Below are 576,716 nucleotides of genomic sequence, written 5' to 3' on the forward strand. Positions count from 1 at the left end.
ATAATAATTACCTAGTAATAATAGTAATACTTAACTTATATAGAAATGTAGTTTCCCGCATGTTTTAGGACAGAAGCTTTTCCCAAAAATGAACAAATTTTAATGCTTTTTTTCCAAATAACTAGGTGCTATTGCATCACAAGAAATCAACAGGTTGGAAAAAAGAAAAGAACCAGCCGAATTTCAACTGATGCCAGTAATTCACTGGATTTCAAAGCCATCAGTGCTGCTCCCACATTCCACACGTTTTGCCTTTCTTCTCTTCATGCTTGAGGATCTGCACCAGCTGTTTTCAGCGCGGTTTGCTAAAGAGAGCTCTCATCATAATCAAGTATAAATATAATGCAATATACAGGTAGGTTATGCAAATGTATATCCCGTCCAAAACTGCTGCCCTCAAACTTGCACTGCTGGAACAGATATATCTATTTTTCTCTACACGGCAAAAAAAAGCTCACAAATTAATTCCTGAATATTCTCATCCTTTAAAAATAGTTGGCGGTACAAAAGACACCCATTAGCCTTAACTACTGCCAGTTTCACTTTGAATAGCCACAACTTCGCAGCTAGTTTAGGAAGAGAGAAAGCATTTGAGCTGGGACAAGGGCCTTGCTTGGGGGGCTTCCCTGCCCCCGCTTTCGGGGGGGAACAAAGGTCGGGGGGGCACTTCCTGCCCCTGCCATGGGTGTCTGCATGTGGGACCAATATGGGCAATGCAAAGTTTAAACAGTTGCAAATGGGGGAGGGAACATCGAGGCTTGTTTTACATATGTTTTTTTCCTGGCCGGGTTGAATTTAAAGTGAAGTGGCCGCATTGTTCGAGAGGCTCCTTGCCCCTACGCATTGACAGAAGCTGCTGTTTACACGGGCTTTTCATTCCTGCGCTGTTTGCTTATGGAAAATAAGGGGGAGTGACAGAAAAAGAGAGAGAGAAAGGGAGACGGGAAGAGAGGGAGGCCCAGACCGCAGTGCAACCCAGGAACCTTGGCCCTGCCTGGTCATTAACCCCGCTGGTGGAGGCGGCAGGCTCTGACTCCCCGGCCTGTCACTGGCATGTGAGCGGGCAGGGGCTGCGGGCGCTGCCGGCCCCTCACGGCCCCGCGGTTGGCTCTGCGTGCATTTCCTCGTCGACACACACACACACACCCCCAGAGCGCGCCTCTGCCCTGACTGCCGACATGAGACTCCAGCTGTTCCTCTGGATCGTGGCCGTGCTCCTGGCGAGCCTCCTCCCAGCCTACGGACAGCGGCCAGGTAGGCGATGCCTCAGCGTGATGCTTGTGCCGGGGCGGGAGCGTGGGTTCGTGCCTGCCATGGGCACCTCCGGCATGTTCGTCTAACAGCGTCCAACACGCGGTTTGTGACCTCCGGGGCGAGTTTGGACCTGGCGCTTCATCGCTACTTCTAGCGGCAGCGGGAGAGGATGCTTCCCCTATCCCGGGAGTCTGGCAACTTCGGGGAGGCGGGTGGGGGACAGGGATAAATAGGGACCCAAGGTGGGCAACTGTTGCAGTCTTGCTACCGGGAAGCCCCGGCGGCACGAGAGGGCCACGGGCACGGGTAGCTCCGGGGAGCGCCGGGGCCGGCCCGTCCCGGGGAGAGGCACTGCCGGCGGCCTCCCTCACGCCCCGCTTCCCTCCCTCCCCCCCTCCCTCTCTCTCTCCGCAGCCAACCTGGCCCTGCGCAGGAAGCTCCACCGGCACGGCTGCTCCCACCGGCGCTGCATGCCGCTCCACTCCAGGGTGCCCTTCCCCTGAGCCCCGGCGGAGCGTGCCCAGGTAACTCCGCGCGTGTGGGCCGGGCCCGCGGGGCCGCTCCGGACCGGGCGCAGCGCGCTGCCCACAGTGAGCACCCTTGGCAATTCACACCTGCCTTTGGAGCAGGGCGCGAGGCTTGGCTGCAACCGGGCTCCTCTCGTTTGGTTCGGAAACGGGGCTTTGGAGCTGCGCACGGCAGGGCGGTCGCTGCCCCGGGGCTGGGGCGCGGGTCCCGCCGGCCTCTGCCGCCTTCTCCCCTTTCCGGGCCACCCCCCACCCCTGCCAAATGCCGTCGTGGGGCGGTGAGAAACAACTGAGCCCGCTAAACGGGCCGAACATTGCCCTCCGAGGCTGCTGGCAAAGCTGCGGGGCAACGAGTGTTATCACTGTAAAGGCTGGGCAAAGCGGCACTTGCAGGGGATGCTCCGGGGCTGCAAGCGCTGACACTTCCACCGTGTTGGATACAGGGCGAAGTCACCTCACTCTGCCCGTCAGTAACATGAAGGTAGTAGCATTCACGCACTTCAAAGGGAACTGTAACTCTTAATCATTGTCAGCAAAAGACTTTCGGCTCCTTGGATGAAAGGCTATACAAGTGCAAAACATTAATGCTTTATAGCTGATGAGGGCATATACATTCAAATACTAAGTGACTGCAGAAGCACACAGGTAGCATATGCTAATAGAGTAGGCATCAAAAGGAAACCAGACGCTCTTTGCAATTTAAGAATGAATAAAACATGCAGTCAGTAGTTTTGCATCTTTGAAACTCATTATATATTAAAATAATGTTGTAGCCCCAGGCATGACAGCATCCTAAATAATTGGTGGCAGAATCTGCACTCTGTGGAGTCAAGATGTTTTTATTTGCAAAAGGAGAAAAGGAGACTAAAGTCAAACTTTTAACAGCCCTGTACCAAGAATATTGTCAATGTACAAACTGCCTTGATGAAAAGAGCCAACATCACTCCCAAAACAGCCATGCAAAGGGGTACCATTCCACTCTATAGTGCTGGCCTATAAACACGTGGAATGTGCATATGGGATGGTAAACTGGCAAGTTTGTGAGGTTGAAAAAAACAACATTACCATATCTCAAATTTAATCTCAGATGGGCTGCATACTGAGTGGCAGAATTGAGGTGCAAGTAGAAAGAAGGACATACCAGCAGGATGCTTTACTACTGAATGCCATGTCTCCTCACTGCTACATTTAAACAAGACACAGATTAAATGATATTCCATCACCAGTTTAAGCATACACCTAAAAAGATAAGCAATTGGATTGATTCACTCAGCAGGCAGAGACTAAATGGACAGAGGGACAGAGGAATTTAGGCTCAGTGACTTCTTGAATCAATTCTAAATGGTTTGCTTCAGTTCCTAAGAAGAGTAAATTTAAACCCCTTTCCTCCCATTCAGCATCCATATCTGGAGATTGTGCAGAAAGCATCTACATTTTCTGTAATGTGCTCTGAAGCCTCATAAAATGAATGCATTTTGCTTGAGACTGTAGTAGCTGCATTATACATGTGCACTAGAATTCCTTTCCCCACAGAGTATCAAGATAAAAGGTATTTTCAATGTTATCTCCTTTTCCCTGGGGAGCTGATTTCTTGTAACAAAAGTCAATGACCAAACAAAACAGTGTACTTACTAATTCATAATACGTTTTGTAGACATTTAGTGAAAGATCCTTCTGCTTTATAAAGCTGTTTAGAACTCAGTAAACCTCGACTAGGGTGTAAGGGGAGACAGGCACCTGAACCAACTCTCTTAACTTCAGTCATTGTGGGTGCTATCCTTTATCTTAAGTAGGATTTACCACCTACGTTTACATTCCCTTCCAGTTTTAGTCCAAATTCAGCAAATATTTACATGCCTGGGTAACTTGACTCACATGAGTAATCTTATTGATCTCAGTGGAGTTGTACATATGGATAAAGCTATTTGCAGATGCAAACAGGATGCACCCTTAAGTCTGAATTTCAACTAGTGGTTGGAAACTAAAATGAGCATAGCAGCCTCTCACAACATTTGAAATGAGAAGATTGAGTTTGATTTTTCATCAGTTCCATATGCAAAACACGGGACAAAAAGGCAGAAAAATGTACGTTAGCAGCCTTCTTGCTTTTGTCTTTTTTTTCTCAAACTTTGTAGCTGAAATTTCCAAATTAAGAAACGTTACTCCAAATTTCATCCATGTTTCATAAATAATGTATTCTGTTTTGTATGAGAGTAATTTACACTACTAAATCTCTCATTAATATTTCTCTCCTTTTTTTCTTTTTTTCCCCCAGCAACTTCATACTGGACTTTTCAGTGTTTTAAAGGAGCAGCAGTTTAACTCATAAGAGAAGTTTGTCAAAAGTCCAGATCAACAACAGCTGACCTGACAGCCACCACAGTCCCATCTTCAGCAGTCCTGTCTGTCACATTCTACTGGACCTGGACTAAAGGCCCTGTCTCACACCCTAGGAAGTGGTGATGGTGAAAGGGTGGTGATGAGGGATGTACGTGAACTTACCTGGTTGAATCATTCCCTGTAAATTATTTGGCTCTCACAATGAGTAGTGAAAGTTAAAGATCAAATCAAACATCAGGTACTTGAGCTGGATTTCCAGTGGTAGTAAGAAGGAAGGATCTGTCCAAGGGCACTCTTGATGGTATATAATGTTCAGACCGAGTGAAACTGGAAGTGCTGTTGAATACTCAGTTCAGGCAGCAATGTTTAGGATGGACTAGTATCAGACTACAGCATGGAACGGTGAAAGTCCATTTTTTGTTTATATTTTTATATATTAGTAATATATACCTATATGTTTTAACATCTAACATTACATCTTTATGGAATTCTTAATAATAACATAGAATGCATTACTGTAATAGTATCAAAGTCAGAACCACACTAGTGGTCCTACTGGTTTCATGTATACTAAGCATAGTAAGAGTTTACAATATAAGAAAGCAAAGAGAGTGTTATCCCTCATTCTATAGATAGAGAATTGAAGCACACAGAGATAAGAGATTAGCCAAGGGTCATGCAAAACTGATAACTCAGACTTCTCAAGCCAGGCCTTAAGGTTAAGCCCATCCTCCTGTCTAAGGAGCTGTTATTGCAAAGCCTATCATTTGTTTTCTTGAACTGGGCTGCCAAACCAGACAGTTAAAACATACTTGAAAATTCAGTACTACAGAGCTATTTGCTTAATAGTAGTTTTCCTAAAATACCCGCTACAGTATTATAAATAGAGCATAAAAATAGACCATTGAAAAGAAACCTTTGTTTGGTCAGCCCAAGTGTTGCATAGCACTCTATTCCTGTAATTTAAATGAATGGGATATTTGAACATGGCACTACAATGAATGAGTACTTCAAACAGAAAACAGGCTGTTCTTTTCAGCACTGGAGGTCAAGAATACATCTGACTTTAGTCTGAGTTTTGTTCTTAAAAGTATATGCTTCACATCTGCCTTTTATATCAGCAGAAACTACATACCTACATATAAAGGAAAACGTGATAGCCCTTGCATTAGCACAACTAAAACAAACCTGAAAATAAAACATACACAGATTTTTAAGTCATTGCACTAGACTTGAAATGTCAACATTTTTTATAAAATATATAAAGATGATCAAAGATCAGAAATATCGTGGTTTAAATCCAGTATCACAATTTTTTTCTCGCAACATATGGTTTCTAATAAATGAAACAGCAACTGGATAGCTGAAACTTTCTAATCAGTGTCTATATGTAACTCCTTATATCTAAGAACTTGAAACCTTACTCAAATTAATACTGGCAGAGTTTAACAGGAGTTACAAATTTTTCTGCATGAAAAAAAAATTAAGTATAACATCAGACACAGTTCTGGAGTTGTGTAAAACCATCATAAAAAGATGGTCAAACTTGTCTAAACCAACAAACAGTCCTGCAGATAAACTTTTGCAGTCTTGAAAAAAAAGCAGTTTTCCAAAGAGGAGTTCTACCACTTATATCTGTATTTTTAATTATTTATTTAACTTTGCTTTGATATGTATCCCTGGCTATCTCTGTTTAGAAGTACAGGTAAAGAGTGTGGGAAACCAAGGAAAGTGAAGAGTAGCTATTTAACAGTTATATCTTATGAATGAGTAAATGGATCTATTGTGGCACTGGATATTTTATATAACCATAATTATTCAATTAACTTTGATAAATTCGTAAGAAAAACATAATGTATCTATCAGAAAGCTATATATGCATGTTCCTTCGCTGAAGTAAAAATAAAGCAGCACCCTAGGAAGCCGTTGTCAGTCTACAAAATTATTCTAAATATCTGTTCTTCAAAGGCATTGAAAAAGGCATCGATTGTGAACTTTGATAGATATGTTTATCAACCAGATGATTGATTGTATATTTTGTAAAAAGATAGTATACATTTCAGATAATATCTCATTTAAATAAAACCTTGTACACTCCTCAAAGTCTGTATTCTTCAGCTGTCAAAAGCAAAGCATCTAAGGAAATTGAGAACTTGCCTATTTTCCCTGTGGGTTCATATAGAATCAGTGTGTAAAAAATTTTTACTCAATTTCTGACACAAATAAATGATAGTTAATAATGGAAAAATTTTCCTGACATTTTCTGTCTGTCTAAAAATTCAAAATTCTGATTAAAGTCAGATTTGCATTTGACTTTGTTAAAACTGTTTTCATTTGAGGTGCATAACATAAGACTCGTGGTAGAAACAGCTTTGCATGATAACAGTGCAATCACATCTATAAACATGAAGCATTTGGACACGGTGCTACAACAGCTGAACTGACTGAGCTCTCCCTGTGCATAAACAAGTGTATGCTTAAAGGATACACAAGTACAAATTACACAAGTACAAATTGTTGTCTACTCAAAGTCAGAATTGATGTTTGCATGGATGCAATTTAACAAGACCTGACCCCAAGATAGATTAAGACTTCGAATTCTGAAAGGCAAAACGTGGGTTTCTAGAACTTTGAATTAACTCCTTGTCTTGTACATAGCTGTAACATGGCAAAAATGAAAATTTAATTTGAAAGTACATTTCGTTAAGTCCTGTAACAGCAGGTCAGCAGGAAATGGAGGTAAATGGAACACTTTGGTGAGAAACAGCAGTTTAGTATGTTCCCAAAGGATAATAAACAATTCACCTCTTCCCTTTCCAGTATGGAAAAAAGGAAATTATAGGAGAATAAAGACTGGAAATATTTCCCTTACGCCACATACATATGCTATAAATATCTCAGTGTCTACACAAAGCCAGATTTTGCTAAGGGTCACATAAGATTTATATTGACATCAATCAGGAGAAACACTGCATGGCAAGTAAGTTTCAAATGTCTGACTATCATCAGACAAGTACAATTAGCCTACTAATCTCTCACTACTCCAGTGGCCTTTCTCTTTCTTGCTAGGGACGAGCTGCACAATATTTGTGCAAAGTGGGAAACACTCCAATAGCACAAAGAGGGCAACACAGCTTTTAGTTAGAAAGAGTGCCTGAAAGCCTAACTCATTCCAAGGCTGAAGGTGCTTTTCCATATCTCGAGTTACCTGTTCAGACTGTTATTTGCCCAAGTCTCTGGTCCTTGCTGCAACCTTGTTTTTTAGATTAAGAATGCCTTCCAGTAGAGCAAGCCTGCTTAACTCCATGTTAGTGTAGAACCTTAAAGCAAGAATATCCTGTTAAAATCTTTTACAATCAGCGATTTCCCTTGCAAAGTGAAATACTGAAGTCTTTATTTAGAATATCCACCATGAGCAATTCAGAAAGATAAAACAGAAATACTGACTGAGAGTTTTCCCTCATGTAAGATGTACACTCTCAAGAGATCATCACATCTTTTCTTTCATGTGTACAGAATATACTTAGCACAGCTCAGCACTTCATCGAAAAATTATTAAAACCTCACAATGTGAACATTTTTCAGGAAACTGCAAATATATTCCTTAGGTGGTATGAAATACTTTTCTCAGACCTAAAAAACATATATATTTGTTTTCTACAGAAAAAAAAATTATTGGGGTAGCACTGAATCATAAAAAAGAGGATAAAAAACCAGAATACCTTATTTTAATTTTTATTTTAAGGTATAGTTGTAGCACATATTAGGAAACATTCCTTCATTTTCATTATCTTCTTGCTGCCCCAGCTGTAATCCAGTAGATTTTACCAAGACCTGCAAATATCAATTAATTTCAGCAGCTATAGTTACATAAAGAGCATCACTTCAGCTGTTCAGAGTCACAGGTTTGCCACACCTCACCTGAGCAGGGCTGTGTTGGTGGTTGGCAAAGCACTGATTTGCAGCAGAGCACGTGCAAACCCCTGTGCTCACAAAGCAGTACTTTTTTCCCACCTGAAACTTGGACCTAGTGCTCCAGTGCTTACTGCGTGCACAGCACTCCATGGATTTTACGTCAAGCCGTACAGTCCAGCCCATGAGCAGGTGCTGACACTGCAGGGATAGACTCCCAGGCTGCAGCACTGGGGATGGATGCCACTGGCCACCCCAGCAGCCAACCTTGCAGCAGCAGAGGTGTCTGATAAGCAGGAGGCAGTAGAACCAGAACAATTAGGACTCACTGCTCAATTTAGCACTGTGGCATGTCAGACACAGCAAGGTCACAGCTAAGCTTCATCTTCCTTGCACAGCAACAGCCATTCACCCCTTTCACTTGGCATTTCAAGTAGCTGATTGCACACAGCCTCCCTGAGCAGCTCTGCAGTCACTTTCTGTAGAGCAGGGGGCTCAGCCATGGGCAGGGTGGTGGCCAGGGGGAGGCAGGTACCCAGGCCCACAGCACCCAGCAACGCCACACCATGCAGGCAGGCAGCACAGGGGAACCTGGGGGCTTGGGAGTGTTTCTGCCTCCAACAGGGCCAAGGCTGGCCCTCGACTATCTGGTGCAGACAAGGAGCTTGGGGCTGCCACACACAGCAGCAGCTCCTACTTGACAGCTCGCTGTAGCTCTATCATGGCCAGAGGTTCAAGTGTTCAGGGTGAGTCATTAAGATTATCAGCTTCTGGTTGGAGCCCATACAAATGTGAAAAGCCCCCACCACGCCCAAAGAAAAAGCTTAAAGATACTAAGAAAACAAGAGAGAGTTGAGAGTATGATAAAGATATAAAACTGGTGCAAGGGGTGGGTGGCTGTTAAAAGTTATCATTTGTTATCACTTGCATATTTAGGAAAGGTAACATTTAAAGGGCAAAAGATGTACACGTTTGCACACAGCAAACCACACTTGCTTTCCTTTCCAGCTACCATGTTCCACAGAAGTCAACACTACTGGTTAATCCAAGGTTTACCTTGAGAAGTCAGAGAAGAGAGGAGGAAGGTTTGAGCAATGACTTCCAAACAAAGGAAACCTCTTCTGCTACACTATGCAGCCTACTTCTCTGTGTTGAAAAGAAACACAAGTAGAGGGGGAAGACTGAAGCATGATGCAAAAAACATTACCCAAAAAGGGGAATAAAACTAAACTTAAAGCTTCAAAAGAAGTGCACAGCTGTCCTTGTTTGGCTAGTTTTTGCTAGTTTTAAGTGCCAACACTGCTGTGAGAACTTCAGCATAACAGAAAAATCTGCACAAATTGCCTGTTGGAACCAGACGTACATGAGCTTAGAAATAACAGAATTCACACTCTTCCTTGGTTGCATTTATTGTGCATGAACTTCACAGTCACATTTTACTACTTTTCATAGAAATTATATAAATTGACATACACAATCACATCAAAACCCAAGTTCTAAAAACAAATAACGTTATTCCTTACATGTATGCTATAAAATTCTGGCTGCATTTTCAGAAAACAACAGTTAAGGAGAACAGTCTAATGTTGGATAGCAGCAAAACCTCCAATATTCATTGTTTTCCTTTGAATGAGACAACCCCCATATTTGTTGCACACTAGTCTAGTTACTTTTAAAGTTGTGCCCTAACACCAAAGTAGGATGAATTAATTTTCCTTTCTTATATTCAACTACAAGACCACTCCTCTTGAGAGTCTTCTTCCCAGTTTTGATTAGTGATTACCCTATCCCCACAGAGGTATTGGCTTCTAAAATAATTCTTTGTCTACACTGGTAGACAAAATAGTACCCAGAACAAAATGTTTCTTTCACCAGCCTTAATTCACCATAAATTAAAACCAAGAATTCTTGTTTCTTCAACTTCCAAAAGACCTTGCTGTCTTCTGCTGTTTTCCACTTCCCCACATACACCATTTCAGCTTTTGAATCAAGATGCTGACATATTTTGAAGTTCCAAAGCAAAGAGCAAGTATGTAACAGGCATTTTTGACAGCACCTTTAAAAGCATTCAACACAAGTTAGTTACTAGATCAATGGAAATGCTTATGCTCAAGTATTTTTGCACTGTTAGTTTAGTTGGCAGAGTAGGAATCTTGTTACTAACACAAACTCCTAGTAATGGGATAGTCATCAGCCCTGAGGATCCCTCTTAAAGTTTTAAAGCCAGAACTTGGAACAATTGCTTATCATTGCATGGTTTTGTACCACAAACTTGTATGTGAGATTTGCACTTTTAGGGCACCCACCACTTTTTTATAATCCTAAGTTGGATGCCAAATTTTTCCACTTTCTTGACAAAGGAGAAAAGGAGATGCATCTAGAAAACAAGTATCTCTATTGGATGACTGAAGTATACAACCTCTCTCCCTGGAAGTAAAGGGAATCAGTGACAGAACACATCTAGTCTCATCTTCAGCAATAGAAACTGCAAATACATCCCTTAGCGAGTCAGATTTTTCTAGACAATAAATTTGTACTCCAGAAATATAAAATACTTTGGTAGCCTGAAGTTTAAAAGGTTACACAGCAGTATAAAATAACAGCAACAACTGGGCAAAGTTAATCCATTAACTGAGGTCCAACTTCAACTTATGAGGAATTAAAAATCCTTGAAGCTGCAGAACTTTTTTCCAGAACTGGTGATTTGAAGAGAGCCAGAGTGTCCAGTTGTAATAGGTCCATAGTGTATGCAGAGCTTATTGTTCCAGCTTAACTTCTATTTCAAAACATGAAAGATGATTGAAGAAGAGTCACATCTGTATAACTCAGTCTAGATATTACATCACTTCATGTTCCCCTCCAGAGCTCCAGCAGCAGTTTTCCAAATGCTGTTAAGTTTTGATTTGCTGAGAAGTTAATGCCAACAGTCTCTTGCTGAGCAGTGCATTGTGTCGCTGAAGATACTCTATTACATCTCCTTGCTTCTCAACTATCTCTTCTAAACTGGAATTTTCCCTTGAAGTAACAAAAATAAATACGGGTTTCAGTAAGTGACAGCAGTCTTCTAATATGTGAAATGTCAGAGCTAATTAACACATACTTAAACAGTTGTTTCCTTTAATTTCACTTTTTCTGGCATCAACTAATTTTTGAGGGAAGAGGCAATCTCCAACACCTTTAGGTTTTACTCTATTTTGCATGAGAAGGCAGGAAGAAAAAGTTTGGCTGGACTTCATGTCATGTATACACAACTGAGTTACATATTTCCTGCTAGACAGTTACAGAGTGAGGACCTTACTGTTTAACAAACCAAGATGGACAACATGCTAGAGCTGTAGCAAAAGCCATGGAATCTTTCCCACACATATTAGGAAGCTTGTTTTGAGCAGGCACAGTATTGTTGTTCAGCTGTGGGAGATCATAAGCTGTTTACGACAGAAATCCCTTGATTAACCTGGAGTAGCATACACGATATGCTACTATATACAGCAATATCTGTTACATACCATGACAGCATCAGTACCAAAACATTGTGCTATTTCAGATCTACAACATCATGTACAACTACCCACCCCCTTAAAATACATCCAACTTTCAGATATTCCTCATTTTAACTCTGATAGTAACACCGCAACATTTAAGTAAAGCCCAGTTAACTGAAAAAAAAAGTCTGTAAAAGTACAGAATTTTGTCAAATCTAATTAGGAATTTTTAAAATACAGCAAGATGAAGTACCAATGCCTGAGTGTAGTCTACTCTTTCCTTACATATTATTTCTTCTCAGCTGACTTGGGAATCTGCCCTCTCAGTACACTTGTGAGCATCTTAGAGCTGAGAAAGTTGTTCTTCAGCCTTACAGCATTTTGTAGAGGAACACTGCCTGTTTCATAGTTCCTAGAAAGTGCTGAGAAGGATATTGAATGGAACAAAGCTTAGGTCCAATTAAAAACCTACTGTAGCTAAACTGGGAAAAGTAAAGAGCACAAGTTTTGTAAACAGAAAACTCGCAACCTTAACCAGTAATGAGCACTACCAACTTAAGGCTCCTGATCAGTAGCTCAGGTTGCAGAGGTCATGATATTCAAAAAACACATTCTTATAACAAGGTCAGCTGAAGGGCTGACAGGATTCACTTTTCAATAGATGTTAACTCTCGAGGGAAAGAGAGTCAGAGTTGTATAGAGCTAAATTAAAATAACGGTTTTGCAATCAGTTCTCACAGGAAGTTTGCACTCTTTAATCAAAAATAAGCAGAGTCTTTTCCTCAGCTGGTCATTGTTGCAGACACATTCCCTGGGCATTTGAGAATTTCTCAAGGGAGAAGATGAATGAGAAAGAAATGAGGTCCACCATGCAATCACTATGGTTTTTATATCAAAATGGAAGTCAGACACGGTATCAAAATTCAAGGCAACTCTAAATCCTTCCTGTATCCTGGACATCTACTTCCAAGTTCCATAAAAGGATGTGCATGCTGCATTTGCGGCACCAGGGGAAGTCCCAAAGTATTAGTCATCTCTCATTCGTCAATCTTTCATGAAGGCAGCACATATAGAAGCAAGTCATCGTATAGTAGAACATCTCTTATTCAATTCTTATACAGAAATCCATGTTACTTTCAATTACTAGTTTTTGTCAAGTCATACCAGACTGATTTCAGCAACTGGGAAATGTTTGAGAAGTTGGAAGGTACACAAAGAACAAACAAAAAATAAGTCTTGGTGCCTGGGACAGTTTCAGTTACTGTTAGACAGCTTTTATGCCCCACTGAGACCTTCCTTACTCCTTAAGGCCCTCCACACCTTAAAAAGTTACTTCCCAAACTCAAAATGCATTCCAAATCCATTGCTAGAATCTCATGTCCAAATGCTGGCACAGAACAGAGCTACAAAGTTTTCTTCTTTGTCTATCAACTGCCCACAATATATTTCCTTCCCTGAAAAAACTGGCTGAAGCAGCTAGGCTTCTGTAGGCCTACTTTAAGTAACAGTGTAAGACAACAGTATCTTTCCTCAAACCCCATATAAAATTAACTAAACCAGATTAAACACAGTTATTTATATTAGAGATTCACAGAACCAGCCATAAATGGTCAAATCACCTCCATCCTTATGTTTGAGGATTTCGGTATCATAGTAAATTGTCACTTACTATGGAGAAAGTACAAGACTGCTGCATCTCATCTGTGCATCTAAAATGGGGGGCTTATGCATAGTTTCCTTCAGAACTGTTATTCCCACCTCTAGTTTAGCTGACAGGTTTACAATTTACATGGAAGTCTACAGGAAATCATGCAATTACACTAGTGTTACCTATATACCATAGCTGAACACAGCACAAAATGAATTCAGAATTCTTACCTGAATCCAACTTCTGAGGTAATGTGACTAGGGTAGGCATACATCTTTTCTTCTTCAATTATGTCAGGTCTTGGCTTGGCACGATTGAAGTTGCTTATTTTCACTGCAAGAAAGCTTTATAAATTAGTTGGAAAGTGAGGAAAAAAAAAGCGCTTTCACACCAAAGTCTAGGCTATTAAAATCTGTAACAGATGATCCTGAGATTACCTTAGGATAGGAGATGGAAAGACAGTAAAGGAATCTGAAGAATGGGAAAGAGGGAAAGCAAAAGCAGAATCTATTTCTACTCATTTCTGGAATTGCTTTGATTGTAAGTCAGTGATAGTTTGGCAAGTTGATTGATTCATTGGTTTGCTTCTTTTACGCCCCTCAGTCCTGCTGCTTAGAAGACCTGAATGGGGAACCTTGAACATGGTGCTTAACATCTGCAAAGTTTAATCTGCCACTTAAGAGAGGGTGAAACCTTAGTTGCCTTTTAGAGGGTACCAAGATTCAGTCTCCAAATTCAGGCCATAAATTCAGCAACATGCCATAAAAAAATTTGTAAGAAGTGGTGTACTGGTAGCTGGTTCAGAACTCTGAGTTTAAGCTCTTCAAAAAATACTAGTTTAACTAAACTAGCTGCAATGAAGCAGCAGCTTGTTTGCCTGCTCAGACTAGGGCAGACTTGCTACAGAAAGCCATTGTGAACCTAGCAGTCTTGGCTATCTAACCCAGAAGTCATTCCTGGGCACCTGTGAATAAAGTTTAAGGCTAAATTTAACAGATGTAGAATGGGGATGGGTGGGAAAAGTTGTAGGCACCCTCTGCATTATTTCGAAAAGGAAGCTGAAAATATTTAAAGTCATTCAATGTCAGATCCTGATTCAGAGAAAATATCAAAATATCCAGAGTATGCATTCAGAACTCTGCAGTTAGGGCTGCTTGTGAAACAATACATCTAATGCCATGAAAAACATTACAGTCCAGCTCTGTGAGAAATCCACACTACTGCAGCAGAGGAGTGTCCTTACAAGTCAGTACTATGATGGGGTTTATTACAGGCCACCCTGCTAAAACAATGCTAAGACCCTCCAGAGGTTAACTGCAAGTTAGGCTCAAAGGTTAGTTATTTCTATTATGGTATTTCTCTACAAATAAAACCACAAAGGAATGGATGTGGAATTCTCAACATGTGTTGTTTGTGGGAATGTTGGTCTTTTATTCAAGTGATATTAGAAGTATGTGAGAAAGTAATTAAATACATATATTTAGTAAGTCTTTTAAAGCTTTACTCCCCTATCCTAGCAGTAAAAAACTTAGAATAGTAAGCTGACATTTAGAGCTGCCTGTATCATACTTCATTCCATGCACTTTTACCTCACTTGAACGATTTATATATGCCAAGTCTATTATAGGTCAATCACAGCAATTCCTTGTAGATTTCTGAATCTCTGCCTCTGCATCCTACAGCTATATACACACACTCCTGCATTGAGATAATCTTAAGGAAGACAGTAGTCCTTCACAGGACATTGACTACCATACAATTCATAAACAACTCCAACAAGCAAGAGGAAATATCTAGAATTACAATCAGGTAGTCCTAGATTTGTGGGACAGAATTATTTAATGGAAAGTAAGTCAGGTACATGAACCTTCTACAGATAAGCATTTATGTCTCATTCTAATAGTTAAATAATTATTTCACTGTGCAGAAACAATGTGTGAACTGATGCTGCCTTCTCTCCAAAATTTAGGAGTAACATGCTAATACGAAAAAGGGTGGGTTAGTAGTTTTCAGTGTAAATTTACCTTAGTCTCCCCATTGTTGCTCAGCTGATACTATCTTAGCAGTATCTGCTAAGTGCTTGCCTTGAAGAGGGGAATTCTAAACCTCAGCAGAGAGCTGCCCTTAAAATTATCCCATTAAATAAGCTTCATGCTTCCATCCAGTCACATAGTCTGCTCTGAGAGAAAAAAACCCATCTGAATGTCATTATTATTACAGATCCTCAGGGTATTTTCAAATTGGCCAAACACATTTGCTTTGCCTCAGTACAGACTTAATTTGGTATTAAAATGTTGAAAAACTTTAAAACCCACCACTACAGACAAGACAGACCTGCAAAGAGTCTCTCAGCCTACCTCAACAAGCATTGGGATGGAAAACAAGAAAATAAATTACGCTACCCACTGGAAAAAGCAACCTAGGGTGACTGGAGGTCTTCCTCATCTTGCAGCAGGTATAAAGTCACATGAAAATTAACCCTAATTTTGTACACCAAGCTTTAGAGAATGAATTTTACATTGATTTGCGGCTGCTCAGGAGATAAGGTAGCTGTTGCTAAAAGACATTGCCTTACTCCTTCCTAGCAATGCAACTCTTCCCCTTAGTTCCAGGATTCACTGGACCCTTCTTCAAGCCTCTTTTAGCTGGAAAGCACAACACTGCACCCCACAACTTCCCTGTATACACTGGTTAATGAATTTGAAGGTCACAGGAATTGGCACAGTACAAGTCAGGAAACAATACGCTTTTGGTGACAAATAAGCAGAAAAATAGTTTGAGAGTTCTTACAGAAGTACAGGCTCAGACCTTACTACTATGAAGGTCATCTTTCTTGCACTTATCCTTTTTGGTCAAGGTAAGAGACACACAATATAGTTCTTTGAGCTCCAGCAGGCCTCAGGGCTAGAAATAGCATTTCTCTGGAATTCCTGACATTCTATTAAAGTTTTACAATTTATCTCTTATTTCCCAAGTTTCCCAGGAAAGTAAGTATGCGTATGCAAAGAAGGGATGATCTCCAGCATTCTTAGAATAGTTTTCTAGGACTGCCATGATTGCATTCCCTCATCACTGCCTTTATTCTTCCAGAGGACAGTCAGTCTACTTGAGCCATGCTGGGCCATTCAGGGGAAAGCCTGACAAGCCTGCAGTATTCAGGCTTATGCACACTTGTAAGACAAGGACAGTTTAGGGCTGGGACCTTATTTTTTGGTGCATTTTTGATGCTGTTGCAGAAGAGTCAAGAATAGATTTTATTTCCTAGATGAACAAACTACTTGGCAGTATTTCTCTGTGTGCCATTGCATTACTATGAACATACCAAAGTTTTCTTCTAAGCATTTACTTATCAACATTTTAGATAGTTTTGAAAAGTTTAAAGGCAAGTGTTTTACCAAGTCTTCTTAAGTTACACCAAACCTAAAGCAGACAACCTTACAAACCAACAGTGATTGCACAAAGCAAAGCCTCACAGTTTTATAAAGCAGTATCTTGTTTTGATACAATCACAGCTTCCAGAACCTGTGTCTCTTTTAAATATTAGAAGAAATCTTCCATTCTAGTGTCAAAGAGAAACCAAAGCCTTTGGGGTGGGACCAGGGAAAGAGGACGAGGCTGGATAAGGCACAATCACACGATCAGGTATGCAAACCCCACATGTAAATCCCAGAAGCAGTTCTGACTAAGCCAGCCAGCTCTTACTGCTTCACAGCTTGTGGTGCATGCATTTGAGAAACACTGATAAACGGACAAACCTGTTCACAGCATACTTTTGGAAACAATTAGGCATTTATTGCCACTTCTCTGGATTAACAGCTTTGAGATAACATGGAGCTTTCATTTAGCAGCCCTTGGAACCAAATCAAGCTTGACAACCTTCCCCAATTTGTTTTGGATTTGCCTTAGTTCTCCTTCTACAAGCACAGAATCGTTCTGTATTTATAATGGCAGTTAAATACCTTGGGGCACCCCAAGTGAACTACAGTGAGGGCAAACAAAACAGTTGAGTACCAGCTATAATGAATCTCACACAAGAAGGCAAAGCTTGCCTCTCTCACCTGTGTAAATCACTAAGCACGTCAGGGAACTAATCATCTCCAGGCTCAGGACTCCCAGGATAAGATACAGGTACACCTTACTGTGATCAGGAAAGGAATGCTGCACTGACAGAATCAAGAGCAGGGCTGTATTACCTAGAAAACAAATGTATTTTACAGACTTACTAATCTTATTAGCTACTGAAAATAAATTAATACTTTCTCATCCCCAGTATCTGCATTATGCTGCAACATTTCAGTAATGCATTTCCATTTCATACCATACTTGCCCCTACAGCTAATTTCCTTAACATGCAAGTTTATACGTGCTGGTAGCAAAATAAAGTTTCAATTCAGCATATGACTGTAATGGTAGACAATGATAAGTTTTCTTATAGATTCTTCTGACTTAAAAAACAAGAGTTGAAGAAACACACTAGAAATACCTAAAACAGGTACAGGGGTTTAAACAGTTTCTGGCTTTGTTGATGATATCCATCTTACCCATTCCTTCAATTCCTAAGAGATGACATCAGTCAGCTGAAAATGAGGGAGTATTTTCCGTCAAGTAGCGGATTTAAAATATATTTAAATGAGGCTAAAAGAGCAAAAAAACCTAAACACCTTCCTTTCAAAGCCTACTTGTATAGGCTTCCACTTGCCCAGCTATTATCTTAATACTTGAACGTTACTGAAAGTTTAATGGGAATGAGTACAATTAATCAAGGAGAAAAAAAACTGAGTTACAGACCTAAAAAGCATTTTTAATTCTTTATACACCCTCTTTTCTGACGCTGAGTGTGAAATGTTCTCTTCCTTCCTGTAAAAATGTTATAACCAGAGTCTGGGTAAAGTACTAAATTTATAAAAGACTATTCATATAGCTAGGGAACTGTGCACTTCTCTTTCCTTCAGTGTCAGTCTAGTGAAAGAAGTGGTATCAGCAGTCATTACCATGGCAGGAAGCTTGCAGCAATAGAAGAACTACCTTCAGAACAAGAGATGATCAAAATTCTACAGCACACATCTGATTGCACCTGAACATTCACAAATGTCCAGAGTTTGTCTAGCAGGGGAGAACTGGGCTCCAAGACTGAAAGCAGGGCTAAGTATTGCAGATTACACTGCAACACGAAGAAATAGTCCTTCTACATCCTTAAGCCTCCTGTAGCTTGCTTTTGTCACTGCACTCCAAACACTTCTACGTCTTCAGAGCTCTCTCTAGTGGCCACAGCCCGAAGTGTTGTGCATTTATCAAGCTGACTAGCACTTTTAGGAACTCTGTGGAAAAAATGGTAGGTTTTTATACAGAACAGGACCATTTCACTCATTAATTCTGGTGAAAAAAAATCTACTCCAGGATTATAAGAGGCAAAATACTGTAAAAGCCATCACTCTGCCCTTTTCCACTGCTATTTGTGGGAAAAATCCCCTTAAGTTAGATGGATTTCAGATTTAGAAGTGATTTGTAGAAAAGTTTCACCAGTTAGCTTACCAACACTTTACAGCTAAACTTGCCAGTGATGCAACTTAAAAATATAGAGTTAAATCACTCCTATATGCCACCTTTTGTCCATACAAAGTTGAAAAAGCCAATCAGAAATAGAGCAGAATGTTACACAGAGCCCAATGAAGACCAGAAAATCGGCTATTTTCACTGAATTCAGTTAAGCAACAGGCAATTCATCTGTTTCTATGTGAATTGCTGAGCTTGAAAGAGAAGAGCAGCACACTTCCTGGAAGGACTAGCAGTCTTACCACATATTCACCCAAACAAATGAATATGCAATCAAGATCACTAGCAGTCAAACACAGACCTTGCTGACTGAATATTTTATGGCTGAAGACTAAATGCTAATGACTAAATGTTTTACTCAACCTTAGATGCACGGGCATTTTTGCACTACAAACAGTTCCTTACGACCTGTATCTGGCAGACAAGAAAGATCAGTCCGGAGGTTCATCTGACTAAAATTTAATTTGTAAGTGCTCATAGGCAGGTTTTCAGAAGTTCATCATATATAATACAAATTACATATAAACTGTTCAGTCTTCTATTGTGTCACAGTTTAAAACTTTATAAAGAAAAAAACCCAAGTTCACCTAACCTGTGGCGTGTATCAGCAGTGGAAGCCTTTTTAGATGCCTTGTTGATCGGTATATGGAGAAGTAACCTCTTCTTCTGACTCTGCTGTGGTGGTGCTGGACATACCGTTCGAAAAAGATATGCAGAACCCACAGAACTACTTTTGCAATTATTATGACAGTCTGCACTTTAAGTGGGTGAGTGTAGTTTCCAGGGCACTTATCTTGGTTTGGATTGGGGTAAGAACAAAACATAGCTGCTAAAAATGCTAGAACAACAAAAGCAACCTGGAAGAGAAAGGAAGAAAGAAAAATCTTTCAAGTCAACATTTAGCTCTATATATGAAAAAAACCTGTAACACAAAACCAGGATTATGTAGTTTATTCATTATGCATTACTTTCTGAATTGATTTTATTAGAGTTGAGGTAACATATAAAACATTAGACACTTGCTACAACCACGACATGTCACTCTGGGAACATACAGATGACTGAAATTGCTAAGTAGTAAGATTGACTTCCAGGAGGGACAGTCTCCAGCAGAACAGAGCTGGTAATTGTCACCCTTCCCAGAATTTCTACTAAGTCAATTTCACTGTTCCTCAACTCTTCATAGTGAATTTATTTCATTTCTGGACCCTCCTTACTATGCTTTTTTTACTTCAAGGAGAACTTGATACATGCTCCTATAAAAGAGAAATCCCATCTTTTTAGACTCATTCAATTACACTTAACGCTGCTCTGTGGGACAGGCTCTTATCTTATTGGTACAGTCTATGTTTCCTTAAATTGACATTTCCTAAGTGAAAATCCACCCTTACTACAACCATTGAAGATTGTCTCCAGGTTGACATTAGAAAAGTGAATCATCATAGTAACTTAAAGTGAATTATTAACACTGAGTAGGCCTCTTTGCCAACTGTTAATAATTCTTTAGTGTATTTACTATCAGATTTTTCCATTTCACCTTTTTACTTATGTCAGAATGACCAGACAGATTGTCAGTCAGACTGCATTTATAGTCAGATTGTATGTATACTTATCCTTTCAGACTACTGCCATTATGCCATAACTTCTCCTGTGTTCTAGACTTGTCTACAAGTTTTTGGCATCAGCAATCTTTTGGCCAATTAGAAGGCAAAGTTGTGGATGCATATTACCTGTGATACATGTATATTACCTGTGGTACATGTATACTACCTGTGGTACATGTATACACACAGGGCTTTCTTAATATTCATAGAGTTTTTCCACAGAAAATATTTTCTCTACTGTGTTCATTTAGTGAACAAGAATAATGTTATACTTTCTCATCCTGGTTCATTCTACAGAACAGGAATATTTTTAAAACAGAATTGTAAAGAAAAACAACTCCCACCAATACAGAAGTAAACTGAGAGCTTCTATAGACAAAACATAAAAAAAAAATCTATTTGCCTCAAGTCTGCAAATGTCTAATAGTTCTAATACACTTAGCTTAAAAAAAAGGTGTCAGATGTTCTGCATGTCATAACTAACAGAAACAGCACATCAGAACTGAAGATGGAGGAAAGCACCCAATTTTCATCTGCTCCCTTTGTTTCCATATGCCACCCCCTTTCCATCCTCTTGAACTTATATTTCCTATTTTTGTACTTTGTCAAGCAACATTCTTCACAAAAATCAACTTTTCAGAATGACTTAATTACTCTTGAGACAAACTGCCCTTAGCTTGCTCTGGTTGGGACCAGAGTTAGGCAACTGGGGAGGAAGCAAAAAGAGGAATCATTTTCACACAATCGTCAATACCTAAAAGAAACATTACAGAGGACAGATAGGATAGAAGGTGAAAGGAAAAAAACCCAAACCAAAATAGGAGTGTACTCCACATTACCTATAAGACCATATTATCCTGAGATAGGTTAAGTAGCTAGATTAAGTAATCAAACAAGAGGAAGGTTTATCATTTGCTTCCTATTTTAGCACCTTCTTTTCTTACAAAGCTAAGAATAATTCAGATATTTTATTTGATCTGTTTACAGTTTGGTTTGCCATTTTGCAATAGTGACACATTTAGTTCTACTCCTTCCAGGAGTTAGGAATGCATTTCAGTACAGAAAATAGCTATATTAAACTGATGCAAGCAAGAATGACCTAGCACTGCATCTCTACTAAACCACCACAATAGTGTATACAAGAGGAAACAGGAAGCTGGCATTTATAGTGGTATTTATTAAATATATTTTGCTTGCATTGTTGGGCAGTTCAATAACAGGTGTTTCACCCCTCACATATTCTTACATACAAAAAGTTATTCTTACAAAGAGTAGTATTTAAGTTCAATTTTGTGTATGCGTACACACACAGAGGATTAAGGAAAGACAGGATTAATATAAAGAAATCCTTTCTAGTCTGTACATTGCTCTCCAGCCTCCTGATGGGAAGCCTTCAGAAAAGCAAGGCTTTGCAAAAGGAAAGGCACTCAAAAACCCAGTCACACCACCCTCCAGCATATCCTACCCATACCTTCCAGATTTGTATGTAACTAGGCAGCTGCACCACAGCAGCTATTTTGCTACCTAGCTCCATTTCTTGGCACCAGAAGATGGAGAAAAAGTACTCCAAGTTACATACAAATTACTTTAGAGATGCATTACAGCTCTACTGCGTAATACTGTGATGGCTTAACTTCTCCAGGACATTTACCCCTCTGGCAGGCTGTGCATCAGAAGTCAGCCTGGCCTCTCTCCACATTCCACAAGATTAATGCATGTTTGCAGAAGCAAAGGGGATAGAAACCTAATAAGCCTGTTTTCCCCATTCATCTTTTCAGTGAGAGAGACAGTGCCACCCCAGGTAGCAATTATAATGCTGTTTTGCCAACAAAAAAGGATACTTCTCCATTTTGCTCCAGGGACCAACTAGTCACTGAAGCAGGTTCAGCAACAGCAATGAGACTTAACCTGTGAAAAAGTGTGTTGACAGATGCCACAGAAGTTTTCCCATTTCACCCACCCACACTTCTCTCCATTTGCAGGAGAGAGGAAAAGGTAGGGTGAGAATAGGCAGCAGTTTCCTAGGATCTGGGTGACCAATATTTGGCTGCATCAGCTGTGGAAGTAGATAGTAAAGCCCCAAGGCTTGGCAGAAAAATATTCACTGCTCTATTACCAATAGCAGACTTCAAGTGCCTTCTATAATGGAATGGCACAGAGTTCTTCTGGTAGGGGAAGGGAATAAAGCTGGACACACGGTTTCCACTGGGCACTTTGGCAGTCTATTCAGCAGAACAGCTGAAGTCTTTCTTAAGTCTACTTGACAGCCAGAGAAGCATTTCTTGGTACTACTACGAGGCCCGCAAAACATCTACTCCTAAAATTAGAAGGCTAAAGCACATTGAACAGCTTTATGCAGCTGCCCAAAGAAAGACCTTAGAGGCTGGTACGTGGTTCTGGCAGAGAGCATGTTTTCAAGAGCACTGGGCACACTATTTTTTGTTTGAGATCAAATGAAGCTCTAAAATAGCTCATGTCACTGGTACTATAGAATCATAGAATCTAGGTTGGAAAAGACCCTTTAAGATCACCAAGTCCACCATTTACTTAACACTACCAAGTCCACTGCTAACCCATGTCCCCAAAAGACATGAAAGTGCTATTTCAGTCAGATCTTAGGCTCAGAGCTCTTCAGCCTTCCTTCTTCGTATCTGGTTGCCTCGCACAAGCAACGACAAGCCTCTTCAGCTTATCAAGGACAAACTCATTACTAGGCAGGATTCTCTCTGCTTCTGTCTACCAACCCCCACAAATGCCTAGATACTGTTCAGTATTTGTGCTTTTTTGCTCTTAACCTCCAGAACTGAGAACAGGAAGAAACAGTTGGATTAATTTCTCTCTCCATCCACTACCATACAACACCCCCTAAGCAAGTCCAGCTTTACTTGTTTAGTTACCTTCTCTCTGAAATTACATTTGCTCTCAGAAGGCATGGCATCAAAATTAACAGCCCTCTACAACCAGTATAGCACTTCTACAGCAGTAATATTATTTCTTAAGTAAATTTCCAACAGCATAGAAGAACTGCTATTTAAAATGCTCTTCTTCCTAACAAGATGCGTCACAACCAGAATGAGAAGGCAGCAAGTATCTGATAACACATAGACTATCAAAATGTATTGGCAAAGGGGACCTCACTGGTTTGGAGGAACAGTGTATGCAATCCACTGTCATATCATCAGAACTCTGTCACAGGAACAGTAAGGATTCAGAAGAGAGATAGCAAGTTTTCTCAGGGAAATCATGCTTCTTAAACTTACATGTATTAGCAACAGGAAATTGGCAAGGAGAACTGCTGGGATAGCATGAAATTTTGGCCTCAGCTGGGAATGCAATGTATGAGACGAAATGAGTGGTGCATCCAGTAGAGGATCATCTTCCAAACTCTGTGTTATTTCCAAAGAACCCTAGAACAGAAGGAGAGGCAAACAATAGCAACAGGTAAGCTCTAAAAGTAAAGTACAAAGGTCTAGGAATTTTCTGTTAGCAAATCAAGCCCTGAGGGGGGAAAAAAACCCCACTAGGTCAATATCTTGAGACAAGCTCTTAAACTCTAGGTAAACTCTCACCATACCTTTATGTGAGAACTCAGTCCCTTAGGAATCCAATACTAATCTACTTCCTAGTATCACACAGAGTCTTCAGGAACTTTAGCCTTTAAAATGCATTACAAATATCTGAGCTTCAGCCCTGAGAGATGCCAGAAGCATTAGTATATTTACAGGAAAAAGTAGAAAAAGTGACAAAATCTCTCACATACTTTATACAGGTACTGCAAAACTCTTTGTTGTTCTTACTTCTGTCCAGCTACAGTTGGAGGCAACAACAAAGCTGCACTGTAACAGTTCTGAGTGATTCAGCCTCTGATACTACTGACATGTCAAAACACCAAAACTGGAACTTGGGCAAGACAGAAGCAGCAGTACACAGAGGGAAGAAGACGCTACCAAGTGCTGAGCAAGATATTCTCTACCTACACTAGAGAGAATGCAGCCCACCCTTGTCATGTTGGAGCCAAGTATTAGGGCTTTGACTTCACGTTCAGCTCAAATGTAGTATCTTTTACTAAGTAGAAGGCAAAACTAATTATGAGTGGAGGGAAAAGCCTTGGACAAGGAACTTGCCCCACAGCTGTGCATCCCTGCTCCTTTCAGGCCAGGACAAGGTCATTCAATACATATTAAGTGAAATGTACACAGGCACCATGATGGCCAAAATTGCTACAGTTTCTCTCTTAGCGTCTTGTTACGCGTCCCTTGCCTCAGAAGATAAAGTAACTGAAGAGTTCCACTCAAGTTTTGACAGCTCTTCTCTTCAGTGATACCAACGACAGCCCAGAACAACAAAACAAGGACAGACCCCATCCCACTCCAGACTTCTGACTATTCAGACATGCCAGGGGCCTCTGGGCTATTTCCTGTTTGATGAACTGAGGACTTCTCTTTGCCATGAGAGAAGGCAGCATAAGACTCAAGACAAGTGAGGCACACCATCCTTCTAGACACTAGCACAGGAAGAGAGGGATTAGACCTAGGTTTATACTTCATGTCAATGAGGACAATGTAGATTGTCTCCCCAGTGTTACTTCACCTGCAGACCACTTCCTACAGTGAAGGAAGTAGTCATCAAAGGTTATTTCAGTCAACAAACAGTTCTATTTTAGAACTGTGAATGCTACACTTGCCCTACCACAGAGGAGTGTGAACAGACCACCCTCAGCTATTTGATACCTTTTAATTAGCCCAGTTTTTGACTGTAAATGACCCTTACTGAAATATCTGCCTGGTAAGATGACCTTTTTACTGCACACCTAAATGTTTACAATTGGCACTCCTCTTATGTCACTGATACAAAATCCAGAAGCAAGAAAGCAAAGATAACCTCTCTCCCTCATTTGCCTGCTTTCACAGGCCAGGTACAATCTTAAGCTCTGAAAGCAACGACCAACACTCCAGCAGCCAAGGCATCTTGCCTTATTCTTTAGATTACACATCAGTAAAAAATTCATTACTATGAGGGTGGAGAGACACTGGAACAGGTTGTCTGGTGAAGCTATGGATGTCACATTTCTGGAAGTGTTTAAGGCCAGGCTGGATGGGGTTTTGAGCAACCTGATCTAGTAGAAGGTGTTCCTGCCCATGGCAGGGGGGTTGGAAATAGATATTTAAAGAACCTTCAACCCAAACCATTTTACGATCACAGAATCAACAGCAGGGTTAAGAGCTCACATCTCCCACAAACACAGCAATTCTCCTTAGGACAATATCCTTTGTCTCATGGGAACAAATGGTTCACCATTTCTGCAATACCATGAGAGATCAGGGCACTCCTTCACAGACACGGCTTTATCAAGCTTTGACCATGCTATTTTCTCTACAGGACTGGCTACAATCCATCTTTGCATCCTAAAATACAGCCAATATTAGGAAGAACCAGATAACATAATCTCTTCAAATAGGTATTATTACAGACAAAATGGAGAGGAGGGGAATTAAAGCATGGGATATGATGATCCCATGCAGACATTAAAACAATTTAGTAAATATCCTAACTAGAGCAAACACAGGTTTCATTTCATTAAGCTGAGCTGAAATCACAACTGTCAAAAGCCAAAATGCCTTAAACACGGACTTGTTTGGCACTGCTGCTCAGGACAAGGTTAAAGCTTCAGCCACTTGGCTCCCTGATCCACTTCCAGCATGTGACAACTTCCACAGCAGCCCAGCACCAGGAAAAGGAGGAGGGCAGGCAGGAACAAGCCACAGCCAGCAAGCCTTGCCCACACAGGCTTCCAGCTGGGGCGGGGAGAAACATCCAAACAAACACAAAAACGCCGTGGTCATGCCAGCGAACAGCACATAATCCAGAGATGGCACTGACAGGACCCGCCTATGGAAAAATAAACCAGAAAACCTGAAGGAGACACACGAGCAGCCTTGATTAGAGACTAAAAAAAAAAAAAAAACCAGGCCCAAATAGCTCGGGGTTATTCCGAACCCGGCTGGGGAGGGGCAGCGCGGGGAGCGAGGGGCCGCGGCGGCCTCCTCACTTCCGAAAGGGCCACTGGGGAGGCGCCTGGGCCGGCGGCTCCCCCCGGAAGAAACAGAAAAAGCCTCGGGCGCCCGGGACGTAAAACACCCAGGAGGAGGCGGAAGGAAGAGACGGCAAGGAACACGAGGCGCTCGCCCGGCGGCGCCCACCCTCAGCGGCAGCCCGGCCGCTCACCCGGGCGGGGCCCCCGCGGCCGCGGCCCCGCGCCCGCCCGCCGCGCTCACGTTGTCCAGGTTCCGCCGCCGCCTCTCCGCCGTCAGCGCCATCGCCGCCTCCCGCCTCGGCCCCCCGAGCGGCGTTTAATGGGCGCTCCCGGCGCGGCCCTGCCGGCGGCTGGCCACGGGCAGCGCCGCCACCCCGCCCCGCCAGCAGCGCCCCCGGCCGCCATTGGGCCCGCGCCGCGCCTGCACCGCCCCGGGGCGCGGCCCTGCCGGCGGAGGGGCCTCCGCCTCCGCCTCCGCTCCCGGCCCGCCGCCACGGCACAGCTCCGTGCCCCCAGCCCGCCCTCGGGTGCCGCGCTGTCCCGTGGCCATGCTCGGTGCTGCTCTCTCGGCAGCCCGCGACTGAATTCAAAACGAGGACCACTTACAGCAGGCTCCGGACTGGTGTCCTTGCGGGGCCGTGTCTCGGGAGGCAGCGCTGGGAGGCGAAAGTACCCCAGCAGCAGATGGTTGGCCAAAGTGTGGGGGTAAAGGCAGCGTAGTGTTGCTGTCAGCTTGCAGTGCAGAGTATTTTCCCATCCCCAATTGGTCTTGCAGGGACTTCTTGAGGAAAAGATGGAGTCTATGCAGCTAGTTACTGTTTCCAGTGGACCGGGTTGCCCCTTCAAATCACGAAAAGTTCTAGCATGCATAAGGCACTTTGTAAGTTTTCTAAGATATTTCTGGCCCAGTTGTATATTTTGTGAAGAAACACGTTTTCTTTAAAACGTGTCCTTGCTAATTTAATTTTTTAACCCTTTGTGATCACACTGAGACAGACTGTGGCCACTCACAGTGTCCAGACTACTCACTTTACGGATCTCTGTCTTGCTGACATTGACGGCCTTGTGTATAACGGATACTCCTCAACCACTTAGTTGTGCTCAGTTATTCTTTGGCAATCTTTGTTAGCCTCTCTGATATTTTTCAGCTATAACCTTTCTGAAATGGGAAGGATCAGAATGACACAGTGCTCAAGCATGTGCAAAGTATGAACTTCCAAAGCATCATATTTATTATCTGTTGTGTGCTCTGCTCATCTGCTAATGTTTCTTAACCTTCTGTTTGTTCTATATGAACATCCTGTAACCTTCAGCTAATGCTAGTGAGGACTCTGAAGAGGATCAAAGCTGTAACTGGGATCTGAAAGACAAGCAAGATTGTTTCCTCTCCAGGTTGTAATTGTTCTATGTGTATTATTTAGGAGAAGCCAGGACTGTCACCCTGAACAGCTGCAGTGGCTCTACCGCTCTTGAAAACACGTCGAAGTGCCAAGGGGTGAAAACTGCTCTTGAGGTATGAGCTGCTTCAAAGAAGTTCCAAGTTTTTTATCTCAGTTTCTGTGACTTTTCTTGGCTATCTTTTTCTAGAAAAAATACTCAACTGAAACCTCCCATCCAGAACATTTACATTCATCACTTGCATTCATTTGTTCTTGTTTTATACAGATAAGCACATTTAATGAACTAGACAACTGTCATAAATTAAAAAGAAGCCTTAAACTTGCTGGTTTGACTAAGATAAAGTCCAGCTCCTGTGATAAGAGCATGCTCTATTCCAGTTTCTCCACCTAAATGTTCCTTTTTCCTCCTCCTTAATGTGCTTCCTCTTTTTTTTGTTTTCATTTCTGACAAGAAGACAAATCCCACGGATCAGCAAGCAGAGGACAAAAGTCTTCAGCGACAGTGAAGCGAGGCCACAACTTGCTGGTTGCTTTTCAGGTAATTAGCATTACTTTTGTAAGGTGTTTGCCTTGCCAAGTAGGTACCTTAGCAGGTGTGCTTGATACCTACACAGATCTAATAATCATCAGAGTTATTCAGGGTGGTTCAATAGATCAGTCTGCGACTTGATTGTGCAATTTCTACGAAGATGCTGTGTGACTGCCAGAACTTCCTGTTCCTTTGTATGACTATACAACTTACCTGCACAGGGCCTTTGCCTGAGCTTTTCCTCAGCCTGAAAAGCATGAAGTCTTTACCTTCTGTTTGTTTTGCAAGGAGCAACTGTGTCTGTTCTGGAATAACCAGAAATGCTAGTGTGTAGTGTGTTGTACCTAGTCCCACAGACAGGCAGCTAATAACAATGCCAGCTAATGACGATGGCTAGGATTTTTTTTTTACTATAAATACATTTATATTGATTAAAAATATTTCATACCCATTTATTTTAAAAGCTAATTAAAATAGCATTTTTTTTTAAGAATTAACAAAAAAAACCCCACCAATAAAAAGAAGTCTTTCACAAAAATTCACATATCACCTCATGTTGCTTAGCTACTATTGTTTTCATTTATGACCAACAGCACATTTATGTCTCATTTCCTCACATTTTGTTGGTTTCCTTACATGAATGCAGGCACCTTTTTGTCCTTTAATCACGGGAGTTTGGATTCTGAATTTGGCAACGATGATATTTGAGAGGAAACAGTAGACGAGAAGGACATTTAAAGAAAAAAAAAATGAAGCCATTTAGAATAGTTGCTCACAGTGTTACAAACCAAGAAAGCTAAAGTCAGGAATTTGATTCATCACTCAGATACATAACTTTAAGTAACTACCTTTTTTCATCAGCATAGTAATATAGGTTGTGGAAGTACTCCTTCTGCTGCCTGTCTATAAAATACTATAGGCTAGCTGTAATCTTGCTTTTAGCTTTTTTCTTCAGATATGTAATACATTGTATCAGCACGGTGCTATTTAAAAAGTGAACACAATTGCTTCTAGGTAGTCGCTATTTCTCTATGCTTGTTCAAAGATAATTTTCTAATAATCTCTGTTTATTAGGAGATTTAGAAATTTGGTCTACCGTATAATCCATTACTACAAAGTGCAGTATACTTACAAAACACCTCTATTCAATGTCTTGAATACACATATGCAGTGTGTGAGAGACATGCCATTACACAAGTGTTTAAGATAAAATCAAAAGAACAAATTCTGCTAACTAGAATTTTAGAATCCTAAGGTCACAGTAAGTTTACATTTATTAGCACTCATTTGAATAGGTATAATTTTATATACAATTGTAAACCTTGTTTCTACTGAATGGAAAATGAAGAGTTCTCAATGGATTACTGAAGAGCGCAGTTAGGGAAAAAATTACAAGTTTAAATATTTCAGGTGCATAAATACTTACTGTATACAACACCAGTTAACATATTTAGAAGTATGTGACTGCCAGTTTCAACTGGTTTACCTAAAACATGTATGTAATCTTTACAGTAGTAGTCCACTCTTGTTCTACTAGATCACCCAACCTTTGTTTTGGTTTTGATATATCATTTTAATTACTAGATTCACAGTATTTTTTTATAGTGAGAGCTTTTAGTACTGTAGATAGGTTTTAATAAAGATTCTCTTCTCAATTCCTGTTCCATCTTCCATCAAATTTTGCAGACACTGTCACTTTAGTGTACACAAACTTGAAAGTCTGGCTCCTGAAGGATGTTCTAATGCTGGATAGACTAAAAAAGTCTATTCTTAAATTATTTCCACTGCAAGTCCATCAATAATCAGAAGGTATCTGATAAATGTAAGATAAAAAGATGTGGTATGGCCCAACAATGGTATGCTGCCCTTAGGGAAAGCTCTGCTTAGACATTAGATACACAGGAGCAAATGCTCTACTTAGGCATTACCTTTGCCATACCAATAATAATTACAATATTTGGGGACTAGGTGTCACAACTGTATCCTCACAAAGAGGCGTAATATCTACTTTTCTTCCCCTCAGTTTCACTTAAAATTTGGCATGAATGGAAACAGGATTTGGCTCACAAACTTTTTCACATTCAACTATAAGATATAATTATTATTACTGTTTCTTTTTCATACTACAAGTACAATTAGTGCTTAAACTGTATTTAACTCTATGTAAAGAATACAGTCTCTGCTCTGAGAATATGGGATTGTGACAGATCCCAGAATTACTAAAAATACAAATGGGAAGTGAAAAGGTAAAAATAACAGTAGAAAATTTTATTTGCATGAATTGGTTGTAATAGTCCTGAAAGCCAAACTGCAGTAAGTGCAGTCTATGTTCTAGCCTAACATTACAGTCACTTCAGAAGTACTCATTTTTTTTTTCAAGCTTCTGTAAGTTTTTTAAATCCCATGGAGGTTAAAAAAAACAGTTCACTGCTGAATATGTTTAATACAAAGAAACGTTTCACGCCACGTATAGTTTCAGATTTTCACATCATGCAAGCGTAAACTTTCTGTGTTGAGCAGCACAGGACTATTTATACATAGTAATCATGTAATCAAAAACTGCCACTTGCTATGCAGCTTTTCCTTCCTAAGTAAAATGCCCATTAAGAATTCTGTGGCCGTTAAATGCAAGCTATTGAAAAGAGAAGAATGCATCACTGGTATTGAGAAAAACTCTTTCAGCCTTTCACCAATTAATGTACAAGTTTGAATGCTGGAGGCTTAACTGTGGCCATGGGTTACTTCAGCTAATCTAATAGTACAAATCATTTGGCAAAATGTCTTACATGTCCATAATGAAGTCTAGAGATAGGACTGATGAAAACAGATAGATAATACAGCTGTAGAGAGAGATTTTTGACTGCTTTATGCAGATGAGACAAAGAACAAAATAATAGCAAAGAGAAAAAGGGTGAAAAACAGAATGGACACTCTTGTCTACTTTTTAAAATTTTACTGATTTCCCAGATATAGTAAAAAGAAAATAAATTGAGGTTAAAGAAAGGATACAACTTTTCAATTTCATATCTATTTTTAGAAATATACATTAGAGGTATAAAAGTCCAGAATTAAGTATCACAATGTATCTTACTTTGTGCTAAAGATGAGTTTGAGTTTTAAATGGTTTAACACTTAAGAAAATACCTAATTTGCAGAGTGAAGAGTCCTCCCTCTGCAGAGTAATTTTCTTTCACTTTCTTCTGATTTTTCAAAATCACAGTTCTGTTTACATTCTGTTATAAGGCTGTCACAATATGACAAGCATTTATTTGAACTATATAAAGGGACACACAGAGCTTTTCCTGAAAGTATTTGAGTTTAGAGTACATATTTTCTATGATGATTTTCATTAAAAAATGGGAATATTTAAGATAATTACTTCAGGAAAACTACTGATAAAATTGAAGTAAAGACAGAAGATGAAATTTCAAGGAAAAAGTAGTTCGTTTCTCCCCCCACACACACACACTTCTTTCTCAGTTTTCTGATTAGTTTGTCTGAAAATCTTAAAATGAACTTGTCAAGAACTAGTTTGTGTAAACTAACTTTTTGGGCTGTATGGTTAAATATTAATATTCCAACAAATACTCTTTTGAATATTTTAAGTTCTGAAGTTACCTATTTTTTTTTTTTTACCTCAGTATATTAGTCCGGATCCCAATATTCTTTTGCATAGAAATATTGGCAAAGGACTGTCCTTGATACCAGTAAAAATTCTACTCCAGGAACACAATAATAAATTACTCATTCTATGAGCACCTGCTTGTACCAGAATTATTGGAATAAACCTTTTCATACTTTTACCTTTGATTTAAATTTTCCCTTCATTTTTTTCTGTTTACTGTGAGTCCAATTTTAATAGATTTTCTGCATAGTTACAAGTACTGATCCTGAGCTATTTTATTAAACAACAAGTTTGCAGTACTTCTAGTCTTCCTTACACACACAGAAAAGGTTATTCTAAATGAAGATTTACTCAATTTCTGGAACAGCAGCATGATATGCTTTTCACTTTCTATGAACAACCTCTCTGCAAAATTATGTGCAGTAACTAGACCTATGTGATTGTTATTGCTATGCCTCCCTGAATATAACATGTTAATATTTTAATGTCTTTGAATTTATTGCCTCTTTGTACAACAAAAGAATCTGTACTATGTGTGGGGTATATCCCACTTGCTTTTTCCCAGTCTACAGCATTTTTCATTTTCACTGAAAGTTCCCTCAAGCAATATAGACTCTGCAAATACTGTTCCTCTTGTCTTGTTTATATGCATATGAAACAGTAAATATTCAGATTGATGCCTTCAGCATACTATGTCACTTTTCACAATGCAAATTGCTCCCAATTACTGTTCTTAGGTAAGCTCACAATGAGCATGACTACAGGAAATTGATGATTTTAACTGTTGGTTTGCAATAGGTCAATCCTGGATACCCACGACTACTGAAACGAGTCCATCTCTCTGTCTCGTCGCGCATTCAGGAAGCACTAGATGGCAGTACATCAGTTGTTTAAATGTAATTTTAATTAATGAGCTGTAGCCGGCTTTTTCTGAGAAAGGGGCGTGTTGGTTGATTGACCTGGTTAGGACTATCTCACAATATTGCTGTTAGAGTGGGGAATATGATGGAGGAGAAGTATACAGACTTTGATGGGCTTGCATCTAGCAGATATAGTATTATACCTTACAGTTATTATCTGTGAAAAAAATGACTTTTGCTTCATTTTTTCAAGAAAACAATGTTTTGACAAGTTAAACAAGTATGACAGAACATAACAATAAAAAAAAGTATTTTCTACATTCTTATAAAGTAAAATAATCCAGAAAAACCCCAATGACTCCTTATGACATATTGTTTGCTAAAAACTAAATGTTGCAAATAAGTCCATTTTTGTTTTCTGGTGTAGACTGTACACAATAATAGAGCATAACTTATTTCAGTAGTGTATAATTCTGTGTTGAGGGTGAAACTTCTCATCAGCTTTGCATGTTGCTGATTGGGATGGTCTGACTTTTCCCAAGACATCCTTGCTGCAGGTTTCTGTCGCTACCTTTGCATCATGTCTAAGTGATCACATGGCTACAAGGTGAAATCTGATAATTTTTGATGGGCTTTCTTCTGGTTCAGTGAATGGAACCCACTCAGTAAAGAGACCTGACTGCCTTATCCAGTGTACAGGAAGCAACACAAGTCTGCAGGTATGAGAAAGTGACTCTTTCACAGTCATCTCAGGGATACACTATATCCAAACCTTTGCAATCCAAACCTTTGCAGCACTGGGCCTTAGATCTGCTCATCAAGACATCTACTTTGCATCTTTGTAGTTTCCAGTACAAATATGAATCATAGCCATGACCTACATTTGCCTGCATTCGTAACTCTTACTTGAGCTAGGACTTCCTTTTGGAAGCTGTAATCTAGCAGGAACACAGCACTGACCACAGGGACCTGGCTTCTCCATCAAGTAGAATTCAAAAGCATCATAATATTTGCTTTTTATGTGGCCCTTCTTTTCCAGAAATAGGATTAGAGTACTTAAAGTCTGTTTACTAGACTGTGTGTCATATCAAGTCCTTTTGGAAATTATGCTATATCTGGTTTTGAACACTGAAAAACCAGTTCTTAGTTGCTAATATTAATCATCATCATCATCATAAGGTCCATGAATTTTACAGAATAAATCTTATCCCTTTACCTATTTTCATTAAGTATGTGCCATTCTTAGTGCTCCAGCAATTGTTCACACAGGAGAATAAATGCTAGAAATGACTAAATATTTTCATCCATGCATAATTGTATTGAAGTGATTTTGGTCACAGTACAATTTCTCTTTGATAGCAGCTGCTTTGCTATTCCTCATTTCACAATCCCAATTTACATGTTTTATTTTTTCTCTCTCTGCCTACTCTCCAGTACATATTCCTCTGCAATCTGGTCCCTTTCTCAGTCTGCTGCATGCACTTTCTTGCATTTCCTTTTCACATTACTTTTCAGTGTAATTCTTCTCAACTGCATTCATGTCCTTAGCTCAATGGTTCCCTGAAACTTTAAATATTCCATGCTTCTGAAGCAAGAAAAAGGAGTTTCTTCCACTAGAGTGAGGCCTTTTAAGATTAGGCAATGCTGGATTAATGCTGATATTAGTGCTAGTGTCGTAGACAAAAGAATGTAGTAGTAGCTAATGTCTATGTTGAACCTAAGTCCTGTCATGAATTCCAGAAAGGTCCTTGTGGATTTGTTTAGATACAGGGGCCTGGGTTGTATAAAGGTCTGCTGCTGGATGGTAATGTTACTGGGGGTGAAATGTACTGGAGAAAAAATGCCTGTGTGCCCTCATGTATTTTTGATAAATGCATACTTATTTTTACATAGATTTTGTACATAACATACTCACAACTCAGTTCAGGAAGATACAAACATGGATAACCTAACAGCTAACAAAGTGAAGAAGCACACTGTTTTTCTTTTTGAAGTAATAGGAGTACAGAGAGGTACTTAAGTATTCAAATCTAGCCCCCCTCCTTTCCTCTTCCCTGGTCATGGAAAGAATCCCAGCCTCAGCAGCATGTCCTCATAAGCATTCTACCCAAATCCTTCAGAAGCTATGACTTCTAATATCTTAAACAAGAGTAAATGTTCTTACCACCTTATTTTTTGTCCTTTTTGGAGATGTCTTCCTAACCTATGTTTGTCAATTAAAAATAAGTAAGAACTTACATCAGTGTCTTCTGTGGCTAAACCTAAACCAGATTTCTTCTGACATGACCACGTCAGCATAATGCATGATCCCTTGAAGGTGCTAATAAAACACCACGTATGTCTGCAGTCACACTGACTTTTACCAGGATTAGTTATTCTATTTGTAGGACTGTGTAACTTGTGGGACTATCTTGCTAGCAAGCAGAGCTCTGCTAGCATAACTTCATTTTCACTGGATGTAATTCACTGATGGATAGTCTCGAGGTTTCTGTATCAGTAAAGTACTTCTAGTGTCAATAGATCTGAAGAATCATGTGATCCTAAGTGTTGGCCACACTCCTTTGTAACTCACTAAAACAAGTGGGAAAGTGCTGAGTTATTATAGGCACAGCCTGAAACATGACAGGGAATTTTCTCAGTAAATGCAGTAATTCGAATTGCTGCAGCATCAACAAAAATGACATCTGTTTCATCATAGATAAGATACATAGCCCATTTCCTTTCAAAACTACATACATACACCCACAGACATACATAAATAAGTTTTTTCTCTGAAAGTTCTTTTCTAAGAAGAGGTATTGGATCAAGCAGAATCCCATAAAAATACAGACGTTGTATTTAAAGGATGGGTTTTCTCATGGTTAGAGATACAAGTTGTTTTGCCATAACCACATAATGTAGTTTGGATGAAGTAGTTTTTTGCTTCCACTCTTTATGATTCCTTTTGAAATTATTGAATTACAAAGACATAATTTTCAGGAAAAAAAAATAGAACTTTGCCCTATTTGTTTCTTTCTGATGCTCTGCACCACAAAATTTAACTGAACTAATGTTGAACATTTGGCTCTGCAGCCAAAACAACACTGCAAGAAAATGAGAGAAGTCACAGGTTGGAAACGCTTAAGGTTCATTAAAGAATAAATGTTTGTGCTGTTTTTGGCTAGGGTAGAGTTAATTTTCTTCACAGCGGCTGGCATGGGGCTATGTTTTGGATTTGTGCTGAACAGAGTTGATAACATAGAGATGTTCTTGTTATTTCTGAGCAGGGCTTACACAGAGCCAAGGCCTTTTCTGCTTTTCATTTTGCCACACTGGTGAGGAAGTTGGGGGTGCATGGGAGGCTGGGAGGAGACACAGCCTGGACAGGTGACCCCAACTGACCAAAGGGACATTCCCACACCACATGACATCATGGTCAATATATAGAGTGGGAGAAGAAGGAGGAAGGGGAGGATATTTGGAGTGATGGTGTTTGTCTTCCCAAGTAACCATTACACATGATGGGGCCCTGCTCTCCTGGAGATGGCTCCACACCTGCCTGCCCATGGGAAGCAATGAATTAATTCCTTAATTTTGATTTGCTTGTGTGTGCAGCTTTTGCTTTCCCTGTTAAACTGTCTTAATCTCAACCCATAAATTCTCTACCTTTTACCCTCCTGATTTTGTCCCCAATCCTACTGTTGGGGGAGTGAGCGAGTGGCTGCCTGGGGCTTGGCTGCTGGCTGGGGTTAAACCACAACAATGTTGCTAAACAGTTCTGCTGTGTTAGCATGGGGCAGAATCTGCAGCTGCCTACCTGCTTGCAGGATTTATATGCAAATAGTGTATACAAAGCCCCTCAGCTTACAGACCAGCTCACAAGTTTACAATAGTCTCGTGTGGATCCTTAAACATAACACAGTAGAATTCACTTAGGTCTTATGGATCAGTAGAAATTGGGATCCTTGTCTTACAAAGTGACATGTCAAAGAGTTTAGTCTAAGTTATAGAAACCTGGAAGTGTGATGTGACAGTCATCATCAACTCTCAGACCTAATCAGGCCACATCTACTTATGAACTCAGACCTCAGTGATGCTATGCTACGTGGAGCCAGCTGAATTTCAACCCCCTATTTCAGAGAGCATTATTGCTGGCTGGCTCCTTTGGAGCAGACTTCCCTGCAAGCAGGTTTTGTTGTGTATTTAAATCTTTAACAAGTACCTTGTCTTCTCCAATACAACCCAGAGGCAAATCTAGTTGTCTCTTGAGAAGAGACAAATTCAGCAGTTACAAAGCACACACTTCATAAAAACAGGCACTGCCAACTATGTTTATTTAATTTAGAAAAACCTCCAGTGGAAACCCATTGGAAAAATTTTGAAGTGTTCCCAAATCAAACATCATTGTAGTGAAAGACGATTGGTAAACTGAGAAAATTAAAATGGCATTTTCCAAGTGAGGAGTATTATTGGAGATTAGCAAAGATGAAAATTATAGATTAAAATACATATAGTTTTAATAGCCAGTGATTTTATTAGAAACACTGGTGAAGGCTTTCAGTATCCATCTATAATATTCTTCACCCAAAACACACTTGCCATTTTGTTTTGCCTCCTACTTGAAATATGCTGTCCTCAAACTCTTCTCACTCTTACAAAAATAGTGTTGGTCAGTTATTAGTAGATTTGTTAATTTAGAGATACTATTCCAATTTAAAATCTCTTGCTCCAGTGAAGAAGCATTTTAATTTTACTTAAATACCTGAATTGTGTTCAGCTTGCTAAACCCATTTTCCACTACACAATCTTCAAAGATTTGGAAGTAATTTACAGAGGTTTAAATGCAGTAAATTCTTCTCTAATGCCCCAAGTCAGAAGTTGCTAAATGTAGTATTCTGGATCATTGCTTGAATTAGTGCTGTTTACAAAGACACGTTTGAAACAGATCCTTGTTCGTTTTTCTTTTTGCCATTTTGCATCACAGAGGCTACTTCAGCAAACACTAACACACAACTCAAGTACTTAATGATCAATGTCAGCAACGTTTGCTAAAGACAGGAGGCCAGCTGTTTTGAGTGGCAGGGTTCCTGCTGGACTTGATCAAATAAAAGCCGATGAGATCCAGCCGGTCACAAGCAACTAGGGCCTTTTCAACTCCTCTGTCCCGATGCACTTTGGCTCTTCCGTTCGGCCCCAGCTCGAGCTGGTGTCGGACCTTGGCTGGCGAAGAAGATGCCCGTGGCCCTCATGGCATGCACCTGCTGGTGGATTTTCTCACTGAGGAGATCTGGGACCGCTTTATATATTTTTTTTTTTTTTACCCTGGGACAGAGCACCTGTGTGTCCCCACGCGAGCGCTCCAAGCCATCCTTCCTGGTGCTGCGGACAGCCTAACCCGGGCGCTCCCCGGGACGCGTCGCTGCGCAGGGCAGCTCGGGGTGTCGCTCTCCGGCCCTGCCCTGAGCCACGGCTTTCCTGAGAAGCACGAGACACGCACTTGGGCGCTAGACCCTGGCTCATCCCACTCGAAGGCCACGCTTCTTTCGGCAAGGGCAGCGCTGTCTCAGCCTCCTCCTAAAATCCCGAGGCCAGGGCGGAAGGCTCCAGCGAGGCGGCCCCTGCGCACCGCGGCTACCGCAGCCCTCGCCGCCATCGCCGCAGAGACCACGCGGGCCGGGCCGGGCCGGCCGCTGCCGCCGCGCCTGCGCACAGCGGCCCGTCCCCGCCGCGCCCTCCCGCGGGCGGGCACCCGGAAGCGGCAGCGCCGGCGGCTCCCGGCGGCGGCGGGGGCTCGGCCAGGCGGGCTCAGCCGCTCCCCGCACCTGCGGCGGGGCAGCGCAGCTGGCATGGTGCTGGCGGCAGCTTGCCGCGCCCGCGTTGCACGGAGGAAGCCCGAGCGGAGCCGCGATGGAGATGCTGCTGCCGCCCGTGTGAGTGCGGCGGCGGCGGCGGCGGCGGGGCGGGCGGGGAGGCAGGCGGGCGCCCGGAGCCCGCCGGGACGGCTGTACGGAGCGGAGCGCTGTGGGGTCCGTGGGCTGAGGCGGCGCAGCAGCGGGCGGAGGTGTCGCGGCGCTCCGCAGCTCGGTCGGCCCCGCCGGGCCCCTCGGCGCCGGGGGGGAAGCGGTGTCCGCGGATGGGGGACGCTCGGAACCGGCCGCGGGGCAGCGCCGGCGGGAGGGTCGTGTGGGCGACCTGGTGGCGGAACCGGTGCCCGGCGGGCCAGCGCGGCCGCCCGGGTTCGGAGATGCCCAGTTGTGTCGCTGCGGTGACGGCCGCGGGCACCGTGTGGCGCGGGTAGCGGGCGCTCCCGCGGGCGGGCAGCGCTGCCGGCACCCCCGCCCCGCCGCCTTCCCGTGCGCCTTCCAGCTTGTGGGGACAGGCGGGCTTTTTCTCCCTCCTCCCCCTCACTCCTTCTGCTTCCTCCATATGTGGTCCCAAATTACTCCTTGTTTGACTCAGCAGTCGTGCTTATCTCACTCCCGGTTTTCTGGTTATTTAGTTAAGCATCTTTTTTAGTGGCAGTGCCCAGGCAATGCACTCCAGGCAGCCATCTCCAGCTGCACCTCAGCTGGGCTCAGTCCTTTCACAGGCTCCGGTTCAGTGCAACTTCATCCTGTGCCTTCGGGAGGTAGATTTCAGGCACGCTGTGGGTGAGGTTCTTGAGAACAAACCCAAGGAAACCAGTTGCAGAGAGCTCTGACCCAACCGGTGAAATGGTAAGAGAGACTCCAGGCGGACTGGCACTTCCCAAAACAGAAGGTGTATGACTGATGGTTTTGTAGGCTTCATTACCTTAAAACAAAGTCATCCTTTGTGACAAGCTAATGAAACTTCAGCAAATTAATTTACACTTCATGGGAACTCCTCCATTTAATCCAAGTTGCTTGGCAGCTCTTTACGGACAACTGCGATCACTTTTCTTTTCCTTGCATAGCTGTATTTGATGTGTACACAGCTTGTATACATACACAGATAAATAGAGATGCATTGCTTTGGGATGTAGAAAGTTGCAATGAAAAGTGTTCTATCTTGGACTTGATAAATCGGTGGTATAATTAAAAGCTGGGTCTCTTCTGGTCTTTGGTGTTTTGAATCTTTTCTGCAGTCACTGATTTCTGTCTATAAATTTTTGGAATTCTGATTACAGCATATGTCACATAATGTAGAAAAGTAACATCCTGTCTAAAGGAGTTTGCTAGATAGAATGTCTTTCTTTTTTTACCTCTGTGAAGTAGCATATGTATGTGCTGAATAGCATGTAACTTGTTTGGGGCTTTTTTTTTGATTGATGCAGACTTCCTGCTTGTTATTTGTCCCTTTTCAGTAATGAATTGTATAATTTTCAAAATTGAGTATGAAACTTCTAATTCATACCAGTTTCATGGTACACTGTGTTAAGTTGGTAGTAGTTAGAGTTCTGTGGATGGATGTTACTTGGTTAGTGAATGTTTTACGGAGACTTTTTACATTCCTTTGTTATTTGATGCAATTTTATCTTGTTTTACTCCAAGATTTTGTAGCTAGTTTTGGGATAATGAAAAATAAAGCCATTTCCTTAGCTTTCCACTATTGTAGTGCACAGAACATAGAGTTCTAGGTTAAAATCTTAAATTTTTGTTGGATTTTTTCTTTTAAACTTCTTTAGGTATGCCCAGTTAAAAAGTTTCAGGTATAGTAGAAGAGAGGTTGCAATTATGTGAGTCACTGAATATGTTCAGTTTGACTGTGCTTACCTAATGCTAGTAAGGTTGAATTTTCATTTGAAATCAGATCTTTGATGTACCAGGGTTTGTGGCCCCATCAAATACCTTTGCTTATTGCCAGTATACAGGTTCAGGAATCAGTTACAATACTGTAAAATAAAGATGCTAAGCATTTTCTAAGTGCCACAACAACACAGATTGCTTCGTAAGAGCAACATTGTGAGTGTAAACAGGAAACTCATTGGTTTGGTTTGGCATGAAAAGCCCACTTGCTGTTTGGACAGTCTGAGTGACTGACAAGTGTATATAATAATTTTTCTACAGAAGTTGGTGTCTATAGAACTTGGGTCTGTCTTACAGAAAGCATTAATTGTAGCTAGAGTTAAGGATTTTTCACACTGCTTAGTTCTTCTCTTGCTATTTGGAGTGGGACTTTGAGAGTAAGAAAAATGAAGAGGCTGGTCACTTATGTACATCATGCTTTTCAAAACATTGAGTGAATATACAGAACTACCCACATTTTTTCAGTCACCCATGTCTTATGCTGCTGCTAGGGAAAGCCTGGATAATTACAGTAGTCATTGTGTGGTCTTCCTGTCAGAGGAGAACTAGGAGCCGGGTGAAACAGTGAGTGAGTTCCTGGTAGAAGTGCAGAGAGAAGCTCTTACTTTACAGGCAGCAAAGGCATTAAGAGACTGGAGTGATGGTTGCTGCATTCTGCCACTGATCTGTGTGGGCACTAGGTCAAAAGTTCCCCAAACTTTAATTCTGCCCTCACTTCAGAGCTTATTGGAAATATTCTAGAGTATTTCTCAACTAAATAAAATAATATTCACAAAACCAGAACATCTTCATGTTTTCTTTAGTGGAGATTATTGTTAGCCTCCGTGAACGTCACTAGTGTTAGTCACCAACTTACTACTTCCACAGGAATTCTATCTATTCCCCTACACCTTTGGTAATAGGGATACCAAAATTTCTTGGAGTAAAGATGTAGTTTCATGTGCAAATCTTCTTCTTCTCCCCAAGATGAAGGTGAACTGAATAAGAAGTGTCAGCATTGGAGATTAGACAGAAGTATTAACTTTATTTTTTAACTTTTTCTTTCCAGATGTACCAAACTTTGCCATCAGAAGCCCTTGGATCTGAAAGATGATAACACCGAAATTCACTGTCCTATTACAGTAAATCCATGGCACATGAAGAAAGCTTTTAAAGTTATGAATGAATTAAGAAGGTATTACTTCACCATATACATCTGCCTGGAGTCCATAGTTCATTTTTACTTTCATTTGCATTTATGAAGTTAATAATAATAGTCTGTTTATTAAGAACATACAATTTCAGAAGTATAGCTGATGAGAAGGATTAAATATACAATAAAGTGGTAGCTGAATGATAGCCATGTGATGATAGCTGTAACGTATGCAGTATATTTTTGCACCTGATAAGTTAGTCAAAACTAGTTTTATGAGACTTGAAAAATACGTACAGATTGTATTTAAGGAGTTACAGCTACTGATCCTGTTTTGTACGTAGTTGATCCTGTATAGATGAAAAGTGACTCTGGTTGAGCCTTAGGCTCTTTGTGTGCCTGTTGTTGATTTTCGTGGTAGGCTGTGAACCAGAAAAATGTTAAAATTTTCTAGTCTGGAGACATAGGTCACAGTATAAACCAGCTGACTGTACATTTTCTTAGTTATCATTTACTTGCCTGCCCTCTGGGAGAAATTGATGAACTCCTGAATCAAATGTTGAAAGTAACTTTTCTCAATAAAGTTTTCTAAGACCTTGAGGGATACTACCATCAGTTTCAGCAAAACTGAGAGGCTGGTTCTGATGGTGTTCTTAGCATCCATATTGATTTATACTTTACATATGAGTAGGTGAAGTGATGTTGGAAACCGTGACAGCTGGTAATTAGAGCTCACAACTGAGCTCTGGAAATCAGGACTCACAGCTATCACTGACAGTAATTCAGTGCTATAACTAACAGCAACAATGGAGAAATTAAATAAATAAAAATACTTCTCTAGCAGAGACAGTACTGGAGGCTGTGAAAATCCTGTAGTTCTTTGTTATTTCCTGTATAAAATTAAAAATTGGAGAGGCTTCACCAAAAAGAAACACAGCAACTGATACCCTTTTAAAGTATGCCTCTGCCTTTGATCTTCTCTGTTCTGTATAGGTAAATCTTTATGTGCTGCATAGACTGACACTTGTTGTTTCACCTAAGTTATGCCCTTGGCTTTTTCAAGTGTCCCAGTAAGCAGATTTGGTGTCTCAAGGAGCATAACAAAGCCTGGCTAGAGTCGGTAGCAATGAATTCCTGAGGATGAGCAAGAGTTTAGATGGAGAAAGTTTCCCAGAATGAATCTTACGATAGTTTCGGAAGGCAGAAACCTTACCTGCATTTTACTGTGTTGCAAGTAAAAGATTTGCCATCTTCCAGCAGAGTGCATTTTTGAAGCCCATGGATTATTTTCAGAATATACTTTAGTTTCCATGGTTACCTAAATTCAAATTGCTGTAGAAGCAATTTGAGTAATTTTGCCTTGCATGTATAAATACTTAAAGTTTGAACAGGAGCTGCGCCATATAACCTTAGCTAGTTCTCATTTAATAAGGTGGTCAATGCAAGAATGTTTACTATTTGAAATGAGTACAGCTTTTAAGATGGTAAGTGGTAATTAGATAAAATTATAAACATTTCTAGTTGCATTCATTTGTTTGAAATAATAAGCAGAAATATCTTAAAAATGTTTCAGACTTCATTGCTCTAAACAGAGATCTAATATTAATTAAGTAAATGATATTTTTGATTTAGAAACAACTTAAAAAATGTAGCCAATCTCAGTTCTTTTCATCAGTGTAGCACGAACAGGTATTTGCCAGGGGTATACTCTCCAAGAAGTGAATAGCTAGTGAAAAAATCATTTGCTTAAGCATTTAAATACACTTGGTTTTGAATGCTTAATTCTGTGTGTTTATATTAAATTTTGGGCTTCTGTCAAGTTGCCTGGCTCTAGTAGCTCATTAAAGAGTTTTTATGTGCCTTCAAATTTTGACAATTTTGAGCAATTTTGTTCTTTGTATTTTTTGTCATTTCATTGCTCACCATCACCTCAACACTGAGTAGAGAACTCATTAGGATAGCTAATTAATTCTTGACATATGAGAAAATTACACTTTGATACCTATCTTTTCACTTTATTATAATTTGATTTTATCACAATGGAATTTGATGTTACCTATATTTGTTAAAATTCTCATTGTTACAAACAAAAACCTTTTGAAGATGGAGGTAATGAACTTTCTCTGTATGAACCAATGAAGAATAGCCTGCAAGCTGGTAAACAGTTGCTCAGTTATTCTTAAATGCATACTTTCTTGCCCTTATTTCTCATTTTCTATACCATGATGATGTATCCCTCAACAGCTCTGTTCATTCAGTCACTCTATACAAGCAAATTTGTGCAATACCACTTCAGAACACAACCTTTTCTACACTAAATTGATGTGCCCTCATGAAATGAAGGTGCTGAGTTGCTGTGGAAGCCACAAGATGCTTGCAGCAGAGTACATGATTAAGTTTATAAGCTCTTATCTTCAGTAGTTTCGTAGCTTGTCAGCTTTTAGTAATGCAGAGCATTCATGCAGTTCCAGACTAGAGATGTTACGTGGTCTATATATGTGCAATATAATTAGTTAACCCTAGCCGTGCATTGCTGTAATTCTGTTGCTTCTGGCTTCATTGTTATCTTTAGTATTTCTGTGTAACTAAGTATAAAACTTTTTGTTCCTGATGTCAGGATAGGTGCAGGTGTGTGATAAAGCTGGGTATCTGATGCTCTTTTATGTGTAGCTTTCTGTTTCCATTTTTTTATAATAAATGTAATGGTTTTTTCAAGGTCCTGTGAATTGTGTGTTTCATCTGGTATGGGCATTACCTTATATTGTACATATTTTTTGATAATGACCGTATTGCAGGCTAAACCTACGAGATTTAGATAGTTGCTGTAGGTATTAAAAGTTGAAAGCAGAAAGATAATGTTATGCCAGGATTGCATTATGACCCCAAAGGTTAGCTGTGGCCACCAAAATTTTTTGGTGTGTGACCTCCACAAAGCCACCTTACTTGAGTCTGGGCTCATAAAAATTGGATGATTGCAGAACTGAGAGATCACAGAGTTTTCTTTTGAACTGATGTGAATATCTGAGCAGTTTGCCTGAGAGCTCTTAGTTCTGTCCTAGCAAAATGCAACTGCTCGCCTGTCTTTGATACAACTCAGTGTGGTAGTTGCAAACTATCTAAAAATCTTTAATATGTATTCAGGAAAGGTAAAAATTTATCTTTTTGAAAGTACTGAGAATAGAAATCACTGGATTGGTGTATGGCTCTAGCTCCATCCCTAAGGAATATGTTCTGTTACGTCATACTTTTCCCCTCTTTCCTCTGTTGCAGTGGCTCAGAGTTTTGTGGATTGCATACCACCTCCGCAGGGACAGTGCTAGCATGAACAGGAAATAAAAGGCAACTGTAACTATGGCTATTTAGATGCTGTGAAATTGCAGCCTTTTGATGTTGTGGTGTGTTTTCTTTTTTTTTCCACCCTCTCCTCTTTCAGTCTAGAAAATTGGATTATAAAGAGTACACATGTTATTTAAGTGTGTACTTAAGTGGAAGAGGTATGGCCAATAGCTGTAAACTGCATTAGAAACACCTGTGTTAGGAATGGTTATAAATGAGATGCTACTTTATTGCAACTGAACACGGAGGAAATATGTATTACAGTCACAAAGGACAAGAATGCAAATGAATGTAATGAAGATACAAAGTCAGGCAAGATATGAAGTTAACCATAATAAATTCTAAACTGCTCAGACTGGAAAAAATAATTGCTATTGTGTGCATGGGCTGAATATGAAAAATACTTGGAAACAGTAAATACAGAGAAGATCGAGTAGCGGATTTGAACAATTAAGTAGGCATGAGTTTCCAGTGTAATGGGACACAGACATCTCAGTTGAAGTTTGGATTCTTTGTTGTCTGTAAAGCCTTATTTCTTATGTAATTTTTTTAGTGCTTATGTTTATTAAATTCTGGTTTTTTTCTATCATAGTTGTTCAAAGGGGCCCAGACTTCCAGAGAGAATATTTATAAATTGGGCTGATAGAAATTATGGTTATTCAATGCAGTAAACTTCTGTGCAATGAATCACAATTCAGTTGTTTGATTTTGAGATAATTTTGTGTACCCAAGCACCATCCGTAATCTGATTGAGTAATAGCTATGTGGTTGTGTAACACATTTAAAAACAATACTTCATCAACATTGTCTGCCTGCTTCTTTTGATGGCATGGGAAAAGAAATAGTGTGTGATATGATATACTTTTCTGTTGTAGTTCACTTACGTGAAATTGCCTTCTCTGATATTTCTAAATAGTCAAAACTTGCTGTGTGATGTGACGATAGTAGCTGAAGACATGGAAATTGCAGCGCATAGAGTTGTGTTAGCCGCCTGCAGCCCCTACTTCCATGCCATGTTTACAGGTACCAAATGCTTCAATACTTACTATGTTGTAATCCAGTCTAACTGTATAAAGCATAAAATTTCATTACTTTTGCTTTTTAGGATCTGATTTGATTTTTAGATAAGCCAATAGGAACATTTGGTATTCTTAATGATTTTTTTTTTTTTTTGCAGTCTAAGGACATACTGTCAACTTAGTCTTTGTTAGCATGATGAATGCTTTAAAAAGTCTCCTTAATTAACAAATTAGATGTTAACTAAGCCAGGAATAGACAAGTTGATATACCTTTTAAGCCTCTAGTAAGAAGGTTAAAATAACTTTCATGTGAATTTTGGAGTAAATTTTGTCCTTTAAAAACTACTTGCTGCTACGTTCTTCAGACCATGAGTGCTCTAGGCTGTTAGTAGATATGAAAGCTTTCTGTGGCTTTGGCAGCCTGTAGCTGGAGTGCATGTTTCAGTATTTTTAGGGTAATTCTCCATGACATGTACTCTGCATCATTGCCACTACTGTTCTGTACAGGCTTGATTCTACTTCTGCTCACTCCATGCTGGCCAAGTTACTGCTTTACTGCTAGAGCAGGAATGCTGAGGGCTTGCAAGGCTAAGATAGGTTCATGGGAGCCTCCAGCTGAAATTCATGTGCTGTGGGTTTAATTCCATCATGGTTACAAATCACATTGAAATAATATGAAATTCAGTGTCAAAGTAAGAATGCTGCTAAATGTGTGTTAAAATTAACTTCTGAGGTTTTGTCTATTCCTCCTCAAATCTCATGCCAGCTTTGTAGTTACTGTCAACTGTCTGAAATTCAAAGACTTCTCTGTAATGAATTGCTTCTGACCACCAGCTCAGATGGAGGTAGAAATGTGACTCTTGGCCTGCCCATATGGAAACAGATCGGTGTTTTAATAATTTTAATTGTATGCAACAAGATGGATGAAATTTGAAATACTGTTGTGTTCTGTGGAAGGAGCTGATAATTCTTGATTTTATATTTTGACATAATCAAGGCTAGAAGTGGAGTCACACAAAAATGCTTTGAAGTTGCTTGTAAAATTAAGTATCTCTTTCTCAAGTAGTTTTTTAAGTTTGCATTTGTGGTTGAGACAAACATTCTGGGTGACTGATAAATTCCTTCTTAATTTTTACTGCTGTCTACAAAATTAGAATGAAAAAAGCTGCTTCTACAGTTCCTTTTCATCACCTTAGTAGCAGAGAAATGCAAGCCTCTTATATTAGTTCTGTATTAAAGATTAACTGTTGTTGACTGTCACACTGAATATAGTCTTTACTCAGAGTATAGCTTTTTATTATGCTTTCTGTGATTAAGACATTTCTGCTTGCCCTGACTGCCCTTCCTGTGGAGAAGTTTATTACCCATTCAGAGTGCCAGGGCAGCAGTGTCTGTAGCTGCTCTCCAGATAGAACTACTGGAATCTTCTCTTCCCTTGCTTCAGTCCCTTTTAAAATTTTTAACTTCTTATATGTTCTTAAATGTAGGTGTTCTTTAGCCCCAGTGGTGCAGGAGGGTGGGAACGCTCACTTGAGTAATGGGTGTGAAGTGTTTAAGTAACATATCTGTGGCAAAGTTTGTGTAGTTAGTAAACCAAATTGGTGGGAGCTTAAATAGAATTCAGCTGTGGCTTTAGGAGTTACCCACAGATTTTATACTAGGCTTATAGGCTGCTTACAGCACAGCCTAGCTGTGGTATTGGTGCATTTCAGCCATTCCCCACACAAAAAATCCTGAAGTTCATTGTAACTGTTCTCTCCGTGAAGCCCGGAATTCACACTTCTTAGGTGAATTTTTATTCTCATCCAGTAATCTGCAAGTTCAAATAAGCAAATTTCATCCCTTAACCAGCCACAACCAAATGGAAAAGTATCTTCCTCCATCCAGAATAAAACACGGACTGAAAAGACAGTAAAAAAATTGCACTCTTATGCTTTAAAGTTACTTCTTGACTAGAAATAAAAAGCTTATATGTAGACGTGTATTTGCAGGTTGATTCTATCATTCTCTGAGTCATTAAGTATTACTGCAGTGCAGGCTGGGAAATGGCATTAACTGGGTTCAAACTCTCTGCCTGTTTTTTTTTCCCTTTTCCCCATTTGTACTTGTAATGGTAGCCCTAATGGGGAGAGGGGGGAAGAAAGTCCCTGCCGTTTAATCTATGTTACTAGGAATATTTCTTCTTATACAGTGGAATTATTTAGAAATATGGTTTAAATCTACTTAAATGTTTAGGGGAATTGATTATAAAACATGAGAGAAGTGACTCTTCAGTGGCTGTAAGGCCTGACTTCAGACACGGGTGACCTGAGTTTAATTTTCTTTTCTGCAATGGCAGTTATCCTTAGGGATTTACCTGCTCTCTTTGCTTCCATTCTCAATTTGTAAAATCCTTGGGTAAAAAAAAAATAAGAAAAAAGCCTTATTTTCATTACTTTGTGGGGAACCACAGAAGCTTTGTAGGTAGCCCCTTTAGTATCTTCAACTCAGCTGATGCTTTGCTGCTTGGGAGGTTGGATCAGCTCAGTGCTTTCTTTCTGCTCACAATATGCTTTCCTGTCGTTAAGAACTCTGTGGAGACATGGTGGTGCCGCTTCCTAGTCATAAACTGAGTTCTTCAGCAGGTTGAATTCTAGACTGAGACTGCCTACTGAGTGCATCTATGGTTTCCTCTATATGATCTATCAAACAGATATGAATTGATCTCGAGTGGTGTAAGATTTCATGTCTGTTTCACATGAAAGTTGGAAGCAAGTATTTTTGGTGTTATTTTTGGTGGGTGGTTTGTTGTTGTTGTTGTTTGGGTGTGGGGCTTTTTGTTTTGGGTTTTTTTTTCTTGTTTAGAGTTTTTTGTTTTTTTATTCTGGGCTTGGTTTTTAAACAGAGAAGGTGCCTATCCATGACTCTAAAAGCCTTGACACAAAATCTGAAAACAAACCTAATGTGCTTGCAGAATATCAAAATCTGCTTTCCCACACACACAGTTTTCCCAAAGGACCACCTCCACAGCAGCTTGCATAATAAATAAGTTGCAGCTTACATGCTCTGAAGATCAATAGGTTTAATCTGTGTCAAACTAGAAGCAGAAACTTGGAATACAGAGCTCTGCAGGGAATGTACTGCAGTCATCCTTCAAAGGTGTAGGGGAATGTCTCAGAAGTGCAGGTGAAAGAAGAAAGTTCTGTGGGGGCTGGATTTTGCTGGTTTTTGATGGTCTTTTGAACTTCTTGTCACTTAAAGGGTTGATTTGCAATGCCATGCTTTACCCTTCAGCTCAAAAAAAGGCACGAATAAAGGCATGGTAACAGATTTCCTCTGTGATGATCCCTTTGCTGAAAGCACTGGGTAAAATGCATTGTTTGACAGCAACCCTAGAGACCTGAGGGTAACAAACAGTGAAAATGTGTATGACTTCATAAGAAAATACCAGCTGTGGTTAGCATGTTCTTGTTCACTTCTCCATCCTGTCTGTTTTTCTTGTTGTATACATTAAATTTATTATATCACTGATGCCTGTGCCTAAGGGAAAGAAATAATATCCAACATAGAAGAATAAGAAACTAACGTATTCAGAGATTGGGATATATTCTTCCAAAGTCAAATTTTATATATCTTTCAACACAACTTTTGTAGTTCATGTTTTGTTTCTCAGTGAGTCAGTGCAGGAGGGTTTAAAGATCTGGAATGACCTGATCTGGAAGTCATGAAGAACATTATAGCCATTACTTCAAAATATATATTTGGATAATTATTTCAGCCATAAAGAAGATACTGCACTTTGAGAAACATCATATTTTGGAAGGTGGAAGTTACTTTGCAGGCCTTTCTATGAAGATTGGTTGTGGCATATGGCCAACATGTCAGCCTCCACAAAATGAGATCCAGCAAGTTTTCCCTTGCTTACCATTTTATCTTAGCTTGAGTTTGAGCTGTTAAATTGGATCTGTAAAAGAGGTGAAATTGCTAAGGGAATAATAAATAGGCAAGCAAAGAAATATGTATGTTAATTCTTCTGTGGGGATATAACTTTTCTTATTTAAATAAATTTACTCCAGACCATGTTTGGTATGCTCCTTCAATTCAGAAATTAATAAAGCTAGAGTATTTTAATAGCTTGCTTTCCCAGCAAAATGTTTTTGTATGCATTTGAAGTGTCTTATTTAGGTCTGGTAACAATATTTTCCTGATACTGTACACTGGAAAAAATAGGTCACCTGCACTAAAAGTATTAACCGAGGTAGCATTTGCATGATGGTAACAACAAAATCTTCCTTTCTCACTGGAAAAAGGAAGGAAAGAAAGAAATTGAATTATTATTATTGAAGTTTTTCTACTGTCACAACTGTTCATAGACATAATTTCTGCTGCTATTAAACTTCTACATTTGTGCTGTATTTCTGTCTTATTTACTTGACTAATAAACTGTATTTGTAGGTGAGATGAGTGAAAGCCGAGCAAAAAAAGTTCGAATAAAGGAAGTTGATGGCTGGACTCTAAGGATGCTTATTGATTATATTTACACTGCTGAAATTCAAGTTACAGAAGAAAATGTGCAGGTAAGAGTAAGAATATTTTCTGCAACAAATGAGATGCAATGTGCAGAGTCATTTATTTTGTCAGTGTGGTTCAACTCCAACATGGGAAATCTCATCTGCAAACTGGAATTTTTTCAGACCTTGTGCTTACAAAGCAAGTAGTCATGCTGTTTAAATTCTGGGTCAAATTCAAAGACAATTCACGTAAATGAAGAGTTAGTTGACTTTAATGGGTTTTGCAACCGAACCTTATGTAATGCAATAAAATAGATGGTCTACTCTACCTAAAGTGAATGCTGTCAGCCCTCTGTACCACCCCTTCTCTAATACTTGTGTGCAATTTACATAAACAACATAGATTTATTCCTAAATGTGAAACCATGTTGTCCAATGAAGCTGTCCTGTTTATTTTCTTTCCTTTTAGCCTACACAATAAAGTACTTTTTCCTGCTCAATCTCTGTAACTTGCCAGTGACCAACTGTGCAGAAATTTTTAGCTACTGCCTTTTTTTTTTTTTTTTTAAATTAAATCAACCAATATCTATCATGAAGGTTTTGTCCATCCCACACAGAGCTAATCAGTTTTTCCAACTGGCTGTACCTTTAGATGAAGCTTCAATTAAAATAAAACAAACACAAGCTTCGAAAGCATAGCTTCCTGCATTTAATATTTTCTAAATCCAGAGGGACTTAAGATGGGCAGAGTAGATTTTCCTTCCAGTACCTTTTGAGATTTGTTGTAGAGGTTTGGTAAGTTTAAAACTAGTCACATAAAGGGTGATACATTTATTTCTCATGTTTTTCCTTCATACTCCTATGCTCTTTCTACTCTTGCCCAATGCCAAATAACTGGTTATTAGCAGTTATTTTGCTGCTTTAGCAGGGTGCCAAAACCATGTTGCTGTATTTGGCATTGAAAACTTCTGTTGCAATTATGTATTGTCAAATTAATTACTTTTACTGGACATTAGGCTGAAATTAATAGCTTTTTATTGGCTGCTGAATCCGATGGGACACTGCTTGTTTTAGCCATGCTTGATTGAATATTTCTCAAAATGAGAAATACTGCCATCTAGAAACAAAATATCCTGCTACTAAGCCTTCCATATTTTAGGTCATACCATAAGTCATTTAATTCTACAAGATTATTTTTTGTCTTTCTTAAGGACTTGTTTCTTAAGGATCCTCATTTTCAAAGAATTGTTCTGGTCTGATGATGAATGTACATAGTGAAAAAAATGACTGAAATTCTGTTGTATTTTACCAATTTGGTGGTTGCCCAAATCTGTATTGCTGTGGAAGACCTTGAGCAAATCCAGAACTGTTAGAGATTCCCTAACTGACCTCTTGCTGCTCGATCATGCTGGCTTTTCCTCCTTAAAGTAGAATGTTGTCTTGCTGACAGAGCTTAATGGCCGTAATCTTGTACATTTGATCCATAACATCAGAAAGGACTTAACAGGCAGCCCTGCTATATTTTGGCTGTAGGTGCTGCCTAGGAGGAAGCATTATCACCCATCCTTGGCAATGCTGACTCTTCAGTGTTAATGGGGAGGAAAAGTCTTACGTTTCTTCCTCATACAGGAGTTGTTGAAGGCCAGAAATCCACAGGTTTAACGCTCGTGAGCCTGATAGGGCTTTAATTTTCATGGCTCCAGGTTATCTGTCTGAAAATAGATATCTGATGATGTTGGGAATGTTAGTATAAATAATATGGCTTGGTGAGTGATATTACAAGTTTGTGGTTATTTGAGTACTGAGAAGAAAGTTGGGCTTCTAAGTTGGGTTTTGATTTTTTTCCAATATAGCTTCAATTTAATGTTGATGGTGAATATACTTGTAATATGACTGGTATTGAATGTTGTAGTGGATTCAGTTCATAAACTGGGTGGAAACACCAATTAAGTGTTGTGGTTTTGGGTCAAAATATCCATTACTTACTCATTTCCCCTCTGTGAGGTAAGAATTAGGAGAAAGCAAAGCAGGCACAAAACTTAAGCAGTTGCAGTACAAAGAAAGAGTTTTATTACTAATAGAATTAAAAGTAAAGAGAAATAACAAGAAATTAAAGCAAACCCCCTCCCCCTCTCGAGCACTTTCCTCCTTTTACCCAACTCGCACAAAGGGTAACAGATCATGGGATTTTAGTCAGTGTTGCAGTTCTTGATAAGTATCTTGCATATGCTTAAGGAAAAAAAGGGTTTTTTTCTTCAGCTGCTCATGGTTCCCAAACTGCCACCAACAGCAGACCTGCCCGGAAAGAAACAATCTGCTGTGGTGTAAAACGTCTCTCCCATGAAAAATCTCACGGTTCCTTCACACTGCCAAACATAGGCTATCAGATGGGCTATTAATCTTTTTAAGGATGAGTTACTTTGGCCTGAACACAAAGGCCTTCTTCTCCACAAGTCTCTAAAAGCCTCTCACTGCTTCTATATAGCCTGGCATAGGCACTCTTCACAATTTTCACGGGCCGCACGTGAATTCTCCATCCCTCTATGTACTCCAAATGGATTAAAGAGACAGTCTGTGATATTACAGTTTCTTACCACGGCATGCAAGAAGATTTTTAAGCTACGTGTGAGAATCGCAGCACCGCCCTCTTTTCTCCCGTTGCCATTTTCAGCTCCGTCTCACAGGACTCAGTTTCTCTTTCTCTCTGACTCTGAAGCCGCCACGTTGAAGAGCGTTCTTGTTCAGTGCTGCTGGCTGCACGGTGTCTTCTTCAGTTCAGTGCGAAGTGTGCTGGCTGCAGACAGGAGGCTCCGCCGGCTCCCGTTGGCTCCGCGTGGAGAGGAGAGGGACCCGCCGGTCCCAGGGAGCCTCGCCGGATGGGTTTAGCTGTGTGGCAGCCCTTGGCTGGTTTGAGCTGCCTGCGGCTCTGGGATAGTTCCCCCACCCAGCGGCGGAGGCTCTGAGGCCCCCTCCACCTTCCAGGAGGCGAGCTGGGACAAAAGGCAATTCCTGCCTTTCCGTGTGGTTTAAATATAAATTGTGAGAAGTGTTAATGCAGGGTTTGGTGCTCGAGGCACCAACTCTGGCGTGCCCCAGGTCAGAGGGAGTCCAGCTGTGTTACTTCTGCCCGTCACAGAAGCGACTTTGGCATCGGGAAAAGAGCTGCTTGCTGGGCTAGCTAGCTGGCTTCTTTGCAGAGGGAACACGGCAGGAGCCGATGGGATCGGCTCACGTTAGCTCGGAGACAAAGGAAGAGAGAAGAGAGGCTGTTCTGGTCTGGCTCCTAACAGGTTTATTGTTAGAAGTTTCCCAACCTGAACAAGCTGGAATCTGATGTGATGGGATGGCTCCTTGGAGCCTTGTCCTCAGTTTTATAGGGAATTTGAAAACCGCAGGGAAAGGGGAAAACAGCCAGTGAGTTACACGCCAGGAGGAGGATACAATGTAACAAGAGTGACTGTGGGGGGGAAACCGAGAGGCGGGAGTTGTAACAGAGAGCCAGTGAACAACCGAGTAACCGGGAATTTTCCCGAACCGGGGGAGGCGGCTTGGATCCGGGCACCGCCCAGGAGGTGCAGCGAGGCTTCTGAGCCGCCCCCTGAGTCTGACTCTTGGGGAAACTCAATCCAGGGGAGGGGCTGGGATTGATTGGCATCACACTGCCCCAGCCCCACAGTAGGCTGGGTCACACCAACAAAACGTCATTAGTCTAAAAGACTGTCCATCAACTCAGGTTCAACGCATTTCAAGTGTGAACGTTTTCCTACTTTGTCAGTTTCATTCTTTTTGCAGTTTTATTACTAGATATGTAGCATTCATGGGCATTACAGCAGAAATAAACACTACGGGTAAAAATAAATATGCTGATGCAACTTCTTTTCCTTAAGTTTGAAAGCCAAGATGCAAAAATCGTTACTGTGACTTTCTGGAAACCTAGAAACCCACTGCAGATTGTCAGGCCTTAGTTAAAAATATGTTCTCTCCATGAGCATGTTGCATGCTCTTGAGATTAATTCTAGCTCTGTTTCTTGTCTATATGACCTAGAAGGTATTCTGAAATTTTGGTAGTGTTTAGGAATTTACCTTGTAGGAATACAGAACCATGAAAAGCTAAGATGCCATGTAATTTTGTCTTACATTATTTTATATTTGGAGTAGTATGCTGAACTGGAGTGTCAGGTTCTAGGTAGCTGGTTATGATTCTTATTCTGATACCCTTTATGGAATTTCAAGTGTATCATTCCATCTCTTCAGGTTTTACATAGTAAGAATAGGTATTGAATTAGATTCTAATAAGTGATACAGTGTTTGAAGAGGATGTGCAAGCTTCATGTTTAAATAATGTAGAATTGCTAAGTAGTTCTTGGTATTAAAATAGCTGCATTGTATATTTATGAAAACTAATTATAAAGGAATACATAATCCTAGCCCAGCTCACGGGTCTTTCTCAAGGGGCAGGTTAAGGCTGAGCTTCTTTCCTAGAATCTTACTTGATCTAGGTGTGGACAGGAGAGTGCTTCCTGTCTGTGCCTTTTTAGCTTCTCAGTGAGAGCTGTACATCTTTTTCTTCCCACTGTCCTGTTCTCACTTATGTATGTTTTTGCACAGGTGTGAAGGCAGAAAAATCAGGTGTAAGTCAGTGATTGAGGAGAAAACCACATTCATTTAGCCCTTAAACTATCAACACGGGAGGCCCTCTCACTGGCTGTTATCACTACATTAGTTAAATACAAAAGAACATTTGTTCTTTTCTTCAGTTCTTGGTTCAATAGGTTCCTCCCAGCCTGAAACAATAAGACAGCTGGTATATGAATGTGTACATTCTTTTAGTGCTTGTCCTTCATTTAGAACAAGTTATTTTATAATTCATCTCTAGTGGCACTCACTTTGCATAATGCCATGCCAGTGTTTCTGCTGTATTTACATTTAAGTCACATTTTTCTGCATTCTTAAGTCTTTGCTCTTCCCTTTTATTTTTTTTTTTTTAATTTTTTTTTCTTTTTTTTTTTTTTTTTTGTTAGGAATGAAATTAAATGTCAGACTTCATGCAATATCTCATTCTTCACATTTTAAGAAGGGAACATCCAAGTAAATGTTTTCGGAAGGCAAATCAGCTTTCTTGCATATCAAATCTTTTTGATATCCATATAGGTATTAACTACATGCAGTGCACAATGTGGGAGAGTTGGTTACTATAAGAGGCTCATGCGTGAGTAACTCTCCCACGCTATGCGTATGCGTTGCAGCCCCTTTTTAGTCAGCTGTACACCTCGGGCCTCTCCTGAGCACAAATATATTGGAGGAGAAATTCCTGCAGTTGTTGGCGGGCTGTGGATTTGTTATGGGCTTTAGAGGTCAGCCTGATACAGGCTGAATGGAATGTGATTTGAATAAACACACATTAGTTGATTGGGTTCCTTTCTGATTCCCTGCTACAGTTCTCTGTTCCTTTAATTGTGCTGATGCAGCTATTTGCTGGACTGTTTTATAAAGCAGATCACTGAACTTAAAACATCCAACAGCATAACACTCAGTATCTCCACTTCCACCCTGCATGGGTTTTTGGGTTTTTTGAGTTATTCTTGACTTGGATCATGGCCCTGTCAGTTTGTTTTCACCCAGTTCTTGGGTGTTAGTGTATTGAAGTGTAGGAACACGCACCTATGTTGGGAGTAGATGTTTCCCTGCAGCCTGGGGAAAGCATTGCATGTAGCTTCACTTTGCTGCTACTGCTATCTTGCTTTTGAACAAGATGAGTGCATGGGAGATAGTAGAAGAGAAAATCACAAAAAATTGTATTTTGACAATTGTATAACTCTGTCCTAGCATATTTTTTCCTTTAAAGAATTTTGTTAGGTACAACAAACATGAATTCCAGAATCCTGAATAGGGTTGTTTCCAAAGATGTATCATTTTTTGTGCTCATTTTCTGAAATTATTCAAGAGCAATGCTTGCATAGTAATAAGCATATTATGAACAGTTATATGTATGGATTTTTTCTTTGTAACTCTTACTGTTCACTCAGATTGCCATAAAAAGTACAACAGAGATGCTTCTATTTGTATGGTGTCATGGGGTGTGGGCATAAGAGTTGACAGCACATTTGATTTAAGGTGCTGTCAAAACAAGGTCCAAAAAAGCAGCTGATTTCCCCAAGAAATCCTCAAAAAAGATCCTCATGTTGTCCCAGCTATTTAGTAAAGTAGACATTCTCCAGTACCATATTTGGTAGTACAGGCTTTGACTATTCATGCCACACCTCATCACCTCTAGGGTCTACTGGTTGATCAATTTTGCAGGTTTTTGGATCCTGAAAAATCCTCTAGGTTGAAAATGAGCAGATACTTCACACCAAAACCCAGAGAAATCCCACAGCTTAAGAAAACAGATGTGTGCTTTTTAAGATGGTCAGTTTCTGAATTATATTTGTGGCATGACCCACAAGCATTATGTCATGTCATAAGTTGGACTGAGGGTATGTTAAAGGAGCACAAAGAAGAAGGAATGTGATAGGGAATAGCATAAAAGGAATACAGGGAATAGCATAAAAGATAATTGCTACTGCACTCTGTAAAGTGGAACAGTGACTGAATGTATCTAGACGTGGCAGAACATATTTAATCTAACAGTGGAAACTTTATAATAATCCTTAGGTGGTTTATTCCAGTTGCTTTAATAGTTTTTCTGGTTCAAAAGGTAGGTAGTATCTGACTTAAATGTTCCTGGTCTATATTAGACTAATTAATGGTACTTCCTTCTGTCATCTTGTAGAGCAACTTGTTGCTGGTTTTGCTGTATAAATCTTATGTATTGAATGACTGTTCTTATTCATGTACTGACATTATTTTTTTCTTTAGTCTAAACATCACAGACTTTGGAGACAGTAGTTTCTAAATCTTTTACCATTCTTACTGCTTTTCTAGACTCTTTCCATTTTACCTGTATCTACATATTTAATATGCAATGGCCAAAATTGGTCCATCAAGGCCTTTTTACTGCAGACAAGAGTGAAACTATTACCTTGTGAATAAAAATACAGTGTTTGATTCTTTGTCATTGATTTTCCAGTAACACAACACTGATACTAGTAGTCACTATATGTTTACTCTGGTAGGGAGGGTAAGAATGACAACATGGAAGTAGTCATCATACAGTGGGAGAAAGAAATTGTGGCATCTCTTCATTTTGGTAAAAGCCATTTTGAGGGATTTGTTGCTTTAAGTATTTATGCTTATTAGCATAATACTTCTAATGAACCAAAACTGCAACCAGTGGAAGTCATTATCTGATTTAATAGTAGTTGAGTGTCTTTCAGGAAGTTAAGTGGGCAACACTCCAAGTTCACACTAGGAATTATCTGTTAGGAAGAGATGCCAATTTACAGGTCTGTTTCCAGAGTACAACCACATGTTAAAATTGGTTTTAATAAAAAATGTAAATAAATTAAGTATTTTTGTTTTGGAGAAATGTTCAATTATATTTTAAAATTCACCAATAACAGAAAAAAATGGCCTACTGAAAATCTTTAAAATTATATCTGATTTAGGGGTGGGAGGGCAGGAGAGAAGAAGGATGTGTACATGTCATTTTAAAACGGAAAGAAAAATGTAGACTATCTATTGAAGAGAGCATTACACAAAATAGAATGCAAAATAATGAACAGTCCAGACTTGTGTATGTTGAGGAGGACAAAAACCTCCAACAAACCAACAAGGAGTAAATACTACTTTCAATAAAATGTAATAAAACTATGTATGATCAGTAAGATGAAGTTCATGTAAACATAGTTTCTGCATTTATCATGCCTAATCTTCATTGGATACTAATTTAAAGGCAAAAATAAAATTCTGTGCAGCATGAAACATTCCTTATTTGTTCTTCTGCTAAGCACTAGAATAAACTCAGATAAAAATATTCAGAATAAATTGTTGTATTGTACTTAGAATTGGTGTGCTTTTGATGAACCCCATGCAGTTTTATGTGGATGGAAATATGAAATAACCTGTTTAGGCACTACCAGTTTGTTCTGAAACTTGTATTACCAGAATGTCAGATTTAGTAGTGGAGTTGTGTTTTTCCTCACACTTGTCTCATGATAGTCTCAGCTTCCCTCTTTCAGTACCCTTTCCACTAAGGGTCAGGTACACCAATTCACAGGACTTTAATTAAAAAGGGAGTTCAGGATCATGATGGAACATCCATTTTAACAACTTAATATTGCACATCAACTGAACAACAGCAACTAGTTGTGTGTGCTTTTACCTTGAAGAAAGTACAGAATGACTTAATACAGGCCAGTTTATAAGACTGATCTCTTTGCTGAATACTTGCCACAGTATTTGAGCACTTACGTGATCAAATTAATAGAGCTTACAGTCCAGTAATCTTCAGAGCCATACTAACTTTGTATCTGAGCTGAGAGTCAAAATACTCTTAGGAATAATTGTGATGCTTGTGAAGCTTTATCCTTGAAAACAAGTGTTTTGTGTATATGAAGAGGTGACCAAGTGTCTTCATATGAGTTAGCAACACTGTGATGTGTGACGAGCATAAAGCATGTGTTTTGGAACTAGTTTCATATCTAACTTGGAGTGTTTTTCAAGAGTTGGTGAGGCCTGCCAATAAGGTACATCTCTGAACACTACAGAATTTCTCTTTTCCCTTATTGGATCACAAAATGTCCCTCTCCATTCGAAGGGGTATATCCAAAGGAGTATATTTTCTTTACGAATATAGGAAGGTTTGTGTTAATTGGGGTAGATTTTTCCTTTTTAGAATCCAAGACTGACTTTACAAAGGTTCTTTACAAATGTATGATTGGGCATTGTAAGAGGAGGGAGTTGAATTCAGTACTTGAACAGAGACATGCATTCTGTGTCCTGGAAGTGTGCCTGCTGCTGTGTAAGTGGGTGGGAGAGATAAAAGAAATATTTATTCAACTGAACTGAATCCTGTGAAGCTTTCACTGAATCTTATAGTGCAGTAGGTTCTGTTTCAAATATAAAGTACATATTTTATATATGAAACTGGTTGGAGAGAAGGTAGTGCTGAAATTGCTTCTACAGGAATTGGCTGTTCTCCTTCAGAGAACCTAAGAAAGAGGTGTGTGGAAAAAAATGCCACACTTAGAAACCTAAATGGGGCAGGAAGGGAATAAGTCTGATATTGATACATTGATAGATGTGCCTAGCCACCTCTTCTTTAAAAACCTTTTGGTAATCAGGGAAAGTGAAATAGCTTAAATAAAAGTATATCTTGAGAAGAGTGAGTGCTAGGTAGGCTGGATCTAGGCAATTATATCCTTATTCGTCATGATTAACACCCTACATGTCACCAAGAGACCAACAGATACTTAATATAGGTCCAGTACCTCCCCAGTCGTGCACTCTACTGAAATGCAGGGCTCCTAAAGAAGAGTTTATTCTAAATTAGCAGCAATTGCTGGATGGTTTTCAAATATATGATGATGTTCTAGACAGTGCAGTTTGGTGATGGCAGCATGGGTCATGATAGCTAGAAGCAGTCAGAGCATTCTAGCAGATGCAAGTAACTTAATAAAACTATTACTGCTGTACCACAGGTTAATGTTGGCATCTCTGAAGTTTGCTGACGGGTTGTTGATAAAGGCCTTTTATTTGCTTGCATTAGCCTCTATTTACTAACCACAGTTTCCTGATGAAAGCATTTAAAAAGCATCACTGTATTATTTATTAATTGAATACAGTTTCAAGGTATGTTTTAAGCCAGTGGGTCATTATGGCTGTCCCTGTCCTGTCCCCCCCTCCCCACTGGTTCTTTGTACAGATTTCCTCTTGCATCTCCACAGTGCCTAGACAGTCACTTCATCTTTGTTTAGCTTCCAAAGTCTTTCCTGCAGTACATGACTGCTTACATGTTTGGTGCTAGACACGGAGTATTGGACCATGTGAATATTCCTCTGAGCTGGTTTATTGCTAAAGTCTGCATGCTTCTAAAGAACAATGCAGTTAGGTCAGATAATACCAATCCTATTGAAGATAACAGCAATACTTATTTTGTTATGGTTTTTCTTTCTAGAGGTAATTTTTTAAAAAATAAATAAGTATACGTTGTTTCTCTTACTGCCCCTAAAAAAGTGGAGCAATATTGCACTGATTTCCCTGTCAATAGAGACAATAGACTTTTTCAAAAAATGAACATAGCTTTGACTTTAATGTAAAGTTTTTTGATAGCATCTTTAGAGGTGAAATCTGTGAATTTATATTTCCTGTGACTTAAACTTAACTTGCCAGAAACTCTCAGCAAAGTATCCCAGTGCAGCACATGTTCTTTTAGACAGACTGGTAGGCCAAATCTTCATTAGAACTGTACAGCTATCGTTTAAGCTGTTCATATAGTTTTATTTTTCTGAGCTGATACTGAATTCTGATTCCCAAATAATCTCCTATAAACTTCGCATTTTGGACAGATTTGGCTTCCTGCCTTCAATATATCATGATTAAGGTGCTAGTTTCTGAGCCCTGAGGTGACAGGTTACAATCCTGCTTGTTTCTGAGATAATTAAAATATATGTCATGGCCTTTGATTCCCTTTGATCTTCCATATCCTGGCTTTTTCTAGACTCAGATTAATCTTGAAACCACCATATTTCCATCATCATATTTCATTTTACCATCACTTTTGCCTCGCCTTCATGAAAACGTAAAATGTTCTGTCAATAAACTCAATTTTTTCTTTCTTAATAGTTTTCAGGCAACTGCACAAGTTCTTGAAAGCATTTTCTTTTCCAAAAAATGTTTTATGTAGTCGACCTATTAGATTTTCAAAAACTATTGGTGGTTGGTGATCTTATTTCCCTGACGCAGATATTATTAAAGCGTTAGGAGGAGATGGAGTTCTTTATTGGATCATCTTATAGAGCCTTAAGAATAAACAAGCCTTTGGCCTTTCTGCTCATCTCCATGATGGCTACTGTGGCATAGATACTAGATTATGAAAGCTGTGGCAAATTCTGAAGTTGTATTCAGAGTCATTCAGGTTAAAATGTTTGTAAAACTGGCTCATCCTAATGACTTCATGATTAAAACAGGATTAACTCATGTTTTTTAAATTCTGATGTGTGTTGAAACCACTCTTTACATGGTAATCCAAACTTTCACTTTTATGACAGCACAGTTCTAATTATATTAGGGGCTTGCTGACACTGCAGAGAAGTACTTAAATCCAAGCTGACATGAGTTTCATTATGAACCCTATTCATAGAAATGTGTTTAAGTCTTACTGGGCAAGAACTTAGTGTTGGACTAAACAGCCTTATAGTGTGTTCTTTGACTGTGTGCTGAAAGACTACCACTGTGTTTTGCTATTGTATGTATTTTATACTGAAGGCTTCAAGGAACCATCTGGTTACCTCCTTTTGACCTATTTTTGTGTTTATGACAACAGCTTTGAAGATTTTAATAATACGAGGGCACAACTAATATGTGGCATAGCTGGAGGAGAGACAGTGGCACACTTCTTGAATTTATATGCATTGTAAGACATGTCAGGCAACAGTAAATGATCTCATTTTTCCAGTGAAATAATCTTAGTAGGCATTCTTCATTTGCTTATATGTGCCTGCCTGTCAGGAGAAAGAGTGTAGGAGGGAAGGGAAAAGAGGAGTGCAATCTTTTTACAGGCTTATTTTATTACAAATATAAGCTTTGTTAATTTGCACTTAAAAGGAGTAAGCTTCACATAAGAGCCGCTGACCAAAATACTAAGCAAATAGCTTTGCAGGGAAATTTAATGTTTTGTTCTCTGACAATTTTTAAATGCATTTAAAATGTATTTTTCTCTATTTTTTTCATAGGATATCTTTTGTGATTTTAGCTATTATATATGTGCAAAGTAGAACTGCCTGCTTTTTTGGAGCACAATATTATTATGTGCATTGCAGAACAGCTATGGTTGTTATATTGTCATTCTCCTTTCTGTGTTTGTTTTCAGCTGAGAAACTGGTGTTTTGATGTGGCTGAAGATGTATTCCAAAGCCTCACACTTATTTGATAGATGTTTGATGCTCTCTTAAAGGATTTCTGTTTCTGGTTTGGCTTGCTTGATGGTATGTGACAGGAGGAAATCACACTGTGTGCTCAGCATGAGGAAAGCATTAAGGGTTGCTGAAACTGGTAGCCTGATAACAACTAGGTGGCTGCATCTCCATATCTCCAGGCTCCAGCCTGGTAGTGAGGCTGAGCATGTCTTTGCAGTAGGTACATGCACAATCACTTGAGAACCCTACTGCCAGCCCCACAGATCAGTGGAGGCAGAAACACTCTCTGGATGTCTTGATTCTCTCTTGGGCTGGGCTGTCTTCCTAAAGAGTCTCTTGGACATGTCTATTCAATATCTTTTGTATTGTAAAGCCAAACTGAATAAATAGAATTCATACTACTTTATTTAGGGATAAAATTCTTTCCTGTGTGCTCCCCTGGGTTATAGAGGACAGTGAAGTTCGTGAGGTAAGTAGCAAAAGGAGCTTGCAGAGAAAGCAACTGCTGTGTCTGAGAAGCTGGAGCTGTGGTTAAGGCAGAGGGAAAAATGGTGGCTGGAGAAGTAGATGTTGCACAGATATGGCAAATAATCTCTCCTGAGGTATTCACATTTTTATGTTCCTGCCTTTTTTTCTTTCCCTTCTGCAGATATCTTACTGCTATTTCTCTCTGACCTCCAGATTATGCTTTTAAGTTGGTTTTTTTTTTTTGGCTGGCTGAATGGGGATCCCAGAACTTTGTTCATAAAGAAAATTGAGTAGTCAGAAGGGTATGAGCCTTGTAAGAATGACAAGATACCTGAATGGACATTTGAGCTGTTGTACACTGGCTTGTAGATACCAAAGAGAAATACATAAGGGAGAAACAGAACTGAGAATGAGCACCAGAGAGAAAATTAATCTAAAATATGGGTCAAAAGGTATGAGGAGTGGATTAAAATTGTCCCAAGGCTGTAAAAGACTCTCTTGGACTATCAAGTGCCAGTGTGTGTAGGAGGCAGAGAGTCATACATCTTCCAGAGAGAGACTGTTGTCTTGTGGACTGAATCACAGATTCTCCCTGTCTCAATATCTTCGTACCTTCAGAAAATGTTTGGGTGTTCTGGTTTTCGTGTTTTGGTTTGTTTTTTTTGTGGGAGGGGGAATGTGGGCTGAGGTTTATGAAACCACTTGTTTCTGCTTATTTGGAAGAGAGACTTGTGGGCAAAGGCGGTGAAGAGGCTTGGAGCTTGGCTATGTCAGCATGGTCTAAACAAGAGCCAAGGAATGAATCAGAAACTCTTGGAGGAGGTGATGGGGCGAGAGGGAAGTGGGGTTGAGGCAGGAGTGTATTACAGAAGAGATACTGATCTGTAATCCTGCACTTCAGAAGCATGTGATTCTGATTACTGTGGGAGCTGAATGGGAAGTCACCGAGGGATTTAAACAGGCATGTTTAATTTAAATGATAAAAAGAATAAAACACTTTTACTCAGCACTGCAGCTCTAAATATAACATCTGTTCGTTTCCTGCATATTGTTTCTTTAATGAGTGATTTAGGAGAGCGTGTGGGCTGTCAGAGACATGCACGAGAAAGTTGCCAAAAACTAATTAAGGTAGAAAGTCCCAGTTACGCCAAGGGACTGTGCAAGGTGCATCCTCTTACAGATCAAGGATAGGCTTAGAAAAAGGGTCGAAAGATGAAGTGCAAAAGCAAATGAATAAAAACATCCAATCACTAGAGCAAATAGGATTTTATAGACATATTTGTAAAAATAATTCTTGCATACCCACAGAAAAAAAGCTTTTTAAGTGAGGTGGCTGAGACCGTATGAAAATGTTATGTTCTCTAGCAGGCTATTCCTTGGAATTTCAGCTCATGTTTTAGTAAATCACCACAAAGTCATTAGTGATCCTGAGCATTATAGAGACTATCAAGGATTTGGTTTTTGTTAGTGGCAGGTGAGATAAGGAAAGTTCAAACTCCTATATGTTTCAGAATTCTATATATGAGTTGTTCATAGCTGCTAAAATCCTCCTGTAATTCTTTGAGTGGTCCAGAAATAACCATATCAAAGGCTTTTGAAAGTCAAGTTGGTTATAGTCCCTCCTAATTGTCACATGATGAGCAATAAATAGATCAAAAGTCCCTAGGGAGGAAAGGAACAAATAGGAATAAATAGTTGGGTTTCGCTGTATCAAAGTGATTGTAATGTGTCACAGGCTTCCAAAGGACATATTTCCTTTAGTTTTGAAAAGTAGGTAGCAAAAGATGTAGGTGATGAACTGGTTTAAGGATTTTTTTTCAAGATCAGACAAAAATAGAAAATCTCACTGCTTTCTAGCTAAGCTAGATGTCAGGCTAGCATGGTCACAGACCAAAATTAATGTTGGAAAGTGTAAAGTAATGCATGAAAAGAAAAAAATTGAATTACTCCTACATACTGCTATGTTTTACATTAACAGCTTTTTCTAGTATAGAATAACATACTGTAGTCACCTTAGAAAAACTTCTGCTATTGTAAAATAGTGTCTTTCAAAAGGAGCATAAAAAATGGCACAGCAGTATCTCTATGTCATTGTATAAATCTGCGTTACCACCTGTTACCACTGTTGGATGGTCTAAAATATGACAGGAATAGCATGCTTTGGGGAAGGGCTTAAAGCCATTAAAGGCATGGAAAAGTTATCATTTGAGAGAGGAAGGGAATTCAGGCCTTCTCTAGGCTGACTGAGAGTTGACTAAAACAGGACTCTTATTTTTCTTCCAGTGTCTATTTGTTTCAAAGACTCCACATACACTTGTAAAGGGTAAAAGGGCGAGTTACTAACTTATGCTGAAAGATAATATGCTTTTCTTTCGAATACCTAAAGAGAAGTGCAAAAACATGTATGTGCATCCATGTAGTTGTTATTGTTTAGGGTGGGTGCCTAAATGAATAGAATTGCTGCAAAATGCATGAGTGCAGCTGCCTAGGATGCCCAAGGTGAGCCGTTCTGCCTTCTAGCTGTGCTGGTTGGTTTGGAAATGATTACCTGTGTTACCATTAGACAGACTGTGTTTCAAAGCAGGTATTTGCACCTCTTAAGGTTTACCTCCCTAATTAGGTGAGGCCATATGAGGCCCAGATCTGGGTTGAATTCACCTGTTCTACTTTTCTCCATCCTAGGTTTCCTTTTCCCCTTTTCCTCAGAAGAGGGGAAGACAGGGGAAAGGGTGGTGCTGGTGGAAGCAGAGCACTGCTCTGAAGCTTCGTTTCAGTAAATACTGGGATTAGCCGCATACTGGGGAAGGATGGAGGACATAACAGATTCTGTCTTGAACCAGATGCCAAAATTGCTTCCAGTGTGACTCAGACTGTGGAGGAGATCCTTAGCTGCTTGTAGCAGAGCTAGACAAAAACTGTTCTAACAAAGGCAAGTTTTTTGCCATTTCCTTCTGCAGAAGGAAACTGAGATTTTTTTTTTTTCTTGTGTAGTTGACTAGGGAGATGTGTTGTTTTTCTTTTTAGAAGGTCTGGATTTTACCTATTATTTGAACATTTTTCTGGAAAACTGTAAAGTTCTAGACTAGCCTGGAAAATACTTTTAGCTCTTTGTTTTATGGGCCAGCTAGGATTGGGATTCTATTGAGAGGTATTACAGCAACAAGCTCTTAAGTATGGTGTGGCCTAAAAGAGTTTACAGACTTTAATAGACTATTTGTCCAGAGAACTTGTGGCTACCCTATCCTTGGAAGTGTTCAAAGCGAGGTTGAATGGGGCTCTGAGCAACTGGGTCTAACAGAAGGTGTCCCTTCCTGTGGCAGGGGGGTTGGAATTGGGTGATCTTAAAGGTCCCTTTCAACCCAGGCCATTCTATGATTTTTAAAAAAAAAGAAAAAAAAGGGTATCAGATATGATGACCATTGGATAGATCAGAAGTAATCAGGACTGACATCACAAGTTTTCTGATTCTAAAACCTGATGCCTTCATCTTGCCTTGCTAGGATGTGGTTGCCCTTTAGCTAAACATTAATAATTAAGGTGTGTAAACTGCCCTCTCGGACCAAACATTTGTACAACTTTTCTGAGTCTTTAAAATCATCACAGTGCTAGGCTGTGCTAGAGATGCTTCCATGCCGAGTTGGATGAAAGCAGCTACTTTTGTCTCAGCTGCGACCTTTACCGTAGGCATCCACATCTCTCTTTCTCTGTATGACCATAAAGCTGCCTGTGGCAAAACCTGAAAAGTAGCCCTTGCCAAGTTAAAGTGCAGTGTTCATTTGCTCAAATGAATGCTTGTCCACCTCCCTGCAATTCCAGGTGCTTATTATGAGTAAATGAAGTCCCTTAAAGAGACTCCACGGTTGACCTCTCTCACTTGCAGGTAGGTTCAGGAGTACGCTGTGACACATAAGATGAACTTTTGGAAGCTGAATGAAGGCTTCCTTGAAAATGCTTCTCTTTTCTTGATATTGGTTGTGCTTTAAATCATGAAATGTATGTACTAAACCTTCATCTGCAAGAAAAATCAAATGGGAAGCTGTAGATGCTGTTTACTTTGGGAATTTTGACTCTACATACCTGATTTTTCTAAGCACAACATCTAGATTAAAGTATTTATGAAGTTTGTCACTGAGGCTAATGCCTTTTTTTTTTTTTTTGAGGAAATCCTCTGTGACATTTCTAGAATATAATTATGGTCTGTTGTAGGAAACTGAATAATAAGTAAAAGATTATCTTAATAAACTACAAAAACATAATTATAATGGTAAAAGCTTGAAGTAATCAAATGTAGTTTGAGTCCACTGAAGGACTATTTACTGCATATTAGATTTTAATCTTGACATAATTTTTGTATTGAAGATAAGCACCATGCACAGAAATAATTTCTACTTCATTCTATTTCTGTTGTCCTTAGGTCTTGGTTTTGTATTACTTTAAGACTTGGTAGTATACATGCATCTTCTGTACTAGAGAATGAAATAGTAGAGCAAGCAGAGGTTCACAGTCTGCTATCCCAGTTATGCTGCTGTTTGTTTCCTGCCAAGGTTTAGGATTTTGCAAATGGCATTTCAAGCCCTCCTTTTAAATTGCCAGAAAATGCTCAGTTATGCTAGGAGAACAAACCTTGTTTGTTAGAAGTCAGTCTGTAATGTACAAAAAACCCCAGCAAACCAACAATTCTTTTCTTCCCCACTCCCTCTCCCCACCTCTTCAAAGGCTTTTTGTATACTTTAGGAAACAGGGAACGAACATTTTTAGTCTTATGTCAGCCCTTTGCATCCTCAGTTTTGGGCAATCTTTTAAAAAAGTTCCTATCCTAGTAGCCTTTGGTATACCCTAAGTGGCTGTGTGCAGTGGGGTCTGAGGCTGAGGGTGGCCTGGTGCTGGAGGTGTGAGATGCTGCCGTTCAGCCCCGTGGCTGAAGCTCACTGGAAGCTCAGAGCATCAGCTGATGCAGCGATTCTTTATGTGGGTCAGCCTTTACGGGAAGAGAGCAGACCGTGCAGTGCGAGTTATGTTATCCTGCCTACTTAATCTTTTCAGCTTCTTCTAATCCTTTTGCAGGGTAGCTATGTATATTATTTGACAGGGTAGCACTTCAGCTGCCATAATTAAGGAACAAATTGTCCAGTTCCTGAATGACACAATATCAGAAGTGGCTTTGTTCAGACTCGAGTTAGTCTTGTTTAAATTACGCTGTTCCTAAGAAAATATGAAGGTGTTTTCATGCAGCTGTGTAATCTTCTAAACACTGAATTAATTAAAGTATGATGAAGGATTCTGAGCTTTCATTTTAGATTACTTACTATATACATACTTAAATTCAGTGGCCAAACTTCAAATCAAGAACCTTGTTCCTATCAAATCAAAATGTCTACAATTTTTTTCACTGAAAGAAAAAATCTAAAATTCTGACTAAAATTATTTTAGGTTCAAGATGTTTTTACTCCAAGTGAGAGAATGTTTCATTTCTGTTGCCAGTATCTTCTAAGAGAAGAAAGGGATTTGAAAGGCTAAGCTTCTGACTGTTAACAAAAATAACCATCAGACTAGGAAATCAATCTGTCTCTCTTGTTTGAAAGCTTATGCCAAAATGCACTTTAATGTGGTGGTTAAGGCACTGTTCTGGTAGAGAAGATGTAGAAGAACCCTGAAGCCAAGCAAGACTGCATGGTTCTCCCTTATAGTCCAGATGGATATCACTCATTATAGTGTAATACTTGAATAAATGACTCTTCTGTTGTTTCATTTGCTTCATGAATCTTATTTCTGCACATCAGCAATCACTAACTACATCTCAAATCCCTCTCAAAACTTCTACACCTATCCCCTTCAAAAAAACCCCAAGAAAAATCCAGAAAACCCACCTCTGTACCTAATGTTTTAATTAACAATTTGTAGTTCATTCAGACTAATCTTCCAAGGTGGTATCTCTTCAAAAGCTACTTTTTGAACATATTGGTTACTTCCTATCAATTGCATGTCACTAAGTGAAGTGGACTCTTAAGTACAGATTATGATGCAAGTTAAAAAGCAGATATGTAAACCAGTTACTTTTTCCTTATACTCCATTTTAATCTGTCACACTGATTTCCAAGTTGGGAGCTGCTTAGTATTTTGTAGATCATGTCAATCATTTAAAATACTGCATTTTCATGATTATTTAATTATTTTCTACTGAAGTGGTGCTCTACCAATTTGTATCTAGTACAGAGGGAATGTGAAGTAATAGGACTGTTTTGTGATTAGCAGGCTGATTCCTTCCTGTGATATTACAAAACTGCCATCTGCACCTGATTTTTATTTTTATGGGGCTCATTAAGCTAAAGGAAAAATTAATACATCCCTATCTTCATTGTGCAATAGCCTCGAGGATGTTAAGATAACCAGAAGGTATCCTTCATAATGTGCATGTCATCATGTTCTAAACTTGCAGGTCATGCACATCTTTAACTCCAGTGCACCCTCTTAGTTTTGTATTTTAACACTGGAACACTGCGCTTAGCATGCACATGATCATACAGAAATTCAGGCAGGGTTGACGTTTCCAAAATTGAAACTTCCATATTTTATCCCACAGATGCCTTAAAATATTTGTGTCTATTTTAGTGTTTTTGTATGCATACTCCCAAATAGCATAATTTCAATGCCATGCTGAATGATTTCACTAGAATTTAGACTACACTTCAGTTGCAAACCACCGTTTTAATTACAGCACAGATGCATGTAGATGAGAGTAAAAAAATAAGATAATTTGGATTATCTTTAACCACTATGTTAATTTCTTCTTCCCTATGCTATGATAATGTAAACAGCAAATTAAGGAGCTTATTTTGCTGACACAGTTATCTAAAAGAAATAAATGTTAAACCTTAATCTATTTCATCGAGTTTTTTTATTACAGGCATTGACATAACTGCTGTTCTCTGAAATTTATTTCATTTTAATGTCATATCTGAAAATATGCAATATCTGTGACTAGCAAGGATGTAACTTGCTGTTCTGTGTGCTTCTATGTTGTAGTGTGTTTGGATTCTCATGCATCTGCTTTCCTAGATTAGTGTCTTTCCTAATGTTACAGATCTCCTTTCTGTGCAGTAAAGAATGGAATTTTTCTATTTTAGACAGCACATTATTCAATTCTCTTGGCATATGCTGCTCTCATTTTTATTGGCTTATTTGCTTGAAAAGTGCTTCAGTGTTCTGAGAAATTTTTGGATTTATGTTGTGGGATCTTGTTTTCAAAACATTTTCAAAAAATACGATCTTTCACTACTTTCCTATTGACATTATACTGATCTTAATGTGATTTTGGTGGGTATCAATTTGAATTTGAGCAAATATTCCTGGCAGAAATTTTAAGAAGGTTACAAGAAATTTAAAAATAGTAGAGATGAAAATATTGTCTTAAGCATCTTCATATGTCAGGTATCACAATATGGTCTGTTAGGAGAACCTAATGGTACAAAAAGGAGTACAAAGAAGACAGCTTCGACCGATATAAAATTACTGGATAAAATTTATTTAAATTAACAGGCAGAAAGCTTTAATCAGTTTAAATTTTACTTTTCACTGAGCTTTTTAAAAGCAGATTGAGAGGCCTGTTCACTGAATTTTTAATATCTTTCAGGAATGGAGATTTCTGCAGCTGAGTGGGGCAACCTGTTCTGGGGCTTAACCAGCCTCATGATTTAAAAAATACCCAACAAAACACAACACAAAAAAGAAAAATCAACCTAACTCCTTTTTTTCCGGTCAGCTTTTCCTATGTTCCTACTTTTCCTTGTCCTACTGCTATTCCTTTTCAAGAGCAGTCTGGCTCACTCTTCTCTAACCTCACATTAGGTAGCTGTGGACTGTAATAAAGTCTCCCTTTTTTTCTTTTATGGCTGAACAAACTCAGTTTTCTTAGCTTCTCCTTGTATTGTCACATGCTCCAACCTTCTGATCATCTTGGTGGCTCCTTCCACTGGACTTGTTCCCCCATTCTCAACTAGCAGGAGAGTTACTAAAACCTTGTGTGTTCAAGAAGTGCTACCAATCAAGGGGCTGTGCCTGTCAGGTCATCTAGCAGCCCCCAGGCAGGATGAACACCCTTGCTTGGTATGGAGGCACTCCAGGGCAGCTGCTCTGACCAGCTTCTTCTGGATAGACCATGAGGGGGGTTTAAAATGTTTGCCATGAAATTTGCTGTTTTGAAGATACTTGGTACTATGTAGTGTTATGTTTTGATTTAGTAGAGACATACTCCAATATGCTGAAATCACAACACAAGCATGATACAACAGTTGAAATACACATTTAGATCACTGTGAAGAAGTGATTCCCATTACTGATCTTCATATGCCCACTGTCAGGATGGTGGGCATCTCTAGTTCACCAGGAAGGAGTGTGTGGGCTAAAGCCCTCTCAAGCCTATTGCTCTCTTGAGAGCTCCTTCTGTTGGTTTTTCAGTTTTATACTTCTGTGGGACTGAGCCGTGTCACGTACGTACTTCTCCCCCTACTGGCCTGGCTAGCTGGGGAAGACCTTATGTGCTACTAATTTTTTTAGAAGAGGCTGTTTGCATAACCTGATGATTTACTATACAGCCATATATCTAAAGCAAAAGTCACCCTTCATTCCCCCTCCTGTGGAGATAAGTTTGGTTTTCTTTATACAGCTAGATGCTCATTCTTGTATTTCTTCTCCGAGTTCATTACCCTTGCCCATCTCCTCTGAGCCTTCTTTCCTCGCAGAGGTTTGTTCATCAGTCAGGCAGGCTGGATCTCCTTGGGACTGTTGTAAATGTGTTCCTTGTGAGCTGATGGGCCTGTGAGCACCTGGAGAGGTGCCTGCCTGTACCAGCTGCTCCTCACCTCTGACCTCAACACGTGTTTCGCTCATGTGAGGTGAATGTGTCTAGCTGAACAAAAATGAATAGAGTCATAATGCTGTCAGGAAAAAAAAGAGGGAGAAAACCTGCAAGCATCATTAGTACCCTCAGCCCTGACATACTCCTGCAGGTACATGAAGGGCTACAAGAGAGACCAGCAGCCTCAGATACAGGTTGATGATCTAGTTGAGTTATTGAGAAGGGCTTGATTCTACTCCAGTAAAAACATGGAGCCGAGTTCCGGGCCTTAAGTGGATCCATCCTGACTATGCAGGTGACCTTGCAGGTAGATTTTAAAACAAATATTTGCACTTGGTCACAGTCCTTCGTGTTTCAGTGGGGTTGGAAAAATGTATTTGGCGTGGTGGGTGCACAGAGCTTTGGGAATAGGCATGTCACTGCAGGAAGGAGAACCAAAAGGAAATAACCAGGGAAGAGGCTTCATAGGCTTGTAAGGGTTAAATCATTTGGTCTAGAAAATCTAGCAGTCATTCTGAGATTCATCACCACAATTTTGACACAAAGAAAGAGAACACGTAATATCTTATTTGCCATCTGTAATAATAGTCTGTTCAGTGTTCTTTGATTTAAAAGAAAATAATAGCCATGATAAGAAAACATTTTCATAGAACGAGCAGTCAGAGATTTTTTTTTCACCTCTGCATTTCTTGCAGTACAAAGCAGTATGCGCATTACAGTATTTTTGATCTTTAAAGGAAAGTTATGATACCCTCTACTGGCTATTTTTGGAAATAAATCTGAGCTAAAACTGACCAGTTTCGAGTCTGCAGCAGTTAAACTTAATCTGTACCGCAATTTTAATGTAGTCTTTTTTTTTTTCTTTTCTTTGGTTTTTTTTTCTTATGGATTTGTGGGGAGTTTGGGCTGTTTTGGTATTTTTCCCCCTTTAGTTCTGTCCCTGGCTTCAAGCAGAGTGAATCTGACTGTGATGGTACTGTATTTTTGAACGCAGGTTGTTATGGCTTCCGGACCAACAGTTCTATAGGTACAAATGAAAATAGCTAGATGTTATCACAGCTCTTGTTGCCTAGTAACCAAAGCCCAATGTGTAATTCAACGACATAAATTTGATGCACTTTGCCTTTTCCTTTCTAGCAGCAGAGTATAAAATACATTTAGATTTAAATGTTTTGTTTTCTGATAACTAAAATGTATTGAAATCTCTTAACTTTGCAAGCTCAGTTACAGTGATCTAAGAACTGGTGTAAATTTCCCATAATGAAGAGTGATCTGGTTCCTGTAACATTTCTGTACTGTTCATTTAAGTATGCCAGTGTGACTGTGCATACAAATATTAAATTATTTTCTCCATGCCATTCTCAAATTTCACCTTTCCATTTTGTATTCTGATTTGATGATGATTTTACATATTTTTCTACTAGATCCGTTTATGCAGTCAAGGACTGTTCTCAGAATTATTTGCTCAACTATACTGATAACATGCCTAAAATTATCTAGGACTGTCCTTGAATTAGTTACTGAATTTTTGAGCAGATGTGAAATGTTTGCTTCATTGGGATAAGTTGTGTAAATAAATACTTGTAGTAGATGTCTAGAATTGATTTTTGCTATGTAAGTTAATAATTATATCTTATCATAGAATTAACTATCCAATGAATTTATCTACTCAATGTTATAACTAATCATACTCTAGTTCTGGTAATATAAATTGTATTAGTAATATTATCTTAACATTTACATAAACATATGCTAAAATAAAATGAGTTCACTGTACTGTTTCAACCTTGTAATTAATAACCTTTAAGCTTACTAAATTTGTTTTGAATTCTGTGACACTGACTTTTATGCTTATTACATACAGATCTTCTCCACTTAGTTAGACTTACTTAATATTTTCAAGAATTATCTAAGATTTAAACTAATTTTTAAGTATTTTTCTTAGCAATAGTTTGTATATTTTGGTGCAATCACATTTGCGTCTTTTTTTCATGTCTCTTTCAGTAACAGTTGATATTCAAATCAAACTCTTGTTAAATGTATGCTCCTTCATTTTTTCTTGTCTATATTGATTGCCAGACATGCCTGAATTATCATTCTTCCAAAAATGTCACAGACTTCTGTGGAAGCTGAATTCTGTCCTTACTGGAATCACTTGCATAAAGATGCTTATTTTTGATGCTAACAAAAGAATGGTACAGTGTCCAGTGCTTGCATGCAAACAAGATTTACATATTCTATCATGGTCTAGAAAGCTTTCTTTTAAAGAATATCTAACATTGAAGGCTTGGAAATGAGATGTAACTATGAAATGCTGGGAAATGTAAGAAGCGAACTTGTGAATGAATATTGGGAAGAGTTTAAATAAAGTGTGAGAGCTATATTTTGTGGAATTATTTCCCCAGCGAACACAATGGTAGAGATGTTGCTTGTTATTTTAAATGGTATCTGTAGGGAGGTAAAATCATGCTCATGTTGGATTTTAACTTCTTCAGTTGCATAATGCTGAAATCTTCCTCTCTGTTTTAATCTTGTTTTTTTAATGGTTTATTTTATTTTCTTAATATGACATTACTCTTGTATAAGCTCAGAATTGCATTGGGACATTAACCAGCTGTTGTTTCTCCTTTCAGGTACTGCTCCCAGCAGCTGGTCTCTTGCAACTACAGGATGTGAAAAGGACTTGCTGTGAATTTTTGGAATCCCAGCTTCATCCTATCAACTGCCTGGGGATTCGTGCTTTTGCTGACATGCATGCATGCTCAGATCTCTTGAGCAAGGCCAACACATATGCAGGCAAGTTATCATTAGTAGAGCACACAGCTTGGTATTTGTCTGTGTGGATGGGTTCCATGCCACTCAACCCCACCCAGAGGAACCCGAGTTTTATCCAGGATATTGCAGACATGTATCTCCTGATGAAAACGACATTTGATGTGAATGTCTTCAAGAGAAATAAAATGTGCTGGCGGGGCCACAGTTATATTTAAGCTGAATGGAGCAGCATCTTCGCAGACTGTTCTGACTCTGCAGGGTCCAAGCCATTTCTAATCCAGAAAGAAGCTAGCTTCCTATTTAAAAATTTGCACTGTCGCTTAGGGTAGGAAATCAGGAGAGAAGAATTAAAATTCTGACAATTACCACAAGTCAAAGTATCTAGGAATTACATGGAGGAAGAAATAAGAAAAAGGCATTGGGAGGAGGGGTAGCCCCTGCACTACACTAGGGAAGAAGCAAGAAATGTAATGTTGGGTATTATGTTATCAACTTATCTTATTAAAATCCTGCTCATCTAGCCCAAGACTTTAAATTTCTTACTACAAAGGGTACCTATAGTCTCATTCACTTGAATCTTGTATTTCATCTGTCTCTGTAGCTGAACTATTTTCATGCTTGGTACTAACCTTCTCTTTCCTCTGTAACCAAACCACCTCCAATTTCTGTAAAATTCCCCCCAAAAGCTTCCCTTATTGTCATCATATTCTTGGAGTACTGCCGGCCTGTATGACAAGCTGCCAGCTCAACTCCTACTGTGTATTTGCTTCATCTGTGGAGTGGATTTTTAAGCAATGCACACTCTGTTCTTACTCGTGAGATAAATATGCTGTGTATAGTCAGGGTGCACAGTCAGGTCCACTCTCTGCTCTGCCTTCCTTCATCCCTAGCACTCTCAGGCTTAGAATAAGAGCAATACAAAAAAGAGAATTAAAAATTAAATGTTGGGATAAGGTTGTAGAAAAAAATACATATGACTGCATTGCTTTTCATAACTTTCCTAAAATGTACAGTGATCAATTAGCATCATTAACAATTAGTACAGAGTTAAAATTGAAGATTTTCCTGAAGTAGAGTGCTGAGTGCTTCAACTCAGGTCCAAATAATAGGGTTTTTATTGCCTTGAGTAAATTTAGCACTCAGAAAGGCATGGACTTTGATGAATGCTTTCAGGTGTCTTCATTCCTAGAAATTCTGTTTTCTGGTATAGATTTTCTTTTAAACTCACGGGAGATTATAGTATTTCTATCAAGAATGATTGATACATCAATTAAAAAAATTCAAAAGCTGCTCAGATTGTTTTTGAAAGTACTAGCTTTTGTAATGCATGCCTTACTCAAGAAGTTGTGATGTGTGCATGACTGAATGCCTTTGTGATATTTCTATTTAGACATCTATGCCAAAGGTTTTAATTAAATCCTTTTGTCTTTGAGTAATACACGATCAAATCCAAAAATCTATTATATTTTTGACCTTTTGTGCAGTAGGAAGCAAGACATACATTTTTTAACTGGAGTTAATGTTCAGATATTTAATGTTTTAGGGAACACATTTTGATACAGCTGTTGCTTAATTTTGAGTTTTAAATTATTTTTTCCAACTTCTGTCCTGATTGGGCCTTAGTCACTTCTAAACTAAACTTCTAAACTCCTTCAGTTACTTCTAAGCAATCTTTGTTCAGTTTAGTAGCTGAAGCTAATATTTATATAGATTATTTTTTAGAAATATAAATACTCAGACCCTGGCAAGACCTTGAGTGCAGTATTGGTTAAATGGGTTTTGAGACCCCAAGAATTGTGTCCACCTGTTAACTCTCCTTCCCTGGGTCATTTTGTTCAGGCATCCTTTGCTGTGCTCAGAGAGTCTCTGCAAGCAGAATACAGGCACTTGAAAAGAGGAGGGAAGCTGTTTGTTGGTCCTAGTTGGGACATACAAGATGGTAGGCTGAGCACCAGAATGCTCAGTACTCCTCATAAAAGGATGCAGAGAGGAAGCGTTGGCCCTTATTTCTCCTTGGAACTGGCTGATGATCAGTCTTGTTGAATTTCTGTCTCCTGACTCCCTGATTTTCTTTCATACAGTTCTGTACCTTTTCAGGTCAATGTTTTTCCTCTTGAATTTTCAGGCTATTTGCTGCCTCTATCTCAGCCATCACAGCTTCTTTTTTCCCCCCGTTCTTATCTCAAATGGCTCTTTGTACTTTGTCACAGCTTTCTTACAACTGAAAAAAATTTTCTCAGAAGTCTGAGCCAAAAATACATGGCTGTGCCATTTCAGAGTTAGCTTTGTATCACAGGCATCTTAACTCCCAGAGCACACATTTTGGGATTAAGGCTCCAGAAATTAGAATGAGTACAGAAAAGGATTATTAGATTGAAAAAAAGCAGTGAAAATATTTCCCTGCTGGAGAAAATGAAAAGTATTTTGATTTTTAACTTCTCCCAGTCTTTATTTTGTTACACTTGCTATTTTAGATTTGGAAAAAAGAGGCAGGGAGATAGTTCTGCTAATAGACAATGATAATATAAAAACAAGTGGATGCAAATGGATCAGAAGTTATTAGAAAAGTGAAACTCTGGAACTTCCTTCCAGTGGGAATGAAAACGCAACTTCCATTAAAATTGGAGCTTCATATTCCTATGGTAGGTTGGTCCTTTGTAGCAGAGAGCAAGATTTCTAGGAGAGTTGTTTATATGCACCTGTGATTCCTATGGAGAGATCTGAAAATAGTGGACAATTGATACAGGTTACTTGGAATGAGCTTCTATTGCAAATCATCTTGGAGATGCCACCTGTTCTCGTGATGTTCCAGAAAGCAATCCTGCTCTGGGTCTTGTTACATTTGCACAGTCAGAGACTGTACAGAGGAGGCCTCTCATCCTTGTTTTAAGAGGATTCCCAGCAAGAGTATGTGGCATGAGCACTGCTAGTCTGTCCTCAGTTAGTCTGGAATATGTCTTAGGGAGCATTAAATGATGTTCACAAAAGACCAATTTTTCCTGAGAAAGTGGTGCATTATATAGGTGTTGTAATGTTATGTACAACCTGAAGATAAATTTTTAAATCTTAAACTTTAAATGAAGAGGAGTGTGCCATCTTGGACTAGAGAGACCCTTGCTCAGTGCGTATGTCCTGACACATTTCTTAGTTTTAACCAAAGAATAATAATGTATTTCACTCACTGCATAGGGCAGTAAAGGCTTTGGAAACTTTGGATGGCCTGTGGCAGAGGTGTCCTTTGAGGCTTGGCACAGTGAACCTTTTTGGCTCTCAGCATTGTGCTGAGATATTGAAGATTCTTTTGTTAGGGACTCCTAGTGTGTGTTGTGATACAGGAATTGCTGCATTGTATTGGACTGTGGGATAACAGCACGCTTGATTCTGGAGCTCTTAGTCTAAAACTTGAGCCCTGGAACTTGGAAGCATGCATGTCTTCTGTAGACTGTTCTTGTGTACGTCCGTATGCCTGGCATGGAAAGGATGTCATCGTCAGAATCGTTCCTACGATTCTATTCTGAGTAGCAACGTCTGTTGCTATGCTGCTGTTGCCTTGGCTGTTGTGAATTTCATGGTGTTCTAAAAAACAGTTATTTAAGCATAAAATTGACAAATAAATCAGATTTTTTAAAAAAAATGTGATTCTGCAGTTTCAGCTTCTGCTGGTTCTCCAACTAGCAGAGCTTGCATCCCTCTGCAACAAAGCTGGGGTTCCTGTTTGACCTTAAAATAGTGCCTTAAAATAGGCCTTTAGCAAAGGCCTTTTGTCCCAAGCTAAAAAAAAAATCACAATGTGACATTGTGAATTGAAGCAGTGATTTCAAAAACCCTAATTCTTTCTAATACTTCTGTTTCATCTGCTTGAGAAACTGTCATTTTTTTTTTTAAGTGACCATAAGGCTTGGATCTTTCAGAGCTCTCATGCTGTGCATTGCTCTAAAACAATAGGTTATCAGTTCAGAAAGAACTGGAAACAGAAAGTGCTGGGATGCTGCAGCTGGTTTTGTAGCATTATCACCTTGAAAGGTGCAGGTACTTAATTTAGTTTTTAAAAAATATCATCATTTGTTTTGTAGAATACAAGTTGTTGGACTAAACCGACAAAAGACATGAAACTTGATATATTTGGTTGTGATATTTTGTTTCACACATGAATGTATGTTCAATTACTGTCACGAAAAGATCTAGGGAATATGAGCAGGTTTTCCCTTTCTCCAGCTGCAGATTCTGGCACTGGTAAGCTGTGGCTTTTTTTTGCCACACCTTAATGTGGCTTTGGGAAGATCTGTTCTGACTGTAGATACATAAATGAGTGAAAAAGTGTTTGTGAATTAATCCATAAAGGTTTAAAGCATAAAACATCCTATGCAGATTTCAGATGTAGTTTTCCTTCCTACGTAATTGAAAAATATAAAGTTAATGTTAATATCTATATGGCCAGACTGTGTGCTTTTTGGATAGAAGAGGTGTCAAGTGCTTTTTGCTGCCTGTGCATGTATAATACATAGCTCCAAACTCATAACAACAAATACCAAAAAGTGGTACATTTACAGCTGCCATTTTCTTTCTATGCTCTCCATGCTGGCATTGTTTATTGTACTTCCAGACATTTTGTTACTAGCCCCTTTCGTGTTGTTAAAGACTTCTTTTTAGTTTATCCCATCCTACTGGCACAGGGCACACAAGGACAGCTCTTTAGCTATTCAGATAGAAACTGACTCAGTTGCAAAAATGTGAAAATCTGTTTTTCATATGCAATTGGAACAGATATTTTAGAAATGTCCTAAAATGGATTTTTTTTTTTTTTAAGACAGAGTTTAGTCTTGATAATAAAGAAGTAGGACTCTACTTGCTTAGGAAGCGGGAATTTAGAAGCCAAGCCTCTGCAGCTCCTAAGCCAGCTTGCTTCTAGGCTGCCAGACTCTGGAGCCAGCTGGCTTCAATTGCTGGGTAAAGAGGCAAGAAATGGGGCAGGATTCCAGTACAAATTTGTCAAAGTTGCATACTGTGTGGAAAATTCTGATTTGGGAAAAAATAATTATTTTATTCTCTCATGGAAACTTCCATCTGGGTAGTTCTCTCTTTGCTTCTCTAAGAGATGTTCATAAAGAAAGGAGTATGTTCCCCAATGCAATAAATAAAAAACAAGATAATTTGAGATTTTACAGGGGACAGATGCATGAAATATTTAAACATTTAATCATATGTTTGATGTTAGTATCTCCAGATTATCAAAGCTTTCAGGATGTGAGCAGTAATATGAAATAATACAAATCCTAACCCAGAAGGCAAAAAAATCCACACACCTCCAGTACTATTTTTCATCATTATTGGGAAAAGAGGATCTAAGTGTGATTTCTTGAAATTTTAGTACTGAATCATGTTATTTTGAAGATGCTGATATCCTTCTTGCTAAAAGGATGCAAAAAGTTTGAATTTCATAAGCGTAATTTTTATATATAATGAAGCATTCTGTCTTCAACACTTGAACCAGCATTACACAAATTGCCTTTGGTGGATTTAATTGATTTTATATTTCCTTGTTCTTTTTCAGTTTTTAATTATTGTAAATAATCCATGTAGCTGTAATTGCAATTGGCTTCTTCCCAAATCTATCTATCTATCAGTTACCATGGTCTCCGAGACAACAAGCAATCTGATTCTTACGAGACAAGTTATTTCACCTTACCTCTTTTTTGATGACTAAAATTTATGTAGAAATCTCCTCTATTTCTCTTTTGTCTGTAATTCGTTCACCTGAGGATCTGTAGCTATTGACTGAGTAGTTTGGTTTAGTGTTTCTCCTTTTTTAACTCCTGTTGACCATGTGCCTTGTTTTATGGTTTAAGAGGCTGGCATCCAGTAAAACAATTTTTGTTCAAGTACTGTTTATTTTTTTGGATTCTCTTTTATAGTTTTCTTTCTAGCATGAAAACAGGAGACAGCCTCACATTCATTGTATTGCTTTGAAAATTCTCAACTTTTACCTCTCCTGGTTTAGAGGCTGGATCTCTTCCTACTTAGTGCATGACGTAAATCTAAATCAACTTTTAAAAAGCAAGGCTGTATATATGAGTCCATAAAATCAACCAGGTATTTCTAATTTGTGAAATACATCCTGTTGGATGTGATCCACTGTTGCATCGTATTTCTCAAGGAAAGATGAACAATGCTTCAGAACCTCAGATTTGTTTGAGATGTGGATGTGTGTTGCTTCCCCTTTCTGCTTGCTTCTGAACTCAGCTTCTCAGTACGCTCAGGCATACTGAGCGTTTGTGTCACCTGAAATTTGGAGTTTATTGTAAAACGAATCTATACAAATTACCTTTCTCAATTGCTATTTGCAAACAATAAAACTCATCAGATACTTAGTCTGAGAAACTGCATACTTGTCTGAAAAGCAAACAGATACAAAAAGAATTGTAAAGAGTGGAAAAGTAATGGAGATGTTATAAAAATCAATAGTATTTCTTCTCATCCTTTCTTTCCCATTGCCTGAAGTACTGCAGAAAATACTACCTGTCCATGATAAGAGAGTGCTGCAGAATTAGAGGGACTTGTACTGATGATGATTGCATCTGAAAAAGCTGTTGTACCCTGCAAAGTTGAACTGAAAGATTAGACTTCTTGAGCTTCGGCATTCAGCATTCTTTTTTTTAAACAGCTTAGACACGTTTCTCAAGTATGGAGTCTTAGTTATAGTAGTACTAGTAGAGTGATAGAAAAGGCTATAAAATGTTCTTTGGTTTGAGTATGTTTGCTGGCCTCTTTTTAATTTATTATAATTTTGAGAGAATTCTTAAGTTCTTAATAACAGTTGTCCCTTCTAACCTCTGTTAAGAATAGCAGAAGAAGGGGAAAAATAATTTAACTGAATGGAACTACTTTTTAAGCAAAAGAATGCCATAAAAAGCAATTTTAAGGAAGGGAGGGGGCAACTGGATAACTGAATGGCAACTTGGAAACATTAATTTTTTTCAGTTTTATTTAAGTTGAGGTTTAAAAAAAATTAGGAAAAATTACATACCTTCTGCACGTTGTAGAGATTGCAATATGCAGTATTTTTATGACCTTGGAGAGGCTCTGAGAGATGCAATAGGACTTGTTGTTTGACATTGCTGGTTGGCTCTAAAGAATCAACCACTGTTCATGTCAAACTACAAGTTTAAAACATGCTTGTCAACAACATACAGAGTATACAGACTCTGGAGTCTTCTTTCTGTGTTTTTGTGTACAAATTTAGCAAAATGAGACATAGGTAATTCTCAAGGACAAGTAATGAGATGAAGCAAGCATCTGAAAATTGCTACAATAGTTTTAGTATAATGTGTTTTAATATTTCAGTTAAAGAATCTTTAAATATAAAAGCTGTTTGTGAGACCAAGCTTTAACCTATAGAAGAGATTTTAAGTCAGTGTATTGCTTCTAGATAGGGTAAAATAGCATGCATATTGAATCCTTTTCCTCTGTTTTCCCCTGCTGCTTTAATGCTTGTTATACCCCTGGATATGTGTTACACTCTATGTTAGCATATTTCTTTTCCTCCAAACAGAACAGCACTTTTCCGATGTTGTACTTAGTGAAGAATACCTCAATCTTGGCGTAGAGCAGGTGTGCAGTCTTATATCCAGTGACAAACTCACAATTGCCTCAGAGGAGAAGGTAAGACAATCTGTATCCCATTATTCTTTTTATCCTATTACATGAAAGAGCGAGCTTGCTCATACTGATCTTGTACACTTTTTTGGGATGTGTTATGTGTTTCTGTAGCGAAATTAGGCAGGTATTGTGCTCAAGTTTAAAGGACTTTTCCCAAAAGCTTGTCAGTCTGATGTTGAAAATTAGTCTCAACTGTATTAAATCACATTACCCTTTGGGAAAAAAAACCCAAGAACCAAAAGCACATTAAATGAAAATTCCTTCTCATCTTCAAGCAGAACAACCCGAACACATGCTGAGTCACATCCACAGGAGTTTGGTTTACCAAGGGATAAATAACTCAAAGTTTGAAGAGCAATTATATGCCATTTACTAACTTTAGCATCAGGAGTCCCACAAAGGTATTAAACCTCTGTATGTATATGCGAGCTGTTTAGCCTAACTGAACAAGTGTGGGTTTGCAGAGATGGCTGGGTAGCTTGGTATTACCTAACTGGAGTTTAATGTGTGTTGGCTCATCTTTAGCCTAGATCCCAATTTTTTAAAGCCGTTTCTGAAATACTGTGTTCCTCAGTGAGCCCAGGGCATCTCTGTAAACCTCTAATGGTTTTCAGGTTGTGGATGTATTCATTTTGAGCTTTGTAAAAGCTTTTTAGAGCCTTATTGAAACTTTGAATCTAAGAACTATCTGCTTAAACAGCAACTAGCAAAGCTATGCTTTTGTTCCTGTAATACCCTGAAGGTCTGGATCTATCACTTAGATACACGTGATGCTGCTTTTGTGGAGTATAATTAAAGCTTTAATGCTCTAGTGAATGATGAGCTACTGTGCAATGGAGGCAAAACCAGGCTTGGGATCACTTCTCCTAGTAAGACTCAGTGATAAATCATTTGAACAGTGATGTGGCAGGTCAATTCTCCAAGAAAGGAAGAAAAGTATGAAGACTGTAATAGTGCTGCTGCTGTGTTGTTTGTTTGCCTAGTTTTCAGTATCACTGAAGTCACTGTGTGCATTTTGTCAATGTAGCACAGGTATCCTTGAAGCACCAGTAGAGGAGTAGATACAAAAAGAGACCAGAAAATGCACCTTCATAATTTTGTAGCTGATAAATATAGAAATACTGGGAGCTGTAACTGCTGTCATCTGTTCTTAATGTTAGGAGTTTTAGTATAAGCAAAACTATTTTTGGAGGCACACTGATGTTTTCATGCTTATGAATTTGTAAGTCAAGAAACTTGATTTGTTTGTTTTCTGGAAGGTATTTGAAGCAGTGATAGCCTGGGTAAACCATGACAAAGATGTAAGGCAGGAGTTGATGGCACGTCTGATGGAGCATGTTCGACTGCCTTTGCTTTCCCGGGAGTATTTAGTTCAGGTAAGCAAAAAGGAATACTAGTTATTCTGCATGTGAACATTTCTGTTCATTATTTTAATGCCAGATAGATAATTTTAAATTTAAACAACAGTGTCAATGTAGTATGTTAGTGATAGGAAAAGTAAACAAACAGCCACTACCACATACTCATGTGCATATACACACAGCGAGGTGAGGGATTGCCACACAGAGGATGACATACGTAAGTAATTTATCTATTTGGGTGACTGCATCTCATGCCACCCTAGGAATCTGAACAATGTAATTCACTGAGATCAGGTTAGGTTTCATTTGTAATGCGATCTTTGATAAAGGATTTGTTGTCATAAGTGAATTTTTGACTTCAGAATTATATCTGTTTTTTAAGATGATTAGGAATTAAGGACAAAGGAACCATTCTTTTACCTGGTTCAGATAAAATACATTTTTTCAAATTTTATAAGCTCATTTGGGTATTTTGGTGTCAGGTCAAATATTTAAGATTGACAATATGAGTTCAGTATTAAGATTGGTTAGTAGGTATAATAGTACGTTGGTAGGTGTTTATTTTAAAAATTCTGGTTTTGTGATACAAATCTCCACTTTGTGTGGGTTGTTTAGGGTATGATTTAGGGCTGTTTTGCCATTGTGTTCTGTTGTGGTTTTTACTGTTGTGGAGTGGCTTACTAGTTGTTTAAATTATTCTCCACTAAAAATGTTCTGTACTATCTGTATTTTAAAAATCAAGAAATGTGCCCAGTTGTAAGAAAAGTGTTTTACCTTGCCTATCACTGTTTCTTCCACTTGCTAATTAACAATCAGCATCTTCTGATTTTTTTTTTTTTTTAGTAACTGCGCATTTCCAACACAAATTCGTGTCCTACTGGTTAAATTATAGTCTAAAAAGTTAGATTACTCTGCATTTGAGTGATAGATCATGGGCTTTATTGCACTTTGGATTGTGATTTGTATTTTACTTCCTTAACATGCTCAGACCTTTCTAAATTAATAAACCTTGTTCTATAAATAGAGAGTGGAAGAGGAAATACTGGTTAAGAACAGCAGTGCTTGTAAAGATTACCTCATTGAAGCTATGAAGTATCACTTGCTACCTACTGAGCAACGAGCATTGATGAAAAGCACACGAACAAAATTGAGAACACCTGCAAGCCTTCCAAAAGTAAGACCCTTATTTTTCCGAAGTATTTACAATTTCAAACTTCATTCTAAAAGCTTTCATGAGAGCAGCAGGACTGTCTCTTGGGGTATTCCTGTAAAGGATTTGTACCAGAATTATTTATCATAAAAATGTAACAAGTGATTACCTTTACACTCCATACTACTTATGATATAGATTTTTTAGCCTCCCACCTACACAGAGCATCACCACTAACTGCCCTCCCAGAAAACATTTTTTAATAAGTGTTTCAGCTTTTGAGAAATATACAATTATGGAGAAGTAAACCAGTTGGAAAAAAAAAACAACAAACCCAACAAAAATACCCCAAACCAAAACACAGAATGACTGAAGCTTCTGCAATGAGACTTTTTATTCAATCTTTAGTTCATTTTAGCAAAAAACAAACATTAGATACTTTCTTCTTTACAATGAAGTAAAGGAAGTTTTCTCATAGTACTGTTGTGACAACTGCAGTAATGGAATAGGAGATTCAATTCAGCAGATTTAGCACATTTTTCTTGGAAGAACAAGATAAGGCTATTATGGGATGGATGGTCACAGTTCCATTACACATCATAGACATTGAATTCTCACATCTAAGATCACAGTAGGATGTGAAGATACAGATCCCTCTTTTGTGGGAGCTTTACTGAGTTTGCCAGTTTGGCCAAATTTAGAAATATATCCTCTGAGAGAAGGCAGGTCACCCCCCTGCCCCACCAGGTTTGGGAAAAAATAAATTTTCCTCGAAGGAAAGTGAAAGAGATAAAAGCTATTTATTTACCAAACACACGGGAAAAGGATAATAATGCTAAATGATAAAATCTTTCCCTGTGGAGGAAAAAACTGGGAAAGTGTTAGAGTCCTCCCTTTGGTCTCCTCGGAGCTGGGGCTTGGCCTAGGGCCAGGCCCTCTGTGCTCAGTGGAAAGTCCTCCTGATGTGCTCTGATATTGAAGCAGTCCAGCAGAAAAGGGAGAAAATCTGAAATTCCAGGGAAGGAAAAAGAAATTCAACTCTCAGTCTCTCTCCAGAGAAAAAGCAGCTGAACCACTGGCCAAAAACTGACCTGGGAGCAGCAAGCTGGGTGCCTCCTCCCTCCCCTGCCACAGCTGGGAAAAATGCTATCTCTGTGTGACCTTGAACAAGCTGCAAACTGCTTTGAAAAAGTTTTGCTCAGTTTTTCCTTCCCCCTCTCAGGCTCAGTTTAGAGGCATAGAAAAGCACAAGAATTAATTCTGGGCATAGGGCAGCGATACAGGATACACATCATAAAGTCACCCCAAGACACTGAGATTCTAATTGCTATCTGCTTTTCTACCCATGGTATTTCCTCTGGACAAAATAACTAGGAATTAAATTTATTTAAAAAAATACCTAACAACTAATTTTGCCTGGTTCACAAGACTCCCAATTTCTAATTTAGGAGAACTATTCTTTAAATATTTCTTGTACAGAAGCTTGCTTTATTTTTTAACACTTCTTTGAACTTTCAGGTGCTCTCATATGTGCAAATAACTAACAATTATTATTATCTCCCTGTTAGTTGATGATGGTAGTTGGGGGACAGGCACCAAAGGCAATTCGCAGTGTTGAATGCTATGATTTTAAAGAAGAACGCTGGCATCAGGTAGCTGAATTGCCTTCCAGAAGATGTAGGGCAGGTAAGGATGCCTAATTTTTTTGTTGTGGTTGGTAATACTTCAGAATTTAGGCATAAATATAAAGCATTGTATGTTCTTTGGAACAACACTTGAGATATTTATCTGAGAAGGGCTAAACCTTGCCTTCACTGATCATATGAATTACTTGCTAATGCGGAATGATACAACTTTGATAAGTTGTGCTTAATTTCTGCTTCAGTTTGTAATCTGTAGGATAAACTGCTTTATTGCCTCCCACAGAAACAAGGGATAAATAAATTTAAATATTAATGCATTGTAATTTTGCTATTAAAATACCCTAGTATTATTAAATGAAATAATGTGAAGAAGTGATCATCCACTATTAAAAACATGAAAATGTGATCTTAAAGCAGCTGAGCAATTTAAGCAAGAAGAAATTCAGCAAGCATGGTATTCAGAAATGTGCACTGTTGGTAACAAAAAGTGTCAGAAATACTAGGGCTTAATCTGAATGAATTGTGGTTCTAGGAGGCTGTCAAAAGCACGACAAGTGTAGTGAGTACTGTAATTTGTGTCAAGTATCTGCATACTTAGGACAGTACAGAATACAGTGAATTGGCAGAGAGACTGAAGCACTCGTCTTTCCTCCCCATTTCCCTGCTCTAGGAATGGTGTACATGGGAGGCATGGTTTATGCTGTTGGTGGTTTCAATGGCTCTTTGAGAGTTCGTACCGTCGATTCCTATGATCCAGTGAAGGACCAGTGGACAAGTGTTGCTAACATGCAGGACAGGAGAAGCACCCTGGGAGCAGCTGTATTAAATGGCCTTCTTTACGCTGTGGGAGGGTTTGATGGGAGTACAGGTATGTTTGCCTTAGACACTTCTGAATAGTTTTTAACATAACTGTATCAAATTTTAATGTCTCTTTTTGCTGGTACTTGTGGTGAAACCGAGCATGAGGGTAGCCTGGCATCTTGTGATGTGGAATGTGCTTAAGTGGTCACATCCCCCTACCTGAAAAATGCACTGTTTGCTCCTAAGAGTTCAGGCTTAATGACTAGTGAACTTCTGCCAAGTTCTGTTCCAGTATTCCTTCTATAGTCAGAGTCCTTAACTTGTGGAAGATACGAGAGAAAAATGATCTGCTCTGTTTTGTCCTGTTTGCATACAAAATTTATTTCTTCATTTTCAGGTGTAAATATGATTATAAACAGCTTTTTATGACATGTGAGAAGGCTTTAGACATACACTGTTCGTTCTCTACTTAGATGCATTAAACAATTTGTGCAGAAGTGATCGTTTGCTGAGTAACTATTATAGAAGCATATATAGGAGAAAGTGTGTGACTTAATTAAAAAGAAAGGAAAAAATCCAGGGAAGAATTTTTCACAGTTCCACAAAAATTTTCAGTAATTTTCCCATTTTCAGACACAAAGAATGGCTTGACTGTAATTACTTATCTCTAGGACATCAGTTGTACTTTTTGTTCAGTAATTAACAGTCCTTAAAATGAAATAATTTGAATTTTCAGATATGAAGAGTTCCCTGAAAGCTAGGCAGTACGTTGCACCCAGATTTATAGGGAAAATGTTATATTGTCATCATAGGTTTGTCATCAGTCGAAGTTTACAACTTGAAGACTAACGAGTGGTTTCATGTAGCTCCAATGAACACAAGAAGAAGTAGTGTTGGCGTAGGTGTTGTTGGAGGTAAGTTGACAAATGATATTAAAAAGAATGGTGGGAAATGCGATCATTTACCCTACTAGTTTTTCTTACTTTTGAAAACATACTTCAGATCTATGTTTTTGCTCAACCTTGTAATTCAAATGGTATGAACAATATGTAATCATTCTACTTGAGTTTCACCAGTCTTTAGCATAGTAGTTTTAAATTTTTTTTCAGAGCTTCAGCTGTGCCTGAGGCCAGCTGAGGAAAAGCTCGCTAAGCTCTAGGTTACATACGTCAGCAAAGTCAGAGAGCTGACGTGATGACCTTATCGTTTGGTCTTTAGTGATGATGTAGCACTGCTGTATTGTCAGCTCTGTTATCTGTGGCTGACTTTGCTGCCTGCACGCTGGGGACAATCCCAAGGGCAGTGCCAGGAAAGCTGCTGACTTTCCAGTCAGCTTGGTGGTGAATAGCCTGGATGTCACTTGCACAATGAAGGCCTGGCCTGGCTCCTGGGTCTTAAAACAGTTTTAGGTGTGTATGTGTTTTAACTGCATAGGAACCACTGCTGTTTGTAATCTGAAAATGCAGACTGTACAAGTGATTTTCATCTAAATTTATGATATTTCTAGGAAGCCTATTTGTGAGCTTCCAGTATTGAACATACTTGAATTAGCTTGCTTTTTGAACAATGCTTAATTAAAAACCTTACCTCTGTATTTCAGCTAGGCAATTTAAAATATTTTGACTCACATTGTTGTTGGTTACTGGGTGCCTTTACATTCTAAAAATGACAAGAGCCTGTGGCATGCTAACTTAAACAGTTTTGTAGAAACTCAGTAAGTGATTGGTGCTGATTAGTAGCTAATCAGAGAGCGATGCCTTGCTCTTTGCCTGTGTGCCAGTCCCTGTGGGTGCATGAGCAGCTGGCAGGCTCCTTTGGTTCCCCCCCAGGTAAGCTGTATGCTGTTGGTGGCTACGACGGAGCGTCACGGCAGTGCCTTAGTTCAGTAGAATGCTATGATGCCAATTCCAATGAGTGGAGCTATGTCGCAGAAATGAGCACTAGGCGGAGTGGGGCAGGTGAGTGCACAAGGAGCAGCTGTCCTTGTAAAGATGAAAATGCATGGGTTTAAAATGTATCTAAAAATATAAAAGGTAAGCTAAAGTCTGAATCTGATGGAATGTGCTAGTCCTAAATGGCTGATACATAGTAGGTTATAAAAACAAAACTGTTCTACAGAATAAGATTCAGTCTGTTCATAGTAAATATTTCTCTTTGTTTTTTCATACTTTCGTATTTCTCCTCTTCCCACAACTTCTGATGGTTTTTAACATAGACTAACACTCATGGATTATAATAATCACGATCACCTCAATTCTGAAGTATCAAAATCTATACAGCAAGGATGAAAAAATGTCTTTTCTACAAAGATCTCTTTGCCAGTGAGGACTGATTATTCTAACAGCATTTTCAGGTTGACTTTACTTGCGAACTCTGATTAGGTTTCCACCTCTTTGGAGGACTTGTTCTGCATTCTGATTCACTGCAGGAAATTTTGTCCTTATTCATTCTTAAGTTTGTATTACTGGTTTCATCCTATTAGTTCCACTTAACGTACCCTTTATTTCACCTTCAGTAATTCTTCTCATCACCTGGTGTTTACATCCTCTGTACATGTACAGCCTACTACATGTTATCCTTCCTTTTCATTTAGGCAAGGTATATCCATTTATTTTTGTATAATCTTAAAAATCCCTTCTTTTTATTTTTGTGGATTTCTTTTTTCCTTCTTGCAATTCTGAGTATGTGTATTTCTCTTTAAAGACATCTTTAAAAGTGCCTGTGGTATTCCACTTTTGTTTGATGAAATGATGTTTCCACAGCTCCAAATTGACTTTAGCATTTTCATTATCTATTTATATTATGGACTTGAATCTCATTTACTGTTCACTGTCCTCTATTTGTCTTTTGGTATTTCAGGTTTTTTCAACTCGCAGAAGTTGTTTTATTTCTCTAGATGCGTTCCCATGGACTTTTTCAAGTCAAATTCCATGATATTATTTTCTAGATTTATTTTTTTAGTAGTTAAGTCACTTTTTTGCCAAGTACTTAATGGTGGTTTTTAGCAACACCCTTCAAGTATTTACTGGTGATTGCATTAATGTGCTTCATAATGGGAAGAGATATTGCTACAAATCTGTACGGACTTCTAGTATGCTCAGTATATGATTAGTACTTATCCCAATTTTTCATCTTACCTTCCATTATTCTTTGTTAACTCTGAACAGTTTTTACTTGTATAATGATGTTTAAATTAGGTTCAAAAAATTTCAAAAGAAATCTATCAAAGTACTAAATTCATTACTAAAATTAAGATAGTCTGTTACACTTCCATCATATCCTTACAAAATCAGCAAGCTGATAACTCTTATTGCTAAAAGTCATGTTTCAATTGTGTTTCTAAACTAAAATTGATATTAATGAAGGAAACATGATACACTGTACCTCAAGAAAACAGAGTTGTCTTGGGAAACTTCTAGTAACTCAGTCTGTGCTTCTTGGAAGTAAATTCTGGATTAAAAACTGGACAGAGTTGCAGTAAGGGTACTGGAAAATATTCCTGTCTAATATTGGCAAGTTTTGAGAAAAATATTTATATAAAATGGGCAAGTTACAAGGATCATTACAAAGACAAGTAGTGTTGGTGGGTTGTAACAAAGTTTCATTTTGCAGTCTGCCTGCACACACATTTTGTTTCAGCGTTTGGGGTTTATTTTTTGATGCTCTTTTTTTGCAAATGGTTGTTGTGCTTGTAGCCTATTTATACAGTAGATGTTTTCAGATTTTTTTTTAATGTTGAATTTCTTCTACAACTCTGAAATTTAGTTCCTTAAATATACTAACTACTGGGATCTTCCTGCCCCTCTCCTCTTTTCCCTTGTCCTTGTGTTTGCTTACTCAACTCTGTTCTGCATTTTACCTTGTCCACTGATAAAAAAAATGGAGAGGAAAACTAAATGTAGACAGTTATTCCAGATTCATATAATTGAGTAAAATCATCAGCATTCTTCTGTGCCACTCAGTGTATTTACGTGAAAAATTGTATTTTTGCATGGCAGAGGAGTGGGTGGTAATGTGAAAATCGTGACTGTTGATTGAGCTTGGCTGTAGAGGCCAAATAGCCAAACCCACCAGAACTGTTTCAACTGGCAATCAGTCCTGGTGGTGTTATGGGGGCTAACTAAAGAGAATTTTATTCCTGTATTAAACTTTTGGATGTCTGGTCATCTCAAGGAACTTAAGCTCATCTCTTCTGTTCCTACTGCTTCAGCTTCACTCAAAAGCAACTTTTCAGAGGTTAACCCTCAGTTACTCTTCTTTAGTACCCACTGCTTCTCAGTTGATCAATACAGGGACAGATCTGTTTCCAGCAACATATTGGGAGGAGGAACTTCAGATCCAGATATAGGCCATTTGGGAGGGCTGAGAGATATAAGACAGGGTCCTGAAAAATGGGCAGGGAAGAAAAATAACAAAGAAAGGAGAACTCAGAAGACGGCAACAAGAGGATACAGACGGAAGGAGCAAGAAATAAGGTAGGACCTGGAAACTGGGTGTGGGATTAAGGGAAAATGAAGCACCATGGAGGAATGGAGGACATTATTTAAAATAAGGAGCTATGAAAGAAAAAAGTGGCAATGTGGCAGAGGGAAAACTCTACACACAGAATAGGAAGGCCAGTAACTCTATTGAAAGCATGGGTGGGGGGATTTATATCACATCACATCACATATTTAAGCTGAAAATCATAGCCCTCCTTCTAGCTCTGTAATGTTTAATTCTACAAAAGATGAATGTTTTACTATCCTGTCTAATAAAGTGTGATCAGGGTGGGAGAAAGAAAAGTTGTCATACTGTGCTGTGGCATGATAGCTAGAAGTAATAGCAATAAAAGAGGAATTAAATTAACTGGTAAGGATATGGGAAAATGTTAATAGTGAATATCACTGATAAAGCACTAAATAGCATGATTTATAAGAGTGTCCTATCGAGAAGCTATTTTTCAGATTTACAGTACCAATTAGCTTCCATGTTTCCTTCCTCTCTTCCTTTAATTATTAAAATCAGTCTCTTTAATAAGAAAATTTAGTCATTTCAGCAGGAGTAATTTCTCTCCACATATAGGAATGAGTCTTAAATACAAAATTAGTGATATGTTTTCAAAGATATTTCAGCTGGTTATTAAGGTCTCGGAGTTCTCTTTTTTTCTTTTTTTTTTCTTTTTTTTTTTTCAACCTCCAATATTTTTTTTCTTTGAGGGACTTACCTGATTTTTTGCATTCATATCTGTTGTTTCCCTTTAAAAAAGATTTTAAGTGGTTCCCTTTCCATGGAATCCTTTATGAGCTGTATTTGCAAATCTGTATCTCTGCTTTGAGTTTCATAGTCTTAAATGTGGCATTTATTAGATTTCCCAGTATACTTTCATAGAAGTGCTTTTTAAGTTGTCTTTATGGTCCATCACTCAGAAGTTTTAATGCAAAAAAAATCCCCATGTTTCTCAAATTCACTGTTTGGGTTCTAATAATGCATTATAAAGGGAGAAATAAATAAAGAGGCCTTTCTTTCCGCTTCCCCCATTTCCATCTTTCCAGTATGTGCAGTCCAAATAGCAAGTAGATAGAATTAGCTTTACTCACTCCTTCATTCCAAGCTCACAAATTGATAAGCTTTTGTTGTAAAGTAAAGGAGACCTTAGGATTAAAGGACACCTTTTAATATCCTTTTGGATATTTTGATAACTGAAGCTTGGTTCAAAGACGCTTGGTGTTCTTCAAATCCCAGAGAAGGTACTCGCTCTTTACTGTTTACTTCTGTTCCATCTGTCTGTTTACAAGGTATTCCAACACTTCAGTGGAAATATCCCTATTGTGTAATGTCTATCCATTCAGCTTTTATCCTCTGTACTGCAGTTTTTACTTTCTAAAAATTCACTTACACTTTATCATCTTGTCAGATTTCTGTTATGCTGGCTGAGCACATTGTCTCATTTACTGTCACTTCTAATTAGTCCTAAATTTCTACAAGCCTCATTTTCCTGCACGTCATTTTTCATCCAAAATTTTCTAAATCTTCTGTTGCAGAACAGCTCTGGTCTTTGTATGCTGCAGTATGGTAGATGGGCACGCAAGGCATTTTATCAGTGTCTTGCTATAGTTACTGTCTCTTTGCTTTAATGCATCCTGACCCAAATGTTTTCTGAAATAGTTTCCAACATTGACTTAATGAAGGATTTATGTTAGCTGACATATTTGTTGTTTCTCCTTTGCATCATTCAAATAATTCTATGGTTAATTCTGAGTATTTTCATATGTTTGCAGGTGTTGGTGTGTTAAACAATTTATTGTATGCAGTAGGTGGTCATGATGGTCCTTTGGTAAGAAAAAGTGTTGAAGTGTTTGACCCCATTGCCAGTACCTGGAAGCAGGTTGCAGACATGAACATGTGCAGAAGGAATGCAGGTATGTGCAACAATGACTAAAACTGTGCCAATGTCATTTGTGAATGGCATGTACCTGGATATTTTCTGCTTTCATAAAGAACATGCTTTTGGGCAGTGTCTAAGTCTAATTTTCATACTGGTTTCCTGCACTTTTTTAGGTGTTTGTGCTGTAAATGGTCTCCTGTATGTAGTTGGAGGAGATGACGGTTCCTGTAATTTATCAACAGTGGAATATTATAATCCAACAACTGATAAATGGACGGTTGTGTCATCTTGTATGAGTACAGGAAGGAGCTATGCAGGTAAGGCATATAGATATGTTTAATAGACTTTTGAAAGTATAACATTTGACAAAGCATCCAAACAGAGTATTTTCTTAGGTAAAACCTGAGATAATAAAATGGGTAGGAAGAATCTGATGGTACATTTCAAATGATGACTCCAAATAATTATTCATTACAAGGAAAAAAGAAAAGGGATTAAAGTGTACTCAAGAGTGATTTAGCACATAAATGGTGAGTCAGAAAGATGATTCTGGTATGACCAGTTTCTTTAACAAGAAATTTGTGTCTCAGTCTAAGGTGTCCAATTCTGAAATTCTTTGGGATTTGATATTTAGAAAATGAGCTGTTTTCAGGAATCTTTTCCTTTAATAATTGCAGTTTTTCAAATGAGTTATTTAATGAATGTTTAGTGAATGTGAAGTATATATTTCACTGACGGCAAAATTAAACTTGATTAGTGGGAGGTTTTTTCAAGTCACAGAAACTTTCAGAACTTTGCACTGATTCAGACAGCTTTGTGTCAAAGAGAAATTAGCGGAAAATAAGTACATTGATGCTAGTGCACAGTTAAATGCTGATTGCAATGTATCATATTAAAATTTTATGTATTTTTCCTTGATTAAAAAAAAAATACTGCCTAAATATTTATGCCTTTTTTTCCTCTCCCTCTAGGTGTTACAGTTATTGACAAACCATTATGATCAGTAAAGGGATTTTCAACTTGATTATGCACTAGAAGCAGTCTTCAACAAGTGTATTTGAAGTGACTGAGTATCTAAGCACTTCCCTACTTGTAGCTGCACCTTGAGTCACAGTGGAAGATGTGACTGTCTACAATTACAGATGACAGATGATGAAGATTACTCTAGGTAGAAGCAATGTGTAGGATTATTCTGCAGTTGAGCAGAAGCTGATTGAACTCTTGAAGTCTGGCGGACCATTTTTTTTTATTGCAAGGTCTTCAAAAAAAACCCCAACACTTTCATAAGGACCGACTTCTGTCAGTCATGACTGAGAAACGGATTGTGAGTGAAGAATGGTGTGTATTCTGGTGAAAGTAAATTTTTGTCTTATTTTTTCCAGAGACTAATAAATATATTTAAGGAAATGAACTGTCAGTCTTCATAGTAGGTATTGAATCCCACCTCAGTAATTCAAGCTGGCATGGGGTAAATTTGTTTCCTTTTATAAAACTTTTGTTACATAACTATACTACGTGCATATGTTTGTGTGAGCATAAGTTGCTCTCTATTGAAACTCTTCAAAACCTGATTTTACTATTTATAATTTGGCACAGTACTTTGAATATGTCAGTACTATGTTGTAAAACAGAGATGTATTTTTTGATATGTAACAATGCTTAACACTAATTCCCGCTGAAGGAGATCAGAGACGGTATAACACTTCTTGAGCAGGTGTAATTTCAATATCTTTTTAATAAAAATGTTGTCTGTACTTACGGGGGTTTTTTTTCCTGTTCAATTTTGGTCACATTTAGATGTTACTTCTTTTTTACCTTTTTATCCAAAAGGTGATTTGGCATGAAAATAACTGAAAATTTATAGTGAATGTATGCAATTGCGTTGAACTTGCATGGTACAAAGGCCTATTTATGCGTGTAACCTCAGCTTCTATTAGCCAATATCTGAATATACTGTATGTGGCCATGCTTATAAAGCAGCACATTTTTATTTGTTCTTGGATGGCCTCCTTTTAACATGACCAAAGTTACTGTCATATTTAAGACATTTTCTTCAAATAAAAGTTTGTACATTGTTTCCTAATGGCAACAGGTCGCTTAAAACTTGTTTTTCTCAATACGAGTCTCAAACCAAATAATCTTGACATCAGTGAAATAAATGGGGGGGGGGGGGGGGGCGACGGAGTGGAGGGGTGGAGGGAAGGGGGAGGACTTGGTGCTCCAAACGTCTGAATGCCAACGAATTGAGAGGTTTTGCTGCAGGGGTGTTTCTGACAGCTGCGGTTGGCCATGAGTGCAGGAATGGCCATGAGTGCAGGAATGGCCACCGCTAAGTTCCCGTGAGAGCATCTGAGCGGTGACATTGGTGACATGGCTGGGAGTCACGTAGGTGCCCGAATTCCATGGGCGGGGTGACGCACGGCGGGGCGAGGCAGGGGCTTTCAATGGGAACCTTTTATTTGAATGGTACACTTTCACCCGCATGACACCAGCCCGGTGAATGCGGCTCTGGGCCGCTGCTGCCGTAACAACACCGCCGCTTTTGTACTTCAAGCTCTTCATCAACGCCGGAGCGGGCGCAGACACCTGCAGGGGTGACAACGTGTCCGCCTGCAGGCGAGACGGGCCGCGGGTCCGGACCTGGCCGCGGGTCCAGGTCCGGCCTTGGCCGCGCTCCCGGCCGCTCCCGGCGCCGCTGCCGCCCCCGGGCGGGCCCCGCCCCATGGCGTCGTGCGCGTCACCCGGCCGTGCTCCCGCCCCATTGGCCGCGCGCCGCGGTCTCACTATCCTCACTCCACCCCTCCAGCCAATGGCGGCGCGGGAGCCGCCGCCGCGGCCCCGCCCCCCGCCCGCCTGACCCCCTGCCGCTGCCGCCCGCCGGCCAATGGGGTCGCGCCGGGCGGAGCCGCGCGGCCAATGGGCGGTGCGCGGTGGCGCGGGCGGCCCGGCGCTTGTTGTTGCACACACGGAGCCGCCGCTGCCGCCAGGTGAGGGCTGAGGGCCGGTGCTGCCCGGGGTGCGGGTGCGGGTGCGGGTGCGGGTGCGGGTGCGGGTGCGGGTGCCGGTGCCGGTGCCAGTGCCAGTGCCAGTGCGGGGGTGCCGGGTGAGGGTTCTCCGAGGGAGCCCGTCTCTCCTCGGGCTTCCCCGCGCGTGGGCGGCGTGTGCCGGTGTGTGTCCGCTGCCTCGCAGGGCCGGGCGGCACGGAGGAGCCTGACCCCGGTGCAGCCCGGCCGCTGGCTCCTCGGTTCCCCAGCGGCACGTTCGGGGGTGGCGGCGGTGGTTAGGTTGCCGTGCGCGTCCGCCGGCCCGGGAGCTCGGGCTGTGAGCTGCCTTGGCGTCTGCTACGATGCTTTTGCTGTTAATAGGAAGTGGCAGCATCGTGGTGCTGTTGCTAAGAAAGAAAAAACGTAACTAATGTTGTTGGGTACTGGCTTGGCATGCTGCTTAGTATGTGAGGGTAATTTCAGATTGGAATGGGCTGCCCAGGGTGGTGGTGGAGTCACCCTCCCCGGAGATGCTTAAGGAAAGACTGGATGTGACACTTAGTGCCGTGGTCTAGTTGATAGGATGGTGTTGGGTCATAGGTTTGAATTGATGATCTCAGAGCTCTTTTCTAACCTAATTGATGCTGCGATTCTGTGATTTATGTGGGATCTAATCTATGTGTACCAGCTGGGGATGGACGAGTGTCCTCTGGCCCATGAGTTGCAAACCTGTTAGAGAGTTGAAGGTGGACCTGTTAGAAGGAGTCCAGAGGAGGGCCCTGGAAATATTCGGAGGACACATTGCTTAATGGGGAGAGGCTGGAAGAGTTGGGGTTGTGCAGCCTGGAGAAGGTTCAAGGGTCACCATCCTGTGGTACATAAAGGGGGCTTTTTGCCAATGCTTGTAGTGACAAAGCACAGGGCAAAATTTCTAAACTAAAGTGGACAGTTTTAGATTTGGCATAAGAATGACATTTTTTACAATGAGAGTGCTGACACACTGGAGCAAGTTGCCCAGAAAAGCTGTGGATGCCCCATCTCTGGAAGTGTTTGAAGGCCGGGTGGGGATGGTGCTTTGAGCCACCTGATATAGTGAAAAATGTCCCTGCCCATCCCAAGAGGGTGGACTGTAAATAACCCTTAAAGGTCCATTCCAAGCCAAACCACCAAGGAGCCTAGTCTGTAGAAAAGGCACAAGTTCAGGGCACCTGCAGGAATGCAGCCTCTGTGGTTTTGGGAGCTGTGAGGAAAAGCCCATTACTCAGGGAAAGGTGGATTGCCTCAAGCCAGCTGCAGTGTTGATGTAATTTGCAGGGATTTTGGTTCACGGCCATGAGGAGAATGGGACTGGATAATCAAGAGATCACAGTTAATTCATCTGTTAAATCTTGTTTGAACCTTTCTGTTGCTCTTTTGCTACAGAATACAATTATCCTGCAAAAATCTTGAAATGAATTTGGCTAATAATTAATACTTCTTTATGCTTTTGCTCCATTGACATAACCTCAAAACCTAGGAGCTGATTGCCTCTAAAACCAATCTAAAGCTCTGTTCTTTTAGGCTATTCTGTACAAAGAGAATCTTTCTTTTACCTCCTTTCCCAGTTTTTACTGTAAAAGTAGGTAATGACTATATCATGTAATATTTTTTTTCTCTGTAGATTAATTTTTGTTTATTGACTTTTTCTCAAAATTTGCAGGTTACTTACAGACAACTACAGAAGAACTGTAATTGTGATGTTTTGTGATTGAACCATGGCCATGAACGACAGCGTTAATATCTTGAACTCTGCTTATCTGGCAGTGGAATATATAGACTCTTTCTTACCCGACAATCCCCTGCAGCAACCATTTAAAAATGCTTGGAATTACATGCTGGATAACTACACAAAGTTCCAGATTGCAACTTGGGGATCCCTTATAGTTCATGAAGTTTCATACTTTTTGCTCTGTGTACCAGGATTTATCTTTCAGTTTATACCATACATGCAAAAGTATAAAATTCAACAGGTAAGAGAAAGTTGTGAACTATACACTGACTTGTCTTTGAGCACATCAGGCAGAGCATATAACTGTGGTGTCCTAGTTCTCAGTGTATATGGTCTCATTTCATCTGTCACTTGGGCATCCTGGAAGCAACAAAGTAAAATTACTCTGTGTATGAGGAAAGAAAAGAAGTGAGTTTTGGTGAAGAGAAGTAGTTGTTTTTTCCTGAGGAAGGGTTATGCTTTTCACCATGGTGCTATAGAGAGGAAAGGGTATGTCAATCTTACTGTTATACATAGTTCATATACATAGTTTTTATATCAGCACGGGAAGGTGAATAGAATTCTGGCATCTGGTGGTAGAGGCATGTCTTCATAATATAAAATAATTACATGGTGTGCTTATTTAATAGCAGTTGTCTTCTTTGAAGTACCTCTATGCACATCCTCTTGAAAGGATTTTGAAATATTTTAACAGTGAAGAAAGCCTGGAATGGATTGCACACTCCTAACTGGAGGCAAAAGCACATGCAGTATCTAAAGATTATTGTTTTCCCCTAGTTCATTATAATTTGAATCAGAAATTAATAACACCAGCTTCTGAATTTATTGCAGTAGTTGGTAGAATGTCTCCCTGCAAAAACTGGATGTTTTCAAGACAATTATTTCTTCACAAGTTTCTATCTTCAGCCTCTCTTTGTATTATTTTAGCAATGGAAACGCATTCTGCGGTGTGAAGAAGAAAAGCAAACTTGGACTGTGTTAAACTGTTGAGTACAAAATGTTCGAAAAATGAGGCTTTGATGAAACTGAATCCAATCCCATGTTATTTGTGTTGCCTGAGTTAATCTGTGTTATTGGAAGGCATGTTACCTGTCTTCCAAGGTGAAACTAAACTGACTCCAGATGAGTTTTTGCAGCACTTCGCTTCAATGCAATAGAAATCTGTAATACAATCGATTCTTTTTGCTTCATTTTAGGATAAACCAGAAACATGGGAAAAACAGTGGAAGTGTTTCAAAACCCTCCTCTTCAATCACTTCTTCATTCAGCTTCCCCTGATTTGTGGTACCTATTACTTCACAGAGTATTTTAACATCCCATATGGGTGGGAAGAGATGCCGAGATGGTGCGTAGATTTTTCTGATATGGTGATGCTGAGTTTCATAAAGTTGGAGGCAGAACATTTAACAATTAGTGTTGTCAACTCTAATAGGAAGTAATTTTTTGGCAGTGTAAACTGTGTTTGTTAATCATCCTTCAGTTGATGCTTAACTGCTATAAGAGCTCATTAGAATTTTCTAAATTTTTTTAAATGGCCCCAAGATGTTATAATCCTCAGGAGAGAAGGGGGATTAGGAGGGAATTTATGGAAGCAAAGCAAGATTCCTGGTGGGGTGGTTTAAATGTTGGACTTTCCGGGGGTTTTATTTACCCACATTTTTTTATTTCTTCTAAGTGTCTCTACCCTCGACCTTGTTTTATATCATAGCAGTAGTGTGTTCCTCAAAGGGGAGAGTGTACCACCTGCCTCACAGTCTTCTTGTCTTGCACTGAGCTGATAGACTTTTAAACAAAGCTGGATTAGCTAAAAGTGCCCCCTTCTCCCCCACCCCCAACACCAACAGTAGTTTTTTATCACAGAACATCGTCTTTCTTGGAGAGCTGTTTGCTCTCTGGTGTAGATAGCTGATGCAACTCTGTGTTTTTATATCAAGGTCTCACACAGTCTGTGGTTGTTCTCTGTAGACTGCATTTGTAATATTGAAATGACAGCTTCTTACACTAACTCTTTGAGTTAACCTAATGCTAACTGAAGTGGGTTAACATGTGCTAACTCACTTCAGCATATCAACAGATGAGCTGATAAGCACAATAGCCTTTTTACCTGGTAATCAATATTTTTAACATGTTAAAAAAGTAGTGCACTGCTATTCAGTAATAGGTATAAACCTATTGCTGACTGTTATTACCATATAAACTATTTTCTCTTTCAGGATTATGTGTCTGCTAGTATTTTCTATAAGTAATAGATCTTCTGCTTTTTAAAGGTATGTTCTGGTTGCCCAGTGTTTTGGATGTGCGGTGATTGAGGATGCCTGGCACTATTTCCTGCATAGATTGCTGCACCACAAGAGAATATACAAGTATATCCATAAGGTTCACCATGAGTTTGTTGTATGTATTACTTGATTTTTTTTCTTTAATAATAGTTTTTAGTATGTGTGTCACAGAACTTATTTAAACCTCTTATTTGAAAGACCTAAGAAAATTGCATCCTTCTGAAAGCAGGATAGATGTCTTTTTTGAGCTCTTTATCAAAAACAGTCATCCATTTTGTTTCTGAAGACACCCTGTCATTTCATTTCATTTCATTTCATGTGAACGAAGGCTCGCACTCTTGGTATAGTTTGATCGTATCTGTGACCAAGGTAAAGCAGACTTTTAAAAATGTCCATATGGGTCTCATTGCAAGGGGAAGGGAAACAGTAGATGTCTGGGTTTGGTTGTTCATCAGTTCCCCACCACCTGGGCTGTTACTCAGGGCATATGAATCCCCAGAACGTGATCAGACAGGCAGTTCTTGCACAACCAGGGCGTGTGCATCATGTACTTGATTCAAGGAAGGGATTTCAGCTCTGGATGAGGGCCTCTGGGATCAGTGTAGCCCAGTGTGCAGTACTGCATTGAGAGCACAGTGCAGCACACTTTTTGGGTGGTTCTGCATTCAGGGGTGTTGGAGCTGGCATTGAGCATCAGGTAAGGAACCACACATGACTGCAGCCAGGTAGGATCCAGCAGTGCTTGCACCTTGTAGATGATATTGCTGTGTTTAGGTGTCTGTGGAACCCAGGAGTCAGTGCTATGCATTTCTGTGCTGCTGTGTATAACCTAGACTGTGCCAAAAGGAAACTGCAGGCTGCTGGGTCAGGGGTGGTTTATGCATGCTGCCAGCAATAGAGGAGCTTGGTATGGATTGATGCATGCATATGTACAGACATCTGCAGCAGCAGCTGCTCTTTTCCTCTTGCTCTTGGCAGCCCCTCAGGTCTCTAGCTGGAGCAGCTTTTGGCCATTATTCTTGAGAGTGGTTAGCAGTTCTCACAGAAGTGATCTGTAGCCTAATGGCTGTTTCACTAAAAACTTTTCTTGATAGTAAAAAGAAACGATTTTAAAGTATCCCTTAAGACAAAGTGGACTTCATTTTTTTCTGGTGATTTTTTTAACCTTCAGCATTAGGTTAAAATTTTTTGAACTGTTCTCTGTGCATGGTGTTCCATGATTGAAAACTCTCTGGAATGTCTTTTTTTGCTAAACGAAATGTAGGAATGACTGTGTGTGTGTGTATATATATGTATATGAGAGAAAATGTTTTCTATCAATCTCAAAATAACATTTGAGTGGCAAAAATTTATTTTAAAAAATGGTCAAAGATGAGAGATTTTTAATTTTTATTTTGATTATAAATTTCTAAGTGAGTCCTGCTTCTGAGAATATTTTGGCTTCCTTCTTTCTTCCAAGACTGGATGTATAGCAAAACTAATAGGAGCTTGCCTAACACTTTTAATATTCCTGAAATAACGCTTTGACCTGGGGTGATGGTAAGCCTAAATAAAAGTTTTCAACTTTCAACTAGTAGTGAGGTGATTGGAATCACTATTAGAGTGATAATCCTTATGACCTTGGAATACTGTTTTTCCAAAGAGGAGCTAAATATGTGTATTATGGCCCTTGCTCAGTCATACCATTCCCTTTGCCCCCAGCATTGTTCTGTTTGTCCTGTTGTAGACTTGTGGGGTGATGGGAAAGGGAGAATATTGCAAAATGGTGGTTCTGATTTGGGAGTACATAAAATTGAAAATAGGGCCTGTTCCCTGTCTGTCATCTCTTTCTAGTCTCCGTTTGGAATGCAAGCAGAATATGCTCATCCTCTGGAAACACTCATCCTTGGAACTGGCTTTTTTATTGGAATTGTCGTTTTCTGTAACCATGTGGTTCTTCTGTGGGCATGGGTGATTTGTCGCTTGATGGAAACCATTGATGTACACAGGTGAGATGCTCATTGCTTCTTAATAATTGTTTTTTCTCTTGTCCGTACATCTGTTTCAAACTCACCTGTCTCTGTCCCTCAGATGTACTATTTATTTTGCACTAAAATGCCTTTATGTGTCTTGCAAAGAATGGCACAACCACCTGGAGAGTTATCACTCTTTCCTGTTCTGAGGTGGTGTTAACAGCAGGTCTTGCTGATTAAAAGAGTGTGGACTCTCAGCTAGAGCCTCTCAAGGAGGGTTAGAGAAGCTAGGCACCTCATTAGGATGTCTGGCTATTGACACTTGGTGTGCAAGTGATCTTACGCATATTGGAACACCAAAAATCAATTACAAAAAGTGATGTTCCAGCCAATAGTTCTTTCTGTTTAGTATTTTGTCAGACCGTTTCCTTGCTCAAGAGAAGCTTTATGCTCTGTGACCACTGTCTCTCTTTAAAACAAATACATACATTTATTTTGTTTATTTGTTTGCTTATTTATTGTGAATAAAAAGGACAAGACTTCTTGTCTCTGTACAAGTCTCTTCTTGACTTGTTTCAAATTTGGCTCCAAAATGCTAGGGCAAATCCCAGCAGGCTTAGTTTAGTTCATCTACAAATGGATGAGCTTTTCTTTCCTGTGTTCAAGAGGAAGGGGACATTGAGAGTTCATTTTTGAAATGACAGTATTAACACTTGACTTCGTTTATGTAAATATATTACGAAGCAGATAGTAGCTTATTGCAAGCTGAGTGTAAGGTGTTTTAGTGGAACATAAGCTACCAGTAAACCCATGGCATAAAGCATTCCTGGTTTAGTCATATTTTGCTTGTAGACTTCCCAAAGTATATGTTTTGACAGACCATAAACTCACTGCTGCAAAATAGGAAATTCCTGTTATAATTATCATTTTAGGTTGTTCTCCACAGGAGGGGTTTATAGTGAATTGCCTTGCGCTCTCCCCACTAGGTGGTGGTAAGAGGCTTTCCAGTACTACTAAGCAAAGAGTTGGAATCCCGCTAGAGCACACTGCTCTGCTTTTAATCTTACTGTGATCATATATTTGAATTTTAAATATTTGAAGAACTTGCAGTAAGCTGAAAATAAGAGTAGACATACAATAATTGTTGATTTGAGATGCTCTCTGATGAGCTGCTGTGTTTATGTCCGTAGCTTGCGCTTAAAGATAATGTTACTTATTCTTGTTCCTCCTTCCTAAAGTCACTCTTAGTTAAAAGTGCTAAGCCAGCAGTGATTTTTTTAAGTTACCTGCTTAAATTTTTTTTGTATTGCTTAGTAAACTGAGCTGAAAAGCAAGTGCCAAAGCCATTGTGGGATAATTTACAGAATTATTTGGCTAGGAGTAGAGGGCACTTGTTTTCATATTAAGCCAATATCATAGTGATTACCTCAGGACCTTGGAATACTGTAAAATATTTTTCTTTTATAAAAATGACAAGTTAGTGTCAATATTTTGTAGTTTATGTCTGAGAAAAATCGTTACCCTGGTTGGTTTTCTTTTTGTCCTCCCCTGTAGTGGCTACGATGTCCCACTGAACCCTCTTCATCTGGTGCCTTTCTATGCTGGGGCCCGTTTTCATGATTTCCATCACATGAACTTTATCGGCAACTACGCTTCCACCTTCACGTGGTGGGACAGAATCTTTGGTACAGACTCGCAATTCATTGCCTATCAAGAAAAAGAGAAGAAGAAACAGTGCATAACAAAGAAGAAGGCTGACTAAATTTCCAGTGTAAAAGTCAACTTTTGCTTTTCTGTAAAGCGAAATAGTGATTGGGTGTTTAGCATAAATCTTGTTCCCTGGCTACTACGAGGTAGGGAAAAACAGCTAATTGAACAGCAGTATCTTTCTAATGGGAATGTTTTCTATTTTATACATAAGTACTGCATATATTTTAACTACAGATTTAAAGATGATGGGAAAAAAATGGAGATGACTTGTGTCTATCTTTTTTTTTTTTGACAAGAAAAAAATCAGGTTTATCTATAATGTTGCCCATTTTTGGATCCAGGTGGAATTATGTATGTACACTGAAGTTGGTCTTAGTTTTTTTAAATATATATTCTTAAATTTATAATATCAAATAGCAGAAGTTATTAACTAGCATCAGCACTGTATTATTTAAATATTGAGTGAAAGTTGCTTAAAACCAAAATGTCTGTTACTAGGAAGCTTGGACAGGTCTTTTGCACACTGGATAATGTGAACTGCTAATAACAGAATACCTGGCTAAACATGAGTTATCGGAGACATTCCTGATCTAGATTTATTACATTATTTTAGATTACAGGTAAAAAGAATAGAAATTTTTATTTGAAGACACTGTTTTTTGCTGCTCTTTTGAAGTTGGTCTGTCAGTGTACTTAGCATTTACATGACATTCTTCTCTGTGTTGTAATTTGCTGATCTGACTTGTTGCTATATTTGCACTTGTGACTGATGAAATAAACGTGGTTTGGTTTGATGCGTGTATTATATTTTTCATATGCTTTTAAATACAAGGCTGTGATAAAAACCATGTAGGATATAGTGTCTTACTCTTCATCTCTTTAATGAAGAAGCAATACCTGTTAGGATGGTTTGCAGCAGTGCCATCTGTTAAACTACTTACAGAGGCAGCAGTAAGAAATGGAAATGGAGAACATGTAAATTCTCCTGGCTTTTGTTTTGAAGGACTTGTTGCTACATTGAGCAGTTATGTATCCATCTTCTGGGCTGAGTGCATTCTCAGGCTACAGCTTGATCACAAGCTAGAATCTCAAAATCTAGTACTTGAGTTGCACTAGTCACAGAAGCAGTAGTCTAATATTTTTGAATCTACTGTAAGTATTTGTCTATTGCACAGGAAATAACAGTGAAGTATTTGAGAAGGGCTTAAACCCTTAAAAGATCTTCCACTTTGTACTGTCATGTCAACTGCTCTTCACACTTCAAATACCACTTCATCTACTCGCTAAGTCCCTTAGAGAACTTCATGGTGTTTTGCTTACTCAAGACCACACCTGAATTTTAGTGCTGCTTTACATGCAATCTGGTATAATACTCAGACAATCCAGTGAAAGTGCAGATGAGATCAGGCTTCAACAAAAAGCAAGGTGTTAGTGACATGCAGAATGACTCAAATATTACTTGAGAGGTGGAAGTAGTTCAGATTCCTCTTCAGCATGTGTTCTATAGAAGCATTTACTTCTCTATCTGTATCCTTGTTGAAATTCAGTTTTTCTCCTTCACTCTAAAAATAAGTAAAAAAATATATATTTGACTATGGCAGGTGAACAGAAGCTGAAATCCCTGTATTGATCAATTTTTAGCAGGGACTGATACTTAAGCCTTGCTGAATCCATATGCACTGCCAGCCTGAACTCTCCATAGTGGAAGCAACCTCTTTAATCAGATTTCAAAGGTGGCCATTATCCTCTGCTTTGTCAATTCCCACTCCCATCCTGCAGCTGCAGCTGTACTTTGCTTTATTTGACTGAAGCATTAGCCTAAAAACACAAGGAGCTTTCAGAGCTTCAGCTTTTCCCTGTGAACATCATTCTCTTCGCTGGTTCTCAGCCTGCTGGCTTCTGCCTGCACCCACACTGCCGCAATGTTACGCACAACTGGGAGCCTCTTGCTTAAATGTTCCAGTGAAGGGATTTGTAAAAGCTTGGTGTCTCCTCAGCTATTGGAAAGCTGAAGCAGAGTGCTAAAAACGTGATGGGATTGACTTACAAAGTTGTAGTGTATATTCCAGTCTTCAAGAGGTTCAAAAATAAAGAATGCAGTTTTAGCACGCTATCATTTGGGGAAGTGTGCATGGGGGTTTTTCAGGCCTTTTAAAATTACTTGAATCCATGTTTTTCTGACACCCATTGCTATTTTAGTTTTTTGGGTTATTTTATATATATCCTTAGTGTACACTGTGATCACATCATTGCTTTTGATCCTCTTTCTTTAACAAATCCCTAGAGAATTATGAAAGCTGTGCCTTATAAATTTTTTTTGGCTGGGAAAAAGTGTTCCTGCTGGACCTCTCAACACAGGAACTTGCATTTGAAAACCACAGACTTGTTTTCTTCAGGACCCAGATGGACCAGCATTTTACCTCTCCACCACCTTTTCAAATGTAGAACCCTGTATTTATTACTGAGTATGATGCTGGCGAGTAAATGACCTACCTCATTACTTTGTGTCTTTTATGCAAATGAAGAATTGCACTAGGAAATTATATTTTTTAGATTTTAGGCCTTTATTAAATAAGACTTTACTGACTTTTTCCCCCCTATTTTGTGAGAGAGACTATAGAGTATGTGTAGATCTGAAAACAAAGAGGTTTTTGTGCAATAGTAAAAAAAGATAAATATGTGGGTTAACAGTTTTGGGTCTTCACAATGCACAATAAAACCTTACATGATCAGTTGTCCTTTCTCTTCTTCAACAAGGAGACAGATTTAACTCTTAAACATGGTAGGACAGGGGAGTAAGTAGGGGAGGAATATTTTCCACTACATTTTTTCCTGAAAGTCCAGTTTAGTTTAATTAAAATTCATCTGTGGGAAATAACAGTTTGTGCTATTCCTTAGGATATGACAATAATTAAGTCCTATGAAAGCCATGAATTAATTTCTTGGAGTTAATGTCAGAAAAACCCATGGAAACTTGAAAAGTATTATAAACTACGAAGATTAGGATTGCGATATAATCAACTGCTTTTGGTAGCTGATGTGAAATACTAAATTGGTGGTTTATTTTACACTACAGCACAGCTTGCCAGAAAATATTAGTATTGATGGATATAATGATTGTAAGATTATATGACTTCATTTATTTTCCTCACAGAGTTATGCTGCATGTTTTATGATAATTTTTTTTTAAACTGTGATATGTTTCTAGATTTTCAATGTTCATTTTTGTTGAAAAATTATTTATTGAAACTTTCATTATGGCTACTAATAGTGATTGCTAACCACAGTGTGTGGTTCATTGCCTCCAAATCTCCATCCAATTATGGCTGCCTCTCTCGCTCTGGCAGCTGCAGCCCTCTGGCAAATCTCATTCATTGAAACCTCTAACTGCTAGGTCCAGGGAGAAGGCAACTTTGTGTCGTTAGTTCTTGCTGTAATTTTCTGTCTGTGAAGGTAATAAACACAGCAGTCAAATCACTTTTCAATTTATTTTTCACCAGCTCGCCAGATTGTTTCGTCCTCCAGAGAAAGCCATTCCCTCTGTTTCTCAAATCACTCCTGTGGCTTGTCTCTGAATTTTCACAGCCTTGTTTCAGCTGTACATGCCAGAACTCTGTGTCCAGGTTGTTTGCTCTAAGACCACCTTGTGATATAATCACATTCTCCCACTTAAGCTTTCTCCTTCTGTCTAAGCATTGCCCTGGAAAATGCAGTTGTTACCCATCTGTAGTGATCTCTCGGTGCTCCTGGCAATGCTGCTTGCCAGACTGTCACGAGTGTGTTTTACATTTCTTGCTCTTAAGTGTAATTCACAATTTGCTGCTCTGAAGCATTTAAATGTGCTTGACTTACCAAGTAAATCACATTCCAGAGCTGCTATATCCTTTTTATTCACCATTCTTTGTCATCCACACATTTTAATCAGTTATGATTCACATTTATGTAATCACTGAATAAATTAACCCTTGGACTTGAAATACCAGTCCATATGGAAGACCAGAAGAATGCTCCTCTAAGATCATGACTCACCACTTTTAAAAAGCCCTATCAGCCAGTTTTTTGAGCCTTCACAATGATCCTGCATGGCAGTTTCTCTGTGTGAGTACTTGGCACCATAGCCAGGCTATAGCATCTCTCAGAAACAGCATTCCAGTCCAATGTCCAGGACCTAGCATCACCCCAGGAGCAGCTACTACTTCTGCAAGTTGCAACAAGGGGCAGCAATTAGCCACTGCCATTTGTGTAGGTGCAAACATCAGATAAGTTTTGTATGAAATTTAAATTGCAGCCTATAGAGGCTCAATGCAGAATTGTTACATGTATGGGATGGTCACCACCCAACAAGAGAACAGTTCTAAATACCAGGTAGGGTTGGGGTTGGGTTTCAGTAACATGTGGGAGTCATCTAACACCTGGAGGCAATAAAAGATTTGGTCTTGCAGTACATAATTTGGAAGGTGGGTGGGTTTTTTCCCCCCCTCCCTTTCTGTAACCTCCTGCATAAATGACTGGTCTGCATTTGTATTTTTAAATTTTTTGTTGGTGGTGGTGTTTCTTTTGCCCTGCCTTACATTAGTCACCTTCTCAGGGTACTGGGAAAAGCCTCAACTCCCTATATCTCAACCCTGTTTTGCAAGTCTATCCAAGAACGAGAGCCACCGAGTTGTGCAAGACATTTTGAAGGTTGGTAATAGATGCACCTGTCTTGAAGAGAGAGCTTCAAGTGACCACAGCTGTCAGGTGTAGTGTATGGGGATATAATCAGCATTCTGATAAGTTTTGTAAAATCCTCTTAACAGCTACAGTTATCTCTACCTCCTTGCCTGGTAATTTGTCAACACTGAGATCAACTGTCCTCTCTTTTAAATTGATTGTAGTTATTTTATTCCTAGCATTAAAACTTCTTTCTGAATATAAACCAGAGAAGTTTAGTGCTTCCATGGTGTATTAGCAGTAGTTTGTTATTAATAATGTAAATATCTGCTCTCCATCATAGAGTGTTTTTAGGATTTCTGATGTTCCTAATGTACTTGAGTTTTTTGTAATGGACATAGATTTAGGGTTATCTTTCTGAGTAATAAAGAAAATAGTTGCCTTAGCCTGTTTCTCTTGTCACACAAATAAAATGTTCAAAGACTCAAGTCTTGTAAGGAAAATTTTGTGAGTGTGAGTTTATTTTGGAAAATATATTTATATGCTTGCTGGTGAATGATGATTTGCTGAAAAAGATTCAGGCAAGTCAAAAGTATTGGAAAATTTGAATCAGCAAATTCTGTTTGGCCAAAGGAATGAGGTAATCTGTAAACAAATATGAGTATTATATGTATTTTTTGTGTATATGTAGATTTGTCTATAAATAAGTCCTTTGGAAATGTTAACGAAATTTTTTTTGTAATTACCAGGTAATTTAGGCTGTGTCTGTTGGTGAAATATAACTTACTATTTGCTGTCAGACTCAGGTATAAGAGACAGGTAAACCAGATTGAAGATCTGCTGATCAGTAGGTTTCCTGGAGCACTTGTGCTCTATGCACTGCTCTCAGTATTATCAGCTTACAAGGCCATACCCGGGTGCCTGGTTATGCTTATAGGCTGGGAATGCCCTTGGGGTTGGAGTATTCCTCTGATCCTATGGCAAGTGCCAAAACTTCTTCCATATTACAAAGAAATTGGGCCTTTGAAGATAGTCATCCCTGAGCTATGGAAAACAGGAGGAAGGATTAGATACAAAGAAAGGAATCAATTTATTCCTCCTACTCAGTTTTGCGTGTGCTCCTAAACTGTGTGAGAATATAAACATTGTTTTTTAATCCCTTATTAAAAATAAATTAGTATGCATGAGCTCAAAATTAAATATTTGATAGTTTATAAACCACCCTGCTTTACACAAGATATGCATGTGTTTTTATAAATACACATTCTCTTGATTTTTTTTAAGGGTGGGGGCAAGTAAATATGGAAACAAAAGAAAATCCATTCACATCTAGTTGTGAAACTACTTTTATGTAGTGGAATAATAATTCACTGCTTGAGGAGATGGAAATAAACAGATTATTTCCCAGCCTATTTGTATCTTTTAGTGATGTATTTCAGTCAAATAAATTAGAAGGAAAGAATAAAAGGGATTTTTTTAAATCAGAAAGTTCTCTTAGAAGATGATATTGTAAGTCTAAAAACACAGCATCAGCAGATTTGTTTACTTTATGTATTGAGTGCAAGGAAAAGTGATGAAGAAAACAAGGAATATTTAGCCTGTGATGAACGTAGCCAACACTGCCAAAGAACATGAATCTTTTGTATGTGTGGTCAGCTACTGTTATTTACAGTTCCATTTGGAGAGGGCTGCATATGTTGCACATAATTCTAAAGCAGTGACACCATAAACAAATTTTTTTATGTAGTCCAATCAATGCTGTTAGGAAGGAGAGAAGTCAGAGAGAGAGAGAGTCCTGTTGTGATCCTAAATTCAAACAGTGATCTTGGTCAGAGAAAACAGCGTATCAAGGAGTCTCTCTGCATCCAAGTCTTGCAAAACACTTAGAGCAAATTTGCACTGTGATAACCTCAGAGCTAATGGGATGTGCTATGACAGGCACCTCCCAAAGTTTTCCAGCTGTAAGAATGAAGAGTTAAAGGCTCCAAAAAGTGCTCTGAAGGTGCCTTTTCATGTGGTTACCTACTTGTAAACCTGGAATTAAACTGGGCAGGGCAGCTTCTGAACCCAGTTGGCTTTCAAAGATGGTGAGAACTGGAAGGGCTGAATTTTGGTTCTTGCTATGAAGAAACACCTCAAATAATTCAGGTCTGACATTCAGGGCCCTGGAAGGTAAGGAATATAGGTGAATAGAGACAGTTATATAAGTATTATCTATAGTAGTTGTACTTTCAGATCTGTTTCAGATGCTGGATCACTTTCTGAGCTGGTGCATCACCAAAGGTCAGGGAAAATGTTCTCCTAGAAGAGATTGTGTCCATTGTAATCTTATTTGAAGTAGACACCCACAGTTTAGGAAAATATCCACAATATCACCAAGGATTATTAAAAAATCTTCCTGAAAATTGATTCAGTATTAGTTGGTGATTGAAGGGGGTATTATAAAGGCTCACCCTTTTAAATTGGAAGATCAGAATAAACATTCATTAAATTATTGAGAACAAGATTTTTTTTTTAGAAGGATGAATTGGATGTGTATTTTTCAAAATTTTGAACCTCTCAAAATTTTCCAGCAAGTCTTTGTGTCCTAAAAAAAAAACCAAACCAAAACCAAGCAAGCAAAAAAACCCCCCAAAACCCCAAAGCCCAAATCAACAACCTGATACGGAAGTTGCTCTTTAGCATTTAGCCTTTTGCTTTTAGCACTCGAACTTCACAGGCTGTTTGAACATAATCTAAACAGCTATGCCTATGAAGACAAGTTGAAAAAAACACGGCTTCAGAAGTCCTGTAGTATCTGCGGTCTAGAATAAATGGTCTGTTAATATAGGGTGAAGGGTTCTTCACACGAGCATTCGCTTTGAACAGATTGGGGCATGCTAAGTACTCTCGGTATCACAAACTACGTCTTGCTTTATCCTTTCCCTTCTGTGATGCAGCAAAGATGCCTTGGAAATGAGGAGCAAAGCGACCTTACAGATGACGGTTTATAGTTTTCCCTGTCAATCAAATGCATTTGCGTTGCCCTGCAATAGCACTGAATCATTCATGGAGCACTCTGTTACTTTAGGTTTGTGGCGGTGGATTAACCCGCTGGGACCCCATAAAACAATGAGGCGGTGCGGAAAACGCGCACCCGGATTCTCGCAGCGTTTTTTTCGCATCTGGTTGATGACAACAGCTTTAGCGGCTTTCGCCCGCGTCGTGCGGCCGCGGCCCCCGCCCTCCGCGGGAGCGCTCGGGACGCGGATCGGGGCGGAGCGGCCGGTCCCGCCCCGCCCCGCCACCCCCGGGCTCCCTCCCGCTCCCTCCTTCCCTCGCTCGGTGCCCGGGTGCCGCCGGCGCTGGCGGAGCAGCAGGCGGGCGGGATGGCGGCGCGGCTGCGGGCGCTGCTGCTGGCGCTGTGCGCGGTGCTCGCTGCCTGCCGGGCAGCGGCGGCAGAGCCGGGGGCCGCCAGCCGGCGGCGGCGGCTGAGCGCCGAGGAGGGCATCTCCTTCGAGTACCACCGCTACGCCGAGCTGCGGGAGGCGCTGGTGGCCGTGTGGCTGCAGTGCCCCGCCATCAGCCGGATCTACACGGTGGGGCGCAGCGCCGAGGGCCGGGAGCTCCTGGTCATCGAGATCTCGGACCGCCCCGGCGAGCACGAGCCCGGTAAGGGGGTCGGGCTGCCCGCACCTGTGCGCAGGTAGCGGCGCGGGCGCGGCTGCTGCGGGCGCTGCCCCGAACACTCGCTGCGGCACCGGCTGTCAGCGGTCGTCCGCAGCCGGTGGAATTAGCGCCCGTAGCGGCAAGAAACGCCTGAATTCCCCATAAAATGTGAGGAGCGGGCGCCCGGCGCGGGCTGGCAGGCAGGGCAGGCGCTGGCCGCCCTTCCCCGCACGAACCGCAGCGCTCGGGGAGCGGCGTGAGGCAGGAGCGCGCCCGTGGGAGCGGCGTGGCACGGGCAGGCTGTTCCCGGGGGCTGGCACCCACCGCGGCGCGCTGCGGGCGCCGGCACGGCCGCCTCGGGGTACGTGGTTGCCTGTACTTAAAGAGTTTGGGACATTTTTTATCGAAGGGAATGTGACTGATGCCGTGCACTTGTTTTACACCTACGACTGTGTCTATTTCATTGTTTCCGATTTTAGAATCGATAGCGTCGCTAATGTCTGTATGTGAAAGGGCTTATCCGTGAAAGCTGCCTGGTACCTTTGGCCCAGCCGTGAGCCTCCTGCAGTCAGGTCCTCACATTTCCCTCACTGGGTTACAGCACAGGTCTGGAAGTCTGTGACTTCTAGGTGGAGGTGTGGCTTCTGTGGCTCTCCGGGGATTTGGCCAATACAATTAGTGCTTAATATTCTGCTTTATGACCTGAATGTAACCTTGCTTTGTATCCTGAAGAGACTTAATGTTAGGGCTACAGATGGATGTTATAGGATATTGGACATAAGGAGGATGTAAGAGGAATGCAGGGTAGCAAGGCATTGTCTTGGAATGAAAAATATAGGGATTGAAGTGAAATTTGAAAAATTTCTTTGTGGTGTGTTGCCATCTTGATAAGAGGAGGTAAGGATCCTGAAGCTAAGGATGAATCTATTGCCGCTGTGTAATTTGTGCACTAGAGTGATGACAGCTATTACTGGGATTTTGCATTGCTGCCAGGGGACAGTCGCTACCTCTCATTTATGTGGCGGTTGTGTCAAGCCAGGTGAAAGGGACAAAGAGAGCACACTGTGCCTTCTGAGATGGGGTATGGCTCTTCCTGGAGACACACTTCTCTTGGTGTCAGTGATGTGAGAAAGGGTTTGTCATTGAGCCCAAGCCAGAGGGAATCCAGCAGTATATGAATAACAAACTGCAAAAAAGAAAAATTTCTATGGATTGCATCCACATACAAGCTATAGATAGTGTCAGACATTTCCTGGAATGTGCTCGGCCCCTTACTAAGGGAGCCCTATAGACAAAAACGCCACATGTTGCAATGTCCAAATCACATGTCAGGGAATGTGATGAGCCCTGGCAATCTTTAGTGGTGGATGCTGAAAATGCTGGTTTTTGAAGGGGATTAATCAGGGTTTGAACCAGAGCAAATTCATTGTTTTATTTCAATCCTCACTCTCATTCTGTGAGGTTCTGAACATTTCTCAAAAACTGGAGAGCTACTACTCTCTGCAGTGGCACATGGGAGAACCTCGGGATCTTTTTGGGAAGGGCAGCAAGACAGACCTCATTCTTAGTTATCCTTGCATTCCTTAGGAAGAACTGTAAAAGCACTGATACCACCCCTGCTTCTTTGTTACAGTGCCTAAGCACCTATATATTGTGCCAATGGCTACATTAGAGGTGTTTTCTTCTTAAAAACTATGTATTGTGCCAATGGTTGCATTAGAGGTGTTTTCTTCTAAAAAATGCACCCTTTCTTCTACTATGTAGTAAAAGGTAGCACTGTTTATTTTTCCATGGGAGTCTTTTTAAGCTGTGCAGTAAAAGAAGTGGAGCCTTGTACCAGCCTTGGCAGGAAATGTGAGACTGATTCTGTTCATACCTGAAAGGGGAACCCTGCTCACTCTGAGCATCCATGCTTGATTCCCAGGGCAACAACCAGAATAAGGATATTTTGTGTGGTAAAGCCTGCAGGATCAGAATCTTACTTATCTTCATCTGTTATTATTAAAAGAAATTACAGACAGCATTACAGACACACATATATACATACATAGAGTTACTTTTAATTTTTCCCAGACAGCCAAGAAGTTGTAAGTTCTGAACATAATCTATTCCTGCAAGATAACCTGTGTGTCACAGGGTTTATTTTTTAAATATAGGGAACTATGAACAAAATACATGCTGTGGCTCATAGATTTACAGTCTGTAGAGAGCTCATGCTTCTAGAAGGCTGGTGAGTACACAGGGATGATACCTGACTCATCTAGTGAACAGCTGTGAAACAAAAAAATTGTGTGTGTTCACTTAGTGAGCAAGTTGATGACAAAATAGATCAGGAAAGTGTCAGCAGGGCATCAGTAAAGACTCTTTGTACTGAGAAAAGAGGCTTTATACTGAGTAAATCAAATACTGCATGTACATGCAACCATTGCATAATCACATGTATTGCATGGCTGTGTAGCCTTGTGTGAATGCGTTTCATCATACACAAGCATGCAAATCAACTTCAATTTTAGAGTATCAGCTAATTTTGAAAATTAATTTGTAATATATGTGCAATGCTTGAAAAAAGAATACTTGAGAGAATATGAAAACTTCAGAAATGTGCTTTAGACCTCCAAGGCAACTGGAAAAAATCCTCAGTGAATGAAGAAGCTGGAACAAATCGTAAAGGCCTCATTTTTCCTGGGGTAAATATTCATTATAGGAGGATTTTCTTAAAGTCCTGATACTGCATTGGAAGTCCGAATGACTTCACATGAGCCAGTCTGGTTTCTCACATAATCATACAAAGTGTCTTTGGAAATCTTGGAAACCCAGATTAGTAACTCGGGCGCTGCGAGCCGAGCCTTCATTGAGCTCTTCCTGGGGACATGGTAAATGCCAGAAGCGTGAGACTGCTGGAGGTTTCTGATGCTACATTAAACACTTAGAGAGTGTGCTGTCTTCTCCGCAAACTTGAACACCACACTACCTGTGCTTCAACTGTGCTTCATGCCAAACAGGGCTTGGGCTAACATTTGTAGTTTTGTGCATTTTGTGGTGGTTTTTGGTTGTTTTCTGTTGTTTTTCTTTTTTTAATGTTTGTTTGGGGTTTTTTTGTGGCAACAATTTCTTTAGGCTGATACTGCACTTGTATGGGAGACTAGAGCCTGCAATCACTGATGGAAAAGAAGCCCTTAAATAAGGAAAAGCACAAATTGGAGATGAAGACATTTGAACTTTACCAAGTTTTATACCAAGGCAGAAAACCTCACTTTGAGTTGTTGAAGGCAAAGCAGCTAAGGTGGGGGAAGAGTTGAATGCGACTGTGTCAGTGGTTACGTGTAGAAGGTGTTGTGTGAACGTAGATGGGAAGTGATCAAAATGTTTTGTTGTAGCTCTGATTGCATGAGAAAATACAGTTTTGTCCCTGTGCTCACCAAAGATTGGCAAAGTTGACAGAAGGTGGTGGGTGGTAAGGTCAGATAAAATGAGGAGAAAGAGGTTGTGGGGAGTTGATGGTGGACCAAGAGAAAACAGGACATTTCATGGTAAAGCACAGATTTGGGTTTTTTTCAGGGACAAACTGGGCAATACTTTGCCTTAGTTCAGGTGCAGGAAAATACCGACTACTCCTGAGAGATGAAAGAGGCTCTTGCTTTGGATGTCTGATGGTCTGCTGAACAGAGTATTAATTTTATTGCTCATCCTTTTCCCCACAAGCTTCTTTTAAAATACTTCAAACAGAAGAAACTGGTTAATTGGTAGTTGAGTGAGACAATTAATTTTCTAGAAAATGACATACCTTGGATTTTGGAGTTTCAAACAACAAAGCATCATGAACTGGTGAGGCAGGAGCACACCCTGTGTGAATTGAGCAGTACAGTTGTGACCTGGAACATTTGCAGGGCCCTGTGCATGGGACTTCAGTCAATTTTATGAGGTGCAACTTAGCTACAATAATCCTTGGACCCATCACTTTATCAAAGACTCCACTTGGCAAGGGTGAGGAAATGAGTTGGGTTGGTCACTGCTGGCACTGAGCCTAAATAAGCTTCCGGGCTTCCGAAATTGTAGCTCCTGTACTAGTCCCCCCAAAGCCCCCAGATGTGAGGCTCTCGTTTTCTCACATCCCAGCCCTGCAGTGCTAGAACCATTTCCTCCTGCAAAAAAATAATTAGAGGGTGACTAGGAGAGAAGTGAAAATATGGCTCTATATTGATGAATGGAGAAATCCAAGATCTGTCTGCTAATACAGACAGGTTTTTATTCTGTCAGTGAAGTGCTCCCGTATTCAGCTGTGGCATCAGCCATGTGAGCTGGCACTTTCTGTGGTAAGAAGGTGCAATAAGTAAAGCTGATGAATTTACAAGGAGAAAAATTGTTTCTCCTAATATCTTTGTCACTGTTGGACAAAACCCATTTTAAAATATTTCTTGATTTATTTTAATCTAAATGACTCTGCAGCCATTTAAGAGGACCATGAGCAAGTGCTGCTGTTTTCCCAAAGAGAGAGCAGGAGGAAGAACGAGCAAACGTGTAGGAGGCTGCCGGGGTTTCAGCCCAGCATGGGCAGGGATCAGCTGTGCATGGCAGCCTGAGTGGGGAGACAGCTGGCTGCCACCTGTGGGTCTTCTGGGCTGCCCTGCTTCAGATGGGTAAGTGCAGTGCTGGGGTTGATGGCAGAGTCTTGTATCACTGGTGATGTCAGAAAGCACACAGCTCATCTCTTGGTTATGGTGATGTCATCAGATACAGCTGTTTCATTATCTACAGTTAATTGCACTTGATTTTCTAAAGCTGCTTTTCCTTGCGCTCCAAATCTGCCACATAAAAATCTTGTGAGCTCTTTGATTGGACCTGTTGATGTTCAATACAAATTGCATATGGCAAGAGCTTGTTATTGAATCTAGATGTTAGAGAGCAAGCCTAATTTTTGTGTGCTTGAGCTTTATGCAAACACCAGCTTTTATCAAGGGCCACTCATGTAGTGTTCCCTTTTTGAAGGGAGTTGTTGAAGGGTACAGGGCTGGTAAATGTGCGTGCACTGAGCTCATGCTCATCCAGCAGCACCGCATAAAGGTAGGGGCTGTAAATAGGTCATGTCAGCAGAGCACTTTGATCAGGAATACAGGAGATGCTATGCTGACTGGGCTGTGCTTTCACCCTTTCTGTCAGCTGTGGTTTAGCTGCTCCCCTGGCTTAGGTTTGCAATCCCCTTTAGAGGTGAGCTGCTGTCTGGGCAGCAGGCTAACAAGGGCACCTGCAGCACCAGACGAGCAGGAGCAGGGCAGCTGCTGGTGTCTCTACAGGGATCGATAGGAAATGCAGAGTAGAACACGGTTGAACTTGCTACTTCTGCATCTGGAATTTTTCTTCGCTTTGTGCATCAGGGAACAGATTTTCTTTGAGCTTGTGAGGATGTTCTGGCTTTCTCATCAAACACTGTCAGGGATATGCTACTGACTCGCCTGCTGGGAGTGCAGATCTGGGGCGGGCTGTACCTCCTGCATTCTACAGAAGGCTGAGAAGCTGTAATTACCTTTCCAGCAAAATCCCTTATGGGTTTTTGTGCCAGGTAGGGTAGCCCCCTTGAAGTCACCCAGCCAGGATTTGGCCTGGGGTAGTCTCTGGCAGGATGATTGTAATGCTGCCTGCGTTCAGAGTGGGATGTTCGGTGTCCTTCACAGACCGTGGAGCTTGTGCAGGTCTTGGGAGGGCTATAGCTGCAGGAAGATGGCTGGATGTACGGGCTGAGTGAATTTTTTAGATTTTTAGATTTTTCTTCCTTAATTTTATCTTCCTTAAATAGTATTTTCTTAAGAGTTCTGATTTCATCTTATCTCAGTTTTCATGTTCAGCTAAAAGCAGAGGTGTAGAATACAAAGCGAAAAATGTCTCACAGAACTGGTGCAAATCAAGGAGAGGCAGACACGTTTACAGATCCATGCGCAGCTCGTTGTTGATGCCGTTCACGTTCCCACTGAAGTCAATGCAAATTCCCAGTAAGTGTGGTTAGGCAGCTGTGCTAGGCAGTCTGCAGCGTTCTCCAGAGATACAACGCTCTCACTCCAAATCGCTTCACTGACTGAGGTACTTAAAGAATTCCCTTTTTGGTAGAACATTTTAAAAAGGGTTAATAGAGGCTGTGTGCAGCCTGCGAAAACACTCTGGATCCCAGCTACTGCATCTCAGCGGTTTATCTTTTATTTACTGGAATAACACAAACGGTAAACAAGCTGGGGTAAAAAGGTCTGCAATCATTAGGAATAAACATGACTACAGAAGGCAGTTGTTTTACTTTTCAGGCTTAAAATGAGTCTGAGTATGCAGAATATTCAGAGTTTGTTGATTTGACCCAGACTGCTTTTGACAATCCCACTTCTTTTGAAAGAGTTAATTACTTTAATTTCTTTCAAAGAGCAGAGTTGTCTTCACCTCTCACACCTTCAGAATGCCTTAACAGTCCCCAAAGAAAACAGAAGGGGGGCTCGTTTTGTTGTTGTTTGGCTTAAAGTGATGTTTTATTAGGGTGACATTAATGTGAACTCCAGAGAATTAGTGAGAAGTCTATAAAGCATGGGTATTTCCCAAGATTTTGTGACATGTTTTGTTAAAGCCAGTAAGTTGTAGCTGTGTGATTTATCTAAAATGACCTCATTATTAAAATATTTTTTAATTTTTTCTGGAGAAGCTGTTTATTATTCTGTAATTTAGTAATGAATATCTCAAGCCTTTAAATTACATGGAGGGTGAAAAACACAAGAAAGGTCTTCCAATTTCAGAATAAACACAAATTTTTGGTTGTAACAGTCGAGTTACTGCTAGACTGAGCTGATCATTTAGTATTAAAACTTGTCTGGAATTAGTTCCGTGTTCATTACACCTGGTTTTTGTTTTCAAAGGTGGTGTGTGATTTAGAAGCCTACATACTGGGCATGCATATTCATGCTGTAATCTCCCTTTTCCTGGTCACCAGGAACACTTCTTGGCTAGGCTGCAGTGCCCTCTGAAAACATCTATTTTCTCTACTGACTATAAGAGGAGCTAACATTGGGTAGGCTTCTGACTTAGGAACGTGTACAAGAGCTTATGGTTAAGATCAGGTGAATGCCAGCCTTCATGTGTCATCATCTAATGTACCATGTTGTGCTTTATATGCTGTCTGTGCAAAACATACAGTTTATGGACCCTGTCTGAGCTTTTTTCAGCAGATTAATTTATTTTCCTAAGTGCTCGTCTCTATTTTAATTCGTGCTCCTCCAAAGGAAAAAAAAAAACCAAAATCAAAACATCATGTCACATCTTTTTTTGGTCTACATTTTCTTTTTAAACTGAAGTCTCATGCATGTATTACCATAGAGCCTTGCTGTTTTCTTTTGTTTTCTTTTTTTTTCCCCCTCCAATTGAATTGGGAATTAAACTGTGAAGAAGACTTGTAACTGAATTTTCTTAAAATTTTGTGGAATCAAAAAAAAGTGAAAACCACAGGATGTACTTTAAGGCTTCTGGGTAAGGTAATTGAAATGATTGCTAGAGTTACAAGGAGCGGAGTAAAAGGTGTGAACTTCATTTTGGAGTAAGGTGCACATCAAAAGCCAGGATTCAATGAATTCAGTAGGAATAGGATGTTATAGATGAAGGTTATTTTCTGGTATGCTGGGGCTAAATAAAGACATCAAGGGTCTATGTAGTGAAAAGGCTGGAAAAAAACTCCTTATCAGTAAAACAGTAGCAGAGTAGGCAGGTTTGGTTTGCTGTGTGACAGGAAATGGAGCTCTTTTGTCTGCCGCACATCAGCTTCTATCATCTCAGGATAAGGGTGAAAGCTGGTGGTGTGTTGGGAGCGGGTTAGGAGCTCTGCAGAACAACAGTGCTGAAACTGAGCTAGTCCCAGCTTGACGTGCTGGGGTTTCAGATTTTGGAACAGAAGTTCTGCCATACTGTGAGGAAATGACTGTATGTGCCGAGGTGCAGTAGCTTCCCCTAGCAGTGAAGTGTTGCCTCTCTTGCTGCTTTCAGGGGCACTGCTGGGGACAAGGACACTAGACTGTAGGTGAGGTCTTGGTCCATAGTGCCCTTCCCTTTGAAATGGAGGTTTCTTGCAGGGTCCCGGTGCTGTGCTAGCTGAATTGGCATTAGCCACATTAGCCGGTATTGTCAAAGCACTGTGAGGTTTGGGCCAATATGAAGCCATATGTTAGAGATGTGTCTGTGTACCTAAGATGGCAAGAGAGAATCTTGAATCATAAACCTGTGGCTGGCAGTTCAAAGGCAGTAAACATTTGTTTTTAATTAATTTCCAAAGCAAGACATTTATAACTGCATAAGCTGGTAGCTGCTTCCTGGTAGTTTTTCATACTGAATTATAAGCAAAACCTCACATCCTTGTTTGCTTGCAAATGAAGTAACGTGGAGACAGCCATTCTTTGCATGGAGCTGCCTGATTTATGATCGAAGAAAGATACTGCTCTGGCTGCAGAGCCTGCCCAAAGCAAGAACAACCCAAATGCCCTTTTGAGTACTTATGCTTAGGTATGGATTTGCCTTAGAGACAAGTGAAAAGAGTTGTTTGATCAGGGGAGACATCAGACTGGCCAAGGTTTATTGAACTGTTCTCTTGGCAAAGAAATCCTTGTTAGTCTAATGATCTGGTAGGTATCTAGAAAGTATGGCCCTGATGTTTGTCATACTAGTCCTCCAAACAAAAGAGAAATCATACAGTACTTTGCTATGAGAAATATAACTAAGGATTGAAAGATACAAAGAAAGTGAAAGGACAGTGAAACATTTCAAAGGTTAAAACTTTCTGCATAGTTGTGTTTCCTATACCATCATATTAGAGATAACTGGAGAGCACGTGTGAATTACCACATGCTCATCCCCTGACACTTCTGGCTGCAAAACATTCATTTGAATGCCCTTTTTTTTTTGTGTCCCTCAAAAGTAAAGGGAGCCCTCAGCGTGACTGTCCTTCAGTTACACTTCGTTGTCCTTCAGTGTTGTGAGTGGTGCATTCCTTGAACACTGATCATTCAAAATGAACCTTTTTTCCTGTGCTAAACTGAATATTTTGCAGTTTTGGCAGCACTTGGATTATTGCATAAAAGCAAAATTCTAGAACTATAAGCAAAACTGGGGTGAGTCTAAGACATAAATAGACACTTTATACACACCTGAAAAATGGTATTTCAAAGGAAACCTTATAATTATGGTAAGCTGACTCCCCATGTCAGGTCTGCACCAGGTAAGACTAGACGATGCTTAAATTTTTCCTCCCACTCAGCTGCTGAGCATCCACAAATCAAACTGAAGTCTGTGGGAGCTGTACATCTAAATTTAAGCGGGAGGCTTATAAATCCTAATAATAATAAATCCTAAATATTTAAGCCAACTTGTGTGTGTACCCTAAAAAAAGAAAGCTAAATTTGACTTTGATTATGTAATAGCCTACACTTAAGGAATAAATGGTCCAAGTTTACACCTTGCTGGGTGAAATGTCTTACTTCTCTTTGGTGACATCAGTATACAGAGGGATAGGGAGAGACAAAAAAAAAGCTATGGGGTTAGGAGTTGGGCTTTCACATGCTTAAATTTTAAACATTGCCGTTGTAAGAATTTGTTTCACAGAGAGGAAAAGCTATTTCATGGTAAAAGATGTCTGGCTGCTTTCCTGGCTCTGCTGGGAATTTTTTGTGGTTTTGGGTAAGGACAGCCTCTCCCTGTGTCTCAGGTTTTCCTCTCCACGCCTAGGTTCTCAGCTTCCATGCTAGGTTTACGTGTGGCTGTGCCATGGACCCAGTGTACAGGTACTTGAGAGATAGCATGTAGTTCAGGATTTGATCTGCCTTTAAAAGGCAGTTCCTACCTGCTTCTTGTCAGATTTTTCCTGGTAGCAAGTAGCCCCAATATTTGTGTTGACTTAGCTATGCTGATGAACATATGGTGAGGGGTCATCAAGAGTTTCCCTCCCTATTTGCCTGCTGCAGATACACAGTTTTTGTTTGCTTAAAAATCTGCCTTGATAGTAGATAAGTATAAAGAAGGAACCAATTCCTTTTCTTCCAGTGCTGATAGGGAGAGTCACAACAGACACATCAATATTTGCAAGGTTTCCACGTGTTGCAGTTAGGGGAACAAATCCATAGTTGAAATAAATAGTACAAACCTTCACTGGAAATCTTTCAGTACAAATCTTTAGTGGAAAATCCTGTAAATAAACAGAAACAGGGGAGCATCTGTTCCTTGATACTCCATGAGGCAGCTGATAAAAATGGAATCTGTATTATAACAGTAGCCAATACAAGATGAAAAAGTACCTGACAGTGGAACACTTCCTGAATAGAGAAGTTTAGGGGCCAGGACGCTCATCTGACTTGAAAATTGAAGAATTGTCTGAAATAGATGTTGCCATGGAGACAGATAGGATTAGCAGCCTGAGACTGATTTCATTGGTCTGCTGCTAGCACAAGTTGCTTGTTTGAGTAGCATTAATATGTTGTCTCATGCTGCTTTATATGCTGAGACCATCTGGCATTAGTGATATTTAAAGGTGCAGTTCTGTTATGGAAAGAGTTGGCCAACATGGTTTGATTTATGTTTGTAAGACAAGCTGGAAGAGTTATGGGGTCTTTGAAAAGCTGTCTTGTGCACAAAAATATTCTGAAAAATCACATCTTGTACAGAGATGAAGTGGGGCTTTGGGAAGCAGCACGAGGAATTTCAGAAGTTTGCTTTATACTCAGTCAGCACATATTTGAAATATTCTCTGAACAAATACGCACTTTTGCATGTTTCTTCAGGTGCGTATGTGAAGGCAGCCACATTTTTTCAAAAATAAGCCTTTTCACTGCAAAGCTGCTTGGGAACTACGGCTCCACCACCTTGAACAAACACAAGATCATATTGTGTATTAAGGAAAAGTATGTTGTAATGTTGCAGTGTTAAATGAAGAAATTAAGGTCTAACCAAACAGAGTCCCTTTAGTTTACTTTATAGTCCATGATTTCAAGACAAAGTATTTTCTTTTAGTTTGACTATATACCTTTGAAAATGTATTTTTAGCAAAGGATTTGATGAGAAAGGTTGTAGAGACTAAGATAAACCCTATCTTTGATCTATTTATATCAGTCAGTCTTCATCTGCTTTCCTTAATACCGCTCTGGAGTGGGAATTATCTTCCAAAGGAGCTTATATGACAGTGCTGACATTGCTCAGATGCTTATAAATTTTCATTATTTAGTTCTCTTGATGCCATGAAGATTTTTGCCTTTTCTTTTATACTCCTGTTATACCTTTTTACAACTTCTGTATTCCTAGTACTTTTTGCCTACATTCTTGGACTTGTTTGTTAAGCTAAGAGACTGAACATTTTAGAAGCTTCGTAGCCAGAGATCAGTGTGCCCCAGACCCCAAGGTCCTCTCCAGAACACATTCTGTAAACTAAGATAGAACCATCCAGGGGAAGGTTCCTTGGGGAGGGGGGCTCACTTGAGCCTCTCATTGGGGAATCTTTGATAGATATGCTAATTAGTAAAACCTATAATGTTATACCCAGTGTTGGGGAGGGGGTCAGGTCAGACAGAAGAACAGAGACAAGGACAGAGAGAGACTCGGCAGGGTGCATCTCAATGCATATGACCTGGACGTGTGCACCTAAGGATCCTTAAAATAAATACCAAGGTAAAATCCCTTTTCCCCTTCTAACCATGTTTGATTCTTGATTTTAAGACCAGGAAAAGGCATCACTCTGATTATTATTATCATCATGATACTTAATTATTCTCAGGACTTTTTCCCCAGACAGAGATGAATGGTTAAAGAGTGACCAAATAAGAGCCAGAAAATATTCCTGTCTGAATTTATGAGTTCCAGTGTGGAGACCTTTCTGTAGGCTTGATGCCTTAAGAGGCCTCCTAGACACAGAGACTAGACAGGAGCAAGGGAATAAAAGAGGTATTTATTTGAAAGGCCTTCAAAGGTCCATCTTGGGTTCCATCTTGGCAATAGCCTCTGGCCCCCAGGGCATACCTTTGAAGGCCTTTCAAATAAATACCTCTTTTATTCCCTTGCTCCTGTCTAGTCTCTGTGTCTAGGAGGCCTCTTAAGGCATCAGGCTGAGCATGGTAGGAAAAGTGGCTAGAAGGAGAACTTGCTGGATGCTTTGTTCTCCTGGATAGACTTAAAACTGGACGGAATTTGAAGCCAAATCTCGGTAATTATCAATAAGCTTGATAGGCATTTTTACGTGTTCAGCTTACTGATGTTCTGAAACTACTGATGGAAAGCATTTCTAATGGTGTTCTGCAAGGGTGTAACACCTGACTGATATTTTTTGATACTGGTGTGTAGTACAATAATAAAATTAAACAAGGGCATGGGGTCTGCTCCACAAATCTTTAGGTTTTAAGCTTTTATTCTGGAGCTCTGACTTTGGTGCCAAAACAAATTCTTCACGTAATTTTGCTTCAAATGCAAGACCCAAGAAATACATAGCTATGGATATCCTCACTCCTTCAAATAGCATTAGAATGATTATGTTTGATGCTTAATGTTTTTACAGCTTAGTTCTGTTTTAACTCTGTCAAAATGAATATAGAATACAGGAAGAAAGCCAAGGAACTTGTCTTCCCAGCCCCACTCCCAACCCCCAATTCCTAGTTTGCAAGTCAGTTTGTTCCCTGTTTTGTTTGCTCGTTTCTAACGCTGTCATTCAATTCTCTCTGAAACAAAGCCTGGGTGCAGTTTTGGGTGCCAGTTCACCCCAAGACCCAGCTCGTGGCGATACAGATGTTACTGCCACAGAGCTGTTTGCTGCTGTTACCCTGAGCAGTCTTCCTGCATTACCTTGTCATGTCTTGCAGCATTCCATTCATCTACCTACTCTCACATCCAGGGTATGCTGCACGCTTCCAAAGTGTGCAAAACTATTAAAATCAGCCTGAGAGGCTGTGACACTACCCCTGCATGATTGTGGGCCCGTTGACCTAGATAAACTCACAAGTAATTACTTCTTGAAGACCGTGTGGGACCAGGAGCAGCCTTCTCCATCCATGTGGGAGGAGCCAGGGTGTAAGCCATCTACACTGCTTGGTGCAGGGATCTTCTGGGTGCCCTTAGGCAGTGTAGGCATAATTGTTGGTTTTCAGTTTTATTATTTGTGCTTAGAAACGTCACTTCTCAAGCTGCTGATTTTGGCCAGATGCTACTTCATTCCTTCACATTATTTCATTTGTTTCAGTTCTCCAGACACTGACATTTGACATACCAATATTTATAGTCTAGGAATGAACTTTTGTTTTTTCTTCATTCCATTCATTTCCAGGGATAGAATGCTATTTCCATTCTTGCTGCATTTCCATAGCATTTAAATGAGCTGACTGCAGCTGATTGAGCTATTCACTGAATATTTCAGTGTGAGAAAAGGTGATAGGATTGAGAAACGATAGCATCTGAAGTAGCATTGGTTGTGCTACATAACATTCTGCTGAGTTGCAAAGTCTGGTGACTTGACCATCTGAAATTGAAATAGTTGCAACGAGGCTTTCTTGTCTGGAGTGTCCAACACAATTCTTGAAATTTAATATTAAGTGGAGTGGAATGAACATGGATGAATGTATCATAAGCTTTGTGATACCAGTAGCCCTGAAAATTAATGATATGGAAATGTGCTTTTGAAACAACCAGCCATAGGTGGCTAATAACATGTTGTTCTCAAAATACCACTGCAATAGCTCTGTAGATAAAATAGATTTATTTTAACAATACATTTTATATATTCAGTGGATTACAAAAATGAGTCCATATGATAGGGGCAATTTCAGAAACTTGTAGTTAAAAACAGCTGAATCATCAGAAGGTGAAATGTGTCCTGTATGAAGAATCAATAAAAGGGTCCAGAAATGCTTTGTTTAACTCTAAACAGAGCTGTTATTAGATGTATGCTTCCTAAGGTTTGTCCCAGGAAAATTGCACCTTCGGATAGCATTCCAGTGCTGCTCCTGTAATCCCAGTGGAATCACAATATGGGGTCAATCTGGAGTGCTCAGTTATTTGATCTTTAGATGAGACAAAGATTTAGTGCCCATGTATACCTCTGACTTCCTCCTCGAAGCTGCAGAGAGCGTTTGTTGTGCCTGAGCTGCAGCTCACCCTCTGGAGCCCTGGGGCTGTAGGGCTTGCACAGCTTTTAGCAACCTGAGGTAGGGAATCATTTGGTATCTGAGTTGGCCAGACACCACAGAAACTGGAGGTACTGTCTAGTGCAGTCCAACCCATTCTTCATTTTTGCTTTCCTAGGAACTGAAAGGATGAGGATAACCTAAACAAGAAAAATAAGTTCCTTAGTGTCCTCTCCAATGACTTAGTGGCATAGTCTTCTGCTCATAGTCACCCACTCTGTACAGACTTGCTAGCACAGAATATGGTGTCTCTATGAGTTCCTTATTCACTTGGTATCAAAATTTACTTTAAGTACCTTTAAATATAAATTACAGATCTCATGTTGGTTTTTACTTTTTCTCTCCATCATGAAATAGATTGGTGTGGGGAAGGACATTGATCATCATGCTACTAACCGGAGTTAGGAAGAGAGCTGCATTTTGCAAAGGACAAGTGATCATCCACAATTGAACAAACTAAAATTTGCTTATTGACAGTGCCTGTAACCTGGGAGAACTTCCCAGATCATTTGTATTAAAATTAAATGTATGATCATTGAGCTAGATACACCTTACCCTATTGCTGATGTAAAAAATGTAGGTTGAAACCTCTGCAAGCTTTCAGTTATAATTTAGACTCATTATACCCTAGGAAGCTGTGAATGGCGTGTATATTTTTTTATACAAAGATTAATTTAAAACGTTTTTCTTTTTTTCTTCCTCCTTTTTTTGCTGTTATTTCTATCCTTTTAACCCTTTTTTTTTTAGTCACTGCAGTTGTCTTTTAAAAGCAGACTCTCAAAATACAGCAAGGGTGAAATAGAGGAGAGGAAACAGAGAAGACTAAAAAAATGTGGCTTTGCTACAGATTCTGTAGACTTTCTGTTTTCTCCAGCCCTTAAGACCTCATTATAGGGTGTATCAAGATTGTCTAGAAGGAAGCTGTAGTTGTAATGCACAACAAGAACGTGGCACATTAGTCAGCAATCTGTTTATAACGTTGTGGTTTAGAGCAGAAACCCTTTCTGTAGAACATTGTCCAGCAGAATCTCAGGAAAATGGAAGCAACTGCAGCTGTAAAAGGAAATGTACATTAAAAAGGCCAGAGAGAAACCACAGATAGGGATCCTCCTCTGCTATTTATAGCTCTGTCATTAAATGTCCCTTTCAAAGCTTTGAACAGAGATAGAAATCACATTTACATTCAGATACATAAAAGGAATACACAAATGATGACATCAGTGGTTCAGCAGATGGCGAGATGATTGCTGCAGTCCCTTATGAACTGGGATCTGTCATTGCAGTTATTGTCTAAAGGCAACCTCTGAGCAAAAGAGAATGGGATTACAAGAGATAGTAAGTGTACAGGGTCCAACCTAGTGTCTAGGAATGGAAGCAAGCAAACAAAATATTGTGATAATTTCATCATTAATACTTTTACAGAAAAACACTGATTTATTTGTTGAGATTTCCATGTGCAGAGTCAACAGGAGTGGGGATCAAGCTCTTCCCTGTGATTGCTTTAGTTTAGAGATAGGTCTGTTTAAATTCAGGCATCCTGCTTTTCTGTTACTTTCCCTTTGGTTACCCTTGTTATTTTGCTGTTTAAAAATTCATTGATATTAATGCAGAATAATTTCACTTCATGTTTACTTGGCAAATTAGGTAGCCCTTGTTTAATTTTTGAAGCAGTTTATCAGACATGCATAAGTGCCTTTCAAGAAATGTATGTCAAGAGTTGCTTCTTCCAGCTTTCCCATTAAGTGGTGTACAATGATGAATGCAACTTCTAGGAAAGCAGTCAAAATTAAATAGCATGAAAATCCATATGGGATTCAGTTCTGCATGCAATAAAGTCAATTGAAGCTTTGCCAGTGACACCAAGGGATCCAGAGTATTACTGCAGGCCTGGGCCCTAGGGTATATCACTGTGTCCAGCAGCCATAGGGAGGAGGAGGAGGAGAAGATCCAACAGCAGGAATTGTGCAGCAAGATTGATTTATTTAATTATTTTACAAACTCTTTTATAGACTTTTGTCTTCATAGTCTAATTGGACCAAGGATCAGCCACCCCTTGGGAGTGATTGGCTAAAATCCTAAAATATCCATTGTCAAAATATTTTCTACTGTACCGTAAACAAGAATTTTCAAGGTTTGGTTGTTTACATACTCTGCTACCTCTTCTGTGAGAGAGAAAAGTCTCTCACAGACTTAGAAAATAGCAAGAAAATCCTTGCTAGCAGCACTTTTGTATCCACACCAGGGTTTGATATATTCCTTGAAGTATTAAGTACTATGAAAGCAAGAGTCAAGGGTGGGGTATAGGTGTCTTCATAATCCATTAATAATAATAATATGAAATAATTTACTATAAATTAAAATAATGTGATTGTGTGTACACGTTCATGTGTCTGTGCACATTTTATATCAGAAATCTTCCAAAAGGTCCTCATAGAAAGGGAAAATCAAATCTCTCTACTGGTTGTAGAGAATCTGTTTCTTGGGAGCTGTAGTAGAAGCTTATCAATGTGGAAGTGAAGGTGCATCAATCCGTGGGGTAATTGCTGAGCTGATCTTCAAAGCTCCTGAATACTCAGTAAGAGAAAGTAAAATTAAAAGATTGGAAAGACTTACTTTAGTCCTTATCTTGGATAGGAGTCTACCTTAAAACAGATACCTGGCAAACTTTCCAGCCCTTCATATTCATGCTGCAATTACCTTTTCATAAAGCAGTGCTATGAAAATCTGAAAAGAAGCACAGCACCAACAGCTGTGAGATTTTGTCAATACTTCTCTTTGATAAACAAATGAATCCCAGATCATCTGAATGTAATGTGCAGATAAAAATTAACACATCATTATACCTGCTCTCGTGTTGTAAGATGTTTTGTATTTTTAAGTGTGCACAGTAAAAGGTTTAATGATGCGTACAATATGTGAAACCCATGCTTTTCCCATTTCTAGTCATACACAGACAATTGTGACCATTGTGACATGCACAATAAATTGGGACATTTTGCCTTTGCTGATGTTATTAGCAAAGCTTTCATGTGCAAAATTGATACTCTGATTATTTTCTTTCCTATATGTTTGGCTATCCCTAGTAACAGTTAAAATTTCAGCCTACTTCAAAGACCAGACTTTTTTGCTAAGCTCTTGGGGGGGGTTAAAAAAACCCCAACAACTGAAAACCAAACTCCAAAACCAAATGAGAAACTCTTTCCAAACCACTTTTTATTTTTAAAGCTTTGAAAAGCAAAAATGTATTTTTAAAATTTCTTTGGATATTGTTCTGTGAAAAATTACCAAAAAAGAAAAGAGGAACAATATCTGCCTAAAAAAATGACAGTCTTGTGTGTTTAAAAAAAATTTTTTTTTTTGAAATATGAAGTGTCAAAAATCAAAAGCCTTGTGTTTGTATTCCTTGATTTCCTGGTTCAGTCGAGATGCTGTGGAGTGGTCTTTCCTGGAACAGTCATAATTCTTCAGTGGCAATGTTTCACTTGAACAAAGATTTTTTTTTTTTCCTAATATAATTTGATTATATTTGATTATATATCTTGTTTATATAAGTTTTAATAAAAATGAATAAACTCATAAAATTACCCAATTATGAATCTGTTTGAAACATGAAGGTACAGGTGAAATTCACGTCTCAGTTTGCCATTCTTACATGGTGCATTGAAATTCACCAGTTTTTTATGAAGTCTTTTTTCAGGTGATTTCCTGGCATATGTTGACCCATTTTTCAAAACTTGAAGCATTATTGCATGTTATAGAAAAAGATCTTTTGAACTTTTTATCAACTCTGTAAAAAGTTACAGTGCACTCGGGGAAGGTTTCTCAGGCCAGCCTGTTTGCTTGACTTGCAGGAGTGAGGTCAGTATCTGTAACACTGTGGACACAATGATCCTGTCTCACCAGAGGATCAAGGCAAACCAGAATACCATTGGTAGGTGGCCAAATGAAAGATACCCCAGAAAACAGTGTTTCAAATGTTCACATTAGGCTCTAAAGCTTCAAAGATCTGCTACGCTTAAACTATGTTCAAGTCAAGAGCTTGCTTTGTCTGCAATTCAATAATTTCAAAGGGGAAAAACATAAATAACTTTAAAAAGGAAGTGGTCTTAGAGAATGGGAACAAAAGTACCAAAGGTAACTTTCTAAAACTTTCTCATGTATTGAAGGGGTAAGAGCAGATAGGTTAGAGGGGTATGGTGCATCCTGAATAACTGTTTTATTTAGTTCTCTGCAAATAGAGAAAAGACATGAAAGAGTCTAGCTAATGTTAAAGTCTGTGAAAGTTCTTTAGATAAAAAGAAACAGAATTCTCCCAAGAGTGCTAATGTGTTGCTATGTGAACAATTATAGTGTGGTAGCAGAAAATGTTTACTGAGTGCCCACTATTCTAGGAAGGATTTTCTGTAGGCTATATCAAAAGAGAAAGAAGTGTTTTGATGCCAGTTAAAAAGATCTGTCTGTTTTGAGATCTGTTCAGTTGCATTTACTCTGAAGAATCATGGCAAGCCAATTTACCAAGACTCAAACAGACTCTAAAACTGCTTGATAGTTAAGAAGACATTCAAGGACAGTTTCATTCTTTTAAATTATTGATATATGGCTAATTATATGTGTGGAGGACAAACTTACTCAGAAAAGAGAGGCACAAAACCATCCCTTTGTAGGGTGTCCACTAAGTAACTAAAACTGCAGTTCTATCAGAAAGTATACTTTGTTTAGTCAAGTGCCTGAATCCAGCGGTAGAGACGAGCTATGTTACCAGAGGTTTTCCTCTCTATTAAAAGAACTCTTCCAGGGGGTGTTTTAACTGGGATTTTTGGGTTTATTTGTAGTGCTAGCCTGTGCTTAAAACTGCATCTTCATCACTGTTGTCACCCACTTAAGTAGGTTAAACTTGTCCATGTTGCTTTCACACCTCCATTGAGAAGATTTTCTTGTGCTGTGGGGCTATTCAAATGGAAAACTGAAGAGAGGACCAGGATAAACAATCCATTCATTAAAGGAAATGTCACAGAATTTTTAGTGAGAACAGATATGAATTTATTATCAGATATGAATTATTTATTATTTCCTAGCAATCTGGAGGTTGACAGCGTCAGAAAGAGATGATCTTCAACAGTGTGAGACATTCATTGCCCATGGGATAGGAGGTGGTGTAATATCAGGTATTCTGTGAAAAGAGGCAGGGAAAGAAATCTTCTTTGTTGAAATGATGATGACATTATTCTTATTAGGTTTTCCTTGATATTTTTGTGTGAAATAATGTCTCTAGCTGATATCACAAAAATGAAGTTGATTGTTCTAATTCTTTTTGATACCCTGTGTTATTAGACTTCTTAAAATGGATTTTTTTTCACATTTCCCTAAAAAAATAAATACAATTTATTAAAGCAGTCAAATTGAATATAACTATTATGATTTCTTCATAAAACATACTTTATTTCTTCAAGGAACACTTTAAAATTATAATTCTTATACTAATTTCCAAAGTTCTTTCTCTGTTCTTTTCTTCTTTACACTGTTTTTATGTTGTTTTTTTGTTGTTTTTTTTGTTGTTTTTTTGTTGTTTTTTTAATCACAACTCTGGAGGGAAATTCCTGACCTTTTCATTTTTCCCATGGAAATGCTGAACTGCATTTGACATGTCAACTCATAAAGTTGTCATAATGTTATAATTATGGTTTCAGACCTGTGTCTGAGAAATTTCCTCAGGAACCATGAATCATAAGCAGTGTTTGTAGATAGACTCTGGAATTAAATTTCACTGATAAGTGGAACGCAAACAATGAATTAAGAAGTATTCTTAGTCAATTATCAAGTGTTACCATTTTTAGAATGATCAGAAGAGAAAGAACTAGGCAAAACTTTTCATAATTCTAGTAAAAGTGAAATCCCAGTATATATAATTTTTATATTAATTTTACTTTTGAGAATAATCTATAATTGAAATGCAATTTTGGTCTATATCATGGACCAAAACGTCACTGTTAAGGGTACTTTTTACTTAATTCAAGTTTATTTCACTTACAACAAAGATGACTGCTTTGTTCCTGGATAGTAAAGTCAACACAGCAGTGGAAGAAATGAGCTGGCTTTTGTATGAACAGTTACGCAGTGCACTGCTTTTCACTGATTTAAGTGAAAGTAGAAACTGGTTACAAGATATTTTCCAGGGGTAGGAATACTGTGATGATGGATAAAATGGAAAAATGTAAGAAAGGAAGGTTAAAAAATGACTCAGAGGGAGCACTAAGTTTTAAAGCACTGAGACTGTAGAGGCAGCAGCTAAAATAATGTCACCTTTTGACACACAGACTGGGAAGGGCACATCCCAGCACTGTTCCAATGCATGTGATGTTCTATCAGTTCCAAGTGCTTGAAAAAACAACCCCAGTGTTATGGTCCTCTGAGAGGCCGAGCACTGGTTTTACTTTAGCGCTTTTCAAGGCCATAAAGAATATAAATGCAAATATATTAATCTGGCAGTAACCCAGGACACATAACTACTGCTGCTGCCTTGGGTGTCCAACAAGTCTCCAGTGTATTGGTGCTATTACTGTGGCAAATTGAATATTTTGCAGGATGGATGGACAGAAAGCAAAGGGTAGGGATTAAGCAGTGCTGAGGTCACACATAGAAACTATTATTTGGTGTGGAATACCTCATCAGAGAGAAAGTCATTAACTATGTAAACTTAGTAGAGAGGAGTTGGTTTATAAGAAAAAGGTGAAGACATGAAGTAAGCAAGCAGTAGTGTAAAAAAACCTGCAGGAAAAAATCTAGTAGGATTGAAGCTAGAAAGTTAAATTACGAAAAAAATATGAACAAATCCCCAGAAGTGTTCATTCTCTGCTTGTTTTAGTCCAGTGGTGGTTGGTGTTGTCTGTGGCATGAGAAGCCCCCCTCCTCTCCTTTTTGTCCTTCTTACTGCCAGCATGGTAACTCTTTGCAATTTCAGATGATGTGAAAACAGCAGGATGCAATGGGTGGTTGGTCTGAGCTCTTGGTCTCACAGGGTGAATGGTGATGAAAAGCTGATTGTTGCCTTACAGCAAGGCCAGGGAAACATTAATGTGGTGGCCCAGTGCTGCCTGTCTCCGACTCTGAGCACAGCTCCTGGGGGCAACTGGCCATGTTCCATCTCCAGGAACACTCAGCACTGAGGCAGTGCTTGTCTGAGGGCTGTGGTCTGGGTAGCTCAGCATCTGGCACCTCTGTTTCTCAGGCTTCAGAGAACACTGTTTGAACTCAGGCTGCCAGGTTTACACCTTTTGCCTGTTGTCCTCTCTCCTTCTGGGTCCCATGTAATAAAAATCCCTTCTCCTTCACCCTTTACTTTAGAGAACCTCTAGTTTCTTCAAAGTATTTCTCTGCTGTTCTCAAAAACATCACCTTGAGTCATGGAATAGCCTTCTGGGCAAGCAACTGAATTTCAAAGTGCTGTTTTCCAGCCACTGCAATGCTGTGAGACTGCTGCCTTTGTTCACTTACAAGCCTTGCAGCTTGTTCCTTTCAGAGGCTGACATGGTATATTATTTCATATGTCATCTTATGGTCTGCTTAGGGTAGCTTACACTGGTTTTGTATTCTTCTCTATAACTGCCTTTATTATTTGACCTCTTAAGGCAGCTTAGCTCTTAACTCACCCTAAAATCCACAATAACTTCTGAAATATTTTGATTCGGTGGAAAAACTCAAGAGTGATTATCTTCTATATTGTACTTTAACCTCCGGAAATCCTGGCCTCCTGTTCCCCCGAATGAAGGACATGTAAGGGCTACAGGAGCATGGCATCGTTTGTATTTCCACAGTGATTTCCAGAGGAAATCTTAGCATGTACTAAGTGTTTTCTTCATTTTTTTAAATAAACTTTTCTTCTGAGTAAGTAGTTTAAAAATGCCTATTTGTCTTCCATTTCTAACATTCTGTAAATGGTAAGATAAATTAAAAATGCACAAGGGTTTCTGAATGAAGATAAGTGCTTGGAAGTTCATGGAAAAAAGAAACTTTGTCTTAGTGCTATACCTTATGTATAGGATATAGGTTGAGGAAAATAATTACAATGCCATAGCCTTACAAATTTTAAAGGAGAAAAAGTGTGTTTTTCTATCTCCTCTTCAAGCCTGTATGATGGGAAATGAAGTTTTTGTGCACTGTGATGTAAAGTAGGATTTATAGCTCTGCTATGTAAACCCTGGTTGGATGCTTTTGTCTTGTTTCATTGCTTTTTGGATAATTTTTGCAATGTACAGATCCAGTGGAGAGATTTGAACTTAAAAAGAAGTGGGGTTTAACTTGGTCTGCTACCCAGGATTCTGCTTCCAGAATAATTCTTTGAAATTACCTACATCAAAGTTTCTGTAAGAAAAAGGTAGCACTAGGAATTTTTGCCAGCCAAATGTGTCAGGTTCAGTATCCAGTATCTCCAGGCAGATAATATTGATGCCAAAGTGAAATCTCAATTTCCTATATTTGACAGAAAAAGTACATCTAACAGAAAATGTGCTCTGAGGGGAATCTCTCATGTCTCTTTAGACCTCTGAAAGGCACGGTGTCACTGAAAGTAGTGTATCTGCAGAGTGCATTATTTGTGGAATGCACATCTGTGTTACATGGTGCTCATTGCTGCTACCCATACTTGGCTGTGCCCATCTCTTTACATCTGTTATTCCTTTATAACAAATTGCAGTCAAATCTAGGAGTAAAAGAGTAATCCCATACTACAGAACTGAATAAGTAAACCCACCAAACTAAACAATAACAAAAAGTCCAGCACAGAATAATTTTAAAGAGCAAAGTTCTCTTTCTGTATGAAATAATATAGCTAGGACCATGTGTAATGGGAAAAAAAAAGAAACAATAAAAACCAGAAAATGTTATTTGTCCAGATCTTAACACTTGTTTCTTTCAAACATCCTTATGCATTTAAGTGTGGAGGTTTTTGCACTTTCAGACATCTGGGCCTTCCTTTTATTAAAATGTGGCTACTGAAGTTAGAATAAATACACAGATAAGTAAATCACACTGTGAATCAGTATGGTTATCTTTGTGCCAGCCTTCAAACTTCAGGCTACTTTTCTGCTCACTATCAGTAACACGTTTAAGTGTAGTATTGTAGTGTAGTCTGATCACTTCAGACAATAATCCTGCTGCAATTCATAGACAATTTGGCCCAGGATTTGGAGTAATGTGGTTTGATACTATTTTGTCAAATCTCAGAAGTTCTAAAGCATTTCCGTATTCTGTAGAATTTTGGTTTTTCATGAATTAATGTTTCCAGTGCTTCACAAAAGCCAGAAGTGCTTTTTGAGTTTGCATGCTCTAAGAGGAGCCACATCTCTATATCAGGAGCCCTAATCTCTATATCAATAAAGATGTGAATCTGAACTACCATAATACATTTGAATATCAGCATCTGCTCTCCTACATATGAATTTAACAGCCATATTCACTTTAAAAATAAAATTATTGTGGCATGAACCATTGCCTGTGACAGGTGCTTGGATGCTGGCTCTCCAGGATGCTTGCAGTCTCTTACATCTTTCAGTTGTGGGAAAAAGAAACTTTGTCTAGTTCTGTGTTAGAGCAAAATCTTCTGGCAGGAGGAGGAGACAAAATTTCCATGCAGATATTGTCAGCTTCTCTGGCTTCCTCACTTAACTGGTTAAAAAAATAGCTGTCTTTCACTCTTGTATGTTGATTTAGAACATTCATGGGGTTTAAATGAGCCTACACTACACAGGAAGGGCATGATAAAAATGCAGCTTCTTCTCTAATTTAGTGTAATTTACCTGAAAAATGTTATGTTCACAAGGTGTGACATTGTTTTCACAAAACTTGTGTTTTCCTTTGTAGGTGGATTTCTGTGACTGTAATCCCCATCCAGCAATCCTAAAATAAAACCATAAGATAGGACATTTCCTTCCCTCATTTAAATAGAAATATGCAGCTATAAAGCCAAATGATAAGCAAATAGCAGCTGAACATCACACGTCATCCTGCTTTCCCTCGTGTTCATCGATGTGATACCAAAACTACATCTGTTAGGATATTTCTGCAGCAAAAATCCATGAAGAAAGAGTGCTGCAGTACAGCTGCCCAGACTTTCAAATGTATCATAAGGCTCTTCATTGTTTTTTTTTAGTGGAACCATATTAGCAATATACTCAAGAAAAATTTCAGTGCAATGAGAAGTGAGTGCTATGTATTTTTTTCTCTGCCATGATTCACTTGCTTTTATTCTAACTGTTCAATGAAATGATTCCATTTTGCTCAGTCTTGCTTTTCTTACACCATCCTGTCTGTTTCTTCATTTTGAACTGTTCCTTAAAAAAACCACACTCATATTCATTGTCTATTTGAGCTGAATATTGCTTATTCTGCATGTTTTGGAGGTTTCTTTGAGCCCAAAGGCTTGGAGCATCATTTAGGATTGGTACTTGATTTTGTTCCTGTTGAAACATTAACAGACAAAATATTAGTAAAGTTACAACCTCAGTGTAAGATTAAAATATTAATTTGTACTTCTGATCTATTAATGATTGCTTCTGTTGTCTACTGAGCAAATTTTCAAACTGCCTTTCTTTCACTTGCTCTTGTGACTTCTTTGGTAGCAAATAAATTCCCCACAGCAGTGTCAGAGGCCATGCTTGATATCCTTCCTCAGACCTCTCCTTAATATTTACTTTTTTCACAGCAGTTCTTAAAGGTAAGGGAGGAAAAGGGGTTAATGTGATCTGTGGTAAGATCATGGCCTGCCCTGTGCTTGCCATATGGGTCTATTCTCCTTTATTTTTTCCTTTTTTTGCTTACATAGCAGACGCTCTGAGAGCAGGTACAGCCTTTGTTCAGCGATGGCACAGTGGTGTCTGTCCTGTCCTGGAGGCTGGTCCAGGCTTTGTGACAATGGAATCAGTGCTTGGATGGGAAGTCTTGCACTGCTGGACTGGTAGCCTCGAGTAACCCGTAGTTAAAGTCCCAGAATGGCTGTGACTATCCCTTGTAGTCGTGCTTGTGTGCATGTTGGCAAGGAGGGTCTATCAGCTCTCACTGATGTGTTGGTTTTTATGGTGTGTGTTTTTGGGTTTTTTTGGTGTTTTTTGTTTGGTTTCTTTTAATGTCTGTTGTTTAGTGATCAGTACAGTAAAGTGATTTTTCATATTTCTTTATAGGACTCAAGCTACTTTCCGTTGACAAGCAATCTTAAATAGGAGCCTTTCTTTTTCTGGGGAAAAACATCATGGTTGGACTATTTTTGCTATTTGAAAAAGCTGTAAGCCAAAGCATGAAATGCTCATAGCAGGCATGTATAATACATAGCTCAGAAAGCCTGATAAAGTTGGTTTCCTACATTACAGGGTTATCTTTTAGCTTGGTAGTTTGTAAGTTATGCAGCCGTGACAGAACAACATCTCGATGGAAGTCTGGAAGCTGTTCCTAGTCAGGAAATTCTCAGTTCCTGAAATTATCTCTTGGACTTTGTGTTTTCTTTTTTTTTTTACTTAGGTTTGCCCTCACATCCTGCTTCCTTTGACATGTTGAGTAGATTATTTAGATCTAATGGGGCCTTCTGAATAGTGTAAGACATGATAACAGCATTGTTCCCAGTGTGAAATATTTTATGAGCAAATCCTGGGTTTGAGTTTGTCACTTTCATGGGGTTGCAGTACTAGACTACCAGATCCAGTGGGGAACATAAAGCTTACCCTGGCATCCTGGAATGCATTTGGCCCCAGCACAGCCTTATGCTAAGTGCTGCTTTGGTTTCCTTCTGTGAAAAAAGGGTAATTCTTTAGCATGGGAGAGTTTGAAATAGTTTTCTTAGCATAGCAGTAGTGTAACATAGATGTGATTTTACTTTCTGTCATACTTTTTAAGCAAAATCAGGCAGTCAAGCATCGACACCCCACTACACCTGTGTGCCCCACACAGATACCTTATGTACACTTTTTCTAGTAGCTTTTCAAATGGTGTCAGGAGTCTAAATTTCGTATTGCCAGATGGTGTTGTCAAGCTTTGTAAAATCTTTTGGTTCATACTTGGTTTGAAGAGAAGGCCTCAGTGAAAACAAACCACCTGGAGAATTCTAATATGAAAAATTAATTTTTCTAGGTACACAAATGCAAAGAAAACTTATTTGAAAATAAAAGAGCTTTTAACGGGGGCTATATTTTTTTACCGTCAGATAACTTATTAATAGGTGAAAAGCTTTTCCTTAAAAAAAAAAAATTGTTAAATGTGGATAGAAAAATTGCATCCAGAAAGAAACTATTTCAGAAATAAAAACTTGATTGAGAATTTAGAGGAGTCAGTGGAAAATCTTTTCTCAAAGTTGGCTTTTGCTTGAGTCTGTAATGCCTTGTTCTGTCAAACTCCTGAGTATGTACTTGACTTGATATTCCAGCCTAACCCCTCTGGTGCTAATGTGCTGAAGGTACATATATGTTTAATGGTTTGAGTCCTACATAAAGGAAAACAAGATAAAACTGAGCTCTCAGTGCAATTTCAGTGGTAGTTTTTGCTACAGCTGAAAGGGAAAATGTCCTTGTTATATACATATAGAAGAAGAATGTTTCTATGGTTAGAACCAGGTCAAATGTCACTGAGTTGTTTTGGGGAGAAAAGTACAGATCTTCCGTGTTGGGTTAGTAATGTGTCTTGGTGAGTTTTATGTGTTGGCTGCTGTTTCCCAAATTTGTTGCCTTTTATTAGGTGCAGTTTTTAATGGTTAACGTAGTAATCTTCGGTCCCTTTGCCTTCTGTTTCTGTGTTCCTAAAATCTGAACACATTTTTTTAGATAAGTTACATTTTGTAACTATTTCTTTTTTTCTTTATGGTTTAGCAGACTGCTGGAAAAAATATCCTGAAGTCTGCTTTTGGCAGTCATCATACTGTGATCATGAAAGTTAAAACCAGGTTGAAAGAAACAGTGAAGTACATATAAAAAAAAGAAGTAGAAAATGTGTCAAAGACTGGATACCTAATATTTGATTAAACAATCCAAACAGCTTTGTCTTTTAATGCAAAAATATAATCATTTCATAAAAAGGATTTTCTTTCAGATTGTTTAATTAAATAAGAATGGACTACTGAATCATAAGGTGTAACAGGGTTAATAAAAACAGGGAATACTGGGTCACTTCCCAAAAGGTTTTTTCTCTGTCTCCCTTGTAATCATGTGGTTTTCATTTTGTTTGTGAACTGTGCCAAATCTGTCTTTTCATATGATTTTGAGTATCTGCAAATGCAATTTCTTTAGTTAAAATTAGAAGTGTGCTTTAGATCAAAGACAATGTTGGTGAAAAGAAACACAAAAATAATTTTCGTGACCTGGAGATGACCTCCTTGTTGCCTGAGTCTCTCAGTGAGGGATGTTCCTGCCTTTTTATAACGCCTACGTGTCCACATACAAACACAGTGGTAGAGAAGTGCTTGTATACAGTTAGAAAAGACTTTGCATCCACGTTACTCAGCATTGCTCCTCTGCTGTTTGTTGAATTACTGTTCATGAATTAAGAGCTTGATAGATGCATTTTGATTCAGGTATCGCATCATCTTCCTATTTGATTGGCATTATTATTTCCTAGGTTCCCTTTTTTCTTTGTTTAGAGAAGTTTTTCTTCTCAAAATGCTCCAAATGCCTCAAGTGAAAATGCTGCTCTAGGGCTTCTCAGGAGATGCCTTCTGGCTGTCTTATGCTCTCTTCCGTGGGCTGACTAGTTAGCTACTTCATGGGCTCTCTAGACATGAATAATGGCAGTATGTATGAGAAAAGTAATTTCACAAATTTCAGAATATTTTGAATAAAGGTACAAAATGTGTAAGTCCAGACTTTAAACCATGCCAGATTTTATTATACCTCTTTGTTATACTTTGCCAGCCTTCTACACCTGCATAAAATTGAAATAAAATGCAATAAATCTGGAAGGTAAGGCATTGTTTTCCGCCTGGTTTCAGTGCTTTAATATTGGTCTGAATTTCAGAAGTGTGGCAAAATCTCAGCTCCTGGTATTTCATTACACTCACTAAAAAATATAAATGACTACACAGGAATTGTGGTGCAAATGCTCAGGCTGATGCCAGATACCACTGATAGAAGTAACAAAAGCCCTTTGGACTTTTATTAGAGAACAAATTTGTCCTTGGATAAGATGTACCTTTTCACTAGCATGATGCTTCCTCTGCATTGTCCAAGAAGAGCTTGTCTGATGTACTGCTAGTAACATAAAAGAGAAAGGAAGTTTCAAGTGAGATGAAAGGCACCACAAAAGATGGATTTTCTGTAGCTGTTTTGTATTGCTCAGAGGAAACAGTAATTAGATGGTGCTAGGAATTACTCTTTGGTTACTGACCCTGCTGGTCATTGCCCTTTAATGTCCTTGGCATACTGGAGGCATAGTGGGTATAATGGTAGAACATGGCTATTTGCCCTTTTGTGAGGAACATGCCTTGTTACTTTGAAGTAGCCTTTCTGCGTGCACTTAGAATAAACCCGAGGTAGGTTCATTTTATACCAAATTGCACAGAGCTCTATTGCCCTACATAGGGCTCATTATAAAATAGGTGGTTGCTCAGCTGCTGGTTGACTTTCTGCACTTAAGGTGCTGTTCAAGGTCAGGATTGCAATTTCTGTTCTTGACTGAGACCATATGCACAAGTCCTTTCTGTAAATGCAGGAATGTCTTACTGCTCTTTGGAGGGAAAACCCAGTGGAAGCTCTGAGGAAAGCTGAGAAGATAAAAAGCATTAAGTTTGTTCCCTATGTGAGGAGAAATACCTGGTTTTAGGACACTGCAGTGTGTGCTCTGAGCAGACCTAAAAGCCATTACAGGCTTTTTTCTTAACCATTTCTAGCTTACAAAGGCTGTTCTGCGTCTCAGCTCGACAGCTGTGCTGTGGTTTGCAGAGTCAGGGTCAATGTCCATATGCGATTTTTTTGTCTGGAGCTCCGTTATTTAAAGGTAAAACATCTCTTGAAAGCCTTCTGGATTCACTCACATCTGCTGTGGAGACAAAGGATTTGTCTGGTTCAGTTACCTCCATCATTATTACTGAGTCATAAAGCTGTTGTATGATTCACTTCTTCCTCTTACGCACGAAGTTTGATTTTATTAGCCTCTGCACCAGTTTAGCCTCCTCTCCTTAAACCATTCTGCTATCTTGCTAGGAAGAGTAATCACTTATTTTTTTTTCTTTTTAATATGCAAGATGATAAGAGGGGCATTTTCTAAAGAGTATCTGTATTTCAAACATATGTGAGGGTGAAGAGACTGACCTTCTTCAAGCATACAGGTCTGCATTTCTACCTGACTACAAATAAATTACTAAGGTACAATACCAATTTTTATTTAAAATTTTTACATAACATTGACAATTTCTGAAGCCAGTGTTACAATGTTTGAATATGTAGTATTGCTCTACCAATGTTGACCACTCTCTACCCATTTAACCTTTATTTTCTTCTGCTTTTTACTGACATAACCATTGCTGACTAAAGCACAATTCAGATGTACTGCTGGTTATCACATAGGGTTCATACCTTAAATGCAGAAACTTGAGAGAGTATTAGCTGCTAAAAGTAAGCACTTTCCCATCACAGAGTTTGCCAGGCTTTGAAGCCTACAAGCAGATATATTTTTTCTGGGAAAAAAACCCAAAACAGCACAAAAAGCAACCAACAACCCCCGTAGCATCTAAAATGACAGAACTCTGTTGTTAAAAATTATTTATATCAAAAGGGCGATAGTAAAATAATTTTTAAGACTAAAAGAAGCTGTCTGGGTATTTGTTGGTTTCTGAGAATATTGACATAAATCAGGTTGGTTGTGTTCTGATGTAAATGGTGTCCCCTGTTAGTCATCACATGTCATTTTTTCATAAGTTTTTCCACATAGCAAATTAACAACATAATTAATTTTTGCACTTTGCCGTTGTCCTTCTTACAACGTCATTTTTATAAAAGGTCACTTTATAACACCTTCTCTAAACTCCATGGCCAGTAATCACAGAAGCTAAGATCAGTAAGTATTAGGGATCATAGAAGCAAGGGAAGCTGAATAAATATGCCAGTGCAAAAAGAACTCTTATTCTGTACCATGCTGTCTACACAAGGGACTTGTTACCGGGGTACATTTATGAGGAAATTTTATCCCTTTCCCTCTGTGAGCAATGACCAGTGCACTTCAGCATCATCTGCGTGAATCACAGATCTGCAGCCCACAGGTTTTTTCACGCAGTGTCAGATGGTGACAAAATAGCAGTGGAATAAATGTTCCTGTTACCAATCAAGAAGGAATGTCCAGTACCAGGAGGTAGTGGAGTAACAAGTGCCACTGCGATGCCTCAGAAAGGCTCCTGGAAATCCAAGGAAGCAAGTCTGGAGGCTTACCACTAGTTATTTCTCTTAAGCAGAGAAAGTATATTTCCCAAGGACCCAGAACGTCCTTGTGACAGAAATTGTAATACTTTTCAGTCAGAAATAGCTCTGCTCTACGGCGAGAGCAATGCAAGGAGTTTTGCTGGGTGCAGATGAACTCTCAGCTTCCCTCGCACGTGCTGGTGCAGCCAGGGCCCAAGGCAGTGCAGCCCTGAATGCTGCCCAAGCTTGCTTTCCTCCTGGAAAATGGCCCTGCATTGAGTTCTGGGGAATGATGCTACAGAGGAGGAGCCCTGTCCTGACTTTACTCCCTCAGCGCTTTTCAGATTTGCTTTATGCTCTGGGCACTGCTGGGAAAGTCACAGTGTCCATCATTGCCAGCCTGGGAATTGCTGCTGCACAAGCTCGTGGCTGTACTTCTGTGCTTTTGGCCACCCATATGGCAGGGGGAATTGTAGAATGGTTTGGGTTTGAAGGAACCTTAAAGATTATCTAGTTCCAGCTCCCCTGATGTGGGCAGGGATCCTTACAGGTTGCTCAAAGCCCCATCCAACCTGGCCCTGGACACTTCCAGGGATGGGGCATCCACAGCTTCTCTGGGTAACCTATTCTCGTGCATCACCACCCTCAGAGTAAAGAACTTCTTCTAATCTAAACCTACATAGCAATGTTTATTGGGCCCATATAGTTTACTGAAGAATAACTATTTACATGTTTTCATTGACTTTTTCTTTGTTTCCAGTAAGAAGGGAGACCTTACTGTGATTTCTTCAATTATTTGTCCAGCATTCCTACCCAGTTCTTTGACTTTAGAGCCTGGAATCTAGATATAAATGGGTTTTCTTCCTGATTTTTTATTTCTTCTCTTCACAAAATGAGAATGAGGAAAAGCAGAGCCCAAATGTGTCTCCTGCTGGCAGCAAGCTTTTGAACTAGTTTAGCTTTGAAATTTGCCATATATTTGTTACATGCAAAAGGAATGAGATAGTTGAGCTCGGTCCTTTTGAAGTGCTCTGATAGCTGGCACGTACCTTCGTAACTGAAGTGAAAAAGCTGATTCTAGAGTTTGTTGAAGAGAGAAAGCTTGTTAAAGTGAACTTGATGAGGAACCATCATGAATACATGTCTAAATTATGTATCAACTTTCTCAAAATTGGGTTTATTTCAGTGATAAATTGATGGAGTGAAAATAAAAAAAATCTTTGCTCTATCTGCCAACCAAAACTTGAGGGATACAATGAGTGCTTTTGAAATGAAAATTCACTTGTTATAAATGGAAAATCCTCCTCTCCTACTGAGCACAGTGGAAGAGATGAATCCCACAGCCCACAGCCAGCATCAGCGAGTACAGAGTCATGACATCTCTGTAGTGCCGGTGTCATTTACAAAGAACACCAGGGTACATTTTGGTCTGTGTTTTTCCTAGCAGGGAGAGCAAAAACTGGTAGGTAAAAACCCCTGTTTCATACTCTGCCACAGACTGGTAAGGGTGGTTCACAGACTGGTAAGGGTGAAAAACCAGTTTCATGTTTGGTTTCTTAGGAACCTCCTTTTCAGTGCCGACCTAACAATACTTGCTGCTGTAACATTAATGAATTCTGCAAATGCAAAGTCCTATTTAGGGCATGAAAAATCCAATTTGTTGTGAAACTAATTTGGTTAATCCAGGTGTATATATAGAATGTTATTTGTTGCTTCTAAATTTCTGACAATTTTTAAAATCTGCTTCGAATTTAAAAAAGGCCTTTTTAACACATTTACACAAAATGAGGGGTTTGTGCATATCACATTTCAGTGTTACTTATTAAGTTAGAAGGGTTTGATTAAATAAGTAAACTTGTTTTGCTTTACAAGTGATTTGTTATGATTCAAAGAATCATCACCACCTGCATTAAATAGAACCATCAGTCTGTGCGCAGTAACACCAATCTAGTAAGCAAAAATTGTATTTTGTGGTACAGCAGGTGGGCTTTTCCCAAAATGCTAGATGCAGTGCTACATTGTGCAACACTTCAGTGTAAGTGCAGCATATTGTGGAAAGATCACAGGGATGTGCCAGCAAAGAGCTGTAGGTGGGCACTGCAGGAGACGAGCAGATGCTTTGCCCACTTTTTGTGGGAGGCTGTGCCAAGTCCTGTAGCTGCCGGGGTGAGAGTGGGCTGTTGGAAACCTGGAGAAAGCACTGAGTCATCCAGAACTTTTCTGGTGGAAATAGCTGTCTTGGGCATGAGGTAATCTGTCTGGAGGATTTACTTTCCAATGCAAAGACACGTAAGATCCTAGTTTGAAGCCCAACTGACACACTTTGTACTCAGTAGAATGGAGATTGCATCTTAATTTGTACATGCCAAGGCCAGCAGAAACAGCTGCTGCTTGTGAGCTTTCACTCCAAATTTAATGTATTGTACAGAATTTATTGTTAACTTTGATTTTAAGCAGTAGTGTTCAAGTAATTATGAAAATTTCCAGAAAGAGCTTGAAACTGATTTTAAATCACAGCTGTGAAAAGTGCATGTGCTTTTCTTAAAGCAAGAGATTGCCAGAAGATACTGATTTTCTTCTCATTTTGTTTTCTTCCAGTGTATTTTCTTGCAGTTAATGGGAAGGAAGGGAAATACTACTTTTTTCTGAAATCCTTGGTGTTGATTTTTGACCTGTTTCTGCTTTCATGTCAGCCACCTGTGAAACTTCCAGTAGTTTCTCTTTCAGCAAGGTTAGACCAATAGTCTTAGTAAATGTTGTCCTAAAATTACATAAGGCCTATCCAGTGATTTGGAAACAAATACTGCATTGTGGCTCTGTCTTTCAATGCCATTTTTGCACAAGTGTAGAGATCAACATTTCCGTTGAAATGCAGTTTTGAGGCAGGTTCAAGACATTTAGTTTACAGGGTATTGGAAATCTAAATTTTCTAATTTGTTCACTTTTCTATCTTGCATCTTCATTTATTTTCTTCTTTTCCTCTCTTTTTTTTCATATTTGAAAGAGAAACCCATTTTATAATCTTTTGTTTTCCATGCAGTTGATCTCCCGATAATTTTTTTCTCTTTGAAATACTAATAAAAATTTGTAGCATGAGAAAGTCTTCAATAACATTTAATGAATTAATTTCTTGCCAGCAAGGGTTCTGAGATTTTTTCTGCCATTTATCTACAAGAGAAGTTTGCTGGTTGCCATATTAAAAATGACAAGCAACTGTAAGTAATCAGAAACACTAAATCTGTTATTTCAGGAATGTTGTTGGCTTTTCCATAAGAAATACAGGAAAGTAGGAGGACTCGATTTTTAAGGCTATTTGAGGCTGGTTTGCAAATGAGTTCCTTAAGGGCTTAAACTTCCCAGGACTGGTTTTTCTCCCATATGGCTTTCAGTTCCATGAGTGGAATACTGTACATTTTAAGGCTAACTGCTTGACGTTAGACCATGGCTAGTGGCATGACGTTGCCTTGACTCGTAGCATATGTAATTAGAAAGTGCTAACCTTTTTGTCTGTGTGTTTTAGAAAATTACTGTCTTTACTGTACAAATACAGCCTGACCTGAAAATGGCAGTGGTTACTCACTGTTAATTGGATGACCTGTCGAGCATTAGTGATGTACAAGCTGTTCCTAGGAAACTGTGGAAGATCTTTGCTGACAGTAGCTGCAGAAGCGAATGGTGACATTCACAATGTTTGCCAGGCACCAGAAAATCATGACATTTTAAACACTTTTTTCCTCAATCGTTTATCAGGTTGTAATGAATGTACCACATATAGTCTGTCTAAGAGGGACGTAAAAGCCTTCTAAAAGCCATGATGATGTGATGGCTTAGGTTTCACCAGAAATACTAAGATATTTATGAACTTGATTGCTGCATTTCATTTCTTATGTTAGAATTCACTCATTCATTCCTTATCACAAACCTCTGGATCTGAACTGAAATTAGGTGTAAGCATTTATAAATGCCGTACATTTTTTGCAAGACATACTTTTGCTGTTGTGGATGACAGGCTATCATTTGTCAAGATATAGCATCAGAAAATTAATATAATTCATTAAAGAAGAATTTTAAATACTCAGACAATATAAATGTTCCTTTGTGTTTATTTTAGCTTAGACCTTGGGAATCCCTGAAAACAATTATACTTTCTTCTGTGGGGATCAAACAAACGGGAAAAGGCATTTATTATTTCTTCAAGCAGCTTCTTCTTTAAAGCCATTTCCAGTTCTGCAGTGGAACAGAAGTTTTTCTACTGGTTTGAAGACACTGTTCAAAGTTCTTCATCAAATTGATATTTACAGAGTCTTTTAATTAAAAAATATTTTAAAAAATTCTGTGAGTCAATTGCAGTTAGAGAACCTTATGAAGGGTGATTAAGGTCTGCATTAAATGGCTCATAAAGGATTCATGGGAAGAGGAGCCTCCTTCCTCTAGCTAAGTAGCATGCTGGCAACAGGTGACCCGGAGGCTGTTCTCTCCATGGGCTGGGCTGTTTTCCAGAGAAGGCTGAAACTTGCAGAAATGGTGTGGCTGGACATACTCTATGAATAGACCATGGAACCCATAAAGTGCTGAGGCTGAGTGACCTTATGGCTGGCATCCTTGGCTTTTGAGGTATCTGTTTTGAGGTATCATGCAGAGGAGGAGGAGCAGCAGCAGCAGCAGATGGTTCTTTCTGGTGCAGTAGTGGGCGTGGAATGCTGGCTGCATTGCACTGATGAAATGAATGTGTTTTCCTAAGATTTTTGGATACAGTATGAAATCCAATACTTAGTTATACTGAGCAGAAACACAGTATTTCTTTGGTTGCTGTGCCTAGAATTAAGAAAATGGGTAGGGCTGGGAGCTGACAGAGGTGTGGACAGATGTGGACCAGGCAGCCTTGTTCTCTGCAGCCAGAGGAGGGATAGGAGATAGGTTTCTTTGCTTCAGAGACAGGGACAAGAAAATGCCCAAGGGAGCTAAAATATAATCATAGAATTTACATTTTGAAGCAGGGTTGTTATTCGGCTCTCTGTTATCTTTCCCTTTTTGTTCTTTTTGCATTTGCTTTTAGATAGTTTCTTTAACTCTTGATTTGCTAGCAAAACTTGGGAGTTGTGCTGACACCTCAGTGCTAAGGGGATTCTTTGAATACTGGTTTCACAATTTGTGTTATGAGTTATAAAGTGCTGTTCTCCTGCCCAAGTCCTCCGTGACATGATGATTGGTATATTTGACCTAAGGAAAATGGGGCTGACCTCTTCAATCACTTTTCATAGGAAACACTTTCTATACTTCCAGTGACCCATTACCTCTTCCTGGCTCATTTAGGATAGGTCATTCCCACCGAAGGCACAAGGCTGTACTCTTGGCTCACTGTGGACCCTGTGTGACTGTTTCCATGAACCCTTCTGAGCAATGATTCTTTGGGGGGAAAGCCAAGTAATACCCTATGGGAAACTTACGTTTCTCTTTACCCATTTGCACCAGGCCTGTGAAATTTAAGTGGGTGAGAAAGGTGGGGGATTAATGCACAGGTCTGGGAATAAGGAGAAAATGTGTCTCCTTTAGGCTTCCTTAGGTGTGTCCTAGGGAAAAGCACAGGTGCAAAATGCAGCCGTGTTCATATTTACAGAAGTAACATTTTGCCTGTAGTTTGGGAAGCGTTTCCCCCATACATGTGTGTGAGTATTCTCAGTACATGTGATGTGCAGTGCTGCATATTTCATTATATACTACCCATCTGTTTTCCTGGGATCAGGTTGATTGCATGGTCTGATTACTCTTGATGATTAAACCTATTGCATTCCCTAGTATTAGCAGATAGGAAGAAATGGTAAATAGGATCTCAGTGCCAAAAGAGGAAATGGAGGGGTTTAGTCACAGTAATGGCATTGTATCTGTCACATAAAATGAAACTGTTTCATTCAAATTAGAAGACTTTTAAACCTGTCCAGCAAAACATTTCAGGGATGAATCCATATTTATAAAACAAATTTAGCTGGAAGGAAAGGAAGTCATGGTATTAATAGCCCTGTGTCTGCTAGCATCTTATCACCAGATTAAGGTTAACAAGCACAGACTGAAGGGTTGTAAGTAGATATGGCTGCATGCTTGATTAGCAATTACTTAGGTCTTGTTTGTGTAACACTTTGCCTGGCTTGAATTTGCCCCTCTAATAGTGCAAAAGGCTATCACAAAATGTGGTTGAAGACTATTCAGACCCTATAATTAGCTGAATGTTTAATTAAAGCAGTTGAAACAGAACTGCTTTTTAAAAGGAAAAGCATAAGGGAAAAGGAGCTTCAGCCTAGAAAACAGCATATTCCTCACTTTAGTTCCAGGGCACCCCTCTTAATCTCACTCAGTTATTTACATGTACACTAAAACCTCTCTGGAATGAGGGCCCAAAATGCATTCTTTTAAAAGGTCAGTCCTTCATTGCTCCACAAGACATATGTTGTGTGGTTTTAATGTCCATGGTTGTGAGAATGAGACTATTTTGCAGTTGGGAATACTGGATGGCTTTTTTTATACAGAGACTATATATTGAATATATGTTACACATTTTATATGTGTATTGTGTGTCTCTGTAATATGTATAAAGTTTACAATAAATATACACATAAACATTCAATATAGATTATATATATGGAATAGTTAGGCATATATTTAATTCTGTTTATTAGAATGTTAAATGGAAATTATTAATTTTATGAATTAGGTTGCTGCACTTGGTTCATAAAGTCTGAGCTGAATATCCAAAACACCTGCTGAGTAAGATTTCTCAGATCGCTGTGATCAACAGCTATTCACTGGCATTGCTTTCATGAAAGACTTGCAGTTTAATCCATGTGTAGTGCAATAAGCTTAACCTAATCTTGGAGAGAACATTAAAGATAAGAAGCTCTGTTAGTGTCAGTTTATATATTTTAAAACTATGTAATCAAGACACACTTCTGTAGTATTGATGTATCAACTGCATTAGATCTCAACAGCAGTAATGTTAATGTAGGTGCTTAGCCTTTATTTTGGCACACTGTGCTGTCCTCTATTCTTTTTGCTCTGCCTTTGGCAAAGAGCTGAATATTAATTAGCATTTGTTAAGCCAGAGTTTAAAAAAGCCCTTAATCCACTTTTCTGAAGGAGGTTTGAAGTTTCCTGGGAATATCATGCCCATTGTAGTAATAGTCATACCCACATCTCAGGTGTGCTGTGATCCAGTCCACGGGTGATTCTTATATGTTGTTCTAATACATGTTCTTCCTTTTTCTTGCAGGAGAGCCAGAATTTAAATATGTTGGGAATATGCATGGGAATGAAGCTGTTGGAAGGGAGTTACTCATCTTCTTGGCGCAGTACTTGTGTAATGAATACCAGAAAGGAAATGACACTATTATCAACTTGATCCATAGCACACGTATCCATATCATGCCATCTTTGAACCCAGATGGCTTTGAGAAGGCAGCATCCCAGGTTTGTAAGGCTGTGTGTGTAAGAACAGTTATCAGTGCCTGTCAGCCTTGTCCTAACGGCCCTTGGACTAACAGTGTTACAGATACAGGGACTCTTGGTGGTGATTGTTGAATGGAACAACAAAACCAAAGTGTTTCCTAATAGTACAGTAGGCTTGTGATGTTTAACAAGGAGGATTTTATGCTTGACTTTTCAACAAGTAGCCTTCTCTCTTGTGATTTTAAAAGATAATGATTATGTTTCATGCATATTTTTATCTAAGTTCACTGACTGAACTGCTTCCTAAACAAGTAACTTCTAGTAATACATGATGTTTCAAAATGTTAGAAGAGGGAAGTTTGTTTTCTTTAAGGATCTTCCCATGCAAATACACTTACAAAAATTATTCACGCTCATCAGAGCTTGGTCCCAAAGCAACAAACTTTGTGAGCCATCTTTTTAATACGAATAACTTTGATTCTGAATTTCATGCATGAGGTACTTTAATTAAGGTATTAGTCAAGAAAATTTAGTATGCATTTTAGGGTGATGACTCAGTCAAGAAGCATATTCATTTATGCATAGTTAGCAAATGGAAGTCAAATAGTAACCCTGTTATAAAGATTCTGGTGTGTATTTTGTTACAAACAAAAACAAGAACTTCGTTGCTTATAAGGTATATTTATTTTTTAAATTAATATTGAAATGTTGAAAGTTCTCATGTGACTCATTAAATAAGTCAAACCTTATTAAGATCTTTATTAAACTGATTCTCATGAAGTATTTAAAAAAAGTGCACAGGCTCTTTATATTCGGTCGTACATCTCCCTCTCGTGGTAGTGAAGCAGAAGCTGTCCTCAGATTGGTGTAGCATTTTACTACTTTGAAATTTCTCTCTGTAGAGGTTCTGTAATATTATTTGAAACTTTTGCTCCTTAGCCAAAGTACCCCTGCTTTTATATGGTTGCCTTACAATTTAAATATGTAAATATGTATATCTTATTATAAATATAATTTATAATAAGATTCGATTTAGTACTGCTGTTCTAATTTAGAAGTATCTTGATCTTGCACACACAGTGTGACAGTAAATTCAATATACCCCAAGATTAAAACCAGTAACCTAACTAAACCTATATTAAAGAGTACTGAAATCTTACAGAGGGAAGCTAGGGAAAACTATGCATTCTGAAGGCATTTTCTCAATGAAACCCACAACTTATTTTAGAGAATCATTTTAAAGAAATAATTTTGCAAAAATTCTCATTGCTACCATTTCAGTGAACAAGGTTAACAGACACAATAAAAATAAAAGATTCAAGTAAATATTAAGGTCCTTCTTTAGCCTGAAGTTATTTAGAGGAACTTTGAAACAAATGCAAACATTCCTTGTGGCTGGAAGATAAATCTACAGGTGTTCTGAGTCTCGTTACAGTGAGATCTGTAATTCACAGTCAGGGCATGAGGCAATGGGGAAAGGCCAAGTCTTAGGGGAAGGCACTGAAAAAATCTGCTACTGCTGCTAATTTTACTCATCCTTAGTCCAAGTGTGCCATATGAGAGTTAGCCTGTTCTGCAAGCCCCTCAGTGAAATAGAGGTTGGTTTTTCCCCAACAGAGCTCTAGGAAGGAATAGGTGTGATTGACTCAGCTCTTGGTGCCTCAGGAGTTTTCACTTGCACATGATCCCTTCTTATTCTCAGGCACATGAGAAGTAAACATACCCATGTAAAGCTTGGTATGTAATCTCCTGAATCTACTCATCTCCCTTCTCTTTCTGTTCCCTTTCCTCATTTAGCCTGGTGAACTTAAAGACTGGTTCGTTGGTCGAAGCAATGCCCAAGGGATAGATCTAAACCGAAATTTTCCCGATCTCGATAGAATAGTTTACGTTAATGAGAAGGAAGGTGGCCCAAACAACCATCTTCTGAAGAACATGAAAAAAGCTGTGGACCAGAATCCCAAGGTAAATAGGGGCTGATTGTAGGGTCACTTACATGCTCACCTCTTCCCTTTTATGTAAGCAAACTGCAGTGATCTCTAAGAGCTGTGTGTATGGTCTTTATGATTCATGTTATTCTGGATATTTTGTTCATTTTGTTAAATTTATCCATCTGATGCTTCTTGAATTTTTCCTCAAAATGGATTGCTGTAGTAAACTCTTATGATCCATCTTGCTTGATCCATTGACAATTCCTCAGTCAAAAAATGTGGTTTTTTTTTTCTTGTGTAGCCTTATCTCTTGATTTTAAGCTATTTTTGCAAATATTCTGCATGTTTACCATTGCCAGAAATCCACTTGTGTATTGTGCTTAATTATATTGCTAGCTAGATAGCTATTCTCACATAGAACAGATGCATTTTTGTTAGGTTTAAGCCTTTAATATGCAGCTGTATATCTGGAGGGATTTTTATCTTCTTGTGTTTACCCCCAGAGGACGTTCTAGAAAATAGCGTGTTGTGACTGCAGTCCCATAGGACTGTGGCCTTAATAGCTGTGTTCTGTCATCAAATTCAAAATATTAATGAAGTAATTTTACTTTCCATGCAGAGAAAAGACTGCACCCTACCAACATTTATTTTTAATTATTTTATTTTCCTTTGTTTAAAATTGGGTAGGCTTTTTTATCCATAATGGGAAGAAGTAAAAGACTGAGATTGCCTTTTTTTGTAGTCTTATTCTGAGATAGCTGACACCAGTTTTGGATTTATATTAATCCAAGTAATACAATTATAAATCTAATGTAAAGTACTGATTTAATTTTCTCTGAAGCCAGAATAAAATTGCTGTTTATTTAACTGTCTTGCACAGTGTATGTGATAATAATTAAGCCCACTGTATTTAATTGAATGTTTCTACATTGGATTATTGATTTGTAACTGCTGGTGATGCTATTTTGTTGTAGCTTGCTCCTGAAACAAAAGGTGTCATTCACTGGATTATGGATATTCCCTTTGTGCTCTCTGCCAACCTTCATGGAGGAGACCTTGTCGCCAATTATCCTTACGATGAGACTCGGAGTGGTATGTAAATAGAAGTTAGCATGAAGTAGTAGGAGATAGAAATTTCATTCTATGCTTATTTACCTGCTAGCTAAGATCCACTTTATAAGCCTTGCAAACAAAACCATAAAACAATGCAAAAACATATAAACATTGCAAAAAAACCATTTATAAATATTATTTATAGTCATTCCATTATAATGACTTATTTTATCATATTAATCACATGTTTAAAGCTAGTCACTGTATGATCATATTTTCTAGTTTTGAAGATGATGGTTTGTTTAGGTAGATTTGCATGACAAAAATGATGTAATACCTGAGGGAATCATAGTCCCTCAGATGTATTAATCAAGGCACCTTAGCTCTTAAATTAGCTGGGGCTGTTTGTACCAGTTTAAATGAAATGAGAAAGATGTGTCTAGGTTAAGGTTTCTTGGACCTGTAAAAAATGAATTTCTGAAAGCAGTAGTGTGCTGACAGAAACAACTATCACTGTTGCTCGTTTCAGTATTGGTCCCTTATAAAAAGGATCACATTGTGGCAGAGATGTTATCATATAGTATAAAGCAATATTTGTTTTTTTTGCTGCTATGGGATGAACACATGACTGAAGTTTCATGAAATGATGATATTGTTTGTGATTCTATTCTTTCAGTTGACTTTATCACAGTTAAATTGCAAATCCTGTTAATATCCTACTATAAAACTCTTAGGGAGATGCCTGTGTTTTTGTACTGTGTGTTCTTCTAAAACAATGTCTAAAGCCTAGAATATCTTAGGTTTTGTGGTGTACTTTTAAAGTAGTATTTTCATAAATATTTAGACTGTTGTGATTAGTCACTTTAGTGATAGGGCAACAATTGATGAAGCAATGGGGAAATATTAACATTATTAAGATAATGCTATATTAACTTGTGGTGCTATAGGACACTTACCTGTGTACATGGAATTTTCAGGCACAGTTCTGCTCTGCAGTGCTGATAATCTAAGTTCTGAGCCCAGATGCTATGACTGCCCTTTCAATAATCCTTGTTCCTGGAACTTTCTCCTCCCCAGGCAGTGCTCATGAGTACAGCTCCTGCCCAGATGATGCTATTTTTCAAAGCCTGGCTCGCAGTTATTCTTCTTTTAACCCTGCTATGTCTGATCCAAACAGACCACCGTGTCGTAAAAATGATGATGACAGCAGCTTTGTGGATGGAACAACTAATGGTGGTGCATGGTACAGTGTCCCAGGAGGTGAGCCCACCCCGGGGGGGTCCATGTCACTGGCTACTCTGAGCTTGAGTTATGTTATCCACAACTTTTGGCCTGGTTAAGGTTTACTCAAAGGCTGATCACTCACCACAATACATCTATAAAATCCCATAAAGCTCACTGTGATAACTATTAGAATATTCCTTTTTATTGCTTTTTCTATGGTGTTTCTTCAGGGTTCAGGTCTCTGCAAATTTAATAGTTCTACAGTGGACGAGTGATTGCTCTGCTATCATGAAATATTAAGGGAGTTTTGGGGGTGGGAGGGAGGGGTTAAGAAAAGAGTGAAAACCCCCTGACAAACCCTCGTTAGAGCAGGCTGCTGATGGTGCATTTAAACCTCAACAACAAAGGCATCCAAACTGAAAGAAGTGGGGAAGCCTGGTTGCCTGATTTTGCAGTGTTATAGAAAATGGGAGTTTGGCCTTGGATCTTAATGGGAACAAAAGCAGCCATAAAGATACTTGCATCTCCATGCTTTGTGGCTCGGTTAGTGCCTGATTCCTGCCCAGGTGCTGTTTCCCTAGACTTTGGCAGAGCCTTCTGTGCTAAGAGGAGCAGCAGAGCTACTATGGGCATGTCCAGACTCATTTTCCAGAAGTCTAGAAGAGTAGCCTGAAATGAGACATGTAATTCAAATGAGACATTTCATTCCTTTCTACTGAGAATTTGGGTATCTTTGTAAACTGAGGCAAACAGGTCTTGGGATATCTAAATCTTAGAGTGTTCTGCCTCTGCTAAACTTGGAGTGACAACTGAGCTGAAGGTTTCTGAGCTAGCAACCCAGCTTGTGTTGGAGTGATTTGCCTGTGCTTTGGCTTTGTTGATTTATACTGGATAACTTTGAACACACATAACTCTTTTATTGTTTGCTTTTCTCTTGATATCCAATTACAGTCTCTGAATGAATTTTAAATTTTTACCTGAAGTGAGCAGGAATCTCTAAATAAACATTAGACAGTCTAAGTGGTAGCCTAACTCTGCTTCTCTTACAGTAAAGGTGGTATGAAAAGAAGAAAATATTTAAGCTCCTGTGAAGAAATTAGAACAATGACTGGTAGTGCTCACACAGCCAGTGATCACCAGGGGTTGAGTGTGAAGTACAATATTGAAATTTCTGGATATAGCTAAAACCCCAAAATATCCCTTTGTGTGAGGCTTTCCAGACTTTGAATTGGAACCATTAAAACACCCTTGAAAATGGAAGTTTGCAAAAGCTGAAGAAAAATTAATATAAACAAAATATTGAGAAGTTTTACAGTTAAAGTTTGTTTCAATTCAGTTAAAAGTTTATTTTAATGAAATATTAAATATTAGCTACAAAAACGTGGATATATTTAACTTCAGCTTATTTTTCTTTAAGAAAATGCTATGAAAAGCAGTCCTTCCATTGTTTTGATGAAATGCTTTGATTCTGATTAAACTGCACATGGCAAAGACACATTTTTCCATTGGAAAAACTTTCTGGAAAGTTTGATTTCCTCTTTTTGGATCTTGTTTTAAGTTAGATTGCTAATTCCCCAAGTGAGGCCTTTCTTTTTCTCATATTTGTACAGATGTTAGTAGGCAAGAATCCTAGTGCTAAGCAGGATCTATCATCCTAATGTGGTGCAGCTAATAAGAAAGAGAGAGACAACAATATACTTTGGACCATACAGAATAAATCTGTTACTGGTTTTGGGGCTTTTTTTTTCCAAGTGTAGAAATCAGCTGGCAAGCTGTGGCTTTTGAACACAACCTCCATGGTAGTGTTTGCTGGCTTAAAAAACCAAATATAATTCAGTGAAAACAGTTCTGCTTTTTCTATGTCTAGTGCTAAGGAAAATAACTAAATACTGCTCAGTTCGAGTGAAACTTTCCTTGGAAGTTTTATTCTGAAAAGCTCCTACTGAGAACCAAAATGTGGCCATTAAGTTGTTGAGGGTATCAGTGATCTTTTGCTGCCCATATGGTAATGAACTCTAAGTTAGCAGCAGCATAAGCTGTTGAAAAGCCATTTATGTTGCTTTAGGAAAAGTATTCCACTGTACATCCTTACCAGAGTTAGGAAGTTATCAAAAGAAACTCTGAAGACTTTGTCTCTGTTGTATCTGCTCCTGTTGGAGCTGAGGTGGTGCTTCTCTGCCTTTGTACCCTCAGGTTCCTCTGGGCTTTTGTCCCCCACTTTTCCCCTTTTCCCTTCCTTTCTCACTTTTGTACTACAGCCACACATTCCTCTCTCCACCAAACACAGCTCCATTATCCACTCCTGGCCATTTTCTGTCTCTCTTCCTGATCATCTCGTAGATTCTGCCTTTGACAGTACCTTATCAGACCAAGAGCCCTGACCTAGGAAAGGATTTTTCATTCTAATGAGTTACTATAAGTGCTGTTGCCTTACAGAGCTTATTATGATGCCCCCACTTGTGCAACATCAATTCTTTGCCTGTATAATTGATCCTCAGGGACTTGTACCTTCTGTAAAAGACAGCCCTGCAGGGTGAGCCAGCAGCAATCTTCACTGGTTCTGCAGGGGTAGTATATGGATGGTTCTCATGTGACTGTGGGCTGCTTTTCATGTCTTTCTGAACACCTGGATTCTTTCAATAAGAATACTGAATGTCTGTGGCAGAGACATCTGGTAACAGTCTTTGGGTCTAACTGGAAGTGTGGAGGAGCCCTCCATTGCATTCATGTTCTTTTCTTCCCTTTCGTCTGTCCTCAGTATTTCCTCACCAACCTTGTGCAACGTGGCAATTCCCCTTTTGGGTTGGAGAGAGTGGATGATGTATGGGAATATTTGACTGTTGCTTCTCTCTCTTAATACACTTTTCTGTGAGGTTCTTCTGAACATTACTGTTTACTAGCTACTTCCTTCTGTAGAGCAGGGGTACAGAGAGAAGTTCCCCCCAAGCACATCTTTGCACTAAGGCCACGATGTCTCTTACGCTTGTAGTAGTTGTCTTCTGTAATTAGTTGATCCGTGTAGGTTTTTCAGAGGCAGCAAGCAAAGGCAAGGAGGTCATTCTTCTGTGTTCAGGAATGGCTCTTTTGGCCATCAGACTGGGGAGAAACAAGTTTGTACATAAAAACTACGTTGTGTTTAACAGTGGCCTTCTCCCTATCAACATGTAATTAATGATTTCACTCATGCACAAGAAAGCCAAATTAAATTTGCACAAACAGCTTTAATTTAATTTCCTTAGCTGTTGACTGTATAACTTTTCAACATCCTTAATGATTTCTTAATGTACCTTTTGTTTGGACTACCTATTTGGAACCACAAATGAGAAGAACAGATAGTAATCAATTACTACCTAGCCACATGCCTGTTCTGCTTTTTCTGTCATTACAGAGTCACCTGAGTCTAATCAGATTCATGTCATTACAAAACTAGCTTTTCAAAGCAGCTTACACTGATGTACTATTAGGCTATTGTTTAAGTGTCTTTTTTTAATTTTCAGATTCTCTCAAATCACCCTTGGCACTCAACTAATTCCTAAGTTGAATTACCAGTTTTGGAAGCAATGTTAGGTTTTTTTTAGGATTTCACTGATCACATGTAGGAGGCACATGTTGTCCCTGTTCAAGTACATCCTGTCCAGCTAAAGGTTACTGTCTGTGTGTAGAATCTGAACTAATTTAGTGCTGTAGCTTGTAATTCAAAGTCTAAAGTAATTCTGAGGCCTGGATGCCAGGGATACATGCTGCATTCCACTTTATTTATGACGCTTTGTGTGCCTTTATTAAAATGTGAAGAAATTAATTTTTTCCCATATTCTAAACTTATTTTTGTAAATGCTAACACAGAGTCCCTCAGGTCACTGGAGTAGTGCAACAGAGAAGATTTTGTTCTCAAAGTCCTCACCATGGTCAGCAATAAAGGGCATTCATCCCTGAATCTCAGTTGTATCTGAGGTCTCTAAGCCCTTCTGGTCTTCAGAGAGTGGTTCCTGTTAAAGTGTAAGAAAGGGGTACACTTTGTCACAGTGAGAGGCTCTGGGGGTGTGGTGATGTGCACGCATGTGATACATGCCATGTTCACGAGGAGAAGGGATAGGGCACTTAGAGGACTTGACCAGTGGCAGCAAAGTTGCTGCAATATTGAATAAATCTTTATAAATGTTTTGGTTTCTTGGGTATTGCACCTAATCACCACAGTGAACAAGGAGGTAAAGAGTGCACAGTCCAATGCACTCCAGATTACATATATGGTAGGCCAGAGTTTAGGTCTTGGCCAGCTTCACCCCATTCTCTGTCCCAGAGATTCAGATCATCTCCTGAAGTTCAATGAAACAAAAGCTGAATTTTTTCAGGAGCAACACAGGAACTTTGGAAAAGGCCAGGACCTGGGAAACAAGCTATAGGATATGGATATTTTGCACAAAACTGGAAAATATATTGCTTCTTTATTCTGTTCTTGAGAAACTAGGGCATCCCTGAGTAATACTTTGGAAGAAAGGAGAAATTTCTTGAGAATTGGAACAGTAATGGTCAAGAATTGCTGTCACCACGGTAAAATTACATCGTGCCCTTTGGCTCCCTGTTCTCCTCTTCTCTTTCTTTCTTTCTTTCTTCCTTTCTTCCTTCCTTTCTTTCTTTCTTTCTTTCTTTCTTTCTTTCTTTCTTTCTTTCTTTCTTTCTTTCTTTCTTTCTTTCTTTCTTTCTTTCTTTCTTTCTTTCTTTCTTTCTTTCTTTCTTTCTTTCTTTCTTTCTTTCTTTCTTCCTTCCTTCCTTCCTTCCTTCCTTCCTTCCTTCCTTCCTTCCTTCCTTCCTTCCTTCCTTCCTTCCTTCCTTCCTTCCTTCCTTTCTTCCTTTCTTTCTCTTTCTTCCTTCCTTCCTTCCTTCCTTCCTTCCTTCCTTCCTTCCTTCCTTCCTTCCTTCCTTCCTTCCTTCCTTCCTTCCTTCCTTCCTTCCTTCCTTCCTTCTTTCTGTTAGAAGAAGTACAAAAATCAACAAAAGCAGCTTTATCTAGTGTCCAGAACAGATGCATGATAATCAGCACTGCTGTGAGGATTTTACTCATGACTCCACTCCTCTCTTGCTGTGTGCTGCTGAATGGTCCATCTAAGAGTTCTGCCTGCTGGAACATCAGAGCCATCCTTCTCAGGAGCCTTTGCCTTCTGTGTCCTCATTTTTCTAAAAAAGGGTTTAGAAATAAAAAGGTTCTTTTAGCAATCAGAAAAATCACCGTGCCTATCAGTAGCTGGGAGTCTTGTTGCCTGGTTGGCAGAAAAGAGCCTCTTCACCCTCGTGTGTTGGCAGAATCCCACCTGACTCAGTCTGTTTACTGCCCTCGGCGTTTTCTTTGGGATATGACATCAGCTCTCTGGGCAGTTACGGACCCATGATCAACCTGGTGCTGCAGTGAAGAGACTGCATCAGGTCTCATCTGTAGCTTGCATAGAGGAACACAGGGCGGAATGAATTAGCTGTCTTAGAAGCACTTCCAAATCCCTCAGGGACCTCCATGGGAGTGGCTCAAAAGGCTTGACAGCCACTTTCTTTTCAGGCCTCCATTTGAGAATCCACTGACTCTGCCAGCTAGACAGACTGGGAAGGTGAGGGATAGTTCTACATCAGCTTCTGCAAAGCATTTATTTATGGCCCTCCTGGGGATGGCCACTGTCCCTCTCCAGTTGGCTGATCCAGTTACAAAACTGGAAACCTCCTTGGCTTTTGGTTGACCAATTTAAGAATATAGCCAATATATCCCTGTAGTAAGAGGACGGGCTCAAAAATGTAAAAGAATGCATGTTCTCCATCAAGTTTTTTTCCTAGTGATGATGCTACTATGCTACTTATGTTTTCCAATTTCAGTTATTAAAGTTGCATTTACAGTGATGTTTCTCTTCTCTTTCAAAGGCTATCCAGTCTTGATTTTGCAGAGGCATTGAGTTGGAGAAACCCTATCCATAGAAAAATTTCCATGTAAATTAATTTTATAGGAAGTTTTATTTTGTGGGGTTTTTTTTGGTGGAGAATATTTGAAATCTATGCAGAAAATCTTGACAAGAAGATGTTTTCCATGTGAAATGTTAATAACTTGAGACATTATGTTTTTAGAAAAGAAACCCAACACCTTTTTGACCCATCTTTATAAATATCTTTTTTCAATGTCACTTTATTATGTCTAATTTGCTTTAGAATTAATTGTCATTCTTCTTGGTTTACAAAGTGATCTTCCTTTTTTTGTTGTTTTTTTTCCCATGGAAATATTTTAGCCATAATCTGAAATAATTTTCTGTTCCCAAGGAGAAGAAATGTAATTTATATCTCAGCTATCCAAAAATGTGAGAGCTAAAAGTATACAGGCCACATACAGCATCAAGTAGAAGTATACAGGCTATTTATCAAGGCTTTTCTAAACTTTCCCTGGGAAGAGAATGTATTTTGGAATTAATTGACTTACTGGTTTGTCCGATTTAAAGCTTCTAAATTCAAAATTAAGCAGATGAAATGGAGCTACATCAACTGTATTTATAGCTGTTCTTTTCTTAATAGTCCCAGCATTTCATGTGTTCTCCCTTTACTTCAGAGTAGTGCAGAATGCATCACTAATGCTCTCTTCTGGCATTGCAGGAATGCAGGATTTCAATTACCTCAGCAGCAACTGCTTTGAAATCACAGTGGAGCTTAGCTGTGAAAAATTCCCACCTGAAGAAACTCTGAAGGGCTACTGGAAGGACAATAAGAACTCTCTTATAAATTACATTGAGCAGGTAATACAGAAGAGGATGGCAAAACTAGTTATTGTGCATAAAACTTCTAAACTTTGTGCTTTGTGAACATCTAATTAATAATAATATTAATAATAAATATATCTGATACCATTAGAGGTTACACACCTGAGATTGTGAAATGAAAAACACACTTTGTTAGCAGAATTGATCAATTAATACATTAATTTCTTTAAGGATTATTTATGCAGAAATGTTTTAGTTAGCCAGAAATCTGAAATATTTGAATATTTGAAGTGTTATACTGTTCTGTTAAAATGTTATCTGTAGGAGGAGGAAAAAGTTGTACCTGTCCTGTAGGTTTTCACCCATTCTTTATGGGATCCATCTCAAATTGTTCAGCTCCTTTGCACAGGGGTTAACTTTCTCTGACTCATGGAGAACTCTGTTGTCACTGCATTTTCAAAATTGCTCATGTATAAGATACTATTTTGCCAATTTCCTTTGCTCCTGCAGAGCTGCTGGCTTTATCCTTGAAGTTCAGATGGTCTGTTTGGCATCAGTTTTTATCTTCTTGCAGGATAAGATGACCAGGTCTGTGCTCCAGCTGCCCTGTGAGTGCTGAGGACAGTGCAAATATATAATTTCTGCTTCTCTAAGGCTTCTCCCACAGTGTATATTAGAGGAATTGGAACTGAACTATAGCAGCTGAATGCACCATATAGGTTCATAAAGGGGAACATCAGTATCTCAAAATAAAACTCGAGATCCACAAGTCTTTTCAAAGGACGTGGGATCTGAGAGAAGCCTGAACTTCACAGTACTTTGCTGCTTTATATCCAGGCTCCCAATGAGGTGCACAGGTTCCCAACATCCTCTTTTCCCCAGCGCCAAGAGTTCTCTGTTTCTGGGCATGAAAAGGCAGTTGATCTCAGTTTCTTGCTTCTGAGGAGTTTGCTTTCAGACTGTGCTTAAGATACACTGCGATCAAATCACTGCTTTAATTCCACATACGGTGGGAGCAGAGAGATGAGGTACTGCTGGGGCTGTTACCTGGAGCGTGTTGCCTAAGAGGCAGGAAGGAACAAGGACATGACCCACCACTGCCTTTCTCCCACAGGCCATGAGGGGAGTGTTGGGACTCTCTGTGGTCCCAGCTCACAGGACTGGATGTTTTGGGTGTGCAATAGAAAGCTCAAGCATCTCACAGAGGGATTGCCCATTGAAGTCCACTGCATTTCCTTTGCTAATGCTTCACTTTTAAGCAATTATTAGCTCTACATTCTTACAGTTGATGAAACTTAAAAGAAAAAAGTTTTCTGTAGGCTGTTCTTTGAAAGCTTTTCAGTGCATTCATTAATCCCCAATATGACAAAGATTTTCAAGTCAATGTTTGCATGTATTATGATTTTCTGTGTTATTTCTGAGAATTACTTGCATTGCACAGATAACTTACTATAACTACCTGCTGAATTATTTTTCCTCTTCATTCTGTGTCCACTAGGGTATTTAGTATTTATCATTGAAAGCAGTCAGCCTGTAGACTGTGGGGTTCATGGCATGCTTTGTTAGATATATCAGTAGGTATTCCATTGCCAAAAATGCAATCTTTTCTTAAGAATTTTTTACTTACCATGTGTTGGTGACCTTATTTATTTTAGATTCATCGAGGAGTGAAGGGGTTTGTTAAAGATCTTCAGGGTAATCCAATAGCAAATGCCACAATTTCTGTGGAGGGAATAAGCCATGATGTTACATCAGGTGAGTCTGGTACCTCAGCAGAGTTGGGATATACTGCTGCTGCTTGGCTTAGCAACCTGGAGCCATTTCACATCTTTTTAACTGAAGCTTTAAGGGAGCAAAGTTTTGAAGCCAGGATGAAACATTGTGCCTTAAGAAGGTTGTTGCCTACAGGATTTCATGAATCCTTCACTTGTATTTTGCTCTCAAAGTAGCTGAGACTGGTTTTTGTGACTTCATGGGTCTCTGGTGTAAATTGATTTTGGTGGCTCTTGATTATTTACGCTCTAGTCTGTCTTCTCATTTGTGAAACAAATAGTGTTTCACAGCTCTGCCGGGATTTGATGCCCTGTCAACAGTGCTGTTTTGAGTTTGAAGGCTAAATTTTAGTCCAGAAGTGTTATATTTTTTACAATGTGATCATACCTTTTGGTATGTAAATTCTTGAAAGGTTTTCAGTTTGCAGAACTTCCTTCAGCAAAGATAAATTCTCTCTGCTGTTTACAATTATGTGATGTTTTTTCAGAAGGGTGATTCTAAAAGATGAAAGCATTGTGTTGGTTGGTGTTCACAGAAAATGACGTGTCACCTCTTCAGTGATGTTGTGCTTTGTTCTAGGAACGAGTTCAAAAGGTAGCTCACAGTGTGCCAACTTTCAGCCTTTCCTGTACGCTTATGCTGTGCTATCCTGAATGACATTTTTGTTACTTGCACAAGATACTGGTTAGAAAAACATTAAGTAAATGTTGTTGCTTTATGCATGAGCTTACGTTATGGTAATTTTCTTGATGATATGTCTCACTATACTGTCACAGAAATGCAGAATACTATGACACAGGATTGGTAGAATCTTCAAGTGCCTCTGATTTGTGTTTGCACATCACCCTCAAAGACACTGCCAGCACTTCTGCCAAGCAGGAGAACAGTCTGTGAAAACATTAGTTATTTCATATCACTGTAAACAAGAAGGCAAAATGTATAGAGGCTGGAAGTAAATTTTCAGGCATAATAAAAAGGGAATAAACTGCGCAAAGAGGAATTTTGCCGTACGAGAGCGTGAGGTGTGTGAGAGAGAAGCTCATGCTTCTATGATACAAAAATTGCATCTAATCATAAATTCACATCATTGTGAAAGATATATAAGACTCAAAGTCATGTATTGTCAAAACGGTGAGGAAAACAAGTACTTGAATATTAGCACAGTCAAAACGAAGAAGAAATGTTCTTTGGCTTTTTTTCTGCTTCTTCATTCATGAAGAGTAGATAATTACTGTATTATACAGCTGTAATTACTGTAAAATACAGCAGTATTTTTTTTTCCATTCTGTTTTATGAAGAGAAAAATGTGGGAATAACTGGACTGACTACTGACTTTTTTTTGACCACGCAAATAGCAGACATTTAAGTAATATTTCCCTTTGTACACTGTGTAGCTGCAGATGTGGTAAAAAAGCATTTAAGGGACTAGTAGATATAGCATGGCCAAGTCTTTTAAATGGCACTGCTAGCTGAACTTTAGAACAGCCCTGCATTTTTTTTTTGGAGGTAGAGAAATTCAAATTATTAGCCTGTGACAAATTAGATAATTGTCCACTGCTGGTGCAGGGAAGATCTGAGGCTTTGTGAAAATGGGATAGGATCATTTATAGAGAAGATGATGCTGCATTTTGATTCTGTGACTGAAAAAGATAATGTGCAGTAACAGTGCAGTAGGAACCTTTCTTTGACCTGAGTGGATCAAGCTTCTATTTGTTTGTTTATCTGAACCAAAGAAAAAAGCCCTAGACAATGCCTGGATACTGAAACATGTAGATGATGATGCTTCAAAGGTGATACACATGGAATATTCTAGGAAATTATGATTTATAGCTTTTTCTGAAAGAGAATGGTAGTCCCATTTATTTAAATTTGATGAGAGTAAAATTTATTTACACTTGGATTATCAGAATCCTAAGGAACATTAAAAATCCATATCACACTGCAAACTGAATCTCAGACACTTAATAGGGCTTTAAATTGCCCGGGGGGTGCTTCTAAAGTGGAATAATGTCCCATATTGTCCTTTCCTTCTGTGTGATGGAGAATCTTCAGCGTCAGCAGGCAAATCCTTCATGGAGCCTACAGCACAACTTCAGAGTTTAAATCTTTTTTTTGATTACCTGAAAGGAAGCAAATATGATATATATACAGCTCTTACTGAAAGAAAAAAAAAGGAAGAAAGAAGGAAGAATCCTTTCAGGCAGTCAAAAGGAAAGCCCTGACAGGAATATGAAAGACTGACATATGAGCCTTTCCTCTTAGCTGCATAATTACATATTTACATATTTACTGGGATTCTTTTCTTCTTCTCTACAGCCAAGGATGGTGATTACTGGAGATTGCTTGTGCCTGGAAATTACAAAGTTACGGCCTCAGCACCAGGCTATCTAGCAATAACTAAAAAAGTGGCTGTGCCCTTCAGCCCTGCCGTTGTGGTAAGTGCTCACATGTGTTGGTTTATCATCTATTAAACATTTAAAAAGTCCCTTTTTCCCTCATGGTATACATGTAAGTAGGAGGTGATTTTTCAGAATATTCCAGAATATGCTGATTTAGAAAGTCTGGAAATCACTCTTCTAGCACTTGATGCACCAGCCACTGAGAGTAATCTCACTGTAAACTCATTTAATCTCTTTCCAGTCTTATTTAAAATAAAAAGACAGAGAGAAGGGTAATATTGAGATACTTAAACATGTTATTCGTTCATGTCTGAATAGCCAATCAGAAGATTACAGAATATCTTTAAATAGCAAAACGTAAAAAGTAAGAGATGTTGAGGTTTTGATTGAGATATATTTTTAATTTAATTTGTCAAATGAGTACCTGCTTAGGTTAAAACCAGCGTTCAGCTCCATGCTGAAAGGTAGCAATGGGCCACTGCTTTGTGTAGATATCCAGTATGTGTGGTCAATAAGACCTAGACTGCATCTAAGGTTTCAGAAGCATTTTTAATTCTATACTGATGTGGATGTCTCTTAATTAAAATAAATGCTATTTCACTAGTGTGGCTCACATGTTAAGATATACTAAACTAGCACATTGTATCTACATTAATGAGCCATGTGTTAGGAAAAGCTCCCTGGATATTTTTGATGGCATAATATTGAATACATGTTTTGATATGCTGGGGTTTTGCAGTTGTTGTTACCCTGAGATTAGCTCAGTTGGTTAGAGAACAGTGCTCATAAGAGATGGACTTGATAACCTTTGTGGGTCCCTTCCAGCTCAGGATATTCTGTGATCTGTGTTAGCAATATGCTGATGATACTCTTTATAATATGCTATATGATTTATGTGGCTGGCTATTACTGAATTTTAATTTCATTGGCCCATGCTTTTTGAAATTTTTAGTCAAGACAAAGACTGGACAGATGTCTGGTTCTTTAGGAAATTTTGGTCACCTCTGTGTATTTTTAGATAAGTTATAGTACGATATACTAGTATTGCTCATATTTAAATCATCTTTGAGACACTTTGGAATAAACCCAGCCTAAACCAGAAGGTACCTCCCTAAGCCCTATGCTTGTGTTAAGCACACTATTATCTATCCCCAAGCCTTACTGGTGTTTTTGATTGTTTCCCTTAATCAGGTTGATTTTGAACTGGAGTCATTGTCTGAAAGAAAAGAAGAGGAAAAAGAAGAGTTGATGGAATGGTGGAAGATGATGTCAGAAACACTAAATTTTTAAATGAGGGTTTTGGCTTTACAGCTTTTAATCTATTGTATGTTGACTTAGTATAACGTACTGTGGAAACTCCCTATATTCTAGATTTTGTGCACTTCACAATAATTAACTTTGAATTTTTTCAGTCATCTTTTGATTAGTATGATTACAAATAACTACTAGCCTCCTAGGTAGATAAATAAGTTATTAATTTTCTTTCATATTGTTATAGAAAATTTACTCTTCTATAATAATCAGAAAAAATGAATGAATATGCAGCCTGTATGACAGTAAAATCTGTTGTGTATTATTTGCAAGTTCAGAATATGTAGGTTAACACTTGATTTTAAAAAAGAAATATGCTGTAGTCAATTACCGATACTGCCAGAAATATTTGACAGTGCATAGTAGTAGACAGTGCTCTTTACTGAGTTCTATAATGGATGTTATTGAAAAGATTTATTATAACAGTGTGTGGTGTAATAATGTTTTACAAGGATTAAAATTCAGTATAACACTTTGTATGTCTCTGGTGTTGGGGCTATTTACATATATAAGAAACATAAGCTGACTTCATTTTAGTAAGCAGAAAGAATCTGCATAAACTCTGTTATTAAAGATGGCGTAGAAGGAATTCAGGAAATAACAGAGCTTTATTCCTTAAACAGTTGATAATGTTTGAAGATCAGGTTTTAATTACTTCTCGTTACTTGTTAAGCAAATTAGAGATTCTGAGTGGAAGAAGAAGAAGAGCTAGTGCATCTCATTAATATGCTGCTTGTGTTTGTTTTGCAGGAAGGAAAAAAATCATTTCAGGCGACATCTGTTTTAATTAAATAATTACCTTTTCAACAATCTTTACTTGTATCAGTGATGTCTAGATAATCAGCCAAAAGTTCATCTGTTCACTGAAGTCTATCAAAATATTATGGTTTAGACGATGAACTGGAAGTCTACTGAGATTGTGTTTTTAGTCTGGCAAGTCAAGAAAGGATTTGTTTTGAGTTCTGTTTCTTCTTCTGTCTAGTCTTACCAAAACTAGAAACAAGACAGATAAGTGAAATTTTTTTCAGTGTGGTGAAATTTTCACAAAATTATTGAAGATGATACAAAAATAACTTTGATTTAAAACAATCCTTCATGGTCCCTTTTTGGTTTTTTACCAATTAGCATTAATTAGCATACTGTTGTATTTTGGCTAAGATGAGTGAAATTTGCAGAACCAGAGATTACACATGGACCATAGTAGGTGCAAGTTTGGTATAATTCTTCTGAAATGACTCCTGATGTGCTACTTAAGATAAGCTAAGCATCTCATCTGTTTGAAAGCTTACAAATACTGTTAGTCTATTTTAATTCAAGGTCAGATATTTGATATAGATTTCCTTCCTCTATTTCTTTAATACCACTGTCTGTGTTTTGATTAGCATATTACTTTAGCTGATGCTGGTTCAGAACCAATCAAGAGTGCACTATCACTCTCCTGCTGTAAGTGAAAAATCACATATTCAGGTGTAGGATCCAAATTTACCTCCTTTGGGTATTTAAAAATTTACTGCAAATACTGTTTTCTGAGAATTTAAAATTCTTTAATAAAAATAGCACTTGATCATTTTATGGAACAGGCTTAAGGTTTGACACACATTGGTAAACTGAACAGCAACAAAAAGGCATAAACTTTCTGGTAAAGAGTTTGTGATGTAACCTGTAGCTCATTTGGGTTGTAGATGTTTAATTCCAAATTTCAGAGGAAATTTACTTACTGTAAGTAATTATATAGTGGCGATCTTTGAATCTGCATTGCAATGAGAAACCCCAGTGGCAAATAAAGAATCTTATCTCAATGTGTCTTAAAAACACCTTGTGGCTAGCTGTGCACAAGAGTGTGCATAAAGGATGCCTGGTTACACCAACTTGGGTGTCTATGACAATTTGAAAGGCCAAGATGTAGCACAGAACACATCCTGTGTCTGGAAGTAATGATCTTGTTTTTAACTGAACCAGGTAAAATTTAAGCAAATGGTATAAAAATGAGTTATAACAAGATGCTGCTGGCATGTGGGCAAATGGCTACAGGAGTGTAAACTACTGTAATTAGGCAAGTGTATATTTGTACAGAACACCCTGGACTGCCTCTTTCAAACCGAAGAATTTCAGTCCAAGTGACACTTCATGGTACGATGCTGGTCATGCATCCAGTCTTCCTGTGGCACAGTTACTGCAGCCATTACATCAAAGTGATCTCATAACAGGGTTCTAATCCATACCTGTATGATGTATGTGAGATCCTCTGGTCTACTGTTTCATACATTTGCGATTAAATGTGGTGTCCCTTAAGTGATCTGTTTGTTGTGCTCTAAATGACTGCTTGCTATTACTGTGTTGGGAACAGGTTAAAGTGATTAAATGTTACCACACCAGAACCACTGCCACTGTTCTTGGTCTAGGTAAACATCCCTGAGAACAGCGTAGCCAGGACTCTCAATAAATTAATTTCATTATGTAGCTTTTCTAGCTGAGCTGAGCTGTGTTGTAGGACTGTGTATGTTTAATGGAAGATTAAAGTGTTATGTGATGCTGAGCTTTTGGTTAAAAAGGTACATGCTGTACTATTGTACAATAAATCTACAGTTTTATTTAAAATGTAAAATGTGTGAGTAATTTGCAGGTTCAAAATGTGACCTCTTTGGCTGTGCATGTCTGCAAAGGATGCCATGAACATCCTTAGTGGGTGCATGGGGCTATTAATTTGCTGTTTGAACAGAGAAAGGAGAGCGGGATTAGTGCTGACATCCCATTGGGAGCCATCCACAGCCCCTTAACTTTGTGCCAGAACATCTTCCTTTTGGAGTGTATGTCTTTCTAAGCACTTCTCCCATGGAGGCTTTCAAGTCAAGTAAGGGATAGTAATGAGATGCCCTGCCTCCATGCAGGGTTGGAGGGGACAGGGCATACACTTTTGCATGTCTCTCTTATGGCATTTACAAATCTTTTTCCGTATTGATCGTTAGGATTAGGAAGCACAGGGTGCAGTGTGTTTGCAAATCTGTGGTACTACACATTCCTTATAACTAAGCATTCCTTTTAACTGCAGTGGCCAGGATTATAGAAAAAAGGAAGTCAGTCAAATAAAATCACTGCATCTGAACTGTTTCCCAGCTAGGTTGTGGTGTTCACATCCATATATGTGAATTCACATATAGTCTTGGCTAGTCCTGAGCTGCTAATAACATAATTAAAGTGTAAATTAAAACTGAGATGGTATGTTAGAAAGAATTGCTACCAAGTTTCTCTGAGTTTTTTTAACAGATATAACATGTGTCTTAGGAACACTTAATAACTAGAGGAATGGAATAGATTTCAGAGAAGGATGAAAGGTTAGAGGAGCTTGAATTTAAAGTTAAGAGATGCAGTTCCAAGGAGCCTGATTTTCTCCCATATCTGAGTTTAATTTGACTCTGGCCTGTGGAGCCTGTACAATATCAGCAGTTTAATGATGGCTTCTCTGAGTTAGAGCAGCTCTCTACAACTTCTCAGGAAACCTGCCTCAGTGGAGGAGTGCGTTGTTTCCTGCTTGTAGTTAGCTCTGGAAATGCAGGACTGAGAAATGCCACTGAAGTGCTTGCTTTCTGCCTTCCTGAATCTTGCAAAATACTTGTTCTGATAGTCTCCTGGCAGGTATTTTATTCCCTGTGTATGTTATTTCTGTTTGTGTAGACCTATGACTGTTAAGAATAATTTACTGCTTGTTAATTTGGCTCATAGGTTTGGTCATTGACACAGCCTCTCTTCCATTATTTCTGACTTAGATAATTAAATCCAGAAATCAAAAACACTCAGGAGATTTTCTGAAATTCATGGCATTAAAAGCCCAAAACAGTGGGTTTGTTTGCCTCCTAGCTTTGAGGGTTTCGAGTAAGCTTGCTTCAAGTTTTTCCTTTTTAAAGTCTGTTTTAGGGAGAGAAGTGGATGACAACTGAGAAGTTAATGTAATCCTATGCATCCAGAGACCAAGGTTTTCAGCAGTACAACAAGTATTGGATCAGCAGTATAAAAATGAGATACTTAGAAATAACTGCTGTTTGCTTTTATTAACTGTTATAATGGGAATATATTAATTGAGTTAAATGGTCTTGCAATGCTGATCTTTCTTCATCCCTCCTTATTTTATCTCTCTGTGCCCCAGGCACTCTATTTCAGCAATGACTTAAGCACGTGCAAAATTAGGTATCATTTATCACTGTGCTACATTTTCCCTGAATTAATGGTTAATAATCCATGTTATTTTATCTTGGTTCTCCTTTCGTATTCAGTTAAGCCACTACAGATTTTTGCAATCACACATCCCTGTGCACAGTGGAAATTGTCAAAGAGAGAAGCTGAAGAATTTGGCTCTTTCATTGGGAATGTAGGGGGAATTTGACATCTGGAAATGCACTGGAAGCAGTCTGGTGTTGTGAAATAAGTGGACTTTACAGACCCTTTTTCTAATCGTTCGTTAGTAAAGGCTGAATAGGGTTATATGGCTGTGGGATTCTAGGGGTACAGTATGTCTATGTCTTTACCATTAAGGTAAAGTTTTTCTGGAAAGGTCCCTGTTACTACCAGACCCTCAAGCCTAGAATCTGAGTAGTCGGAACTATCTGCTGTCAGGACCGCTCATTCTGCATTAGCAGTAGTTGTTCGTCATCTTTTCTAGGAGAAAGATGCAAAATAATAAACAAGAAATGAGATCCACTCTCACAATGTGCAGAATTGGTTATGGAACTTAACACTCATTGCAAGACACAAAGTAGAAATAAAGGAGATGAGCTGGATGAGTTGCAACCTACAGCACACTTAAGCCTTTGAACTGCTGCTCAGTGAAAGATTGGAAGGTAAATCTGGGTGCCGTTTTTGTTACATTCACCCACTGAGAATGTGATCAGGGCCCTAATTTAGAGACAAAATACAGAGCTAGATGAACATCTCACCTGCCAGTAGCATGGCAGCAATAGAGCGGTCCACAGTGTTACAAGACCATCCAGTACTGGGAGAGCCCAGTCCATGAGCTTAGCAGAGCCTCAGCTCTGCAGTGTGCTGTGGTGCATGTGCTGGTATCCAGGGGTGTAGAACCAACATCCTTCCCCCATATTCCAGCACCCCTTGCACAAAAGGTAAATTAAACACATTTCAGAAACTATGGACAACACTCAAGAGAGGACTTGGCTGCCAAGAACAGTACGAAATTACAGTCTGACTTCCCTCCCTTCAGCTCACTAAATATCCGTTCATGTGGCTTTTCTTGGCTGCTTCCAGTTCTCTTGCAGGGTGTGTCAAAAACTAGCCCAGCCTGAGCAACTCAAGGATCACTTGTGCCAAGACCCATCAGGAGTGGATTACAGGGCTTTCTGGTGTCTGTAAAGACCCTAAGTTTGCACTTGGTATCACAAAATCACAGAATAGTTTGGGTTGGAAGAACCTCAAAGATCATCTAGTTCCAACCCCTCTGCAATGGGCAGGGAACCTTCCACTAGGCCAGGTTGCTCCAAGCCACATCCAGCCTGGCTTTGAACACTTCCAGGGGTGGGGCATTCACAACTTCCTGTCCACTGCCCGCGCCATAATTGGCACAGCTCTGAATTTATTGGGGTGCTGCAGCTTGCTGTTCAGTCAGGTGCCCTGGCATGGCCTGGCCTCGTGAATCTTCAGGTCTCCAGGACAGGGACCCCACCAGTAGCTTGCTTTTGGCCTGCATGCTTGGGTTTCCTTCAGCAGAACACAGCTGCTACACTTCCCTGGTGGTACAGGAGGGATGAGCTGGCCTATGCCTCTGACTCTGGTGTGTGGGAGGCACACATTAAGACTTGGAAGCTGGAAAGTGATCCTGGATCCCATAGGTTAGACATGATTGAGACATGGTTTCTGAGAAGTGGCTGAAGAAACTCAAATCTGAAAAGGAATGTCAGCAAATACAATACCAACTCCTTTCCACTTCAGATTCAGGTAATGTATTTGAAGGTTTATCATGTTATTCATATCTATCCCTGTATATGCAAATATCAGCATATCTGCTTTGTGTTTCCTGTGGGGAACGGAATGCTTTTCAGTTTAAAGAAGTTTTGGATAAAATACAGAAGCAGCTTTGGGAGCAGGAATACCCTGAAAAACAACTGACTGGCTTGTGCTGCACAGCATTTATTATTAATGTGTGGCAAAGGAGGGCATTCACTCCAGTCCCAGTGCTACTAGGTTTCAATAGACATAAATAAAAGCTTTGGAGGTCTGTTTCTGCACACATTTAATGCATAAAAACTTCGGGCCCAGAAATATCCTACTGCAAAGAAGAGTAATGCTACAAAGTTTATCTTTTGGATTCACTGTGTGCATACGTACATAAGTGTGTGTGGGAGCAAGGGAGCGGGGCAGGAACGTACGTCATCTTCCCTAGGCTATTTTAGTCATTTAACTGCCCAGAAATCCTTAAAGGCACCTATTCTGTTTCCCATAAAGGGAATGCAGACTCCTGGTTTTATGAATCATGTCTAAATTAGGCGCCTGTGGCAGGCAAGTGAACCCCAGGCTGACCCTTGTGTTAGGGGACTGGCTGCCCTCAGAGGGCAAACAAGGTGCCCCTGATTGGAGAGAGCCAGGCAGCCACCTCAAAAAAGGGCTACAGAAGCCTGGAATCCAGCTGGTGCTTCCAAGAATGTTTTAAAATTTGTATCATACAGTTCTGCTGTAGCTATGACTCTGTCAAACTGTGGGGCTGCCCTGCATTGCCTCTGAGGCACCAGGTGCCTGTCATGCACCGTGCTGAAGCCTGTAGACCTGAATCTTTTACTGCATTTTGACCTAAAAATCTTACTAGCTGTTTTAGCAGGGCTTTTGCAAAAGAAACTTCTAAAGGGACTGCTTTCTTATGCCTTTTTCTGGAATCTGAAAGACTAAATGAAAAGAAACTTCTTGTTATACCAGGACATGATAGATGCCCTTCCAAATAAATACAGATTCTGTCTTCAGCTTTCTATTTCCACATGCATCTGACAGGACTCAACATCAGATGCTTGTTTACATATGTGGTAACATGCAAGATGTTAAACATCTGCAAAATCTTCTGATCATTTTTGTAATGTCTGAAAAGTTAGACATAGCTTGCAGGGAATTTCCACTGAAAAGAAACAAAATTTGGAGGACATCCCAAGTTAAGTCATTCAATATTTGTTTGCCAATGCACTGGATGGTATTATAAGATGCCAAGATAAATTCAAATTAACATGAAAAATATGTAGTCATGTTGGTTGTGGGTTTACATAAGTTGCTGGCACATTATGTTAAGAATTCTCAGATAAATAGTTGCCAGGAAAACAAAGTTCAAAGGAAAAAAATAATAATTATATATAATACACTTGAACAAGTGGCAGAGAAGAATGAAATTTTTATTCAGTGAAATTTTTCTTCAACAAAGCAATTAAATATGGAGACGTATTCACAGACTGTTTCCAAAGTAATTAATCTCAAACCCCTTATTTAAAATTTAAGAAAATTGGAGCCAAGATAAAAATAGAAGACACTGAATTTCAAAATAAAAATACAATAAATACAAATTTTTAAAAAATAGAAAAATATTGCAATGAATATTTCTGTATCTAAAGAATTCATTTATGATAAAGCTTCCTAGATGCCTTAGGTGCCTTTGAAAACTGTAGGTTGAAAAATAATTTTTAAAAAGGGTTATTGAAAGGTAAAGAGTAAAATTTTGAAAACCATACTATTTTGCTTCAACTTGATTCTTTCATTTATAAAAATGACAATTCAGATTTTTGCTATTTTATAGTATAATGTTTACACTTAAAAGCATTTTTACTAGTTTCATAGTTTTTATTAATGTAGCTGTATAATTGAGACCACAGTCTAGCAAAGAAAGACTGAACAAGATCAAATAGTTGGCAGCTGAAAGTAGGCAAACTTAGAAGCAGAACTAATGTTCAGTTTTTTCTTAGTGAGGCTAATTTACCTTTGAGATAGTTCATGGAGCTGTGCAGTAGATTTTTCATCGCATTAATTTATTTTACAGTAAGGCTGTTGCCCTTTTAAAAAGCTGTTTAAATGCTTTTGTATTCCTTGGCTGAACTACTGTATTCTTCACGGGGTACGCCCTTTCAGTTGATTGTCCCACCTGGTTTAATGGTTTCCTGAGACTTTAGATAATCACACATCCCTTTGAGCTTCTGCTTCATTAATCTAAGAGCATTTTTGGATTCACTAATTACAGGGTTCTGAAAATTCAGTCTTGGATTCCGTGGGCAGTATCTGTATGTGGTTAAAAATATCTGAGTATTGATTTTCTGTGCTTGCTTTTGAGTTACTTCCCTCACTATCTGTGATCTGAATGAAGCTGAGTTAGATATTTTTAAGCTTTGGTTCTGAACTGAATTTTTGGACACAACAGAACCTGCTGAAGTGTTGTAGAAATGTTTTTGATTTTCAGATTGATCAAAACATTCTAAAGGGCTTTCTCTCCTCCTTCAGTCTTACATATTTCTCAGTTTTCTTGGAATTACACTATTCCTAGTATTTACTAATTAAAGACTGGCTTGCTTGCATGATATTTTTAATGTCAGCAGGCTTGCTCCTATAATATCTAAGAAAATACTTTGTATTGCAAGTCTGCATTCCTCTGAAATACATCTACGTCCATGGGGAGGGATGAGATGTCAAAGCCATACATTTTATCTCCCCCACTTCGATAGTTTGTAATTCTTCTTTCTCCATACCCTCATTTTTTCACTCTAAGGCCCCCTCAGGATGGATGCTAAAACACTGATAAGGCCTGTGCACTGCAAAAGGTTCCAAGTCAGTAAATGTGAAAGAGATTATGATACAATGAAATCTATTATCCAAAAGGTGAAACTAAGCTGCTGCTGGTAATAGAAAGTCATAGAGTCACAGAGCATGCACTGCTCTCTTGTTTTTGTTGAATATCATTGTTATTCTGGGCTTTTAGATGGAAATTTTTGAAGGCAATGAGTAGGCATTACACTTCATGTTCTATCAGATTTTCACTCAGGAATTTTTCTTCTTGAAGATGAGGCTAGAAAGGAGTGATCATAGAATGCAGTTCAATTCCTCATAATGTTAAGTCTCTCATATTAAAGCAAACTACTCCATGACACCTTACAATTTCTTTCAACAAGTGGCTGCTTAGGGGGATACTGTCTAAACCATGAAAAAGCACTCACAAAAGGGAAGAAACAAAGACTTTTAGAGGGGTGCAAGGCCCAGCACTTTTCTTGGCATATTACAGTCAATTGTAGTTGATTCTCATGGTTTTATTCAATTTCTCATTTTGCCTTGCAAGGCATATTTTTCCTCCAAGGGAGGATGACCCATGTAATGACTTTGCTTGACCTACCCTAATCCCCACCACAACAATTCAATACTTAATAAACTTATTCTTCCAAATAGTTGGAACTGCTGCTTTATTGTTTTATAATCTTGGATTACGACCTGGATAGTCTTAATCTTAGAATCAAAACCATGCTTGGTAATGAGAGGAAATATCAGGATAAGCTTCATTAACTGTAGGCGAGCAGCTGAGAACACAAACATCCAGGAGCACATCCAGTGCAACCTTCTTCCCTACAGCTGGAGCTGAGAACTGGAAGGCTGTGTGTTTTTGGAAGCACTGAATGTCCAGGGAAGGAAAATAGCAAGTCATACCACACTTTAAGCTACATCATTTTATGTCCCTTCTCTGGGCACAATTGTACTGTGAATTTTCACACCTGACTAGATTATTGGTGGGGAGGAGGGGAAGCTTAAAGAGGGGATTCTGTTTGATTTACTCTTCTTTACACTTCTCTGCCATCAGCAAAGTAACTAATACTCCTTAGTAATATTTCCTCTAATAGCAGAGTCACAACTTCGGTTGCTTAGATTCTGCCATTCTCCAGCATATATTTTCATTTGATGTTTTCCAAATATTTCTTTTAGAAATGATGTTGAAACCTTGAAACCTAATTATGAATTGAAACTTTGGGATACTGAGATTAGGCTGAAGGCCACAATGGTCATCAGTGGCACTGCTGTGGGGAGGGTAGCAGAGGTTTTCTGATATGTACCAGCTGTGAATCTGTGTTCTGTGCAGCCAAGCAGGAACTTGCTGGAATATTTTGAGGCAATAGCTCACATTCATTTTGCTTATACCAACAGTATAATTTCTACCTCTGTGTAATGTATATTCCCATAATGATTTGTTCACAATGAGGTTGCAAAGAGGCAACACGAAGAGACAAAATGGGAAATAGCTGTGTGGAGATGACAGGCCTTACCCGTACAATCTTGCAGCTCTCATCTGTGTTCAAGCTCAAGGAATGTATCTCAATTATTTTCATGTCATACTTTTCCAAAGAATGCTTTCCCTTTAGAAAGCTGCTGATCAAAATAACCAAAAGATAAAAATCAAGTTGTGCAAGCATTTCCTGTTACAGCTTCTTTTTTCCCCTAAAGATTTTAATATTTGAAAACTTAGCCTTGAAAAACTAAAAAACAAACAAACAACAAGCTAAAAAACCCGTTGGAACTTGGATTATAAGTATGTGGAATATCTAATCATAAAAATAAGAGCTCTGTAAATCTCTAAATACCTTTTAATTATTACTTGAAGATAAAAACTAAAAGAGAATCTGGATATCTATGCTGTTATGTTTCCACCTTGAAATTCTGTGAAGGGAGAAATATGTTGTGTCTCAAACCACTCCTCCTGCTGTGCAGCATCCTGTGCTGGAGAGATGGGACAAGTACAATTGGAATGATGAGATGATTACCTTCTGTATCAACCTAATCTAATGTTTTGCAAGTCATCAAATCCAGGTATTTAAGCACCTGTTTGGCCCTTATCCTAGGTGTCCCTAGAGAGGAGGAGAGACTGAATATGTGCTGAACTAACTGTCTACTTCCCACTGTGATTAAAAAGAGATAACTGCCAGAGTCCATTATCCACTCTGGTTTTAAAACCATTGAATTCAGTGGAATCACTCTGGATTATAAATGTCATCCTTGGGAGTAGAAAATGACCTTGTGTCCCTTTTCTTTCCACCACAAAGTTCCTTTTTCCAGCTTTCCCATGTTGAGCAAGGACAGATTGGCACGTGCTACTACTGCACATTTCCCTCCCAATTACCCATTTCCTCTCCTCTGTGCATTTTTGGCACAACATGTCATGTTCTGAAACCTCACATACCTGAAACATTTGGAAACACTGAGTTCTGGACACATCTGGTTATTAGATTCGAGATGGGTGCCCCTTCTGTGAATAAAACCCTCACAACTGCCATAGGAAATTCCATTAAGTTTTTCCCCTCTATGTTAAAATTTTGCCTCCAATATTTTACTGCTTCATTTATTAATAAATAAATTTTATAGTATCCATGAAAAACACTGCAGAAGCTTAAATAAAAAATGTTATTTTCAGGACAAGGATGTAAAATTCTCTTCTTCCAGGTGAGAACATACATCCCTTACAGCTAAATTCAGTGGTAGAGTTTGCCATCCATGTGGTGAATGTTCAGTGACAGGTTATGACCTTTGGGAAACAGTTCTGTAGATGGATAGAAATAATTTTTTCTGTATACTTTTACTGTGAAAATTTGTGTGTGGCCATATGATCACCAAACATTTTCTTATAAAGTTATCGTGTGAACAGCTTGAGAAAGCTGTTGTTTGACTTCAGCCTACTGATGTTTGACATCAAACTGGTACACAGAAGGGCTCTTAGTACAAGCTTCATCCTCTGTTCTTAGCAATTAGTAGAACAGTGTCTTCAGAAATTTCTTGACTCTCCTCTGCTTGCTTAGAATAACATTTTTCCCATGCCAGCAGAGTGCAAATGAGAGGCTGGCTGCAAACTTAAATGCTGAGTAGCTGTTAATTTTCTCTAATATTGTTTTTCCCAGGGTTCCAACAAGTAGCCTTGCTAGAGCTAGCAAACAAATTGAGGCTCATCAATTGTATGCCATTGAATTCTCTGTGTTATTAGGCTTCCATCAAGAGGAGTTCTTTCTCCTCTGAATTTTAAACATCACACTATTTCCACTTTGGATAACAAAACCCAACCAACTCATTAAAAATTTATTAGAAAATGATCAAGGATCCACTTATATACAGTCTATTCTGTTTATAATATTTTTTTCTTCAGTGAACAAAAATTTACTTCTATTTTGAAAAATAAGGCAGATACTATAATTTATTATAAAAAGAATTACTTTGTTTTTATATCTTGCTCTCTGAAGGAAATCTCCATTAATTATATTAACTCATCATGTAATAAGCTGGTGATCAGGTAGTAATTTGTAAGTGCTTTTATTTCTGGTAAATGGGTGAAGAACTTAACTCCAGTTACAGCAATGGCAGCTTTTACTAACTACAAGCCAAAAGGCTATGGATATGTCTGAAGTAACTTGGATGATGCTGTGCCTGCCTGTGACAAGTTGTGAATTTAGGGCTGATATAAGTTTAAGGATAGCTATAGAATGAGGAAAACATTCCATAGGAAGGGATGGAAGAGGTGTATTAGAATTTTTTGCTACTTCTGTATTTATAGATTGTTACAGACTTTTAACATAAAAAACTTAGCTGAGTTGCTGTCCTATTGAAGAGAATGGAAATATTTACACAGTTGGTGATTGTACAGTATCAGTATCTTGCTGAATTAGTGTTTAACATATTTAGAGAGAAAAAGAAATTATTATCACCCTGGAAGTCTATTTACACTTGCTACCTTTTCTCATGGCCTAATGCCCAACAGCTGCACTAACAGGAGACATTATCAGCCCTAATTGTCCTTCACCTCCCTCCCTGCTGGAAGGGACCGATCTGCTGACGGAGCCAGTGTAGTATTTCATTTTAAAGGGCATTGGTTAGCTTAAACAGTGGGGTTTTGCTAACTTGGCTCTTTTAGACTGAAATTAATTAGGGTGCTCGCCAACCTCCACCCCTTAGGCCAGCTGCTTATGGGCTCCATGTGTGTTCACATCCTGAAACACAATGTAAGTAATATCTGTGGGTCAATAACAAACAAAACTGAATTTGATAAAGGATATATTTTGAATATTAATTATAGTAACAACAAATACAAGTGGGTAAAACAGTGTCCAAAAAAAAGGCTACAGTCTATTAAATGCATTTTTTGTTACTACACCCAGTGCAAAATATCATATGACAAGACCAGTAAAGTGAGCAAATGTGTTAACAAGGAGAACCAGTAATTTAAGCCCCAACAGCTAGCAAAAAAAGAAGGTAAAATCTGGTTTATTTATGCATAAAATATTATGCATTAAAATATCTTTATTTATGCATAACATTAGGTCCTTGCTATATTGTTAAGATGTCAAGACACTGAAAAAATCAGCTGTAGCCAGTTCTTGTATAGCTTGCTATTTGTAACTGATACTGGGGCTTAAAGGAGCTTTCTCAGTTCCATAATATGGAAGCTGGATTTTGAAAGCAGAGGCCACTTCCTCTTCTGGTAATGGTAAGGATTTTTTACTGTTCTTTCTTTCCAGTGAAGAGCCTGTTTCTCTCTCAGGTGCACTGGCAGATGGGGTAAGTGTGAAACCATTTTTTTTCCTTTTGCACTCAGCATTCACTGCAGCACCCTGTAGCCAAGGAAGGAATGGGTGGAAGGTAGGAGTGCTCAGTGAGAGTGGCTTCGTGGAGAACCTGGTGGCCAGGGCCTCTCATGTACTATGCCAGGGCAATTATGTTTTCCTTTGTAGCTTTCACTGTCTTATAAGTTAACCTTTGCATTGTGGACCTGGGTCAGTTTGTGTCTTGAAAGAGCTCTTCCAGAATAGATAAATCTTACCATAAACACTGGGGAAATGTGCTTCAGAGGTCTGGGTTTAAAAGCTCAGATTCTTAAACTGGACCGAGGCTGGAATGTTCAAAGTGGTGGGCGTTGCTCAGTGCTCATTTGTTGCAAGACTTCAAGATGGCCAAGCTCCACTTTTACAAGCACCTAAATGTCTCCTGTTTTAATTTGGGTGTGCTGTGTGCCTCCAGCAGTGTTCACAGCTGGGGAATTCAGAGACTATTACCAAGTAATGCAGGGAAGGATAGTGCTCAAAGGTGGGATATGTAGCTGCTAACAGTTCACACAGAGCGGTGAGCTGTGGGAAACACCAGTCTCCCAAACTTTCTTAGAACAGGATTGGGAAACTCCCATGCGTCTGCCTGGAGCAGTGACTCATGGCTTGGGGTCCATGGTAGGAACACCCTGCAACTATGGAGTGAAACAGTCTTTTACCTGCACAAAGTGGACTCTGCCTCCCTGCCATCCAAGGACTTGGCCATGCAGTTGAGGCACTGTCCTTGTCTTGCTAACAGTTTAATTAGTTACTGAAAGTGGCATCAGAAGGACTGGCACTGTTCCCCTCCCCGGAGTGGGGTAGTGGTGTTGCTGTCAGGGATGAGAGTCCACGTCATCTCCAGGGGAAGACCATTGAATCCAAAGCACCTGTTGCTGTATGAGAACAGTTGAAATTCCTAAAACTTTCAGTGGATGTACCTGCCAAAGACACCGAGGTTCAGCAAATGGCTGCTTCTGGAGTAGTGCTTTTTTATGGTGCTGAATCTCTCAGTAACACCACTTGCACAATTCTTAGGACTGAGTAGCCTGGAGGAAATCTGTTACGCTTCAAGAGAAAATGCATTGAGGAAAGCCAACTAAGGGGAAAATTCAGCTTCTTTATGTGATGTAAAGCCCAGGAAGCAGAATTACAATATATACTGCATACACTAGATGGCAATGTAATACCTGCATAAAGAGGTTACCCCCAAATGCAACAAAAAGTGCTTTCAGGTAGGCACTACGAGCTCTTTCCAAGTAATGGCTTTACCTTAACTCTTTTACAGTGAGCAAATATTCTAACACGGGGTAAAACCTAGGAGCAATTTCGATCAGTAGAGGACTGCTGAATTTGATTCTTGCTTGTTCTTGTTTGTTTAATAATTTTCAGAACAGTGTATTTATTTGTCACAGAGCTTAATAATTATTTCAGAATATAAACTCTGTTAGTATGTAGTTTGACCTTTGTTAGGTTTTGCATCTCCTATCCCTGTTTGACCCTAGCTCAAATAGCTTTGAAACATCCTTCCCGTATATTCCCTTTAGAATACTTTAGACATTGCAGATGTTCCATTTTCACTTCCTCTTTTTTTTTCTTTTTTTTTCCAACGCACAAAAGCCTGTGTAATAGCTTGGTAATGTTTCTGGGACATAAGGAAGCCCTCTTGCATGTATATCTCAGGTTCACCTCTTTCTCAGGCTTTGCTGTGCCTTTCTGGATTTAGCCCAGGCATGGATAAACCTATGATAATATTTGATTTAACATGTTCTGTACTGTACATTAGCTTTTCATATATTTAGGTGATTGCCTCATTCATCTAGAACCAGTGCTGAATACTCAGTAAGGCTTTGTACTGTAGTGAGAAGCTTCTTCTCAACTGTTTTGTGGGGTTTTTTGTTTGTTTGTTCATTTGGTTTTTGTTTTGGTTTTTTTTTCAATTGTTACTATTTATTTGTTTCTTATACTATTTAAATAAAATTTAAGGGAGATCTACTCTCCTGAGCTCATAGCAGAAATTCTGATTGATTCTTTTGTTGCACTGCTGTCATTAAGACTCAAACAGGGAAATTGTGTTGCAGCTTTTGAATGATAACAGAAAAAGTTAATACTGCAATTATAACATGTTGAACTTCTAATCTAAATTTAGATTCAATTCATCCCCTTTGTATCTAGCTTTGTTGTGTCATCAGAGTTAAATGCTGCTTAGTTAGTGAAATTCTTGATGTTGCTTTCAGTCAATGAAATATTAGTGGGACACTCCAGGTGGTTTTCTTCAGTGTGGTGTCTGTGTACGAAGAGCTGCAGTAAGAGAAGGCAGCCACCAGTAATCCCACATGTCCCTCAAGAATCCACCCTGTCAAATATCAGTCTATATCCCAAAGAGCTGCTCAAATTTGTTTTTCAGATTTCCATTTTCTATCTCCCAATTAATTCTTCTAGTGTTTCCCCCACTAGACCAGTCCCTCTCTCTCTCTCAGCTTATTCTTTCTGTTCCATCCACCCATCTGCTTTTTTAGCTACATTTTCCTTGCTCCTGTCTCACTGTACAGAACATACAGGGAACAGGAACTTATATATTGGCTTAAAGGGAATTAACAGAAATATTTAGATTTTTTTTTTAGTCCTGGGATGTCTTTGGTATTACTATTTCTTTATACCTGTGCTTTAACCCTGTCACAAGTTCAGTTGATTGTTTTCTCAACAGAGCATATGAATGTAACCACATACATTAAAATACAGAAATGTACAATGCTGCATTTCATGCATGACTAATTGTTGTCTTGTATTTATCCTGACTGTACCTGCCATACCATCATGCAATGGGTTGGAAAGGGCCTTAAACATCATCTCATTCCAAGCCTCCTGCCATGGGCAGAGACACCTTCCATTGGACCAGGTTGCTTAAAGCCACATCCAGCCTGGCCATGAACAGGGATGGAGCATCTTCCTTCTTGTTGTCTAACATGATGAAAGCTCCTGTGCCATGCTTCCTTCCTTAGCCTCTTTTCCAGCAAGCACCTGCTCTTGCAGTTGAGGTTGACACTGGACCAATCCTTGAACAGGGACCTCTGTTACAAAGCAACATGAGTTCGTGTTGTGCTGCAGCATTGCTTGCTTCAGGGCTTTCTTTTAAGGTGAAAGATAAAGCGAAAGTGAAAACTGAATTAATTCATTAATTTATGGAAAATGCCTTCCCTAGCCTTCTAGTATGGCCTTAGATAAAAGTCAGTTGAAAATTCTCTGTGAAATCCTTTTGGTGTTTTTGATTGCTGAAGGGACCACAGAATAAATTCCTCCCTTCCTAATGCTGCACATACCATCGCACATCTTTCGTTGGAGACATTTTGTTACTGTCATATTGTCAGCAAGTTAAAAATATTAATTTTTAAAGCCTATTATGTAAATATTAAAAATATCTCTGCTTTGACCACAGCTGGTTAGAGGATGTATTTTAGCATCTGTTATTTGATTTATATTTTGATTTGACACAAAGATGTTTGTCCTTTTGCTTTCTGAGTGAGAGATTCCTTTGGGGTATAAAGTTAGCAGCCTTGGGTAAAAGATGTCTTCATACCTGCATATAGAGCAGAAAATTAGTATATTAAAGGGATTAATTTTACACAATTAAGTTTTTCACACATGTGAACAGCAGTCTTCACTTGAGTGTAGAAAAACAAGGCAACCTGCGTAAACCGATTGTTTCACTCTATAATTTTGGAGCTATAATCTCATGTCATCAGAATATTCTATATCGGATACATTTCCTTGCTTTATAAGCTACTGCACAGTCCCAGGTGTTGGAAAAGAGCAGAAGCCATTCCATATGTTATTCTATTTTAACATATAAAAAATGTGTATTAGGTAAGGAGTGAAAGGTCTGTGTAATTGGTTTAGCCTCAAGACATAAGTCTCCTATATAAGTAATTTACACAGTTCTTACTAGCTTATTCTGCAAAGTGGCTTTCTTAAGCAAGAGGGGGAAAGAAGATTGCTTCACTGGTAAACTGATTTGATTCCAGAATTACTGAGTTATTGAGATAAAAATGAAAACTTTTATGTGTCCCTCTTTGATCAAAAATTCCCAAGATAAATCAAAATTAAGAAGCATCTAATAAGTCATGGATGAATGAAATGCTAAAATAACTGTTTTGCAGAGGAATGTCAGCTCATCTCTGTGGCACTTACAGACTCTCAGCCCATTTAGTGCTTTGCAATTTCTAGTGGAAATTCCGTTTTCGTTTTGTTGCTATTTAAAGTTTGTTATGTGAAACGTAACAAATCTGATGTGAATTGTCTCTGTCATAAGTTAGATACTCAGACTGTGGTGATGACTGCAGTAGCATGTATTTGTTTTCTGTTTAGGCTGGATTTACACTGGCCCCTCAAGTGTTAGGGTTGGTTGGTGATGTATTTTCCTTCCTTTAAGTTCAAAGCCTTCCCCGTAAGGGTTTTTATTTAATTATGAGGTTCTAGTTCCTAAACCAAAAATAGTTGTAGAGATAATTCTCACTGCAAATCTGCATCTTTTGTCTAGTTACAATGTTCAGACTGGACAGCTTTGCTGTATGACTTTGTTTTCTAGGTTAAAATGCATTAACTGTGGAGTGAGTTAAAAAATAATCTTGACAAATTTAGCAAGAAATGCCCACAGTACTTATGGTGCTCTGCAAAGATCTTAAGTTGAGTGAACACAGCAGCTGACTGAAATTCCCAAAGAGAAAAGCCATATGACTATTACCTTGAAAACAAGACATGTCCAAAAACTCTAAGTAGCAATAATTTTCATGTTCACATTTCCAGTTTGACCTGTGTGTTTTGGAAAATACCTTGCAACCCTTTGTTGAGCAATTGTTTCTTTAAACATTTGCGTTTGCCTTGACGTCTTGGCTTATTCAGAGAGCCTGCTTTGTGAATGAGCTCATCAAAAGCTATGGTATCTGGAAGCCAGACTTCCATTAAATGTGCCTGAGGATACCACGTGGGCTGTGAAGAAGTACGGGGTTTTTTGAAGCTTTTTCCAAAACGGTTCTTAAAAAAACCCCACCTCTTTGAGCCGATGGTAATGGTTATGCTCTCAAAGTGAAAAAGGCATTCAGGATTATCTTAAAAGTCTCATTGACAATCTTTGATCTTCATGCCTTAAACACTGGAGAGAAGAGGACAAAACAAAAAAACCCCCACTGCCCACCAACACAGAGAAAATACGTTCCTTTTTCTTCAGTATACAAATATGTGGCTGTTTTCTAAGGTATAAAATTTCTTTAATGTTTTTGTATATGTACTAGACTGATACATAAAAACAAAAGGTTATTGAAATCACATCATGCCTAAGTTGCATGCTGAATTCCCTCTCCCTCATCCTAAGCAATGTTTGTACTTACGCTGCACCAAAAGCTAAACTGGCCTTTTTCTGAAGAGGCACAGTCAGCATGCTTGCTAATTCTTTCAAGGAAGGAAATCAAAATGCAAAGAAAAAGTACTAGAGATGGTAAAAATAAACAATAAAATATTAAATGTTGATCAAGTTGTGATGTAATATGGATGAATTAGGTGAAAAGAGCAGTTTTTTCTTGCTTGCTTGTTTTTTTTTTCTCTCGCCTCTCTAAAAAGTCACTTTTGTGTCTGCTGGTAGCTGAAACAGCTGTAGGATTATGAAAAATTTGAGAACAAGAGCAGATAATTTGATAATTCGAGTATTTGTAAATCTCCAGGTAATTAAACTACTTTCAATCTGGTGAAGAAAGAGCAGTGAGTACTCAAACATTTCTCATTGCATTTCAGAACTCTGTTCTGGTATCTTGTACAGATTCATTGCAATAATTAGATGAGAAAGAAGCAGTTGCTATTGCAGCCAACTGCTGTTGAGAAAAGAAACAAATATCTGGGGAAGATGAAATAATGGAGGGCACCTGGGAAGGGAGCTTGGGTTTAGGAAGATAAGGTGGTGGGTAATAAGGCAGTGATATTGCAAACTGAAGGGGGAGGAAAAAAAACCCCGAAAATATGGATTTAAATTGTCAATGGATTATTATGTGAGAAGGATAAAAGTTAGGGGAGATTTGGGAAGGGAACAGCAGAGGTGGAGGTACTAGCTGAGGAGGGAAGATGGAGAGCAGCTTTTCAAGAGGGAGAGAGAACTTGGGAACTTAGACCAACAACAAATTCAAGATTAGAGGCAGCAGTATAAGCACAGCTTGGATAAGACGGTGAAATGGGGAAGGAGCAGCCTGTGCTCATTCTGTGTGCTGAGCTCTTGTGGCAAAACTGCTCTGCTGGTTTGTGAGACAAAGCATGGTACAGCATCGAGGGTTTGGGGATGGGGAGGTGTCAGCTCCTGGTGCCCCTATCTCCCAAGAATGCAGTCACAATTTTAGCTAATAACTTCTGTGGAGGACTCTGCAGCAGACAAACTCGGGAGGAAGCCAGGGTGGCATAGCCCCCAGGTAAAGAAGTGCAGAGTTGCCTAACTCAAGCAAACACATCTTCAGAGAGATCTTGTTTGCACTTCAACTGTTTTCTGGTGCTGCTCGAGGCTGTATCCTACTGAACTTGAATGGTGTAAGGCAAAAAAAAGTGGAAAACCTCCAATTCAGAGTGCTGAGAGAGCATTTACAGGAAGTGGCTAATGGGAGTGCAAGGTCTAGTGATTAAAAAGCTTGCTGCAGCCTCCTGTCTTTGATCTTACCATGGTGCTTGTCCCATCGATCATTCCAGTTTATTGCCCTATCTATGCACATTTGCTCTTTGTGGCACTATTTACACAATCCATCCCCATCAGATTATCAGGTGATTTACTCCCTGTCTACACAAAACCAATGCACAACGGGTGATCCCATTGATGTGCAAGTGGGTTTTATACAATTCAGTTGACACTGAAGTAAATTGCACTGCCATAAACTCGCAGGTTTATAGTGTGTGTGTGCACAAATGTGGATTAAGGGGTTGGCAGAATATCAATTACACTGATGTTAATTGCTGTACAGAACAAACCTTCAAAATAGAAAGAAACTTAGATAAGAAGTATTCCAAGTACTATTTTGCAGCGTGGTGACCCAGATTAAAACCTACTCTGAAGCAAGTAATTCTATGGTTAAAAACATCTAAATCTGAATCTTTCTGAATTGTTTAAAAAAAAAGGGGGAAAAAAAAGCTGAGAAAGTTGTTTAACATTTGGAGTACTGATTTCCCCCACCCCCCCGACTTATAAATTGGGCAAGAAGTACCTAAAAATATATTTTTTTTCTAGAAAGGAATTATTTGGGTGAAACAATACAGTAAAAACATGGTTCCTACTCTCTGTACCCATAAAAGAACTTCAATACTACTAACATACTTACATACTTTTAAATTTCCCAAGGGTTTAAACTACTATTCAATTTTAAGCATATTAGTTACTGAAAAGAATAAAGTCCTAAGAGAGGACTGAAAAGAAGAATTGCTAATAGAAGTCCTAAGAAGGAAATTAAAAAAAAAAAAAAAGCCCACAGAATAACACATGTAGTTACATCAGGGCATCTGCAGTGAATTTTGCCCCGATCTGGACATTAGGGAATGAACAGCAGCTCTGGAAGACAGTGAATGGTGAGGGGATGGCTGTGAAAGCACTAGTATCTCTTTTCTGTTTCTAGTGTGCTTGTGCTGCTCAGGCAGAAATTTTCTTTTCTGCATTTGAGGGAGGTGCTTCCATACTTTGCTTTTACATCTACCTGCTGGAAATTGAAAAGAATCTCCCTACCTGGTTTCCTATTTGTATGGATACTGCTGTTTAAACCTTGGGCTCTGATTCAAGTGTTTCAAAGCTACTTTGCTTCTTTTAATCTTCAGTCTTATCTTCAGAAGCAGAAGCAATAATGATTAAAAATTAAGTATGGTACACTGAAAGCAACAAGGTTGAAATGAGATTTCTCTGACACATCAGTTCAGGTTCCTTTACCAGACACCCCAGCAACCTGGTACTGATGTTGGATTGGATTAAGTTGATTGATTCTGTATTTGAGAATTAATGATAAAGATGTAAAAATCAGCTCCAATGGTACTACTATGAAATATTTTATGTTGTTACCTCCCTTTGGGCAGCGTTACAACTTCTTATAAAAGCTGGGAGTGAGCTATAGGCATTTAGCAGTTGCACTCTGAACTATGTGTGTTTAGCTAGATTTTGAATGAGCATACAGTATTTTGCTCTGCTCAGGCTTTATTTTTTCCCAAGAAAAAATATGGGAGGGCAAAACAATTACATCTTATAAACTACCAGGTGTAGAAGCCTGGCTTTCACAGAGCAGTCTCCAGTAGGAGAAAGTAAATTTTCTGATAATAGTGTTGCACTTTGCTTCTGTAGACAGCAAATTCAAAGAACACTTAGAGTAAGTATCAAGCTATACAATACGTCTCTTGGGATAGACATTAATTTGAATCCTGAATGATGTATCACTCTAATAAAGTCAGAGTCAGACAGAACTGGATAAAGGATGCCCTTCACCTGCTGCTTGGTCTGTCGCACATTTTGGAGATGAAGTAGTGGATTACATTCACACAGCTAATGAAAGGTCTTAACAAATGAGAGAATATGCTAAAGAGACAGGGCAGTAGGTCTTGCTTCAATAAGAAACCAACTGTTCCCAAAGTGCTTTTTTTTTTGTCCCTTTCCCCCGTGATTAATCCGTATTTGAGACTGTTGACCCGAGTGATCATTCCCAAATGATCGTCTTTGCTTCTGCTCTGCTTGGTCATTATTATTCTAAAGCTGAGGCTCTATGCTTTCCTAAGATAGTTCCACTTGTTCTGCTTGTCTCAATAGGTGTTTTTAGAAGATATGTCTTTAATTAAGCTCAAGAGGAGTTAAACTAAAAAGTCCAGGAAGGGTTTTATCACAAAGAATGAAGAACTGCTAAAGTTTAAATGTTGAAACATTTTGGCAGAAATAATAAAGTATGTTCATTACATTTGCTACGAAGGGGCGACTGGAATTCAACAAGCTGAACAATGGAAAAGATTTAACACTTGGGTATAAGAACATTTTAGAAATAAATAGGGTGGTGATTTTCCAAGTGGGACTGAAAGTTAAATTAAAATCAGATCAAGATGCATGAAAAGGTATTGCATACCATTTTAGACTGGTGTTCTGTGATACACTGACATTATTTTGGCAATATGAAAAGTAGCACTTTTATAAGTGAGTTCACACTGCCCTGTTAATTTCAGCCACAGAACTACAACAACATAACTGGTGAAGAAAGATGAATGTGATTGATTGGATAGAGTGCATGGATTAATAAGTGTCAGAGCAGAGAAAAAATGTGCAATGAAGAGAAATGGGGCATGGGAGGAGAAGGAAAACAGGTGTTGTGGCTTACTAGAAGGTTTATGGAATTTGGCACAGAGCATTATCTCACATTTAGTGAAGCTGATGGCAAAGCTCCCATTAACTTTAATCATGCAGAATCCAGACATTTCCCAGGGTGTCCAGAAAAAAAAAAAGAGAGAGATTGTAGAGGGGCAAAACAGTACTGAAAATATTGGAGAACAGCAACACTGAACAATACAAACTTTTCAGGAGCCAGCCAACAGAAAACAGTGATTTATTCATAATAATAATCTTATTCTATCTTACTGACCAACGGAATGCAACTACAAACAAAGGTAGAACTGCTTTAAAGAACTCCTGTTCTGTCCTCTGCATCTACCTAAGTAAATGTCCAAGTGTTAACTCTTGTGAGCTACCGTGGCTCAGAACAATATGCCTGTTATTTGTTGGATGACCCTGATGATTTAGGAAAACTATGAATTATGCTGTGTAGATGCTTCTAGCAATGATGAATGTGAGACAGTAGTCTCTTATTCCTCCTTAGGGAAGAATAGGTCATCAGACAAATGTACACTCTGATTTTGTCTCTTCAAGCTATTTATGTGTCCTTAAATTTGGTTAATTCTCTTTCCTCTAAAAATGGTCTTTTAATATTGATTTAAGAACATCTAAACAAGACTGGTGGGGTTCACTATGTGATATCTATTTTGAATGTTATCATTTCAGTAGGAGAATAACTTCAGTTTTCATGCTCAAACCACAGTTCTCTCGGTCTGTTCAAAGCCATCAGAGAACATGTCTTAAGCTGTTCAATTTGCCATATATTGGTGAATATGTCTTCAAGATATTTTTAGCCTCTGAGCTGTGTCTGACAGTACCTGACTGTAAATAAGCTATGCACATTATGCAGAAGGGAGGAAATCTCAAAAACAGGTTAAAAAGAAGCCAACCTGATCTGTACTTAAATGATCACTCTATTTTTTTTTTTTTAGTAGAAAAATCTGAATCACAGAAAAAGTGGAAATAGAAAGTGTTCTGATTAAGAGGTTATGAAACACGTTGCTTGATGCTATCTTGAGATATGGGACTACTTAAAGGAAGGCTTTATGAATAGTGGAGAAAGTGGTGTGGTCTTTGTTATTATGTGGTATAGTTACATTCAGTGGTATATACCATTTTCTTTATTAGATTGCATGATTCTGGATTCAGTGATCCATAACCAGAAAAGGTCTTGGATTAGTTTACTTCTAAAATTCAATTGTTCATAGTCACAGCACTATGAACTGTTTATAATTATATTTGAAAAGTGCTTAGACATAGGAAACAAGAATTTTTTATTGAATGGATTTTTAATTCTGAGCAGCAGTTCCCAGAGTTATTTTTATGGACTGTACCTAATAGTTTGGACTTAAAAAAAGGGCCTTATAATAAAAATAATCTGTGCCATAGTAACTTTTTGTTCCAAGTCAGTTACAGGATGTTTGTATGCAGGGGAGAATCCAGCACCATTACTGAATGAATCATTGAGAGGGACTAATACAGCTGAAATTTCTAACTGTTATTGCAGGCAGCAACTTTCTGTCTCTGGCACTTGGCTTTGCTCTTCATCAGAGCAGTTGGTGAATGCCAACTAGATAAATCTTAGTTTATATAAATACTAGTTTTTCCTAGTACTAGATAAATCCTGTTTCAGAATATATGTGGGAAGAACTTTCTACGCAGCTCAGTTGCTGTCACAGCCCAACACTGACGTCTGGGACGGTATCAGCAGCCCTGGCCTCCCTCTTCTTTATCAGAGAGATGGCAACTGGGCTTTCTTGACTGTTCTTGGTTTGCAGGTCATGCATCAGGCAGAATATCTGTTATCTCTGCTAGCAGTAGAGTATCTCTGCTGGTAGAGTGGGCTCTCACCACCCCTACTGCCGGATGTGATATGTTATCTCTGAGACTGATCATAGTGCAGATCCTCATTTCTGGCAGTTCTGGGAGGGACTTGGTGGCTGAAGCAGCTGTGGTAAGCAGCAGGTTCTACTGAGGTCCACCACGGTTGAAAGGTTCATGTATAAACACCATAAAAAGAATTTGAAGGTTGCAGTTTTGGTGACCTTGGCTTTCCAGTAGCATTTCAGTAGAGATTATTTAGTGTTAACTATGATTTAATTTTTTTGTCTTAGAACTTGCAGTGCAGTAAAATGACTTGAGCCACCTTGAGGAGGAAGGAAACTGCATTATTAATCATTACAAAAGTGCATATATTATGCATTAATATGTGTTCAGGATCAATGATTATATATGCTTGTCTTATTATAATAATTACTATCCAGTTATTTCTCTGCATTTGAAAAACTGGCACCTTTCCGCTTAGATATTGAAACTCAAAATTCTCCAGTTATCATCATGTTTATAATGTGTTAATCACATACACTTCTGTCTTGCTCTGTCCCTGGCTTTTACATGCCCGTCCACATAAATTCTTTATGTTTTTAAAGTGCCTCATATTAGGTATAGATTTTATAGGCTATTTTCATATAGGGAGATCATGTATTTATGTAACCATTTATGTATGCAATGAAAAGCAAAGGGCAGAGACAGTATCCACATGAAGCTTGTTGAAGCTGTATTTGCAAAGAAGATGAAGATCCCTGGGAATGGGAGGATCTTCTGGTAGCCAAGCAGAGCACTGAGTTTGTGAGAAAGTGGGCACTGGAGGAGAGTAATAGCTTGAAGGACAAATCTGTTGACAGAGATGATTATTTTTGCACCATTGAAAACCTTATTTGGTGTTTACTTATTCCGTTAATTTCTCAGAACTTTTCTCTTTTTCCAGCTCAGTATGAACTACAAAGGTTTATAATTTAGATAGATACATCCATCTTTAAATCTCCTTAAATGCTACTTTTCTGTCTGTTACATTTATTAAGCACTTGACCCCATTAATGCTGACAGAGACTTCAGCTAGCTGAGTGTATGCCAGTACTGACAAAAGACAGATTATGAACTTTGGTGGGATTTGAATGAGACCTAAATCACAGGTCTTAAAGGCACATACGAATTGTCAGTGTCTGGGATTGTGTGTCTGGGTGCTTGATTACAAAGCTGACTGTCCCCAGCATATTCTGTGGTCTAGCACTGGAAAGCTGAGCATGATGAATAAGACAGTTGAAAAATTCTGCAATTCTGAAAAATCCAATCATGTATGGATTATGAGTTTAATTCCATGTTTCATTTTAACTGTGTCCAATTTAAATCTGTAGGGCTGTAGAATTTATGAAAGTTCCTGTGGTGAAATATCATTAATCTACATCACCCAGAATAGGTATGTAAATATAGGTTTTAATTTAGTGTTGGGAGAAGTCTTTCGAATGTAGTAGAGCAGTGACTTTAATGGGATTTTGAGTAACACTTTAAAGTATTTCTGAATAACTTCTTGACCAAACTGACAAGAAAGCTTCAGAAAGTTTGTCTCATTTGAAACTTCTAGAATGTCTCTTGGATATTGCTGTCTACATGTGTGGAACCAAAGTAGTTTTCTCTCTCTCTTTAGTAAATATAAAGGTTAAACACTGACATGCCACTCGTTTAAAAACTGCTTGATTAAGGTGCTTCTGACATAAAGTGTGTAAGTAATTTGGGACAATGTACTATCTTCCCTTGCTCAGGAACACTTTTGAAAATGTGCTGATGGCAGATGTAGCAGTCTGCTGTTTAGAAAGTGCTGCTCAAACACTTTGTCTTGTCCCTACTTCTCCATTTCAAAGTAAGTGTGCTGTTTCTTCTCTGCCTGCCTCAGACCTTATTTCGCTGATCAGAGTTGAAAAAAGGCATCCAATATCCTAAAATGACATTAAAGGGTGATACCTGTTGCTCTGAAGTGGTAGTAATTGTACCTTGTATTCAAGATTTATGGCAGGGCAAATTTGCTCATCAACCTTGATTTCAGGGAACTATTTAAATCTTTAGTATGAATGTCTATAATCCAAAACATTTTTGCTTTATATTACCTACAATGCATCATTCCATCCTGCTGAAAGGATAAACATGTAACATCTACGTGCAGGGCATTATTTAATGATATTGCAGATAGTTCTGTATGGAAATAGCAGTGTTCATATAAAAATGTTAAATGAGTCCGTGTGTGTTATAATTATGCTCAACTCTGAGCTATTTTCCTTCTGCTGTACAACTAGTCTACTGGCAAATGATAGGTTTACAAACATGCCTCTTGTTAGAATTATGATTCCTAAAGTCTTGAGTTTAGATGAAGAATCTTTTATGCTGGCAGAAGCCAGTATAGCAGAAAATGCAGTCTTCAAGGGAGTAAAATACACAAGTCACACAAAAGCAGAAGGGAGAAAGTAGTATTATTCTAATCTCATTATTAAATGCATGAAGAACCAATCCACTGAAACTGAATGACTTGCCCCAATGTAATCCAAATTTTTTTCTAGTAAAGCCAAGAAGATGATTTTGATTTCCCTAATGCTTAACCCCACCCTTCCTTCACAATATTCGTTATTTTAAAACAATCCCTAAATCCTGTTCTTATCAAGTGAGAACAAAAGAAATCTTTGCATCTTGACAGGGACATCCTATTAATTTGCAAAGAATGCCCACAGGTTTGACAGTATAAATCCTGCAATACCTGATAGCTTATTGATGTGTTCCTTGTCCCCAGGGTCTTTGATACAGGGATTAAGGGTTTTTTTACGTTCTTCTTTTACCTACATGTTGGATGCTATCTATATGTTAAAATGTTCAATCTGCTTACTCATTATTGGCAAGAGAAACAAATTTTGAAACTTCTTCTGGCACTTCTCCATCCCTAAATCTGCTGCACATAGCTGTTCTAATGTTTCCTTTTTTATCCAGAGTAGGCACAGTCACTCTTTGTCCTCTACAGAGCAGATCAGTGCACAGGGAAATCTCATCTCAGCCCCAGCACAACTTGACTCCTGTGGTGTTTCAGTACTTTATTCTGGCCATCTGTGTCTTACTGCTTCAGCAAGTTTCCTCTTAGTATTGTCATTAAGCATTTTCTGCACGCAGACTTTGCACTTGGAAATGAGCAATGTTGTGTTAATCTAATTCTAGTGAATCAGCTAGACTGTGTAAATTTGCAGGAACATGTTGCTTGGACCAGAATACATATTTCCTTTCCCCTCCTGCCCCATATTTCCTATTTTCCTTTCTTTTTTTTCTTCTTGCTACTAGTCTTCTAATCACTTCCTATTCAGATATCTGTCCTATTGCTCATTACCAGTTACTTTACTCAGACAAGAAACCCTGACTTCCTCAGGAATATAGTGCCTCTTCATAACTGAAAAGTATTCATCAGACTTTCTTGATTCTAAGACATGATGCAAAGACATTTAAGCAAGAAGAAGGGTTCAGAAAGCAGTTCAATTTTCAGTGTTGATCTTGGATTCCTGTCACCTGCTGAATATTAAATATGTAATATACAGCGGTGTAAGAATATAAATGTGCTTTTGAAGAAGGTAAAGAAGCTTCTTTTCTACTACCATTGTGTAAAGGTGTGCTGTTTTTCTCACGAGAGATCTTTAAAATAAAACACAAAAGCAACACAAACCAAAATAAAAGCCAGTTTTTTAAAAGCAAGACTTCGTCTTTCTAAAGAATAGTAACAATCAGATATCTGTTAGTGATGGGATGCCTGTTTCTTTAGCTATTCTTCGCAGCAAACAGATGCTTCCTCCCATAAAACATTAAGCATCTAAATAGATGATGAAAAATGAGCAGATATGGCAGTCATGAAACACAAAGAAACTTCTTGAGCCACAGTAAAAGTGGAGAAAGATGGAAATGGGTAGTTCAGTAAAGAAAACTGACAGCTTCTGCATAGACCAGAGTATTACCTGGATCAGGTTGACAAGTGCAACTGAGAACAGAAGGCTTTTGGGCATAGTAACTCTATGTTTGCAGTGCTACAGGGTCCTGGAAATTGCTCCAAGTGCAGAATACTTCTACTTCTGGAAAGCCAATGTTCCATCTTCTTCATATTATACAACACGTCTTCCTCTGTTTATTGGATTTGAGTGCAACAGAGGGGGCCTTAACAGTTTAGGAACCATAAATCCATCTCTTTTTGAGCTTGTGAAACCTGGTCCAAGGAAAAACACCATAGTGAATGTGTTCATACACTTTTTTCCCCCTTAGCTCTGGAGCACACTATTTTGCAGGAGGACGACAGAAATGCAGAACAAGCGTGAGAGGGCCCACTGCCACTGCTGCAAGGACAAGTGGAGTCATCCTAGTGATGATGAAGACAGTAGCTGTCATACAGCCCTGCTGTCACATGGATGTTACCAGCAGCTGGCTGGGCTGGCTTTCTATCTTTTTGTCACTAGTCCAGTTCCAGAAGCTTGTTTTGTAGTTACTTAAGGAAAAAATTTTGTTCTTATCTGTTGCCTATTCTTGTCTTACTGACAGCTTTGCACTGCTCAGTTGCATGGGTAGGTTGGTCAGCTGCACACTTTTTAGTGGGGTCCACTTTTTGTGAACACGAGTTAATTCAAATTAAATGTTTGCTGGATTTTTTCACTGAATGTGGTGCACAGATACTGCTTATTTATTATTACCCTTTTGTAGCTGGTAGTGACAGAGCCCCTGCAGTAGGGAGCAAACAATTCTTAGCCTTATTTAATATCTCCATCATGTAATAGGCTACACAGCCCTACTGAGTAGAAACAACTTGCTTAACAGAAATAAAGGGAAAGAAATGGCATCGTTAGAAGGCTGATAATGACCTGCATGAGATTTGCACAGCAGGGATTTAATCTGAACAAGACTGTCCCTGAGTGGAAGAATCCTCCCTGATCCCACTACATGTTGGATGAGGACATTTGTAGATGAAACTTCTTTATAAAGTTGTACCTTGAGCATTCTTTGAATCTCCCAGAATAGGAATTGAATTTAATTCTTTTTTATTATTTTATCTTTCATGTAGGATGAATTTGCATATTTTTTTTTTTTTTTTTTACTCTGAGGATGAATGTAAGTGTCAGAAAACTAAATTTGCTGTAATGGGTCCTCCACAGCAGCTGAAAGTCCTTGGGTGAAGGACTCCAACTGCTGGCTTGTGCTGTGGTCTGGCACCTGTGAGCCAAGTGTGGTGAGAGCTTTAAATAATGAGAGAGGTTGATGAATATATGATAGTTCAACATTTTTTGTTTTTCATAACAGCACAGCAGTTCTGAAAATATTCAAATGCATTTTAAATGTTTGGCTCAGGTTGTCAGATTTATTACTCTTTTAGGTTAGTGCAGATGGTAAATTCTTTTTAATCTTACTTTTTAATGTTCTGTACATTTGTTTGTAAATTCCTTTACTTTAGCAACATCTGTATTTTGTTTTCCCTAGTGTTATTAAAGTTGCATCAGATTTGCTTTCAGAATATCATTATGTGCAGCAATGCCACCAGATTAAAGAGATTATTATGATTATGAACTACCCATACATTTAGTTCTCAGTTCTGTGCCAGTCTGTGAGCTGGCTGAGTGGATCTGATTTGCAGCACGGCTGTTTCCTACAATATGCAGATGATTAAGGCATATAATTAACTAATGATTTATACAGCAATTTGACAAAAATCTTTTTGCTCTCATTGTCCACTCCTGATGGAAACCCTGCTGTAGCTTCACAGAAATTTCCGCTCCTGTCTCCTCTAAACCTCAGCTATGAAACATCCTTTAATTTATAAAGGAACTCAGCATTCCTCTTTATAATGGTGGAGATGGCTGTGCAGACTTCACAGCTTAGCATGGAGCATGAGGGGAAATACAAACTTTAAAAGCCACTAGGTCAAAGAAGAGCTTTTTGCAGCTATCCTCCAAAGTGCAGCCAGCAGCAGTGGCAGCCGGCCATCCTCTGCAAAGGGTAAAGCTATAAACATGGCTTCTGAGGGCAGAACAGCCCATCATTTCTGAAGTAACTGTACATGTAACATCTCCTTTAAGTGACAACCTGAAACAATAATAGTGTTTAGGAACAATGCCCTGTTAAGGCTAAGTGGTGCTGGAACAAGGGGACCATAGCCGCCCTTGACTTTTCTGACAGCCTGGGAGCCAGTGAGGAAGTGCAGATGGAGCCAGTCTGTATCAGCCTCTTCACACTCACTTCTTTTTAATTTCAAACAGCAGGAAAATACTGAACAGAGCCAAAGTCCAAATGAGTCACTGTGCATACAATAGGAAAAATCATAGAGCACTGAAGACCACCTTAGATGCGAGTTCAAAAGAAAAATGTGTATACACATCTTGCATGTATTGCTGATCTTCTTCCTTTAAATCCCCATTATGAATTTTCCAGGAAAACATGGGACAAACAACAAAGAGAAAGTTCTCTGATTTATGTTCTATTCTAGAATGGAAGAAGAGAATGTTGGAAAATAATCAGGGTGATGTTTAAAAAATGGGGGCACATCTCAGAAAAGTGAATTTAGAGCCCTGTCAGTCTCCTATTTAAATCAGTGGCAAACTTCCAAGTGGCTTCAGAGAAAGATTCAGCATTGAGAAAAACAGACTATGAACATATTTTTTAGCTTATTCTGTCCACCTCCCCTTTTAAATGACTGAAAACATAAACCATATTTAATGCAAATGGTTTTCACAGATAATATGAAAAGCATCCAGTGGTGTTGCAACTACTTAGACAATACCAGAAGCTACAATACCACCTCACCACCCCCCACAAAAAAAATATATATATATTAACGATGAGGGGCAAGTTTCAACCATTAGAAGTAAACGAGAAAGCTTGTATCTTCAGTTAGAGGAAAGGCTTGGAAGAAAAACTGATTGTGGGAAAACAGTATAAAGGGCAAGGAAACTGAAGTTAAAAACAACGACCATCCATGAGATGTTAAAAACAAAGACCTGAAGATCAGATTTCTTGGGGCAAATAAAATCTTTTAAATCAAAGGAGATGTGCTGATTGATTTTAGTGGCTTTGAATTCAGGCTTTTAATTGGATTGAAATTATTATGCCAGAACACCTATAGCAGTAAAGGTCTAAAACTAGGTTTTTGCAAGCCGGTGACCTACTATGTGTGAAGAAATCATGGGGGAGTCAACAAATCAGGAGACAGTTGTATTTATCCTGCATGTTATATTTTATATTTTGGTCCTCAGACTGTTTTGTCACACCCTTGTACTTCCTCAGCATTGACTGAAAAGATATTCATCATACATAGCAGTTGGGCAAAAAATTGAATTCCATCTGTTTCTTGCATAGTAAGTAACGGGAATGAAGGTGTTAACAAAGAACTCCCCCTTGCTAAACACCACATCAATGCTATTTGTTTTTTTTATGTCTGAAATTCTAGCTTAATGCATTTGGGCAAAGAAAAACTGCTTTCCTATGCAGAAGTCTGTATGATCAGACAGCAGTGACAGCTGATCATCCAATCTGGTTAAAAAACACACAGCCATTTCTGCTGTGTAACAGCTTTTGGATTTTTTTACTGGTACATCAAGGCAATTTTAGTAGGTAAGAGTTTTATATGGAAAGTTGTATGAATGAGAATTTCAGGTCTCTCTAATGAGCATTTTAATTGTGACACAGTCATCCAGAAATCTCTATTGGTTTATTAAAATGTTTCTCATTCTTTCATAGATTAAACTCTTTCAGGTTTTTCTGTCCAACTTTTTTTATTATTTTGTTTTACATTGTGCTTACTGCTGATCTGCAAGACAAATAAAAAAATAATGTTTTCTGAACAGACCTAAATGTTAGCATTTGGATGTTGAAGCCCATCTGTCATTAGAAACTCTATCTAATACAATAGTCAGTTCTATTACTTGGATATAGATAGAAGGGTAATACAGAAAATAACCCTGGAGAAGCTGTAGTCATGGGTGTTGAATACCCAGAGCTCTAGTGACCCCTGGGGCAGTGGTAGAAGTAGATCTGGCATGTATCAGAGTAAAGACAAAGGAAATTGGTAGTGAATATTGTACTGAAATATTTTTGTATGTCTGATATAACTGAGGAGAATGTGAGCTGAGTCTTAAATGGTGTTGCATTTCAGCCACCTTACATCTGCTCATTCTCAAGTTATTGAAGCTCATTCTCTAAGTTATGGAGAAATTGGCACCAATTCACTGACAGTTTGTTCTGAGTGATCCTAGAAATGGATGTACAGTCCCTGGGTGTCATAAAGCAAGCATTGGCTGCCCTTTTTGACACAGAACCCACCAGTGCAGTTCTTGTATCCCAGTCATTCCCTAATCATTGCCACGGATACACAGCTATGTCTAGGAGCAAATAACTCTGCTGCTAGAGGAGATGTTTGTCATTACCACAGATAAAACAGAATCTTGAGCTGAATATAGTTGTTCCTGACTAAAGGAACTAAAAGGTGGAGTCCAAGAGCTCTGCACTATGCTATTTTATTATTTTCCTCAGAAAATAATGGATTGGAAACTATCACATATTAATGGTTTTAATTATATTTCCTTTCCATGTCCCTCTTATATGTCCCTTCTGCCTAGTTTATGACTTCACATACAATTATCATCTAAAAGTGCAGGTCATCATGTTCGAAACGTTACACCCGTTTCTGGCAACATCCTCATAAATAGCCTGGAGCATATGCTTCCTGTATCATTCCCCTCTCTTAGGGACAGAGGCTGTTTTTGCTGATAACAAATCAGCTCCTTGGTGATTCATGGGATGTAAAAGCCAATACAACCTCAACCATTTTTACCGCCCCCAGTCTTACCACTTGATGCTGTGTCCTTACTCAGGACTTCCTAGAATGGTGTGGTCACCACCTCCTGATGCTCTTTGGCATGAGCAAAGTCTTCAATGCCCTTGGGTAAAATGACTTTGCTTTTTGGAACAGAATTTTATTTTCTACATCAGTAGTTTTCACTGATTCCATGGAAACTACTTGCAGGACCTTGTCTATTTTTCACTTGCATTTATGGGCAATTTGCCATTCAGCATTGGAATTATTTTTGCATTCAAATGTTGTTTCTCTGTGACTGTGTATTAAAAAAAAAGTCTTTAACAAACTGACTTCTAAAAGTGAGAGAGGTGATAAAAAAGATACTCTTCTCAAGATTTAGCTCCTCTGCTACAGTCTCCTTGGATAAATTGCTCTGGAGATCAAGAGTAGTGAAGGAAAATTCTGTATTTAGAACATTTGAAGCTCATGGAACATGAAGGGCTCATTGGCTGAGCTAGCAAATGCTTTTTCAGAGAGATTTCATCTATGTCAGTTCTGCACAGTGTGTTTTGTAGATCCTTCACAGCAGGAACTGGGTATTACAACAAAAATTTATTTTAACTTTTGGCAGAGCTTCCCACATTCAGGGCAAGCAACCCTTTAAAGCCACCTTTGTTATAACTAGAACTTAATAATGCAAAGCAAACCACATTTTAGCCTAAAGCATATTGCAGGTCTGTTTTTCACCTATAAAGCTGTATTATTTAAAACTGTGCCCTATTTGCAAGAAAAAACCAAAAGAAAAACAAAAAGACCCCAACAACCAACTGTGAGTTTGATCTTGAAAAGATAAAAAAGAAAAATAGATCCTAACAAAAGTATAATCAGAAAATTATTTTAATACTGTGCTTGAAAACATCCTATAAGTACCTCCCCCTTAAGAGTCAACCTAGATGTCCAGTTTGAGAATCTAATATATCATTAATCATGGTTTTCAAGTAAAACTGGTACAATATCCCTGCATTTCCCAAACAATTTAACTGAATGATCAGCCTTATCTTCTGAAATCTAAGAATCCATTTCACAGCATGTTGCCAGAATGGTTTCTATTTACAGCTCAATATAAATGCATACATATATATATATATTAAAGCGAAGTAAAACTTTAGTGAAGACAGTGTTTGAGGTGTCTGTGACTAGCTGTTCTGGAATTGATTTTAGTCCACGTTTTTTGTAGCTGATATGTATGGGTTTTTCTCCCATTCTCACAAGCAAATCTGTGTAGTTGTCTGCCTACTTTGGATTTGTAAAAGTATGTATTGCAAACTCCAAATGAAACAGGTGGAATCTGAAGTTGTGGAGCTTTTAAACTAAAAATTTCAGGTCATCAGTAATTTGTTGTATCTAAGAAAATATCTGTGCCTGAGAGGAAAAGTCACTCTTTGCCATATCTTTCCACATCTTTTGGATTTGATTTTATTTAAAGATGTCTATGTAATTAATAAAAATAAAAAAATCGAAACCAAAACAGCCCAGGACTGAAGTCATGCAGATTGTTGATAACTACTATCACATTCTCTGTGTTTTGCGGATTAATTAAAAGACCTCAGTGTGTCCAATGACACAATAAATTAAGTGCATCTAGGAATGACTTTCTGAGCAGGATATGTGAATGTCAGGGTTATTTTCCACCTTTCTCTAATAGCGATCCTATGTGCTGCATTATTTTTAGAATGTAGTCTGTTGATAAAAAGCTCAGTAAGGATGGCCTTTAAAGAAGCCAGGATGATTCTTTTCCCCTCACACAACAGACTCTGCCTCCCTTTCTAAATCTCAACTCAAATCAAGCACTTTTGCCCCTTGATGCTAAAGGGCGCTACTTCACAAAGAGAAGTCACTATCTGACTTGATACTGTCATTTTTTGTTTCCTAGGGATTATAGGAAACATCACATATATTTCTTTGTAGTATATTTTCCCATTGTCTTCTTTGTCCTAAAGGTTTTTTGTTCCTTTCTGACAGGAAAGCTGATTTCCCCACACTGGTTGTTCTGGGGCAGGGAATAATAAAGCCTGGAGAGCTCTCCCTTAACTTAAAAGTAAGCTTTAAAGAAGCAAAAATAACCAGCAGGCTTTCTGCAGTGCTTTAGTGAGACTATTTACTTATTTATTTAATGTCCATTTAAATACCTACTCCCATAACCTGCAGTGGGAGGGATCTGAAGCCCTACCTCAACGTCTGTTGACGTATTTAGTGGGACAGTGCTGCCTTTTTCTTTCCACTGTCCAGAGAGGAAGAAGAGTGGAGATGTCTGGCTGTTGAGAAGGGCTCCTAGTCCACGGGCTGTGAGACCAGCAGAGTGTAGTAGGCAGGTGGCACTGGCAGAGCCCAAGCTTACATTGTAAGTTTTGGTAGGAGGGACCTGGTGTGTGGCTGCTGAGGTGAAACAGGCTCTGTGGAGCAGCCCTGCAGCTTCATAGTAATTACAGAGGGTAAAGAGGGTAAGATAGGAAGATTACCTGGCAACTTCCATTCAGTCTGATCCTGGAAGAATCTAATTGTGAAAGTTAGTTCAAGCTTTCCACAAGATGCCTGAACATTCAGCACCTCAACGTGTCAGGACTGGAAATGGGAAGAAAAGGGAAATGATTGCTCCTCATGAGTGCCAAATCTCTGTATTTGTACAAATCTGGTACTTCATAAATAGCAAGCTATGTCCTTGTAGCAGTTAATAAACTATAAACATTCATTTCAATGTTTCCTAATCTAAATGTGATGATTAGTTGTTGGTTTGTGGGTGTTGTTGTGGGGTTGTTTTTTATTTGTTGGTGGGGGTTTTTTATTTTTCTTTTAAAAAATCTAGCAGACATTCTTTAAAATCTTAATGAAAGTAGAGAACTGTTTCTGCTTGTGTCCCTTGGCCCATCAATTTTCAGCTCCTATAAAAGGGGATAGAAGAGAGTTCCCAAGGACTAGACTTGAGCAGATTGTGGAGGTCCATCTCATCCTACTTAATGCAGTTCAGATGTAGGAGTTTCCACCTACTCTAAAAGATGATTAGCTTCTAGTGATTTTCCATCACTGGCATAATTTTTAATGCTGTGCAATGTCTGTCTGCAGTCAAATGGTTCTGGTGAAGGCACTGACATAGATCGTAAATACCAGAGTATGTGTGCACTGAGAATTTGTTTCTATCTTCCTATCTTGACCTCTCTCCTCCAGAATTAAATTTTCAGACACACCCAAGTTTACACTGATCCCTAAAAAACCCAAGAAATTACATGTAAAGGAATACAGAAAAGTTGTTCTATTTTTATCTGACTCTTTGTCACACACTGTGGGGGTAATAGGCTTGGAAGAACTGTGGTGCGAGTCATTCCAGTAAGAAGACTTGTAATCACAGGGTGTGTATCTTGTTAGTTAATTTGGAGTGCAGGGACAAAGTTTCATCAAAAGTTTGTAGCAGCAAAATTATTTGTCTCCTTTAGGCACCCAGCTCAGGAGAATCTGAAACTGGAAAGAGTATAAAGTGCATCTGACAGCCCTTAAAGCATTTGTTTGCCTCACTATGCTTACGCTGTAAAGTCACCACAGTTTTTATTACCTTAAATTGATTGTAAAATGTTGCCATCACAGAGTTTTGGGATTTCTTCCCAATGTTTCCAATATGCTAGTTCATACGATTTAATGCAATTTAATCTCCAACTTCTCTGGATCTAATGATGTGCTTGTACTATATTTTTTGTTTGGATCAAGCATATCCTCTCAAAGGGAATCTTCTGGTAATCCTCCCACTGCATTTTGGTTTGTACTTGGGAGTAGATGAGCTGGACTGTGTTGACCGGCCACTATAAGCATCCCAAACCCACATAGCTCCACGGCAGGTCCTCTGTCCAGTGTACAGACCTCCCGTGTGTAGGCTGAATCAGGTAGTCACAAAACTGGGCACATACCATGTGCAGTTTTCAGTTCTCTGTCACGGCTGTGGGTTCAGTCTGGCCGGCTGGTGCACAGCTCCTAATTCATTTAAAGCACCTTCTTTTGTGCAAGGATGGAAGAATGAGGTGTGAAGCTCTGAGCCAGCCAGTGCCGTGCAGCACACAGCATGCTCTCCCAGACGGCGCTGGCTCCGTGCTAAGTGGCACGGTGACTGCTGCCATGGAAACTGCTGCCATGATGACCGGTGTCCTAACTCCCCTGTTTTAGCAGCAAGCTATTCCACTTTCAGAACATCCAATCACAAATCTGTCGTAGGACAAATGAAGTTCTGTTGGAAAATGTGAATGGTTTATTTTTTACTACACGTTAAATTAATTTCACCGTTTCTATCTTTTTTAAATCTCCATTACGTTCAGTTTTGCAAGTACTGTGTTAACATCCATCTGAAGAGCTGCTGGCAATACCCCTGAAGATTTCTTTCCCAGCTCCTCTGTGAGTCCTCAGTATTGACTCTGAACGTTGAAGGTGGTACAGATGGAAAATAGAGAAGGGGGAATGTGAATATGTAAGAATTGTTAAAATGAGCATTGCCAAAGTCCTCTGCAGAATGCCAAAGTGGAGAAGCTTGGTAGAAATGAGGACTGAGAGACTACTTTTAGTTTTTTTCCTTTTTGATACTCCTGTTGATATCACTCTGAGATATCTTGGGGAAACCACTGTGTAATTCCGGACCAGGGGCACTGACTGGGTGACCAGACACTTCACTGGCTTGCTGAGTCACCTTTTATTGTTTTACTTCCATGTCATAGTATTCTTCCCTCCCTAGAGTTTGTTTAAAAGTAAAATTTTTGTAAAGGATTCCTGAACTATAGCTAACATTTGCAAAGAATTTTGCTTCACACAAGAAAGCAATGTAACAGCATCATGACATGACACTTATTACTTGGCTTTATGCATTTATTATTTTTCCACAAATAGCTTTTTGGCTCAATCAAAAGGAGTGCTGGATGAAAAAGTTCAGTGTCAGCAACTTCATATCCTCTCTATTGCTTTATTTACTTATTTCTTGAAAAATCTCACTTGTGTTCTTAATTTTACTGGGCACTTGCTGATCAGTTTTCTCATCACAGCAAGAAAAATTGTTCTCTGCAGACATTATTTTCACATTCGTTGGTGGCAGGGGAGGAACCATGTCGGTTTATCAGATTGGCAAATGCAATCTAGGAGAACTTCAGTTTAACTTCATAACCTCTATCTTCCAATTACTATTTTATGTTTTCTTAACTGGTCTTTTAAAGAGCTTGATTCTGTCTTGTCTTGTTTATTTATAGAATAAGTAAAACTAAGAGAAAGAGAATCTGGCATAAGACTCTGCTCTGCTTGGTGCTGCTGTATCAAGGAGTGAGGAGGGTACAGTACTATCAGAGCACCCCACAGAGAGGGTGCTGTATCCCATTGCCTCTGGGATACAGAGACACTCTGCAAAAGTCATTGGATGGTCTTCAAAGTATCAACAGCAAGGTCATTAAAGACCTGCCAAGTGCAATGACTGTTGGACTGTACAAAACAAAACACTATTTCAGGACTAATGGAAATTTCCACGAAACAAGCGGGATGTGAAAAAAGCCCCACACCCACACAACCCCTAAAACATTGCAGGTTATAAAATAAATGGTTTACTAATGTTTTTGTGGATCTATAGGGAAGCTTTCCACAAAAAGAGTATAAGACAATGTCACAGTATGTGATGCCTGAAATACAGAAAACAGTTGGGGTTTTTAATGCATAATTATATTTACATATGTATGTCAAGTTTCTATTGCATGTCATATTTTAAGTGTAAACCGGACTGCCTCCTTCATTTCAGATAAGAATTCCCTTTATTTAAAATATTGCTGCAGCAAAGAAAAAAGTAAGAACAAACATAGGGCTTGGTTCTCCTGTAGAAAAAGTTTTGTAAACCAGTAGTTGTCCTTTGCTTAATGAGAAGCTAAGCAGAATATTTCCATCAGCTCTGCTGGTGTAAGAGATTCACAAGCAGTGTGTGGCCAAGGAACATAAGGAAGAGTGACCTTGGCATCTTTAAATATTTCTTTGTTTTTCTTCTCTGTTTTGGTGAAGCTGTGCTAATTTGGGGAATTTGTCTTATTGTGATCCAAATGATAAATAATGTACTAGCCAAAGCTGCAAAACAGAAATGAAATACTTTTGAAGTTGTTCAAATTATTTTTAATACATTTTGGAACATTTTTCTTAGTAGTTTTACCCTAAAGAGTAAATCTTGAATATGATTAAGTTGAAGAGCCACTTTAAATCCAGATTTAACAACAGTTTGTTTGTTCTATTTACTTTCATCTGTCTTTGTCTTTGGTTGGGTTTTTTGTTGTTGTTTGTTTTGGATTTGTTCAAGTGTTCTTTTGCTTTTTTTATGCTGGTTTTTTTTTTTCTGTTTTCCTCTTCTATCTTACAAATTTATTCCTCTTTCCCAATATTATTTATTTTCTTAATTTCATTTTACCTGGGAACTCCTAAAACATAACTATTATCATTATTTTACCTTTTAAACTCTCTTTTAAAATAATTAATTGATGTGTAGCTATGTAGAGTATATAGAATTATGCCCACATATCTAATTCTGATTTAAGTGAAAAATTAAATAAGTTATTTTTGACACGATCTCACAGAACAGGAAGAGTTAACTGACATACTGTAAGAGATTCAAGCAGACGATTTGCTATTACTTGCAATTTGCCTACCAGAAAAAAGGAAAGGGTTTTTTTTGTTATCAGAGACATTGGATATTACTCCAGAAGGATCTCTCCTCTTTCATGACCAGCGACAGGACTCCAGGAAATGGCATGATGCTGAGTCAGGGGAGGTTTAGGCTGGATATCAGGAGAAGCTTTTCATTCACAGGATGGTTGGGCACTGGAATAGGTTCCCCAGGGAAGTGATCAGAGCACTAAGCCTTGTCTGAGTTTCAGGAAGTGTTTGTTGGACAATGCTATCAGGCACATGGTGTGACTCTTGGGGATGGTGCTGTGCAGGGCTGGGAGCTGGACTCCATGATCCTGATGTGTCCCTTCCAACTCAGCATATTCTATGAAAATGATAAAGCTAGTGTTTACCTTTAAATGGACTGAAAAAGAGTTATTATGGATGAGTCAGCTTTGCTTCAATGCATGGAAAAATACTGGAACTAAAAATTAAGCTAAGTATTTGTAAGTACTTTGAAAAAGGAGGGTAACAAAAGGAGGTAAGTTGTAGCCAATACAGACCTGTCAAAAATACATTAAATCTAATTAATTTCCAACCAGGACTGGCTAATACCCCTTTTCAGTAGAGAAAAGGTATTAAACATTGTTACATTAGAGCTGTGGATGTTTTCATAAGCAAAGGAGATACAGTCTAGACACAAGATGAATCATTAGAGGATGAATTCAGACTCAGCAGTTCTGTGCAGTCCAGTATCAATTCTTTAATTAGCGATCTGGATAGTAGGTTAGAGAGTGTTCTTATTATCTTTGTAAGCGGCATTCTCCTGGGAGACTCAGCAAGCACTTTGAGGCAGGGGTTGGGCTTTGAGATAAGCGCTGGTGTGGGGAGGATCCCGGCGTTGTGCCTCGGGCACAGGACAGAACCACTGTCTTTCGCAAGAGGTCAGTTTGGCAGGCAGTGCCCACACACGAGCCTGGTTCACGCTAATGTCACACTGAGATCTGTCAGTGCAGAGTGCTGGAGATGTGACAAGGCATGCAATAGTTTCCACTCAGAGGTGGGAGAGCCTTGGAGCTGGTTTGTGGGGTCAGCCTTGGGACACTACTCTTTCTGCAGGGACTGGCTCTTGGAGACGGTCAGTGGCTGAGCAGCTGAAATTATCAGAACCTGTGAAACTGGGAAAACATTGGTGAGTCTAGAGGAGACAAGAAGGAAACATGTTAAGTCTTCACATAAATAAAATGTTTCCACTAAAGCTGGATAAAACAAGAAGAAATTAATTAACTGTGCCATGAAAGGTTTCTGTTAGATTTTAGCAAAATGTGATGGCTACTCATAAGGCTAAATAAGTATTGGGATAGCTTGTTGGAAAAGGCTTTCACTACTAAGGGCCTGAACAGTGAAGTTAGAGAAGTACCTATCTGCCAGGGACCTCTGACATGCAGTTTGATCCTGCTTGGTGGAGGTAAAGAGCTTAATGAAGGACCTTTTTGTTTCCCTTCCAGCTTTATGTTTTGAGATTTTGTGATAAGAAAAAAGATTCCAGAGCAAAAAGATTCCAGAGCAAAAAAGATTCCAGAGCTTTGTATTTCAGTCAGTGGAGAATGTTTTGCAGAGCTGAAAATCACATTTTGAAAGTAGGCATATGTGAAGGTTGTTTGACAAGATCCAAGAAAATTTAAAGATGGGCCCATGCAACCTTTAGAAGACTTCTGTCTCTTTTTCTCTAATGATGCTAGCAATTAGAGTGACTCTTCTCCATAATACCATAGCATTTTCTGATTTATGGAGTGGCTGATGTTTGACAAAAGTCTTTTTCCCCCCTTCATCTATAGAAACTGCTCCCTTGGAGGTTTTTGATTAACATGCAACAAAGAAATATTATTTCACTTGTGAGAATATTTTTGTGGTACTATAAATATTCTCAAGGGTGTGAACTTTATGGGGGATGTTTAGCAAACATAGATTCCACCTATTTTCCCACATTTGCTTTGTAATTTCAAGTCTGAGTTTAAAAAAGTTCAAGCATTTCCGTGCACATTTTCCCTAGTAAAACCCTATTAAAACCATATTTCTGAAACAAAAATTACAGTATGACCAAAACAGTTGGAATGTTCCCACTAAGGCGTATCTGCAATACTTGATAGTTATTGGCATTTTAGATTTATGAAGGGCCAGCTGTGAGACATTCACAAAACAGAACTTTTGATTTATTTATTATTAATAATAAGCAGAAGTCTGCATTGAAAAACAAATTGCACAATGTGAGAAGCTAAGGAAATTAGTAAATTCCTTGTGCCAAACCTGTGATTGTGCATTTGCATAATGAATTAATCTGCTCATAAAGGGTCAGATAAATGCCCATTCCCCATGTAAAAAATATTTCATGCTCTATTTTTTTTTTAAGTTTGTATGATGAATAAACATGATGAAACTGTGTTTAAGCATAGAGCAGAAATGAGTTTTGTTGGTTGCTAGTAATCTGCCGTCAGAAAGCCATCAGCTTATCCATGTGACCTTTAGCTTTGAAAAATACAGTATTTTTCTTTTTTCAGATATGCATGGCTAATTATTGTATAATTGTTTACAGGACTACCAGGGGAACTACTGAAATTCATTCTGTTTTTCAAGATAGCTTGCCAGCTCATGCACAGATATTGACATCCATCCAGTTTCCCACTCATAGGGAGGTTCCTTTCTATTTATCACTGGTATCTAGTTCTACCAAATATCTACCTGACTCTGCCTTCAGATTTATCTAAAAATATAGCAGTACTATTTCAATGAATCACAGTTTCACTTTCTTTTTTAATACATCTTTGGTTAGAATGAAAGGTTGTAACATTTGAAAATGTAAGTACGTTATCAAATGTCTATTTCTGTGCATGGGAAGATGTTATTCCTGGCAGTGTGATAAAGCAAATAGTTTATTAAATATGTGTAAGTCCAGTTCTTTTAGGGAGGAGCCATTTGGAAGACCAAAGCACTCACAGGTTTCTGGTTTCAGATTTATCTAAGTGTTCTTTTTATTGAAGGAGAAGATATATCTGATCTAGTGCAATTCTACCAAGGTGCCAGGGGCCCAAACCACATATTATTGAACCTAAAAAACAGATTCCATTGACTGACTGTAGTTTAAATTCTGAGGCAATCTATTAAAAAGTCCTTAGCATGTTTACATACCATAAGTTATATGAACAACAGAACTGGACTATATATTCAAAATGTCTAGTGTATTAGAACATGGTGTTTAATATTGAGATATCACAGAATAATGCTATCAATTCATGATTGCAAATTAAGTAATTAATAGAAATAGCTGTAGACTTGCAGTAAGATTTAAGTACTATTTTCTGCAGGAATTTACTCCAATCAGTAGTAGGTCTGTTTCCTTACCATTGCTGTCTAATGATATTCACTCATTATTTTGTTATGCTTCTGGTTGAATTTCAGATTAAAAAGTAGGAGCCATGGTGATACTGGTTACTTTAATGACATGGTTCCCTTTGATGTCAATAAATCCATACCCCATTATCCTTACATTTCTGTTTCAGGTCCCATGGGTATGTATGATACTACATGGGCAGTAATCTCACATAGGTCTATGCTTGTTAATTATGGAAATGTAAATTTAGAGTGTAAAATCAGCTTAGAGTATAAAATTTTATAAAAAAATACCAATTTGAAAAAAAAAATTAGAACTATAATCTACAGGACCCTCTTTTCAAAATTGGTAATCTAATATGGCTTTCTACATTTGAAACTGCAACATCAGCAAAAGAGTGAACCAGTGCTCATTTTGAGTCATGTCCAAAACCATTTCAGTGAATGAAATGCATCTGTTGAGATCAGTGACCTTTGGCTCACACTCTGCCTTATGCCTATAGGGGTTGAGATACATAAAATAGATTAATACATATTTGGTGGGCCATCAGGTTAGAAAAATGTCACCGTGCATGATTATCAACCAGCTGTCAATTTCTCACTTATGTGGTCTTTAGGTCTCTAAAACCCTCATGGATGTGGCATTAAAGATGCAGAGCTTTCCTTTCTAAGTGTTTCAGCAAAATGCTTACATTCTGTAAAGCTGCAAAATAGTATCTGACAGTTTTGAAACCCATTTAAAAAAATCCGTGTATGAATTTTTTTTATTGATTTGCATGACAGCAGTCAAGGCTGTTTACTGTAACATGGACAGAAAAGTCAAATTTCATTTAGAAATGGAAGCTGACTCTTCAATAAAGCAGGTAAAGAAGTAAATTCAACTCTATAGGATGCATTTAGTAAGAACTCCTGAAAGTTAAATAAACTGAACAGTCATAAACATCTAGTTTTGCCTGGTTTTCAAAATCTGATATCCCTGGTTTTTTGGGAAAATGTACCAGAAATACTCCAGTGAAATTCATGTTCCTATTTCAGGATTAATTTTTAATGTCTTTCTTACATGCTAGGTCCTTAATATAAAGTGCTGAACATGCTTTCTTTCGTCTACCAAACCTCTGAACTTCTTGTTTAACAATGAACAAATCAAGATGTCATTTCTGATAGGACTGAGAATTTCCTGACAGCTCATTTTTCTGTCAATAATAAAATTTGATCTTCCTAGTGTGGGCCAGATTCTGCACTGCTGATCAAATAAAAATAAAAAGCATGTGATGATGCTGGCATTTCAAAGATAAAATTGCAATCGAAATGCTGATGGATATTTATTACAATAAGTTTTCTGAAGCAATATTAATAGTGGCATGAAACAGAGTTATTTCTCTAAAGAAGAATCTAGTCTACTTCCACCTCCCTTGAGATTTTGGGAAATTAGACTTACTATATTTTTTCGGTCCCTGTCTTGGAAAAAACTGCTCTCAAACAGGTCTGTACTCTTTCTATTGTGGAAAAAAAAATATGCAGGGAAGCAGGGAACACCTTGAGCTATTTGGAAGCCTGCCTTTGTAGGTTCACTTCATTCTGGGTGAAGAATAGCTTGACACTGACCACTTGCTTGGATATTATGGTAATCTACTGTAAGATAAAATACAGTAAAAATACATTATCACCTTACATATATACTAAAAATATAGTTCAAAAATTTTGTTCAGATAGGTAACAAAGGGAAAGAAAACCCCACTGTTATGATCTACCTAGGGACAGATCAATCCAAGCTGATGTCTCATGAGGTCTAATTCTCTGCTAGCTGCTTTCTGGCTGCTTGAGGTTGGAATTCTATCTTATTCTGTGACTGCCTTCCATGGAAGTATCCAACTCCCTGTGAAATGTGCTTGCTTTTATAGCCAAATTCTTTCTTGGAGCCTTCCAGGGATTCCGATCCAGATTTTCTTTCCTGTTTCTCTCTGAATTTTTGGTGGAAGGTTTTGATCTATTTCCCATTAAATTACTAGGAGTCTGTCTTTGCTTTGGATGTAAAAGTCATGTCTCCAGACCTGTCTTTGTCCTATGTATTTGGCTAGCTAGCAGGTGACTGTGACTGGAAGGAAGGCCTGATCTTCTTGTCACTGTCTGCAGGTATCCTCTCTTTCGAGGAAGAATTGATGTGAGAGGCTTTTGTTGGTTATTGGAATCATTCATACAGAACTTCTGCTTTGCTGTCATCTCAGTTGTAGTTACAGCTTTTTGTGTGGATGTGTTCTAAAATAGATCCACAAAATAGCTCAGGTTAAGAGTAAACTCCTCAATGTGTTGTTATTCAACAGCGTAATTTCTTTATAAAGTGTGTATGTTCAGTGCAAAGGGTCTCCATCATCTGAAACTTGTAACTGAAAGCCTATAAATTGTAAAAAATACTTCATACACATCTAGATGAGATTAATGTATGCACCCAAAACATGCTGTTAACTTAGCTGAAACATATCAGTAATTAAACACTGCCGGACTATAATGTGTATGAGGCAACCACAGCTAAAATCTGTTGAAGAAAAAAAGTATTCTTGGAAAATATTCTTTGCAAGTAAATTCTAACAGTGATTACCTCTGTGCTGTAAATCTAAGACCTCTGAATATACAAGAGACAACATATCAAATAAATATGAATAAAATAGAAACAATATTAGATTCTCATTCATTCGGGTTTTTTCTGTTTGTTTTTGAGCATCAATGGAGCTTTCATCCAGATATATAAATAAGAGAAAGAATTAAATCAATATGCTGATAAGAAATCCCCAATCAAATTGCATTCAGAGCCTGGATAAGCTTTCTGCATTGCTTTGGTGTGGATGAAGGGTGTTTTAGTTTTTCTTCTTTTTTTTTCCTGGTACACCCACGTATCTAGTTCTGTCCAGCTTCCAAATCTTGTGCTGTCTCAGAATAACATCAAATCAATACACATCCAATACTCTTGCTTTTGCCTCAACAGAAAAGAGCTAATGGTGCTGACAGTCTTTGAAAAGCTTTCCAGTTGGCCCAATATGGAATAAATTATCCTGAAAAAGAAGTAGAAGTCTTTTCCAGCTATGCTATTATTGTAGTACATTCCATCAACAGTACCTTTAAGTGTTTAATAATACATTACAGCATTACAGGCTAATGGGGGATACTACCTTTATTACAGAAAAGCTGATACATTGTATCCCCTGCTTTTTCTAAGAAAATTACTCCTCAAAGCAGGAACTGTGAATTTTCTATTGCAACTTCGAACATTGAGCCTTTAAGAAATAAAAAAAATTAATGTAAAACGCCTGTGTAATTTCCTTAGGAACCGGTTTAGGAAGAAAAAGCAGTGTAGCATTATGTTCCATTTTCTAAACATACGTGCTGTGACTTTGTTTCAACAGGGTTCTTAAGCAAGTGTCTCACTTTGACAGTGTAAATCTAGAAATGCTGATATGACTTATCAGGTATTAGCATGACACACACATGTGCTAAGGGATGTTTTTTTTCCATAAAAGGAGAAAAAAAATCTAATCTTGTGTGTCTTGTTTCTTCTTCCCTGTTCTATTTCTTCTTCGCAAATGTCCTTGCCTTTTTATCCTCCTCCTCACAGATTTGACTTCTCATCCTCTGCCCTTCTGGTACTTAACTATCCATTTACTTCTCCAGACAGGTCACCACACACATTTGGGTGATCAGAGATATTAGATGCAATACTAGCTTGGCCAATATCTACTACCTCATTAATGTCCACAACCCTCCTGCATTGCTACCTCTTTGGCAGTGCTGACACAATTGTTTGTTCAGTTGTGTAGTGAAAGACCTCAGGGTGAAAAAAATTTAGTAAGTGTTATTTAATAAATTGTGTTCTGAGGTTACTCATCTGGTTCACCATGCAGGCTCAGACATGGCTGGTTGGGACAATGGAGTTGCAGTTAACTGCAGTTAAACGCTGTAGAGCAGTGGAAAAAAATGGGCAGTCATGGAAAGGGTCAGGGCTATCATAGGGCAGTGCTTAAGATGATATTTCTGACACTGCTTCATATCTCAGATAAGGCCTGAGGACAACACTGCTTTAAGAAATGAACACAGCCTTACTTCCAGATGAGAAGCTGAAAAGTCTGTGGGATAACTAGTGATGTAAATGGGGACAACTTGACCTCTTCCATTTAGGAGAAAACTGTCTGTACAGCAGTCAAAATTTAAAAGGTCGTGTCTACTGATGATCATAAATGCTTTAAAAATATTATTAAATGCACAGGAATGGAGGGTATAAACAATTGGAGTTTGCTTGTTTATAACATCTTTAAACTTTTGCCTATAAAAAGTTGAGATGCTTGCCGTGCTTACAAAACACTTCTTGAGATTCCATGTGAAGTCAAGCCTTGATATTGTGATTCCACGCTACAGAACTGCATTGAAAAATCTGGGGGGCTGTCAGAGATACTGTAGATCTCATACAAGGGTGCCACTATCATCTTATGTGACTCTTTAAACATGCAGATTTTTTCCTACTTTTTGTACTTTTTTTATTATGGTGGGGTGAGTCCATCTGAGTGTGCCTAAGGAATTCACCTGAAGCTTTTGCTAGTAGTACTGTCTGCACTGAGGCAAGATAGAAATTACTTAAGTCTAACTTTTTAGAGTGAAACTACCCAGATAGTTATATTAAAAATTATGAAAAGGGATTGTTACTGTTAAGGATCAGAAACTTTTCCCAACAAATGTACAATAATTTTTTAACAGAAGAGGAATTTTATTCTTTGTATGTTATCAACAAAACAATTATTTTCAAAATTGTATTTAGTTTGGATGTTTAGAAAGGAAAATAAACAGTCACTGGATCAAGTATTTATTCTGGCCAATTTTCAGCTAATATCATTCTATATACTTTTTTAAATAAGAAAAAGATTTTTGTAGGTTTTTGTAGATACTGTGTTTTGTGGTTTTAAGTGCTCTTGGCAGGAAGGATAGGTATAGAAAAGCCATTCTCTTTGGAGATGTTTGCTCTCAGATTTTACCATTTACTCTCAAGAGCTTGGTATACAGATTGGGAGTGCAAAAGAATAGAAGGAAATAAACCAAAACCCCCAACAGACACACAACAAAAATGCCCTAACGAGATTGTTTGTGGGGATTGTAAATCACATGACTGACTGCCATTAGCACAGGGCTATTGTTCTTTATCAGTTAGTGGATGGAAAACATTTAATTTCCACTTATCTGATGTTGCTTTACTTTTGGTTTGCAACTAGACCATGGTTATATTTTACAACATTAAAACTCACCTGAGTAATTACACCCTATTAGCAAGGCCAAAAGGGCAATGAGAAAGGAAGAGAGTCAGAGAAATAAAAAGCGTCAGTGGTGTTTTAGTACCAAGAAGGGATGGGAAACTGCAATAAATTTACAGTGAAATTGGGGTATAGCCAGGAAGATGAGGAAAATGTTCTTTCTCTTTTCCCTTATCTACAGTGAATATAATACTTTTTTTCCCCGGATGCTTTTTTTCTTCATTTTAGGAAGTTCTGGTTTGTTGCACAAACCTCCACAGAAATATTGAATACCTTGTATCCACCAATTTTAATTCAAAGATATTACCCTATATGGTATTATACACTAGTATATGCCATGCTCCTACACTGCAAGTAACTGGAACACCTGAGACCTCAGAGCAAGAAAAGGCAATAATTTTCCTAATGTCAAATATGAAAACCTTGTTTCTTTGGTATTTTGGTAAAAGGGAGTTTCTTGAGCCTTGAGAGTTTTTGATTGACTTGGCCCTTCTTGCCTATGAAACCCCACTTTGGGAGTAATACTGAATTAGGAATGAATGACTGTGATGGATGACATTAGTAGAAGAAAACAGATAATGTAGAGGTATTTTTTAAGGTTCCCATTGCTATGGTTATATGTTATTATCACACAAATAGAGTAATCACATTAGTGCAGAGCTCACTTTGGTTCTGTGTCTGAGTTGCAGTTGGAGTCTATTGTTTGTAGATTAGTGACTCTAATAACTGTGAACACAGAGCAGATGTCCCAAGGTGCCCAGTGCTTTTGGCATGCAGAAAAGGTGGCTCCTCTAATCAGCAAGCTCTAATTATCCAAGTGTTAGGGGAAAAAGATTGCTAGCTGAGATAAATCAAGGTCCAAGGAACAGAAGAATAGAAGATTTTAACTCTGTAATGAATCAATTTTAAAATTACCATATTTGAGATTTTCAAGTTTGGAACTAAATTTTGTCCAGTCTTAGGATTTATTAAGAGTTCTGTTTCTACCAAGTGTATCTGCATACTTTCTCCTGAAGGACATAAGTTTACTTCAATAAGCTAGCTATTTCTCAATGGCAAATTATATAATTTTTCCCACAGCAATTCTAATTTCTTCTGTTCTAAAATTTCCAAAAATTAGCATCTTCTCATAGGTGATGATACTAAGGACACAAAGTATTTCTGTGATGTTGCTTTTTACTTATCCATTCCACAATTTCCGTACTTCAAGATTATACCACTTATTCTTCCTGGTGGCAAATGCATTCATTTATTATTAACTTGGGCTAGTGGTTTACAGCAAGGTTGCATGAAATTGAAAAGATTGATATCTGAGGGAAGACCAGCTATACCTATTTGACTATCAGCCTGGAAATGACTGGAGCTGTTTATAATTTCTTGAAATACTTGGGAAAATTTCTGTTCAACATTTTTTTCTTATTATTTTGTTGAAAAAACCCAAGCAAAACAAAACAAACTACTTTTGACTAGCAACAAAAAAGTGGTGATGAATGAAAAATAGGAAAAGATGGGAGAATGAAAAAGGAGATCTGGAAGCAGAGCTGGAAAAGCTGGAACAGAAGCAGTCTCTGAACATTCTTGTGACATTCTCTCAGTTACAGATTTCCACCCAGACACTTAGCAGAAATGTGATCACACTGTATTTGTTAAGACATATGCTTGCTATTTTCCCTCATTCTTTTTATCTGCCTAACTGTTGATAGGAAGTACAACCTCTGTACTTGGTGCTAAAGTGAAGTTGCAGATTTAGCTGATATTGTTTAGTTTGGTGCTGATGGCTGCCTTCCATTTCCCCCAATGAGAGTTCTCACCGTTCTGATAAATTATAGTCGTTGCCAATGGACCTTTTCCTTCCCTTTCTTCAGCACTGCAATCCAGCTGTCTGTTGAATACAGAGAAAATAGCTGACCGCCCAAAGTTAAAGCAAGGACATTTTTCTCTTGCTGGAAAGCTGACAGTGAGCAGAATAACTGCCTGAAGAAAAGGACTTACCCAAAATACTCTCATTAAAAGATCTTTTCATTCCACTTGACATTCATGCATCTACTGGTGGTAGCTAGTATATAACTAAATCCAAGGCAACCATTTTAAATCAAATTAACTCTAGTGGAAACTCAAAATTTTCTTGACATTTTTGACATTGCTTTAAGGCATATGCTTGCCTTTACCAGCAGGCTGTTAGAGACCATTTTGTTTCAGGAAAGAAAGTTTCTGCTTAAGATGTGTACAATCAAGTCTCTTCTATGTAATTTGTATGTCACCTTAAAGACAAATCTGAGATTAATGCTGTTGAAATAATTCTGAAGTTTGATTCCTATCCTGTCATCTAATCTGTACTCAGCTGGAGGATCTTGTCATGAAAGGTCAAACTTCAGTGTACCAGAAATTCAGTTTAACACTGACTAGCAAGACTATTAGATACAAAACTCTAAAACTTCAGTACCTCAAGACACTGACAAGTATCTTGTGAGTTGTAAGAAAGTCTGTAAAATAATTATTTAAGTAGGGAAGAAAATTAAAGGGTCTTTATACTTGTTCAGTGTTAGTTCTGTCCGTGAATTTCTGGATCTTAAGCGCTTGCTTATAGGTATTGTCAATCTTAGGGTTTTGTCAAGAAAGTGGTAAATATCCTTTAAATGTCAGAGCAATCAAGAGTCAAAGGAAATATTCCAGCTGATTCCTCACAGAGCTGAAAGTAAGAATAGCCTCTCTTTGTGCTACTGGTTCAACTACACCCTGCTGCTGGGCAGCTTAATGCAAGTTTGAGCTTCATTGATCTGCAGTCAGAACTTTCTGCTGAAGATGAAGAGAGCCAAGAAAGATTAACTTTCCAACATTGTAATGAAGTTTTCCTGCATCAGACATATGGAAGCAAGTTGCTTTAAAATCGTTAGTTCTGTTAACGACCTTCCTATGAGTTTTTTGGTCTAAGATGTAAAAACATCTGCCAGAGCCCAACCACAAGGGTTCACAATCTCACATGACATTTTCATCTCTCTTAATAAAACTGCCAAAGTGAAATAACATTTTAGCTTAACTCTACTACTGTAATATGCAGAAAACAGGTGGAAAGTTCATTCAAAAAGGGAGAAGCTAAATGTAAAGAAAATATTTTTAGTATGGGATTCAAGAGTAGATTATTAGTGAAAAAAGGTATTAATTTGGAAGCAAGGCCAGAGCAATACTGTTTTTTTGCAGCGTGCCTGCTCTCCTAGTGACTTAGCATGAGGCTGACTTAAAGATTAGCATCCATATCAAATTGAAATTTGACTCTAAACTTATGCTTGAACTGATGTCTGTGGTATTTGCTTGCTAGTGCTAGACCTGAACTCAATCCCAAGTGTCACAATAGTTATAAGGGAGCTCCTGAAAATACAGTATTTGAAAGGTAATTCACAAATTTAGAAAGTAAATCAAAATAACAGATCAGTATAATTTTCTGTGTGATTGAATTATTCTCAGAATACACCTTACTGAAGTTGAAGGATGACGAAGGTGATGATGGAGGACTGGCTGTTACCTTTACACTGAATAAATGTTTCTTTTACAGATGGAATTCTAGTCTTACAGGACTTCAAATTCTTGCCAGAGGGTAAAACACTAACTTATGTGTCTCACACAGAACCAACATTTACACATATTTTTAAATCAAAGCTGATTTTTCAAAAATCTCTAAACAATGTACTGTGTAGGGATCGTGTTATGAGCAAGCTTTCTGCCAGAAAAGTATTGTTTCTTCTCATGCTCCTGATATTATTTGGGACTGACTCTGCATCGGGGGTCTATTTCCCTAAATCACAGTTCAATTTCTGTTAGGAGTTAAAAACTTGCTATATATCTTTATCCTCCAGCTTCAATGGACAGTGAACTAAACACTTACAGTTGTTATGCTTGCATGGATGCTGTTGGATCATACTCAGGTTTCCTTCTAATTTTAAGTAGTAAATCCAAAAAAGGTAACACAGTACAACCTTTACAATTAAAAAGGAGTTCCTGTTGTATCTCATTATCATATTTCTTGGCCGAGTTTTTAAAAGATAAGCCAGATTAAGTCAGATGAGGTAAAGACTGAATTCCTATATCAGAAGAGCTGTATGTGACTCTGCTCTACTTTGCCCCCTAGCTATCTGTCTCCACTTAAATTACTTGCCAGCAAATACATGCAGTTCACATTTGTTACCATGAAAATGTGAATAAATCTTGGGTATCCCTTCATTTCTATCCCTTGCTTGAGGCTCAGCAAGTCTATCACATTGCCACATGCCACTTTTCCTGACCTTGTATCCTGGAGAGCTTTGAACATCTTAATGGCTAAACATGAATGATGCATAGCAAGAACATTTTGGTCAATCAAGAAGCAAATGCTTCTGAAAATAAGACTGTTACGGACAGTGAATTATCTTCATTTAGTACCATTGGTACTGATTTTCTGTAAACCAGCTGTTGCCAGTTTTACATGATCAAAGATTTCTGAGGAATGAGCATGCTAATGGAGTTGAGCACATAGCAAAATTACTAGGTATACTATATTTTAGAAATGCAATTTAAAAAAAATTAGGATGAATTCTTAGATCATGGCAGAGGTGTAAAATACAAGTGAGTCTGGCTGCTGGCAGTGATTTGTGACCTATGTACAGATATGGCTTTGGACGTGGGTAGCTAGTTTAAAACTTGAATTAAAATTTAAGAATTTAAAAGCTCAGTAGGTGATTTCTGTCTCCTAGAGAAATAATCAGAAAGCTTTCTTATTGTAATCATAAGAAAGCCTCTAGCATTTTAAATGCATAATCACCAAGGACAAAATTTTTTGTCTATTTTCTACGTGTAAGAGAAGAACTCTTTCCTCAAATGGGAAAAGCCCAGTGATCTCTCTCTGGTTTAGTAAAGCCAGACAGTTTTGTCTGCTCTCCACCCCTGTGTTGACATATAAAATGGGTATAGCTAAAAGCCAAAAGAAAGTCTCATGCCATAGTAGAAAGCCTGGCAAGGTCCTGGACCTGTTTTTTCTACCCAAGTCTTGAGGGTTCAGCACAAGTTGCCCCCAGTTGCACTTTGCTGGCCTGTCCACACCCATGCCTTGTCCTTTTCCCAAGAGTGGTTGTGCTGCTGTCAGGCCCCACCTGCTCATGTGTGACTGTACCTGTCTGTCTCCACAGGCACCAGTGCTGGGCTTATGTGAGACCATCACGGCCTCTCCAGTGCTTGCAGGGTGGACATGCCAGGGGTAGCAAAGCACTCAGGTACTGCACACAGCAAGCATCTAAAGGAAAAGCTTTATGGAAAGAACATGTGGAAGTGATTATGGTTTTAGACATTTCTCCCTGCAGCCCACTCAAAAATTGAAGTGCTTAGTATGAAATAATGTAGCTGTTATATATATCTTCTCAACAGGATTAATTATTATAGGGCCATAGAATCATTTAGATTGGAAAAGACTACTAACATGGTCAAGTCCAACAGTTAATTGATGTGAAGTGTAATTTTTTTACATAAAATTCTTATTGCTAATAACAATAAACATATTAGGTGTATGCAATCACAGAATTTCATTGCAGAAACAGAAAGTACATTCAGGAAACATTTATTTCTTTGTGCACTGAATGAAAGTTAATATATGGCAAAATGTTACTCAAAGCCAGTGTGATTTGTTAGTCTACTTAATTTAGTATCTTATTAGAAAGATACAATTCTAGATAAAGAAATGTGCACCTTTGGTACTTTTTATACCTTTATACTTTTGTATGAATTTAGGCATACAAAGTTCCTTAAGAAACCAAAGGATTTAAAAACAACCAGTTACTTGGTGCATTCTGTATTTCTTACCTTTATTCAGTACAAAACAATAAAAGGGCTTGTGAAATGTCTTTCTTGTCTTTAGCTCCCAGAAACTGTATAAAAAGTTTATACAGTTATATATATAAAAACCATTGAACATATTGCTACTTAGGTTTTAGCAATTCAGCTGACTTCTACTTGAAAAAAATTGCATTTAGATTTGATCGTATATGCTGATTTACTTAAAAAGCATAGCATTATTTATATAGTTAATCTTGTAAAGAAATTTAGTGTTTATCAAAAGTGTCTGTATGGATAAAATTGGCAATTTAATTATTAAGACTGTTCACAGAAAGCCCAAGTCATAAATGTTAAGTGAGTTTGTGCTTCCTCTTCAAATTCCTTTTCACAAAGCTTTTTGTGGTGTTCATGCAGCTTTACTCTGGAGCTTAAGGCTGCTGCTCATGCCTTAGCTTTATTTAGCCTTCTCAAAAGAGTAGAGGGGAGAGGGATCAGACTTTTCTGCTGAGAGTATAGGCTTTTTTCATCTTGCTACCTTTCACAGAACTTGGAGAAGGAATCCAAGCTGGTGAGGGAAAACTGCTTTTGAAATTTCTGGGTAGCATGTCCTATGTTGTCTATCTTGTTCTTTCATCCCAGGCACTTTTATTTTCAACATGGCAAACTGTCACAATAAATAATCTTCACAAGTTTCAGAGAGCATTATTTGTACTGTTGAACCTTCTCAATGATCTTGACTCAAATATCAAAAACTCTTCACAGAAGTGGGGAAAACCTTTTCGTTCCCAAACCAGGGAAACAAATTTGCTGGTATAGCAATCGAGCCAGCTTTGCTATAGAAAGGAATGCAGTTCTCCAGTCCCTATGATGGAAAAAAAAATTACAAGTGATTTCTGTTGTCATTCTTGCGGCTGTGGTTTCTTTTCCATGGTTCTGTTTCAGTCTCTGTGACCTTGCAGCTGCTGCAGCCATGTTGCTTCATCTCAGCAATGAGGCCTTAGCGTTTTTCCCTTTATGCTGTGAAGACCGTGACCCATTGACTTGTTATGATTTTTTAAAAGCTCTCCATAGAATTTAATCCAGTTGTTCACATCTGGAAAGTAGAAGCATAACTGCCTGAATTTTTTTTTTTTCAGTGGGGGAATGGGGAGGAGAGGAGAGGTAAAGGAAAGGAGCAGGATTTGGATTTTAATTACTTCTACTTCTTGCTAAACTACTATTATTCATTTGTCTAAATTTAACCTACACAGAAAGAAAGGCCCAGTTTTATTCTTCAGGCAGTGAAAGTCTAACTTTACTGGACAAAAATCTTCTTTGCAACATGCAATTTTATATGGCTGCTAGCTAAAGAAAATACCTCCACATTAAAACATGCCTTCATCCAGATTAAATGCAACTTTTTCAGGTTACTAGGGGTTTCTACTAAATTAAAATTACTCTGTTAAAAGTGGAATAAACCTCTCATTAGAACTGTTTGTTGGTTGGAATAGGCTTTACAGGTGGCTGCATTCCAATCAGTCAAATTTTTCCATCTTACTCAGAATGGATTCAGACAGGTAGCAGAAAAAAAGCTTTGAGGTTTGTGGGGGTTTTATTATTTGGTTGTTTCCTTTTTTTTTTTTTTTTGTTCTAGTTTTTTCAACATTTTTTAAAAATAATTCCTTCATCTAGCACTTTTCAGCAAGCTCACATATTTTAAAATCTGGATGTTTTCATTGTGCAAATTTGAATATAAGACCTGCAATTGCATGGCCACTTGTCTGCGTGTAGCAGTACATGACACCATCACTTCTCCAAGTATTACAAAAAACAGAGAGAGAAAAATGGTTAACAAAGGAGAAATCTATGTTTATTAGTGCCATCTACAAGCTGAAGCAACCTACAAATCTACAATGCTGATGAAAGTTCATTTATTACTGTGCAGGCAGTGAAACTAGTAATGATCTGGGCAGTAGTTTTCTTACTGAGGCAGTAAGAAAATTAAATGATTTTACTGGCAAAAAGCCTGGAGCACTAGGGAATTATACAATGAGATCTGGGAAATGTAACAATTTCTTGGTAGTATAGAGGTGGTGGAGTTAGTCTGGGAAAATGCAAGTCAACATAAACTTTTCTAGTGAAGGAAAAATTTATGACACAATACAGAGATTAGTGCCCATATAAGGCCTGAACTTTGACCTGTGTAAAGGAGAGACAGGATTTATTTAGCTGCAATGATGATATTAATTTCTGTATCATTAAATGTGATAATAGCTACATGAATACATTTGGTTCTGAACACCAGGAAAGCAGAAGAATGCTGAAGAAATACCTTAAGAAGTAAAGGAAATGGTCAAACTTAAGGGTATTTTTAGACACAGCTAGGTGTCAGATAAAGTAAGATTAGTATAGAAGAATGCCATAGCAAAAGAGAGAATATTCTCCCCTGTAATACTATTGACATTTTCATCATCAGGGTCATTGTGAGTTTTCCTCACCATCCTAATTCCCTGAAAATGAATGAGTTGTGATATTTCTTAGCAATAATAGAGTGGCATAACTTAAAGAAATGAAAAGAAACTGAAGGGAAGAAGGCAATATTTTCAAAGGTTTTGGTAAATGGATAAATGCAGCCATTACAAGCATCTTTGAACTACTGGATGTGCTCTAAGTAAATCAATCTGTTATACTTTGTATATTTTGGCAATTTATTAATTGCCATAATTTCACAAGTCAATCTTCTTGACTTTTTACACTTTTGAGGTAAGATTGCTCAACGTATTTTTGACTTGATGGTCTATATAACAAGTTCTGACCCTGAAATCTTCTACCCATTTTACATCGTAGGTATACTAAAATGAATCATTATGAAATATAATGCTTAAAAGTTGATGAATGTGTCATAATGGCCGATTCTCACTCTTTCTGTGAAACCAGTTCTACATGCATTTAATTAATTCTTAGTATTTTGTCATCTGATTATTTCCAAGACTTCTCTCTTATTAATTAATTCATTCTGAAGATAAGAAAACATATGGATAACTTGGAGTTCCTCTTAGGAAAATAAAGTACTATGTAAAAACTATTTTAAGGGCCAGACACCTTGATCATATGCTGATTGTGCCTGAGCTGTAAATAAGGAAATATGTAGGTTCACTGTTTATTCAGGAAATCTCAATCTTATTACTATAAAGGGGGAATAGAAACAATTTTTGAAAAGACAGTTAAAGTAAATGAAGGAAATGGAAAGCCAAAGGGTTCTTTTTTTTAGATAAATATAATTTTGTTCTCTTGCTTGTGAAAAAAAATGTACATAAATTTCATATCAAGCAGTGTGTTCCACATGTTAACATTTCTAGGTATTAATATCCAATCTATTTGGACAAGAAAATCCCAGAAATTATATTTCTAACCTGGCATTTAAAAATCATATAAGGTTTTTGTAGATATTTTTGTTCTGGCACTGTTCACCTTTTCCAGTTAAGTTGGACATCAAAAGTACTGTAGTTGCATAAACATGAGTATAAGGAAAATATTTTCATTTCCTTTAAAAGGTATCAATAAAAAGCGGGTTATGGATTTGTTTGGATATATCTCAGCGAGTTTGAATTATGTTTGAATATATCTTACTGGGAATATGGATTAACTTGAGAGCACAACATTTCTCAAGTATATAATCTGTTATTTTTAGATTGTGGCTTTATTAATGAGAGATTTGCTGAGTGAAGATTTTTAACAGAGCTTATATAGAACAGTCAAAGGGCACCCCCATTCATTTACCAGTGGTGTAAGTAGCAGGTTTAGTTTTTTGGGGTTGTTTTGTTTATTTTTTTCTTCTTCACTGACTGGATCAGCTCTTACTTGTGGTACGTAGAGTAATGCTATAAAACTACAGGTGTTGTCAGAGGTCTCTCTGCAATGTCAGATGGTCTTATTCAGATACGAATAAATTTCTAAGTGTTAAAGGCAGAAATATTTCCTCTAGAGCCAAGTTTGTGAATAGCCATTGTATCCTTAGTGGCTTGAATACTTTAAACTTTGAAGGAAATGAAAAACAGTATCAGAATTTGAAGTTTTGGTTTATCAGTACTTTTTCATAACAGCAAATTCAGATTTACTAAATTCATTGTGCTTAATAATAGCATGGAAATCACCTACATCATTTCTGAGACAGGAGGATAGGAGTGAGCTGTGCTGCTGCTTGCAAAAGCTGTGAATTTGCTTTGTGTGCATTTGGAGCACAAGCAACAAAAGTTTAGCATCATATCTGTGGTATGATCACGAACAATTCTGCTTATTTTCTCTAAATAGAAAAGGGCATTGTAATTTCATTGGTACAGAGTTTGGGAAATTTGGTTGTCTGGGAAAGCATTTTGCGCTGCATTTGGTTTTGCTCAAAAATAGTTAGGTGTGGCCAATTCTAAAGGGAAAGGCCGTGTATTCTTTTATCCAGGATTGTCTTTTTTATTATTATTGTTTTAGTATAGGATTAAGTTAATAAGTGTTTTATTAAATACACAATTGTAAAGTTAAAAATTAAATTCTAATCTCAAGTCTATAAAAGCAAGCAGACATCCATGATTCAGTCCTACAGATGAAAACTCTTATCACTGAAATGAACAAAACTGAAATAATTGTTGCTAGAATTATGGCAGCTTTTGCCCTTTTGGGGTTTCTAAAATAAAGACTTGTGCAACAATTTTTGTATAAAACTCTAACCACACTTTAAAACACGTGCATGACTCACACTGACCTTTTCATCTCACACACGTGTTATAATTGTGACTTAGATGTACAAAATCAGATATAGCATCTGAGTGAATAGTGGTGGAAGTGGCCAGACAGGGGCTTGAACCATCAGTGGGACTTGTGTCTTTCTGTCACTTTTCAAGGAAGATGGATTCTGATTTTGAATGTGTCACAGCACCTTCAGAATGATCCAACTTGCTTAAAAAACCAAAGAGCTTTACTATAAACGTATTACAGCATCCTTACTGTCTCCTGGTTTTTTGTCAGTTTCATGGTTTCTAGATTTTTAATTGTGACTTCTAGGATGGGCAAGGGCTGGGGAGTGACTGCTTTTGCTTTGTTTGATTTTAATAAAATCTCCTGGTTTAAATACCCACTTCCTGAAGATGTTTGCAAAATACTAATTACTATTGCAACATGACAACAAACAGAGGGAGGAAACCCACGGCTGTGAGGACCCTGCAGCCAGAGAAGGTGCTGAGCCCTACCTAGAGCTCTTCTCTGGCTGGGAATGAAAGTGCTCCTCCAGCACAGAAACAGAGGGAATATTCCTTTTAATAAATGGAAGAACTTGTAGGAAACAAAATGGCATCTGCGTCTTTTCGGTGCCGCTGTTGCATATGCAACAGCTGACAGTCCTCCAAAAAGTGAAGCAAATGTTTCATAGGTCTCACTGTAACTTTTATCTGCTCATTTATGGATGGAACATGAATTAACTGAAGTGAGTCCTTCCAGTCTGCAGTTCTCCCATGACTAGATAAATAACAATAAAAGAATTAAAACCAGTGCTGCCCCGGGGACAGTAAGTCTCTCAAGATTACTAGTTTGTATTTTTACTGCGTCAGCAAGGATGTAGATTTGTAAATATCCCAGACTACCCAAAAGGGCAATAAGTTATTCCCCTTTTGTTGTTTTCTTACGTAATATACTTCCTTATTTTCATAGAGGAGGAAATATAATGCTGAGAACCAGTGCTAGAAGTTGCCTACTCAGAGTCTTTCTCATAAATATGAGTGAGTCAGAAGTTGCCAATTTGTCCAGGAAAAACTATGTAACACCAGCACACAGAGATGAAAGAAATATATTTTCTTAAGGATGCCTTGTACTACCAGAGTTTTAAAGACTGATTAATTATAAAGGTCAGAAGTTAATCTTTGTTTTCAGGATAAAAACTCTGCTTTGGGAAAAAACCTGAGTCATTTACTGTCAGCAGTGAGGGCTTGGATTACGTTAATTTATAGTTTGTATTCTGCCACACATTGTTGTGAAAAATGCCTCTGAAGTGCTATTATATTGAAATGACAGTGTCATAGGAAAGCACGTGTAACAAAGTCTGTGCTAAAGGATGTAGGTACTCTATGGCTAATGTATAAGAATATTAAAACAACATCCCACAGAAAATATGCAATATCAGTAAAGCCTTTGTATTTTATTCTGTCTTCTTCTGATTTAGTGTCTTTGAAGTATTTGTTTTGAAAGTATAATTTGCTTTTAAAATGAACACTAATTATTGCAAATAAAAATAGGATTTAAATTTTATACATAATATTGAAGTTATGGAAGACAAATTCTGGGTTTTTTTTATTTTTTAAAAATAAACTTCAAAAAATATTCCCTTGGTTTCAGTCTGACCACGTCTCCCACATAGTATTCTATAGTTCAGGGCCTGAATTAATGTAAATTCACCCTTTTTTCAGCCCTTGACTTTCCCACAAAAATACTGTTGCAGGATTTTTTTCTCAGTTATTCTCTTACAACTTCTTCTAGTCTGGAGGACTGGTGGGATTTAACACACCATGTTTTCCTTTGCATCTTGTCCTCGCCAGTCTTGTATTACTGATCAGGGCTTCTGGCAAGGAGATGTGGATTCCAGGGCGTGCCAGGTAGTTGAGTATTAAAACCAAATCCTCAAGTGCAGTTGAAGCTCTCATCTTCAACGTTAGCTCCCACTCAGCTCAGAGTGCTTGGGCTTTAACTAGATGGAATGAGTTCTCTTGTCAGAAAGTGAATGGCATGCCAGAATAGGTCTGCTCTGGTTAATGGCATTTCCTCATGTTTTATGGCCTTGGTGTGAAATTCTGATGCCATTTAGTAATAATTTTGCTTTCAACTGAACAGACTCTAGATCTGGTCTTATTTTTTTCTCTTGAAATTGGGGCTATTTTCTATATTGTTCCTCTAGAACCTTTTGTCAGCTCTTTGCCAAGATAAATAATTCTCTTAGGAGCATAAATTGAAATGTTTTCATCTCATCTGAGTCTAAATGATCTACTAATCTGTTTATCTAATCAGTCCATTTTCTTCCGTATGTATTATGTTGACATCTGACTTTAATCTGTTATGTGATAGATTAAACTTAAACAACTGTCCTCTAACACTTTGGTATTCTCTCAGACTCCCCTCTCTGTTTCTAATCTACAAGAGATTTTTCAACAGTGAATTGTTTTGAAATAATCCCAGACTGAGTTTTATTATTTTTTAAATTCAAACTTCAGTTTTCCAAACTAATGCCCATTTAGAGAGAATTGTCTCTCTAGTAAATACCTCAAAAAAATCAAGTTACATTTTGATCAGTGCTTTCAGCTGGTGACACTATTTTGTAGAAGTGGCAGCATTATTGAATATTATACCCAGATATTTTTATTTAAAATCAGTCTTCTTATCAATTGTATTTGCAAAAATCACAAATATAGCACTCAATTCAGTCTTGTGGGATTTCTCACGTGTGTGGGATTTTATTTATTAGGTTAGGCCTGTTAGGTTGACGGTTTCCAACTACTTTGCTGTGTACCATGTTAGAGGTATTGTCCCTCTATAGGTTACTCACATAGGTAGTCACAGTTTAATCCTTCTAAAGTGCTAGAATCCCATTGTATTCAAAAGTTTTCTGATTTTGTGGGCCTTTTTTCTAATTTTATTTTTCTGAGGAGGTAAAACATCTTCATGAGAAAAGGATAGTTCTGTGATTAAGAGATGGTGTACTGTAAACCATTGCAATTGGTGTAATCTCTGTAATATATTCTTGCATAATCCTCAGACAAATCTGTTTGAGTTGTTCGGTTTTTGTTTGTTTTGTTTTGGCTTTTTTTTAAGAAGTAGATCTTCTGATTAGATAGAGAAAAGTTAAGGGCTTTACATTATTTTTTTCCCCAGTTTTCTATGACAACTCTGTAGGACTCGATATATCCTGTCTTCTAGTCCCTCGGAAAAAGGGGAATCAATTCACTGAGGTAGTTGTAGAAACTTCAAAGAATGAGTTCCTAGCACATTGTAACTGAGAAAATTTTATTCATGCTTGAAATAGTTCAGTCATGACCTGGATACTGGCAGCTGTATTTACTGTTCTTAGTGTGCCTGTATATATTTTTTTAATAGAAAACTGAATAAGTACTCACATGTAGGATTACTGTTAGTAAGAAGTCATGAGATGAAAGATGCCATAGCTAAAAATTGTTCTGAGTATATTTAAGGCCTGTTTTTTATTTTTTTCCCCTTGGATATGACTGAATTTCCCTACTAGACTGAAACTAGGTCAATGAGCAGATAATTTATTCACATAACTACAAGTATTCTTTTAGAGTTATTGGTTTCACTGTTTTTCTTGTTTATCATGATATATATTAATGAGATTTGATATGTTCAGCTAATTTCCATTGGCTGCTATATTTGTGCAGTTAAATACCACTTGTATAGAAAAGAAGGAGCAGGTCTTTCAAGGTGCTGTATGGTGTAAAATTTCCTTGACACCAGTAAAGTCCAGCATTTTCATTGCCTCCCGGGACTGTAATGGAATATATGAAAATATTTTATTGCTCCTTTTTAATATTTATGGTTTTGCCTTTCATGCAATGGGATTTGAAACCACACTACAAAGCGACAATGAAATGTGAAACTTTCAAGAGCTTGATTTTCATTTTGAAGGCATTGTAGTGTTCCTGTTGAAAAAAGTGGTAATGATCTCCAATTGGTATCTGGGCTGCAGAGAAGAAACAGAATTATTCTTCTGAATCCAGAATACTCATAAAAAATATACAGTCTGAAGAGTTTTTATTGGTTGGTGGCCACAGAACTTCATTTTTCCCTGGATCAGATTTATGCTGGCTTTTTGACATTTTTTTCTTAATACCCTTTAACAGTTCAGCTTAATCTAATTTTGGTGGTTAATATTAATTTGTTTAAATAGTATCTCATTTTAAGGAAAACATTTTAAAGGGTATAATTGCACCCTCAGGTTTACATTAACATCTTGTGAAATAAGATACATGTTAAATTAGTACTGGTCAGAAATTAACTGTTACCATGGGGCCTCTGTGTTTCTTCATGTTTAACCACTAAAATGGTGAAACTCGGGAAAATATCTAACTTCCACCTCTTCTTACCAACACAGGATTTGTAACACTTTCAGCCAACCTCATGCCATTTCAACACAAGAACTGAAGAGAAATACTTTGTTTACTGCAATTTATAGCAGATAGAAATAATCTCCCATAGAAAAGCTACTCATGAAAGCAGACTCCATCTTCAAAAGCACTGAATCAAATACCCTCCTGTCCAGCTCATAGGATGTCTTCCTGGAATCTCACTACACCCTATGATAAAAATCCAAAGACTGAGACACCATATGAACGTTGGTGCCTGGTCACTTTGCTCTGAGGACACTAAGTTATCCTTTAGCTTGTTTGTCACTGGCTATAAATTTACATTCACAGCATTGCACAAAATCATAGAATAGTTTCGGTTGGAAGGGACCTTTAAAGGTCCAAACCCTCTGCAGGGGGCAGGGCAATCTTCAACTACATCAGGTTGCTCAGAGCACTGTCCAGACTCAGCTTGAATGTTTCCAGGGATGGACATCTACTACCTCTCTGGGCAACCTATTCCAGTATTTCACCACCCTCACTGTAGAAAAAATGTATTCTTTTTATTTAGTCTAAAGCAACCCATCTTCATTTTAAAATTACCCCTTGTCCTATTTCAACAGACCTTGCTTAAAGTTTCATCCCCATAGTATTTTTATCCAGAAACTGACCTAACCTTGTTTGCCAACCTGCCTTGTCTCCTTCCCCTTCTTCCCATCCCTTAAACTAGAGTAATGCTTTTCCAGGATGTTGCAAAATATTTCTGTTATTGAAGGAGAGCTTTGGAGTATAATCAAAATGAAATAGAAAATACTGAAACTAATTTGGCTCTGTCCAACAGATGTTTCAATTTTCTGCTTGAAATCACAAAAGAACTTGGGTGCCATTCACAAGGTGAGGCATAAGGCATAAGATGTGTTTATATCTTTTAAATTCTTAGGCAGTATACATACCAGAGTAGATATCTGAATACAACTGTGTGAGTGAGGAGTGAGTTCCAATTTCCAGATTTTAGAGTACTAAGACATAGCTGTTTCTTCCATTAGTAGAGTCCTCTAATGATTTAAAATCTGAATTTACTTTCTAAGAATGTATCTTCCAATTTAATATTCTAACTGCTTCAATTCAAACCTGAGTTAATGATCAGTGCTGTACCCTTTCCACTGGTTATGTTTCTAGAGGAAAAAAAGCATTATCCTGCCTTTTATCCTCTCCTGAATTTTTTTGGAAAGTGAATCATGCTAATCTATTTCTTTGTATGTTCACAATAAAATAGAAAGATCAGACAATCCGGGATCTCTTTTGTAAATACATTAAATGCAGTCGATATTTTCCTTTTAAGTCATCTACTTTTCCCACCATGTATAAGAAGATGTTTTGCAATTTTCTATGAGATAAGTACTTTCAAATGAAGTTGAATTATTTTTGATCTCATGTACATTATAATATGTTTTTAATTGGAGAAAAAAGGTAATAGCAAACTCACTGTGTTATGCAAATCAGACCTTTTAAACATGCAGAACAATAGTAGAAGGATCCTTTGCTTTTTATTTGAGCTCATTGAAGAGGTCATTATTTATAAAGTGGACTAAATGCTCCTCTGGCAAGGACAATTTTACCTCAATTTGGCTTCTCTTGTTTCATTAACTGGTATCAGTCCTTGAAGGGGCATCTTTTACTTACAATAACCCTTCTCCACAGGAGCTAAATGAGGTTCACAAGAGATTTAGCACTGCAATATTTCAGTGAGGGCTGCAATTGATGGGTGAGAAGAACATTAAAGGAGGCCTGGCATGATCCCCAAAGAATTGTATGTCATCTTCTGGTATATGATGCAGGTGTCTCAAACCCAGCCCTGCTCCTTAGCCACAGATCAAGGAACAGACAAGAGAGTAGGTGTCATAATGCTTTTAGTGTTAGGGTCTGTAGAACATAGAAGGTCATAGTGTAGTTTAATTTCTGTAGTTTTATAGGGGTGTCTTTAACACTTTGACTTATGGTATTAGCATAGTAGAATTATTCAGTGTGACTAATATTTATATTTTATTCTGCATTCTAATTTACAACTTCCTATTAGTCTCCTGACAAAGGCATGTTTCTAACTTATTTCATTTGCTGAGAAACATGAGCAGGTACTTAAGTCTTGTTCTGACACAGCAGTATGGAAGGGTATTGGTATTAGTGTTTTGAAGATAAAAATAACTGAATTCTTCCACCCTATCTGATTTGCTCAATAGAACACATCACACAGATTAAAATACTAATTTCCTATATTACTTTTACAAAGTAATTTCTCAGGGTTTTTTTTTAAATAACACAGTGCTCTTGTTTTAAGTGTTACTGACTCAAACAAGTGTATGAAAATGAAATTGTCACAAATATTCTCTTGCTAAACAGATTGCGGTCTTTGTGAGTTCAAAGGCTAAACTATTGCCAGAATGAAATTTAAACTTGTCTCTGCTAAACATCTGTGCTTTCAGAGTTACCAGTGGTGTGTCCCTTTGACCTGTTTCATTTGAACTTTGCTGGAAATGAATTTTCAAACTACTAAATCTAACTTCAGGGTGTGAATCACTACTGGGTGATGATAGGTAATTGGATGGTGAACTCACACGGGGCATGAGAGTACCGGAGCTCATATGTTCTCAAATGAAAGAACAAAAAAGTTGCAAGTTAGGGATGGGTGAGGGTGGAGTTTCTCTTTATTATAAAGAAAGCAGATTTTGCAGTGTGTTTGTTTTATGACAGCTAATTTTTATATCAACAGGAGAAGTTTTTTTTATGTGTCATGTATTAATACAAGTGATGACAAGACAGAAACATACTGGGTGAATGAAGAGTTCTTATTTATAGCAGGCAAGTAAACCTCTCTGAGCAGATTTTTTGAGTGGAGCAAGCATGAACTTATTCTGCTATTGTAGGACTTGTAACATTCAAGAATCCTTAGGCCTTCTGGATGGCCTGACCTGGGAGAGGGTAATCCTTGTCCACAGGCTGCTTGGCAGCTCATCAGATATTGTGTATTTTGTGGTGAAAATAGCAGAGCATGGGATAGACTATGTGATATACACATACTCATCTTGAAAAGATGAGCTCTACTAGTTCTGCTGCTTTTATTTCTGTGTGAAAGAGGCAGGATTTGCCTCTGTGCTGATGAAATCTGCCTGTAAAATCATTCTTACTAGAAATATCCCATTCTGCTAATGAAATAGGTTTCACCTGTATTTTCTGAAACTTGGGAAAACTCATCAGCCTTGGGTTTCCCCAAGGTTATAGTAGTTGCAACAAATTCTCCTCTTGGTAGCAGTCCTGCCTACATGATGGGTTTGCTGGTGTTTTGAAAGAGAGAACCTATCTGCTGTATGTGTTTGCAGTCTTGTTTCCATCTGAAATGACTTGCGTTAATTAATGTTTGCCTGATATGATTGCCAGTCTTCTGCTGGGAATGCATTATCAGTGTGTTTCTGTGTAGATGTAGGTTCTTCAGCAAAGTGTGTATTGCTCCACAGGGAGCCAGACGGGTGAGAAGCGGGTGAGGTTTATTGTTGCAGTGAGCTATACTAATGGGGATTCAGAACATAGCGGAAAAGGACACTTTGGGATTCATTCAACAACATGCATAACCTTGGCACAGATCCCAGTGTATCGGTGTTGAACTGAATAAAACAAATATTGGATTGCTGAACAGAGCTTTCTGAAGTGTCTTGCATGTGTTTCTGCTTTACATGGTAAATATTTGTAGATCTGTTTTTAGTTAACATTATTGACACAGATTAGGTGAGGAAAAGAGACCCAAACTCAAAAAACATTCAGAAGCTTGCTTAAACTATTAGTTTATCCCTTCTAATGCTCTGTGATACTACTTCAGTATGTATTTATTTCTGTGGAAATACCAGTGTCTGATATGTTTCCTAACCATACCATATTTAATAGCACTTCTGAGAGGAAAGCTTACTGTATGATTGATATCATATTTTTACTGAAGACACAATGAAAAACAAGAAAGAAAAAGTAAGAAAACCCTTAGTACAACTTTGAATCTAATTTCTTTAATGTTGTGTAGCATGATTAAAAGAGAAGGAGGACGTGCAATTATCTCCTGTCTTCTAATTAAAAAAAAAAAAATCTAAATGTTGCACTGAACTTCCTTTTTAGAACTCTTCTTCTTTCTCCTTGCCCCCTGAAGAAGTCCACTGCACTTTGGTCCCTGAATGTTCTCCCTGTTCAGTGCAGGTTTTCCCATTATGGAAGCCCATCTGTGCAACTTTTCAACCAGTAACTCTGTGTTCTTTCCTAACTGAGGCAAAATGGCTTCAGCAGCACTTCCCTCGCTGTTACCTTCTCCCACAGAGGCACGCTGGGCTGCAACAGCACTTGGCACTTTTTTCAGATGTCTCTCCATAATTATGTGTGCCTGTTTTCTTTCTCATGTTAGCCTTAGTGAGAATGGCTTACAACTATGTTTATAGGAACAGTACTTCGTAGAAAAGGCCCAAAAATAACGCAGATGTTTTGTTATTAATTTATTAGCTGCTATTGTGAATTTGGAGGTAGAGTTTTATTAAGAGCACTTGTGCAAATAGTCATGGTTGGTAATATGAGGGCTGAAGCACCATGTCTTCAAAGCCCCTAAATATAAATGGCACTGGTCAGCCTGTCATTGCAGACTGTCCTTGGTAGCTTTGACGGCATATGGCTTTTAAAATTCGCTTATCATGGACATTAAGCTGGCTAATAGAAACACTCCAGCCCTTCTGCAAAGGCAGAAGAAAATTACCTCAGGCACTAAGCAAAGACCAGCATTTAGTGTGTCCTGCCCTACATTTCTCAGCAGCCTCTGTTCAGCTGTGGAACTAGCTGGAGTGGTAGTGTTACCCGGACACCAGTGCCAGTAAATAGTTCACAGGTAGTTTTGCAGAGCACAGAAGCAGACATCCCTTCTCTGTCTCTCAGTTTTCTCTGCAGCAGCTGTTGTTGATAAGAAATTCCTGTGTTCTTGGAGGTCGAGCGAGCATTACAGGTGGTGGTTGGATCTCTCTGGAGGGATGTAAACAAGAGTGCAGTTGAAACATGACCCCTCCATTACAATACCTCCTGTCTGAGAGTCTAAAAGTAATCCCTTTTCAATCTTGTTTTCAAACATGCAATCAATACATGAGCTGGCCAGTGAGCTGCCAGCCTATGTTTCTCTTCAATTGCATGCTTACATTGAGGAAAAGAAGATCAAAACCCACCTAATTTTATGAGGAATCAAAACAATCATCTTTGAACACACTCCTTTCTCTACTGAGATTATCAGGACAAATATATGGTAGAAGGAAACTATATGAGAAGGTGCTTATATAAGAGTAAACATTGAACACAAATCATCTTTCTCTTTCCACTCTTCTAAAGCTGCTAATGAGAAATACCTGCTAAGCTCCGCTGATGCTACATTCAGAATTCTTTGTTCTATATCCATATTTGATAAATATTGTTTTCTGAGGTTTAGAATCTAGAAACCTAGTGTCCTGGGAGACATGCAGGTTTCTGGAACACAATAGAAGCAATAAATCACAGGAAAGTGTGTCTCTGGAGTAGATAAAGATAGAGCTCACGAGGAGAAACAAACAAACAGAGTAGGCATGTGTAGCAATCTATACACATTCACAACACCTGACCTTGTCAAACTATGGTCTCTTTAGTGGAAAACTTGCTGAAATGAAAGCGAATTTCAAACTTCAGTTAGATGTGTGTGATATAGCACCTTTAAAAGATGAATATTTACTGTTTTGTAAGTTGATTAGTCTTTTAATGGTATTTGTGCATTCAGCAGCAGACAGGGCATGGTAATGGTTTCTAGCCCTACTCAAGCTATTATTATTGGCATATTCTTTCACCAGTACATAATCATTTTGGCAACCAGAGTGTGGCCAATAGGTATTCTGGCTGATGGGTGTAGAAGTTCATTGGCTAGCTAAATACTGTCAACATTTCCTTTACACATAGTTTTGCTGGTAGGGTTTTAAAAATTGCTCTGTAATAGTTCCTTTTGCACCGAGCCATGCATGACTCTTGCATTATTTACAATTAGAACCAAGTCATTTGGGATCTGAAATACCATGTTTCTTTATTCAACTTGTATTTTTACCTACACAGGTCTGATTTTTTTTTTTAGTCTTATAGATACAAGTTGTGGCTTTGATTGAAATTTGATTGTCTAAAACCCACTCCAGCTGGAAAATGGAGTAATATTTATTTTCCTCCTCTGTGTTATTTCTTCCTCTTTAAAACCCAACTCAAAGTAGTTGTTATGATCAAATTTGAAACCTTAGTAAATTTAGTTTCCAACTCTGTGAGGAGGCCACTCATAGAAATGTTAGTCAAATGGAAGTTATGAGAGGAACAGTTTTCTTGTTGTAGTACCTTCCCTCCTAAGGGACAACACTACACAGGGAAAATCAGTATCCTTCTGTATGACAAGCAAGAAATATACCCTTTCCTTCCCTTTTTCCTGTGGTGCCACAGCAGCAGTGGAGATCCTTATCTGCACCTCAGCTCCGCCAGGACTGAGCAGTTCTTGCCTTCGGTGGGGCTGACCACGACAGTGAGAGCTCAACGATGTGTCTGAGGTGTGTATCTTCAGGTCCTGCCCCCTGCAGAGACTGACAAGGCTGTGGGAGAGCCCAGGGAGTCTCTGAAAACCTCATTTTATAAGCACAGAATTCAGCCCCATTGGCTCTGGTGCTTTTGGCCATCAGCTTTCTCGTAAATTGTTTCGGAGTGGAATGACAGGAAGGTGGCTTTCTACCAATGGAAAAATGTATTTTCTGGTTCAGTGGTGAAACACCCAGAGAGCTCTGTCTTCCAGGCCATGATGTTGGCATGTGGGCCTCTAGCCTCAACACAAATGCTCATAGATTATGACAAGCTGCATCTCTACCACAGGAATTCTTGGAAATTTTGAGCTGCACCCCACTGCTGACTGGTACCCCTTGCCAACATGTGTCTTTCAGCTTCAGACTTGCACTGGCATTGTTGAAGTAGCCTGTGTATGTCAGCTCTGCTGATGTCTTCTCATTTTGCCACTTGGAAATGCTCCTAAAAGGAAACCTATAGATGCAGATGGGGCTGTTGGGCAGGATTCTGGTCTCTGGCAGTCATGATACACAGTGCATGTGAGGGGAAGGAACCTGGTGGGTAGGTCTTGTGGTTGCATGCTGTTGCACTGGGACATGAAGGATGTAGCAAGTTTTAAGACACACTGGCATATTAATTTTGGTCAGGCTGGAAAAAAAAAAATTGCAGCAGGTTGTGTTGACAGCTTCTGTATGTTTAGGACACCAGAATGTATTATCCTCTTGTTAGCACCTGCATTTCCTTAACATGCTACCTCTGTATTTCCCCTCAGAGTGGAGTCTAGGCAAAAAAGGAAGAGAAATACATTGGGTGGCTGTGGAGATGGGCAAGTGATGCTCCACTGTGGCAGTGTAAATGCAGCTCAAAACTACTACAGCGTTTCAACAAATGTAGGCACAGGCAGCAGCTGAACAGTGGTTCAGGTCAGCACTTGGCAGGATTCTGCCTAGTTTTTTTTGTTTTGCATCAGATGCTTAGGAAAATTTTATAGTTATTAGGTTCCTGAACTGATTTTCACCAGCCATTTTGCCTTAAACTGGAACAAATGTCATGGAAAGCGACATTAGCCTGACAGTAAGCATTCGGTCCCCCAGCACAGCACAGCAGTTTGGTAATGCGGGTGGGGAGTCAGACAGAGGTAGCTGGCTGTTGTATGAGCCATGCAGGAACACCAGAATATGCTCCCAGTACAGCTGAGAGAGTCTCCCATCACACAGCACTGTGCAGTGCAGATAGAGTATCTAGGCTAAGGAAGGCAGTCCCACTTCCTATGTTTAATAAATTTGTCCCTCTATGTTTTGATCAGTGTAGAAGTGCTTAAAATGCTGTGAGCCTTTCGGGGTTTATTGAAATATTTAATTCTATAAAGTGTGCTCATTGAAGGCAGGTTTTGCTGTCATCACTACAGATGCAGTTCTCATCACTACATCACTGAAGGTTGCTCTTGGGAATGCTTTGTCCTTGCACTCCTAAACAGACAGGCAAGAGGTTTCAAAACCCCTCATTTGCATCTTAATGCCTTTAGACTCTCTGCTACCATGTTTTTAATGATATCACATAAAATGAATATTATGTGACACTCTATTTGTGTATTCCCAAGCTTTGAACACACTTGGAGCTAACCTTGAACTTCAGCATCCAATCAATTTAAAATATATTTCACAGTCTTACTTTTCTTCATCAGAAGCATCTAGCTACTGCTTGAGGCATTTATAAATTATTCATAGAAGCACATACAAAAATTATATTGGATCAATATTCACAAACCAGCAAGGTTTCAGATAACATGTAGGCATTTTGCTCTAAGCTATTAAAGTCTGTTCCAGTTTTGAAAGAACTATTACTTTTAAATCCTTATAAATCTGTGGGAAAGGACAATATTGATCCTTTTGTTTTTGTCTTGCTGCACATTCAATTTGTATCCTACAGAGTGCACTATATAACTTTTCCTGAAGTAAAAGGGACAGGATCATCTATACAGAAAAGAGCTATGATATATGGCATATAAAAATAGCTTTATAGTTGGACAATGATTAAAAATAAAATGTGCATTGAACCAATCTTGTATTTTTGTGTTCCTACACATTGTCAAGAATCCCTAAGAAATGTGCTTATCGAGAATTGACAGAGTAATATACAAACATTGACTTTTTGTTGCAACTTCAGTCTGGATTTATGCCTAAAAACCTCTGCTATATTGTTATTTTGAGGAACAAGAGGCATTTATAATTCACTGAAGCATGAACAAATTTTGAAGGCAACTTTTATATTTCTCTGAGGTCTTTAGTATGCTGAGAGCCTGCAGTTGAAGTCTTCCAGGCCCAAGGATTTCTATGAAAGTTATACTTCAGATTTTTTAATATATGAATTAGGGATTTTTTTTCACTCTATCGAGACATATTTTAAACACTCCCAGTCATTTTAAGAATGGTCTAGGATTCTAGGCTAATTCAGAACCGAAATCACAGTTTTCTGAATTATACACATATGCACAAAAAATTCTCCTCAAACTGAACTGTGGAATAAGCTGGTGACATTTCAGCAGAAGGGCCAAGATTTTGTTTTGAGGAAATCAAAACATTTTTTTTCAGCTGCTTTTACAAGATTTTGGGAAAACAGGAGTAGTACAGGAAGGGTTTGAACAATGGTCCTTATGGAGCACTTTTGATATCAGAGAGCCCATTTTTTGAGCAGTTCTGAAGCCCCAAAGCTAGAAACTTGTTTGTAGACTTTGGAGTCTTGAGTAATTTGCCAGAGGATTTGAGGAGGTAATCTAGAAGGAAACCAGGTACATTTATGATCAGACCTGTCTGTTTTTCACTGGAATTTTGTTGGAAAGACATATTCCTGGGAGGTAGTTAATTTTCAAGGAACTGGCATTTTTGTTTAGAACAACATTCTGTCAGAAAATGTAGAGCTAGCATCACCAGGTTTTTGCTGCCGTGCTTAGAAATGGCTGGTGAAGGTCTCAACATTTCTGTGTAGAGAATGTTACTGTTTTCCTTTGCAGAGAGGAGTTAAGCACTGCCCCAGACAAAAGATTCAGTCTCCTCTACAACAGCCTGCTGGGACAGCTGTGTCTCCTCTCTAGCTCACACTCGTGCATCTGGAAAACACAATCTCCACATTTGCATGTTGTTAGGCATTTAGCTCACCATTTGATAAATGTTTGAGCAGAAGAGGTGGATAACAGCTTACTGTTCCTCTTCCAATCTGTATAAATAGTTCCAGAGATGCTGATGGCTCTATGCTCTATAACAATAACTGGTTTTTATTTAAATCTGCTGTCCAAATGAGGGCAAGTGCTGTCCTCTTTTAATACAGTTCTCATTTTTAATGACAGAATTCTGGACAGAAAGAAGAAGAAGTGTTACTTCAATTTGGGCCTAGACTGGAAAGAAAGGATGGTCTTGTGCTTTTTTTGGTAATTCTATTATCAGCTCACTTGATGACTATGAAAGATGTTGCTTTTTTCCTCAACACAACTTTACTAGTACCTTGACAAATCTGAAATGTATTTCAAACACCACAAGTTGCCTGTGTTGCTAGGTCTTTAGGGTAGGACATATATAATTTTTGTGTATACACATTGGGTACTTGTGATGTTCAAACAGAAAATAATGCATCTGTAATGGTATGCAGGTGACACATCTGTATGTGGTGTCACAGCAGATGAAGTGTCAAAATTCCTTGAGCTCGCTTCTGAATAAATCCCAGTATAAACCTTTCATTGCAGAGTAGACTGGTCACAAACTGAAGTTCTGTACTGGGTTGCTGTAAAAAAGGCATGGTGTCTTTCAGCAATGGAAATTGAAATGCCTGGCAGACAGATCGTGTTCCATTTCCAAGCCAAAGAATGGGTATTTTCCTAATTGCCAGCAGTGCAACTGGGGCAAGTGCCTAAAATTCAGGAATAGTCATAAAGATGCTGCCCTTAGAATTAAAATAGGGAATGTTTTATGTACAACTAGAAGTAAAACATTTCTTTCTGTTGAAGTTAAGGAAACGTTATTTGGTCTCCTTTCATCTTATCATTAATTAAGCAAGAGAGAACTAAAATTCAAACAATGACGGGATCAAGCACTCAATTTGATCAACTACCCGACTGACTAGTATCTTGTTCACAGATTGCCACTGCATTTTGACACTGATATAGTCTTAATTTTCAGTTTTTCTGGTGTATGTGGTTGGTTTTCACAGCAACTCAGGAATATTTTCCTGATAGGAATAGATAAGGAATAATTCAGGCTAAATTACATCAAATTGAAAAAGTAACAGCATTTTTTTCATGGAATAGTACAGGCATATTTTTTTGGAAATATCTTGATAAATACCACTTTTAATTCTATTTTTTAATGGGAAACTACAGTAGAATGTATAGAATTTTATTTTTTCTTTAAAGTCCTGTGTTTTCAGTTTTAAATTTTGTTTTCCCTTTCTTCCCTCATTAAAAAAATAAGGAATTATGTCATCTGGGACTGTTGTGTATATGTTGCCTTTTATTCTGACTTTTCAAAAATTTTCCAAGCTTAGAAAAATAATTATGGGGAAAAGTGAAAAAAACCCACTTTTGAAACTTTGCCATTGTGTACTGAAAGTATGGAGAGATTTTGAAAATACAAAGGGAAAGGGAAAATATGAACATTATTCATTTTATTGTAGCTACTATCAAAGCAAAGGGAGTACAATGCAAATTTAGAAGTCTGATATTTAAACATTTGTGTTTTCGGTGTTTTGTAATTTCTTGAAAACTACGGTTTGAAAAAGAGTATCTAGCTTTAAAATTTGCAAGTATTTTCTAAATAGTTTTGCAATAACTTAATGAGTTGTAGATGAACAGGAACCATATTAAGATCATTTGCTATGAGTTTAACTTGATCACCTTGTCAGTGTTGTCAGCTTCAATTCTTCAAAGACCAGAAAGTACTCAGCAGTGACCACTCAGTAAAATAGCTCCATTTATATCAATTAAGTTATAGAAATCTACCCCAGCTGCTGATCTGACCTACATTTAGTGCCCATCACTAGCAGCTATGAACAGGTTTTATTCTTGTTACCACTGAAGAACCTCGCAGTAAAATTAAATATGTTGTAACATAGAACACCCAAGAAATTAAATTATTCCCGTGATGGAAAACTTAGCTGAGTAATGGTTTATGTGCCATGAAATAAATTGTATTTGGCTTCATAGCAGGATACAACAAAGAGATAAATAACTGAAATTTATTTCTGCCAGACAGTCTCAAAAATTTTGAAGACACACTTTTTTTTTTTCTGACAAGAGAAGACCACAAGGAACTGTGTAACTTGTCCATGTCTCTTTTTAAGCAGCCTATTAATGTGGTGTACTGACACTTGATACAGCTTTTGAAGTGGTGTTAGCTGCTTAGCTGGGATGAGGAAAGCTTTTTCACTCTCTTATTTTGTTTCAGAAAATGCAAATTATTTTCTCTGAGGAATCAGGGACTTTTGTGTTTTGTTTATCATGAAGTTATTTTGCTCATTTAGCCTGAATTTTTTTTTTTTTCAGTTTCTAAAGCTACTTCATACATTAAGTCTTAACAAAATTCTGTCCACATTTAGGTATTGCAATGTAGGATATTAGAAATGTAGCATGTTATTAGGAACTTAAATAGCAAATGAATGTGCAGTGGTCAATACTGACCACTTACGTCGTGCTTAGTTTTGACTAGAAAAAAGTCTCCCTTAAGACATTCAGAAATGAATATGTTACTGACATTTTTGGCCATTCCATTGGATTTTTAAGATGTATGGATCAAAAGTTGAAAGCAGCCATAAAACTCATGCAAAATGGCAACATCTTTCCCAGAATTTCAATGCAAGTAAGCCTTATCTCTTCCTGCAGAATTCAGCAGGGCCATCTTCCCATGCAGAGCTAGCTCCACTACAGCGCAAAAGCAGTATTCTGCATTCTTTAACTCCACCCCACATGGAAGTCCCTGAGTACAGTATTCTTTGGCTGTCCTTCACTGTACAGAAGCCAATTCATCTGTGTTTGTGTAACTTGGTAAAAGAGAATTTTTCAAGTTATTCAGTTTAAAGGAGCTTCTGCTTCTAGGTCAGACAGACATAACTCTTCTTTTTACTATAAAGCCTTACATGCTGGATCAGTAATTCTAGGCCATCTGAACAATAATATCTGAACACTATGGTATCATTTATGTATTCCCAAGGAACTAAAATGATTGTCTGAAGAATGTTTTTCATGCAGTTTTTTGCTGAATAATTCTCCCTTGAAAATTTGAGGCCTCATAAATGAATTGCACATGTAAAGCCTCAGATTCACATGTCAGCTTATCTCAGCAAACACTTAAATCTCAGTTCACTATCCAACAATCAATACACAAATGTAAGAATTCATTTGTCACTGCAGATGTCTCAGGAAAAAGTGTGCCTACCTATTTGAAATAATAGACAACTAGTTTTGCACTAACTTTCTATTAGTAATAAGCATGTCTGTGATTATTTCAACAATAAATTGCTGGCATTTCTACATTAAATATTCATGTTTAATGCAACCCAAGTGTTTATATCTTGCATGAAATAGATGGTCATCTTTCCCATTCAGAAATGTCTGGGTTATTCTTGCTCTCTACAGGAAAGAAGTTTTAAAAACTCCTAGCAAATTCCTTTTTTTGTTATCAGTTATGCCCCACCATGCCAGTCTGACATGTGAGAAGGTCATGAAGCATAAAACCAAGACTTAAAAGGTGAGAGGAAGATAACTGCATCCACGTTATTGAAAAAAATTTTCCATGGGTTATATTTCACCTAGCCTTAAGATCTGCCTCTGACTGAACAATGAACAGCAGAGCTTCTGGACTTCAAGGCTACAAGCAACCCTGATAACTCAGAGTTTTGTTTTTCAGGAAAAATGGAGATCGATTGGCTGTTGGTATTTAATGCACGTCTCAAGTTTGGCTGCTTAAGAATGGGCACGCCAAAGGTCACTAGAAAATAGGAAAATTTGATTCTGAAAGACCTACCATCAATGTAGGAAAAAAGCAACAAACAAGCATCTTGGATCTTGCAGTCTTGTTGAGAGATGCAAGGTAGATTTTCTAATCTTCTAATTTTCATTAAAATTTTGCTCAGATGGTTTTAGATTGAACTGTATGGATGCCATGATTTTTCTGATTTCTTCTAGAAATTAGCCAGAAGTTCTCTGGCTATCCAACTATCTGCAGTAATAGTTCTATTAAACTGGCATTCTCATCCGGTTTACCTCTGTGAACTTTTCAATGGGCAGTAGGAAGTCCTGAAATCTTTCACTTCAAGTCCTGGGTGACCTTGTTCAAGGAGAATTTGCGGCATGTCCACTGTCAAGCAAAAATTCTTGCCCACCAGAGATACAGAGCTTCAGGCTAGTCCTGGACTTTTCAGATTCTGAATCCTAACTTGGCAACAGATAGCATCAAGTGAAATAACCTGTAAAAAAATCAAAGAAAAGCAGGCCAGAAGGAAGGTCTAGGCTGCTCAAGAGTCAGAGCCCAAGAGTAGCTTGAGCAATGGTTTTCTTGAGCCCTGTCCTGTATCCACTGTGTCTTAATTCTTCAGAGTAAAACACTTTAATTGGAAAGTTGTTGGGATTTTTAGGATTGGTTGGTGGTTTTTTGTTTTGGTTTGGTTTGGTTTGGTTTGGTTTGGTTTTTTTTGGTTCATTGGTTGGTTTTTAAAATTGTTCTTAATTTTTTTTCTCTGGGAAAATTTTCAGCTAACCCCTCTGATTAGTGAATTAAATTTAGGTGTTGTATTAGGTCCTGTATTGACTAGAAGCCAATTTGCCTTTGATATTCTCTAAATATTGATATTCTGTGTATGGCTATCCATCAGGGTGTTACCAAATGCTTGACCTCACTCAGGAAGATGGAAAAGAGTTAATCACTGGCTTAGAAGTAGCAGTCACCCAGATACTAGTGACTGCATTTCATGCAAATCAGTTTATATATTTGGAACTTTAAAAGGAACAGTTTCCCAAAATTTTATGCCTTGTTGCTGTACGTGACAAGGATCATGAATTCAAAAGAGAAAATATTAATGGAAACTGGTGTCCAGTTAGACAACTCATAAGAAGTGCAAAAAGACATGAAGAAATTATGCTGGGCAGAAAATAGTCTGGTTGTAAGGAAGTGTTAGAACAGTATTGCAAAATACCAGACAAAGCTAAACAAGTGTTCTGATGAATTTAAATAATTAATGTCAATGACTATAACTTAGAAGTTTAAAAATGGGTCTGGCTAACAAGAAACTTAAACGCAGATTCATACCAAGACAATCAGAAAAACATTTAAAAGACAAATTAAAAAAAACAGGAATTCAGTTTCTAGGTGCAGGTGGTAAAATCAAGAATCATCAATGCAAAATATAGTCGATAGTTATTCCTATTGTGTATTTGGAAGTAAGCTGCAGGTATCAAAAATTTATGGAATAGAATTACATTTTAAAACAATTTTAAAGCTTACCTCTTTTGGAGAGGAGAGGATAAAATAGTATCTGTTTCCCCTCCCACTGTCTCCCAATCAATAACTAAGTAACTAACTCTCAAATACACTAAAAGCTCACAGAGTCATAAGAGAAACCAATATTTGTTGATTTTTTTTTTTTTTTTTGCAAACCTTATAAGTTATTAGACTATTATTTTTTTTATCCTTTAGTCCAGTGCCAGATTCTGGATATCTATTTCTTTTTTAGGAGAAGTTATTCTAAGGAAATTTTATTGAGAACTACAAAACATTTTATGGCTATATCTATCCCATCCATTGAGGGCTATTGCTCCACGTGGTTGAGGGATGAGTTGGATAGGTCAGTTTCATGAACTTCTCTATACTTGATCATCCTTCAATAAGTTTCATATTAAGTTACTATTCTGTTCTAGGAATATTTTAGGGCTGGGGAATGGGGGAGTTTAATTTATTTGATCTGAAGCTGGAGAATTTCCTACATCATTTCAGAACTGAGACATTGGTTTCCATTGGCCAGTGAACCATAACTAGTTAGCAGATGTCAGATCACAAACCCCTAATAAAAGTTGTGGAAGTGCTAAACTGGCAAAGATTGAGATGAAGTCACTGTATTTAATTGAAGCTTTGCCATAACATCCTTAAAGTCCGTGATCAAACATATCCCAATGCATTATACAGCTGCTCAAATATATCACTGCTCAGACAGCAGTATGCTTTTGTTGGATTCAACCCATGCAAATACCCTTTCTAGAGGTAGCATTTTACACAAATTATATTAATTTCTTCCATGAGTTGTTAGGCTGGAAGTGAAGTCTCCTGTAGGAGAAATAAATATGATCTAAGATCACGGGTTCTATTTGTTGCATTTCAGTCAGGAAAAAAATTTAAAATCTGTTTATTGCATTACTAAATAAAATAAAAAAACCCCTTTAGAAATATATTCATGCCACAGGAGTCTCCTCTCCATTTTCTAGTCATTTCAGCCAGAAATATCCCTGCTATTTTGTGCTTAGGTCCTGACCTTCCTATATTTTATAATAAAAGGATGTTCTTGCTATTGAGCCTCTATTCAGCATGAAGAACTACTGCTAAACTTTATTTCTACTGTAAAGGTTTCTTTTCATGCCAGCCTGCCATGTCTTTTGGAGCCACTGAGATATACTCTGTAATCCCTCATGGCTCATGCTTTGTTGCCAGAAATAAAACTGAAATAGCTCTTCACCTAATTTTGTCTGATAAATTTGTCTGTATTTTGCTGAAGTAAAGAAATGACAAGTTTTAGGTGATGATACTATACTGAGAAGCCTAAGCTGGTAAAGCCATTTATATTCAGTTATTAAAAGATTATGAAGAGCTCTTTTCATGATGACTATAAGAATGAAATTGGACAGTAGGAGTGTCTTGAGCTGATAGGCAGAAGACGTCAAAGTGGCTGTCATGGAAGAGAAGCAACCTAAAGAGATTGTTCTCCCTTGCTTGTAAATGTTCACTGGGGATAGTAAGGCAGTGCAGGCAGCTGTGTGCCATCCACAGCTTTGGCTGGCCCTGTGTGGAGCCTGGGAGTGTGATGGCTGATGGATCCATGGCCACCAGCCTTTTACCTATAGTGGAGCTTTGTGTTTTGTGGGTGGCTTGAAAACTGCTGCTTGCCCAAGTAGCATTTGTGATTGGTTATGATTTTGGAATGCTTCCAAGGCACCTTGCAGCTACAAGCACACGTAGTTGTCATTTCTGTATTGTGTCAGTCACATGTTTTATAGAGTATGGTGTTATGTGCCACTGCTCCGTCACAGGTAAGGTGAAGAAAGTTGAAGGGCAGAAGAAAATTAATATCTGAAGGAGTAGTAATGGGTTTAACTTGGGAAATGCTTACAGGAATTCCTTTGCTGGAGATATCATATTGTGGAATTATATTCTGAGTATGGATTAAATATAGGTGCAGGAGACTTTCCTGAGCATGGCCAGACTCCTGTGACAGAAATTCACCTGTAACCAGAAACATTGCCAGCATGGATGTGACTATGATCTGCATGTAGGGCTGGACTATGGGAAAACTGAAGGCAGTAATGCCTTTTCCAATTGAAGGAGATATGTGCTCTTCTGCAAAAAACTACTGTAAAGCAGAGAGCCATTTTTCTTCAGACAGGAATCTTATCAAATTCTTGGATAGGACATCAGACATAATATGCTTTCATAAAAGTGATTATACTCACACAAGCAAATATGAATTTTTTAAAAGCTGGAAGGACATTGACACAAGAAAAAGGTTGGTTGGTTATTTTAAAAAGGAGTTACTTTATTATCTTAGCTACCACTGCAGACTGTAGCAAGTGTTATGATTTAGCTGGAGTAATATTTCAGTTTAAGAACTTTCCAACAGAGTCCTTTCCTGCCCAGTGCATTCAACTGAGGTTCCCCTGGGTTTTTTGATTCATAGTTACAATTGCTTCTCTGACGTCTGTAATGTCCCTGGCCATAGGAAGCTTTGGCATTAACAGGTACAATTCCTTCTGAAGCCCATGAGATATCCACTCAAGCTGAGAGCTGGGTTTTACTCTCAAATGGTAATAGAACAAAAATTTCCCCCTATAGTGCAGCTGAGAACACATCACATCTTGAATCTTTGCCTTATAACTAGAAATTGTCTTTGCAGCTTGCTGGGAATATGTTAATGTGGCACAGGCACGGAATTGCAAAAGAAAACTCGAGGAGTGGCTTTGTGTGCTATCTTCACTGCTGCTTAGCTTTGATGGTTTTACATAATTATTACTCTAACAATTTTATCTTGTGTATTTGCCCTTGAATTTGACAGTAATGTATACAACATTTGTTGTGGCTTTTTGTCCCAGATGGGGAAAATTTTTGTTACAGAACAAGAAAAAACCCCACAGTTTCTGAAAAAAATATAACTTGGCTTTGATCCAGTCAAAAAAAACCACCACCATCACCACCAAAAAGCTGCTGTCATTATTATCAAACCCAAGGGGACCATTAAATTTTCACTGATGCCCAGATGAAAACATTTGCTTTCCACTCAAGTTGTTATTTTAAATCTGTCTAAAATTTAAATTTAAATAAGATGTGTCTGGAAGAACTTGTTGAACTGATGTTTTATTTAGATATTCTTTATCTCTTACTCAATAGAGATACTCCCTATAAATTATACTTATGGGAAATAGTTTATTTTGTCTCTAAGCTTTTTTGCATTTAGGACATAGAATAAAATCAGTAGCAGTTCTCCTGCAAAATACCTGTTGCAACAGGACTGCGGTTTATTTTCTACTAGCCTACCAATCAGTACTTTCAGGATTTAAAAACATATTTCTAACTTTAAAAGGGGATTAAGCCATTATAAATAATTTAATGAAGTCATTAGACTTTCCATTTAGCATTAGGAACCCAACATTGTGCTTCTGAGAAAGTGACCTCAATATAATTTTTACCAGAAAGAACCAGGAGAAATTCTCTAGAAACAAAAGGCATAAAGTAGGGAACTTCTTTCTTGCAGAGCCAATTGCAACAAAGCCCCTAAAACAGGCTAATGAAGTTCACTAGATAAAAAAACCCCAAACCAAACCAGGAAATCCCCTGCAATCCCTAAAATAACAAGCCATTAAGCATAGAATACCTTGAATGTTCTCAATACTAGTTACTTGCCTTTTACCTGCAGAATATATTGGTTGTTGTTTTCTCCATTCTTTGTCTATAGCAGCTCAGTTTTTGCCTTTTTCTATAAACTCTTCAGGATGCTGTTTGCACCTAATATTTTTAGAACATCTTTTCTTCCCTGGGCAGTTTCTCCCAATTGTGCTCTCCTGTCATTCTTCTGATGGTCTCAAAGAGTCTGCACACATGTTCCTAGCCAATGAAATTTTTTCCTTGGAAATTTCTTGTAGCCTGTTATCATGAGAAGCTTAACTAGAAGGATGGGCAGCCAAGAGATTTTATTTTATCACCTTGTTAACATCAGTTAAACATCCAGTCTAGCCTATGGAAGATGGTACTATTTTTCTTCCTTCTCTACTTTTCTCTTGAAATTTGGAGGACTCTGCACTAGAATACCAACATTGATCACAGATGTATTCAATAGCAGTCATGGGCAAGGCTGGTGAGTAGTGTTCAATTAGGTGCCCATTACAAAACTATTAGTGGGGATTTTCACATTTTTGTGTTTCAGTACAGAAGCCGAGTCTGTGTGTTGTAACCAAAGAGCAGCTAGGTAGAAGAGAGAGATTTAAAACTGGCTGCAGAGAGGTTGTATCTAAAGGGCCTTAATGTTCTAGATGTTTTGCTCTTGTTTGATCTAATATAATATAAACAAGTAATTCCTATAAGAAATGAGAAGTTTTAATGAAATTACAGCATATTCCTGAGTGCAAACCCATGATTTTAAGTTATTTTCCAAGTAAAACTGAGGGCCTTAGAATGTAGGTCAGAAAATACTAAGTTTTTCTCTTCTGATAGATTGATATGGAAGGGCAATTGGAACAGAAAGGCCTTGTCTTGCTCCTGCCTCAGGGACTTATTCTTGTCACCTTGCCTTGGAGATGGAATATGATTAGGAATGTCCTATTTTATGAGCTCAGACCTTCTCCCCCTTTCAAGAGGCAGCTTGTTATTATGAAAACTGGTAAATAATGCACATTGTTTTTCAACATCTAGAGCTCTACTGGAAAATAATTCAGCCATCAGAAATAATTATTTTATGTGATGAAACATTTCCAGGAATAATTCCTTGACGTTTGGTGCATCTTTGTAAGTGCTTGGGCTAGTAAGTGGTGAAGATGTTTTACAGAGTACACATTGTATGTGGTATTTCTTGGATAGCAAAATTGAGTCTCTTTTGTTCTTGTTGAATCACCTGTTCCTAACTTCTAATAAGAGTTTTTGAGGAAAAGTCTTGTTTGAAATTAACAAATTAATGAACCCTGAGACAACATAGATAAATCCTTTTATTTAAAAATCTTATATCTAGTGTGATTTTCCAGAGAAAACTGAATCCAAATGTAGAACATTAATGTTCTGCATGATTGTTTTTCATTATGGCCTTTGATGGCTAAATGGGATTTTTCTTTTGATGATTACTATAAGCCAACATTTGAAATTAATCTTTTCAAATAAACAAGTTTATTTGAAAATTTTATATTATTGTTATTCAAATTCTTGTGTGGTCAAACCCTTCTCCTGAATAAACTTTGTTTAAATTTCTGTCACTTTTTTATGTGCATTATGAGCATTGGATCTCTGCAGGGCCATCTTTGATGAAAAACTAAAAACAACTCTTGGGTCGTATTTTTAATCATGGAACCACTTCACACATGAGTTAGATCTCTTTTTCCAAACAAATATTTACTAAGAATGCATGTTGTAACAACTCTTGTGGACATAAATGTGTTTTGAATAATGCTTTCATTTGGGTAGAGTTAAGCCACATTCTGCAAGTGCAAGAAACTGCCCCAGTAGTAAAGGCACAACATTCAGTCAGCATAACTGGGCCTGAATAAGTGTTTTTAAAAGGCCCCTGCTAAGTTAAGGTTCATTTATCCTGTTGTCTCTGAGCAATCCAGGTCTGTGAGCAAAAATTGGTAGCTTGGACATGGGCTTACATTAGTTCACACTGCATTATTTTGCTACTGTCAAAAATTAACTATTTTCTAATATCTGACAGTTTCTTTAGTTACTCTAATCCCATTTATTAGTCAGAAGGTATAGGTCTACCAGCAGTTTTCCAGATATACTGCTTAATTGCTTTATAACAAAGATGGTGGTGAGCACTGAAGCTGACAAACTGTTATTTGTTCAAGAAATCAATTAATTTCTTTTTTATTTTACTGTTATCCAGTTATTTGGTTAAAACATAAAGTGCTGGCTTATAAGTAGCTTCTTACATATCTTACACTTCTGTAACTTTTAGGCTTTTGTGTGGATTTTGTTTTTTTAAAGCCAGTGGATTAAATTAATATTGATCTGAACATTAGCACTTTCATGCTAGGTCCTTATACTGCAAAAGTTTTCAGAAGTTATCCAGCTTACAAGAGTGAATTTACAGGGCACTAAGAAGAGAAGTTAGTAGAGTTGTTTGATGTTGTGTGAGAACATCTGGGTTTTGCACCAACATAACACTGTCATATGGAAGCAGTACATTTCCTTAAACGGGCATTTGGCTTTGTTTTACAGAATGCTTGTTACAGAATTTATAGGGGATAGTAAACATAAAAGGTCTTTACTCTAAAGCTTAGTATAAAAACTTCTGTATGGTTTATTTCACTGTGTAAATTTATTCTCAAGTTCTCAAGTGCTTTTAAAACAACAACATTGTGAATCTCTGCATTCAGTCATTAATTAGAATTTTTTAAAAAAATCATTGACTGACGAAGTTGTAGATTGTCCACTGAGTTTTTCCATTTGTAATTAGAGGGTCTTAGAAGTGAGTTTTTTCAGAAGTCATGCAAAATAGTCATCAGAGCATGGCCAGAGGATAAGTTTCCCCAGTGACCTAGAGATGGTGTCACAGTAGGAGGAAACATTATATTTAAGGCACATTGCTCAAGTCCAAATCTAAAGCCAGACCACAAGGAACAAGTGAACAAAGAAATAATTAAGAAATCCTAATGCAAGTTTGCTGTGATTCCTTTTTTTGAAATGTCAGAACTGAATGGCACTTTTCTACTTTGTCTCTTTTTCATCTCTCTTTCTCCCTGCTCTAACTATAATGAGCTTGTACATATAAAAAGGAAGATGTACTAATTCAGGTGTGCTGCCCCCTAGATAGTGTCATGGTTTTTAGGGCTTATGCTGGAGGTAGGAAAGGTTGCTTTCTTCACATTTGTCTAGCTCAGAGAAAAGAATGAAATAAAATTTTTACTGTTCTTAGTGAGCAACATAATATTTGGATAATCCATATTTCAGAGGCAATCTGTATCAGACCTGCAGTATTGCTTGGGTATACAGGAAACCGGATACTTAAAAGACATTTAAGGCTGAAAATCAGAGTGCAGTATGACCAACCAGTGGAGGTGGCAAAACTTGACTTTCATTTGGAGTAGGGAGAGGTTGGCCAGCATCTTGATTTGGTTTATTGGCATCTGGTTTTCACCTTTAAATTTCTCCTTTTATTTTTAAAAGTAAGTTTAAAATGCCTTCTTTGGTAAGTGTAGGTGGAAGGTTCTGGATTGCCTTTGTTAGGATCTTACACAATATTTTGCCTGTCTGGGAAACAAAAGGATTTCTCTGTTTGTTTGTTAGTTTGTTTCAGGCTGATCTAGGATGTTTTCAGTTTTCTGCCCAAACACTGCCCAAAACAAAGTCCTTTCCAGACCTGCCCCACAGCCCAGCTCTCTTTGTGTAACTTTATACCGGAACAGAAGCATGAGCCAGTTTGCTTGGACCATATTCCCAGCGGCAGCCTGCTATTTTTCAAGTATCTTCACATCAAACAAAACCAGGAACAAAAGAAAGATAATTTTTCTCTTTTAATTCCAACAAAGATAGAAAAAGGGCAAATTAAATTTGTGTGTGTTTTGAAGAGCAAAAACTGAGGGAGAGGTAAATAGTCCTCCAAGTTTGCACAGAGTAGAAACAAGGTATTATAACAAAATGATATATTTAACCACATAGTTTCTTGAAACTGCTTGCTGACTTGAATTTCAGCTTTAGCAAGGCTCAAGATCTTGCTGAAGAAATGTTTTTTCTTCTGTTGTCTGTGACAACAGAAAACAGCAGTATTAATGACAAGGAATTATAATAGAAATATCATTTTAAATGTAAGAGAGGAAACAAATCATGTCGATATGTATCTTTTGTCTTGCTCGGAATTATCTCTATCATGTTGGAAGTTTTTATTCGGAAGTCTGTGTTGACTCCCATGATTAGGGCCAGAAATCCTACAGCTGACAGGAAAGTGACCTATAAATAATGATCCATGATGGACTTGTCATATAGTCGCTAAATGAAATATTCTAGTACCTGTTTCCTTTGTCTTGTTTCTCAGTTTCCGTCTTGTTTAAGGTTATTCCTTTTGACACATCCCACTAGCTATGTGGTAAGAGTGGGCTTTCTTTGTGTTGTACATATATTCCATTTTCACCAGAAAAGTATCACTGAAAATATTATTGGAATTATTTTTGTGAACAAGAACTCCACTTGAATGCAATTGGATACAGTTAATGACAGATTTCCAAATAAAAAAAAAATATATTTTTTTTTTAAGTAAAGGTTTATAATTACATAGATACAAATATTTTATAAAATAGAAGGATTGGCTTACAAAGTAATGTGAATTTAGCATTTTTGAACAAATGAAAATTTTACAATTTAGTAAGAATATAAATTTACATCACATCAAATACGTTATAATAATAATCTACATGCATTCTCTTACTACCATGCAGTAGTAATAGTTGTAGAAAATCAGCGAGATAATGATAACAGCCCATTTACACTCTCTGAGTCAATAAAAAATGCTGATTTTTCAGCAAGGAATAAATTACTTTATTTCATTTACTAATGGTGAAAAATGTGCATATGGGATGATAACATCATGTAGCAGATGTGCTCAGACTTTGCATCATAACTTGTGTGGTCATGTTTCTAATGATAAGAATCTGATGCTTCTAACTGAAAGTTGCAAAAAGGATCTGTGCTAAATCTGTCCTCAGAAAGGGGACATTCCTGTTACTGGGGTGGAGAAAGATGTTAGGAGAGAGGAATCATAGCAACGCTCTAGTCCATGTACATTTCACCTTTGAATTCACTGAATCCAGGATTTCACCCCAAACTTGTAGTTCAGATGTGCCTTGTTTGCTCTGAGTAATGAGGCAAGCAGAGACACTCATGCCAAATGTGCTTGGTTAACAGGCTTCCAGCAAGCCTGCCAGGAGTGAACTCCCCTCTCAGCACAGTTCTGTAAGTGTTGCACACTGGCAGCCGACGCTGCTTAGAAGTACAATAGAACACTGCATGAAAGAAGAACCATAAAGCTGGGGTTTGGGCCACCTATATTTCTGCAGAACTTGCAGAAAATTTATGTTGGCAAATAAATTAGGGTGCGTTTAATGAAAAGTAGTAACTCAGTTGTTTTGACCTTTGTTTTGGTTTATAAGATTATGACATCTGCAGAAAAGATGGTATGACAGCAAGACTCTCATTGTTGTGTCTGCCACTCTCACCTTCCCTCCCTTTTGAAGTCAAGGTGATTTACTACAGGAACAGGAACAATAAATATGTCTAAGTGGCTTAGTAGACCAGATACTTCCGCTTGAGATTATGCTTGGTTGATGGAATAAATCACAGTATTTGGGGCTTTTTTTCCCAGTTGAACCAAGAGGATAACTTTTATCTCATTTATAATTTAGCTCACTGTGTTTGAGTAACTCAATACCTACACTGTTTAGTCATACTGAATTCAAACTTTTGAGCCTACGTCATTTTCTGTTGATCTAGAGTAGAAAATATGCTGTGATTTGTGCCATGACCATTACTTGTAATGTCTGTGAGACTAACTGGAGTGACTAACATAGGTCTTTGAAGACTACTCGTATGTGCAAGCTATACTTATGATTTAATTTGCTTTAGCAAGGTTGCACATCTGCTCATTAAAATGTCACTTCTTGGCCGAGCTGGAAATGATGTTTTTTACTGTAGAGCTGCAGTTCTTCTGCTCATCTGTCTAGTCACACGGTAAACACAAAAAAGAGGAATCGTAGTTCATATCTGGAGGTGGAGTTATTCCACTCTCATTTCCCTTCTGTTTAGTGAGCTTCAACAAATAAGGAGATACAGCAATAGACAGGGAAAGACCTGCTTGCAACAGTGCTAATTGTAAAAGCCCTACAAATACCAAAAATCAACTTTCTGTTTCTTTTCTTCTCTAATCAGCTCTGCAAAACAGTCTTGGAGAAACAGAAACAGAGTACAACAGTTGAGAGTTGATAGAAATACAAGGTAGCTGATATAAACAGGGTGGCCTTAAATGTGTACAATAAGGAAAAGAGTGGTTTCATACTAGTACTGCAAGAGTTTGCTTTAATGGCCATAATTCTATTGGGTGGAGTCAGCTATATTTCAGTCAAACTCTTCATAGTGGGCCGTATTTACTTACTCATTTTTCATTAAAAAAGAGCATAGATCCATGTTATAATCTGAATGGGCTGAATAACGTGTTCAAAAAAATACTAATGTTGAAATAAGTTATGATCACTCTGTGATGGCAAAAGATTGAAAGTGCATGAATATTTCCAAGGCACTGAGCATGTCCTTTCAGATTGTTCAGGTATCACGTGGGCAACTAAAGGAGTGCATTGCATTCAGTACCTGATTCCTGTCTTCTCATCCTTGCCTAAGTAAACGCCTCTTCACAATGTGACAAGCAGCTTGCTATAGTGAAAGCATCCTAAATATAAAACTTCTTATCCAGAGAGCTAGGTAATATTGAGTATATAATAAATATATAATGAATAATGTATTATGAATTATGAAGAGTCTATAATGAAATAAATCATTGCATGCATAATTCAATCTGTGAAAAGCCTTTTAGCTAAACAATAATAGGTGGAAATAAGGCCTTTGGATTTATCATTGTTTGCCTTGTTGAGAAGACTTAAGTTTGTTGAAGGTTAGGCTCTTTAGCTTTCAGGATAAGAGTGAGCAATTAATTTTAATTAAGGATATTTAATATAAGTATTAAAAAAAGTCCTATAAACTCAGGACCTCAAAGTTATGTAGGAGTTATATAAGCATTACGTAGGCTTGTTGTCCATCTGTTAGCAAACAGCACATCATTTTTTCTTTTCTAAGTGATTGCTGGCCATTTATTTCCTCATTTGCTCATCTGCATTTGTAATCTTTTGTAAAAGGATCCAAAAATCCATTCTGCATGCTTAGTTAGGAAATCTGAGATCCTGAACCATTTTTCAGACTCCTTTAAATGCATTTAAAATCACATCTGGTAAGCTGTTCGATGTTAGTAGCACACCAGAAACATGTAGATTTTCAATGATGCAGGAAATAGAGTTTTGATTTCTTGGTCTTAGCATTTCAGAGTTTGTTTATATCAGCAGCAAACATTTGCAAAAAACCTTTCTTTTCCAGATTTGAGTTTCAAGGTGGTATCAGTACAAAAGATTTGAAATGCTTTGCCTTTTCAGCGAGACAATTTTAACGGATTATTTTCTGATTAACTTCCAGCACTTGGTTTTGCATAATTCTTCAGTTCTAATATACTTGAATGAATAGTAGCCTGCGGAGTAATGTCAAATAAACATGTATTTCAAACAAGAGCAGGGGGAAGTGTAATTTTCCACACAGTAGCAGGCTGGCCATGTATTCAGAAGTGGTGTTTGGCAGGAGGGTGATTCAATAAGTTATGAATAGCCACTACCTGCTGTTTTACTACACCCCCTACACAGGGCTGCATTGGGGACCTGCAAAGTCTACAATTGCAAATGGGACCTAAATTCCAGGGTTGTAGGAGTCCAATATTTGACATCAGCAGGAGAACTACAAAGGTATCAATGGCCAAGGAAGAAAGAGAACTCTAATCAAGACTGAATTAATGTTGATGTGATGATTTGAAACCCAACATGAAAAATAAAACAATAGCAGATCTAGCGCTATATGGTCTGATATTGCTACCCAGCCTGAATTGCTGTTGACAGCTCATAATTTATTGCACCAGCATGTCTGATTGCTGTCATTGTGCCAGAGGTTTGATACTCCTGAAATCTGAATGGGGAAGGAGAGTAGATCATATCTGAAAATAAACCATCAAATGAAAATTTCTGTGGCAGAGGCTTGTTTACCATATCTTCAGATAAGCAGCTGGAGGTTGCTGAGTATAAATTTCATAAGGATCATATGGTGCTATTAATACTCAGCATTTTTTTCTGTAAATCTGTACAATGAAACGGAGCATTTTTTCTCTACCTTATGGCTTCAGAAACCAACATGTACAAGACTAAGGAGAGATTCTGCATGAAAAAGGAGTTTGAATCCCAATTCCCTGTTGTGGCAGAAACCCAAGTCCACACAGGACTTGATCTAGAAAAAAACCCAAAACAATATAAAACCACTGGAAAAACTTCCATGGATTCCAGCTGGATTTGAAACAGACCACAAGTCAGCTGCATCAGAGACAGAGGCATAACAGAGCCCTTTCTATATCCTCTAGCTAACGGCCAAAGCAAAACAGTGCAACAATAACAGCTTCAGACACTTATGATTTAAGTCAAAGGAGTGATCTTCCATTTATTTTCTTCCTTTCCACGTTCACTGAATCACAGACTCACTGAATCACAGACTCACTGAATCACAGAATCACTGAATCAGAGTGGGTATGGTTGGAAGGGGCCACAGTGGCTCATCTGGCCCAACACTGCAGAGAATAAAGCAACAGTACAGTACTGTGTGCCTATAGGCTGATTGCACTGAAACAAATATCTCATTAACGTTTGTATTACCAGCTGTACTCCTTGTATTTCTCAATTTTTAACACACTAGCCAATGAAACTGTCATTTTGGCTCTCACCACTTTGGTTATTAGGTTAGTGTAAGGCCATTTCCAATCTTCAGGCACTGTTAGAACTGCTTTCCTTTAAAACTAACTGCCATGAAATAATTTCTGTGTCTACAGGTTTAAGAACATTAACAACGTGCTGCTGACATTTCAGGCTTTGGCAATACAATAAAACAATTACATTAGGTGGGGTTTCCCTTCTACTTTAGAGATCTTGAGCACAACTTCTTCCATCCTGACAGCAACTACTTGACATTCAAAGCATATAAGGGGCAGATAATGTATTAAGAAGAGTGACAAATCCATCCAAAACCATTTTGGAAAAGCAATAAATAACAGGCTTTAATTGCTTCAGCCATGTTGATCAAAAAATTCCCCAAATCTACTAAATCTTGATTCAGCCACACCCTGGTCATTTGTTTCAAGATTGCAGGACCAAGCCCTTTAGTACTGGGTCCTCTATTTATATTTTTATGGCAGTACATGGTTCAATTCACATGTTAGTGCATTTGTGTGCAAACATGTACTAGAATTCCAAATGACGTGGCATATAGTCACTTTAGAATTGAGTAAGCTACATTGCAGTCAGGGATACATTTGAGGTACACATGCTATTAAGATAAGATGGCAGAGAAAGTGCAAATGAAAATTGCAAAAAGATATTTTAAAAAATATTTTCCTTGCGTTTATTTTCAAATTCTTTGTAATGGTTTGATTGCTTTGTCTCCCTTTGTGGCTCATAAGAATGACATCTGTTCTTACTGATAGCCTGCAAACTGCACATCTGCTATCACAATTTCATATCAGATACCTTCTGTCTTCATCGTGGCTTGCTTGTTTATATACTTAAGTTGCTATGTTTGTTTTTGAATATATAAGCTCTTTGAAGCAGATATTTTTATAAGATCTTGAAGTGACCTGGCTCTGGACTTTAGGTCTCCTACTCTCTGTCTAGTTATACCTATATTAGTATGTGTGTGTATTTGCAAATATATATAATAAATTTATAAGAAAGTTGTTGAAGCTGAGTTGTAAGAAAAATGTAAGTGAAATTAATTTAAGTTAGTTTTGCATCCTTAAGTTGGTCTGACTTTGGGCATATATGGAGTTTAAAGCCCGTGTCCTATTGAAATCTGACTGTTCTTCATCTACAGCAGGTGGTTCAAAGAAAAACAATCCTTAGTGTACTTTAGCTTTGGGCTGTCTATTTCCAGAGAGATCCATAAACTTTGCAAAACAGATGGCTGTATTGACAGCTTGCCAGAAGCCTAGGGACCACACTTAGTCTAAATAAAAACATGAACAAAATCACTATTTATTTCATGACACTCATGACACTTCTAGTAACTGAATTAAACTGAACTGCGGCTGTTTAAACCCAACAGTGATGAGATTTATTGTAAAAAGCTGGGGGTAAGTAGTGGTGACAGTCCTAGCTTAAGACCTTTTCAGGTAGTATCTTAGATAACCCCTTTTGTGATAAATAAATAAATAAAAAGGGGCCTTAGTGCAACCATTTAATCAAGGATGCTGGCAGTGCGTGCTTCAGGTCTCTGAAGGGAGGAAATGGGATTTCCTGACGTGGTGTGCCAATGCGAAGTGCATTACATGCTACTGAGGCAGCTCCTGGCCCACCCAGTGCCAGGAGGCTCATTTAACAGTTTTGCTAACATGGTTTTCAGTGTAAGATACCCTGATTCTCCAGCTCATTAACCTCTGCTGTGTTCTGAATACGTGGGATACAGGGTAAAATACGCTGCAGGCACTGGTGTATACCAGCTATGACTAAGATCAACAGATATTCCTTTATTCAGTGAGAGTCAAGAAAAAAGTAGAGGATGCAGTCAGCAACCATTGCTTTCTATAGCTTTTTGCTGACATTCAAATGCAGAAAGTTTTTTGATTTTATCTTCAAACTTTGAGCTATCCATCTAACCTTGAATATCACCAGGAAGAAGTGCCACCTAAGTCTAAGAGGAATATACATCAGAACACAACATATTGTAGCTGCAGCTCTTAGCAGGTTTTGGAGCAGCTGCTGAAACCAAAGGAATCAGTCGTATATTAAACACATGCAGCAATACAGACCAAAAAGTTTTCTGCTAGTAGGAGGCTGAGTACACTTTGTATCATACAGTTTACTCCTTCTGCTATCCCTCTTGTTCAAACAGCAGGACTTCAGGGCAAGGAGCCAAGATGGATTCAGCCCTTTGCTGAGGCTGATTCCACAAGACTGACATCCTTCCACAGGCACTAGGCTATGCCTTTGCAGAATACAGCTTGATTGACACTTCAGTGTGATGAATCATAAAGTCAATATTTGGATGCTACGATTACTGGTTGCATGAATATATGAAGATTCCCTGCTAGAGTCTTCTGAACTGAGTGCAGCCTCAAGGGCAGCCTGACCTAGAGCTGACCTTAGGAGCTGGCAGTAGAGGTTTCTGGTTAGTTTATTAGGCAGCAAAGGGATCTGTCTGTAAGTTGAAGTTTGGGGCTCCTGTGCAAAGTACTATTGGAAGAGGGGGTCTTTATTGAGCTCTTTCTGTAAAATCCATGTGTAGTGATTTATCTTTTAATGACTTATGGGATTTGCAAGGAATCCCACTGCTATCATCCTGGACATATATGCAGTCCTGGCAGGCTAAAGTACTCTTGGCTGCAGGGATGGAGTTGATGATAAGCACCTGCTTTTCCAGTGTACCACATGGCTTAGAGAGGTGTTTTTTTTCCTCAGTTTCAGTATTATGAATGGTCCCCCTGAAGATGAGATAAAGCATCTCCGAGCAGTCTTCTTATTAGGTAGGTGCCTGAGCTTGCATCAGAGAAGCCTTATTACTGTGTAGCCAAGAACTGATTGGGCTGGGAGTTATCTACCAGATTTTACAACTACTATCTAGTAGATAATAATTCCTGTCACAAGTGGTGTGACCCCTTAGCTCCCATTGCCCTTTAAGCTCTATAAGTTTTATTGTTAAGGGATTTCCAGCCCATCCCTATTCATTACCCTGGAAACATAAACAGAAGCATTACTGAAAATGTCTAATGATGAATTTAGCCTAAGCACCCTGCTGGGAGGTAGAGCAACATTATTATCCCCATTTTACAGTTGAAGAATAAGTTGCAGAGTTCAAAGCTGTCCACCAGATCTCCTTCTGCCAAGTCTGTTCTGCCTGTATGACTAGGCTATTAACTTGAATTCCTCTTCTGACCACTAATACAACAGAATCAATTGCAAGATAGGTGGTCTCTCATGTAATCAGATTTGAAACCTTTGAGGCTCACTCTAAATTAAAAACAATGGTTTAAATCTTGCCCATAAACTTGCCAGCAGTCACTACAGGTTTCTGTAGCATCACTTTAATAGTCTGTCTCTGTGAAACACTGCTTATTAGATGGTAGAATGCAGCTGCTGGTGCTTGTTACTATACCATCTCTATATGCATCTTCCTTGCAAATCCCAGAGCAAGAGTTTAACGTGCCTGAGAGCCATGTCTGTCTCACTCTTTCCCAACAGAGATGAAAAAGTCATGGGTATCTCAGTTTTCCATGTAGCTATGGCTATGGTTCTAAGCATTGAGAAATCAAAGCATTGGCTTAAAAATAAAGAGATTTTAAACAGATTCAAGTCTCTGAACCTCTCCATGTTTTGTGTGAGGAGGGTTCATGTTTTTAAGTATTTCTTCAAGAACATAAAACTTCAGGTTGGGTGGGGTTCTTCAATATAGGAGAAAATATTTGTATAATCTTTTGAATCCTATCGCATGGATTTCAGCAGAACAGCACAATTCTGGTAAAGTTGCAAGGTATGGAAAAATCTCTCTTACAAGCACCTTAAACTCTGAGGTGGCTGTCACAGAAAACCAGATGTTGCTAGTGGCATAGAAATTAAGAAAATATCTCATATGGGAGAATGGAACAAATAAAAGTCCCATTTTAGCTGAAACTCTTTGGTAAATTATAAGTCAAGTGAGGCAAGTTCAAAGAAAGCTTGATTCTATATGCTCAAGCAATGAATGCTACTCAGAAGGAAATTACTGAAGGTAATGTTGTTTTGTATGGTTTTAGTCTGCGTAATACTTTTCTGTTAACTCAGGCAGATAAAACAAACTGTGAAGTTATAATACTGTAGTCTGGGTAAGGAAGCAATGTGGAATGTGGAAGAGACATTTTGAAAGGATTGAAAAGAAAAATTCTATTTGGAGCCTGTGCCCATGTGAAAAGAACTAGCAAAGGGACTCAAAACATAAAGCTGAACTATATGGAGCCAGACTGCTCAGCATGGCAACCACCACCAGTTATGCAAGTCAAAGATCTGTAGGAAGAAACGCACTGGATGCTGTTTGTAAGTTTGGGTAATGCTCATCATGAACAAAAAGGACACTTATACCACTCACTCAGATGAGTGTTTTGTAGCTCCAAGTAGATGCAGTTTCAGTGAGAGACGAGTAGGCTTTCCTATAAAATAGAGGCTTTAGTGTAACAGTGAAATGCTAGAAAACCCTCAGAAGATACACATGTAGATTAAAATTTAGGACACAAGGAGGAAAACTGCCACTAGAAGAGCACATGAACCACTTATGACTAGGTACTAGCTTGGAAGACACACAGGAAAGTGCTAATGATAAGCACATCCAAAGTTGGATTAGAAGTCTATAAAACCTTTGATCTCACAGAAGCGGGGTGTGTGTTAGAGTGGAAGACAAATGTGATGAATGAAAAGCCTGTGATAGTGTTTCCTTGGAAAGAGAGTAATAATCAAGAATAGAACAGAAGTATTCAAGCTTTTCATGCATTAATTTACTGGGGGAAAATGAATTATAAAAACATTAATAAAAAGAGGAACATTTCTGTGAAGAAAAGAATCAGGTATGTATAAAAGAAGGAAGGGCACTGAGGATAAGGCAAATACCACTTAACTGTGTATGCTTGATAAAGCTGCAGAATTCTGGTAGGTTCTATTTGCAGAAACAAGATCCATGCTTGTGCATGCATCCCTTATTAGATTTTTTAGTTTTTCACTGTTGCTTGAACAACAAGGTGTTTCAAAGGGATTCACAGAATTAAATAAAATTCAAGGCACTAGGAAAACAGTTTCTCAGTGACAGGAAAATGAAGTAAAGTGGTATAAAGACAGATTATTTTGGAAGGAACTTGAGCTGCTGCATAAACAACAAATCCAGGGTGCACTTCTAAGAAAAATTAAAACTGTGAGTTGTATGGTTAAAGCTGGCAAAAGGCATGGATTCTGTGGCTATCTAAAAAGGTCCAGTGACAAACTATGCAAAAAAACCCCTGAAAAAAAGTGCTTACTATGCTTGCTCAAAAGAGTAACCTGAGTGTGCTATTTGGGATAGATATTCAGAGTACAGGAGAAACAATTCTTAATAAACAGTTTGAGAGATGACAGTTAATTAAGCTGCAGCCAGGAAGGATGTGGAATAATGGCATAATTAACCTTGTTCTATTACACTTTTGCTGTCAGCTAGGTCCAGGAAGAAGGCTTAAAATGGGAGGCACTGGAAAGCCTTTGGAAACATGAAACTTGTCCCAAACTATTCCGTGCCTGAATCAATAGGTCTTGGGGTTTGTATACAAGTGTTAGGATACTCTCTTGCAGCTGCAGGCTTGCCTGTGAAGAAAACCACTGGTTAGGCCAAGTATTTATTTGAACTGTGCTTCTTTTAAAATCTTGAATACTGTGCTTGAAGGACTTGAACTTCTGGTGAGGAGTGAGAGTGTAGATGGAGTGGATGGGGGCAAGACTGAAACCTTGGAACAATGAGACAACTATTTTGTTTTTCTATAGAATAATTTACCAAATTCCTGTACATTACAAGTGGGGCTGTATTTTTCTCCAGCTTTCTGTTGACATAGAAATGTGCCAGGGTTGTGCTAGGTCTTGAATGAACCTAGGAGCAGCTGGGCCATATTTGTAACCCTGGTCCTGATGCCTTTTCCTGGTCTTAAAATTAAGAGTCAGACATAGTTAGAAGGGAAAAAGGGGTTTTACCTTGGTATTTATTTTAAGGATCCTTAGGTGCACCATGTCCATGTCGAATGCACCTCAATGCCCACTGCAATGCACACCCACAAAAGATCTGGTATAACATTATAGGTCTTACTAATTAGCACATTTATAAAAAATTCCTCAGTGAGAGGCTCGAATGAGCCCCCCTCCCCAAGGAACCTTCCCTTGGATGGCTCTATCTTAGTTTACAAAATGTGTTCTGGAGAGGACCTTGGTGTCTGGGGCTTTCTGATCCCTAACTATGAGGCTTCTAAAATGTTTAGTCTCTCAGCTTGACAAACAAGCCCAAGAATGTAGGCAAAGAACCACCAAGAATATAGAAGTTGTAAAAAGGTATAAAAGGGGTATAAAAGAAAAGGCAAAAAATCATCATGGCATCAGTCCATGAGCAAACCCCCCTCAGTGGTAAAGGACTCCTTCTAGACAGGCACATCCTACCTAAAATAGCATCTTCTGCTGTTTTAGCATTTGGGGGGGCATAGTTTCTAGTTTCTAGTGTTCCGTTCCTAAGAGATACCCAGCAGAAAGAAGGTGCTGAGCTAGAGATGGATTGCTAGTTAGAAAAGTAAAGAACTGTTGTCATTTCCTGTGTTTACAGAGCAGTACACCTTATGTATGAATTCTACATTCATAGCATGAAATGTGAGGAAGTTGATGGCACTGGCTGGGAGCCAGAAGTGCTATTCTTGCTCCTCCATGGCGCCATTTACACCAGTCCAGTGAATAAATGTTGATTAAAATATTAGAAACTTACCCCAACAGCTCAGTGTCTTCATCACTTTATGGCAAATTCAGGATAATAGGTGGTAGCAATGCCTTCCCCTAATTACCCTGCTGCCAGGTTCTCTGGTGGGAGCTTTCCTCAGTCCCTGCTACATGAGCTCTTTAAATCTGCTTTAAAGCTATAAATACTAAGATATACATGTGTCCAGGCTGGGTAGGACATCTGTTTAAGTGCCCCTCTAGATGGCCAGTCACTTGGACAAACAAGAGTGCTATTTTCTGTAGAGAACAGGGACACCTGTAACTACTGCAGTCACCAGCACAGGTCAAAGCAAGATCCCCTCCTCCAAAGGTGAACAATGAATCCTGATCATCATCCACATTCAGAGCATTTGTTTTGGCTTCTCTTATCCGATAGCTTATCCAATTCATTCCTTTCTGTTCCATAAATCTAGTTTCTGTAAAACTTTTCAGAAAGCTTTTCTGGCTGAAAATTTTCAGTATATTAGATCCAAACTGATTAGTCATTTGGGATGAACAAAACTACATCTTCTGGGTAAATGAACCATTTGTCAAAGTTACCCGCCTAGATCTAGATGTGAATGTCTTACTCACGTTTTCATTGACAAAGGCAATAATCAGTGATCCCTTAGGTTTTACTTTTTATATTTTTCAAATCCTGTTCTGCCCAATGTGTAATTCTGAAGTTTCGTGTGGCCTGTTAGCTACTGTTTTCTCATGCTAGTTAGACATAAACCCTCTCCAGGTTTGCACTTCAAGGACACCTTGTTGTCCCAGGCCCCAAAATATGTAAACAAAGCCTTTGAGAGGAGGGGCAAATTTGTGGTAATTACATCATTAACTGAAATTATAATTGGAGAATTAACCCTGGTATGCAAATGGAACAAACATAAAAGTGTGAAGAACCCCTGACCCAGGGTCCATCTTGGGTGGAGCCCCTTGGAGGCTTTTGACTGCCCAAGGTGTACCTTTGAAGGCCCTTCAAATAAATACCCGCTTTTATTCTCTTAATCTTGTCTAGCCTCTGTTTTCAGGGAGCCACCTCAAGGCATCATCAGGACCTCCACAATATTGTTCCTCATGAGGTAAAGGCCCTTACTCATGTTGTGTGGTAATCACAGCACGGCTTTCAAGCATATTTCCTTGAAAGCTGTGTCTAGCAAGTAAGCTCCTTCAAGCATTTGCAATCTGAAAGGACAAACAAAGCTTAAAAGTTGAGAATGTCAGTCCTTACTCTATTTGCACTCTACTGTAGAAGCTATAAGCCTCTGGTTATAGCTATAAGCTATTCATCTATAAGCCTACTGATAACAGGGAGCTTGGCACATGTGAAATCTGTACTAGGAGAAATGACGATGCATACTGGCAGATGATATGAAGTGAAAGGAATGGAAAGCTCAGGGGAGGAAATTATGACAGATGGAGTCAAGAGCAGAGCTGGGAATCTGGCACTTGAGGAAAAGCCTAAATGAATTGTGAAAGTCTCCTTTAGTAAAGGATACAGCTGTCTTATGTTATCCACCTAATCTTCCATCTCCAGGAGCAAAAGATCCTTAATGAATGTTGCCAGACTTGTTCTCCTTGTCTTGCATGTAGAACATGTTGCGTAGAATGACACTCATAATATGGAATCTACCAACATTTCTCTTTCTGAATGTCCTAAGTTAGTCTTCCTCAGACTTCCTGTGGTCTTCCTCTGGGGGAAGTTGTCCATTTGCCAACCTCACCAGCACAGCTATACACAGGTTAGTTCCAACAGTATCTCGTATAGATTGTAATTTTAAAAAAATCAAGCCATTGATAATGCATTTTGTGTCCTTCCTAATTACTTCAAGATCACCTATTTCCACTATAGCAATACCAGCTGAAGCTGGACTTTGGATAAATCACTAATAGGACTACAGCTCATTCATTTGATAGAGTGATTAAAGGAGAGTGATTTAAGATCATTTTCATGCAGGTGGGGGTACTCTTCACAATATTGGCCCAAGTACTTTATATGCTGATAACTCTGGGTATTCCTTCTGTTGTCAAGACAGAACATTTGCAATAACGCATATGGTACTCTAAAAACTAGCAGGTTATTAATCAGAGATAAAGTACTGCCTGAAACCTTATGAGAGAAATATACCATGTGTTCATGTTAGTAAATACTAGTCTGAATTCTATCTAAACTCTTGGTTAGTGCTTGGCTCAAAATGGGAGGAGGATGATGTTAAATGCAAATGCAAATAGAGTTGCCTGCAGTAAGTGGTTTTCCCTGAGCTTTGAAAATTTACTCCTTTCTTTTTTAAAAAATTTAAATAGGGAAAAGAAAAGCTCTTGGCTGGGTTCGGATTTATCAGATAACTTATTCATTGATGACATAATATATATTATTAATATAGATTTTAATTTTGTGTATCTAATTTATTACTGCCCAGTATCCTCTCTCTTGACCATGCCCACACAGTTTAGATATATTGAGGCTATAAAAATAAAAATGCTGTGTATCAGGGGTGGTCATCTCCATTTGGTTTCTTGTGTGGATAGGTAGTGAATTTTGTGAGTAAATAGCACATTTATTTATCCTCTTTGGCACTTGGAAACCCCCACCTAATACATATATATAGCATCAGTACCACTTTTCATTAAGACCCCCAGGGTCACGAAAGGCTATGGAAACTCTGAATGCTCATGATAGAACTTTTAAATGACTATCAGAAAGTAAAACTACATGTAGTCTCAATTCTTTTTACAAGTTTGCTTGTTTTAAGAAAAGGGTTGGCAAGAAAACAAGAATTCTATTTGCAAAACTATTTGAGGTTTAAAATATACAACAATTTTGCTGTGGAACATTCACATGACCTTTTAAAATTTCTTATAGGTATTGATTCTTTCTGGCATAACGCATTTCTTGGGTAGAAAACTTTTCTTGGAGTGTGGGGGATTTCATACCCAAAGTTTATTTCCTCTAATATGTAGTGTTTTTTCTGTCTTGATATTGGTATTTTATATAAAAATACATAAAACGGACAAGATGGTTCAGCTCTTACAGAATGGAAAATATTGAGCCAGGTAGAAGATGGAATCTGATGCCCGAGTCATGCAGAATCCCTTCAAGTGGTCAGGCTATTAATTACTTTGGTTTTGGCCAGCAAGTTCATTATGGACTGGAAAAAAAAAAAAAAAAAGGCAAATTATGCTGACACAGAAAGCTGCATGATGATTTGATAAATTGTCAGTACCCTAAGAATTTTTAATGCCCTGGCACAACCTGGCAGCGATTGTCTTCTGAAATCACAGTTAAGCAAGATTTAAGAAATTGTTAGGGTTTTAATGATTTTTTTTTTTTTTTAAATTCAGTATGTTTCCTTTCTTGTTAAATGTGCCATGAAAAATATAGAGGATGTAATTCTTGTCCAAGCACAAGACTTGTAACTATGACAATCCAAAATCAGAAATTAGATTAAGCTGTGCTTCTAAAGTCAGTATGAAAGCACATCACCCAAGGCATACAATATCTTTCCCTTCCTTGCTACACTCAATAAGGATTTCTTTCTAATTATTGGCTGGTGTAAGTTTATTGCTGAGTGTGTGAGGAAAGAAAAGAACTACTTAGAAATTATTAACTGCATTAATTTTATAGTTAATAAATCCCTTTAAACACACTGTAATCATTCAGTATTCAAAGTGCTGATGTCTTCTGGAAAATTCTCTCCCCCAAAGAAAAATAAAAAATAATACTATTATTCCTTAATTGTGGGTGTGGAATACTTTGCAGTTCTGGCTCTGACCTGAACTCAATTACACCTAGTGATACTCATGCACTGACATATGAATACACCCTCACATCAGCATCCTATTTCTATTTGGCCCAGTTAGCTCTTACAAAAACAAATATTTCTAAACCAGCATAATTTTCCTTGGTTCTGGCATGAAATAACTGAGCCACAGCATCTGATGATATGAAAATGCTCTGCTTTCCCTGCCTTGCCCATGTCAAACGTCAGTCTTCCACATGTTTTCGTGACACAGTCTTGTAGGAGTCAGCAGAGTGCTGTATAGATTTTGGCCCAAACAGCTGGATGACTGACTGAATCTGCTCACTGACTTCAAATCACATGTTATCAGTGAAACCTTTGCTGCTGTGTTTCCTTTCATTGTGTCCTTAAGCTGACCATTTCCTGTTCATGTCCTTTAAGCAGAGAATATGCAGAAGATCAGGGTCAGCCCCAACGCTGCAAACGCTTCACTTATGGTTTGGGAAGATAAAAGTGTTATTTTAATAGGGTTTGAACAAACATAAAAGTTGCCTACACTTCTTTTTTTCTAATCAGTCACAAAGAACTGATCATAAAAATTGCCTACATCATCAATTTTTAGCCAATACTGAACCAATTTTTTTAAATGTGGTGTGTAGTGCAGCTGGATAAATGCAAGCTATTGCAATCTGGTGGAGAAACCAGAATGTTTTTTAATGACCCTGCACCGCAATCTAAGCCAAGTAAATATAATGATCCACCCCGGGAAGATAAATTATTGCCTGGAAAAATGCCAAAGCATTTTAATTTGTAACTCCAACATGTCTCTCTTGGAACCCATTGTAGGGTGTCTGGGATACAAAGTTATTTTCCAAATTGTTATATAACTTCATAATTCATTGTGAGGTTTTTTCCCTTTCTCATCCAGCACACACATACACATGCTTAATTTAGACAAAAAGTTTGCTTTAAATAGCCACCTGAAAATCCTCTGCTACAGCACTATGGGGAAAAAAATTAACCTTAGCTGTGATTATCAGTAACGTTCAAGATTTCAAATTAGAGCTGCAGCAGGTGTCAGGGGGCTACTTGTCACCACAGCTTGGAAATGTGACAAATTGTCAGAGCTGGTTGGATGTCCTAGGCTGTTATTAGCCATCTGTTTGCAGCTCTGGGAGGGTTAGCTGCCTGGACTTGACCAATGCCACCCCTCAATTACAGAATTTACCGTTTCAGCCAATTTAGAGCTGATTTTGTTTACTGTTTATAAAAGGAAGATGCATCACATGGTGCTGGGCAGACTTGTTTCTGGGATTTTGTGGAAATTGTGGTATACAATTCAGGATTCAACTGCCTAAGTCTCCCCTGGGCACAAAATGGGTGTGAGTCTGTGCCTCTGTGCCCTGCTCTGAGTACCTTCTTTTTTGACATGTCAAGACTTTCAGCTGTGAAGGAGAAGTTATAATTTGCCTGTTTATGTTCATTGTATGTCATCCTTACAGCAACCAGACACAGGGTTACCCTTGCAAAGTCCCTCCTCAGCTCCTGGAGCTTTCAAGAGCTCATTTCTTCCTGTAACAGTTCCCAGAGAAGTCACTCACTCCTCTGTAATTTGAAAGTTCAGTGGCAAAAATGGGTTAAAATACTGTTGTGTCCCATTCCTTTATCAGAGTACTGAAGTTTCATCATGGTCCTACCATTTCCAAGACCAAATAAATAATTGAAAACAGAATAGAAAGAACTGTATTTTGATAGCTCTAGCAGGCTTTCCCTTTTTTCTCTGACACATATTTGAAAATGCTCTGTAGCTAATTGGAGTTACTCTGCATGCCAAAGGAAGTTGTGATGAGGTTAAACAAAAATAAATTATTTTATTTTATTGTATACTTTGTTAGATATCAATATTTTATGATATTCATCGGAATAGAAGGCCATTAATGATTCCAATTATATTTTTAAAAATTTCTTAGTGTACTAATGTGTCTTTGAAAAAATTATTGGCACACTTAAAATCCTGAAAAATCATATAAATGATATTTTACTGTGCAAGAAGATAAAAAAATAAAATTCAGTACATTTGATTCTTGCTTTCTGTACTATTAGTTTTCTTCTTGAGAAGAAGTATGGGCAATGAAAATGGTCTAATACATTTTACTTTCTATTGTTTATAATATAATTTGCCTATAAAAATTAAAAATGGAGAGGAACGTGTACTGTACCTTGGAATGTTATTCAAACTCTCTCTGACAGCACTTTGAAATAATTGGCCAGCACCACAATTTAAAGTAGCTATCATGAACTGATTGTTTACTATCACCTCCTCCTTCTGTGATTATAGCCTTCAGAGTTCTGTCAGGGTATATTAATGCAATATGAATTGATATGTGCCCCATAATTCTTTCGGAAGATCAGGCAAGAGAAACCTCTTCTGTTCAGGAATTGTATAGGACACATTTCTAGAACAAGTCTGGATCTCTCCTTCTATTTCTACTTGTACTAGAGTGCAGCTCTGGAGATCAGAGCCATAAAAGCTTTAGAAATCAATAAAATAACAGTTTATATGTTTTGTATATGATGTGTATCAAAATATAACCTGGGCAATTCTGACTACAGAGAGCACAGTTCCACTGAGAGTTTCTGCTAAGATCATGCCATAAATCATGAGTGGCTTGCACAGTTTAAAGAATGTTAAACTAGAATTCAAGATCCTTAACTAAAGGTACCGAGGTTTAACTTCTACAGTGAATGGATTAGACCTATACTGTGTGTGCATGTGTGCCTCTGCACGTGTCCTACTTATCTCTCAGTGCAATTCTTGGGTTTGTGAAACAATATGCAAGATTTGGTGATCTTTTCTTTAGGGGTTGAAACAAAAATTCCTTTGAAGTGGCATTTTTTTCCTCACTGAAGTTACTCATTTCCCACCTTTCCCACCTTCTTTAGCATTCACAGAAACAGGTGTTGGGAAATTTCCACTAGCCTGCTATTTGTGCACTATTTGTGCTGTGGTAGCAGAGTGTGACTACTGTTTTATCACTTACCAAGTCAGCCAGGTATTCCTTGGATGGCAAGGTGAGCAGATGTAGCTCAAGGAAACTTTGGGAAAAATCAGTTGCTAAGGAAGGTTAGTGGCAGTAAAAGGGGTAACAGTTTTAGACTGAAAGAGGGTAAATTTAGTTTAGATGTTAGGAAGAGCTTCTCCTCTGTGAGGGTGGTGAGGCACCAGGACAGGCTGCCCAGAGAAGCTGTGGATGCCCCAACCCAGGCAGTGTTTAGGGCAAGGCTGGATGTGGCTCTGAGAAACTGGTTTACTGGGACATAGTTGGGGAGTTTGGAACTAGATGATCTTTAAAGTCTCTTCCAACTCAAACTCCTCTGTGATTCTATGATTCCATGTAAGATGCTCAACAAAATTCTATAATTTTGTACTAATATGTTTTACAGCTTTTTACTAATGTATGGAAGTGAATTTCAGCTTACACCTCAAATATTTTGTCTTGTCTACGTACTCTCCATCTATTCTAAATAGTAATGGAGATGTGTATAAAGCACATTGTATTCAGAGTCTATGCCTATACATATTAGATCTTCCCAGGGAAAACAAGAAGGGAAGAATTGTGTGTGTATCAGATAATAAATGAATTCTCACTTGTATGACGCTTACTGAGAAGTTGAGATTGAATCAGTCTACATAATCTGCTTGTGTAACTTTCATATGTGTTTACAGAAATTTCTTAAATTTTATAGAAGCTTATTTCAGTGGAAAGGAGATAAGTAATAAGTGTGTCACACAAAACAAGTAACTGTCTTCTTGCCTCACTGGGTATTGTGGTATATGTATTTGTTAATTCACAGGATTCATGGATATGCATTCACTTAAAATCAATATGACTGATCAGAACTGTAATTGGATGGATTTTTTTCTTGATTTCTAAACTAAGAATACAAAGTCACTTTTTCTACTCTTCTATTAATGCTGTTCATATGCTAAGGAACCTATTATACTGTGAAGAATCCCAAGAACACTGGAAAACATTTCCAGGGGAAGAGACAATTAATATATAAGAACAGAGGTAGGAGAGAGGTTCATCTTACGTGTGTGTGTGTATGTCTGTTAAACTTGGTGCCTTTCCTTTAAAACTGAAAACAAAAAAAGTGGTTTCTTTTTTTGTTGTTATGTTATGTAGTAAAGTTTGTCTGGTTTTAAAGATCTGCTTAGTAAAAGATTTTGATTTAATTGGAACAAGGAGTGTCCAAAGCCTTCTTTTGTCTGTTGAAGGATAACTAATTTGTAATACACTCTCCCCTCAAAGGGAGCAGATTTATATTTCCTAGTAATAGTGGAATGTCTGGACCACAGAATGAATCTTAAAAACCCCGTTTTGAAGAAATCTCTGCCAATACTGGATTGTCACAGTAATGTTTCTTTTCCCTTCTGTTTTTCATGCATTATTTGGGAGGACCACACAGCATAGGGAACAGTGGTGTACCAGAACTGCCACTGAAATAACTGCAGTCTGAGAAACTGAGCACAAAGAAATGGAAGATAATTGGGTTAGAATTACTGAGGATTTGCCCTCCAAAGGCTGCATAAATGTTTATGTTTGTTTACATTTTAAGCATAGTAGGTTTCCAGTTTCTGCTGTGATCCAGAATTTTAACTGGATGGATACTCATAGGATCAGTCACTGGCTATGCTTAAATGTTATACAAATACAGACAATTAAGTACCTGTTACTGCTTGTTCTCTTTATTTGCAAAAGCCATAGCTTGATCTGCTAGGAGTCCATAAATATAAATACCAAATTTTAAGGCTTTTACTCTGAGTTCAGAGTTTTTAGAGAGTAAAACAAATTTTGTTTTGAAACTTGGTAATACTGCTTCAAATCTAAGTGTGGGACACTTTTCTGGAGAACAGCTAAGTTTCATTACTAAAAACAATAAAGACCCCATCAATCAAATTCAGCATACTAGAAATCAATGAAGAACAAAACTGTAACAGCATCAGACCACGCCAACAGTGTTAAGCACTAATTGGCCTACATTCTATGTTATGACATTAATTACAACTTGGCTGTGTCTGTCAGGTTGGGCTGAACAAATACGAAACATGGCATGAATATGAAATATCTGCTACGAACTTATTTGGCTTTTTATTATTTTTAACTGTGAAGTTTACAGAAATATAAAAGTCAAGAGTAGAAGCTCACATTTCATAATTGCATTCTGTGTTTCAAGTAAGATCCACATTGAATGCTTCAAAGTTTATTAACATCTGTCAATAATTTGTACTCTAAATTTTGGCCGTAGTGTAATAAAATAAATCAGTGAACAAAGTAAAGTAATATAAATGTCTCCATGTGGTGACTATGCTTACAAAGGATATTTACATATGAATAGGTCAATCTTTATGCAAAAAGCATACCTTGAACTGCACAATTATTCACAAGTGCATTTTATGAATTGAACCTCATTACTCTAAATGATACCAATCCAAAGACACTTCACATTGCATTTTGCTCTCATGCCCTTATATATTTATATCAATGGTCATATTTAGCAATTTCATATGGCAATTAAGACTTTAAGCATTGGCAGCACTTCAGGTCAATATATATTTCAGAGCTATGTGTGTTGTGCTACTCTTACATGATGGGGAAGCAATTTCAGTCCTGGATGTCTGTCTTTTCATGAAAATGTGAGCTGAGGAGTTCTCTTTATGCAAACACACACTCTTTTATTCTCCTTTTGTAGCTTAATTGCATACTGCAGTCTTCTCCCCAAATATCTAATTTAACTGAAATTGTTAGTAATTCTGTCATGACATACAGAGATATATTGGGGAAAATACACCGAATGCTTGGAATGTCCTTGGTAGTGAACTGGAAAACTGATGTCAAATTTATCTTTTGAAAAGTGTGAATTGTGAGTTTAAAGTGCAAAAAGGATGGTTTAAATTGTCTAGTTAATTCAAGTCCCTTGAACCAGTTCCAGTCATCTTGTCATTTTTTAAAGGTTTGCTAAGATTAAAAGGTTTTCATTAAGAAATGCACTGGGCAAATCTTGCTCAAACTGTCAATAGCAGCAGCTGCTTTTCCTTTATGAATTATCTGTAAAGACAGACACATTTGGGAGCTTTCAACAGAGGAGAAAACATATTACTTGCTATAGTGGCAAGTTTTCCATTTCACTATGTAGCACCACTTAAGGGTCATCCTGTCCCCTTCCAGAGACATGTTTGCACAAGAATTGTTTAATGCAAAATAATAGGATAGGGAATTCTGTACTTTGTCTGAGTGCAATGTAGCAGATGTAGTAGGAGTGTACTGGGTGACTAGATGACTCTCCCTGGGGACAGAAAGTAATCTCCAGACCAGTTATGGATTATAGGCCACAAACTACTGAAAAAAGGATGAGTTTGAGCTGTTCATTTCAGCCAAGATTTAAGATTTCTATCAAACTGTTTCAGCTCTTTGCTGCCTAATATTTGTGGTCAGTGACCAGATGACTGAAGAAGGAAAATCAGAGGTTTGAGAAAGCCCTAATGAATGCTCCTAGGCGTGAGCCTTTGTACAAGTACTCATGAGACTTCTTGTTTTCCTCAAGCATTTTGGCTAAAAAAATGCTCACATGTTTTCTGAAAATAAATACAAAAGGTCATAAATACCACTGAGGTGAATTCATGGTTTTACTGTAATACATATCTCTGAGTACTTACTTCTCAGTATTCACCCATGTCTGAAGAGTAACAAGGGAACTCTTGGAATGAAAATGTTCTTTATCAGCTGGGAAACAAGCAGCAAAATATATGTTGTACACGGAATCATGCCTCTAGATCTGAATCTGCCACACATGCAAAAACACAGAATAAAAGTGAAATTGTTGAAGTAAAATTTCATTGTGCCTGGGAAAGGCTGAAGTAAAACAACATTAAAAGTAAATCACATTTAAACTGTGCAAAAAACTGCTGTATAGACTGCTAAATGCTACTGAGGGACTGCATGTGTTACAGCTGCAGATGTTGATTTGTAATACTAGGCCATGCAAATGTTCTTCTAGGGATAAATACACTATAGAACTAAAATATGACTAAATTTTATATATATATATATATATATATATAACATTTATTTTTTTGAGATAGAAGCCTCAAATCTGCAAGGAAAATCATTAGAGAGGGATTCTTAACCTAGCAGTTCTGACGTGTGCAATCTTAGAAAACGATCTTCAGAAATGTTAATTTTAATTGAACTGTTACTGTTCACTAGTTCCTGTGTATATTTTAAATGATTCATCACAGTCCTGCAAGCAGAGCAGGCAAATAGGAGCTCTGGGGACTTCTTGGACCTCATTGACTGAACACCCAGTTTTTCTTCATTCTGTCAGATGTTTTGTACAGAATGCTGAGCTGCTTCTAAAAATTAAATTAAATGGGAATTTCAGAAAGCCTGGATTTTCAGAATCAACTTATATTTCATAAGAGGCTGTTAATAAATGCATGTATGATCCTTTAAGTACTTTTATCTATAAATGAGTATTCTTTTCTTTAAAAAGAAATGAAAATGTAGCATTTACTCAAAAGAACTGACTTGGTTTACAGAGATCCAGAATGACTGTTGCTCTTGTATCCTTAATAAATGAGAAATTCGTAAGATTATTTATAAGTAATTTTTATGAAAACAGAGCAAATTAGAATTTGCAGAAAATATTTGACATGATGTACAAAATGGGGGATTCCATAGCATGATGTGAGAGTAAGGATGCTATGCCCAGAAATTATTATTCTTAGAAAAAAACTGTTGTTGAATTTTTCAAAAACGGATGTGTTACGGTGTTCTTAAAGCTGTGGTAATATACCAGTCATGGATGCATTTTCTGAATCTTTCCTTAAAATTTACGTTGAGTTGGAAAAACTGAGAGTTAAAATCACCAGGGTGCCAGGGAGAAAATGATTTACACCTTGTATTCAGATAAGAGCAAAATAACCATTTCCCTTTGACATTCTTGCCGTTTTTGTTACTTTACTTATAGCATGGGACATTCTTTTTGGAGCACCCTTTTAACACTACTTAGTATGTCCTTCAACGCATGCACTATTGATATCAAAAGTTCATTGTTTTAGAAACTTTTTATTAGGATTCATAGCCTTTGAACTTTGTATTGTTATCTGCTAAAACAAAATGACAATCAAATAATTCTGCCACCCTTTTTTTTCTGTCCTTCTACTTTTTTCAACTTCCTTGCTTTTCATTATTACTGTTAGTCTGAAATGACATTATCACAGTGGAACATAAACAAAAGATTAGGTATCTCATCTGGATTAGCTTCACGGCCTCTCTCCTTTTCACCCCCAAAAGCTCTATGACCTGCTAAAATATGATATCAGCTGCGTTTTCTTTGGCCAGCTTGGTTCACTTGACTTGACACTAGCAAGATCAAACTACTGCAGACTGTCAGCATAAGGGATATCCTTTGAAAAACAGAAGTTTTTCTTGTTTGGGGTTAGACTTTTTTCTTAACTCCTTTCTTCTTTGTATTTTGGATTCCCCTTCCCATCTTCACAGAATGAAAATAATTCTTTGTATATCTACAGTTGCCCTTGCACTGTTGCTTTACAAAACAGCAATTATATACTGAACACTCTGGCAGAAATTAAAAATCTATTTCAAAGGTAAAAAGCAAGTAATGTTTTTCCTCTATCTTAAAATTCAGATCTCAAAATTAAGAAAATTTTTATTTTCAGTTTGCAGATGTTTAAGCAACTGAAAGATAACTCCTGAAAATTATATTATTTTCAGATTCTGATATTAACATTACTTTCTTCTAAACTTCATTTTAGAAAGAAAATAACTAAATAATTTTGAAATATTACCCTACTAATAAAGCTAAAAATATGAGCATGGAAAAGCTCTTCTCAATGGAAGACAAGACTGCACTTTACTGGGCGAAAATGTGTAATTGCATGATACTGTCTGTCTTTACATGCACATTCAGAAAAAAAAATTGTTTGCATGGTTAATGATTACACTTGTGATAATGACAAGTACAGTAAAGTTCTGTCCTTCCATTGAGGATACCATCTTTCCCCCTTATATGTCTAAATATTTCCTTTGGTCCTGAGGGCATCCTGAATTCTGAACAGGCTTTGATTTTCCATTTCATTCATTCGTTCTGCTGGCGCAATTGCACTGATATCAAAGGATTTTAGGGAACAGCTTAGCTTGTGAAAGCAGACTGTGATGAAGGTTTTCAAACCTCTTCCACAAGCCTTGTGGAAGGAGAGGAATTATAACCTAGTGATTTCTTTTTCTTAATTAATCTGGAAATGAAACTGTGCGTCTGTACAGATTGGAACTCTACAATGGTAAAATATGGGACTTGATGAAATGAAGATAGCATTACAGTTCACAAATTCAGGGTTGGAAGAATCCAAATTAAAAACGGAGTTTGAATGGCTTTTGCTGCTTCAGGCGATTCACATAGATTCCATGCAGCTGCATAGATTGAGTAGGAATCCAATGGCATTACTGAAAATTGAGTATTTTTGGTTGAGCTTTCCTGGATGAATGCAGAAACCCACTTCTACAGAGTGCTACTTTCACTGTTGTTCTGAAAGGTATACCAGCTTTTTCTTGTATGCTTTGCTACTCTAGAGAATGAGCTGGATACAAAAGGAAGACCTATATATAAACATGTAGCCTGACAAGCTCAGCAGGGTATCAGAGTAAGTTGACCCGCTAATAAGTAAGGGGTATGAATTTTATAGCTGTGATGTCTATGAAATCTCTTCAGTGAACTGTGTATGACACTATTGTGTAATGGTTATGAAATACTCAAGTTCTAGCCTTTGGAAATGTTATAGTTTACTGGAAAAAAAGCAGTTATTTTAGATTAGTAGATAGCAAGATAGTATTGCTATAAAAAAATTTTAATCATAGAAATAGAATACAAAGAACTGCAAAATATATATATAAGAAAATATGTACATACTATCTGGGTTTATACATCCTGTGTTATGCAACTCCAGAGGCAATGTTATATGATCCCAGTTTTTGCTTATAAGAAACTTTTTAATTTTATAATGACATTTCCCAAAGATATTATCTGTTCTTAGGTATGAGGCTTGGTGGTTGTGGGTGTAAGTTTTGTATTTTACGGTATATAATATTACCGTGAGTTGCAATCAGTGAACAAGCTCCAACTTTTGACTGCTTTTCTGCATCACTGTTCTAGCAGTGACACTTTGTGACAAGTCTCTATGCACATGAGGAAGGAAAAAACTGGGCAAAAGCTAATGGTTACTGAGGCTGCCAAAAAACCCAGTAAACAAAGGCTCCTGCCTCAAGCCACAGCATTAACAGGCAGACACCAGTGGTCACCTGGCAAAAGTCTTGGGCTATGCCCCTTGTTCTGTCTCCTGATCCTTCACCTGTACCCCCTTCATAGGGTCCATTTCCATCCAGCTCCTGCTGTGAACCACTAGGCCAGCTTTGCTTCAGGCTCCTGTGCTTTCTTACTGATTCCCAGTGTTGTGCCTGTTTTCCACCTTGCCTGCCTTTGGGTTGTGCTCTTGACTCAGTCTTCTGGGGTACATGGACTTGCTCCTTTAACCTCTGACAGTAACCTTGTTTTGCCTTCTCCTTCAGTGTTTCACCTCAGCTGTCTGTGCAGGTGGTGTTGGACCCTTGAGTTACCTGTAAGCAGCCCATGCTAAGCCACTAAGCCTACCTGGGTATGTACTGCTGGACAAAGCTCTGTCCTCTCAGTAAATGCCAAAACTAATCTTGAACTCAATCCTCAGCGGCTCACTCTTAATGAAAGAAGCTTTTACACAGGTGACTAACGTGATGGGAGCCCCACAGACCAACTTTGCATTTATTTTTCTCAAACAAGGCGAAACAAAACAAATTTGCTCTGTTTCATCCAAGTTGTTGCCCAGCCTGACCACAGAAAGGAGCTGGAGTCAGACATTCCACTCTAGTCAATATTAAGAGTCCTCATGTTGCCCAGGCAGATGGAATATGTGCTTCTCTGCACAATATGTCTTTGTGAGCAGGAATTTCCATCATTATAAATGCAATTCAAAATGCATTTTCATATTAAATTTGTTGCCAAAAGTTGTATTAGAGATGTTTGTTTCCCTTCATGCAGGCTTTCCAGACACATCTTTCTAGTTTTGAGAGAACTGATACTGTCTGTGAACTGCTAGTGTATAATGGACTTGTATTTTGCTAGTCATAGCATTGTAGCTAATACAATAAACATTGAACTGTCTCGATTTTATTACAGTATGCTGCATGCACAAAGCCCAACACTTTCAGGGAATAATATATTTTTAAGAGATTCCGCCTATTCAGTGTATCCTCTGAAGAGGCAGCCTGCTGAACCAATGACTGCTAACATAATGTACCTCTCAGTTTTTATTTTTATGATGTATTTTATTTTATGACCTAGTGAGCAGCACCCCTCTCCACAGGTATAGTGGGTTTGAACTAGATGATCTCTAAGGTCCCACCCAACTCAGGCCATTCTGTGATTCTAATGAAGACCTGGCATAATGTGGTCAGCAGCTGCATCACAGAGCAACTCAATCAAAGTATTATTTTGGAGTCTTTATGAAGGCTATTATGAAGTAGTTCAGATTTGGGGAAAATTTTTTCACTAAATTGCTTTTGGGTGGTAAAAGCTAAAGCTCACACAATAAACAATCACAAAAATACAGGTAAATTTCACTTAGTTTTTTGATGAACTGTTAGAGTTGAGATCTTAGTTTCAAGAAATTTTTGATTACAGATAATACAGAGAGGTGATCAGATATTCATCACATTTTTCAAAGTGGTAGTGCAGCCCATAATCTATATAACTTTTCAGATAGCAGCATCTGTGGAAGAATGATCCTCCTTTACAGAATAAAAAGAATAAAACCTTACTCACTTATGGGGAGAATTGTAAACAGTGAGAAAAACTGACAGGCAAGAACTTGGTTAGGGGGTTTGATCTATGGGAAGTTCTCTAATACATGGAGCAGGGGCTATTTATAAATCTGATTGGAGAAAAAAATTATATCTGTTGTGGACCCATGATGTTCTGTTCTCTCTTAGAACTTGATTGGAGCTGAGTTTTCACCTTCACCTGACAGGAAAAGATACTGTGATAAGAAAAAAATTTACTATTCTTTATATTCCCAGGCATTCTCAGATACTTGGAGAACACGCACAGTGGTCCACATGAAAACAAAGTAAGACAGAAAAAGGAAATCAAGTTTTTGCTTTGTCTTTGATTTCTGTGGCACTGGGTCCCTAAAATAAGTCTCCTCACTGCCATTCTTAGAAGAGGAGAAAAAGTAGTAACTGTGCCACAGAGTGTCCTGGTGTCCTTCTAATTAAAAAATATAGCAAGGCCCCAAGGGGTTTGTTGGCTGGCCTAGCTTCTGATCATCCTAGAGGTGATCAACCCATATCCTTCTCCCTTTTTCAGCCAAGTCTGTTGTGGTCACAGAAAACAATGCTGAAGACACAAGTTCTAAAAATATAATTCTGTCACAAAGGCAGATGTTTCATCTGTTCCATTCAGCCACTGCTAGCTTGATACATTTTATTTATACTCTATTAAATGAATACAAATACTCTATTAAATGAATACAAAAGGAATAGCTTCCCAGATGATAGTTATGCCAGGCTCTGCTGAAGCCTCTTATTTTCCAAAAATACCTTACAGATGAGCAGAGTCTGAGGTTTTTAGATTAATAAGACTTATATATTAAAGGTCAATTTTATTGAATTCATGGAATTTTGATAATGTAAGTAGATAAAGGGAAGGCAGAGAATCCCTTTTGAAGTAAAAGTACTTTTAATAAACACTATAAGGTCTAGAAATATTGTACTTACTGAGCATAAAATAATCAAAATGACATATTGATATTTGGCATGTTACTGATTTAATGCAGTTTATTTATAAGTTCTCAAATTTAATATGCAAAACTGATATATCTGTAAAATTTGTGGATAAGGAAGAGAAACGTTTCTGATACAGAGTGCCTTCAAGAATGACTATAAACGTTTTACTCATACAGTCATAAGGATTGGATCACAATTTATACAGTAATTAGTACTAGTTTTAATTATATTCTAGATGCTTTTACACACACAGTATTAGTATCCTCCAGTTACATGGACTTGTAAAATAACTTTTTAAAACTATGAAATGAAAATAAGTCTTCTCATTTTTTGCCATCCTTTACTATGTCCATAGGTGAAAGGGAATATGTATTTGTCATTATAATAATTTTCATTTCTTAGCCATGTGGATGCTCTTTATTGCAGACAGAGCTGGTCTGTTGCTGCATGCTGAAGAGCCTCCTGCCTAATCCATTTTCTCCTTGAGGATATTGTGGTATCAGCTATGCAACTGTTCAAAAGTGGTGCTTGGCCTCAGTGTGCTTCCTTTTTCTTCCTTGTCATCCTTGAACATGTTTCTGAGGAAAACTCAGTTACCAGAGATACAATTTTACTTGCACTGTGCTCCCAGATCTAATCCTGAAGTAGCTCATTTGCTTGTTTTGCCTGGAAGAAGCCGGTGGGGAGATAACAATGAGTTGTAAAAAGGCTATTTCCTGCTCTGGTGCTCTTGACTGTCTGACTCTGGTCTCTCCTGTCAGGCTGTACCCCTGCAGGCCCTAGTGCACCCCTTGCCAGGCCGGGCAGTGAAGGTGTTCATGTTCCAGAGCTGTAAGAATATTTACTGTTGTATTTACTGAACAGGTTTCTGGTAGAAGTTTTGCTGCATTTAGAAAAGATGAAAAGAGTAGGCAAGTTTAATTTATCTGCAAGGAGCATGTATTACCCGTGGATGATTTCCTGTGCTGGTTTCTGATCATAAGGAAAAAACCAATGAGGATGAATGCTTAGTTTTGAGAGAGCTGAAGACTCATTTTGCCTTCAATTCTGCACCATTTTCTAATGGGACTTTTTCATCTGTATTACAGAATCTTTATAATTGAAGACAATTTCTTAATGTTTAAAAGAAGTGGGAAATAATGTTCAGAGGGAAAAGCAAATATGTCTTAAGGCTCTTCTCTGCTGGAGGTAGGAAAAGACAGAATCAGGATCTGGAAATGTCAAACAAAATCTCTGCATGCTGGCCTAAAAATTAATGAGTATTATAAAATATTGTTAAAGATTTTAAAGAGTTGCCTGACTGTTCTGATACTAAACATGCATGCATGCTTTGAAAGTAGGGATTCATTACTTGTGAAATATTTTCTCTTTTTTTCTCAAAATCACTCCCTCTAATAGGTCTACAAGAGATACCTTCAGGATTTTCCATTTTGAAATTACATAAGGGGAAATAATCATGCCAAGAAGTTTTCTGTCTCTAAGTGTTAGTGTCCCAGCTGAAAGCATGGCCAGTCTCATTGTGGTCAGCCTTGTGGCCAGCCTTCTTTCTCTTTCTTCCCCCATTTCCTTTCTATTGTGGAAGAACACAATAGAAGCTCCACAAAGAGGAAAGTACTTGTAGTATTTAGGGTGGGCCAAACACTAATTCAAAGACCAAAGAGGACATTCATCCAAATAGTGAGATATAAAAATTACATCTTAACTAAAAATAACTATGCTTGTCCTAGATGCACCATGTAGGTAGTCTATGCTAATTCTTTTTCCCAAGTTAACTTATTCATTATAAATAATCACAGATATTCTAAAAAATATTTGAAAAACTAATAATGTGGCAGGGTGCTGTTTATGATACCATTTCAACTTCTACCTTTCTTTCCCCTTTTTGTCCACTTTTCCTTTCCCTTTCTTATTACTTCATCACAGATCGCACCCAGGCACCAAACAGTGGAAAATATTCACCCAGAAGCAATTATGTAAGATGTGGGCTGAAAGCCTCCTTTTCTCAGCAGCTTTGCTAACTGTTTTCCAGATGCCTTTGCTCAGCCTAATCAAGGTGTTTGGGTAATGTGGAAACACTACAGTTTTCTAGAGGTAGATGACTGCAACAGCTGCCTAAAGTTATTTTACTAAACTGCTTAGTATTTTCAAGGTATTTAGTTAAAAGTTTTTGGGCATCTCTGTGCTGCACTGAAGAAAACACCCGGACAAAACCATATTAATCAACTCTAGAATTAATTTGTTGATTCCAAAGAATGCCTGAGCATTGAACACTTTGATTAAGGGAACTTCCAGAAACCTCTTTTAAGACATGCTTTAGATTTTGGTACTACAATGCCTTGCCCAGCCTTTACTCCTTATGTTAGTGTGTGTGTTAGCCTCTAATGAAGTGTGAAATCTCACTGACTGTGTAAGTCGTGAGGATTCCATTGCATGTAACAAAGGCAGGGCTCCTTGCTGCAGGAATATGTCAGTACAACAGCAGTGTAGGAAGAAGACATGAGTATGATTTTGCTGCGGAGTCAGGGGAGCTGCAGGGAACTCTGAGCCATTTAGGTCATAAGTAGAACAATAGTATTTCTATAGGTAAAGAAGACCTTCATCTCTTTCCAGCTAATGACAGAATTATTTTGATGCAAAGGCAATGTTTATATGGGGAGATTATAATCACAATCATTCTTACCTATTCGTGTACATTGCTACAAGTTTTGTTAATTTGTTGGTAAACAGCTGAATGGTCCCATTGTAGTTACCATTCTGGGAAAGAGCATATGTGAGTTAGTTAGAACAAGCCTTGTACCTCAGCCCCTATTGCTGTAATCCAAACAGCAAAAATACTGGGTTTAGAGTATTAGTAAGTCGATATTTCAATAATTTATTTTGTCTTTCTTTTTTTTCTCCCTGTAAAGTAGGTGTAGGTCTTTCTGGTTCCCAGTGAGCTCCAACAAGGATCCCAGGAAAAAAGAAAACCATATAAATAAATACCTTTTTTAGAAGAAACCATAGGGAGCCCATCAACATATCTTGCACCACCCCAATGGCCATCAGATCGGCTGCCATCAGGCACTGTTTTTCACTCCCTCAGACTTCAAAACAATTTCATCAATTTTTTCCTTTTGTTCTGATTTTGATGCCTTAGGTTTTAACTTTCATATTTTTCAAATTCTGTACTGCTTAGTGTGTAGTTCTGAAAATTTCTTGTAGCCTGTAAATTTCTACTCTCTCATGCTAGGGAGACATAACGAAGCTTCTCTGGGTCTGCTCTTCAAGGACACCAAGACTGTCCTAGGCCCAAAAAGTATAAACCAAAGAGCAGCTAAGGGGGGGTAATCTGTGGGCAAAACTGAAGCTTTAATTGGAGAATTAACCCAGATATGCAAATGAACAAAACCTATAAAGGTGTGAAGAACTCGTGACCTGGGGTCCATCTTGGGGTCCATTTTGAGAATAACTTCAGGCTCCCCAGGGTGTACCTTTGAAGGCCTTTCAAGTAAATACCTATTTTGATCCTTTACTCTGGTCTAGTGTCTGTTTCTAAGAGGCCTCTCAAGGCATCAATTTAAAGATCACCCTAAACTTAATTTTTTTCCCTTTGCAAACCACTAAAAATTAAAAATAATTTTTAATATGACCTCGACTAATACAATAATATGCAACACAGTGCCAAGTTTTGAGACTGTTGCATTCAAATAAAAGCTGAAACATTCAGGAATTGAGCATTAATTAGGTTTAGATTGCTTAGTTGAAAAGGAAAAGGACTTCAGGAGAGCAGCTGGTTTTGGTCTGATGTCTACATATTTTTCATAGTTTGCAGGAAATATTTCTTTTTTTTTTTTTTTTTTTTCTGTAAGACTTTTGTAGGTGGGCAGCTGTCAGTTGGATGGAGCAAAAGGAGCTGTTGGGCTCATGCGGTGTCAGAACTGAACTTACTCATCTGCTAAACCGCTATGAGCTCATTATATAGCACAGGCCAAAGCAGTGTCAAAGCTATGGTACAATTTCAGAACAAATGTGGAAGGAAGATATGAAATACATAGAAAATGAACACTGAAGGTATTAAAATCCATGCTGAAAATTAACTGTCTTTTCATTAAAGACAGAGAATAAAATGTGCCAGAAATTTGAAAAAATGTACAGCTGGAATTGCACTAAAATGAAAACATTTCTTTAGTATCTCAGGTTTAATGCTTGGCAAGGTTTTGTAAATTAACTTGCAAAAGTCAAAACCTGTAGATTAAATTTAAAAAGCATTTGTTTGGTGGATGTAGATATATTGAGAGGGGTCAATAAACCTCTTTCTCATTGTGAGTGCATTATCAGGCAAACCTATATTGCCTCCTGCTGTGGTAGGAAAGCAGATAAGGCCTTTGCCATCTGTTCTGAAGGTCCTGAGTTTAATTCTCCATGGGAGTTAGTACATGATGCTGGTAGGAGGGGAGGAATTCATTTGGGAAACTGTTTATCTTTCCTTTGGAGAAAAAACATGTTAAAAATAATATTATTTTAATCAGAAGAGATTGCAACTCTTTTCTCTGTTTTTTTGAGGTTTACAGTGAACTTTAAGTAAACAATTCTTGTAGGAAATAAATGACTATAGGAGACAGGGATATTTATCAAAAGTGGACTTTTATTTTATGGTTTAAAAGCAATGTATAAATATCCTGTTTGTATTATATCCATGTTCACAAATTTTGCATGTGTACTACTTTCTAGACCTTAACATTGTCGTGATGATTAAACTCCATTCACACAAAAATAATAATATTCTGATGTCTGAAAGAGAAAGAGCAAATTGGTGATATACAGCAACTGGTCTTTTTTTTTTATTTTCTTGTTTTACTTTTTCCCAAAGTAGCAAACAAATTTTCAACCTGTTGGTCAGAAGATGAGTCCTTTACTTCTGGTATTTTTCTTCCAAATAACAAAGAAATGCAGGACACTATACTCATCAAGTCTTTTCTTTCTTATCCTTCCCTACCAAAGACATTTTAAACAGATGATCATAGATGTCAGTCATTTAGAGCTACCACCTGCTGACTTCTTCAAGCTATGTGAGGGTTTACTTAAAGCTATGCCAAAGACCCTGCTCTCTTATTGTATGTCCACCTTTATCATTGTGTGCATGACGTATCTTTATGAGATACATGCATGTGATAAAGGTTTTACACACAGGGGCAAAGCATTGGCACTGGCTGGACATTTCAGAGGCTCTTTTATAACTGTGTTCTTTTACAGCCAAAGTTAACAAAGCCAGAAAGACTCATTAATATAAAGTGAAGCTGAGGTTTGAACAACTGGTTCTGCACACTGTTCTGTCTCAGAGTTTCATGACTTTTGCTTCTGGGATTGATTATGGGGGAAGTGGTAATGGCATATGAGCTTATAAGTGATTCTGTATTGCATATTGATCTTCTCTGACTAGACATGTTCAGAAGAGGGGCAGGAAAATGGTGTGGATGAGTTCTTGGAGTGTTGCGGTGAGCCGCATTGGAGGAACAGGAGATGCAGTTGCAAAGTTACACAGCTGTTTTGTTCAGGCTGGGAATACAAAGATCAAAGGAGCTCTGCACTATTAAATGGGCTCTCTGGAGAGAGGGAAAGAGACAGTGAGGATAGGGGGCTGCAAATAGGAATTATGACTGCTGTTCTTGCTGACGGGGCAGATGTGAGATATGGATGTAGAACCCAGGGGATGTAACACAGAGCAATTGCAGTGCTTCCCAAGATTCTGGAGAATAGTAAGCCATATGGAATGATAGAAATAGGAGTTGGGCTGTTTTAAAATTTGTTTTCCTTGGAGATACTTCTAATTATGCTTTGATCCAAGGAGGCTGCCAGGTACCAGTGGCATAGCTCCTACAGGGACTAGAAACCAAAAGTCACCACTGCTGTTCCAGTTGTCAGTGGTAGGAGCTGTCTGCAGGTGTAGCTTTGCTTTTGGGTGCATTGACTGCACAATTGCACCCCGAGGGAAGTGGCAGCTCTGCTTATGAGGTAGGGAAAGGAAGTTATTTGGCATTGCTTTCTGGTGGCACTAGACAGCTTTTCTTTCAGGAAGCAGTGAGAAAACATAGCTGAAGAGAGACCTAAAACGGGAGACTCAAAATCTCACATTTACATACATAAGTAGCAATCTGCTTTCCTTATACTACATTTTTCATTAAGAAATTCTGTCTGTTTTCTAGGGTTCATGTACACAGAGTGGCTGAAAATCATTACTTTAACAAGACAATAAAAAGCTCTTGGAATTACTTTTTCAGGTGTGTTTTAAATAAAGTAACATTTTATTGTTATTTCTACTGGTTTTGATCATAAATAAGGTATAATAGTTTGGTGATTGTAATAGTATTCATGTACCAAATTTACACAAAGGTTTTGTTTCCTTTACAAGAAAAGGTCCAGATCCTTACAGTTAAAAGGCATAAATTGAAATAAAGGACCAATGACCTTATAGTTCAACAGCAGGATTTGTTCTTGTAATCAGAAATTACTTTGAATAGAAAGACCTTTCAGAAGCAAAGAAACCATGTTTTGGTTCCCATCTGGGTTTAAAGTAATGGAATTTATAATTCTAACTTATCTAAGTGCTTATAAAAATGATGCCCTTGTGTTTTAAAAAATGCAACAAAGGGCCAAATACAGCCAAAGTTTAGATATGTCCCTACGTTTCTTTGATTTCAAGGCAAATTGAGAGCCTGGAGGCTTATGAAAATTCATTTAAACACCTAGTGCAGCTCAAAAGCTGAAGCCCAAGTTTCAGATTTGTGACAGCTCTATATAGAATTAATGCTAACATTATGGATCTGGACTTCTGGACAGTTTCACATCTATAACATTAACTACTGGTCAATGCTAAATGTAGTTTATTTTGAGATGACACAGATATTAGTGCTACTGGGACTTTTTTTTTTTTTTTTCCAGAAAATTTGCCTTTTACTTTTTTTCAGGGTAATTAAGTGATTCTTTTAAGTTAACAGGATAAACAAGGTGATAGAGTTACTTAAAATTACTTAAAAATATTTAACTAACTTTCAATTTTCAAAACATTTCCCATAATTAGGTTTTGAACCTGGATGATTTCTGTTATGTGCTCTGCCAGTCTGGAACTTTGTGAATTAAATAAATAGCAATAATTTAATTTGCAATATATTTCAATATAGTATTACTGTAACATGAGATTGAAAAGCTGTAATGTAATTAGTGTAATTCCAAAGAAACCCAGTTACTTAAATTAGATTGCCAAGCACCTGTACTTGCATTGCTTGTATTTGCCAAGGAAGGCAAAGAATAAGGTAGCAGAGGGAAGCAGTGGTGGTGTGTGTAGTGTACCTATGTGTGCAGACACACTCATAAATGGCTTTATTTATACTTTCTTCCATGGCTGATGAGTGTGGAAGCAGGATGTGCTGTAACTAAACAATGCTACAGCTGCCTGAAGGTGAGATGGGCAGACCGACTGCGCGGTTTAGATGTGGAAGTACTTGAACATTTTCATATTAAAATTTTCTTAGAAGTTACTTTAAATTAGAAAACACATAGTGATGGCAAGAACCTTTGCTGATCAATTTTAGGGCTGGGTTTTCTGAATATATCCAAACTCTTTACTTGGATCCAATATGGAAAATATTTTCAGTTATAACGAAATTTTCTGAAACATCCAAACTGTTTTGATTGTACATGTAAGAAAGCTGGCTTGAGATGCTCAAGCAAGAGGTGGTTCTCCTGTATGCCTAAGCGATAGCATGCCTACTTGGGGTACATGAAAAGGGCCCCAATTCCTCTCTCAGCCTGGTAAGAAGAAAGTTTTCCCATCTTCCAGGCAACTGCCTTAAGCCTGGGCCTGCCAGGCATTTTGAAATGCAGATCTCTTGGGAAGATATCAGGCTGATGGAAGGAATGATCCTATAGCTGTGTTATAGTATGAATAATACCTTATAAAAATGAAGCATCTTATCTCTTTCAGTTCTGTGTGTTTGGATTGACGTCAGACCATTTGTCCTTCTGTTCCCTAGCTCATCTTGTATGACCTTTTGAATGAGAGCAAAAGAATATTGGTACTGCTCCAATTTTTCTGACGTTGACTCAAGTTATTAAAAAGTCTCAGTCAGAAAATAAAAACAATCAGTTGAAATCGCCTCAGATTCTCTTCTGGGAGTCCTATGTGGAATTTAACAATATTTAACTCTAATAGCATAAGGTTTTTTTACATATTCTGTAGTAACTAGTCTGCTGAAAAAGTTTATTCTCCCTTAAAGATGGAGTATCTCATCCTTCTTTCAAGATAGAAAACAGCAGTGCACAGAATAAGCCTTTTCAATTACCTGCACTAGTAAACATTTTATTTTTGCTTTAGTCATTGCCAAATACACATACTTTCTCGATGTTCTCAATTTTCTTTATCAATTTTGCCTAGGTTATTAATTTTATGTAGTATATTTCTCTTTCTCTTGTTGTAAATATAGTACTTTTCAAATCACTGTGGAGTAGCTGTGTGCAGAGGAATGGAAACTGCCTGATAACCTGATGGTTGCAATATCCTACTGGGAGAGAGGGGCCTTTTTCCAAGTCAGTGTGACCGAGCACGTGAGCTGTGAGTAACCTTTGGCTCTCAGATACAGCCAGAGCCATTTCCGGACGTGCTGGTGAGCCTTCTCCCCGACTAACCCCTGCCCAAGTCCCAGCATGTAGAGCAGAAGGCCCAACAGAGGGGTTTTGGCTGGATAGTCACTGATATTTGAATTAGAAACTCATCCAGAAGTGAAACCCTCCTTCCTTCTGATGGTCATTTGCAAGACATTGCCTGACATGAATACTGGTGGAGCTGGGCCTTGGCTGGCCCACATTCTCTCCCTCAGCCTGCCCTCCCCCTCAGTCCATGTGTCCTTTTCATGCAAGGGCACCAATATGTTTATAGTTAACTTCTTCTGTGGTATTCTGTTTTATACAATGGGTCAGTGAGGAGTTTTGAATTTACTGGAAATAGTGTACACATTGCAGCATGTCATTTGCTGGAAAGGACGGTCAGCACATTCAGGTCTTCACCCATGCTCAAACCAAAGAGAGGAAAAAATCTCAATCCATGTTTTTCTTGTGATCTCTGGCTGCTGTTGATTACTGTGCAGATGAAATACATCCTAGTGTCTGCCTCTTTACCCAAATCACTTTATTGTTCTCCATCTTATGGCTACAGGATAAAACCAAGACAGGAGGTACCCAAAATAATAGCCGTATGAGTCCATGTCATACAATACCCAAAAAAAGTATTGGTAGTGTTTGCAGAGCTAACAGCAATTGTGATGGTCTTCTAGAAACAGGCATCAATAGTATATGATAAAGCTAGAAATAGGGTTTCATTTGATCAGGTCAGTAAGTGCTTTGAAACATGGAAGAGACATTAAATGAATGTACTTTTATTATACAGCTGGCTTTATAAAATGGCTTTGTAGTTTATTGGTTTGTGACATGTGGCCCACTTCTGGCACTTTCTTTAGATGTTCCAGGGATCTGTACTCCCTGATACTTATCAAGTATCCTCATGTATTAATGACAGTTGGTGTTGTTTTAGGGTAAAGCAGATTGAGGAGAGGACCACAACCAGGGCTTTTGACAGATTGTGTTAAATAGGAGGAACAAGTCCAGCAGAAGATAGTTGTTGGATATGAAATAAAAGTCATCAAAAGAAACCTGATACAGTAGGGTTTTAGAGATTCACAGTTAGAGACCTAAATAGACAAGAATGCAAAACTATCTGGCCTTATCAGTCATGGAACTGTATTATGGAAGTTGTCTCAGCATATACTTCTGCTAGGAAAAAAATGAGCTCAGATCTACTATTTTATTTTCATGTTTGATGTTAGGATTTATTGCAAGTTTGGAATTTTATTATTCTCTTTTCATGGCTTGACACAGTGAAGGGTTGAGGTGTTTGCACTGAAAAGTTCTGCTGTCTAGTTGCTAGGATACTGCTTTTTTTCAAGTCTTTTGTCATGTAAAATGGAATATAATGCTGTTTATTTTTTATTCTAACATGGATTTTGCATCAAAACACAACCATGAAAACTGGTGAAGGTTTGTTTAAATCCTGCTTTTTTGTTGTCTTGCTAAAGCTCTCTTAGCAGTTCAAACTCAGTACCTGAACACAAAGCAATTGCTACATTTTAGTCAAAAGTCAGTTGCTTGTTGCTATTTATATTTGGCAGACTACATTTGATATCTAAAACATAATTTGATCTATTCTGTTCTTACATACTAGAATTTTCTATAATTCAAATGTGCACTGTGTATATCCCAGAGTTACATTTCAGAATTTATATAAACATTTGCTAAGTACTGATTGACTTCAGGCAGAGCTTATAATTTGTGTACATTTAAAATATATTAATAGTAAAGAAAATGGTTTAATTAATTTAAATGCGTAAGATTAATTGAAGTGGTAAATTAAATGTTTTTGTAATTGTCAAAGTATATATAAACAAGCATGACCATAATATAAAATCTCATATGCTTAAAGATAAGTCAAGAGAGTAGAATCTGAAAATCACAGAACAGTTGGGGTAGGAAGTGCCCTTAAAGATCACCTTGTTCCAACCCTCCCTGCCATGGGCAGGGACAGCTTCCACTAGACCAGTTGCTCAGAGTCCCATCCAGCCTGGCCTTGGACACTTCCAGGGGTGGGTGGGGCATCCACAACTTCTCTGGGCAGCGTGTTCCAGTGCCTCACCACCTCCACTGTAAAAAATTCCATCCTTATAACCGATCTAAATATACCTTCTTTCAGTTTAAAACTCTTGCCCCTTGTGTTATCACTGCAGGCCCTGGTAAAAAGTCTCCATCTGTCATGAAAGCTCCATGAGGCTTTTCTTCTCCAGGCTAAGCAACTCCATGTCTCTCTGCTTTTCTTCACAGGAGAGGTGTGTGCTCCTGTCCTCTGATCATATTCATGGCCCTTTTCTGGAACTGCTAGTAACAAGGAAATTTTACTTTATTCCAAACCCTCCACCCCATTTAATTCTGATTTATTCATCATCAAAATATATTCTCTGCTTTATGCATAATTAAATGTTTGAGCTGCTTCGGTATTGTATTTTATTTGAGTCTGTGGGAGTGCTTTCTAACTAGAATTATAGTTTAGTTACTTCAAAATTCTCCCAAGAACAGCCTGTGCATCAGAAATAAGTCCAGGAAAATGGCTGTTCTTTAGATGTTTTATTTCTACTTTGTATCATCAGAAGGATCTTTTAGTAAAACCAGCAGTGACGAAGATGATCATTCTTGCTCTAGGCCAAATCTTGGCTGCTCCCAATCTGCTACACCACATTAATGAACTCACCTCACATGCTGAATGTTTTTGAAAAGTCTGTATAAAGGGTTTCATTTAGCACTGGCTGAATGAATTACTAAATGCATATTTATGAATTTTCATCATATTCTCACTTAGAAAGCCCAGAGTACTTTGCTCTGTATCTTGGGCTTTAGTGACAATATATAGAAATATGTTACTAGATTGGAAACAGTCCACTGGAATAATGAAGATATGTAAAAATGCTGTGATAAGCATACTTATCTAACCAGCATAATTTATTTTATATAAGCAGTCAAATCCTGCATCCCTAACAGCTTGTTTTAACAACTTAATTAAGGTTGGATTTTCTAGCATTTGGATAGCTGTCCAAGTACAAGCACATAAGTCGTGACACCACTTTGTTCACTCTGTGGTCTGTAAAACATTTAGACCATGTTAGCAGGGAACCGTGTCTAAGCTTGTAAATCCTGCTTGGATGTGCTTCATAGAGAGGTTGAGAGGGTCAGCTTCTGAATCTCTGAGGAATTTTGGGACAACAAAATCTCATGTGATGCTTGGTCAGAGAGTGAGTGAACTAGTTCATGACTGTTTGCATCCGACTGTACTGGGGAGATCAGCCAGTAAGAGCAAGGCTGAAGTCAGCAGAGTACCCCGGTGCTATACCCATCACTCTAAGATGATGTGGATCAACTGTGTTGCTGGGTGCAATTTCTTGTTATAACAGGTAAACACAGATTTTTGGTGTAACTGCTTGATTCTCACCATGTGTCTGTACTGCTCTGAATGCTCAGTGCATCTGAAGTCTAGTGTTGCCTGGCATCAATAAGCCCTGTGATGTTCTTTCACACTGAGAGTTTCCTGTCTGCTTTGCCGGCAGTTTTTGGTTCTTAAACAGGGAGAAGGAAAAAAAACACAACTGAGACTATGACCTGCTACCTTTTGTGTCAGAAATTATCCAGTATAGGGTGGTGCTTTCTGGGATAAAATCTTAAAAAGAGTGCTCTGGCAAAATTCATGAAACAGCACCCTAATATGCCCTAAGATTCAACTGATTATGGAACATTTTTTCACCATCAGTGCCACACTGCTTAATTGTGTTGCTGTGCTACTCACTACTTGTTCTTCACCCTAGGAAAACTTAGAAATGGTTCTTGGAAGTGGAGTTCCAAGCACATATGATGGAAAAACCTCCAGGAGTGAGGAACAAAAGTTTCTACATCCTTTATGATCCATTGACTCCTGTTCCCAACATTAATGAGTTCAACTGGAGTTGAGGAACTCGTTCAACATTGCAGTGCCCAGAAGTTTACATTTCAACGAACATAAAATATGAACAAAGGAGACAAACAAAAAGAACAGAGAAAGGAAGGATACAGCTTCAACCAAATGAAGCCAATGTAAGTTAAAATATAACTAAAGAAAGAGAGGAAGAGTAAATCCTTTAAATAAGCTATATTAGCCACAAAGCCCCAAATGAATATAGGAAAAAAAGAGCAAATAGGAATGATTCATAGAAGCTCACACCCTCTTCTGGTGGCTATAAACTACTGAACATGCTGAGGCTCTGAAGACCCTTCTATTCCTAGTTTTAACCCCAGCACTGAATATAACATTCCTCATGCCCTGAGTGCCCCAATAGATATTAGGGTCCCTGAGCAGCCTCACCTGGAACCACCACCCACACACCCTCTGCCTACAGGCCCTGGGGCTCCATTAAAGCTCAGACCTGAGCCTCCAGTCCCTTCTAGAGCTGTGCTGTGCCTATCTCTCTGTCTTTCTATCCCTGCTTCCCTCCTGGACCTTGGACTTGCATTGCAGGTAGTCTGTTGCTTAGCTCTATCCCTTCTGCTTTGTGCTGCAGCCTTAACTCAAGCCTTGTCTCCATCTGCTCCCTACTGGAGTGCCTGGATGGGCCCTGCTTCCAGTGCCCTTTTGTGCCCATGGTGTTGATGTGCTGTGGGACTGTACCAGGACTGTGCTGGGATTGGTCTGGGCTCTTGGACTGGCCTTCTTGCAGAGCAGTGCTGCCTGTGCTGCTGCCTGGCAGCACTAAGCACTGGAGGACTGGTGTGCTGAGACAGAAAGCATGAGGCGTGAGCATCTGAAATCTGTTTCTCTGCAGCTTCAAAACAAAGTGCCTTCCAGATCTAGAATTTCAGGGAGGAGGGATGATTTTTCAAAATAATCTCTTGCTGTGGGATGGCTGTTAGGGCTTGCAAAAGATCCAGCTCTCTTTGAATGGCAAGAATGACATCCATTTTAGGAGAGATTCAGAAACTTAATGGTTTTAAATTAGAATCCCTACAAAAAGTTAAATTTCCTTCAGAATGGAATGACCATTCTGTGTCCAACTTGACAGAGCACTCAGAAGAGAAATGACAGAGCAAGGTCTGTAGGGTCTCTGTATTGGTCAGGTAGGCCTGGGGAATATTAATAGATTCATCAGCATCCTTCTAGAGAAAGCAAGCCTGTGACCTGGTGGGAATCAGAAGGCAGGAGCTGAAAATAGTTTAATCTGCCAGAATTTCATTAAAATTGAAACATCTCTGGAAAACACATAAACCTTAATGGATAGGCAAATTAAGAATAGAATGTTCAACAAAAGGAGCAGTGCTGCTGTTTTCCACTCCAGTTGGATCCACTGGTAATTCTCCTTGCACCATAAAGCAGTAGTTGGTATGGTTCCATGTGGGGTTTTTTTTGTTTGGAGTTTTTGGTTATTTTTGAACGTCTTTTCTCATAACTATTGATTTAGAAAACAAAAACCTCTTAATCATTCAAGAGTTAAGAAATAGAATTAAGACTGTTGAGGCCATTATAGTTCAATCCCTGTGTACATTATGACATAGTCTTTAATTACATGATCTCATCCTTTGTTTTCCCACAGGAATGCCTCATTCAGTGTGCAGGATGAACAGTGCTTGGAATGAATCAGCACAACACAGTGAAAGAGTCTGTTGTTTGCAAGACTCATCTCAGTTTTGTTGAGGAAGTTGGGATATGTGTTTCGAATGAGTTGGGATGTCAAGAAAAGAAAGGATGGTCTTGTAGCTGAGGAAACTGTATGTTGCCCTGGAGAATGAGTTTCTGTCACTGTCTTTGCCAAAAAGATCCTGTGAGGTACTGTTTTGGGAGCAAAAATGCAAAACACCTAATTTCCTGAGAAATCTGAGGGCATGGGTCCACATTTTGTACTACCAATATGGAACAAAGTGTTGAATCCAGTGATTACTATTCATTCTTGCACTTTAGGGAAAATGTCGTGTGCAATCACATTAAAAGCTGTTTTTCAAGGGAGTTGTATAAATGTATCTTGTGCTTTCAATACACCATATTCCCAGTCATTATAGCTATTTGGTGTATTAATAACAGTTACCTGTATATGCATATCTAACATTTAGTCAGCTGCTAAATAGAAAACTAGAAAAAGTCACTAGGAGTAAGTGAGTCTTTGATATATATGGATATGAAATAGTAGTGCAAACTACCGAACATATTAATTACAGGTTTCCTAATTTATTATGACAATATGTTTTTATCTTTGACACTCAGATCTATATCCTACTACAGTAGCTGCAAACTCTCTGTGAAGGACTTGTTTTCTTCTACAAGTTTTGAAATAGTCTAGTTTCTTTCTATTGTAAGGGATTCTTTTAAAATCACAACCAAAATGAAACTGGTGTACCAGCTTTCAAGTATTCCATTTGCATCTAGTCTGTTCTCCATGTATCTCACTGTGATTACCCTTTCCATTTCAACACCTATTTTTAGACATCAATTTAGCCAATGTTACAATGACATGGTCAGAATTCATTTTTCTTCATTCTAGAACAAAGTAGAAGTAGTCCAGTTGGCCTCTGTTCCTGTGTAACAAGGTTTTACTTAGGAAGGGCCTAGTCAATGAAGAGTAGGATCCACACTGCACTTAAAAGTTGGACTGCAAGCTCCAGTCTGTTCAGATGAATTATTGATAAAATTTGAATATGATTTTTTTTCAAATCATAGTATCAGAAGATCAAAAAATTATTTTTTCCTCCTTATCTCTGACTTCTTCAAACTCTTTCCCTTTCAGCAATACAAACTGGACCTCTATGTCACAGCTCATAAGAGGATTTCTACCTTTCTAAGATATTGGTTTCTAGTCCTCATGCTTTGAAGTAACTGAACTGAAAATCACTTTATTGTTTTACAGTGGAAAAACAACCTGAGATGCCCAAAATTTTATTCTTATTTTCTAAGTGATTGATCACTTAACAAATACTCCCATTTTCTCTTCACCTATTACATGACAAAATGTAATACACATGGCAATACATTAATAGTCTAAAAATATTTCCTTGCATGTGAGCATTTATCCAATTTGCCTTTACTCTGCATTTTAGCAGTTTGTTTTAAGGATTTGAATGTTTAAATCCTTTCTTTTTATTTTTAGTAAGAATTTGGATTTTGGATTTGCAGCAACAGTAAAGGAAAGGTAACAAAAAGTGAGATCAATTTGATGGTTCTGCTGGATTCTAATATATTTTAAAGTCATAAAAGGTTATCTTGCTTTTAAAGTAGTTATCCATCATAGAAGCTAGGCAAAATCATAAACTTATATTGGATGCTTTTACTTATGTTTCTATCTACAGAAATCAACCTTAATTCAGGATAGTAAAGACTGAGCTTTATGAGAATATTCCAGGGTTGAGGAGGGTCTGGGTGTGGCTGTGATTGGGAGCATGGAAGTGTGTGTACTCAGCACAGAGGGAGAGAGGAATATCTCTGACACTGCAGCACAAGTAGTCTGAGCCACAGAGGAGTCAATCCAGCTGAGTAAGTGAGGCTTCCAGCCAGGGGTATTCTCAATAAAGCAAATCTCTGCTGTGTGCCACATTGTAGGATGTAAGATTAAATCAAACTTCTCCAAAGCAAGGATATCGGATTTAGAGAGTAGAGAATGACTTTGAGAAGGCCATTTAAGTCATAGAGCTTATTCTGTTGAGTTCCTGCCTTATAGTGCAAAAAGCTTTGAATCTTCCAATAAACTTCTCAACCTTATGTTAGAATCAAATTACAGCCTGAAAAAAAAAAAAAAAAAAGGATTGTCTACCTCATCTCCAGCTTCTCTTATTAAGAGTAATAGCTATGGGCCATTTCCAAATGGTCAGAGCCATCTGTTTCCTTAAAACTTTCTTTGGATGAACTCTGAGAAGTGTTACTTTGATTTTTCCTATATCCTGTATCAACTATAGCAATCTGATGTAATTCAGGTGGAGGCCAGTATTTCTAAATCTGTCATGACAATGGGACTGTGTTGAAATAAATTAATTCAAAAATAATAGTTAACCTTTTTGGCCCATTGTTACCCAGAGATGTACAAATGCAGATACTGTGACAGATCAGGTGACATCAGCTTTTCCTTAACACTAATATTAGTACTTAGCCTGGGGATATAGAAAGTACTGTACAGTTCATTGCCTTCTTTTTGAATGATCAAATCTCTTTGTATGAGAAGGGCTATAAATACTCTCTTTGTTTATTCTGTGGCCCAAGGGCAAATCTGTGATAGAGACAAGATTCTGAAGCCACAGAGTTATAGAAAACTCAGCATTCTACTGTGCCATTAATAGGAGCTTCTAAGTACTTTTAAGATGACCTAAAAATAAGTCACTGTAGCTCTACAGTTTTATGGAAAAATTTATTAGAAACTTGGTGGGAGGGGGGCAAAGAAGACAAAAAGATATATGTAAACAAATCTTTAGAAGCAACCTTTTCTAAAGGGTGTGTGTTACGGAAATACACAGGTAAAACTTGCAATTAAGTAAATGCCCAATGTGAAATCCTCATCTAAATTAAATCCCCTAACTCAAAAATGTTGGTTGTGAGCCAGCCAGTGCTGAGAAGTCTCTGTAATCAAGGTGCTTTTCCCTTGTAGAGAAGAAGGAGAATTCCAGTCTAAATAGATTCCGAGACTACCACTGCAAAAAAACCCCAAACTCTCATCTGTTCCATTTCACTTAGACTAACTGAGACTGCCCACAATCAATGACTGTAAGTAGCACTTGACTTTATCAATAGATAATGGCATAGCACCAGGTTCAAACCTGTAATGCAAATGAAAGATTGGGCTACTCAGGCTCCCTGGTACACAGATTCCAGCACACTCTTAGACCAAGCAGACAGGTCATATGTTCACTTTTGAGCTCCCTTTGAAAAGTAGATGGGATTTCTTCCTTTATTATTCCTTCCGGGTGGTGGTGTCAGACTCTCTGTACCAGATTTAATGTCATTCTTGAGCAGTTTGTAGACTTTTTTTTCTTGTGTTGATTTTTTTCTTATGTAGCTAATTTGTTTTCCGCTGCTCCTATAGGAAGCTAACACATCCCTTCAAATGATTTTGAAGTGCTCTCTTAACAGGCTCCCGGAAGAGAGGCTCTCTGTTCCTTTGATAAAAAGAATGGTCAGGATTATATGCACCATTTCAAGTCATGTTCATATGTACTTGAGCTTGTAATAATGTCATCAATATTTCTTTTTTTTTAATTGAAAATATCTTGCCTCATAGATGTTTGGATTGTGTTTCTCTTTCATGGGTATAGGAGGTTGATAATAATTTTGTTTGACTATTTAATTAATACCGTTCTTCAATCACTCTTTATGGCTGAGATTGCAGAAACAATTCTTGTTGTTGCACTTTATTTATGACCTTGCACTTCGTACAATTCATTTTCATCCAGTTACTATTACTTTGGCTCCCAAGGTCATTCACGTCTAGTATGGTAGTACAATTCTCTTCTGCATGGATAATTCATATCAATAATGTATTATCAACAGATCTCAGTGGTAGATTTTCTCTTGTATGATAAGTTTATGAATGAAAGTATTAAATAATACTTGCCGTGTAGTGGCTTTCTGAGAATTCCAGTAGAAAATTAAAAGACCTTTTTTGAGTCCAGTTTACTGTCTGTGTAAAGAAGGTAGATTCACAGTTTACTTAGCATAACTGAACTGCTGCTTCTTGCAACATTTGAGAAACATTTGCAAAGGTTACATGGACCTTGTGTTTACATCTTTACGGTTGATATTTATTTGAAAAATAGCTACAATAAAAAACTTTTAAGACTTAAAATCAGTGCATGAGGAAGCAATGTAGGTTTTTGCTGTGCATTTACCTCAGTTGCATCTATGCAAGATAGTAGTGAATCTTTTAGTCTGACACAGGTGGTAAAAGAAACTGGCAGCATAAAAGTTGACTTTCATGTGGAAAATGACAAGTCTGCATGTCTTCTTTCTTTGAGAAGAAAAAAATACAGTTCTCTACAACAATATAAAGCAATGCTGACACCTACAGAGAATGTATGTAAATATCAACTTACAATTTGCATTTTTTGTGAGGATTTCCAGAATTATTTGGTTAAAGAACAAATGACTTATAGGAAGCTTTTATAATGGTTCAGAAAAAAATAGATCTTTATTTTCTGCTTAGGTCAGTCTTTGTTAAATAAGATACATAAATCTGAACATAGACCATATGCTTTAAAAAATACATAATTTACTTCTAGTCATGTACACTTCCCATTGCATAAAAATATTTTTAAAAAAATTGATTTGTGCAGCAGTGAAGGACCCTGTAGCCTTGGACCAAGCCATCAGCCTGATGTACATTGCTGCACAGAATCAGGTTTGCTGCCCCTGATTGACTGTTTGCCCTCCCCTCCCTCAGTGCGACACAACTGGATTATATTGGTATTTACAGGGCTTGCAGCCTCTCTGCTCAGCCAAACAGGCCTACAAAAACTTGTGTAAAAGGTTGCCCATATGTGGGGCAAAGTTAAAGAAAAATTAGCCCAGCAGATTGAAGAGAGACTTTGTAGCAGAGAGACAGCTCTTTTACTGACTATTTGTTCACTAATGTACTATTATGGGTTATGCAAGCTGTGATATTCACCATACTGCTGCAGAAAGGTGAACTCCTTTCTTTCCTTTGAAGTATATAATAGATAGGTGTTTTAAATACATAAAAGAAGTATAACTAACAATGAATTCTCCACACTAGTCATTTTCTCAGAGGCAATTTTTAGGCTTGACAGTATGTTGCTTAAAGTGGTGATTTAGCAAAGTGAGCAGTGGATAGGTGGCACTAAACCATGTAAAAGAAACTTTGGATAAATGGGAGATGGCCGTTGCAGGCTTGTCTAACATTCATATTATCCATGCTCCCATTATGCAAACCTCTGGGAGAATTTCAAACATCTGTGAGAATTTCAGCTCTCAAAGAAAATTGTTTGAGTGAGTTCAAAGTAGGCTTTTAAATCTGAACTGCTGAAGATCTTTAACGTTTAGTTTTGGTTGTAAGCAGATGAAAACTTCTAGGAAGACTGACTAGAAGGCTTGAATTTGAGTTTAGTGGGTTTTAGAAAGCTACAAATCAGAAGGCAATACTATTCATCAAAGGCAAGCCATAATTATTTCGATGTAAAAGGCTGAATAAACCCCCCTCTCATTCTAGGCCTCTACTGCTTCTTTGGAAATGAATATATCACAAGAGATTAATATGTGTCCTTGGAAACCAGGTATATTTCATATCCTGGAATCTTTTAATCTGATAGATAACAGTGTTTCTCCAGTCAGATTGTCAAAATCTTTCTACCAAAAAAGTGATATTATGTGTATTATAATTTCTATCGGATAATTGCAATATTAAAGTTCTGGCATGTTTAATTCTAGCATTAGGTAGAATTGTTTGCATGTTTTATTTGTTAATTGTAGGAATTAAAACAGCAGACTCCCCCCTTCATACTGTAGCTGTGGCCCTACAAGTGTGTGTACAGTATGTTTATGTACAGAAAACAGTTTGCTATGTACCATTGTCTGTATATTCAAACACACAGTCCGATGCACACATACGAACACCAACTTGATCTTAGCTGAGGGAACTGAACCAAGTTAAGAAATACCCTTTCCTCTTCCCTAATTGCATGTTTACATTTTCAGCTTTTAATTCATGTATGTGTTTAGAACAGGACCAATCATTGTTTTAAACTCTATTGTTCTGGTGGATCTGAGCATGATGACAACAGCAAAAAGCTTAGCTTGCAAATCTGTATGCTGTGAGACTAACTTCTCACCCATGTTTTCCTAGCACCAGCGGGCAAACAAATACCGTTTCCCTACTGATCGTCGCTATTTGCAAAGGCTTAGGCCTTACATGCAGATAATTAAGTAGAAGCGGAGCCGGCAATTTTCTTTCTTTCTTCCCTGGGGTGGTACGTAGAAGATGAGTGCTGTCTCTCGCCTCTCCCTCCACTGCCTTGAGAGTTTACAGCGGCTTTTTGTGAAGTTGCAACACAATCAGCGCATTGTTTCGAAGGAACCAAAGGCAACGCGTTATTATGTTTTTATAGTAGCTTTCAGTCACTTAACGGGGGAAACGGAAATCCCATGGGAGATGTTTTGCCCGCGACCTGGAAATAGCCGGTGCCTGGCGGGAGCCCGCCGGCGCTGGCGGCCCGGGGCGGGGGCAGGGGCGGCCGCTGCCCTCCCGCCCGCCCCGGCTCTCAACTAGGGGTCGCAGGATGCCAAAAAATCACTGCTGGCTCGGAGGGCAGGGGTGCCACCACACGTCTGCACCTTGCCTCCACTGCCACCGCTTGCGAGCCGGGGGCAGTTCTTGGGAAAACACGCGCAAGTGTCGGGACGGTGTCGGGGCCGTGCGCGGCCCTCTCTCCGGGTGGTTCTGGGTGCTTGCTAAAACCGAGCTTTGCTCAGGATGGGAGGGTTGAGTCTGGGAAGACGACCTCATCTAATTATTAACTACATGTGGTGCGTAATCTGTAAAAAAGGCCTATGGCCGGTACAGGTGAGACTATCTTTGTTCCAGACCTTAACCTGGACATTAGCAGGAGACTTAGTCAGGGAGTGTTTTCTACATAATGCTCATTAAGTGCTCACTGTTGAAAATTAATAAATTTTATTTATAAGTACCAGTCTCTTCTTTCACACAGAATCTGTGCTTGTGGTGTTTTATCACTTCTCTGGCTAACTACCTGACTAACTCAATTATGTGTACACTGTCTGAAGAACTAATGTAGGCTAAGACAACATCATTCCTGGTTAATGTTCTGATACTAAAATATAATCACTGATTGGGTTTCAGAAGAGGTCTTCCTCATCTAGTTTGCCGCTGCTTTTTAAACCAAACCTCAGGCATGTTTCTATATCTTTATTTCCCAGACAAACAGATGTTCTGTTCCTGTGGTGACACTGATGATGGAAGTTACGGAAAGAAATGCAACAGATGATAACAACCAAAGATCCAAATTTACTCATGGAGACAATTGACAAACTGATCTGTTCATTAAAGTAAATGGAACTTGGACAGGAGTAGAGAACTCGTTACAAATACATCAAGCGACTGTATTAAAAATCAAAAGAAATATGCAAATATAAAAAACCATATTCAATAGTTTGACATTTGATACAAAGAAATAATTACTTATAAAGATAAAAATGAACTGACAGTATCAATTTCTATAGAGATTTGAGTAACAAAGTAATGAGTTTCAGCATATTTGTGACAGGTTACATGAACAGAATACAGCGATAAGAAAACAGGTTTAAGAAGGAGGAAAAGTAGTAGTAGGAGAGTTTCTCACAAATTGAAGGCTGCTTGAATCATTTAGAAGTCATGATCTCTTGCTTTAATGTAGGTTAGTCTTAAACCAGAAATATTTCTGACTGTTTTCACTGCTAGCATTTTGTGCAAAATTTATCTGCAATGTCTGTCCTGCAAACTGCTACTCATGTCACTCACTGAAAAGAGGATCCACACAGATACAAATTTGGCTATGGTAGATGGAGGTAGGGGGTTTTTTAGTTGTTGGGAATTAGGTGCAGTTTTTATATGGTAAGTGCAATTCTTCAACAAATAAAATGCACATACAAACGCATACTTAAAAAATAAATCTTACCTGTTGTGCAGTTCTACATAATAATAAACAGGAATACAAATGTACACCTTGATTCTTACGATTCATACTTGAAGATTCTGAGTTCATATAATGAAATGTTTTAAGCCCATACTCATAAAGTAAGGGCTTCAGTGACTAATCTGACAAGGGCATTCCTGCCAGCACATAGGAAACACAAACCTAGATGTCTGGAGAATGTATAATAAATCTGACTCTTCAGAAAACCCTCGGTGCTTTTGCAGTGAGAATGGATTCTATTAAACACAACACAGAACTGTGCATGTGTAAGTGGTGCCTGGGACCTCTTTCACCCTTTTCTTGGAAAGATAAAAAAAATTATGTAAATGCTGGTGCCAGATTCTGGAATTAATTTCAGAAGTGCTTTGGTCTCAGACCTTAGTTTGGGTCCTTTATATTGACTATTCATATATATGTGCCCTCAATTGACAATAGCTATCTCTAGTCAGTCATCTGTGACATCTCTAATATTGCAAATTATGTAGCTTTAAGGTGAGGGGGCAAAAAATGAATTGCAAGGGCTTAGTACTCTAATAATGCTGAAGGAAAGTTGTACTGAAATAGCTGCAAGTTAAGCTCAAATTGTAAAACGTATGTATATTCCATATATAGGTGTGTAATTAATGTGAAATATGTATTATTTACAGCAAATATTGATTGTGCCTGAGCAAAGCTGTCACCTTGGTAAGTGAAAGAGCATTCAGCTTTAGAATACAATATAATCCCTGAATTCTCCAGACAGAGGTTATTAATTATTGCTGCATGGTGCATCAGTGCCTTCTTTCAAAAGAAGCTGTAGCTGGAAAATATTCTATTGTAGTAAAGAAGAATTGACAATAAGCAGAGTACAAATAATTTTGGATAGGGCTGGATAATGTGGATGCAATTAAATTAGTTTTGCCATAGACATTTATGATCTTATGACACTGAACATAAGAAAAGAGTACTAAGTAAGACACCTTAGGTATATGAGGATTTTTTTCCTGATAGCTGCGCCATAAAATTCAGTGGGTATGTTGCTACCTGTATTAATGAGAAATATGTTAGACAGTGTTGAAAAGTAAAAGTTCTCTGCTGTGTAGAGAACTTTTATGAGTATTACCACAGCTAAAACAATGCTGATAACTACAGGACAATATTTCTGTCACTTGTACCATAGTTTCATGCTGCTTTCTGTAAGACAATTGACATTCTTCTTCCTGGTTGCTGGTGATAGGCCTTATTTGTTTTCAGTGAGCCAGAGTTAAAAGAACACATTGTGTCTATGTAGAAACCCAATTAGGGCAAGGTTCCTCTATTTACTTTGATTCCTTACCTCCTGTGTCAGTGTTACATGCTTTCTGCCCTAAGTGCCAGAGATGTTATAAATGATAAATTACAATGTAAACTAAACCAGAGGTTTTTCATCTGAGTGGCACATGGCTCAAAACAGCAAACCCTGTTCATCTAGGTGCTGAGCTGCTTCGTCTTCTAGAAATGAATGGAAGATCAAAATGTTCAGCAGTCACTCAAGATGAGGCTCATTAGAGGCTTTCTTCTGTCAAAAATCATCCACTGACTCCCAGCTATGTGACAGTATGCTGAATACTGGAGGGTAAGATTAACCCTGTACACCTAGTCAGTCTAACAACAGATGTCACTTCTGAGTCTAACAGCAACATTTGCTCATAGAAGAACAGGTCTGGGAATAGTAATATCATTTCTATATTTTATTACAGTTAAATTATCATATAATTGCCAAAGAAACTATGTTCACCAGTTACCAGCATCTAGAATGATGACTGATAAGTGACCCTGATCAGCTCTGGTATAATTCAAATGCAAATTTGCTGTCAACTTTGACAAGGAGCAGTCTCTTACAAAGTTGAGAATTGAGTCCTGAATGATTTATCAACTTGTAAACATAAACTGCAAACTTCAAACCAAACAGCTTTTAAACAGCTTTTAGCTATTTTTTGGGGGGTGGGGATGTTGGGGTTTTTGGGGGGGTGGGGTGTTGTTTTGTTTTGGGTTTTTTTTGTGTGTTAGACAATAAAGTAAACCAAACAAAATCAAGTTGGCAAACATTTAGATGCTAGTTTTTCATCTGGCAGCCTCTGTCTATCTTCTGAAGAACTGCAAGCTAAGCTCTGCTAAGCTCAAAGCTCACAGACCTTGTTTTTTAATTAAGAGAAGGTCAGGATGCCTCCTAATACTTGGAATGCAGCTGTTTTCAGACAAGTGAATATTTAATATGACCTCTTATACTAACCTCCTATACTTTCTAGCTTTGAACATTGCTTTAACAATTAAGCTCTTCTGGCCCTGTGTTTAAATAGCTGTCCACAGCTACTGCAAATTGATTTATTGCTTGATGAGAATCAGGGATGCTGAGCAAACACAGAACAGTTTCTAATTTAGGGAGTGCACCGGTGGTTTTGTTGTTGTTTCTTGATGACTTGTTTTAACATCAGTATGTGTTATCAATGTAGTTTGCTCTTCTGCAGCTTTTAGAGGATTAAAAATGGAGAGAACAACACAAATCATGTTAGAAACACAGTCTGATTGTGTATCTAATATTAAAATTTCTTGATCCTCTCTGCTGGTAGATATTGTTTAAGTTGCTTATATACCTTTGCTTAATTGTGAAGATTTGGTATAATATTTTCCTTGCTAGTGTCAGCTATGAGCTGATTTTCAGTCTTAATTTCTTTTTCATCAATCTTTCTTTCAGAATGTTAGCTTAAATTATCCAGGTATTTGAGAATGAAACGTGAAAATATATGAGTTTGATCCTAATTAAAAACCACAGCAGTATTCTTGGAAGGGCTTCAGTATGCTCAGCCTGTAGGAAACGTAGTTAAATCTTGAGCAGAATAGAAAGAAGGAGAATATCCTTATGTAAAGGCATACATCCTTTTTCTTTCTGTTAACATTGGTATGGACTTACACATCACCACAGCCAGCCTTGAATAGAAGCAGTTTTAGCAGCTCTCTTACCTGAGTGTCTCACCTGCAATGATATATAACATGATCATTTTGAGCAGTGCCTTGCTTGGATCTGTAACTTAATTGAGAAGAAGTAATAATTTCGGATGCTTAATCCACCTCAGTCATACCTGTGGGATGGAGAGGGGAAGGTTGTTTCGCTTGAATAGATGGGGAGGAAAAGCTGATCTTGCAGCATGGTAGAGTCAGCACAAAGCTCCTGAGAAAGAATGTGGGGTGTGATTAGGAGAAATTAGCAATGGGAATAATGGATGTATTTTGGGTCAACATTTTTTGCATAAGGAAACCATGTCTGAGAAGTAACAGAGTGAAGAGGTAGATGGAAGGTAGCAGACAAGCGAAAACTGCCTGAACAGCAGTGTAAGGACTGGAGCAAGGACTTTCCCTCTGCAGCTGGGAAATACGGTCAAGGAGCAAGACCAGCTTTGTGGTGTACACCTGGAGTAAAGAATAGACAAGGAGGGTGGATGTTAACATAACTAAAAGTTAAATCGGGAGAGAAGACATAAGAGAAAGATCAACTAGATAAAGGGAGTGAAAACAAAACAACAACAAAAGGACCATGCATAGCTGAAGATGAATCTGAGAGTGAGAAGTACCAGAACAAGATTAAAGAAAAGTACAACTAGGGCAGCTGGAACTGGGATGAGAATCAAACACCAGCATTAACTAGATAAGAAAAACAGAAGTGGGATCAGCCAAGACTGAAGAGAGACTGGAGACAGGTTTGAAATAACAAGCCAAGATAAGGCAAAGCATGGACATGGGAAGCAAGCAGATGGGAGTGTGCTATTTAAAAACACCCTCTCCCAGAGTTTGGAAGGGATCCCAAGATTCCCTCTTCTGCCAGTAATAACCATGAAATCCAGTGGTGAAGACAGACACATCTTTTCAAATGCCTGGCCAAACACAGCATGACATATTCATGCTAACAGGTAGTGTGTTGAGGAGAAGAAGATTCAAAGCAGTGGATGAATTATGTGGATATCATTAATGATGGGGCTATTGCTGGCAGGAATCTGGCTGTGTTTATTCTAGAAACTGAAGGAATCATTGAAGAAAAAGAATTATGGGAAGAAAAGCGGTGGCAAAATTCTTGAGAGAGCTGAACAGCTTGAAATTTGTGTCTTAGCTCTTGTCTCTGCCACAGAGTTCCTTGATCGAGCTGGTTCATGGCTTTTAAATTACACTTCTTGATAACTTGCTTCTCATTTTCAGATGCTTGAAAACTCCAGGGTTTGATTAGAGGTAGTTAGTGAGTAAAATTACTACAACTAAAAGCAGTGGGAACCAGGCCTTGAAGAAATAAGGTTTTCTATAGTGCCAAGTACGATATCAAACCAGGCAATCTATAACTGTTTCCCAAATGTAATATTCATATCCTGTCACAATACCCCTTCATCTGAGAGGTGTTCATGAAACTAAAGCAGTTAATATTTTTGAAGCCCATGAATACTGTAACAACAAGCTCCATAAAATGCCCATGAGGAAGTTAATAACTCTGTATGCAGAATAGGATCTGAATAAATGAGTAATGAATAAAGCATGGGGCATGCTTTCAAAAATAAAAGAGAAAACATAACATTGAAGGGCTTTTTGTTAATTAAGCACAGAGATTTGTAGAAAAAAATTGTATGTGAACATGCAATGAGCAACTTTCATAATATATGAGTACATGTAGGAGAGAAGGGAGAAATATGGTTTCTCTGGTGAGCTCACTGCTGTTAAGATCATGAGTGTTTTAACTTTGAAATTTTAATTTTAGTTTATATGGTTTACTCAGTATAGTGTTATGACTGTGTATATGCATGTTTGTTACTGTAGACACTTTATTTGTCACAATGTGCTTTCAGCTTCAGTGTTTCCCTACAGAATGAGCACTTGGGGAATGTGAAAATACTTAAACGTAACTACGGCTGTTTCAGAAGTGCTCTAGGTACCTCAGAGAGAATATGTTTATCAGGAGATAAAGCAGGAAGGTAACCAGCTTCTGCAGAACTTCTCTGTTTTAGCCTCCTGAAAAGTCCCACGAGTCCTGGTCCCAAGCAGCTGACCCACCATGGTCTTCAGCCATCAAAGCTGTAGGCATGTGCTGAGCTTGATGTTTGTGAATAAGCCCATTGTGTCCACCCACCTAAAACTCCACGCTAGATGGAGGCCTAAGAAGCAGACAGATAGCCAAAGAATGAGGAGGAGGTGTGAGCAACGATGTTTCATATGTATTTTTTTTAGTTCTGTGATTGTCTTTGGTACATACTTGTCCTTTTTTCAAAGTTTTTTTTGGGTTTGGTTGTTTCTTTTTTGTGTAGGAAGAGCTGAAAAGCCTCCAGCTTTCTGGATTAAAAATAATAATAATAAATAAATAAATAAATAAAAATACCACCACCACTTTTAACATAACTGCATTTAACATTACCTGTGTCCCTGTAATATACCCATAAATCAGGAAATTTAAAAGAAAAGGGAAAATGGCTTTGTTGTTGCTGTTGTTGTGTTCCTTTGGTTGGTTTCCTTCCAGCTTAAGCATTCTGTCTTCCTGGCTATGTATTCGTTTCTTTGGAAACGGCTGTAGGATGGATTTTTGATTGACTGTGTTGTCAGATGGATTATCAGAGTTGTGAGCTTTTTGGAATGGTAGACATGAATGTGTGATAAGGAAAAAATATTTTTTACTTAAAATATTTCAAAAATTTGCATCGTGAAAGAAGCTAGGTTGAATAATTAACAGGTTACTTAGGGGAAAAGTTTTTTTTTAATGTGGAACAGTTTGGTTACTAGGAAAAAAATTCTCTTAATATAAAGAAAGCTTTTTAATAATGTGACTGATGGAAATATTAATACCTAAGCAATGTAGAATAGGTTCTGCAGAGCTGCAGTGCATATTTTAAAGAGTAATTCTAATGTGTAGCTGCTCTGGGTTACCAGCAGAAAACAGCTTTTACCCTGACGTATACACACATTTGTTTGTTACAGCACTCATGTGCCCAGATTTCTGCATGACTCCCATCTAGCGTTTCTGAGTTTGTTTCCTGTCTTAGTCAGGGCTCTGCAAGGCCAGCTGTCCTCAAGGCTGTGAGTGCTTGGTGCTGCTCCGCCAGTGCTGGTGCTGGTGATGCTGAGGTCGGAGGCAGATTGAGGCAGAAGGTGACGTCAGTGCCTACCTTGCTGGGAGAGTTAATCTCCCACCGCAGAGGCTCTAATAATCTCCTCACTTGGGAGACTGGCATGTTGAGGATTGCATGTTGTACATTCCTCTTCTTGGGCTGTAAAGCAATCAGCAAATTCAGTGTTTCTAAAGCTCTGTTGACAAACATGTGCTTGCTAGACAGAGATTGTTTCTTTTAGGGGTGGAAGTGCAAAGGCACAGGAAAGAAAGTTAACTTTTTAAAGGTGTGGACATATGAAGCAAGAGCAAGCAAAGTAACAAAACCAGGTTAGGGGGGTCCACTTTTTCAAATGAGCATGTAATTAATAACCCTGCAAGATAAGCTGCCTCCTTTGTGGACATAAAAAATAACAGAAATCCTATTTCAGACTGGATCAGGCTGGTTTCTTTAGCAAAGCACAGCCCAGCAAACCATGATACTGTGCAAGCAGAGGTAGCCATCAGCTCCCGCAGTGCTCTGAGGGACTGATAGAAAGGGTCTCTGACAACTTGCTTGGAGTCAGTTCCAAGGGTCTGAGGTGGCTAGTCATAGAAAGTATACTGAGGAAGAGGGGAAAAGAGCAGGCCGTAAGTTTCTCAAGCTTTTCTTTCATCTGGTATGTGGTGCTTTTTGAGGGCTTTATGACACACAGCAAACTGAACGGCTGGGATAGAGATTGCCTAATGAAGGCTGCACCTTTTCAGTGGCAGCTACCCATTCCTTGGCTCTCAACTTTGAAGCAACAAGACTGAATTAGGAGCAATGTGGACACAATCTGGATGACAAAAATGTAAGGAAGCACATGGATGCTTTAAAGAGACTGATGCTACTCGGTGCCAGACTTCTTAATATTGTTAAACTCCTGTTAGCTCTGTCTTGATCGACCTTTCCAGTTTTAATGTTACATGACCTGCCGAGAGTGCCTATCTATAGTAACACTAACCCTTCATTCGCAGGACGGCAGGGGCAGACGCAGAGTCCCCGGGTAGGCAGTACAGGTTTCGTCATTCGAAAGGAGGCTTTACGCCTTGCCCCCACCCGACCCCCGTTTTTTGGGGACAGCTAAGTCTTGATAGCGGCGATAGAAAGTTGTGCCCCCTCCCTCCTTCCCTCCCTCGATGGCAAACTGTGCCCACCCGGAGTTTTCGTAAGTGCTTTCGGCTTGCCCCCTGCCCCCGCGGCACCTGGAGCGGCCCGCGGGGCCGAGGGGCGCGCCGCCGGCGCTGCCTGCGCTCCTGGCACAGCCAGGGGAAGGGACTGTCTCCGGATTTCCACCCCTGCCACAGGGAGAAGGCTACCGGGAAGTGCTGCGGGGAGAGCGAGCCTGTGAGGGCTAGGACGTGAGAGAAAGACGCGGCCACTTCTCCGCGGCAGCCTTTTCAAAAGTCCGTGTTAAATGTGACACCCCGGCGAAATGGGAGCAGAAGAAACACCCCTCTACCCGCCCCTCGTCGTCCCCCCCGCCCTTTTCCATGGAAATTCGTAAAAGGAGGAGGAGTAGAGTTTGCTACGGAAAAGTCTCACCTTGGTCTGAAACAGTCTCAGGCGTTTCTGCAGGATCGGAGCTGCCAGTCTCGGGGGAGGGGAGGAGGCAGGCAGGGAGATCTTTAGCTACCTATATATATATATATAAATTTTTTTCCCGCTTGATCTTATTTAATCCAGCAGCACGTATTTCCACCCCTCCTCCTCCCTCTCCAGGTTGATCGGCTGAAATGAGGCTTTGCGCGCTGATCCCTTCTCGAGCTTTAAAACAAAACCCGGCCCCGCGCAGCCGGCGGCAGCTCGGGGCGCCTCGGCGCTGAAGCGCGGCGGGGCCGGGCGAGGCCAGGCAGGACACCGCGGAGCGGGGCGGTGGCTCCCGCGGAAACTTCGCTTGGAAAATAAACCTACACCACTTTCCTGGAGATCCACGTGAGAGCAGGAAAGCTCGACTGCAAGATCTCTGCGCTGCTGCTGCATGCTGCAATTTTACTTTTTGTTTGCCTTGATTATTTTTTTTTATGTTTGTTTGTTTGTTCTTACTTTCATTTTGGAGCCGGTTCCCAGCTGCTTGGCTGAACTTCTGGAGACCAATGGACCTTTTATAATGCCTTTCTCTGTTTTAAACAAACTGTGGGCGCTTAAACTTTTCTCTTTCCCCCTCCCCCTCGCTCCTTAACCCCCACCCTTCAGCTCATGGGGCTAACACTGCAAAGCAGCCGCAGCAGAGGGGGAAATATACAGACACTGATTTATTTTCCTGTCTCCTAAATTGTAGTTAATTCTTCTCATCGTCCTCCTCATCACCCGTTTTCTCGCGCTTTTTTTGGCTGCCGGGTGTCGATCTGTGCATTGTTTTATCTGATCAAGATCCTTTTGTTGTTGTTGTTTAAATGCCATGCACTGCTTATCTAGAGAGAAGGCTATATGGAGATAGAGGCGTATAGTGAATGCGCGTGTGTTTCCATAAGACACACTATCAAGGGAGCAGATCAGAAGCAGCCCGGATCCTGACCCTGACTGTATGAATAAGTAAGCAGGATGCTGACGACTGTGTGTTAGTTGCCTGTAAGGTTTTCGTAAGTTAAAGGGGGACGGAGGAGGGGGGACAGGCCAGAGACAGAGCTTAGAGTAAGTGTTTGTGCAGAGGGGGGCGAAGCTCTGACACTTTGCTCCTTCCAGCATAGCTGCTGCCTCCCATCAGTAGAGCTCCGCGGTTTGCTGTAGTGCACCCCACCTCCCCCTCCCTCCTCCCTTTTCTTTCCTTCCTTCTTTTTTTTTTTTTTTTCTTTCTCTTTTCCCCTCTCCCCGTGGTAGTTTGCTGATGTGCAGCCCGGATCCATCTTCTGGCAGCATCAGCGGGACCGGGGTCGGAGGCGCGGCGGTCGGCGGGCGCGCAGCGGGGCGCGGGCCGGGCGCGGAGCGGGACGCGGGCAGCTGCCGCCGCCTCCTCCTCCGCGGGAAGTTTGGCTGGGGTTTGACAGAGGCGAAGGGAAGCCCTGACAGACAGGATCTCCCGGCCTGAGTCCACCCCCTGCGCCCACCCACACACCCAGCGACTTTTCCCCGGCGAGGGGGCAGGGGGGGCAGCGACGCTCATGCTCCTCACTCTGCGTCGCACCCGTCTGACTGGGGCTACCTAGGGAGCACCGTCTCTTGGAAGAGCTTCCAGGTGGAGGAAGAAAAAAAATACCAATCTCCCCCAAAAGCTGTGGTTTCTCCATCCCTTACCCTCCTTTCCCAAACCGGCGTGGACAGCCGAGCCGGCCGCCTAGTTCACCCTCGCCCTGCTCGCCACCTCTCCGCCCGAGGGAGGATGAAGATGCTTTGCTGGAGGATGGCACTGTGGCTGGCCGGGTGGACTGTCTGCGGGAAGCCTTCTTCCTGCTCTGGCCTTGATTATGACTACACTTACGATTTCACTGAAGAGGATAAAGCCGAGGCGATAGATTATAAGGATCCTTGCAAAGCCGGTAAGTGACTTCCACGTCTGATGCAGCTCCCCGCCCCCTCCCCAGATGGTGACTTTGTCTCGGCTTTATTTACGCGGGGTGCGTGAGGGGGAGTCCCGGGCTCACCTGCTCCCTCCCGGGGCAGCAGCGACGAGCGCAGCCGGAGCCCTACGTCCAGCCCCCTTACCTGGGAAGGTACCCGGGACCTGCTTTTCCGGGACTTCCCACTTACTTCCCTACGGTCTCCGGCTGGGGTGGGAGAGGGGCGCGGCGGCGGGCAGGGCTGGACCGGCCGCCACCGCTCCGCGGCCCCGGGGGCGTCGTGCCGGCCGAGGAGCCCTCGGGTCAGGACGCCGCCGGAGCCGCGGAAGTTGCAGAGAGCATTTCGGCGGCGCTCGAAGGTTTTGAGGCGGGACCGTGCCCCGCAGCACCAGTCGGGAACACGAAGCCGCCGGGCCGGGCTCCGCCGGAGGGTGGCGGCTTCTCCCGGGGCCCTGCCCGCCCCCGCGACGGGAGCGGGTGCCGTCTCCGCCTCCCTCTCGCCTTCTTCCATCCCAACCTGTCGCTCCTCGGCCGGTCAACCCTTCCCGTGGGCCGGAGCGGGCCCTCGGCGCCGGCCGCCCCATGGATGTGGATGCGATAAGTGCGGCTCCCGAGCAGGAGGGGATGCGGGGGGTGGTGGCTCTCTGCCGGGGGTTCAGCCGGGCGAGCCCACGCGTCCGGCTCTCGGAGCCCGACTGGTGCGTGCTGCGGGCTGGTGTTCCACAGCGTGTGCGGTGGGTGCCTCCCGCGTGCTCGGTGCCTGGCAGATCCCTTTCTAAACTGTGCGGGGAGAGCTGAGTTGCAGCCTCTTCTTACTTTGCACAGCAATTGAGTGATTTTCTAGAACGTTTATCCTACTGATTTAGGACTGCAGCCTCCTTAATGCCAGGTTCAGTTCTTCACCCATTAAAGTTATCAGTAACAAGAACTGACCTCAGGGACCGGGTTCACTGGTGTTTCAGTAGACAAGTGTATCTCGGTGATGCTTTTTTCCCCTCCCCAATGTGTTATCAACAGTGGTTGTCCATTCCCAACAGCTCTATTGTTAAACAAGTGCTCAAGTTTTCTAGCAGCCTGCTTTGCATTAATTATTTTATATTCTGAAAACTAGTTCAGCCAAAGGTTGTGTTCACTATATCTGTGTGGTTTTCTTTAATTTATTGAAGAGAATGTGGTGTACATATATGCCAAATATGCAGACACTCTGTTTTTCTAATCACAAAAATATTTTGTTCCTAAGTGTGAATTGTTAGGTCTGATTTTCTTACAACTGGAGAATGTTCAAAAAGAACAGAAGCAACTGCAGACAAAGCATTATTTTTTCCTCAGTTAGCACTCACAAATAAATATAAGTAACTGGTCATAGTTAACCTGCACTCTTTTCTTCTAGTCTGTAATTCTTTAAGAAGATTGATATGCATCATTTCATATGATGAGAAATGCGTATTTACTCTCAGTTGCTGTGGGATTCTTGTTTCATAGTGGGAATAATTAGCAATTATAATTCATGATACTAAGTGTTTAGAGGTTATGCATGAGAGAAAGACAACAGTAGGAGACTGCAATTTGATCTGCATTGCCAATTCCCTGCCATCACTCTCTTTTGCCTGGAGAAAGAAGTGTTTGTTTGGAAAATTTGGCCCATGGAAATATTTTATTGAAGTTCTTGCTTGTGCTGCTTCACAGGTATATGGAGCTTAGGTACTACAGGGATGAGAGACAGGTAGGTGTGCGAAGAGTTACCTTTGTGTAGTTCCTCCTAGTCTTAAAAGCTGTCACTTTGAAGTTCTCTACCCAGTAAAACCCCCATTTTTTTTGTTTGCTTCTTAGTGTGTGGTAGTCCTTCAGAAATAAAAATGCACCTAACTGCTGCACACTGGGTATGTACCATGTACCCATCAATTTTAAGAAAAAATTGAAAGCTCTAGATATCAGAAACTGATCCTACAATGGTATTTCCCAATTTACTTTTCCTGCTAGACCTTCCTTAAAGGCTCTGTTAATCCTAGACTGTAAAGTACTGGTGCCTGATGAAAGATGCTGGGAGTAGCGGGTGCTCAGCCTCTTTTAGCAGCACAGCCCAAGTCTGTGCTCTCCCTAGGTCAGCTCTTATCGGCTGGGGTGGGTTTTGGACTCCCAGGAGTAAGTTTACTGATCTCTGCCATCAGGATGGGTTCCACAGTGAGGCCCTGTAGGAGGACAAAGCCAGGCTTCACACTCAGGGGTGTGAGACGTTCACACTCAAATCTTGGGTGTCACTCTATGCGCAAGGTAACAGGATAAAATAAGAGAATTCTTGCAGAGATAACATTCGAGGTATGCAAGCTTTGTATCTTAGATATAGTCAACACCTGCTTTTACTGCATCTTGAGGGGCTGCATCTGAGGCTGTAAAAGTGTTTTGGTTTTTTTTTTTTAAGCTGTTCAGGCTGGCCAGTTGGGTCAGTGTTGTTAGGAACCAGATAAAAGTGAATTTCTGCAATTTAGTAAAATGGAGAAACCCAAGCCATTACAGTTTTACCTAGTGACATATTTCAAAACTTCAGTGATACCTGTGCAAATTTTAGACATGCTAGAATAATTTTACCTACCCCTAAATATGCTGATGCAAGATTGTTTGACCTGTATTTTCGAAGTTGTGTTCAAATTTTCTCCAGTGAGTAATGTTCACTGCTTAGTTTTATTGCATAGACTACATGTGAAAACATTTGTAATCTTGTGACAGAAATTACTGTACATGAGGCATCAGATCCATAGTTAGATGAAGTTACAATTCTATATCTCTTTATAGATACTATCCTAACTCTATTGAATAAACCTTTCTCCCTGTTTTTTTGTGAAAGAACTGAAGAAATTTACCAGAAACACAATGTGACAGCCTCTGAGGGGTTATTTTGGGTATTCTGTGGGATTTTTTTATGGGTACTATGTGTGTATTTTAATATTTTCACAAGGAAGGGATAATTTTAGTGAATGTGCCTAGAATCACACTGTTGCTTTGACTTCCTGGAAGCTGCACAGTGCGGGATGCTATAGAGGCTGAAAAATACATTTTCTTACAATATTTCCAGCTTTGTGAAAAACCTATAGATAACAAGTGTCAGTCAGATGCCCAGTAGAACTGGTAATTGTTTCTGGAACTGATGTTTCCATTTGCATCTAAAACAGCAGCTATTTTATGCAACAACCCCAAAGTACACTCTCAGTAGTGAAGCCAGCACACTGGGAGCCCCAGTATTTCAGGTACTTCAGGCACTTCAGGCAAGAGAAGGGCCTGGAGAAATGTTGTGATGCTATTGGGGAGATGACCACTGGAAGGAAGCTGTTGACATTGTGCAGAAGAACTTGATGAGCTGTGTGATTTCCCGTGGGTTTGTCTGCAGACCTTTAACCTATGTGTGAATTTTGGGTCATGCTACTCCTCCTTATAACAAGAATCCTGGCACACTGTAACAGCGGGATGTGATGTAACACAGTTTCTGTCCTTCTGATGTCTCGGATATTTCCTTGTGTCTCTCTGCAGGATATTGCCCCCAGTGTTTACTGTTGTGAGTTCAAGTGTAAGGCATTCTTAGTTCATCTTCAAGATCTAATTTGCCAGAAGATGTGAAACTGGGAACACCACACTCTAAAGAATCTAAGGACATAGATCAGCATTTGTATAATCAGATATCACTCCAAAGAATAAAATGCTGAGTTAGATTTCAGTGGGCATCATCAGACTTTTCAGATTGCAGCATGCACCTATATTTATCTGTGGATTCCTGTAGTTTTTGTTCATTCTTACCACAGTTTATGATGTATTCAGGATATCTGCTGAGAAACATAGAGAGTGAGATGGGTAGAAAAATCATTTCCCATCCTGTAATACTTGTTCATAGCCTGTACTTAGTTGATATTCAATGTTTTTTGAAGGCTTTTGTTTTGTTTTCTCAACAACTTTGTTTTCCTAAAACAAAACAAAGCAAATAAAAAAGAGAGTGTACTCTGGTGTGGTCTTCCAATTAAAATACCGTGAACTGTGGGAGATTAGGCTAGAAGCCTTCATTTTGTTGCATAGCCACAGTGCTGAGGTCTGTTTCAGCCTCTGGACAGCTGACTGTCCCCAGATAAGTCTCTTTTAGCACTTCTTTGAGGTACTTCACGTTCTAAAACAAATGTTAAAGGTTTGGGAAACAAGCTTGAAGCTGAGTTCCTTGGGCTATTATTTTTCTCTTTTGTAGACCTTGTTTTCTTGGTTTTTTTCTGTACCAGAAATTCTGTATTGCATTGGGGAAAATTCTCCCAAGGAAAACTTCACTGAAACTTTTACAGTTTTCACTGTAGTTAGTTTGGATTACTACCCCTGCCAAAACCCAGATAATTGGGATCTTTTTCCTTTCAAATAATGTATGAATTACTTTTATTTTTTTTTCCTCAGTGAAGCTAGATAAAAATGTCAAAAAAAAAAAAAAAAGAATCTTGAAGACAAGCAATTTAATTTACAGCTTCATAACTTGAAAGTTCGTTAGCATTTATTTGACTAAGAACAAATTCTGTCTGTATGCATGCCCGCCTGCTGGAGAATTAGAGAAAATAAGACAGACCTTCCTCACATGTCCATTTCTCCCTCCTGTGAGATTCTAAGGAACTCATTTGGTTACTTTGCACCTTTATAAATAATAAAAAAAGTTTGGATTGTCTGTAGCAGGGAAATTAGTATTTCCCACATCGCTGAAGCGTGAAACCTAGTAAAGTATTTTATTTGTGAGTAGCTGAACATGAAAAATTGATGGTAGATGTTGAGTACAATTATTATACCATATCATCTGTAACTGCAATCTAACTATTGTGTTTTATTGTTGTAGCAGCAGCTTTCTATGCTGCTACATTGTAGGTTTTTTTTTTAGTTTCCCTCTTGTGCTCTGGGACGTGTGTTCAGTGGTAAGCATTCTAATTGTGCAGCCTGGTAATAGGAAAATTCTTAAAACCTCTGATTACATGTTTTGAATCTGTGCATGATTTAGATAATTGAGGTATTTCATATTTATAGTTCAGTCATGTAGTAGACTCTTAAAGATATATTGTGCAGTTTACACTAATATAGAGGTTGTGCTACTAATATTGCTTGCCAGATTGACAGAACTGTGACTGTTCATGTAGTAAATGCATAGTGTAGGCAGCTGAAACAGAAACAAGCTTTTCTGAACAGTCTTCCCAACTGGTTTCCATCCTGCTGTGGATAAACTTATAGGGTAAATAAGACTACTGACAAATTTAGCTTTTAAATAATCCCCCCCCCCCCCCCCCCCAAATTCTCCACCATTACTTTATTGTTGATGCCCTTAAATGTGGTATCTCAGCAGCTTTGAAAGAGATTTGTGAGAACATAAAGTTCTTTTTCTCCTCAGCTTCATTGAGAAGATTAATTCAATATGAAACTCTGGGAAAACTACATTAACCGAACATGTTTTATGTTCTAACTTTGCGAATATCCTTCCACACCAAAGGCTCAATTTCATGTCCAGACCACTTTCCATAGGGATCTGCTTCTGAATATATATTCTGTGTGTCAAACAAGTGACCTGCAAGGAGCAGTATTACCTCACTGCAAAATGAGTCTAACTGACAAATATAATTGAGCTTGGAATAAGGTCCCCAAGGCAAACTCTGAAACATTCACCACACCTGGATGTCTGCCTTATGTCATTCCGATTGCCCCTCTGGACAATAGGGTTGATAGGCTTATGACATAATTTCATTCACTTCTTTTTGGAGAGAAAGTCATGTCTGGGGTTCATGGTAGTGACAGAAGGTCTGTAAAATGGAAGAGCTGTAAGAGAGGAAAGTCAACTTCTGGTTTTCACAAGCACAGGGGACCTTGTGGAGAAGACTTTTTTGTTCCCTTCCTGGATGCATTATAGTACTCTAAATTTTTTAAGATTAACAAGGGAAGAAATCTCTTGTCTTTGCTTAGAAAAGATGTATTTATCCTTAAACTGAAATAGTTTTTTATAGTTTGATTTTCAACTAAGGAAAAATATTGTGGTATATAATTTTTGTTTTTAATATGTATCTGAAGAAAAGATATATTCTAAGAGTGATGTTATGGAGCAAAACTAAGTTTTGGCCTTTCAAAGCTTTCAGTTGGATGAGCAGCATTTCATAGTGTTTTTCAGATTTTCTCAGCCTTATTAGGATCTTTCTAATCTACTTGTTTCAGTCATTATTGAATTCAGTCCATTCCCCCCATTCTTAACCACAAGCAACCTCTCTCCACCTCCCTACTACATTCCTTCACAGTTAACAGAACTGAAAGTGTGACTAGAGAAATCTTTGTGTATTTTTAGTTCTGTCTTGTCAGAATATTTTTCTTGGCTAAGACAGAGCTAATGGCCAATCTGTTAATGTGTTTTAATGCATATTCATTCTTTGTGTCTGCTGTGTATCTTCTACTTCTTTTCCTATGATTTCTGTCTTTGTTACTATGGCAAGTTCCCTTGCTTCTGAATTCCCCCTCCACTGAATGCATTTTTTACTTGCTTTTCGGCTTTTCACTGTGCTGCCTGACCAGTCTTCTACTCCTTCCTGTTTTCTTCCCTTGATGTATTATTCTCTTGCTTACAATTATCAGTTATTCCCTCCAAATACAACTTCTAGCTCATCATCAGACTTTCTGTAAGACTGTCCTCTAGTGCTTCAATAGCTCTGTAGCAAAGAAACTGGGCACCTGTGCTCACAGCTGGAAATGAGGAGGAGGAGAAAGATGAGTGGGCTGTGTGTGACCAGCATGTTCTCAGAGGCCTCATGCTGGATGCTCAGTGAGCTGCAATGATCTCTTAAACACTGCACAGCCAATCCTGAAATATCCAGCTACAAATGTTTCATACAGAACACATACATGGACTTTCTTTCTGTGTTGGACTCACATACCTAAATACCAAGATTTGATGTGGAGACAGTCCCTTGCTGATCCATAGGAATAAGAGTACTCTAAGTACTTGAAGTGTAAAAGTGGTATAAATAGTAACACAGCAGAACGGGTTGAGCTGGGAAGTGTGAAGGTGGAGGCTGTGCTGTGGACATATGTGGAGTGTCGGTGTGCGACCCATGTGAGTGATTCTCCTGCAGACTGTTACGGAGGCAGCTCCCACCCAAACAGATACTCTCAGGTGACTTTCTGGGGGGAGTTTTGCCTGAGTAATGGTCTGCAAGTGCAAATGTTGAGTGGCTATAAGTGAGTATCGTGTTTGAAAATATCTGAGCACAATCAGATAGCTCTTACAGAGCAATAATGCTCCAAAATGTAGGTTTGTGGCTTTTCTCTTCAATATTATAAAACAGAGATTGTCAAGACCAAAGTGCCAAAAAATCAATATTGTTCTAAAATAACTCCCATTTTTTTTCTTGAGGTGTATGAAATACGATGCCTAATAGGATATGCAGTGTTTATTAAACCAATTTCTTTGCTATATATACTTCCATGATAAAAAGATCTATCAATAATTGACTCTAGTCAATTGATTTTGAATTTTTCTTATTCATTTTGGTGGTTATAAGTGATGCCTGATCAGGGAATAACCAGCAAAATCAGGACACAGAATTGCAAAGGAAAGATGTTTATTTTAAAATTCATTTTCAGTGCATTTAAATCTGACTCTGGAAATTCTCTATCTTGCTGTCCTTGTGAATTTCATGTCTTTTCCTACAGAAATGGAATGAGAGAAACACATTGCTGCATTTGAAGGGTGTCAGTACCTCTCCAACCAACCACATTGTGATCCTTGGATGTTGTAAATTGTATGGTGGAATTCAAGTATCAGGTCTTGTAAGAAGTGAGGGGACAAGGACATCAGCTGGGGATGTTGTATCAAAATAGTTGTGCAGATGAGTTTCATTATTCTCACACTGGTAGTAGCAGTTAAATATATTCCTAGTAACAAGTTTAATTGTTATTAAACAAAAATGAATCCATTGTATTGGTGTCTGATGTTTTAATAGGCGTTAGTTAGGTACTCTCTTGCTGTCATGGGCATTGTAGCACTAAGACCTTCAACACTTTTCCACTTGCCTGAAAGAGTATAAAGAATTTTGCTTAGGGCACAGTGATTGTCCAAAGAGGGGCCAAAAGGCAGAGCTTCCTATGTTTCCAGATGATGCATTCAGATAAGTGAATGAAATAATTTCAGATGGTTCTTATATAATATCAAGATTTATTTAAACAGTTTACTTGCACAGCGAATTATATTTGCTTTCATGAGGAGTAGTTTTAGAACAACTCTGAGGGTGTGAGAACATGACGATGAACTGCCCAATTTCTCCATCTGGTAAAATGTCCTTATATTTATAACAAATTTGCATACATCTTCATTTTCACTTGTACTTGCTTTTTTCCCTTACTCAACATTACCCTTACAATCGTGCTCTTACTTCAGCTTTGTTTGTAGGTAGGTTATGCCACACTACTTTACAACTGTTTCCATACTTACAATTCTGTACTTCATCCCTAAATATATAAGCAAATGGATAAATGAAGTATTTTGTGTTCAGGCAATCAGCTTAGCCCTTTTCTAATGAAGAGCATGATGTGTTTCCATGAATAATTGCCAGCATGGTGTTGAATGCACATTACCCATCTTTTTATGATCTTCATTTTAGGACCAGGATCTTTGATATGTCCATCAGCCCATCCTTTTGTCATAATATAAACTACTCAGTCTTTAACTATGGAGCTCTTCAAGACTACTGATTCAGGACTGAATTGTGGAATCCTTTTTCTTTTTTGTTATTGATATGCCATAATTGCATTATGTTCTGATAACTTCCAGAGATTAATCTTTTGTGCATGGAAAAGAAATTATTAAAGAAAAACCCACAATAAACCCTCAGACAAAAAATATTAATTCAGCCTGTAAATCGCTAAGGAACCAAACTTGCATGGGTGTTTCATTCCCCCAAGGTTACATTATTGGAAAAACTGTTTAATGAAAGCAGGGTAAAAAGATGTTCAAGTTAGTAAAGAGAAAATGAAAGAGAAGGAACATGATAAATGTGAACAATTTCAGAAATTGTACAAGAAAGTAAAATAGAAGATATTTGTTTCTAGTTCTATTAATCTGTTAAATTCAGAACTGGAAAATTCAGCACAGAGACTAGGAGCCATGTGGGGATTTTATACAACTTTTTTATATTGAAATCTGCTAAAGCATTCCACTGAGTCAGTATTTGGATATATGATATGACATTTACATAGGTAGCAGGTGTATCTGGACATCTGGTATTTAGTAATGGTAACAGTAATGATTTTCAAGTGGATATATACCTCAGGCTTCAGAGTTCAAGCCAGTATTTAGTAGCTTGAAACAAGGATGAACCTGAATGTGTGGCAAGATTACCCCTGTCTACCTACTCCAAATTCTTGTTTCTTTCTGTAAAGCAGCTGGTGGTGACTGCTGTCAAAGACAGGACCTTGGATATGATCCAGTGTTGCAATTCCTTTGTTCCTCAGCCCTCCCTAAGTGCTATTTCAAAAACTCATGTCTTGTAGCATGCCTAAAAGATAAATGCAATTTAGCTATTTTGGGAAGTGAATAAATTTCAAAGCTCAATATGACTGTAAACACATCGACCAACTATGTTTGATGGGAATGAATGTATGCAAGCATACAAGAAGAAAACTGCATTTATCCACGTTTATAAATTGTCAGTATGAGTCCAGTGGAGCACCTGCACACGTGTTCATCTATGAACCACATGTATGCACACGCTCACCTGACTACCTAAGGAGCTACCACTGAGGCATAGATGCCTACAGAAGTATCTATAGAGGCTCTTTAAAGTCACGTGTACAGATTGTGTGGGTGCTTTTCTTCTTTTTGCTTTTCCCCCACTTGTAAATGCCAAGGGAACTTGTGTGTGTAAATCTGATTTAGAGGCCATTGGACTCAGTGGGAATGTTTCCAGTTACTTTAGAGATTTTGTTTATGGTGAATAAGTAATAAGCAGAGCTGACTAATTTACTTCTGTCTACTTGGGCTCTGGCTTACTTGTATGCATGTGCTCACATGCTTTGCAGCACATCAGTGAAGGCAGTTGGATTTTTGCCCCAGTTTCTGTAGTTGTCATCACTAACACAAGAGTATCATGAAATCTTACATTCAGTGACCTTGTGATTACAGGTTCTTTCTTGCTGGACTGGGGTGTGAAAAAAATCCAGCAGCTTGAAGAGCATCTGATTTTCTCTTTTTTTTCCCCTTATAAGAAGCCACAGGATAAGACTGGATTGTGATTACTGCAACTATTTCCCAACCTTTAGAGATAGGTTTCTTCTTGTCATAGCTGAATACTTTATTAATTGCTCAATCTAATAAATGGCTAAAGATATTGATGAACATGATGGTTGCAGTTGCATATACAGTTCCTTATCTGTATAATTTCAAGAAGTGTAGAGTCAAATACAATAAGCCATTTGTTACAAAATACAGCAGGCATGTGAAACTAGTGTCAGTGATGTACCATTAGCTAAAGTTTTACGAGCCCTGAAAGTTTCTTCAGTGATTTGCAATATCCCCAAATTAACACATTTTCTAATCCAGAGCCTGCTAGAAGCGAAAGAGATCTTAGAAAACTAGGAGGAACAGGTGTACTAATATCCCCATTTGTTTAGTAAATTGAAGAATTAGTTAATGGCAAAATAAGAAGGGAGCAGAAAGTATTTTTTTTCCCAAAGCTATGTGTAGTTTGGATGGATTGCAAAAGCTCTAGATTGCCATATAGAACTAAGTAACCTTAAAAGATAGCCTAACTCGGTGCAAATCTTGCATTTAACCACATAGCTTGTTACTTCTGTGTTTTGAGAACTTATGTTTTCTTTCTGATGTTGTTTTTCCTGTGTGTTGCACTTAAATCATGGCCAGAATGAGAACTGTAGGTGATAAATGAGTCTAGATTTGATTGAGGATTCTTGTTTGATGAGAGCTCTTGGCTTTAGTTATGGGGTTTTCTGGAGTTAATTGGTAAGGGAAGGAAGTAAGGAGAAAAATCTTTCCCCTTCATTAAGAGATTAACTTTCTACAGTTTTTTGATCCTATGATCACTAAATTGCAGGAGTGGTAGAGAGCAGAGAGTGCAGGAGAGGGGTTTCCTGTTTTTTTTCCAGTTTTTAATCTGCATTCTTGAGGATGAAACCATTTTGCACATGAAATACAGGTGAAAATACAGAAACCTAGTTCAAGTCTTTTGGATGTTTTCATTCATAATACCTTTAATTTGGAAGAAGCTGAATTAAATATGAATTGTAGTGCTGACGGATCACAGTCAATGTGTCTACAGAAGTGAAACATGAGTAAAGAGAATTTATAACATACGCTTCCTTTTGCTTTATGGAAGAGAGCCAAATACAAAGATGCCTCCTAGATCAGTAGTGTGTTTATGGAGATATGCAGATCTTTTAGCTAAAGCTAAAATGTTAGAGAGAAATGTAAGCTATTCTGTGGTGCTTTAAATCAAAAACGTGGAGAGCCAGCTAAAGTCATGACAAGCTTTATCAACTTGGACAAAAATAATTTTTCTTGGCTATTTTTTGAGATTTTTATAATGTGTCATAGATTTATTTGGTGTATGGTATAGCATTCCATCACATATAATGTATTTTTACTGATTGATTGATCTAGACATTCTAGGTTCAAGTTTATATGGGAAATTGAATAATTTCCTGAGTTACTTACATTTATAATCAAGTCTTTCCAGACATTTTGTCTTTCCTAATTATGAACAAGGTCAGACTAAATAACAGCCATAAGGAAAAAATCAACAAAAATGAACATGAATAGTAGTCCTCAGTTCTAACTTCGTAATCTTATAGAAGAAGAAAAATTATTTGACCCTTGGTTTCTGCTCACATAATCTGTCTTGACTTCATTGACCTAAAATGTCCTAGGTTTTATCAGTGGAGAAATTTTTTTCTCCTTCCAACAAGCAGATGATGTGTCATCAAAATCAGCAAAGACCTAGATAAGATTTTGGATGCACTTGCAAGTGCTAAAGACAAAAGTTAACATTCCCATTCTTACATGCCAATCAATTGTGATTCCTTTCATGCTGTTCTGATATGGAAATAAACCCTTTCTACAGCTGGCTGTCTATTGGAAAGGAGCATGTGCAAGATTTGCTCCTGCACTAATGGACCTACAGGGTTTCCTTGTCCCCTGGGCAAAGCCAAACACACACTGCATCTTTCCTTCCTGCCCTCTTCAGAATAATTTCTGGATTTAGTTTCTTGTCCTGCTTGCTGCCTGAGGAGTCACAGTTATCTGGCTGGATAGGTGCTTAGAGAAATCATAGAGAAAGGGTTATTTTCCAGGGGAAGCCAGGTAATCAGGTAAAACTGAGAAGCAAATGATAGGTGAATTATCCTGTGCTGAGCCCTCTGCAGCCATAGACAGATGATTTCCAGCAGAAATTTCTGTGAATGCTTTTTTTCTGCAGATCAAACTGCTCTCTGTAGTTTATCTGCTACTAAGGTACTGACTTTTAATTAATGATACACATATCAAAATTCCTAGTGGTATTTTGTTCCAACCTGTCGTTAAGTTAAATATGGATGAATTGTTCTTGCACAGATATTTCGGTTTTGCTTTTGGATGCTGCTGTGGATTGTTCATTGGCTCTTACACCTGGTAAAATGGCTTGGCTTATAAAGATTTTGTATCAGGAGTTTTGTTAAACTTTTTTCTGTGAGATTGGTCTAAGAAAAGGTAGCTACCTTCCTTGCAAACTTTGAATTTCATCTCTTTGGACTATCATAGCTAAAATAGCACTGCCTCATATTCCTGCCATGGGATACAACAGATCAAACAGGTGCGATGTGGAAGAACCTGCAGTAATGATGTGTTACAAACCCTGGATTGTGTTAGGTGGTCCATGGTGTGGACTGTGCAGCAGGGAGCTATGCTCTGGGCAGTGACCCACAGCAGCCAATGAAGGTGTTTTTTGGGGGATTTATTCCCCTCTATGATAAAGTAGCGTTTTCATTTTTTTCTGACTTGTGTGTCCTGGCACATTTATGTATGAATACTAAATGCTTTATGTTTATGTCCTGCAACTTATAAGGCTGAATTCTTCACTCAGACTGCAGTTCCTTTCAGGATCTCTTGTTACTTCTAATGAAATGAATGGCATGGTGGCGTTCACCTTAATGAGGTCAGAATTTAAGGCTGAAGAAAAACTGTAGTTAGGGTCATTTTACTGAAACTTACTGGAGGTGTATTTCTTTCAACAATCCATTACAGTGGAGTCAAGAGGTAACTGGGTAATTATGGTGTAACTGTTTTTTTTGGTGTTTTGTGATGCTTTTATACATACATACATATATTTATATATATATGTAGGCATTGCAATTGGAGAATCTTTCAGAAGTGACATTATGGTAGAATAATTTCCAAGCATAATCAGCTGTTTTAAAACAAACAAATAGTTGCTGTTAATACACAGTAAGAAGCAGATAATCCATGTAGTTTAACCAAGCTCTTTGAACTGGATGCAAAGAAAAACTAATTTTAAAAGCTTTTGTTGTTGTTCCCCCTTTACAGTAGGAAATTATATGGAGAGAAGATGTAGCATAGAGGAACTGTTCTGTGCTGCGAGCCAAAGGACATCATTAGGAACACTCCTATTATCTGGAAGCCTGACTTCCTGTCTCAGTTTCCTCGTGGGTCTCAATGAATGGCAGAAGGAATGGAACACTTTCCTGCTTGGCCAAAAACTCTACTAAATGACTCCTTTGGCTGCACGCCACACCATGCTCCGGAATAAATCCTGCAGCTCCCCCCGGAGTCTGGAGGGTACTTGCTGCAGTTCCTTGGGTCTGGTGGAGTGAATTTGAGAATGCCCAACCTTCCCAGGGACGCTGTAATGCTTCAGGTGTCCTTTTGTACATCTTGAAAAATTCTTTTTGTGATAGAGAGCAATAGATGCAACAACATTTTATTAATGTAAGCTTCCATGAGAATGAAGGGATGGTAAAGAACTGCAAGTATGTTAGGATTTTCATATTTGGTAAATGATTTTACTACAATGAAAATAGTGTAGCATGCCTTGTAAAAAGTACCAAAGACATGCTTAAAATAAGATGCTTTTAGATATGCCTTCAACTCAATAACTAATTCTCTGGGTTTTTCCCACACAGTTTTATCACATCAACTAGTGTTGATGTGCTAAAGTTATAAATATACTTTTATTGTAAAGTATAAAAATAAGGTAGTAAAGATTTTTTTATATAGAATAAATCAAATTTCAGACATCTTATTAAGTGCAGTAGATGATGCATCTGTCATCTTTTATTCAAAGAGAGGATTTTAAATAATTTTTTTTTTTTTTTTTTTTTTGTCTTTGGTACATTTCTTTAACATACATATTAACTCCCAAAATTTTCAGTATCTTCTCTTAGCTCTGACTTTAATTAAAGCTGCAGCAACAAACTTTTGATTCAGTTGTTACTGTCAGTTTCTATACTTTCTATTTTAACTACATTTGGCAAGCAAGAACCTTGCAGCTGACTCAAAGGAAACTTGGCGAAATATACACCATTTCCCAATAGTCTTTCTCTATAATAGAAGATATGTGGGACAGTGTTTAATAATTTTTGTCTTGTTTTGCATCCAAGTAGAAAAATATTCTTAATCCTCTAGAGCAGGGAAATGCTTACCATAATTAGTATTCTGTATGTGTCATTTTTCAAAGGGGACAAGCAGCTGTCCAGCTGGAAACGTTGGACATACTTGAAAAAAAGTACAGAAAATACTTAATGCCACTGGTATATTTCAACAAGAAAGTATTGATCAGGTTCTGGTTTGTTTATTTTATTTTGTTTTATTTTTTTCCCCTGCTAGTTTGTCTCATAGTTTTTACTGTGTGTTCCTTGTTCAGGCTTCCCTGAAATTTAATGTAAGCTTACTCTGTGTGGCTTTCATGGTGTATCACCAGAGAGGGTGATGTGAAACAATGCTTCTGCCACTGAAACAGCTGTCAGCTTCTTTTCATCTGTGGGGATGCAATCATGCCATATGGGCTCAATGTTGAGGTCACTGAGTTTTTTTTCCAAGGAAGCAGAACTGCTGGGTTATGCTCATTATGTCAACCCATCCTGTAGTCTGTCTTCAGACTCCTTTGTATAGGTGGCTAAATGCTTTCTAGCTTTCTTTCTAATGCCCTTGGCTGACAATCAGTGCTCCCAACCTTGATACCTGTGCATTCTGAGACTTGGCACTGGTGGAGGCATAGTGGATGGCCTTTTCTATCCATTGGCTACAGGAAGACAGCAGAGACTGTCATTTTTATGGCAGTTTATTGATATTAAGGTCGTGATTTTGAAAACTGAAAGTTCGGACATCTTACTTATTCCCATTGCTTCCCCCCCGAGCAGCGATACAGCCTCGTCCTTTCTGTTGCATTAAGAGTTCTCTCCAGATGTCCTTTTCCTATATCCTGCTGATTCAGGGGAAGACTTCTATGCCTGTCCACAGTATTCAGACAGTCACTGGTAAGATAGCACCAAGTTCCTCCTCCTTTGCACTCATGGCACAAAATGTAAGATTTTAACTAGCACAGTGGAGAAATGTTGATTTGTATTGTTAACATGGGCATATTTCAGTGTCTGTAGTTAAGAATTTCTGGTTATTTTAAAAAGGTGTCATATAGTTACACGTAATAAATGAAAAGAACCCCAAAAAACCTCCTTAACAAGAGGGTTTTTTGAGCTCCAAGAAGAGAGAACACTAAAGGTGCAGAAAGCAGTGCAAATGCTTGTTTCCAAGTTCTTTTGATTCTGTGTTTATCTTAATTCACTGTATTTTTACTTTTATTCAAGAGGAACTCTTCGCATCTTCTGTGGTCTAAATGAACTCCTGTAGTTAAATATAGATATTCTTTCTGAAAAATAATTAGAAGCGAGCAAAATTCTGCTGTTGTGCTGCTAACAGGACAGAATTTGGCTCAACTATTTATATGATTTTCATCCTGACACTTGAAGTAGGGATTTGGGTCCAGTATTGAAGGTTTACCTTTGAAGGACTCAGGTCTATGTATGCTTTACCAGCATTGTGTATCATCATATTATTTAGCTGTTTAATATCTGTACTCTCTATGTAATATTTGCCTAAGGATGTTGCATCACATCTATAATTTACCCCAAAGAGTTTTGCTTTCCTGAGTTTGTGTTTGGTTTATTTTTTCTCAGAGAATTCTCTGAAATAAAGTTTGCACAGAGTTTCTTCCTGATGTTTTTCTGACACTAATGTGGGAGGAAGTAGGTCTTTAGTAGACACAGGGTACTGCAAGTTTGTGAGAGGGAATAGTGCTTCTTTGTGTAGACTGGCCTATGGATTGATTTGGTTTGGATATAGCTAGTAATAAAATACAATATTGATGCACCCAGTGACATGACTGTGAGGAAAGCTTGTCAATGCATCACAGGCTTGTAGGTAAAAACTGAGTTAAAAATATTCCCAAAGAGGACTGCCTGAAGGAGATTGTTAAAGTTTGCCCTGACTAGATCTGTCAATTTTCTGGTCAACAGCAAAGCTAGAGGAGTAGTAAGAAACTGGGTAATCCTAAAATTATTATTCCAGTTGTTGCTTATATAAATGACAATGTGTTTTAATTCTTACATATCTGGGTAGGTGGGGTAGTTTGAATTTTTTTAGATCGTCAACTTAGACTTGACATACTTATTGCACTAAAACATTAGTGAGTCTTGGTTATAAAAAGTATGCTTCATTTATGCTGTCAAAATGAACATAATGTGGTTACAAAGCAAGACTTCACTCTCAGATCCATCAGGTCAATTAAACTGAAGGTGCTGGAACATCTAGCTGTAGTATATGTCGACACAGAAACAGTTTGATAGATCAACTGTAACTTGAAGAAGTGTATGAACTGGGGTTTTAATTGTGAAGGTTTTATGTAATTTGGTAATCTAAATGAAAAATGGGAAATTGCTGTCATTATGTGTTCTAGATAAAATCTTATGGAAGCGTTTGCCAGCCACTTCACTGGTTTACAGAGCAGAGTAATATTAAATTTAGAGTAGTAAAATCTGTTTGGGGGACACTTTGTATTTGAAGATGACTTGCTTTAAAAGCTTACTGATCTATGCAGAATGCAGATTTTTCCTGGAAACAAAGTATGTCTTTGTTTCAAACCATTTACTGTACTTGCAGAAATGTTTGTGGTATAGGAGCTCATGTTTTAACAAAAGAAGCCATTCCAAAGTGAACTGCAAGTACTAGTGAAAAGGTTGATAAAGGTAAGAAGGACATAAATTACTTGGTCACCTCAATATATGTTTCAAGTCTATTTTTCATGAAGAGAAAATAAAGTCTCTGTACTGAGTAGCCGTAATACCTAACATTTCTCCTATTGCTTAAAGGCTGAGTTTTGTCCTTAGTTAAGTCAGTGGGCATTGATTTAACATGCACTGGAAAATCTGTCTTGGAACTCTCTTACATTAATAGTTTGGGATTGGGTTAACTGCATGGGGAAAAGTGAGCTGTCACTCATATTTCATCCAAACATAAAACATGTTCATCTAATAATAATAATAATAATAATAATAATAAATTGCTTGTAACCTGATGCATTGATGGTCTATTTTGTGGGAGAATTAATGCAAATTCTCCACTGAAGTGCAGTATACATCAGCCTTCCAAACTACATTTTCATTTGTCAGTAGTGCCCAATTAACTGCCCAAAATTTAATCACCAGTTCAGGTTTTGCAGGCGCTTGATGTACATTAATTTTTGGGTCGATTTTTCCAAAGCACACTGCTTATGCTTATGCACACATTGTAAAGGACAACCTCTTTTAACTGTTTATACAGTATTACACTCACTACATACATTTTTGGCTTTTGCTCTGAAGTGGTACAGAACCATGTTATTAAGGTCACTTTCAGCAAACCCTTGTATGCACAGAGGTGTTGAGTATTCACTTGGGCTGCCCAAAAATCATCCTTACCAGCTGGTCCTTTTAATATCGTGTGCAGTTTTGGTCACCATAATATAAGAAAGACATTAAGTTACTAGAGAACATCCAAAGGAGGTCAACAAATTTGGTGAAGGGCCTTGAGGGGAAGCGGTGTGAGGAGCAGCTGAGGTCACTTGGTCTGTTCAGCCTGGAGGAGACTGAGGGGAGACCTCATCGCAGTTACAGCTGCCTTGTGAGGGGAAGGCCAGGCACTGATCACTTGTCTTGGTGACCAGTGACAGGACCTGAGGTAATGGCCTGAAGCTCTGTCAGGGCAGGTTTAGTTTTGGTATCAGGAAAAGGTTCCTCTCCCAGAGGGTGGCTGGGCACTGGAACAGGCTCCCCAGGGAAGTGATAACAGCACCAAGACTGGACAGTGGTCTCCGATATGTGATGTGGTTCTTAGGGTGTTCCTGTGCAGGGCCAGGAGTTGCACTCAGTGATCCTTGTGGGTCCCTTCCAACCCTGATTCTGCAAAAACCACTTCCAGTTGCATTATGTCAAGCAAGGTAACCAGTGAAACAGCTGGCTGTTTTTGTGTCATACCTGTCATTTAGGGTCTTGCTCTCAGATCTAGCTGCGTACTTCTTGGCTTTCAGCAGCAGCAAGCAACATGCCTGTGCTGCCTGCTGCCAGTGCCCATTGAAAATACTCACTCTCTGGGGACTCTGATTCCCTGATAGATAGAGGTTAAGATGGAGTAAGAAGAAATCACCACAAATCTGAGGCTTCGTGGGGGCTCTGAAGGTTTGGCACTGCGGGAAGCAATTCCTGTTGCTCAGCCTCCCAAAACTTGAGCACAGAAAAAGTGGTGTGGACTGAGTAACAGGCTGCGACCAGCTGTAGGAGGGTGAGAAGCTGGATGGAAGAGGGAAAATGAAATTATGCCTTTGCTGTGCAGTTGTTGGGTAATTCCTAGAAGAGCTAGAATTCATTGTAGCCCAGTTAAAGGGTTCCACACACAGCTGGTCACTCTTTTTGCATGCAGGGACAGGTTTTGGTGCAAATGGCATACTCTAAAGCATATGGGTTCCTCTCTATAGTTTTATTTTCAAACTTGAGTGTGACAGCTCCTCAATTTCAAGGGCATATATTTTGTCTTCCACACTGGTCCTCCTTTTCCACTCAGGAAAATAAATAGTTTTGTTGTTGACTTTTAAAAAATATTTTATTTTATAATTTTTTTACATTAATAAAAGGTTCTTGTCTGTGTACAGAGCCTTCTTAGGTTTGTCTGTTAAAATACTTAACAGAGGTCTTTAATGAATTCCAGGATTTCTGTCCCTCATCTTTTGGACAGATGAAATTTTTTTTGTTTCTTTTCTTGTCAGACATGTTCATTACTGAACAGGCTCTGAAAGCTTTTATTGCCCTCTCAGCCCATCACAGACATCCTTCCCAGGAGTGCACCTCATGGAGTCAGGCTGTTGTGCACCAGTAGTCTGGAACCAGGCATCACCTTTCAGTTTGCCCAAGATGCAGTTTTGTTAATGGAAACTGCAGCAATAAAAACTTGAGCTCTGACTTCTGAATAACCAGCTAAAGTTTCTTTAGGGTAGGTCTGACCTTTGCCTTCCATCAGCACAACAAATACCCCAAAAAGCAATAACAGAAAAATAACTTTTGTCTTACAAACCACATTCACCTTTGTGAAACAAAATTGCTGTGTAGCATTTCCCATCTATCCAGTATTATTTTGTTTTCCAGTGGACTTCCTTCTAGACCTTGTAAGTTATAAGGTTGTCTCTGGTTTTGTTCAATATATTTAGAAAAGTTCCTATTATGTTTTCCTTTTCTTTTATTGCTTATACTGGCTGGAAGAACAAAACTAAAACTTTCATCTCAGGTTGGAGCATAATTTGGTGTGATTGCTCAGCTTCTGATCTCACTACCAAAAACGTCTTCTTTTAGGAGTTGATAAAAATATTTGGCTCTGTTTCACCTCAGTCACTCTTGGCAGTTCTTCATCTGCTCTTCTGGGGTTTCCATCTGCTCTTTTATTCTGCAGTTTCTTCTTCAGGCCCCAATTCAGCAGCAAATAAGTAAAAACATCACTGATTTTTCTGAGGGTATGGGGTTGGATGCAGGTGCTATTCTGCTTCTCTGTCAGAATCTTCCAGGATTTTATCTCATTGCTAAAACAGAGAATATGGCAATTCCCTCAGGCTTTGAGTATTCCTTTGTTCTTCCTCCCTCACAGGTGTCCAAAGATTTAACCTAGAGCTGTATACATTACTTAAACCTGAAACCAACAAATCTATGAAATTAAATGTGTTACAAGGGCTAAAGAAAATATTTTTTTAAATCAATGTACTTTTCAAATTAAAGTCCTCTTAGTTACAGAACAAAGTGTATGAATGCATGTGAAATTAGATTTATTAAAACCTTTTGTTAAGTTTTTTCCCAGTATTTTATACTTGGTCTGTTATTTAAGCACTTCTAACTTAAAAAGAATTCACAACTCATAATAGGGGTTATTGATGCTGAATAATCATTTGCTCTCAAGTGATTAAGCTGCTAACCAGCACTCTACATTATATTAAAAAAAGAAATCACACATATACATGTCTGTCTGCTTACTTACGTATTTCACTTTCAAATGCGCTTGTCATTTCACAGGGTTTTTTACCTCTTATCCATGGATTTTTTTTTTACAGAAAGCATAATCAAAGTTTCCTTGATCATCTAGCTGGTGAAAATGTAATTGTAGTTGTGTAGTGCTGGTGTACCAAAAGGCATATCATTATAGTGAAACCCCTATATTCGTTACTTGAAGGAGACAGCTTGTCTGACTTAATGTAAAGCTTAATCAGAAGGTTTAGAAGGGAAAGTAACAGAAGAAAAAAGACCTTAGTAGTGAATACATGCATAATGAATTGATTCATTCAGTGCTTTACTTGTAGTTTTTTTTTTCACTTGCTCTTGCAATGTACATTTTGTCATACTGAGAATTTAATTAATGGTAGGGAAAAAAAAAGTAATAGTCCTGTGTCAGCCCAGCCCTGACATTTATGACAGCCTCCTATTGAGTTAGCAGGGTTTTTTTTTTCCATATAGAATGCTGACAAATTATCATGTAAAAGCTTTTTAATAACTTTAACGGTAAAAAAGATTATTGAACAAAAAAGTGATTTAATAAAAATCTTTACATTATCCATTTAGTGAAGCATGCCTTCTACACAAGCTCTTAGTTTCCGTTCAAAGAACTATTTCATATATTCCACTATTACGTTTTGCTGTCTCAGAACTATTGTGTAAACTAGAGATATTTACAGCAGAAGTGTATGGGACAGATGTTTTTGGTTTAAATTTTATTTTCCTTTCACTGTCAAAAATAACGATGGGCAGAAGTGTTTTCCTTTGACCACTAAAATAGTCAGAATGTAATATTCACCTGCCTGTACTGGAAAGGAAGTCTAAGGAGCCTAAAACATCTTCCAAGCTTAAAAAAAAAGTGAATTTCCTGACGTGTGTTAGCAAATCAGCTATTCATGGTGTTTTCAGGCACAGTGATGTGATCCTGGTAGATGGAACCAGGAGGAGAAATGCTGCACTGATTGATCTTTCATTCCTTACGCCCAAACCTTCCTAAGTCAGCTTTTAGCATTTCTGACCAACTCTGAGAGCTGAAGGCAGGTGGTTCTTTCTTCCCCAGTGTACCTGGGGCAGCTGCTGGAAGAAATAGGAGTGCAACTGGGAGCATTGCATCAGCACCCAAGAGAGGCTACAGACCTGATGGCTGCTGCTGTGAGCCCCTTAGCCAGTGCAATCTTTTATCTTTCTCTACTGCACCTTGTTCACTAGGTATACCTCCTTTCTTCTATCCATTCTACAGTGCAAGAAGGCACCTGCTATGTGGAGTCTGTCTGGGAAGCTGCCTCTTCTATTTTTTCCAAAAACAGAAGGGGAGAATTGTTTCTTCCTCTATCACAGGGGAAACTTGTTCCCTGCTTTAAGCCCTGAGTGTTTAAATTAAACTTGGCAAGACTTGATGAGCCCTTAGTCACCAGAATGTGTTACATGCCCCTACTGCATCATCTCCTGTATTCAGAAGTGACCTGGTTTCCACACAGGTGGTCCTGCAATAAACAGATTAATGCGGGCAGGTGCTTACCATTACTGCCTGTTAAGTCCTGGAAAACTCCTTCCTGCTGATGTCACCATCCCTAAGGGCTGGTGGATGATCTGTTGCCTGCATGGCCATGAGGAACCGCTAGCAGGTGGGGAAATCATTGTGGGGGGACCTTTCTCATTATGGTGGCAGGGAAAAATGAGTAAAACAAAAAAGATTATTTTCCTTTCTTGTTTTTGGAGAAACTATGGAAGTGGTAGGTTTTTGGAGTTCCTGAAGACTCAGGATCCTGAGGAATTATTTGTGAGTCAGGAAGATGTTTTTGAGGAAGGCACTTGTATAAAGGCTGACTGGCTTGTATGGGGTGAAACAATACAAAAAGTGTGGTGAGGCAGAAGCTCTGGTCAGATGTCCATTTACTACTTCACTTTTAATCTTAGCTTCAAAGTTTGGGAGAAATTTTACTGCTGGTTTCTATACAGCCAGAATTTGTCCTTTTATTTTACGTGTAACTAATGAAAGGTCCAAAATATTATTGTTCTGACTCAGTATAAAAATTTATTGTGGTCGACATCACTGTTTGTAACATATTGGGTGTCACTGGATTGCAGTGTAAATCATTATAGGCATACACAGGTAATACTGCCTAAAATACATTGTCAGAAAGGTGGTAATGTGTGTCAGTGGAGTTGTTTGGGCTTTCTTTTGGTGATTTTAACTAACTTTGTGGTCAGACAGCTGCTACTTTTAACTTCACAGTTATGTCTGCCTTGAGTCCAAGAAATTCAATATGGTGGAGGAAAGAACAATATTGAGAAGAAAGTGATTGCTGAGATAAGATTTGAAGGCTCAAAGGGAGAAGAACATCTTCCCTGTGGCTCTGTTTAATTGCCGTGAAGTACATTGTCTGCAATTTTATCCTAGTTATTTATCCCACCTTATTCACACCATTACAGGGATAAAAATAGGACCTCTTTAAAATGGCTTTGTTTCTATAGTACCTGAGGGCCTCAGATGAAATGTGTCTTGCACTCCATCTGGAAAAATGATCTCTTGCAAACTCTGCCCGGGCAAATTCTATATTTGTAGAGATGGATGTGTGGCCTGGAAGATCATCTTTGGTGACTCAGTGCATATGCCAATATGTTGCTATTGACAAAAATGGAAATTGTGGCTAAAATATTTCTTCCAGGGACTGTGTTAGGAGCTGCTTTGGGAGATCTGGCCTCATAAGCTCAAATTATATTTACTGTTCATGTGGCCGTATTGCAACACTGGTTCTAGGGGGGAAACAAAACTTCTATGAAAGATGTTAGTTATTGTATACTTTATTCCAGGAATTCCCAGTTCCACTGCTGTCTGAAAATACAGCATGATGCTCACTCAGGTCTGTGAAGCAGAGCAGAACTGGTTTACAAGTCGTTGTACAAGTCAAGTTGGTCTTGTGGGCAGGTGTATTGACTGAAAAACATAAAGAAAAAGACAAACAAGTTTCTCAGTAATAGTATGTTTCCATGAAACTCATGTTAATAGCTTTTCCATTGGTTTAAGGAAGTAAATGGAGCTCATAAATGCTGTGGTTTTCTGCTTTTGTATGTTTGTCTCTTTAGAAAGATGCATTATGCAAGTTACAGTGTAGGTTTTGGATCCCTTCCGTCCTTCCGTAAGTGGAATATTTATCCAATATTCTTGAAATCACTTAGGGAGTTGCTCAAAGCACTTGTTTTCCTCCTAGTTTCTCAGAACCCCCTTCTCCCAGTCTTCCTTAGCTTGAGAACTAGCTTTGCACAATGAGAAACAACCCTTTTAAGTATACAAAAGATACAAACTATTGTCACTAAAGAAAACAAAATGCTACATATATGAAATCAACCGTGAAAGCAAGAAAATCTTACTACCTACCCCCTTGGCCTGTTTAAGGCATGATGTGCTGTTTATCTGTAGAGCACCTTGCCCATCTGTGGCAAGTGATCAGGTCAAATAAATAAGTAGTAGTCCAGACTCTTGAGTTCTTTGCCAGTAAATTATGTGAGAATTTACTCATGTAAAAAGCTAAATGAATATTTCAGAGCAATAATAAGGTGATGGAAAATACCCAAATATACAAGTACTGAAGAGCTATAGAAGATCAGTGCCAAACTCTGGATCAAACTGAACGCCCACAACCACAGCTGACACCAGAGGTGGGTGTGGAGTTCAGGGAAGAGCCAAAAATGAACAGGGATTTTTACTTCCATCAAAAGAACTTTAGTTTGCCCATGTGCAAATCACACATGAGGTAATGAAACCTCTACTAGCTTTTTAAAAATCTTTTTGCAGAAGTTTGTTGATTGCCTCATCTGTAAGGGATAGTCTGCAGAAAGCAAGAATATTTCCCAGAAACACAAGGAAGGTATTGGTAGTATGGTATCTCTGACCTCTCTCAGTTGATGTAGGATAAGTGGCAAAGTAGGAAAACCTGGGGAAAATTATGTCAAATCCTTTGTTAATGCTATCCATTTTCCCAGGTAGCTTCATTTGCGAGTTGGCTACATCTTCCCTTCTTCTGATGCAGGTCTGTTCTAGAAACCAAGGCAAATGAGGCAGCTGTGACACACAGAAAACACTTTACATATTTCATGGATTATTACTTTAGAAGAAAAATGTGAGACTCTTGCCTAGGTTTTTTTCAAATGCTCAATTTTCTTGTAGACCCAGGTAAAGTACGTCTCTGTACTAGAGGAAACTGTCTTGCCTCTGAAAATCTGCTGGAAAGTGAAAGAGAAGAGGCATATGAGACAGGAATGTACTCTCGTTATAATTATCATGATCTGGTATAGCAAGAATTGGAATTTTTGCCCATTTCTAACTTGTGCAGGTGCTAAATTGCATTTTATGTGTGTCCTTACCCTTAAATCGGTGTTCTGCTTCATATATGAAGAAAGGAGGTTCCCCTCTGCTGTTAGGCATTCTAGATGGTTGTTATTGATTACCAAGGAAGGTGAGGTGAAAGGGGAAAAATGAAAAGCATTAGAGAAAAATCTGTGAGAAAATAGGCACAGGGATGGAAGGTATAAAATAGGAAAAAAGGGAGAAAAAAAATCTTACGTTTTTTGATGTGGATGTGAAAATACAAGTGAATAGAACAGTAAGGGAGAAAACAATAGATTAACAAACCCATCTCTCATATTTTACACAAATATAAAATCTGAAGGAGCTATTAAAAGAATTGGAAAGGAAGTTATAGAGCAACCTGAAGGCAAACCGCTGTGAGATTCAAACGCCTAAGAATATTGAAAAGGTCTTTACAAGCCACACTGGGCTGTCCAGCAGCTGGTGAGGATAGTGTTAACTGCTGCAGGAGGAGAGGGGAAGCCACAGCTGCATGCCCTGGGCACAAGGACTGTCAAGCACCTGTCAGCAGAGGAAGTGAGGTGGGGCCCTGCCTCACTGAATTATGGTTTTCTCCCAAGGCATTCTAACAGGAGCATGTGCACTGTCATCCCCACAGGCTTCTATTATACAGAAAAAGGCAAGTGCTACTGGAAAAAGTTCATTATGCAGATTGCTTGTATGTGAAATTTGCTTTCACAAAGATATTCTTTTGTTTTGCTTAGGCATAGACTGTGGTAAATGAAATCCCTTTAACTAAATGTAAATTATTTTCTGAGTAATGCCTTTATTTTCTTTTTCTGAGTGTGTGTTTCTGTGGTGCTGCATAGATTGTGGAAAACGATATTAGCCTATCCAGTCTTGGCTTGCCTAAGTTATAATGTTTTAGTTCAGTGTAGTGGCATAATGGGTATCCACTTCTTCTTATTCTACACACAGAATAGTTAAAAATCTCTTCTTCCTTGTCATGCAAATATAACTGTCCTAAGAGCTGTTAGCATAGGGCAAGCTGGTTAGGAGGGAGTAATCAAACAAAGCCTTGTGTACCTAATCTGCAGCTCGTTTTGGGTTTGTGGTCCATCAAGCTTCTCTCAGTATCCTGGAAGCCTACACCTTTTCAAGGGGCTGCTGTAACACAAAGGCCTTGTGTACACAAGAAAAGTGTAATGATTAAATCACTTAAGTTTAGAGATCGGTTTAAACAAGGCATTGCCTTCTTTAGACATTCTTTCTTCAATTTAAGAGCACCTCATGCTAATGTTTCCAGGTTAAATCAACATAAAACCTTCTTAAAGCAAAGAACTCCAGCAAACTTGGTGTGTAAACAGCATTAATTAGTCAAATCAGTTGCTAAAACAGTGCTCTCAGATACAATTGAAGGTTCTTCTATGAAGTTTCTTCTCCTTAATGTTTTATTGTAGGCACAGTAGAAAATTATGGATTAAGATAGGTTTGTTAACTTTTACCTTGATAGTACAGCTAAGGATAGATCTGGCATGAAAGAACAGGTTGCCAGCCCACCTCCCCCTTACCTGTCAGTGGTGCCAAGTGCTGAATCATTCTGTGCAGTTATGTACTGAGGGGCTCTGTAGAGGATGATGGGAAGACAAAGCATCTTAAAAGTTAATGGCAATGATAATAAACTTGTTGCCACTTAATGGCTTTAGATGAGAGAAGTAGTATGTAATCAAATGTTATTTTAGCTTGCATAGTTTGGAAATTTATTATTTTTCCCTAATTTGAAGCACTGGGTCAGTATAGTGAAATCACAGTGACATCATACATAGATTTTTCTGATGGGGAAGATTTTCCTGAAGTAGCATTTTTGAAGAAATACACATATTTTGTCCACCCAGCTGAATTAAAAAGTGTCTCTTACCAAGTATGGATGAAGACTTGCATTTTTTAATGTCTAATTTACCACGAGCATTTGGTTTTATGTTTTTTTGATTTTAGAACATATGAACAATAAAACATACATTGGAAATCCATTGCTGTGATTTGTGAGATACAGTTCTCAGCTAAGCTTTATAATATTTGGTAATATACCTGCTTACCATTTAGGACATACAGAGGATTTTTTAGGATAAGCCAAAAGAAAGACTGACTGAATGCTAGGATTGAGGTGACCTGATTTGGCAGAGTAGGGAACAAGATAACATAGATAGTGATTCCACTGAAATTTAAATTAGTTTGGTTTTGGATGGAATTAAACGCTTTGCAAAGAGTGCTTCTCAGAATTGAGATATTTTGAAAGCATGCTGACTAAACCCTGATCTGAGCTTCTGTTTAGGTGTCTGATTTCTATCAGCAGTGCTTCCATGTGTGGAATGAGAGGAAATCTGAATAAGGCAGAGTGTGTGAAATGTCAACGAGACTGAATTAGTTATACAAACTCTAAGATTGGATAAAGCAGCTGAAATGTTTAATTATTGAAGCAACTCATTATAAAATCTGCAAGTGTGTGCTTTAAGTTAAATCTCTTATTCTGTAGGTATGAGAAACAAGCCCAATTCTTTTAATTACATGGGTGCTTTCAGTAAGCCCCTTCATTTTTACAGTGAAGACTCTTGTTTGTCAAACACTTTTTGATCTAGTTTAGCTGACAGAACAGAAGTTTTTGCTGTGAATAAGGGCCTGGTGAGATAAGGTGTTTCAAAAGTTTATGTTCCTAACTGCTTTAAATGAAGTTCATACTTGTATGTTTGCTAAGCTTGTGCTTGTGCCCAGTCTCTCACTTGCTCTGCAGCTGTAGGCAAATTATCTGAGCAGCAAAGGTGGCCCTGGTGAGTGCATTTAAACTGAAGTGATAGGCGTGGTCCCATTCCTCTGACTTTCTAAGTGTGTTATCAGTGAAGATAAGCAGATTTTTCTCTTGTGGGCACTTAGCTTAAGTCAATAAATAACGCTTCTGTTGACATCCTTGGCCAGTTCCATTGGATATTGTCGTAACTAAATATTTGCAGGATCACAAATTATCTCATTATATTAGTTGGATGTGCAGTGTTTGGTTCGAAAAGAGATTACATATCCCTTTCTGCACTGTGTTCTCAGATCAAGCTTGAAGTCATCTTTGTTTCGGAACCACTGATTAACAGATTGTGGAATAAATTTCTGCAGTTAGTAGAACTGTAAAGTAAATATTTACATGAACATAAATTTTTAATTTGTGTTTTGTAGGTATATAATTTGTGCTTTATAACTATACATAGAGCTCAATCTATTTGTATGTTTAGAGGATTAATATAAAATCAGTTTATTTTAATATGTGCAAATTTCACTCTTGTAATCCTGATTATTTTTTTTTCCTTGTTTGGGTTTTTCTGGTTTGTTTTTTAGAACAAACTAGACAAAGCTGTTATTGTTAAATGGATTGGAAGGTAACTACTAATCATAGAATCTTAGAATAGCTTGGGTTAGAAGGGACCTTAAAGATCATATTCAAACCTCCTGCCGTAGGCAGGAATGTCACTCATTAGTTCAAGTTGCTCAGGTACCAATCGAACTAAATTAAAGGGTGAATATTAAATTAAAATAGGAAAGTAGAAATGGTCTTAAAAACTGTATATCTTTCAAATGTCACCGAAGGTGCATCTCAGAAAGATCTGGCCCTTTCTGTGTCACATCTGTATACCAGTCTGATTAGGTATTCACCAAGGAATAAATTTGAAAGAATTCCTGGTAAATAGACTAGTGGGTGAATTTTTTCTCATGGATCCACATGATGGATTTTGACACTGATAATCCACACATGATTTCTAAGAATATTTTTCAGATTTAGAAATTGCCTTCAGGTATGATACTGGTGGGTTTGTGTGTCTAAGAGGAGAAATTGTTTACCGTCAGAAAAATAAATACATTTTACCTTTTGGTAAATTTGGATGACTATATTCTGTAAATTATGTTTTGTTTTTCTTCACATAAAATTTTCTCCTAAATACCAGCTGGCAGAGAAGTTGCCTTTTGCAGAACAGATGATTTTTTCACAGCAGTTACTTGATTCCTTCCCTAGCTGTCATTTTTCAAGGAACAGATCACAGCAAACATTCCTAAAAGTAAGGATTTTCTTCTTGACCCTTATCAACACTGAGTTTGAAATGGTGGAAATTTCAGAGCTTGTTGCCCACTATGAAGGAGTTTCTGATTTCCAACCCCTATTATTTACTGCTTATGATTCTGTTTGGGTTAGAGCCCATCATTTCTGCTCTACTCCTCTCTGCCCCTTTTAAAACGCGTGATTAAATCCCACAGACACGGTGAGCTTTCCTGATACTTGAAGCTGCCATTTCTCTCTGATGCACGCATTACTTTTCCCGGCTCCCTTCTCCCCCGCAGCTGCCGTGCGTTGCGTTAATTCCCGGGCAGCTGCTGAGGGAGCTCCAGCAGCTCCCGTGCATGCCTTTTCCCCATTGACGCCAAAGGGACTTCACCCCGGAGGGCCTGGGCCATGCCCTGCCCGTGTACCTGATTGGCAAGGGGGGCCAGAGCCTGCCCCGAGTGCTGCCCTTCTGGGCAGGAAGGGAACGGGGTGTCAGTGGTGCTGTTACTGGGGGAGGCGACGGTGGTGATCCTCTTCTGCTCAGCTTCGTGACTGTGTCTTGCGCCTTCTCAGTTTCAACTAGCTAGAGGCTCATTTTGGGAAGTCCTTGGCTTGGTGGTTTTCTGGTTTGTTTGGTTTTTGTCTGAGTTTAGTGGTTTTTTTGTTGTTGTTTTTCTTTGGATTTTTGTTCTTTGTGTTTTGGCTGTTCTCATTTATTTATTTTAATTCTCTCATTCCTTGAGCAGTATGGATGCTTTGCTGCTTTGAGGAGCTAGGGATTACACCTAGCTTTCCTGATTTTGGTGTTACCTTTCTTTAAATGTTTGTCCCTTTGTCAATTATGCGCTAGTCTGTTTGTCTTTCAACTTGCTTCTTTCTTTTCAGGGATTTACAATATTACCAAGTTAAGGATTCTCACAGCAGATGGTAATGGAGAAATACAGTTAAGGAAGTTTGTTTAAGAGTGCCGATTAAGTAAGTTTCTGAGACTATTGCCTTAAGGCACTGTTTAAAGGGGTTTCATTTTACTTTTTTTACATGAAAATGTAGTTTTATTGAACTCGGGTGTTGTTTGTCATGCACTAGCTTTTTCCTACCTGATATGCTTAAGAAAAAAATGTAGTGATATCTTCATTGTTCTTAATAAAATGGATTAGTAAATTGTAAAAGGATTAAACATTTTAGCTTCTGGCACTTGCGCTTAATTGCAGAATACCTTTCTGGAGAGAAAAAAAAGGTCAACAACCAGAATTTTATGATCTGCTTTGAAGTACTGCACTTCTGGAGATAGTTTCCAGGTAAACTAAATGGCCTCACCTACAAGAGTGTGTCATTTGAAAATCTGTCTTCCATTAGTCGGATAGAGAATAATTCTTCCTTGTAATTAGGCAAACTAGTAATTTAGTGGGTAGGTTAAGTTATTCTCTAAATTAAAGTAATTGAAGTATTGCCAATTAAGACTTGGTGAGATATCCTAAATTACATGAGATCTTGCTTTTCATCCGAGGACCTTAAAGACTTTCCTAAATGTTAGTTAGGCTGAGCAGTGTTTCTTTGAAAACATACAGCTCATTTTTTGGAAAAATGTTATCTAGTACTCAGAGATGTCAAAGGATTCTATTAAGTCTTGCAAGAAATACCCTTGACTCTTAAGCCCCGCTTAAACTTTGGCATAATGCTGCTGTTCAGACCTTTTTCAGAAGCTTTAAAACTGAAGAACATGCAATTTTTGTCATCTTTCAACTTCCTAATGAGTCCCAACATAGTTTTGGGGACAAATTTATGATTGTGATTGTGTGTATTCTTGTTGGCTCAAAGTATGAAAACAGGCTGTGCTGTGGTGCACTGAAGTGATGGGGTTTTATACATGAGATGAAGGGTATATGTGGGCATGCATTGCCTGCCCTGCAGCATGTCAGGAGAGACCAGGAAGCCTCTTGGGAGCTGAGCTGGTGGGATCTGAATGTTTGCAGTTTTGTTGGGAAACGGTCCCTGGAGTGAATGTTTATGAACACACTTAAATTTTGTCTGGAAAACAGGTTGGAGCAATTTGAAACAGAGTGAGGAAATGACAGGGAGAATGGATAATCACAATGCCTATGCTCAAATTTATTTCCTTTCTTTCCCTTTTTACTTAGCAATCAATGTAAGATCAGGAAAACCATGGGGGGACCATTTCTTCATGTTTCTGAAACTACTGTTTCTGATAAACCTTTTGACAGGCCCTTAGAACAAACTTTTCTAATGTACAGAGCTTTATGTGTGGCTTAATTAATTTCAGAATTAAATAAAAAATCAAGATATGGGTTTAAAATAAAAGCTATACTAAACTTTGCTTTACAGCAATTAGAGAAATCAGAATAAAAGTAAATTAACTGTGCTGCTCTTTTATACTCAGTATGTTTTTTCAAGTTTATAATTGTTTGGTCTTTTACTTTTTAGGTAATTAGTCTAAGAGTCTACAGGGAAGATTCTGTCCCATGTCCAAAGGGGATCTTTTTTGCCAAAATTACTAATTACTCACCTAAGTAAGTGGTAATTGCACAGTCTCATGTGCAAATTATGTCTTAATCTTTTGACAGAGATTAAGACGTCATTTTAGCAAGCACTTTACATATTCACGTTGCTGCATAGTAATAGTAAATGAAGCCATTGATTTATCTCCTCAGTTTCAGTACACTGTTAGGTTAACATTTCAAATCCTAGAAACATCATTTAAACAGACAAAACAGAGGTGACTTGTACCTTGAAATGTGCAGAATTGGTTCATAGGAACTTAATGCAGTGCTGCTTTTTGAACTCAAACCCATTATTTTAGGGTATTTTATATTTTCATTTTAAAAATCACCTGCTCACATGTATATAAACTTGTATTTTCTGATTTGCACACATGCCACACTTGCCTGAAGATCAGTTACATTGCCACTTGTGCCTTCATTGGAGAATGTAATTATGCTGCAAGAATAAATAAGACACAACATTGTGCATCCAATTTCTCTATTGCATCTGAAAAATGCTGGGGAGGAAATGTGCTAAAGCATTAGTAATGCTCAAGATAGCATTTATCTTCCTTAAGGCCAGCTTTCTAAAAGACAGATGTGTTTAGTTTAAGCTGGTCATCTTTCATCCTGCTATAAGGAGTTGAAGAGAGATGTGGCATTATCAGTCAGCCACTAGGTCTGCCTATGGTAGACACCTGCATTAGGGGTGCATGGCCTGTGCCTGAAACACCTGTTTTTCTCTTTCTTCTTGTTGGAAAAGTGGGTATAAATGTGTATGATGAAGTGAGATGTGCTTTGGATGCTCTTGACTTTGGAGGGAATAGCTAAACTTCCCGAGTGAGTGATCAGGTATTCTATTTTATTAAAATTGTCTGTGCAAATGCCTGTTTACCAAGTGAATTCACATAGCTGGTATTTAACACTACACAGATACTTGTTTTTCCCTGAGTTTTCCTTGTAAAGGACAACATTTTGGAAGTACAGTTTTTGTGCACTGGATGTTTCTTCACCATTGCAGGCATGGTGACTTTTTTTTTTCTGGTTTTCACTTTTCACTGTTTTTGCATGTTTGGTAGGTCTTGATATTTTACATTGAAGAATGGCCTACAAGAAATAAAAATGGTATTGAGGCACTCTTTCCAAAGATTTCCCAGTCTGTAAAATGTCCATTGTGAGAGTCAAGTCTTTCATTAATGGTTGAGAGGAACTATTGCAAAATTGGATACTTTGGAGTCTGTCCAGTTACTGGAATTCACACAAATGGAGAGGAGATATTCAAGTAGAGCTTCTGAGGAATACCTGAAGGTGTTCCCTTTTTTTAATCTACTTCTTGTTTGGTAATTGAGCAGAGGTTTTGCATTAGACTTAGAGACTTTCAAAAGATATTCTTAAGTCAGTGGAGGTAAGTCCTGGGTCGTGTGCTCTGCAATCACTTATGAAAAATAAATATGTTCCACTTTAGAAACAAATAATGCTGTTAAAGAAAAGAAAACATTACAAATTTATTCCTCAATAGCTCTCCTTTGTATTATATATTTATTCTTGGCTCCAACACTAGCTTTGTCCTCTTAGCAAAAGTAAACACTCTATGGCCAAAGCTAAACACTTTTGCTTGCTTACAAAGAAGGAAAACAAGCACTCCTTTTCATAAAAATAGCTAATGTTTTATTTTAAAGAAGAGATAACCCAAGACTTTAAAAAAAAAAAGCAGTGCCACCTCCTCATCCTGACAAGCAGATGGGAAGCAAAGAGCTCTTTGAAACAGCTGATAGCATTTTGTAGTCTGTAAGGTGTTTGGTGATGTGGCTGGTGAGGTGGGACTGTGGGATAGCCTGCTTTTTATTCACTGCTGTGGAAGTGACTGCAGCATGGTAGCTCCAAAAACTTTGTTACTGAACCACAGAAAGCAACCAGGAGGTAAAACTGTATATTATTCTTTTTTGGTTGGTGAATGCTCAGATTTTGCATGTACAGAAAATAACAGTAAATTTGGAAAAAAGGCTTCCTCGAGGTATGTATACCAGCCATACATAGTGGGGACATTAACTTTTCTAAGAAACTTGCTTTTCTATATAGTTGTTGTATACTTCCTGGAACTTAGCTTTTGATCCACACTTAGTACTATTTTTGTGTGACAGGTAGTAACTACTGTTTTCCTTGATTTAAAAATTATTTTGGATTCAAGAAAGATGATAATTTGAATATATGACCAAGTATGTATTCTAATATTTTCAAATAATTCAAGAAACTGAGTATTCACTTCCACAGTTTCAGAACAAAGAATTGATGGAAGCACCAAACTGATATAAAAGTTTACACAAAAATGTTAGGACATAATGGAAGTTGAGGAAAGACTACATGTTAATTGGATGTTTCTGCTTTCAGTCCTCTGGGAATCCATAGCCACACGTCTGCCTGTCTGTTCATCCATTCACCAGTTACTTGGAACACAAGTGTCACTTTGGGCAACAAAGATAAATCTGCAAAATCTGTGTGAATTTTTCAAGCTATCAAGTGCATATGATCAAATAAGTAGGAATGAACCCACCCTATTTCCTCAGAGTTTTGTACAAAAATTCTCATTGATAAAATATTAATTATGCTGTGGTCCCAGGCTATGTACACAAAATGTATGGACAGATAAATTTCTCAGTGTAGCTTTGTTTTTTCTTATTTTCATAGGTGTTAGGAAGTGATGCAGAGCATGAAGTGCACTACATGGCAATTCTAGGCTGTTGTGATGATGATTCTGATGAACCTGCCTATAAAACTGTCAATTATTTATAGTGTTAACACATGTGCACTGGGTAGTGTGGGCTGAGCTTCACAAACACACTTCATGTAAGCTTCCTTGTAGTAAAGTAGTAATGTCTGCTGACCACGACAGGTTCTAGACTGGATTTTAGCTACTGATTTCAGAATAAGGTTGGGCTTTGCTGCTGAAGAGGTATCTCTTGAATGGTCAAGTGCCCTCTTCTGTATTGTGGAATTTGTCCATTTTGCCCTCTGTGCCTTATTGCAGAGTTAAAGAACAAGGACCACAATCCTCAAATGCAAATTCCTACAAATGCACTGTCTATAATTTTATCATTGGAGAGGATTACTACACTCATCTGTAGACTTGATATTGTCGTTGGTATTTTAAGATTACTTTGACTTTTGGGGGAGGATGGGATATAGAAAAGCAATTACATTGCAAATCTTTGAAATTTGGAGGGAAAAAGACCCTGGAGCTAGAAAAACACCCTTTTGTAACTCCCATCCAATTTTATTCAGATTTGAGTTTAAACAGTTCAGTTTAGACACCTGATTTCCCTTCACTTGACTTTCTTCCTCAGGAAACTGGTTTCAGCCTGCCAAATCCATGTCTAAATGTGGCTGTTCCAGGAAGAGGGTCCCAGGCTGCCACCAAAGCACTGCACTACATTATGCTGGGAGCTGACAGAGCAAATAGAGCAATATGATCTGGAGGGAAGCAAGTTAGTGAAGTCCTACCTCCTATCCTTAGCTTCATCAGCCTCCCAGAATACCTCCTGGGAGAAGAGGTTCTCACAATTGCTGGGAAACTTGGAGAAGCAGACAGCCTGGCCAGGCTTTCCCCATTAAACCATAGTCTTTTTTCCCTCCTTTAGGGGCACAGATATGTGGCACAGATCCTACCTCCAGAGTGGGAGAAAAGAGTGGGATAAATTGAGCCATGGCTCCCCTGACTGATGTTGGAGGTAACAGCTCCATGAACCATCTCCCTCTCTGGGATAAGGCCTTCCTCTATTGCCAATTAACTTCCTAAATCTCAGCTGACAGAAGTCTGTGCTATAATTTCAGGCTAAAACCCTGAACCATGGTGGAAGCATGGTTCTTGTTGCTGGTCCTGCTAGAAATTGACTTCACTTTTTAAAGCAAAAGCTAGGAAATTACTTTATAATAGCTTTTACCTGTTTTGTAACAATACATAGTAGAAACATATTATGACACAATCCTTCATGTTGAAAATTATTTTGTTTTCAAAAATAATCCTACAATAGTAAAGAATTAAAGTGTCTGCATATCTGTTATATCTAAATTTAGATTCTTTTGCTTTAGAATTTTTTTTCCCCAATCATAGTATATCATAATACAAGGCCCCAAAACAGGAAGCACAGTGCAGTACTTTATTTTACCTTTCTTTTAAGGTATTAACTTATGGGAGAGATGGAAAACTTTCAGCTCCTCCAAAGGGTTTGTTCCAAATGCACACTCTCAACAAAGTTTGGGTACAAGGAAAATTAAACATTACCATGAAGACTGCTGTATTTGCAAAACAGCCTTAGTGTTATATCTACTTCTTGAATTCATTAGCTAAGGTCTTTTGGCAGAAAACTCTACGAGTTTTACTAGTCTTATATTTTATAGTGGTTAAAAGTATAACAATGGCTAGATACTTATCATCTTTACAGAAAATTGTCTTAATGAGTTGCACTATCGCTTTCTTTTCAGAAAGAGTAGTTTTTAAATTCAATTTTATCTAAATGAAAGGTCATCTTAGCATACAGTTCAGATTAATTTTTCTTCCAAACAAAATACCATTAAATTTTAGTATTGCCAGGTATTCCTGTCCATGTTATTGTGAGGAAAGACACGATGTGAATATTTGGCTGTTAGCTTATCTGATACTGTCTTTTCTATTAAAGAGCAGAATGCACATTGCCAACCTTTTGTTATCTAGTTTCCCGACTGCAGCACAGTGTCAGGTTCTGCCAAACTGCTTTACGTTTGTTAAGTGCTCACCACGGACTTTAGTTATCTTTTCCTGGTAGTCTGCATCCTGCCACTTAGCTGCAAATGTCACACACTCTTCTTCATTCATGCTTCCTACTAAGAGTTAGTTTTATTGAAATTGTGTGCAGAAATGTGCAAGCGAGCAGGGGGGAAAAGTTAAATTTATTCTAGATATAGGTGCTGCTGAAAAGACTTCTGTAGGGAAAAAGTAAAAATACTGTTCTTGATGGTTGTATCCTGTCTGGTGAGTGGAAAAATGGGAAAAAACCCATAAAAAAATGTCCGAATGTAGAAAGTTAAAAAATTTATTCTGATACCTTAAAGCATAATTAGTGTGGACTAGTCTTTTTTCTGCATTTACATAATATGTACCTAAATTTAACTTTCATATTTTAGCTGCAGGCATTGATTTTTCAGATGTAATCTTTCCCTGTAATTAAAGAGAGGAGAGAAATAATAGAAATGGAACAGAAGTCAGTATACGAAATGCTAGCAATTGTTACCATTTAACTGGTTGCAGGATATGTTCCTTTTAAGTATCTGATTTGCCAACAGATTAAGACTGTAGTGTGAAGTGTACCATCAAACAACTCCTTGGTACTTCTGAATAACACTTCACTACAGGTCTCCAAGAGTGTTTTGCTTTTTAAGACATTTTACTGCAAGTAAAATCCTGTTAAATATCCACACAGGAGATAATATGTAAGATTAGAACAAAATGTTATTTTGTTCCAAACCAAGTGAAAGACAATTTTCAGAACGTTTCCATAGCAGGGAAGAAATTCCATGTGCTCAGAGGGGAAAAAAATCCAACAAAAAACCCCCCCAAAAAACAACCCCAAAAACCAAAAACATTTTATCATGTAAGCAAACTGCCTTTACATGATTCTGAAGAATGTCAAAATCATAATCAATAGCATAGCATAGCTACATGTGATAACAGTTTGCTTTTAACTGTTAAGGAAGCCAGTAGTGTTAGATGGAGGTGTTGGAAAAGATGTGTACATAGCTGCACACTAGTGTACACTAGCTAATATTTATTTATCGGTAGGAAATCAAGCATTTATCTCCAGTAGCTACTTATCACTAGGTATTTGTTATGTTTTAAAACTTGGTCAACATTTTTCCTTGTGTCTGGTTTTTTTTATGGTGACACAAATTTCTGTTAAGAATTTTCTTTTCTTTTTTCTCTCCAAACCCAAGATACCTTCTCTTTCAAACTAATCAGACCAAAGGCTCATCCTTTTTCTTTTTCTTGCCAAATGCTGACATGAGATCTTTGCTTTGTTGTAGTATTTCTCTGCTGAAGATGAGGGTGCTTCTGGGAGTTGCAATTTTGGTAAATACCTTCTTCAGTGGTGCATTGTTAATATTGTTTGTACAATGTCCCATGTTAAATTTCACCTCATTGATTATCATAATGCAGAATTGCCTCAGAAGTTTAGTTCTGCCCCAGTGGAAAATACCAAAGATTCCATTCCTGAAAGCTGCTTTTGCTTCACTGACAGATGATTTTGCCAGATCAAATAGCATGATAGGAAAAACACAAGATCAAAACTGTTCATTTATCTGTCCATCATGTATAGCCAAGAGATTTTTGCTTTTCAGATAACTTTACCACAAGTCAAATCTTGTTATGTGTGTCTTTTTTGTGATTATCTTAAACTCAAGGATCATGCAATTACTGTGAATCTTTACTGTCATTTCCTGTGCCATTCAGAAAAATAATGTATACTTTTGTCAAGTCATCTGAAGCAACTGAAACCAGATGCTAAGAATTTGTCCTGTCTTTTCAATTCAGAATTTATATAGATTTTTTTAGGGTATTTTGTAGATCCAAAGTAGAAACTGGTAGGAAGTATGCTGATCTTAACACGCAAAAATTACTCCAGCTGGTACCAAACCTGGTCTGAAGTGGAACAGCCACATCTTGGTGGCAACAGCTTTTGTTCTCAGCTGCAGAATGCTCACTGACTATCTGCTTGCCACAAATACCCTCAAACTGTTATGGGTGAAGCTAAGTTCTTCTGCAAAACATCAAGCATCAAGGACAGTCAAAGGAAGCTAGATCCATGAAACATTGGCTGTCTTCTTAATGTGTTTGCACTGACCTCTCACTAAACAGTGAGAAGGAAAATGTTCTGTCAGTTTGTGTGTGTCAGTTAAAGCATTGTATGGAACAGCCTTGTGTGACTGTGGGGGTGCACTTTCTACATTTGTTAAACATCAAAATGTTTTACAACAAGAAGTTTACTTATACAGTATGGACAGTAAAGAACAGGTGTTATGAAAGCACTGGAAAGTTTATATTTGACCTTTATATTAAAAAAAAAAAAAAGTGTGAAATTTATCCTCTGAAAGAAATGAGGCTCCACATTGTCTTCAGAGATGAAGCTTATTAGAGCTGTTATTTTGATTGCCCATGTCAGATATGTTTTATATACAGCTTTCTCAAAATTGTGGTTATTTGCTCTTCCATAACTTGATAATGTTGCTATTTTCTTTGTTTAAGAAAATAGCTTAACTTGCTGGCTGCTACTTCTGATAAACTCATATGAGAGTGATTTTTTTTTTTTTCCTCATTGTCTCTTTTCCAGATATGTTTCTTTTGTCCTGCCCCCAAGGAGAGGCTTTACTCTTCTGTGGGATGGCAATGGCAGTTGTTTCTCTTACCTTTATGCCCGGGGACTGGAGTTCAGAAACCATAAAATGAGTATTTTGAATCTGCAATTTGCTTATAGTAACCATCACATCAAGCACTTAGACTTCTAACTGCCTACTGTTCAGTCCATTTCCTTGCTTTCTCTTCTCTTAAGATGGCATAGGGTCTATTTGCAATTCATTTTTTTCTGGAGTGTGGAATATAGTCTCATTCTTGATGAACTACAGACAAAAATTAGAGGAGTGATGATTAATGATTAATAAAGTTAATGATCATTGCTACACTGTAAATGCCTTCCCAGCTCCAGTATGCCTTATTCCATAAGTTTGATTTGTCCTGTTGTCAATTTCTGCTTACTTTGTCTTTTGTCAGCAGGACTAAGAGAAGCCACACAGTGAATAAACTTCTTCTCTTTACTATTTTAATGGTGATCAAACCATTTAACATTGCTTCTGTTACATTTTATATATAGTGACTTCCTCCAGTATCTCACTGTACCTTGAAAAATCATTTGCACGAATCCCTTATGAACCTGTTCCAACCTGTCAGCATTCTGTTGAGAGAGCATATATGGAAGCTGAATTAGCTCTTCTGCCAATGCCCTGCTAAGTTTGTTTGCCAGGTGAAATACCTACTGTTCTTTTACACCATTTTTCTGTTAAAATAGCTTACACTTCTGGGGCCGCAGTGCTGCCCTAAAAATCATGTTTGCCTGGTCATTCACCATTCTGCTAATTCCATGTCATATTGGTAAGTGAGTCATTAGCAATTCCTCTTGCTTCTGTCCAGCTGCATCCCCAGTGAACCCTGGCCTTCTTCCCAGCTCTCTCCCTTGTTGTTTTCCTTTGCTTGACAACTTGATAAGATACCAAGCAGGTTCTGTTTGATCCATATGCCTAATATTTTTCTGATGGGGTGGATGGAGCTATGAACAGTGAGAAGGTGGCCTCTCAGTTGTCAGCCCAGGCATTCTCTGCTTCTTGGCTGCTGTTGAACCAAACTGTTGATTTTGAGGTATGTCATGCAAACTCACAAATCGTTTGGGGAGTTTCTGTTTTCTAGGATACATCTGCTTTCTATAATGGGATCTATGTTCTTCACAGGTACATGGACCTGTGTGCCCCTGTTCTGAAGGTATGAGTTTTCTAAAATTCACCCGAGCTAGCTGTTAGCTCTTGGTTTGGACGGTTGTTTGGCAGTTGCAAGAAGTTCAGGTCACTCTGCATTTAGGGCTTGTCTCTCTCATTGTGTACAGTTACAGTAGCCCCAAGCTAAATGGTGATTTTTCATAAATGTTTCTGTATATTTTTCTAGTTGAAAAATAGTTGTATAGCATCAAGCTAAGAGACAACTTGCAAGAAAATAGATGCAGATGAATGATAATGCTTTGTACTTAATTGTGCCTTCTTTTGTCAAAAGGCCATTTAAATCAATTTAATATGAATGATTTTGACTAATGGTAGTAGTATGAAGATAACGGCTTCAATTGTGTATGGAAGAAACGTTTAGTTTCTGAAGTAAAAGTGTGATATAGCTACCAAATTAAAGACAAAGTTAGTTTATCCCTCTTTTATTAATCTAGAGATTTAAAAGTATTAAAGTAGTTATTTTTATCTTTGAGTGTAAAGTTTTTCTGATAAGTTGACTCCAGCTGGCATTATGCCCTTCTCTAGAAGTCCACTTATCTTCATTACTTTGCTAGTAATTTTAAGCTATCTGTATCTTGCTGTGCAGTAAGACTTCAATCCTAATAGGTGGTGGTTGTTGTTGTTGTTGTTGTTATTATTATTATTATTATTATTTAACTTGAAGGATGTTATCAGTTAAGTGCTCTTACAGAATTTTATTGCATGGTAGGAATTCCAGTGATACTGTTGCAAAATTTTACTCTCTGGCTTGATATATTTTAAACTCTTATTGTAGGAATGGCCTCTACATTTGCATTTGTGGTATTGGTTTATGAAAATTGAGTGGTAGTGCTAGCCTATTTTTCAAAGAATAGGTCTAAAGCCAAGGAAGAAAGGTCAGCTTCAAATTGAAACACTCACAGAAAAAGTTTTCATTAGGAACAGTGAAGGGAACGTATTGTTTTCAAAATGGTTGGTTAGTTATGGGAAGGTCCATGCAGTAAAGTCAGTGGTGCCAGAAGGGATATCAATTTAGTAGCTCAACCAGTTGCATGTTTCTGTTAACAGAACTTCAAAGTGAAATCTTTTTAATGTATTGCTAAGTTCTCTATTGTTAAAACGGTGAGCTTCTGGGTATTCCCTGAGCATTTTGATTGGATAGATGATTGGACTTTTATTTTGGACACTATTATGCAGAGAAACAGAAAGTAACATGAAAAAGAAAATAAAAGGTATATTAATTCATAGGCTAGGTTATAATGTTTTATAATTTCTACTTTTACCCATTCATTATCTATGTTTTGCAGTTTAAATAAAAGAAAATTCCGATAAGACAGACGGACTTGAAATAGTGACTTTGATTTTAGTTCTATTTTGAAATATGGAGAATGGGAAAAATCCATTTACCAAATGGAAAATAATGTAATCATTAGAAAGGTTATTTTCATACTTCCATGCTGGAACTAATAATATTCAATTCCAAACTTGAATAAAACATACTTGTTGATCTAGTGACAATAGTCAGACAAGTGATGTTTTTGTGGTGGCACAAGAAGCTTTGCTGAGAGTGGGGGCTACAGGTGATCTTTATGGAGCAGCAGTGCTTCAGAATGCCCTGGAGCAGCTCTCTGGGTTGGGGTGTGAGATGCTGTGCAGCGCTGTGTCCTGAGGTGGGGCACGGGCTGGTTGTCTCCATCAGCTCAAAGGTAGTTAGCACTGCTCTGTGTTCAGCACAGGCTGGGGAACCAGAGCAAAGGCTGTTGCATTTTGCCTTTCAGGTTTTTTTAGTACTGAAAGATCCCTGTGGAGTTAGCAGAGTACCTTATTTCTTTCAGGTGTTTGGCTCATTTTATCAAGATAACTTATTTTAGTGCAAATCCAAAAAACGCCTCTTGAGATACCACAAATTGCCAAAAATAGAAGGCATCAATCAAGTCACTCAGGCACAGGACTGGAAATAGAAGTACTGGATTTAGTAACTCAGAAGCTTTTTGGTGTTTTCTTCCAAATGGACAGAACTGTTGCAGGTGGAGTAGCACTGATACTTGTTTCTCCTAAAATCCATACTCTGTAGATCTTTAATTTACTACATTTTCTCAAGATTTATAGGAACCTTGCAGTCATTTCCATCCAGTCTTGAGCTCTAAGGTTCTAGCTCACTTTCTCTAAGTCTCAGAAATGTGAAGTACCGTTTGTTAAAGCCAAACAAAAGCATTCAGAAGAAAACCCAACCCCCAAATCCCTCCTGCCAATTCCAGCTCTGATGCCTTAAGTTGCTCCAGAATGCATTCCTGTCCCGACAGATGTTCCTCCCATGTTTTATGAAAACAAATGAAGTCATTTTAGCACATGAAGATGTCTTCTGTTCTCAAGCTTTGTGTTAGGTCATTTACTGCTCTTGAAGTGTCCCTTGTGCATTCATGATTTTCTAACACATTCATCAAAGTGAAAAGCTTTTGGGATGCCATAAAGACAGTTTTCTGATGTATGGACAACCCAAAGCTATGCTTCTTTCTTTTGTCTGCCATGAAAAAAGCAATTAAGTCCTGTAGTACAGGATTTTTCTTTTTTCTTTTTTTTTTTTTTTTTCACATTATGTCTTGTAGATTACATGACAATTTTGTCTGTCCCTATTCTGCCTTATATCTTATTTAGGTTTTTGTTAGTTCTAAGATTAATATGTCAGTCCTTTAGTTGAAAAGGAGCATGAAATTTCTAAAAATTTGTGGTGATTTATTTCTACTGATTGTACTGAAAAGCTGACCATCTTTAAATATTGTGCTTTTTATTCTGTTCAGGGATAGAAAGAAATTTACTTTCAGAACTAGTGCAAGAATAATTTATAAACACAAATGTCACTGATTTTCACAGTCGTGAAGGTGCTTTTAATTGACACCTTTGCAGATTAATTTTTATGACATTTGGATGAATTGTCCACTTAAATGTATTTATACCAGTAATAGAATTGTTATGATAAAATTATTTTGGTTTTGGGATCCATGTTCTTGGGGAATAACTTATAACTGAATAACGTGATTTTCACAAGGGGGCTGTGATATTACAGCTCTCTAGTAACTGAAGCAGTGTTCATGCTACCAATCCACAATCTGAACTCTTGTCTTCCTAAAAGAGCTTCAAACAGATCAGTTTTTATAATATGACAGTCTGTGGATATTTTAGTTGTGAACAGAAAATTTAAAGCATTCCTTTGCAAACATAGGGCATGATCCAGGATCATTCACCTGAAATCTTGTCTGTCCCAAAATACACTGTACTATTTGAGTAGTCTCATATTCAAAGACCAATGCTATAAACAGCTTTGCTTTAGAGCACTGGCTCAGCAAATCCTTCTGTTTTGTTCTTTATTAGGAATTCTGTTCTCAGTTACTCTTGTATTAACTTGGGGAACCACTTAAAACAAGTATGTGTACTGACACAATTTGTATGTGAGAAACGTGGACAACTAGGATTATGATTTACAGACCAGAATTCATATGAGAAGAGATAGTGGGTAGAAGAAAACATATGGTTTGTATGCCTGTTTTTTTTTTTCCTCCCACATGTGGAACACAAGTCTCTCAAATATTTATAGGAGTATGCCTTTTGATAATATAAGATTTGTCTCCAGCACCATGTCCAAGAGTTAAATGAAAATGTTTTTTAAACACAGTAATAACACATATGGTCTACTTAAGGGGTAGGTGATACAGTAGCATGTTTTCTGACTGCTCTTTACTTGGTTAAGTGCTTTTTCTTGGTTTTCTACATATTCATGTTTATTTCTGAATTGTTTGCCTTGGAAGCATAAAAGAATGAAGAAAGAAGACCATCTAGGAGTTAAAGAACCTATTAAAATTCTCCATTTCCTAAAATGTTAATCGTCAAGGAAATTTGAAATATTAGACCCTTAATGATATAGGCTAAACAGCAGTCCTCTGAAAAAGTTAATATTTAATTTGGCATATTTGCTCTGAATGTTAGCTATATTAAATATTTGTATTTTCTCTGAGCTTAAAAGAAGCTTAGTATTTTCAGCATCTTGTGTAATTCCTATTTCCAGAGATATATTAAGAGGTTATTTAAGGTCACCACTGTGTTGCTGTCAAAAGACACAGCCCTCATAGCCAGCAGACCATGCTAGCCCAGGGTGAGCTGGCTAGAAGCATCATGTTTGGCTCGTGTACTTTGTTTCAGCTGCTGAATTGTATTGAAAGACATCTGAAAATACTCTGAGATTAATTTAGGCAGTAACATCTTTATTAATTAAGAAACAGATCCATTAAAAAAAATTAAATACTTAGTATATGTCTTCTCTGTATTCATGCAAACAGCAGCTGCAATTAAGACTGTTGCAGTTGAAAAGGGAGAAGCCGTGTCTGCGAGCGGGATGGCAAATGGACCCTGGTACGCTGCTCCTGCTAACATATGGGCTGCTATTAGAGAGGAGCACAAGAAATCTGGTGGTAAGCAGTACATAAGGAGCTGCAGTGGCTTAATGAAGGCAAGAGGAGAAGAATAATAGACATGGAGAACAAGTCGGGATCTGTTATTTGAATTGGCCCTTTGGTGTTTCGGTTTGACATGCAAGCTAAAATGCCCTATAAAATGGGGATCAGCATGAGACTGACGTTAAGGAAATGGAAAGCCTAACCAAAGTATAACTGTTTGCTTTCTTTTAAGATTTGTGAAATTCTTGAACCTTCACATAGCTACCGTTTTACACCACAGAATGGTCTGTATTTAAATTCATGGACTCAGGTGTTTCTCACCATAGGATTGATTTTATCTTAATTTTCTTGTGATGCATCAGCCTGATAATCAGCTGCAAACAAGTAGCAAACTGTGAGTCCTTATGTAAATCCTACTGTCAATATGCACAATTTAACCTAATCACTTTTGTGGCAGCCTGGGGGTGGCAATAGTGGTTGCAGCCTCACAAGTTTGGGGATAAATAAAGTCCTGCAAAGAAATTATAGGGACAGGAGAAAGCTGAAGTTGTGTATTTTTTTATTGTCCTCTCCCCTACCTCCCCCGCATAATTTCTGTGGATGACACTTGAATTACCACCGTGCCAAAAACTAGGAAATGAGTAAGTGTGGACTCAGTGCCATAATTCTCTTCAGAACGGGGCGGAGATTCTGCTGGCTCGCAGCAGAGTACTTGCAAAAGGCTAATACTCTTTACTGGTTAAAAACAAGGATTTAAAAAAGCTTTTAGCAGATATGCTGAATAGTGCTTTTCAAGAGCAAACAAATAAATGCAAAGATGAAATGAGATTTCATTGTATCCATCAAGAGGCAAAATATTACAATGATTGTACAAGTTCTGTCTCAAGTATTATCATTGCTAAAATTTCTCAGAATATTAAGCTATGTAAGAATCTGATGTATGGAATATTAAATTCTAATTATTAACTTACTATTAGGCATTGGATAATATCAGTGCTTTTCTACTGTACATTTACTGTCACCTCACTAACTCTGAGGATCATTTTTCACTTTTTATTTTACTTGCTGTGTCCAAAAAATAATCAGCAGCTGTGCAGAGTCTCCATGGGAAAATAAAACCCAACCCCTTAAATTACAAATGTGGGGGGGTGGGGAGGGGGAAGGAAGGAAACAGTATTCAGAGACAAGCAAAATAGTTGTGATGCAGGAGACTCCTCAGTTCCATTTTAAACGATTACATGAATTGGAAGATACAAATTAAGCAATTGGGCTTCAACTTTTTAGCTTTATTGACTAAAATTTGTACTCTGGTAAGAAAAAAATGTGGTAGAAGACAACTCTTGAATATGAAGACAGAAGTGTAGAATTGCTTTGGTCCAATACCCAGAACTCACTGTATTAAGCACTGGATCACTGCCAAAACAAGCAGCATTAAGAGCTATTTAGTCTCTTTCCTTGTCTTTTCTGCAGAGCCAAGTCGCAGAATGATGTGCTAAAATATGAGATGGAGTGACTTAAATGAGGTTCATGACAAAAATGATGGAAACCGGAAGCTTCAGCTGATAATGAAAATCACTTCTGAAACCTATAATAAGGGTTTATTTATATACAGTTTAATAATTCTCCATGTTTAAATATAAGATGATGCAAATGGAGCAACATTTATTTCATGTGGTATGATGACAACCTTGATCCTGAATGCCAGATAATCCCTTAGATACACACTTTCCTTTCTGTGCCATTTAGCTTTCTTTATAAATCTTTGGCTGCATATAATGATTATTCAGGATTTTCTGTTTTTGAGGTACTACTTTAGTCTACTTGGGATTTTATGTCTGTGAGAAAATGAAATACATTTTTTTTCGTTTCCCGTAGATGAGGAGCAGGTACAGAAGGGGAGGATTTCCACGTATATCACTGCTGCTTTACTGTAACATTATTGTGACATGCTTATTATGTTCTAATGACAAGTTATAAAGAAAGTGTTGCTGTGGCCTCTTATTGTCATAGCACAGTAAAATTACTAAGGGAGTTACCTCACTTATTACTGAACTCCTTATCCGCTTCTGCTCCACATTAACAACCTGTAACACTAGAGGAAAGATGTTTTGGTTGTAGAATTTCTTGAAGACTGGTATTGCCAAAGCCAGGTAGCTTATCTAAGCAGTTATTCCTTTTTTAAGAAAAAATTTATTACATTTCCTCCCCCCAGACAGCTGCTGCTGCTTCCCCCTCAGGGCTGCTATGCAGTCCTTCTGCTCTGCTGGCTTTGGCCATGCTTGTGCTGTCCTTGTACCAGGACCCTTTCAGGGGAACCATTCATATCTGACTTACCTGGGTGTTTGTGGAAGAAGAAAGCATCCAGGGAAATATGCTTACAAAGGTGCAAGGCCTGTAGTGCATATAAATCTAATCCTTCATCTTACCAGAAACAATAATTTTTTACTTAATTTTGTAAGTTACTGTCACTGAAAGGCTGAGATGTAGAATTAAAGTTGTGATCAAAACTGATTTGCCCCACACCACCAGTAGTCTATTTACGTATAAATGTTCTATTAATTTTGTTCTTCATCTTTAAAAGGGATTTTATTCTCTGAAATCCTTATGGTTCAATAATACCTCAATTCCAATGAATGGTTTGGAAGTTACCTTTTCTATTTTCTAAAGTCTGGAGATTGGAAAAGCATATAAAGGATTTTACCTCTATCTGTTTAGCTACTTAAACTAGTCTTTTGGCTTGTGCCATGCATTATCAGTTAGCTTGTAATTCACTTGGTTTGGTGCTGTGGCTCTGTTTTCTTGGTGTTTGAATGAAAATGTCTAAGACTTGCATCTTTGGGCAGGCTTTGTAGCAGCTGCTGTATCTGTCTCAGCCCCAGCAGCTGTTTCATGTAGGTGGCACACTCCAACTGACAACTTTCTTTCCAGCAAGGATTTTTCTCCATTCATCTGTATGTGGCTTATTTTTGAAGTTATCCATTTCCCTATTCTCTAAGTAACTGAATTAATTAAAATCTGCTATTAATTTCAGAACAAATGATATTTTTTTCTTTCCAGTTTTATATGTTTATGAGTTTTCAATATTTAAAAAAAGATTTCGCTTTAAGAGTGATGATTTTGCCTCATGGAGTCTGTTTTTTCTACTGTAAGAAAGCTTAGCTGTATAATTAACTTTGTAGATCTTGACCCTAAGGCTACCCAGGATAATGGAGTTTCAAAGTAAAATGAAGGTGAATATTATAGCATCATAGTGGTCACACAGGACTAACTGGGGTAATTATGACTGTTGTGATACTATAGATCTAAATTTGCCCCCTGGTGTATTTTTCTAGCCTCCTTAATAAGGCAGAAGAAGTCAGTGCTTGCAGGCATCTGGGGACAGCAAAAAAAACCTTCATGACCTGTCAGCCTTCTTTTCCTACGCTGGGAATCAGAGTCAGCTATCACAAAATTGAAGTTCAGCTAATAGTGCTGCAATGGTTTCTGCTAGGGGTGACATGCACCCTTCCCAGGAAGACGGAGAATTTTCTCCACTCTCTTTACTCTTCCGGTGGCAGAAGGAGCAACAGGCCCAGGAAATGATGGTTTTCTTGCATGTGGTTTCATATAAAGCAGGTCAGCATTTTCTGTGGTAACAAACATTAGCTCTGATTGCCCGATATTTTTGGCATTCATGGATCTTCCCAAGAGTCACTGGTTTCTTGCTATGGCTTTCCTTTCAAAGTGGTTAATATCTGCTCTGAAGAAAGGCTCATGTTTCAATTTATTTTTTATTAAACTTCTGATTATTTCTGCATACTAAAAACTTGAAATAGTAGAAATAGTAGAAAAAAGTAATAAAAAATATTAATAGTAGGATGGATAAGTGGATGTCCTTGAGATTACTTCTCTGTAGGTTTGTTTTGCCAATATCTGGCCTGAGGCAGTTATCGGTGGTGAAGAAAGTTCTTTGTGCAGCTGCTTGTTTTGCTAACAGTGTGCAGACACCCTTACTGTTTGCTGAGCAGTGTCCTCTGCGTCCAGTTCAGTGGTTCAGCCGTTCTATGAGGAATAGATTTTACCAGCTACAAAGCGTGTGTGGTGCTGATGATGATCTTGCATAAAATAAAACAGTTACTGAAAGTCAGGAAGCTTGCCCTGTTGAGCAGCTTAACCAAGAACGAAACCTTTCATAGAGTAGCTGTTGCAATATTGAAGAACCTGTCCTCAAAACACCTTGCAGTAATTTTAGGGATGAATATTGTCCTTTTACCTAAGATTGCAACTTCTGTCAGATTTGTCTTTGTTTTTTTTGAAGTTTTAAATTTTTTTGTTGTACTAATTTTAAAGAAATATGAAAATTGTCACTAAAAAACAGAGCAGAACGAAAATGGAATTGAAAAAGTCACTATTTTGAAATTAAGAACAAAGTGAAAATTGGAATTAGCTCAGGATAAATGGATATCTGTAAATTGAGATTTATCTGTGCTGCGAAGACGCATATCTAGCAAATTTGTGTCCCCTTTCACAAAGATCAAGCTCTACAAATGTCTCTTTTGGAAAGTGAAGGTTCTACTCAGGTAAAGGGTGTCACAATTATTCCATTTTCCTTATGAGTATTGCTTTATATCAGAGTGTTTTCTGCTTTGAAAAATTCAGGACATGCCCCAGTGCTGCACGTCAGTCACCCTGTAGCCCATCTGCACTGTGATGTGATTGCCATGCTCCTGGAAGGGCTGTCTGGAATGAGTTGGCTCTATAGGATGGTGGATGCCTTTCCAGCAATTATTTCTGTTCTCCTACCTTTGGCTCTACAGCTGTTTTTCTGTGTCCATGGTCAGGTCCTACCTGATTATTTTTCTGTCCTAGTTGGGTCAGTTAGGTAGTAACTTCATGCAGAGTTTGGCAAATAGTGTGGAGTGGCTGTAGTGAAATGCTACATACCTCAGATGGGGCTCCATAAGTGTAACTTGGGAGCAACAATAGGGAGTTCCCTTTGCATGCTGTTTATTTGCCCCGTCTTGTTCTCATTTTAATTTCTAAGAAAAGTGTATTGCACCTGAGTATCCCAATAGGGATGTTGCCTTGCCACCATCCTACCTATAAATGTGAACACATGGTCAGAGGAAGGAAGGAAGCCAAAAGCACTGTGCATGGGGAACACGGGAATTTTCTGGGGGTGACTGATGTGAGGAATTGGTGAGTTGCAGGTAATGCTGTCAATGTGTAAATAGTGTCATTGAGCATTCGAGTAAATTGCATTAAAATTTGTGCTTCTAAGGCTACATCACTACCACATACAAGCTAGCTGATTTCAGGATAACTCTGTGTGCCCATGGGAGCTGCTGTCAAGGGATGCCACGTTCAAAAAAATGGAGGAATGAATTTCTAACTGGTGTATGGTCTGGAGATGTTTGCAGTATTCTGCCATCATTTTCTTTTCTGATAGAAGTGATACTGTCCTCAGGGAGAATGGTTTTCTGATTGCGAGTTTGAAGAGAGAGTTTGAAAAATGGAATTGGTATGAGTATTGATGAACTTGCTATTTTATACAATTTATGTGGAAACATGGAAGCAGCCTGTCAGAGGTGTTGCATCCCTTTTCAGGTGTGTCTATGTGAGCTTTTTCAAGTATAAAAGTTATTTCAGTATATATCTGTTATTTCAGTAACAATTGTTTAGAGTTGTGCAGATGTGGAAATGCTGCATGGTGAAAATCATGAAATATCTAACTTTTTTTTGACGTGTCTTTGAAAATAGGCTACCTTGGTCTTCTATTTAATGCTGTTAAAGTTTCACTTAACTTTCCTTTTCTGTAATATTTTTGTCCAATAAAAAGGCAAATTGATTTGGATAATTATCCAGCATTTGTTTAAATTAACTTTCTCCTGAAAGTTTTGTGAGCTTTGTATGGTAACATGGAAATTTATTACATAGTTACAACTGAAGGTAACACTCATGATGAGCAGTGATAGAAACAGTTCAGGGTGTGGTATGCAGTGTTACGCTTTTGGTTGTAGACAAGATCTTTTGCTGTTTAATTGCCCTGCCTTGTTCTCATTTTGATAATTTCTAAGAAAAGTGTATTGTACCTGAAAATATTGGAAAGACTGAAATAATTTGAAGACAATGGTAATACAGAATAAGGTTAGTTATAGTAGCATATGTTGCTTTCCTTGTAATGAGGTAGAATTGTCTTTACTTACTTAGCTCTAGTCTTTCCATTTTCTGTTCAGAGTTAAAAGCAGTTATGTAATTTGTGAATGAATCGTATGGGATAAAGTGACTCACCAAGATAGAATATAGAGCACATAGCTGTGTTGTTACAGGGAAATACTCAATGACTCAGCTACAGAAGAGTCTGCTAATTAGAACTGCTGTACATGTGGCTTTGGATGGAGATCTGCCCTGAAGCTGTCCAGCACACTTTGTGGCACTACTTACTGCACGAATTACTGGTCAGACTTCGCTTCGTGTTGGGCATCCCACCTTTGAGGATGTTAAAGGAGCTCTTCAGATTTCCTTGCTGTGCCTTGCAGTTAACTAATATTTTTTGTTGTCCATTCTTGGCAGCTTCTGCAAAGGGGATAAAGCACAAACTTTCTGTGCTTTGCACTCCCAGTAGCATACCAAACTTTGAGGCTTTGCTTTTGAAATGCCTTCTAGAATTGCCTTAATCCTTTCATTGGTATCTTGTCAGTATAGGAGTAATCCCCCATCAAAATTCTGTGTCTGCTCACAGGACAAGATCACAGTTTACCTCTCAGTTTGGAAAGGTCTCAGCTGAGCATGTTTCTAGCCTGTGGAGTTGCCAGAGCAAATCAGGTCCTGGGAATTGTTTCTGGGTGGTGTTGGTGTCTGCTGGGTAGCTGAGTGCTCCCGACCTACCCCAAGGTCAAGTTGGTTTTCTTTGGCTATGCTGCTGTGCTGTAGGGACAAACACCAGCAATCTTGACTCGCTTGCATTTTATATGCTGTTACTAATATTGGTATGAATGCTATCAGAAATATATTTTATTAAAAAACGGCTGCTTATGATTTGAGTTTTAGAAAGCAGTAATAGTAGGAGAAATTGTGAATGAAGCTTGAAGTAGATAATGTTGTTATTGCAGTTATAAGAATATACTCCTTTCTGTATTTTGCAGACTTACATGCTAATTGATGTTTCAAATCCTAGAATGAGCCATCCTACTACATATTGCAGCCCTATGGTATTTAGCAAATAATTTCTTTCTCCCAGCCATCTTGAAAGTTTTGAAAGATGTTTTTATTCTCACTGTGTGTGCTCATTGACTCATACCATGTGTGTACATCTATAAACATAAAATAGTTTAAATCTCTTTTTTGAAAATTATTTTATAAATTTATTTATGTTTCTTTTCTGTCCTTAGTAGCATATTTTATTCCTTTAGAATATTGGGTATTTTTTGTGGTGATGGTCTTTTTGGGAGAGAGTAGATTAGCACAGAAAAGTTTGTAGATGAATAGTAACTATTTATCATGAAATAATAGATCCTGTTACAAGTAGTGGAGTGTAGCTGTAGTTCCTGTACTTGACCTGTACTTTATAGATAATCTTATTTTTCCTTTCCATTAATATGGTTTGTGTGCCAATACTAAGGTGTGATTCTCTGGATGGAAAATATCTTTCACAGCCTACTGGTTTTCCTGTTTTCATGCTTGTGAGGTGATTGTTAACAGGTAGCAAATTTAGCTGCTTTACATGGCAATGTTTTGTCTTTTGGAATAAAATAAGACCTTTTTGAGGGTGCTGTTTAACTGAGAGCTTTTGAGTTGTGTGAAAGCAGAACTGCATCTGCTGGTTAAATGTCTTCTCTGTTTTAGCAGCTCCGCAAAACTCCTCCTTCACTGTTACAGAAAAGCGTGCCTTTACTGCGTAACCAGTTTTTGTCCACCTTTCCGAAATTGATGCGTGTATTTCCTCTGTTGAATTTGTATAAGTGCATCATGTTGCAGCCATATAAAAACATAAAAATATAAAACAAATAAAAACTAACCGGCATGAAGTCTGGTATGACAGGGTGTTGTCTTTATATCAAGTATTGGACAAAAAGATCCATTTTCATTTTTCTGAAGTACCTTTACATAATAAAAGCTTTTTGAAATAGTTTGCAATTAATACTGTCTCAGATTTTCAACAGATATTTCTTAAGTTTATTGTCAATCTTGCATTTTCAAATTAAATTAAAAAGCTATCTATAATATCAAGTTTTTGTGATCACTGATTATACAGGTAGGATAAGAGATAATATGACACAACCTGAAATAAGTAGAGGTACATTACAGTTCTTTTTGGTTCACTTTAAAAGTTTTTCTATCCATTTGTTTCAGTTTCGTTTTCTTGCCTAGTCAATTGATTGTCAGATTCTTGTTAATTTTCCAGGTGAAACTTATGATTTAAATATGTGTGAAAAATCAGTCAACAGCTGAACTGGTCAATTCTGTCAGAAGTTCCTTAGAGGGAGCTACTAAAGCTCTTAATCCTAACATGCTCTTAGCAAAGCCTTTAACATCATGCCTTGCATACCCAAACAATCCTCTGCTTGCCTTCTGTAACATTAAGATTGGTTTGTGACATGATGAAGTATACGGAGTGACTTCTTCAGATGGTTGCAGGCCATAAAAATTTTAAGGCAGGAGATAAAACTATGGTCTTCTCCTATTACAAAGTAGCTTGACACTTAAACTGGCATTCCAAAAAATTAAAGGATATTTTTAATAGTTATGGGAGATAATTTTTTTACTTTTTTTGGATAATTCTGTTGGGGTTGTACTTTAGACTTTGAAGGGTAGAATTTATCTTCGCTGCAGACCTTTCATTGGAAAAAAGGTGGAATTTTAAAAAAGAGTTATCAGCTCCCTTTTTGTCTCAGTTGCTGATTGTTTGGACTACATTGAAATTAAAGAGCATCCAGTTAACTCCCGCATCTTTTGCTAGGTAAAGTTAAATTAATTCAGAAGATTAGAAGTGTAGTTCAGTAGAAATGAAGTGATATTATTTAGACTGTTGCTGAAGTAAAATTTTATCAATGTTTCTGTGTTTTGGCATGTTTTGTTGTCTTCCGCAAAACAGAATTGCCTTGAGTAAAATGAACCAGTGGCCTGAAGAAAGTTCCAAACTTTCCATTATATTTTAATAAAATAATCTTACATATTTCTGACATTAGTGTTTACTCATATTTCTTTAGTATGTCAGAGAATGTGGCTGCTATTGGTCACATAGTTTACTTGTTTACAGTTATGTGACAGTTTGCACAAGCACTTATATTACTGGGGTAATCCTATTGGTAAACTCAACCTTGTCCTTTGTTGCTAATCAAAAACTAGCTAATGGTCCAGATGTTTAACAAAAATAGCTTTCTTTTCCTTTCTAACTCAACAGACAATTTACTACACACTGCCTGAACACTAAGGTGTATTTTACATATGTACACACAAATTCGATACTTTTATGTCAGACAAATCCACAGGAATTAGTATTTCTATTTGTATTTTCATCTTTAAGTGAATGTTACCACAGTGAAGTGGTAAAAGTGATAAAGATGCATCACCAAGAGTAGCGTAGACATTTTTCAATTTTTTTCTACTTTATTGTTAGTGTGAAGTTTGATTTGCCTTGAGTTTTCCTGTTTATATATCGGTATTACACACAGAAACCAAAGTGATTTCTGCTAATGCATTTCTGTCAGTGGGATATCTTTTGCATCATCCGTTGTTAATTTGGAATCTTCCTTTTGTTAACTCTCAATATCACCAGGAAAGATAAATGGCCTTGATATTAAGCTTTAGCACTTCCTCGAGTTTGGTGTGGGCAATCTCTGTGGCCTCTGCTGGGGCCCACTTTATAGACAGAAATGTTAATAGCTCCTTCCTTTACAACTTTCTATTCTGTTTGTTCAAGTTTGCAATCTTTCCATGTAGAGGTCCCCATTATGAATGGCATTCAAGAGAAACCTCTAGACGGTGTTTATAAAAGTAAATAATCAACCAGATTGGAGTCTACTGACTTTTCTTCCTTCACTGCTCAAAACCCTGATAATTTGAGGTTGTTTTTTTTTTTCCTAGAACCTTAGGGGGAAAAAAGCCCTAAATATCTAGAGCTGTCACTGGCTTTGTGATGTGATGGTAAAGCCATCCCTGGTGAGAACAGGATAGCTGGAGCAATGATGTCCCCAGTGTGTCCTGTGTGAGTGTGAGGCAGTGGCCCTTTGAAGGATAGTGTTCCAGAATGTGCTAGACCTCACTGAACAGCTTCAGTAATAGTCTCAAATACTTGTGGTTTCTAAGAAACTTTATCTTGTGTAAAAAAAAATTATATACATGGAAATATTAATATTTGGGGGAGATGTAAAATGTTGGTTATGTTTTGAATTGAAAATACTCCTTTTTAATTTCATTATTAACACTGTGTAGATGATCTGGGGTTTTTTTTAAAGGTATTTTATAAGGCAGATAAAAGCATATTGAACATAATTTCTCCTAGTTGCCTTGTGTTCAAGAAAAATAATGTAAGTTGGAGGAAGCAATACATCTTGGAGTTATTTAAAAATACCTTTTTGCTTAAGTAAGAACTCTTTTTTATATGGATTTGATTCAACACCAATGAATGTGAGCATTACATTCTGAGAAATGGGTAACATTTGCAGCAACATGAAACTACTGTGAGAATTTCATCTGATAAGTGGTCTTTTAAATGTGATATAAAAAACAGGCAGAGAAAAAGAATACAATTAGCAATAATGTTTAGGATCAGTTTGAATGGAGGAAGACTAGACAGACTGATTTGGTAACAGCTGGGCTTTGGACTAGAGTTTAGTTGGGTGGAAGTGAAGAAAGCAGTTTGCTGTAGAGCTGTGTAACAGCCAAGCAGTTAATGACATCTCCCTGGGTGGGGGAAAGAAGGAAAGGAGTTGAAGATGACACCAAGATTGAATCCAGGAGTTTTGTGACTCTGAGGGAACAAAAAATAGAGCTATTGACAGAGGGAGCAGGAAAAGGAAGGATTTGGATAAAGAAGATAAAAACAACTTCTTTCAGCTCCTGTTAATTGGTACATGCTCTGTTTACTTCATTCACAGCAATTGAGGATATGGCTGTTAAATTCAGCTCTAATTTTAAGTTTGAATTGGCAGGGAGATGGCAGGATGAAATCTCAGCAAAAATAGGCAGAGATGAAAGTTTTAGGTTATAGATCCTGAATTCTTGGAAGTGGGACTGTGTCGTGTCCACTGAGTTGTAGAGGCAGCTTAGGGAAGATGAGTTACCTATGCAAAAGTGAAAAAGAAAAAAAACTGAAAGAAAATAGAGCAAAAGAAAAAGAAAAGAGAGAAGGAGAAATCCACCAAAAAGGCAAAAGGAAGGTTGAAAAGAGATTGGAGCTTTGAAATGCAAAGAATTTGAAAGCATCCTTATAGTGAGATTAACTATAAAAGGAAAGCATACAAATAAACAGAGAGGAAAATAAAAAATAAAGGTTTTTTTAGCTCATTTTAACAGAAAACAGATCCGAGGGAAGCAATGTAATGTAGAAAGCAACTGAAACGTAATAAAAACTCCTTCAAATAATTACTATTTTCAGAAAGAGATTAGGAAATGTAAAGGTTGTGTTTTCTCAGAAATATCTATATTTGACTTCATAGTTCAAATGTTCACATCTCAGTGTCTTATGCTTTGTTGTATTTACATAGAAAAAACTACATGTTAAAAATTAATAACACAATGACACTACATTTCTATTATTGCGTTTAGGCAATGTGCGAAGAAACCAAATAGACTAAGATTTTGGAATAAGTTATTTGTCTTTTACTAGGTAGTTTTCTTTTGTTCTTCATATAAAAATATAGATCAGTAAGGAAATACACATGATGTAAATATGTTTGTCATATATTTTCCCAAAGGTTGTAAACATGGCATTATATTCTTCAGATTGGCTTTATTGTCCAAATAATTCTTTAATTAAATTGAGCTCTTTTTTATTTAAAGCTGTCTTTTGGGGAGATATTGCCTTAGATGATGAAGACTTAAAAATCTTTCAAATTGACAGGACAATTGACCTTACGCAGCACTCCAACGAAAGACTTGGCCACAACACAGGTATGTTATTTCAGCCTTGTTTTAATTTATTTTTCCTGTTAGTTAATTCTGTGTAGAAGGCAATCTGTGTTTTAAATGTGGAAAGGCAGTATAATGTCTTGGATAACATTAGTTTACACTTAGAAAAGTTATTAAACAAAGACTATAAATTCACTTTAGGGAAAAGAGAAGCAAAAAATTGAATTTTATTCTGTCATTTCTGTTTAAAAATATCTTGTTGAACTGAGGAGCAGAAACTGGTAGGAAGCATAGAGTCTACTCTGCAGGTGGTCATGTGGGAAAGGAAATTGTACAAAGCTTTGATTTCATCACTGAAAGTTCCTGATAGCAGAGCCCAAACACACTATAGAGAACATATGTGGTATCCTGGAGGCAAAATTGGAAGGCTGGCGTTACAACCCCTCCTTTTGCTCTTGTTACTGTTTCATCCACTTCTGTACTCAGGCCTAGAAGAAACACTAGAATGTGTCATCCTTGCTAGATCGGCCTTGTCTGAAAAACAACTATTTATTTGACATTTTAATACACGTTTCTATGCTATTGTTAACATACAATGCATTAGCACCAGAAGCTGCAATCTGATTAACAGAGGCAGCTGGTTATTCAGACAGCTAGATAAAGAGATTTTTTTATGTGTAAATATGTCTGTTTGCAAGAGAGAAAACATAATCCATTCCTAAATGGATGTCTGTCTAATGTCTAAAAATATTTATGCTTTCAGGCTATGATTTGTAAGTTGATAACTGAGAATTTGTAAACTTTAAGGTTATGATACAAAAAAAAGCCAACTTACTGAGGAAAAGTCTGGAAAAAATGCTATTAGAAAATGTAAACATTTATTATTGAAATTTGTTTTCTGTTAAGCATGTTTTATGTGTTCCTGAACTGAGCTACCATAACTTTTTCCTGATAGGTGGAAAAAATTTTCAGACCGAGGAAGCAATTGAATTTAATCTTTCAATATTGATATATTTAAAAATTTTTTTATTCTTTCCAGGTAGATGCTGTGATTAGAGTGTTTTTATGACAATTTGAAAATTAATTTTATCTCCTTTTGCATCCACTTGTTTTTCCAAAACAGGAAAACTTTTGAACATTTCTAGATCTAGATTGCATTTTAAAATGTTAATAGAGTCAGTAGTCTCCCTGCTCTGCTCCCCTCCAAACAAATGGTTTTAATTGCCTGCGAAGATATTTCAGGCACTAGTTTTGTTGAAGAAATGTAGAACAACACTGGTCATTTCCCCTTAAAGTGGATGCAGTCAAGTGATTTCTTTGGCTTGCTGAATCCTGTTTCTTCTTGCTTTTCTTCTTTTTCTTTCTAACTGTAAAGTTATTATTTTTTTTAATTACCACAGAAAAGATATACATTTCTAAGCAGTTTTAAAATTATATTTAATGTTCTATTACTTAGTTTTTCCTTTCTGACATGTTTTGCAATATGCACATTATCTTTTCTTGTGGATGGTATCTTATTCAGGATGTTGAATCACCCTGTTAAGTATTGCTAATTCATTTGGATCATTTTTTTCCACCTTTATTGCACAACAGGAATCAATGCAATTGTGATGATCAGTGGGACTGAACTTTGGAGAACAAAATCCCTTAGGTTAATGACTTCGTAATTGCTCTCAGAGAACCCTCAACATGCTTGATCTTTCCATAAAGAACATTAAAAAAGTCAGTTTTACGCTTCACATATGTAAATTTTTTTCTAAATTTCCAACATTCTTGATGCTTAAACGATGAGTTTAGCAGGTTTTTGCAAACTGCGCAGCCTAGTGTGCTCATCTCCCCCTAATTCCCAAACAGCAAATTGCCAGCTAGCTAGTTAATATTAGGTAGCAACTGTAAAAGGAATAAAAAGAATGCTAGATACCTGTAATCTAGAAAACAAAATTTTATCTTAGCTACAGGTACAATGGCAATTAATTGTAAGCTTGACTTTCTGATGTTGGTTTTCAGAGACTAAAGGTGATGTCAGGTGGAAGGATTACTTGGTTGTAAACCATCAGGATGAAGTGGTGGAGTCACAGTTGTTATTGCAACTCTAATTAAAATCTTGAGGCTCACAGGCTCTGATTCACATTATGTGACTGCTCCTTTTCATGAGGGTTATCTGCCTGGATTTGCAGGGTCAGATAATCTGTGAGCTTCTTGGAATATGGCTCTGTCATTTTATTTTTCATTTCATCCAAGCAAAATGCATAATCACTGTAAACAGAAACAACAGTAAAGCTGATAACAGTTTTATGTGTATATTAAGTCCAAACTGCCAAAAGTATCCTCCTTCTCCTGCCTGAATTATGAGAAGATGCAGCAAATAAGAATTAAAACTTTTTTAGTCTGTATGGTTTGGCAAGGCTGCATGTTAGCCATATAAGACAGCTTAGCTAAGTGACATACTTTTTCTTTGGTATCTCACTAAATGAAATACGCAGGCCACAATAAAACAGAAATGAGTGGTTTGGGGTTTTTTTCCCCTAGAAATATAGTATAATACTTTCTTTAAGTAACTAATGGATTCTATGGGGGTTTTCTGTTATGTTTGACAGTTGATGCTTTTAATGATTTTTTTAATATTTATTTGGAATGCTTAGCTATAAGCCTTATTTTATAAAATGAATGTTAGCATGAGAGACAATTACACTAATGATGATCAATGTTATATCCATTGCAGTTTATGTTATAGTTACTGTGCAACTTGTTGGAAAGGAATGTGTTGAACTATTACCTCATCTATCTAAAATGTTTTTAAAAATTTGGAAAATTTTTCTCAAGGGAGCCAGGAACTATGTGACAGTGTAATCCCAAATAATTAGGCACATTGTTATTCACTGAGCAGCCACACACTCACTTGCCTTATATGGAATTTTCTCATCTGTAATATGAATTTAAGGTACTGTTTAATAAATATATTTTCTACATATATATTAAAAGTTTTTATGGAAAGCTGGGAAAGGTCTTTCTAGTGGTGGTTGGAGCTATCAATGGTCCATTTCTTTCTGTCTTTTTACTTTTTCAGTTGTAACAGTAGTTTAGAAACTCCTTTGTCCTATAACAAGTAGTGAATTGTAAAATACAGCCTACTGGAAACCTGTAAAATCCCAAAACTTTCTGAACAATTCTGAGTGATTTAATTGACTCATGTAACGTAGTCAGTGTTTTTGCTTCTGATTTAGTGGTGTTTGAAAAGCCACTTGTAGCCACAAAGGTTTGTGTGAAGCAAGTATGTAACAGACTGTATGCAGTAAATCCAGAAATGTGTTTTATTTCTCTACATGGCATGGTAAGTATTAAAATAAGCTACTTCCTAGCTTAGATTGTCATTGTCTGCTGTAATCAGACCGACATATATGTATATATACCTGCCAGGTCTTACTGCAATATACACCAGCATGTGATGTTTCAAAGCCTTAAAAGTGCATTGACATCTATTTACATGCTAGCAAATAAAAACAAATATTTCATGGCAAAATCAGCCATGTTAAGTTTGAATCAGTTTTGTTGGGTGTGTGTGTTTGTTTTCTGATGGAACTTTGGCTGTTTGCTTTTTCTCTTTCCCCTCCCTTGAAATGAGAAAGTTATCGCATACATTCAGGACATTTCTTTGAGAGTAAGCCTTTTAGCTGTCAATCAATAGGGCTCTGAGGATGTCAAGGTCACCAAGAAGAAAAAAGCTCCAAATAATAATTAGATGATGTAATTGTCATGACTTGCCTGAATAAAAAAGACATGTTGGCTTACATTCATGGAACGCATACTAGAAAAATTTTCAGCTAATAATGTCATTTTATTGCATTGTCAAGAATACTTGAAATGTTTTTACAGAAATTATCGAAGAATATGAATCTTCCTTTAGGATGCCTCTCTAGGCTAATATAGTTGCTATCATATAAAAGTCCATGGTTTTAACTTTTGAAAATTCCTTTCTTTTTTTTTCTTTTCTTTTTAAAGGTGGCTTTGGAGAGCATGGAATGTCAAAAAAATGTGGTGCCCTCTATCAGCTTATAGAGAGGATAAGAAGATTTGGCTCTGGTATTTTCACTGTTTAAATTAGCAAGTTGCCTGATGTGATAGTGTATCATGAACATTAATGATGATAGTACTTTAACACTTTAAAGCCTTTCTGTATTACTACTGACATAAACAAATTATAAAATAAATTGTGCATGTCCAGTAATGAAGAGATTAGCTCTTTGTTCCATTTTCTTAGAGTTCTTCTTGCAGCATGAAATCTGAAAGCTAAAATACATGGTTTTAAATGTCATGTGTACAACTGCTTTATTTTATGGCTGTTATCAGCTTAACTAATATCAGTACCATGTTTTTTCATTGCAAGTAGACCACTCTGCAAAGCTGCTAATTTGGTTTGTTTCTTACATTTTTCTGGATCCAGGTGGGGTATGCTGATGATTCCTACTGTGTTTGAAGCATTTGTGGTGTGTTATGCTGAACAAGCATATTTTTATGCTGATCACACTCTCGTCAGTATGAATGTAGTTGAATTGAGCAGGCTATAGGAGTGGAATCCCCCCTAATTCTGGCTGAGTTTACTCTCTGTATTTGATGCAAGAAGTCGTCAGTTTAATGTAGTGTGAAACCTCAACCCCAAAAAGGAAAATACATGAAATACCATTGTAATTGTACCACGTTGTGTTAATCAGAGCATGGTAACTGCCTTTGCAGATGTGCTTTGATACATCATCTTAATTCTTTAAAGGAGAGTTAAAATTTTAGTGTTGCATAAATGCTTGTCATCTTTTGTGTGCAATTTGGGATAAATTTCTTGCTTAGACGTCTAAAGAGCACCAATAAAAAGAATTTGGAATGGTAAAATGTCTAGATAAACATGTAATGTGGTTCAGTAATGACCACATACTAAGTATAAAAATAGTTTTTCTGTACAGTGTCTGCCTGTATTGTAGACACTTTGTGTGCAATTTATTGTGTAATTCACATTTACACACTCATTTAATTACAAGGATAAGTTATTTGCTTTGCCTGTTTTGGTTTTTTTTTTTTTTTAACCCTGAAATTTTCTGTGTAATTCTTGATATAACTTAAGTTACATGTTGGTTGTCACAAAGGCAGGCTTTTCTTCCTATGTAGCAGAGCTTTCTCCCTGCCTTGTGCTGTAGCTTCTTCCTTTTCTTCCTATTGCTGCTCTCTCAGCCTTGGGGCTATGCCAACATTCCTTACCATGGCTCTGCTCTGGAATCCTCGCTGATTCTGACACAGTCATTCACACTTAAGTGCAGCTGGTACCACAGGGCATTCTCACAGAGGGAAAACGTAGTCTTCCAAGAGGAATGACTTCAACTGCACTGAGTAAGATTTTTTAACCACCGTTTGAGTGATCCATTTTGATCAGCTGCCTGGATCTGTGAACTAACTTACAAATTGTTCAGAAGAAGCACCTGTCCTGGTGTACAAGTCCTTGTCTAACTATCCTTATCCTTTTCTATTCTCACAGTAGGTTTCAGCTGATTTGGAAAGATTTTCCTGTAGTGGAATGAATGGTGGTAGTATCCCTGAAAATGGTAGACATTTTTTTCACTTGTAAAGAAATTCCAGCCATGACTAATACCTACCCATGGGGTTCTAAATGTTAGTTTATGAAATATGTATGATTTCTTACTGTCCAGTGCTTTAAAGATGGCCATGTACTTGCTTTTTCCAGATCATACAGTACAAATGAAAGAGATAGTGAATGTCCTGATTACTTTGAGTCTGTCTAAAGTCTGTCACTCTTTGCTGGAAAAATCCTCATTTATTGAAAAAAATCAGGCCAAAACTAAATGCAGAAAAAAAGAAACACAAAAACCACCACCAAAAGCACAGGGAGTGTGATTTCTTAAATATTTTTATTAATGAGAAAATTTAGGTGCACTTATGCAATGCACATTCCAGTTGATAAACATATGTGCAAGATTGTTGCTCTAGATATATTAAAAAAATGAAGATTCAGACTTCACTTCCTTCTCAGAAAACTACGTAATGATAGACCATCACATAACAGCGATGTCCTACTTTGAAAGGGCATAAAGAAATAATCTGAGTTTGATCTGCTGGAAAATAATTGCTGTTTTTTTTCGTGTGTTTGTGATCTCATTCAGTGTTTTAATTATCATTGCAGGTTTTGAGCAAAATAATACATCTAAAGGAAGAACTGCTGTAAAATTCTCAGGGAAAAATGAGAAAAACCGATTTCCCAGAGCTGCTACATCACGAACTGAAAGAATATGGCCAGGTGGTGTCATTCCATATGTAATAGGTGGAAATTTCACTGGTAAGCTTTGTGCTTTGGGTGAAAAGAGGAAAAATAATGTTTTTTAATTGCCTTTTTTTTTTTTGTTTTAAATTTTTAAAAGTGAAGTCATGCTATGGAAGTCAGTAGAAGGGTTTCTGTTGGAACAGGCCTGAAGTACATCTGTTTTGAAAATATTAGTCATACTTAATTGTTTTCAAAGGCAAGCTACATAATAAAAAATGGGTAACAACATTTTAGAGAGGGAAAGTTCTATTTCTTTACCTAATATTTCTTGTTTCACATTTGTTTCCATGAGCCTAAGTAATGGAATGCCAAGGAATTTTTTTTTTTAATGCTGTATATTTAGTACAAGAATATCTCCAATTTAGCTGGTCTGACAGGTATTCTTCTAAACTGATTTCACTCAACAAACTGACTTCAATGTGTTTTGTCATTCCTCAGTTTGGTTTTCAGATGGGCACACACAGACATTGCATACAACAAGAAGAAAGACTGGTTACCCTATATGTAGAATTCTTAGCAGAAAACTAAATTGATCAATATCAATGTGGCTGTAAGAGATAATTTAAAACAAAAAATGCAGCAGGGAAAGCAAAGATATAAGGGAAAATACATGAAATAACATTTATTGTGCACGAGAATACAGGGAACCAAAAGAAACATGCAAATGCTCATACATTGTGTCTATATGGAGAAACCAGAGTAATTTCTTTCAAACTGACAGCTACAGTCAATCTTTCAGCTTGGGTATTTACATAGTACTGTACCAAATGTGACCTTTGCTTTAGGATTACTGTCTTCTGAAATAATTGTAGTAAACGAAATGAAAAGCACCATATTAAAGATTTTGCCTTCTTCATAATGAAAGATAAATTCTAAAGCTTAGAAAACACTGCTTAAAGATATAAGAAAAGGGCAAGTTGGGATGGAATAACCTTTATTTTTTGGAATCTGATGTGATTTGAACTTGTTATTTTTATGAACTTTCAGGTTTTGTTGTCTTTAAGTTTTAAAAAGATATATTTTTTGTTTAATTATCCTATGTAACCTTCAAGGTGAGGGTATTTCTGCTAGCAAATTCTTGCCAAATAATACTCTTCTTTGTGGATTTTCAGCTCAGAAGCAATACAGCTATATTCTCACGTGCTGCCTCTATGTCAATAAGCCTTGTCTCGTCATGCAATGAATTGACATTGCTCTACTCTCTGAAGGACTGTATACTAGCTAGCTTTGTGTTCTGTGCTGAGAGTTGGCCTGGCTGCTTCTCCATCTAGGGGATAGTTCTAACCTTTTCTGGATGTATTTCTCATTTTTAAAGCAACTATCTAGGTGTGCTAAGCGTTTTACCAAATTCTGAATTTCCCATTTTTGATGGATCATTTGTTTTCTGAGAGATTTTGATGCAAAGAAGGGGAGACTGGTCCCTGTTCCCAACAGCCTTATTTTAATCAAATGTTTTTACTGGTATGCCTATTTACATGGCTTAGATGAAACTGATCTCCAGATTGGAGGCTGTAGGATTTTTTTTTACTTTTTTTTCTTTCTACTACATAGATAGCTATGATCTAGGGTTACTTAATTTTGTTCAGTCTTTTTCTTTCTGGTTTGTTTGTTTTTTTTCTCCCCCAGTGTGGTTCACTTGACAGTTTCATTTGGGAAATTGCTTAGCAAATGTTATGCTGATGCAGGCACATAAGCAATGCTGTATTTCTTCTGCCGTCTTCCTCTGGTGTAACATAGTCGTGATGTTTATTGCAGGTTTTATATTTACTGGGGTGTGTCAGGCACTGTTAGCCCCCCTGCAGGCACATAAGTTACGGCCTGAGTATCCCTTTAGCTGGAATCTTGCCATACATGGGACTGCTGGGACACACGGGGCTTCATGATTCACCGAGTGCTCCCAGGCCTATATTCCTAGTACTGATCATAAGAAGGAGGCTGCAGTTTGGGAGAAGCTCTGGGTTAATCTCCTACAATTGTCGTGGCAGGCACGCAGCGAGCCATGTTCAAGCAGGCCATGCGGCACTGGGAGAAGCACACGTGCGTCACCTTCATCGAGCGCAGCGACGAGGAAAGCTACATCGTATTTACGTACAGACCCTGTGGGTAAGCGCGCACCTGGGGGACACGCTCCTGCTTTCAGCCTATGGCCGTGCTCGTCAGCTTTGTGCTTGGAAGGGAATATCTACTCCACAGGAAAATGAACAGATAATTACTGCTTTTAAATGATGAGCCTGCTCTGCCTGGCTTGAAGTTCATTGAAACTGTATGTGTGGTAACTTTGTGAGGTCGCACCTCTTTTGTCTATTACTAGATAATTTATCTTGCTATATATACATATAGATAGGAGACTTTTATTTTTGGCTTTCTGTCGTGCTTCCAATATTCATGTTCTGAATATCCAATGTTTTGAAGGTATTTCAGGTTTATCATTTGTTTATTCTTAGCTTTCTCCATGTCACATATTTACTGATGAATTATGTATGGACATCTATCCCATATCCCTTTTCCAGCTAAATTGTTGTAATTTTAGCTCTCGTATTGCTGGAGTATCCTTGCCCAGACTTATTTAACCACCAAATTCATGACCGTTTTGCAAATTCCTTCTTCTAGGTCACTGATACATAAAAGTGAACAGAACAGGTTTTATTACTCATGAGTGCAGCCTTCCATTAATCACCACGTTCCGTCTTCAGATATTACTGCTCACAAATGCCTCAGTCAGCTTTGTTTGCTATTTATTCCTCTCAGAATTCTTAATTTTATATAGTGATCAGTAAACTTCCTGAGTGCACCATGTTCATTTCCCAAGAAGAGGGCACACTGCCTGTGGAAATTCTGTACTTCTGATGGTCATCTCCTGTTTGGGTTGTAGGCTCTGCAGTGAACAGCTTTGTCTTACTGCCTTCCTGATCCCTGAGCCCTTTGCTTGTCTACTTCTGAATCGTAGTAGGATAAGGTAGTGAAAAGAAGTTTTGGGACCTCCTTGCCTTGTAGGAATGCTCCTGAATGTATTTAATTTATAGCCTGTAAAATTACATGTAGAATTATCTGTTTAAAGCACCCATGATATTCTTCTTAAAGTATACGACAACATAATAAAACCTACTCCTAGGCTGCTTTTGAAAGGCATAGCCTTTGCCCCTGAAAGTCTCTGAGCTGCAGATCCTTGCAACAGGGGAGCTTATTCTTGGTTTCCTGCCATATTCTTGTGCCACTCTAGGTCTGCTGTAGAGCCCTGTTAGAAACAATGCCAAATGAAATGGACTTTTGTTCTGAGCCAGCATGGATATTATTTTAGTTAACACAACCTGTAAGATAGGATTCACCTGTAAAATAGGATTCAGGGATACTGACACACAGCTGGAAGAAAAATGGGAAGCAGAGAATAATTGTGATGGTTCCCTTGCACTCACAGAGGCAGAAAGCAATTTAAACAGAAGAGTGAAAGATATAAGTGTTTTCAGGCAGTTTAGAAAGAGATTTATGGGGATATCTGCCAAATATAAATTCTACAACTTCAAAATACCCAAAGCCAAATGACAAAAAATCTCTCCAGCCAAAGAACTCTTCCTTAGGCTTCATGAGATCAAATCACTTTGGGGGAAGGCTGGGTTATAATCAGCTTTAACCAGAAGGTTGGAATACACTAAGTATCTACCTCCAAAGTCTATATTATTCTTTATCATTAATGTTGTTTTATTGAAGGATACTTTGCAAAATACAAATAATTTACAAAGGCTGTAACAAGTTTAAAATAAAAAAAAAGAAGAATGTAGCTATGAAAAGTCCATCATTGATGAAATAAAGCCAAGCCAAACAGAAGAGGCAGGTGAATGATTTTTCTAGGGGTCCTCAAATTGTTTCAGGAAGATCCAGATAAATAAGGACATATATTCTCTGGGTGAGAAGGAACTGTGCACTACCCACCAGCATCCAGTGCTGACGCAGGATTTTCCACGGAAAGAGCCCAGACTAAAGTGACACCAAACCAACTGCAAACACTTTCTGCTACACGGCCCGTCGCATTGAAATTAATCTTCAGCTCTTTCCCATGGCACCCTGCTGTGTTGGTTTGTTAGCACATTGTGTCAGTATTGTTTGTACTACCATGGCAGCTAACATTCACAGATGACGGAGACTTTATTGTACTTAGCACTGTTGAAATTAAAAACGAAATGATAAACCCTGCCCCAAAGAGCACACAGTCAAAACATAACATGTTAAATGAAACAAAGTGGATAGTCATATATGTGGAAATTCAGGTGGCAGTATCTACAAAAGTCTCATATGGCAGCATTAGCACACTAGTAAGTGAAGTGTTACTGAGCCTTTGTAAACAATAAGAATATTTTGGAGTGTAATGCATTACATCTTGAAACAGTTCATGGGAAGATCATCCCAGAAGGGCAGTGATTAAAAAAGCATATTTGAAATATAGCAGCTGGTTATCAGAGATACATGACTTTCTTAAAGTTGAGAGGTTACATACCAGCAGTGAATAAGAGAGAAGTTTTGATTATCATAGACCCATAGGACTGCAAGGGATCTCAGAAAGATGTCTAATGTATTCTTAAGACAGAAACAGCTATTCCTATATCATTGCTGATATATGCTTATCTAACTTGGTTCTAAAAACCTGCAAAAAGGAATATTTCACAGCCTTCTAGGAACTGTATTGCTTCAGCATCCTTAATATAAGAAATGTAGGAAGTTGGGGGAGTATTTTTAGTCATAGCTAAACCAGATATTTCTTACTGCAATTACAGGACATTAACTTTTTTCCTTTTCACTATGGCCATAGAAAAGAAATTCCTTTTACTTTTTGAAGGAATCTACTACATAATTTGAGACTGTTATTATGTCTCTCCTAAATTCTATATTCTTTTGGGCTAGAAAACACCTAATTCATTTAATCTTTCCGGGTAAATAGTATTTTCTAGGCCTTTGATCACACTGCTCTTTGAGGTTCTTTTCAGCTTGTCCACATCTTTCTTGAAATTGATAGCCCCAAAACTAGGGCATGTTTGTCCAGATGAGTCATTATTTCTGCTGAGCCAGTGGGAGAGCTAATGCATGTATCTTGTAGCCTCTCCTTCCACTTAGGTACCTAGGCACAGTGCCTTCCTGTTTCTCAACAGCTGTCTTGTTCAGCACATGGCTGCTTGGGATGTGATTCCAAATAAGAGCCAGAGCTCTTTCCACAGCACAGGCACGTCATCATTGGTTCCAGTCTTTACATCTTAAGACATCAAGTAATTCCATATTTCCCTTTCCACATCTTTTGTATAATCTCTTAAAGTTGCTATGAACTCCAGGCTTGTCTTCATGGCATTTAGCAATGTTATCTCTGACTGCAAGTTTAAAAAGCATCTTCTCTATCTTAATGTCATGTAATATTCCAACCAACTTTATATCCCCCTTGCTATCAAACTTCTCTAATTTGCTTATGTTTGGAAAAATGTCAAAAGCTTTACAGCTGGAGCCCTCTTTCCCATCAGAATAATTTAGTCTGCTGAAGTCTTAAACTATAATTATTTGTCATCATGTCTAGTTTTTTTTAACCTGAGTTTGACAACAGTTAATTATTAAAATATGGTTTCATAATATAGCTGAACCACTAACTCAGTACTTTGAAGTTTTCTAACTAGTGATAGTCATTTGTATCCATGAGCTGCAGATGTGAGAGTAAGAATATAGTATTAAGACACTTTATTTACTTACTTACTTGTTTGTGATTTTACTACCAAGCAGTGTACACTGGCATTAATATCAATTACCGCAAGTATTTATGCATTTAGTTGATTAAGGCAAATAAGACTCTAAGCGGTAACAGATTCAAAATACTCTTTGCTCACTACTGCTTCTCTATCCTTATGTTTCTTCCTATAAAATTGGAAGTGCCTGAAGACTCACTCAGTATACTTCTCTGTATGCAAAGCCAAAAAGGGGTCAGCAAATTGGGATGTCATCTAGTCACATGCTGTTAATAAATATTACTGAGTACAAAATCAAGCTTCTTTTTACATAGTAAGACAAAATAGAAAGGAGCAATTATTCATATTGTTCTGGTAGCTCAGCATGCCTTTGATGGCAATTTGTGGCAATTTTTGTTCTCCATTTGAAGACTTAAACAATTTTTATGACAAAATTCAGATGACTTATTGCAGTTGCTACTGTATCCTCTTGTCTATGTATTTGGCAGATCTGTCTGAGATACAGGAAAATCAAATCTCTTTTATATGCTTCCCCAAGCATTGTAGACTGAACAGATGAATATTTTAACCTTTTTTGAACTTGCTAGTGTATTAAATAGGCATTGCAGGTAAGTTCTTAAAGTTGGTGGAACAGGTAAATTCATTGTCTGAGATGCACCTTTGTAGCATACTTCAGCTAAAGAATAAAAGGTGCTCAGTCACTCTTATAAAATGAGGAGAAACCAGAATTGTGCTAAATAATCCATGCACAGGGGAGGGCTGACTCATGCTCTCAGGTGCTGAATAACCCTGGCAGCTGGCACTCTTCCTGCCCACGGCAGCTGGCACAGCTTCATTGCTGGCTGTGGTGTGGCCTGCAGGAGGGCTGTGAGCACGGCACAGGTTGCCATAGTCTAGAGCATGGTGCAGTGACATAAACGGTGAGGGGTGGTTTGTATAAATACACTGGGATAGGCAGCTGTTAGCTGAGGAATGTTGGTTATAGTATTGGGGTGGGCATCTCCACTGAGCAGATAAAAAAGCAGTAGACACTTCTGCCATCACAGCAAGTCCTCTTAGGGCAGTGAATCAGAACGTTTAGTACCCACAATTGCACCTTGATCCTTGGCAAAAAGCAAATTCATCAAGCCAGGTCATAGCCAATATCTCCTTTCTACAAATTGAGTTATATCTGTGCTTGAAAGAGGTGTTTTCATCAAGAAAAGCACTCTGCTTCCTGTGTGAGATTTTGTTTGAGAATTTTGTGAACCTCTTTTTCTTGCTTTGTGTAACATGAAGGTGATGATACACAGTCCTAGTATACTTATGAAATTCTGCAGTTTTTCATCCACATCTTCATTTAGTCAGTGCCATGGCAAGCTGATGTCATGGCCTATGGTGATTTTTATATTATGACATTTGCAAGAGTGCAGCTTTTTAAAAAAGGGCAACATTGACCCTGCCTGATTCTCTTTTCCTTTGTATTAAGGATTTTTTTGACAGTAGTTGTGAAATAGTATTGCTTAAAAGAATGGGTATATTGTTCCAGTCATTTCACTTTCTCTTTGTCATTTGTTTCTCATTGCTAACCATCATTGATCAGCTAGACTGATTAAATGGAATTAGAGATTCATAAATAGTTACTGTCTCCAAATGCTGTCTGGTGCAATAAAGATTAAAGAGATGAGCTTTAAAACCTGCCAGCTGATTCAATTTAAGGGGTGTGACAAGTGCTCCTACAGCACAGAGATCTTGGTCTTTTGCCAAACACACCTGGGGTCACACCCATAATATTTGCAAATTAATTTACTTCATAGATATTTTAATTTTGGTTTTCCTTATTGTCTCAGTTCATTTGTTGAGGTAAATTGTTGTAGCTTAATTGGATATATCTGGTGTGCTTGACAAGACATTCAACCTGGCAAATCCTAATGGCCCTCTGTAAGTGTGAACTGCTGCTGTTATTTGAAGACTTGGTGTTAATTCTAATTTTCCTTGGCATGTAAAGAAACAGTCAATAAATTTCTGTACATTTTCTAGGCAGTACTTGAAATCTGTCAAGTAACCAGTGTAAGGGAAATCTCATCCTCTGGCTGCTTACTTTTTAGGAGCAGGTTAGCATTAAAAAAATAATTCCCAATATGTTGGGGTTTAGATGTAGTGTTAGACAACCTAGAGGAATAAATACTATGTAAACGATTGCAGTTAATTATTCTGGAAAAAAAACCATTCAGATCTTTCAGATGAGGTACCCTCAGTCTTTCAACTCATTTGAGAACGCTCAACTTTTCTGTTTTATTACTGTAAGAGTAAAATGTCAAATTATTTTGTCAAACAGCTAAAAATCTATCTGATTTATGAAACACCACTGAAAGCTTGCAGACATGATCCAAAACACCTCTGTTTTCAAGAAACAATAGTTTCTTGGTATTGTTAATTTTATTTGGTAAATTGGCTAATTAGGTATTTATTTTCTTATTTTAAAATTGTCTTAATAACTTTATGTTTTATACTGGCCGTTTGGTTGCCTGACCTTTTCAAGACACAATGCACAGCCTTAAAAAGTTAGACCCTCATTTGGTCCAAAAGAAGTAAGAAGGACAGGAAGAGATAGACTGTAGTTAAATTCTTGTTTTATTATTTTGCCCTTGTTATTGGTAGTGTCAATAAAGGCAAAGCAGGAGACATAACAGAAGGTACTATTTAAAATAATTTCCTTTTCATTTTTTCCCTTTTATCTGTTCATCTCCAAAGTATCACTGTGAAATAACTATATTGAATATATAGAGAAACTTTTAGGCCACCAAAAATGTCTTTTCTAGCTGAAGCATGCAATGTATAGGAAGTTAATAAAATAGGCATGTTAAAACTATGGAAAATGCATTAAACAGCCTACAACTTTAGGTCTCAATAACCTATTGATTTTTTTTAAGCCATAAATAATCATTAATGTTCTTTAGTTCTGCATTGCAATTTTTCTCTGTAGAGTTTCCACACAGTGGCAAACATGAAGACTCTGCAGAAGTGTTTAAACTGTTTTAAACAAAAGGATTCTTTCTGCCTTTCCACAATTATATGTGCTTATCCTAACTTAATTGTCATCAATCTCTTGCACTGCCATCACGTGTTGTATTAAGATCATAAAGGTTTTTAACTGCAAATTAAATTGTAGGATTTAAACAAATGTGTTTAAACGTGTTGAGTCTCCAAGGTGATTTTGCAGGATTATAGGTGAATTCAATTTCAATTCAAATTTTAGTTTTCAAAACTAAATAGGTTAAAACTGGTTGCATGGTTGGGCCTGAAGGGTTATACTAAATGGATTGGACTCAAGCTGTGACTGAAAGTGCAACATCACAGAGGCTTGTCCTGCAACCTGTTGTTTTTAACATTTTTATCAATGACCCACAAAGAGATGATGGCTCATGCTCTCATCAGAGTATCATTTATTTTTATTCTTTAGATGAAAACAAGCTCCTGTGTCATGCTATAGACTGACTGAACAGATTGTCACAACAGTGACATCTTTTAAGTAACATCTTTTAAGACCTTGAGTAATATAAAAAAATGCCCCATTCTTGTGTATTTTGAATAATAAACTGTTCTTGTAGAAGATCTAGTTTGTGAGACTGCCAAAATTACATTGTGCATTATACTGCATAATTTTTATATACTATTTTCTCAAGTTTTTAATTGAATTTGCTATGTGGTTTGTAGAAATATCTATGCAAATTTTCACCTGTGTTTGTGTTTTAATTACAGGTGCTGTTCTTATGTGGGTCGGAGGGGAAATGGTCCTCAGGCTATATCTATTGGCAAGAACTGTGATAAATTTGGCATAGTTGTCCATGAGCTGGGTCATGTGATAGGTTTTTGGCATGAACATACACGACCAGACCGTGATGACCATGTCACCATCATTAGAGAAAACATCCAACCTGGTGAGATATTCTGATAAGTATTTTGGAAAAAAAATCATGTGTTTGTTTTTGGTGTTTCTTTTATCTGCTCAACTCTATTGGAACTGAGTGTTGAATAGCTGAAATCATATTTATGCCTGCTATTCTTCTTACCTTGACTGATCTCAAGTTGATTTACAAATAAAATACTGAAATTATAATATAATATTTTCCAAAGATCTGGCAGTGTAGCAAGCCATTAAATAGAAGGCTAGAAGGAGCAAAATAACAATCATGCTCAAAAAGTTTGAAAGAAGCCACTGCTCTAAAGGCTCTTTAAAAGTTATATTTCTGTGCTTGAGGGAAGGGCCTTTCTCTTGTAGGCTTTAGTGAATGTTAAGTAGAAATATGTCAGTAGCTTTTAGCTGTCCAAGAGACTTAGACGTGAGAGGTAAGGTGAAGGACTTTGAATATGTGACAAAGACAGGCACAGGTCCTGCAGTTTACACATTATTCACCTCACTCTCTACAGAACATGCAGCTTTAGTCAGTGACCTTGGTGCTACTGAGATAAAGCATCTGAGGAACTTGAGAACTTTAAACTGTGACTGTCAGCTCTTTGGCACTCTAGCTGTTGTGCCCTTGCTTGTATTTGGTAGGGAAGATGGGAGGGAACTAGGCATGTTTCATTTGCAATGTTCATAAATATGTATGGTCTTTGTGACACACTGCTTTCGACTTACAGGAATTCTAGGCTCAAAAAGAGTGAAATCAGAAATTGTCCAATGATAGCTTGGAGTATTTGTCTGTTTCTTTAGAAAATATTTTAAAATGTATTTGAGATACGATGAATCTTTGCCACTTCATTTAGGACTTGGAAGGAGACTGGCAGCTGATACACACTTCCTTAAGTCTCTAAGGTCCTGAAAGGGCATGCATGTTTGAGCCTTCTTTCTGGTCTCTCTGTGTTACTGACTTGTGCAGATGCCATAAGAGCTCCTCCTCTTTCCTTTCACTATGATGAGAAAATCAGCTGGAGTGCTATCCTCAGCCGCCTGCTCTCCCTTCCAGTTGTCTCTCTGGTTTCTGACTGGAACGGCTTCTTGTGGTGTGGCATGAGCTTGAGGATCACTAAATGGGATCAGGAAGCCATGAATACTGACACACTGGGTTTTGTTATAGTATGCAACTTATGTTGGTTAAAGTGTTAATATCACTGCAGGGTTTTTTTGCAAGACTCCAGTGGGAATATGAACTGGAGTAAGTGGTGCTTTGTATTGCTAATATACTGATTAGGTCAAAGAACTCATGGTGTGGAATTATGAACTAAGTATAATTCTTTTTCTCCTGTTCTGCTCTTGTTAATTTGCAACAGCTGGAACTTGAAAATATGACTTTGTAGTGTCTGCATTACAGGGAGTCTCAGGGAGCAGCCTTTGCTGAAGCAAAGTCTCCAGTGTCCACTAGTTTAGAGCTGGATTTAGTATCCAGTTAGACACTTAGTATCCAGTCTAGTGAGTGAGGAGGGTTCTTCTGGAGTCTTTATTGTCAAATGCTTTCTTTTTGAAATTTAGAATCAAACCAGAAATTTGTATGGACTCTACATGAAGCACATCGTGATGTGTAGGGCCTTCATGAGTTAGTTGAATGAGATTAGTCTTTCTAAATCCAAATATACAAATTTGATAATTTGATACATGTTTCAGATGTCTGCCCTCTCAGTTAAGAGGGCATATTAAAGTTGCACTCTTTCTCCCAAATGGCAAAGATTTATGAATGTCAGTGGGTAATTAGGTTTGGATCTTTGTTGGTTTTCTTTTCCTGTTTGGTTTTTACCTTTACTGAAAAAGATATTAAGGAGCCTATGATTATCAATTATTTTTAGGTCAGGAATATAACTTTTTGAAGATGGAGCCTGGAGAGGTGAACTCACTCGGGGAACCATATGACTTTGACAGCATTATGCACTATGCCAGGAACACCTTCTCAAGGTTGGAGTCTCAGGTTATACCTTTTGACTTTTAATTCTATTCCTGTCTGTGAATGCTAAGAACTATGCTTTTTGAAGTATTTTGAAATCCCTTAAAATGTCCCTTGCAATATAGTATACTTACAGCAGTCAAAGCACAGTTTGTTTATTTTAAGTGAAAGTAATTTAATTATATTTTAAAATGCATTTATTTTCTGTTCAGTTTCAAAACAGCCCTTTGATCTTGCTTCAGTTCTTTAGATTTTCAGATAAGATAATCTGAAACATCACTCTATGATACTCACTTTCTTTTTGTGTCCACAAAAACATGAATTTAGAAAAACCAAATGAGTGAAATGTTATTTGTATGTTATGTAGGAATGTTATGTGTAACAGGATCTGTTCTCTGAAAGAGAGATCTCCTTTGTTTCATAGAGTTTCATAACTATGGATTATGCAGGTAGAGCACAGGTTATTTGGACATCTACCACAAAACCACAGCCTTTGCTAAGGGCTGCAGTCAACCATTTATAACAGGATGCAGCCTTCTCTCTCTCGTTTGTACAGATTTTTACTGCTATCAAAACCTTATAATAAAGAGTTCTGCTTGCTCTGTCCTGTTGCACGCTGATCCATTCTCAGCTCCTTAGTAACTCACTGGGGCTCTCTCTGAAAGGATGCAGGGTTGTGGGGAGCTGTACAATGAGCTGGTCCCGTAGATCAGCCCTGCTCTGGAGAAAAAGAGTCTCCTATTATATTTCATACCAAGTTACAGTTCAGCTAATTATTCTCTAAAAATACCAGAGTAATGTAAAATTAAAAGAAACCTCCAAAAACACCCAACAAAAAGTTTTAGTTCAAAAAGTTAAGTGCTTGGGTTGTTATTTTTAAAATTTATTTTTCCGATTCATATATTTTAAGGCAAAAATACTAGACAATCTGACACTTTGAAATAAACTGAGGCCCACTAAAACCTCAACAGCCTTTGCAAATTTGTTTGGCTGCTTCTCTCAATATAAATTATATAATTAAAAAAATCCAACCAAAGGCTGTATTACTCAGCACATGCATAATTCACCTCTGGAAGAGCATGGGAATGTGCCACATGAGGTAGCTATTAGTCACATTGCTTAATCCAGTTACACATACTATTACCTTAAGGAAGAGATTATAAGAAGCTATATAAAATAGAGTAATTGAACAAGACAGAACCCCCCCCAAGTCCTAGGGCAAGGACAACATCAAGGTAATTTGATTTGTTGGCCCTGATCTCACCACTTTCCAAGCTGGCAAAAACTGATAGAGCCATGAGTAGGCATGCCCTGCCCCAAGGTACAAGGGGTTGTTACTTCATACTGTCTAAAAACAGCCAGCAAACCCCTGAGGTCAGGTATTGATTTGCACTAATTCATCTTGCAAGCGTGAGTCATGCACACTGTGGCATATTGCCTGCTGTTTGTTAGACTTTGCTCACCCAGATAAGTAGCAGAAATCACAAAACATCATAAAGTTCTAGTCATACACAAGGATTTTGTTCATGCTGTATTAAAACTTACAGTATGTCCCCTTGTTAAAGTGCTAAGGCATTTAAGAGAGGATTGTTTTCATTTCAAAGTATTGAAAGCATTAGTTTCAGGTTGTACTGAAATTCAGTGGAAAATAGAATTATATTTCATAGATGCAAACACTTTCTAAAGAATAATGTGCTGTAGTTCTAGAAACTGATTAATGCCATATGTAGTTTATTTCACTGTTTAGGGTAACATCCTGAGATGATTCTGTCTTTGCAAAATTTCTAGTGATGCCTCAAAAAAATCTGACTGGATAAAGAGAGCAGTATGTATCTACAATACTCAAAAGGGTTCATTTATTATAGTTTGAAAACCAATATGTGTTTATAAATGGTATTCCTAACTACAAAGATCCTTACTGTTCATTCATTTTTGGACCTATATTATATCTGAAAGTGCTAGTTTTACTTTTCAATAAAAGCCCTGCAGGTATACAAGAGACTATAAAAAAATTCAAGAAAAAGAGACTATAGAAACATATTCTTCTGTTAACTTCCATTTTATGGGATTTGAGGGCTTTTAAATTCTGGAATGTGATAATAGAATGTAGTTTTGTACCTTAATCTTTTAAATTTTATTTGAGTATACAAAAATGTTTTAGATCATATTAAAAATCTGGGAAATTTTGAATGAACTGCACATTTGGAAGAAGTGTACTTCTCTATGATGTCTTGTCATTTAAGGTTAATGTCATGAAAATCACATATGGTAAGTTGATATATTTTATTGTGAAGCAAGTAAAGGCTGGCAAGTAAACATGTCTGTTTCAAAAGCATCAGCAGCTAGAGTGAAGTTAGATGTCTTATAATATAATACTTGACAATCATGATTGGCAAATGTATCTGACTTTACCTGCTCTTACATGTCAGTCAGACCTCAGGACTTCTCATAAAAACTTTGTTAGAATGGGAACTTTGTGATTAAGAATTTTGTGGTAGAGATTAATTTATGTATTTTTATGCAATTTTATAATTTTTTTTTCAATATAGCAATAGCACAATGGCAGTGTCTTTTACTTGTGTAGTCTTAATAGTAGTAAGAGATCTTCCTCTTGTCTAGCAGAAATACAAAAGTTGCTATGTTAATTGATATGTACTGAGAGAAGGTTATTTTATGGTAACTTTGCATAAAGTTTGCCAATGTCAGGAATTTTATGGCGTGTTGTCTGTATTTAAATTCTGTATTTTACCCTCTTATTTACGTCAAATATAAAAACCAGATTTAAAAACCAGGTAGACATTCATGGAACTCAGGCAGTTTAATGACAGAAACCTGACAGGGGTTTTTGGGGTCTATTTTTATTTTTATTTTTTTTAGGGGCATGTTTCTGGATACCATTCTCCCTTCCCGTGATGACAATGGTATACGACCTGCCATTGGCCAGCGTACCCGTCTAAGTAAAGGAGATATTGCACAGGCAAGAAAGCTGTATAGATGTCCAGGTATTGCACCACAAACAAACAAAAACCACATACTAGCAACTGTTTGACTTGTTGTTCAAGAGGAATGATAAACTTTTTGAGTCAGCTGCTCAGAAGTCTGTTTCTGTGTTGGCAACTGACATAGGCTGCTCAGGAATTGAATCATAAAGGAATCCTATAGATAAGGTCACTGGAATGCAAAGCACCTAAGGACAGTCAAACTGTATGAAACAGCATGACATTTCAATCTGCTTTTCTTAGCTGTTCAACAACTAGAAAAAAAAGATGTTTAATATCACTACTGGTGTGCATACTGGCTGGAGTCCTTTATTTGAATTCAAGTTGAGTGCTCAAGAACCAAAATGAATTATTGCACTCAGCTGTGAACCCATTATATTTTTTGAAATTTTGTCAATAAAAGAAGCCAGGACAACTAAATTGTAAACTCTTTTATGGATAAAATTGTGCGATCTTACTACAAAATTTCTACAGTTTTAACAGAAACATTTACTATTTTAATATCTTCTGCCTAGCTCTGTCATCCTGTAATTTGAACACATATAATTTTTTTATCTCAAATTAGTGTGGTAGAGTTGCAGTCTGTCTCAGAGACATCAGTAGCAAGCCTGGAGTAACCCAGAGTCAACCTTGTGGTTCATGTTGTTCTCTAGTGCTCTTTCTTCACTGAGTGCTGCCAGAATGGTGGAAATCTCAAAGCAAAAGGTTTCAATTTCCTTGTTCTAGTGGCTGATACCACTGTTAACCTTTGGTGTCAACCAAAGAAGTTCAGAAGTGCCATCTCTCAGCCAAAATTTACCAGCAAGACCCTTGTGGGAGGATAGACACCCCAGCTCTGTGCCACGTGGGTTTACAGCCTTACTGCTCCTCATGGGGATTAAAGAAATCTCAGTAACTGTTTTAACTTAGATATGTTGCCACTTTTAACCAACTGATCAATACAGAAGGACTGAAAAAAGGGATCAGGATTAAAGTAATGGAGTTGCTTCAGATTTGTACCAGCAGCAATGGGATCTACTGAAGATCTGGGGATTCTGATGTGCATTTGATGTACAGTGTACAGCTGAAATAGACTTTTCCTTTGTGCTGTGAGTGCGCTGAATCATAGTCTTGTATGTACTGAGAACATGCACAGAGCTTCTGGGCCTGCCTGAACAGAAACCATTTTAACACCTTTTCTTGAACAACTGTTCCTTTGGGAACAATTTTTGCTCTTTCCTTTTGGTACAGAAAGTACTTTAATAATGACACTCTTGGCAGCATTTTTTCTAATGAAAGTATACGGAGAGCAACAATTTCATAAACACAAAGAATATATATTTTGATAAAAGACAAATTTTGGAGGAAAAAAGTGGTCTATAAAAGTAAAACTGCTGTGCAAGTAGGTACTATCTCATGATCATATTGACTTAAGAAAGAAAAAAAGGAAAAGTTATGAACTAGCCTGATTAGTGTGTATGTAATACTCTAATAGGCACTTTCAGTCAACTGTAAAAGATGCAATATACTTTTTGAGCTAACGTTCAAAGAGTAGTTCAGAGAAAATATTCTTTTGATATATGTCATGAAAACATGTACTGAGAGTTACAATTCCTTTCAATGTCATGAAAGTCTTGTTGAAAGTTAGTTTCACAGTATTGTAAAAACACTGTGGTTGTTCAGTAGCAGTGTCCACTTGAAACGTAAGATTTTCTTTTTTGCAGCACTGGTGAGCACGGGTCACATGGATAATAAAAATAAATGGTGGGTGAAGGATCATGCTCCTTTTCTGGCACCTAGCTTTGCAAAATTTGGGATAAAACACATTAGCTTTCCAGCCTTTCTTAGATGAGCCATGCCATAGGAGAAAGTGAGTTTTAAGAGATAGAAAAAGGCAGAAGGTTTTTCTACAAATGTTAAATAGCATACTATTTAAAATGCTATTTTTACAGTTAATATTTTTAATAGAAGCTGCATGGCTGAATAACACAACTGAAGCATCAAATAAAGAAAGAGAATATCTGAAAGTTGCACAGTACTTTTCTTCTAATAAATTTTCCAGCAAATACTGAAACTGAAAATTCAGACAGACATAAAGTTTTTGGTTTTATGTAAAGAATCATGTGATCATTATAGTATACAACAGTAAAATCCCTGATACTGCGTTGGTTTTGGAGGTATGTTTTATTTCCTGTTCCAGACAAAAGATATTAATCATGATGCCTGCTTATAATAAAACAGCAGCGAGTATTTCAGTCCTTAATAATATCTGCATTGTTTCATGTGTTCATTTGTGCTGCCTTAAATGCAATACAATGAAAATACAGAAAACAATAACTTGATCAGTATTTTCCAGAGACCCACACTCTATGAAAAGGATTTTATGGTGTTCTGCATGTTTTGTTTGGAGTTCTAATTATTTCTGCAAACAGTTGCTGGTCCAAGTCCTTTTCTGGGGCCCATGAACATGAATTTAAGCTCAGAGAATACAGTTAAGATGGAGAATACAGGTGATCCTCACAGCAGGGAGGCAGCTGAGCCTGCCAGGGCGTGATATTCAGGGTCATTATTCAGGGAGGAGCTTAATTACTAAGAAACAGTTTTGAGCCTGGTGAAGCCAAGGGGTGAGATTTGGTAACCTACCTTTCAGCAGCAGGGTAAGTGCCAGGTCTGTAAAGTTGTAGTGGTTTGGTCCAATTCTAACCCATGACAAAAATGTAGCAACAGCAATTTTGGTTTGTTTTTAACTTTTCTTTAGGATTTTTGCAAAAGGAAAATGTAATTGCTAATAAGGATCTGTTACATTTTAAAACCAAATTCTGTTGTTACATGATGGAATAATAAGGGGAAAGAAAGCAACTAAGTTGAAGTCCTTCCTCTGCCGATCTGATTTTGAATTTTGAGTGTCTTGGTATTTGAGAATAAAACTTGAACTTCAAGGCTGGATGTATTACAGTGGTTTTCAGACAGTCTAATGGAGTGATAGAATGTGTTTTCTTCTAGCTGCTAAAATTTCAACACAGGTCTGCCTTTATCGTTTCATATAGAAATTGTAGTTAATGTTTATGTGTAGTTTCATAGGAGTGGAAGAACAAGAAAGGAAAATGATGGAGAAAGATACTCAAATGCCAAAAGAGAGAACAAAAAATAAGTGGCTAGAGTGGGACTGCATAACTAATGGGAAAGGAGTCTCAGACTGGTGGGAGAAATCTGTTTAGAGGAAGAGAAGGTGGATGGACAAAGTTCAGCAAATTTACAAATTTCCTGGGTCGGTGACAGTGTGTGTAGAAAGGAGCAGATGAAGGCTGAAGCTTGTGTCTTTTTTGTGCTGTTCTCACTGTTCCTCAGGCTTAACTGCTGCCATCCCTATCAGATTTGAAAAGAATGTTCACCTTCAAATGTCAGCTTGTGTTCACTGCATAAGGAGGATTAGGGTTTTTAGATTAAGACAATTTCCCTATAACTATAAAGGGGAATCAAATCAATAGTAAGACCCTGAGTTGTAGTAAACTGATGTAAGTTTTTGATTTAACAAGTACATGATCAGCAGTTAATATTTTTGTGGCTCCTTGGCGACTTTATATGCCACATATGTGTAGTTGTATAGACTTGTGTCTCAGTGTTAAAGAACTTAGAAAAAAAAGGGTAAACTCAAATTAGCCATAAATGGTAGTATGTATTTGCTAGTGCTATGTACAAAGCAGTGAGACTTGGTTCCCTAAGTGTCCTGGAGGATCTGGGCTTCATCATTTTCAGATTTCACAGTAATCCTTGATGGGACTTGACCATGTGTGTAGGCCAGCCCAGAGAGGTGTTAACGTGCAGGCTGTGTAATTAAACACTGCTGTAGAGTACACTGGTGGGAATTGCTTTGTATAAGCACATAATCCACCTGCTGCCTACACCCATTACTAATCTTTACAAGGAGAAGCAAAAATAGTTTCCCTCTTCTAACCATGGAAAGTCTCATTAGATGCCTAACCTTCTCAAGCTGTAAAACAGAGGAGAGTGGCTTTTATGGTTAGAGTATGTGTGTGGGGAAAGCTAAAGTGGCATTTCTGCAAGTGGTCTATCCTAGTAAAATTGATATAAGGCACGACATTTGAAAGGGGGGGGGGGAAATCATCAGAGAAAACCTTGGCAAATTCCTTAACAAAGGAATAAAAATGTACAAATGCTTTATAAAGCAGAGCTGAGTAAGATTGAAGTTGTAATTGATATCTTCTGACTCAAAATATACTAAAGTATGAAATGAAATTTAAATAAGTGGCCCTAACCACTCATTTGCCTTCCACATTTCTCTCCCAAAGTGGATTTCTTTATACAGTGGACCATTATACAGTAAAAAAAAGTTATAATATTCTATCTTATAAGCCTAGTCATAAATACTGCAGTTGCTACAGTCCAAATATAAAGAAAACCTTTACATACCCTAGTGATAGAATTTTAACTGTTTCCCATTGCAGAGAAATGTGCTTTTCAACAAGAAATTCCCAAATATCACCCTGTCTACTGCAGCTTTGGAAGTCAGCCTGGGACTCAGATCCCATAGAAAATTAATTTAACTATTGATTGGTGTAAGCTGTTCCTGTTTTAGTTCTCTTGAGTAATCAAGAATTTAAAATTAAAAGATAAATATGGCAAAACACATAAAGCCCAAGTGCATTTTATAAATTTTGTTTGTGCTAATTCTTAGTAGAAGTTATCTACTTACAACTTTTCTTACACTTCTGTTAAATTTAGAGATATTTCTGAAGATAATTTTAATTTTATAGAGAGCTCTCAGGAATTTAATATGGATACAAGATAAATTTTTATATTACATAGATTTATTCTATAATTCCTGGGGGGGAAAAAAAATGTCCCATGGCTCCTTCTGCGACTTAAAAGCCAGTGTTTTAAGCCTATACACGTCTTCTGTATATGGAGCATGGAATGTTCTGGTGTAGTCTTAATGAAACCATTCATGGGGGAAGAAGAAGAGAGGAGTCTGAAAGGGATGAGAGGAGTACTTGGATTCTTGTGGCTGTCTCATCTTTAGGCTCTATTGTCCTCTACTCCAACGATTTCACTGTTGGCTTTTTCTGAAGTGCTTTACCTATGCACTGTAAGCTACAGCACAGCTCACCAGCTCTGGGGGAACCCAGTACAGGACTCTGCAACTTAAACAACTTTGCATTCATTGTTGTGTTAAAAATAAATTGTGGTTAATGACAGATACAGCCTTTTCACTGGAAAGGCTTTGTGCAGAAATGTCATTTGTTGTGGCTGCCTGCAATTCTTTAAAGATAAAACCATGCTTTTTAATGAAGAAAGGAAAATAATTTTTTTTTCTGTTTAATTCCTAAAGGACACAGTGATGGTGGCTTTAGCCATTACAATTCTTAAGGGCCACATCAATCTTTCCTCTCTGTCCTCATCACAATAACCATTTGAGTGTCAGAGAGCATATTTAATGCTTTGAATGTAGCTTACACTACAAGTGTAGTTGTCCGATCACACCTTAGATGCATTTTAACAAGACAGCCTTTACAGCTGTGTTGTCATAAACAATCCTTTCCTTTGTCCTCTCTTATTTTAAAGATTTTCCAGAACATTTGTAATTCACTGGTATTTTGATGACACAGTTGTTCATCTGCTGGCAATGATAGCTCTGTAGTTTGAAAGCACTGCAGATTTGATTACACTGTCAGTCAAGACATAATATCAAATTCCTATTTTGTATCATACCTGCAAAATCAGTGAGTGAAAACATTTGGTTAAGGTCAAAAAAGATGACTGATTAAGGTGCAACACCCAACCAAAATCAGTTTTAATGGTGGAGAGCAGCAGGAACTTCCAACGTTATATTTTAGTGTGAAGATGATTTATTAACCAGCATCCACCAGCATCTAGTAGCATGACTGACAGGCAAGAGAAGGGTGCTAAAAGCTTCAATAATACAGAATATAAAAGCCTTTGGTATTTTAGGACTTTACATTTGCTTTGCCTTTATTACTCATGTCTCTACACATCACTCTTGCAAGAGACTTTGTCGAATATAGCATTTAGTTTTCTATACCAGCATAAATGAGTGAGTCTAGGTCAGATCAGTCTCTCGTGTGGGTAAAGTACTAAATTAGATGAAACCACTAACAAAATTTCAGTGTGGTGCAAGTCATGTTGTGCTAGCATTTGTTTTAGTTCTTAAAGGATGTCTAATATTTTTTATTCTCGAATGAGTTCTATGTATAGTGTTGCAGTTGATTGACACCAATGATTTTTTTAAGACTGCCATAATTTTGGTTATGTCAACAGACAACACACAAATGAAGTAGTTCACGGGATAAAAACGTCCTGCATAAAATGGAATGAATGTCAGACTGGCTTAAAAACATGGCTTTGAATAAATTGTAAACTAACTAGTTTATTTTCCATTCTGCATCTGCAGTGAGTTAAAGCTATTCTGAGTAGATATTGGAAAGATGCATTTTTCTCCTTTAGGCACATTAAATTTTATATTTTTACTGTAATTTGTTTCTTTCAGCCTGTGGAGAAACACTTCAGGAATCTATGGGCAACTTTTCTTCTCCTGGATTTCCAAATGGTTATCCTTCCTACACACACTGCATATGGAGAATCTCTGTGACCCCGGGAGAGAAGGTATTTTAATGTTTCTTTAGATAGACATAGACACTATTTTCAGAGTAGAATGTTGTGGTTATTTAGCTTTTTGTTCAAGTTTAAAAGATGCATGTTAATTGAAAATAATGGTGTGTCATAAAAAAATGGGATCACGGACTACGTAGTATTGACTTGACTTTGATCTACAGCGTTAGAACCACATCATATATTCAGTGGGTGTCCTTGTGAAATGAGGGCACGATTTCAATCCCTTGTATGTTTGCACCATGAACTCCCTTTAAAATTGGCTGCCAGTTCAGTTTATGGTTCAGTATAAAAGTAGAAGAGGTGATTCAGGCTTCTGGATGTTCCATTTTCCAGCATGGGCTTGGGCAAGCTGACTGAGCTGTATGGGGCTGATAGCTGGGCTGTAACTAAGGAAGTTCTTAGTGTGTTACATAAGATGTTTCTAAAATGAAACCTTAATAACATGAGTAAAGAAAGTGTCATTGCAGGTGTTCCCTGGTATTGGTTCCTAGTGCACATAGTTTTACTTTCTGGGGATAAATTTTAAGGGAAAAAGAGTGGGGGGAAAAAATGGGCTTGGTGAGAGCAGTCTGGAGAGAGAAGTGTGCCATCTTAGGCAAAACCTGTCCTTCTTGTGTGCACTTTCAAAATGTGCTAGCTAAATCTTATTTTAAATTATTGGCTCAAATTTCAGGCTGCTTCAAAACAAATAAGGATAGAGGGAGTGACAAAAAGCTTCAGCTGAGACAAAATATGCAGGAAAAAGGATGTAAGTTTCCTTACATGAAGCAGGGGGTGGTACCAAGCAGTCAAATACTAAAGACTAAAATATAGAATCTAAAGAATGAAATATAGAATCTAACAGACTCAGTACTGGCAAGTCCAAATAGGAAGACCCAGTGCATGCCCCCAGATGTTTCAGTCATTTTTCTCAGTGGTCTCCCACTCTGCATTGGACATTATTTTCTCCTGGTTGTATTACTTTCTTCCATGTTTCTTTCAGGTCAGGGTCCTGGTAGACACCAAGAATATATACTCTTGATGTTCTAATAGATCCTGAGGAGCTATAAGGGCATTTGCTGCTGTGGGGAATGAAAGCAAAGTCATCTGGAGAGTGTTTGCCCTCCTCTGGGCAAGAACCAGACACAGAAGGAAAACTAAACACTGCTGAAGGAAAAGGGTGGCTCAGCAGGTTGTCAGGGAAAAAGAAATGAAGAGATGAATAAGAGAATATTTGTGCAAAGGATGAAAATTATTCTAGATAGTAAATTTATGTCCCCACTATTTGTGTTGCATTTTAGACATTGCTGTGATAACAACAAAAATGACTAAGGTTTTTTTCCTACCCCTCCATTCAAAAAATAATAAAAAAAAGAGTGTTCCTCTACAATTATTTGCTTTTGAAAAAAATACTGATGTGAGAGTTAATGTACATGTTTAAGTATCCATAGCATACTCCAACTTTGTGTAAGCCTATCTATGGACACCAGTAATTGTAACACATTTATGATATAATGAAAACAAAAATGTCTTGAGTGTGTAACTACCACTGAAGCTGTATTATACTGTAACAAATCTTAATGGGGGAAAAACTCCTGTGTTGAAGTCAGCATGTGAGAGGACCAGCTCCTTTCCCAACTTATGTGCTGCCACAAATGGGGAAAAGACTAAGCAGAATCTTCTAGTTGAAATTTTACATGACAGGTCAAGTCTGTAGGGTACTGTTACTTCCAGCTCTCTAGTCTCCATATAGTTCAGCAGGAACAAGGTAAATTATATCTGTGCTAGTGTCAAAAAGGCTGTTTTGTCCATGATATTCCCATGGGAAGCTGTCTGTCTTGAGATAATGAACCCTATTTACAGCCATGAGGTCTAAATCTTAGCTAATGCATATATCATGGTACCTTGGACATGCGTTATACTTGATCCCAATTTTTTGCAGTCAGTGGTAGTAATACATTCATATAATGAAGGGAAAATGAAAGTATATTCAAATTTTTGTTTCTTTGCTGCTTTGACCCTGATAAATCTCAGGAATATTGTGTGGAGATTAGAGTATGTGTAAGTGCATTATGTCATGTTCTGAAAGGTCAGTGAGCGCTTTAGTCACCTAAAAATAAACTGAAAAGGCATTGCCTAGCTCTTTTCTATTTATTTATTGAGACTTAGCATTCTGCTGTATGAGCATAGTTTGGAGGACTTCTATCCATGTTTCTTTCTGCAAGTAAGGACTCTTCTGCTCTTTGATGCCCAGAAATTTAGTGAAGGCTGGGACTGCAGTGGCATGCCCTAGCTGTAGTATTCTCTTTATTCACAAGGCGTCATAAATTGCCAGGCCAACCTAAAATATGTAAGTTTCTGTTAGTTAAACAAGGCAGCCCATTCACCTTATACTTTCAAGACTTAAGACTACTTGGTAAAGAGCTTTACTCAGAATATCTATACACAGAAAAGTCTCAGAGGGAGGATGGTGTTATTAATTCTGTATGTCTTCAGCCAGGGTGAATCCTACCCTGTGGTGTGTAGAAATTTTATTGGCATAGGGAGAGTTGCAACTGTGCCAGTGTTTTATTGGAATCTGCCTTTTTTGAATTGATTACACTACTTTTCAATTTTCCTTAGTTTTACGTGAAAGATAAAATAGGACAGAAAAATCCTTGATTGATATGGGTAAAAAATGCCACCTGCAGAAACCTTGGTTCATACTACTGCTATTTATTGTCTATTTTGTGCTTTCTTATCTCAAGCAGTAGGGGGTATGATATATTCTCTTGGAAGCTGCAGTAGCACAATCGAATCTGCTGTGTAATCAATAATTCTTTAATTGTGCTGACAAATACCCATTGATTGTTTTTCCTGGGAAGCCTCTCAGCCATCCTGTCCCCTTGAACAAGCTCTGCCTTGTCTGTAGCTCTATTTAATGCTTTGCAGAATAGCAAATCAGAATCTTAAATATATTTAAACTTGTTTGGTTCATGACCAGAAATCACACTGTGACAGATTGGGGGTTCTGCCTATGTACAGCTAATGAATTCTGAAAGTGTTAAGAAATTGCTGTATCATCAAATACCTTGGCATGTCAGAGTGAGAAAAGGCTGTGAAGGTTATTTCATGTAGTTTCAGAAGCAGAGGCCATTGAGGAGGCTCATTAAATTTTAACCGTTTCCATTTAGATAGCAGCACTTTGAGACATTGACACGATCGCACCTAAGTGAAACCATCCATTTCCCAGCTCCATCCTGGCAACTAAGGTTTGGGAAAAAGGTGAATTTCCAAACAAAGAACCGAGAAATCTCATGTTCCAGCTGTGTCATGGAAAAAGGAAAACTTGTGGCTAGACTGGTGAGAGACCTCCAGGCTCTAAGGAGCTGAAGCAAGAAGGAGGTGTAGGTTGTGGCTTCTGCAGCTTGCTTCCAACAGAGCCATCTGGGTTAGTTTAAGCAGCTGTCTGAATCTCATCAGGGCAAAGAAAAAGGGCTTCCTCTTGTGGACCCATCTGACTGCACACATGGGGGGTGGGGTAAAGTTGGCATAGGTGGAAAAGGACAAGACTGATGAGGGCAGCAGGCTCTTCAAGCAGTATGGCTAAATGCAAACAGAGATACCTGCTTATGTTTTGAGAAAAATAGAAAGTAGGAGTTTAGAAGGAACCTGAACTGCAAAGTGGATGATTTCAGGAGAACAAAAGCTTTGTAGTTGGTGTGGCATCTTTATTTGAATGAAAAGTTGAAGGAGAAAAATTTTGCCAAGGACAGAGAATTGTTGTGTGAATGAGAGAATGAGCTCTCTGCCACCCTCTGAAGTAAATTCAAATAGCACTTGGAAATGTAATAAAAAACTGAAGCAGAGTAAAGCATATGACTGTATTTTTAGCCACATCTCCATATTTCTCATCGTAAGGAGGTAGTTTTGGAATTCTGGTAATATTTGTGCATTTATTTCCTCAGTACATCTTCCTGAAGGACTGCCTGAATAGTAGAGGCAAAATGTCCTGTGGGCTAGATATCCATGAAAGGGTGCACAAAACCTAGAAGAAGTGTGAGATGGAACTAAACCATCTTCTCTGACTGTCTAGGTTCATTGTTCCAGTTATTGTGTTATAATTTTTATCTTTCATCTGGACTAAGGGTAAATTCCTCTCAGCTGCTCTGCAGGCTGCCATGGAGATGTATTTTTGCATGTGAGGTATTTGCTACTATGCAGCAATTCATGTTTGTTTTATAATGGCAGGTTTCTGTTATGAGTTCCTAGGATCAAAGCTAAAGTAATACCAATTCTATGCTCAGATGTGAATAGAGAAGAATTTCAGTTAGTTTGAAATATTTATTTATGTACACTGAGGAACTGATTCAGAAGAAGATTAATTTTTTTTCCAAATGCAACTAAATCCAATAAAAAGGTATTAATTGGAAATGATTTTATAATGTAAAATTTGAGTAACTTCTAATCTGCTAGCTTGGATTTGTCCCTGTAATTGCAGGACATGATTCTAAGACTATCCCAGTCAGTCAGGGCTTAAATTGTAGTTATTGTGTCAACATGTGATCAGGAAGAATCCTATTCCTGTGTTAAAAGTGTAAGTTTATGGCAGTTTAGGATTAGTATTTCTAAGACAAGGACAATGTAATTTGATATAAGGGTAGTACTCATAATTATGACTGTTTACAGATGTTCTCAGTAAAACTTGGAGTCCAAGTCAAAAGTTCCGGAAATGCACAGAACTCAGATTTTTGTATAAAAATCTTTATTATAATTTCATTAAGAATCATTAAGGGACTGTATACCATTTCTTATTAGTGTCCTTGCTTTCAGAATTACTGTCCACCATTGTCAATGTTTATGTGACTGAAAGTAAAATATATCGTCAAAACAGTAGTAGAAGGGAGCACAAACCAAAATAAAACAACTTACTACTTAAAAAAAAAATTATTTGCAGCTGATTATAGTCAGTGCTGATCATAGTCAAAGTGTAATGGAAGAGGAATTGGCAGTAGAATTATCAAGTAGCATACTTAAAATTATATTAGCAAAGTATTTTACCTTATTAGCATTCTCAACTCTTTATTTCTCAGTGAAAAGCTTCCTATGAGCAATTAAATGTGAGTACTTTGTCTCAAATGTGCTCAAATATATAAGATTAAATAGAAGAAAATTTTCATGTTCCCAAGAAACTTTTACTTACTCAAATAAATAATTGAGGAGAGGTTAATTAAATGTCTAAATAGTTGGAATCCCATTATAGGTGACCACTCTGGCTTCAGTTCTGCAGAATGTTGTGATTCTTTTTCTCTTATTAATCACACTTGATTTATTTAGGCCTTCTCATCTGTTTGCAGATCGTTTTAAATTTTACCACCATGGACCTCTACAAGAGCAGTCTCTGTTGGTACGACTATATTGAAGTAAGAGATGGCTACTGGAGAAAATCCTCTCTGCTTGGTATGCAACTGTTAAATGCTGCACCGTCCACTGTACCACACTCATTGGGCTCAGTGGACCTGGTGTTGAACCACAACAAACTTCTTGGATTTTAGGTGTCTAGAATGTATCTAAACTTGGGTATTGGAAAAAAAACAAAGCCTCTAAATGGCCTTGACTTCAAGCCTCAAGCCTTCCTTTCACTGCAGATAACCATTATTCAGCTGCATGTGTGAAAAGATGCCAACTCCAAAATACGCAACTTTTTGCTTTGCTTATGGATATTGAACTATGAATCTGCCATAGTTTTGTTCAGAGAAATAGGGAAGTAGCTTACAGACAAATGTGTAGAGCACTTGAGGGGAAATCCATAGGTTGTGGAGTGAGCACAAGCACCTGCTGTAGAGTTGTTCTTACAAGCTCTGTGCCTGTTCCTTTAAGATTATGAGTAGATTCCTTCTATTTGTTCTTTGTGTGTCTTTTGCTCTTGCAGAGAAAAGCCATAATGAATTAAGTTTGACTTGCAACTGACATGTAAAAGCTGCAGTCATCCTATTTTAATTCAGAAGGTTGGTGGGGAGATTTCGCCTCCCATAATGCTACTGCCAAGATACAGAGGACAGTTTTCTAACAGGAATGTCTATTTTCTTGGCTTTGAACAGAAAATAAAAAAGAAACAATTAAGACCAGACAGTAATCATCTTTTTCTCCTGTTCCCTAACACCTAGAAAAACATAAATTTTACCTACATAGGCAGAATTTAAGAGGATACTGTAGAATAGGTAACTTAGATATTAGTTTTTAAATCTCTTTGGCCCTTAGGCACAATGAGCTGTATTACTGTGACCTACATTGCGTTCCTTTCTCAAGATTAATACTCACTTTCCCCTTCCAAAATGCATGTGTTTGTATGCATAGAAACAATCTCTAACAATAATTTTTTTCATTAATTCCCCTAAGGTTTTACACTTAGACTTGTGAGCCTGACTGCAATAAAAAGTTCTGAAAGCTTTATAATAAAATCTTTGTGTATTAGGTCCTGATTTGCAGAAACACATGTGCTTAACCATAAGCATATGAATAGTTCCACTGAGTTGGTTCTGCTACTTCGGCTTATAATGTTGAACACTTGTATAAATGTTTGCAGCATTTGGCTTCAGAGGTGGCAGAAAATGCAGTTACTGGTTGCATGTTTTCAGGCAGGTTTTGTGGTGACAAACTGCCAGAAGTCCTCGCATCCTCAGACAGCAGGATGTGGATCGAGTTCCGCAGCAGCAGCAACTGGGTTGGGAAAGGTTTTGCAGCAATATATGAAGGTAAGCCTCTTATAGCATTAAAAATGAATTGATTATGGAAGAAAAATATTGACCAGATAGATACCTTTGGATATTAATCATTTCCTGCCAAAACTAACATATGAAATTAGTATTTTATCACTAAGAGGCAGTAGGTGCTAAATTACTGTACAGGGAGCTTTGAAACTCCTCCTGTGATCAGATTTCAGCTGAGCTCTTTTTCAGGGAAATCACTAATCATAAACATTTTTTACCAGTCTTTAATTAACTAATTTTGCATGTCCTTGAGTTTAGTGTTTGCAAAGATTTCTGTGTGTGTTTTCTGTTTATCCTTCAGAAAAATCTGTCTTATTCCCAGAGTATATGGAAAATATAGTTAATAAAGGCATCCATGCATACTGGGTATATTAGCAAGTCAACATTCACCTATTTAAAATAGAGCCTGTACTTTTTGTGAAAATATTTTTTATTTATATTAGCTGTTTCTTCAAACTGAGTGCAAGCTTGAAGTGATAAACTGTAGGTTAAAATGCATAGATCATTATAAAATATGAGATTTTGCTTTCATTTGTCTCTTTCCAAAGGTTATTAAATGTTAATGAAGAATTATTAAGTATATTTCAAGGGTGAACAAATATTTAATTATTTTGACCTTTTAAATATATTCTGTAAAATGTATAGATTCAGATTATCCATTATTACAAAATCTTCCTTAACACTGTAGCCATGTTTAGAGCTATTAGAAATGCTAAATTATATTTGCTAACTGAAATGCATACAATGGTTTAAATCGATTGTGTTTTGAATAATTTATCCTTGGTAGATATAAGTATTTTCCAGAACAACTTTATTATTAGTTTTAAAAATGGGAGCATATAATGTCAGTTTGGGCATGGGGAAATTACAGAAAATGTCATTATTGACAGTAAAAATGTTATGCTTTTATCAGCTATTTGTGGAGGTGAAATCCACAAAAATGAAGGCCAGATCCAGTCTCCCAATTATCCTGATGACTACAGACCAATGAAGGAATGTGTGTGGAAAATAACAGTGTCAGAAAACTACAATGTAGGATTAACCTTTCAAGCATTTGAGGTAAAGCCTTTTAACTAATCTCAGACAAGCATCTAGTGGCTAAGTGACAGTGAAATTTAGGGGAATACATATTAAACCTGTGAATGAATTTAAGAATTCTCTTTGAAAAATAACTCCAGAATCAATGAAAACTTCTCTTTTACAGAAATTTTCAAGATTGAAGGTTTTTTAAGTTATATTTGACTTAGAATGTTTAAATTACTGAAGATAGTCAGAGTTTACCAAATACAAAATCCAGTTCAGCAAGGCTACTTCAATGTTCTGTTAAATAACCAGGACTTTTTATCTTTGCTAAACCTTATTGTTAAAAGGGAATGTGTGGCTGGAGAAAAAACCAGTTTTTTGGCTTCTGTTTTGAAAAGGAAAAGACCCTAAAACTAATATTCAGATCACAGACCTATATTTAGTGAGAGAAGAAAAAAGATGTAGTGAGTCATACTTGTATGTCTTCAGTGTACATCACTCTGTGTACAAGATTGCTAAACAGTCGTAAACAATTACATAAAAAAGAAAGAGTAATATTTCATATGTCTGTTTTATTCCTACATAACACACTGGCTTGAACTTTGTAGATAAATTTAGTAGCATACTTTGAGTTAATTTGTTTCATTTGAACATGTTTCAGCAGTAAGGGCATGAAGAACATTTTTAAAAATCTAAACCTTTTGGCATTATGTTGTGCATAGATATAAATAGAGGTATAGTAAACATAGCTATAATTTCCAACCTGACATTTTAGTCTTGCAGGCAAACTTTAGGGTTATGGCACATTTTTTGCTATGACTGATAGATTCAAGTGTGAGACAATAAGGTTTTGGCACTTTATCAGCAATTATGAATGTATAGAAATTTTAATAATTTCATAGATGCTGCTTAATTTTACCTTTATTTTTAATACTGAATTAATGTCAGTTCTAGTGCAGAAAAGATCAGCTTCCGTGGCTCATAGGGTTTTCCAAATGCTCTTCAGAGTCTGCATGACCTGGCTCAAGATTACTTGCCATAATACGTTAGTCTCTTTATTTAAGCACAGTGGAAAATTAACAATATCTTGAGTACCTTTTATAAAATTTACTGACTAGATATGGAGCTTTTCTTGTCTGCCATTGGTGCTCAGCATTTTTTTTATTGTGATGACAAGGGAGATGACCCTACGCCTCTGCAAAAGAGACTTGCTGCAATATTTGGTCTGCATGCAGTTGCTCAGCAATGGTCTACCAGTTTTTCCTCCAGACTGTTTAGTATTATGGCACTCTCTAGAGGTGAAACATGTGGACTAACACTTCATAAGTAGAAAAAGGAAATTGAGCAGAAATATAGTCAGGGGACAGTCTCAAGTTGGGGCTTATACTTCATGTGTTTTGAAAGGAAAAAACTTGAGACTTGAAATACTTTTCCAGGGAGAGTCTAGATGTAATTCCAGAGTGGCAAGATGCCCTTTAGCACCAAATGAGGTGCCCTAGACAGGCACGAGACTGTTATTTCTGTCTTTGTGGCATCTCTTACTGGCTCATCCACCAGGCTCCCTGCTGAGGACAGGAGTTGCTTTGGAAGCTGCTCTGGAGTGCCTTGCCTGGACATTCACCATTGGGTCTGATTTCCATTTCTGCTCCCAGTGCTTGAACGTAGGTGTTCTGGTTTTTGATACTGAGTCCCTCTCTGGACTGAATCCTTGGTGCCCTGCCCAGTAAAACAAAAAGTTGTTTAAAAATCACAGTTCTTGGTGCCAGCTGAGATAGAAAAAAGTAAATGTCAGGCCAGAGAGTTATTGCAGTGTGTTTGTGAGAAAATTACTTCTCTGTCCTCTGAAAGGTACAGTTAAGTAAGAGGAATTCTCATTATCCCTGTGTAATACTAGAAAAAAATAACTGTACAAATAACCTTCATTCTGAAATGAAAGCACTAGGGAAACTGAGAATTTCAAACTGTATCAATGAGTCATCTTGTTTTGCCTGCTGTGGGCAACACATTTTCCACTGAGTGCAGGATTATGCTTTCTTATTTGGCTGCTATAATTTCCACTGTCTGTGTGACAGTAGAGATGTTGGGACTGGTAACTCCATCTTTTTCAGTGTTACAGTCACCTTTATAATATTGTTCTTTAAAAATTAGCAGGGTTTTCTTGTTAATTCTTTTTTTTTTTTTTTTTAATTAAGAACATTTTTTGGCATGCAGTCTCACCAACTAACATGATCCAGAGGGTTTGTAGAGCAGATTCATATAAAACTTCCTCATTTGAGTGATCTTGTTAAACTCTCTGCAGATAGTGATATTTTAAATTATTTTTAAATAAATCAGGGAATAAAGTTTATCTGATCTTCTGATTTCACTAGGCATATATGCCACCTTTTGTGACTGAAGTCTACAACCTGAGGCAGATGTGTTTACCTGTGTTGCAGTTTGACTTTATGAACAAAAAAATTAACAATGACAAAAAGCAGTGTAAAGATTTTTACTGCAATAGAATTGCTCCCAGATTTGCTCTTCATATCCTTTTCTCTGTTTTTTGTTTGTTCAGTTTTGGTTGATTTTGTTGTTGTTTTTCTAAAACTAAAACTACACAGGAGGGGTTTTTTGAGAATGGATGTTGAGAATGTCTCTGGCTTGCCATTTCTTTTGGAGATTTCATAGTGTTTTCCTGCTCTTATGTGCCTGCTTTAGTAATTTTTCTGTCATTTCCTCAACTTAGTTCTCTGATGCCATTCAAATTCAGGGTTTCCTCCAAGGCCTTCAGGATCTGAGGTTATCTTTCAGTTTCATATAGGAAATGCATTTTTCTGTAAAAACTTTTTAGTTATGTTTTTTTTTAAAATTTGCTAACATTTTGCATATTTCTCCTCATCAACATGTAATATCAACCTTGTGAAATTTTAATGCTCTGGTAAACAAGATTTATGGGATCAGTCCAGTTAAAACCAATCTCACCAGAGGTCCTTTCATTAACTGGAGACTTTCCTCAAGGAACAAATAGGAAGTAGGAAGACTAAGACAGACAGAAAATATAGGAGGAAATAGGAGGAATAAGAGACTATTGCAAGTGTAATAGATCTTTGTATGGTAGTGTTTCCCTTAAAACCTAAGGTGTGGATAAAAACCACACATTTTATATTTTTTTTTCATTGATTACCAAGTACCAGTTATTTCTCAAAACCACAATACTTATCTGTTAGGTTATATATAGGTGTAACACTTTAATCACTTAATATAGTAATATTCCTAATAGTGGCATCACTTGCACTACTAAAATTAAATGAATAGTAAACTAAAATTAAATGAATATAGTAGAATGGCCAACTTTCAAATTGGTTTTTTTTTTTGAAACTCAATAGTGCCTTGCAAGTTGGTTGATTTTTATAGTCTTAGGATCTTTATAAACTTACTCCTATACAAAATGTATTTTTAGCTGTTCTATTCTGCTCAAAATAAAGTGATCCTCAAAAAAGAAACTACTAATTCACCTCAATGGAAATTCGGCACACATAACTCAGAGCCATACTGGGCTGGTGGATAATCATAATTTCCATATTGCCCATAAAACCTGGAAACATTGAAAAAACTGATGTTAATTAAAAGTCTTGAGTTATGAAATGACCACAGATGTGGGGAAAATGCACAATCCCTTCATTGATATTAGTGGGCTTTGGACCAGTTCACTTCTTGAATTTTACTGAGATAACAAGGCAGACTTTGTTTCAAGTTGGAGTACGATGTCATGAATTTATTATTTAGATTAATGAAAATTTGGAATTGGTATTGTCAAAAACTTACCAGTGCTCATGTAGACACATTCCTGACTGCATTAGTTGCAACCATGCAATTGCCACTAAAATCAGCAATAAGTGTTTGCATCCCAAATCTTCCTGGCTTTCCTCACTCATTCCAAAACTCTGTCCCAAAGCAATTCCTGAGCAAACATCTAGGAAATTACAGTAAGTGGCAATATGGTTTGTGACAGAGAAGTGAGTGGGAGAAAATTATGCATGGGAATGCTTGAAGAATTGGAAAGTTGGAAAGAAGACAGAAATGTTGTGTGGAAGTGCCATATTTTGATGCCTCTAAAATGACATGAAATCAAGCAGTTCCCCCAATTTTCCCTCTCATATAAGAAATCTTAATGTGCTAAGTGAAAGCTCCTGGGTCTGTGGTGGTTCCTGAGCTTCGTGCTGGTCATGATGCATAATTAGAGCAGAGAACCAGTGGATACTTCTATTTACTGTGAATCCAAGGTGCAAGAAGGATTCTCTTTGGAGTTCAAATGTAGATTTTTTTCTGGGCTTAGTTTAGTTTTGACTTTTTTATTGTTTTAAAAGAATTTGGATGTGCTGAATTAAATTTTGAGGCTTTATCCACCCCTTCTACCTGACTGTGATCCTGTCACCCTCCCCATCCTCTCCATCCCTAAACTTGCCTCTCCTGATTCAGCCAGTTTGTTGAACAAGAGTGTTCTTAGAAGAATTGTTTTTGAATGCTTGGATCTAGTTGATTCTTTTATAAACAAGATTGAATGATGTGAAATATTCCAGCAGTAAAATGACCCAGCTCGAGAGGGTTTTTAATTCTGTTGAGAAAGATACTCTCTTAATAAAGACAAGCATTGTAAATTATCTAGCTTCTGGACAAGGCCATATTTGGGCTGCTACTGCTTTCCTCTCTGGTGCAATTCCCATTCTGACTGACTCTGCAAATACTATTATGTAAAGAGAACAAAGCTCGCTACCCAAGTAGACATGTACACATGCCCAGCCACATATTAGTCTGTGTTTGAATGTCATCCAGCAGAAAGTTTAAAAGGAAAGGGAATTTTTAGTTGTTCTGGTTTCAGTAGGTTTCTCCATCAGTACAGTGAAGTCATTGATCCAGAAAATCAAAAGATGACACCTGAAATTGGGAATCATGCAACAGAAACTAGACACAACAGCTACAGAAAAATGATGAGCTTCTTTTTGTCCTCTGTTCTGTTACTACTTAAGATCTGATCATTTTAGATGTGTGTTTGGATCTAATTCTTCAGATGCATCAAATTCTTTATGCACCACAATTTTTTACCTTTATCCTGCAGCATCAGGGAACAGAGACCAATGCAAAATTTTGCTCTGTTAGGAGGATAAAGGGAGAGTCTAAAAATCTTATCATATTGATCAAAATTGAGCTTTTAATATTGCTAAAACAGTGAATATTTCTGACCTGTTTAGTTGCTGAGCCATTAATCTGCTTTACTTGAGTGTACATGAGCAAAGAGGACTTTACTTGAGGTCAGAGTAGAACTTTGAGGAAAGCTTAGAGGTGAGCATGTCTTTTTTAGTTACTTTTTTCCCACTTAGACTGCTATGTCCTTAGTAACATTCAATAATTTTTTCTTGTAGAAAACAAGTATGGTTAAAATCAGTTCAGTGATGCTTGTTCATCTTCCTGCTGCTTGAAGCCTGAACAGAGACCTTAACCTTAATTTTGAATAAATTAAATTCTGTTTATTATATGACCAATATTTGATATTTATGGTCAAATTCAGGTAGGTCACTTTAAAAATTATGTTTTACAGATTGAAAGACATGACAACTGTGCATATGACTACTTGGAAATCCGAGATGGAACAAATGAGAACAGTCCTTTAATTGGTCACTTTTGTGGCTATGACAAGCCAGAAGACATTAGATCTACCTCTAATACTCTGTGGATGAAGTTTGTTTCTGATGGAACTGTTAACAAAGCAGGGTTTGCAGCTAACTTTTTTAAAGGTAAGTGTTAAAGCGTATTTTGGGTATTGTGAACAGCTTATCACTTCTTCTTGGACTAGAAAAATTATAAAAGAATGTTAAACATATTTCTCAATCTTTTTTTTTACTAATAGACTGTACTGTCTCTAGCATATTTTTTCCCTGGGCATAAAATTTATTCAAGACTAACAATAGAGGCTTTTGAATCTCCTAGTATAATGTGTCCAAAGAATAAAGGAACACATTCAACACAACTTTCTACTGTCTTCAGGTTCAATTAATTAACTTAGCTTTGAAACATATCTAATTTTGTAAAAAAGTGGCACTTATTTTTCATTGTATTATCAAATAGAAACAGTATAATTGCAAATGGCTTTTTTTCCTGTTAAAGGTTTTTTCTTTTCTTTGTCTAAATCTTGTCAGCTTTTTTCTAATCCATTTTCTGGATTAGTCTGCTTCATCAATTTATTACTCTCTGTAAGCAGAAAAACCCTCCAAAAACCAGATGAGAAATCATATTGAGCAATAACCTCATAGTCTTCCTTCAATTTTGGGTGTTTTTTGGGGAGAGGAAGGTGTCATACAACTGCAGGTATGCCTGAAGCATTTGATGAATGGAAAGTTTGTAATTTGCACACCGTGCTGCTGGTGACACAGTGAAAGCTACTGGCAGTGGTGTGGCCATGGTGACACCCAAAATACAGGTCATACCACTAGGAGAACCTTTTTGCTCTTTTGAAAAGACACAAGCTGTGCTTTTCTAATCTTAACTGATAGTTTTCATTGTAGACAATTATAACTTTGAAGGCTATAGGCATGAGAGTAGGAGCTCTGGCTTTTTCCTGAGAAATTACTTGTCCGGGTGCAAGGAAACAATATTTCAGCATCTGAGGAATATTTTAGCGATGAATCTCATGGGTATATTTCAGAGCTGGTAGATGGAATACACAATTCCTTTCCCTCCCCCAGCCCTGATTCATCTTGTTCCTTTTAATATCAGTAGAATAAAAACCTGGGATTTGAGGATTCTGTTAATCTGTTTTTGAGTATGAATTCAGGGTAATGCACAGATTGATTCTGTGGGAGATAAAGTGCCCTTCAAGTGACCCTACTGTGGATTTTCAATCTTTCCTTCAATACTTTGTACAACCTTTAGATTATGGCTGCCTGAATTACTGTATGCTGCACACAAAGTGCTTATAAATTATTTCTACAGCTGTTAGTAGATATTGTTTAAAAAAAACCAACAAACCAAACACCCACTACCCACAAAGGACAAATTTTTAGTTATGCCATTGCAGGTCTGCTTAGCATTTGAAAATCCTCTAGCCAGCAACCACAGCATGCTATGTAGTGCATCTTATAATGGCATGCATACAGCTTTCTGGGTTAATATTGATCCAGCAGTTACAGCTGAGGAAGGTAATTATTTAACACATTTTTGCATTCTTCCCTGTCTTGGTAGAGGAAGATGAATGTGCCAAACCTGACAATGGTGGCTGTGAGCAGCGCTGTGTAAATACCCTGGGCAGTTACCAGTGCGCCTGTGATCCTGGCTACGAACTTGGTCCTGACAAAAAGAGTTGTGAAGGTACCATTTGTTGCTGTCTTATGAGCTCTTAAAGCTCTCAGAGTGCATTGCCTGAGTGAAATGCTACACGTTTCTTAGGCTCTGTCCAAGCAGCATGAGATCTGTGGAACCCAACCCAGAAAAAAAGTGCTCTCTTTTTAGCAGCAGGGCTAGAGCCACATACATCCTATGTCTGTCAGCAATTTAGTTTTGTAGATTTTGCTGTTAGTCTATCAGGAATGGTGCAAAGCAGGACTTCCTACCACTTACTACACTATTAATGCTCACTAAAGCAAAATCTTTCACCATGCTCAAGGAGACAATTACTAGCAGAGTCATGTGCCACTTTCTCAGAATCAGAGTATTTAGTGATTCCTTTGACCACCTCTGACTGGGATGTGCCTGGGAAGCTGGCAGGTCTGGAAGAGCTAGAGCCTTCATTTTGGCTCAAAGCTCAGAGGAATCCTCCTCACTCCTAGTCACATAGCCACATAGTGGACTTTTCTTACTTTTCAAGGTGAGCAAAGTGTGTTCAAATAGCCATTTGGAGGGAAAAAAAAAAGAGATAAGTGGAAGTCTGTGTAAACATAGGATTGAACTGAGATAAGATTTTGCATTCTATGCATATTTCATATCCAAGGAAAGACACATAAGCTCTTGATCATTATGCACCAATTATTGTTTGAGCTTTACTCATAAACACCAATAAATCAAGGGATAGCACAAATTTATTCTTAGCTCATATGTTTGACCAGCGAATAGATTTTGAAAATTGGAGTACTTGGAGTCCTAGTTTTCTTCTGATGCAATTCACTGGTCTCTCTTTTTTCCAGTTTCCTGGCTTTTATTCATTATTTGTCACAATCTGGGGTAGTTTTGCCTAGTTTCTTTCTTTCTTGTTATTTTGCTTTTGGATCTGTCAGTTGGTTTTGGGTTATTTTTTGTTATATGTTTGTGTGAGGTGGTGACAGTCCTAGATTAAAGGCATGTTAAATTGTGGGTCTCATCAAGCTCGTTGGGTTTTTTTTTGGTTGTTTTTCCTCCCTCCCCCACCTTTAATAAAGAGAACTTTTGAAAAATAATTTACATGGATGTCTGTGTATTAAGCAGACAATAAGAAAATAAGTTTAATCTAAGGGGGACCATGAAGACAGAGGTTTGATCTCTGGACTTTTGATCATCACCCCAAATTTATGCAAGGAATTCAGTTTAGTCTGCTTGCTGACTCGAGTCAGAATATTAGAGAAGATTACCAGTCTTTCAGAATACTCTTCCCTCTGCCTCTGAAAAATAGAAAAGAGATACATCCCTGGCACCCAAACAGTAAAGCAACTCTGTCAAAAGAAGTCACTCTGAGCACTGCAGTGCAGTGTAGAGCAAAAACCCTGAGCCGTCCCTAAAAGCGTGTATGTGTTTGTTCCACGTGAGGTGGCACTCACTGTATGTAGATAGTACTTGGGACTGCTGAATCAAAATTACTGTGTAGTCACTGTGAACATTACATCCTCGTTATGGCTTGGGCCTTTGGAGGGTGAGCTAGCTGTATTAATTCACACATGAGTAGAAGCCACTCAGTCAGAAACTTTGTCTTGTACTTCACTGCAGTGTTGACGTGCACAGAAATTTGTTTCATGGTCTTCTAATCCAAGTCTCCACCAATGGCAGCACATTAGAAAGCATTAAGATTTTCTTTTTTTCACTGTTTCCACATTTCCCACCCTTCCCTCAAGGATCAATAGAACAATGTTCAAAAGTAGAAATTGAAATCTGGCAGTAGTTGCTCTGACCAGATTGGACCATTTGAGGGGACAGCTTGTGTCATCTGGGTGCAGTCTCTAAACCTATGTCTGGTCTTCTTTGATACACTGAGGTGTGACCCAGGGCCTTAGTGCACCCATTCCCATCAGATTTCTTTTACGTGTACACGAAGAAATGTGCTGCGTGAAAAACTAGGGACCGGGAGGAACACTGGTGTGTGTCTGAGTTGACAAAATGAGCCTTGATACAGTAACTGGTGAGTTCTCCCAGCTGTGTTAGATGGAGTAGATGCAGTGTGTGAGATCATCAGCTAGACTGGAATGGCCTGTTTTTAAAACATTCAGTGTTGTGGAGCGCAGCTGAATAGAGCTCCCCGCTTCAGCTCTTTGGAAAGAGATGTGTGGGTGATTTCCAGTGCCATCACAGTGCAATGGTATCAATGTAGCAGAGTGTGATCAAGAGCTTCTCTAAATCCCATTACTTTCCTTCTAAAAAAAAAATCTACACAGATGGAAAAGATTAATGAGTTTATCCTTTGCAAGTTGAACTGCATTCAAGAGCAAAGTACAGTATTTTTCTGTTTTATAGAGGTGATTATTTGGCATATATTTGGAAATAATAGGCATTTTCTCTTTTAATTGGACATCCATACTTCAGCAAAAGTAATTGTGCCTGAAGTGTACGTGTCTGCTCTTCCAAAGAAGTGACCCTATCTAGTAGGTTACGGGAGGCATATACAGCCATATGAGCTGAGACAGGTAGGGCTGATTCTGCATCAATAATCAAGGAGAGAAGTACATCTTAAGTATCTCTCTGTAAGAAGAGAGGTGGTCAAGGTCTTGGGGAGGGTGGTGAGGTCAGAGGACTTGTATGGGAAAGGCTGAGAGAGAATAACCAGAGTCTCTGGAGGGAGGGGAAAAGAATGAATATGATAACGCCGTGTGTAGTCCTGAAATTTATCTCTGCCCACAAACCTGCAAGCTGTTCAAGATAGGGCTGTCTCTTTCTCTTTGTTTGCACCAAGCATGATAAAGCAAGATTCTGATTATTCTGTCTGGGCATTGCAGCATATAAGTAATGAGAGGACTGATTCTTCTCAGTGTGCTTCTGTTTAGAGTAAAGCACAGTGTCAGTCAAGAAATGATGTTCTCTTTTAATTTTACAGCTGCTTGCGGAGGACTCCTGACAAAGCTAAATGGGACCATAACCACACCAGGGTGGCCAAAAGAGTATCCTCCAAACAAAAACTGTGTGTGGCAGGTGGTTGCCCCAACACAATACCGAATTTCAATGAAGTTTGAGTTTTTTGAGTTAGAAGGGAATGAAGTAAGTAACCGTGAACAAAGAGCTGCACAATCTGTTACATGCTAAACAGTTTCACAAGCATTCAAAAGTAGGTATTGTCTTATAAAACCCTTGCTGACCTTTCATATGCTGACAATAAGCATGGATATTCTTGTTTTCATTTTGGGACTGTTTCTGGATTCTTTCAAAACAAACATGGAAAGAATACCTCTCTTTTACATATCATGTAAATGTATATGTATTGCAAGAAATTTTAAAAAATGTTCTCTGCTGAGTCTCAGCTGACTTTTTTATCAACAAAATAAAACAGAGCAAATGGGGCTGAAGCATATTGGAAAGAATTCAAGAGAAGAAAATCTGGAGAAACCAAATCATCTTTACAGACTGACTACAAAGAATACACATAAGCTGTGGTTAGTGATGGAGTGAGAGAGCATTTAAATCACTTATAAGTATCTCACTGGGGGAGTATTTTGAAATGAGCAGTACCAGAAATAAGGCACAATAGAATAGCAGCAGTTTTTGAGCTGGGCAGCCCCCAGAGGCATGCAGGATCTTCTGTCCAGGTAGGAGGAGGGACAGGGCAGAGCCCTCCATGTACTGATGGATGCTCCTTACAGCTTTAAAAAAATTGGTGGGGGTTAACAGTGCTTTTGGGATGGGAAGCAGTAAAATATGGGTTTCAACATCATTTTCAGCATTTGTTCTGCTTTGTAGGCACTTCTCTGTCCTATCATTGAATTCCCTCACTACACTCCAGCCATAACGTGCTGTAACCACTGAGTTTATATGCACATTATGCATTAAGAACACAAATCCTGGGATGTTATTTCTGACTAAATAAATATGTAGCAATCTATTTGGTATAAAGATGGCCTACCTTTTGGGCAGAGGTATTTGAAGGGACAAAAGCTGGAGTTTAATTTATAGCTAAGAGCCAAACCAGCCATGGCTTCTCCAAAATACCTCAATATTATTTGCAGAGGCAGCAATGTGAGTTTTTTTCTCCCCCATAATTTTTTGGAGTGGGTTCTAAAGTCCGTGAAATTCCAGTTTTCAATGATATATATGTTACACTCATGTCCTGTAGTTATTATTACTAGAACTGAAAGAGATGTAATAAAAACTTAAAAGTTCCAAAGAACTGAAATTTAATTACCATTTGAACAAGTCATAAAAACCTTGTCCTCTCACTTTCTTGGTATGTGAGCAAGATTTGCAAGGAAAACACCTGGCGTGTAATGAAGTTAAATCACTTTTCTAAGGTCATAAAAGACGTGTAACATAAGCAGATAGAAAAATCCTAAATGTCTTCCAACATTCAGAACTGGAGTTTGATCATCTCATGTGCTACTAAGTCTTGGCTTTATATTGTTAAATAGTAGTACTAAAGATGGATGCCTGTGAAAATCAGAAGAAACATAGTATCTGGAAAACTCTAATATATTGTCTGAGTGCAGACATAGAATGTATACATTTATCAGTACTTTATTTTTTTTTTTTAATTTGTTATAGGAATTTCATTTAGGACCAAGTTTAATATGTCTTTTACACTACTAAAATTTTTTACATTCACATTTTGCAGTTTAACTTGTAAATTTTTTTCAATGCAGTATAGTATAGAGGAAGCTAGACCTATCTGAAATTACATTTCATTTCTGATTTAAAGCTATGGAACCATAATAACTCACCACTCTTATATTGCTGAAATTGGTGGGATTTATCAATGTAGTAAGCTATATTTGAAAATCACATGCATTATTATAAATATGTCGTTCAATTAATATAGATCAGCAAGTGGCACTAACTCAAGTTTCATGAATCTTTGTGTTCTTTATACTGTACAGAAAGAGTTTCAACTGAATAAGTCATTTTCCCACTCTGCAACATATGAAAATTCTTCCAGTAACAATTAAAGTTTAATCTACATCTTCAATGTATTATATTAAAACCAACTGGAAATTGACAATTTTTCATAGAGAGAACAACAAAGGCCAAAACATCCGTTTCTATTGTTCCCTTCCAGCTCCCCTGATGCTTCTTTTTTGACTAGTCTTTGAAAAATTGCAATTTCAACTTGGATTTAATGGACAATATAAGCTCTGTATGAATCCTCCCCACCAATATTTTCTCTTAAGCTATTAATTGCAGACAACTGGGACATTTTTGATTAAATGATTGATAGTTGAGCCTAAGAAGCTTAGAAGTTTTTGGGTGGATGGCTTTAAGTTGACAAAAGGATTATGCATTGAAAATATTATCATGAGAAGTAGGCCTTGCATAAGGCTTTTTTATTACATTATATTACTTTATTTTTAACCTTTTAATGAAAATGGTATGCATCCTGCTTCCAAATTATAACTATGCTACTGTTGATAAAAGTTGTATGGTTTTAATAGTGGAAAGTTATATATTTGGAAATAACTTATCTTAAATGCATTATGATAAAAAATTACCTTGCAAGTTTCTAGGTGCAAATTAATATTTTAAAAAATATCTTTGAGATGCAAGCAGTGGAAGGTTTGTAGGTTTGAGGTATGTGGTTTATAGCATGCAGATAGGTACAATTTTTTAGGATGAATGTTTCTAGATTTTAATTTACTATCAATGGAATGTTTCCTTCTCAAATTAAGTGGAAATGCTTCTAAGCATCTTGAAATTTAGATATTAAACACCGGTCAGCATCCTATAAAAATATGTTTGAACATAATTCATAGTACAGCTATGTGTTAGTGACCTTAAAATATTCTTACCTAAAATCAAGACGTGTTCGCAAGAATTTACAAATGCTTTCAGAGTCAGGAGAAAGCGAAGAAGAATATTGTTCATTTATTACTAAGCAGCAATATATATACCCCAATCAGAATCCTGGCATTTGTAAAGAAGCTTCATGCTTTTATTTTGGTGAGCCAAATTTTTTTCTCTCTTTCTCTTCTCAGGTTTGCAAGTACGATTACGTGGAGATTCGCAGTGGCCTTTCTTCTGATTCCAAGCTGCACGGTAAATTCTGCGGTACAGAAGTGCCTGAAGTTATCACCTCGCAGTACAACAACATGCGAATCGAGTTTCGATCTGACAACACTGTCTCAAAAAAAGGCTTCAAGGCACACTTCTTCTCAGGTATGGAAAAGTACCCTTGTATACCTGTAAGTGCCTCTGGGTGTCCACTGGCTAGGTGGAGTGACCACAATTTTGGTATGAAAATGAGTGGCTTCTTTCCTTGTGGTTCTCCTGCTAGCTTTGAATTAGTTTTATTTATATAAATAAACCATTGTCCTGTCTTAAAATACTGCTCTCACTTGTAATGTCTGTAGCAAACATATGGAACATATATAGATATACTTAAATAACAGCGGAAGCAAGTAAATTTTGTGAGATAGAGGATGAAAGAAAATATATTGTATTTCTATATTTTTATTAGATTTCTTTTATCCTAAATTTTGTTGCTATTTTTTTAAAATCCCAGTTGTAATGTGATACGAATTGCACACTGTGTACATTAGTGTTTTTTCTACTCAAGTCTCTTAATATATTCCATTTGTTGGGAAATTACCACTTTGTGGTACAACATTTGTTTAACATTATGGGTACTTCTGTGCCAAACTTAGCACTTCTTAACGTTTTGCAGAAGAACAGGGTTTAAGATCTTGATCTTGCAAAAAAACTGTGTCTTTTTATTTATGAGTGTAATTTTACTGAAGGAGATCAGAGCAGTGGAAGTTTATATCAAATGAGGACACAGACTGTTGAATAAAGTTACAGGAGTGAAGCTTAAGGTGTGAGGAAATATTTGCTCAACAGTGGCCTCTGCAAATACCCACTGAGAGGGGGACATAGAAATCTGGCTCTGGCAGGAGACCACTTGGTGTTTGTAGCCACGTTTGATTTGTGTTTTTCCTGTGTGTTTACAAACACACATAGGGATAGGTATCTCACCTTGTGTAAAACAACACAGAACACCAGTCCCATCTGCCCACCTCCCTAAACCAGGTATCAAACAGAAGAATTTGGGAGTTGGATTGTGCCCCAGATGTTTTTGATGGCAGTTAAAAATCTAAATCTGGAGAATCCTGATTACACTTTGCATGTAGTAAAATATACTACCATTATTAGCATTTGCTTGCTAAAATATTTATCAAAACTGAAATGAAATGGTGTTTCATTGGTTACTGTTAATAACTAATAATTATGACTAATAAGGATCTGTATAATATATAAGTGATGAGGTTTGGAAAGTGTAAAAATGTCTACCAAGATAAACAGTTTAGATGTTGAATATTTTCTTATTTTGACCATATTGATATTTTTATTAAGCAACTATGAAAGATGAGAAAAGGTGTTTCATCTCATGCAAGATGTTAACAAACATTTTGCCTCCTCTAAGTGTATATTTTTTTTCTGGTCATAGTCTTCCAAAGGTCCATCTTTACATATAGGAAAACTTTTTAATTTTAAATTTATGATTTACATTAGCAAGAAGCATTCAAGGTTTATTCATTATTTGTAGTAAATACATATGTGCACACAACAAAGCTTTCTCCTAGAAGCACACAACTAGTCATTTTATATAGGTCTAGTCCTGCCAGCAGAAATTGTCACATACTTTGACTTTTTACAGGATTAAATATTGACATGTTCAAGTTCTAAAAACTGCAAATGAAGTTTGTTAAATCTTTTTAAGATCTTACAGATATTTCACTTAAGACTGGCAATGATAGTGTAGTAATTTGTGTAAGTTCTGTGGCTCAGAAGTTATGTTTTCTGGACATCCTGATCATTTATACATTTATAGACAGTTAAATTTTGGTTTTCTTTAAAGTAATAGTTGATCTTCACAGACGTATTTATTTATTTTGTTGAAGTGTCTTTTTAAAATGAGTGGGTTCCACCAATAAGTGGGCTCCACTAATGCTGTATCTTGGGGAAAGTCTAGACTATAGGTCATGGATTAGAAAGCATCAGGTTATAATTCTTCAGAATTTTTCCCCTGTATATTTCAGTTATGAATGAAATGTTCTTATCTTTCCCTCTCAAGGTAATTGAAAAAAAAAAAAGTTTAAGTGATGTCATTGATCACAGAATAAATTCTTTAGTCAGGGATAATTTTGAACTAATGTGTTTTTTAATGAATAGAAATGTGTGATGTGTCCTGGATATAGTATATATCTAATCTCTTTCAAAAAAAACTCCTAACTTTGATATAAATAGTCTTTGAATTTGTAAATATATAAATTTACTGAATGCTTCATAATGCATTTCTGCCAGCATTTAATATAAGTTCAAATATTTGAATATAATATGAGTATTTTATTTTTATTCTTTCTCAACTATCTTCCATTTGTTCTAATTTCTAGCAGATTCCATTCTTTTGTGTCATCTGGCTTTCCCTGTTTTAAAATGTTTTCTGATTAAAACAGAGATTTTGTAATGCTTGAGACAAAATTTCTGAACTTAAAATACCAAAAAAAGAAGATGTCATCTCCAAATAATTAATCAGACATCTTAGGACTGCCAGAAAACACTGATACTTTCTTATGCCTGAATTCCTTATTCCTTATTATGGGCATAATATGCTATTGATCTGTCAATGAAGAACAGGCTTGAGACTTCAAGTATTTTGACTTTTGGGAGTTGATAACATAATTTTTCAGCTGATGAGGTGTTGTTTTTTTGCCTGTTTATATGTATCTTAATCTTCAGAATACAATACTTTTAGAATGATATCTGGGTAGAAATACTTAGACACTTGATTGCGTACATTTAGCAATTTTATTAATTAAACCAAAATAGAAGTATGTGTAAGCACTTAATCAGAAAGACATAATGGAAAAAATGTAATGAATAAAACACATCTTGCACTCTATTCACCAGTAAAGGGCACATGCAATGCTCAGCAAGAGAGAAATGTGGATAAGTTAAATTAGTGTGAAGATTACGAACCGTAAAGTGTTCCTCCAGCACAGCCACAAAACTTCCCTTGTTTTCAGCAACTCTTTTGGTGATGAATTCTGCACCACAGCTAGAGTTGAGAAAGGATGGCCCAGCTCCAGCTTAGACGACAGAAAGCAGTTTTTGGGTGGTTGAAACCTGCTGTGATAAACTGTGAAAGCAAACAGTGACATAGGGCAACAGATGACCTGCATTAGGAAGGTATTTATGTTGATACAAGACAACATGTAATTATATTTTTGGCTGTAAAATAGTGTTAACAGACAGACAGGTGCTACTGGAAAGTGAGAAAAACTTTTTTTTCAGCATTCTGTAAAACTTACAGTTGATGGGACAGTTCTGAAGAAAGCTCAGTTAGGAGCCTCTGCAGGGATCTAGCTGATCTGCAGAGACTCTATTGCATATTTATAATCCAGTTTTTCAGAAAAAGAGAGGAAACTAGGGGATCACTAAATATTATTTTTTAAAAAAAAATAATTAAAACTTCTTGGAATCGGATATTAGGCTTCTAAACAAAAAACTTCCAGTAATCAGGATTTTGTTCTTCTCCCTCTTTCTTCTGTCCTCCTCTGTCTCCTGCTTTTGTTATAAGGCCAAGACCTAGGAGTAAGTCCCTGCAGGACTCAATACTCTGCTGGGCCTGTAAGACTAGAGAAGTGTTAAATAATGCCAAAAAGATGATGATGATGATAATAATAATAATAATAATAGTAATAATAATAATATATTTTTAAAGAGCCTTAATCTTTTTTCTGTGATCTTTCTGAGAAGATAACCTAAGGATCCGTCATAGTTTGTCATTAAACTTCTTCAGTTTATCCTAAGTTTCAGACTTACTTCAGTCAACTTACTTCAGACTACTTCAGTTGTAAATAAACATGATTCTTTGCATAATCATTCAAAATATTCGTGGTTTTTGATGTAATGTAGAAATGAGGTTTGTTGGGGCATCTCTTCTTGGGTGGTGAATCATTGAGCAGTTAAAAAGAGACAGCTAGAATGTTTCTAGCCTTGAACACAAACTCACCTCTGGTGCCATCCTGGTACATTTTTTTCCACAGACAAGAAAGCTGCCTGCAAAGAGAAAATTTTTGTTTTTGAATCTTGCAAGGACTTGATACAGGTCCCTTCAGGCCGAGTACGTATTATTCACAGTCTGGTGGCCTCTGAGGGTCTCAGAGGTACGACCATTTGTCCTCAGATTGACTCCATCTAATATTTTGTTGAGAATGGATCTTTCCTTCTTCTGAGTACTGAAATGAAAAAAGAAAGAAAGTATCCATTCAAAACTGGGGGGACTCTTTTCCATCTGTCAGCATAACAAATGGCTTTGTTTTTACATGGCAAAACATTTGTTCTAGAAACTAATACAGACTAATTGTTTTTTTTTTTCACAAATTTTTAAACTGGGCAATCAATTTGACAGAAAGTCTGTTCTCAATTATGAAGTGTGAGGAAGGCTTGTTCAACAGTTGCATCCTTGATTAACTATGTACAAGTCATTATTGTAGTTCAAATGTGTTCCAAAATTTCTCCTTTCTACCTTCTGCCCATTATTTTATTTCTGAGGACATCCAACATGGGCCTACTTGCTTATGTACTGGTCTCTTAAGAGATTATTTTACAGAATATAAGCATATTTAATGTTAAAATACTTTTCAGTGTTTTCACAGTTTGGTGGCTGATGAAAATGGACAGGGCTTTTATTTAGAATTTGTGCATCTACTCTGTACTTGAAAGCTTAACTTGAATGCATTTTGAGCTTGCCTTCCTTTTATTTTGTTATTTTGGTGAAAAATTACAAACTAATGCTTAAGAGGGAAATATTGAAGAGTTTTGTTCATATTATTTCTAATTTCTGAATTGCTTGTTACTGTTCTTCACTTGCAATGTGGAATTAATTTATGATAGTGCTTGCTTTTGCAAAATTATAACTTTGGTTTGAAATGACATAGATTTACTACCTCAGTTTGCAAGGTGCATAAATAGTGTATTGTGGAGCTTTTATGCTTCCCTTCATCATCAAAATGACAAGTAGTATAAGTCTTTGTATGATTTCGAGAGGTATCTATGTTTTCAACTATTTCTTAACTTTCAAATCTGTTCACATTTGCAGAAAGTTTCCAGAAACTTTCAGTACAAACAGATTTGAGATTTACGGTACAAAATGCAGTGGATGCTTGGGTTTGACTTGCAGAATTTGCCTATAAATGTACATTATCATCTTGTATTATAAGTAGAAGCTGATTTTTATGGAAAGATCTGCAAGTAAACAGGTCAAGTGCGGAATGCATTTTGGGAGAGTTGCATACATTTTGGCAGAGGAAGATGATGTGTATGCAATTACAATGCAAACTTCCTTTGTTGTGTTACTGAATATGAGTAAGGGCAGGGAAAAAATGCATGAGTAAGACAATGAAAAGAGACTTAAATTATCCACAGTGGCTTCTGATCTATAGAAATTCTTGCTGTACCTGCTAAAGTCTGAAATATCACGTTGCCTTGTTTGGAGATAATGTTAACTGCTGCTTTTCAAAGTATATGAGACTGAAGAGGGTAAATGCTCTGCATTCCAACCCTGCAACAACCAGACCTCTGGGATGACCAAAATTCCTTCGCTCTTTTACCTCCTCTCTTTTGCATGTTGAAATAGCATGTTGAAATTTAGTAAAATACAGGGGAGGTTTAATGTGTTTGTTTATATATATATATGCATATATTTTTATATCTAAGAATGTGTATATATGTGTGTATACATATATAGTTCTACATATATGCAAGGATGTGTATACATGTCAGGAGCAGTCTGCCTCTTTTAAAGGGACCAGCCTCACCTAAAACAAGAACAGCTGAATGACATAGAAGCGTGGCAGCTGAGGCCTCTTGCTACAGTGACAGCCTGTTAATCTAGTTTGGCTTTTGTCCATGCAATGAATTTGTAGCTGTTTAATGCAGGTCATATTTCCTCCACTACTCTCTGCTTTATTTCTAACACACTAAAAGCTCTTTTGAAGGATTATATATTAATAAACAGAACTGCATGCTATATTGTCGATCTTGAACTAACTAATGCCAATTTATTTTTTTTTTTTCTTTCAATGAAATGGTTTTTTTTGTGATGTTCTGTGATGTCCAGATTCATTCAAAAGTAAAGCATACTGTCACTCTGCTGGGGAAAAAAGCCCAACATATTAGAAAAGCTAATGTGAAATCTTTCTCTTCTTACATGTTTAATGTGTAGAAGTGGAAGTCTTGTTTGATCGATATGTTCCTTTCAAGGTATCAGCATTAAATTGTGGAATTAGCATAAAGCTGGAATAATTTGTGTTGTCCATAAACTACACTACCACTGTTTACTAAAATAAAACTGGATATTTATGAAACTTTTACCAGCTAGACCAATTGAAAGAGTAAAAAGCTGGTAAATCTCTTACCTCCTTTGTTCTAGCTTGTTTTACTAGTGTTCCTCTCCCTTAGGAACTAACCTTCATCTCCCATAAAGATGAGACACACTCTTTGTGCCATAGTGCAAGGCTGCAGGCTGGGCAAAGAGTGGCTAGAACTAAGGCACCACAGAACTGCCTTACTGGGAAGAGTGACTTTGCTGTAGCTTATCCTGCTCTGGACTCAGGCTCCATGCTTGTCTTGGTAGCAAGGTCTGCTGGGAGCTGTGTGCTCACCTGAGCTTGTTGTGTATTTTGTAGACAAGGATGAGTGTTCCAAGGACAACGGTGGCTGCCAGCACGAGTGCATCAACACGGTAGGAAGCTACGTCTGCCAGTGCCGGAACGGATTCGTGCTACACGAAAATAAACATGACTGCAAGGAAGGTGAGTAGGAAGGCATTTGAGTGGTTGGTTACACAGCTGGCTTGCAGAAAGCTTTCTGCAGCTCTCCTTTCAAACAAAAGAAAGGAAAGAAAGTTCTTGGTTATGGGGTTTTAGACATCTGGGCTTAAGCATTACAACATCCCTCCCCTTTCCCTTCACCTCCATCCCCAGCATTTGTGTGGGCTGAGTTCAAGATCCACAGGAATGCAGTTTGGAAAACTTGGGATCACTGGCACAGAGTGCTACTTTCAATAGTTCTGTGAAGTGTAGAATATTTAAAGCTCTGATAAAGTATCTATCTAAGGTTGTATTAAACACAGGTCTAGAGTTTCTGGAGAGAAGCCTGGTAAAGTGTGATTTGCTGCTATCAGTAGCAGTTAGTTTCCTCACAGTCATGTTGAAACCATCTCTACCCTTTCTGGGTTTATTTTAGGTGACATATTCCGACAATATAAGTTCCAGTCAAAGCCCTATGCATCTTTCCTCCTCTTGGCTCTCTCAAGGTGTGGCTGCCTTCAAGAAGACAATAGGTTCTGGGGCTTAAGTAGAATTTAAATTGTCTGCAAATGAACCTCAAGTGTGCAATATCATGTGAGCTGCTGTAATTTCTCAATGTTGTTTTCTACCATGGATTTAATTTGAGACTAAAGACATGCCCTTGTGAATCATTTGCATTTTCACTGGTTTTGGAATGCTACTTGCCTACTCTAAAAGTTTTTCTTTTCAAATAATTCTCTGATATTTAGAAAGCAATTTGAGACTGTTAAAAAACTAAATAAAAAATGCCTTCTTTTAGTTCTGGGTACTAGTGGTGTAGTTATGAAGTCAGTGACTAAGCTGTTCTTAGTACATACTTGCAATTAAGTCTTTGCTGTTCTCAAATTGTCTATATGTATAGCTAGAAACTGTGGTTTAGAAATCAAATTGATTGCTCTCTAGCTGCAGTGAAAATTAGCAAGAAGAGAAAAAAATTAATTGAGAAATTTCTTTTGCGGTTGGAATAGAGAGACTTTTTATATGGATTTACACACTTGTATGTAAGATAGGGGAATAGGAAGATATTTTATTAGGTTTTAGCATTTATCTTATGTTTATTCCTGTATAGTACTATAGTACTCGAAAAAAAAGCCATCCATTGTAAACAACAGTGTATATATCACAACAATCCATAAAGAAACATGCTGGGTTAATGCTCTAAAGCACGTGCCTGAGGGGAACAAAATGACTGCACTCTGAAGAGCATACTTACCTATCTTCCTAAAGATCTCTTCCATTTAGTGGCTGCCCTGACAAAAAATAGTACTTTTTTGACTACCTCTGAATGCAGACCCCCAGACTAACTGATGCTATCACTGTTGGCACAGCTGAGTGTGAACAGAAGATCCACAGTCCCAATGGCATCATCACGAGTCCCAACTGGCCGGACAAGTATCCCAGCAGAAAGGAGTGCACGTGGGAAATCAGTGCTACCCCTGGGCAGAGGGTCAAACTGGTGAGTCTCTGCCTACCCTTCCTTTTCAGCTTTTCTTCCACCAAATCAGCTTCTCAAATGACTGTTCAATGATATGAAACTGTTACTAAGCTTTACTGTCAGTTTGCATCCCAGAAGTAAATTTAAAAAATTTGCTGGCTCCTGTCAATTTCTGGCCAACAGGGACTACTCAATATGATAGAGCTGTGATTTAAATTTATAGTGATGGGAAATAGTCTGCAAAGGCATACTTTCCTCCTGTCAGACTTTACTATATTGTCATTGCAACTCATAAAACTTGTGCTAAGTTTTGTCAAATATGGCAGAGGCCATTTTCACAAATTCCAATATATAGAAAAAGCAAAGTTTTGAGTTATGAACAGTCCTCTGTACACACCTTTTTCTGTTCTGTTCTGTTCTTTCTAAGGATGAAAAAGAGATACAAAACCCCGGAGAATCTGGATTTCTCATTTAAAAGTGGCTCCAAATTTTAACATAAGTAGAAGAGCAGGCTGGAGTAGATTTGTGAATTTTGTGTCCAGCTGGCTGAAGACAGTGCTGGTGTCCAAAGACAGGCGTAGAAGAGTTTTGATAGCTTTGCAGGTTTACCGAGATTCTGTAGCCTCTGTATGAAGCTGAAGGCATGGTCCTGCCCAGAGGGCTTTTCTTTTAGCTCAGCCCCAGTGTTCCTTCAGCAGTGTACTTGCAGGACAGCCACAACGAAAGCTGGCCTTACATATTTTTAAATTTCATAAATTGATTTTTCAACTGTTTTGGAGCAAATAAAGTTAAGGAGAGAGATGTCTCTGCTGCAGAGAGGTAGAAGCAATAGCCAATACTGGTGCAGGGTTGAAAGGGATATTGTATCTCATAACTACTGACCTTAGCCAAACCCTAACCCCTTGTGCTGGTTTTGGCTGGGGTAGAGTTAATTTTATTCACAGTGGCTGGTATGGGGCTGTGTTTTGGACTTGGGCTGAACAGTGTTGGTAACACAGTGATGTTTTTGTTATTGCTAAGCAGGGCTTACACAGAGCCAAGGCCTTTTCTGCTGGCAAGGAAGGTGGGGTTCATGGGAGATTGCGGGGAGACACAGACAGGACACGTGGCCCAAACTGACCACAGGGATATTCCAGGCTATATGGCATCATGCTCAGGATATCAAATCGGGGGAAGAAAGAGGAAGGGGATGGTGTTTGTCTTCCCAAGTAACCCTTACACATGATGGAGCCCATGTGATGGCTGAACACCTGCCTGCCCATGGGAAGCAGTGAATTCTTTCCTTGTTTTGCTTTACTTTATGTGTGCGGCTTTTGCTCTCCCTATTAAAGTGTCCATATTTCAGCCCACAAGTTTTCTATTGTTTACACTTCCAGTTCTCTCCCCAGTCCTACTGGTGGGGGAGTGAGCAAGCAGCTGTGTAGGGCTTGGCTGCTGCCTGGAGTTAAACCACTCCTGTTACTGTTGCTGATGTGGGACTGTGTATCAATCCCTGTTCACCAAAACTAAAAGGGTTAAACTGTACTGGAGGGGGTGGGGGTGGTGGAGAATGAGCAGTGTGCATGTTCTGTCCATTCCAAGGGTGGAAACACAGGTTTCTAATTCAGGCAGCCTTTCTACTGCTGCCTCTGAGCAAGTATTCTTCATACTGACTGAATAAACCAAAGCCAGCCAGGCATGGACATGGGCATGTTACTGTAAAAGCTTTTCCAATACCTATACCCACAGCAGGCAAAATTACAACATTCATATTTCTTCAGTGAAATATTTTGTGCTTTACTTTACAAAGAAAAGGGTTTTTAAATTGGTTTTTTCCAATGGAATCAGAAAACCAGACAGAATTTTACTAGATAGAATTTTCAAAAATGCCTCCATGATTTAGAGTTGGGAGATCTGCTCTTCTGTGCAAGCCAGTAGGGTCAATTCCTAAATTATATGTGCATAATATCTGCAAGTTGTGTACTACAGCAAGGTCCCATATCAATAATATTAATACCATAATTCCACAATGGATCAGTATTTTTCCCTGGACTTTCATGCTGTATTTCAGTCTATTTTTCATAGCTTACTTATTCAAGTTGAACAAAAAGAGAACCGGTTACTTCATGGTAACAAACCACATGAATTGTGGGGCTGTGCTTGTTTTTTTGAGAGGGGTGTATGTATAGAAACTAATCTTTTGTTGTGATTGCTGTCACTCTGCCTATGAAAAAATGGATATGCACTTCAGAACTTTAAAATGAAACATGTAGATAAAGATGGCTTTGAAAATGTACGTCGTAGAGAGACTGATTTTCATGAGCTAATCAGCTGGATGTTTATAAGAGACAGGCTTAAGTGTCCCATCCAGGCAGCTCCCCGTAAGTGCCACCAACCTATCTACTCAGTTGAGTGGTGTAGATAGAAAGGGCTGGATGGTCAGAAGCTATATGTGACATTTCTGAACACCATTCCCTCTAAGGAGACAAATCACACGGGGTTAAAATAGTCATGTTGGGGTAGGAATTCAAAAGTATTTGTCCCAGCAAGACAGGGCATGATTTAATTATACAACCAACTTTGTTAAATCATTTGTGAACTCTGTTGGCATCAACTATTCATTTCTGTTTAGGGAAAGTTTGTGTCCATTCTCCTCTTTCAAATTTGCAAGGAACCAACTGTTTTTTAAAACACAGAGACTGTCTTTGGATGTTTTAAAATATCAGGCATTTTGAGCTTTTAAAAGACTATGCATATTAAGATCTGATTTTCCTTTAAAAAGCAAGTTCCTTGGATTTTCTCTGGAATTGCTAGAATCATTTGCTAAAACCACAACCATTTTTTCTGGTCATGTTTGAAGGACACAATATAACGTGTCTGTGCTCCTGAAGGCTTAGGAATCCCAGGGAGAAGTCAAATATTAAAAATAATAAGTGTGTCTTACAGTTCATAGTGAGATATGATTCCTTGAGAGTATTGGTTTTGTTGGGGGTTTTTCATGCTCGTGAGATATAAACAAAACAGATACAATTTTCCTATAAAAGAAAATGAATTTCTGCAGGCTGTTCTTGGATCATGTCTATTGCTCCCCTTGACTCCAAGTTGGCTTGACTTGGTACTGTGTTTAACTGCGTTTAACTAACTCAGGCTAACTGAGAATTAGTCTGTCAGCTTTCTGGAGTTTTCTTCATCCATCAGGTTTTATTTGGGTATAAATGACAACACATACTTGGCATCATAAAAGTAGGATGGCTGACCACAATTTAAGAGCAGCAGGAGTGACTGATGTACAGCTGTTTTCACTGCCTCTGCAGTTTCAGTCCCTTAATGTAAACCCCACATTTTTACTGTGACATGGACCTGCATCCACTGCACCATGCAGCTCTTCACAAAAAACAAGTATTATTCTGAATATTGAAGTTCTCTGGGAAAAAAACCCTTTGTGTTAGCTCTTTATATATCCTTTAGGTCAGCTGTTAATATAAATTTCCATTGCATTTCACACTCTCAGGGTTCCACAAGTGATTTAGTTGGTCAGATTTGGTTTGGTGTACCAGAGAATGCTTAATTGTGATATTTGCTCAGCATTTGAGAGTTCAGTTTTATTCCTTTTAATTATTGTAATTATTGTTTCTTAATCCTTTTCTGTTTGGTTTCTGGGTTTTTGTTTGAGGTTTTTTTTTTTTTTTTTTTTTAATAAACAGTCATCTATAGGACTACTCATGAAAGCATTTGTACTTGGTGTTTTTATGCTATTTTGTTGAACGAAATAGATTTTGAATTTCACCTTAAATTGCAGGTTACTCTGAAAATTCACAAAGATGTATATTGCCTTCTCAGTGTTTACATGAGGGGAAATTACCAGATATTAAGCTTCAGCATTGTTGTTGAAATTTAGCCCTAGTCAAAAAGTCTTGTCTGAAAACTCTTAGATGTCTCCTTGAAATAAGTTTGTTTATATCATTCTAGTCTTGGAAGACACTCTTCACATATGAAATGCAGGTGTAAGTTGTATGTGTGTTAACAGTTTCTGTCAGGTATGGCATACACTTTTTGGAAACACCTGAAGTTTTTTCTAATCAACAATTAACACAATTTTTTAATGTTTGACAATGCTTTTACTAGCAAAAATCTGAACTTAGCATGAAGTGTGCAGCCTGAAACATCTTTAAGTTGTAATAACAAAAAAACCAGATCTCTAGGTAATAGATTAGAAAATAAAACTTTCATGCATAAACCTTCTTGTGGAAAAGTCATTTTCAGAGGCTTCAGTTGCAGTGTGATGTAGGTTTTAAAAAAGGGCAGGGGTGGCGGGGGGAGCCATTATGTTTTGCAGATGTTTCAATCAATCCTCAACTATGCGAGGAAACAATAATTTCTGACTTTTTGCTGTTTTGAATGCTCTGTGAAATTTGGAATAATCCTAAAACCAGTGCAGATTCAGCAGAAAGGCAGCAGTATTCTAGATTTATTATTCTCTGATAGATAGTAGTTGATTATAAAGATTCTAGTGCCTTTTTGTATGAAGGATGATGCCCTCTTGAAGTTCACTGTCTTAACTTTTATTCCACTTTCTCAGGGTCAATATGTTATTCAAATCTATGGGCTTGCAGAGGCAGTAATGTTAAATCTGTCATTTTAACTGCATCCTTATATTCTAAAACGTGTTAACATATGTATGTATGTACCATGTAAATACAGTCCCACAATGGGTCATTTTACTTTTTTTTCCCCTAGACATTCAATGAATTTGAAATAGAACAACATCAAGAATGTGCTTATGACCACTTGGAAGTGTTTGATGGTGAAAGTGAAAAATCGCCAATCCTGGGGCGCTTATGTGGCAATAAAATACCAGATCCTCTTATTGCTACTGGAAACAAAATGTTTCTCCGCTTTATTTCCGATGCATCAGTTCAAAGAAAAGGCTTCCAAGCAACGCACTCTACAGGTCAGAAATCAGGACGTGATTTTTACTAATAACTCACCCATTGCTCTCTGGTGGTAGAGATTCAGACTTTTTTGTAGGAAAGGGATGAGTTCGCAGATAAGACAATGTAACAGCTGTATTTAATGAAACCTTAAGCACAGTAGGAAAAGTCTGAGACTGCAGAAAGTATTCTCTAATATTTTAGATATTTCATTCTCCCTGTCTCTCTCTCATGTGTAAGAAATTAAAAGATGTTGAAACAAAGTCAGATAAGAAATGAGATTCCTTAGGATTCATGACCTGAGATTACAAAAGATTATCTTTTCACTGTATATGTAATGATAACACTTAACTGGGACATGTGATGCACGTCCATTACTTTCCTGTTCTAAATTAAACAAAAATCTGGGTTTTGTGTAAACACATATTACTTTCCTGTAGTGCTTAAAAGGCAAGATAAGGCAAAGAAGAATAAGAAAAAAACAACATTGAAGACTTTCTTAGGACCGTTAAAATATAATGTCCTTCATATTTATCATTCAATTTTCTTGTTTGGCAGAAGTCACTGACGTTGGAAACAATGGTTTGTAATTGATTAGTAGAGTTTTTGGGACATTTTCAGTGTGTAGATTTTTTTCCCCCGATGTTGCTTGGCTTACAGTGGCCCCTAGTGCTGAACCCCTGAACATCCAGTGCCTGCTGTAAGACAAGGGGATTTGGGGTTTTTTTGGCCTTTGTTTTCATCTTCAATCCTAATGTCTGTCTTTACTTTCCAGAGTTCATTCTTATTTATACAGGCAATAAATAATGCAGAAAATATTTAATAAATATCTCTGCTAGGAGATAAGATTTAATGACACGTAATAGTTATTAATAGAATAATCAAGATTATGAATCACTGTTAATGTAATTTGATATTACCCAAAGTATCCATCAAGTTGATGTGTAGTGCACAGCTAAAACATCCTCACATATATCAATGCTGGCATTTTCTCTTTTTTCCTTCTGCTTTGTTATGAATAATTCAAAATCTTTAGTAATTTAATTGCCCTTTCAGAGAAAGAGAGTAGATAACAATATATGAACTCTTTGTGATCTGGGCCTTGAAAATGAAAGGTTTAGCTTCCTGTAATTCAGTTTGTTTTTCTTGTGGAAAACCATCTTTTACAAGCCTCCAATGTTTTGCCTTCCCTACTGCAGTAACACTTTCCCTTAGATGCAAAATTAGATAGAAGTAATAATTACCCACTTTCAATTACCTCAGGGTATATAGTTAAAGGTCAGAACTCTTGCTAGAACAGGTGTTGTAAAACTTCTATCTCATTTATTCTCCTCACTTTCAGTTTGCAGAACTGGAACAATCAGTGTGTGAATGAAGTTCAGATGTATACTCCCTAACTTCTAAAGATTGCAAGTTTTGTTATGACTTGCCAGATTTTCCCTCATATCTGCTGAGCTTTTTGTGCCTTAAATATAAAAACATTCTTGACATGCACAAGCATGTGCTTTCCTGAGAAACTGAGAGAAATAAAATCTACCCAGTTTTTAAGAATATTATAAAAAAACTACAAAGTTTACCGCCTTAAGAGAGGACATTTATTCCTGTCAGCTGCTGTTGCACAGACTGCTCCCTGAGATGAGCCCTCATCACTGACATGTACCTGGAGGTAGTGTTTGAATGAGGGACAGCTCGGGTCTTGCAGTCTATTCGTTCAGTCTTGAGCCAAATACAGATGCACTGTGAGAGTTCTGTGAGAATTTTACCTCTGTGCTGTGGGTACACGTGTGAATGAACAGATACCTAACAAGAGTATGGGCAGAGGATTGTATTCCCTTTGGCTATCTTTTCTAGAAAAAAATACTTGATGGTATACAATGGAAGTAGACAGGGCTGTGTTTGACCCTGCATAGCTGTGCAGGCAGACAGGGAGTGCTGGGGAAGCTGCTCCCTTCACTTCTAACATGTTGGCAGAACTCACTCAGTAAAAAGTCTGGTGTAACACAACAGCAGTGAAAGAGTAGCTGGATTCTACACCCAGAGCTGTCTCCTGCTGCATTCCTGGCCTCTTCATGATTTGATGGCCTCTTACTATTCCAGTAGATGCTGTCAATGATGTTGATGTCCCTTCTATGACACTTTTTGGCTTGAAGTGCTACCCAATTTCCAAATTTCCATTTAATATTTCAGAAAACAGAATAAAAATGTAGCAGCAGATACAGTGAAGTTTAAAAAAAATAAACTGGATAGAAAGGCTTCCTTGGGTGGAGCAAAACTTATAAAATGCTGTTTTGAAAGTGCAACACAGTTTTAGAAGGAGATTCTGTCATATTTTCCCTGTTCAGAAAAGGCATAACCCATCCAAGAGGAATTCATAAAAATGCTCCTGACAGAGCATTAAACATCATTGCTCAGGGAGTGATCTGTTTGCCCTAACTCAGGCATCTAGTTATCTTCTGGACAGCTTCATTTATGGTGCCTGGCCTTCAGCCACTGCTCTAGGAGGTTGCAGATCTACTGTAGGTCCTATTCCTATCTGTCAATGGTGGGAGGATGTCTCAAACAAATTTGGATATCTCAAATGTCACTCAGTTTGGAGGCCTGTGTTGCTTCCAAAAGAACTGTAGTAATTCAGTATGGGAGTGCTAAATCAATTTATAATCTTGTCTCATTAGTTCAGATGGTGTGGATTTAAGCTTTTCCCATCTGTCTGGCTTGTTAAACAGTCAAGAAACTGGTGCTCAATTTGCTCATATGTTTGTAAGAAGCCTGAAAGTCCCTAGAAAGGTCACGAAACATGAGAGGGTTTTTGTGCCGTAGCTGATCTAGAAAAAGTCTTTCACCTGAAGCTGCCAGATGACCATCATTTTACAAGTGGGACATATTTCCTTACAGTTAGAATCATCCATCTTGCCTGCTGCAGAGCAGCCATGCCTGCACAATGGAAACCGCGGCCGGGTTACCTCTGGTACCAAGGCTTTGCAAGCAGTGCTGCATGGCACTGTCCCACGTCTTCTGCAGTGCCTCGTTGTGCAGGCTGGATGTAGGCTTCTGAAACTACAACTTAATTCTTAAGAAACTGAAAATTTGGCTTGTAATTTCTATACTAAAATATGAGGCTATAATCTGCGAGAGATGGGCAGGGGAACGGGAATTGCCATTTTCTGTGGTTGAATGGCTACAACTTTCCCTTAAGCTCCTGTCCTCTGTAGCAAGCAGAGGGAAAGAATGTAGACAGTTCATTAAACATTTTCTCCTTTGCAGCTGTTTGGTATCTGAGGCAGGGAGATGTTCCTAATATTGGCAAGAGTCCAGTCAAACAAAAAATAAACCTAAAACAATCCCCTCTTCTCTCAACAAAAGAAAAGGAAATAAATGAAATTCAGAATAGGGAGAAAAAACAGTATATTAGAATAGCAATGAGAAATAACTGCTTGAACTATCTTATTTGCCAATGTTTTATCATGTGCTCCTATTTGTTCTTTAAAAGCTAAAAAAGTTTGAAATTTCAGATTGAACAGATCATGCACAATGGATTACTTACATAGTTTGTATTTCCTGGTTTTATTCCTTCATTTCCCTGTTAAGAAAAAAAACACCCTTTTTCAAAAGTAAGGATTTGGTCATTACCATTATTAACTCTTAGCTGAAATGTGACTCCTCACAATGTAATACTGCAATTGGTCTTGTTTAGTGTGGGTGGAGTCTGTGACACTGAAGTCAAATTCAAAGTGTCTCTTCACCAAAGCTTGGAAAGATTTGAATCTCACTGTTTGTTTCAGGTTACTCTAAAATGATCAATCAATATTATCTGCATATTTTTAAATGCAAATTAAATTATCTGTGCATTTATTTATAAAAATTACATCTAAACTTGTGAGTCTCAGTATTTTGTTCAAGCTCGTTTGCACTTGATGTTTTTATGGGTGCTTTAAGAGATGATTTGTTCTTGATGAGAAACCAAAACTAAATTATTGTGTTTGCATTGAAATCTTTGTACCTGTAAAGTAAAAAAGCCTCCACTCACCTTTTAGAAACATGACAAACAATGCATTTTTCCCCTTAAGTACAATTTCCATCTATTGTTGCTTGGATTCTAACAAGACTTTTATTTATTTGTTGGACAGCTTATTCACCTATACACTAAAGCTAATTCATATTTCAATTCTGAACACTTTGAGCAGTTATAAACAAGCTCTAAAGCCCCACATCCATTTTGCAACTGTGTACAAATAGGGATTTATGCTAAAATAATGATTTTGACAAAAGGCAGGGATCTCCAGCTAAAGGCTTGCCTCATGAGCAGGTTTTCAGCTACAAGACTTTCTCTGGTAGCAGCAGCTTTCTCCCAGCCACACTCTTTTGCAGAGAAAGGCCCGTTCATGGACTACACAGCAAACAAGGTAGCAAGCTTGGCAGTGGTATTTAGTATTGAGCTGGCTCTCCAGGTGCCACGTTATGGTTAAAGATGACACTACTGTGAAACAAAAGAGTTTTGCACTCAGCCGCTGACTGTGTGTGTGCTGGACCTGATCCTCCCCTATCACTTGCAAATGGTGTCATTAACTCATGTGGAAATGTCACCACTGAAATGTGGGTACCCTTACAGCAACTGTCTTGCTGGCCACAGGAACCTTTCAAGTGCCTGCCCAAAGACTGTCATACTGCTTAAGCCACATTCCTTCTAGCTTTGGTGTTCCCTGTCTTTGTCTTTCACTTGAAAATTATGAACTATGTTCAAGTCTCCCTAGTTATAAAACAGAATTTAATAACAAATACTCAGAATGATGGATTTATGTTCCTACAGGGTAGTACTTCGCTTTCAGCTTTTTTGACTACCCTCCTTGTGGCATTAAAATGCGCTCACCCTGAATAAGACTGGGCATCTATGAAAAGAAAACACAAATTTGCACTGAATAAGCTTTACCATCTTTTTTTCCCCTCCATTTAGAGTGTGGTGGTCGGTTGAAAGCTGAACTCAAGCCCAAGGACCTGTACTCTCACGCTCAGTTTGGTGATAACAACTACCCGGTTCAGGCGGACTGCGACTGGCTCCTGGTGGCCGAGCGCGGCTCTCGCGTCGAGTTAATGTTCCAGACTTTCGAGGTTGAGGAGGAGGCAGACTGTGGCTATGATTACGTGGAGCTTTTTGATGGTCATGATAAGACAGCTGTGAGACTCGGTCGATTTTGTGGATCTGGGGTAAGTAAATAGGTATAAAACTGGGGTTTTTTTGTTTCTGCAAAAAGAATAAGAAAGGCAGAGCACAGGAAGGTAAGGATCATGAGGTTTAGTTACTACACCTTGTAGTGAAGATACCAGATTGTCTACTTCAGATTTTAACGTATAAATTTGCAGGCTTGTAGTACAATAACTCCCTTGAAATACTTTAATCAGTAAATATTCTTACCTATTTTTTGACCAAAGTATTGTAATGTTATGTTAATCTTTAAGTAGCTGGTAGTGGCGTGTTTATCAGCACACAAAAAAGTTAGTAGCTTTTTCCTTACGTAGAGGGAAGTGCAGCAGTGTTGAAAATTATTACATTAAAATTCTTTGAGTTGGAAAGAAGCTACATTTTACAGTAAGAGGGGCAGCTGGGAGATATTTATAGTGTGCTCATTGACTTCTTAAGTCTGATTTTAGGAAAAAATGGGTCCTAACCTGAGTGATTAATATGGGCCTTAAGAAAACCCTGAAATCCTATATGCATTCTGACACATTTTAACTGTGAGACATGGAGGAAATTGGCCAGATGACACACTGAAAATGCTGTATCCTATTTCTCATTTTAGACTTGCATTGGTCTGCTGGCTGCCTGCCTTGTGAAAACCAGTGCAATGATCCCACAAGTCCTTATCAATTCTTTATATGTGCGCCAGGGCAAGCACACTTTCATACATACACTCTTTGCCTAGGTAAAGGGCTTCAAAGACTCTACATGAGATGACAGGAGCTCTTAAGTAATTATGTGTCACTTTTTTGAGCCACTGTGCTGGATCAAACATCTTAGTCATTCAGACAAGTCACCTGTAAACTGCGTTAAATCCTTTTAGCGAATTTTTGAACACTAATTAATGATGCACAAAAGGTGCTTCCATTTGAACTGTTGGGGATGTATTCAAAAGGAAATGCTAACAACTGAGCCTAAAATCTACTAATTTACACAAAACAATATTTTCTTTGCAAGTTACTGTTTTATTTTACAAGTAGAAGTGCAGCGAACAAGAAAATGGGCTGAATTATTTTCCTATTTTTGGGGTTCGGGGTGGAATGGTTGAGTACTGGCAGTGGCAGTTTGGTTCTGGTAAGATGTAAATGAATGGCTTCAGATGCCACATAGGAAAGATACAATTAAATAGAAAAGCTATTGAAAATAAAAAGCAAAATGATCCAAGCTGGAGTGGGAAAAAGACACTGTTAGTATCTATTAACAACTTCTCAACTTTAGAAAGAGGATTTGGTAGTTCAGCTGGTATTTCTGATCGATGTGCTTCAGTAATAAAACAGTACATTGTGAGGGCTATGAAGAATGAGATAGAAAATAGGTATTGACCTCTGTTTACCTAAATTTAGAATATTGTACGTGGTCCTGCCCTGTCTTACTCCAGCTGAACTAGAGAGAAACTAGGAGTTTAGGTTATTTCCTCAGTCTGCCTCAAAAATTCTTAGCCTGTAATTGAAAGCTGAATGAGATAGAACTATTCTGTCTGATGATGTCAGACAACATCATATGAGACACAGTGGAATTACATGATGAGGCATAGCAGAAGAAGAGAAATATTTGTAAGGAAAAAAATAGTGAAGGAATACACAGAGTAGGCAAATAATTTTTTTCTCTTTATTGATTTATTTTAGCCACCGGAAGAAATTTATTCAGCAGGGGAATCTCTTTTACTTCACTTTCACACTGATGATACAATCAACAAGAAAGGATTTCATATACGATACAGAAGTATAAAATATCCAGATAGCATGCACACCAAAAAATAACACAAGAACCTCTATGCCAGAAAAGGAGAGTGAGAAAGAATGCACAGTGAAAAGGAAGGAAGGCGTGTCATTTTTTTTTTAAACTGAAGTTATTAGCACAAATGTTTATTATAAGTTCAGTGGAAACGCCGACTTATAAGACTAGAGACTGAAATAAAATAAAAGAAGAAAATCACCTACCCCAGTGGAATAGTCAAGATGATGATGTGCAGGCTCCATACTTGACTGTCTCTGCAGAGCTTGTGAAAGGACTTTGCATGCAGGGAGAATATAAAAGCTTTTGTTCATGGTCCAGTATTTGCTAGAGCTGCGTGTGGATTCGATCAGTTTCATTCAGGGGAAGTCACCCCATAGACCGTTCTTCCTACTGACAATTGTATGGTGTCTAGGAGGAAAAGAAGCTCTTTTAGGTCACACACTCAAAATACTGTTCTTCTACCCAGTTGCTTTGACTTTGAATCCTGCATACGTCGTGTACAAGGACTTGAAAGAAGATATGGAATGGGAAGACCTTCCTGCATTGTTCTGTATTTTTTACAAATTCATCTGTCATATCAGGTTATCAGTGTTTTGAAACTGGAAAATCTTACTTCTGAAACATAACTGATCTATAGAGTATTTTGTTTTACTAATGACTGAGAAGTCTGAACTGTTACATCAGTCATCACTAGTTGACTGAATTTGAATGGTGTAAGCATCTGAAAATGTTTGGTTTACTGGTTAAGTAAGCTATCTCTGATGATGTGCTCTTATTTTGCACTGAATATAGAAAGAGACTGAGATGAAAACCTGTCCTGAATCAAAATCAGTATCCATGAGAAAGAGAAATGGTCAAGGATCATCTGAATATCCCCCTACTGAATTTGTTTTCAGCAGTACATTTGAAACCACTACTAAGCTTTATTTCTTTGGACCTTTTTGTGAATGAGCTGTTTGCCTGATTTAGTTACTCAGAAATGAAGCTGCAGTAGTGTCCAAAAGAAAAGTTTCCTGAAGAGGTTTTTGTTAGGGTTTTTTTTTTTTTTTTTCTATGAGTAAGAATATCCATGATGGTGAAAAAAGCAAAACAACAGACCCAGGATTTTTTTGATATCAAGTGTGAATTCCTATGGTGCTATTCCATGAACATTAAAAAAACCAAACAAACCGAGAAGTTTTAGACTTTTGAGCCAACAGTTTGCAGATCATGAATGTCTCACTATACCTGGCTGCATCTGGAGAAGGAAGGCTTCATTGCTCCGATGGAAAGTGGGTTGCAATGGCAGTGCTATTCCTGTGGAACAACTACTATTATTGCCTTAGAATCCTCACACACAATCAGACAGATCTTCCTGTAGATACACTTCTAATTTGATAAATAATTTGACAACTCAAGCATCTTAGCATACACTAACAAAAGGATCTTCAAGCAAAAGCCCCATCTGCAGAGAGAGATCTTCTGCTGTAAATACAGTGACCTGCTTTTGATGTAGAGATATGTTACATTTAGAACTGAGATACTCTATGTGCTTTAGGCCATACATGGCTTTAGTCATAATGTATATGCATTATGTAAGTATTGTATGAATGAGTGCTCCAGGAGAGTGAGAGGTATTGTGTGGGTGAATATGGAATTGTTTCTTTATGTGCCAAGTTCTATCAGGACCCTGTTTGACTGTAGCAACTTTTCTTTAAAGGCTTCATAGACAGATAACAAGGACTTCTAGTTTGCAAGAATCAAGTTTAAATGAAGTATTATGTTTCACTTACAAGAAATATTATTTTGATATCCTTTGATGTAAGTTGCTACTCAGATTAGCTTAGTTTTTGTTTCCTTCTATGGACATACATTGGCACTAATAAATCTGACCTTTTTTATAAAAATAAAAACCGAATGTCTGTATAGGTGTCTTTGGTTGTTTTAGCAGCCCTGTTACTGCTCATACATATTTTTCTTTTTAGACTGATGTGTGTGAATTTCAAAAACTTAATAATTTCTGTATTTTTATAATGCTGCTACACTGTCTTTTTGGCTCATTTTTCAGGTTGTTTGATCAAGAAATGAACTACAGACATTTTCTCCAAGATATTTTACTACAGAATTCAGCCAGAGATATTGCTAAAGTTAAAAAAATAAAACGTGTATTCTTAATGTTGTTACATAATTTATCAGCTGGGTGGAATTCCAGTGCTTGAATTTCTGAAAGGAAAAGCAAGCAGCAGGAGTGTCTCCCTGGCAAGGTTAATCAAAAGGAGCTGGGAAAGTCTGAGGCTGAGATCAAATGCAAGTTTCCATGCTATCTTATTTTCCACTTTTCTGTTCCAGTCTCCCCTTAGTATTATCTCTCTCTGTTTGCTAAAGCTTTCCTTTTGTCTAAATTAGGCTTTCTTATTCTTCTCAAGATTTCCCTAATAACCACAGGGTTGAGCCAAGTTCATTATTTTTTGGAAAGGTTTTTCTTGTTGTTGTTGATTCATACAGGCCCCTGTATAAATCCTGCTGTCCTATGTTGAATAGCGCAGCTGGAATGGACGGAGAGGAGGTTGGACTGGGGGCAACACTTTATGGTGTATTTCCAAAACTCTGTGGAAGGTTCTTCTTTATGGTCATATCAAAAAATTGCTTTTGAGCACAGCATTTCTGGGATTGTTTCATATGGAATATGTAGAAGTCAGAAGAGAGTAGTTGCCATAACTTTGAATGCAAAATTTGATTTTATTTCTCTGATTGCTTATTCCATTGTAGATCTCATATGCTTCAGAGTGGTGAAAATGCAGAAGGTGTTCTTAATGATTATCTTGATGATAAATGGACCATATGGGTTGTATCTTCTCATTGGCCGTGATCCTAGTCAGTGCCTCGTGGTGCTATCAGATGCTATTAAAAACATAAGCTATTTACAAGTCTTAGGAGGTTTTCCCTGATGTAATGAAAAATGAACTCTTCCCTTAGGGGAAGCATGCCTTATGAATAGCCTAACAATCAGAAAATAATGAAAAAAGAATTTATTTTGATATTTGAAATTGTGAAAAGGAGTGTGTGTTATCCACATGTGCAGTTCCAGCTTTGAGATCTAGTTACAGTGCATTTACTGGCAACATTCCCATCAGGATGAAGATGATACTCACTTGTTCTGCTTCCTATTTGAAAAATTTTTTTGACTGTGGCAAAGTTAATGGATTTAAATTACTTTTCCTGGAGCATATAGTAAAGTTTTCTCAACTACATCAAGAGCTTCTGATTTGATGAGTTTTATTCTTTAATGTTGTTAAATTCAGCGTAAAGTGTTATTTTGATGGAATAGGCTGGTTCTGCATGGCTGACAGCTCTTGGAGAATTTAAGTCTGTGGCAGACCAAATACTGAGATCCTTGATATCCTGTTATCATGCTCAGATAATCAGATAAGAGGGAAGGTATGTTTGTGAGAGGCCTTTCTTGTGTCCTTAAAAGAAAAATAAACCTCAAACAAACAAAAGAGGAAAAAAAAGTAAAAACAGAATAAAAGTCGTCAGTGAAAGCAGTTAAAATGGTTGCCTTATGTACAAGCTGTGGAGGTCAAGCTGAAGTGAATAAAGCAAGGCAGGTGCACACACAGCAAATGTTCTGTTCTTTGCTGGCCTTTTATTATAGTCAACAACATATTTGAGTAATATTGCCTTTCTGTGAGACAGTGAGTTGACCTAAGCATGGGTGAGAGCCAAATCAGATCCTTAACACAATATTGCAGAGTTACTTTTTCATTTAAAGCAGATTGCTTTTGAACCACTGTAAAAATTAAATTATTGGATGGAAGCTTTATCCACCTGGGGAATAGGGTTGCAATTTTGCTATGCTGCTGGGGTGTAAGTGGCACACCTAATTTGTTCTAACAGAGGAAATTGTTGTTGACCTCACAGGCTGTGTGTGTGTTGCACTAACTGTGTGCAGCACCGCCACAGAGAGTGGCCACCGTCAAGGCTCACTGGAACTTTTATAATTAAATGGTTCTGTTCTGCCAAAATTTACAGATCTCAGACTTTAGGGACCTGATATGTGTATGCAATTTCAGGAAAGTATTCAATCTTAAAGTAGACCTGGCCAGTAACCAGAGGAGAATTTTGCTTTTACTTCAGGCCTTAAATTGGGTCCAAATGAGTAATAGGAGGGGATGGGTTATATCACATTAACGTATGTGATCATGCAGATTGGCAGAACCTTACCAAAGGCCTTGCTCTTATTTTGATTTTATCATTGCTGATTATGATTCGATTATTAATTGGTCAGTCAAGAAAAGAAAGAGGAGCCAGAACAAATAAAATGCCTGAAAAAGCAAAATATAAAGCTATCACAGACACAACTACATTACATTATAAAGAAAAAAGGAGTCTCCAAAGTCAGCGCTGTTGCTGATACATTATTTTTTCAATGCATCCTTCGTATTCTTTAAAACTGCTTTATGCTGCATTGCTTTCACTTACCTAGGGAACGGTTAGGTTATTAATTGCAGTGGTTAGTGAATTTTTCAAACAGAGAACTGAAGACAACCTAAGAAATTACTTGCTTTGGTTCCTAATCACGTATACCTAGAGTAACTATCCATTTGTGAGAGAGAGGAACACTGGGCTATAGCTCTTACAGGTTGAGTTTTTTCTCCCTCTAGCGCTATCAAGTCTTGCTGCTCTAACCTGAATATTTGGGACAACATTTTAATGTTATTCTGCTTGATCTAGTTCAATTAATCAAAATAATAGGCAGCTGCTTAATATTGTTTCATGGAATCAGGATGAATGAAGTCTGATTAAAACAAAAAAAACAAAGGAAAATGCATTTTGCAAGTTATTCCTTGTTAGAAAATGTTCTCATTTTCCCTGGTTTCTCATTCTGAGTTCACAAACAGAATAAGCTGAGTCAATGGCAAAATATATTTATGGTACAGTGGTTGGGTTAACAGCAAAAGGAAACATTAGCAAGGCTTGAGTCTCCCTATTTGGATCCCATTTCTGCAATTCGTTTCCCTGGTTTTTATTTGTAGCCTGTCAAATCTCATCCTAATGCAAGATTAAGTGATATGATAGAAAGACAGATGACAGATTTTTTTTTTTTTTGTGTATGTGAATGTTTTCAATGGCCTTCAGGTGTAGTAATTCTTCCTGTGTTGTTGCAACTACAGGAAAGGATCCTGAATTTAGGCATATATGTTAGAAGGTGTTTCCCATGTGATAGCAACTTCTGACACACAAGGAATGCTAATAATCATTGGGAATATAAAGTCTTTCAGAGCACGCTCAATGACCTTTCTCTCCCTCCACAGTAATGGTAGTGTTTTCTAGGGGCATGTCAGGTAAGTGTCCACACAATGAAATGCAATGAAGGGAAGTTATAGTGAAAAAGGAAAGATAAAAAAGACATTTTGGCTTGCATATGGCATGTGATTCTCACAGAGTGAGAATTTTTAGAACGTTACGACAATATGTGTAGGAGTAAAAAAACGAATCAGAACAACAAAATATTTAAGCTGAGTGTCAGGAGACCTCTTCAGTATTAGAAGAATTTCCCAGGGATGATAGTCCCATCTCTCAAATATCAGGAGCCATATTGTACAGAATGCTGTCTAATGGAGAAAGAACAATACCTAAAGGTGCCTTTCAGTTATGAAGCACTCTGCTCAAATTTGTGCAAAACATTTGCGTTCTGTTCAGTGAACTTAATAGTAATAGCAATACACTTTTATAATTGAAAGAACTGTTGCTAGTGAAGATGAGAACACTTCTATTACAATAGATAGAATACAATAATGACCCACATCTGCAACCTGGACGTCTTGAGTAAAAATTCTCAAGCAGAATATTGACATATAGCAGGTGCTGACAGTTGTTGAGATGTCTTTACGAAGTTGATGTTCTGAAGAGCTGCATGGAAAAAAGCTGACTTCTTTGAGACATCTTTACTAATATTCTTGCCTTTCTTACATTGTTGCTATTTCTTCTGACGGTCACGAGACAAACAATTTTAATTACTAAAATCCATAGCCTGGACTATGCTATATGGGAAGACCATACAGAGCTGAAAATTTTACCTATTGACATTTAATTGGTTACTTTAAATTTCTTATTGTTATTATGTCAGCAAAGGCAATATTGTAGGGAAGACACAGAATAAAACATCTTTGGAATATTTCTAGGTAATCACAGTAATAACTCTATTTTTATCATTTTAAAGAGAAACTTCCTTGAGATTGCTGCTACATAATACTTTTTAAAATGTGCATTTTAGGGTAGATAAATCCTGAATTTTCTTAGTCAGTTTGCCCTGTAGGACATAAAATTATGTCAGTGTTAATTGTGATTTACAGCTGTTTAAAATATGGGCTGATTCCTTATACCATTGGAAGGAGATTTTGTTTTTTTTAATGCTATAAGGGAGGATTTTAACATTTGGGAAATTTAGTGAGTGCTAAATGAATTTAGTCTGTGGTAACCTACCACAGTGCCCGTTAATGCTGAGGGAGGGAGAGATGCAAGCAGGGAGGGGCAACTCTTAATGCAGTTTGCACAAAATCTGGCTCTCAAATTCTCTATTGCAAAGGGCGTATTAGTATTATGTTTACATAAAGCCACAACAAAAGTTCTGCTGAGAATGTTTCAAAATAGTTGTGTTTCAGGAAGCCTTGTGAAAATATGGATCCTAATGAGAATAGCTGTATGAATAAAAATCAGACTTTTTTTTTTTTTTTAATCTTAGAAGCATTGATTCCAAGTCTTTCTTAGTGTTGGTTTGGCAGAACTAGGAATGAGAGGCTATTGGGTTTGCCTTTCCAAAAGGTCCTTGGCCTGAGGATCTCCTTTCCTGAGGACACAAGCAGACAAGCTGGTTAGTTTCCCCCTTGAAAAGACAGTTGGGTATCCCTTCAGTTGCTGGTTTTTACCCAAAAAACTTGGATTGGTTGGTGGATTTAGCGTACCACACTGCAAATAATAAAGAAAACACTTAGAAATATAAATTGGATTCAATTTGTTTACTTTATACTGGGACTACTTAACCAAAGTCAACTGGTAGCAGAGATTTATCAGAAGTAAGACTACATATGCACAGTTGCTTCTCTTCCTTTTCTTGAGCAAAGCATATAACCTGTCTTCTGGGAAGCCACAAATTCACTGCTTTTATTTAAAATCTCAAAGCAAATGACATTGCAAGAGCAAGTTGGAGAAAAAAGATTTTGACTCTCTAAGCTTCCATTGGTAAAAACAATTTGACATTGTCACAATGTGCCTTAAGAAACTCCTGGGTCTGAAAATAGGATTTGACTATGGTGTAGAACAACTGAGGAAGAACAGAAAAACTAAAATGTTGTGATAAAATATTGTGGTGTTACTGCTTCTGCATACAAGGGAGGACCTTTATTTTTTTATTTTTGCTTTTTGTCATGATCTTCAGGGCAGTTTGCATACAAATGCAGAAAATACCCCAGATGTGTCCTTTAAAACCCCTTATTCTGGGTGAAGTTGTTGAATGAAGAACAGCTGTTTGCATCCTAAGTGAGATTGATTGTTTCAAGTGAAAAAAAAGTCTCTGGAAACAGTGTTCAAATGAAAAATGTATGCTATTGCCAACATCCCTAGTGCTTGATGTCCTTCCAAAAAGGAGGACTACAGTTGCCTGTTATGGCACTTCATTAAATACTGTGTTCTGATGCAAGTCACCTGAGGAATACTTCAGAATTTGTTTTTCAGTTTCCCACTTCATTTATTCAAAGTGTAAGAAATACAGTGGAAATCAGACATGAGTTTGTAGCAAAATTTATGGTAGAAGAACATCAGGATTACATTTTGAAATGGATCCCTGGGCACGAACAGTGGAGTTCTGAAAGAGACCTACAGTTACCCCAGCCTACATTCACATCTTGGTTGTTTTGTATTTTGTCATATTTCTTCACTGAATTAAATTGCCACACAGAAAATCATTTATCAAGATGCTTTTTAAAGTAGGTTTCGCCTTTCCCACTGGAAATTTCTTTTGAGTGAAATTGTCTCTTCTAGACAATCATAATTAACTTCTCTTTAATTAGGCATGAGGAATAGAGAGGCTTTGTTTATACCAATTCCAGCTAAATCTTAGTGGCTAACATGGCATAGTTTGTGACATTGTTTCTTTTGATTACTCCCTTATGGACTCTGAAATAAATTGTGAGTGCTTTGAAGAGGATGGTTGGATTGACTGAATATGAGTGAGTTTTATGTTGGTTAGCTGGTGTCTCTTATTTCATTAAAATGCAGAAATTTCCATTATATTCCTACATGTCTCTAATATGTACAAGAGTAACTCACCAACTTGTATTTCGTTCTCTAGCATGCCCCTGCCCTTGCACACAGGACAAGTTGCAAGTGGCCAGTCTCATTATCTTCTTTGTAGGAGAAAGGCTCTGATATGCAGTCTTCAGTCACCAGACAGTCACTAAGAAGAAGCAAAAATTAAATAAAGAACAGGATTAAAAATATAATCTTTCAGCAGGTTTTTGCAAGAAAAAAACAAGACCAAATAAAGAAATAGAAAATTAATTACAGGGGTGAGAGAAATCTAACAAATACAGGAGGAAATGGAAAATAAAAGACCTAACTTTCTTAAACTGGTCCTTTTCTGTTGTATAGAATACATGAATGCCAGTATTAAACAGGCTGAGAAAAACATGAAGAAGTTGTGGTGGGTTTAGCTATAGTAGAGTTAATTTTCTTCACAGTAGCTAGTATGGGGCTGTGCTTTGGATTTGTGCTGGAAAGAATGTAGATAACATAGGGATAATTTTGTTATTACTGAGCAGGACTTGCACAGAGTCAAGGCCCTTTCTGCTCCTCACCCCACCCAGCCAGCGAGGAGGCTGGGGGTGCACCAGGAGTTGAGAGGGGACACAGCTGGAACAGTTGATCCCAACTGACCAAAGGGATATTCCACACTGGAAGACATCACGCCCAGCAGTAACAGCTGGGAAAAGAAGGAAGGGGAGGAGATTTGGAGTGATGGCTTTTAAATTCTGCACCAAGGGAGCATTTCAGGGAAACTGGAGATGGAAATAGCAGTTGTGGCCAGGCACTCCACAAAAGCTGCAGTGACATTTATAGAGGTAGAAGCATTTAATTGAGGTTTCTCCAAATGTCGGTCATGTTGTTATTTTCACATTTTTCTACTGATCATAATATATCACCTAACTGCGTTTGGCTTAGATTGGTGGATGAATGGTGAAGCTTTCCAGTTTTGAAACAAACTTTATTATCACTTTTTTTTGTTCTGTACAGAATGGATTTAGTCCTTTCTACCTTATTTTTATGAAATCTAGAGACTACAGCACTGTACTCATGGCCTGTGCCAGGACCATGTGTCATTCATTTGGGATCACATGATCAACATAGGTAAGGTCGAGTCTGATTTATAGAGCTGATGATTGCTATTAATAAGCATCAGATTTCAGTAACTTTATTGCTATATACCATAGCAGGGCCTAATGGCCATATCCATCCAATCTGTGTTTTTCCAAGGTCTGTTTTTCATCCTACAACCCTATCCAAAATATCTGTAATGTGACTCAATAAAAGAGATAGTATCAAGTCATTAATTAAAACATTAAAAAAAAAAAAATTCCCACAAGTAAAGTGATTTGAAATAACTACTATGTGCTACAAAATCATAAATATCAAAGATACAACTTTTTTCCTGAAATGCTGTTAGCATTTTGTGTGATGGAGTAGTGTGATCACTACTACATGTGATGGATTTAACCCAAAGATCATGTGGAATTTTGAAATTTTTTGTTATTCCTTCAGAAGGTATACCTTGTCTAAGAACAGATAGACCCACATACAAAAACAGGATAATGTAGTCGTTGTGACATCTGTGGAAGTAAGAAATGCAACAATACCGTCCACTGGATTTCCATATTTCTCATATCTATTATAAATTAAATCACCAGCAGCTTTCCTTTGGAATTGTCTTTGACAAATGCCGGATAGGGAAGTGCCTTATGTGCTTTCTACCTCTGCAGATTTTTCTTTAAAGCTGCTATCAGAGGGAAAAATAATTTTATGTTTGTTTGCAGGGAAATGTAAATGAATAAAAAAGTGGTCATGTGAGTTTGGGATGTGTTGGATTTTTAAAATTTTATTTCCTCTCAGGCAAAATTTCAGGAATATTTCCTTTAATTTTCTATGCTTAAGAATATCAGTTTGCTTTTCCTTTTCCCCAAATACAGTTTATCCATTTGTATCTCTAGAAGAAAAAACTTTTACTGGGAGCCAATCTGTCTTTCCTCCAATTTCCCTTGCATACAGCTTTCAAGGAAGACATATTTTTATCTGAAGAGTAGTCTTTTTTAATCCAAATTTAGAGCACTTTATGATTTAGCAATCTGCTTTTCTCCTGTCTTAAATATTTATTTAATCTGAAGATTTATTAATGTTATGTCTTTTATTCTTAAGCCTGCACTTAACTTGGACTGCAAAAGGTCCTTCTGCTTTTCTCATTTCCTCTGAATTCAAAGATAGTCCATATTTCTTAGAACTCTACTTCCTTATTTATCTGCCTGTCAATCATTATGTCTCTTGGGACCACTAGGAAATCAGGTCTTTTTAACTCTGTACAGCTGAAGTAATGAAGTTCTGCTCTGGGGTTGTGCAGGTCAGAATTTGACCCTTGCAGTTTATCACCCAACATCCTTCTGGAATGAAAATACTTTAGCACCATTTATCTGCTTATTTTTAACACACAGATCAAAGTTAATATAAGGCATCTCTGAAATTTAGTGCAACCTTTAAGTCCTAAACCAAAAATATAGCAAGTCATTTGCAGAAAGCACTTATAAATACATTATTAGACTCAAAGTAAAACATACTCTTCACTGAAACAGTAATCTTCCTTTTCTTTGAAGGAACTCTTCACCTCCTGTATCCCATTCCCTTACAATTCCTTAAATAAGTTTTTAAACAAGTGCTGTTGGCTATCTGTGGACAGGACACTGGAGTGGTCTTGGGGCATCAGCAATGTGGAAGAACAAGGCTGAGGTGGGAAGGGTTGTTTGAAGTTCACCATCATTAATGGGAAAGTGAGAAGTTGTCATTACGCAGTTGCAGTGGTTTGGACTTCTCATTCAAACATTGCCTTTGTTTTCTGGCTATCCTGTGGGGGATTTGAGAGGAAGAAGCAGAGCAGGGCCTGCATTATTCTGGATACAAGAAATGAATGGGATTGATGCAGCCTCTTTTCCTGCTGCACAGGGATGGGACCACACAAAGCAGAAAATGAAGAGAAACTTCATGTGGTTTAGCTATGGAGCATTATTGCCTCAGTTTCTTGATTTTTTTCTGCATCTGACACAACAAAAAATCCTATATTCATATACTATAGCAATTCTTGGGCCCCAGCAACCTGCCAGGAAAGGGGCTGGAAGGTAAAAACCCCACCATTTCTGTAAATCAACACCTACAGCAGCGCATTTGGAAGAAAGGACAAGAAAGTCATGTCCCGGGGAGGGAAGGGATTTGAAGGGCCATATGGTAAGGATCCAAAGAGCTTTGCAGCTTAATCCATGTAGGGAATTGGCATCTTCAGCCAAAATCCTTTGCCAAAATAAAGTAAAAGCCAACAGTGTTGGCTTTTGTGGTCTAGGCCACTACCTGAGTACTATGCTCCAAGTAAGGAATTTTAATTTCTAGAGGGATTTGTGATTGTATCTCATCTTTATTTGCTTTTATGTTCTGGGATAATGAATTTGTACTAATGACCTACAATTTACTATCATTTAAAGGTAAGTAGAGTGAGTTGTCTTCTGCTTTCTGCATGTTAGTCCAGCATCTAAATACACTCTTTTCTCTTTAGGATTACATTGTGGGTTTGGTGCCCAGTATAAAGAGGAATTTTTGTCCCCACATTCCTGCTTAAAAGAAATCGCTCCCTTTTCTGCTGGTGAGGAAGATGGTGAGATATCAAGCAGACTAGCCTTCATTTTAATGTCATTTCCACCTAGTTCTTTGGGGTCTAATGACTACAGGAAGGGGTCCTCAACTCTGCTGGCCAGTGGCCTGTGGGGCTGCTTTTGCTGATGTATTTGGATAAATATGAAAGGAAGAGAGAGAGAGAGGGTATTATGAATCACATCCCCACAGGAAGAGACAAATCAATTACAAGACTCAAGGACACCAGTTACTGAGTTAAACATCTGTTTACACCTACGCACAAAGGAGCAACCTTGGCTCATGCTCATATAGGGTCAGGGTGGGAAGACAGTTGATTTTCTCCTGGAGCATGAGATGAACAAATGAACACAACTAGTGTTCTTGGCTGGAGGTTCCATTTGGATATGGGAAGAGAACAGGGAAAAGTCTTGTCAGGAAAAAATAGTGATATAAAGCAAGGATTAAGCTGTTCAAGAGTGTTCCTCATTTTTAAAGAATTGAGAACTTCAGCACAGATAAACCTTGTTGCACTGTTGCTGCCTCCTTAGGCAAATTGCCCTTGCCATCCTAGTGAATTGCACTCCACTCCTTCTAGTATCTTCCCTCCTTTCATGTCTAAAAGCATCCTACACTACCACTCATTAAAGGGAAATCCCTTTCAGAAACATCTTTTGGGTTTTGGTCTTACTCCTAGGCATGGTGAAAATTTAAAAAAAAATTGATTTTTTTTTTTTACTGATCATATTGGTAAACAGCATGATTGAGATCTATTTGAGATTATTTTCCTCTGGAAGGTGTTGATGACCACAGCTGCAGACCTGCATAAAGAGAAAGTATTAATACACCAATTAATACTTCAGAAAGACCCACAATTGACTTAAAGTAGGATTCCAAGAAATAATATGTACATCTTCCAAACACATACTTTTTGACATTCTTTCAATAGAAGATATTTATTGTCTTATAAAATGGAGTTGATCAAAGAGATCACCAGTCTTGCATAAATTGTTTTGTGGTGATGTGGGTTTTGCACATTAAGTCTAAGCTAGACAATGACACAACTTTACTTCTTGTTCTGTAGATACAAATTAGATCAGTGAGTCACTCCCAGAGATCCTCCATGAAGTTAGAGGAAAAGCCATCTATAAATTATTCATTTAAAAATAGATAAATACACTGCATTAATATGGAGAGTTTAGCTGGAATTTAGGGCACTCCAAAATAGCAGCACTGGTCTCCCTTTTGGTCTCAATGGAAGTAGTATGAATTTTACCATTGAATCAGTGCTAAAGATTTAACTCAATTTATGAATAAACATAACTGAGAACACATTTGCAGGCAGTCTTCAGATAACTGCAATCTCTTAATGTTTATCTCATGTATTTGTAAACAGGATAGTAGATTGAAGCACAAGTTTATAAACCTTGGCCTGAGGTATGTCATTTTCTTTTTAAAAACGCTTCTTTGGCTACTGAAGAAGAATAACCTAGGCAATTTTAACAAAAGGGCTTGGAAATTTCTGTCTCTGCATCTGTTAACCACTTATCTCATAATCCTGTGTCTAATTCTATTACAAATGCATAAACAATGATTTTAGCCTTAAACTGCATACCCTGCTTAAACAACTTAGGAATATGTTATTTCTCTAGCAGAGACTGTGGCTTACAAAACACATACAGAGCTGCAGCTTCCTATTTCTCTTCATTACATATGCTGACAGCTTTCAGATAATAAATACTTTGTTGTCATCTTTGAAGCAGCCAGCATTAAAATGAATAGTGACTTCCCTCTTCTCCATGTGCGGCTGTACTGGACGAGCTCCAAATGGCCTCAATGCCCTGCTGTTCACGTCTAATTGTTTTCTGTGGGGAAGGCAGTTTACTGAGGGCATTTCAGGAAAGGGGAACCAGCAGCCAGTGGCTCAATGACTTTTACACTAGACAGCATGTAGATGAGCTAACAGTGCTGGCTGGGTTAAGAATTACTAAATATTGTGATCAGCTGCTGCAGGCATGGAAGGGACAGGAGGGCTGTTGAGAAGAAGATAAAAACATTATTTCTGATAAGTCCCTCTTCCCCCCCCTCCCCCCCCCCCCAAAAAAAAAAAATCAAAAACTGTTTCTCATATTTAGCTATTTAGCTAGGAGGATTTTATGACTTTGAAAATACGATGGTGGTGGATTAGAAATAAAGAAGTGAATTTCTGTATTGAAGTCAATTGATATACATCAACTATTTCAGTTTTGGTTTCAATCTCACTTTGTTTCTCTTAGATAGGAGAAAATAAAGAATGTAATTTATTTTAAGCTTATTTTCGGTATTTCATTTGAGACTAGATTTGGATAGAATTTCCCCATAAGCTAAAAGTTCTTGTGAGTTACGTGGTATTTTATTAGTCATTTAAATCTACCTTAAACATGTCCAATACTTCAGAAGAAGTTAAATTCTAAAATGCAATGCTATCTGCAATTAATTAACTGTTGTTTCTGGTTAGTGCATACCCAACATTTCAGAAGCAGCAGACCTTTTCAGCTATCACATCATTTTTATTTTACTATTCTATTCTTTTCTTCTGCATGAATAAAGCAACCCTTGCTCTTTTTCACCTCCTAGTTGGTTTTCAACTTAAGCAAATGAGTTATTGAACTGAAATAACCAGATAGCAGAAGGAACTGCTGGGGCTAAAAGCTAGTTTAACACTTCAACAGATTCTGCTTTACGGTGATTAGTCAGTGTCTTCCTCCAACTGAGTGGCTCTGCTTCCCTCAAAGCAGTAGCAATGCACTGTTGCACATACAGATGTATTTTTTAATATGTAATAGCAAACTTGGAATTTTATAAGATTTGCTGTAAGTTAATTTCTTTTATGTTGTTTTCCATATGGAAAATACAGGCACTAAATGGTCTCTCCTTTCTTTTGTTTCAGAGCTTGTTGGCCTTTAAGCACAGTTAAAGCTGTTGCTGTCCGTTGTTGGTAGTATTTTTATGGTCTGACAGGATGTTGGTGCTAGCATGATGTTAGCTGGAAAGCTTCAGTCTTGCTCTTCTGTTCTAAGAGATGACCACAAGTTTGACTGGAGCTTGGCAAGCTTTATTATCAGAAGGATGCTGCTTGGGTGGATGTTCTACTGAGGTGTCAGTGTCTGTGTGCCTGGCAGAAAGCAGTGTTCTTTCGGTCAGTACAGTGTTACATGATTTCTTTCTCCAGTGATCAGAAGGTATGTGCCGACCTAAACCTCCTGTGCAGGCGGCTCCACCTTCACTGCAGCCCTCCACAAGCATTGCTCATGACCTGTCCTCTGATCTCCACATTCACATTCCTCCCTTATCCTTGGCCATGCAGCATGCTGTGGTTAATAAATTGATCTCAATTACTTACTTTTGACAAGAACGTGTATTTTGTAACATTCTCCTGACCTTGCTAGCACTTTCATCTTGTGTAAACAGTTTATCCATCAGTCACAGCTCTGTGCAATCCCTTTTGGCCGATGCTTAAGGCAAAGGTTTTATTTGAGCAGTGGGTGGTCTGAGCTATGTTCCAATGAAACTGACACCAGTGATACAGAAGTGTGCCCTAAAATGGGTGTTGTAGTAATTTAGGATGGTATAACTTCAGTTTAAACAGTAAAATAATGATGGTACCCACAAAGTAATTGGAATGCTTTCTTTTTCTTGAAAGTAGAATGAAACTGATTTCCTTATGATCTCTAGTTGATATAAAGGGAGTATGTCTGTTTGTTATGCCTATTAAAAGATTACTTCATATACCTCCAAGTCTGAAAAGCCAGTGACAATATATGTCCATCAAAAAATTTTGTGATAAGACGAATAATAAACAAGCTCCCATATTGATAACTTATTTTTATTGGTGTTCAGCAGTATGGTTGACTAAACACCTGAGACACAATCTGAACCTGATTTTTGAGATAGAAAGGTAGTTAAAAAATTTAACACAGTTTCTAAAGTGTCCAGATAATTCTAAATATTTTAAATGACCTCTGCATGTATAGAACATACATTTATTCAAGTACATACATAAGATTTTAGCAGAAAAGTGTAATGGAAACCATCAGATCTGACATTGGATTCAATAACACTGAATTGCCACCTTCCCCCTCTCCATTTGCATGTGCTTTTGGTTAAACTTGTAATTATCATGATTACAGATCCCTTGCTATTCACTGCAAAGAACAGAAAGTGCTCACATCACGTGTGTGACTTTTTTGTTCCCCAAATCCAACACTTATTTCCTGTTCAGTTGTTCTCTGAAAAGATTTAACAGATTTCTTCATGATCTATTTTTTTCATTTCATAATTTTTTCTATTTGGAAGGACTTTTGAAAGGATGACTTTCTTCTGAGTACATCTTTCTTAGTGCATTCTCCTTTAATAGGAAAAAACTTAGCTGTATAAGGGAAGTGAGAAGCTGTGGTGTGTGTGTGTCACACACTTGTGTTGAAGAATCATGGTTCTGTTAGTGATTAAATGTAACCAGCAGTCAGCCCTTCAGCAGTCCCAAACAGGCAGGGGTAGCAATTACACCCTCTTTATGTTCTTCCTGGCCAGATGAGCAGAGGTAGGTGGTTGTGATGAGAAGCAGGAAAAATGGAAAGAGTTATTTTATTTTTCAAGGAGGGGAAGAGGCCATCAGGTCACTTCGTGGTTTAGCAGCCTGCACTGGGTGAAGCTGAGACCCTCCATTTCAGATTGTGCATTGACTTGTGGTGTCATATAGCACTCAGGGCTGAATTCCTCTCTGTGTTTCAGACAAGAGCTCCCTTTTTCTTTGTGTTTAGTGAAGTAAAACATGGATTCCGTGTTTACAGCTCAGAACAAATTCATAGGTTTGAGGGATGTGTGCTTTTTTATGATGGGAGTTGCTTTAAATAATTTTAAAATAAACCCCTATAAATAAAGAGTACTTTTACAAGTATTTCTTCTGTGAGTACTGAAGTGAATATATCAGAAAGCCAATGCAAATTTTGATTCTTTCTGTGTTTTGTTTCTTGTTATTTATTTGTTTGGGAAGTAAGAGTTTGCTCACATTTTTACTGTTGAGAGTGACCTTTGTGATTTGAGTTAAAAACAAATGAAGCAGAGCAAATTACTAGGGCACCCAAGCATGTTCTCAATTTTGCCACACTGAAACATTTGTTTATTCTGCAGGGGTTTGGGAACACAGCCCAAAGGCTTTGTGAGATTGAGGACCATAAAAGATGGAACAGGTGGGAATGCCTCATCTTTCCCTCTAGTAGCCCTTAATGTGCCACTGCTGCATCTTTGGGGCATTTTTGTAAAATATGTGCATGCCAAACAAAAGAAAAATTATGTAGACTGTATGTCAATGAGATGGCAATACAATTACTTGTTGTAGATGATGCTGAACAGTACTGCATCCATCTGCTCCTATTAAGTGAAATGAGATGTACTCCATTCTCTTTATGGTTAGATGACAACAGAACGCATAACCAGGCGTGTCAGAATTATTGGTTACCAGAGGCGTTATTCAGATTATTCCATCTTCTTTATTCTTCCTCAACTCTATTCATTTCAGGCTTTCTGTACACACATCATAATTCCTGAATTCTGCAGTCAAGAGCACATCGTTTAAAATAGCCCTGAGATAAATGCCCATGGGTTTTTAGCAGCCATTTAGAGATATGAGGTTTTTTTAAAAAACATCTTTAAAAATTCTTTGCTATCACTTCAAGTGCATCAACTGGATCACAAAGAGAAGTAATATAAGAAATCTTCCAAAATGGTTTTCTATCTAAGATATTCATCATAAATCTGAAATATTAAAATTATTTATGTGGTTTTGGTTGCTCTGTTGAATAAGGTTGCTCAGCTGTGTGCTATATAATATTTATTACTTCTAGATACTGTTAGGTTTCTGATGAAAGCAACTTTAGTTGCTGAAGCAACTAAAGATTTGTAGCCTTACCATCAATGTAAAGTCACAAATGAATGTGCTCTGAAAACAGGAGTGAGCCTGGTTTTTAATTGATATAGTATGGGTACACCTTCAAAGCTTTTTTTCCGATAAACTTCCAATGAGGTTTAAAACCAACCTTTAAACTGTGTTCTTAAATTTTTTGTGATTTCAGGTTGATGTATCTCACAGCATTGGTTGGAGCTTTATACGTGTAGTGCTATGCCAAGGAGTAGTGAGGTGTGGAGAACTATACAAAATTGTTAATGAAAAACTGTGCTATTCTTAATTTCTTTGCCCATCTCTGCATGTCTTTTCAGTCTTGTGGTGTTTGTGAAATAGCAGATTGATTTTTTTTTTTTTAATGTAGTATATTCAGATTGCAATAAATGAGCAAAATTCTTTCACTGGCCTGTGAAGTGCTATGGAGACGGAACTGAAAGCACAAAGTCTGAAGAGTCACCTTACCTCACTTCACTCTGCAAACCATTAATGGGGATGACTCTTCACGGGTTTTGTAAGTATGAGCAGAAGGTGAACCTACTTTATTTCTCTTGGAAGAGAGATAAATTTTCAATTTTTCAATTTCAAATTTTCAATTTTTCAAGAGCACCCGAATGTAAGTTATCTAAAATATATTCTAAAATTAAATATCTCTCATGGGGATTTGTGTTTAAAAACCCTATAAAATTAAAAACTAAAATGAAAGAGTGAAAGTTTAAGCATACTGTTCAGTTATTGCAAAGACAGCTAATTTAATTTGCTTCTGATCAATGTAACTTGGATCTGCTTCCAATTTAATGGAAATTGAATTCCATATTACCAGACTTCTGTTGTTAACTATCCATTATGGAAAACTAGTTCCTTCATTGGAGCCCTAAAAATTGCTAAATATCTTGATGTGACAACTTTTAGTTTTATGATGCTGTACCTCTAAAGTCATGCTGGTGCAGATGTGCTGGATTAATTTCTTAGAACAGGAAGCATTAGGAAACCATGGTCAAGAAAACACAAAAATCTGGGTTTATTAGCTATGGTACACCAATGCTATGAAAGCAGACTCATCTACCTACCACTTTTAGGCCCAAGATGTTCATCTAGAGTTCAGTTGTGTCATTTACACATTCTAGGTGCGTTTATTACAGGTGTCTGTATTCTCCGTTCCATTGCAGAGTACAAAATTTAAATCTACTATGCCCGTGACTTCTCTTTGTGGAAAAGCTGAAAAAGAAGGTGAATATAGTATGCTGCATATTTTACATACTTCTCTGCTGAAAATCCAAGGTCCCAGCTGAACTCCCTGTGCTGAAAATCCTTTAAAAGACTTTATTAGAGGTCACAGTGGTGAGACTACACAGAGAACCATTTTAAATGACTGGTTGAATTTAGAGACAATTACTTACTCTAAATTATTGGTCTGTAAAACAGCCCTGAAAAAAAGGAAACTGTTTCAGAAACCGACTGCAGATGGAAGAACCAGGCATTTGAAGACCTGTAACCCTTGTGTAAGGATAGAGAACAATCTCTCTCAGATGCGGTGCAGTATTTAAAGCCTTGGCTGGTAACTGTAGGCCAAGACCAAATGTGGAGCATGAACTACAAAATGCAGTTGCCCCTCTGTTGGCATCTTCGTTGACAAACGGGACGGGGAGCCTGGACAGGTGCCCCAGGAGCCTTTTATTATTTTATGGCATTATCAGTCTCACATACCAAGTTGAGACAGAGTTGGTACAAAGCTCACGCTGCCAAGGGCATCTAAAAGCTTCCTGGTGGCAAAGCATTTTTAAAAGCTTCTTAGCCAATCAGCATGCTTCTAAAAGTTACAGACAGCTGTCTTTAACTAATCATAAACAGCGCACATACAACCTTTGAACACAATGCTGGCTTGTTATGCCTTGACATTACAATACACAATGCTCCATTATAAGGCTTAAACTTATCTACTTAGCTAAGAATATTTTTTGCAACTCCAAAATCTATCTAGGCCAAGCCTAGAAACTCTAACCATTGTTTTTAATATCCTTGGTTCTGCATAACTGTATCTTCTTCTAGTTTCCACAGGCAAAGCTGAATCCTACATCCTTCTACTTTATTTTCTGAAACCTGCTTTTATTTCTCACACCTAAAATCCTTTCCACCTTTTGTGTTTCCCCACAATTCCCCCTCCTGGTACGACCATAAAGAAGCCCTTTTAACTTTGTCGCTTATCGACTACTTTGCATTTCATAGCTCTTCTACATAAAGGTACTTCTTCTGCTTTCTCTAAGCAGTGCTATTTTACACCACAGCGATTTTAATGCTGTGAAAGGTCAGGTCTATTTCAAGAATGTAGGTCAAATCCAGCGTTAGTTGTTTTGTATCGTTCGAATAAGTCTCGTCCATTCCAAGGCCTTAATTCAAAGCCTTCATCCATAGCTGCCTGGGTAAGATTCTGAGACCTTTCTGTGATCCCTTTTCCTACATCGTTCTCTTGTATGACAAAAACTTCCTTAACAGTTTTGTCTACCATTCATCGCACACACTGAAGAATACAAGGCAAACTATCAGTATCACCACTACAATCATCAGCACATATAAACCTGCCTTGCAAAGCTCCTTCAACCAAGGTGCAGAGCTCCATCCCTCAAACAAACCGTCTAGCCAGGATCTACTGTCTTTTTGAATTTGAGACGTTAGATCTTTTGGCTTTTGTATACTTTTGTGGATGGATTCAGAGTGGTCAGACAAATTCATACAACACAATCCTTCAAATTCTTCACAACCATGTCCATGTGCCAGTAAAAGGAAATCAATTGCTGCTCTGTTTTGAAGGGTAGGATGTCTAACACTGTTGATGTCAGCCAGCATATCGCTGATTGCAATGGATGTGGCATTGGTTTGTTTACTCAGCCAACATCCTACCTGATCCAATTGCTTCAATGCCATTGCTGAGGCAAGCTGGGGTACTAACAAACTTGCTGAAACCCTTGCTGCAGTTTTCCAGGGTCTAAACTCGGTGTTACAATTCTCACCATAGGGATAAGCAGATCTTTTCTCTCTCTGTTTTTCTCTGACGACTGTTTTAGCATTGGGTGCTAGCACAGTAAGTTGTCCAATGCTGCATGGACAACCTTCAAGTTGTGATGGGATGCTTTGCCAAGCCCTATCTCTGCAAATGAACCAATATCCTTTTGGTAATTGCCGTGAATATTGATCAACTCCGTAACGTCCGCCCCAACTGTTGCGGTGGCTAAGTCCACTTTACACCCCCCAAGTTGCCTTAAAAGTGCTCTCTCCCTACAACACTGTGCTAGAAAGTTCTCCCTTTGTCTAGATTCTGCTGGTCACTGGCCCTCTCCCCCCTCCCATCCCTTTTCCCATTGGCCCCTGTTATGTCACTCAACCTTGCCTCTGCCCCCTAGCCCTCAGACTACTGGTTTTGGATGCTCTGCCCACCTTTGGGAGTTTTCGGGATAAAACTGGCATGGGCTTTTGGTTCGGGGTTCTTGTTGCCTCTGTTCCCTTCTGGTGTGTTGCCATTAAATGCCTTGGAATTGCATTCAGAGAGGCGCTCTCACCTCTTTGTCTCCAGTTCGTGCTTAGATCGTGTGTGTGAGCGGCTGTTTGCGACCACCTGCGAAGGTGAGATCGTGTGCATGTGTAGGTGCTGGCAGAGTGCTGTCTAAGCGGTCCACAAGAGACCCAGTAGGGACAAACATGGCATCGATCCACCGAAGCCCTCTCCCATACCCAACTGCCTGAGTAATTCACCAAAAGCTTGAGGTTTTGTAGACAGGGTGATTAGGAGTGACATTGTATCTGGGAGAACATTTCTTTTACTGATTGCTGACTGAAAAAGTAAGGCAGAAATCCATTGTCAAGGAACCCAGAATTTCCAGTTCCTGGGGTTCAGTAGTTGCTTTGGGAAGTTTTATGGTCCAAAGATCTGAATCCCTTACAGGATTGCTTCCACTAGCAACTTCTTCTGGTTTGCTGTTAAGTTGCTTTTTGGTCAAGGGATCATGATATATGGGTATCAGCCAATCTTTTACTGGCACACTGACTAAACAGGTTGCAAAAGGCATTTCTGGGTTTGAATTGGACAGGCATACAGTATCTGAGCTTGCTGCCTTGGCTAAAGTGACCCAAACATTTGTTTTTGGTGGTACCATAGGGAAATCTGCATTGCAAAAAGCAAGCAAAGCTAACAAACTCCAATAAAACATTTGATTTTACTGCATGGTTTTCAAGAGCTACTTTTTGGCAAAAGAATTTCCCATATATTTCAACTCACAAATTCTGTTTTTTGTTCCTTTCCAAAGTTGCTGGGGAACTGAATGGCAATGGTAAAAGGCAGCAATGGCAAAGGTGAAATTTCCCCTTTGCACAACCAATGAGGGGACACACTTTTAGTAAACACAAGGGATACCATGCTTTTGCCAAAAGAGCTCTATGAAACCAACAGTTCATTCATGTATCATGGACATGAAATCAAGGTTTGCAAACTCCATGGGTGAGCAAGGGGTGTCAGGTGTGACTCACAGTCTCTGTTCAGCTCACGTCTGTGTGCCTGCTTCTTCACTCATAGAGTTGTCAGAGTGTTCTCGTGTTCGATATGGTTTGGCATTCCTTGCGAGGTCCTGCACCTGTGGAGACACAAGCATACCCTTTGCCCCAAGTTATTAGTTGAAAAGGACCTTCAATTTGTCCTGTATCAGGATTTCTAATTAAAACAGGAGGATTTTCTCTCAATTTTGCTCATGTGTTATTTAAAAAATGCCTAAAATTTGGTGGATCAGGTTCTGCAAAACAGCTGTTCAAAAAAATAAAAATATATAAAGCTTTACTCAGCCTCATCTGTGGTGTTGCCTCCATTGCCCCCTTCTGTTGATCTAAAATATATTTTAAGATGTGATATGTCACGTTTTATTTCTCACACCTAAAATCCTTTCCACCTTTTGTGTTTCCTCACATCCCTCCATATCCAAGAAATATTTTTCCTTACGAAAACAGCTCCAGCTTCAGGTCAGACAAAGTGTATTGCTGCCTCATATGCAAAGCACCCTTCCCATTGTCTTTGAATAATGCAAACAAGCCAGGTGCAGGTTGCTCAGAGTCATGCAGAAGAACCTTGGGTAAAATTATACTTCTTTGAAAAATATTTTATGCCTTAGACAAACAAAAATCATACTGGCAATTGACCCAGGGCTGGCACTATTATCCATTCTTCAGCTTCTTGATGGAGAGCAGAGTTCACATAGGAGTTTGTGGGAGGTGGACCTGCTGTTCCATCAAATCCCATAAAAAGAGTTACAGTCTTCTGTAAAGAACCAATTCTCACAAAAGCCTCTCCTTCCTGACTGGCTCAGAAATGTGGAAAAACCTTGATAAAGCATGTTTTAATCCCCTCCTGGATCATTCCAGCGATTTTTCAATTGCAGGCACAGAGAGTCCCAGTGAGGCCCAGTGTGGCTTCTGAGCACAGGAGGCTTCGGGGAGCACATTCTCCACAAACCTTTGAAAGTGCAGTGAAACAAGTACGTGTTATAAGAAAAAAATGGATGGGAAGAGAAAGGTCAGTGGGTATCTAAGAAGATGAAGACCATTCAACAATGGAAGATAACTTCAAAGAGCATGTGAGGATGAGAGGTACACAAGAAGTAAGAAAAATAAAACTGGCTCTAAGTGTAGTTAAAGGAAAAAAAGCAGCTCGTCAGATCTTTTTCAAAGATGTGAAGGTAATGTTTCATTTGAATTAGGAGGTGAACAATCTGTGGAGATACTGGAAATATCAGGATGATGAAGGAGGAGACTGAGTACAGTAACTTCAGTAACTTGTCTCTGAGTCCACAATGAGTTGATGACAGGACTTGAGGCAGTAACTACAACAGTGGAGATGAGGAATATATAGAGAATGGATTTGTGCCAGGTAGAGAAATCTTGCACAGGCTGAAAAATCAAACTATATGTAATAAGACCACAGAAGTGGAAAGAAGAGACTGTGGCTGCATTGTAGGATCACATTAGAAACTGAAAATGATGAGAAGAGCAGCTTTTTCTGGTTTTAAGGCAGTCAAGTATGTAGCTTTAATCATTAACTGACATCACACTTGATGGGAGAGTCTACCTTTTAAAAAATGTAAGAAGTTCAAGCATAGCAGGACTCAAAAAGTGAAAACTTTAAACAGTCAATTATAAAAGCAAAAAAGTGAAAGCTTCGAACTCAGAAAAAACTGAGGGGCCTATGCAAGGTTTCATGGTTCCTGCTGAGTATAGCTTTAATAAGTCATGAGCAGGGAAAGACAGACACAGTGGTGAATACAGGGAGAGGACACTTGGGGTTTAATTTAAAATTTCTTTTGAGGTGAAAGTTCTGGCTGAGGTGAGAGGTTCCTTCCCAGCTGGCAACCATGTGTGGGCAGGATCTGCTGTCCACGGGAGCAGGCATGTGTCACAGGCCTCCTGTAACTGTGATTTACTAGCCCTTGCTCCATTGCAAACATGAGATCTGGTTTTGGTTTGGCTTGAGACACAGGATTTTAATAACTCCAGTGGCAAAGTTGACAGAGTGTAATACGATCCTTTCAGTCAAAATCTGCTTGATTGTATTTATCTGTGATTTTTAAGGCTGCTCTTGTTAATTTGTGCTTGCATTTGTGACAGCCCATTTGTACTCTGAGATGATGGGTATGTGATTCCTTTTTGCTATGTTATTGATGTATTCCTCTTTTCTCCTCATGTTAATTTCCTCCCTAAATCAAGTATTTCTAATCTTTTTCCACTAGAAACCTCCAGATGTCACTGAATATTTTTTTCTTTGTCCCTTGGGCTCTTCTGGTTTTGCTGCATTTCCCTAGCATTTGTTGGTGTCTGGAAGTAGAATCCTCACTTGACACTGGCTCAGGAATGGGAAGCCCATCTTTGCTCCTCAGAAAGTCCCCACCATTTTCATAGAGGTCTTATAGGCTGCTTTGCTTGAAGTTATAAGGTGGCCAAAAAAGGCAGTGGCAAATGAGATGTGAACCAGACTCTCCTGTCTTGCTTCCAGGTTTGAAGGATTTTACCCCAGGACTGAATAATAGAACAGAATTCAAAACTGTTCAAAGCAATTCAAAACAATTCATTTCCCCACAATCCCTGACCATCATTCAGTCCTTTTGGAATTACTGCACAGTAGCTCTGATAGAGCAATTGTGACTTTGGGAAGTTTGGAAATTTCCATGATGTACACACACAGAGTCAGCACCATAGTTCTGGAAAATGCTGGATTTACTGTGCACACATTGCACAGTGTATTCACCCATGCATATGTCCTGAAGTCTTTGGATCTACTGGGCTTATGCAATGCAGTAGGTCATCATGTTTTCCATATTGGAATTCCTTGAAAGAAATAGAGCAGTTTTAATTTTCTTTTTCTAGATAGATAGCCTGTCTCCTCCTTTTTTGAGCCATAAGGATCCAGAAGGTCTTTCAGCAGTCAGAACTGACAGTTGAAGACAGACAGGGATACTGCAAGCAAATGCAAGTGTCTCTAGCTTGAGTAGGGCACTTCTGTGGGACTGTGTTCCTTGGCAAAGTGGCCACAGTGTGAAGTGACTAAGACACTGTAAAATCACAAGGGAGAGAAGGCAGCTATAGTATTTATTTCAGGCTAACAGGATAAGATCCTTTTTGCACCTTCACCCATGATACATCTCAAGTAAAACTGATATTTAGCCAACAGGAGATGAACAAATGTTACCAAAATATTTCATCCTCTGCTATACTACTATTAAAATGTCTCAACAGTATCAGCTTCATTCTTGTTCCTTCCATGCCATTTTCACAGTAAATAATAGGAAAGTGTTGTCATTCTCTGCTTTCCTCATTCTAACAGAACAATGAAATACAACTGAGCAAATGTTTCCTATTCAGACTCAAAACCCAACAGCACAGTTTTAATTTTTTTCATGCTGGTGGCAGATCATTCTGAAATCTCTGCTGACTCTGAAATTGAGATACAATTAACTTTCCTCTGCTCTTTTAAGCAGCATTATGGGTAATGACCAATAAAAAGTGTGAATTTTGAACAGGTTAGGGTACTGTTTCTTGGTATGAAAACAATTGAAATAGCACAATTTTTTTAATGTTGTCTCCCATATTTATTTCTTCTTTTTTCCCCCCTCATATTGTTAGACATGGAATTTAGGGGTTTTCCCCTGTGCTAATGTCAGATTACATTCTCATTCTCTCATTTTTCTTATCTTCTTCAAATGGCTTGTAATTGTTACCCCTTTTCCTTTTCAAGTATCTTCTTTTCTCTTTTGCTTTACTGAGTTATTCTTCAGGTAACCTTCTCTATTTTCCACTCCCAAGGCACAATATTTTCATTCTCTTCTCCATCTACACAGATTTCTATTTAGCTTTCCCCTTTTCCTTTGCATAAGAGGCACCTGAGATCAGTGACCCAACTGGTACAAAAGCACCTGTCAGGACAGCGTCCCATTTTCTTTAAGAGCACGTCAGAGCTAAACAAAAGTTGCATTTCTTCCTTTACTGTTTGTTCCTCTTCTACATCATCAATGTTTATCTTTCATTGACTGACCAAGACTTCAGAAATTAACATCAGTCTGACCAAATATAGCATCAAAGATCATGTAGTAAATTTAGTTTGCAGAAATTTTACTGGCAATGACTTTTGCCTCAGTATTCAAAGAAATGAAGATAAGCTGCCAAAGCAATTTCTGGGCCCTGCCATGCAACCTTATTGCACTAGATGTCACTGTTATACTTCTTAAAATATGGTGGCCATACAACTGCAAAACAACCTCCTGCTCAAAGGCTCTTAAAAGTCTGCTGTGTGAGAGAAGGTGTGACCAGGAAAGTACTTAATAGCACGGCGCTTCCTGAAAGTACTCTTTTGTTTAGATTTGTGTCTAAGCCACTGTTGCTGAATACAGAATCGAAAACATTTCTTCTCTTTAGAGCCTAAGACACCCTAATTGCTGTGGATGTGAATGCTCTTCAAACAATTTCAGTGCAAATGCCTTTTAGTCTACAAAAGAAGATTTTTAGAAGTGAATGATACTGAGAAATAATATAGCAATTGCCGTATTGACAAATGAAAAGTAGATGCTCAGCTTCATATCTCTGCTTTCTAAAAGAAAACAAAAAAGAAATGCAAAGGCATTATACTGACTGAAACTAGTAATATTCAAGCAGATGAATACTTATACCTGGCTTCCTCTTCGCCTTACCTTCTACATGAAGGAGTAAAAAACCTGGTAGATGTCAATCCAGGATGAACATTACTTCCAATATCTGAGAAACGTTATTAGATTTGTATGATACACAGTAATTGACAAGATTAATTAGTCTTAAGGTTGAAGTATCTTAAGGTTCAGAGAGAAACAAAAATTTCAAGGCCTTTGACTGATGTGTGCTCTCTTTGGGTTCTCCTCAACTGGAGATGCATGCCACAGTTATGATGGATACAAACATATTTGCTGAGATTTACCTGCTGCTCTAGTCTAGCTTTCCCCTTATCAACACATACTTGACACCATGGCAAACTATTCATCCCTCAGAAGTTCAAATAGATCTATTTGCCTCTGAAATAATACTCTGTTTTTCTCTGCCTTCTGGTTTCTCCTCCACTGCTGTGATGATTTTTACCTCTTGCTCTTTCCAGGCATTTTTCATCTGCTCTTACAGCCTCCATCACCCACCACTTTAGAGTATTTAAAACCGATACAAGCAGCCTCCTCTCTTTCTTCCTTTCCAGCCTATTAGACAAGTAGATCAAATTGTATATCAGTTCTGTGAGTAGGTGCTGAAAAATCTCTGTACCTCTCAACAGGCAGACATCAATTCATTTTGCCATGCCAAAGGAGAAGAGATAAGCTAGGGCTAGCTAGATGCTGCAATAGAAAGCAGTTGCAGGCTGAATTTTGGAGCTACAAGTGGAGCTACATCAATCTTTTCCACCTAAAAATTTCTGGCACTACAGTTTATACAGCAGAGCCACTGCCACTTGCCTCTCAGGATGAGCTTCCAGAAAACAGCCTACCTTGCCTGTGCTTGGAGACAGCTGAGCAGCTCTGTGGGTGTATCTCATATGTGTGAGAGAGAAAACATTTAATGAAAGTAAGATGTCAATTTTTTCAACAAGGTCTGAAATAGCATTTCAGTTTACCCTGCCTTTTCTGTTTATACACTACACTGACAGAAAATCAGGGAGAACAAGTAGTTCACATGCTGCTTGGAGCAAAGTTAGCCCCAAACGCCTATCTAGATTTCTTACGTGCTTGAGATGCTGCATATAAAAATTGTCATTGTCTTTGTATATATGCCTTACATGACAATCCCCAATCATCTTTTCCGTCTGGTTCAAATTTACCTGAAGCCTTTGCATCTGCTACTTCATTAGCATTCATATGTGAACTGCATTTTTAACCACTACTAGACTTTTCCTTTGAAATTCCTTTTTCCTTCCTAGTTCAGCAGTTAGCACGCAGAGAAAACTGATCTTTAGTGCCAATGTTAGGTAGATATCCAAAATTAATATTTAAAAAGAGAGCATAATCCCACTGAATTATTTTATAATCATTTAATTATTGCATTTTAAAGAAAAGAAAAGAAAGCAGTTCGTATGTGGAAGAAATTAATAATGCAAGAAATATTTATTTGTTTGTCTAAACATTCAGGGAGTCTTGCCTTTTAGTCACCTGAACAAAGGCATAGGCATTTTTAGCTTTGATCTTTTCTTATTGTAAAAACACCAAGGAAAATGCAAAGACCACCTGCTGGATAACTGAATTTGTAATATGCTTGAACATTATCACCAGGCAATGTAGGCTCTTCTTCAGCTAAAAAAAAACCACTTCTAATAAAAAGCATATTGCTCCAAATGATAGAAAGTATTATACTTAATTATGCTTGATTTTGTTTAAATTGTAATGATTCCTGCTGTTAAGGTTTCACTATATAGACTTTTAAGAGCATTTTCCATTCTTACTTGCAATGTACAGCAGAGTAACTACATTCCTACTGAGAGAGAGACACTTTTTCTACAGGTGTTATGCCATCCTAACAATTATCCTGAACAAAAACAGGCTGCAGAGAATTAAACTGTCTCCTCCTTATGCGAATTCTGAGCTGCATGTCTGAACCATTAGGAAAGGGAAATCTTTCCAGGCAGAAAGTCTATTATTCAGCCAGTTGAGTGCACAGGCCAGAGCCAGAGGGCAAACTTTCACTTGACTAGGTCACTTATTTCATCTTTACCATATGCAGTGTTTACATAAGGAGGAGGATTTTTAAAATGACTCACAGATTTTAGCTCAGTTGGCATGTAAGTGATTTCAATTCAAGCTGCTCCAGCAGTATTAAAATCCATAACTAACTGCAGCAAGTTTACAGCTGCAATATTCTGTGAGAGAGGAAACCTTTTTTGTTTATTGGTTTGCCTCTGTGTTTAGACAGTTTGATTTTCTCACTTAACAATTTTGACTTTATAGACTGCTAAATCTATAACAATCTTGCAAATAGTGTAAAGATATGCAGATTTGAAGGTCTGTTTTTAACCCAAATATCATTCAAGCTAGATGTCCTTCGTGATTTAAGTCCTGTCTTACCTCATCTTTGCTGAGGGAAACAAGTGGGTTGTCACTGGAAGTTGTTCATGCTGCTGTAGATTACATATGCTCTTGTATATGTGTATTCTTTCCTTATGACCAGATAGCAGATGGCTCCTGCAACAAGGAATTGAAGGCGTTCAGTATTCTTGGTCATATTTAAAACAAACCAAAGACCACAGCAAAATAGAGCATATACTGCTGAATGTTACTGATGAAGGCAAGTAAATGTGTTGCACAGTACAGTAAAATTATTTCCAGATTGTAGTAAAATGGTGTCTGCCTCACAAAATGTAAAATTTAAGTTGCCAAAATTCTAACTGAAATTCTACTATAGGAGAAGATAGTAGTATCTTCCTATCAGTTTACAGTATGCTTTTAAGTCGTCCAGGGCTTCTTTTGCATCATTGTATAATTTAAAATACCTCCCTTAGGAAACTGTTGGGAAAAATTATGTCTGCTATGAAGAAATGCTGACTAAACTAAATACATACAAACACAAATATATCTATATATATATATGTACATTTTACCTTCAAGTAAATCTAAACTTCCTTGTGAAGTAAGAGAATTTAGTTCGTATCTTGGATGCAATCTTATTAGGTTCTTAGGTTGGATGTTTTCAGATATAAGAATACAACAAACATTATGATTTATTAAAAGCTATGTTTGTGGGTGTTCTTCGTAACATTGACGATGTAGTGGTGCCCCTACACAAGGAGAGGTAACAGGAACATGGGTGGTTTTGTGGAGTTATGATTAATAGCAATCATCTTGCAATGATTCTTCAAAGAGAACATATACATACAGCATTTATGTTTTCTTTTGTAGATAGAAAGTAGCCACTGAGGAACCCAGTGAAATTTAGGCATACAGTTAAACTTATGCATAGAGAGAAGTACCTTGCCAAATAATCATTGATAAGGTGTGCAGGTCCTGGCATGAGATTTGGCTAGCTGAGAAAACCACAAGAAACTGCTGGACACGACATGAGAAACTGGTGAGCATAAATGACAGAACAAGAGACTCACAAAATTGCATGTAGGACCTTGAGGAAGGACAAGATTTCACAACTAGTTAAGTGGAAGTGGTATGAGACACTGCCACACTCCACACACAATTTTAGAGGGGCATTGAGAACATTTTGGAGAGTGCACTCTTGCAAAGCCAAGCACACCTAGGTGTAGCTGCTTATGGCTGAGGTGACCTAGAGAGGGTTTAAGGTTGATGGGAGATGACCCAGCATTGCAAAATGGAGAGACAGGGATAAAAGAGGCCAGTCTCTTACCAGTAAGATTAGCAGTGTGCTCACCAGGCTGAGCCAAATGCCTGATCACTGAGGGCTTTTCTTCTTGCTATTGTCCTGTTATTTTTCACTCTTTATACTTTCATGTGTAAGAAACATTTAAGAGATCCAAGTGCTAGAAACTGGAAAAAGGGCCACAGGTGCCTTTAGACTCTATGTGTGTTTGTGTCTGCGTATGTGTGTTTGTGTGTTTCTCCACTGTGCTGGTTTTGGCTGGGGTAGAGTTAATTTTATTCACAGTGGCTGGTATGGGTCTGTGTTTTGGATTTGTGCTGAACAGAGTTGATAACAGAGATATTTTGGTTTTGTTATTTCTGAGCAGGGCTTGCACAGAGCCAAGCCTTTCTGCTTCCCATACGGCCACACTGGTGAGGAAGTTGGGGGGTGCATGGGAGGTTGGGAGGGGACACAGCCTGGACAGGTGATCCAAACTGACCAAAGCCATATTCCAGACCAAATGGCATCATGTTCAGGATAGAAAGAGGGGGAGAAGAAGAAGGAAGGGGAGGATATTTGGAGTGAGAGGGATTGTCTACCCAAGTAACCATTATATGTGATGGGGCCCTGCTCTCCTGGAGATGGCTCCACACCTGCCTGCCCATGGAAAGAAATGAATTAATTCCTTGATTTGCTTTGCCTGTGTGTGCAGCTTCTGCTTTCCCTGTTAAACTGCCTTAATCTCAACCCAGAAATTCTCTACCTTTTACCCTCCTGATTTTGTCCCCAATCCTACTGTTGGGGGAGTGAGCGAGTGGCTGCCTGGGGCTTGGCTGCTGGCTGGGGTTAAACCATGGCACCCAGTGAACAGCAGCCCTCTGTCTGCCTGAGTATATTTATGTGTAATTCACTAGGGAACTTCAGCCTGGGCTGGGTGAGTGAGTAGAGGCAACCTGCACCTGGAAAATCCCAAGGTCTGAGCTAGTAGCCAGGGAAGGGGCCCAGTGGTTAGGCATGGATGGGAGTTACATGTAAGCTAGAGAGGGACGTTGGGACGTTTTACAAGGGTCTATAATGATAGGACAAGGGGAAACGGTTTTAAACTGACAGTGGGTAGGTTTAGATTGGATATTAGAAAGAAATTCTTCACTATGAGAGTGGGGAGTCACCAGAACCAGTCACCCAGAGAAGGCCAAGTTGGATGGGGCTTTGAGCAACCTGTCCTAGCAGAAGTTGTCCCAGACCACGACAGGGGGTTTTAGATTTAGATGATCTGTAAGGTTCCTTCCACCCAAAATGTTTTATAGTTCTTTAATTTTATGATTAGAAGGAATTTAAGCCTTTATTATCCGTAAAAAAGCAGCAGTCTTATGAAATGGAGAGTGAAGCTGGAGAGGTGATACAAGCCTTGGCTATTGGTGCTTATATGTGTGTAAGATTGGGTTTTATGTGGATGCTGGAAAAGGCACTGCTCTGCCTGTGTTAGTCTGCGTGAGCCACTGTCAGTACTGAGAGTGTCTGCGTCTTGCTGCTTGGCCAGACCTCCCTGTGGGAAGAGCAGCAACTGCATCTGTCAGGCTGGGATGGGAGAAACCTCTCTGGTTTTAGAGTACATAGGCCTTAGCTCTGGGGGGTTGAGAAGGAGGAATGTCTGAGCTCCTAAAGTGCATTTGATTCAGCCACTTCCTAGCAATCATGATTAACTTCAGTCTGATGTTGCATACATCCTTACCAGGATTAGCAACAAGAGACAAATATCAGGAACCACTTGTCATATTTCTGAGGACTGAATAGATGTGCCTGGAAAGACAGAGGTGTCTTCTTGAATACACAATACTTTTGGTGCAGCTTTACAAGACTTTACAAACTCAGAAAAAGACTAATTTTTTTTTTTTTTTTTGGTCTGGACTATTTAGTTTCATTCTGGAGGGAAGAGGTCTATGCTTAAATTATCAGTCTACCAGAAATGGGAGAAGTACAGCAACAAATTTTGCTGTTTCATAGTATTTGAACAGCTTCTTTGGCACTTGATGATTTATATTTTGTTGTCTTGTTCTTTTTTATCTGGGTAACAGGTATTTATTACCTCTAGCAGGATCCATCTGCACAAGAAGGAAAGATTATCAGTAAATGGCAGGAAGGAAGTCTATAGCTTTTAGGTACATTTGGCTGGTGTTCTGAAATTGCCTTCAAAGAAAAGGAAAATGGGACCCAGAAACATGTCAGGGCCCAGATTTCTCCTTAGTGATCCCTTTTCACTTCTTTCCCATTATGCTTCACATCTTTCATTAAGGAATTTGTTACAAACTCATGCCTATAGAGGAGAAGAAATGGGTGTTAAATTACAGAACACATGCAGAGTATATGAAAAACTGAAATTATAAGGTAGCATATTTCTGTCTTGTAGCTCAAGTAGGTAAATATGCAGGAAATGGACAATGCAGAGCAAATGGAATTTTTTTTTTAAACCAAGTTACCCCTTGTTTCCATTTTCCACATGTCATCTGTCATATTGGGGTTTACATTTCAGGACAATGATGGGAAATTACTGGATGTAGGGAGGGAATAGAGTGCATAATAAAGGGATCTGGACAGGCTGAATCAATGGGCAGTCATATGAGGTTCAACAATGGCAGTGCCAGGTCCTGCCCTTGAGTCACAAAAAAACCAAGCAGTACTACAGGCTTGGAAAAGAGAGGCTGGAAAGCTGCCCAGCAGAAAAGGACCTGGGAGCACTGGTGGACAGCACCAGATGCCACTTGCCTTCTTGCCCACCTGGGCACACTGCCACCTCCCATCCAGCTGACCAGCACTCACGAGTCCCATTCTGCTGAGCAGCTCCCGAGCCACTCTACTCCAAGGCTGTAGCAATGAGGTTGTTGCAAAGCAACATCAATCCTTTCTTAAATGTGCTTCTTGCCTCAAGAACTGCTTTTAAATGACACTGTAACATGCACATTGTGACACAAGTTCTGGGGATGTTTTTCCTCATCTTGCTGCTTATCCATCCAGCAATTCTGCCTTTCTTAGGTGCGGAGGCAGTGCAATGGCTTCCAGCAGTGTCACGAGAGCTCCCATGACAAAAGGAGTGAACTCAGATGTGTCTTGATAAGACTGGCCATTTCTGTGTAGTTTTCCTGTGGAACTCCTGCAGTCTCTTATTGGTAAGAAGAAAGGGTGTTGTGTGAATTCCCTGTAAAGAGCACAAAAAATGCTAAAATCTAAAAGCTACAGTTCGGTAGTCTGCTTTCCCAAGTAATCATGTGTGTCCTACAGTTAAAACAGCAAAAATCTTGCAGGCTCACAAGGACTTGAAGGCTCAGGGATTGGAGCTGTCTCTACCATGATAGCAGGGAATAGGTTTGAGGCAAAGAGGCCTCACAGAAACAGGTGTGCGCTAAATTAGAAAACTCAGTACCGACTTTGAATACATACCAACAACTAATCAGGCAGGAATTCATGAACTACCTGAAAGATCTGGAAGTGTAGCTACGAGAATTTGTGTGGCAAATGCATAAATAAGATCCAGGGTATTCTAGCTTGAAGGCTACTTCTACCTCAATGTTTTCTCACAGGATGTACAGCTGTATATATAACAGTCTTTTACTGCTTGCCTAAAGTTTTCCCTCTGCTTTTGTACTGTATCTAATCCATATTTTCAATTCTAACAGCCCGCCACCAGAGTTCCCCAAGTGTTTTAATAATTCAGTGCTGAACTGTGGGAGATAGAAAGATGTAATTGAAAGTTGTGAATCACCTGCTACAGGAGGTGCAGGTCCAGTGCTTGGCTAATTGTCAAAGTGCTAATTGATAATGGTAATATTATCTAAGCACAGTTTGGTCTGGGGGAGGAGGCAGGGGCTCAAAAGTGGAACTGTGTGCATTTTGCCTATCACACTACTAAACTCTTCTAAGTTTGGGTATGGTGTAGAGGGAAGGAGCAGTCTCAGAGAAGAGACACAGCATTTTCCTTAATAGGTATCAAAAAAGGGAACTAAGAATTTGAAAACAATAAAATCCTGGGCTGTATGCTTTAAACTGAAAAAAGATTCTGCCTTCTGAAAATTATTCACATTGAAGATGGGCATATTTTTTTATGAATTGGTAACATGCAATACATGCAGTTTTGAAGACATAATCTTATAGCTAAGAAATGGTTTTGTTTATTTGTGGAAATAGGAATGACACATAGCAGGGAGATGGATTTTCTCATGCAGAAACTTTCTGCCTTATGACATAAAATAGAGCCACAAAGAAAATCGTATTTTCCTTGCAGCAGAAATATTCAGTGCAAACAAGAGCTTTCTCTTTCATCAGTGTCAACCATATTGTAGCAACAGCCTTTACTGTCCACTTGTAAATTTTTTAGAAGCTACCCTTAAACCTTGACCTATGATGCCTCTCCTACACTGGAGATGTGTCATAAACAGCCACAAAGCTGCTTCATTATCACCCTTAAAATTCCCCTCTAATCACAGAAAACCTTGAACAAAATATATTCCTGACATAGAAGGATGATTGCTAATCCTTGTCAGTAGAATTCCATTTCTATCTAATCCAGGAATCATTTCTGTGTCTAACCAGGAAACTGAAAGTTCTGGTTTTATGAAATGTCTATTTTTTTTTTCACAGTATCTGCCTCTTATCTATTATCTATCTGGTTGTGGAGTCTTTGTGCCAGAAACTGTTTTTCTAATTTGTGTTTGTACAGACCCTAGCACATTAGTGGGCTGGTTCTCAACAAAGGATTTTATTCATAGAGACAGTATAAGTGGGAAATAACAAAATGATAATGTTGTTTTATTCTGCCATTCTTTATTAACTGTGACACTTGAATAGTCTTTAAGTCCCTGTCTTCCATCTCGGGGGGCTGGGTACCCAAAGAACAACTGGTTTTGCTATTAAAGACTGAAGCAAAGAAGGCATTAAGTACCTCAGCCTTTTTCCCCTCTTTCATCACTATGTTCCCTTGGCATCCAGTAAAGGACGGAGATTCTCCCTACCCCTCCTTTTGTTGCTGATTCATTTATAGAAACACTTTTTGTTGTCTTTCACAGCAGTAGCCAGATCAATTTCTAGCTGGTCTTTAACCCTTCTAATTTTTTAACCTGCATAACCTCACAAACATCCTTGAAGTTCTCCTATGTTGCCTACTCCTTCCAAAGGATGTAAACTCTCTGGTTTTTTCCCTGAATTCCAGCCAGCCCACTCTTCTTGCCTGCTGGCTCATCTTTCACCTCTCATACTTTCAGTGTGCCCTCTGAAAGTCCAAGGTGGCAGCTCTGCTACCAGAAAAATGGAGCTCAAACTGTTTTTCTAGACTTTTGCTTTAACCTTTCCACCACAGTGCTATTTTAATACACAGTATAAACTCATACAGGCTCTCTAACACAGAGAAATCTGTTATTTTAATGCCCACAGAATGATCGAAAAAATCTTTCAGTACATGTGACAGAGCTAAAGGAGATGCCTATTCTTGAAAAGGAAACACAACTTATAAAGATGCTATCTAAACATGGGGAAAAAACAAGAGGTAGGAAAAGACAGGAGCTGAAGATGGAAAGTGGCAAAGGAAAAGGTCCTGACATGAAAGTAGCTTTGAAAGAAACCTGTAAATATATGAAACCTTCAACTTCAGTGAAGTAATTTTCTCTGTTGAGACAAAATTGAACTAAACATAGTGGTGGTGGTTGATTAAACTTGAAGTTTCAGAGGAAAATTTAAACATAAGAAATACATTGTGCTACTTTTTGTATTTCTATTTTACAAAAACTTAACAAGTATTTTGTCAAGTCCCTGGACTTATCCAGAATACTAAAGAAGGTAAATATTGGGCAGACTTTACTATGTTGCTGATTTTCCCAGCATACTTGTGCTGTATCAGTGGTGAGAAAGATGCCAGATGAAGGATCCCTTATCTCACAAATGCTTTGCTGTTTGCACTGTAAATACAGCTTGTTCAGAAAAGTCATTCTAGTCCTGAAACAACTCATTCCTGAAGAAGGAATGCATTAATTTCTTAAAAAATAATTTTAAATATTACTACATAGCCAGGAATGGCAGCTGGTCATTCAGACTACATTATGCTTGTTATCTGTCTGTCATGAGACATCACTGGGTACCAAGTTAAAGCAGCAAGAGGGAATGTGCCGCTTTGATGTGGCTCTACAATTGCCATTGCATCTATCTGAGAGCAGTGGCAAGTTTTGAACACAGTTAAGGGAGGAACGCTAAAAGCAATGTCAGAACAGGAGAAGAGGTACTGGGTTTGGGCTAACAGAAGAAAAGAACATTGCTATCACAGAGCTGCAGTGTTAAAGCTGATTCAGGTGAGCTCCCAGTGTAATGTCTCTATTCAGCTGTGTCAGGCAGAGCACAGGCAGTAACATAAAATAACTGAAGTGTCAGCCTTTGATGTTCAGGAGACAGACTCCCCTTTCAAGCTGAAGTACAGAACATAGGTTTGGTGGTAGAACATGCAAAATTTAGTAGGTGGTGAGAGTGGTGATGACAGGTATTAAGTGGCATGAACATTGTTGAACAGTAAAATATCACTTAAACATTTTGGCTTTAAAAAAGTCTTAGAATGCAGAGTTGACATAGCATTGTATATGTATCTCCCAGATACATATACATCTGTAGATGTATATCTATCAGAAGGGAGTCCGTCCTGAATATTATCAACAACTAAAACACAAATTAAACAATGTCTTGGTATTATATTATATATCTATAGATCTATATATATATGCAAATTTTAATGGAATTTGCTATTTTATATAAGCAACACATCATTAGAATGTTTCCCCTAAGGAATTGCTTTTTTATTCCTAAAGATTTTCTTTCAGATACACATAAATGTGAAATAATTTCATGGTAGTTGTAGACCATTGAAAGTTTAATTCTACAGTTCATGCTCCAGATAGATTATTTGTGCTATTTTATCAGGGTCACCCCAGAATCTTGAATTGTTATATTAGCTTAGCTTTAAATGTAATTTTCCACTTGCTGCTAGGAGCAGTTTGAAAGATTCAGTCTTGTTTCTTTGTCTTATTATTTTATGAGCAGTTGAATGTCAAGCATCTCCTGGTGTCACTAACAGGAGCTGGTCCCTTAAGTTAGTGAGAAGAGTAATGACCCTGTAAATCAATTTATGTCTGAGTATGTACTGCTGTGTATTCATGCTGCTACCTGATTGATTCTGGTTGTGAAAGTCACTGGAGAAAATACTTAGCTGTCATTACACATTGACAGGAACAATTGCCATAAACACAAACACCCCCAAAGCCCCCAGACAGTTTTCAGAAAGCTCCTCACCCTTTAAAGCATTGAATTTTTAATACTGCAACACATAAAAGCATGTCTTTTAAAACACTTCAAAGCTACCATGTCTCCAAAATAACATGAAAGCAAGCACAGAGGTAATTTAATATGTGAGAAAATATTTGATGGTTAAAAGGTATCACTTAGAAGAGCACATCAGCCTTTTTCAGGAACACTCAGCATCAACATTCATAGGGCATGGGATATTTTTCCCTTTTTAAAAACAATTTTTATGAATTCAACATTCCTGACATTAAGAACAGCAGACAAGACATTCAGCAGAGGGCAAAAGGACAGAAAGTGTGCATAGTGTTTTGCTGAAGCAATAAAAACATTGATCACACAGAGGGCTGATAGGAGTCTGAACAGCGTGGTAAAAATCATGCTGATGACTGGAAGCCATGACACAAATTACCTTGATTAAGAGATCATCAACGGCTTCAGCAGGGACATAAAGAGGAGGAAAATTCTTGTGATGATATTAAGACTCTCAGTTGCCTGTGGAACTAGAAGACTGTGGAAAGATAGCGCTTGATCTAGGAAAGAAGAAAGAAGCTTTTACGTCAAACTACAGTTGTGCCCTTACATGATAGGGAACTGGAAGGAGGGAGTGGGGAAAATGTGTGGTGGATGGACCTGTCTTCTGGGTGATGCACTAGGTTGGAGATGCCCAGAGACTTGCTGAGGGAAGGGTCTGTAAGGGATGAAAACACCTGAAGGAGACGACAGGCAAGCACAAGTTGGTCTGCCTTTAATGAGATGGTGGTCCTGGAATAGACACAGAAGTACTTATTTTTTTCTGCATGCATCTGTAGGATGGGCTGGGGGAGCTACCAGGATCTGGAATTGGTAGTCGTGAATCTTTTCTCTATAGGGCTGATGGTTTTGGTCACTTCACTTTCCAAGACACTTACCCTTCTCTGCCCTGGTGCTAGAGGAGACCTTTTACCTACACAAGCCTTCACAACCCATAGAATCTCTTGAGAGCCACCTCAGAGGCAAAGTCTGCTTTTGGACCACATAGAAATAATTTGGGCTGTTAGGTATGTCTAGAGTTTAGTAGCATGAGTTTTAAAAGAGATTCTGTGTGATATGGTGTAGATAGCTCATAACTATGTTGAATGGAAAGAATTAAAGCATGAAGGCAAGAATATTTGCTGCGGTTTGCTTGAGAGTTGTAGAGATGAAGAATTAAGGGGAAGGAGAAAACTTTCTTTCACAAAGAAATATTTGTAGGCCTTTTTTTTCCCCTGCCATTTTGAAGTTAGTATTTTAAAATAAGTAGATGTAATTTTTTCTAGGAGGACAGTGAGCAAAAGAAGGGACTAGCACTAATATCCAGATGTCTATTGCCACTGAAAAGCCACTTTTTCTTTTGAAAAGCCATAATCCCAGTAGGATTCATGTGACAAAGAAATGGTTAAAAGTAATGGAGGAAGTCTATACATTTGGATTTCTTCATGCTGGGACCTCATTTGATGAATATTAAAGAGGCTAAATTAAAAATAAGGTATCTATGAATTAAGACTGTTGCATGCCTTGCAACATGAATTACAACATCATAAAGGATTTAAAGATGTGAAATAAATTTCTAATGCACTGATACTAAGATACTGACATAACAGCTCTACAAAGAAAGGCAGGAGGCATAAAGTAAGGAGATGCCTTTTTCTCTGATTATAACAATATAAATGCCAGCTGTCTTCAGAATAAAAGTTGAAAATTTTCTCTGTATTGTTAAAATTCTTTCCAAAGCACACAAGAAGGCTTTGAACTTTGAAAGACACTTGTCTTTAGAAGCTAAAACTCAGTGGAGTTGATCATGGCATGTACTACCTACCTTATAAAGAGATCTCTGTTGATATTTGGTTCTTGATACCAAATGACCTAGTTGAAAGCTTCAGTTGAAGAAATTCAGACTCAAAAGAAGGCACAGGTTGTCAATGGTAACATTATTTTGTTTATCAACTTACCTAGAAAAGTATTGTTCTATCAATAATATCTTGGATCAGTGGAGTAAAAGAGCACAGCATAGGAATGCTATAGCTCAAAACAGTATTGAAGATTGTAGATCTCATTTGATTATTGTGCTGTGAGGTTTGATGAGATGGTTTTCATTCTCCTCTCTAGCTTTAATATTTCTGACTGTATAAAAGGTGGCCAGACTGGCAGCCCTGGAGCATGAGCATTTCCCCTTTTCTGCACAACAGGTACCGCACAACAAGCACCAGTGCACACATCCCTCCTAATAACCCTGAATTCTTCCTGTAGGGTCCAATTCTGTGGAAAAGAGCTGATTTCTTGAGATGTGTCTATCCTGCAGGGGGACAAAAAGGTGGAGGCATGCCAAACAAATCTGGAATACTGTCTATCTGTGAAAGGGAATAATTTTACTAGGATTTAGACAGAGGACTTATTCATATCTCCACTAATAGTCAACAGATGGTAATTACTACTGGCTACTAAAAGCTAGGTCAGATTTGAATCCAATGACCCAGAATTAAAATGCTCCATATGCCATCACTATGCTGTCTGGTATGCTCACTAGTTGTGACCCTCCCACTGAAATAAGGCCTTTCCCTTTGAGCAGAAACCTTTAATGTTCTCAGTTAGATGAAACAACTGCTTTGAAATTTCTGTTCTGCTGTTGGTTTTAGCTCTTGCTACATGCTGTTTGTAACACTTTAGTTTTAACCTTGGGGTGACCAGGGAAAGCAAGACACTGTGAAAGAGAGGAAGCCACGGAAATAGTAAAGATCCTCTTAGAAGAGGACATGCCCCTAAATCCCAGTCAGCCCATGAACTGGAAGTTGGGTGAGGGTTTTTTCCTTCACACTGTGCCCTTCAGGGTATTTTCCAAGGCCTTGGGTGTTAACCCATTGTTACCTAATACCAGTCATCTTGGGTTGTACATTTAATTACAAATCTTTCAGTTAATTTAGACTGAAACTGCTTGGATTTCATCAGTTATGTATAACCTGATAAAAATCTAGCTGGGAGTTGTTCATCAGCCACACAGCGATGAGCAAAACAGCTGTGTGTGGAAAAATATGAGTATTGCTTACTATTAGGACATGCAGGACACACAGAAAATTAATATACCCAGTCATTTATATGTTCTTCATCACTACAGCATCTTGAGTTTTATATGCATACATAAAAACTCACTGTGTTCTCAGGCATTAATTTTCTGCAGATTAAAAGCTTGATGAAGTTGCTGTGTAGTAAGGATTGAAATGTTGCTCGTTCAAGTGACAATTAATAGGGAGGGAAGTTTTCTGTGTGTAGGACATGAACCATGCCTTTTCTGTTTTTCAGCTTCCTGTCTAACAAAACACAGTCTCTGCTGCCTAATGTAACAACCAAAAGGTTTCTAGACTTCCTGACCTAGGCTTAACAGTCACTATTAATTACAATAGAATACCAAAGCCATACATTTATTAATGCATGGGTTCTTTTCAGTCTTCTCTGGAAATGGACCTGAACTGTTATTGTATTTATGATATGATGTATACATGATTAAGAATCTCCCTGGTAAGAAACCACGTCTTCAACTTGGAATCAGATCTGCTGAATGCTGATTTTCTGAAAAATATGTATTGAACCTTTTATATAGTTGCGTTTCTTCTAGCTATTATTGTTAAGGAAATACCTGAATATGCATAAGGTGTCTCCAGGACATTGCTTCTTTCTTTGACTGCTGCAGGGTAAGCACTTTCATTTTCATTATGGCCTATTTCGTTATAATATAAACCTCAACCTCCTGAAGAAAAAATTGTTAGCAGCTATATAACAACAGTGGTGCTGTATTTTATTTTTAAAATTTATTTTATGTAAAGTGCTGTAGCTATGTGTTAATGCTTCCCTGTATCTGTGTGGCAGCTAAATAGATAACGTGAAACTTCTTTTTTCTTTTTTCCTTTTGAAGCTCATAAAATATCAACTAAAAGGCCGATATATGCATTCATAGTGAAACAGCATAATGGTGTATCAGCAGATCTTATTTAAAAAATTAAAACAAAGGAAAAAATCCAAAAAAACCTCTTGTAATACCAAATAATTTTTAGATAATGTTAACACATGAAATAGAGCAAGCAAACTGCAAAATCTGCAGTTTTATATATGAGGAAGTCAGCAATAGGATAATAAGCCACAGACGTATTAAAAAGAAGAAGAAGAAGAAAAAAAAAACAATGAAAAACCCCAAAAATATTTTTATAAATATATCACTCTAACTGCAAGAAAATGCATAAGTATTTAAAGTTTCCAGAAAAGTACTGTAAAGACATATTGGATGATACATAAACCAGAAAACTCTAAGGTATTTGTGACTGTCAAACTAAAGCATTGAAATTCCATCTCATTCTCTTGAGTACCACTGCAAGGCATGTGCTACATTAATTTCCCTTGACTTGCTTTTTTACACAAAAAAGTCCATTATCAACCTGTACTCATTAGCAAACAAATTAGAATTGGTGGCTAAAGGATATAATTAAATGTTTCTTGGCTGAACAGTTTATGTTTTTTCAAGTGTTTTCAGTTGATACCTATAACTATGGAGAAGGTCTGTGTTGTCACACTGCTATGACATTTTGTCCACCTGCACAGAGGTAAAAATATCTCAGATAAAACCTTTGTCCCACTGGCATCAAATAGATACACGTTTGAGGATAGGACTAAGGTTTGCTTCTCTTATAATTTGACAACTCCCTTTGTTTTACAATTTTTGCTACTTAGGAACCTACAGCAGTCTGGATTTAGCATGAGAAGTTCTTGCTGGGTTTTCTTTCGTTGATGGAAAGAAACTCTTGAATAATACTGATTCACATGTCTGATTGGGGCTTATTACAAGTACTCTGAATACACCATCCCAGAAACTGCCCAGACAATATAATAATTGCATATGTGTTTTTGTGTAATGTTGGAAGCTGTTGAAATGCAGCATACTTTTTAAGCAGAGCTACTTGCACCTTTCTTCTTTCAGAACATTTATTATTCCCAACAATCATTAACCAACTTCAGTTTTCAGAGCAGTAAGTGCTCTTCCTGATATCTGTGGCATCACTTAGTATATAGTTATAAGGTGTCTTGGGGCTGATGTCTCAAGCAAACAATTGTCAACAGTTACCATGAGCCAGAAAAACTTAAGAGCAGTAAAATAAAGGGTTTGATTCTTCAAAGAAAATTTAAACATTCACTCACTCAGGAAAGAATAGAGTAATTAGAAAATGTTAAAAAAACTCTCCACCAACCAACCCCATACATATGTCACTTCAAATGACACACAAAAGATTTTACTATACTCAGGATTCTTTGCCTTTTCTGCCTTTTTTTCTGCCTTTTATTTTTTACAAACCAACATTTTAAATAACATTAAATCAATTAATAAGAATGTCAAAGTAATCATTTTCTATCTGTGCATACCAAACATCAACTGAATCACAAAAGATTTGGCTGTCAATCAGCACAACTAAAGCACTAATGGATATCATAATGGATAGCATAATCTTCATGTGTTACAGCTGGGTCTTGTGCAGGGGCACAAATTGATGGTTAAGCTAATGCTAGATTTCCAGTCTTCCACTGATGTCTTAATTCCTCATTCAGACTGAAGGATAATTACTCTTTTGCATGTCAGCTCATTCCAAAGCTGCCCTGAATTCTGGGACTGGACAAAAGAGAGAGAGAAAAAGGAGAGGGGGGTGGTTTGTGCTGTGGCTTCTCTGAAACTGCAAAGGTGCTGAGTTGAAATTGGGCATCCACAATAGAAAAAATATGAACAGAGAATAATTAAAGATGGCATTTTGGGGTTACAACTGTAGAGTGTCTGTTCTAACCAAAATAAAATTAAATTAAAGCTGAAAGAAACAGCTGCACATTAAGCCCTATTTAATATTGATGCTAACTGAAGTATGGATTTGAGTGAGTTCTTCCTCAAGGTCCTAGCCTTGTATCACTGCTCTATTGTATAATAAAAAGGATTTCTACTTAAAAAAACATAGTGATCACTCATGTATATGTCCTCACTGTATTTTGAGAAGGAAAAAAATATTTTTTCCCATTACAAGGCTCTTTTAATGATGCCAAAATAGTTAGAAAGGCTCCATCAAAAATGAAAGGATAGTCCCCAAGAGCAAAATACCATCAGTTTTTAAGTGGGGGAATGAATCTCTGTAGTTTACTTTCATCTGATACACTAAAAGTAAAGAATTATGTTGAAAATCCTTTTAACCAAAGCTGTTTTCTCAGACATATTAATTTGTTCCACATATATTAAGTTGTTTACAGAGACACTGCTCTTTTTCACTTAGTTAATACACTTAGATGGTGAAGGATCTTGTCCTGACAGCTGTTCTTACTGGAAATTTGATATCCAGGTTGTTAACAAGAAGTATCTTGTCCAGTAGTTTGTTGGTTACTGAGTGGTATGCATTTATATCAGAAGCAGAGAGAATCAGAATTGCAGAGACCTGTACCTACTCCCTAAAAGAAATAAAGCAGAAAACACCTTATGCTGAACATAATAAGAGAACTTTCCTCCTTCCTGCAATGAGAGGAAGTTTTTATTTAGATTTATTGATGTTTTAGTGAGTGTTTTATATGGCTTTCCCATTCTCCCCATGTTGCTCATCTGGTGAGACAGTACTTTGCGCAGCACAATTTTAGGTCTGACTTGGATTACTCTTTTCCTAGATTAATTGTCTTTGTAATGATGATGAAGAAACATTTAATTTTATCTGCTGTGGCAGTTGTGCTTAGATTAGGGTTGTGTTTTTAAACGTAGTCTCTTGATCAGCCTCACAACCCACGGTTCACTGTTACACCAGGGAAAGGTGATTGACTGCAGAAATTTGATGACTTCCAGAGGAAAGTATGCTTGAAGTCCTTGTATGCAGACCAGATAGAATTGCCAAGTGAGAAACAGAAAGATGCCCTCAATCAGTGAACTGCTAATGACCCATCTGATATCACAAGGTGGGTGAAAAAGTCATTGCAATATGCACACTTCCCCCCACACTATCAAAAAGAACAACAGCAAACAATTATTGCAAATTTCGCTTAAACATTATTTGGTTAAATTAGTGGAAATCATAATGACAGTGGTTTTGGTTGGCATTAATTACAGGGTGTGGCCTTTGGATATTTTCAGGAAAGTCAAGTACACTTTGGACTAAAGTTAAGAAATACTGCCCTTAAAAATGCTTCTGGACAACTGTCAGTCACATCCTTCCCTGTTCCACATGACTGTGAAATCACTGTGATGATTATTAAGGATGACACTGGCTGAATTTACTGGGAGAGTAAGACAGTATTTGGATTGAAACAAACTCTGAGTGAGGGTTAACTGCCTTAGGCTGTAACCAAAGTACATTTCAATACAGTTGGTATATTGCAAAAAAAAAATCAGAACGGATTTTCATTAGTTCTTATGATTAAGAAAATGAACATATTATAGTGGTACAGGTTCAGAGTATACACATCACCACGTAAGCTAGACTAGTACATGAGTATACTTTACCATTCACACCTGGTGAAAATAGTGCAAGTTTCCTATGCAAATTAGTTTTGCAGCAAGTATTTCTGTCCTGGTAACTTCAGCAGAAGAATATACCTACTTACAGAGAGAATAGCCTGTTTCTAAGGTCCACTGAAAAATTTTTCTACATAATATTTTTGCCTCCTATTCCTGTGCAATGCTAGCACACTAATAATTAATGACTTATTTTAAATTAAATTAATGTCATTAATGGATGTTAAAGTATTAAGTGCTACTGTGTCATCAAATACATTGTTTTAACAATTTTCTAAAATGTTCTGCTTTTGAGGGAATTACCTTCTGCTTCATGCTTTATTTTCCAAGGTATCTAGACTTACATAAATTTAAAGACCTACTGAAGCAAAGAAAGAGATGAAGTAATGCGAGATATTATTTTTTCTGGTTTTGCCTTTTACTGTCTTTGAATTCCATTATTCCATTTTCTAGCAATGTTCTGGATTTTTTGGTACTCTTATCAAAATTTTATTAATCAAATAATAACCCAATGAAACAATGAAAATTCTCAGTTATGGAACTAAGGATAGTCTCCTGACAACAGAGGCTGGTAGGCTAGCACCTACTTACACTGTGCAAATCCATTTATTTTACATAATAAATGGAATCGTGGTCCTTTCTGCTTGCCTGCCTACCTCATGTTGATATGCAAAGGAGTGTTTATAAGCATTTCCTGAAACATTTTAGGGAAAATAATCTGGGTTAGTATAAAATACTTATTAAAATTGGGAAGACTAGCCCAGCTGATTTTGGCTGAGGAAATCCAAAAGTATTCAAATTTAGGGATGGATTCTTCACCAGCAGACTGGTAAACAACTGCTAGAGAGGAGTGACAATAATTTATACACTGGGAATCATAGGGGAGCTATACAATAAGTAAAATTTTCCATATTAGTGTGAAATATTAAGCATAAGCACTGGTTTGTACCATACCACTATTCTTTTATTATTTGTATTTTATTATTTTCTAACTAAACTCTGAGGATTACAACTAGGGGATATTTATTTTCGTTGAAGGTAATTGAAATCTCCCAGTCCTCATATTTCCTTTTCAGTCACCTTTCATTGAAAAACTATTTTTGTAAAGTATGTGTTTGCTGTTTTTAAAGCCTCTTAGAACCCTTCAGGCATCTGATGTTTTACAGAACTCTCCATTCACACACATCTTAGAAGAGATGTTGTGGTTTAGGTACAACTTCCATTTGTGGAATACATAGGAGAAACACGTTACTGAAAGGAATCCAGGTGGATATCTGCACTATAATGAGTGAAGACAGCTTTGCTATATAGGACACTGAAGACCCTTGGAGATGTATTATAAGCCCTTTCAACTTCCTCTGCCTCAAACGGCCATTTTACAGGTAAATGTACTTGAAAGGGACAATGAGGTCAAGCAAGTGCTAGAAGCTAAAAATCCCTCAGATGTGATTCTGCCACTACTTGCAATTTGCTGCGTGAAATTCAGTGAGTTCGTCTGTGCTTGAAATTACTCATCCTTACCACAGAGATAAGAAAACATACAACATCCAGATGATGGAAATATTTCAAGACTTAATTAATTGTGCAGTCCTTTCATGAGAAAAATTGCTTTTGCGTAGAACTCCAAGACCCTATCCCCACCTGGAATTAGTCAGAGACACTTAACAGGAATACTTTCAAGGTAAATCAAACTAAGAGTAAGATGCTTCTATTTCAAATAACTAAGCTTTGGACTATTTTTATGTACAGACAAACAATACAAGCATCAATGTTCCATGTTTTATTACTATAAAATGAGCTGCAATCACCTGTTTATATTCAGAAATACATATATGGTTAAGAAACAGGCATTGAATAGTAGCATTGTAAAATTGTACATGCTAAGGGTATTCAATGAGGTTTCTGGAATTATACATGCGTAAGCTAAGCAGAATTCAGTCTTTCTTTGAAAACGTTTCTAAGCAGCAACTGAAGGGTGCTCAGGACATTTTTCTATGTGACATACTTGTATGCACTGTGCTTTGATTCCTAAGTATTTTAAACAAAAAACTATTAGTCTGTCTTTAGGTATCTATTTCAAAGTCCTTTCCTGATAAAGAGGTGCCAGCAGACTTACTATAACATTTTCCTCATTAAATAACCCAAACCAAAGTCAATAGTTACATAGGATTCAGCCACTGTTGGTCTCCTGAAAGCCTTTTCTGTGATAAATTGAACATTGTATCATATCTCAGCACGGTCAATCTGTTTCACAATCAGCAATGTTTCAGTTTATCATTTATCTATTTTTTACCATGATGATTTAGGTCCTAAGACATTCTGCAATTCTTTGTTAACATAAGTAAGGAGTATACAGAGCATTAATGCAGCTGAACTCTCCTATATTCCTGTTTTGAGACATTATAATTACAAACTTGGAAGTTCACAGAGTAAGTTGCATGTTTTCTGCTCCTGCCCCCTCCACCTTTGAGAAAACTTCTTTTAGAAAGCAGCCATTCACCTGGACTTTTAAATATATGAAAAAAGACTTGCAAGGCTTTTTTTCTAGCTACAAGATTAATTTATTTTAAAACTAGTATTGTTCTAAGACAATGTTCTGAAACAGTTTGGGAATGGGGAGAAATACTTTCTTTTTCCCTAACTTGATTTGAACCCTGAGCTTTGAGATGCAAATCCGATTTTATATTTTAGGTGGTAGAGGCAAATTTGGGTTGCTTACAGTTTTTGTTGCATGTGGGAACTCTTTCATGATAAGCCAGCATAATGATTGTATTTGGATGTAGAGGCACAGCATAGATGAAACTGGGCTCCAGGGCAAGGAACTAAATGTTGTAATCTGTTCAAGAGGGTTTGATGCTGATCTGCCATCTTCGTACTCTGTCAACTGGCTCTGGCCTGTATGCCCTCAGAGAGGAGTTGTACCACAGATGAGAGGACTCATTTCTGTAGGTTATTGTGAAGGGGATGGAAAGGTATAAGATGCATTTGAGCATGTTCTTCCCGCTGAAATATTTTCCTTAAAATTTAAGAGGTAGGAGAAGTAAATCTTTAACTGGTATGAGTTATTATGGCTATAATGGCTGTTCTTCTCTGGTAAGAATTTAGTGACTGCAGCAAACACTGGGTTGCCATGGAAAAAAGAACAAGGGTGGTGCAAGAACACAAATGGCTGGGAAAAACCATAAAATTCTTCTCAGAAAATAGCTGCAGATTCCTTTGTAACACAATGTATATACTCAGACCAGTTTTATGTACTGTATTTTTGAGTCACTTAGAATTTTTCTCTGTGTGAACCTACAGTCAGCCCCTTGGTTCTTGGTGCTTTAGCAGTTATGGTTTCTTTTACAGCAATGACAAGAATTTGCAATAGCTATCAAATTAAATATTAGCATTCCCTTCCTCAGAGAGTTTATGTTTGCTTTTGATGTCAAAGACAAAGACTATCACTGATCCATGATGTCTGTACAAAGACTCTGGTAGAGACTATAAATGTCAGTAGACTTCAGTAGGTGGGATGAGAAAGAGTGTACAACACAGAGCCTGTGTTTCTTCAGTTAATCTAAGGATGAGCAAAGAGTAATATGTTGTAGCAATGCTGTATGTTTCTTCCTTGCTATCATTGCTGTGTGGAAAAGGTAGGACTTGTTATCTCCTAATTGTGTAAAAGTACAGCAAGGTTCAATCTCAGCAACAAAGTTGAATTGTCCAATTTCAGCACTTGCAAATGTAGGTGTCTGCTGTGTATCATAAAGAGGACTGTCGTTTTGGGAATGTGAGGAAAAGCAGTAGCTCTGACAGTTTTGTTCATTAGCATTTACCTGTGGGTAGTGATCAAAAGTGACTGACATGCCAGAATGGATATTTTCTGCACCAATTTTTTGATTTTTATCGCTTTGGGCATTTTGGAATATTTCTTCAAATGTCCTGAAAACTGGATTTTCTGCTGCACTAAAGTGAACTCAGCAGTGCAGATGCTGAGGGGGTAAATACATATACTTCATGGTTGTTCTGAAGCTGATGATAATGTGCTATAAAGTTGATGATTACAGATAATATTTCCAAAGGACTGTCAGCCTTCAATAGGCAGAACAAGGTATGCCCCCATCTCCTTACCTTCTAGCTAACATTTCTGCAGCTAAGAAATTCCACACACAGAAATTGCTGTTTGGGAAATTTGGATCTAGAAGTTGTCTCATTCTGTATCAAGGAAAGGAAATAAAAATCCTTAATTATCTCTTTTCCTCTCTCTACACCAGCAAACACAAACCAGAAAGAAAGCAAGAAAGAGAAAAGGAGAATCACCATTCATTTCCTATGTTTTCTTTGGATTGGTTCTTTTCCCGCTCTCCAGTCAGGTGTACAGATAAAAAAAACAACATAGGTGTGTAGTGAAAATTAGGTTAGGAGTCCCTGTCCTGACATTAATCAATATAGGGCTCAGGCTAATTTCTTATTTCCAGGTCATAGTGATGCTGCCTGCTCAGCTGACGTGGTGTAACAGTTACTCTCTTCTGCTTGGCTGGGGAGACCTTGCTGCAGAAAGCTGGCCACCCAAAGAATGCTTTAGGGTGGTGACATCTGTCTCTTTCTGCCAGTTCTACATATGGAAAGATAACTGCAGTGCCTGTTTGACAAATACATCTTTCCTCCTAACAAATCCAGCTGTAGATGTCATCATTTTGACAGAAAAGCTGAAATATTTATCAAATGACAGTTCAACATTGATGCTAATTAAAGGATGTTAAGAATATGATTGCAAATATTCCCATTAGTGTTTTGTCTTGTAACATCAAATATTTACATTAAGTTACCTAGGATAATTTTTTCCAAGGAAATAAAACTTTTTGAAATGCAGGCATAATAATGCTAGAATTCTTACTATCATCCAGGAAGACACTTGTGTAGACTAAAACACATAGCAGAGAAAAAGCTTTTCCCTGATAACCTCACTTGACCACTGCATCTTCACAATGCATCTTTGGTCTGGCTCTTGTGGGTTGATTAGAAGGGGCCATTTCTCAGTTTTACATTGATTTATTCTGTCAGGAAAGAAAAAATTGTCTTCTGTCCCAGGAAGGTGAAATGCAACTTGGAGTATTTTGCTGTTCCCTTATATTACAAAATGTGAATCACCATCATTTTGCTCAGCTGTATTTTCTTTCTGAGCAATCTGTTTTCTTTATTTTTTTTCTGTTCCTTTCAAACAGTTTTGAAAACTTCTTTTCTACTTAGGATATAAAGGATCATAGGAACAGGTTATAAAGGTATTTCTCTCCAGTGGGATGAAGAAAATTCTTGCCACATTCTTTGTGGAATCGTCTTCAGGAGTTATAAATGCAGACAGAACTATCTGTTTGAAAAATTGGGCAAATAATCATGAGGTTTTAGCATGAGAAATATTAATCCTGGAAGAGAGTTTTTTGTTACTTATGGAGAACAAAAATACTACATATTTGGCTGACCAGCCATGTTATGTTAGTTCCAGACAGCAAGTGTGAAGTTGGCTTCTCTTTTACATTTCCATTGATATGTAGGACATTGGTTGTGTGAGCATTAATAGGTGAAGGATTTTTATTTTATATCTGCCATGACTTCTTGGGAGACACCTAGAGTCATGGAATATAAGATTAAGCTTATCAGCACAAAATAATCGAGTTTCAAATTAATATTTTTTATAATGCCTATAATTTACCAAGATAGACTATCTGGCCAGCTCTGATTTTTTCTTTTCATTGTCAGTTTCTCCTGTTTATACTTGGTCAGTGAGCTCCTTTTGCCTGATATCTTCAGCTCTATTATGAACTTGTAACCATGGCTTACAACTGAAAGTACATCCTAACCACGTTTACTACTCACTAAACAAAGAGTGTTGTGAGCAGAGCATTTTTAAATGGATTAGCTGGGGTGAAAATATTTGTTGCTCGCTCAGCTGTGTTCACAAAATTAAACTCAGCATAGAAGTTAATTCATGACCAACACAGATTCTGTTACAAAGACCTATTGAATGTGGTGTTGTAGTGAGATGCAGTTAATGAGTATAAATTACTTGTTTGCTAAAGTAAGAGAAGCAGTATTTTCAGAAGGATTAATCTCTCAATCTCAGTGAAAATCTTGGTAAATCACTTAACCAGAGAACAACAGTTTCAATCCATGAGTGTTCTGGAAACAATCTGTATCTATGATGCACTATTTGTCTAGACAGAGGGAGATTCTTAGTGAGAAAATGTTACCATAGATTATAGACACTACATATGTTACCATAGATATTAGACACCAATTTTCTGTTATTAAGGCAGTAATTTTATGTCTGTCTTAAAATTTCATTTCAGTATTGGTTTTCAGGTAAAAATATATGCAAGAATTTTATAAAAGTAATATATTTGTAACATAAAACTTCTCTGAAAAGTGCCTCAAAGATCTTTTACAGACAATATCACCCTGGCATTTTTTTGAGCATTTCATCACGTCTCCTCTCTTTGGAACAAAGCCTTCTGTTTTCAGTCTGTAACAGTAAACCAATCAGTAAATAATGAAAAATGGAAAAGAAAGAAAGCTTTGATGAAGAAAGAGTTGTTGAGGGGTAAATTTGTTTTCAAATAATAATTGTTGTTCTGTGAAAAGGGAAGGGAAGTTTTCAGCACTTCTTTTACCAGATTCCTCTTACTGCTCAAACAGTGATCTGGTTTTCCAGATTTTTCCTGGGAGGCCAATCTGAGTGTGGTGATCAAAGATAAACAATTATTATTCCCCTAACATACAGGTTCCACACACTGAATATTGATGCTTTTAAAAAATCTACTCCCAGGCTTTGCTACCTTTCTGATGGCTTTTGGGTCCTAGGACTTCCTCTGGTGCTATAGTGAATATGTAGAACCAGGTCTCAGATGTTTAGCAAGATGCACTCTGCCACTTTGTCCAGGTAAATTTTGGGGTAATGACAATCGAGAGTTATTGTAAAGAAATAAGGTGGCATAATAAAATAAATGATTGAAGGTCCATAATATCTCACTATAAAGTTAAACACATTTTATCATGGTAGTTCAGGTACAGATTAACTAATATTTGGCATAAATTTTCATCTAATGCCACTACCAAATTGCACGCTAACTGCCATTAACTAGCAACATACTTCAACGTTTTTTTCATGATCAGACATAAATCTGCAGTTTTGTATCTACATCAATATTTGTTTTTCTTATTTCTATCATTAGAAACATTGCCTCACACATTTTTCTATTTCTTGTTTTGCACATGGGTATGTTAAAAAATTACCAACTATTCAGTTTTTTAAAATACTCATCATTATTCTGACTGAAATATCAAGATGACATTGAATTCTGAAATTTGTGTAGTTAACTACATTAACAATGAAAGTGCAGTTCCTACCTTAGAAATTAAGTGATTATCCTTTATTTCAGTATTTGTGCCAGACCTTACTTTAAATGAGACAAGCTGTAAGAGCTATTGGATCATATAATTATAGTTGAAATCCAGTAGGGGAAAAAGAGAACATATTTACATGCCCTTTTTCAGATAAATAGCTCAGCAATGTACTATATGTAGGTAGTAATTGTGATGAGAGCAGCAAGTTCTGAGTTCCATGTACTGCTAAACCAAATTCTTCAAGTAAAAATTGAGGTGAACATTCTTACAGAAGTCAATTACACAACCACTAAATTTAGTTATAATTGTTTTAAATACTAGTGCATCTTAATTTTCAATTACACTTCAATTATGTTAGAGGAAAATAAGGCTAGAGTTGTAGTCACTATTCAACATTGTACTGAACTTGGACATGCATTCTTCAACGAAGTGTATATATATTTTTTTCTCTAATTAGAAAAAATACCAAGCAGTCAAAAAACTTCATACTTCAAATTTTAAAAAGCTCAGACAAAAGGCAGGAGCCCAGTGACCGAAATCTACCAAGCACAAAACCCATGGTGTTAGAATACAGTTACAAAATGATTTTCATTTGCTTCTGAATTTCTTATCACTTGGGAAATCTTCTAGAAGCTGACTTCTTTCAACTTCTTTTACAGCTTATAAATTAGAGTAAAAAGACTACCACTGATTCCTTGCAAACTGGATCATGTCCCTACTGTGTTCCTGTAAATAACAGTAGGTTTTCAGATTAATCCTGTCAAGACTGGGTGGGGCACTCCAATAATATGTCAGATTTATTATTTTGTGCTGGGCATTATCCAGATTATCAGGGGGGAGGAGGAAGGAGAGGCAGTGATGGGGGGACCAGGAAAGGAGTAATTTACTAAATGCATGTTTATGCCATTACAGGAAAGGTCAAATTAATGGGCATGGGTGCACTGATAGTACTGCAGAGAAGAACCAAAATTATGGAAGTTAAAGTTACTAGTAATGGCGAGTAAAATATACAGTGTACACACATTTAGAAGTTGAACCTAAAAGAAATATCAGAAAATATGGGAGCTGTCTTTAAGAAATGTCTTTAAGAAACCCTCTTCTCATGACTTCACTTTGTAGTCACATGGCCCTTACGAAATAATTAGAATATTTTCATCAAGTTTTAGCAGCTGGAACTAAGTTGCACTCAACATTCTGAATGTCTTTTTTCCATAACCTGGTACTTTATATTTTAGGACTTTTAATTTAAACCAAAGAACACAGAAGAAGCTTATGTATAAACTTGTGTATGTTATTTACTTTATGTGGAGAAGACTTTCTGAATTGCATTCTTATGTTTGATGTTTATTCAATGAAGCATTTATTTTCCTGGAACAGGAGGTCTCTCTCTGGCTCTTATAAAATCTTTTAGAGCACAAGATGACAAAATATGTTTCTCTCTAGTCTTTCAGTAGCTATCATGACCTATGTGATCAAATACAAGTACTTGAGAAGTTGTACAACAGAATAAAGGTGAGGCTAATACTTAATGTAATCTGACTCTTATATTGAAGAATCTACATGAGTTATCAGACAGTTGAAGCACAGAAAGTAGCAGTAACATTTCATTGTGAACAGTTAGTCTTTCATTTTCGATTTTATTCCATGAAGTAGGTTTCAATTATCAATAATGAAGATATTAAATCATCATATTAAGGACCAGTTTAAGTACACACTGAGAAAGAACTTGAGAAAACAGTTCATGTGTTCTCTCATTCTGTATGGCAAGTTAAATTCTGTATGTTTCAGAAAGCCAACTTTATCTGATGGATGGTTCTCTAAATAGAAAATATTAGCAAGTAAACCCACTAATAAAGCAGTTGAACTTTGATGGGAAACCTACCTGAGATTTAGTACTGTGCCTCTTAATACTGGTACTCTGGCACTCTGATGTTTAGATTAAAAAGTGAATAGGCTTTTCAGGAATACCTGTGAAAAAGGCCAAATCTTGATTTTAGTGATACTGACATAGGTCAAGATAGTCTTATGGCCAGAGAAATATGCATGTCTCAGAATTCTACAGAACATTTTTGTAAAAGTCACAGGATTTGGAAAAGAGAAGTATCTTTTGACTATCTTCTATTTATTTCACTTGATACCCATTTCCTAAAAGATTCTTTCTTCTGTTTTAGGATATCATCTTTAATGCACAGTATTTTATTATCTCCTATGCTTCTGGACAGATAAAATAAAAATATCTTAATAGATCTGTGCTCATTATCACTTGATAGCAGACACATTTGATGAACAGCACCAGTGCTCACTCTTTGCTCACTTTTTATAAGCTTGCAATGTACAGAGCTTACAGTGAAAGCTCTGATGCTTACATTTAACACCATTTTACTTCAGTGAAGCCCTCTCGCAATCATTTGGCATTTTGGACTTCAGGTAGCTACTTCAAAATCTGGTTAATGTGCTGTAAAAACTGCAGAGATGTGATTTGTTAAGCTATTTCTGATCAGTCTTGAAAGAATTGCCATTAAATGATATACCTGTGAGGAAATCACAGTCATTGTATCATACTGTGTATGACATTAGCAGTCTCTGAACAGCATATATGGAATCATAGAGATATCAATGCTTACATATTTTATTGCATGGAAGAAACCAGATAGTTCTTAAATAGTCATCCTTTTATAATCATTCTTTATTGAAGATACTAAATGAAAATTACCTACTTGATAAGGAGGTTCAATGACATATGACCAGAATCTCTGCAGGATACTGCGTACGCACCCTAAAATACCTAGATGTGTTCACCACATGGACAAGCAGACTAAGAATATACATATCCTTAAACATTAGTATTTATTATTTGTATGCACACACTCTTGTGATTTTTGTGTGATTTCTAGAATTAAATTTTCCAGCTAACTTCGTTTCATAGATAAGAAAAACCGTAAATTGATGGTAAACAGAAGGTCACTGTCAATTATTTGTGTCAATCACATCTTCATGGAAGCCTAGCAGGAAGATTCAGAAAGGTAAATAACATTGTGTATCAGTTCTAACAATTTCTAATTTTTATCCTTCCTCTCAAATTTGCATTGTAATTTACATTCACTTTCAACTCAGAGGTTCCTTTTCCCTTTGAATGGATATCACTAAAAGGCAATAAAGAATATGTAAATCTGCTGTGCTATTTTGTCCTAGGTTCTTGGGGTGTGGAATAAATCTAATTGTTATTACTCTGATAGTTGTACTGGAAACATTTACAGTCTTTAGCAGAATAAGTTGACATGACTTATGTAAATTAGTTAAGAGAATGTTCTGTACAGTTCCTCCATAACATCTGTATTGCTAGCTCCCCTTCTAGACCTCATTTTACATGTATAAAATTTAATCGAAGTTCTGCAGATTAAGAATTAGGCATGGATTAATCTCTTTCAAATGTAAGATTCTAAAAGTTTTTCTCAAAGTAACTCTCTGTGAATTAAACCAATGTCCTTTTCACGTTTCTTTCTCTGCGAGTTTTTTACATTCCTCCCTAAATTGTCTTAATTGCCTTGAAATTATCTTGCACTCATCACAAGCTTCTAAAAGGAACAGATGAAAGGGTCCATAAATGCTGGTCTGCTCTCAGTTTTTGCAACTCCATTACTGTATAATTTAGAAAGTATTGTGGCAAAGCTTCTAACAGGGATGTAGATCTGATGCTAAAAAGAGGTTTATTTCAATGCAACACATTAAGATGAGGTCTAATTAAGATCAACTTTGAAGGCAAATTTCTGAAGGGGACTTGGTTGTTAGCTGGATCTCTGCAGGTTTGCTTCCACCTCTCAGCTATTTCTGATGGTTGTAGAGTCTTCATGTAGCTGCTAAGTTTAATATTCAGACGCTGTTTCAATGCTTAAGTTTCTGTCAGTAGATTCCTACCTGCCTTCTACCAGCTATGCATTTACATGCCTGGAAATATTTAACTTTAGATGCTGTTGGGAATGTAGTACTACATCAAATAAGTGTTTTAGGGGCTTTGGTTTTTGGACCCTGGACAGGAAACCAGAAGCCTGGTGTTGTATTTGCCCAGATGCTTGAACTGGCATTTTTCCCTTCTGCCCTGAGTTGCCACAACTTGATTTCTGCTCAGGATTGGCAAAATAATGGCAATGCAGTATGTCCTTAAACTAAAATATACTATCAGCAGGCTACTCTGTGGGACACCTATTGCAGATTCTCTTTACAATAAAAGATGGGCATGTTCCAATGTTCATTTCTCTTTCCCCTTCCTTTTGCCTTCCCTTTTGTCGTCTAGCTCTTGGAGGAATACCATACCCAGGTAAACACTTTAGCTGTCTTCCATGAAACCATTTGCAAAAGAGTAATGAATTCCTTCTTATGGCAAAATACAGATATGGAAACAGAGCCATGCAGACACCACTTAACAAACTTTGGTCATGCCACGGCTCTAGAAAGCAGACAGGATCATATTGCAGCACCTTTCCACTCCAGAATAAGTTTTCTGACAAGGTAACTCAACAGATGAGGGAAGCAGCTTTATGCTGAACCAGGGGCACAAGGAAAACTTTGTAGAAATACACCATAACAGTAGAAAGTTGATTAACTGTTTTTCAGTTTCTTCTTTTCCAGTTTTCCCTTGCTGTTTTCCATCTGAAGTACACTAGTTACTATGGAATAGTTGCTACGGAACAGTTACAGAGTCATTTACATGGGTCTAAGCATTCTGATGTCCACTGGTGCAGTAATAAGCCAATTTATTTAATGGTTAGGAGTATACAATATATATTTGGGCGAGACAGAATTGGAGATAGTAGAATAAAATGCAAAGACGGCAAGGGTCCTACTTTTCACCTCGTAAAGGAAAAAAAGTCATGATCAATTCATATTAGAGAAGTTGCCCCTTCTTGGAAATAAACAGTTGAGTATTGCCCTGTTTCCACAGAAATAGTGCCAATATCTTATTGAGCTTGAATTCTGATTTTCATTATTCCTGTAATTATAACTTAGAGCAACAACTTCCAAAGAGGATATTTGCTCCAGGAAGAAGGTATTCTACTCTTGTGATCTTGCTATGCCAAAATGCTTTGCCTTTGGTAAATTCTCACTGGCATGTCTTTCCCAGGATCTTGCTTCATGCTGTTAAAACTACATCCACAGCCAGATCTACACTGGTATGTTGCTTTCAGTTGGAGGCAGCCTGGGTATATTCTTAGTGCTATGTGGGAATATAAATGGTGGAAAAAAGAAAAGTTACTTTCCAAATCACCTGTACAAGGATTCTACAAACACATATTGGGTTTGACTGCATCATTTTTCAGTATAAGAATTTTCCTTTCTTTCATAAATCATAACATTCTGTTTGTTGATAAACACATACAAGTGACACTGAAATATAATATAAAGAGTCACTCTGACCAGACTGTCACAGTGGGTCACATAACTCTACCAGATATGTGGTACAGAACTTCTTAAACATTTTAACTATTTTGTAAGTGCATGTAAGTAGGGTGTCTCAGTTATATCTTATGTATGTTTTTGCATGTAACCGCTTCATTTAAAAATGAAGACTGTTGTTTAGGTTTATTTCTGCATGTGGTTATTGTCCTTTTTTTTGTTTAACCCTCTTTTAATAATGAGAGGGTTCACTTTTAATGAAGCCTGAGTTGTCTAATAGGTCATGTACAAAAAAATTGTTATGATTTAATTTCTAGTTTAAAAAATGGGTAAGAATTAGAGGATAATGAATTTTCACTACAATAAATTATTAAAAACATTTTAAATGTGGTTATAAGTACAGTTTTAAAATCTGTGTGCTAATCCTTCAATATAAAGAGGCCAAGTAGAGTATACCACAAAGTTCCACTGAAAAATTAATTTTTGGTGGAATTAATTGTAGATTCATAAGACATGAATTACCAGACTTAGTACATAGGATGAGGTTTTTATTTATCCAGATGTAAACTCATTATGTCTTGTTAAAGAAAAATTGCAGGCCTTGTCATTTATATGATGAACTTTGACTTCATAACTGTTTCCAGTTTTTGAGCAATTAACACATTGAACTTTAGTCTTTGCTTCATTTGGATAAAATGCATTTGAAATAGCAATTTGTTTGCATTTCATTTGAAAGGTTACCATTTGATGACCCAGCAAATGACACAGTTCTCTTTTCCAAACTGTTGATCTCTTTCATGTACATTAGCTTCAGATGTTCATCCATCTACAGATTGTATTCAGCTTATTTACACTGCTGGTTTTATGTGAGGGAGGGTAAGGATACATGCAGTGCTATGCCATATGAATTAGAGAGAATGCTAAAATAAGAAATGTTTTTAAAGAATCATTAAGCTTGATAATGCTATGGAATATCCAAACCAATATAAACCGATAGATTGCATTTTAGACTAGGTATTTAATGCAACAACTATTGTGCACGCTTTGATCCGAAGTCACATAAAGCTTTTGATTTCATTTAGTCCTCCATTTAGTGTACTGTAAGCTCTTTCTCTCTAAATATATGTATTAAAAAAATTATTTTTTACTTTACTGGCTATGTCTCAGTTTTTCTCTGTTTTTGTTAGTTGTCTTCATCTTAGCCACTACACTTTCCTCTCTCACCTCTCAACATCTCACCTTTTTCATATGCCTTAAATGGAATTTCCAACACCTTTTTTCTACTGTGCTTGAATATAGCCTGTATTGTTATGAGTGAAGCCCAAGGATGTTAATCCTTTCTCTCTGGAAGAACATATTTAGGCAGAAAGACCAGTGTCAACTCTAAACTTCTGATTAGATTGCCTACAATTAACAACATTCTCTGTAGAATACCTAAGGCTCGTCGAACAGTTGGGAGTCCCTGCCAGGCTGTTGCATTATTTAGAGAATAATTCTCTATTGGGACTGCATTAACAATTTTAGAATGAAAAATCTTTACATTAGGACAATTTTCATTTACATCTTCTGTGGTACTGGACAGGTGGTCATTTAATAAATAATAAGGATACATGAGAAAACAGCAAACTTTTGTTGCACCCAAGTTCAGTACAGTTTCATATAAAAAGTAGCTGCTCTGACTGCAGAAGGAAAAGAACATAAGATGCCCTTCAGTGCTCAAAGATCAACTAGAAAAATCACTTCAAATCTTAGCATTGGAAGCCCAGGTAAGCAAATTCCTAGCAGAACAAGGGTACTCTGTGACAGAGCCTTGGATTTAGTCTGAATGAAAGGAAGGCAAAACCCAGTTTCTGCAACATGTTGGACCACTCAGCAGGCATTTGAGATAATTCATTTTATATGGGTCTTTATTTGGACTATTAAATGTTTTCCTTTTATATAAAGTTTTCCAAATTTCCTAGATGAGCATCATTTTATTAATGGATGCTGAAAAGCATTAGTCTTTTTTTTTTTTTTTTTACAGTACCTAGTTTGATTGTCGAAAAATATATTTTACCTTTAAAAAAAAAAAACACTTTTCATGACAGAAATTAATTTTTTTGAGAGGGCTTTCATTTTATTTTATCTTTATTTCCATTAAAAAAGAAAGAAGCAATCTAGTATTTTTTTTTCTTTAGTAAAAGGATAGATCCTACAAGCGGGAATTTTGGGCTCTAACTTGGAATTTTTATCTAGTGAAATAAATGGTTGAAGCCTATTCTAAAAAATTCCTTTAAATTAGGAGGATTCCTAATTGTAAGATCAGCAGTAACCAGTTTTTGCCACTTGCTAGGCACAGAAAAGTAGCATTTTCTGGAGTAATAGAAAAGCAACATGAATATATTTTTTGTGAACAGAACACATGTACCTCTTGCTCACTTAATGAGAGGTAGCAACACACTGTGACATTTTGCTCTACTTACGTATTACCCTGTGTGGTAGATGTGCATCTCTCCCCCATTCTCTTGTTGATTCTTGTGGCATGAAAGGGGTTCCTTGAACCCTTTATATTTGGCCAGTCTTTCAGCACCCCTAGGGAAGATGAGTCCCTTGCACCTGACCGGCCTGTCAGTGTCCTGTCCCCACAGAACAGTCCCCTGTATTGGAGGTGGTTCAGCTGTCCTGTCCAGGGGCACATGACACCAATATCCCCACTCTCTAGTTGGTGTATTATCAGTTTTTCCAAGTATGTTATTTACTGATGGCCACTGCTAGTGCCCTTGAAGGACTCACCCTAAACAATTTACAGAACAACACACATCATTTACAAATACAGTGATAATTAAAGGGGTAAGGTTCAGAGATTGCTGTTCACATTAACTGACTGCAAAGAAGAATTGGAAGCCATGTAGCGACAAGCTCAAATCACCAATGAAAGCTAGCTTGAGGTAATCATTTAGCAGTAGACACCCCTCTGGAGCAGAAGGCAGGCTCAGCCCATCAACTGATCCCAGAAGTTACAACAGACTCTTCCCTAACCTCCCTCCTCACTTTAAGGGAGGGGAACAGGTAAAGTTACAGGTGGTTTCATTTCATGTTTAGGTGGAGTTTGAGTGACTTTAGTCTTTAACATACATAAGAGCATGGAAAGTAATGTGTATTTTCAAGGTAGTCAAGCAAAGTTCAGGTTTCAATTACTGTCTGGATCATTCCTTTGTTTCACATCTCCCTTAGTGGATGCACCAAGCTTCATCAGCATGCCTGCCCCTAAGATATGTAGACAGTTTATCCCTGGTGAACTATATCTAGTGCATGCACTCTGGTATAGCCAAAGTTGTTCTTCTAGTATTTGCATTTATTTTTTATCGTGCCAGATATTCTGCTACTATATTTATCAAGTGCTCAGATTTCAGCTGCTGAGACAGATGTGCTAAAGGTTACAAAGCAATTGAAAAACTGAAATTTGATTAGGACATCTTGTAAAATCAACTATTCTGCTGTTTGCTGTGCTATACTGATATCAATCAGCATTTTATATTGTTAGACTAGGATATCGTTAGATAAGGGAGTCTTCAACTACTTTGTTGATACTCAAGATTTCACATCTGCTACAGAACATTGCACCATCAATAGAAAACATTCGTGCAACTATTAGCAGTAAAAACACTACCATCTTCTTTATGTGGCAGCTCTTATCTGTGCCATGCCAGATACAGGAGTTGTAATTCACCTTTATTGTGTGGCTCAGCAGTGGTTTACTGGAATCTCCTATGTTCTTCTGCAGAGCTTGAATTGCATTTTAAATGTCAAGCACAGTGCAAATAAATACACATGTACAGATAATGTGTAAAAGTACTGCAAGTTACTATTAACTATGGCATATTAATTTGTAGCTGTCAATGTTTTTCTGTGTGAATTCCTTAGTCTTGCTGGAACAAGAGAAAGAAAATTCTTTTTAGCTGTAAAATCTGTACTCTACCAGTGACTCCATGTAGGATGCTTTTATGTGTAATGCATTGACAGAGAACAATCTGCTGCAAAACACAGCTGTGCTCATTAGTGATAATGTTTTTAAAACAATGTTCCATATAACAAAATTGCTCGACGGCTCTAAGAGAGAGTTACAATTTACTAGAAACTCTACATTTAGCTTTAGTGTCCTTTCTTTCCTAGATCATTATTTTCTGCAGAGATTATGGGATCCATTCTCAAAGTAAGCTCTTGACTCCATGTTTAATTACCTCAAGTCTGTAGTTTAATATTTAAGGCAATAGGCTTCAGCAACTTTTCTAGGAATAAAGTGTTGAGATAGATATAAAACCTGAGGAGCAGGTTTTTTGGTTCCTAGGTTACTGTTAGTGTTTCCACCTTCATCTGCAGCAAGAATCTGTTTCAAAGAGCTTAGTTCACTACTCTTAAGGCCTGATATCTATCCATATTTTAAATGACTAGATAAAGATATATATCGAAAGAGCAAGATTGGCTACTAGCGCATTTCTGGTAAATCCAAAAGTGAATGAGGAAGGGTGGCAAAAATGGGAAGAAAATGTGAATAAAGGTACTCTGAAAATGTTCCTTTTGCTTGGATTCAAAACCTTTCTCTTAAATGATAGTAGTGTTATTCAGTTTCCCTCTAGAAGGACAGAAGAGAGAGCAGCAAATACAATAAAAATTGTAAGCATGGTCAAATAGTACCAGTAAACCCTATACTAATAGACACAAGCTAGTGTGTCTAGTATTCCATAATGCTGGAATGAGTAAGATGGGAAAGATCATGAAGAGATTGTTAAAATAGGCCACGATTCAAAAGATAAAAATTAATTTTAACAATACATTAATTCTCTTTTGAATAAATATTTCTTTTCTCTGTTTGTGTGTAAGCTGTCTTTAAATGGAACAGAAACTGGATTATTACAGAAGAACAATTTAGAAGCTCAGACTTGTATATTCCATTTAATATTGAATTCTAGACTTTTAAAGATATTTATACCTCAAATATAGTATCTCTTCCTATTTCACCCTTTGGCCCTATCAAAAGTAATAAAAATGTAAATAAGTGCACAGTGCTATCATCATTTTCAGTTAGGTGCTTTGTAAGTCAAGAATATCAACATTAGATTGAATAACAAGTTGAAATCTTTGAATCTTTCTGTCTCAACCACAAGGAAAGAACTTCAAAGTATTAAGGTAGTTCCCACTTGGGTTTTTTGTGCTCATGAATTTTTCCTTTTTAATATTAAATGAGTATGTAAAAAAAAAAATGCATTCATCAACTCAACATTTATTTGCTATATAAAGCTTCAGCAATAATGTGTTTTCCTCTTTCGTTCTACTTGAGTTGATTGAAAAGTTTTACATATTTACCAAGCTCACACTTTGCCTGAGTTAATGAATTATGCAATTAACCATGAATGCAATTTCCTGCATTTTACAGTAATAGCTTTAATTGTGAATTGCGGTGCTATAAAGAGAGAGCTCATTCATAAACTATAGAACATGTTAGAACAATTTCTTACGTGGGTGAGTATTCTTGGGCAAACAGCTCAGATGAAGATGGTAATTTGTCTAATAAAATATTTCTGGGCAATTTTTATGCAAGGGTAGCATTCCTTAGCTACCATATTTTCAGAAGCATTTTCATCAGGATAAGCATGAGTAGGAAACCAATGCTATCTTTATATATATATTGGAAATATTCTAGTAAATTCATTTTTTCTTCCTTACTGTAGGTTTACCCATGGACACGATGAAAGTGGTAGAGTATGATATCAGTAGGTGTTTAGCCCTTATAGTTCTATTGTGAATCATTTAGTGTTGTTATCCTCAACAATGCTCAGATTATTACACCGACGGTACTAAATTCTTTGTGTTTTAAGCTAAGAACTTAATGAGAAGGAGGTCACAAAATTGTTTGTTACTGAACAATTCTAATGCAGTAATACAATCACAAATCATTAGTATTTAACTTGACGTTACATTTAATTTGGAACAAATCTGCGATCCCTAAAAAATTAATAGTTCTGAGCACAGTTTACAGCAAGTAAAAAGTAAGGCTCATGCAGAATTCAAGAGAGCAGGGAGCTGGGCCATCATGCAACACTATGGAAAATCTTGTATTTCATGTCTCTCTTTTTCATTTGCAACCTTTACAACAAAATGTTCCTGTGTTACTTTTGGCCAGCCAACTTTCTTATCTTTACCTGGCTTCCATTTACTCAGAGTCAGTGTTATAATTTATAGTTTAGACTTCAATGCTTTACCTAATTTGCAAAGCTGCACTTGAGATTATTACCTACAACAGGCTTCTCTTTGTATCAAAGTGCTCATGCCCTCATTTCTTAGACTGTAGTTTGAGTGACCTAGTAGGTTTTGTATATTTTCTGTGATTAAAAATATTTGAAATGGTTATTACAAATTTAGATATATTAACGCATTTGTGTTTTACCTGGAACAGTCAAACAGCCATTTCAGAAATACTCCTGAGACTAACTGTAATGTTGGAAACACCAGTCTCAAAATGTCTTGTGTGGCAGTGCAGGTGGCTCCAGCGGCTTCGTCCCCTGAGGAGAACTCAGCCAGCCACCTGTGGTGGTCAGCAACCCAAGTTTAGCATGTAACTTCAGTCATGGTGAGAATCCATGAGTCCTTGCTGTGCTGTTTGCATGTTTTCCCCTGATTGGTTAATATTTTTCCCTCCTTGCTTTATGTATGAGGTTCTGCATATTCATCTCCCAAGTTTAATATGTATCAGTTCTAGAAAGTTCTTTGTTCCTCAATGCCCCATTGGTTCCTTCCCTAAATCCTGCCTTTGTGTTATTTCCATTGGTTCCCTTGCGCTCAACCCTGCCTCCTGTCAAGTATCGCATTTGCTGTATCCCTTATCCCCGCCTTTCCTATCCCCGCTATAAAAATCCCTGGATCCTTGCCGGATCGTTGGCTCGCCATCTGCTCCCACCTTTGTCTCAGCTCAATAAACCTTCTGCATAGAAATTACACGGAGAGTCCCCTCTCTCTCCCTTCTTTGCCTCTGCCTGCGTGCCTCCACACCCTGTTTAGGGACGGCCCCTTGGGTGCGGAGCGCACCCTTGTCTGCCTGCGCTTCTGTGTGGCTGTGCCTGCCATGGTGCAGTCGTGGCTACACCTCCGGGCTCTCTTTGAGCTAGCATGCAGAAACCTGACAATCTTGTTTTGTCACCTGGTGACCTGGTTTTCTATCACCTGGTGTCAGTACAGTCCAGCCTGCTGTTCAGCTGCCTGGCTGGCTGATTTGCTTTGCGAACCTCTTGCCTCACTGAGGAACTGGGGATCGGGCACCCTTGGCACAGTTCAGAGGCCTATACAGAGACATTTGGTGTCATTTAGGATGTTCAGGACAGCCAAGAAATCTGCACAGTAGTCAGTCGGATGAGTAGGTGAGACCTGTACGTTTCCAGGTGTCTCAGATGACCTTGCTTACTTATCAGGGGGTAGCTGAGTCCGTACATCATCTCTTTGTGAAATACGCAGCGGGAATTTGTGTCACAGGGAATTAAAGGGCAGCTAAAAGGACAAACTAGAAAGGAACTCTGCAAGATGGTACTTTTCTAAAACCTAGCAAACGTGGATGTCCATTTGGGGGCTGCCTGCTGTCTACTTCATCAACATTGGAATCCCTGGTTTATTTAGAAAGCGTGTTCCAAATGATGTTTCTCTTCCCCAGGCTTCAAACCTCATTTTAATATTGCCCATTATGTTTTAAGTTATTTTGCCTTTGTAGCACATGAATTGAGCGGCAGGTACAAAATTTGCATTGGGAAGAAATCAGCTTTTGGTTTTGTTATGTAAGTAATTTCTGAAAATTGCACCTTTTTCATTCTTATTTTTTGTTGTTTTTTGCTTGCTTTAATCTTGCTTTAATAATGAAGCAACAGTTCCCAGTGAATTTTCTGATAACTTTTGGTTTATTATTTAATGGCCTGAAGAAAGACTGAAAGTAGCAGACATTCTTCTAAAGCAAGGAGGAGCTGCAGTAATGATAAATCTCTTTGGTATTATTGCCGTTATGAGCCATTTTCAAAAGTTTATGATGCAGATGTGCAAGCATGAAAGCACTCAGATTCACATTAAACAACTCAGATATTTTAAAAATATATATTTATGTATATACACATATATAACAACCTTTTGTAAAGTTCTAATGCTTTCCAGCCTACATCTGAACACAATTGCCCAACTATTTATCATTTTTTCAAACCTCAGAACCTGCTTCTCTTCCTTGAGCATAGGTATTTCTCAGGCACCAGTTGTCTATAGCAGAAGTCATTTTATTACTTTATCCTTTTGCTTGAGGATGAATGCACGGTAAATGCCCATCTTTGTTTTCCTGTAACCATTACCATTGCTCCCTCCTTCCTCTTAAGTCTGTAAAACTGCTTAAAAATTTTCTTTATCATGGTAGCTGCATTAAATTTCGATTAAAGTTTTTTTGTGGATATAGGAAAAGAGACTGTTGAAACAAAAGAAAAAATCTCTGCAGCCTATCTGGTCTTCAATTTCTGAATAAACTAGCTTGCATGGTTCCAGTGGGAATAATTTGTAAGGAGAAAAGTTCTGATTAGTTTTGGAGCTTTTCTTCCTGTCTTTCCGACAGATACATATCCGCTTGCTCATTTGTGTGAAGTGTTTCATGTGGCCCGCTGGTCCAGCTCTGCAATCTTTATTTTCAAAGCTGTAGGCTGTACCACACAAAATTACTTTAGAGAAGAACACTTTTTTAATGTATTCTTTTAGTCTCAGAACTGTTCCTTGGTAAAAAGAGCGTATCAGTTGCTAGACTAAAATTACAATCAGAACATATTTAAGCTTCATTACTCACAATGGGCATCAGTGTTTAGCACATGTAAAAAGCTGTGAATCTTAAGGTAAGACATAACATGAAGTCTTACTGTCTTACTGAAACTGGGTCATATTTTCTAGGTGATGAGATTTATTCTGGTCTTGTGTTCAGACCCTCAGCCAATGAAATTCTAAACCCATGTTTTTAAATATGTATTCTTTCTTGTGTTCTTAAATGAAGCCTATTTGTTACACTGAGCCTATTTTTGGTTCTTCTTCCTACTTCCTTTTTGTTAATTACAAGTATATTGCCTGTGCAGTAATTCTGTCTCAATCTGTGTTCCCATCTTCTGATCTCAAGATCTCAGCCTTAATGATGCTGCTAGGTCATTCTGAACCCAGATTTCTTCAGAGTTCTCCTCCCTTTTTGCCCATAGCAAATATAAACTATTTTGAATTAAGTAACTTCTCATCCTTTAAATCTCTGGGAAATCTTTTAGCAACAGGAATGCGTTGACTGTAGTCAGTAACTAAGAATTTATTCTGAGCTGAGAAATTCAGTAATACAGCTCTATTTAACTACAAAATTGTGTTTTCATTTAATTGTTTGTATCCTTGTGTCTAATTCCAATGTCTAGATGGTTTATTTTAGTTTTTAACTTTTATGCATACCTGAATGACTAAAAGTTGATTTCTAAAATGTTCAGGCTTCCTAAATCTAAAAATACTACCCTGCAGTGTGAAGATCATTCTTAGACATGACCTTTTCTCTTGCTTGTCTTTGCAAATTCTCACCTCTGTGCTTATCTAATGTGGTTTTTAGAAATGTATCAGAAGTTATTAGAGAAAAAACCAGCACAGGTGAAACTGAAATTAAATGCTGAAGACTTTAATGCTTCTAACATAGCTGATACTAGTGTAAGCTGTATTCATTCCTTGTTGGATTGTTATGGGACACAATCTCCTAATACTAGAAAGTTTGAGCTTTATGAATAGTCAGTCAAACTGGGATATGCCTAGTTTAGATTTAGATAATAGATTAAGGAAAACAGCCTACTGCTGGAAGTGATTTCAACACTGAGCAAGGCTTGGTTGGTTGCCTGTCCCTTCATGTTACACTCAGACTGTTGGTAGTCTAAAGTTTCCCAGTAATTAATTCTTAGACTCCCAATAAACTTCCAACAAAGTACTGCAGGGAATAAGCCACCATGTGATGATATACCTTAATGCAACTGACTTTTATGATCATATATGACAGCTGAGTTTCTGTTCACACCATAGAGACAGTTTTTAAAGTAATTAAAGTAAGTTGATTAACAGGATGTTAATGTTCAATACTCTCGGGGCGGAAAAAATGTACTGAATTCGTTTTACATGAGTTACAATTTTCTGTAACAGTCATATTTACTACAAGTTGTAATATATTAAAGATTATTTTTTTCAGAAATATTGTAAAGGATGTATTTTAACAAGCCCCTCGCATCTGCTACCATGCAATGTTGATTGCAGCTATCAAGAGTGGTAAAATAAAACACTTTTTAAAGAGGAAATGTGATCAAAGGAGGCGGTTGAATTTTTAAGGAAAGTAAGTTATTGTAGAGCAAAGAACGTTGGGGAAATAGTGGCATACTTAAACAGATTCTGCTATTCACCTATCTTACAGTTTGTGACACATCTCTCAAAGTGGGATTCAATGAGGCAGGTGACAGCACAGAGCAAAAGATATACAAAGATCAATGAGAAGAATGAATGTGCCTGAGAACTGGATGCTCAAGAGTGGTGAGAGTTTTAAAACTTTGATAGCTGAGAAATTTCATCTCTTGGAAACATCAACAGTTATTCTTGCATGCTCTGGGCAAAAAAAATATTCAGTATGCTCAAACAAAGCAACCCAATATAAAAACAGCTAGCAGAAGCAGTGCTAGAAAGATCTACAGAGAAACCTTACCAGAGTCCTGTGTTCTCAGGATCAAGACACAGAAGTGATCTGAAATAGGAGAAATAAGAAATTGAGGATTTTTAAATGCAGCTGATAGAAAAGCAGAGCTGCCCCTGTACTGTAGTCTGACCCACACTCCAGTTAATGCATGGGGGAGATCACAGCATTGAATGCTAGCAGCTTATCGAAGTGTTAGTGAAGGACCTTATAACAGGTAATGATGACATTAATAACATCAGCTGTGAGATAACTTGGTAGCTAAAAAAATGTAAATTGTTCTCATCAAATAGTAGAGAATTACATGTGAGTGCCATAAAACTGCAAATCTAATTGGCAATGGGGCCCAGTAGAAGTATGTGGAATGCTTGCATGTTATAAAAAAACCCAATCAAACAGGTGAGAACGTTTCTATCTGAATTTTCACTTTAATGATTATTACTGGTATTAATGGCTATTATGGATATTAATGGTTAATGCAGTTTTTGGTAGGTAATAGTAAGTGTATGCAAGATTTGATAGCATGAAAAATGGCTCGGGATTTGTAAAACAGATGGAAATCCAACTCCTTGTTCTTTCCTCTGTATAATGGATAGCAATCCTGGGGAGGCGTAAGATGGAGAAGAGATTTGACCTTTAGATTGCACTGTCATGAAGAAGGCTACTCAATCCTGCATTTCAGCTTGTTTTAATAGAAAAAATGAATTTTTGTTTTGATTTTATTGAAATTATTGTGTAAGATTTGTTCCAAACAAAAATGAAAAAAAAAAATAATTTTCAGAAGTTGCCAGGATATAGAAGAGTCATACTGATTATTGTTTTTACTGCAGTCATACACACAAGGACTCAAAGCACCAGCACTTGCAGTCTGGGTCTAGAAGGAATCTGTGTGACTTACCTCTGTACAACTCCCTCTGCCTTGGAGTGCTTTGGATCAAAACTGCTGAAACAGTTTGGTTTCCTTCTAAAGCTACAGTCACTGCACCCTGGGGACAGCCTGCTCTCAAAAAGCAGAATATTAATTGTGCTGTGCAGAAAACGTGTTCAAGCAGCTGTAGAAGTAAAAAAGAAAAAGGGACTGTAGGAGGTAGACTGAGTTACACAGCTAGTTTTATAGTCAGGATGATAAAAATCCTAAAACACTTCAGAAGTGTGCAGAAGCAAGTACTGTAGACTCCATATGAGTGGTCTGTGGAGTTGACTGGTGCTAGGTCCTTTAGCACTGCAACAGCCAACACTGAGGAGAGCAGTTATAAATGAAAATCCAACCTCATGAACTTCTAGGAACTGTGTAGTAGTAAGATGAAGGCAATAGTGCACAGTAGCACCATAGTCTCTACACAGGCCTTTTATTGAAAGGTCAGCAAAGTGGAAGTAGAGTAACACACTGAAATGGTGACACTTGAGCCATGATTTCTCCGTTAGAATAATTCTTAGAAATAGGCCATGCATCAAATAGTACCATTTCCTTAAGCTTATAATTTCAATATTTATGAGCCAATTTGAATCCCAAATCAAAAAAGAAGTGCAGTTGTGCAGCTGTAGAAAACAACTTATCTGATGCATAACTAATTGCCTGGAAAGGTTCAGCTGATTTCCTTGCCTCTCCTTCCCCTTCCGCTTCATTCCCTATGCATATAAGCTGGTAGCAAGGTTTCTAAAATATAAGCAAGCCTCATAAATTCTGCTAAATGCTCACAAATCAGTTTCACTTTGAAGAAACACTGAGATACGGAAAAACACAAAATCAGTGTGAGGTTACTGCTTTAAAGTTCTTTTCTTGTTCCAAGAACCATGACTTTGGTTTACATCCTGCACCAGATCATCTCAGGTCTTGTTCTTTGCTGCGTGTCTTTGGCCTTCTCAGTTCAGGAGAGACAATGTTTGTGGTTGGCTCTGTTTCATTTTTTTGCTGTTTTTGCTTTTGGTTTTCCCTGTTAAGTAGCTTTTCCTGGTCTGCCTATCTTTAAAATATTGCAATGTTTCTTGTTATGTATTTTCATTTCCTAGGTACATCTTTTAACTTGTAAAACCCATGTTTATATCGCTGTGCAAAACATGGATTCTGTTGTTGCTTGGTAAACGAAACACTTCTGCTGGAGACGCTGAAGGGGGAAAAATGGCAGCTCTAAATCACTCAAGATTTTTTTAATGTCAAAAAGTAGGATTTCAAATTCAGGTAGGTTGAATATCAAGTCACATATAGCATGATTTCACTACTATTGCTGCGAGTAAAGCTTTAAAGAAAAAAGTCACTGCAGTGATCTTCCCTCAACCAGAAATATTTTGTTCCAACATAGGGTGGAAGACAAGGAAAAGTTTTATGGCAATATTGGCAGTGATTTGTGCCAACATTCTCACGTTCTCTATTGAGAAAAAGAATTTATTTAAGATAATTGAATGGTTGGATGACTAGTATTTTACTGTATGAAATTTCTGTAGATAAAATTCCCGAGAGATTTGGGGGGGTAGGGGTTGGGGGGTATTTTTGCAGGGGTTTTTTTTGTTTGGTTTTTTTTTTTTTTTTTTTTTTTTTTCATTTAAGGATTCAAATGCACTTATGTCAGTTCCAAACATTTCTAGGAAGGTAGTACTAGAGAAGGAATAGGGGGAAAGGAAATTTTTTAGTACATTGCACTTTCTACCTCTTAGAGACTTTTAATTTTGGAGGGAAAAAATACTGCTGACCTTGAGGGAGCAGAAACCAGAACAGTCCTGTCACCATGTAAGGAGATCTGTCAAAACAGCAAAGAAGTGCCACCAAAGCAGACACACTTGATAGAAGTGTCAATGAGTTACTACGGGATATTAAAAATTTTGTGTAGGGTAGATCTGACTGTGGACAAAAAATACCATGATTGTCCAAGAAGTTCACATCCCTGGACTTTGGTCTCTGGGACTCTGTGTTGCTTTGCTGAGGAAGGTATTTCCCACCTTCTACTGGAGCAATTTCAATCCATGCTTACAGGTTCATGCTAGATGAAAGACTTCTACTATTTTTGTTTAATACCTTAGCACTCTGTACGCAGACCTGGTTTGTTCTGCAAAAACAGACTTTTCAGACATTAAAGGAGCTGCCATGATACCCATCCAACCAGCCTATACACCACCCTGAAAACTCTAGTAATTTTGCTATGAAAGTTAATTTTTTTAGAGCTTGGTAAACTTATTCGTAAAATCCTGCTATGTGAGAGATTCAGCACTTTGATTTGTGCCTCGACATTTCAGTCAAAGCATCCATCCTTAAACACAAAATCACATCTTTTTGATTCACTCATTTAGGGTTATTTTTTTTTCCTCATAATTTCTTTGATCCTTGGCAACTTTTAAAATAATAAAATTATTTAAACACTTAATAGTTATTTAACTCTGGCAGGAAATCTCCAATATACTAGAGTTTCTGATAGCATAATTGTTTCCATGAAATCAGTGTTGTAATCCTTAAGTTTTACCTAGTGCTGGTGAGCGGGGTTGTCGGGGTCCCTCCCCCGCCATGTAGCCCTGGGAGCCCTGAGGGAGGCACAGGGTTTCCCTGCCCCTGGTCAGCCTCATTCCCCATGGGTTGGTTTGTGTTCCCCTGCGCGGGCAAAAGGACCTCGGGTCCCAGACCGTAGCAGTTCCTCGGCAGAGTCCGGCCATGCGGCTGGAGAAATAAAGATCTCTGAAACATCTAGCAAGAATCCGTCCATATATATTTCTTTTCCACGGGACTCCTGGTTTGATATAGGTGTGTTACAGTATCCCCACTGTAACCTAATGGTGGGGAATTGAGGGCAGAACGATCCCCGATCCCTAAGCGACTGATTTGTGTGAGTAAACCCTGGAAACTTTGGATTCCTCTTCTTGGTTTTGTTTTGCTATTCCATATCTAAACTATGGAGGAACTGTGGGAAGACTCTTGGCTTTCAGAGCCGCATATGGACATTTATCTTAAAATGATTCTTGAACAACGATTTGTAAATTTTAGCTTGATTCAAGCTCAGAAAGAACTGAAACACTTCCTGGCATGGTTGTTTAAGAACTTTTTCTATGTTTCTTGGGATTTAATTCTTACCAAGGGCTTTTGGAAGACCGTTTGGACCCAGTTAATATTTGAGTCAAAATATATGCCGATGGAAGAATATTTGCGTGAATATTACTTAATTACCGAGACTGTTGAGCAATGTCAGCTGTGTTCTGGCGAAGGGAAGCCTGGCTCAGGGACCGTGCGACCCGGGCCACGTGCACCGAGCGCTCTGCGAGCAGCAGCGAGGCAGCTCCCACACGTGGGCGGAGCCACGGGAGCCGCAGTGTCGGCAGCAGAGCGAGGCGCGGCAGGAGCGGCGAGACTCGGCAGTGCCCGCCCGGCTCCGCGCAGCACATGGTGGAGCGAGCCCCGTGAGCGCCCGAACGAGAGGGGCGGCGCGCGGGTGGCAGCTGGCAGCGGCGGAGCGGAGCCGTGCCCAGCCGAAACGCGCGCTGGAGCAGAGTGCGGGGGGGTCATCGCTCAGGGACCCGGCTGAGATGCAGCGCCTGAAGCTGCAACTAGAGGAGGCGACGCACGGAGAACTGAGCGGCATGGCCCGGCCCGGCCCGCGCGGCCCCGAACGCAACCCCAGGAAAAGCGCGCAGGAACCAGCAGCGCCGACAATCCCAACATGGGAGCAACCGAAAGAGAGAGCAAAGACACAGCGAGACAGAAAACAGCAGCCACTCGGAAAAAGGAAAAGACCATAGTAGCTAAGATCTTAGGGATAGTGAAATGGTATAATGTTAAACAAAATTATGGTTTTATAACAAGATGTGATAACCAGCAAGACATATTCGTGCATAGAACTGCTATTAAAAAGAATAACCCTGAAAAATGCATCCCAAGCTTGGGAGATGGAGAGGTGGTGGAATTCAAAATCATACAAGGTAGAAAAGGGTTACAAGCATCGCAGGTCACTGGGCCTGATGGTGTTCCTGTGAAAGGCAGTATACATGCTAAAAATCGTAGTCCTGTTAGACAATATCTCCATTGTAAACCCCCCCTACAGTCTCCCTTTCCTAATCCCACCTTTCCCTTTTATCCTATGTCCTATTACCCCCAGTGTATTCCCAATCCGTTTTTCCATCCATGGTTTCCCTCACAAAACCCTGCCTTTGCCAATTGTTTCCCCAAAAATCCCTTTCCGATGCTGATGGGGGGATGAAAAGGGGGAGGAAAGAAATTAAACCCTCTCCTGCCTCAGTTTCCCCACAAAGCATGCTCAGAGTGTCCTGTCTCCCTTCTGTCAGCCCTAAGATGTTCCACAGAATCTGTTTGGACATTTAAAGACTCAGGAGGGTGGCTTGTTTTGTTTTGAAACTGTTCTTGTTATGTTTATCCAGTTGTCTTCATTCTCCTTTTATTAAAATAAAACGGGTGAAATGTCGGGGTCCCTCCCCCGCCATGTAGCCCTGGGAGAGGGGCCCTGAGGGCACAGACACACGGGGTTTCCCTGCCCCTGCTCAGCCTCGTTCCCCATTGGTTGGTTTGTGCTCCCTGCGCGGGCAGAAGGAGCTCGAGTCCTGCCTGTAGCAGTTCCTCGGCAGAGCCCGGCCATGCGGCTGGGGAAATAAACATCTCTGAAACATCTAGCAAGAATCCGTCCGTATATATTTCTTTTCCACGGGACTCCTGGTTTGATATAGGCGTGTTACAGTATCCCCACTGTAACACGGGGTAGCCTGGGAGTTCATTTGTGTTTGAACATTAGTTAGAAACTGTTCTTATGACAGAAGAACCTCATGTCCACATGCATTGTGAACATGAAAAAATCTGGCTTTAAACTGCTATTTTTTTATTAAAACCAAATTAAATCCAAAGCAGTCACCTTGCAGGTTTTAGTTTTGATAGCCTTCTTTATAAAATTTTTGCAGGCATTTTCTTGGAAGAAAATAGATCTATACTACCATGGATGTCTGGATTTCTGTAGTAATATGAATGTTCGTCAAACTATATGTTAATAATATTGGCCAGAACAGCCAAAAATTAAATTTATTCTCTGATATATGATCAAGCACTTAATTTTGGTTGTTTTTCAGATTATCTTGAGAAAAACTACATTTCAAGGCATATGTATTTCAAAATCAGATTTACTCCAGTTTTGTGGTAAAGATTGTTTGTTTTTGTTTTAGTAATGGGGTTATATTCCTATCTGTTGATCCAAGAAAGGAGAAATCCTTTCCTAAATGACCATCATTTCAATAATCACTTGTGACTTCATGTAATTGTTCATTAATGACAAAAAAAGGAAATTCCTAGTCTCTACAAGTATGGAGGGCTGGGGTTTTTATTGGAAAAGCCATAAAAATGCTACATACCAGGCCTCTATTTGTACCAATACTGCCTTTCAGGTTAGATTCCTCTTGTTTTGGGGATTTTTTAGGTACTATTCTGATCTGACAGGAACATGAGGACATATAAGTGGTCTAGGTTTTCTGCTGTTACAAGTTTTCTTTATGTGATGTATTGGAATTCTTTGGAATGCTGTATTTCCAACAGTTAGATTAACCAAGATCACCCTTATTGTCATGCAGAAGTGATATGTCTCAGATCAGTGGATTTGTGAACTAAAGCTATGTCCTTTACTCCAAAAGTTCCGAAAATGGCACCCTTTTTTTTCCATTAATATTTAAATAGAAATATTAAATATCAAACTTGCATTTCTGTTGGCTTGGCAGCAAGTAGGCAAAGGACTTTGGGAAGGCTTAGTGTGCTACAGATTTGCAGTTTCTTTTTTCCAAAAACACATTTCTAACCTTTACTTCGACCTTATGCTTCTCACAGATCTCTTGTATCTGGATGTAAAAATCCTTTTGTTTTAAGATCTTTGCCTCTCTTTAACTTGAGAGGCTCATTATTTCTGTCTTTTGAAATTGCTTTCTGTGTTTAAGAGGCATTGGAATCTATATTTCACTAGACTACCTCATCCAGAAACAGGTAAATATAAATGTTTTTATTATAGTTCTAGGGACAAATATTATTTATTTAAATGACTTTATTCTTCTCTGAATATAAAACAGCCCTTTAATGTTATCTGTTTTGCATTTCTCATGAGCAAATCTGATTTAATTTATGCTAAACATAATGGGACACCTGTGTGTGCTGGATAAAAACTAGAGTATATAATATTAGATGGAGAAATGTCAGATCACAAGCATAGAAAACAAGCAGCAAAGCTCTGGAGTGTCTTTTAACCTTTTTGTTGCAATTTTGGAATTAAGAAATCTCTGAAAACAAAAATATGTATGACAGCTTCAGCAGGTAATGAGTGACCAATTAAGAAAAAAAGAGTATAAAGAAGAGAATTTGTATGGTGTTTTGCCAAAGCATGAGATAAATTTTTAACCAGTTTCTCATGGGTAGTGAAGTCCAACCCACACAATGAAACATAATAGATAAATTGAAATATTAAGAATAAAGTAATCGACTTCTGATTACTTTGTCAGTCTCAGAAATAGCAAATTGGAAATGTCATGAACTGTTGCTCTGACTGTGTATCAAAGAAAGATTATGATAGAACCATCTGGCAGTTTTTGATTTTTCAATGAGAAAGTGATCTGAGGCTTTTTTAAGAGCACAATATTTGATATTTTGAAATTTCTTAATTTAGATGCAAGAAGAAGGGATAAGTGTTAGATCTACAGGTATGGAAACAACTAGGTTGTGCTAATTATGAAGTTCTTTGAAGAAAGGCCTCAGTTTTGACTTCCATTTTTGGGATTTTTTTGGCTCTTTTTTTGTTTGTTCGTTTTTCTGGTTTTGGGTTCATTATACTGTTGAAATTATATTCCTATATTATCTATACAGGGGTACCAGAATATACCTTAGGAGAATTATTTGTAAAAGAATGGTGGTGGGATAGAATTTCAGAGCTTAAATATAAGATAAAGTATGACAATTTATTTAAGAGGGCATGCCAACAATAATGAAAAAAGCCTGACTTTCCTAATGCATCTGTGAGTCAACAATTTGATCTAGGCTGTGAAAAATTAAATATGACCCTAAGACGTATCACATGTGAAGTATCTCCACTGAAGATCAGGGAATACAGCCTCTATTAAATATAGGATTAAAAATTTCCCAGTACTATTAATTTCTTAGGAAAAAAGAGAACATAAAATAATCAGCCTGTCTCATAGGGTGAAATTAAAGCAATAGAAAACTGAGTTTGCAGAAGTATAAGGGAGGTATCATTGCTTCTGTAACTACTGCAAATGGATACACATCATGGAGGGAAAATAGTTATATAAGGTAAGGAACAAAGACTGCATCAAAGCAAATAAGCATAAGTATTTGTGGGCTGAAAACTGCAGAAGGCTTCTACCCATCTCTCTGATGGGGCATCATAATAACACTTATGCAGTTACAGAGGCTTAACTGTGCCAAAAGAACAAATTTAAGATGTTTTAAAGTGAAAACATTTCTTATGGCTCATCCTCAGCAGTGGAGAAGGGCACTATGAGGAAAAGATGGAGCTTTTCCATGTATATACTACTGTCTGTTTTTTCTTATCACTACCGTTCTTTGGAGTCCTCTTGGTGGAGCTGCCTGTTGATGAAATTTGTATCTGTTGTAATGGTAAGTATGTGGAACTCACATACCCAAGTATGGGGGGAAAAAATTGAATTTCACATAGGAAAAGGCTGTAATTGCATCTTTCCCTACCCTCTCATCCAGAGCAAAGTTTTATTATCAACTTCAATGGGAAACAGGTGGATACCAGGCTCATTAGAGGTGGGGCTGCAAACAGCTGCTTTGGAAAGGAAATAGAGACTATAAAAAAGAATAGTGTTGTAGACAACAAACGGAAATATTATTTGAGTGGGACCAATACATGAGGCTGTTGGATCCAGCAGTGCTAAGGAGAAACACAGATTTCAGTTCATAAAGTTTATTAGTTCTTCATTCCTTTTTTTACTTCGAAGTAGTAGTAACAGATTGATCAGTTGAACTCGGAAAGATGGACAGAAATGAGCTGGCTTGCCCCAACTACAGCTGTGGGTGGTTGCAGCAATGAGAATAGGAACCAACTCCAGTAACTGTCTCGTCTCCCACCATCTGGCCTTTTGGCTCTGTAATGTGCTGACACTGCAGCATCTTTGTGAACCAGCTGGCAAACATTGCTTTGGCTTCCGCCTTCCCCCCAGGAGCAGAGTCTGTCAGTTTCCAACAGTGACAGGAAAACACAGAGCTATGCTCTAAAGCCATTAAGATATGCTAGGACAACTCAGTTCCTAACATACTTTCCAGAGCTCTTGAGATGGGATGTACTCACTTCTACAGCTCAGCATGTATTTTCAGTGGATATATTAAAAGAATGCTACCATGCAAAGCTGAGGAATAAAGAAAATGTAAGTTTTCATGTTAAAACACAAAGATAAGGATGAACCTGGAGTATGCAGAGTTTTTTTGGGTGGGTGGGTATTTTTTTTTATTTTTGCCAGTAACTCGCTGTATGTCTCAGAGAGACACTGTGGTCAAAATCAGCATAGCAACTTCAGGCATCAAAAAACATGATCTTGTGTCCAAAGTTCAGAGCACCTACAGTACAAGATGAGCAGTACACTTTCAATTCATCAGTAATAAGAAATATCTCATGGGGATATTATAAGGCTTAATTAATTAAGAGTCTAATTTCCTTCTGTGTTTCCCCCTACTTCTTCAAAGTAGTTTTACAATCTGTTGAGAGATTCATAGTTGGGAAATACATATTAATGATAAAATTTTACCAACTAAACCAAGAAGCCAGATGGCCTAGCTCAAAGTAAATGCTTGCGCCATCCTGCCTATGAACAGGATCATTAGGCAACGCTGATGTTGTTTCTCACATGGAACTAGTCTTTGAGATCCAGATAGGCTTGCTTATAACACACACAGCATCATACTCAAGTACTTCAAGCTCCATGAGGACTCTGTGCAATATTCAAATACTATTGTTCTCTTTTTACAACTGAGAAAAAAATTAACTGCAAATTAGGCAAGCATTTTTATATCAGACTAAAGGACAATTTTCTTCAGCCTCATCCATGGTCTTTATCCAAATCTTCCTAATCAAGGGTAGTTCTGATTTTAAAGGGTTTCTCAGGCCAAAACCAGTGTTAAAGTTTTATAACGTTTCTTCCTTGTCAGTTTAAGCCGACTAATGTCATTCACTCTATATTCTTTGAATATGACACTGAACCGTGCCGTAAATCAAGTGCCTCCTGTTGGGAGAGAATTTGCTGAAAGTCCTTGCAAGGAGTTTCAAAGATAAACCGAGACTTTTCCTTGAGTTTCAGTGCTGCCAGATAGTTGTTTATCAAGTCTTATCAGAGAAACAGAGCCACTAGTGTGACCCAGGTACAGCATAGAGCACAGAAAAGCAGGAGTGAAGGCTCTCTATCAAGATTTAAACAGCCTTTTAAAGATATTTTAACCAATAGTTACTAAAAACATACATTATTTTCACTTTCCTGCCAATTATTCAGTAACGCGACTAGGAACTGTGCAATTCTCTATCCAGTCATTCCAAACTACTTTAACTGCAAAACATGGAGTAGTAGAAGGAGAAGAAGGTTTAGAGAACAACAACAATCCTCCATTTTGATATTTTTTACTCTTATCTATTTACTACAAAGAGAAGCCCAAAACCTCTAAATTTTCACCCTGTGACAATCTTACATAGTAGTCTATCACCTAATTCACACCACTGTATTTTCTAGTTGTTGTCTCATCGTTGGTAATTTTTTCCAAGGTTGGAGGCTAAAACAGTGTTGTTCAGGGGGGTAAGAACCCTTAAAAACAGGCAGAGAAATATTCTCGGAACTCTGGGTTCCTACAGAATATATTGTTTCTCATTAGAAAAAGTATTTTCCTGTTTCATGTTAACTAGGTACACAATTTAAACAAAAATATTTAAATCAAATTTCTAAAGTCTTGGAACATGTTAAATTGGTTGCTCAAGAGCAGTGATAATTTTAAGAGGCTGGCATCATTCAATGTATTTTAACTCATTAGCATGAAGAAACTGAACAATATTAGAACAGATTGAAACTTCTTTATATCAAAATCATAAGGATAATCCAAGAGCTGGACCACAGGCTGAGACTTGGAGGCTGAGACTTATCTTGGAGAAGAAAAGCCTCTAGGGAGACCTTGCCACAGCCTTCCAGTACCTAAAGGAGCTGCAAGAGAGCTGGAGAGGGACTTTTCACAAGAGCATGGAGTGACAGGACAAGGTGGGGATAGCCTAAAATGAAGGAGGCTAGGTTTAGATTAGAACCTTAGGAAGAAAATCTGTGAGGGTGGTGAGATGATGGATGCCCCATCCCTGGAAGCATTCAAGGCCAGGTTGGATGGGGCTTTGAGCAATCTGCTCTGGTGGAAGCTTCCCAGCCCGTGGCAGGGGAGTTGGAATGAAATTATCTTTTTGTCCCTTCCATCCCAAACCATTCTATGATTGTGTGAAAATACCAGTCTGTAATTCCCACATAGTAGCAACTTAAGATTTCTGTTGACCTTAGTGAATAAACACTCTCTCTAGTCTTAATTGTTTGTGATAATAAGGAATCTTATTGGCCCCACAGTTTACATGCTCTAGTGGCTGATACACACTCAATATTTGTGCTGTTACATTGGGGAATACCTTTCTAAATAAAACCACACTCTGATGTTCTGAAGAATGACTCAAAGGAGAAATGCAATGTGCTATGCTGGCCTTAGAAAGAAGTGGTGTCTTAATTGATGTGTGTTATGTGAGTAGGATGTTAAGAAAAGGATCCAAACTGTACCAGTTTTCCATAATTTAGGTGATATTGTAGGCATAGCAGGAATATGCATGAATTTTATGGGAGATTGATGTGACTTTCTGCACAACTGTTTAAACAGGATGTGGTATGTTTATCAGAGGCCAATTCACACTAATAAATATGATTAAATTAGAACAAATCAAATGCATTTAAAAGAGGAGAAGGGAGCTTTTTCTGTGACTTTTGAATTGATAAACTATTTGTTATGTTGCAAAGATTAAATACTACAACATCAAAAAATATGTAATTTGCCCAATTTTATCTGCGTCTGGGCGTAGATAACTACAAAAGAAATCTCTAGAAGCACTGGAGAAAGCAATGAAGAAACATATGGGGAAAAGTACTTGTCATTCAAAATGTCTGCTCTCACTAATGACTAAGTAAATATGTTGTTATAGGTGAAAGTGTTGAAAAGTAAATAAGATTGAGGTAATAATTCACAGTCACAGCTGGATGCATTGAGTCATTTATTACTGACCAAAACTAGCCACAAGAAAAGTAATTTTTTAATAATTTTATCTTTTAATTGATGAAGGCTATTCTGTTCAAGTCTACTATCCTTTACTGTTTTTTTCCACAGAGTGGCACCTCTGAATTCTTGTGGAACATTGTTGTCATAAAGTCATAAAAAAAATTAATCAAAATTTTGCATAAATCAATTATTGTAATGTATTCAGTTCACCTTTTCCTTCTAGTTTCTGAAGTTATTCAGAGATAAATGTTTCATGACAGCTTCTATTTCTTGAGTTCTGCTTTCTTTCTGTCTTTATATAATAATTGAGGCAGTTATGAATGCTATTTCTGTAGAAGACTCATTTAGGGGTCTCTCCCTCTCTCTGTATAGTTTATGTATTTATGCTTATCCTTGTTACTGTTGACTGTCTTAAATTGCGCTCATCTGTATCTAGTGGAATTGTATACTTTATATGAGGAAATTCAGGCATTTTCAGATATGTATCTACACTTGACATAACTTTTCTGCAGCTTGTTTTGGCACTGTACTCCCAAACCCAAGAGATTCTCTTGATTTGCTTGAACATGAAACTGTTTCAAAGTCCTAAAAAACAAGAAAATTTTTACAGATCTATGCCTAGAATTTTGTGCAGTATGCCTAGTGAGACCATTACTTGGAGCTTATTTATTTCTACTAAGATCAAAACAGAAAAACAACAAAATAAGAGTAGTCCATGGTGCTTTCCCAAAGTATTCATAAAAGGAAAATTAATGGCAACACATCTCACCAGAATCAAATCTATATTTCAGATTCTCCTCTTTTTGGACAATCTATGAGGAATGTACATAGCTTGAGGGTCTCATGATGAGGAGAGATTGACAGAGCACAGAAAGAGCAGCAGATATGTTGAGAAACTGGTTTTGTTGACAATGTCAAGAGGCTAGGGAGTGGGGTGTTGTCTTGTGCTTTTTGGAGGGAATTATTTTGAAAAGTCATGAGCTTTCAGTAAATTTCCTGTAATGTGCAACACTCCTCACCTTTTTATCAGATGCAATTATCAGAAGTATGAAAAGGTGTGCAGTGTTGTGTGTTACAGGAAATGTACACAAAGGGTGTAACTGCATAGAGAGTGGAGGGGAGTTTAGGGGAGATAGGACAAGCATACGCTGACAAACTGATGCCATAAAGATTTTTTGCCTTTTCTTTCATACCCCTGTTATACCTTTTTACAGCTTCTGTATTCTTAGTGCTTTTTGCCTACATTCTTGGACTCGTTTGTCAAGCTAAGAGACTAAACATTTTAGAAGCTTTGCAGCCAGAGATCAGTGTGCCCCAGACCCCAAGGTCCTCTCCAGAACACATTCTGTAAACCAAGATAGAACCATCCATGGGAAGGCTCCTTGGGGAGGGGGGCTCACTCGAGCCTCTCATTGGAGAATCTTTGATAGATATGCTAATTAGTAAAACCTATAATGTTATACCAGATCTTTTGGGGATACTTGGTGGGGTGCATTTCGATGTATATGACCTGGACGTGTGCACCTAAGGATCCTTAAAATAAATACCCAGGTAAAATCCCTTTTCCCCTTCTAACCATGTATGACTCTTGATTTTAAGACCAGGAAAAGGCATCAAACCACTTTAGAAGTGAAAGGATAGGAAGGAGGTGTAATTGGCACTCGGTCTCCAGTGTGCTCTGCATCCTGCACGGGACATGCTGAGAAATGTAACTGGAGGGAGCCAAAATGAGTCCTTGCATGAAGATACCAGCCTCTCTAGGGTTCCTGCATGGGGAGAGAGAGAGGAACAGGAAAACCAAGAAAGCAAAAGAAGCAATTCTCCTTCAAAGCACAATTTACAGCAGGAGGATAATATTTTCCCTGCTGTACTGTAACTTGGAGCATGAATTAATCACAGTGTGTCTATTTTGATGTGGCATTTTGAAATTATGCAAAAGTTTTTAAGTGAGTTGAAACTAAAGATTTTCCTCTCAAAAAATGATCCCTTCACCTATATATTTAATCAGATATGTATAACATGGTATGTATAATTTGATGGCTTGTAAGTTTACTGTAATGTTTAGTCAATTTTAATACAAATATATACAATTACAACTAGTAAATTTTTGTATACTGACAAAGGAATTTTGTAAGAGTAAGCATAGTTATTAGTGTGTCCCTTCTTTAAAGACAAAATAAAAACTAAGTACCATAAAATCAGTAACAAAATATGTAGAAAAGAGAATTTGTCATAAACCAGCATACTCTGGGGTAATGAGTTCTAATGCTTCATTTCATAATAGAGGATTTTCATCACATCCTAAATATTTGTGTTTAAACAGTAGCAGATCGCCTTTCATTTTTTCTCTGTGATTGAATAGCACCTGACCCTGCTCATTCATCAGGATGAATTGATTAGTACTAATTACAGTAGTAATTAACTTCACTGGAGAGTGAATGTAAACTTTTATGGTTTCAAGAAAGGAAAGCAACTTCTGTGTTTACTTAAAAGCTTCTTAGAATGTCTTTTAAGTTACTCCTTTGTAAGTCTAAGATGTTTGATGCTACTAGAGAAAGCAAGGGCAAGCCCAACTTTCAGACCTCCTAATGGATAAAACATTAAATGAAAGATGAGTGTCCCTTATAATTTCTCAGATATATTCTGAAACTCATTCCAGTTCTAAAAACTTTCAAAACCAGCCAATAGAAATATTCAAGTAATTCTTCACATGAGATCACCAATTTGTCAAGCCAGTAAAATGTAAAAAAAAAAAAAAATTAAAATACCAACTGCAAAGTTCTTTTCTTCAAGCTTTGTAGAGAAAAAAGAGCTGAATAGCCTTTCTATTTTTGGTAGGATGTTATGTTATATATTGACACAAAAATTAATAGGTGCGCTGACATTAGGAAGATAAGGAACTACAGAAGTAATGTGTGATACTGCACCTCAATTTTTATTATTTTTGGCACATACTGTATCTGTAATTTGTACCTGCAAGGATTTTACTATTGGCTTGTAGATTATCAGTCTCTCTGCTTGCTTGGTACACATCTTTCTTGTAATTGGAAATTTATCCAAAGCTTTTTAGAACTGTCTGAAGTTATAGTCCTAGAAACAAAATGTGCAACAAGCTACTATGATCAAATTATCAAAATAAGTGCTGTAGCACTTTTTCACATACTTAGTTCTCCCTCCAGGCAGGTAAAAGAAATTAAAGCAGAATCATACCACATTTGTTCTGAAATACCATTTTATGCAAGTAAAACTGTGTGTTGGTTCTTCATGGGGGTATCCTCTGAATGGTAGAAAAATTCATGACCAAACCTTGACAAAGGCCACTGAAAGTGTTTGTTGTGAGCAGCATGCAGACACCCTTCTGATCCTAAATGGGATGCTGCAGTCTTCTTCTGCTTTCTGTTGACCTGTTAGAGAGATATCCCACTGTTCTGAGAAAAAGGCTTATGTGAAAATTGTTACATGATTTAATGTTCTTAATTGCCGATAAAATTCACCTTGAAATAATGGACAGGTTCCTAAGCCCAAGCTGTAGGTCTGGCTCTCACCACTGTGCAGCTGCCCAGCACTGCTGCTCAATGGCAGTATGGTAACTGTCCTTAACTTTGACATGGTCAGGGAAAAGGCACTCGGCAGAAAAGAGACAAAAGAGAAAGGACATCTGAAAACTATCCTGTAGCATTCTTGGGAAGAACCAACTCGATTATCTGGCCCAACTACTGGTAATGTTTGTTTAAAACAGTGAAATATTTTATATCTCTTTTGCCACCTTTGCAACGTACTTTCCTATGGCTTCTGCAGTGAAGCAGCTGTAACAGTGGTAAGAAACTGTTAGCATGATGTCTGATCTCTTTCCAGGTCATCGTGTAGTGATTTTCAGCAGGGCCCAGCTCATCTCTCAGATGAAGTTTGGAGACTGAAGGGAAATTAGAAGCATCTGAAAATGGATTGTCATGCTCTTCCATACACAGTAAGTTACCATTCATGAAGTCTGACAAATTACATGTATTTTATATTATTAGAACAGTGAGTTAAACATGATTTTCAAACTGATTTCAGTATGTTTCCACTCTAAACATAAAAGAAAATGGGCTTATATTCTTGTAATCGTCTTGCAGAGATAAGTCATATGCTTAGTGTACCTGAAAAAGCCATGCTGCCACAGCTATTAAAAGAAAAATAGGAAGAAGATGTCATGTGCACATTTCAGCTGTACAGTTACTGTCAAAACTTATTTCTCTGTTTTTATTTAAGAGTCTCATTTAGCTCATTAAGAATGTAGTATACCCTTCTGTTCAAAACTATTGCTTCCTCTTTGTAAAGCAATACTAAGACTGCAATCCTAAGTACTGACTGGAAAACCCAATAAAAGAAATATTTTGGCAATTATGCACTGTATTTTTTTTTAAATTGCCACTTACTAAGTAACATCATGACAGGCTGTTAACAGAATGAATTAAAGACATATGGTAGCCTTGTCATATTTAACGCATTCATCTGTCATCACATTCTGCTATCATTTAAACCATTATATCGTGTTTGTGAAGTCAGTACAAATTTTAGATATAGTTTAGTTAGTTAGTTGTCTACTGATTATAATTTCAAGGCTCTCTACCAGCTAGAGTACACTGGCCTTATAATACTTTTTTTGGTTCCTAAGCATTGTATGCTCTGTTACTGATAAAGAAGTCAGCATCTAATTTTTGGAAATCCATGGTGTAGTTCATTTATTTGACCAGTACTAGCAAAATCTTGTAAGTACAAATACTTGTTATACTTGTATAATGTGAAAAAAAGCAGTAACACTGAATTTATTAATTGATAAAATTAGTCATGTTAGCCTCTTAAAATAAGCCACAGGTAGCCATGTTTTTTAACACACAGTCCTTTTTTTCCTCTGGTGTAAAAACAAGTCTAAGAATGCTATTCACATGAACAGAAAGGTGCATTTAATTCTTAGTTATGGACATGCTATCTAAAAAAATTAAATTATAGGAAATGAAATTACTGTCAAGCATAAAGTCTGAAAAACCGATTTATTAAATTTTCCACGTCTCACTCCTCTTCAGTCTGGACTCAGTCATATAGATGATATTATTTACAAGAAAACAAAACAGATATGCTGTAACTCTACCACTTTTCTTTGATTTTTGCCTTTGAATTGCACAGATAGGAAATATAGTTTTGGGCTTCTCATTGCAAGAAGGATATTGAGGTCCTGGAGTGTGTCCAGAGAAGGGCAACAGAGCTGGTGAAGGGTCTGGAGCACAAATCTTATGAGGAGCAGCTGAGGGAGCTGGGGTTGTTCAGTCTGGAGGAGAGGAGTCTCAGAGATCTTACGTCTCTCTACAGCTGCCTGAAAGGAGGATGTAGACAGACTGACATCAGTTTCTTTTCCCAAGTAGCAAGTTATAGGGTAAGGGAGATGGCCTCAAGTCAGGCCAGGGAAGATTTAGGTTGGATATTAGGAAAAATTTCCTCACAAAAAGAAGAACTGGAACAGGCTACCCAGGAAAGCTGTTGAGTCACTATCCCTTGTGCATTTATGCTAACAAAGAAAAGAATTAGATAGAGCACTCTGTATCTCATCAAACAGGCATGACCATGCTCTCCTAGTCCATAGGATTTGGGCTGCTAGTGTCAGGCTGAGTCAAATGTTTACCCAATGCCAAACTTGGTTTGAAGCAGCACTGACACCTGAAAAAAAAATAGCTACCATCTGTGGGTAAACACAATATGAAGAAACTGCATTTAATTTCTTGTTCTGTACTCACGGCACAACACATTTTAATGCTGAATGCTCATTTATTTTTCTTGTACATAGTTTAAAAAACATAAGAGTAATGCAGCTTATTCCACTAGGTTTACTACTATTATTCAAATTTCCTGTGGGAATGTTACACTGGAATCCTCCTCTAAAATCCTGCCATTCATTGCATCTTATTCTAAGCAACTGCCCAGATGATTGCACATATTTAATATAGGCATATATGTACACACACCAATAAATCTCTATACACTCTATATAGCTGTATCTAAAACTAATTTTGGAAACAAATGCATGACTCATTTCTGGTTTTTTGCCTTTAATTCTTCTTTATGTATTTTGCCATCAGGAAGCTGTTCTGTTTCATCATTGCGCTTAGAGACAAATCTACAGATATTTAATATGAAAAAGCAGAGTTACAGATCTCTTCTCTCAGTTCTGTCCCCTGGGCTATTTCTGCCAGGAAACTGGACAGCAGCACAGATATATCTGAGACATCAGGGAAGAAAGAGTTTCTGTACAGTCATGGACAGCCACATGAGGGAGTCTGACCTGTATCATTTTATCTACTTCAGCATAAATCATGCATTCTTTATTCAACAGCATTTAAATAATGTAGAATACATTCTCTCTTCTTGTACTTGCCAGGAAACCTCCATTTAGCATCTCTTGTTTAAAATGTAAGTAATAATCGGAACAGAAGTCAGGATGCCATATGAATATCTTTTTAGGGTTTTTGTTGAAATCTTTTGGAAAACAGAGCAGAGAATGGAAGCATGGTCATTATCTTTCCCAACTCCTCCTTTCTCCTTCAAGAGAGTGAAGAAAAAGCACCTATTGTCTCCTTTGCAGACTGACTTCATGCCTTGAACATTGCACCTTGTATATTTTTCTTTCTCCAATAAAGTGAACTGATGTTCATTATAAACATGATAATGGATGTGCATGTAAACGGTCTGAGTCCTGCAAACTCTGTGATCTGCACTATTTCCACCCTCAGACTTTTACTCTGCTTGGGGACTAAAGTGTCTCAGTATCATAGATATGTGTGTAGAAAAGTAATTTTAACAAGTTTCTGTAGTAATGGAGATCTCCGCAATTCCCACAGTAACTGGGATCTTCGGGCTGGTAATGCATTTAGAGATAGAAAATAAGTAGGGCATAACCGGAAAAGGCTGTGAAAATTAATGCAGCGCAGTAAAATGAAAACTTGTGCATACATCTCCTCCTCTCAACTCTGCTTGCTTTGAAGTTGTCAAAAGAATTTATGACTTCTTCCTCTGATCTTGTCATTCCTTTCCTTTGAATTTCCTTTACAATACCATGTACCATCTTTTCTCCTTGCTGTTTAATCTCAGTCCTCCTGATATTCACTAAGTTTCTAGCTAACAACATTGTTACATGCTTGATAGATACTTTTATTCTTTCTCCCATGCTGTCTTTTTGTAGCTGAGGGACCATCCTGATTATAAAATATGAAGTCCCTTGCTTTGTTCCTACAAAACTGTTTCAAAATTCCTCTTATTTGCGTTGTATCCAATAAGCAAATGGACAGGTGGTGGTGGTGAACAAAAGAATTTGCTTTTATATATTTAATAAAACAATGAGGAAATATATTTAAGGCAAAATATAAATGATGCAGTTCAAAAGCTCCATGCACTCCCATGTGAAAATTTTCTTATATTTTGTTACTTCACTTCCTTCATGTTGATTGAATGTAATCAAGATTCCTTTTTTTATTGATCCTTTCAAAGAGAAGAAGCCCAGCAGTAAATCCTCAGCTTTAATTTGTCATGCATGCTTTTTCAGAAAGTAGCATTTGCTTACACGCCTTGTGTGCATCTGCCTGACCTTGACCACCACTGACTGTGTGATGACACATCCTCCTTCAGTTTCTGGTAATGCAAAAGCAGTCAGTGGAGTCACTGCTGGGAATCACTTGCTGTTTGATGACTACCTATGTTATACAACAGACTTTCTCCTGACCTGCTGGTGAAATCAAACAGGCTGCTTTCTGGCCAGGGGACAAGAAAGGGCATCCTTCCTTTCCTGATTTACCTATTTACTTTTTCCTTTCTTTCTACCAGAAGCAGACCACTTGCTTTTTTTTTTGAAAAGCCCACTAGTGAGAGACACAGAAAAAATATGCAAAGTGAATATCAATGGAAAAACGTCAGTTCCCATAATTTTAACCACACAAGTTAATGTTTGATCCACTGTGATTTTTCAGCCTGTTAACTCTTTTTTGCAATCCTAAGTTATCTTTTCTAGGTATACACTTCAGTCTTCCCTTTGCAAGACTGATGTTACAACTTTAAATAACAATATTATAATTTAACAGTGAAAAGTATTTTTTAGCAATAACATCAAAATTGTTTGCTGTTCCATTTACTTATGAGCTGCAGATTGTATTTATCATTAACAAACATTTCCTGGCAAGATTGGATTAATCTCTAGATTTTTTTTTTTTTTTTTTTGCTTTCTTGGTCTTCTTGAATGTCAATAAGTTATCATTCATCTATTCTTGTTAAGAATAATGAATTCTTATTAAGGACAGTCTTCTCAAATATTTATTTTCTTTTAAAAAATTTGGGATTACGAGTGAAAACTTAGAAATATTAAAATACAGACTTAGAAATAATAGGCTTTACATATGACTTTGCCTGAAGTGTTTGTTTTTTGTGTGCTTTAGTATGTGCCTATAAATTTTAACAGTAGAATATAATAACCTTCTAGACAACAGACAAATATCAATATATGTTCTTTTATTGATTTTAAACTGAAGAAAACCCGGTTCTGTTGTAAAATTAATGATCAATGGCATTTTTTCTGCTTCTCTGTTAGATCAGGCACACCATGGGTTTAATGAAGACATCCCAAAGAGAAGGAGGCTGGTAGGTACCACACAGAGGGCTGTCAGTAATGAAGATCTGTAATGAAAAAGGGCATAGGGTCTTAGTTATTGCTGAGTGTCCTCCTGGTGGGTTCTTGGGCAGATCAGGATATTTGGTAACTATTCCTGACTAGCAATGTCAGACCAGCATCTTACTGGGAACTGACATGGGAACAGACATGCTGCATCTTCTCATATCATGGCTCCTTAGTAGGAATCTTCAATAGGATCTACCTGTTCTACACAGTCTCCTTGAAGGAAGAAGCTATTTCTGTATTAAAAGTGGACATCTGAATAATAAGAAGGGTTTCTTGAAATTTATGTAGTCATCTTCTCCATGCAGAGAAAATGAATTGCACTTCATGTTAGCTGCCTAGGGAAACTGGTGGCAAGTCAGCAGGAATGAGATGTAGACTAGAGTAACCTGATCCCAAGGACTTGTTCCCTTGCCAATCCACAGCAACTTTTGTGATGCCAGAGGATGCATGCAAAAGCTGTGGCAAAATATGGCCAGGGAATCTGGGCCCAGTGATGTGGAAGGAAATGGACCCTGGTGCTGTGGACTGGACCCTGAATTGGAGACCTCTGTGTCCTGGTCCCTTTCTGGTTGAGGTGGCTCTCACAGGGGCTTCAGGCAAGTTCTTCATGGAGTTACTTGGCACTTTCTGTGAAACAATAACTGTGAGCAAACAGTTTTCACTTTTGTAGGCAAAAGTGCTGCTTATTTCTATAGGCCATGGCGAAATACAGATTTTTTTTCTGTTTGCATAATATTTTCATGCATATATTAATCACAGCCATTATAAAGCATTCATGAAGTTTATCCTAGGAAGTGAGAACAAGTTTTTATAATATTCCTCACTTATATTAAGGAGATAGTCAAAATCACATCTCTAGAATAATTTTTTATAGTGAAATGATATTTTTACTGAATCTTTTTAATTCACCCTGTAGGATAATTTCAGTCTAAAAAAAGACTCATTTCCTGCTACAGTAGTCAAACTGCAGTCATATTCTGGATTTTCTCATAGGAGAATATTTTCTTATGTAGGAACAAAACTAAACTGATCAATGCTTTCTAAAACAGTGAGAACCTCAGCCGAGCTTACAGGTGAAGGACCATTCCCACAGGCCGACATGAACAGACTTTGCAGGTCAGTTGGCTCTAGGATTGCAGAAGAAATCCTCGGATGTGCTGAAGAATGCACGCAGAGTGAAGTCATCTGATTTTGGGGTAGCAGATGATGAATGAATAACTTATCTCTGCAGACATTTTCAAGCCTGGCTGTGGCACTAGCAGGGAAGCAAGGAACCTGAACAATCATCTCATAACAGCCTCACCAGAACTGAAGACTGTTGTTCGTCCATCTTTTTGCCAAAAAGAAAAGAATAACGTACTTCTCTCAGAAATAGTCTGAGTCAATATGCTTCAGCTTAGTATCCCTGAGACAAAGTTTTCCAAAGATACGTGTTTGTGCTATTGTGCGTTACTCTGTCAGAGGAAAAAGTATTTCAGAAAAGAACAGTTATTTCCTGTCTATCTATCCTTACACAAAACTGTTACTTTATTTTGTTCTCCACTTTTAAAGAGCTCTACAAGAGTTAATTATAAATATCTTGAAGTGCATATATTGTCATTCGAAAATGCAATCTTTTTTTGGCACCCATTCCACTATCAAGGTATAAAATATTAACAGTATGAGCAGTTTCCAATTGCTTTCTTGGCTTTAAGAACATGTTTTAATTTCTGAGTAAGGGAAAGAAAACAAGTGCAAGGGAATTTGAAGGTTTTTTCCTAAAAAAAAAAAGAAAAAAAGGTCAAGTAAGCCATAGGAGTATCCTAATATGATTATTCTGACATTTTCTGACTCATAATCTACTGGGTGTTCATTCACCTCTTGCAACTTGAAAGTGTCCTTGAGATCTGTAACTTCATCTACATGCCAGTCTGCCAATTCTATGCTCTTTAAAGTGGAATTTTCATTTATGCCAAGAGCTGAGCTGCATGGGGAGTAAAAGTCAGGAAATATCAGAACTTTAAAGGATATGAAAGAACAGAATTGTCTTTGATTTGACGCTAAAAATTAGGACTTGAGCTCTGTATGATCTGGCATCCATGGCAGGGGGGTTTGGGCCAAGGGGTTCAGACCAGAAAAATAGAAGTAAGGTTTTTATTCATTAGAAAATTATGTAATAGAAAAGGAAAGTACTTGCTGGGATTGCTTTCAGCTTTCTGAGGAGTTCCAATCTGATTGAGCAGCAGTGGGAGCAAAAGGGTTTAGAGTAGAGAGAGTCACAAACCAGCAACAAGTATGGCTGTGGGCTGCTGCTGACCTACCGCAGCCCAAGTGTGAGGGGGGCATTCTACAAAACCAAAAAATTATGGTGAAGGTTCTGTTTGTTCTCATCCACTCCCTGTCAGTTTGCCTTTTGAAACAACTGCTTTCCTCATGTAGCCTGACTTAGTTGAAAAATTGAATGGCCCCATATATAGCTCTGATTGCTTACAGGCAAATTATAAACTTATCAACCCAAACACAGCCTGATTAATAAAATTATATTACTGCTACAGATCCTGTTTCAGGAACCTGAGCTGCGTTACAATTCAGAGGACATGACTTGGGATTGCTATCAATGGAATAAACTGCAATACTTCTATGGAGGCTGTCTGCAGCCTGAAATATACAATATTGTTCCATTTTTCTAATCTTCAGAATGTATTCCAAGTTATTGATTACACACTGAAATTCAACTTACGACCCTCCCCCATTAAAAGCTTATCTTAGTCTTTACAAGGGTGTCTTTAAGTTGCTTTCATTCCCACAGGCTTGTTGCAAAAGCCTACTTATTTTCACTGACATATACAGAAAGGTCAGTCAGTGTTAGTAATGAAGATGTGCATTTATCAAAGTAGATTACTTGCACCTCATTTGCAGTAGGAAGGTAAACTCAGGTTTCAGAAGTACAACCATCACCACCCCCAGCCCCCCCATCACCAAACCACCAAAAGTCTAGATAGTAAAATGTTTCTCTCTTCTACAGTTGTCATCTGCTGGTTATAAAGAAAACCGACATGGACATCCACTCATATTGAAGCAGTATCTGGAACAAAGGCAACTTTCTCAAACATTACTGATCTTAAAGGAGCTTTGCACAGAGGTAAATAAATGAAAGGCTTCAAATATTTTAGTATGCTATATTTCATTTCAATAACCTTCTAAAACAGCTGTATTTACCATATCTAAACTGCTAACCAGTTTTCCTATTCAGCAGTGATAAATGAAAAGTTTAATGTCTATTTTAACACATTCTGCCTGCACACAGTGATCAAGTGTCTGAGAAATCATTTGTTCCGAGCACTTAGTACAGAGGAGTATTTAGTTGAAACACAGAGTTACTTTGCACAAATAAGTGGAAGAATCAATTACAAATATCAGTAAGGAGAATTTTAAAATAGCCTATATTGAGGGGTGGGTTATGTACGCATCTGTAGTGGTATCTAAAAGATATGTGGATGTGATACTTAAAGCTATGGTTTAGTGGTGGATTTGGCAGTGTTATGTTAATGGTTGGACTCAATGATCTTAGAGGTCTTTTCCAACTCACGTTTTAAAATATGTTATATACATGATCATATGAAAATATATGTACAAGTATTGCACATGATATGCAATGTTAACATTTTATGAAGTTCTGCCTGAACATGTTACTGCCTGCTCTCACTCAGGTTTGGCCTCCTTCCTTTTGCTGTACCCTCTGACCCATCACTGCTTTACTTCTAACATTACACTGCTCAAATGAGCCTCACAAAAACATGCTTGAAGAGTGAAGTACATAGAAAACCTGAGAGGTTTTCTTTGTTCATTTTCCACATGCAGATTTTTCACATCTGGTGTATGTGGAAAGAAATATATGGTCTGTAACCTCAGTGTCTAGAAATCTAAGAATAAATAGAATTTGATTTTAGACCAGGCCATAATCTTTCTCTTGCCTTCTGTTGGAATAAAATGCCATGAAATCATTTAGAAGATTCAGGTTCACTGGAACGTTTTACTATTTACAATATATAGCTGAACAACTATGATGAAACCAAACAACATCTAGCAGGCTCAAAATACACAGCTAATTTCCTTAATTCAAGAATTTTCTTCATTTAAATTTTACTTTAATTCTAAAAATTTAACAGATGAAAACAAACCTCATAACTGGTACGAAACATTTGATTTTGGATTGCTTGAAACTGCAGAGGCTTGTTTCTACTTTTCTCTCAGTGGTCTTTGTGAGATTTTTTGACAGTTTGTTTAACTTCTAATTACATAGATTATAAAAACCATTCCCTTGAGAAGAAATGCCTGAGTTGAATGAGCATGGTATTATCTATGAAAATCTGCAGACTGTAAATGATGGGGGACAAAAGGAGACAGTATTAGGATAAATGTAACTTTTTGTTGTGCTGTGTCACATGAACTCTACCAAATCAGCATTCTAGAGAAAAAAAGCAGAGGAGACAGCAGTGCTATAATGCCTATCAACTGAAGGAAGAGACTAAAGTGAATTCTTTTGTCATCTTCACATGGAAATGCTGAAAGAAAGAGCTGGCTTGTACACCCGGGCCAGCACATTTCACATACACAAGTTACAAGGTGTGAGGGTGGCCGGGCTCCTTATTCCTGTTTTTCTACATCCCGCAAAGTTTTTTGAAATCAGGGAACATGCAAATAACCTTGACTGGTCCTGTCACACTTCAATGACCTAGATCTTCTCTCTTGTCTTTGATACTTGCATCCTGCTGAGTTGTTTTACCCTTCCAAATCTTCACTAGCTGCAAATTGATATGACAGACCTGTCTTGATCTGGATGGAGCTTCATCATTTACATCAACTGAGGATCTGATAGCTTCAAGTTGGACAATGTCATACTTCTCCTGTAAGTGCTGTTAAAACAAAAGGACTATTAACATAAACAAAGGATGCAGGATATGCATCTCCTATTACAAATTCCAGGGTAGACGTAACCTCTATGTTTTTGTTGAAATTATTTTGTCTTAAAAGTATTATACATTTGCTGCTGAGGGGGTTTTTTAAGGTATGTCAGACTATGGTATAAATATTTAAATATTGATACAACCTCAGTCTCATCTCCTATAAGAGTTTTCAAAGGTCACTATTAAAACTTGATGAACAGGAGACTCGTACACTCACTGCAGAGAAGTTGGTCTCTACTTGAGGTCTGGCTGCTGAAGAAGCACAGTCAGTGTTGCAGCTCCACCACCAAAACAGCCAGGGAGAGGAGAAACTCCATACTGGTCCATCTTGGCAAGGGCCATCTGATATTCCAAGGCTGTTTCAAGGCCAGGGAAATAGACAATAAAGGCCAGAGAGGGTGTCGGTTTAAGGAGGCAAATATCACAGAGATGTCAGGGAATGCCACTTCACTTGCTTTATCCATCACTTTGCTAAGACAAATGATGTTGAGAGAAACAGAGTAGAAAAGCAGATTTATCATGAGCACTCATTAGTAACCTTAACCTTGTCCTTACTCACATAATATTTCTTTGATAATATTTTTAGTTTCACTCCTTTTCTTGAATTAGTTTTAACCTTTTTTTAAAATCTTTATATCAGTGATATGCCAAAGGCTGACTTCAATGCAAGAAAGGAGTGAATATTCACAGAACAGTTCACTAGACATGTCAAGAGCCATAATAACAAAAGATTGAACAATGCCATTAGGTGCTGCCTTAAAAAGAACATCCATGTGTAAAAGGATAGGCTGGAAACACCTCCGATATTTGGTGACACTATAAGCAGGAGGCAGAGGTGTGAGCATTTTCTCAGTGGGAGTGACAAGGATGCTTCAAATTTGTATTACTTGTCTAGATGATTGTCCATTGACACAACCTTACTTTTATTTCTTAGATAATCTCTAAAATCAAGCTTCTCAGAAGCATGAATGTTGTATGGCAATGTAACATGATTAAAAATGAATGCCAGTTATTGAGGATATTTTGTTATTTAGTTTGAAAGAGAAAAAATTATCATTGAATCTGAATCACAATTAGAGATGGGCTGAAAAATCACATCTATTAACAGCAGCTGACCTATGGTCGTCAGGAGCAATTATTGTTGGCTTGTTTTCTTTTTTCTTTTGTCTTTGACTTTCTTACCAGTTCTGTCCTCTAAATGCTATGAAACAAAAGGTATAATTTTCTTTTAACTTCACATGGCCCTTCAGTTCAAAATCTAACATAAAATCTTAACTTCCCATACCCAATTTCAAACAGTTCCACTACCATAAATAGTGCACTTGTGAAGAAGTTAAGAAAAGCTGATGAAAACAAACAAAAAGTAGTATTTCCAAGAGGATGGACTGGTATTGATTGATTCGTGCTAGGTATTTATGTTCAGTGTGGTCTTGTTTCTCTGTTCATTTTTCTTCGCTGTTTAAAAGTTTTGCTTCTATGGTAAAACTAGTACATTTGGAGCATAATGAAAGACAAAGTGAGAACTGAGAGAGTAAGAAGGAAGAGGTCTTCAAAAGGCCCTGATTTAGCACATTCACACCCTAAGTTAAGATTTGAAAATCCACACTAAAATTATTTAGACTTCTCCCAGAAGTCTTTAAGAGAACTTGAAATTTTTAAATGCATATATAATGCTTAGACTATTTTTATGCATCAAAAGCAAAGAAAAAAAAAAAAGATTTAATACTGTTTGCAGGTCAACATTTGGGAAAGTAAACATTATCTTTTATGCTTCCTCATATTCATCCCATAGTTTTATCTGGTTTTCTTTTATGGTGCTAATGACTTTAATCATCTGAATTTAATATATGGGTTCAATGGACAGAATAACCATATTAGCATAATTAAAGTATGTGTATAATGTAAGAGCTGTAATGATTGTGCAGTACTAGCCTGAGGCTAAATCTTTTTTTATTATACATGGTGCTCAAAAGACAGCACTACTTACTTCAGAGTAAGCAATCTTCTGCAACTATTACTACATTTCATTGACAAACTCATTGACTGTTCACAAGAGCAATTCTTTTGAAAATTATTTATATGGCAGATTGCAATATTTCTACATTATTTAAATAATTAAATTTATCCAAGTGTTTCTGGAATTATAAGTTGGGTATATTTTCTTATTTTTTAATGTGGAAATAGTTATATAGCATAGTTCCCATTCTAATGGTAACTTATTGTTACTAGTGAAATAGTGAAATGCTATCTTGCTTCAAGTATAGAGAATATACAATAACACACATCAAGCAGGAAACAATAGTTGTCAAAATATTAGCAGCAAAAATATTGCTTTCTCTCAGATTCTTCTAGAACCTTGTCATTTGACCTTACAGTTTCATGATCAGTATTTTCTGTTCACTATTGCTTAAAATAGAAAAGGGATGTAATGAGAACAGAGGAAAACAAGTTATAAAAATTTATGTACTGATTAATATTAATATAGTGCATAAAACCACGTAAAATGAAACAGTTTCTTATGACAAAGCTGTTTTGCAGTGCATGAGAAAAGCCAAGAAAGCAATGACTCATTGGGAAACTGACCTGTTCTGTAATACAAGAAGTAGTTCCACCAACGAATGTTGCACTGAATAATCCTTTCCTTAGGAAAATTTTTTTCACTGAAAAAGTGGTTAGGCACTGGAATAAGTTGCTCAGGGAGGTAGAGGAGTCACTGTCTCTGGAAGTGTTCAAGAGGCACCTGGATGTGGTACTTGGGGATATGGTTTAGGGTTGATTATGGTGGTACTAGGCTGAAGGCTGGATCTTGAAGGTCTATTCAAACCTGTGATTGAGGCTATTTTACATCTTTGTAAACTCCCTACTTCAGTGTCTTTATTTCCCTGTTCAGAGAAGTGGGTGCTTCAGTTACATGTAGTATCTCTATCCCTGGAGGTAGTTTCTTGTCCACTAAATATATTTGGAATGAGAAACATATTTGGTAATAAAAAGAGAAATCATAGGAGAAAAGAAGTGCTTCTCTAGGATCTAGTAATGGATTAAGAAGTCACTTTGCCCTAGCTCAAGTATAATAGTCTACAGTACCTGTATGTCAAAAGAGAGTCAGGGGTCAATTTCTTTGTGGATTTTTCTTATCCTGTACTTCGTTTAACAGTGAATTTCAGTCTTGTACTATCTTTACTGTGACAGAAAAATACTGAATCTGATCAACTTGCCTAGAAAAGTGAATGTTAATATCCGATCCTGTTCAATTAAGCTCTGCAGAAAAACACTCCCTTTTAGAGAGAAGATTTTTATTTTTCATTACAGAGTAGCAAATAAACACTGATATTTCTTTTGGAAATCCCCCCTTTTCTAAAGAGAAGCAAATAAACTACAGACACTGTCTGTGGGCAGAAGTATCTTCTAAATATCCATGAAAGTCAAGTCAAATTGGATTTGTCTGAGTTGCCTATGGTAATTGTGATTAAACAGAATACTTAAAAAGAAGGTTTGATTTTTGGTAGAAAAACATTAAAAACACTGCACCAGCAGTGCTATGAATGTTTTAATCCCTAGTCAGAGTTTTTTTAACTTATCTTCATTTTAGTGCTTTTTTTCTGTCCATGACTTAGCTGCTGGGGATACTAATGGGGTGAAAAAGACTTTAGCTGGCTTTGAAAGATTCATCTGGACAAATCTTATCCTCTCCAAAATCAATTACTACATTCTCTATTGTCTACTGAATAATACATAAGTGCCCCAAATGTAATTCCATTGATGTCTGGTGATTTCCTCATTCCTGCAAAGGAGATTTTATTTTTCACTTTAACAGCTCATGATTTATATTAGTGAATAGATTGTTTCTTAGTCCCCAAAGAATCTTTATAAACAACTCTGGCCTCTCTGACCACACACTTCTATCCTTATCTATTGCTACAGCAGCGCATTAGCATGCTCAAACAATGGTTCACAGACACCAGTGTTGCAGCAGAAGTGTTTTTATGTGGTTTGGTTGAAAGCTTTTCTCTGAGGGATAATTATATTCCCAGCCATTAAGAAGAAAGAAAACAGAATTAAGTTCATTGCAGCTGCATTGAGATACAAATGAAAAAAATTGGAAAGAGGGACTGTTCAATAGTAGCTTGTCTCCAATAAAATGTAAATTCTGCTTCACTAAACCCCACATTTTCCATAAATTACTGGCCCATCCTATGTCAGAACTAGATTCTTCAGGCTTTTCGGTTTCTGGTTAACTCACTTGGTGTCATGGGAATTTCTAAGGATATTGAGTCTCTTTTTTAGGGAGAGATGCTCTGAATAATCACAGCCTACATACCCAACATTGAACAAAGGATTAATGCTTAGTCAGTTTTCAGACTAATCAGTAAACTGGAATCAGGTGTCACAATGTTGGTGACACGGTGTTTGAACAACATCCCAGAACCTTTTACAATATCCAGCTTAGATACAATTCACTAACTGTGCAGTAACAGCAAAGCACATCAAAATAATGCTGAAAATAATACAGCAGTCAAAGGGGTAAGCTAGCTGAAGAAATTCAATGAAGATCTGGGAATGCCTTAAATCCTATCTTGCCCTAGAATTTCAGCATCTGCCTCTAGTCTGTGGGAGAGCTGTATTCACTTTCCTGATGTGATGATTTCACAAAATAATTATTACCTCTCCTACAGGCAGCACTTGCTTAAACAGCTTGAAGAGTGGGAAGACATTCTCTATTTCTGTATTGTATGACCAACATAATCATGGCTGCAGCAAGGCCTGTGGGGCTTTTCTCTCTTCGCATAATTTTTCTGTATTAAGACTTATGATACTTATCAGATGTATTTAAAGGATAACTATTAAGAGCTTGTTAATAGTTCACTAGAGTGACATTCTGTAAGAATTTGGCAGAATTATTATTTATTAAAGTGATGCAAAATCCTTGATAATGCAATTTATAAAATAGTCAAATCATTGTCTTTGAGTGGTGGGTGAAAAACTGTGCCAATAATTAAATTCGAAAGATGGCTATTGGAGAACTTAACAAGTTGGATAATTTGCAGCCCCTTGTTAAGTGAAACCCTTGATTAACATTTCCCAGTTAGCTGCCAAGAACATTTATAAGGTTCATTAGAAGAGGCTATTCACAGTAAGAATGCACTGACAAGCAAACTGGAGAGAGTAGCATAGACATTTTTTTCAATATTTATTTACATCAAAAACAGATGCTAGCAACAATGGAGTACATTTCTGAAAAATTACAGCAGGTGTGGAATAGTTCCTCCCATCAATACATATGCGTGAACACACAAAGAGGAGATTATCTAGTGTCTTTGTTGCTATAAAATATGCAAGCTTCAATAATGGTTCACTGGAAAAAGATTATACCAGTGCTCTTATGGCCCCAGCAACATAAGAAAATAAGTAGTCCTATCTTCTTGTGATTAGGTTTAGGAAGCTGATGTCCAACCTGATAATGCAATTTATGTGTTATGTCCAGAATTTATCTGTCAATGGATGCATTTGTCAATGTAGCTGGTCTGGTTTCCAAATAACCATTCATAAAAAGCTAAGGGGAAATGTCCATTACTTCACCTCTCCCATTACTGCTTAATGTTACTAATTTCCCCTCTAACCAGATTTGCATTGATTTCATGATGAAAACCAATATTTTATCCTTCCTCTACATTTAGTTAAAAGAAAAGGGTACAACTTTTCTTTTCTTGTGCTCAAATTGCAGAAAGAAACTCTGAATTACTTTCCTGCAGATGAACTGAAGCACTTTTCTGAACGTCCTCTGTCAATTATACTTTGCCTCCTTCACCTGTGCCAAACATTTAATTTTAATGAAACTGTCTTCAATCATTACAACAAAAATGTTGTTTTAGTGGTTTTCTTTGAACTAAAAGTCATAACCTTTTTGCACTGTAGGTGAATGTGCAGTCATAGAGTGAATTGCTTATATGATAAGAAAATCTTTGTAGTTTAGAGCCTGTCCAGAATGAGACACAAGAAAACAAATTTTTATTCCAAGCAAACCTAATGAAAAGCAACAAAGGGAAGATCTACTTTGCTATAGTTCCATTTTTTTAATGCACAGAAATAATTACTATAGAAAATATTAATAGCATAAAATATCCATTTGAGGGCTGTTTTATCATTCACTACTCCGCCTATTCAAGGAGTTGAACACAAACACAAGTTTGTTCACCACATTTGAGGGCTTTGTCTATGGATTTTCTGAATGAGTGAAGGGATTTGGTCTCCTGAGATACCTACTGAGGCTGAGCCTAACTGATCAGAATGACACTATTGCTGTGGCAAATGTTATTTAACTGGCCCAAGTGAAAGAGAGAGCTAAATAGGAAGCCTATACATTTTTTGGTGATCTTTTCTGGTTAAACTGCATGAATCAAAAGCAAACCTTTGCTTGAATTAAAAGGTTAAGCAAAAATTAAGGAAGTTAGTAAGTGATTGCGTAGTGGTAAGAGAAAATGATTTTTTATCTGAAAGCGTGTAACTTTACAGCCTAAGACAATGTTTTGACACACCACATATGTGCAAGGGAAACAAGGCCTATTTAGGTTGAATTTAAGCCTCACAAAATGGCATGTGGCTGCTGGGTATCAGAAATTTGTACTGTGACCAGACACGTGCTTCGTGTGCTCCACTAAAATGTGTGTCTGATCATGCAAAGTTTTTGCTATACTGTAGGGCCAATATCAAACTGAAGAGCTGAGCTGACTGCTGAAGGAAGTATGTTTGGCTGGCTTCAAAGGGTCTGTCAGTCAGAGGTGGTTCAAGAAGCTGCTGCTCCCTCAACTGCTTGTTACAAACTCTCAACTGGTTGACAAGAGTAGCTGGGATTAGCACATGCTGATAGTCCAGTGTGGATTCATGTCATGGAAAGAGCTGTGGGCTACAGCAAACTCTCCCCACACCCTAGACAAGCTTTCAGGTTCTGCTAAGAAAGCCAACACAAGACAAACACTCTCCTCCCCAGTAATAAATGCTAAAAAGAGGAATAGTTTTTATAACAGTTGTACACAAAAACATCAGATGAGGAAATGGAAAAAATTCTAAGTTAAAAAATCCAGATAAAAATCAGCATTTGAGGGCATAGGAGTGACACATCATGTGAAAAATTTGGGTTTGATAAGGACAGGAGAACTGAAGATAATATCTCCAAGGGCATAATTAAGAGATTGTGAACACGACTCAAAGTCTTGTCAAACACGGTCGGAGATCCAATTTGTGAATAATCGTCATCTCTGTGGAGAACATATAAGGCAGCATGATTTACTTCATAACAGAGCTTTTGCAAGGGTTGTTTGGAGCAGAAACTTCCCCCAATCCTATTGGAACAAGATAAAAGCACACCTTTCTATACTCAAAGCCATAAAGTAGCAGTAAACAGGTCTGAAATTATTTAGACAAGAGTTGAATCTTGACTGAAGACCCTGCACACCTTGGGGGAGATGAAGAAAATATTCACAGGTATGGACCTATAAATCTTTAACACTCCTAAAGCTGATGGTTTGTGACGACATCTGAAAGAGGCATTGTCTTGAAGCTGATAAAGTGCAGTGATAAAGGATTCACTTCCTATGTATCTAGGAGCTAAACCTGAAAAATAATTATTTCACAGGCTTGAAAGTACCTGGTGTATAATACTGTCCAATGAAATGTGATGAAATTCAAAGAGTAAAAAAATTCTTTATTCATTTCACTGTAAGGGAGGAATCACTGGTATATCAAATACAACAAAATGCAATGAATATCTTTAGGAACTGACTGAAATCTGGGAAGACTATTATGAGAAAACAACAAATGTGAAATAATTCAAACAATCTATCTGGATGCTGGTAAAAAGTTGGCCTGTTGACTTAGCGATTAAATACTGCTTTTACATATTTCATTTTTGGGGTCAAAATTACATTTTTAAATATAGAACTAGAAACGCATAAGTGTATAAATAATTGTATAAAAGAACATAGGTTTCAAGAATAATTTTTATCAAGATATTATTTTATTCAGTTAATACTTGATTTTAATTTAAAACTAAATTCCAATATAAAAATAAGATTCCCTAAGGAATTAATATTTTATTTAAAGCAATTTCATTAAAAATTAGGATCTTCCATAGAGTATGTATTATCCAGATGTAATAATTGTGCAATGCATTATGGTTAGCTAAGTATGCTGAATCATATCCTAACATCAAATTGCCTTGAATGTATTCAGATAGTTTGATTCTACTGCTGAGATTTTATGACCTTTCTAAGTTTGGTGGGCTTTTTCTAATGTGAAAACATGCAGGCAATTTAATTTGGTTTCATGTTTTTTTATTCATTGGAAATTAGTTTGAAAAAATTACTTATAGAATAATGTATCTTTTCCTGAGGCTTAAAAAAAATGTATCTCGGAACTAGTCTGGGTTGTGTTTTCTCATCTATACCTGCATTTCATCTCCATAGCCTTGGGGTTTTTTTAAAGCTTTCGGGAATCAAATTTGATAGACTATTGCACCTCCTATAACCTTTTTGTAGTTTTTGTCAATACAGAATGAAAGACTGGAACTTGTATTAACTTACACAGTTGTAAAATTAGTATTTCAAAGTTAAAAACACCAAGGCAGTTGATATTATGAAATATAGTCTACTTTTCCCTTTCAATTAATAGCAGCTATTTTTGAACTAGTTCGTATAGCTTTCAGGGTATGGAGTAAATAGATCGTTCTCTCTTTATGAACTTTGATGTTGAGTCAGTTTTACCTTTAGATATGAACATGAAGATATGAATAATATTCAGTGAGACTACCAGCAGGATGAAGAATGCCTTAGTGCTAGTGAGGATAGCACAATTAAGCCATAGAAATGAACTGAAAATCTTTTTTCATGGTCAGAACCACTTTTATTCATCAAGTAATCCAACTGTGCTTGATATAAACTTGCTGACTAGTAGAACCAACTAGCAGAAACTCCTCATTAAAGAGTTGCTTATTTGCATCAGTCGTACTGAAGATGTTTTAAGGGGCTTTCTCTTACATGAGTCAAACCTGAAACATGGCACAAAGGTATAAGCATCTATTTAAGAGATAGTCATACATTATTTATTGTGAACTGATACTAACTATGAAATCAAGCTGAGTTCATATGAGTAAATGAAATTCTTTATATTGATGCCTTATTACTTTAGGAAATGAAAGGTTTGATTTTCACTATGTATTAGGAGATACCCAAAAGTACTGAGATACTATAGCAGGAGTTAAAGGGAATGTAGTCTGAGTGGTGTTTGAACTTCATTAACCTGCTGTAAAGAAGTATCTAAGTTTGAACTTCACCATTCAGAAAACAGAACTAAATGCCAGTCTTCCCCATGCCATATGAGACCTGTAACAGATGGAGAAAAGACAGGCAGGAAGCATTCCTCTGAGGCTTCTGACTTTTGTACATAGACTAGGTAACTTGCTGCTCAGCACTTGAGACCACACTCTCAATATGGGAAAATCTGAAGGTGCAAAAACTGCTTTACCTTGGGGAGGTTAATGCCTGAAAGTTTTGAGATTCAGTTTTGAATCTGAGTAGTCAAGATCTAGGTTAAATAGGCTTTAAAATCATTTAAGAAGACAGAAAGTGGGAAATACCCACAAATGTTGCAGGATTAAAGATTCTGGAAGTGTTAGTACACATGAGTAATTGTATTTGTTGTCTTTAGAGAATAAGAGAATTATGCTTCTGTACAGATGCTTTATGCCTATGACTTGTATTCTTATGGTTTGAAGTCATCTTTAGATGAAGGCTTAATTTGGAAAAAGGAAAAATAACACATTTTCACCCAAGAGCTAACATATTCTTGGCTCAAAATGTTGTGGTAGATCAGATTCCACATTTCAGATCACTCACATAGGTACTTTTGTCACAAAATCTGGTTTTTCCCTTAAAATATTTTATTCTATTACCTTACAGACTATAAAAGCCTTAAGATTTACTGTGACACATCCTTCTACTTTCTTTATTCAGTTATGCAATCATTGCTTTTTGGCACTCAAGAAGAAAAGGATTTGCATTTGTTATATAATACTTGTGGTTTTGTTGCCATAGAATAAAATCACTAATTGCTCTGAGTTTAGGAGTTCAGTGATACAGCTATCACTGTAACAATGTTGTAACACCATCCACGATAAACCTTCACAGTAAAGCAACCAGTGTCTTGTTGGCTTTGGTTTAGAATATTCTTGTATGTCTTTGCTGACAGGTTGCTGGTAGTTGAACTTCTCAAATTTCCATCTTTCTGGCCAATTTCATTTTTATTCCAAATCCACCATAGTGTTTGTGTTTTAACAAAACCTGAAAAAAAACCATTCTTTATTACATGTGTTTGTAATTAATCTGTTTGTCAGATTAGGCATCTTTATATGTATATCTTAGTTTTCAAGAAGGTATTTTCACCTTGAATTAACTCACCTATTTAAACATCAATTCTGTATATATTTTTTATTTCAATTTCATGTGTGCTGATGTTTAGCATCCAGAATACTGTCTTCTAAATGGACTGTGCACATTGGCATACTTTGAATTACACATAGCAGAAATGCAATTTCTTCATCTTTTCTGGCAGGGAAGTTTTTGCATGCTTTTTTTTTTCCCACTCTCTAGTGCACCTCTCTGGTCAGATGTTCTGTGGGAAGGTAATTTTGGGTGTTAAGCCAGATGTGATGTCACCAAATTATGAGATTCCAGCAAATTTATGCATGAAGAGGAAGGACACAACGTGTCTTCTTCCTGAGAAATTTTCTCCTGCAAAAAAAGAAGGTACATATGTAATCTTGAAGTTGTACCTAGCTGATGCAGAAAAATTTTGTGGGAAGAGAGAAAGCAATGGTTCTTTTAAACAGCAAAAACATATCTTTTCAAACCTTTGTGCTTGAAAAAGTATTTTATGACCTTGTAACATGAAAGAAATTCTCCTCCTCTTCATATAAGTACACATTTTTTCCTGACAGGAAAAAATAAATTAATTGTGAGTTAAAAGATCCTTTAGCACAGGAACATTATAGCTTGTTTTTATCTATGTCCATGTCAGCTTTTCCATCAAGAATCTCTGAATTTTGCATCTGCCTTTTCTTAATGTGTATCTTAATTCTTATTTTGGGTTTATCACATTCACAGTGGTTGATATTTTACAAAGCCATCCCCTGGAGCTAAGCACATCTCTGAAAATCATGAAATTTTTACCAGGTTTTTTTTCCCCAGCTCTTCTGAAGGAAAAAACCACAAAATGAAGGCTTTCTACATAATTTAGCTAATTTTAAAATAGGAATGTGATTCTTTTCTTAAACTCATATGAACTTAAAAGGCCATGTGCATTATGGATGCTGATTGTTGAATGAAAACACATGTTCCAATGTCAAACAAAGCTCCTGTAATAGGTCATATTCAGACTTCCTGAAGTTCAATTATGTTTTCATTTGATTTCAATTGTAATTATTTTTTACTGTCTCTTCATATGTACAGTTTTTATTTTTGTTCAAACTACTTTCCATTATGTTTGCTTCCACTCTTATTGCTATGCTTATGAAGTGATTGTAATTTTAATCAAATAACTGTAATTTTAGTAACTAAAAGATTGTGCATTAACTTCCCTATCTTATGCAGTAAAATAGAAGGCTTAGCTTGAATCACATAAACTCTGACTTTAACTAACTTAGGGCATCACCACTGTCCCACTGTGACCCCTGTCCTCTTGTTGGGTGCTTCTTGGGTCATCAGTGTATGAGCAAGAGAGAGACAGGCAGTGCCACTGAACCCAGAAACACTATTCCCAATGCTTCCCAGAACATTTACTCCAAACGAGCTGTGAAAACAGGCTGAACCCAACAGGCAGTGGTCATCTGCACAGAACTTGCAACATTGAGCTTTTCTGACTGTACAACCACAACACTGATTATGCCAGAGCAGGCCAAAGAATAAAAGCTTATTAGGGTGAGCATACCTTTATATTTTCGGGAGGGATATGGTCATCTGACTCTCAGCATTAACAGAATTATATGTGACTGCAAGATTATACTAAAGAGAGTCAGTATTATTTCTAGTTAAAGGAAGGCACAGTGATGGCCACTAAATCGTGCTGTTGTCTCTGGGCTTTATACAAAATATGTTTTCTGTGTTGGAAATCTTGTACTTAATTAACATGTAGAGTAATGACTTTACAAAGCCAGCCAGTTGGATGAACATCAAAGAAACAGTGTGTATGTGTTTAAGGGCTTATGTCTGTATGTTCTGTCTCCAGATTCATGCGTACAGCTCGATGGTGCCTTCTGCCAGGCAGGACTAGAAATGATGGGCAGCCACACTGGCTCACTGCAACTGAAGAACAGAACAAAGTGACTTTCTGCCCTCCTTCACATCAGCACAAATATTCTTGCAAAATTGCTAAAAGGACAGCTGCCTGTATTTATGGCCCACCCCAATGACCGTCCATTCATGGATTTTTAAACTGGTAGGCAGCCAATATCCATCCTTCTTATTTCTGGACTGGAAGCCTATCTAAATCAGCTAGCTGTGAATCAAATCTCTGGTCTCAACCTCTAAATGTACTTGTCTTACCAGAACAGATCCAGCTGCTGATATTCTTTCTCTGTATAAATCCAGTCTGTTATGTAGATGTCTTTAAAGATGAAAGACTTTTATTATGGGAGACAAAACAGTTTCATTTCTTAAAGTGTGATTGAAATATCAAAAGTCACAAAGCCTCGGGAAAAAGCTTTAACAGCTGGATGGATATCAGGGAGGGCATCTGCGAAAAGATGTAAAACTTGTAATATTTGCTTGCAATGTGAACTGGTGATAGGACACTTTCAAGAAAAGAAGTGAAATTATCTGTCTTCCTACTCAGTATCTTGGGGCTTTTCAAATCTGCACCACTTAGAGCAAACCTGAAATGAAATGTAAGTGCTCTTTTGGAGGATAGTTTGTCATATGCTGATTTGCAAGATATACTAAATATTTCAAGAAAATAATTCCTAAGATTAAGTAACACCATTCTCATAAAAGAAGAAGTATTCATCTTTTATATTCCTTTTTTTGTATTTTTTTTCACTTTAAATACCTGGGAGAGTGCTCATGGAAATGGAGTGTAGTTGTAATGACCATGTGAGATTCTTAAATAGTTCAGCCGCACACTAACATCTCATGAGCAACAAAAGCCACTTGTTCCTCATAGTCCTGTGATAAAGCCTTAAAGATTACTGTTAAATATTAGTTCTACAAGATTCATATACTATCATTGATTGTTCTCTTGCTATTCATACAAATCAGAGTTAAATAGTGAAAAAGTCTGTGTTTAGTGAAAGCCCTGGAGGTTATTTTATGGTGTGGGGATTTTTTCCCATTTACTTTATATGTCTCATCTCTGTGGTTTCAAGTTGTAATTAGATGTTATTTGAGCAGGCTGGCCTTGTATTGAAAATCTGATAAATATTCTCATTTAGGAAATCCAACGTTAATGAAGTTAGTATTATGCTATTGCTTTTAAGAAAGACAGGAACCTGTGAAGATTTGTAGTAGTAGCTGCTATTGCTGTCTGCTTTCCATGCTTCTGCCACTCACCTGCTATTAGAGGCAGATTATTTTATATTTGCTACATGTAGTTATAATGAAATCACTAATAATTTAGGTCTTTTAGTAATAATATTCTGTCTTAACATAGTACTAGCTTTTTCATAAATAAATTAAACTTTCTTCTCTAGGAATTTACCTCTGGTTTTAGTCTGGAGTCTGCATGTGAGAAAGAAGAGTTACTCCTGATACCTCCACTATCCTCAGTATGATATTTGAAGAGATGGAGGCCTTTAGGATTTCCTTTCTCTATCAGAGATTTTATCCATTTTCTGTTAGCTTTAATTTTACCTCTATGGTCTCGTAGCTATTCCTCAGTAAAACTCCAGTCCTTTTACCCTTCTAGTTTATTGGCAAGCACATTCTCTTATCTTCCTCTTTGTCAGCCCAGCTCCCTGCATCTTCTCCATTGTGCTCTCCCATGAGATTCAGCTAAATCCCTTTGATGACATCAAGCACTTCTTCCTTTGCCATTGTGCTTCTTTCTTGCATGTCTGTTGATGACATTGATTATTTCTCTATCTGACACCTTTGTAAAGCTGTAATCACACACACTGAGAAATGCTTTGTGACAGCTATAGTGCAGCTGCTTCTTTTTCCTTTAGTTGTCTCCAAAACCCTGAGAGGACTTTGCCCTCAGAACACGTTCATGATTTTATGCACTTTTCCTGGAGAAAGTAACCTTAACTCAGTGCACCTGAGACAGCAAGTTTACAATGCACTCTGTAATTCCACATCAAAATGTAGAACCATGAGGGATGGTACAGCTGTGTTTGTATGGGTTAATAGGACTGCCCTGGGAAAGCACCTTTGGAACTGTTTCTGACATAAGGTAAGACATCAATGGCACTGAATAATGTCATATAAAGTATTAGTGCAATAGATGTTCAGATTTGTTACCACTTTTCTATCTGACCAAAGGAACAAAATTTTTCCCTCCAGTAGAATCCTGTTGCTGCTGAAATTATTAATAAAACTCATGCAGTTTAATGAGGAAACAATTCATGCTTTTTTCCCCCTTTTTTATTTTTTTCCCCAATCATCATTGCTTTTCATACAGTATTGTTTATTACTTCAGCTGAATTCAAAGACTAGGGGCCACATAAGATCTTCAGAACAATATTAGTTTTAAGAGACTGCACTCAACTGGAGGTTTGTAGACCAAATAATGGCTTGTATAACTGTGTGTTAAGAGCAATAAAAGCATTGCCTTAATTTTGCTTCTTCATTTTCACTAAAGCTTGTAATGGCATATGCGATCAAGAAAGATGCATATTAAAATTTTAGGAAGTAGTTTTTTTACCTTTATAGATATTAAGCTAAACATGGGTAGATAGAAAGATAGATAAAATTTGAAACCTTAATCTTATAATTTGAAAGATGTAGTTTTTGTGATTTCATTTTGTTTTTGCTCTGTTCAAAGAAATACAAAAGAATCCCAGTCACAGAGCATTTACTCCCTGGACTTTGAGACTGAAAACTGCCCCATGCACTGACAAGCATTCAACTTATAAACATGGGAAATAAAAGAATCAGCTACACTTTCAGCCGTCAGCTGGAGCACCTGTACAGACTGAAGTCACCCGAGGTGAGCTGCAGATGAGGTGTATCCCCCAGATGTAGCCACAAACAACATGCATGCTGAAGTCAAAGGTGAAGCAGTCTAATGGTAAGAGCGAGTTGGTTTATACAATTCAGTCAAAGCCTGTGTGGTTTTTTATTGCTGTTGTTCCCTAGTGCTATGGTAGATTTTTCTGTTCGCAGTGTGTCATACTTTCCACTGCAGAGCCTGTCAGATTTTGACAAAGTCTCTGTCAAGCTCAGTGTAGTTTGTGTGACAGTAAACACAATTCCTACCTTTGATCACAGACTTAGTGGGATATGATAGTCAACAGCTTAAATAAAGGGAAAATCCTGCCTCGAGGGGAAAAACCTGACCCCCTCACTTTAAAAAGAAAGCTTTCTTTTTAAAAAGAAAGATATTTGAATCTTCTCCTGGATGTGGATAGAGCTTCATTTTTTTCCAAACTGAATAAAGTAAAGTCCCTATGATGGCAGAGCTTGGCTGGGCTTTGTAGAGTCTGCGTTTTGTGACAGGAGAGTGGAGTTATTGCTGAGGGAAATCTCTGCTCACAGTGGATGTATGGTTAATGTTCCTTTTGCTGACCAAAGCTGAGAGTTTCAGCCATGGTGTCCAGCTCAAGGAGCTTGTTAATAAAGGGGGTTTTCATTAATTTTTTTGAAGAGGGTAAAAAAGATGAAAGACAGTGGCTAGTACTGAGGCATCAACAGAAAAGAAAGGTCACAAGAAAGTCATAAGATGCTGGCATGTACAACATGTTATCCTTAAACTAGATGATCTTTTAGGTCCTGTCTAACCCATACCATCCTATGATTCTCTGAAAAACTCTGCTAGTGACAAATACAGTAGGAAAATACCGTACTGAAGGATGTGGAAAGTAAGTACAGAAATAGAATGTAGACTCATAAGGAAGGAGAGAAGGGCAGGTGATCCCATGGGGTAGAACAGATGCAAAAAAGAAAAATCTGGAGAGAAATAAAGCTGATAAATGTAGAGAAAAAAAAGCAGTTATTCCTTCAGTCCATGTGGCCTTAGACTGGTTGATGCTGCTTGTAGTACCTTTCCTCTGCTGTCTTCTTGAATGGTAGCAGCTGCTAACAGGATTTGAATGTAATTTCTCCCATTTTCTCACCTTTTCCTTTAGAGAAGTCTAGAATTCATTAGCAATCTAAGAAAGAAGAGTGTTAGAGGTGCCCAGGAATGCCATCTAGATTTAGAGCTATGAAACAGTCAGGGGTTAAGCAGAAATGATTGACAGTAAATCAGATGTAGGAAATTAATTGCCAGGAACAGATACAAATGGGGAACTGGGGACTGAAAATTATACAGATGTGAGATGGAAACATACTTATATGATATTTCAGGTGCTGTAAGAATAGACAGCAAAATCAGGCTAAGGAAAACCTTAATAACAACATTGTTGTAGTATATTTTTTAAAATAACAGAAGAAATTAAAATATGTAAGACAAGGTGCTTTCTGGAGTGCTGGGACATACACATGAAATACGAGATTCGGACTGCATGTGGTTGGTGAGTTCAGCTAGGGAAATACCTCTTCTGACTAAAGTTAAGCAGAAATTATGTGAAAAATTAAGAAATGAGAGGAAAATGTTAGGAAAAATATCAGGAAAAGTAATAACATCCATAAATAGTATCATGAATTTTAATAAAAACTAATTAATCCTTTCCTCATTTGGGGAAAAAGAAGTGATGAGACAGAATTTTACTGAATCAATTATTTTCTTAATATATGGTTATACCAGACTAATTTTATAGAATTATAAATAACATAAATTAATGTGTGTGTGTTGCAGTGGAAAATGAAGACTGAATATTTAAAGCTGTCTTCTCAGAATTTGCTCAAAATTACATCAAAATAAACCATCCTTAATAATTGCATAGCTTATCACTGAAAATGTGCTTCATTCCAACATGGCTCAGGACTTAGAGTATTTTCTAAGAGGGACTTTGTCACACACAGGTGTTGGAACACAAGGTGATTCATTATGAAACCCCGTTGTCAATGTCACTCAGTGCACGGGGCTTTAGACTGAGTGAGGGGCTACCTAAAATTAGTAATATTTAGCCTTTTTAGAGCACTTCAGCATGTCAATAATAACTGCTAATGACAGCCTGACTTTAAATTACTGCTTTCTAGTGTGGAGGCATGATTTCAAGACTGCAATGAGGTTTTCCTAAAACTCTGCTGATTTAGGGAGGCAAGAGTAACCTTTCCTTCAGAAACTGAAATGGAAGAGAAATAGGCAAACTCCCTTGGCTCCACAGTGAAGTGTTTACTGCTGTGAGTTGATTATCAATTGCTCTTTTATAAAAATTTTAACCACATTTTTCTTCTCCACAGAGTTCTACTGTTTATTCTGAAGCTGGTCCTGAGAGAGTAATTATTAGTGTCCCTATTCCTCTTTTAAAGTTGTGTCATTGCAAAGAAATAAATGGTGAAATTTAGTAGGGCAGAAATTGAATAACAATCAACACGGTTCTATAGCCAAGCAGCTAAAGGTGGGAATCATATTCCAATCTAATTCCACTTTTGCAGCTTTTCCAATGAGTCTTGATTACACCTGTGTTTACATTTCCCACGCTGAAAAAAAAAAAAAGAAAAATTTAGTGTGTCTCTATTTAAGAAAGTTGCAATTTTAAACCAGTGAAAATTACTGCAGTTCTGAGTTTCTACACAGTTGCAGCCTATGGTGTAAATCTGTGCTACAAACTTGGCCAATCTGTTGCAGATAAGACAGATGGACTTTGCTGGCTTTGGACTTAACCCTGGCTCTGCCCCAGGCAAGGAACTCCTGCTTTGCTCCCCCAGACAAAGGCTGCATCATGAAAGGATAAGAATTCACAACCTGCATTCTTTGCTGTGCTCCACTACAGAGTATGTGCTCATCACCAGACCAATATCCTTCTGGCTATTTTCACCACTTACATACAGGCCACAGTCAAGGACTCTCCTGTCACTGCTTCTTCCATTGTGCTGCATGTTTGGTAGTTTGGTGGAGGACAGAAAAAATGGGTGAGAATATTGTCACTTTCCACATAATCTGAAATCTCCTGGCTAGGTGAAACTACATTTTAACCAATTTCTTGATGATGTTTGAATAATTCAGTATGAAGTGCATTTCATTGACTGTAAATAAAATATTAACTTTTTTAAGGTTTCAGAAGATTTGTTTGTCAGTTCTTAACAAATACTTCAGTCACATTGAATAAGACAGAGAGGACTGTGTGCTATTAAACCCAGAAACCTGACATAAAATCTTGACTACATTTCAGATGTTGCCATGGATTTCTTAGTTGTCCTTGTGCAAGCTATCTGTTCTTGTTACCTAGGAAGCATATTAGTAGAAATTTTCCTCTCTAAAACAAAATGCCATCTTTTTCTGGTGTTAATCACTTGATCAAATGATTGAGCTTCACTGCTACATCCTGGAGGCCTTTGTCTTTATGCTCTTGTATTTCAGTGAGAAAATTCTCTCCTCACAACAGCCCTAGGCCCCATCCCCCAACTTGCCTTCAAAGGTTTCCACAGAGATAGGAATTTCACAATTTCTCTTTAAATAAAACAGAAAAGTTCGTCTTGGAGTTTTACAGCCAAGCCACAGTCACTGTTGATCATCCAAGACATCAGGGAGTCATGCAAATGCAGATATTTTGGCACTGATCCTGTGCCAATGTGCCATCCTTCTCAGCAGGCTTTTGGTCTTCTCTTGGTATACCAAAGAAAACTTGCATCTGTTCAGATCACAGGTAGATCAAGTTCCTGTCTACCAGCAAAATACTGATATATATATATAATATAAGTACAAAATACTCCAGAGCCTTGGTGGACTAAAAGTAGAAGGAAGCATCTTTTTTCCAAAGGAAGAAATGCCACTTCTTCAAGAACAGCAGTAGGTTTATACCTTGGATTCTAATCTCCAGAGTAGATTTATCTGTAGCATACTCCTCAACACAGTTCACCATTGATAGTCAGGGCACCTGGAAAGGTGTTGTAGGGAAGATCCATGCATGCTTGCAGTTTCTTACCCTGGTGTTTTTGAACATCTGTTTTGACCACTGCTGAAAACAGCATCTTTCACTAGACAGACCTTTGCTCTGACCTAGCATGTCAACTATGTTACAGTTGTAAGTAATTAAGACAATTCATTTACCTCTTGGTATACTTTTAAATCCCCAGGTTCCTTGCTGATGCTGTTTTTTTCTTCTTGAATGAATTTATATGAAGAAGACATACATTTCTCCAGAAGCATCTTTTGTCTTGAGCAGTTTTCAGAATGTTTAAGAAAGGACCTTCAAATATTAGGGATTATAATTTTGAAATACCATGTTGTAGTGGGTTCAGTTTGTAACCGGGCAGAAACACCAATTTAGTGTAGTGGTTTAGTCCAAAATACTCATTACTGTTTACTTTCTGTGAGATAAGAATTAGGAGAAAGCAAGGCAGGCACAAAACTTAAAAGAATATAAAGAAGTTTATTAACAGACCTAAAGAAAAGAAAAAAATCAGACCACACCTTCAGAACACTTCTCTTCCTCCCACCTTCTCCCACTGATAATGTAAAAAGACAACCCTTTAGATTTTCAGTCAGTTTATCACTTCCATAATAACCTTGTTCAGTTCATTTAGGGAGAGGAGTCTCTCTTGCTTGTGCTATGGAGACATCTCCACAAGAAATTCTCTCATGGCTTCAGTGTCACAGCGAGACAGCTGCCCGGGTTGGTTCTCTGCTCACATGTGAGAGTCCCTTCCCCCGACTTACAGCTTTTCCCACAACTGCATTCGAGGGTCCAATCTTGAGTTACTGGGGTACCATTTTAAGGTTGAGCTGTTCAAAAACAAAGGTTCTCTTTACCTTTCCCTGGAAGCAAAAATGGGCTTAATTATCTTCATCTCTAGGACTATCTCTGGGAGCATCTCTAGGAACAGAGGTCTCCTTCCAATTGGAGCAAGAGTCCTCATCACTTCCATCTCTCCCTGTTCAAACTTCTCATCAAATTACAGCTGTTTCAGCATCTGCTTATTCCAGCAGAGGTGCTTTTGCTCACAAGTACAGTTTGAATGCCCCACCTCCCATGCTTTCATGAAGTTACAACGGGTACTCTGATATGTCATAGTCCATCACCACCATAGCTTTACAACAGAATTTCAGCTCCTAAGCATCTCCTCTTTCTCCTCCCTCAGGTTTTCAGGTCTTCTTTCTTTACTTAATGTACTTAATGTCTGCAGGCTTCATCTGTTCTGAAGGAAACTTACAGCACTAAAAGGGTTAATCTCACCTGGGCCTTGCAGCTGGAATTCGCTGATCGCTGTTGTTCACATGATCTTTGCCAGGCAGCAGGGCGGCTTCAGCTGAATCCTGGCCGCACTGGAAAGGGGGGAGGGCGCGCCGTCCGCACGTAGCAGGGCTGTTTGGGGGCCGCGGGTGGAACAGGGCCGCGCGGCTCCAGGATGGCTGTGGCCTGGCGGCCGAGCAGGGCCTGGCCTGGGTCTGCTGGGCCGCACGGGCCCAGGCCAGTTACCCATCCCAAGGCTGGAAGCGAGAGAGCTTCCCCCAGGTTTGTCCATTCTTAAATGTGGGCCACAGAGACGGTCAAAATTTTAAGTGGCTTAAAAAATTGTCAATATTCAAACTAGCCAGTTGATAGGTTCTGTCAGATCATAGAGGAAGCTGTAAGCACGACTTTGCAAGAAAATCACTTCCGGAGTTATGCTAACCTATGACATGCATTTAAAAGCCAATGCTCTTTTCTGTTATTTCTTTCTTGACATGGGAAATTAACTCAGAAAGTCTGGGGAGTGGGAGGCAAAACAGAATTTTTACAATGTGTGAAGAGAAGACAGAGCATGGCTAGATTTGCACTTCATATTATGAGGGAAATCCATGTAATACAGAATTTCTCTTTTCAATTAAGTAAGTAACTTTCCCCCTAGTATACGAGGGTGACTGTAAGATGTCCCTAGCTGAAATGCAACATTGGATTCCACAGTAAAAAACATAATTAATTAATACTGGCTATATAACTGCATAACCCTTTCAACTCTAGATGCATTACTACACACAAAAAGGACTCAGAGTTATCTTATACCTACATGTGAACTATTAATCACTTAAGACAAATAAATCTTTTTTTACACTTGTCAGTACTGTCTCCCTCTATATTTTTAACCAAAACAAAATAAAATAAGGCTAATTAGTTTATGCCAAAAACAAGTTCTTTATACCTGAGAACAGGTATAACACACCTGTTGCCTGAAAAAAGAAATAAGGCTATTACTCCAAAAAAGAGACAAGCTTTAAAATGTATTAGAAGTTACAAATGGCACACTTATGAAGCAATACTTTACTTTATTAAATGGTTAGTTTCTGAAATTTTACAGCTCTGCAATTGTTTCTCTGTAACTTTACATTTTTCCTTGATACCATTTCAGAATGTAATTAAATACATCTTTAATCAGGCAAGCTATGTAAACCCATCCTTGACATCAGGAGACATGCTTTGCAATAGAAGATTGAGACTGAGTGGAATGTTCCTGTACATTATACCTGGCAGCTGCATTTTAGTGTTTGAATTTTCAAGCATAGGCTCATAATTTAGCAATCCTGTGGTTGCTGGCCCTTGTGGGTATGTCTTCATTCACAGCTGGCAGCTTATTTCCTTAGCGTGATACCCTGCTTTTCTTACAGTCCTTTTTGAGACTGTCATACGCCATTGGCAAGTGTGTATAGCCCTAGGACACAGATCGCCACAAGTCATGCAGTATTACATTCACTGGCAAGCTCTCATAAGCACTAGTTTAAAAAGGAGCTTATTTCTTCATTCAGTTTATTATGATAATCTCAAATACAAAGACGGGGGAAAAAATGAGTGCCAAGTTAATACATTTTGCCTCAGACTTGTTCATTTAAACTGAATGGCATAAAACTGCTCAGTGTGAAATTATTTTTCTTTCCTTGTTTCCAGCAGCAGTTTTTGCCTTTCCTATATGAATGCAGTAAGGCAATCCTGAAATGTATGTGTATATCTATATATGCACCTGCTAGCACATAGTTGGAAATATGGTGTGAGGAGGCTTTTCTTTCTTTGAATTTCTATTCTTGTTTTTTTTTTCTTTTGAGAACTCCTTGATAATTCTAATGTGCATGGTACATTGCAGAAAAATCCATTTTCTTCCGCTTTCTGGACTGTTACATTTATGTAAATAATAGTTCCATTCTCTGTCAAAGGATCAAAGGTTTCAGTTGTATCAGGAACTGTATTTTATATGTGCATTGGAAGTAGTGAGATATAGTAGCTCTTATGCTAATAGTACTAGCTAAGTAAATAATAGGTTTCTTTTTTACTTCACCTCTAGTTGAATTTGAAATACTGAAGAATATATTAGAAACTAGAATCAGAATACACTCGAAACAATCTGCACAACTGAAAGATGGAAAATGTTTTTTAGGACTTCTTAAAACTGACTTATTTCCATCTATTTCCAAATTTCAATGACATAAACTTAAAAATTAAAGGAAATTTTGAAACAGTAAGTTCCTTAATAATATGGGCTGAAATAATTCATCTAACAACACTACTGCTCAATCAGTGATGTCACATTTCTGTTTTCCTAATGGGGCCTGGGTCTATTTCTTCTAGCACTATTGGTCAAAGAAAAACTAGCTAGTTATTGCATGTAATAGTTTCTTTCAACATCTGCTCCTGGTGAAACTGTTCCTGATGACCTCAGAGAGTCAGCCACTCCCAGGTTTCCAGGGACTTAAATAGATCATGATGCTGAAGATACTGCTGGGTTGGCCTGTTGTTAAGGAGCACAAAATGCCATCCTGTAGCCAGCATGGCAATAAATTCTGTACTTGGAGTAAGTTCATGCTCTGACTGAAGTGATCCAGCAGCTGTCCTCACAACATCGCAAAAAACCTGCAACGGGACCGAGTCCCTGGTCTGAGCCTCAATGTGAGAGAAAAAACCACCCCTGCATGCAGCCAAGGACCTATATGACAGACACTGGATAGATACAAGGATCTGACCTGAATATGTGTGGGATTGGGAATACCTGCCTGAGGCCTTCCAGTTACAGCAGGTGGGATGATTGATGGCTTTATACATCTACCTCCTGCCTTGTACTTCAATGCTCATGCTTCAAAGGATGGATGGAGCACATGAATACTGGAACAGATTGAAGGATGTCACTATCCGTACAGGCAAAATAATGCCTGTCTCAGGGGCACCAAAGAGTGGGTTTCTTATCCTTAAGAGTTTTGTCAGGAAGCAGAGCAGGCTGCTCTATTAGGGAATGCAAGCTAGGAGCCAATGGTGACAGCCAGGCTGGAAAGGCAGTGCCCTCACCCTAAGGCTGCAGTCTCAATCTCACAGTACCCCAAAAAAAGAGGAAAGAAAGGGTTCAATAACCAAATTCAGTGAACAGACTGATGAAGAGGCAAGTTTGGAGTGAAGAGACATGCCTGAGGTCGGGCCAGAATGACAAGTCAGGGAGGCAAGGAAAGATGCAATGCCAAGCTAAGCACACCTCCACCATTAACTCAGGCTAGAGCAAGAGGCTGAGCACAGCTGCAGTTCCTGAATCAATGCTCAGGAGGCTTCATGGGTTGGGGTCCCAGCTAAGACTTCCCACAACTTCACTCTTTTCATGGCACTCAGATCTAAACACACACAGTTGTGTTGTATCACACATGAACACAGGCAGCTAAACACCCAGGAGAGGAGAGAAGAGGTTAAACGGGACAATCACAGATAAGGATGGTTATTAACTGGTATAGGACAGACTATGCCATTGAGAGGACTATAGCTTACTTGACTCCTTGTCTCTTGATTGTAGGTGGTGGCACTTTTCTTATCTTGCCAGGCTCAACAGGCAATGCATCTGTCAGCAATCTTGGAGTTGCCACTACAGGACTGCAGTAAAAACCTTTAAATGAGGTGTACAAGGTAAGTCATGAGAGAAGGTTCCTGGGGTAGGAACTTTAGGAACTTATGTACCAAGTAAGAGGGCTTATGTGAGGTACAGAAGAATTTAAAATACCCAGGGCAAGAGTAACTGTTCATGTGAGCTAAGGATGCAGTTTGTGAACTCCCAGTGGATCTGGAGGTTTCTCTAACTTGGTCATAAGCACATGTACTGGATGGCTTTTGGCCTCAAGGGCGTGCCCAAGGGCAACACAAACACTGCCTCTCAATAGATATTGCATCTTGGATCCTGCCTGTGCAGAGTTGTCCTGTTCACTGAACCAAGCATCCCAATGGAAGTGTATCACTTGCCAGGAGCAAAAATTTCATCATTCCCGCATGATGACATACAGCTTCAAGGAGAAGCAAGAAGACCTTTGGGGAAAATGTGTAGATTTCTAGCTCAGGAGTCTGTTTTGGGATAATACAGCACCGAACTGGTGTAAGTAGAGACGTGGCTCAGGGTTTTATTGTCTTAAGAGTTAAATCACAGAGGCAGATGCACAAAACTGATCCCAAAGAGGATGACAGGTTAGCTGTGGAGGGCAGAGCTGTTGGAGAAGATTGTGTCTTTAATTCTGCTTTTTGTTATGGGGAGATAGAGCTGCTGTTTTCTGGGCTCTGGAGAAAGATTGGGATGTTGTGTGGGGAGGAGTTTAGAAGTGAATAATGTGCATAGTGATTGCCACATTCAAAAACCAGCTAAAACAGGGATTTTATGAAAGAAAAAATGTAAGTAAAGAAAACACTGATTGGGAAAAGGACCAGATAAAAATAGTGAATAACGAGAAACCTGAGAGAGGAATGAAAGACATAAAGACAAAAATTGTCTGAGAGAACATAAAAATAAGCAAAGATACAAGAAGATAAACTGAAATTTAAAGGTGTTTAAAGGCTGTATTTTCAATCAGCATTTAAAAGATTTTTTTAATTAATTAATGGTGAAATTCTTTGCCACAGAGAGAGCTATCTAGGGGAATATGGTTGGTAGAACACTTACTAGTGTTTACCATTTTGTATGACAGCCATATGAGTTCTTTCATAACTGATTAATTAAATTACTGTGCACTTTAGTGGCACAGTACCTTCTGAAATCAGGAGCAATGCCTAGTCCTGACCTGACATCTTGACACAGTTAACATTTTGGAAAATATTATTAAAGACTGATTGAAATGCTCTCTGGTAGATAATACGAAGATATCATAGAAGGTCATACGTTTTAATACCTTCAATGTTTTTCAATACCTTTCCAAAAGTACATATTAAAAGATTGGTGTGCCTCTCCATATCTGAAATTTGAAACTCACATATTTTTCTGGAGACATAATTGTCAAATTTTTGATTGGTCTGAAGGAATATTATTTTTTAACCAATAAAATGAATTGAGGAAAGCTCAATTTTTGGCACTGGAGCTCTCTAGTTTGTCAGTGGAAAATGATTCATAGTGAAGTATTACATTATATATTAAAGCTATGAATCAAAAAAGTTATCTAATATTGCAGACCTATGATCAAGTCTTTAAAACAATCATGTATTTAACTTTGTATATGCAAATAAAGCAGTGGACTGGTCCATTAGTAGTATTAGGCATGTGCATATGTCTTTGCAGATTTGGAGCTTAATTATTTCCCAGTTTTCATCTTTCAGTTTAAGCTGTTGTCTAGACAACATAGGTTCTGACAGCCCTAAACTGCTATAATCTTCTTTCATTTATTCAACAAATGTCTGAAGCATTTTCACAAAAATTTTAAAAATCTCTTTCTTGAGACTTTGTACTTCAATGTACATCATTGATGTTTTGACACAAAAAAAAGAAAAAGTGATGTGTCTCATATCTTCCATTTTAAAAACTCCACAAAATAGGTTCTATGTAATAGTTTGTAAATGCTGTGTTTCAGTCCTTTAAATGATTTATGCTTATGTTGATCTCATACCTGTGAACATTTGTATATGTGCAAAATCAAGGTCATTGGTAGGAATTTAAAACTATTTGTAACAGACTCTACTGTCTATATAGTTCTCACCACAAAGCAACTTCACATTGTATGACCTTTTGCGTAATGCCAGTACTGAAAAAGTTATTTACTTTGTTTTGAAGGCTAAAATGGTGCAGAAGTTTGAAAAATACCTTGTTGACTGAGAAGGAAAAACAACATTCTGTAATCTAGGTAGAGTTGCCTGCATCAGGCTGGCAATTATTTAATCTGTGTTTATTTATACAAACATGACCAAACAAACAAAAACCAAACAAAACTACAACCAAACAAAAAAACACAGCAAAGAGCAGTTAAATGCGTGGGTGAGATATTATAAACCTTATAAACTACTTCTCACCATACATGGCACCATTGCATTAGGACTCTAAATGCTTAAAATAGCATTTTTTAAATTCTCAGGTGAATCAGAAGCATGGTTTTTCAACTACAGTGTGAAACTCCCACTTTGTTTCATACATGAAACTATTTTTTTGCCCACTAAAACAGCAGGGTCAGCTGGCCCAAAACTAAATGTGAGTCTTAGGTTGTTTCCAAAATGAATATGTAGTCACACGTTATTGGATAGATAATTTTACATCTTTTTATTTAATTAAGCTGGATAGCCAAAGTCTTTTTAGTCCATTTATGAGCCAAGCAGAAGCAGATACACAGAAGCAATTAATTTTGACAACGAACCTTCAGCTTTTTATCTCAGTATTCTGTAATGCGTTCCAAGTTCTAAACAGCTCAAACACAAAATTGTCAAGTAGTGAGTGTAGTTTGAAATACAAATATAAAGTCTGACTTGCCTTTAGCAGTTCAGATAACGCTATGTGCTGTTTCACAGTAAGAAATGCATTCGAATGTGGTTTTTCATCATGCACATGATGCACTGTCATAGCAGTACATTTTGAAGCAATGCTCTTATTTTGCATGCTGGGCAGCTGACACACGGGCACCTTTTTCCTGTTCCTTGGTTGAATATTTGTATATTTCAAACTCTTGCTCCAACATTGTCAGATGTCTTTACAGACATTTTAAAGAAAAAGTAGTTCAATTTTATGGTTGAAATGGGTTTTGCTTTCCTGCCCATTCCTTACCAACATTTTAGGCAGGGACTGAATTAACTTTGAATTTCTGTCTGCAGCTCTCTAGTTCCACTTTGAAATGAAGAAACCTTTGGGTTTTTTTCATTGTTTATAAACCTTTTGACATTTCCCCTTTGTTGACAACCACAGGTTATTTTCATAGTCCTGATTTTTGTACATTCAAAGCTTTTACATTGGCATTTTTTCCTTTGTGTGAAGTCTCTACGCTTCCTTGCTAAATACATTCTCTTGAACTTTGTGCAGTCTTTAGAGCACAGCTGTGGATCATCACAGTGAACAACAACTTGAGAATACTCCATGATGTAGATTCAAACTTAAATGGAGAAATCTGCAGCATATTATTTTTTAATGCACTGGATCTTAGCAGGCACCAAGCTTCTTTGTAGACATGGTACCCTCATACATAAGAAAGTAACCTGTTAAAGCACCAGAGATCCATAACAAAGGATAATTAGACACAATCATTGAACCCACTTGAAACTCTAATCCCTTCTCTATTTTTTTTTGCCTTTTTTTTTTGTCAATTTTTGTAATTGACACAAGAATCACATAATATGATTATAAATGGATTCGTGCATCTATTGGCCTTTCACAGCTTTTAAATGAATATGATGCCTTTATTTTAATCAGGTTTCTTCCTTTGAAACCTGGACACTGGTGCAACTTTTTTTCTTCACTTGTAAATTCATTCATGCCTTGTGGGATGAAGAATTTGTTTTCACAAGTTTCCCAAAACAGAGTGAAAGAAAACTTCTCTGGGTAAAGAAAAGGTACCAAAGACGTCCTAATTCAGCCTCATGTTGTCTCCCATAGTTGTCCAGTTTTCTTGGTCCTTACATTTGTTTTAGGCAGCTGCACAGATGCAGAAATTACAAAATCCTAATTTGGGGAAAAAGAAAGCACATTTTCTTCCTAAATTTTGATGCAAAAGAATTCCCAAGCTGCCATGTCTCCCCATATACATCTTCAAAGTTGCCTGGATGTTGCATGTTCAGGGATACCTAAACTTGCTAGTCTTATCTACCAAATGTGCAAAATGTCAATATTCACAAGAAGTATTCCAGTCTCCAACAAAAATCACTGCCAGGTAAAAAAAGTATTTTCAGCATGAAAAGTATGATATGCATCTTTAGGAATAGTTCAGCAGTGAAGGTACTGAAGCCCTTAGATCTATTCAACAGCCAACCAACTTTGCATCTTCATACAGGCTGTTTGCCTTCTTGATTGTCATATTTCTTAATTGCTTCATATTGAAAATGAGTCATGACCTTGCTATCATTTACATCCTTGATATTTTCTCATTATTTACTTCAAATTAGAGCTGCAAGTTTTCAATGTAGCCTTCAGCAAAATGTTTCAGCTATGAATTTGTCAAGTAAGAGAAAACAATTTTGACACATTTAGACCCCTTGACCTTTTATGGATGAAAATGAACAAAACACTCAACAGTCCGAAGGAAAAGACTGCAGAGAGGAACACTTGATAGGTTTCAGTTGTCAGTTTACCCAATACATCTCTTTAAGTGAACAAGGGGAATGACAAAGCCATTTGTAGCCATCTGCAACTCCAGTTTCCAATTCAAGGACATATATCAATTCTACAGATCATCTTGTGGTCATAGAAGGAAACAGGAATTCATGCTGGAATCTACTAAACAAGAATAAAACAAACAGCCTGGACAGGTATGTAGGGTTGTAACAATCCATTTAGGATCATGTCTACTCTTGATAAATGAAAAATTAATTATGCACATAAATTAAATAAATACTTACCTGTACCTGATTGATACCAAAAAGTGGTTTTCACAATTTCCTTATAATTAAGACAAAGGTGTAGATTCACAAATTTGTAATGGATTTTTTTGTTTGTTTGTTGGGGGTGTGAGTTTTTTTGAGGTTTTTTGTTTTGGTTTTGGGTTTTGGTTTTTGGTTTTTTTTTTTTTTTTTTGGTGCAAACATGGTAGTCACATTTATAGATGTAAATTTACTACGGCAAAACAAATGTGAAATTTGTGGCAGAATTTTCCTCTTCCACAGGTGAATTTTAAGAAGACCCCAGGTCAGAAAGCCTCTAGCCCTGCAAATGGAGATTGATAGGCATTTTACTCTCAGGCCCCAAGTCAAGGAACCAATAACCTGGGATATGCTCTGGCATATATTCACCTCTGTTCAGATGTATTTAAACCACAGCAAATAAAGACATAATAACATCTGACTTTGCTAACTTAGCTCATTTAAAAATAGCTTAAATAATAGAGCTGGAGAAAATGTTTACCATGGTTACCACGTTCAAATAGGGAACACTCTGCAAAATGGTCACTATTTTTGACAGTGGTTTCACAGCAGAGAAAGATATTAATGCTTACAACAAAGCTGCCTTCCAGGCAAAGGCGAGGGCACTAGGACTCAATAAAGAAAATCAAAAAGTTTCTGGTGGATTCATTTAGGCAGAGAGTAGGAGGTTGAGATGGGTATAGTTCAAAAGAGAGAAGTGGTACAGGTGTGTGCTATACTGAAAGTGAGTTCGTACTGTACATTTGCAATCTTGTGCCAAGTGCTTGTATTACTGATATGGAATATAGTGTGATGTAAATGTGTCTAGAATTTTGGCTCCTAAAATCAAAGTCTCAGAGTCTCAGAGACCTCCCAGGGCATTTGGGCCACACAAAGCTGATGTTTCATATTTACATCACAGGCTGTTATGCCCTGAGAGCTTTCTATGTTGTTTTTAATGAAGAGAACAGACAAAGGCAGCACTGTAAGTCAAATTCCCCTAAAGACAATGTAACTAGGCCAGCTGACACACTGAGGCCTTGCGGAATAGAGACAAGTGCTGCTCATCCCCCCTGCACACTAAAAGCTGTGTCAAATACCTAAAAAGCTTCATAATGCCCTTGCAGACTTAATATAGCTCCTATCTGTGCATGCCCTGCGTACTTGTCTTTGACGAGATGGACACTTCAGAAGTTACAGCTGCTGGAAGATGACACCTACTTTATTTGCAAACTGTGGTTAGTTTTCCCCAAAAGGTCAAACCTTCCTGAAATTTGGTGTACTTGCAAAGAAATTACTAGAAACACTTCCTCATAGAAGATTTTCCTCCTGATCCTGCCTGCAGCGGATCTGTATATCTAGTGCATGATCCCGACACTGAAGCTGCTAGTCCCTTTCTAAGGGATTTGGGAGAAAACCAGAAGAATTGTTTGAGAACTGGAACAGCAGACAGTCTGCTAGGACTCTCCTGTGTGTGCGTCCATGTGTTGTGTGCATATGTGCATTTCTGTTTCAGCTGTTCTGAGCTGATTAATGAATTTTCTCAGCTACCAGACAGAATTACTGCTCCAGGACTAGCTGACCCTAGCTCTAAATGTAGAACTTCTGCTGATAGCTGCAAAATCTTGTGTAACATGTGACAGGACCAAAGACAGAGGGTAGGTTTAAACTGACAGAGGGTAGGTTTAGATTAGATGTTAGGAGGAACTTCCAACCCACACCATTCTATGATTCTATAAATGCCTTGGTTAGAGCATAAGCAATAAAAGACAGTGAGTATAATCAATGCAACTGATTTGAAAAAAACTGATTCGGTTCTGTGGCAGTGACCGAACAGAGTGGTACAGAAATGAATCAATGAATCAATACTAAAATTCTATCTGTTTATGTATGTACTATTGCATAGAGGATATACTTTACTGACATTCTTGGAGCAATAAGCAAGGGATTTAAATTGCAAAAAGGAACTATATATTCAAAATAGATATTAAAAAAATGGGAAAGTTTCTTTTAAAGGCTTTGGGACAGAGCTGTAAATATGAATAACATCAGCAGGTTAGATGAATTTTAGAACCCAGATTATTGCTGTTCCATGCCTTAAACAATCAATTTTAAACAATGGGGTTTAGAATCATAGAGTTGTTTGAGTTGGAAGGGATGGGGGTTTAAAAGTCTGGAGTTGTTGCTGTAATTAGAAATTGATTTTTAAATTTTTTTTTTAAGTTGTACATAAGTGATCTATCAAGTTTACTGGGTTTCAAAACATACCCTAAAGCTCCATTTTTTAATGCAAGCTACTGGTTATTTCCTTCTTCATCAAGGTCTATTTTACAATCTTTGCTAATAGTCTTAAAATTTCCTGTCACTACCAGACACAGGACTTGTGTTCAAATAAAGCAATTTAGCAGAGAAAAACAGCATTATTAACCTCTGACCAATGTGTAACATTACAGTAACAAAGATATTTGTAGTTGTATTAGTCTAATTTATTTCTACAGTAATGGAATTCTTAAATTTTCTCACTGACAGAGGGTAAGACCTGTGCCAACATTTAGTCTGAGATTTTCAGAAAAATGAAGGATATATTTAGGCTTTGATGTATCTTATGACATTCCAATTCATGCCCAATATTCACAGCAGTCAAAAATAGCTCCCTAGGAGTACGACAGGACGAGCTCCATAGCAGCTGTCAATATTGCATAGCCTAAATGGGCTTGGACAAGGTGACTGTTCATCACCTCCAGCTCTGCACATATTAAGACTCCTGCCAGTGAAATACACTCAATTTCACTAGCTGACAGCATGCCTGTGGTATGTCAGCAGAAAAACATGACTATTATGTAGAGACTTTTCTCAGATTGGCATGGCTTATATTTTGCATTAATAGGTAGCTATTATTTATAAAGAGATAAATTGCTGGAAATGACTCTTAGCAAAACAACTCAGAGCAGAAAAAAATTAAAAAGGACAATAATTTGATCAGAAAAAACAGAATTATTGAAATTGGACATTTCTCTTTGACAGAACAATCTCTGGGGATATGGGATTAGAATAATGAGGTACAGCAATGTGAACTATCCTGTCTTCCAACAGTGCTGTGATACTTCCCCCCATGACAGTCAAAGAGCACAAGCATAAAATTACTACACTGTACTTATCAAGAGCACCCTGAGAAAACAGTGTGAGATCTCAAGGGCAATGCTCCAGGGGTACATGGAGGCTCAGATTCTATTCAGAATACTGATAAACAGCACTGCTTAAATTTGAGTCTACAACTACTTTAGCAATCAGGAAGTTTGTTGTGTAAACATTGGCCTGCACCTTGGAACAATATGAAATTCAGGAAGATTTGTCAAATTAAATGCTTAGATTAGGGAACTCTCTCAGAAAAACAAGCCAGTGAAGCAGTAGTACCACAGGAAAAAGTTATGGTGACATTTGCAGATAAATAATTACCGTCATTCAATAATTTAATATTATTGCACAGAACGAAGACGTTATTCTAAGGTGTGCTAACACAGCTGCCATATGAAATATATGTCTGAAAACTTCAGATTGGAAAAAACCCACCTTTTCTATTATGACTCTGGCTTTGTTCATTATTGCAGTTGAAGAAAAGAGTCAGTCTTCTGTCCAGTGAAAATGTGTTCTCCTGTTGTACAAGTGAACAAACACTAAACTATAACTGAAAAGTTATGGAAAAACTTACAGTAAAGCTAATCTGAAGATTTCCTAATGGGGAAATTCCTACTTTTCAGGATATAACCACAGGAGGTCCACCTATTTGTAAGGACTGGATGATATTTTTTTATTCAAACAACAGCACTGTATTCATGGGAGAAGCTACTCTGTATAATAAGGACTGAACTACAGTTCACAACAGTCACTTTCCCAGAGGGATACACAGCAGCAATGTTTTTAATACCTTATAGATCATCATCACAATGCATTAAATAGCTAGTGACAGGCTGTTTTGTCAATTGAGAGATTGTTTGTAAATAGGACAGCTGGAAGCTGACTGTCATTGAGTCAGGAGTCACAGAAAACTTTATAGTGAAAGATGGAATTAGAGTCCTTGGCTCCTAATTTAGCCCTTATCCGTGAATCACATCCTAAATTGCCCTAAAATGGAATTTAAAAATCAAATGTGACTGCTAATGGGTACCTCGTTTCAAGCTGCAAATAAACATGAGTCTAAAACAACAAGGTTGCAGTTTAGGTGCAGTGTGAAAAATAGGCCATGATGCAGAAAGCCTGAAGTCATCTTTAAATACTTTCAGATGACACAGATTGTAAATTGAATGAGTGTTTTGCTGCACATTATTGACAGGGCTTTTTCAGAATAATAAAAATAAAGCATTGGAGAGCCCCATAGAATGGCTCCCTCTGGAGAACTGACCCAGCTTTTAAGAAATCTCTTTGGGGGTTCTTGATAATCAGTGGAGATGGGACTTTAGAGAATAAGTTCTCTCCTTTTAGCTACTGACAGTGTAAATGCCATGCATGCTTCAGCGATGTGTACAGAGAGTTATGCTACCATGCTTTCCTAACAGGAGCTAAGCACCGATGAGGATTGTTTTCTTTCTCAATCCCAGGGAGAGTAATTATTGCTCACTTGCTGGTCAAAATACAATCTTAAATCCTACCTCCTGAAAGTAATGACAATATAACCTTTATAGCTAGCATCTCCATAAATGACATTCAGACAAGGCTTCTTTTGAATCAGGTCAGTTTTCCTTCAATAGACAGGCCAGCCCTCACGGGATGTCTCACATGTCACTCTGTACACAATTGTGTCTGAGCATTTTTCAGTACCAGATAAACAAGATAGTAGCTAAAGTAAGGGGCAGTGATAAATGAATTGGGCCTGAGGGCCAGCTCCCCTCACCAGCTGTACTACAGGCAATGAAATACAAAAAATTCTTCCTATTATTCATCAGGAGCAGGAGACAATGTTTTCATTGTTCTGTTCGTTTTGCATGTTGTTGGAAAGGAGAAGGTCCCTTCCTACACAAGAGATTAGATGGAGATGAGGTTTAAGACATCTTTCTGCATTTAACAGGATTAGGAATCACAGAGTCTCAGTGGATCTGCTCCGTTTTGTGTGTGGCTGCAGTAAATGATGATATGAGAAAAAACTCAAAAATCTTTGTGGGACTTAAGGTATGTATCAAAACCAGTTTAGGACTCCTGTCCTATAACTTGTCCTATGCCTATATTCTCATAGGCATGTCCACAAAACAGAGGTATAATTTATATGTTGTGCTTATTTCCTATACCCAAATATAATTCTGCTACTCCTGTAGTGTAGGTACTCTGCCTCATCTAGAAGGATGGCTCACAAATTTTAAGGGCGTTAGTCCCTTGGAAGTATAAACTTCATAACGTCTACAGAGGTTGTGCCAGAGCTATGTGTATTTCTTTTATTAAGTTAATGGTTTCTGTAGTGATTGTAAGCACCTAGTACAGCTGGAACCACAAGTACCTAATTGAAAATACACTTCCTGATTAGAGATTCTCATTAGTACGCAGGAATCTCAAGTGTAGTGTGTGTTGAAGCCAAGCAAGGTAGTTGCGGGTTTCTTGAAAAAATATAACAATCTTTTAAATAGCTCAGCTGTCATAGGGTCTGGTTTCTCTATGGTTTATGAACTGCATTTCTACAGTTCATTTTCACAACACTGCCTATGCTTATGCCAAATGGATCCTAAGTAATTATGCTCTATGTAACAGGCTGCACATCTGAGGCTATTCCCACAGCAGTAGTCAGTCTACTGCATACAGGTATCACAAATTATTTTGCACCTTCTTGATGGTATGAATGCTATGTTCCACAGTACTGGATATTCTTTTTAAAGCTCCACTTCATTAAGTGGTTAATTATCTTGTAAAAACAAAACTGCTGTCTCCACAGCTGTAAGGACTGCAAATGCAGTACTACTTGGGAACTGCTGTAGAAACTAGGAGAAAGTACCCAAAACCAAAATGCAATACATTTGTTTTTCAATTTCATGATTTTTGAAAGACGTGTACTGATGACACCTTTAAATAGAGCATTCACCTCTCTAAAACCAAGTCCACTATGTGCATATATTACTAACTCCCAATGGATGTCTGCAAGTTTGATAGAATGAAAGAATTAAGTCTATATTTAGTTTGGAATAAATATAAAATGCTCATACATCCATTGATAACTCAAAGAGAATGATGAGACTCTTCTGCCATTCAAAAAGAAACAGTTATCAATTTTGTAGATTTTCCAATGCCTTATTCAGTTGTCTCACTAAAGAGGCCATCTGCATTCTGAAATTATATATAACTCTGTGCCTGAACATGTGGAAAGAAGAGTGAAAGAGGGAGGGAGAGGAAAGTCTTTCTTTTCATCACTCTTCCTTCCTTTCTCTCTCTCCTTTGTACTGCTTCCCAACACATCAGGATTAGCAATGGTCTGATTGGCAGTTCATACAGGTTACCAAAGGGAGAGGAACAGAAAGGAGCACAGGGCTATAAAACTATGTTTACAATACACTGATAACTTCAAAAAAAATGCTGAAATGATGACTGGAGATGGAAGCATCATTTAAATGGGTTGTCTTGTCAATAACTTGTCCATCAACTACCAGTTGGTATGACCCACCTAATAAGATACTTATTATACACAGTCTTCCTCACACATTTATATTAAACATATACAATTAGTTGTTTAAAATTTATACTTTTTCCTTAGTAAAAGGCATTGTACGGCTCTACTGCTCAAGATGCCTGGGAAGCTGCTTTCGTTCCTCTAAATCTTCATTGTTACAACCTTTAAAAATGTGTCGTGGGGAAATAGGCTACAGTCTCCTCATAAGGTCTGCCTACAGGGCTAGATATTTTGTCAAGCTTCTCTTCATCCCTTTCCCTAGTCAGGCTGTGGCTCTCTTCTGCCTTGCAACCTTTGTATGTGCTGAGAACATCAAGCCCATGGCATTAGTGTAAAGGATCTATGTCTTCTAGGAGAAATTAGACTTGACTGAATATCTGACGGATAGTATGTTGTTCCATTGATATCTAACTTGGCTGTTGACTGTCTGCATTTTATTTCTAAAGTAAATCAGCCAGCTTTAGCTTCCTTGTGTTTTATCTCTTTATACTATATGTGTCTTTATTTAAGTACATTAAACTTCTATCAGCTATCTTCCCTTTTATGAAGTGGTTCAATGTGACCAAGTTATCACCTAAAAGTTTTATGGTAAATTAAATAGATAAAACTCGATTCATATTTATGGGACATATTGCTCAGCAGACCTCAGCTGACTCTTCTGAATCACGTTCAATTTACCAACGTGCTTTTGAAATTGAAGACCTCAGAACCAGATGCACTAATTCTTTCAATGGCTTCTGAAACCTTACCAAAGTGTTGTCAGGGCTTCCTGATAGGCATCTAATGATCAAGACTGAACCCATAACTTGTATGCATGTAGTTTCTTAGTTTATAGTCTAAGTTATGCTTGTTTAGAGAAACAGACGGCTCTACAGTTTGGTGCGATGATGTACACATGGCACAGGCAGGGATAACCGAGTGAGTCTTAGTCTAGGCTGGGTAACAGCGAAACTGTAAAGAGAGTTGCTCTGCCTAACTATATTTATTTGTCTTTTGAAACCATGATATGGCAGCTTCATAGCTTTTGCTAACTGAGCTGGATAGATTACATTTGGCTCTTCCAGTGTGACTTGATTTTGAAATTTTACTGTTAGAAGTAATACTGCCACCACCTAGTCTTAACGTGCAACCAGTGAGGCACAGAAATACTGTGTCTCAAATCACTGCGACTGAAATTTAGGGATACGCAGCTGAAGGACTGTAGGGATGTTTTACCTACACCTTAAAATGAGGCCAAAAGCTCCATAAAACCTTAACGCTACCTGTAAAAAATCTGATTTCTCAATCACAAAGTTTTACTCTGCATAAAGGAACTCCCTGGAAAGAACTGAATCTTTCACCAAAGCTTTGACAAAGATAGTCACGAAAATCAATCAAATAACTCAATCACCATGTGAATGGTATGATTACAATAGAGAGATGTCATAGGAACTTGAGAAACTACAAACAAAGCCTTTCAGTGCTTGCCTTTTTTTCCCCTAAGTTCATTCCTTTTTACCTTGTCTTCAATGGTTTCTTTGTTTTAGTATCCCTTTGCAATGCACAGTTCTTTTGTGTTCAGTGTGAGAGATTTACAGCTGCTATATATAAGAAAGAAAAGCTAAAGCTGCACAATAAAGTGCATTGTTAGAAGAAATTTGGATTTTGATTTCAAAACTAAATCATCAGCGCAAAGATGGGCATTAAGATCAATTATCTGATTCTATGTTGATTTTTTCATTAAATATTCAGCTCCAGCCAAATCCCCTCTTGGACTCCTTCATCACAAATTCTAATCAGTGAGAAATTTAATGGCCTAATGAAAAAGAGAATAACATTTGGTGATAGAGCTATGGAGGGACTTACGCAATACTTACCTGTCTAACACGATTCACGATTTCCATCTTGAAATTCTCTCTCCTCCCTACAGATCTTCATCTTGGAAAGCTGAGAAAGGTTTCCGTTCTTGACTGAGCTGCCTAACTTAATGACAATTTTCTGATTAAATCATTGCAGGATCTGCGAATTTTTGTTTGTGTTTGTATTGCCATTTATGGTAAATCTTTTGCATTAAAACACCAAAGCCAGACCTTTGAGTAGATGTGTGGGGACACATCTGTGAGAAAGGAACTTAAGCTGGAGCAAGAATTGTGTACAAGTTTTATACATCTCAATGAAATTTACATCCCAGGCTCAGCTGTTACTGTGATGAAATGTCCTTGCTGTGTTTTGAAAGGAAGAACTGAAAGTGCCTTAGGTTGTTTTTCGGTTTTTTAAAATAACTTAGGTCTTCAGCTTTCAGATATGGGATGTTAGATATGAGGAGAAATGCCTCCCTCACATCCTTGCGTAAGGCTTTAGGGTAAACTACTATGCCTCTAATTTCCTAATTGCTTATATCCCCCTATAAATCCCTTCCTCAGGGACCTCATTTCAAGGCATACAGGAATCTAGGGAATGTGATTTAGTTTGAGAAACTGGACTGTGCCTGACAGGCACCTAAAAAAATTATGTAATGTGAAATTTGAGCAGCAAGTACTGAGCACCTTGCTTGACTCCAAGATTAACTTTTACTTTTTTTAATGACTATGTAATTATTGATACTGCTCAGCAGAGTACTATAGTATAGCTTTTGTCCTTCATGGACCCACAGAAATTAGGTCTTTTTGTGTTCTATAAAATACTTGTTTGTAGAGCAGGAGAATTTTTTCCTATAACTCTAGTAAGTCTTCTTGTAAACTTACAGATGATTCTGAAAAGTAGTGTTACTGAAAATATTCTATTAATTTTTACTGTATAATATACTGCATTCAAAGTTGAAAAAAATGAAAATGAAATTAAAGTCTGTCCTTACTGCTGTGAAAAAAGTAGATATATAATGTGTTACTAATTTTATAGCAATAAATACATATAATTTCTTTTAAAAAAGGTAATTATTTTCTTGGATACATAATTTTATCAAATTTTCAGGTTTTCTCTCTAATTTCTTTGTTTCTAAAAAGAAGTTGAAACTTTAATTTGACAAATGCAACAAACTTTTCTTAAAATATTCTCCTTTTCTAATATATAGTGACCATCAAAGACTTCATGAATGTGATATCACTAAACATAATAATGCTGCTAAATATGTTTTTAATGTTACACTTCAGGAATGAAACTGCGTAAGACAGTGTTAGTGTCACATACTTCAGCTGACATAATTTCAAATTATAGTGACATTTAATTAACTCTAAGTTATTCTTAGAATATGAAATAAGTAATTCAAAATACTTAATTTATATAGTATTTGAACAAAACAATTCCACCCCTGTGCTGTTCAAATAAAGATGCTGAACATAACAAACATCTGTAAGAAAGATTCAGATATTAAAAAATGCTGTAGTAAGAGATCAAAAGTTTTTTAAAAATGGAATTAGTTTATTATCAGGTAACTGTAGAGCACTTTGTACATTTCTCTTAACTCTACATATTGACAGGAATACAAAAAAATTTCAGTACTACTCCTCATCAGGAAATGTTAATGTTTCAGTCCTTAGAGATGAGTCTATCTAACTGACTGAACAAAGTTTTGGAATTTAATGACCAAAAATTGGGGTATTTTAGAAAGGAAAACTTTCATCTCATGTAAATAAGTATCAGCAAATAAAAGTATTTATTTCTGATCTTCTAATTTTCCCCATTTTGGCACACTGCACTATCCAAGATGAAAACAGTTGGCAAGACCATCATTTGTTGAGGGATCGCCGCAGATAGGTAAGATCAAAGATTAAAAAATTTCATCAGCACCACTGTCCATAAATTACCAAGTCACCAAAGGACAGTCAGAAACTATGTTTTGGCTCTGCTATGTTCAGAAGATAATGGAGTAGGGATTTTTAAAAGGTACCTTAGGGCCAAGGTATTAACTCTGTTGATCAAATGGTGTATCAGCTGATCATTTGATCCAGTCTTTCCCGTGCTTCACAAGGAAGATGGGTAACACTTATAACCCTATGCTCTGAAGCTGTGTATAATTTTCTTCAGATTTATAGCAACTGGTAGCCATTTGTTAGATATCCCAGTAAAATCTTTTCCTTCCTATTTTTTTTTCAGTAGGAAAAAAGGCATCTTGGAAAAATCCAATTTTTACTTTTGAAAATTATGATGAGCCATTTTGAAAGTATAGAGTAATATAAGAACTGCAGTTCACATCAGTATTTTTTTTTTTTCATTTTTTGTAGTGAAAGTCTATTTTAAGTTAGTTCAGACTTGTTTCTTATTTTAGTAACAAACAAGACTGATCATTTTAAGTAAGGTGAAACAAGAAGCCTTCTCTACTTCAAATTAAAATAGCTCAATTTTTAGTGTTTCTTTTTTCTCCGCTGTGTTTTATTATTCATTACATTTTGATGAAACTCATTTCAATATAACAGCAACTTTTCAGCATGCAATTAGTATTGCTGCAACTAGTTGACCACTATAATATATAGTGATTAAATTATATTATACTTCTTTTATATTTATATTATATAGATTAGATTAGATTAGATTAGATTAGATTAGATTAGATTATAGTCAAGGTGTATTTCTCTTCCAGAGTACACAATGTAGTCAGGTCAATGTCACGACCTAGTCATCACCTTATGTTTATGTCAGTTAGCATTTGTTTGACATGTTTGTACCTTCTTACTGTCATAGGTTAAAGATGTTCTGCTAACCTTTCTGTGGGTATTTCAAACTGAGGAATTCAGACACACATCATCCAAACTAAAAGAGCCTATAGACCCATATAAATTTAACAAAGGAAATAGAATCCCCATGAAAGCAATTCTTTCTGAAAGCCTGAGCTTAGCTTACAGCAAAAGTACTGCTTCTGCTCAGTTTATGTGCCATGCTTGGAATAAGCCCTATTTTTTGGAGCAATGTACAGTCTGAATCTAAGGGAAAGTCAAATCATTCTAAGCTGTGCTGTAACTGCACATCAAGTAACAATTTAGCCACAAAAACATATAATGGATAACTTATTAATTTTAATAATTGATGACTGAAATACAAAAATTTATTTCATTCTTTTTATGTGTTCCTTCCACTGTTTTCAAATTAAAACACAAAAAAAACCCCACAATGCTCTCACTGTAGGAATATGCCAGGGAAAATCTGTAGCAGTAGGTTTAATTAAATTATTTGGCTTGTCCTTTGGTCTGAGAGAAACAATGCAGCATTAGTTTTCACAATGATTGTTCTTTTCTGAGTCCACTAGTGTTTAAACGTGCCTCTGGGGCTCTTGAAACTGGACCAATACCCAACCTAAAGAAGTAAATGGAGCCTGCACCTAGGATGAGATTTGCCCCTAGGCAGAGTTGGCCAAAGGTCTCTACTGTTTAGATAGAATTAAGAGTTTATTCTGACCCTCTGCACTGTATTAATCTTACCTTGAAGAAAGCCTCTCTACAGTCTTCACATTTCACAAGTGGTATGTATATTTTACTAAAAAAGCCTCAGGATTTTCATTTTATTTTCGTATTAAAATAATTGATCAAGTTAATTAATTTAAAACAACCAGAAAACTCTTTTCTGACTTGCAAAATGTGCATTCAGTTAAAACAGATCAAGATAATCATGAATCATGTTTGTTAATACCTAGTAGCAATATCTTGTCAATATCTGCTCCATTGAATGAGAGCTCAGAGCTAATTGTACATAAGATTAAATAAATTACCACTGAATAGCAGCTTATTTTCTCTCTTGAATGCCCAAAAAATGCTCAAAAAAACCCCCTTCCTCCATTGATATGTCTATCAGATGTCCTTTAAACTGCACTGCAAGGAAAAATACACCAACCAACAAACCAAAAACTAACCAACCAACCAACCAACCAACCAACCAACCAACCAACCAACCAACCAACCAATCAAAGCCAGTCTACAAAAAGTATTTCAAGTGATGGCTCCCTTCACTGTCAAAGTGACAACTGATGAAGAATGGCAATGGGTATTAATTGCTTTTGCATTTGTTTGGTTTGTCTCAGTTTTCTAACACGAGGGCCTTTGCTATTGTGTTAAGCAATCCACCAAAAGCCATGGTACAGCTGTTCCAAAGTGCTGCAGAACCTTTCTTCTGCAGCCAAATGAAGGGATGATCTTGGCTGTGGCCAGTATCATGTTTGGCTGCTTGCTTGGCCCCTGGCTGAGGCAAACATTTTCCATTAAATTCCACTGATGGAAAAGAAGGCATAAAACACTCCTTTTCCCTTCATCCACTGCAAACTAGCTGAGGGCATGACTCTGCTTGCTCAGCCATGCATCACTCCAGCCTAGCATGGAATTGTCTCAGCTTGATGCCATTACTTTGTACAGGTTAATAGAGTGTTGTATTGAGTCTGTAGCTTGAAAAGCATGGTTGCATATCTAGAAATACTTTTAAACCTAATATAAACGATATATTTTATTAAAACAGGCTTGTACAAAATTCTATAGCTGACAGAAGAGATAATCAGTACAGGCAAAATACTGCATACTTGCCTAAAGAAAATTTTAGTGGTTTTCAGCAGTATATTTACAGTGCCACAGAGTAAAACTCGGAGTTAAAAGTAGGAGTGGCTTGGTCCAAAACTAGCTTCTGAATAATGGACTGCAAACACCATAAGCCATTATATTATGCTTCATGTAGCCATAAGGAAACAGGGAGAAAAAAATTAGAGAACGTAAGGAGAATCTGGAAGAAAATTATTTCACCATGAACTGCAGTAAAATAGTCCTTTGCAAAACAACTACTGTTGCTGTTGAGGTAACAGGAACACTTACATTCACTATTTAGATTTAATCAAGTTCCTTGAGGTAGGCATCCTAAGAGGTAAAGAAATACACAAAAAAGTGAATAAAAGTAACATGTCTTCTTTGTATCATGAGGGTAAATATTAAGGACATTGGAGTAAATAGGAATAAAGGACTTCGGAGTAAGTTTATTTAGCAAAAAGGAAAGCAAGTGAGCATGAAAAAAAATAGTGGCCTAAGGTTTTGTTACTCTTAAAGATAACTTTAACATGTACATACATGAGCATGAGAAAAAAGATTATAAGGAGGATTTCAAAGGGAACATAAAAGTGAACTGCAGTGGGTGTAAGCAAACACACCTATAATGAAAATTTCTTTGGAGATTTAAAAGATAAGTATGAGAAAATCATGTGTCTTGTTTGCTGTGTACTGAAATA

The 576,716-nt window shown here is 37.9% G+C and overlaps 6 protein-coding genes and 2 long non-coding RNA genes across 45 annotated transcripts; 7 read left to right on the top strand and 1 right to left on the bottom strand.

The window, feature by feature from the left end:
* The first annotated feature begins 852 nt into the window (after positions 1–852).
* APELA (apelin receptor early endogenous ligand) lies at positions 853–6,224 on the top strand. Its single transcript, XM_069013623.1, has 3 exons — positions 853–1,254; positions 1,669–1,778; positions 4,057–6,224. The coding sequence occupies exons 1-2, from the start codon at positions 1,179–1,181 to the stop codon at positions 1,755–1,757; spliced, it is 165 nt and encodes a 54-aa protein (XP_068869724.1). The 5' UTR covers positions 853–1,178; the 3' UTR covers positions 1,758–1,778; positions 4,057–6,224.
* A 3,193-nt stretch (positions 6,225–9,417) lies between these two features.
* On the bottom strand, positions 9,418–26,721 carry TMEM192 (transmembrane protein 192). The gene is made up of 6 exons (XM_069013624.1): positions 26,596–26,721; positions 23,581–23,727; positions 19,309–19,573; positions 17,222–17,356; positions 13,394–13,496; positions 9,418–11,048 (listed from the first exon to the last, which is right to left on the bottom strand). Exons 1-6 carry the CDS (start codon positions 26,635–26,637, stop codon positions 10,925–10,927), a joined length of 816 nt encoding a protein of 271 aa, XP_068869725.1. The 5' UTR covers positions 26,638–26,721; the 3' UTR covers positions 9,418–10,924.
* Positions 26,722–26,869: 148 nt separating this feature from the next.
* Positions 26,870–33,168, top strand: LOC138109036 (uncharacterized). Its single transcript, XR_011150223.1, has 4 exons — positions 26,870–27,234; positions 27,776–27,867; positions 28,210–28,292; positions 32,707–33,168. It is a non-coding gene; the product is annotated as an uncharacterized lncRNA (long non-coding RNA).
* Positions 33,169–38,501: 5,333 nt separating this feature from the next.
* Positions 38,502–95,671, top strand: KLHL2 (kelch like family member 2). 4 transcript variants are annotated; one of them, XM_069013625.1, is made up of 15 exons: positions 38,502–38,677; positions 41,562–41,687; positions 45,898–46,004; positions 50,435–50,556; positions 74,463–74,625; positions 82,154–82,263; positions 83,520–83,636; positions 84,646–84,795; positions 86,340–86,457; positions 87,085–87,282; positions 88,028–88,129; positions 89,045–89,173; positions 93,476–93,616; positions 93,756–93,899; positions 94,554–95,671. In XM_069013625.1, exons 1-15 carry the CDS (start codon positions 38,655–38,657, stop codon positions 94,580–94,582), a joined length of 1,779 nt encoding a protein of 592 aa, XP_068869726.1. In that variant the 5' UTR covers positions 38,502–38,654; the 3' UTR covers positions 94,583–95,671. The 4 variants fall into 4 exon arrangements, 3 of the variants coding, with proteins under 3 accessions (XP_068869726.1, XP_068869727.1, XP_068869728.1); XR_011150687.1 differs by lacking the exons at positions 93,756–93,899; positions 94,554–95,671 and adding an exon at positions 90,075–91,690 and having other exon boundaries at positions 93,476–93,559; XM_069013626.1 differs by lacking the exons at positions 93,756–93,899; positions 94,554–95,671 and having other exon boundaries at positions 90,075–93,563.
* An 810-nt stretch (positions 95,672–96,481) lies between these two features.
* On the top strand, positions 96,482–105,069 carry MSMO1 (methylsterol monooxygenase 1). Its single transcript, XM_069013628.1, has 6 exons — positions 96,482–96,569; positions 98,266–98,575; positions 99,531–99,679; positions 100,602–100,728; positions 102,447–102,601; positions 104,120–105,069. The coding sequence occupies exons 2-6, from the start codon at positions 98,321–98,323 to the stop codon at positions 104,325–104,327; spliced, it is 894 nt and encodes a 297-aa protein (XP_068869729.1). The 5' UTR covers positions 96,482–96,569; positions 98,266–98,320; the 3' UTR covers positions 104,328–105,069.
* A 7,177-nt stretch (positions 105,070–112,246) lies between these two features.
* On the top strand, positions 112,247–169,545 carry CPE (carboxypeptidase E). Its single transcript, XM_069013629.1, has 10 exons — positions 112,247–112,579; positions 150,355–150,551; positions 152,328–152,495; positions 153,436–153,553; positions 154,592–154,774; positions 161,354–161,493; positions 163,113–163,212; positions 165,547–165,665; positions 166,821–166,953; positions 167,691–169,545. The coding sequence occupies exons 1-9, from the start codon at positions 112,297–112,299 to the stop codon at positions 166,917–166,919; spliced, it is 1,407 nt and encodes a 468-aa protein (XP_068869730.1). The 5' UTR covers positions 112,247–112,296; the 3' UTR covers positions 166,920–166,953; positions 167,691–169,545.
* A 10,154-nt stretch (positions 169,546–179,699) lies between these two features.
* Positions 179,700–442,139, top strand: TLL1 (tolloid like 1). Of its 35 annotated transcripts, none has more exons than XM_069013647.1 (26): positions 179,700–179,923; positions 180,440–180,479; positions 261,057–261,121; positions 279,484–279,569; positions 304,650–304,686; positions 305,453–305,596; positions 370,134–370,183; positions 374,141–374,221; positions 376,323–376,475; positions 378,446–378,563; positions 385,916–386,094; positions 387,938–388,043; positions 390,910–391,034; positions 397,537–397,652; positions 402,977–403,079; positions 404,258–404,374; positions 405,303–405,448; positions 410,988–411,183; positions 412,628–412,753; positions 415,656–415,816; positions 418,735–418,915; positions 425,449–425,574; positions 426,939–427,066; positions 431,762–431,975; positions 436,904–437,154; positions 438,811–442,139. In XM_069013647.1, the coding sequence occupies exons 6-26, from the start codon at positions 305,580–305,582 to the stop codon at positions 438,943–438,945; spliced, it is 2,829 nt and encodes a 942-aa protein (XP_068869748.1). In that variant the 5' UTR covers positions 179,700–179,923; positions 180,440–180,479; positions 261,057–261,121; positions 279,484–279,569; positions 304,650–304,686; positions 305,453–305,579; the 3' UTR covers positions 438,946–442,139. The 35 variants fall into 35 exon arrangements, with proteins under 35 accessions (XP_068869748.1, XP_068869747.1, XP_068869749.1 ...); XM_069013637.1 differs by lacking the exons at positions 179,700–179,923; positions 180,440–180,479; positions 261,057–261,121; ... (1 more) ...; positions 304,650–304,686; positions 305,453–305,596 and adding exons at positions 335,786–335,832; positions 343,480–343,569; positions 343,806–343,892; ... (1 more) ...; positions 357,012–357,170; positions 357,974–358,105 and having other exon boundaries at positions 370,073–370,183; XM_069013638.1 differs by lacking the exons at positions 179,700–179,923; positions 180,440–180,479; positions 261,057–261,121; ... (1 more) ...; positions 304,650–304,686; positions 305,453–305,596 and adding exons at positions 342,840–342,895; positions 343,480–343,569; positions 343,806–343,892; ... (1 more) ...; positions 357,012–357,170; positions 357,974–358,105 and having other exon boundaries at positions 370,073–370,183.
* Positions 442,140–517,023: 74,884 nt separating this feature from the next.
* On the top strand, positions 517,024–530,094 carry LOC138109037 (uncharacterized). The gene is made up of 4 exons (XR_011150224.1): positions 517,024–517,327; positions 524,091–524,202; positions 528,844–528,893; positions 529,980–530,094. It is a non-coding gene; the product is annotated as an uncharacterized lncRNA (long non-coding RNA).
* The last annotated feature ends 46,622 nt before the right edge of the window (positions 530,095–576,716 follow it).

This window comes from Aphelocoma coerulescens, chromosome 4 (genome assembly GCF_041296385.1).
Source record: "Aphelocoma coerulescens isolate FSJ_1873_10779 chromosome 4, UR_Acoe_1.0, whole genome shotgun sequence".
NCBI classification, from domain to species: domain Eukaryota; kingdom Metazoa; phylum Chordata; class Aves; order Passeriformes; family Corvidae; genus Aphelocoma; species Aphelocoma coerulescens.

Bases quoted from the DNA above. Each gene is read 5' to 3' on its own strand.
- APELA (XM_069013623.1), top strand. From the start codon at position 1,179: ATGAGACTCCAGCTGTTCCTCTGGATCGTGGCCGTGCTCCTGGCGAGC. The intron at 1,255-1,668 runs GTAGGCGATGCC...CTCTCTCCGCAG, and splicing joins AGCCTACGGACAGCGGCCAG to CCAACCTGGCCCTGCGCAGG.
- TMEM192 (XM_069013624.1), bottom strand. From the start codon at position 26,637: ATGGCGCTGACGGCGGAGAGGCGGCGGCGGAACCTGGACAAC. The intron at 23,728-26,595 runs GTGAGCGCGGCG...CTTCTGTTCTAG, and splicing joins GGCGGCGGAACCTGGACAAC to GGTTCTTTGGAAATAACACA. The intron at 17,357-19,308 runs GTTAGGTGAACT...TTTGTTTTCTAG, and splicing joins ACTGCTGATACACGCCACAG to GTAATACAGCCCTGCTCTTG.
- KLHL2 (XM_069013625.1), top strand. From the start codon at position 38,655: ATGGAGATGCTGCTGCCGCCCGT. The intron at 50,557-74,462 runs GTAAGAGTAAGA...TTCTCCTTTCAG, and splicing joins TTACAGAAGAAAATGTGCAG to GTACTGCTCCCAGCAGCTGG. The intron at 93,617-93,755 runs GTATGTGCAACA...GCACTTTTTTAG, and splicing joins CATGTGCAGAAGGAATGCAG to GTGTTTGTGCTGTAAATGGT.
- MSMO1 (XM_069013628.1), top strand. From the start codon at position 98,321: ATGGCCATGAACGACAGCGTTAATATCTTGAACTCTGCTTATCTGGCA. The intron at 98,576-99,530 runs GTAAGAGAAAGT...GCTTCATTTTAG, and splicing joins AAAAGTATAAAATTCAACAG to GATAAACCAGAAACATGGGA. The intron at 102,602-104,119 runs GTGAGATGCTCA...CCTCCCCTGTAG, and splicing joins GAAACCATTGATGTACACAG to TGGCTACGATGTCCCACTGA.
- CPE (XM_069013629.1), top strand. From the start codon at position 112,297: ATGGCGGCGCGGCTGCGGGCGCTGCTGCTGGCGCTGTGCGCGGTGCTC. The intron at 112,580-150,354 runs GTAAGGGGGTCG...TTTTTCTTGCAG, and splicing joins CCCCGGCGAGCACGAGCCCG to GAGAGCCAGAATTTAAATAT. The intron at 153,554-154,591 runs GTATGTAAATAG...TCTCCTCCCCAG, and splicing joins TTACGATGAGACTCGGAGTG to GCAGTGCTCATGAGTACAGC.
- TLL1 (XM_069013631.1), top strand. From the start codon at position 339,153: ATGTGCACTGTCATCCCCACAGGCTTCTATTATACAGAAAAAG. The intron at 425,575-426,938 runs GTGAGTAGGAAG...CTGTTGGCACAG, and splicing joins TAAACATGACTGCAAGGAAG to CTGAGTGTGAACAGAAGATC. The intron at 431,976-436,903 runs GTCAGAAATCAG...CCCTCCATTTAG, and splicing joins CCAAGCAACGCACTCTACAG to AGTGTGGTGGTCGGTTGAAA.